At 45.8% G+C, this 519,223-nt stretch overlaps 1 protein-coding gene and 1 long non-coding RNA gene across 7 annotated transcripts; one reads left to right on the top strand and one right to left on the bottom strand.

The window, feature by feature from the left end:
• Positions 1-52,109: 52,109 nt before the first annotated feature.
• Positions 52,110-226,581, bottom strand: LOC140429613 (uncharacterized). 5 transcript variants are annotated; one of them, XR_011949142.1, is made up of 6 exons: positions 224,945-225,200; positions 219,550-219,651; positions 80,611-80,732; positions 79,692-79,782; positions 72,504-72,861; positions 52,110-52,537 (listed from the first exon to the last, which is right to left on the bottom strand). It is a non-coding gene; the product is annotated as an uncharacterized lncRNA (long non-coding RNA). The 5 variants fall into 5 exon arrangements; XR_011949138.1 differs by lacking the exon at positions 72,504-72,861; XR_011949140.1 differs by lacking the exons at positions 52,110-52,537; positions 72,504-72,861; positions 79,692-79,782; positions 80,611-80,732 and adding exons at positions 198,020-198,501; positions 204,244-204,511.
• Positions 225,545-507,509, top strand: slc12a2 (solute carrier family 12 member 2). Of its 2 annotated transcripts, XM_072516855.1 has the most exons (27): positions 225,546-226,570; positions 311,614-311,733; positions 328,656-328,731; positions 341,885-341,980; positions 356,619-356,758; positions 356,959-357,069; positions 357,676-357,784; positions 368,824-368,951; positions 371,985-372,069; positions 374,131-374,285; positions 402,734-402,841; positions 406,141-406,264; positions 407,593-407,694; positions 408,422-408,577; positions 420,836-420,935; positions 429,222-429,333; positions 430,800-430,940; positions 433,078-433,184; positions 433,754-433,833; positions 442,417-442,560; positions 474,660-474,707; positions 478,995-479,117; positions 479,288-479,399; positions 479,846-479,932; positions 480,172-480,307; positions 491,989-492,056; positions 504,881-507,509. In XM_072516855.1, exons 1-27 carry the CDS (start codon positions 225,932-225,934, stop codon positions 505,014-505,016), a joined length of 3,543 nt encoding a protein of 1,180 aa, XP_072372956.1. In that variant the 5' UTR covers positions 225,546-225,931; the 3' UTR covers positions 505,017-507,509. The 2 variants fall into 2 exon arrangements, with proteins under 2 accessions (XP_072372957.1, XP_072372956.1); XM_072516856.1 differs by lacking the exon at positions 474,660-474,707 and having other exon boundaries at positions 225,545-226,570.
• The last annotated feature ends 11,714 nt before the right edge of the window (positions 507,510-519,223 follow it).

Raw genomic sequence — 519,223 nt, 5'->3', positions numbered from 1 at the left:
CAGTGTACTTGTGGTCGCCCGGGCGGATGGGGAGCTGGTGGTAGGCGGATTTGAGGTCCACCGTGGAAAAGACCTTGTATTGTGCAATCTGATTGACCAAATCAGATATGCGGGGGAGAGGGTACGCGTCGAGCTGCGTATACCTGTTGATGGTCTGACTATAATCGATGACCATCCTGTGCTTCTCTCCGGTCTTTACAACCACTACTTCAGCTCTCCAGGGGCTGTTGCTGGCCTCGATAATACCTTCCTGCAGTAGCCGCTGGACTTCCAACCTAATGAAGGTCCGGTCCTGGGCACTGTACCGTCTTCCCCTGGTGGTGACGGGTTTGCAATCCGGGGTGAAGTTCGCAAAAAGGGAAGGCGGGTCGACCTTGAGGGTCGCAAGGCTGCAGACAGTGAGGGGGCGTATATGGTCGCCGAATTTAAAGGTTAAGCTCTGGAGGTTGCATTGGAAGTCCAATTCCAGGAGCGTGGCAGCGCAGAGGTGAGGGAGGACGTAGAGTCGGAAATTTTTTAATTCCCTTCCCTGGACCGTGAGGTTTGCGACGCAGAACCCCTTGATCTCTACAGGGTGAGACCCGGAGGCCAGGGAGATTCTTTGGTTAACTGTGTGTATGGGAAGAGAACAGCGCCTTACCATGTTGGGGTGTATGAAGCTCTCTGTGCTCCCGGAGTCGATCAGGAGGATGTTTTGCGCCCGTTGATAAGCACGGTCGTCGTCGCGGTCGAGAGCGTTTGGGGCCGAGACTGGTCCAGGGTCACCGAGGCGAGTCATGGTAAAAGTTGAAGATTTTCCTGGGGCGGTGTGTGGTCATCCGAATCGGGGTCCTGAGACTCCAGCCAAGATGGCGGCGCCCACGGTTCGCACATGGCTGGGTGTGGGCAAGATGGCGGCGCCCACGCATCGCACGTGGCCCCTGGGGAAAAGGATGGCGGCGCCCGGGGCCCGCACGTGGCTGGGAAAATGAAGATGGCGGCACCCGCGGCCTGCACGTGGCCCGTGGAGAGAATTGTGGTGGTGGCCCCGGTTCGCCCCCGGAGACAGCAGCGACTGCCCGGGCCTGGCATACCGCCGCGAAATGGGCCTTTTTGCCACAACCTTTGCAGGTGGAGGAGCGGGCCGGGCAGCGCTGCCGGGGGTGTTTGGCATGCCCGCAAAAATAACAGCGGGGCCCCCCAGGGCTGCCTGGTAGCCGCGCGGCACAAGCTTGTGGGGGGATGGGGGATGCATCAGGGTCAGCCGCGGATGGGTTCCACGCTGCCCAAGGGGCTGCAGCGCGGTCGGGGACGTAAGCGCGGGCTTTTCGGGAGGCCACATCCAGGGAGCTAGCAAGGGCCTGTGCCTCCTTGAGGCCGAGTGTCTCTTTCTCCAGCAGCCGCTGACGGATTTGACAGGACAGCATACCTGGAACGAATGCGTTCCGGATTAAAAGTTCTGTGTGGAAGCTGGCTGAAACTTGCAGGCAGTCACAGTTCCTACCTAGTACCAGGAGCGCGCAGTAGAATTCATCCAGCGATTCCCCTGGGATTTGTCGCCTTGTCGCTAGCAGATGTCGGGCATAAACCTGGTTTACTGGGCGAATGTAGTGTCTTTCAACAGCCATCGCAGCCTCGAAATTGTCCGCATCCTCGATGAGGGTGAAGATCTCTGGGCTCACCCTCGAGTGGAGAACATGCATCTTCTGGCCCTCCGTGGGTGCAGTCATGGCCGTCCTGAGGTACCTGTTGAAGCATGCTAGCCACTGTTTGAAGGTTGCCGCTGAATTTGCTCCATTCTTTAAAATCTAGTCCAATAAATTGATGCTCGATCAATGACTCCAGAAGCGAGATTGGATGACAATTAAAGGTTTTATTGGACTCGGCGTTTCCCCCAGCAGCGCAGATACAGAATGCAGCTGCTAGGGAGACACAGACTCTTATACTCCACCTTACTGGGCGGAACCAGCAGGCAGGCTTCATCAATGATCTTCCTGTCTCAGGTACCTCCCACACCAATGATCTTACAGCCTCAACCTAGGTACCGTAATACCCCTTATACCGACTACCACAGGAGCCAAAGCAGAGGGAGAAGGGGCACCAAAAGCAGACTGGGCAATGTGCGAGCCCGTTCAGATGAGCTAATCAGGGCACGAAGTGGCAGAACGGAAGGTTCGACGCAACAAAAAGAACTGGGCAGGAGCATTTTCCCCCTGGACCAGGGAGTAACTATAACTAGAAGGCAGCCTTTGCCGAGGCGCTGAGGGAACATCAGCAGGAAAACAAGGCAGAGGGTAGGGCAGACATAGAGGCCGCAGTGCAGGCAACAATGGCCAAGGCCCTGGCGGAGGTGCAGCACGCCCTGGGCAGAGCAGAGGAGAAACTGGAAGCCCAAGAGGAGAAACTGGAAGCCCAAGAAGCGACCATTAAGGAGCTGGAGAAAGCCGTGACTGACATGAGTGACTGGATCACGGCCCTGGGGAAGGAGGTGGCGAGACTGGGCAAAACACAGGGGAGCCTGAAGGGCAGAGTGGACGATCAGGAAAACCGCTTAAGAAGGCAAAATGTCAGGATAGTGGGCCTACCAGAGGGGATCGAGGGTAGAAACCCCACAGCATACGTGGCCGAGATGCTGGGCAACTTACTGGGGAGGAAAACTTTCCCCAACCTACCAGAAATGGACAGAGCACACCGGTCGCTGCGCCCGAAGCCCAAGGCAGGGGACCACCCGAGAGCAGTTATAGCGAAACTGCACCGATACCAAGACAGGTAAACAACCCTGCGCTGGGCCAGGAAAAACAGAACCTGCAAATGGGAAGGCCACTTCATTAGAATTTACGAGGACATTGGGGCAGACCTCGCCAGGAGAAGGCCCCAGCACGAGGGAACGAGAGTAGCGGAGAAGGGAGAGCAAGCAAGAGGAGTGCAGGGTAGGATGGGGGAAGAGCGGGCAGAAAACCGCAGAGGCCGGGCAATGGAGAAGCGAAACAGTAACACCCGAGAGGGGGGCCACCGCACTAGCAGGAAAGCTAGTGCCGGGGGCATGCAACAAAACAGGGCTGCAGCGCGCCCCCAACAGGGGAGAAGGCGCCAGGCAGGGGGTGTGGGGGACCACTTAACAGAGGCGGGAGAGCAAACGGGGATAGTATCGGGAAAGAGGGACAAAGGAGGGGTATAGGGAGAGCGGGTAAAAAGGGTGGAAAGGAAGAGGCCGGGTGGGGAGGGGGGGGTGCGTGGGAGCACATGGAGGGAGAGACCGCGGGGGTGGACACAGAAAAGGAGGGACAAACAAGGTTAGAAAAGGAATTGGGCTACAAAGTGCCTCAACCAAGGGCTCGAAACAATGAATCGCTGCAAGCACCCACCCAGTACGGTCTCTGGGCGAAGGGAGACCCCAGAGTGCAGGGACTACCCCCGTGGTGGACACACAGTAGGCAGCCATGTCGGGTGCCCCGAGGACAAAGGGAAACCCTGGAGCGCAGGGACCCGACCGCATGGAGAGAGCAGTGACAGCGGCCATTCTGGACGGCCGCCTAACAAAGGGAAACCCCGGAGGGCAGGGGCACATCCACCAGGTAAGTATGCTTAATCCCACAGGAGTGAGGGGACAGAAGCCCCCCACCAAGATAAGGGGATTCAACGGCCCAGTGAAAAGATCCAGAGTCCTCACCCACCTAAGAAATATGAAGGCCGACATAGTTTTCTTCCAAGAGACACACCTGAGAGAGCAGGACCGACCGGGTAAGAAAGGGCTGGGTGGGACAGACCTACCATTCCTGCTATGAGACAAGGGCCAGGGGGGTGGCAATACTGATCAGCAAGAGGACGATGTTTCGGGCGACAAAGACGGTTACGGACCCAGGTGGACGATACGTCATGGTCAGCGGGGTCTTGGATAGGGCACCGGTAGTACAAGTTAACGTGTACGCACCCAACTGGGACGACACAAGCTTCATCAAGAAGATCATGGCAGAAATCCCTGACATAGCGACGCACCGACTAATCATGGGGGGGGGGGGCTTCAACTGTGTACAGGATCCAAAGACAGACAGATCAAACCCCAAAATGGGGAAGACCTCGAGCATGGCAAGGGAAGTCAGTCACTTTATGGAACTGATGGGAGCGGTGGACCCCTGGAGGTTCGCCCATCCAGGGAAGGAGTTCTCCTTCTCCTCCCCAGTGCACAACGTATACACCAGAATTGACTTCTTTGTGGTGGGGAAAACGGTGCTTCTGGGGATAGACAAAGTGGAATATTCCGCAATTGTGATATCAGACCACGCTCCACACTACATGGACGTGAGGCTGGAGACAGGCAGGGCTCAATGCCCCACATGGAGGTTGGACATCGCCCTACTAACTGACAAGGCCTTCAACAAAAAGATATCGCGGGCCATAGCAGAGTACACGGAGAACAACCAGAACGGGGAGGTCTCACCCTCCACGTTCTGGGAAGCGCGAAAGGCCGTACTAAGAGGGGAAATCATCACTTTCAAAGCGTGAAGAGATAGGGAGGAAAGTGCGGCAAGGCAGCAGCTGGACAACTCCATACTGGAGGTAGACCGTAAACACTCCGAGGCCCCGACTGTAGAGCTCCTGGCGGAGAGGAAAGAGCTACAAAGGAACTTTGATCTGTTCTCCACCAGGAAAGCAGTGCATCAACTCCGCCAGGCACGTAGGACCCTATACGAACACGGAGACAAAGCCAGCCGCCTGTTGGCACACCAGCTGAGAAAGCAGGCAGCCACCAGAGAAATTGCACAAATCAGGGATACCAGAGGCACATTAGAAACAGAACCAGAAAAGATCAACAAAACCTTCAAGGCCTTCTACCAAGGGCAGTACACCTCAGAGCCCTCAAGGGGGGAGTCTGGGATGAAACGGTTCCTTGATGGACTGGACATTCCAGTCGTGGGGGAGGGCAGAAAATGGGGCCTGGAAGCACCACTAGCACTGGGAGAGATCATGGACAGCATCATATCCATGCAGGCGGGGAAGGCGCCGGGACCAGATGGGTTCCCGGCGGACTTCTACAAAATATTTGCGACAGCACTGGCGTTGCACCTGCGGGAGATGTTCACAGACTCGCTAGCTAGGGGCACACTGCCACCCACGCTAGCACAGGCCTCAATCTCGCTGATACCTAAGAAAGACAAAGACCCAACGGGGTCATACAGACCCATCACTATGCTGAACGCAGGTGCCAAAATACTGACCAAAATCCTAGCCAATCCTGTACCTGAGGTGGTCGCAAAGGACCAGACGGACTTTGTCAAAGGTAGACAGCTTACCTCAAAGAATGCTAGGATCCCAAAAAAGGTTCTCCAAAAAACAAAATCCAGGGGGGGGCTAGCCCTCCCAAACCTACAATTCTACCACTGGGCGGCGACAGCCGAGCGAATAAGGGGATGGATCAAGGTGCCAGAAACCAAGTGGGTGTGCGCGGAAGAGGCCTCCTGCATGGGGACCTCCCTCCAGGCCCTCGCCACGGCAGCACTCCCATCCCCACCAAAAATACACTCCAGCAGCCCGGTGGTGATAGCCACCCTCCAATCCTGGAACCAACTACGGCAGCAATTTGGCCTGATCAAAATGTTGGACAAAACTCCCATCTGCAACAACCATAGGTTCACACCAGCACTGACTGATGCCACCTTCAAAAGGTGGGGGCAGGACGGAGGGACACTGACAGTCAGGGACCTATACACGGACGGCAGGATCGCAACACTGGACAAACTGACAGAGAACCTCCAGCTAGCCAGGGGGAATGAGCTAAGGTATCTACAACTCAAAAACTTCCTACGAAAGGAGACAAGGACGTACCCACAACCACGACAACAGACATTTCTGGAAGAGTTACTGGACACAAGCATACTAGATAAAGGAAACTGTAGCGACATGTATGACCGACTGGTCGAGAGGGCCGACACCGTACTGGATGCGACAAGAAAGAAATGGTAGGAGGACCTGGGGATTGAAATAGAGTGGGGACTCTGAAGCGAAGCACTGCACAGGGTCAACACCACCTACACATGTGCAAGGCTCAGCGTGACGCAGCTAAAAGAGGTACATAGAGCCCACTTAACAAGAACCCGTATGAGGTAGGTTCTTCCCGGAGGTGGAGGATAGATGTGAACGGTGCCAAGGAGGCCCGGCCAACCACGCCCACATGTTCTGGTCTTGCCCCAGACTTGCGGGGTCCTGGACAGCCTTCTTCGAGGCAATGTCCAAAGTGGTGGGATGAGGGTGGAGCCATGCCCGAAAGTGGCGGTCTTCGGGGTTTCAGACCAGCCAGATCTATTCCTGGGGAGGAGGGCGGACGCCCTTGCCTTTGCCTCCCTGATTGGCCACCGTAGAATCCTGTTCGGCTGGCGGTCAGCAGCACCACCCAAAGCTGCAGACTGGCTGTCCGACCTCTCGGAATCTGTCCAAATGGAGAAAATCAAATTCGCCATCCGAGGGTCAGACGACGGCTTCCACAGAACGTGGGAGCCACTCACCCAATTGTTCCGGGACCTGTTTGTGGCCAACAAACAAGGAGAAGAATAGCCAGGTAGCCAAGAATCAGTGGAAAGTAGCCAAAGCATGAGAGGGAGAGATAGACCGGGAGAGGGGGGGTGGGGTACAGCTAAACCTAAGAGGAAAGAAAGGCGAACCACAGGAGGGGGGAGTGGGGGGGGGAGAGGGAAGGGACAGGGAACAAGAGAGGAGAACCAGAGAGGTGGGGGGGAGGCAGGGAAATGACAGGCCGGAAGGAGGGCACGGGATCCGATAACAAACTCGGCATCTGCAGGAACAGAGAACAAGCAGAATATAGGCGAAAGACGGGAGGAACGGCTGAAGCAGAGGTGAGCGCGAGACAACAACGGCAGCGAGATCCGTCCGGGAGAAGCAAGTGACAACACCAACACCAGACCCATTCGGGTATTGCCCACTGTAATTGTTTCTCCGGCACCCAAATGTATATCTACCTCCCCAGTCCCCCCCCCCCCCCCCCCTCACTCGCCCCCCCCCCTTCCCCCCTCCCCACCCCCCCCACCCCACCCCACAAACAGTCGCCTACTTATGTGTTGTAAATAATGTTGCCAGTTGTGCAGAGTTGCTGCTGTTGAGCTGGTACACAATACCCAACCGGTTATTCTATTTTATTTTTTATTATTACTTTTTTTTTTGGTATGATTGGGTGTGCCCTTCTCTTCTATATATGTATATATATACATATATATATATATATTTCTTATTCTGTGTACATAACGGTAAATATACTTTGTTCAAAAACCCAATAGAAACATTTATTAAAAAATATGTAAACCTGGATCCCGGCCATTGAGGGATCCAGGTCGTGATGCTTCATGTAACCTTGTTCGATTTCGCGAAGTGTAACGAGTGTCACAAATCTCGCGAGAGGCCTGTCGGGTGCAACGAGGTAGTTAGAACACGCTTGTATAACATTACTGCACACTGGTCATTTTTGTCCCTGATTCTGTTGAATATGTTGGTTTCCTGAGTTATTTTAGCCCTGTAAAAGTTGACCTGCAAAGCCACTGCACCTCTGTGTCTCCTTATCTAGCCTTCTTTTGCTTCATTATATGGCCCAGCAATTCAAACATAGTTACAGTAAAACGATCCTGAATACAATGGCAGCTGCATTGGCTGAGCATATGGTGATGGTGTGCTTCTGTCTAACTGGACTGCATCTGTTACTTTCAAATACATTCCCTGCAACAGACTCTTAAGATGGCTCTTAATCCCCTCTGCCTCTATACTCTCTTTCGTGAAACCTACATCTTTGACAAAGCTTTTGGTTACCGACATCTAGCATCTCCCAACATCTCCTAGCTTTGACAAAGAGTTATCCAGACTCGAAAGGTTAGCTCCCTTCTCTCTCCACAGATGCTGTCAGACTGCTGAGATTGTCCAGTATATTCTGTTTTTGTTTCAGATTCCAGCATTTGTTTGGCGTCAGATCGCTCTGGATTCTCTGCTGCCCACCGCTGATAGCAGAGTTCCCGATACAGCGGAGGATCCAGCGCGGCCAAAGAATGGGCACCAATCCTGTTCCGATGCGTCAGTCTTCCGCTCTCATCCGTACCGAGGCTCATGCCCCAAGGCAGCGGGAGGATGCAAATGGGCCATTTTAACCCTTTTGCATCCTATTGACAGGCTGGGCCCCGGTTTTCCAAGACCACATGAATATCCGGTCCTCTGGGCCGGGATTCATGTGAGCGAGAATTGGCGGAGGTATTTTCCAGGCTGGCCCTGATGTGGTGAACCTTGCAGTGGGCCAAGAGAGCAACTCATTAAGGAAGTTGCCCCCAAAGTCCATTCGAGGGCCACCTTCCCCCTTACCAGACCACCCCACCAGAGACCCCAGATAAGAGAGACCCCCACCATAAACCTCCCCATAAGAGAGACCCCCATAAGGTAACCCCCTCCCCATTACAGAGACCCTCACCAGAAAGCCCCCGCAAGACAGACCCCTGCCTGGAAACCCCCATTACAGAGACCCCTGCCTGGAAGCCCCCATTACAGAGACCCCTGCCTGGAATTCTCCCCAATATAGACACCCCTGCCCAGAAGCTAGAGAGTAGTCCAGAGACAGTGAAAAAATATCACTCCTTTAAAACTCACCTATGCAATATACCTGCTGGCTCAGGCAGCAACAAGTGAGGTTGCTGCTGTTGTGTGTATATATATGTTATTGTAAATAAATGTTATTCCTTTGTATCCTTGAAACTTGTGCTGGATTCTTTGAGGCCCTCACAAAACTGGCGACGAGAGTTAAAGTGAATAGCTGTCTACACTGCTGAAGCCACCTCCCTGGATTTTTGTTGGATACAGGTTGGAAGTTGTTTTCTATTATACCATGCCTCTGTAGGGACGTTTGGATGTTTTTGATGCTGTGCTGGAAAGCTGGAACCAGTATGCACAACAGATGTGTTACTATTTCCGGGCAAACAATATCACTGAAAGCAAGCGCCAGGTGGTCATATTGCTCACCGCCTGCGGCCCGCATACGTTTGGGGTGATTAGGAGCCTTACGTACCCAGCTGCGCCGGACACCAAAACGTTTGATGAACTTATGAATTTAGTGGGGCAGCATTTTAACCCAACCCCATCCACGATAGTCCAACGTTACCGGTTTAATACCGCTGAGAGGACCCCAGGAGAATCCCTTGCCGACTTTCTATCCAGGCTACGCAGGATTGCGGCGTACTGTGACTATGGTGAGACCTTGTCAGAAATGTTACGCAACCGTTTGGTTTGCGGTATTAACAATGCGGCCACCCAGAGAAAGTTGTTAGCTCAGCCAACATTGACTTTTCAACAGGCCATTCAAATAGTATTGTCCTGAGAGAGCGCAGAACGAGGAGTGCAGGAGATACAGGGAATGGAAGTGCATGCCTTGGGGCACAACCCTTTCTGTCCGAAACGTCCCCCCGCACTCGTGCGGTACCTTGGGCGAGACGACGTCAGGATCGATGCCAGTGGCCGTCGGACATTCTTCCCCGAAGGGAGCCTTCTCCAGAACCAATGGATGAGGAGCCATGTCCATGTCAGACTTGTAGGCGCCGACCCCATCGCGGACGCCGGTCCCATCGCGGACGCTGGTCCTGGGGGCGCCAGAGGTGCTGTCATTCCGACTGAAACTGGGACCAGCCCAGGGGCCGTACCTTCCATGTGGATGAACCTGCGGCGACTACTCCTGAGGACGTGGAGACGGAGGACGACTGCCTGCAGCTGCATTGTGGCAGCTCCCCGTGTGGCCCCCATTAAGGTAACAGTACGGGTCAATGGTCACCCGCTTGAGATGGAGTTGGACACTGGTGCAGCGGTCTTTGTGATCGCCCAGAGGACATTCGACCGCATCAAGCAGGGTATACAGACCCTTACATTAACCGACACACAGGCCAGGTTGGCCACCTACATGGGGGAACCATTGGACATTGCAGGAACTACGATGACCCCTGTTGTTTATGGACACCAGGAGGGGCGTTTCCCACTTATCGTGGTTTGCGGCCATGGGCCCAGCCTGTTGGGTCGGGACTGGTTGCGCCATTTGCGCTTGCAGTGGCAGCACATCCTCCAAACAGTTTCTGGAGGGTTGACTGAGGTGCGAGGACGATACCCAGATGTATTCCAGCCTGGTTTGGGAAAAATAAAAGGGGCCGTAACCCGTATCCAAGTCGAACCAGGAGCCGCGCTGCGCTATTTCCGGGCGCGCCCGGTGCCTTACGCCTTGCTCGAGAAGGTAGAAGGGGAGCTCGCTCGTTTGGAACCTTTGGGTATTATTAGGTCTGTCCGTTTCGCTGACTGGGCAGCACCAATTGTACCTGTAATGAAGCCAGATGCCACAGTTTGCTTGTGCGGCGACTATAAACTTACAGTGAATATGGCTTCCCGACTCGACCGATATCCAATGCCTCGCATAGAGGATCTCAGCACAAAGCTTGCAGGTGGACTCTCGTTCACAAAATTAGATATGAGTCACGCCTACCTACAGTTGGAGCTGGTCCCTGCCTCCCGACCATATGTAACAATTAATACACACCGGGGCCTGTATAAATATACACGTTTGCCCTTTGGAGTATCCTCTGCCTGCGCTATTTTTCAACACATTATGGAGAGCATTTTGAGAGGTTTACCGCGTGTCGCTGTCTACTTAGATGATGCAGATTGAGAAGGAGGGCCTGGCAGTGGTCTTTGCGGTGAAACATTTCCACCAGTACGTGTATGGCCGCCACTTCACTATCGTGACTGATCATAAGCCTCTGCTGGGACTTTTCAGAGAGGATAAGCCAATACCGCCCATTGCTTCCGCACGGATCCAGCGCTGGGCTTTGTTGCTTGCTGCATACGAGTATTCTCTGGAGCACAAACCAGGAACACAGATAGCGAATGCCGACGCACTTAGCCGATTGCCTTTATCGACCGGCCCCATGTCGACCCCCACGACTGGTGAGGTGGTTGCAACCCTAAATTTTATGGACACCTTGCCGGTCACGGCATCACAGATCCGTGAGTGGACCCAGACGGAGCCAGTCCTGTCAAAGGTTCGGCACATAGTCCTGTATGGTGGGCAGCATAGACTGCTCCCAGGCGAGTTGCGGGCATTTTCCTCCAAGCTGTCAGAATTCAGCGTGGAAGACGGTATCCTCTTGTGGGGGACGCGTGTGATTGTCCCGGAAAAAGGACAGGAGCTGATACTAAGAGACTTGCACAATGGGCATCCAGGTGTGACCAAAATGAAAATGTTGGCCCGGAGTTATGTTTGGTGGCCAGGCCTCGACGGCGACATTGAGAAGGTGGCCCAAAACTGCTCCATTTGTCAGGAGCATCAGAAGCTTCCACCGGCCGTGCCCCTACATCACTGGGAATGGCCAGCGCGGCCTTGGGCGCGCTTGCATGCGGATTTCGCCGGCCCTTTTCAAGGATCCATATTCCTTTTATTAATCGCCAGTCTAAATGGCTAGAGGTGCATAAGATGCTAGGCACAACATCCTGCGCAACAATTGAGAAGATGCGTTTGTCTTTTAGTACACATGGCCTCCCCGAGGTACTGGTCACGGATAACGGCACTCCATTCACCAGTGAGGAGTTTGCGAGGTTCATGAAGATGAACGGCATACGCCATATCCGCACTGCCCCTTACCACCCGGCTTCAAATGGGTTGGCGGAGCACGCAGTGCAGACATTCAAACGAGGCCTAAAGAAGCAGTCTTCCGGGTCAATGGACACGAGACTGGCTCGCTTTTTGTTTTCGTATAGGACCACCCCCCTTGCGGTGACTGGGGTAGCTCCCGCAGAACTCCTAATGGGCCGGAGACTTCTCACCCGCCTTAGTATGGTTCTCCCGGACATTGGCGCAAAAGTACGCCGCACACAAGAACGGCAGGGACAGGGTTTTTCTCGGCATCGGCCGATTCGGCAGTTTGTGCCCGGTGACCCAGTGTTCGATCGCAATTTTGCTGGTGTTGCCCAGTGGGTCCCTGGCGTACTTTTTCGCCAAACAGGCCCTATATCTTACCAGGTGCAAGCCCAGGGTTGTCTCCAGCGCAAACATGTAGACCACGTTCGGTCCAGAAGACTATCCCTTCCAAAGATTCCCAACCCCCGGAGCTCATTTCTACAGCCACAGAGACCAGAGACAATGGAAAGTAGTCCTCACAATCTTCCTCTGGTGCCTCACTCAAAGCCTACGCAGGTCGTTACAGAACTGCGCAGAGATAGAAACGCCGAGATGACAGAGGCAGCAGACTCTGACTCCGAGATGGAGACACAGGACGCATCAGAGGGGGAATCCTCGGGCCCAGGGGCCGTGGATATACAACCGTTACGCCGTTCATCACGGAAGCGCCGGTCTCCGTCTCGTTACACGCCGCCCGATCCAGCGCCTCGTGCAAATGGTGTCCGGCCTGCGGCAAAACGAGTCTAACGCCCTCCTTCGCCAGGGTCTTCGGTGGATTCCTTGGACTTTGAGGGGGACGGATGTTATAACCTGCCTGCTTACCATTAGCTGGGGACTAATGACAATCCCACAATCCTGTGGGAGTATGAGCTTCCCCAATGAGGGGGGCGGAGAAATCATTAGCAGACTCCCTGTATAAATAAAGCTGGCCAGTTTGGAACCAGCAGGAAGGAGTAAGCAGCAAGTGAGGTTGCTGCTGTTGTGTATATATATGTTATTGTAAATAAATGTTATTTCTTTGTATCCTTGAAACTCGTGCTGGATTCTTCGTGGCCCTCACAAAAAAAAACTCAGATCTTTGATCTTCAAGCCTTTCATTCATATCAATGTGAAATTTATTTTATTAGGCCGTGATTGATAACTTCCACCCACAGCCAGCTGTCTGGATTGTTTAATTTGATTTTCCTTCACGCTTGAATGCATTTCTAGTAGTCAGCTGTGAAACTAACTGTGATGTTTATAAACATCTAGCTATGATTGACAGCTCTTGGACCACATCAAAGACAGTTAAATACTCTAACTTCCTCTTTTTCTCTGCAGAAAGAACTGAACACTCAATTTGACCTATTTTCATCTTCCCTCTGGCACCAAGTGCGAACCTTGTGTGCTGATCGCATTTTTTGGATGACGTTGGATTCTCCGCCCGATTGTGGATCTGGCTTCTGGCATTGGGCAGCAGAGAATCCAGTCCATAGTTTTATTGATTCTGCTGAGAGATAATTGACTGGCCACAAGGGGATCTTTTCCTCACTTCGAAACATAAATCCATGTGATTATTTTATATGTGAGGGCAGCTGAGACTAATGGCTTATCCAAAGGATAGAAACTCCAACAGGACAGCAATGCCTCATATTACACTGAAGTGTCAACCATGTTATTTGGCCTAGGCAGAGAGCTTGTACTCACAATTGTCTGACTCAGAGATGAGAGTATTTACTACTGTGTGAGTATTGGCGTCTAAATGGCAAGGGAACTCAGGAAACAGTGGTTAGGTAATATGGGGGGGGGGGGGGGGGGGATTTACATCGCGTCCGCCCTGAGATTGAAAATTCCCTCCCGTGGTCAACGGACCTTTAAATGGTCTGTCAAATTTTATATCCCGACTGCATTGATTCTGGGCGGAACCAGAACATTTACCCCATGAATTAGAACTTGTGGGACTGAATTTCCATGAGGGGTTTCCCCCACTTTTCCACCATAACTTGGGTGGAAGAATTTCAGCAATTCTGAAAAAGCAGTATTTAAATGCCCTAAGTTCTTAAGACACTCTTTCCACTTGCTGCCACCTTAACAAAAAAGGTTGTTAACAGAGGAAATCTGAAAAAAAACTGAAAGTGTTGGAAATGCACAACAGGTGAAATGGGACAGAATATCTGAGCTCCAGGGCAGTGTCAAGATGTGCAGGGAAACCTCCACCCCCTCCGAACGGTTCCCAGGTAAGGATTTCACATTAATTGCTTGGGAAGTGCAGACTTTCAGTGGTCAATTACCCTGCATCATCAGAGGAATGGAACTCAGGGGAGTTGGTGGCTACTGCCGCCACTCCATGGGACAGGTCCAGGTTGGCACCCAGCATCCCCTCCTCCCGCTCAATGCCTAGAGGCTCTGGGGTTCACATTGAAACAGAGAAGCAGCTGGTTCGAGCCCCTGCTGCCCCTGCATCATCTGGCTCTGCCAGCCCTGGCGGTTCCTCATGGTCTGTACCATCGTGTCAACACCCTCGGCGATGCTCCTCAGTGACTGGGACATGCTCTGCAGCACCTCAGCAATGTCCACGTGTGACTGGGACAAGCTCTGCAGCGCCTCGGCCATTCCCATCTGAGAGCGGGACATGTCCCACAGAATCTCATCAAGGTCAGTCTGATAGTGGTGACATCTCCAACTGAGGCGGACATTCTGCCGAGGACACCTTCACTCATGGTGCCACATCATGCACCAGGATCTGCACTGTCGGCAACACCCTAGCAGAGTTGGCCTCGGTACCATGCATTGCCGGCGACATCTCCTACACCCGTAGCCTCTGGAACTCCTCTAAGTGGCTGTGGATCTGCTGCAGTCTCGCTGACATCTCTCTCTGAATGTCCTGACTGCTCCCTAATGTCTCAATCAGCTCTGGGATGACCTCTGCCACAGGCTCAACATCAGGCTGGGACCCAGCTGGGTCCTGGGATCTAGCAGACCTCCGACTGCTGTCTTGCCTGGGGTTTCCTGCCTCCACCTGATGTGCATCATCAGAGGTGTGGTGCACACCAGATTGTGCCCCGGAAACCTGTCCACTAACATGTCCTACTGAGGTGTGTGTATCTGCGCTGGTGGACGGTGGGGATGACAGCTGTGACACGACCACTATGGCGGCATCCTTGGAGCTCTCCTCTGAGTTGGTCTCCTGGGAGGTTGGAGTGTCTGCCACCCGGGATGGGTGGAGGACCTGCAGGAGAATGGACATGTGGATAGTCAGTCTGTATGGCATTAACAACTCACGGTTTGCAGCTCCTCCAGATGGAACCCGATGGTTCCTCACCTCTGCAGCGTCTGCCAACCTCCGTGTTGGTGACTGTTCTGTCCTCAGCCACACCAGTCACCTCCAGGGCCCATTCTATGAAGGATATGAGGATTCATATGTCCGGCACGCCTCCGCCAGTCAGGGACCTCTCCCGGCAATTGTGGCAGAACATTTCCTGAGGAGACACAGAGAGGGCATCGTTAACCACATGTGTGTTTCACAGTGGTGAGATGGGGCGGGGAGTGTAATGGAAGGTGGGGGGGAGGTTGAAGGATAAGGGGGGTGAAGAGATAGTTGAGTGTTGCATGGGACGTTGGAGGTGAATGCTTGCGTAGCGGCAGAAAGATCTTGGGGGTGGGGGGGGGGAGGGGGAGGGTGTCATTGGTGTCTACTCACTCATGCTGCCCGGTGTAGGTCATTGACCTTTTTCCTGCACTGAACGCCGATCCTCCTGGTCACACGTCCGGCACCCACACACACCGCCATCTTGTCATCAGTTGTTATGGGCCAGGGGTTAGAGAACCCCAAAGTGTATCATGGAGTTCACCTGACCCACAACTTTTAACGGATTGTGGTATGGGGAGCACACGGCCTACTCTACAGGTGTTGTACAGCAGAAATGGAAAAGTATTTTTTAAAGCAAAACAATGTTTATTCTATGAACTCAAGTTAACCTTTTTAAAACAGACAGTGAACATCTTAGCAACCATTAATTCAAGTACAACCCCCAAAGAATACAACCCTCAGTAATCCTTTAAGCTTTCCTTTAAATATCCATAAGACTTAAAACACCTTTTACCAGAAGCACATCAGGTTAAAGTCACTACTGTTATTAGTTTTGAATCACCAGGCTCGATTTACAGTATTTAGATTACAGAGAGAAACTCTAATACACCTTATGACTGTGACTGCAGCTATCCAGCTCCGAAAACGAAACTAAAACACACCCTGCAGCAAACAGCCTAAAACAAAAGTAAAAAGCTGACTGACAGCCCAGCTCCACCCACTCTCTGACATCACTGCAGTAATAAACACCCATTTCTTAAAGATACTGTCACTACAGATACTTATATACACAGCCATTTATAAACACCCATTTCTTAAAGGTACTCTCGCATGCCACCTCCCCCCAAGAAAAAAAACCCATCAAGTTCAAGATGGTTTCATTGTTCACCTTTTCACTATCCTTTAAGAAATGCTCACAGTAAATATACTTTTTCATTTCAAAAAAGAACAGATGCAAACAGGTATAATAATATAGTCCATTTTCTTTGTGTTTTTCTTCCTCCAACTGAAATCCTTCTCGATTGAACGTCTCTTTGAACAAGAAGGTCTCTGCACGATCCGTCCATTTCTCTACGCCTCGGCATTTCTCTTTAAAGTCAGATACTTTAGTTCAATCTGATCACAGAGTCCCTTGCAATTCTCCAACACATGAGCATTGGTTATCACAGCTTTCAGGCAGTCAAATGCCTGTTGAAACTCCGCTGCCCATTGAGATTTTCGACGTTTCTTCAGCAAGTCCATCAGTGGAGCAATCACGCTACAAACATTTTGCACAAATGTTCAATCAAATCCATTCATGCCAAGAAATCGCATTATTTCCCTTCGTCTTGAGGGTATTGAAAACTCCTCAATAACTGTTGGTTTCATATCCCGTGTGACCATTCTACCCTGTCCGATTGTATAGCCAAGGAAAGTGACTTGGGCGTTTCGAAATTCACTTTTGGCTAGGTTTATCACCAAATCCGCCCCCTGATGTCGATCGAATAACTCAATCAGATGTTTCAAATGTTCTGTCCATGTCTGGCTGAAAATTACCAAATCGTCGATGTATACCGCACAATTGGGTAATCCTGGAACAACTTTGTTAGTTAACCGTTGAAATGTGGTGGTGCGTTTTTCATGCCAAATGGCATAACTTTGAATTGGTATATGCCATCTGGACTCACAATAGCTGAAATCTCCTTCGCCCTTTCGGATAATGGTACCTGCCAGCAACCTTTAAGTAAATCCAGTTTGGAAATAAAAGCTGATTGTCCCACTTTCTCAATGCAATCCTCCAAACGTGGGATAGGATAAGAGTCCATTCTTGCAACTACATTAACCTTTCTATAGTCCACACACAAACGCTGTGCACCGTGTGGTTTTTGTACCATCACTTTAGGTGAGCTCCATTGGCTGCACCCACTTCAATTATGCCATTTTTAAACATACTCTCAATCTTTTGTTAACCTGTGCCAATTTTAACGAGTTAAGTCTATATGGATGTTGTTTGATTGGAATAGCATTTCCCACATCTACATCATGTGTAGCCATTTTAGTACTTCCCAATTTATCTCTACAAACTTGCCCACGTGATATCAATAACTCTTTCAGGTCAGTTTGTTTTTCCTCTGGAAGGTATAAGACCATAAGACATAGGAGCGGAAGTAAGGCCATTCGGCCCATCAAGTCCACTCCACCATTCAATCATGGCTGATTTCAACTCCATTTACCCGCTCTCTCTCCATAGCCCTTAATTCCTCGAGAAATCAAGAATTTATCAACTTCTGTCTTAAAGACACTCAACGTCCCGGCCTCCACTGCCCTCTGTGGCAATGAATTCCACAGACCCACCACTCTCTGGCTGAAAAAATTTCTTCTAATCTCTGTTCTAAAGTGACTCCCTTTTATTCTAAGGTTGTGCCCCCGGGTCCTAGTCTCCCCTACTAATGGAAACAACTTCCCTACGTCCACCCTATCTAAGCCATTCATTATCTTGTAAGTTTCTATTAGATCTCCCCTCAACCTCCTAAACTCCAATGAATATAATCCCAGGATCCTCAGACGTTCATCGTATGTTAGGCCCACCATTCCTGGGATCATCCGTGTGAATCTCCGCTGGACCCGCTCCAGTGCCAGTATGTCCTTCCTGAGATGTGGGGCCCAAAATTGCTCACAGTATTCTAAATGGGGCCTAACTAATGCTTTATAAAGCTTCAGAAGTACATCCCTGCTTTTATATTCCAAGTCTCTTGAGATAAATGACAACATTGCATTTGCTTTCTCAATTACGGACTCAACCTGCAAGTTTACCTTTAGAGAATCCTGGACTAGGGCTCCCAAGTCCCCTTGCACTTCGGCATTATGAATTTTGTCACGGTTTAGAAAATAGTCTATGCCTCTATACTTTTTTCCAAAGTGCAAGGCCTCGCACTTGCCCACGTTGAATTTCATCAGCCATTTCTTGGACCATTCTCCTAAACTGTCTAAATCTTTCTGCAGCCTCCCCACCTCCTCCATTCTACATGCCCCTCCACCTATCTTTATATCATCGGCAAACTTAGCCAGAATGCCCCCAGTCCCGTCATCTAGATCGTTAATATATAAAGAGAACAGCTGTGGCCCCAACAGGGAACCCTGCAGGACACCACTCGTCACCGGTTGCCATTCCGAAAAAGAACCTTTTATCCCAACTCTCTGCCTTCTGCCTGACAGCCAATCGTCAATTCATGTTAGTACCTTACCTCGAATACCATGGGCCCTTATTTTACTCAGCAATCTCCCGTGAGGCACCTTATCAAAGGCCTACCAAAGGTAACTCGACAATTTATCCTAATTTTTAAGAACATCCTCGTTTTCCAACTTAATTTGAGGTATGTCAAATTCACAGTCATCTGGATTTGGTTCGTCACTTTGAGTTAGAATCATTAAAATCTCCTCCCTTTTCTCTCCTTCCTTTTCAAAGTATATTCACATGACACACTCGGTGAGTTTTCCTTCCATCTGGTGTTTTTACCACAGAATTCATCTCACTTAATTTCCTTTCAATCTGATAAGGTCCACAAAACCTTGTATTTAACGATTCACCCACCAGTGGTAACAACACTAAAACTTTATCTCCACTGGCAAAACTACGCACTTTGGATTTCTTGTCCGCTACCCATTTCATCCCATTTTGTGCAACTTTTAAATGTCGTCTAGCCAATTCACCTGCTCTATTTAATCATTCCCTAAAATTTGACACGTAATCCAAAAATGTAATTTCTGATTTCTCACTCACCAATTTTTCCTTAATCAATTTAAGTGGTCCTCTTACCTCATGACCAAAACTTAGTTCAAAAGGACTGAATTTGGTTGATTCATTAGGTGCATCCTTAATTGCAAACAGTACAAATGGAATTCCTTTATCTCAATCCTCTGGATAGTTTTACAATAAGCCCCCAACATTGTCTTTAATGTCTGATGCCACCTTTCTAATGCTCCCTGCGATTCTGGATTGTATGCAGTTGATTTAAATTGTTTTATTCCAAAGCTATCCATAGCTTATTTGAATAACCTTGAGGTAAAATTCGATCCTTGATCCGATTGTATTACTGTGGGTAGTCCATACCTAGTAAAGAATTTAAGTAACTCCTCACAATCTTTTTAGCTGTAATATTACGAACTGGAATGGCCTCTGGAAACCTAGTAGACACATCTATTATAGTCAAAAGATATTGATTCCCACTTTTTGTTTTAGGAAGCTGTCCTACGCAATCAATTAGGACTCTTGTAAAAGGTTCCTCAAATGCTGGAATGGGTATTAAGGGCACTGGTTTTATCACTGCTTGAGGTTTCCCTATCACTTGACATGTGTGACATGATTGACAAAATGTAACTACATTTTTATGTAGTCCAGGGCAATAAAAATATTTTTGGATTTTAGCTTGAATTTTCCTTTTTCCCAAAAGACCTCCCACTGGTACCTCATGTGCAACCCGCAACACCTCCTTTCTATACCCTACCGACAATATTACTTGATGAACTTCTGCCCACTTTTCATCCGCCTGCATATGTAAAGGTCTCCATTTTCTCATCATGACATCACTTTTACGGTCATAACACTCTGGTATACACTCAGATTCCTCTTCCGTGTATGCTTTAGACCATAAGACATAGGAGCAGAAGTAAGGCCATTCGGCCCATCGAGTCCACTCCACCATTCAATCATGGCTGATTTCAACTCCATTTACCCGCTCTCTCTCCATAGCCCTTAATTCCTCGAGCTTTCTGACACATCCGTTTTATTTCTATATCTTTTTGTTGTAACTCCGCCAATTTTCCTGAACTAAAAATATCCGGCTCATCCTCCACCTGTTCTTGTTCTTTTTCAAACATCTGATCAAAAATCATTTCTGATAATTGCACTTCAACTTCATCTTCACTCCTTGATTTCTCCTCTTCTCTTAACCTGTGTCTTTGCGAACTTGTTACTACACAATCTGGAAAAATCCCAGGATATTTGTCCTTCAACACTTCAGTTGTCTGATTTTCCACTGGCTTATCAACCACCGTAGGCATCACTCCCACCTGCGATCCAGCTATATCATTACCCAAGTTAAACTGTATTCCTGGACAAGATAGTTTCTCTATTACTTCTACTACCACTTCACCACTCTTCACTGGACTTTCCAACCTTACCTTACATAATGGAACGCTACCCCTCTCACCCTGAATTCCACATATTACCACCTTTTCTGGCAACATTCTTCCCAAACTACATAAATCCTCATCTCTTACCATTAAAGATTGATTAGCTCCCGTATCCCTTAAAATTGTGAGTTCTTTACCTGCTCCTCCTGATACACATGAGTAAACTTTACCCACACAAGTAAATTCTTTAAATACATCTGGCACCTTCTTATCAATCACCTCTTGATCAGGCTGTACAATCTTTTGCACCTCCTTCACTTCACTTAGACTTTCCTTTACCACTTTAACAAACCCCACTGTCTTATCCTGTTTTACCACATCAGCCTTCCCAGTGCTTTTCTTCAACCACCAGCACTGTGATTTTACATGGCCTAGTTTATTACAGTGAAAACATCGGAAACTTTTCATGTCTCTTCCACTCTCCTGGATTTCTTTTTTAATCTGAGGTTTACTCTTCTTATTATCTCCCATCAGGTCACCTTTACCTTTACCACTTGAGTATTTCTCATGTCCCCAGTTTCTATGCCTCACAGGCTGAAACTGATGTCAGAAACCAAGCCTTGATTTATGAACTAATTCATAATCATCTGTCATTTCTGCTGCTAACCTCGCAGCTTTATCCCTCTCTTCTTCCACATGAGTTCCACATGGATTTTTGCACCTCCTCAGCATCCCAGATACCTCCTCCGGTAGTGATGCAAACACTTCACTAGCCCTACCTACCAGCTTTGATTGAATCAATAATACCCACATGTCCTGTGGCCTTTTCATTTGTTTAGCTACCTTCTCAAATGAAATTAAAAAGGCTTCTACCTCCTTCTCATCAAACCTTGGCAATGCTTGGACATATTTAAATAGATCCCCACCAAGCCTTCGACTATGATGCTCTTTCTCACTATCCTCATCACTATCATCCGACTGTCCGTTTCCCTTTACGCCTGCCAATTTTAACTGACTGTCATGTTTCATGGCCATTTTCTGAAGTTCAAACTCTCTGTCTTTATCTTTTCCGCTGATCTGTATCTCCCTTTCTCTTTCTTTTTGTTCTGCTAGGGCTATTCTTTCTTTTCTCCTTTCTTCTCTCTCTTTCTTTTTCCTCTCTCTCTTCCTTTTTCCTCTATCTCTTTCTCTCTCTCTCTCTTTCTTTTACCTCTCTCTCGTATTCAAGCTGCTTTAATTCTTTCTCATGTTCAATTTGTTTAATTTGTAACTGAATTTTTGTCATTTCCAATGAGTCAAACTGTATCTCAGGCAACTTTAAATGCTTAGCCACCGCCATAATTACCTCATCTTTTCGCATTTTGTGAGGTAATGTTAACTGCAAGGTTTTTGCCAAATCTAACAGTCTGCTTTTAGTCTCTGTCCGTAAGGTACTGCGTGTGACCATCTCCACCCCCACAAACTTCAGAGCCTCTGAAAGAGCCATTGTACAAAACACACTCTCCACTTAAACTAAAATACCACACCCGTAAAGCACCCACAATATGCTCACCCCTCACTGCCAGTTCACTAAGCCAATCCAATAGATAGACTTTTATCCCGGACGAGCCCCCAATTAGTTATGGGCCAAGGTTTAGAGAACCCCAAAGTGTATCCTCGAGTTCACCTGACCCACAACTTTTACTAGATTGTGGCATGGGGAGCACACGGCCCACTCTACAGGTGTGGTAGAGCAGAAATGGAAAAGTATTTTTTAAAGCAAAACAATGTTTATTCTATGAACTCAAGTTAACCTTTTTAAAACAGACAGTGAACATCTTAGCAACCATTAATTCAAATACAACCCCCAAAGAATACAACACTAAGTTATCCTTTAAGCTTTCCTTTTAACATCCATAAGACTTAAAACACCATTTACCAGAAGCAGATCAGGTTAAAATCACTACTGTTAATTGTTTTAAATTACCAGGATTGATTTACAGTCTTTAGATTACAGAGAGAGACTCTAATACACCTTCTGGCTGTGACTGCAGCTATCCAGCTCTGAAAACGAAACTAAAACACATCCTGCAGCAAACAACCTAAAACGAAAGTAAAAATTTGACAGACACCCCAGTTTCCACCCACTCTCTGACATCGTGCAGGAATAAACACCCATTTCTTAAAGGCACTCTCACTACAGATACTTATATACACACCCATTTATAAACACCCATTTCTTAAAGGTACTCTCTCATGACACAGGCAGCATTGGCTGCCCTATGGCTGACCCTCCAGGATCCTCAGGGGAACAGGACACCCCTTCTGGCCTCCACTGCACCTTGGAGCCGCCCCAGATCTGCATCCCCAAATCTTGGGGCTGGTCTCCTTGGCGCCATTGTTGCGAGCTGGCTATGGTTGGCTGAGCAAGTGCTGTTTGAACATGTTAGCGAGGGGTTGGTGAGTGTGGCGCCAGTGAATCAGCTGGCGAGCCTTCATTTGTGGTGAGAAGCCAGTGGGGCCTTGTTCAGTTGACCAATTAACGCTGAATAGGGTTGCCGGCCTCGTCAGGCCGAGCAACGGGAAGCTCACGGATGTCCCTGCTCCTTGCCACACTTAGAGCGCGATTCTGCAGAAAACTTTCTATGTGTTGACATTGGACAGTATTTGTGGAGTTTTAGGACAGCAAAACTGGCACCGCATCTGGACCGATTCAGCGACCATTGGGAGGCTAGCACTGGTGTCTTGTGCAACACGACCGATTCCAATGATAAACGGTATCTGATTCACCGGTTTCGTGATTGACACTCAGGAGGCTGACAAGCTGCAGCTGCATATACACACTTCACTGCCCACACACACACACTCATCCCAGCCAACAAGATGGCATTGGTAGCACTGGAGCCCACCCATAGAGCTGATGGGTCAGCTGGGGCCAGATGGCACCTATGGGAGGGGCCTGGCAAGGGACACCTATACAACCTGTAGCATTAGGTCCACAGTGGGCAGACAGCAGCCGCATGGATGCCTTGCAGGCAGTGATAATGGTGTTCCATGCCCGTCTCCCTCAACCCCACAGCCCACCACCTGGCCACCCCCACTACTCCCCCCAGCCGTGGCAGGAGCCCCCTGGCCAACAGAACGACTGTCAGCACACTATGGCGGTTTGGGGCACTTTCTATGCCCCTTTTTCAGCAGGCATGACTCCTGTTTCACGATTTTTAAAAGCACAAGTGAACCGCGCCATCAGAAATCCCCTCCGCTGGAAGCAGAGAATCACGTAGTCCTTGGAGAATGCCAGGTTAGGCCCCCTAATGATAGGCAAATGGCATTTACTATACGTGTGGAGTGGACCTCATTGAAGCCGCTGTCAAGGCACCGGATAATTGCGATTTGGTGTGAACCCGGCGCACACCACGATTGTGGGGTCAAAACCAGTTCTCCGCCCCTCACCTTTCCTACTTTCCGCATCAGCCGACGGAGAATCACACCAAAGTTGTGGTGAACAATCGGCAGGGCTACGGCAGAAATTGAATTGCTTCATTTATTGATACTTTAAGGTAATTCTAATATTCTTTCAACAAAATGGTTCCTACCAATGCAGAGGAACCGCTGTCATTTTATAATCATTCCATGGCTGTATTCTTTCACTTTTATTTTCAAACCTATATGACTAGGTTATATTTCACAGATATTCTGGGCGGGATTCTCTCAGCCCTTGCCAGGCCGGGAATCGCGCAATGCCGCCCCGCCGCTCTACGCGGCCCCCCCGGCGATTCTCCGCCCAGGATGGGCCGAGCGGCTGTCCACGTGTGCTCTTACCCGGCGGGAGCTCAGCATGCATCCATCTGGGGGCGGCCTGGTGAGGTGGGAGGGAGGGTCCGACCCCGGGGCGGGGCCTCCGCTGTGGCCTGGCCCGCGATCGGAGCCTACCGATCGGCGGGCCGGCCTCTCGGGCTGGGGGCCTCTTTTGTTTCTCGCTGGCCCCGGTAGCCCTACGCCATGTTGCGTCGGGGCTGGCGCGGAGAAGGGAGACACCGCACATGCGCGCAATCGCGCCAGTCCCACTGCGCATGCACGCGTTGGCGCCAGTCCCACTGCGCATGCGCAGACCCGCGGCACCCATCTGACTCCGGGATCGGCAGCTGGAGTGGCGTGGGTCGCTCCAGTGCCGTGCTGGCCCCCTGTAGGGGTCAGAATTGCTCCTGAAGGCATGTTGACGCCATCGTGAAATGTGACGGCGTTTACGACGGCGTCAACACTTAGCCTCAGGATCTGAGAATCCCGCCCTTTATTTAGTGGACAAAAGATTAGGGCCGGCATTCTCCGAAATCCTGGCCAAGTGTTGACACCGGCGTAAACACCGGAGTGGTGTACGCTGGCTTCAAACGGCCTCCTGACCCAGCAATTCAGTGGTCTTCAGGGGGCCAGCACGATGCTGGAGTGCTGCGTGCTGTTCCGGAGCCGAAAGGCAGCCCTGCACGGCTGGCGCGGTTCCATGCATGCGCGCAATGGCCGTTCCTGCGCCGCGCATGCGTGTGGTTGCCGTCTCCGCACCAGCGTCTTGCACATGGCGGAGACCTACAGTGGGCCCACACAGAAGGAGGTAGGCCCCCTCCAGATCGTGGGCGCTCGCCGATCGGAAGCCCCCAATCGGGGGCCTAGATCCCGTGGAAGCCCCCCCCCCCCCCCGAGTCAGATCCCCTCCGCTCCCCCACCAGGACGTCCACCGCGGCCGCTGGTCCAAGCTCCCACCGAATAGTACCAGGTTGGAACCAAGCCGGAGGGACTCGGCGGGAGTTCGGCCGGTCGACTGTGGAGAATCACCGTTGAGGCGCCGCGGCAACCACGCGGGGGCGATTGGTGCCGAAGCGGGAATTTCCCACGTCCTCGCCGATTCTCCGACCCGACGCGGGCTCGTAGAATCCTGCCCTAGGTGCCAGCTAGTCTTCCTGGTGACTTCTGCCTTGACGTAGGTGTGTCTACATTTCCTGTCATTACAACATTTCTAGCATAGGTCAATCAGAACAGGGCGTAGTACCTGCAAAAGGGGGAGGATGTTTGAGAGTAACTGCATGGCTCTGATGGCATTGAGACCTTCTGCATCTCAGTTTATTCTCGAGGTAATGTCAATTAAATTATCATACTTATCTACAGGTATCTTCAGGCTGCATCCGGTACCTCTGCAGGGGTCCAAAACTAACTCCAATGCCTCGTTTGCGCAAATGTCTTTCTAATTAGGCGACTAATGGAAAATAAAATGAGGTGGCACAAATACCTGCCCCGCAAAATGAAGTATGACTACAGTGGTCTTGTGCTCTCTAGAAAATCCCAGAAATCCGTGGAGAAGATAAAGAAGGTAGAGACTGGCAACAATTCCTTATTTTGAATCTTTGCTCCTGGGAAATGACAACTTCCCATGAGATCATTTTTAAGGTACAAAAGTTTGTTTCTGTGCACTATGTACTGTAAGCATATGCATTAAAATCTCTTTTCCCTCTCCTTCAATAATTCATCCAATGTGTTCCTACTTTTCCTGTCCTAAAGGTGGTGATTCACAGCTATGGTACGGTGTTGCAGGCATCAGCACCTACTGGTACTTGATCCAGGTGGCCTCCCTTCATGTGTAATCCAAGACAGTGAGGTCTGCATCTTACTGTGCCTGTCCTTGGAGGGTTTCACGGAATCTTCCTCATCATGACCCTAGCCAGTTTCCTGGGTTGCAGGAATGGGGTGCTCATTATTGGGCACAATCAAACAAAACAAAGAATCCCGTTTTGGGTGAGAATACTCAGGTGTTTCTCAGAGCCTGCAGCACAGGGAACAACCCGTTATCATATGGGACTTTGTTTTTTTGAGGGCCTTTGCGGGGAACGCCCTTTCAAGGCAGCACTTACCCCACTTCCTGCACTGACGGCATTTTTAAAGGCCGCCCCACTCTCTCGACCCCCCACCATGGCCTCTGGACACCCCCTCACCCTACCTCCTAAGGGCAGGGCACCCCTGGGTCTGGTCCCTGGCATGGGCAACCTGGCACCTAGGCACTGCCAGCCATGCACACTGGCAGTGCCCCTGCCAGCCTGGCACTGCCACCAAAGCCTCATGGCAGTGCCAGATCTCGCGAGGCATCTCGAGCGCCACACATCTTGCGTCAGGCCTCTCGTGAGATTTAACGGCCTCATCACGCCACCGAGCCGGGTGCAACAAGACTGTTTGATCATGCACTAGAGCTTTATCTTGCTGCATAAACAGTTTTTAGAAGGTTACGATCTGCAGAGGGACCTGAACACAAAGCTAAAGCTGAAGACTGCATTTTGAATTTTTCAGAACATCCTCTAAACACTGTGCACAAGGGAACCTTTTCACGGACATCTCCCAGTTTAGCTTTGTGTTGAGGTCCCTCTGCAGATCATAACCTTCTAAAAACTGTTTCAGCAGCCAGAAGACAATTGTACATACTCATATGTAATCATACAATGAATATTTGGCCACCACAAGCTTTGTTCATCTTCGCTATTGCCGCTTTGTTTGACTTCCTGAGCAAATTGAAAGCAAGGTATTTATTTCCAGGCATATTGATGAGAAAGCTGATGAGGTAACTGCTACAAAATAACACTTACAGCATATATCTCGCATTAAGCAGAGGTGATGGTGTCTCTGTTAGCATCAACCACGCAGCTGACAAACTCAACTTGATTTTGGACAAACACGTGACATTATAATCTGTGCCAAATGACATCTTCCGGTACACAGTCCAGGGAGAAGAGTGACTTTGCCACTGAGCAATTCAATCGTGTCATGTCAGGGCAATTGTGCATTTCTTCAAATCGATCTCATTCAACCTTGCTGCCCTGGCGATCGCACTGATTAAAAGCAAACTTTAATTTAAAAGCATATTTAAAAATAATTCATACCATCTTTCTCAGTGCAAAAATGTTTTGAAAATTCCAGAAACATGGCATGACTCAATGCCAACATTTAACAAACACATCCCTATCTAATTGACTGGAAATCAGAAGAAAGGTTTGAAGGTCACATCAAGACCTTGAATGGTTAGAGGAACACACTAGCTAATATTCCTGATGAGTAACATTTCCTCTTCCTGTAGAGGAAATCAATGGAAAACCTTAAGAATCCAGCTTGGCCCCTTCAGCTGCTGCAGCTAAGGGAATCTTTCACAGCTCATCCATTTCCTGTCCCCAAAGTGATCAGCTCCTAAATGTAGGCCACACTCCTGGGGGCCAACCGCTGTCAATTCCGCAAGATTAGCATCAGGCCAGGCGGATGTACAAAGGTCCTCACCCATCACAATTTCTGCTGGTAACTTGAACTGGAATTGTCTTCAAAAAGACAGGAAGAATTTAAGTAGAATCCTGGAACTGTACAGCACAAAAGTAAGTTTTTTGACCTATCAAGTCTGGGGCAGCTACTTCCGGGTGCGGCTATGCAGAACTAGGTCGCATGTTCGGTAGCTCCCGCTTGGAACGGACTTTTGGGCTCTTTACAGGGCCCCCACGGCATTTGTTTGACATTTCCCAGTGTGGGAAGAAGACTGCAACATTCCCCTGACAGTGTCCCCCAGGAATGGTATGTCTCTTGGTTACCAGACCCGGCAGAAACAGTAAAAGATTTGGCTGTAACTGCAGGGGAGAGAGGGGCCTCTTCCAGCATGCAGGCGGGGGAAGGGCGAGCTTAAAGCTGCAAGCTGACTTAAGGGCCTCTATTAAAGGTGAATTCTAGCAGCAGAGGGAACAACTGTGAAAAGATCTACCAAGGCCATTGAAGAAGCGGGGCCGATGCTACCGGTGGCGGCCATGGAGGAGTAGGTCGCGCATTCGGCAGCTCCCGTCTGGAACGGACTCTCAGACCTTTTTCAGGAGTTTCCACAGACTTTTGGGGGAAGATTGGTGAAGCGAACACTGCCAAAAGGATTCCCTCTCAAGACTTCCGGTTGCGGCTATGCGGAGCTAAGTCGCACATTCGGCGGCTCCCGCAAAAACGGACATTTGGGCTCTTTTCAGGGCCCCCAAGGGCACTTTTTCGACGTTTCCCGGTGTGGGAAGGAGTTAATAATAGCTCCCCGTCAGTATAAGGCTTTAACTAGGAACGGGGCGACACAAAAGGTGGTGGTGGACCAGAAGAAGGGAGGGAAGAAGGACAAAATGGCGGCGGGCAGAGACCAGGCAGCGTGGAGGCAGTGGGCGGAGAAGCAACAGGAGGGTATCCAGCGCTGCTTCAGAGAGATTAAAACGGACCTGCTAGAGCCGATGAAGGCTTCCATTGATAAGCTGCTGGAGACACAGATGGCCCAGGTGGTGGCGATCCGAGAGGCTCGACAAAAGATCTCTGACAATGAGGACGAGATCTTAGGCCTGGCGGTAAAGGTGGAGGCGCAGGAGGCGCTCCATAAGAAATGGCAGGAGCAGTTCAAGGAGATGGAGAATCGGTCGAGGCGGAAGAATCTGCGGATTCTGGGCCTCCCGGAGGGGCTGGAGGGGCCGGACGTGGGGGCCTATGTGGTCACCATGTTGAACTCGCTGATGGGAGCGGGGTCCTTCCAGGGGCCCCATAGAGTGTTGGCGAGGATGCCCAAGGCTAACGAGCCTCCGCGGGCGGTGCTGGTGTGGTTCCATGGGTTCGTCGATCGGGAATGTGTGCTCATGTGGGCCAAGAAGGAGAGGAGCAGCAGGTGGGAGAACGCGGAGGTTCGGATATACCAGGACTGGAGTGCGGAGGTGGCGAAGAGGAGGGCCGGGTACAATCGGGCGAAGGCGGTGCTGCACAGGAAGGGGGTGAAGTTTGGCATGTTGCAGCCGGCGTGACTGTGGGTTACCTACAAGGACCGGCACCATTATTTTGAGTCTCCGGAGGAGGCATGGGCCTTTATTCAGGCCGAGAAGCTGGACACAGGCTGAGGGTTGGGATGGGAGATTGGGGACTGTGGTGGATATGTTATGCCTATTTTTGGTTCGGGGGGGGGGGGGGGGGGGGCCTTTGCATTGTTTTGGGTTTCTTTTTCTCTGTGTTTTTCTCTTTCGGTTTGGGGAGGGTGGATGGGGCGGGTTGGGCACTCTTTTGGTTGGTGGCGGGGCCTGGTAGGTGGAGAGTGCGGGCTTTTTTCCCGCGCCGAAGACTGGGGGGCGGGGCCGGGGCGGGGAAGCGAGGATTGTTTCCCGCGCTTAGAACGGAGGGGGGAGGGGGAGGGCCTGTGGATGGGGAGCGGAAGAAGAGGGTGTGCCACACAATGGGAGGAGTCGAAGGGGAGGCGGAAGTGGCCAGGGTCAGCAGGAGTCAGCTGACTTGCGGAAGTGCAATGGGGGGAGAAAACCAGCACGGATGGGTCCTAGCCGGGCCGGGGGGGCCGGGGGGGGGGGGGGGGGAATCGAGTTGCTGCTGCTAAGGTCAAGGAGGAGCTGGAGTGAGTGGGGGGGGGGGGGTCGAGGCGGGGGTATGCCGCTGTGGGGAACGGGCCGGGTGTGGGGTGCGGGCGCGTGGCTGGCTGAAGAGGGGTCATGGCTAGTCGGCGGGGGAGGGGGCCGGGTAGCCCCCTGATCCGGCTGATAACCTGGAATGTAAGTGGACTGAATGGGTCGGTTAAGCGGGCCCGCGTGTTCGCGCACCTGAAGGGGCTCAAGGCGGATGTGGTTATGCTCCAGGAGACACACCTGAAGGTGGCAGGCCAGGTAAGACTGAGGAAAGGGTGGGTAGATCAGGTGTTTCACTCGGGGCTAGATGCCAAAAATCGATGGGTGGCGATCTTGGTGGGAAAGAAGGTGTCATTCGAGGCGTCAAACATTGTGGCAGATAATGGTGGTAGGTACATAATGTCAAGTGGTAAGTTGCAGGGAAAGAGGATGGTCTTGGCCAATGTGTATGCTCCGAACTGGGACGATGCGGGTTTTATGCGGCATATGTTGGGTCGGTTCCCAGACTTGGAAGTGGGGAGCCTGATAATGGGGGGAGACTTTAACACGGTGTTGGATCCGGCACTGGATCGCTCCAGGTCTAGGACGGGTAGGAAGCCGGCGGCGGCTAGTGTGTTGAGGGGATTTATGGACCAAATGGGAGGGGTGGACCCTTGGAGATTTGCAAGGCCGGGGGCTAGGGAATTTTCATTCTTCTCACATGTCCATAATGCTTATTCTCGAATCAACTTTTTCATTTTGAGTAGGGCGCTGATAGCGAGAGTAGAGGATACCGAGTATTCGGCAATAGCCATTTCGGACCACGCCCCGCATTGGGTGGACATGGAGATGGGGGAGGAGAGGGACCAGCGCCAACTGTGGCGCTTGGAGGTGGGGCTGTTGGCGGACGAGGAGGTGAGCGAGCGGGTCCGAGGAAGTATAGAGAGGTACTTGGAGACCAACGACAACGGGGAGGTCCGAGTGGGGATGGTATGGGAGGCAGTGAAGGCGGTGGTGAGGGGAGAGCTGATCTCCATTAGGGCCCACAAGGAGCGGAGGGAGCGGGGGGAGAGGGGGAGGCTGGTGGGAGATATGGTGAGGGTAGACAGGAGGTATGCGGAAGAGCCTGAGGAAGGATTTTTGAGAAAGAGGCGCAGCCTCCAGGCCGAATTCGACCTGGTGACCACCAGGAAGGCGGTGGTGCAGTGGAGGAAGGCCCAGGGGGCGGTCTACAAGTATGGGGAAAAGGCAAGGCGGCTGCTGGCGCATCAGCTTCGGAAGCGGGACGCAGCTAGGGAGATCGGGAGAGTTAAAGACAGGGGAGGGAGCGTGGTGTGGAGTGGGGTTGGCATCAATGGGGTCTTCAGGGACTTCTACGAGGAATTGTACCGATCCGAGATCCTGAAGCGGGACAAGGATCCCCTGCAATGTGGGTCTTACAGACCGATTTCCTTGCTAAATGTGCTGGCGAAGGTCTTAGCCATGAGGATTGAGTATTGTGTGCCGCAGATCATCCATGAAGACCAGGCGGGGTTTGTGAAGGGGAGACAGTTGAACGCGAATGTGCGGAGGCTTTTGAACGTTATCATGATGCCGACGAGGGAGGGGGAGGCGGAGATAGTGGTGGCGGTGGATGCTGAGAAAGCCTTCGATAGGGTAGAGTGGAGGTACCTGTGGGAGGTGCTGAAGAGGTTCGGGTTTGGGGAGGGGTTTGTCAGGTGGGTTAGGCTGTTGTATGAGGTCCCGATGGCGAGTGTGGCCACGAATAGGAGGAGGTCCGAGTACCTTCGGTTGCACCGACGGACGAGACAGGGGTGTCCCCTGTCCCCCCTGCTCTTCGCACCGGCGATTGAACCCCTGGCTATGGCACTGAGAGAGTCGAGGAACCGGAGGGGGTTGGTGCAGGGTGGGAGGAGCATAGGGTGTCGCTTTATGCGGACGACCTGCTGCTGTATGTGGCGGACCCGGTGGGAGGAATGCCAGAGGTAATGAGGATCCTTAGGAAATTCGGGGACTTTTCGGGGTACAAGCTCAATATGGGGAAGAGCGAGCTGTCTGTAGTTCAGCTAGGGGACCAGGAGAGGGGGATTGACGAGCTTTGACTTCAGATATTTGGGGGTCCAGCTGGCCAGGAGCTGGGGGGCCCTGCATAGGCTTAACTTTACAAGGCTGGTGGAGCAAATGGAGGAGGAGTTCAGGAGGTGGGACACGTTGCCTCTGTCCTTGGCGGGCAGGGTGCAGTCAATCAAAATGACGGTGCTCCCAAAGTTTTTGTTCCTGTTCCAGTGCCTCCCCGTGTTTATCCCGAAGATTTTTTTCAGGCGGGTTAATAGGAGTATAATGGGGTTTGTGTGGGCGCGAGGGACTCCGAGGGTGAGAAGGGTGTTCCTGGAGCGGAGTAGAGATAGGGGGGGGGCTGACGCTGCCCAACCTCTGTGGGTGCTATTGGGCCGCCAATGCGACAATGGTGCGCAAGTGGGTGATGGAGGGGGAGGGGGCTGCATGGAAGAGGCTGGAGACGGCGTCTTGTGTGGGTACGAGTCTGGGGGCGCTGGTAACAGCGCCACTGCCGCTCCCTCCAAGGAGGTATACCACGAGCCCAGTGGTGGTGGCGGCCCTCAAAATCTGGGGGCAGTGGAGGCGGCATAGGGGGGAAGTTGGGGCCTTGACGTGGACCCCATTATGGGGGAACCACCGGTTCGCCCCAGGAAGAACAGGTGGAGGGTTTTCGGGGTGGCACAGGGCAGGGATACGAATGTTGGGGGACCTGTTTGTGGACGGGAAGTTCGCGAGCTTGGGTGAGCTGGAGGAGAAGTACGGGCTCCCCCCGGGGAACACCTTCAGGTACTTACAGGTAAGGACATTTGCCAGAAAGCAGGTGGTGGCTACTGCCGCACACAGTACAGGACAGGGTGCTCTCGGGGGGGGGGGGGGAGAGAGTGGGGAAGATCTTGGAAACTTACCAGGTGATGCTGGAGGAGGAGGAGGCCTCAGTGGTGGAGTTGTAAGGTAAGTGGGAGGAGGAGTTGGGAGAGGAGATCGAAGAGGGGACGTGTGCAGATGCCCTAGGGAGGGTGAACTCTTCCACTTCATGCGCGAGGCTCAGCCTCATACAGTTTATGGTGCTGCACAGGGCACACATGACCGGGACAAGGATGAGCCGGTTCTTTGAGGGTGAGGACAAGTGTGTTAGGTGCTCAGGGAGCCCAGGAAATCACACCCATATGTTCTGGGCATACCCAGCGCTGGAGGAATTTTGGAAGGGCGTAGCGAGGACAGTGTCGAGGGTGGTAGGATCCAGGGTCAGACCGGGCTGGGGGCTCGCAATATTTGGGGTGGCAGAGGAGCCGGGAGTGCAGGAGGCGAAAGAGGCCGGAATTCTGCCCTTTGCGTCCCTGGTAGCCCGGCAAAGGATTCTCCTTCAGTGGAAAGATGCGAGGCCCCCAAGCGTGGAATCCTGGATCAGCGATATGGCAGGGTTCATTAAATTGGAGAGGGTGAAATTCGCCTTGAGAGGGTCGGTACAAGGGCTCTTTAGGCGGTGGCAACCATTCTTAGACTTTCTGGCAGAACTATAGACATTGGTCAATGGCAGCAGCAGCTCGGGTGGGGTGGGGGGGGGGGGTTACTTTATTTTTGTTTATGTTATTTACACTGGAGGGTCTGAGAGGGTGTATACTCCTGTTGTGCTAAGTTGGGGTGTTAATGTTAATTTATTATTTATGTACAGGGGGGGAGGGGTTTGGGGGGTTGCTTTTTTAGATTGTGTTTTGTACTTGACCCTGTTGGGTTCTTTTTTCTTTCTCATTTTGTTATTGATATTTTATGAAAACCTTTAATAAAAAATTTTTTTTTAAAGTCTGGGGCAGCTTTGTCACAGAACAATCCCAGTTAGAGTAAGACTGAAAGTTGCTTGGTGAAAATTTTGAAAAGCAAACTAATATTATGTTATTGAATAGATTAAACTAAACCCCTTATAATAGAGATTGATAATAATAATGCCAACACTCTGAATCTAGGCTCTAGATGTTACATAAAGGATAACCTTGGAATTGGTAAACCTATAAAACAGGGAGTCACGAGTGACTTATGCAAGCCCTAAACAAATTTAATGTTTTCTGTGTCACCTTCGTTAATGTGGAATTCTACATGTTTGTTAAAACGTGTTGTTTTATTGCAAGTTATTTTTGTCCATGTTTTTTTTAAATTTAGAGTATCCAATTATTTTTTTTCAATTAAGGGGCAATTTAGCGTGGCCAATCCACCTACCCTGCACCTCTTTGGGTTGTGGGGGCGAAACCCGTGCAAACACGGAGAGGATGTGCAAACTCCACACGGACAGTGACCTAGAGCTGGGATCGAACCTGGGACCTCGGCGCCATGAGGCAGCAGTGCTATCCACTGCTCCACCGTGCTGCCCTTATTTTTCTCAATGTTGATCATTCAGTGTGCTCTCCCAGCGTTTCCTACCCTGAGCTCATCAGCAGGGCACCTTGCTCAATGCCTCGAGAGTTAGGTAATCTTTCAGTAATGTGTACAGGAAATGAATAATAATCTATACCTGGTAACAACAGACTGTTTCATTCTCTACAAATGTTGCCTGGCATGTTGAGTACTGGCAGCATTTTCTGTTCTTATTTCAGATTTCCAGCATCCGCAGCATTTTTATTTCATCTTCTTGGGAACTGTTTTTACCTCCATCTCCAACAGGTCTGGTGGCCTGAAGTGCATATGTTTTAATGCAAGACGTATAACGGGTAAGGCAGATGAACTTAGAGCTTGGATTAGTACTTGGAACTATGATGTTGTTGCCATTACAGAGACCTGGGTGAGGGAAAGACAGGATTGGCAGCTAAACATTCCAGGATTTAGATGTTTCAGGCGGGATAGAGGGGGATGTAAAAGGGGTGGCGGAGTTGCGCTACTGGTTAGGGAGAATATCACAGCTGTACTACGGAAGGACACCTCAGAGGGCAGCTAGGCTATATGGGTAGAGATCAGGAATAAGAAGGGTGCAGTCACAATGTTGGGGGTTTACTACAGGCCTCCCAACAGCCAGCGGGAGATAAAGGAGCAGATAGGTAGGCAGATTTTGGAAAGGAGTAAAAGCAACAGGGTTGTTGTGATGGGAGACTTCAACTTCCCCAATATTGATTGGGACTCACTTAGTACTAGGGGCTTAGACGGGGCAGAGTTTGTAAGGAGCATCCAGGAGAGCTTCTTAAAAACATATGTAGAGAGTCCAACTAGGGAAGGGGCTGTACTGGACCTGGTATTGGGGAATGAGCCCGGCCAGGTGGTAGAAGTTTTGGTAGGGGAGCATTTCGGGAACAGTGACCACAATTCAGTAAGTTTTAAAGTGCTGGCGGACAAGAATAAGAGTGGCCATAGGGTGAATGTGCTAAATTGGGGGAAGGTTAATTATAACAATATTAGGCGGGAACTGAAGAACCTAGATTGGGAGCGGATGTTTGAGGGTAAATCAACATCTGACATGTGGGAGACTTTCAAATGTCAGTTGAAAGGAATTCAGGACCAGCATGTTCCTGTGCGGAAGAAGGATAATTATGGCAAATTTCAGGTACCTTGGATAACGAGAGATATTGTAGGCCTCGTCAAAAAGAAAAAGGAGGCATTTGTCAAGGCTAGAAGGCTGGTAACAGACGAAGCCTGTGTGGAATATAAGGAAAGTAGGAAGGAACTTAAGCAAGGAGTCAGGAGGGCTAAAAGGGGTCATGAAAAGTCATTGGCAAATAAAATACTTTACATCAGTATTCACCAGAGAGAAGGAATTGGTGGATGTTGAGTCTGCAGAAGGGTGTGAAGATAGCCTGGGTCACATTGAGATCCAAAAAGACGAGGTGTTGGGAGCCTTGAAAAATATTAAGGTAGATAAGTCTCCAGGGCCTGATGGGATCTACCCCAGAATACTGAAGGAGGCTAGAGAGGAAATTGCTGAGGCCTTGACAGAAGTCTTTGGATCCACACTGTCTTCAGGTGATGTCCTGGAGGACTGGAGAATAGCAAATGTTGTTCCTTTGTCTAAGAAGGGTAAGCAAGGATAATCCAGGGAACTACAGGCCGGTGAGCCTTACGTTAGTGGTCGGGAAATTACTGGAGAGAATTCTTCGAGACAGGATCTACTCCCATTTGGAAGCAAATGGACATATTAGCGAGAGGCAGCACAGTTTTGTGAAGGGGAGGTCGTGTCTCACAAACTTTATAGAGTTTTTGGAAGAGTTCACAAAGATGATTGATGCAGGTCGGGCAGTGGATGTTGTCTATATGGACTTCAGTAAGGCCTTTGACAAGGTCCCTCATGGCAGACTGGTACAAAAGGTGAAGTCACATGGGATCAGGGGTGAGCTGGCAAGATGGATACAGAACTGGCTAGGTCATAGAAGGCAGAGAATATCAATGGAAGGGTGCTTTTCTGATTGGAGGGCTGTGACTAGTGGTGTTCCACAGGGATCAGTGCTGGGACCTTTGCTGTTCGTAGCATATATAAATGATTTGGAGGAAAATGTAACTGGTCTGATTAGTAAGTTTGCAGACAACACAAAGGTTGGTGGAATTGCGGATAGCGATGAGGACTGTAGAGGATACAGCAGGATTTAGACCGTTTGGAGACTTGGGCAGAGAGATGGCAGATGGAGTTTAATCTGGACAAATGTGAGGTAATGCATTTTGGAAGGTCTAATGCAGGTAGGGAATATACAGTGAATGGTAGAACCCTCAAGAGTATTGAAAGTTAGAGAGATCTAGGTGTACAGGTCCACAGGTCACTGAAAGGGGCAACACAGGTGGAGAAGGTAGTCAAGAAGGAATACGGCATGCTTGCCTTCATTGGCCGGGGCATGAGTATAAGAATTGGCAAGTCATGTTGCAGCTGTATAGAACCTTAGTTAGGCCACACTTGAAGTATAGTGTTCAATTCTGGTCGCCACACTACCAGAAGGATGTGGAGGCTTTAGAGAGGGTGCAGAAGAGATTTACCAGGATGTTGCCTGGTATGGAGGGCATTAGCTATGAGGAGAAGTTGAATGAACTTGGTTTGTTCTCACTGGAATGACGGAGGTTGAGGGGCGACCTGATAGAGGTCTACAAAATTGTGAGGGGCATAGACAGAGTGGATAGTCAGAGGCTTTTTCCCAGGGTAGAGGGGTCAATTTCTAGGGGGCATAGGTTTAAGGTGCGAGGGGCAAGGTTTAGAGGAGTTGTATGAGGCAAGTTTTTTACACAGAGGGTAGTGGGTGCCTGGAACTCGCTGCAGGAGGAGGTGGTGGAAGCAGGGACGATAGTGACATTTAAGGGGCATCTTGACAAATACATGAATAGGATGGGAATAGAGGGATACAGACCCCGGAAGTGCAGAAGATTTTAGTTTTGAGGGGCAGCATGGTCGGCACAGGCTTGGAGGGCCGAAGGGCCTGTTCCTGTGCTGTACCTTTCTTTGTGCTTTGTTCTTTATCCCGGTTTCCTCTGCAAAAACAGTAAAGCATAATTCCAGATCTCGGCTGCGAGTAACTGGCCTCACTCATCACATCTGACTTGGCCGGTAAATCTGAGGGCCGTCATTACGCACATTTAAATGTGCTTGTGCCAGATTCTCCCGGCGCCTGGGAACTAATGGCCTCCCCAGTGAGGCCTGGACCAGGTGCCATTTAGTACTGGTCCACTCAAACATGGACTAGGCCTAATGCAGCTGGCGGGGGTCTCCCAGGCCATTGGATTCACCCGGGTGGTTGGTAACAGGACAGGGTGGCCCCCTGGCTTTCCCTCTGGCACCCGGGCACCTTGGCAATGCCAGCCTGGCACCTTGGCACTTCCATCTTGGCACTGCCAAGGAGCCCAGGTGGTGTTTCCATCTGGCAGGAGCAATCTAAGGGGGCCATGCCCATGAAAGGGACGTTGAGGCGGGTATGAAAGGGGGGGGAGTTGAAGGACAGGTATGAAGGCGCCTGATAATGGTTGGGGGGGTTAAGAGTGGGAGCCCTATAGGCTTTGCCTCATTGATCGCCCGAAGGCAGATCCTGTTAGGGTGGCGATCAATCTCCCCACCCTGTGCCCTGGCGTGGCGGGGAGCCTGCTGGAATCCTTGAAGCTTGTGAAGATCAAATTTGAACTGAGGGGAAGGATGGAAGGGTTCTACAATTCATGGGCGTTATTCATTATGCACTTTTGAGAATTAGATTATATCGAACATTAGGGGGCTTTGGGGCTGGGCGGGTTGGGGGGAGAGGGACTGTATGTGTTAATGGTAACTATGGGTGATTCCCGATTCTTTTTTGTCATTTGTTTATGTTAACATGCGGGCTAATGTTTGGGGGTTTAGTGGGAGGATGGGATCGTTGTTATTGATATGGGGATTGACATTACATTCGTTACTGATTATTGGTTATTGTTGGGTGTAAATTTGGGAGAAAATATGAAAAAGGAGAAGAATAAAAATATTTAAAAAAAAGAGTGGGAGCCCTGAAAGGGAGGGGGAGATGGTGGAAGGGGGTGTTGGGAGGCCTGTATAGGGAGGGCTCTCAGTGACCCCATAGATGTGGCAAGATTTCAATGAACACCAATTGAGGTCAATCCCTATATCATTAACAGTCAGACGCCCTATCTCCTGTGATCTAACCGAATCCTCAGCGGGAGGTCATGCAGGTGCTCTTTAGCACACCTATTTAAAAGTGGGAAGCTGGTGAAATGGCTGCTGAGGGGAGCGGAGGAGGTGAGTATCCATCTTCGAAATAGAGCGTGCAGCCCGGCAGCTCTGCGACTGCTGCCCCAACGCTCCGGGTGATGGGAGTGGGGGGTTGGTGGGGGGGTTGGTGGGGGGTCGCCCTTGGGCTGGGGGGAGTGAGGGGCTCCGCACCCGCAGGTCCCACAGGCCACCTCTTGGACTGTGTAATGGTGACAGTCACTTCAACTCCCCTTGAGCTGACTCTGGCTGCACAGCTGAAAGCTATTGCTAGTCGGGGATTGGCATCATTAGTTATACGAGCATGTCACAGCTCTCGAGTGGAATCCTCAATATACACTGCCTTGTCTCAGGTGAGTGTTATTGCTTAGCATCCCAATCAAAATGTCAGGCCTGGACACTTTTGCCTGAACCTTGGAGGCAGTCAACAATCAAACACCCTAGAGCTGGGTTTCAGCACTGAGGATATCCCTGCTACTGGAGGGAACCTGAGACCGATCCAAATAATGTTCCCGGCAGGGGGCTGGGATCCGGTGTTCGAAGCCCCTTCTTTGTCCGGGGATGCAGGTGCAGGACGGGGTACCCCCAGCACAACCGACTTGTGTGATGGCACCCTGAGAGAAGGCGGGGATCGTGGGATGGGGAGGCTTGGAGGACTCGAGGGTCCCAAGATGGAAGCCATAATTGACTGTCGGTCTCTCACCCTCTCCAATTCATTACAGCTATCATATGATGGATGATATTGTGGACCACTCAGCAGCTGCCCTTACGGTGGCAGTGCAGCTGGCCAGACACAGGAGAAGGTGGCAGCAGCAGTATCGAGGAAGCAGCCCATATGCAAGGGCCTGCCCCACACCCTGAGCGTCTGGCTACCCATCAGGTCAAAGAGGGACCCAGAGTGGGAGATCAGTGATGGCCCCAGGTGTAGAGACGTCATTGTTCGTTTGAGGAGATGTCAGCAGCATGTGCCGCAGGAGGCTACACCTCAACAAGGGGATGGTGCGGCACTTGTGCCATGTCCTTGCGTCTTGCCACCACGTTGAGGTGGATGATACCCACTCCTAGTGGCTGTCAAGGTCACCGCAGCCATGAACGTCTATGCTTTGGGTTCGCTCCAGGGCTCGAGCGGGGACTTGTGCGGCATTTCCCTACCTACAGCCCACAAGTGCATCAATGAAGTCACGGATGCACGTATGCCCAGGCACCGGACTAGAAAACCTCTAGTTGGACCAAGCCTATCAGGATGACTGGGCTGCTGGAATCGCCAAGATGCCCCAGATCCAGTGGGTAATTGATGCCACACATGCTGCCTTGCGCACACCGGGGCAATAGGAAGTGCCATTCATTAAAGGAAGGGGTTCTACTACCTGAATGTTCCACTGGTGTGTGATCCCCGCCTCAAGATCATGCACTTGTGTGCACTCTTCCCAGGGAGGGTGCATGACAGCGACATCGTGGGACATTCGGAAATCCCCGGCATCTTTGAGGGCCACGGCAGAATGATAGGTTGGTTCTTGGGGAATAGGGGGTACCCGCTGAAGTTCTGGCTGATGACTCCAGTATGGAGGCCAGAGACCAATGTGGAGAGCTGGTATAACAAGGCTCATGTTGCCATCCATGCTGTAATTAAGCAGTGCATTGTACTGCTCAAAATGCGGTTCCGATTCTCTACCGCTCTGATGGGTGCACTGCTTTGTGGTGATCTGCTGCACCCGCCACAACCTGACACAGCAGCAGGGCGACGTGCTGGAGAGGGAGGAGGAGGGACATATGGCCTTGTCTGAGGAGGAGGGCGAAGAGGAACCGGACCAGGAAGGGCTGGTGTCTAGGCCCTCATCCTCGCCCACTTCATGTAGAGTGGGGCTTTGTCCATCATCCCAACACCTCGATCCCATCCTATCTCTCCCCTCACCCTCCTACCCATTCCCCCCCATCAATGTCCGCCTCCCAACCCATGACAACCTCTCCCACCCATGTCCATGTCCCTCACCACCTCCACCCATGACCCCCCTCCCTCCCATTCCCTCTCCCACCCTCCCCGACTATCCTGTACCACCCTCCTAGGGTCTGTGAAACATCAGTCCAGGGTGATAGGCTTATGTCGGCACTGTCAACGTCATTATATAAGGCAGGAGAGTGGTGATAACCTGCTGTGAGGTAATCTCTGGTGCTCCTCAATCTATGCCAAAGTCTGACTCGTGTCTTTCTGCTGACGGCGCACTCACACCCATCACCTGCATGTGGTATGCCTCGGGGCCCCGGATCTAGGACCTCAGCGCCCGTGGGGGTGGAGCCAGGAGCTGGCGGAGGGCCACAGCAGGTGGGGGTGCAGGCCGCTCCGCAATGCGGGATCATGTGGCAGAGGCTTCACAGATCTCAGGTGTAACATGTTTTAATGGTGAACAATCAATCACTAACAGTCCCTAGCTACGGATGGTGCCCCCCACTTCTCCCCACCCCTGTTCCCACTCAGTGATTCTCAATCTTCGAAGTCCTCCGTGCTCTGCCGCTATGTCTCGGTGTGTCCCCAGGATGCACATCGGCTGTGGAGGCAATTTGCTGCTTTCCGTGCCCTGTGGCCCTTGATGTCCCTGGCTTGCGTCCTCTGGTGGACCAGGGGCTGAAGGGCCCTAGCTGTCCTATTGGTGTCACTTGCCTCGCCATGCCACCCTGTTCCACCCGCTGACCCTGAAATGCGCCATTGTCACGAGGGGGGGGGGGGGTCACAGGAGAGCTGGAGACCACCATCATCTCCCTGTTGGAAGGCTCCAGGTCGGCCTCTGGTGCTCCCTCCGCTCGGACGGTGCCCATAGGGCTCTGGGGGCCACCTTGAAATGTAAGGGCAGCTGGAGTGGGTTTAAGAGGCCCCTGCGTCATCTGGCTCTGCCAGCCCTAGGGGCACCATGGGGTCAACGCCCTCAGCGATGCTCCTCTAAGACTGGACCACGCTCTGGGACATGATGTCAAGGGGTTCAGCCATGGCCATTACTGACTGAGCCACGCTTTGGACACCACCACTCATGGCACTGATGTCATACTGCAGGCTTTCCCCTGCGGTCGCCACCTTGGCAGTGTTGCCTCCGGTGCCACGCGTTGCCGGTACTATCTCTAGCATCATTGCCTTTGGGACCCCTTCAATCGGCTAGCGACCTGCTTGAGTGTCACTGACATCCGCTCCTGTATGTTATGGCTGCACCCTATCATTTGCATCAGCTCTGGGATAACCTTGTCCTTAGGCTCGGCATCTGACGGGAAACCAGCTGGGTCCTGCGATCCAGTGGACTGCCCACTGCTGTCTCGCCTGGATGTTCCTGCCTCCGATGTGGATCAGCAACTGTGTGGTGCTCATCCACAAATCTTACCCACTGAGGTGTGTGTGTCACTATGCTGTTGGAAGGTAAGGGTGACAGCTGCGACTCCTCGATGGTGGCAGCCCCAGAGCTCTCCATTGAGGTGTTCTCTTGGTAAGCGGGAGGAGGCTGGGGGTTTGCCCCCGGATGAGCCCACACCATCCGATGGATATCCTGCGAGAGAATGGACATGTGAGGCGGGATTCTCCAACCCCCCGGCAGGTCGGAGAATCCCCGGGGGGTGGCGCGAATCCCGCCCTGCCGCCCTGGCGCCGGCTGCCGTATTCTCCGGCACCGTTTTTCGGGCAGGGGTGTGGGTTCACGTCACGCCGGTTGGGGGCCGTGAGCAGCGCCCCCCCCCCACCGCCACCACCAATTCCCCAGGCCCCGATGGGGCGAGCGGCCATCCGTTTTTGGCCAGTCCCGCCAGCGTGGGTTACGTATGGTCCCACATGGTGGGACCTGGCAGGTACGTCAGCTGGGGCAGTCCTTGGGAGGGCGCGGGGGGGGGATCCGACCCCCAGGGGGGCCCCCACAGTGGCCTGGCCCACGACCGGGGCCTACCGATCTACGGGTGGGCCTGTGCCATGGGAGCACTCGTTCCTTCCGCGCCGGCCCCTATAGGGCTCCGCCATGGCCGGAGCGGAGAAGAGAACCCCCCGCGCATGCGCCAAAACACGCCGGTGGTTCCGCGCATGCGCGAGATCACGCCGGCCCTTTGGCGCATGTGCAAACTCGCGCCGTCCTATCGGCACCGGCTGGAGTGGCGCCAACCCCTCCGGCATCCACCTTGCCCCCGAGACAAGTGAGAATTCCTCACCTTGGGGGCCCATTGACGCCGGAGTCGTTGGTGCCGGTTTTTCCCGCCGGCATGGGGACTTTGTCCCCGGAAGGGAGAATCCCAGCCGTGGTCCATGAGAGGGAGGATCATTGGGCGGGATTCTCTAATCCCGCGGCAGAGTGTCCATGCCGTCATAAACGGCGTCGCGTTTTATGACGGCATGAACGGGCCGCTGCCAGGAGTAATTCTGGCCCCTACAGGGGGCCAGCACGGTGCTGGAGCAGTTCGCCCCACTCCAGCTGCCGATCCCGGCACGAACTGTGCGCCACAGGATCCGGGCATGCGCAGTGGCGCTGGCGCCAAGGTGCAGATGCGCAGTGGCCTCCTTCAACGCGTCAGCCCCGACGCAACATGGTGCAGGGCTACAGGGACCGGCGCGTAGGAAAGGAGGCCCCCAGCCAGAGAGGCAGGCCTGCCGATCGGTGGGACCCGATCGCAGGCCAAGCCACATCGGAGGCCCCCCTGGGGTTGGACCCCCCGTTCGCCCCCCACAGGCCACCACCCGACCCTTCAACGCCAAGGTCCCGCAGGCTCAGAGCAGGTTAGAACGGCACCGGCGGGACTCGGTTTTTTTCTTCTGGCCGCTCGGCCCATCCGGGCTGAAGAATCGCGGGGTGGGGGCCGCGTAGAGCGACCCGCAACCAGTGCCGCGCCAACCACGCCGGCGCCAATGGCGCCGATGCGGAGAATCGCGTGCCGGTATCGGGGCGGCGTGGCCCGGTCGCGGGGATTCTCCAGCCCAGCCCAGGGCTGGGAGAATCCCACCCATTATGCCTGACATGAACAACTCACTTGCGACAGATCATCCGGGTGGGGGTTAGTGGATCCTCACCTCTTCAGCACGAGCCAACCTCGCTGTCGGTGACCGCTCTATCCTTGGTCACCCCGTGACATCCCGTTCCTCGTAGGGGGTGAGGACTCAGATATCTGGCACTCTGACCCGCCTGGGTCCTTTCCCACCTGTTATGGGCCAACTTCTCCTGCTGAGACAAAGAGAGGGCATTGTGAGCCGCACGCTTCACGAATTGCGGGGGGGGGGTTCTATAGCCCGAAAAAAGCATGGGCATCGCTTCTGGGAATGGGTGTGTTGTGCAGGTGGGTGCCAGGGTGTGCCAGGGTACACGCACAGTATTGTGCTGGGGGGCTGCAGTGCCAGGTGCTGGGAGGGGGGGGCGAGGTCCAGGGATGGCACATGGGACCGGTGCCGGGGGCTGATGTCACCATGTGGACCAGTGAAAGTCGTTGAGCGTCTTACATACTGGACTGTGGTCCTCCTCGTAACTCTGCCCGAGCTGATGGCCTTTGCCACTGCCTCCCACGTGCACTGGCTAACCTGTGGCTGATCCTCCGACCCCGTCGGGGGAACTGTCCTATCTCAACTCCACCGCGTCCTACAGTCGTGCCAGGTCGGCATCACCAAAACGTTGAGCAGGTCTGCACGGTGGCATGAATTTGTGTTGTCTGGGGTTTGCTCGGAGGGAGCGGATTATGTGCTGCTCCCCCTCGTTAGGGGGGAGCTGCCGGGTATGGTCAAGGCAATACAGCCATTACTGTCCTGAAGCCCACGGGGGAGTCATTACCAGCCCTTATTGACTTTAGATACCGATTGCGGTTCACTGGGTCAGCCATTGGGAAGCACCTGGCAAGTCGCCCTCGCTACCGCAATTAGTGCTTCTCCCGTTAGATCGCGCCCTCAATGTGGTTGAATAGCGGTGTGGATCTCACGTGAAAGGCTGGTGAGAAACACCCCGCCAAACACGTGGAATTAAAAGTCCAATGATGACCATGAAGCCATTGTTGATTGTTGTAAAAACCCACCTGGTTCACTAATGTCCCTCAGGGAAGGAAATCTGCCATCCTTACCTGGTCTGGCTTACATGTGACTCCAGGCCCACAGCAATGTGGTTGACTCCTAACTGCCTAGCAAGTCACTCAGTTCAGGGGCATTTAGGGACGGGCAACAAATGCTGGCCCATCCAGTGACACCCACATCACATGAATGAATTAAAACAAAAACAATAGTGAATAAAATCTAGTACTGCATCTACAGTAGACATTCATCCACCTCGAATGGATATAATTATGGGGCTGGAAAATCAGTGTCTTCCTGCTTGCTCTGACTGTAAGTGCGACAAGAGTCAGGAGTTAAACCACTCATCTTCAGAGCCTAGCTCACATGGAGGGGACATACAGTACATATGCCTGATGATAAAATCCTTATGGTACTCATGTATTCACAAACTAAACTTAGACATTGCTTGCGAGGTAGGTTGAGAATAAAGTTTAGAGACTCTTTGAAGGTGAACCAAGGAAATGTGGCATATCCACCACAGATTGGGAGAAATGTGCACAAGAACTACCTGGGAGAAATCTTAAGGAGTGGCATTGATTCCTTCAAACAGCAAGGAACACACACTGTGGAAAGATATGCAAGGCTGCCTCCACAGCCATGTTAAAATGGAGAACAGATGGCTCTACACACACAAGAAATGGGCATCTTCGATAATGAAGGGAAACCAACATCACAGGATATGCTTGGCCCTGGCCTTCTTCACAAGCTACCACTGAGTCTTATTTAACTGAAACTTCTATCTGAAACAAAAATCACCCGTATCAAAGGGACACAAATAAGAGACATCTATAAGCTGGGAGTTTCTTCAGCTACAGCCTGGGGATACAGAGACCAGCCTGTACATTCCCAAGCGGCAAGTGTAGGGCCTACCTCAAAGTTCAGCACTGTGACTTTAGCCTCTATTCTGGGAACCACATTGCAGATTGCTGGCTGTAGGAGGGCGGGTCATTGGCTTGGTTTCTATTCTGAGCTGGCCAGCCGGTCAAACTTCAGGGAGGAAATGATTCCTGGAAGGGATTGAGTATGAGCTGGCTGTAAGCTGCAGTATTTTTATGTAGTCAGAAGGAGCAGGGTACTCCTCCTGGTCCTACAAACGTTTCCCCTTAAAATAGCTGGGTTTCATTGCTTCTCGGCCTTTTGGCTAAGATGAGCGTGAGGTCTGGAGTAATGCCCGGATCTGGTATGTTTCTCTTGTGGGAACCATGAATTGGATTCAATTTGAATTGTTTTTTGGAGCAGGCAAGAAGCTGGATTAGGGGTTTGCCCCTGTCCACACTGAGCTCTAGTTTTGTAACTCTGATAAAGTAATTTTAAAAAAATAAAAACATTTCTGGGTCTTTTCTATTGTGGCCATCAGTGATCTCCTCAAGGTCTGTCGGTGTGGCCATTCACCAGCTGCTACAAATGAGCTGAGTGTGGCGCAATGCCTACTTCAGCAGCTGTCTGTATGACACAGACAAAATGCTGCTCATCCATTTACAGGCCTGTCTGAAACTTGCAACAAACAGGGCTTGAATATCACAAGGTTGGGCAAGGGCACCCTTTTCCCTGGTTTTCAATGGCTGGATGTCCATTTTTCAGGGGAGCAATGCACAGCCAGCAATTTTAAATCATTCCCTACATGTCCAAAGTCCTTAGAGGGCCCTGAGCCTCAGAGATGGACCAAGGGAGAAAGGCTGAAATGGCTTCATCTTGGAAGGCTTAAGTTAGATTCAACGAAAAGATAAAAGGTTGTGGATTTGAATGTTGCATACTCGTGTTTGTTACCAACTGAACATGGCTGTTGTTCAGTACCATCAAATGTATCTTTAAACACATAACTCTGAATATATGCCTCACTGTTTAGCAGATTTCTTACTAATCTGCTGCCAAAACAAAAGAAGTAATACTAATGTGATATAAAAACTGAGATCCTGCCTCAACTGCATTCAGCACACCTGGCATGCTACATTATAAAATATTTTGTAAACTTTATATATTATAAAAAGTAACAAACGGTAAGAGGGACTTTAAGGCAATAATTCAATCCTGCAATTCTGCTGAGCTTGATAAATCTCTCAAGCTTTAGCCTCATGGCTTATGACTAAGCTTCTTGATTGAATTTCTACCGTAAACTACCTGCCAAACTTTCTATTGTGCTATTTGGGATTAAACACACAGTAATTCATTCTAAGTATATGATCCTCGCTTAGCACTGATTAACTGTTTACATTTACACAGCGTGGATGTGTCACAGTTCTCATACATTTCCTGAGGTCTAGAGAAGGGGCATAGGACACCTGAAAGGGAAGAAAAGTATCACAGTGTATGAGTTAATGTTTGATACTGATGCCCTGATATTTGGGTGGAGTGGGTGGGTGGGGGAGCAGGGTGGATGTTTGCACAGGATGTGATGCACATAATGTGATGGGAACACCCAGAAACACCAGGGATGTGGAGATGCTTTCAAATATAACAGCAGAAGCTCTTTATCTTTCACTCTGTTTCTCTATCTGGCAGCCAGCCAGCCAAACTGACTGGCTGTAATCAGGAAAGATGTTGAGTTGGTGGGGGTGAAAGTTGAACTTGCAACTAGGAGAGAGCGCTATTAAAAGCACTCACCGGATGGGAATATCTACTCTCATCTCCATTTAGCTGTCGGGTTTGGGGAGCCCAGCGTTTAATTTAAATGTATGTTGATTTGCTCTTTCTCTCCCTCTCCTAGATCATCATGGGTGGCGAGTTGTGGGGAGGAGGGAGCGGGGGTAGACTTTAAATTCTCCAGTATTTTATGGTGCCTTATATATTTGATTTAGCCAGAACCAAACAAAAGATTAGCAGCAATTTTCAGTATGATTGGTCTATGGCTTAGGACTTCAGCAGGGCTAATTAAAGTTAGATTTTTTAAATGCTTTAAGTGGCATTGTCTTCATTTAAAAAAAGAGAATTCGAAGACCTGCTGTTTTTGAGGAGGTGGGAAACAACTAGAAGAACTCCATGAAGAAACATACTGGTCAAGATTTTCCTCTTTGGAGTGAAGTTAAAGCATCCACTTTCTGTGCCTGCCCAGCCTCAACCCATTGTGCTGGTGAGTGCACATTTGAGATGTGACAGGATTCTCTTGACAGGATTCTTACCGTCAAGAGAAAGCCTAGCAGTGCCAGCCAATGCAGACAATGCGGCTCCGTTTGTGTGTTTGCAACTACTTTCCAGGGCCTATTGGCATGCTCACATGATTGCAGAGGTAAGTGCAGAGGAAAGTGGGAAAATCCACGGAGACTGCAGCCTCTGTTCCCACCAACCGTCCCACCACCATCACCAACCCTGCTGCCACTTACAAGCAACAGTAGCAGCGGAGATAGTTTGAAGAAATGCTGATTGGGTGGTGAGCTGGCAATAGGCCTGAGTATTTGATTTTCTAAATTCTCTGCCTCACCCCTATTCGATTTTGGACAGGATCATCAAGGAGGATTACCCTCCTGATGTCATCCTGTCATATTTGCAAATAAACAATATTTGTCAAAACCTTTTCATGAACACATTGTTATTAGTCAATTATTACAAAATGAGCATGAACTTTAAACAGATAAACATAGCTGGAGATTTGTACAACAACAATTTGGCAGTTGCGATTGCTTCAATATTCTGGCTTATTTCGTTTTATTAACTACCAAGAGAAAGTTTACACAAATTAAATTAGATCACAGCAATAATATTTTTTCATTAACATGAGTAAAACATGCGACTGGTTGATAGCTACAAGGGGAACAATTTGGATGCAAGATGCTCAGACGAGAGCAGAAAATGTTGGGCACGATCAAAAGGCCACATTGCAGCTGAAAAGTAGCGTGCCGCGGCGCAACGTGGCCGAGAGAAGCCAAGAGGCCCCGCTCCCAGGATCTACCCGGCTCGCAACACCTCGCAAGACATTGCGACTTAAAACCCCCCATTGTGGGCGGGATCACATTTTGGCAAATCTCCATAATAGAGCGAGACAGTCTCACTAATATGCAGCTTCCCGAGGCACCCAAGGTGTTGGGATTTATCTCCTTCACCTTGGAGACCTCAGGTGAGCGCTGTTCAGTACTGGTCTCCACAGGTAGCACTCCAGGGTTGCAGGTTGACACAGCCAAGGTGCTAAGCTGTCATTTTTCATGAGGCAGTAATTTGCCGGGGGTGCCCTGCGCAGGTCTTGGGGGGAGCGCGGGGTGCCTGGGGACACTCCCTCATAGTGAGTTGGGGCATCAGGGGGTCGGGGGTCTGGCGAGCGGAGCTCCTCACTGCAGAAAACGGGGCTATGTGCGGCCTCTGCCATGCATTTTCAGCTGAGTCCTATCTAACCAATGGAGCGTGTTTCCCTGCGCTGCAAGCGCCAAGATACATGCGGCTAAATGCATTAGCTATGGGATTTTGTTCAATCACGCCTGCTGTCTCCAAAATTTTACTGGTACACATTTTGAACGTATATCACTCAATTTTTCAGCCAGGCAGTTATTCAGTTTGTTATGCTCTCGCATGGATTGCATTTCATTTTAATTAATGCATGCAAGGCAGGGTATTGACATTTAATTCTGAATTTTACTTGTTTTGGGTGCAAATTTCATCCAGCAGAATGTACTCAAGTTGTGGTTTCACCATCACCTTGGGCACATGGTAACGGCCGCATCGCACCTGACTCAGGATGCAATGCGGCCGGTAGATATCACAAGAGGCGAGATTTACCCTGCTCATCACGCCTCGTGAGATCTAACGGGATCTCGCAGGATATCGTGATTTGGATCGAGCCCACAATGGGTGGGACCCAGATTTTACATATTCAAGTGAGTAGTTAGCCTCACTTGAATATGGCTGGATCTACCCAGCTCCTGGAATCGAATCCCCTCGCCTTGGAGACCCCGGACGGGGCGCCATTTAGCACTGGTCTCCACAATCATGGACCAGGGAGAATGGCACTTGGGAGAGACTCCCAGGAGGCCCCCAGTTGGTCGGCCTCTGGCCAGGGTGGTACCCTGGCACTGCTGATGCCACCTGTGCACCTTAGCATTTTCAGCCTGGCACCCTGGCAGTGTCACCTGGCCTCCTGGCAGTGCCATCTGGGTGCCACCCTGGCACACCAGGGTGCACAGGTGGCACTGCCAGGCTGGAAGAGGCACTGCCACGGTTCCTTGCTAGCAGTGCCAAGGTGCCTCGGTGGCATTTTACCCATGCAGGAGATCGGGCCCGGGTGTCCTGCCCTTTTGAGGTTGGGTATGGGGGGCTCAATGACCCCTTATAGGTGAGTTGGGCATTGTGTGGGTCTGGAGACCGTGGGGGGGGGGGGGGGCGGGAATCGGAGAGACATTTTAAAATGTTGTCCCGATCTTTTCCTGCACTGGCAAGCTGAGCTCGTTAGTGCAGGAAAACGGACTAAGTGCAGAAATTAAGCAGAGTCCAGTTTAATAGTGGGTTTGTTCTCGTCCAGCGGCGGGAAACACCTGGCTAAACGCACTCGACACCAGACTCTTTCATTTCCGTTAAATCACACCGCTGTCTAACGTAGCAAAACTTCCCTGCTTTTATATCCCATTCTCCTTTCAATAAACCACAAAATTCCATTAGCCTTCCTGATCACTTGCTGTACCTGTATACTAACTTCTTTGTTTCATGAACCAAGACAGCCAGATCCCTCTGCACCTCAGAGTTCTGCAATTTATTTCTTCAGTTAAATAATTTACTGCTTTGCTACTCTTCCTGCCAAAATGGACAAGTACACATACTCCTAAATGATATTCCACAAGGGCTCCTTATTTGAAGTTAGAAGCAGTGTCGAGAATGTTCATTTGACTCATTCCTGGGATGATGGGTTTTTCTTATGTAGATGGTTGAACAGGTTAGGTATATATCCATTGGAGTTTAGGAGAAAGAGACATTGAAGATACTGAGGTGACTTGACTGGGTGGATACCAGGGAGATGTATCCTCTTAGGAAGGAGTCTAGAACTAGGGAGACACAACTTAAGATGGAGATGAGGAGAATTTTCTTCTCTCAGGAGTCTTTAGTCTGTGGAATTCTCGTCCCCAGTAAGCAGTGGATGCTAGGCCATTGAAATTGTTTGGGGGGCGAGTTAGATAGAATATTGACTTACAAGATAGTCAAAGACTTTAGGGGGTGAACAGGAATGTAGAGTTGAGGCCACAATCAGCCATGATCTTATCAAATGATGGAGCAAGTTTGAGGGTCTGAATGGCCTAGTCCTGCTTCTAAGTCCTATACTCCTGTTTGTAGATGTTCTTTTATTTAACATAATGCTTGAATATGTGGCACCATAGGACCTGGATTCTTCCCCAGAGAGGATATAATTCCACTTGTTGACAACTAATAAATAACATTTCAGGCATTAAACGGCTCAAATAGTGCCAACAAAAATAAAACACTGCAATAACAACCTTGCTTGGACGAAAGCGCCTCTTTTACTGCTGTAGTGTGCCAAAGTGCATTGGGTGTCAACAAGGGCACTGATACAGTCAAAAGTATAACAATCTACCCAACAGACCCATTTATTTACTGCCTTTTGACTGAAACACACTGTTTGTGCTGCCAAATAAGCCCGCAAATTCCATTCAGCAGGTGAAATCTCTATGGCTGGTGGAAAATAGTATGGTCACCATTACATTCCTTTCTGTCTGCTACTTCCAAGGCTGTCATTTAAACAAGTTTATTTTTATCCTGCTGCTTCTGACATCCTAGTTCCATCCCTACAGATATTAATCCATTAGTATTAACAATGAGCCAGCAAAGCAGGATTTATGTGAGGTGTACAAGCCTGCTTTGACTCATTTCAAAAGAAGATCATGACATTAAACAGGGTCATGTCCTGTCCAAATGCACCATCCTTGATCCTGGGCTGGATTTTATGGGCGGTGTTTTTCCTTCCACACCTGCCCCCCCCCCCCCCCCCCCCCCCCCCACTACCAGATTGAAATGACAGTCGTGAGCCCGCCCACCCAAAAGCTAGCTGACCTGCAGCCATTTTACACTAGAAGCAGCGTCATTGCTTAAGGCCGAGACTTCCGATGTATCTGGGGGAAAAGGACCCATCTTAGAGAGCTGCCAGCTGATCCTATTGTGCCAGAGTGCCAGAGTCAAGTGGTGGTCACTACTTGGAGTACAGTCAGTCCTGAAGAAGAGGAATTTATGGGGCTCAGACTGACAGGTAAGTCCAGGATACTAGCAGGGCCCTGGTGGCAGGCCTCAGCGTGGAGGGGGAGGGAGGAGGAGGGCTGGGCTTGAGAGGTCAGCATGGGAGGGTTAATAGGGGAGTGTCCTTGTGGGTGGGGAGTGTCCTCCCATTGGGCACAGGAAACAGGGGACCCCAGAAAAGGAGGTGCCCCCGCTCCTTGACTGGCACCAACTCACACAGTATAAGCTGTCAGGGTATCCGATTGGCCTGGTCCTTCCCCTGCTTTGGATTAAATAGGCCTCACAATGCCCAAGGGTGAGTGAGCTTCCTGATACCCCCCCACCCACCATAGTATGGGAGACAGATCATGGGTGGGTGGGAAAGCCACATATTGTATTTTGTGATCCCCACACCCACCTTCAAATAAAACATCAGGGTTGTAAAATCCAGTCCCTTGTTTCTGTTTAGTATTGTATCCATCAACACATTCTCCTGCAGCACATAAAAATATTCAGGACATTTAATTTATGAGTTGTTTCAACAACATTTTAAAAATTAATGCATAGTCCTGCCTCTTCTAAGTTGGGTGTTACATAAGTAACAATGTTCAAGTTAACAGTTTTGTGTCTATCTGTAACATATATGTTCGAAGCATTACAGTGTATGTTTCAGTGACAAATGTATTACACCAAATATGGTACAACACACAAACTGTTACAGTATCGACAAGAGGCCTTATATTACTGATGATCCCACATGTATTTTGCACTGAGTCATGTATAAAATCTGTTCAACCAAATTACTCTCACTTTCACAAAGACATATGCGTTGTATTATTGTGTTTGTGGTAATATGTCCTGTATTGCACTTCTTTAATTCAGCTTTGAAGATTTGGCACACGAGTCATGGCTTCAGATCACAGCCTCACCTCTGAAAGAAACAATTGCATATTTAATTTACAGTACAAAGGCACAGCAGAATCATTGATGCTCTTAAATTAATCTGTTACATGGCAGCCAGCCTTCAATCAATTATCGTTCCATCAACTTTCCAGTGGATCCAAAATTGGCAGTTTTGGTTCCAAACAGGGAAATCTATGCATGCAGATATACTTATATAACAAGTTATTAAATGCTGTTGAGCTCAAGGTGCACATAGGCAGCCTGTTTAAACTAAAAACTTCTTTGACTCAAGTGATTGTTTTCAAATAATGGACTGCATATTGTTGTGTTAGCGTTTGATAGTTGTTGGTCTCTTAACCAAACCAGTACCGTTGTCATTATGCTTGATATTAGTGGTGTGAACTTGTCTCCCATCAGCACAGAGGTCAAAAAGCATCTGGGAGCCTCAGGTTATCTCTCCAAAATTTCCCACAATGATTTGGAATTTGTTGTTTTTTCCTCTCTGGAACGCCTTGTGATGTTTTGCCATGTTAAAAATCCTTATATATATATATGCACTTTAATGTTGTATTTAATCAAAAATGTCCCCAAACATTTACTCATTCTGACAACTTCCCAGTGTAACTTTCCACCCGAACCTTTCCACAAAAAAAAAAAACCAATTCACTGGGAACCAGATAGGCCAGATTGCACGGTAGCACAGTGGATAGCACTGTTCGATTCCCGGCTTGGGTTCCTGTCTGTGTGGAGTCTGCATGTTCTCCCCCTGTCTGTGTGGGTTTCCTCCGGGTGTTCTGGTTTCCTCCCACAAGTCCCGAAAGGCGCTGTGAGGTAATTTGGACATTCTGAATTCTCCCTCTGTGTACCCGAACAGGCACCGGAATGCGGTGACTAGGGGCTTTTCACAGTAACTTCATGCAGTGTTAATAAAGGTTATTATTATTATTGTTAAGTCTTACGTAGAGATATTGGTTAGACCTAATGAGTGCAGAACTTCCATCCACAAGGACTCCCGTCACAGAGAGAGTGGTTGAGATTTGGGCAGCCTCTCTGTTGGACGTTCCACATCATTAACCTCACAGGGATCCAGGTGAAATTGTGGCAAGTTGAAAGAAGCATAGTTATCTTTTGAAGGGTGGAAATGGACTCTCTGGTGTAGGGGGTCTAACCCAAGACTGTGGTCTGGACCCCTGATTATTGAAGAGGCAATTTTTAAAATACTTATGCAGCACCCACATAGTTGCTGGAAGGGCTCAACAACTCCAGACCACACCTGACATCAGAGTCAGATCTGAGATGTATTGCATTGATGATCAAAACCGTTAAAAAGTCACACCGATGTTTCTGGACAGTTATCAGAAAGAGATGCTAAGCTGTTCAATTATGTGCTTTTGTTATTATGTTTGATTGGCAGCTCGCTAAGATTCCTCTACCCAGTGGGTTAAAATTCATAACCACAGACCAGTCACTATCCCCTCACTGACCTTGTGACATGTGCCATTTTAACAGCTGAGTTAGATCAGGCATTGGCCTCCCGGGCGTCAAAAGTGATCATATAATTCACGTCGATGTTATGGCCTGAACTTTCCCAAAACCAGAAGAGCACCATGCCTTATCCGAAATGATGGTGGAGCCCCAAGCTCCAAACCCAGCACCTACAATGACACTAAGGGGGGAATGGGCACAAGTTGATATTCCCACACCCATGGTTCACCAAGACAGTTGTACATGTAAAAGTGTGGTTGCATTCAAACCGATAAAATGTTCATTAGTGGGATGTCCACGGGACTTGTGAGCTTTAGACATTTGAGGGGAAGGTGTAAAGTTGTTGGAGCTACTTGGAAAGGTAAAGTACCCTTTTGGACAGGAAGGTACCCTTTGAAAGAGATAAGGTGCCCTCTGAGTATGATACAGTGCCCCTTTTGGATTGTTAAGAGCGGGCATAAATGTGCATAGGTGTGGATAAGCTCAGTGGAACTGTCAAACTGTCAGATCATTTAAATCCCCAAACTCTTTATACGTTTTGAGAAAGAAAAACAGCCTGTTATGAATCTGCTTGTAATTTCACTTGCTACCTGCTGACATAAGCCTGAGGGTTATTATTGTTACAGGATTCGTGCTGCTTTACTGTTTCCCAATCTATCATTATCACAATGAGGTGACTGTAAATTCAGTTTGATTGACAGCTGCAAGAGTGTTTAAAGGGATTAACTGTCTTTAACATGGGGCTATGAATACAAGTGTTTGCTTTTAGATGAGATTAAGTACTTGAAGGAAAGTTTGTTTTTCTTGATAGTGATGTATTTGATGGAACGTAGATTAATTAAAATACGTAGAATACTTGATTACGTAGAATTTGTTTTATGAATGTTTTTTTTACCAGTGACATCCGCAATATACACTTCGAACTTCATTTCATTTCATCTCACCATAGCTCCTGGGGGTAATCCATGGTGGATACTGGGTAGTTGGCATGGAGGGTTCAAGGCAAAGCGTAGTGGATGTGGGGCATGGGTTGGCACTAAGTTGGCACATGGGCTACAAATGGCAATGGGGTGAATGGGGGTGGTCATGTGTTGGCCATGAGTTGGTACTAAGTTGGAAAAATGAGCTATAAAGGGCCCTGGAGAGTGGGTGTGGGGCATGAGGTGGCATAAGGGTGTGATGTTATAGATATTACGGTACCTGAGAGGCTAAAGTACCATTGGTAGAACCTGTATGCTTGCTATTGGCTAGAGTGTATAATAGCTCCGCCCTGATAGGCGGGGTATAAGAACCCGTGCCGTCCCAGCAGCCTTCATTCTGAACCTGAGCTGCTGGGGAAACATCTAGCTTATTAAAGCCTTCAGTTGGACTACAACCTCGCTTTAGTGGTCATTGATCATGCATCAATTTAATAAGCTCGAATTTTAAGAAGAAAGGATGGAGCTTCGAATCAAGCCGGAGTGTCTGCAACTTAGCCCCCACGCGGCGAACTCAGCAGCAATCTTCAAGCACTGGCTGGCGTGTTTTAAAGGGTATCTCGAGACGGCAGAAAACGCACCCTATCCCAGGGCCATGAGCAGACCCCGGGCGCCGCCATCTTGTTCCACGGACGCCACGCTTGAGGGATGGGGGCCACCATTTTGTGCACCCCCAGCCATGTGCGACCTATGGGAGACGCCATCTTGGATGAACCCCCAGGACCCCAGCTCGGCCGACCACACACTGCCTGAACAGAATTCCCAACTACTACGATTGGCCTCGGTGACTCTGGATCAGTCTCGACCTCGAACACTCTCAACCGCTACGATGACCGTTTTCATCAACGGGCACGAGACGTCCTGTTTAATTGACTCTGGGAGCACGGAGAGCTTCATACACCCCGACACGGTAAGGCGCTGTTCCCTCCTCATCCACCCTGTTAATCAAAAAATCTCACTGGCCTCCGGTTCCCACTCAGTGGAGATAAAGGGGTTTTGTGTAGCAAACTTCACAGTCCAGGGAAGGGAGTTCAAAAATTTCCGCCTCTACGTCCTTCCCCACCTCTGCGCGGCTACACTCCTGGGTTTAGACTTCCAGTGTAACCTTCAAAGTCTGACCTTCCAATTCGGTGGCCCCATACCCCACTTACTGTCTGCGGCCTCGCGACCCTTAAGGTCGACCCGCCTTCCCTGTTTGCCTCACCCTGGATTGCAAACCCGTCGCCACCAGGAGCAGACGCTACAGTGCCCAGGACCAGATCTTTATTAGGTCAGAGGTCCAAAGGCTACTGAGGGAAGCAGTCATTGCACCCAGTAACAGCCTCTGGAGAGCTCAAGTAGTGGTGGTAAAGACCGGGGAGAAGCATAGGATGGTCATCGACTACAGTCAGACCATCAACAGGTTTACGCAGCTGGACGCGTACCCTCTCCCCCGCATATCCGACCTGGTAAACAGGATCGCGCATTATAAGGTCTTCTCCACGGTGGATCTCAAGTCCGCCTACCACCAGCTCCCCATCCGCACTAGTGACCGCAAATATACTGCCTTTGAGGCAGACGGGCGGCTCTATCACTTCTTCAGGGTTCCCTTTGGTGTCACTAACGGGGTCTCGGTCTTCCAGCGCGAGATGGACCGAATGATTGACTGATACAGTTTACGGGCAACATTCCCGTATCTCGATAATGTCACCATCTGCGGTCATGACCAGCAGGACCATGACACCAACCTCCGAAAACTTCTCCAGACCGCTAAAATCCTTATCCTAACATACAATAAGGATAAATGCATGTTTAACACCGACCGTCTAGTCATTCTCGGCTACGTAGTGCGAAATGGAGTTATAGGCCCCAACCCTGAACGAATGTGCCCCCTTATGGAGTTCCCCCTCCCTCACTGCTCTAAGGCCCTAAAACGCTGCCTAGGGTTTTTTAGCTACTAGGCCCAGTGGGTCCCCAACTATGCGGACAAGGCCTGTCCCCGATCCAATCCACAGTTTTTCCCCTGTCGACAGAGGCCCGCCAGGCCTTCAGCTGCATCAAAGCAGACATTGCAAAGGCCACGATGCATGCCATCGACGAGTCCCTCCCCTTCCAGGTCGAGAGCGATGCGTCCGACGTAGCTCTGGCAGCAACCCTCAACCAAGCGGGCAGACCCGTGGCCTTCTTCTCCCATACCCTCCTTGCTTCCGAAATCCGCCACTCCTCAGTCAAAAAGGAGGCTCAGGCCATAGTAGAAGCTGTGCGACATTGGAGGCATTACCTGGCCGGCAGGAGATTCACTCTCCTCACGGACCAACGGTCGGTGGCTTTCATGTTCGATAATGCACAGTGGGGCAAGATTAAAAACGACAAGATCTTGAGGTGGAGGATCGAACTCTCCACCTACAACTACGAGATCTTGTATCGTCCCAGGAAGCTAAATGAGCCTCCTGACGCCCTGTCCCATGGCACATGTGCCACCGCACAAGTGGACCGCCTCCGAGCCCTCCACGAGGACCTCTGCCACCCGGGGGTTGTCGTGTTGGGTGCTCTGCTACATAGACGAACCAACACGGTTGCAGATGGTACAACTCAGTTTTATTACTAACAATAACAACATCTGTAAACTGGTTACTGTGGTTCGTTCATTACCCTCTAACCTGTGGACCTAGCCCTAACACTATTTTGGAGAAGCACTCAGCACATAGGCGGGGTATAAGAACCCGTGCCACCCCAGCAGCCCTCATTCTGTACCTGAGCTGCTGGGGACACATCTAGCTTATTTATGCCTTCAGTTGGACTACAACCTCGCTTTAGTGGTCATTGATCGTGCATCAAAGGGCGATTAAGGGCATTGGGAGAATGGGTGGGTCATGAAGCGGCATGCAAGGCATAAGCAGGTCAAAGGGGTGGGTGAGGAGCATGAGATTGCATGATCTGACATGGATAGGGCATGGGAAGTGTGTAGGATGAGCATTCAAAGACTGCCTTTGGTTTTATTACATTTTTTACAACTGGGACTGAGTCCCAGAGCATCAAGGTGAATCTTTTACTCAGCCTTGCACCTGGCTGTGCTGTAACTGTCTCTCAACTTCCAAATTCTTTCCAGCGGCAGCAGGCCCAACTCCAGTTAGCACCTGCACACCGTCCCCCTCTCCGTCCAGAACTAAAATTGGGGCACTTTTCCAAATTTTCCAGCCTCTGCACTCCCAAGTGGTGGTGGTGGAGTGGGGGCGGGAGGTTGGGGGGGGGGGGGGGGTGCGGGGGGGCAGTGATAATTCAGCTCTATCACGTTTTCAGTGTCAAACCCAATGAGTGTTTCAGGCACCAAGTAGTGGCAAACTTAAAAGACGGTCAGAAAGGTAAGGTTTTTAGAAAATATTTCCTCATGTGCCAAGAGGAATAGGAGTGCTTGGGCCTCACATCAGTGAGTCAGAATAAATCTGTTTCTGTGTCACCCCATGCTGACATCTCATCTGAGTTAACACCTGACCTTTAATACTTAAATTTGGTTTGACCTATTCAGTGTTTTGAAAGGTAGTTTACAACTTTCGTGTTCCAATTCTGTAGATTTCTGAAAATTATAGAAAGATAAAATTGCGAGGAATATGGGAGTACTGATTCACTTCATGACTTTGAAAAAATGTTTCTTGTTATGCACTTGAAGTAATGAAAAGTAAAATTGGGCAAATATCAGGATAATTGCATAAAACATGCAGTGCAAAAGGAATAATTGTGATATTCTTTGTCTTTATTCCAAAATCTTGCACAGCTGCTTGCAACTACTTTACATAAAAAGTGATAACAAAATACATTCTGCAAGGGCACTGCTGCCTCACGGCGCTGAGGATCAGGGTTCGATCCCGGCCCCGGGTCACTGTGCGTGTGGAATTTGCACTTTCTCCCAGTGCATGCGTGGGTTCGCCCCCATAACCAAAAGATGTGCAGGATATGTGAATTGGTCACGCTAAATTGCCCCTTAATTGGAAAATAATAATTGGATACTCTAAATTTATTTTTTCAAAAGAAACAATACATTCTGCAGCTTGTTATCTGATATTGTGAATTGCTAGTCATTAGTTTGCATCATTTGTGCCTGAGTAAGAGTATAGCTGTCATATAAAAATATATCAAAATCTTCCTCTTACTAAGGTGTAATGGAACATATTTTCCTTGCACCTTAGATTTATTCTATTGCTTGGAGGCAGCAGTTAGAGGAACATTTGCTGATGAGGTTCTTTGAGGAACATGCCGTCCTCAAGTTTTCTTTCTCACGCCGTGCCAATGTGATCCGATATATATGGATGGCGAAACAGGAAAATCTGATCCAATATTTGCTGTCAAGGTTTAATTAAAAAAATTAGACGAGGGAAGTTCAATATAGGATTTCATAGGTTGGATTAAATAAAAAGCTGCCTGTGTAGCAGCTTGTGCATAGCATTACAACATTGAACAAAATGTGACTATAACCATTCGGACAAGGGTTGTTACAATATGAGAGTAAACTCCTGTGTCACTTCAGAAAAAGTCACTGACATATCATAGCATATAAATAAAAAAGTTGTTTGAAGATCTCCTTTGGACCCATGTTTTGAAGGCCCACTGTATTCTTTAGAAAATTTGAAATGCAAATGTCCTAAAATAGCCGGCTGGCTCCCAGCAGATTTAATAAATATCAGTTCGATAATAATGTGAAACTTGCTCCCGAATTCCCCAGCTCCAATTTTGTTCTCTATTGTTCTTAATTCTCCCAGCAGAAGAAATAGGGCACGTGGGAGACGCTCCCCTTTGAGCACAACGCGGCTGGAGAATCGCGCCCATGGGCGCAATGCTCCAGAAACATTTCTAAGTGTGCCAGCAAGCGGGAATTGCAGTGAGCTTCCCGCCGCTCGGCCCAGCGAGAGGCCAGCAATTCAATTCAACGTCAATTGATCCAGTAAACGAGGCCTCACGGGCTTCTCGCCGCAAATAACGACTCGCCAGCCGATTTGCCGGGACCGTGCTCGCCAGCCACCCCCCGCTAACAAAGTCAAGCGGCACTGAAGCTGCACTTGCTCAGCTAACCCCAGCCAGCTCGCAACAATGGCGCCCAGGAGACCAACCCTAAGATTCGGGGAAGCTGACATGGGGAGGCTCCTGGACACGTTGGAGACTAGGAGCGATGTCCTGCTCCCCGAGGGCCCTGGGGGGAGAACGACAAGGCAGCCAGTGCTGCCTGGAATGAGGTGGCGGCAGCGTAAGTTCAAAGGGGACTGGACTGCAATGCAGGAAGAAGGTCAACTACCTAAACTGGGCAGCACGAGTGAGTAGACACCAACACCCCCCGCCCCCCCCCCCCTCCCCCAGACCCTACTGCGCCCACGGAAGCATCTACCCCCCAACTCCCCAGCGACCCTCAGCCCTCCCTCCCCCCTCCCCTCCACTCCCCCCCAAATCTGCCTTCACACTCCCTCTTCCACCACTGTGAACACACTTGTGGCTAACGATGCTCCCTCTGTGTCTCCGCAGGAAAAGCAGTCCCTTAATCGACGGGGGAAGGCCCAGACCGACAAAGGGGTGCCAGACATAAAACTCCTCACCTCCTTCGAGTTGCGGGAGCTGGAGGTGACTGGAGTGGTCGAGGACAGATCAGTTAGCCACGCGGAGGCTGGCGGACCTGCAGAGGTGAGGAACCACCGGGCTCCAGCCAGAGCACCTGTCAACCGTGAGTAGTGATTGCCTTACTGACCGACCCACCCCTCCCACTGACCATATGTCCATTCTCCCGCAGGTCCTCCAGCCAACGGAGCCTGCCCATCCCGGGTAGCACCTTCTCCTGACTCCGAGGAGACCACCTCGGAGGAGAGCACCGAGGATGCAACCGTAGTCATGGTACAGCTGTCACCCGCACTCCCCACCAGTGCAGATACACACACCTCGGTGGAACATGTTAGTGGTCAAGCTTCTGGGGCACAATCTGGCGAGAACCACTCCGCTGATGATGCACAATCAGGTGGAGGCAGAAACCCTCAGGTGCGACAGGAGTCGGTGGTCTGCTGAATCCCAGGATCCAGCTGTGTCCCAGCCTGCTCCTGAGCCTGTGGTACAGAGGTACTCGGAGCTGATGGTGATGATTGGGACTAACCTGGGCATTCAGATGTTAGCGTCATTCCAGCAGATCTATAGCTGCTTGGAGGAGTCCCAGAGGTTAGGGGCGCAGGAGATGGCACTGGCATCGAGGCCAAGGGCGGCGACCCCAGTGGAGAGCCTGGTGCACGATGTCGGCACCATGCGTGAAGGTGTCCAAGGCGTCGTGTAGTCAGTGATGGCCATGGCCGAGGGCCTCAGCACGATCTCCAACTTGCTGGGTGATGTGACCGTACCAGGTTGACATTGATGAGGTTCTGCGGGACATGTCCCGCTCTCAGATGGGTATGGCTGAGGCGCGGCAGAGCTTGTCCCTGTCACAGGTGTGCATTGCTAAAGCGCCGCAAAGCATGGCCCAGTCACTGAGGAGCATCGCTGAAGGTGTCGACATGATGGCAGACCATGGGGAACCGCCAGAGCTGGCAGAGCCAGATGATGCAGGGGCAGTTGGTGCTTGAACCAGCTGCCATCCATCCCAAGGTGGACCCCCGGGCCATAAGGGCGCCGATTGGGAGGAGGGGACACTGGGTGCCAATCCGGGCCCGTCCCATGGATTGGGAATGTTGGCCTCCAGTTCCCCCGAGTTCCATCCTTCTGATGAGGTCGCATATCGCCGTCAGCACATGGGGGCGGCACGGCTGTGCATGTGCTGCCGACAAGTGAGCCGGGGCCCTCCAGCCCCAAAGCCAACAGAGGACGCCGCCAAGGGCATCGAAGGCCACGAGACGAGGTAAGCAGCTGGCTGCCTCCATCTTTAATGTGCATCATGGGGAAACACCTAGATATAGTGGTAGAACTGGGAGGGCAAAGCCTGTCAAGGATCACTGAGGACACCGGAGGAGGTGGTAAGGGGGTGGGTGGATAGGTAGGGTGGGGGGGAGGGGGGGTGTACCATCTTTTTCCAAAACCATTATGATGCTTCTGTCACTTCCTTCTGCAATATGGGCCGACACCCGGACCTTTTGCCCATCTCTCCAGGCATCCCCCTCCTCCCCCCCATGGTGGCCCACCCCCACCGAGCACTGGGTGGTATGCCCAACACTCCCGGGTTCTTTACCTGTGAGCAAAGATGGCTAATCACCTCTTCGGCTCCCCATAGAAGCCCTTCCTCCAGGTTTATGTTTTTCAAAAGGAATACTAATCGGCGCCAGCATGACCACTTGTTGGGGAGGCCGCTGAATGACGTTAGATATGAGGTGGCTCTCGCTAATTGTATGCAAATTGGGCTTAAGTGGTGATAATTGGTTTCTCGCCACACTGTGGCCAGATCCCAATTTCGCCTATGGGAGCGGGCCGGTTGCATCGCAAACTGTTTGGCGACTGGGCAGATCTTGTTTTTGGCCTCTCCCTCTATTCACCAGCCTTGTTACGCTTGAGCGAGAGCACAACGAGACTGGAGAATCGTGCCCTAGAGTTGTGAGTGAAAGAGACAGCTGCAGTAACCAGAGTTAAATTGAATCGATGCTATTTCAATAGAGTCTGGGAATCGATAGTTAAAGCAATTGTGTACAATTTGCAAAACAGTCAAGACAAAGAAATTCTGAAGGGGATTCTTTGTTAAAAGTGGAGCAGAAGCTTTATTTGAAACAGTAATTGGTAACCCTGGGCGGGATTCTGTGATCCTGAGGCTCAGTGTTGACGCCCCTACTGGGGGCCATCATGGCATTGAACGGACCACGCCGCTCCAGCTGCTGATCCCGGCGTCAACTGGGCACCGCAGGGTCTGTGCATGCACAGTTGCACCGGCGCAAACGCGCGCATGCGCAGTGGCTCCCTTCAACACGCTGGGCCCGACGCAACATGGCGCAGGGCTACAGGGGCCAGCGTGGAAGAAAGGAGGCCCCCAGCCAGAGAGGCCGGCCTGCCGATCAGTGGGCCCCGATCGCGGGCCAGGCCACCCCTGGGGTCGGACCCTTCAACGCCGAGGTCCCGCTGGCTGAACGGGTGTGAGCGGCGCTGGCAAGACTCGGGTTTTTTACAACGGCCACTCGGCTCATCCTGGGCTGAGAATCAGCAGGGGGCCTGCATAGAGCGGCCCCCAGCTGGCGCCGCGCCAACCACGCCAGCACCAATGGCACCGATTCTCCGCTCTGCGGATTTCCCCTGTACTGGATTTCAGAATGCAAACCACTAATGAAAAGCACTGTTGTGAAAAAAGATTGGAAAGTATATTTTTGGGGCAGTGGAGTTTGGAAAAGCTCATGTGACAATCATCTGAGTGGATTTTGAGGAGAAATCCACAGAGATTCACTTGGGTTCAGAATCGAGTGTGTATTTGGCCATGGCCAACTTGTGTATTTAAACGGACTTTGAGTTACTGAGGCCATTGTAGTTTAAGATACACTTTTCAATCTGTGCTAACCTTAAAGTCTGTGTTAATCTTAAAGTCTCTGTATTTGTGAAGGGGGGAGTAAAGGAGGATTGTATCATAATACAACTTTTGATATTTAGTAAATGTTTTTCCTTGTTAAAATTAATTAGCGGTCCTTGAGTCTGTTCCTCCATGTTTTCTGAGAAAAAAGTAAAAGCTACAGGCAGGGATCAACGAGCCTCTGCGCTGAAATCGTGCTCGACACGGGCCGGAGAATGGGGTGTCATGCCCGCCATCGGGTCTGACGCCGGGACTCAAACCTCCGACCAGAGAATCGGCACCAGTCGCGCGCGCGCAGTCCATGCGGCACCGGCCGGGGGCCGTCGAAAGAGGCCCCTGAGGCGATTCTCCGCGATTGACCGGCCGAGTTCCTGCCGGCATGGTTCACGAATGGTTCCACTCGGTATGAGCTCGGCGTTGCGGCGGCGGTGGCCGTTCTGGTGGGGGGCGGGGGGGATCAGTCTCGGGGGGGGGCCTCCACGACGGCCAGGCCCGCAATTGAGGGCCACCGATTGGCGGGCGCACATGATCTGGGAGGGGGGCTACCTTCTTCCGCGTGGGCTGTGTGGGTCCGCCATGTTGTGCGGGGCCGGCGTGGAAGCAGCCGCCGCGCGCATGCCGGACCCGCGTCCGGCAGTGCTGGGCCGCACATCGGCAGCCAGAGCTGCGTGGAGCACTCTGGCACTGTGCTGGACCCTGTGGGCCACGGAACCACTGGCCCAAGAGGCCCGTTATCGGCGGCGTGAAACACTCCGGTTTTTACTCCGGCGTCAACACTTAGCCGCCGGTGTGAAGAATCCCGGCCACAGTCTTTTGAGCAAGGGCTTCATTTTTGGACCTTTCCAGCATGTTTCAACATCAACTGGGATGGTAACATTATGAAGTTTTCAGCAAACAGTTGCACCCTTGCTCTTTATTGCAGAGAATAGGTCATTGATGGAAGTGGTTGAGCAGAAGATTTCTAATCCAATGAGCCTCTGCAGCAATACTTTGTTACTGTGACAACAACCATGACCATTTTCCTGCGCATCTACCTTCCAGTGAATCCCCACAAACTTCAGTTTTGAAAAGGCTCATTGGTATCATACTCAGCAGAATGGACCGCTCTAAGCAATTAATCTCAACTCTAGTGTTCTTCAACAATGGGAATTGAGATTGCAAATGTGTAGGTTGGTGTTGAAGTTTGAGGTATGTTGCTGACACAGCAACACAAATTCCAATAGCCAGACAAAATGGCAAATCTTTTTATTTAATTCAAAAACAACACAGAATATTTCAAATATAATATTTTGACCCATCCTCCCCACTCAATTAAACATGAGCAACCATTCAGTGAAAGAATATTTATTGGTTTAAATAGTCCATGAATTTACTGGCTCTATGAGGCTGAAAAGGAATTACAGCCTCAGCATGGAACTGCATTGTGCATTCAGTACCATATTTAACCTGTACTGTTTGCAAAGTGTACAAAGCAGTATAATGGTCCAGATTTTCTTGCAAGTGTGAAGTCGGTGATATATTCTGGAAATTATATGATCATCTCATTATTGACAAACTCCTTTATGTTTTCCTTCATTTCTAATTAGAAGATGCAACATTGAGCATGGTGAGAAGATCAGTTTATCAATATTGCCAATAATTATGTAATTTATTTGCCATAGTGATAAAATTGTCCATGTTAACTCAGTGAAAGGTTTTTCAGAAAAGTAGGTGAAGGCTATATATGGAACCTTTTGCCCTCCCCCATTGCAAGTTTGGTTTAAGCAGGCGGGAGGATGGCGAGTGGGGACCACATCACTCTCCTGCTTCCATTCTGACTAGGTTACAGCAGGAAGAGTTGTGGATGGCATAGCTGCTCCATTGGCAACAGAGGCCTTTATGTTGCCAATAAAGGCCCACTTAATGGTCTCCAAACCAACTGTTTAACTGCAAGGTCAGTGCTCCCAGAATCACCCAATTTAACTGCCACACAATTTCACTCTCTACTCCTCACAGACAAGCCAAAGACTGATTTGTATATCTCATTTATCATCAATATTTTAATTCAATTTTTTGCTATGATACATAACTGTAACAATAATAACAACAAATATAATAATATAATATTTATTATTGTCACAAGTAGGCTTACATTAACACTGCAATGAAGTTACTGTGAAAATCCCCTAGTCACCGCACTCCGGCGCCTGTTCGGGTACACTGAGAGAGAATTCAGAGGCCGGGATTCTCCGATCCCGCGGCCAAGTTCTGACGCCGGCATCAAAAGCGGCGCGAGCCACTCCAGCGTCAACACGTCTCCAGGCCCAGGTATTCGCCCCTTCCTATGGGGCTAGTACGGCGCCAGAGTGGTGTCCGCTGCTCCGGCGCTCGAAAGCCGCCACGCCATGGCCGGCGTGAGTCTGCGCATGCGCGTGGGTTCCCGTCCATGCGTTGACCCCCAGGCAATATGACGGAGCCCTGCAGGGCACGGCGCGGAGGAACAAAGGCCCCCCCACGGAATTAGCCCGCCCGCCGATCAGTAGACCCCGATCGCGGGCCAGGCCACCGTGCAGGCCCCCCCAGGGTCTGATCCCCCCGCCCTCCCACCAGGACGGCCCCTGCAGCCAGAACTCCCCCTGCAGCCAGAACTCCGAGGTCCCGCTGGGTGGGACCATACGTAACCCACGCCGGTGGGACTCGGCCAAACTCGACGGGTGGAGAATCACCGGGGGGGCCTCTTTCAACGGCCCCCAACCGGCGTGGCAGCGACCCCGCGGGCACTGGAGAATCAGCGCTGGAGAATCAGCAGCCCAGCATCGGAGCGGCGATTCTCTGACCCACCGCGGGATCGTAGAATCCCGGCCACAATGTCCAATTATCCTAACAGCACGTCTTTCAGGACTTGTGGGAGAAACCAGAGCACCCGGAGGAAACCCAAGCAGACACGGGGAGAACGTGCAGACTCCACGCAGACAGTGACCCAAACCGGGAATCGAACCTGGTGCAATAGGGCTAACCACTGTGTTACCATGCCACCCTAAAAATCACCCCCCTTTTCCAAATAACAACAACAAATCCACCCTCCGCCCCTTTCCCAACCCTCCTTCCTTTTAACAGCTAACAGTGACCAATTCTTTAAAGTACAATATGAATGACCGCCATCTCCAGTAGAACCCGTCAATTGAGCCCCTCATGGTGTATTTAACTTTCTCGAGATATAAAAATTGGATAAGATCTCCATGCCGTAGGTTAGGCACTGGGTGGAGTCGATGACCTCCACTCCATTAGTATCCGCCGACGAGCAATCAGTGAGAAGGCCAGAACTTCGGCCCTCGCCCCCGTCTGCAGCTTCGGAATGCCCATCACCCCAAATAAGGCTATTAGAGGACAGGAATTCAGCTCAATTTATCTAGGAGGGAAGGGATCCTTTTTAAGTAAACCTTGTGTCCCACCGGGGGGGCTGAATAAAGAAGGGGAGCCAATTCATCCCTCCTCACCCAGGAGCATATAAATTTAAGGATACCTCATCCAGCATCATAAAAAATCAGGGTCCTTTCCAGGGAACGGTTGTAACAGTGGTTAAAATGTGAATATTCTGTCTCCCGATACACTGTATTCCTGGCTGCTGTAAATTTTATGATAATATTCAAAAGTCGTAGCCAATGACATCATCGGCACTCTGATGTAATATTAAGTTGAAGCTGGTGGTATCTCATCCTGTCTGCAGCCTGACAGCAGAACCACAGTGGGAGGTGTCAATTAGCCAGAAGAGGTTTTACAAGTTACTTCAGTTAGTCTTTGTCGTCATGAGGATCAAATGTCTTTGAACCTCACCCATCCCCAACCTCCACCCCCCCCCCACATTGTGCCCCTGACCTCTCTGGAACCTCTCCAATCCCTGCTCAGCTCCAAACTCTCCTTCCGCTGACTGCCAGAGACTGTTCCCACAACATTCCAGCTACAGCCTCCTGCCACCAAATTTCACCTTCCACCAGGGATGGGATTTTTATTCATTCATGTGGGTGGGATATGGGACAGGCAGTCACTTTGACCTGACCCTAGGGTCAGAGTGACAGTTTTCCGCACCCCCCCGCCCCCCCCCCCCCCCATCACCATCAAATCAGCAAGTTTAAAGGGGAGGGCCGTGAGTTGGAAGTGGTAACCTGCTCAGTCGATGCAACTTGACACTTAAATCAATCAATGTCAGCGGGGCCAGATGTGTATTTTCTTTCTAAGGTGTGGGTTCAATACATTATTGGACTGTTGACTGGGAGAATGCGGCAGTGACATTGTATGGGGAGCAAGCTGGAACCGCGCGACAGAAGGAAGGGGTGGCAATGGCTCTCCTTCCTCGCCAACCAGTTGTTCTCAGTGAGAAGAATTATCTTTCACATCTCAGCACGCTTGACATGAACATTTTGGGGAGGCCACATTTGTGGGGGAAGGGGTGATAGGTTCTCTGCTACTGGGTTTCATAGGTTCATAGCAGGGGGGTTTTCAGGAAGACTCCGTCAGAGGAAATTAGATCAAGCTTCTGCAGCCAGTGATGGGAAGCAGCATCGAACAGGGCAGAGTCAAACCCCTGGGCAGCAGAGACAAAGGGGTGAAGAAAGTGGGAGAGAAACTCTCTAGCCTCGCCACCGCTCACAATTCTCACCAGTGTCCACTCCACCATTCAATCATGACTGATTTCAACTCCATTTACCCGCTCTCTCTCCATAGCCCTTAATTCCTCGAGAAATCAAGAATTTATCAACTTCTGTCTTAAAGACACTCAATGTCCCGGCCTCCACCGCCCTCTGTGGCAATGAATTCCACAGACCCACCACTCTCTGGCTGAAAAAATGTCTTCTCATCTCTGTTCTAAAGTGACTCCCTTTTATTCTAAGGTTGTGCCCCCGGGTCCTAGTCTCCCCTACTAATGGAAACAACTTCCCTACGTCCACCCTATCTAAGCCATTCATTATCTTGTAAGTTTCTATTAGATCTCCCCTCAACCTCCTAAACTCCAATGAATATAATCCCAGGATCCTCAGACGTTCATCCTATGTTAGGCCGACCATTCCTGGGATCATCCATGTGAATCTCCGCTGGACCCGCTCCAGTGCCAGTATGTCCTTCCTGAGGTGTGGGGCCCAAAATTGCTCACAATATTCTAAATGGGGCCTAACTAATGCTTTATAAATGAAATAATTGGACTCCTTTGTTTGCATCCCAATATTCCGTAGTATTTAGGTAACTTTGACATGTGGTCACCTGTTTTGTGATTCTGAGGCACTGCATCTCCTCAGCAAGACTGTGACTGTCCTCCATCCTCCGCAGGACATTGAGCACAGCCGACTTGATATCCCTGAATCATCCTGTTCTAAGGTGCTGTGTGCTTCACGCTCTGCCATCCTCTCTAATAACACATGAGGAGACACTGATGTGTGCCTATCCGCGCTGCTGGAGGGTGTGCAAGAATGATCTGACAGTGCAGACGCCAAGTGCCTTCCTCCTCTGAGTTCTCGGGAGCATGTTGGTGTGGGCTCATTCACCTCTGCTACTGGCGCTGTGGAAGACTAAAGTGAATTAAGATGGTGATGAGAGGGATTACTTGTGGGCGGTGCTGGGGTGGTTTGGGTTCGGGCAGGGGCTTGTTGATTGGGTCTGGTTGATGTACCGGGCACCGGTAGCGAGTGTACGGACGAACCGGGTGAGTTTGGGGTATTTTAGGTTGCATTGTGGGACAAGGCACTCTCCCCACTGCTTTTTGCCTTGGCGATAGAGGCATTGGCAATGGCACTGAGAGCGTCAAAGAGTTGGCAGGGGATAGTGTGGGTGGGGAGTGGAGCATAGGGTCTCGTTGAATGCGGACGATTTATTGCTTTGTATATCGAACCCACTGGGAGGTATTGGGGGGACCATGAGCATATTGGAGGAATTTGGCCGGTTCTCTGGGTATAAGTTAAACATGGGGAAGAGTGAGGTCTTCCTGATCCAGGTGAAGGGGCAGGAGAGGAGGTTGGCTGAGCTGCCGTTCAAGGTAATGGGGGCGAGTTTCAGGTATCTGGGCATCCAGGCAGCGCGGGGATGGGAGCAGTTAAATAAATTGGATTTGGCACGACTGGTGGGAGAAGGGGGATTTTAAGAGGTGGGACGTGCTCCCACTGTCGATGGCGGGGCGGGTGCAGTCGGTGAAGATGATGGTTCTCCCGAGGTTTTTATTTGTTTGCAGATCCTCCTGATTTATATTCCAAAGGCTTTTCTTAGGAAGGTTAATGCACTGATCTCGGGGTTTGTGTGGGCGGGTAAAGCCCCACGGGTGAAGAATGTGCTGCTGGCGCAGAGATGTTTGGGGGGGGGGGGGGTGGGGGGGGGGGGGTGCTGCTGCCAAATTTGTTGAACTATTACTGGGCAGCAAATATAGTCACGGTGAGGAAATAAGTAGTGGGGGAGGGGTCGGTATGGGAGTGGATGGAGGCAGACTCTTGTAAGGACTCGAGCTTTGGGGCAGTGTTGATGATGCCTCTGCTGTTCTCGCCGGCCAGGGACTCCATAAGTCCGGTGGTTGTGGTGGCCCTGAGGGTGTGGGGACAGTGTGGCAGCACCTGAGGTTGGAAGGGGCCTCGGTTTGGGCACCAATCTGCGGGAATCATAGGTTCGCTCCCGGTAGGATTCCGGGGGTGGCGGCGGGCGGGATTGGGCAGTTTGGGGCCCTATTCGTTGGGGGCAACTTTTCGAGCTTGGAGGGGCTAGTTGAGGAATTTGTGCTGCCCAGTGGGAATGGGTTCCGGTACTTGCAGGTGAGGGACAATGGGAGGAAGCAGGTGATTTGTTATGTTGTAGGTGTAACATAAGCGGCTTCCTTGTGGTGCACTTGACAAAGGAAGGTTCAGACGTGGACAACTTCAACACGTTTATTAAACTATTTACACTTCCATTACTCGGGTTCGACACTACTGCTAATCCTACTATAGCTACCCAGACTGACTAACCAGCTGCTGCAATCCACGTGGTGGGTGTAATATTGAATCAACCCTGTGTCTGTTCTCACTGACTGTCTCCACTGGAAAGAGGCAGATCATGTGTGTGGTGTCCTTTATATATGGGTTGGTGTAATGCCCCCCTGTGGTCGTGTCACCTCCTTGTGTATCGTGAATGTCCATTGGTCGTATCCTATCTAACTGATCTATTGGTTGAGTGTGTGTGTGTGTGATGTTTCTGGTGCTCCCTCTAGCGTCTAGCTAGCCTACATGCATTTACATTGATGCACATCACCACAGCAGGTGCCTTCTTTTACCGACCTGCCGCCCCCGGACCTGCAGGACAAGATGGTGTTGGAAACAGGGCTGGGTGAGGTCAGATTTCCAGAGATCTACAAAGAACTATGGACAGGGAGGGTGCCCCAATAGGAGAAGTCAAGCGCAAGTCAAGCGCAAGAGCTGGGGAGAGAGTTGGAGGCTGGGCTGTGGGGGAGGTTTTGAGGAGAGTGAACACATACTCTTCCTGCGCAAGGCTTAGCTCTTTTCTTATCGCCATTTGTGATACACTAGGATATGATTGAACTCGAAAGGATGCAGAAGAGATTCACCAGAATGTTGCCTGGGCTGGAGCGTTTCAACTATGAAGGCTGGTTAGGCTGGGATTGCTTTCCTTAGAGCAAAGAAGACTGAGGGGGGGCATGCTCAAGGTGTACAAAAGGAAGACACCTTTCCCATTAGTAGAGGAGTCAATAACCAGGGAGCATAGATTTCAAGTAAGGGGCAGGAGATTTAGAGGGGATTTCAGGAAAAAAACTTTTCATCCAGAGGGTGGTGAGAATCTGGAAATCATTGCCTGAAGAGGTAGGAACCCTCACAACATTTAAGAAGCATTTAGATGGGCACTTGAAATGCTTTGGCTTATAAGGTTACAAACCGAGTGCTGGAAAATGGGATTGGAATAGATAGTTGCTTGATGGTCAGTGCAGACATGAGGGGTGAAATGGCCTCTTGCTGTGCTGTAAAACTCTATCGACTTTATGACTCCATCTCTTGGGAAATTAGCAACTTCACCAATGGCTGCTGCTCTTCCTTTAGGCCTGTGCTGCCTAAATCCAGCCACCTTCTCTCAACCACTGCTGCTAATTGGGAGGCGAACAGAACTCTCGGCAAATTAGTTGCTTTAGATAATATAATCACAACACATTCACATTGCGGTTAGAGGTTAGCTATTGTTCAAAATACTTGCCCGATTGATGCTGACAATTAGATCCTTCCATTCCACATAAAATGTCTTGTTTTTCATGCTTTGCTGACAACTATTAACTTATTTTGACTGCAGATTGTGGATTTTGTGTTGCTTCTTAAAATATAATTATTAACTAATTAATCAACCAGTGAAGATAAATATCATGCACTTTAAGGATAATTGACAAAATTAGCAATGTGAACATTTCATGAAGGGTTGCATGAGGGGTGGGGATTCACATGATATGAGTACAGGAGCAGTTGCATTTCGCAAACTCCAACTCTGCTTGTCTTTTAATCTATCTTTTCATCCTGGTGCACATTTCATACTTGCTTTTTCTTGGGCTACATGGCTTGTGCCATGTCCCTGGACGTTCCTGATTGGTCTTTATGAGATAAAGAGCTGAGATAAAATGCTAAAATCCTCTGAGGTGGGATCCAGCTTGTAGTGGCACAGCTGCTGTTGAGCTATCACTTTGGCAGTGCGGTGTGCATCAGATGATGGCCACCGTCGGAGATGGTGTCCTAACTGAGGAGTTTGGTTCTGTGGTGCAGATCGATGGGGCTCACTTGGAGGGACTGCAGGGTACCTTCAGAAAAATGGTGGAGGTGCATGAGAGGGTTCTTGCACTTGAAAGAGCACTGGCCCTGGTTAAGGGCCACCTTCATATCATCAAGATCCTACTACATGGTCTGCCGATTATCCTAACAGGTTCGGGACTTGGGGGCAGGCTAGATGTCTCCCTGGCCCGGTCCCTGGCGAGAGAAGAGAGATGAATTCCCGACTGAATTCAAGAATTGTTTGCCATGCTTTGGTAATATTTATTTGGAGGCTGGGTGCATCAGATTTGATGGAACACAACGTACCTGTTTGCGAGGCCATGGGTTGGTAGGGCCCACTGATCACTGGTTCTATATCATCCTATTCTCAATGTTCGTCATGAGGGTTTGGAGGTGGCCAAGTGGGTTGAGTCACCCCCCCTGCCAGGGCCTAGGCTGTGGACCATCTGGGTGTCAGAGAGATGGCATAGTGGAAGTGATGGATTCTTGTTCTTCGATCGATGGAATCCTAGAGAGATCTTGCCGAGTGCTCGTTGATACTGCCTTATCCTTCGCCTTCTTGTGCGTTGTAGAAGATATCTTTATCCTGCAATCTACCCTGCAGTTCTTCGAGGATCCTGATTGTCACTCCCTGTTGATCACTTTTTTATTGCTGTCTTTTTTCCTGTAGGGGAGTGTGAAATGTGAGCATGATGGCCTGTGTCATTGATTATCCTTATCTTCTTATCCTGTATTTGTAATATCATTTTGAATCAATTCTGAAAGTGTGATTAGTGCACAGTTTTACTCCTTTTGGTTATTTTGTCTTATCCTTGCAGTTAGTGGAAGGGAGTGTTTTTGTCACCTCCCTGTCTCGTTTATGGAGAGGATGAGTGGAGCTGGGATTGGGTGAAGGGTGGGTCTATGTGGTTGATTGGGTTAGTCTAGTCCTCACTGAGATTGTGGATAGCCTACCCAGTTAGAGCTAATCCATTGTGAGTTTTTCTTTTGGATTTGTATATTCTTTGAATTAAGAATCCGTGCCTTTATCCTTATTTGGCCTGGGCAGAGTGTGTATCCTAGGGAGGACTGGGTTCCTTCTGTCTCTTTCTTGAGGTTCAATTTTTCCTTCCCTTTGTTTGGGTCTCTCTCCGTGTTCCTCCCATGGGCTAATGTGGTGGTCGGGATATTGAGGAGACAGGTTGCTTTGTGAAGTGGTTGCTTTGAGCTAAACTGGATGTCCCCTTTGTGTGGGTTCTCTTCTCTTCTCCTTTTCTTTTCTTCATCCGGGTGAGCACTGTTTTGGTTTTTATTCTTATTTAGCCATTTGGGGGCGTTTCGGTGCTTGTGCTGAGGAGGTGGGAGTCGGCACACCCTCCCAGTGCGCCTATTGGGTGTCTTGACAATTCCTCTTCTTCTCAGGTGGGAGCACCCCCCTCTTGGCCAGGGCTGGAATAATCATCCTCTTATGGTGCATAGCTCTGAATGGGGTTGGAAAGGTCCAAACTCGACAGGTGTGCAGTTTTTTTGGGGGGGGTGCTGGAGGCCCTGGCAGTACAGTTTTTTTGCATGTGTCGGTTGGTGCTGGGCTAGGCCAGGCCCAGTGCTGAGGCTGTTATTCTGTTGTCACTAGGGGTTCGGGTGTCCCACTCTGAGGGTATGGGAAGGGACTTCCTAGAAGGCTGGGTTTTGTTTCCTTGTCTCTCTGGTGTACAGGGGCCTGGGGTTGGGTCATGTTCTGTGCCTTGGTAGATATCCGGTGGTTCCCCCTGGGGGGGGATAGGTGGCCCTTTTGTTCATTGACTCGAGGAGACATTCTGTTCTCCTCTTCACTGATGGGTGTTGCCACCTGATGGGATAGCCCGGGTAGGTCTGTTCTATCTTTCCTTTCCTTCCCTTCTTTCCTGGTAGGCCCTGTGGGCTTCACCATAGTCTGAACATGTTGTTATTATTGCCAATTCCTCTCTTAGCTAGGAAGGACCTAAAGAGAGAGCTAAGAAGAGCCAGGAGGGGACATGAGAAGTCTTTGGCAGGTAGGATCAAGGATAACCCTAAAGCTTTCTATAGATATGTCAGGAATAAAAGAATGACTACGGTAAGAGTAGGGCCAGTCAAGGACAGTAGTGGGAAGTTGTGCTTGGAGTCCGAGGAGATAGGAGAGGTGTTAAATTAATATTTTTCATCAGTATTCACACAGGAAAAAGACAATGTTGTTGAGGAGAATACTGAGATTCAGGCTACTAGACTAGAAGAGCTTGAGGTTCATAAGGAGGAGGTGTTAGCAATTCTGGAAAGTGTGAAAATAGATAAGTCCCCTGGGCCAGATGGGATTTATCCTAGGATTCTCTGGGAAGCTAGGGAGGAGATTGCTGAGCCTTTGGCTTTGATCTTTAAGTCATCTTTGTCTACAGGAATAGTGCCAGAAGACTGGAGGATAGCAAATGTTGTCCCCTTGTTCAAGGAGGGGAGTAGAGACAACCCCGGTAACTATAGACAGGTGAACCTTACTTCTGTTGTGGGCAAAATCTTGGAAAGGTTTATAAGAGATAGGTTGTATAATCATCTGGAAAGGAATAATTTGATTCGAGATAGTCAACACGGTTTTGTGAAGGGTAGGTCGTGCCTCACAAACCCTATTGCGTTCTTTAAGAAGGTGACCAAACAGGTGGATGAGGGTAAAGCAGTTGATGTGGTGTATATGGATTTCAGTAAAGCGTTTGATAAGGTTCCCCATGGTAGGCTACTGCAGAAAATACGGAGGCATGGAATTCAGGGTGATTTAGCAGTTTGGATCAGAAATTGGCTAGCTGGAAGAAGACAAAGGGTGGTGGTTGATGGGAAATGTTCAGACTGGAGTCCAGTTACTAGTGGTGTACCACAAGGATCTGTTTTGGGGCCACTGCTGTTTGTCATTTTTATAAATGACCTGGAGGAGGGAGTAGAAGGATGGGTGAGTAAATTTGCAGATGACACTAAAGTCGGTGCAGTTGTGGACAGTGCGGAAGGATGTTACAAGTTACAGAGGGACATAGATAAGCTGCAGCGCTGGGCTGAGAGGTGGCAAATGGAGTTTAATGCAGAAAAGTGTGAGGTGATTCATTTTGGAAGGAATAACAGGAAGACAGAGTACTGGGCTAATGGTAAGATCTTGGCAGTGTGGATGAGCAGAGAGATCTCGGTGTCCATGTACATAGATCCCTGAAAGTTGCCACCCAGGTTGAGGGGGTTGTTAAGAAGGCGTACGGTGTGTTAGCTTTTATTGCTAGAGGGATTGAGTTTCGGAGCCATGAGGTCATGTTGCAGCTGTACAAAACTCTGATGCGGCCGCATTTGGAGTATTGCGTGCAATTCTGGTCGCCGCATTATAGGAAGGATGTGGACGCATTGGAAAGAGTGCAGAGGAGATTTACCAGAATGTTGCCTGGTATGGAGGGACGATCTTATGAGGAAAGGCTAAGGGACTTGACGCTGTTTTCGTTAGAGAGAAGTAGGTTAAGAGGTGACTTAATTGAGGCATACAAGATGATAAGAGGATTGGATAGGGTGGACAGTGAGAACCTTTTTCCTCGGATGGTGATGTCTAGCACGAAGGGACATAGCTTTAAATTGAGGGGAGATAGATATAGGACAGATGTCAGAGGTAGGTTCTTTACTCAGAGAGTAGTAAGGGCATGGAATGCCCTGCTTGCAGCAGTAGTTGTCTCGCCAACACTAAGGGCATTCAAATGGTCATTGGATAGACATATGGACGATAAGGGACTAGTGTAGATTGGCTTTAGAGTGGTTTCACAGGTCGGCGCAACATCGAGGGCCGAAGGGCCTGTACTACGCTGTAATGTTCTATGTTCTATGTTCTTCTCCTTTTGATATAATGGTGGTTATGCTTTGGGCCTGGATTTGGGGTTTTGTTGCGTTATGTAGTATGCCAGTAACTCCCTCTAGATCTGGGGTTTCTGTGCAATTTCTTTTGATTTTTTTGCAAGGGTGAGTATGACTGATCCACTCCTGGTCCCTACATGGGTGCAGCTGGTCTGGAATCCAGAAAGGGAAAACTGTATTGGGTCTTTGATGCAGCTGGCGTGGCTGAAGTTGAGGGGGATATATGCCGGTGTGCACCCGGTCATGGCGTGGGAGATTTATCCTGATATTCCGTGATGACAGTGGGGCTGTGTGGCGTGAGAGGTTTGGCATGCTATCATGTTTTCATGATCTCACCCCATGTTTCTCTCTCAGTCTCTGGTGGGGCAGTATGGGTATATTAAACCAATTGTGATGTTGTTCTCCAGTTCCACACGGTGCTCATGTGGGTTAAGCCATTTCTGTTTTTACCCTCCCTTGCTTTGGTTACTGTATTATTTTGTAATTTTGTCACGTTATATTATTTTAATTTATATTATAAAATTATTATATTGTAAAATTATATTATAAAATTGTTATATTATAAAATATAAAAATCTCAATGATCAAAATTTTAAAAAGTGAGGGGGTCAGAATAGGATTGTTTGTAGTCTAATGAATGAATGTAAATACTGCGGATCTTCATTATCTATTATGAATAAACTGGATCCTGATAAAGGAATCATTTGTTTGCCAAGAAACATTCAACTTGGGATTGTTCTTTAATGATAACTCCCACAGCTGCATCTTATCTGACACCTCAGACTATATTTTTATTCGGATTTTGGCTCTCCATTTCAATCTGGGCATGATAAATTACACCCCTGCGAGGCCACCTAGCCATTATTTGTGAGTGAAGTGCCCGAGCAGTAGAAAAAAAAGCCGCCTAAATTCAGGAAAATCATAATTGCTGTTTGTTTCATAGGATGTGGGTGTCACTGGCAATGTCAGCATTTATTGCCCATCCCTAATTGCCCTTGAACGGAGTAGCTTGCAAGGGCATTTCAGAGGGCAGTTCTCTGGGTCTAGAGACACCAGTTGGCCAGGCCAGGCAGATTTCCTTCCCTACAGGACATTTCTTTTTCCTTTTCGACAAAAACCTGGAGTAGATGTGCCAGAGTGAGCAAAAACTCTTCCCCTGCCATGGCTTTATTATCATAGTATAGGTTCCAATTCCAGTTCTCATCCCACACCTAGTGATGCACTAAGGGAGACATTTGTCTCTTTCCCATAGCTAGTTATTCCTAGAACAGGTCACTAGTCTGATGTCAGGTGCTTATTGCTTAAGGGATGCCACTTCATATCAAGCTCGGTTGACCAGGAGTCTCTCCCATTCTTACTGCCAGCCGTTGGGGTGGATTTTTTGCAAGTTGACACTCAATCTGTTTTGAACGCACCTTCCTTGGCTATCAAGTCCTGGGGTGGGTCCCGAACCAGGAGCTTCTGGCCCAGAGGCAGGGATGCTATCAACTGTGCCGCAAGACCTCCACAGGTAGTGCATGTTAAATAGAGGTTATAATGAGCTCACTGGATCTAATCTGAGAATTTTTGGTGCTGATCTCTCAATTTGATTAAATTAAAATATTAGCACATAAATAATGTGATGTTGAGTGTGAATAGTTACATCTATGTCTTTGAGTTGACTTAATTGAAGATAAATTGTTCCTTATTCGATCTTTTTTCCAGGCAGAAAAGGTTACAATTTTGGGGGGCAATTTGGGTGAGACAGTTTTCAAGTGGCCACCAAAAACAGCAATTGGACCCCTTACTAATATAGGGGATTTAATTCTTATTGAATTGATTAGTTCTCAGGGAACAGCAGCTGAGCCCGTTCCAATCAGGATACTTCACTTGTTTCTAAGGTTAAGGCACGTACCCATGAAAACATGGTCCTGATATTTCATGGCGAGCCGGGGAGAATGCAGGGGAGAACTTCATTGGCCAAGGAACCAGACAAGCCTGGGACCCAAAGGCCCTGCTGATCTTGGAGACAGGGACTTCTTCCAATATTGTTAGGTCTTGTCCTTTGCAGCAGCTGGCTAAATGGCCAGCCTGACGACTTGTAGGCTGGAAGGGACAGGATGAGGAGAAAGACTCTGGATAGTGATCGGGGATCAGTGGAGGTAACCCAGTTAAAGGAGGCCCGAGCATTCTTTGTGAGGTCATGGGGAGCACTCCTCAAAAATAAATTGGGGGGGGGGGGGGGGGGGGGGTGGTGTTGATGGAGGTGCGGTGATGGGGTTGTGAGGTAAGGCACTGCGGTGACAACATTTTCGATAGGAGTCACGGCAGATGCCAGCCTTCACACAAATTGCTATCTCTCTCCCTTTATGTATGCGAGTGGAATATGTGAGGATTGAAGTTCTGCGATATAGCTCCTACAATGGAAATAATACATCTATGGATGTTGGCACCAATTTTAGGGTCATTTCAGTCAAGGCCAAAAATAATGACAACATAATTTGGACCACCCAGCTTTAACGTCAAAGAAAACTTTTAATGTGGCTGAATGACTGAAATAATCCTTTTGGGAGCCATTAGGCTATATCGATAGAGTTTAGTTTTCCATAGTGATGTACATGGGTGGGATTTTTCTGTCTGCTATAAGATTGCCACTCGTTTGTTCCTACCACAGTACTAGTATTTTTCTGTTGACTCAACTCCTCACTGCAAACTGATTTTTCCACTGTTAAATGAACCAAATAATGTTGTATCACTTTGTATAGTTAGTAGCACACAGCACAAGTGTAATAGTAAAACAATACAGTACCACACTAAAGTTGCAATTTTTTTTACAGTTTCAGTTCTTAGTGAACCATTCCTTTTCATGTGATGAAAGTGACTCAAACATCTGGAAAACACATTAAATTAATCCAACCCTGCTACTTCCCACAGTTATATTCTCAACACAGCTTAAACATGTTGAGAATAAGGCACACTTCAAATGGAGCTCAAGACCTTCAACTCTATTTGAGAAATACCGATTCACAAATCTGCCACAAAATAAGCTATTATCATAGAATTTACAGTGCAGAAGGAGGACATTCGGCCCATCGAGTCTGCATCAACTCTCTGAAAGGGTACCCTATCTCGGGTCAGGCCTCCACCCTATCCCCTTAACCCAGTAACCCCACCTAACTTAACCTTTCGACACTAAGGGGCAATTTAGCATGGCCAATCCACCTAATCTGCACATCTTTGGGCTGCGGGAGGAAACCGGAGCACCCGGAGGAAACCCACACAGACACGGGGAGAAAGTGCAAACTCCACACAGACAGACAGAACATGGGTCCCTGGAGCTGTGAGGCAGCAGTGCTAACCACTGTTCTACCGTGCCGTCATAAACAAGCTTTGATTTTACTACAGCGGCATTTGAACTGGCAGAGTGAAACAAGCCTCGAGGGGAAGGAGGCGGGCCCAATTGACATCACAAACCTTTCAGGAATCCAGCTCCCTAATTTAAATTAACTGCTGCCGTATGAAAAGGTTACTTTTAGTTCTTGATCTCTAACACAATCTAAAAATGCAGCAGTTCGCAAGGTGATGCTACTGGTCTTGAGCATTTGTGCAGGTGGTTGGAAATTCAACTACTCGTTCACATTAGCACAGCAAACCCACCTGGTTTCATGTTGGAAATCCTGTTGCAGTAGTCGGCTTAGAGGAGGGTGGTCCGATGAAGACTATTGTTCAGTAAAAGCACAGGTGGAAGCTGCACAGAAGAAGCATGATAACCGAGTATATACCAGATCTTCCAGTCTCTGAATACTTGGAGTCCATGGGAATTGTCTGGGAAGTTTGAACTTCTAATGGGCAATTCCAATGCTTCCCAGAACCCTCTGAAAAGTCTCCTGCTCTGAGTTTGACTCGGAGACTACAGACAGTTCCGACTTACATACTTGGGATAGTTACCAGGAAATGTTAGTCACATTAAAACCGAGTCTAACACCAGGGTAACCACAGAAGTGAACCCCCAGTCACACACACTGACTCCCCACTGACATCCTCCAAACCTCCGACTACCCCCGACCCAGCAAACTACCTCCTGACCTTCTGACCAACCCCTGTTATTCCCTGACCCATCCACTGATGCAACCAGCTCCTCTCCCAACCCTCCAACTCTCTCCATTGAATCCCAACCTGAACTGACAAACCCCCACCACTCAATTACCTCTGACTCTCTGCAAACCAAACCCGATTAAACACATACCACCTGACTCCCCCGATCCCCAACTCCCCAACCTGACCTGACCCTACCATCTACCTAGCCCCTTACCCACCTTACCTAGCCTGCCTCACCCACATGACCCTCTAACCCCTTTACCCAACCTACACTTTTATCCCCTTACTTGCTCTCCTTAGCTTTTCATTCAACATTTCTTTTTTCAATTCAGGGGCAATCTAGTGTGGCCAATGCATCTACCCTTCACATCTTTGAGTTGAGGGGTGAGACCCATGCAGACACGGGGAGAATGTGAAACTCCACACAGGTCCCGAGCTTTTCAAAGAAGCGTTTGGGACATTTAAATTCTTTACTTACCAGAATATGGCAGCTCGTGCTGTAAAATTGGACAGTGGCTTCTGTGTGGATTCCCTTCACTGATGTATCTGAGGTTTCCTGTGCTGATTGAGTTCTGCAGGATCCTCCATCAGAAGATGGCCCTGGAAAAGCAGAGGCAGGTAAGTGTGTATTTTCTTTGCACGATCAGAGTTGGAAATACGGGTTCTGACATTGAGTGGACAATTTGGGCCAATATATTTACCTGGGCCCTTTGTCCTAGCTGCAAAGACGAAAGAAATTCACCAATATCAGCAGTAAAACAAAGTTAAACATAGTTCTCACTTTTCTGCATATCATAGAATTTACAGAGCAGAAGGAAGCCATTCAGCCCATTGAGTTTGCACCGGCCCTTGGAAAGAGCATCCCACCTAAGCCCACGCCTCCACCCTATCCCCATACCCAGTAACCCCACCTAACCTTTTTGGGTCCCATCAACGATGACACAAATGCAAGTTGTGAACAGCTGTACCGGGTTTTGGGGGGGGTGGGGGGGGGGGGGCTGCGGGGGGGTGCGGTGTCACTGAATCATCAAATCATCAAATGCTCCCTTGCATACACTTTTCTTCAGGGTGGAAATGGCAACCTAGTACTACACTTTGAAGATATTTACCACTTTACTTGTCAGTGCCCCCTACCATAAGTAGCTCGCCCACCCCTGTCATGACCTCCAAAAACTTTCACCGCTTCTTCTTACCACCTTTTGCTGCCCCCTTTCCCACCCCACAGAGAGCATTCATCTTGTTCCAAACATATTCCCCATCTCTTAACAAGCCCTAATACTGTGCCACTGCCAACTCTTCCAGTATTCCCACACAGACTACAACCTGAAACTTTTACTATTTTCATTTGTATCCTCAACTTTAAAAAAGGGGAGAGGTAGATTTATTAGATAAACTTTTACTAGTAATCAAGTCCACCAATATATGATTTCCATGGAAAAATGCAAATACTTACAGAATTCGAGCAGAAAAATATTCTTCATACAAAAATGCATTTGAATTCATCACTGCAAATTAGCTGTCTGAGAATAGTGTTAAATAGCACACTGAAGATCAACTTGCATTCTATACAGTATACTTATCTGCTGCTGCTGTATACAACAGGAAAATGTTGCATGTATGTTATAATGGCCAATCCACTTCTCCAACTATTAGCTGGCACAAAACAGGTAATTTCACAGATAACCTATGTATTGGAACTTAGGGATCTAGGAGTGATAGTTATAACTGCAGAATACTGCAGGAATGGCAAGGTGACTTCCAAAATATAGGTCACAGAATTTGAAAATTGAAGGTTGATAATTTACCTGGAAACAATTTTAATTGGCCCCCAATTCCATGTGACATGTGATTTTCTATCAGGCGGTAAAAATGTCTGTTCTCCTTTTATAGCAAAAGTTTACCAGGCAAATAACTCAACGAACAGCAATTAAGCCAACGGTTGGCATGGAGATAAATCCTTGTGTAATTTTAACCATGCAGTAATATTCACATTGTAACAAAGCAGATTTGTTTGGATTTTTGCTGGCACACTCAGATCATGATTTAAGTTAATGCCAGTCGATAGATTGAGAATTGATTTTTTTCCTCCATCATACACAATCCCAATGACAATAGTAATTAACTCTGCCATTTTGATGCCACGGAATGCTTTCTGCATCACATGGTGGATACGACCACACCTTTGCAAGGCACACTAGATTGTACACCCTCCACCGGTGTGGTCTAACACTGTCAGGAGAAAGGGGGGCAAATCAAAGTAAATACGTCAGAGACTGCTCCCCTACCCAGCGGGGCGGGGGGTTCCGGCGTAATGGAGTGACGGGAACCACTCCGGCGTCGGGCCGCACCATTCGGGGCCAAGCCCTCACCTTCAGGGGCTAGCCCCACGCCGGAATAGTTTCCGCTCCACCAGCTGGCGGGAAAGGCCTTTGGCGCCACGCCAGCTGGCGCCGAAAGGTCTTCGCCGGGTGACACATGCGCGGGAGCATCAGCGGCTGCTGACGTCATCCCAGCGCATGCGCAGGGGAGGGGGTCTCTTCCGCCTCTGCCAGAGTGAAGACCTTGGCGAAGGCGGAAGAAAAAGAGTGCCCCACGGCACAGGCCTGCCCGCAGATCGGTGGGCAGATCGCGGGCCAGGCCACCCTAGGGGCACCCCCCGGAGCCAGATCGCCCCATGCCCCATCCCCAGGACCCCGGAGCCTGCCTGTGCCGCCGTTCAAAAGGTGGTTTGATCCACGCCGGCGGGAGAGGGTTGACAGCGGTGGGATTTCGGCCCATCATGGACCAGAGAATCGGCAGGGGTGGACCCGCCGACCGGCGAGGCGCGATTCCCGCCCCCGCCGACCGACGCGGCGCGATTCCTGCCCCTGCCGAATCTCTGGTGGCGGAGAATTCAGGACACGGCAGGGGCGGAATTCACGCCAGCCCCCGGCGATTCTCCGACCCGGTGGGGGGTCGGAGAATCACGCCCAAGGTACCATAATGAAGGTCCAATTCATGAAATGGGTTTGCAAGATTGACGTGGATGAAGAAAAGACCATGGACATGGCTAAGTAGACTTTATTTCAATAAATAGAGAAATGTAATGGTGAATAAAATGCTGTTATTCTGCAAACACTAAGTACTGTAGTTATCCGCACTAGAGTCTCAAACACTGTGATCAGAGAGAGGCAGGAGGAGAAATCGTGTGGCTTTGCCAGGCTAGCAGGATACCCAATTGTGCAGGGTGCCATTGACTGCGGGCACATGGTTTTAAGAACCTCACCAGTTACTGGAGAGATGTATCAGAACTACAAAGACCTCAACTCCATTTACATCCAGTTGATGTGTGGCCATGCACAGAGGATCCTCTTAGTTAATGCCCACTATCTTCACAGCAGCCTGTAGCAGTCAGCTTTACCCACCATCTTTGGCAATCATGGATAACCAGAGGTTGACAGCTGGGTAAAAAAGAGGTGTCTGCTCCACACCTAACTAATGACTCCCCTCTGCCACCCAACAAAGCAAGTACAGTGTACCTACAATGAGAACAATGCAGCAGCCAAGAATGTTTTGGAGCAGATCATTGACATCTTCAAACAAAGGTTCTGCTGCCTGGACTGCTGAGGGGTAGTACTCACTGGTGTGTGTCGCCAAGGTCATGGTAGAATGCTGCATCCTCCATGTGGTAGTATGTATTGGGGGTCATGTGGGACTGGAAGCCCTAATGTCATTGGCTGACAGATCCCGGGTCCTGGTTGGCCGTTGACCTCAAGCTCCGCCCTGAAGGCGGAGTATAAGAAGCCGGAGTCTTCCCCCGCAGGCCAGTTTACTATCGAGCTGCGGGGGAACAGACACGCTTAATAAAGCCTCATCGACTTCACTCTATTCGTCTCATGGAGTCTTTGTGCGCTACAATTTATTAAGCGTGCCTAAAAAGGACTGTGGAGCTCAGGATCATTCCAGAATGCCTGAGGATCAGCCCCCACGCAGTGAACGCGGCAGCAGCCTTCAAACACTGGCAGACTTGCTTCGAGGCCTACATCAGAACGACCACCGGCCGAGTCTCAGACGAACAAAAACTGCAGGTCCTGCACTCGAGGGTGAGCACGGAGATTTTCACCCTCATTGAAGACACCGACGATTTCCAGACGGCGTTCACAGCACTGAGAAATCTCTACGTTCGCCCAGTTAACCAAATCTATGCTCGCTACCAGCTTGCGACGAGACGGCAAGCTCCCGGAGAATCGATGGACGAGTTCTATGCCGCGCTGCTGATTTTGGGACGAGCCTGCAGCTGCCCGCCGGTGAACGCAAACGAACACATGGACATGTTAATGCGCGATGCTTTTGTGGCAGGTATGCAATCCTCCCAAATCCGCCAAAGACTTCTAGAAAAAAAGTCGCTAGGACTCTCAGAGGCCCGGGCCCTAGCAGCCGCCCTAGACGTGGCCGCGCGTAATACCCGCGCCTACGGCCCCGACCGCGCAGCAGGCCATTGGGCCCCGTACGTACCCGTCGCGGCAAACCCCCTACCCCCCCCCCCCCCGGACACCCCACAGGCTTGCGCAGTCCAAACGCCAAGTCGCACCGGGTGCGCCCGCTGTTATTTCTGCAGCCAGGCGAAACACCCCCGACAGCGCTGTCCGGCCCGCGCAGCCATCTGCAAAAGCTGCGGAAAAAAGGGCCATTATGCGGTTGTGTGCCGGTCCCGCGAGGTCGCCGCCGTCCCGGGAGCACAGGGAGCCCTGCAAGCAGTCTATGCGCCCCAACCCCCCCAGCATGCCATGTACGACCCGCAGGCGCAGCCGCTCTGGGTCCCGACCACCGCGGTCCCGGGAGAACGGGGAGCCCTGCACGCCGCCTACGCTCCCCAACCCCCCTCCCCGCAGCCCATGTATGACCCGCCGCCGGCGCTACCGCTTTGGGTCCCGGCCAACACTCTCCACGGAGAGGAGGGAGTTTTTCACGTCCCTAACGCCACCCTAACCCCCGTCCCGCGCCCCACGCCTGACCCGCCGGCGCCACCTACTTGGACCCCGACCACCGCTGTCCCCGGTGAGGGAGCTCCTCGCGGTCCTTGCGCTCGCGGCCCCACGCCTGACCCGCCGGCGCCGCCGACTTGGGCCCCGACCACCGCTGTCCCCGGTGAGGGAGCTCCGCGCGGTCCTAGCGCTCGCGGTGAGGGAGCTCCGCGCGGTCCTAACGCTCGCGGTCCTAGCGCTCCCCAGCCCCCCCAGCACGCCATGTGCGACCCGCAGACGCCACCATTTTGGGTCCCGACCACCACGAGGGGAGGAGGGGTGCCGCCATCTTTGACCGCCCCAGACCTGTACGACGCATGGGGGCGGCCATTTTGTCCACCCCCGCCGCCATCTTGTGACCCCCCAGCCACGTGCGATGTATGGGGGCGGCCATTTTGTCCATCCCCGACGCCATCTTGGACGGCAACAACGGACCCCACTCCACTACTACAACCACGGCTCGCTTCGATTACGCTCGATCAGGCTCGGCCCCGGACACTCCAGACGACGACGACAACGGTCCTAATTAACGGCCACGAGACGCCATGCCTAGTCGACTCCGGGAGCACGGAAAGCTTTATACACCCCGACACGGTAAGACGCTGTTCCTTGACCACCTATCCCAGCGCACAAAAGATTTGCCTAGCTGCAGGATCCCACTCAGTACAGATCCAGGGATTCTGCATAGTTACCCTTACGGTGCAGGGGAGGGAGTTCAAAAACTACAAACTTAACGTCCTTCCCCAACTCTGTGCCCCCACCTTGCTGGGATTAGATTTCCAATGTAATCTACAGAGCCTTACGTTCAATTCGGCGGCCCCATACCCCCACTCACTATCTGCGGCCTCGCTACCCTCAAGGTGCAACCCCCGTCCTTGTTTGCGAACCTCACCCCGGATTGCAAACCCGTCGCCACTAGGAGCAGACGGTACAGCACCCAGGACCGGACCTTCATTCGGTCCGAAGTCCAGCGGCTACTAAAGGAGGGCATAATCCAGGCCAGCAATAGTCCCTGGAGAGCGCAGGTGGTAGTAGTGAAGACAGGGGAGAAACAAAGGATGGTCATTGACTATAGCCAGACCATCAACAGGTACACACAACTAAATGCGTACCCTCTCCCCCGCATATCCGACATGGTCAATCGGATTGCCCAATATAAAGTCTTCTCCACCGTGGACCTCAAGTCCACCTACCATCAGCTCCCCATCCGCCCAAGTGACCGCAAGTACACAGCCTTCGAGGCAGACGGGCGATTATACCATTTCCTACGGGTCCCTTTTGGCATCACAAACGGGGTCTCGGTCTTCCAACGGGAGATGGACCGAATGGTTGATCAACATGGGTTGCGGGCCACGTTCCCGTATCTCGACAATGTAACCATCTGCGGCCACGATCAGCAGGACCACGACGCCAACCTCCAGAAATTCCTCCAGACCGCCAAAGCCTTGAACCTCACGTACAACGAGGACAAGTGCGATTTTAGCACCGACCGGCTAGCCATTCTGGGCTACATAGTACGCAATGGGATAATAGGCCCCGACCCCGAACGTATGCGCGCACTCATGGAATTTCCCCTCCCGCACTGCCCAAAAGCACTGAAACGCTGCTTGGGGTTCTTTTCGTACTACGCCCAGTGGGTCCCCCAGTACGCAGACAAGGCCCGCTCCCTAATACAGACCACGACCTTCCCTCTGTCGACAGAGGCTTGCCAGGCCTTCAGCCGCATCAAAGCGGATATCGCAAAGGCCACGATGCGCGCCATCGACGAGTCCCTCCCCTTCCAGGTCGAGAGCGACGCCTCCGACGTAGCTCTAGCGGCCACCCTTAACCAAGCGGGCAGACCCGTGGCCTTTTTCTCCCGAACCCTCCACGCCTCAGAAATCCGCCACTCCTCAGTGGAAAATGAAGCCCAAGCCATAGTGGAAGCTGTACGACATTGGAGGCATTACCTGGCCGGCAGGAGATTCACTCTCCTCACTGACCAACGGTCGGTAGCCTTCATGTTCGATAATGCACAGCGGGGCAAAATTAAAAATGACAAGATCTTAAGGTGGAGGATCGAGCTCTCCACCTTCAACTATGAGATCTTGTACCGTCCCGGAAAGCTGAACGAGCCGTCCGATGCCCTATCCAGCGGCACATGTGCCAACGCACAAATTGACCGCCTCCAAACCCTCCACGAGGACCTCTGCCACCCGGGGGTCACTCGGTTTTACCACTTCATCAAGTCCCGCAATCTCCCATACTCTTTAGAGGAGGTCCGTACAGTCACAAGGGACTGCCACATCTGCGCGGAATGCAAGCCGCATTTTTTCAGGCCAGATGGAGCGCACCTGATTAAGGCTTCCCGCCCCTTTGAACGCCTCAGTCTCGATTTCAAAGGGCCCCTCCCCTCCACCGACCGCAACGCATATTTTCTTAATGTAGTGGACGAATACTCCCGCTTCCCTTTTGCCATTCCCTGCTCTGACATGACCGCGGCCACAGTCATTAAAGCCCTGAACAGCATCTTCACACTGTTCGGTTACCCCTCATACGTCCACAGCGACAGGGGGTCCTCTTTCATGAGTGACGAGCTGCGCCAGTTCCTGCTCAGCATGGGTATAGCCTCAAGCAGGACGACCAGCTACAACCCCCGGGGGAACGGGCAAGTAGAAAGGGAGAACGGCACGGTCTGGAAGGCCGTCCTACTGGCCCTACGGTCCAGGGACCTCGCAGTTTCACGGTGGCAGGAGGTCCTCCCGGACGCTCTCCATTCTATCCGGTCGTTATTCTGTACGAGCACTAATCAAACGCCTCACGAGCGTCTCCTTGTCTTCCCTAGGAGGTCCTCCTCTGGAACGTCGCTGCCAACCTGGCTGGCGGCCCCAGGACCCATCCTGCTCCGAAAGCATGTGCGGGCACATAAGACGGACCCGTTGGTCGAAAGGGTTCACCTCCTCCACGCAAACCCCCAGTACGCCTACGTGGAGTACCCCGACGGCCGACAGGACACGGTCTCCCTGCGGGATCTGGTGCCCGCCGGCAACACGCACCCCCCCCGACACCATCAACCCAACCGCCCCCCTTCCTGCCACCGCCGCACCCTGCGACCGCCCCCTTCCCAGGAGGATCGGTCCCCCTCCCCTTTGCACCGACAGCTGAAACCGTACGGCTCCTGGAGGCGACAACACTGGTACAAGCACCACCACCACCGCCGGGGCCGAGGCGATCGACACGGACGACCAGACCGCCCGACCGACTCGTGGCGTCGATGTAAAACAAAGATGGACTGTTCAAAGAACATTTTGCTTTTCTTTCCTATACCCTCTGTAAATAGTTGCAACAGGACGAAATTGTCCAATACTGTATTGCCATGTGAATGTTCTATCCTCCCAGGACCAGCCCTGTAAACCCTTACCACCATACGAAGCATCACCCCGCCGGGTTCATTTTTGACAAGGGGTGAATGTGGTAGTATGTATTGGGGGTCATGTGGGACTGGAAGCCCTAATGTCATTGGCTAACAGATCCCGGGTCCTGGTTGGCCGTTGACCTCAAGCTCCGCCCTGAAGGCGTAGTATAAGAAGCCGGAGTCTTCCCCCGCAGGCCAGTTTACTATCGAGCTGCGGGGGAACAGACACGCTTAATAAAGCCTCATCGACTTCACTCTATTCGTCTCATGGAGTCTTTGTGCGCTACACTCCATAAACTGGTTATTCTGAGGCACCTGCCACCAGTCATTTGGAGGCCAGCTCGGGGAGAGGAGGAGGAAAGGAGGAAATATCTGGGACCCCTTTGCTCCATTTGAGCTGTCTGTGAACAGATACTTGGAGGCAATTTAAGGATCACACTGCACCCAAAAAGGAGCTTGCCGCAGCACAACGTGGCTGGTAAAATCCAGGAGATCCCTGGGATCTACCCGGCTCGGAACGCCTCGTGAGTCTGATGAACAGCGATGAAAAAAAAAACTTAACTTGGAACAAAAAAGAAGTATAAAGATGATTTCTTGAGGTTTGGGGCGGGATTCTCCGATAATGAGGCTAAGTGTTAACTCTGTCGTAAACGCCGGAGCATTTTACGACGGCGTCACCTGGCCGCTAGAAGCAGCGATCCCCAACCCACAGGGGGCCAACACGGCACTGGAGCGCTTCACGCAGCTCCAGCTGCCGATACGGGCCCCAGCACGGGCGGCGCGGGTCCACACATGCGCATGGGTTGCCGTCTCCGTGCCGGCCCAAACGCAACATGGCGGAGCCCTACAGGGGCCCGGCAGGAAGGAACATAGGCCCCCCTTCACCCAGAATTATCCCGCCTGCCGATCGGTAGCCCGCGATCACGGTCCTGGCCACCGTGGAGGTCCCCTCCCCAGAGTCGGATCTCCCCTCCCCCCCACCAGGACGGCCCCTACAGCCAGAACACCGAGGTCCCATTGGGTAGGACCACATGCGAATGATGCCGGCAGGATTCGGCTGAACTCGGCGGGCACTCGGCCCGTCGAGCGCGGAGAGTCGCTGTGGGGGGGGGGGCGCGTTCAGCGACCCCTGACCAGTGCCGCAGCGACCGCGCCAGCGCCACTGCCACCGATTGTCCGGTCGCCGGAGTCACAGTGGCGTCGCGGGATTCAAGCCCCGCCGTGGGATCGGAGAATCCGGCCCATAGTTTCGTAAATTGTGACAATGCAAATAAGGATGCAAGGCCTATATGTGTTAAATGCAGGGAAGTGCTGGCTAATGAGAGAAGTTTCAGAATTTGAAAGAGAAGTGGTGGGTGTGTGAAAAATTCCTTTTCAAGTTGAGACTACAGAGTCAATTCTTAACTTAGAGCTGACTCCAAATTAAAAGATTACACTGCTGTAGCTGATCTGTGATAGCACATTAAAAACACACCAAAATCCCTCGAGGTTGTCAGCATTCTGGAGTAGCATCTCCCAGGAGTATCCAGTGCTGAGTAAAACAAGCATTTTGTTGCTATTGACCTTCACAATGACCTGCATGTGTGAGGTATGATTTTCTATTTTCATAAAGGTGAAGACGGCAAAAAGGAACTGGCTGCATTCTACACCTGATATGCGCATTGCCATCTGCTCCTGTGATTCGGATTCAAGTAAGATCGTGAGGACAAAGCAGGCTGCTCTTTCGCATTAAAGGTAAGCGAACATGGCGCGTGTTGTGAAGGTCAGTCAGCGTGTGTCCCGAAGGTTGGCTGGTTGCCAAAAATGTGTCCCAGGAAAATTTTTGAACACTGGATTAAGGAGATGTCAATACCAGTGTGTATGCGCCACATAACCCCACCAGTTTCCTTTGATAAGCACATGAAAACATTCTGACACTGCCACCATGACAGTAGACTGTGTTTCAGGTTGAGATAAGTGGGATTACAATATCAACAGTGTTTAGGTGACAATTTGAGCTTTAATGCAACAGAGAAATCAAGCAGTATACAAAATGGCTGTTCCCACAATGCAATGAACTCCCAGCCACCAGATGGCTTTAATATATTATGCGAAGGTAAGCATCATCGGGAGGTCAAGTATGATAATAAAGAACCCACATTGTCTGCATCAGGAAGCTTGATAAATTGAAACTGGAATGGAAGTTTTCTTCAGTCAGTAAATTATATTATTAAGGTGCGCAAACCAATAAGGTCACACATTCAGTCCCAAATTTACGCTGAGTTCAATGATCTCAGCCAGGACAGCAGTACAGTTGGGTAATGCCTCTCAGATAGCAGAGAATAAACGCGGCTGTGCTGACCTCTAATTGCAAATTCCTGCTTGTAAATATACTTGGATGAATATGGTAAGGTCAGGATTATATTGCCATATGAAAACATTTTCTCAGTTCGTGGTCGGTAGCAAATGAAGGAAAGGCAGCAACTCTCAAAGTGGTGCCTTTGTTTTTAAAGGCTCACCTGTACTGGTGGATGACAAGTCAACTGATTGTTCACAATAATCCAGCTTATGAGCAAACAAGCAGTATTCCCTCAACCTGTACCTTCCTCCCAGTATTCCTACACCACACAATCTCCTCCCATTGCCCCCACACTTTGCACCACTGCCACCCCTACCATTACAACTCCCCCTCACACCCCCCTCCCCAACAGTCACCCTACCACCAACCACCCCCTCCCCCCGCCCCGACCACTACCCCCTCCCAAAAAAATACTAGCCATTTCAATGTTCAATGAGATAAGTGCAGTGAAATCAAACGCTTGAGTGATTGGAATACATTTAGTGATTGGAGTGCAGTTATCTCTCTTTGATGTGGTCAATGTTTACAAACATTGGGGTTTCACCACTTAGATTACTGAACCGTGAAGGGAAATGAATGGATAAAAGCTGCAGATGGTTTGTAGAAGCTGTCAATCACAGGCCACTACTAGAAAGCTATAAATGGCTTGCAGCTAATGGATCTGTGGGAAACAGACACAGGTCATAGCTGCTCTCCTCCAAGGACCTGCAAGCTATAATGCTTTCCACTGCCCTGTGGACTGCTCTCTAGCTTCCAGACAGGGTCCCTTTTCTGGGGGGAGGGTGGTTTCTGTGTGTGTGGGGTTCCTTTAGGCAGTGGTTCCCTGTGGGAGTCTCCCTATTACAGGGGTCAATGTGGGGGTTTCCCTATTACAGGGATCCCTGTGGGGGTTTCCCTATTACAGGGGTCCCTGTGGGGGTTCCGCATTACAGGCATCCCTGTAGGGGGTCCCCTTTTACAGGGATCCCTGTTGGTGATCTCCCTATTTCAGAGGTCCCTGTGTGGAGTTCCCATTACATGGGCTCCTTTGAGGGGAACATGCGGGCGGAGGTCGGGTAGAGGAGGCGTGGGCAGGCATTGTTGGGGTGGAGGGGGCTTGACCCTTGGATGGGCTTGGATGGTCTCTACCAGCGTGGTCCTCCCATGGCCCACCGTGAGGTCCACCACGTCAGAGCCACGCTGGTAAAAACCACAAGTGATCCGTTCCCACATGTTTCCTGGCTGCGGGGACTGGAGAATCACGGGAGGTTGGAGCACAGGGCGCCGGTCTCACTAAATTGATGCAACTGGGTCATTAATACCCATTTTCAATTATTTACATCCCCCTACCAGCACGCACCATGGACCTCGTTCACGCCACCGAGGCGGCAATCTCAATTTTACCCCGACGCCCAATTCTCCGTCCCATCGGGGAGCACATTCCCGGAGTCCTGGGACGGAGAATCCTGCCCAAGGTCACTTCAGAATAACAGGTTGCAGAGTTCGTAAATAAAAGGTTGATAATTCACCTGGAAATAATTGTCATTTGTCCTAACTTCCATGTGGATGACATGTGATTTGTTGTTGGGCAGTAATAACGTCAATTCATGTTTTACGGCAAAAGTTTACCAGACAAATAACTCAACAACAGCAATAAAGCAAAATGTTGGCATGGGGATAAATCCTTGCACAATTTTAACCATGCAGTAATGTTCACATTGTAACATATAACCTAATACTAGACGTGTGCAGTTTGGAGGCTGATTGAGGTTTGGATTGAGACTTTTACAAATTCTCATATCTCACCTGATGCATTATGGGAGGCTAAAAGTGCCACCCAGATTTCTATGGTTGTCAGCTTATACTTCATTAATTTGCGGGGAATAACAACAAAGTGCTGCAGATGCTGGTGAAATAAAGATGAAAGTGCTGGAAATACTTAGCAGGTCTGGCAGTCTCCGTACAAAGATAAACAGTTAATGTTTCAAGTTAAATATGACTTATTCAGAACTGAAGGAGGGCAGAAGTGTGATGGGTTTTATGCTGTCGATAGCAAGGAGTGGGGGGAAAGAAGAACAAAAGGGAAGGCCTGGGATGGGGTGGAGGGCAGGGGACATTCGATGACAAAGATGTCCTGGAGATGCAGGGAGTAATGGTTGTAAAGAGACAAAACATTCTTCCAGAGTTCAGTGTAAACGGTCCATCGTTCTCTTCATTGAAGGGTGATGTTTTGTCTGTCTCTCAAAAAGGTTCCATCCTTACTCCTTACTGGTTTGAGGCCGAGGATGGTGGTTTCATATATTGCCTTGGTGGCACTGAAGAATTCCCAGGTATCATGCTTGTCGGCGAGGAGTTACTGCTCCTTAGCTTTCTCAGTCCACCAGTGGTTCTTGATCTCCCTAGTTCCTCTTTGTACCTCTGCCTTTGCTGTTTGATGAATTCTCCTCTTTGCCTTGCTGGTAAAGTCATTTTCTTGTCGATGAGGTCTTGGATGTTGTGGTCGCTCTCGTCGAACCAGTCTTGGTATTTCCTGGTCTGACTGGGACCCAGCTGTGTCCTGGGATCCAGCAGACCTCCAACTGCTGACTCCCCTGGATGCTCCTGCTTCCACCTGATGTGCATCAGCAACAAGGGCAGTTCTCCTTTCCAAAAAGCCCCAGAGAATACTGGACAATCGCAGCAGGTTTGACGACATCTGTTCAGCATTTGAGTATGATCCCTGTATTGTGTGGTTACTCAATTTGGATGTTGTTTGGGGAACAGAGGAAGTCTTACTGAGTTCAGATTTCGTTGATATATTTTGTAACAAAGGCTACATTTTATAGAAAGTGTGTGTTTAATAATTCATAGGGCGCGATTCTCTGGCCTCATTATGCTCTCCCTCAAGTGAAATGAGGCTGGTGAATAGCAGGAGAGGCCAAAAATGAGATCCATGTCAGGCATCAAACAGTTTGCGATGCAATCAGCCCGCTCCCGTAGGCGAAATTGGGATCTCGCTGTAGCATGGCGAGAAACCAATTATCACCACTTAAGCCCAATTTCCATTCAATTAATGAAAGTCACCCTATATCCAAAGGCCTCCTGTAATTCAATGGCCCCCCCAGCAAGTGCTCATGCTGGCGCCGCTTAGTACTCCTTTTGAAACACGTGAACCTAGCGGAAGGGCTTCTGTGGGGAGCCAGGGAGGTGAGTAGCCTTTGTTTCTCGTAGGCAAAGAGCCTGGGGGTGTTGGGCTTGCCCCAGTGCTCAGGGGGGACGTTCGGATGGGGCTGGTGGACCCTCCTCAAGGGTGAGCCGCCATGGGGGGAGGTGCGCTGGGGGGGTTGGGGGGGGGGGGGGGGGGGGCAACCGCTCGTGGGACCACCATGCCAACACCTGGAACGTGTGTACCCATTCCAAGGGCAACCTCTGTCCCTGCCTGTCTGCCTCAATTACCACACATAATCCCCATCGACTGCTGAGGCCTCTGGCTGCACAGCTGAAGGTATTGCTAATAGAGAATTGGCAATTGGTGTTCTCCTCATAGTCAGGAGAGAGGGCCGCCCGGGATGAGCAGGCACCATTGGCTGGAGGACCCGCGGGAGAATGGACATGTGGTCAGTGGGAGGGATGGGTCAATCAGTAAGGCAATCACCACTCACATTTGACAGGTACCCCGGATGGAGGCCGTTGGTTCCTCACCTCTGCGGCTTCCACCAGCCTCCACGTGGCTGATTGATATGTCCTCAGCCAACCCCGTCACCTCCAGGACACGCTCAACGAAGGAGGTGAGGAGTCTTATGTCCGGCACCCCTCCACCAGTCTGAGACCTCTTCCGACGATTATGGGAGAGCTTTTCCTGAAGAGACAAAGAAAGGGCATTGTTAGCAACACGCGGGGTTCAGAGTGGTGGGAGAGGGGGTGTGAAGTAGGGGTTGGGAGGGTTGAGGGGGTGGAGGGTGAAGGTAGGGCTGGGGGTCACATGGGGAGTTGGACTGGCAGAGCCAGGTGATGCAGGGGCAGCCGGGGCTCGAACCAGCTGCCCCTCTATTCTAAGGTGAACCCAGCGTCCAATGGGCACCAATCGGGAGGAGGGGACGTGGGTGCCAAGTTCGACCCTTTCCATGGAGTGGCGACAGTGGCTACCAGCTGCCCCACATTCCACCTCTTTGATCAGGCCGCATCTCACAGTCAGCACACGGGACAGGGTGGCACAGCTGCACATGTGCCTCCAACAGGTGAGCCAGAGCCCTCCGGCCTCAGAGCCCTCAGAGGACACCCGCCATGGGCATCAAAGGCCTTGGGACGAGGTAAGCAGCTGGCTGCCTCCACCTCTGATGTGCATCCTGGGGAAACACCTTGACCTGGTGATAGAGCTAGGATGGCCAAGCACTTTGAGGATCACTGAGAGCACCGTAGTTGGGGGGGTAAATGCTCCATTTTGGGGGGTGGAGGGTGGGGGGGGGTTGGTATTTACTCATACGTGGTTCCCAGTGTAGGTCGTTGACCTTTTTCCTGCACCGACGGCCAGTCCTCCTGGTCATACACTCTGAGCTGTCAGCTGCCGCCACCTCACCCCAGGCAGCATTGGCTGCCTTCTGGCTGACCCTCTGGGACTCTCAAGGGATCAGGACATCCCTCCTGGCCTCCACCCCATCTAGCAGCCTCCCCAGGGCAGCACCTCTGAATCTTTGGGCCGATCTCCTGGGTGCCATTGTTGTGAGCTGGCTGGGGTTGGCTGAGGAAGCGCAGCTTAAGTGCTGCTCGAGCTTGTCAGCGGGAGGCTGGCGAGCGCGGTCCTGGCGAATCAGCTGGCGAGCCTTCATTTGCGACAAGAAGCTCATGAGGCCTCGGTAAGTGGACCAATTAATGTTGAATTGCGTTGCCGGCCTCGCTGGGCCGAGCACCGGGAAGCTCGTGGCAATTCCCGCTCACTGCCTCACTCAGAAATCTTTCAGGAGTATTGCGACCATACATCTTAATTCTGTGAGAGTAAAGAAGTCCACTTTGTGTGTATTCGCCTTTTCTTTAGTTTAATAAATAGTCTTTGATCATAGAATTTACAGTACAGAAAGAGGCCATTCGGCCCATCGAGTCTGCACCGGCTCTTGGAAAGAGCACCCTACCCAAGGTCAACACCTCCACCCTATCCCCATAACCCAGTAACCCCATCCAACACGAAGGGCAATTTTGGACACTAAGGGAAATTTATCATGGCCAATCCACCTAATCTGCACATCTTACCTGATGACTGGGCTGTTTATTCTCACTGGGATTCCATTTGGCTTCTCACACCAAAACAAAATAAAGCTTTATACCCCCACAAACCGGTGTTTCAAGTTGGGATACCCTCACAAATTATGTCAGCATGCTTTGTGACAGGAACCCAGTCAAATTTCACAGGAAGAATATAGAGAATTGGCAGAACAAGCAAATGTCAGAAGCATTGTATCCAAGACACAGCTGCAGTGACGGAACAAAACAATGTTGTCAGGACTGCCAAGGTGGGACTCACTTGAGCTTCTCTTTTACTCTTTACATATTCCTGCAGTACCCTATTTTAGTCCAGCTTCCTGTTCCCCTAACTCCTCAAATCAACAGGGAAACACTTATTGTTTGTCCTTCTGCTGCTATTCACATCCTCAAAAACTGCTACTGTTCTCGTAACCATTATTTCCTCTTGGCTCGTGCTGCCATTTTTTCTTGTCATCATGCACACCATGTTACGCTGCCTTTTACTTCTTTAAGTCCTACAACAGAGCACATACTAACCCCCTTCCATTCTTCTTGCAGGAGAAGCCGGCGCACCACAACAGAGAAGATAAAACCCAATCTAGTCCTGCCACCAATGGATGGGGCTGCCGACAATGTTATTAGTGGGGAGGGGCACATTGCATTGCAAGTGGCCGGGCTGAATGTTTTCTCCTTCAATTTAATTCCATTAGGCAAATATTTGCATTGCCGCACACTCAGCACACCAACCTGCTGATACATTGAAGAACCACTCATTTACGACAGCTTGTCTTTGTCATTATGTGCTAATCCCTATTTCTCTACCATTTTGTAGGCCCATTTTTAGGCACAAATAGACTGACTGTGACATGAAAATTAACTCCATTAATTATCTTTGGCTAATTGAAAACTCGGACCTGGAACTATAAATGTGAACCACTCAATTGCTAGCCACATTTATGCATAAATATCTAGGAGACATCAAGGAGTTTGCTGTCTAGTCCCTTTGGAATCTTACACCAACCAGCCAAGTAGTTTTATCCATGGCAGTTGCGTGGGTCAATGTTACATGAATGCGAAAGATATTACTGCCCATTGTAAACTAGCACAATTACTGTTAATGATACCCGATGCAAAACATTCCAAGCACATGCTATTTAACTTAAATTTGAGCTCAAGGAAATGTTGAAGCAGCTGCCAAAAAAAGCTGCTGGGGTGGGGGGTGCTGATGAAAAAATTAGTCCAGAGACAATGCCTTTCTTCAGCGAGTGACCAAATGCTTGCAAGCTGTTCCATGATATCAGTAATAAAACATGGGGATTATAGAATTAATCTCCACATAACTGACTAGAGATGGCACCTATTTTGATTTGGCTGCAACAGTAGCTCACGTTGCCCACTCCAGCAATTAGAAAGCGCACAATGCATTAGCGATATCCTGAAAATAAAACAAGGTTGCAAGAAATGTAATACAGCATTCTGAAGCCAACTATAAAATCATCCAAGTGTTGTTTGCAATAAACAAATGTATTCAAGTACTTACCCGCTATTATAATAATTACTTGTAAATTCCAATTTTACAAACCCAGGAATCAGTGAATCCAAGTAATCCACAGTAAAGGAGGAGGCCATCCAGCCCATTATGTTTATTGACTGACCAGGAGCCACCCAGCCTAATTTCAATTTCCGGCTCTGGGTTTCTAGCCTTGAAGGTTTTATTACAACGTGCATAGCCAAGGGCAGGGTTCTCCATTGGCTGACGCCAAAATCGTGAAACACGATTGGGTGGAGAAAAGGTTCTGGCGCGGTTCACTTGTGCTTTTAAAAACCATGAAACCGGCGTCATGGCTGCTGAGGGAGAGAGAGAGCATACGGAAAATGCCCAACATCGCCGTAGTTTGCTGACAGTTGTGCCGCTGGCCGGGGGGGGAGGGGAGCTTCTGCCAGGGCTGGGAAGAGTAGCGGGGGGTTGCCAGGAGGTGGGCTGTGGGGTTGAAGCCACTGGGCAAGGAACACCATTGCCATAGCTGCCAAGGCAGCCATGCAGCTGTACACGCCACGAACATGGGTCGAATGGTGTCCCTTCAGGCCACCCCCCTAGGTGCCCTCTGGCCCCAGGCTTACCATCAGCTGAAGGTGCGCGCTCCAGCACAACCAGTGCCATCTTGTTGGCTGGGATGAGTGTGTGGGGGGAGTGTAATGTGTATATGCGGCTGCAGCTTGTCAGCCTCCGGAGTGTTAATCACGGTCCTGGTGAATCCCGCACCGTTTTTCATTGAAGTCGATTGTGTTCCATGTGGCGCTGGTGCTAGTTTCTCCACAGTTGCTGAATCAATCCAGCATAGGCGCCAGTTTTGCTGTTGTGAAAGTCCCCAAATTCTGTGTCAGTGTCAACACCTAGTCTCAGAAACGGAGTATCCCGCCCAAGTTTAAAAAAAATATTATCATGGTTTCAGCCTCGACCACGCTTGCAGACAGTTCCAAAACTCCACCACCCTCTGGGTGAAAATATTCCCCTCAACTTCAACTTCAAAACTCCTACCTCTTACTGTAAATGTATGTCCTCAGGTTATGGACCCGTCAACCTATGGAATTTCTATCTGCTCAATGTAGACCCCTCATAATTTTATACACTTCCATTATTGCTTCCCTCTGTTTCAAAGAAAACAATATAGTCTCTTTTCAAATTCTCCAGTCTAGGCAACATCATTGTAAATCTCTTTCGTACCTTTCCGATGCAACCATAGCTTTTCTATAGCCAGAACTGCATGCAGTACTCCAACAGTGACCTAACCAGTATTCTACACAATTTCAGCATAACCTCCTTGCTCCTACATTCTAAGACTCGGCTAATGAAGACAAGCATCCTTTATGTCTTCTTTATCACCTTATCTATCTGTCCCGCACACCTTCAGGGATCTATGGACATGCGCTCTAAGGTCTCTCTGTCCTCTACACTTTTCAATCTCCTACTCATGTTTTCCCTTGCCTTGTTTTGCAAATACATTACCTCACACTTCTCTGAATTGAACTCAGTTTGGCACTGTTGTGCATGTCTGACGAGTCCATTGATATCTTCCTGCAGTCTACAGCTTTCCTCTTCATTATCATTCTAAAACAGGCTCATAACTTGTGAGAAGCAAGAAATACTGAGAGTTTCAGGAAGATAAATTTAATGTTTCCAGACATTGAAAGAACATTTGTGCAACAAAAATGAAATTTTAGTCAATCAACCCTAAAAATAAAGCTAAATGAAAATAAAATGGATTGCAGCACCCAAATGGCTCAGTGCGAGGATGTCCTGTCCTCAAAAGCTCCTGGCCGATCTGATGGTTGGCAGCTCGAGCAACGTCAGCTCCACCAGAATTCAGTAGTGAGAGCTGCTGGGACTGCAAGCAGGCCCCAGGAAGAAGAGCAATGGACCCCAGACTAAGGTAAGTGTCCTTTTCTGTGCACTGGCCGATATGAATGATGCGCCACAGACCATCTAGTTTAAATAATTTATTAGGAAACAACTGCGTAGTAAAAATAACTGGAATAAATAAATAACAAACTACTAACACTAACTAACCATTATAGAGCTACTACAAAATACGTCTATACACCAACAAGACTTACTCCCAACTCCCTCGAGGCACAGAGCCGCATGGTAGACTTACACTGCCACACTGCCACCTGCTGGTCCGAGGTCGTGTGTAATATATACAGAATTGCTTTATACATTTCATCACATCCCCTTTCCTTTGGATAATGTAATGATTTACATTCATTTCTTTGTTTTTACGAACCAATATGATATGCATAATAAATTTAAAACATTTAACTATATTCAGTTCTTCACAAATTCAGTCTCTCAGGTTTGTGTTGTAGCCTTGTTGATCTTCTGAGTGGTGGTTGAATTTGGGGAGTAGTCCACGCAGCTCCGGCTGCCGATATGGGCCCTGCACTTCCGGCCATGGGTCCGCGCATGCGTGCGGCGGCCGCCTATGGCGGCGGCCCTGCGCAACATGGCGGATCCACACGGCAAGCCGGCCCCAACAATATACCCTCCCCACCCTAGATCACACGCACCCGCCGATCGCTGGCCCCCGATCGTGAGCCTGGCTGTCCTGGAGGCCCCCCCAACCCCCCCCCCCCCCCTCGGTGACGGATACCACCACCTCCCACCAGGGCGGCCGTAGACTGGGTCCGCAGCCACCATTCCGAGTGCCCGCCGGGTGGAACCATCAGTGAACCACGCCGGCAGGAACTCGGCCAACTGCCACCAGAGAATGAACCGTGCGCGCGCGACTCGCACCGATTCTCCAGTCCGCGGATAATCGCGGGTCTGATGCTCCATTCTCTGCCCCCGCGCCGAGCGCACTTCCGGCATGGAGGCTCGGTGAATCCCGCCCCAGTTCTTTCCTTTTCTTTTTTTTCTTAGCTTCAGTGCCAGCATCCTCGAACTTGGTAAGATCCACGCTCACATCTGCCTGTGAACCTTTGGTATCATCCTTGCTGCTGGTCTTGGTCAAGGAATTAGCTGTCTCTGGAGGTTTTGCTGGATTGAAGGGATTTGGTCGATCCATGGCGTTCCATTTCGAGAGCTGTACTGTGTGTCCATGAACTGGTGAGACATCTAATGTCAGCAGATGCTTGGATGCCTTTGAAGTTGAAGATAAGTTTGTGACTTCAGGAATGATCTGCAAACCCTTTTGTTCCTGTATCTTGGACAGGTCAATGTCCTCCAAAATGGGGATTATTTCTTCAGTTTCCATCTGGCTGTTCTCAGCTGATTTGTTCTCACTTAATTAGTCTTTTGTTCAAATCTCACTTTCAGTCTCTGCACACGCCATCTTAGAGCTTTCACAATCAACTTTCTCCTGCACAGATTCGATGCTACTTGTTCTCACCTCTTCATTAATGTCCAACGATCTTTCATGGTCTTCCTCTTCTAAATCAGCCCTCAATTTGTCTCTTATTGGAGCTGGTACACATCTCATTGTGTGTATTACTGGCTTTGCGTTCCCCTTGGTTGCAGTGCTGTCTGACTGTAAACCCACTGAACTAGCTGAAGTTCCTCACACGCATCTACTCCTAATAAACATTCGCGTTCTGCCACCACAATGGAAGATTTCAACGTGTGAATTCTGTTTTATACATTGACATCGAGCTCGCATGCTCCCATCATCATCATTTAATTTCCATTGTAATCTCTTAACAGTACTGTTTCGTTTACGACTTGCAGTTTAATTCGTAGCTTTTTGACATCGGACAAATTGATGACGTTGGCCATTGATGACGTGCCATTTATCATTAATGGCACTGGCCATTTATCTTTTTGAGTTTCTGCATTAACTGCACTATTGCTACAAATTGTCATTGCAACGTTGTCATTTTGCATGCAATGACTATACTTGTCCTCGCTCGAGACCATGTATCGAAGAAGATATATTCAAGGATCACTTCATCAACTTTGTTGATGGCTTTTGTTTGTTCCTCTTTTTGGCGAGGAAAACGTTGGCTAGCAAAATGATTTATTTTTCTACCTTTGAAGCATACGTTTCCAAACGCTGGGCATTGTCATGGCTTGAAATGGGCAGTACGGTAGCACAAAGGTTAGCACAGTTGCTTCACAGCTCCAGGGATCCAGGTTCAATTCCCGGCTTGGGTCACTGTCAGTGCGGAGTCTGCACGTTCTCCTCATGTCTGCGTGGGTTTCCTCCGGGTGCTCCGGTTTCCTCCCACAGTCCAAAGATGTGCAGATTAGGTGGATTGGCTATGCTAAATTGACCTTAGTGCCCAAAAAAGGTTAGGTGGGGTTATGGGGATAGGGTGGAGGTGTGGGGATAGGTAGGGTGCATTTTCCAAGGACCGGTGTAGACTCGATGGGCCAAATGGCCTCCTTCGGCACTGTGAATTTTATGATCTATGATCTATGAAATGGCGGATCGGGTCGGCCGCTCAAAATGGCCACCTGTGCTGGGGCAATGTTTTATATTCGAGCGCGTCAGCACACTAATTGACTCAGCCACCTCTTCCACCTTCGTGCCAAAGTGTCGGAGATACAATGTGCTTTGCTGCAAGCTCGCTAGAGTGACATATTTGGATAGCATTTTCGAGTTGAAGCTCTGTTTCTTTTAGAAGATCCTTGCGTATCTTATCGTTGGAGATCCCAAATACGATCTGTTCGCGGATCATTGATGACTGGAGGGTACTACAATTACACAACTGCACCTTCAACTGCAAGTCGGTGAGAAAACTATCACGTGCCTGTGCGAAATATATAGTACTCGAAGGTCATTTTTTTTAGGAGAGCAAAGCCGATCAAATTGCTTGAGAACTTCATTGAAGTTCTTGCTATCTGCCTCGCTTTCAAAGACAAACATGGTGAAAATTTCATGGGGACCTGCTACAGTGAGCAGCAATGGGATGCGCCACTCGTCAAGCAGGGGACCATGGGCTGCAACATAGAGTTTGAACTGCTGCTTAAACACCCGCCAATTCTCGTCCATGTGACATGTAATCTGAAGCTGTTGAGGTGCCTTGATACCTTCCATCCTGGGCTTCGAAGTTTTACTATGCATTGAGCACCAGTTGCCAGTAGCTTACAAGGTTAGTGGAAAAATTGTGTTTTCTTTCTTATTCTTCTTCGGAGTTATCTTTAGTTGTTTGAATCATTGCAGTACCTTCTTGTTCTTAATCGATCTTCACTCTTGGTACCATGTCATGTTCCGTAGACTGGCCGATTTGAATGATGCTCTACAGAACATCTAGTTTAAATAATTTATTATGAAACAACTGCGTGATAAAGATAACTGGAATAAATAAATAACAGACTACTAACACTAACTAACTATTATAGAGCTACTGCAAAATACGTCTATCCTCCATCACGATCATCTGCATGGTAGATTTACACTGCCACCTGCTGGTCGGAGGTCATGTATAATATTATATGCAGAATTGCTTTGTGCATACCATCACAGTAAGAACCAAGCTTTGGGGCAGGAAGGAATTGGGCACCCTAGAGAGGGGGGTAATAGGACTGGGAAGATAGGATTTGGGGACCAGGCATCTTAAAAGAGAGACTTCTTACTTTTCAACTGTTTTATTCGTTCATGGGATGTGGACGGTATTGGCTGGGCCAGCATTTATTGCCCATGCCTGAGGGCAATTAAAAGTCAACCATATTGCTGTGTCCTCTAGTATTTTTTTATTCGTTCATGGGATGTGGGCGTCTCTGGCTGGGCCAGCATTTATTGCCCATCCCATTCTGGTCTACCGCACAAGAGGAAACATCATCCCTGTATCCACCGGAGGAAACCCATGAAGACATGGGGAGAAAGTGCAAACTCCCAGGACAGTCACCCAAGTCTGGAATTGAACCCAAATCCCTGGTGCTGTGAGGCACCATTGCTAACCACTGTGCACTGTGCCTCCCAGCACTGAAGTCAATGGAGCTGAATATTGAGCGGGAAGCAGTATGGGCAGCAAATCAGTACTGTCCATTTTACATTCCCACCCAAGATGAATTTATTGAGATTTTACATTTTGTAAAATAATGCAACAAAGTTACAAAATAATACATCACCCTAAGCGAGGAAGGAAATAAACAGAAACGGTTTAACCTATATGAGCACAGCATGGAACAAGAGAACAATATCAAAATAGGCTTAATACCGTCATTAAACAGAACTAGATGTCCATATCGTACCACCAGAGACCGAAGGAGAAACAGGATAAAAACATGACAACATGATAAAATGGCGCACATCCTCCCACACCACACAGCCCTGCAATCATCAAAGGAGATCAGGATAAACTTCCCATGGGATGATCGTGTGCACACCGACATCTCCATAACTCCGGCAGTGTCAACGGAGCCAATAATCCAACACAGCCTTCTCTTTCCGAATTCCAGACCACCTGCACCCATGAGGAGCCAGGGCAGCAGGATAACAGGCATGGCACCAGGCCTGGCCTAGCCCAGCACCAAACAACACATAAAAAACTATACCCCAGGCGTTCCAGCACACCCCAAAAACCTACACTCCTGTAGAGCTTGTACCTTTCCAACCTCATCCAGAGCAATGAACCACAAGAGATGATTATTCCAGCCCTGGCCAAGGTAAGGGAGTACCCCCTCGAGAAGAAATAGAATTGTCAAGCCACCCTACAATTAGATGTCCTGGGAGGGAGGGCCGATGCCCTGCTCTCAGACACAAACACAGAACCCTCCCCAGATCAGGATTAAAAACCAACACAATGCTCACCCGGGTGAAGAGAAGAAAATGAGAAACAAATCCCCAAAGAGGGGACACTCAGCCTAGCTCAAAGCGACCACCATAGTAGAAGGATATCCAGAGCAGCACCCCCCTCAACAACCTGGCCACCAGAATACCCAGGGGAGGAACATCAAGAGAGACCCAAACAGAGGAAAGGAAAAACTCAACTTCAAGAAGGAAACAGAAGGAACCCAATCCTCTCCAGGATACAAACTCTGCCCAAGCCAAAGAAGAACGAAGGCACGGATGCTTCATTCAAAGAACATAAAAATCCCAAAGAAAACCCCAAAAAGGATTAGCTCTGACCTGGCTGGGCTATCCTCAATCTCAGTGAGGACTTGACTAACCCTACCAACCACATCCACCCACCCTTCACCCCAACCCAACTCGTCCTCTCCATAAATGAGACAGGGGCACAAAAAGTGCTCCCCTCCCACAACCATAAGGATTGTAAGACACAATAACCAGAAGGAGTAAAACTGAACACAAATCATACTTCCCATAATTGATTGAAAATGATCTTGCTAACACAGGATAAGGGTAATCAACGAAACAGGCCAACATGCTCACATTTTGCACTCCACTACAGGGAAAAAACAGCAAAAAAAGTCAGCAACATGACCAGCAAGGGGTAATATTCAGGATTATACAAGAACTGCAGGATAAATTGCAGGATAAAGACATCTTCCATGTCGCATGAGAAGGAAAAAGATGAGATAGAATCAATGAGCACTCCCCAGGGTCTCTCCAGGATTCCATCGATTGAAGCAGGAGACACCATCATTTCCGCTATATTATCTCTCTGATGCCCAGACGGTCCACAGCCTGGGCCCCGGCCGGAAAATGATTCGACCCACTCAGTCACCCTTAACTCCTCACGACGAGCATCACGAATTGGATGAAATAGGACCAGTGATTGGTAGGCACTACTGCCCCTGGCCTCGAATACAGGACACGTTGTGCCTGTCAAATCTGATGCACCAGCCTCCAAAGCAGGATTACAAAAGTATGGCAGCCAATTCTCAAACTCAATCCGGAATTCATCTCCCACCTCTTGCCAGGGATCGGGCTCAGGCGGAACATCCCACTCGGTCCCCATCTTCCAGACGCATCAGGATAACCGACAGACCATTCAGCATGTTTTTGATGACACAAGGCGGCCTCTAACCAGGTCAGTGCTCTTTCGAGTGCAAGAACTCTCTCATGCGCCTCCACCGCTATTTTACAGGTTCCATGCAGTCCCTCGAAGTGAGCTCTGCAGCCAAACTTCTCATCCAAGGCAACATCTTTGTTGACATCCAAAGCACTGCCAAGGTGAGAGCCCGCTCAGCAGCAACTGCGCCACAACAAGCTGGCGTCACCCAGCTCATGCCGACTATCACGAACAAACGAGGATTTAAATATTTTATCTTGGCTCTTTCTCGCAAAAAGCTCAATCAGGAACTTCAAGAGACATGGTGCAAGCCATATAGCCCAAGAAAAAGCAAATATGAAATGTGCACCAGGATGAAAAGATTGATTAAAAGGCGAGCAGAGCCGGCTCTCGTGAAAATGTCGTGTTCACGTCATGTGACCCCCATCAGACTTGTATATTTTAAGGGTGAGGATTGAATTTGACCTACTTGGAGGAACTTCCTGATTGAAGGGACACAATTTTTAGAGAACACCCGGCGGCAAGAGGAGGTCTGGAAAAGGAGCCTGAGAATGCAATACCAGGGTACTTGAGTCCAAGGGTCAATCCCACTCCCAGAAATACCAGCCAGTGTGCGGTCAGAGGTGGGCTGTAGGATCAGGCTCATCAACCACGCAGGAACCCACAGAAGCCGTGACCAGTGACACGGAGTTTCTTAGGTGGACAATCATACTCGTTAGCGAGCGATCGCTGAAGAGAGAAGAGCTCTATCTGGTAAATGGTACTGCTGTTTAAACTGAACTACCGTAGTGCAGGAGTATGCTATAGCAATGATCGGAAGTTAAAATATTAGTGTGGCATTTTGCCCATATGTTATTTGATGTAAGTCCTTAGAGAAGTTCCCTTAGAATCAGAAAGTATTGCATGAAAGTTACAATGAAGCAACCAACCAGAATCAAGCAGAGACAATAAATCAGTCTGAAATGGGGCTTGTATTGTGTATGTCTGTCTTCAGTCATAATAAATCTAGCTGTTTTTCTTTAAAATTAAACACTTGATTATTAGATATCCTAACGTCAATATAACACATGAAACACAGAAATTCCAACATCACTGTTCAGAAAAGGATCCTGCTTGTCATTCATAGGAAATAATCCAGTGGTATCAGGAAAAATCTATTTTAATCAAAACTCTGTATTCATAGAAAAACATGATTTACTACTTTGAGGTTCCAATCACAATTCATTGTAAATGTTGCAATGCTCAAAATTGGCCGATGGATATTCTGCATTGCATTTTGTTTACTTGTTAATGGAAGATTCGCTTTCAAAAATGTACTGTAATATAATGCTTACAGGAAAAATCAATGAATGAATTTCCAAAGCACTTGAAAGATTGCTTTGTGTGTGAAAGAAGAACTAAGTTTAAACACGGAATGATTAATGCAGCTGTGTCACTGATATTGTTAATCCTGTGTGTATTTTTCCCTTGTGGCCATTTACTGTAATTCCACAGATGGAGATGGAGAGTCGAACCAATAAAAATTTAAAGAAACAATAACACAGGTGTGCAAATGATCACGTAACAGCCCAGAATTATTTTAAATAAGAAGAAATGGGTACGTTTGAATGATGAGTCTATTCAACTGGATGACATTGACATCTTTGTATTTTCCCCTGCAAGAAATATTGATATTTGCAGTGTTCTCCTGGCCTTGAAAGAGAAAATGGGGGCAATTTTGAACTGCTCATCACCCTGCTTTTCAGCACAAGTCTATTTTTTTAGATTTGCTCTCGCGCAAATAAGGCCAGCCCAATATGCTTTCAAACATTTTCTTGAAGCGAGCGCACCCATCCAAAACCAATGAGAGCCTAATGCACAAAGGGTCTAGGGTCTGTGCTGCTTTAATAATTTGAATTCCATTTTGGTTGCCATCCATGCTGCTATTGCTAGATCTACAACCCACCCACAAACCATAGGGGCTATGAGTTAAGAGGACACAGTTCAAGTGATCTTTAAAGGGATTCTCAGCTTCTCTCAGGTAAGCCGCAGCCAAGTTATTTTGCAGACTTTTGACTTGAAAATTGTCCGTTTTCAAACTGCTGGGTCAACTGTTAACACAAAAGGGGCAAGTGATAACTTGTGGGTGGGAGGAGCAGGACCAGGGAGTTGGTTTACTGGATAAGTTTGTCAGGCCTTGAGGAAACACTCCTGTTCCTCCTCGCCAACAAGCAATGTTGTAAAGTCATTAAACTCATAGATTCAACCTTTATATCTTACAGCTGCTGAGTTTCACAAGGCCAGGGAAACCCAACCATCTGTGGTCAAAAATGGAATGAAATGAAAATCGCTTATTGTCACAAGTAGGCTTCAAATGAAGTTACTGTGAAAAGCCCCTAGTCGCCACATTCCGGCGCCTGTTCGGGGAGGCTGTTACGGGAATTGAACCATGCTGCTGGCCTGCCTGGGTCTGCTTTCAAAGCCAGCGATTTAGCCCTGTGCTAAACAGCCCCTATGACAGTTCAAATGAAGGTAGACAGCTTTATTATAATATTTAAATGAACAACCTGTTTCATGTAAAAGAATAGGTTGCCTGCCCCTCAACCCACCTCCATTTAAGCCAGAAGAATGTGGATTCAAGGTAGTTTTGGTTCTTGCACAGAAGTTGTTTCATTTAACCCTTGGCACAAATCAACCCACCTGCGTTTCAGAGTTTAGATTCAGTACATTGTTTCCACTCTCGACTGACCATTCCATTTATTGGCTGAATCTAAACAATTCAATGTGTATTAGACTTGAGTGTTCTTGATTACTTCTAGATAATAGTTGAAAATTGTTCTTCAGTTAAGTATTCCTTGTCTGGTTCCTTTTTAAAAAATATTTCTAATTAAGGGGCAGTTTTATCATGGCCAATTCACCTACCCTGCCCAACTTTGGGTTGTGGGGTTATGACCCACGCAGACACGGGGAGAATGTGCAAACTCCACACAGACAGTGATCTGGAGCCAGGATCGAACCCGGGTCCTTGGTGCCTTTAGACAGCAATGCCAACCACTGTGCCACCGTGCCACCCTCAGGTTCCTACTCAAAGTCGAAATCCAGACTGCATTTCACCAGTTTCTGCTTCAAATGTGTTTTTATTTTTTTCTATTATGATTTTCACGACCGCCTTTAATAAGATCACTCATTCCGCTTATAGTTCTAAAATGAATGCACTCCAGTGTTTGAGGCAAATACTTACACTTCTCTGCATTAACTTCCATCTGCCATCTGCCTGCCCATTCAACCAGCATGCCTGTGTCCTCTTGATGTTTATCACTATCTCCTCACAGTTCACAATACTTCCAATTTTTGTGACATCTGTCAATTTTGAAATTGAGTCATACACATCCAAGTCTAGGTTATTAATAAAGATCAAGTAAAGAAGTGCTCCATTAGCGACTCCTGTATAACTTGTTCCAGTCCAAAATAACAACTATTCTGCTCTACTCTGTTTCCTCATATCCATATCGCATATCCATCTTGTTACTTTTCCTTCCGTTCCACAGCTTCCAACATTGCTGATAAGTCTGATATGTGGCACCTTATATGGCCAGGAAGGCAAAATCTGAGGGTGTTCGGGCTGCTGGAGAGGCTGGAGGGCCTGAACTCGAGAACGTTTGTGGTTCAGTTGCTCTGGAAATGGTGAGGGATGAGGAAATGGCAATCACTCTGGAACTGGATCACACCCACAGGCCGTTGAGGCAGAAGCCTCGTGCTGGTGAACCATCTTGTGTGATTATTGTGCGGCTCCACAGCTATCAAAATAAAGAGAGAATTTTTTGTTGGGCGAAGGAGCATCGGAATGGCAGATGGGAAGGCCACGAGGTGAAAATATACCAGGATGTTGGAGGAGAACCGACCAGGAGGAGTGCAACTTTTAACAAGGCTAAGGCAGCACTCAATCGTCATAAAGTTTGGTTTGGTGCGGTGTACCTTGCGCTCCTTTGGGTGACCTACAAGAATAAAGATCACTACTTCGACAATCCGGAGGACGTTGAGGCATTCAGGCAAAGAGATGGACTGGGATTGAAATAATTGAGGAATGTTTTTGGGTTGTGGTTTATCGGATTTTCTATTGTCTGTCTTTTCTGTCAATGGTTGAATGGGTGTAGATGGGGCTGTTTGTAACTTTAGAATTGTTTGTGGTTGTTGGTGGGATGGGTGTTGCTTACTGTTAAAGTTGTTCTCTTTTAGAATTAATAAAGTGGGTTTTGGGTGAGGGGTTGGTTTGGTGTTTTGGAATTATGGGTTGTGAAGGGTTCTCTTTGCAGGGGCTACCCCACTAGCTAGCTTAGTTAATCAACGGATGTGAAGGAATGGGGTTATCTGTGGCTGGTATGGTGGAGGTTTTATTAGGTATGAGGTTATGGTTATATGGTGGTGAGGCTTGGTGAGGGGAGGGGTAGTATTTGCGGATCTGGTTGTGGTTTACTTGGTGGTTTAGATGTGGTGTCGGTGGGTGATGGGGAGGAGGAGGATGCGCTGGGTTAGATTTTGGTTGGTGGCTGGGGACTATGCTTTGTCTAGTTATCTTACAACACCAGGTTAAAGTCCAACAGGTTTGTTTCAAATCACTAGCTTTTGGAGCACTGCTCCTTTCTCAGGTGAATGACGAGGTACGTTCCAGAAACATATATACAGACAAAGTCAAAGATGCAAGACAATGCTTTGAATGCGAGCATTTGTGGGTAATTAAGTCTTTACAGATCCAGAGATAGGGGTAACCCCAGGTTAAAGAGGTATGAATTGTCTCAAGCCAAGACAGTTGGTAGCATTTCGCAAGCCCAGGCCAGATGGTGGGGGGGTGCATGTAATGCAACATGAATCCAAGATCCCAGTTGAGGCCGTACTCATGTGTGCGGAACTTGGCTATAAGTTTCTGCTCGGCGATTTTGTGTTGTCGCACGTCCTGAAGGCTGCCTTGGAGAACGCTTAAAGGAAAAAAATATAATTGATGGACATTTTTTTCCTTTGGACCCACGGCGAAGAATCACTGAAATGACTACACGATGACATCAATAAGTTCCATCCCACCATCAGACTCACCATGGACTACTCTCCAAAATGGGTTGCATTCTTGGACACACTCACCTCCATCAAGGACGGTCACCTCAGCACTTCGCTTTACCCCAAGTTCACGGATAATCTCACGATGCTCCACTTCTCCAGCTTCCACCCTAAACACATTGAAGAAGCCATCCCCTATGGGCAAGCCCTCCGTATACACAGGATCTGCTTAGACAAGGAGGAGCATAACAGACATCTACAGACGCTGACAGATGCCTCATACGAACGGGATATGGCGCTCAACTCATCGATCGACAGTTCCAGCGCGCCACAGCAAAAAACCGCACCGACTTCCTCAGAAGACAAACATGGGACACAACCGACAGAGCACCCTTCATCGTCCAGTACTTCCCAGGAGCGGAAAAACTACGACATCTTCTTTGTAGCTTTCAACACATCATCGATGAAGATGAACATCTTGCCAAGGTCATCCCCACACCCCCACTATTTGCCTTCAAACAACCGTGCAACCTCAAACAAACCATTATTTGCAGCAAACTACGCAGTCTTCAGAACAGCGACCACGACACCACACAACCCTGCCATGGCAATCTCTGCAAGACGTGGCAGATCATCAACATGGGCACCACCATTACACGTGAGAACACCATCCACCAGGTACGTGGTAAATATTCGTGCGACTCGGCCAACGTCGTCTCCCTCATACGCTGCAGGAAACGATGTCCCGAAGCGTGGTACATTGGCAAGACCATGCAGACACTGCGACAACGCTTGAACAAACATCGCATGACAATCGCCAGGCAGGAATGTTCCCTTCCAGTCAGGGAACACTTCAGCAGTCAAGGTCATTCAGCCTCTGATCGCCGGGTAAGCGTTCTCCAAGGCGGCCTTCAGGACGCGCGACAACGCAGAATCGCCGAGCAGAAACTTATAGCCAAGTTCCGCACACATGAGTACAGCCTCAACCGGGACCTTGGATTCATGTCGCATTACATTCACCCACCACCATCTGGCCTGGCCTTGCGAAATCCTACCAACTGTCCTGGCTTGAGACAATTCATACCTCTTTAACCTGGGGTTACCCCTATCTCTGAATATGTAAAGACTTAGTTACCCGCAAATGCACGCATTCAAAGCATTGTCTTGCATCTTTGACTTTGTCTGTATATATGTTTCTGGAACATACCCCTTCATTCACCTGAGGAAGGAGCAGTGCTCCGAAAGCTAGTGATTTGAAACAAACCTGTTGGACTTTAACCTGGTGTTGTAAGACTTCTTACTGTGCTCACCCCAGTCCAACGCCGTCATCTCCACATCTTGTCTAGTTCTAGCAGGGGATCTGGTGCCATCTTGGGTGGACCTGGTGTCGGCCCTTCTCAGAGGGTTCCTGAACTGCTTCACAGGGCGGGAATGACTGACTCATCCAGCTGGTCACATGGAATGTAAGTGAGTTAAGTGGCCCACCAAACAGGTCTGGGGTGTTTACGCAACTTAAGACTTTGAAGGCTGGTGTGATGCTGTTCCAGGACACCCATTTGCGGATTAGAGATCAGATAAGGTTACGGAAGTGTTGGGTGGGACAAGCGTTTCATTCAGGGTTTTATAGTAGGGCCTGGGGGGGCAGCTATCCTGATTAATAAGAAGGTATCCTTTTCAGTGGGGAAGGTTTTGACAGATCCAAATAGGAGGTATGTAGTGGTTAGCGGATTGTTAGCAGATGCACCGGTGATGCTGGTCAATGTATATGCCCCAATTAGGGATGACACAACTTTTATTAATCAGTTGTTGTCTTTGATCCCAGATTTCGATTTGTACCAGCTAATCATGGGTGGGGACTTCAATTGCATATTAGATTCCCGATTGGATAAGTCAAGGCCTAAGGCGTTGGGGTCTTCTGATATGGAGAAGGCATTGTTGACATTCATGGAGCAGATGGGAGGAGCTGACGCTTGGAGATTTCTACACCCAGGATAGAAAGGTTTTTCATTCTTCCCACAGATGCACCAGGTATATTCCAGGATTGACTTCCTGGTAGCGGGTAGGTTCCTGTTGCTGGGGTGTGGGGGCAGGATACTGATACAGGTGTGGGGGCGATTGTGATTTCTGATCACGTTCCACATCATGTGGATGTGCTGGTTGGGTGGGGACCCGATCAGCGCCCCCCAAGGAGGTTTGATATGTTGTTATTGGCAGATAAGGCCTGGGATTCTCTGAAATCCCAGCAAAGTATTGACTCCGGCGTAAATACCGGAGTGGCATACGCTGGCCTCAACTGGCCTCCTGGCCCAGCGATTCAGTGGCCCTCAGGGGGCCAGCAAGGTGCCAGAGTGCTCCATGCAGCTCCGACGCCGAAAGGCAGCCCTGCACTGCCGGCGCTGGTCCGCACATGCGCACACCGGCCATCTCCGCGGCGGCGCATGCGCGTGGTGGTCGCCTCCACGCCGGCGTCGCACAACATGGCGGAGACCTACAGCAGGATCGCAGGTCTGGACGTCGTGAAGGCCCCCCCCTGGAGTCAGAGTCCCACCGCCCCACCAGACAGACACCACAGCCACGGGTCCGAGCTCCAACCGGATGGTACCAGGTTGGAACCATGCCGGTGTGACTCGGCGGGAATTCGGCTGGTCGGCCGCGGAGAATCGCCGCGGGGGCCACATTGACCGCGCAGGTGCGCTTGGCAGCAATTCTCTGGTCGGCGGGGAATCGGGTCCTGGCGTCAGAGCGGCGTGGCGGGAATTTCCCGCATCACCGCCGATTCTCCGACCCGGCGCGGGCTCAGAGATTCCCGGCCAAGAGCTTTTATGAGAGAGTCTACTCTGCCATTGAGGAGTATCTGAGATTTGATAGGGGTGAGCAGGTTTCTCCTTCCACGCTCTGGGAAGTGTCAAAGGTGGTTGTTGGAGGGGACAAAATGGGTGGGATTCTCCATCTGCTGATGCCGGAATCGGGAAATGCGATTGGGCGAAGAATCGTTTCCGGTGCCAAAATTGTGGCAGGTGCCAGGTTCATGCCAAATTGCAATTCTCCGGTGCCTCGACAGCGGCGTCAATGTGTTCCACTCCACAGGTACAGTAAACACCATTGGCATATCATTAGCGGGCCCGACCCTGTATTCTGCGGGGCCTACGCGATTCTCTGCCTCCGCCGGGGCGAATTCCAATGGCGAGGTTCACTTGTGCTTTTAAAAATCGAGAAACAGGCACCATGGCTGGTGAGAGTGAGAGAGGAAGTAGGACGCGGAAAGGCACGATCGTGGGCTGCAGGTCCTGGCACTGGCCGGGCTGCTGCCTGGGGTGGTAGGGGCCCTGCTAGGGCCGGGGTGACCCCCCTGCGTGACTGAGGCAGTGTCCATTGCCACGGCCTGCATCGCAGCCATCTTGCTGCGCACCCCACTGACCATCCACCTTGGCCACTGGTTCTGCAGAGCGACACCGGCCGTATAGGTGCCCCCACCCCACCACCCCCACATCCAACCCTCCGCCAGACCACCCTCCCCTACAGGGCGCCTGTAATTCGAGGACCTGCCGGACTAGGCCAAAGACGCTGGCTGAGCAGGGGGCAGTGCGACATATCTGCCAGATCATGGTGCACCTGGCACCGCGGGTCTATGGGGGAGCACACCTGCTCCCAGTGGCTGTCAAGGTAATGGTCGCTCTGAACATTTACACAATGGGGTCCTTCCAGGCGCCAAGTGGAGACCTGTCCAGGATCTCACAGAATTCGGCTCACAGGTATATCTATGCCGTCATGGCGGCCCTATATGTCCTATCGGCACAATACGTCCAATTCATTGCGGACCGAGCCACCAGGAAGCCTGGGCAGCAGGGTTCGAGATGCCCCAGGTCCATGGGGTGTTCTACGGGTTGCATGTTGCATGGTGTTCTACGAGCACCGGTCCATGACAGGACGGTCTACACAAACCAAAAGGGGTTCCATTCGATGAACGTGCAGCTGATGTGTGACCATCAGGTACACATCATGCACGTCTGTGCCCGTTACCCGGGCAGTGTGCAAGATGCCTTCATACTGGCACTCGATGACTCCCAGCCTCTTTGAGGCACACCCCCGGCTGGGGATTTGGCTCCTGGGTGACAGTGTCCATAGACCGATGCGGAGACCTGCTACAACGACATGGTGCCCAGTTAGGAACAGGAGGCCGCACAACGTGTGCGCCAGAGCCAATGCGCACAGGATTCTCTGATCGCAACCAGGTTCACCGACTAGGGAGGGACTGGTCAGGGGCATGGACACCGCATCTCACCTGTCCCCGACCGACCACCATCTGGGTCCAGCCTGATGCTGAGCCTCTGGAAGTGGGTTACCCGGAGTTGATGGAGACATTAGGGAGTGACCAGGACATTCAGAGGGAGATGTCAGCGTCGCTCCAGCAGATCCATAGCAGCTAGGAGTCCCAGAGACTACGGCCGCAGATGACGCCGACAATGAGTGGCAGCAAGGACAACACTGCTAGGGTAGTGACCGCAGGGGAGAGCATGGTGCATGACATCGGCACCATGAGTGAAGGTGTCCAAGGCGTCATGCAGTCGGTGATAGCCATGGCTGAGGGTCTCGGCAGAACGTCCGACTCGCTGGGGGATGTCACCCAGTACTAGGCTGACCTTGATGAGGTTCTGCGAGACATGTTCTGCTCTCAGCTGGGCATGGCCAAGGTGCTGAGGGGCTTGTCCCAATCTCAAGTGGGCATGGCCGAGGCCCTGCAGAGCATGTCCCAATCACTGAGGAGCATCACCGAGGGTATCGATACCATGGTGCAAACATTGGGGAACCGCCAGGGCTGACAGAGCCAGATGATGCAGGGGCTACCAGCTGCCCCTCCACCCATGGTAGACCCCAGGGCCCTATGGGCACCGACTGGGAGGAGGGGGTGCTGAGTGACAACCTGCACCTGTCCCATGGAGTGGCGACAGTGGGCACCAGCTCCCCTGGGTTCCAGCCCTCTGATATGGCTGTGTCTCAAGGTCAGCACATGGGACAAAGCGGTCTGACACCGGAGCCCTCCGGCCTCAGAGGATGCCCACCACGGGCATCGAGGGTCACAGGACGAGGTAGGCAGCTGGCTGCCTCCACCTCAGATGGGTACCCTGGGGGAAACACCAAAACGTAGTGAAAGAGATAGGAGGGCCAAGCATGTTGAAGATCACTGAGGGCACCGGGGGAGGGTGGGGTAGATAGGGGTGGGGGGGTCGGCACCACCAGGAGTTGGGTATTGTACAGCACATTAAACTCCTTGTGCAGATTAGGTGGATTGGCTATGCTAAATTGCCCTTTGCGTCCAAAAACGTTTGGTGGGGTTACTGCGTTACGGGGTTAGGGTGGGGTTGTGGGCTTAAGTAGGGTGCTCTTTCCAAGGGCCGGTGCAGACTCAATGGGCCGAATGATGTCCTTCTGCATTGTAAATTCTATGATTCATGTAGGGTATGGGTTTCATGCAGTCGGAGAAGGCGATGGTAGGTCGATGCTGGACAGGGTGCTGCTTCAGATGTTTGAAGATTCTATGACTTTGCCGGTCTCATTGGTGCAGGCGACAGTTTCCTTGATATTAAAGGATAAAGACCCGGTGACCCGGTGGAGCAGGGGTCATTCTACCCAATTTCATTATCAAATGCAGATGCAAAGCTGTTGGTGAAGGTCTTGGCTAGGCGCATGGATTCCTGCCTTCCTGGGGTCATATCTTAAGAACAGATGGGGTTTGTTCAAGAAAGAAGTTGCCGACCAATATTCGGTGGCTGCTTAATTTGCTTTTGTCCCCCTCTTCATCCCTTGAAACTGAGTTGATTATCTCGCGAGCTACGAAGTATGTGTTTGATAGGGTGGAGTGGAGTTATTTGTTCGATGTCTTGGGAAGGTTTGGCTTTGGGCCTAGATTTATTTCTTGGATCCACTGCAAGTGTCCATACAAACGCTTTAAATTCAAAATACTTCCAATTGAGGAGATGCATGAGACAAGGGTGTCCACTGTCTCCGCTATTGTTTGCCTTGGCAATTGAGCCCCTGGCTATAGCATTAAGGTCATCCATGAAGTGGAGGGGAATATAGTGAGAAGGGAGGGGGCATAGGGTGTCATTATATGCAGATGACCTGTTGCTGTATGTGATCGTTCCTCTCTCCAGTGTAGAGGTAATGAAGCTGTTTAAGAGGTTTAGGTTCTTCTTGGGACAGATTGAACCTGGGTAAAATCATTGGTCAGACCACATTTGGAGAATTGTGTTCAGTTCTGGACACCTTATTTAAGGAAGGAAGTTAAAGCCACGCCTAGTGCTATAGCATGGATAAGCAACCTGATGGAGTTTTTGCACTTGAAAAAGAATCAAGTATGTAATGAAAGGAATGGCTGAAACGTTCGACCTGAGGTGGCAGCCGTTTATTACCTATTTCAGGGAGTTGGTCACCGTCAGATGCTCGCAGAAGAGGGGGGTACAGGGGATTGGTTGATGTTTCCTTTGGATTGGGGGTGTGTGGAATAATTGGAGTATTGTTAACTTTTATTGGTGTTAAAAATGTTATACTAGAAAATTTGTTAATAAAAATACTTCTTAAAAAAACATGATTTGCCTTTAACAAATCCATGCTGGCTTTCCTTAACTAATCCATAATTTTCAAAATGACTGTTAATTTTGTCACAGATTATTATTTCTAAAGGTTTTCCCAGCCCAGAGATTAAACTGATTGTCTTGTAGTTGCTGGGCTTTTCTTTACGCCCTTTTTTGAACAAGGGTGTGTTATGGGCCAGGGTTTAGAGAACCCCAAAGTGTATCATGGAGTTCACCTGACCCACAACTTTTAATAGATTGTGGTATGGGGAGCACACGGCCCACTCTACAGGTGTGGTACAGCAGAAATGGAAACGTATTTTTTAACGCAAAACAATGTTTATTCTATAAACTCAAGTTAACCTTTTTAAAACACACAGTGAACATCTTAGCAACCATTAATTCAAATACAACCCCCAAAGAATACAACACTTAGTAATCCTTACTTTCCTTTTAACATCCAGAAGTCTTTAAAAAAAAACTTTCAACAGAAGCACCTCAGGTTTAAATTCACTACTGAGACAGTTATCACTCTGAATTCACCAAATGATCAAGAGATAGTCCTTACATGGCAGAGAAAACAACATTACACATTCTGTAGCTGACTGCAGCTCCAACACTGAAACAAAACCAAAAAACACACAGACACACCCAAGCTTTTCTCAAAGTGAAACTAAAAACTGACAGACATCCCAGCTCCACCCACACTCTGACATCACTGCAGTAATAAACACCCATTTCTTAAAGGTATACCCACTACAGTTATTCTATATAAAACACCTATTTCTTAAAGGTATTCTCACATGACAGGTGTAACATTTGCAATTCTCCAGTTCTCTGGCACCACCCCTGTTTTTAAGGAGGATTGGAAGATTATGGTTAGTGCTTCCACAATTTCTGCTCTCACTACCCTCAGTATTCTCGGATGCAACTCATCCAGTCCTGGTGACTTAAGAAATTAAAAGTATAGCCAGCCTTTCGAATACCTCCTCATTATCAATGTTTTTGTCCATTGTGTGTCTCAAGTACCTCCTCTTTCAATATAATTTCAGCAGCATCTTCTTCCTTGGTAAAGTACTCATTTCGTATCTCAGTCATGTTCTCTGTCATAAAGTTCCTTTTACTATTTATATCCTTAAAGAAGACTTTTGGATCCCCCTATATGTCAACTGCCGTCTGTTCGCATTCTCTCCCTTTGCTTCTCATTACATTTTTCACCTTGCTTTTGAATTTTCTTTGCTCAGCCAGGCCCTCACTTGCATTATCAACGAGGCATCTGTTAAACGCACCCTTTTCTGCTTCATCCCCTTCATCATCCAGGGACCTCTGGCTTTGAGTGTCATACATTTCTCCCTTATGGGCATATACCTTGACTGTACCCAAACCATCCCCCCATTAAAAGCAGCCCTCACTGTTGTCTGCCAATCTTTGATTCCAATTTAACTGGGACAAATCCACTCTCACCCCATATAAATTGGCCTTCCACCAGTTAATTACTTTTATTTTGGATTGCTCCTCGTCCTTTACCATAGTTAATCAAAGCGTCATGATATTATGATAACTGTCCTCTGTATGTTCCTCCGCTGCCATTTGATTCATCTCATTCACAAGGACCAGATCCAGCAACGCCTGCTTCCCCATTTGGCCGGTAACATACTGATCTAGAAAATTGTCATGAACACATTTCAGAAACTCTTCCTCCTCTCTGCCCTTTACACTAATGATCTTAATATAGACTGGAATAGTAATAAAGTCCCCATTATAACTAATAAATGTGTTTTGCACTTTACTATAATTTCCTTGCAATTGTTTTACTCTATATCTTTGCCACTAGATGGTGGTCTATAGAATGTTATGTAATGGTACCTCTATCATTTCTGAGCTGTAACCAAATAGATTCTGTCCTGGACTCCTCTGGGACATCCTCTCTTTCTCTCTTTCCAACACTGCAAACCACAAAGAGAACCACTACACTATTTTGTACCTGTTGCAACTGTTTAGTGGTGTCTTGTCGTAATGTCACAATTGTTTTAAAAAGTTGTAATTTTCTAGTGCTTCTCATGTGTAAGTAGTTTGATTTCTACTGTCTGCTAACTGGCAAGGATATTCTGCTAAATTCTCGGAGAGGTGTAGAGACCTGAAAATTCCGCATTTTGTGCTGAAAGTCAATGCCTTTTACATCTTTGATGGTCCTGGTAGCTAATATGTTCATTGGGCCCTTTTTCAAAAGTATAATTTTAAGAAAGTTAGGAGTCAAGTCCTACCTTGAACTTGAGCATATAATCGAACGAGATTCCAATGCACCATGAAAGGAGTGCTTTCATTCAGTAAGAATCCCACCATTAAATCTCTTTGTACATCCACACAGTTTTGACTTCTTTATATTGTAGTCCAAAACTGTGCGGGTTAGGGGGATTAGCTACGCTAGATTGCCCCTTAGTTTACCTGTGTTGGACTGTGAGTGTGGCTATACTTGATGTAGTGTAATGCCCCTCAAACCATAAGCCCCTGGCGACAGACTAAGGACCTGTTACAGGAATAATTAGCTACAGAACGGACAAAAGTCTGGTCAATGCACCGTCAGGGTGTGGAAATGTTGTGGGAGAGGATATTGTAGAGGACCTGTAACACTAGTGTTCTAAACTAATCGCGCATTACATTGGTTTAATTATATCAAGGCGAAAACAAATAAGTCAAACATTTTCCATGCTTTTCTATTTTTCAATATTGTTTAGCTTTCTGATTTAAAATGCTATTTTCCTCCGTGTGGTATTGGCCTGGGTGGCACGGATTGTCAGCAGCATTTCCTACTCTTCCAGGCTGTTGGACTCCACCAGCTGCACGTACAGGCGCGGGTGGTTGCTGACACCCACTCATGTAGTCTCCGGCTCTGCGCCTGCATCTCCAACATTGATGGGACCGCCCTTTCCAGAAGCGCTAGACCTGTCTGGACGGCAGCTCATCCCTGGTGTCGGGCCGCCCTCCGACCATCTGTTCCCTCAGGGATTCCTACCTCCATCTGATGCACCGCTGCATGTGTGCCGTGCCCACCAGATAGTGCCCCAGGAGTCTCTTCACTAAAATGCCCAACCAAGGTGAGTGTTTCTGGGATGATGGAGGGTGTTGGTGACAGCAGTGACGAGAAGTTGGTGTCGTCCCTGGACATGTGCTCCAGGGTGTTGTGGGTTGCAGCGAGGGGACGAAGGAGCCTGGACGGTCTCGCCTCCTTGCCACTGAGCCGTGGGGTTGCAGAGAGAGGCGAGAAACACCAGCTGATTCCACCTGGTTGGGACTTGACTCTGCATGACACAAGCCAACATGATGGTGAAATCATGGTAGGCATGGTGTGGGGGAGAGGTGTGACTTACGTGCCATAGGAACATCGCCTTGGGGCTCATTGGAGTTGTCCCATGCCGACCCCCACCTCTGCAACTGCCCGCTCTGCCACCATGCCGATTGTTCTCTGCTCCATGATGGTGAGGGGCTGCAGGTCCAAAGGGCCATTCTGGTTCTCTCCATCTCCGGCGGTTGAGGGCTGCCTTCTCCAGGACAGATAATGAGAGAGACACTCGGACGCGGGCAGCAGAGAGGTTCCGCAGTTGGTGGCCTGTGTGTGCAGGGCACCCGGCTGTGACGGGTGGTATGGCTGTTGGCATGTAGTGCAGGTTGGGGTGCAGGCGGACTACTGGTAGGTGGGATTCGGTCGTCCTCTAAGAGGTTGGGTGGGTTATGGATGTGAGGGACGAGGGTGGTGCCAGGGGCATGGCGCTGGTGACTCACCCTGGCTGGTCTGGGGGTTTGCTTATCCTCACCCAGCACTGCTTATCGGTCTGCCTGATGGGGACCTCATGGGGAGAAACATAAAAACATAGAAGACAGATGCAGGAATGGGCCAATCGGCCTTTGGAGCCTGCACCACCATTCAATATGATCATGGGTAATTATGCAAATTCAGTACCCCACTCCCGCTTTCTCTCCATACCCCTTGATCCCTTTAGCCACAAGGGCCAAGCCCAGCTCCCTCTTGCATATATCCAACCAACTGGCCCCAACAGCTTTCTGTGATAGAGAATTCCACAGGTTTACAACTCTCTAGTGAAAAAGTTCTTCCTCATCTCATTTCATTTCCTACATTTCCTCAAAGAGCGTGAAGGGAGCCGGGAGATTACAGAGAGTGCAGCTGACTGGGAGCAGACTCAGAGGGCAGAGTTCTAGTTGGTTCACAGGGCAGCTACATTCTGTAAGGTAAGTGTTGTTTGTTTTTTCTTTGTTTTGTTTTTTGGGGGGCAGCAAGCTATCTTTGTATCATTTAGCAGAATCACCAATTTTAGAGGGTTCACATGAGAGAGTAGCAGCAGTATATAGATATATATTTTTTAATGGCCTACGGGTGTTTAATCTTTTTTTTTCCTTTTAAACCTCTTTGGGAATTCAGATCAGATGGGTTGGAGGCTAGGGCAGTTGCATGCTCCTCCTGTAGGATGTGGGTGGTGAGAGACACCATCGGTGTCCCCGCTGACTACACCTGCGGGAAGTGCACCCAACTCCAGCTCCTCAGAGACCACATTAGGGAACTGGAGCTGGAGCTGGATGAACTTCGGATCAGCCGGGAGGCAGAGGGGGTGATAGAGAGGAGTTACAGGGAGGTAGCCACACCCAAGGTTCAGGACAAGAGTAGCTGGGTTACAGTCAGGGGAAGGAAAACGAACGGGCAGACAGTGTGGGGATCTCTCGTGGCCGTTCCCCTTCAAAACAAGTATACCGTTTTGGATGCTGTTGAGGGGATGTCCTACCAGGGGAAGGCCCTTGCGGCCAGGTCTCTGGCACTGAGCCTGGCTCTGTAGCTCAGAAGGAAAGGGGGGAGAATAGGAAAGCAATAGTGATAGAAGACTCAATGGTTAGGGGAACGGATAGGAGATTCTGTGGCTGCGAACGAGACTCCCGGAAGGTATGTTGCCTCCCGGGTGCCAGGGCCAGGGATGTCTCGGATCGAGTCTACAGGATTCTTAAGAGGGAGGGGGAGCATCCAGAAGTCGTGGTGCACATAGGTACCAACAACATAGCTAAGAAAAGGGATGAGGATCTGAAAAGTGATTTTAGGGAGTTAGGTTGGAAGCTAAAGAGCAGGACAAGCAGAGTGGTAATCTCAAGATTGCTACCGGTGCCACGTGCAAGTGAGGCAAGGAACAGAGAGTGAGTGCGGCTGAACACGTGGCTACAGGACTGGTGCAAGAGGGAAGGCTTCAGATATGTGAATCATTGGGATACCTTCTGGGGAAGGTGGGACCTGTACATGAAGGACGGATTGCACCTAAACTGGAGGGGAACCAATATCCTGGGTGGGAGGTTTGCTAGAGCTCTTTGCAAGGGTTTAAACTAGTTTGGCAGGGGGATGGGGACCACAGCTATGGATCAGAGGATAGGGTAGCTGTTGACCAGGCAGAAATAGTACGCAGCAAATCTGTGAGGAAGGATAGGAAGTTGATAGGGCGAAGTTGCACTCAAGGGAATGGGTTAAAGTGTGTCTGTTTCACTGTAAGGAGTGTCAGGAATAAGGGAGATGAACTTAGAGCATGGATCAATACTTCGAACTATGATGTTGTGGCCATGACAGAGGCATGGATTTCACAAGGGCAGGAATGGTTGTTAGATGTTCCGGGCTTTAGATGTTTTAAGAAGTATAGGGAAAGAGGTAAAAGAGGAGGGGGAGTGGCACTGTTAATTAGGGAGTGCATCACAGCTGCAGAACCAGGTAGTCGAGGAGGGTTTGTCTACTGAGTCAGTATGGGTAGAAGTCAGAAACAAGAAAGAAGCAGTCACTTTATTGATGTTCCGGATGTTATTGGGAGTTTTCTATAGACGCCCCAATAGCAGCAGAGAGATGGAAGAACAGATTGGGCGGCAGATCTTGGAAAGGTGCAGAAGGAACAGAGTTGTTGTCATGGGTGACTTCAACATCCATAATATTGACTGGAACCTCCTTAATGCAAATGGTTTGGATGGAGCAGATTTTATCAGGTGTGTAAAGAAAGGATTCCTGACTCAGTATGTAGATAGGCCGACTAGGGACGAGGCCATATTGCATTTGGTGCTTGGCAACGAACCAGGCCAGGTGTCAGATATTTTGGTGGGAGAGCATTTTGGTGACAGTGAACACAACTCCTTGACCTTTACCATAGTCATGGAGAGGGATAGGAACAGACAGTATGGGAAGGTATTTGATTGGGGGAGGGGAAATTATACTGCTATTGGACAGGAGCTGAGGAGCATAAAGTGGGAACAGTTGCTCTCGGGGAAATGCACAACAGTAATGTGGGGGTTGTTTAAGGAGCACTTGCTGCGAGTGCTGGATAGTTTTGTCCCACTGAGGAAGGAATGGTAAGGTGAAGGAGCTTTGGATGACAAGAGATGTGGAGCTTCTAGTCAAGAGGAAGAAGGAAGCTTAGGTAAGGTTGAGGAAGCAAGGATCTGGCACGGCTCTAGAGGGTTACAAGGCAGCCATGAAGGAACTCAAAAATCGACTTAGAAGCGCTAGAAGGGGGCATGAAATAGCCCTGCGGGAAGGATTAGGGAAGCCCCAAGGTGTTCCACACTTATATAAGAAATAAGAGGATGATCAGCGTGAGAGTAGGGCCGATCAGGGATACTGGAGGGAATTTGTGCCCAGAGTTTGAGGAGATAGGGGAGGCCCTAAATGAATATTTTGCTTCAGTATTCATTAGAGAGAGGGACCTTGTTGCCCACGAGAACATTGTGAACCAGGTTAATAGACTTGAGCAGGTTGATAATAAGGAGGATGTGCTGGAAATTTTGAAAAGCATCAGGATAGCTAAGTTCCCTGGGCCTGACGGGATATACCCTAGGTTACTACGGGAAGCGAGGGAGGAGATTGCTGCGCCGTTGGCGATGATCTTTGCGTCCTCAATCTACTGGAGTAGTATCGGATGATTGGAGGGAGTCGACTGTTATTCCCCTGTTCAAGAAAGGGAATAGTGAAATCCCTGTGAATTACAGACCAGTCAGTCTTACATCTGTGGTGAGCAAAATATTGGAAAGGATTCTGAAAGATAGGATTTATGATTATTTAGAAAAACATAGTTTGATTAAAGATAGTCAGCATGGCTTTGTGAGGGGTAGGTCATGCTCACAAGCCTCATTGAATGCTTTGAGGATGTGATGAGACACATTGATGAAGGTTGGGCAGTGGATGTGGTGTATATGAATTTCAGTAAGGCATTTGATAAGGCTCCCCATGGTAGGCTCATTCAGAAAGTTAGGGGGCATGGGATACAGGGAAATTTGGCTGTCTGGTTACAGAATTGGCTGGCCGAAAGAAGTGGTAGTGGATGGAAAGTATTCCGCCTGGAGGTCGGTGACCAGTGGTGTCCCGCAGGGATCTGTTCTGGGACCTCTGCTCTTTGTGGTTTTTATAGATGACTTGGATGAGGAAGTGGAAGGGTGGGTTAGTAAGTTTGCCAGTGACACGAAGGTTGGTGGAGTTGTAGATAGTGTCGAGGGCTGTAGTGGGTTACAACAGGACATTGACAGGATGCAGAGCTGGGCTGAGAAGTGGCAGATGGAGTTCAACGTAGATAAATGTGAAGTGATTCATTTTGGAAAGTCAAATTTGAATGCTGAATACAGGATTAAAGGCAGGATTTTTGGAAGTGTGGAGGAACAGAGGGATCTTGGGGTCCACGTACATAGATCCCTCAAAGTTGCCACCCAGGTTGATAGGGTTGTTAAGAAGGCGTATGGTGTGTTGGCTTTCATTAACAGGGGGATTAAGTTTAAAAGCCACAAGGTTTTACTGCAGCTTTATAAAACCCTGGCTCGACCACACTTGGAATATTGTGTCCAGTTTTGGTCGCCTCATTATAGGAAGGATGTGGATGCTTTGGAGAGGATGCAGAGGAGATTTACCAGGATGCTGCCTGGACTGGAGGGCATATCTTATGAAGAAAGGTTGAGGGAGCTAGGGCTTTTCTCACTGGAACGAAGAAGGAAGAGTGGTGACTTGATAGAGGTGTACAAGGAGGCATGGATAGAGTAGATAGCCAGAGACTTTTCCCCAGGGCGGAAGTGGCTGTCATAAGGGGACATAATTTAGAGGTGATTGGAGGAAGGTATAGGGGAGATGTCAGAGGTAGGCTCTTTACACAGAGAGTGGTGGGTGCGTGGAATGCACTGCCAGAGGAGCTGGTGGAGTCAGAATCATTAGGGACATTTAAGCAACTCTTGAAGAGGCACATGGACAGCAGTAAATTGAAGGGGTACAGGTTAGGTTGATCTTAGATTAGGATAAATGGTCGGCACAACATCGTGGGCCACCGGGTCTGTACTGTGCTGTACTGTTCTATGTTCTATGTTCTACGTCAGTCATGTTTCCTGTCTGCCAACCAGTTCTCTATTCATGTCAAAATATTACCGAAGTGCCATGAGCTTTAATTTTGCTCACTAATCTCCTGTGTGGGACCTTGTCAAAAGCCTTCTGAAAGTCCAGATACACACATCCACTGGTCCACATCCTCAAAGAAATCCGGGTGGGGGAGGGGATGGTGGGTGTGGGGAGCGTGGAATGGGGGTGGTGCCAGGGTCATGAAGTTGGTGACTCACCTGGACCACCCTGAGGAGGTTGTGCAGCTTCTTTCTGCACTGCCGTCCGGTCTCGTTGTGGGGTCCACAGGGCTCACAGCCTCTGCCACCTCCGCCCAGGCCCGGTTGACATCAGCGGGTGGTAGCCTACTTCCCACCCCAGGGAACAGGGAGTCTTGTCTCTCCTCCACAGAGTCCATCAATATCTCTAGCTCTACGTCCGCGAATCCCGGGCTGTTCTCCGGGGTGGCATCTTCTTGACTAGAATGAGAGTGTGTGGGGAGTGGAGTGCTTATATGCAGCTGCGGCTTGTCAGGCTCTCGAGTGCCTATCCCGACCTCAGCGAACCACACGCCAGCGTGCGTTGGAATTGCACTAATTCCATGTGGTGCGAGTGCTGGCCCATTTGCATGTCCTGAATGGCTCTGGCAGTCGCACCCCCATCAGGACTGTGGAATTCCCGCCATTCAGTCCCGGCGGCAGCACTTAGGATGGGATTCTCTGGCCACGCCCACCTGGAGACCAGTGAATCCCGTCAGAGGTAAATCGACTTTTCCAAGGTCTGCGTCCCACCCATGGCGATCTTGCGGTGGACGGGGCAGAAGAATCCAGCCCTCAGTCTCTCACACGGAGAATTCAGCCCTTTACATCAATTATTTCATAACACACCATTTGACATTTGGGTGTGAGTATAATATATTGATTTATTTTATTTTCTAGGTACGAAATAAGGAAGATGATTAGCAATTTTCTTCAAAACTTTAGCACTGTAAAATCCTATTTTGGCCTCTTTGCCTCATTGAACCTTTTGAAAACTTCAAAAAAAAATAACAATGCCCATTACGCATTGTAATAATGGGTTACAACGTGGCAGCTTTAACTTGCCAAAAGGAATAGTTCCTTATGCCCATTCAGCTAACAAAAACTTAAATCACGCCAGGGTAATCTAAATAAATACTTACTGCACAAGTGGAATTCACATAGATTAGAATATAGCTGGTAGATGATCATTTAGAGGACTTAAACCATGGGGAAAATGTTGGGGTACACAGAATTTGCTTTTGATGAGGGTTGCCTCAATTTCCTTTCAAGGTGTTTTCAACAGATATGAGGCCTGATGTACTGTAAACTCTCTTGGGGTTCCTTTGTATTTGGGGGTCCCTGGATTCAATAGTGTCTGAGGCCAGTGCTGTGTTCTGGCGTTGAGAAGAGGGAGGACAGAGAGAGAGAAAACCACACACACACAACACAGAAACGGCAAATGTGATACAGACAAAAGGAAGAGGAGACAGAAAGAAGGAGAAAAATGGTGACAAAAGAAATATTAACAATGAGAGAAAATGTTTGAGAACCATACGGAGAGAGAAAGAAAAGCAGATGAGAGTGAGACACAAATGGAATTAGAGCAATAAACAAACCGAGACAGTTACAAGGAGAAAAACACGCAATGTTATTTTGTGCACAATAACATGGGAAATCAACTCATCAAATTTAAAATAAATATGAAGTGAATTCAAATATATTGTTCTATTAAGCCCAACTAATTGTTAAGAAGTGAGAGGCCAATTTTAAAGTCACCTGCAACAAACAGAATATTGGTCGCTTTGCACAGCAGGTCTGTTTTGATGTATGGGACCAGTCTAATGCTTGACTAACATATAAAGCCTGCCAAGTACAACAATTGAGCATGAGACCCGTAGCACAAGATATGAACAAAGCATGTTCTACATGGCTACTGATCCTGATATTGTAGTTCTTTTAAGTTACTGCACGAGATTTGTCTTTGTTCAATGTTGCATTCTTTGCTGTTCTTTACAACCGTGAAGAACAGTATGTGAGCACTCACAACCGTATGAAGGGCAAACATGAAAAGAAGTAACTGGATAGCTAACTTGTATAGTGACTGACCTATTTCTGTAAAACAGTTTTTGCTTAATATCTCTCATTTCTCTAATTAGTCTCATATGTTTTTCTTGTAGTTCTGTGAGATTGTAATTATACATAGAAATGTGTGAACATTATATTAAAATTTGTGCAACCTGTTAGTCATCTTTTAGGAAATCACCAGTACTTACAGTTTCCCTCTTTTGTTCTCGTTCTCGTTTCTCTGCATATCATCAGGCTCCCTCGGGTTTCTTCCCATTTTTAAACACATTATTTTCCCAGTAAAATATGTGATTGCCTAAGAATATACCCATAATAAAGTCTTCTGTACCTTTGAGCCGTGAGATCATTCAGAGTTTTCCTTGCCAGTGTCACTTTGTTCAAGAACAGTCTCCAGTTTAGAAGTGCCTCAGTGCTCTACTGGCTCATGGCCAATTCTGGCCCCATCTCCTGTTTTAAAGGAATCTTCAGGATACCTTCCAGCAGTTCAGCTAGGATTGGTCCTCATGAATGTCCTTTCTTTCCGTTTTATAGTTTAGTATATGTAACGTTTAGTCAATGATGTTACTTCCTTACTATTTTGCCTGCCACTCAGATTGTATTAAAAATATATTTATATTCAATGTTCAAGACTTCATGCATATTTCCATGAAATAGTCATGTTTTCGTTTGAACTGTGCTCATCAGGCGTTGTATATATTGCAGGCAATATGTGTAAAACGTTGAAAAACATTTGGGCTTGCTTTAATCTTACACAATACAAATTTATCATTTTCCCCTCAACAGCACAACCGCAAAGAAAATGTTTGCAGATAAAATTATTCCACGGCTGATTAGCATGACATCCTTATTTTGTTGAACATTCAGCAACAACACCAGGAACTTCTATATTGTGCTTTTCTCTTTCACTGTTCCAAATCAGTGAGCTGAGTTTTCCTCTGGAATTATGTAAATTCCCCAATCAGCATGGCACCTCCAATATTTTCTGACAGAAGAAATAGGAGTATAGAGTACATTGGCTGTAATATTGATGATGTGGAGATGCCGGCGTTGGACTGGGGTGAGCACAGTACGAAGTCTTACAACACCAGGTTAACCTGGTGTTGTAAGACTTCGTAATATTGATGAACAAACATCAATGGTGGAAATGGTTAGAGAAAATCATCTGATGTATTTCACATCATTTGTGCCCAGCAACACTGCACTAAGAATGCCTAGTGTTCAGGGTTGCAGTGCTAGTGAGAGAGTTTAAAATATAACTAGTTGTGAACCCTCACCCTTGAAAATTCCAACTTAGTCATGACCACCTTTTCATAACAACAAAATCAAAGTCCAATTTAATTACATGTTTTGAAAATTTCATTTAACAATTCTAAAGATTAGAGCAGCATGATGGCGCAGTGGTTAGCACTGCTGCCCCACGGCGCCGAGGACCCCGGTTCAATCCCAGACCCGGATCACTGTCCATGTGGAGTTTGCACATTCTTTCTGTGTCTTCATGGGTCTGACCCCCACAACCCAAAAAGATATGCAGGGTAGATGAATTGGCCATGCTAAATTGCCCCTTAATTGGAAAACAATAATTGGGTACTCGAAACTTATTATTTTAAATTCTGAAGATTCAGTCAAGGTCAATAGAAATGGGGCGAAATTCTCCTACCCGCCCCGCCACATTTCTGCCCCGACCAGCCGGCAGGAGTCTCCGTAACACCGGCTGATCAATGGGGTTTCCCATTGTGGGGCAGCCCCACGCCGTCGGGAAACCCCCGGGCGCCGGCAAAACGGAGACTCCCGCCGGCGGAGAATGACGCCCATGATACGAGGCTTTCGATCGGAAGAGAGAGTAATTAGCATGGCTTACTATACTGCTACAGAGGTCTTGTGGCACAATGGTAGCATCACTACCTGTGAGCCAGTAGCTCTGCGTTTGAGTCCTACTTCAGGACTTGATGGCCAAGGAAGGTGTATTCATAACACAGTCAAAAGAGGCTGAGTGTTTCAACCTGCAAATCCTTCCAAACACGCCAGTAGCTGGCGGTAAGAGCGTGAGAGACTCCTGATCAGCCACGCTTGATATGGAGTGGCTCCCCTCAAGCGCTAAGCATCTGGCGACAGACTCACGACCTGTTCTGGGATTTACTAGCTATTGTCATGTGAGAGTGCCTTTAAGAAATGGATATTTACGCAATGTACCTTTAAAAAATGCAGTGATGTCAGAGTGTGGGTGGAGCTGGGTTTTAACTCAGCCATTTTGCAGTTTAGTTTCAGTTTTGAGGAAAAGAGTTTGTGTATGTCTGTGTTTGCAGTGAGCTGGATCTGCTGTGATCTCTGCCATGAAAGACTATCTCTGGATCATTTGGGTGATTTAAACTCATAATAGTAATGCTTTAACCTGATGTTTTTCTGTTTAAAGGTGTTAAGTCGCTTGGATGTTGAAAGGAATAACTGAAGGATTATTTAGAGTTGTAATATTTTCGGGGTTATCTTTGAAGTAAGGGGTGTTAAGTGATCCAATGTTTATTTAAAAGGTTAAGTTGAGTTAATGGAATAAACATTGTTTTGTGTTTAAAAACCCACGTGTCCATAATTGTAATCCCACACCTGGAGAACAAGCAGCAGAAATGGCAGATGATTGTGAATGAGTTCATAAATCAAAGATTGGTTTCCGACATCAGTTTCAGCCGGTGAGGGTAGGAATTGGGGACATGAGAAATACTCAAGTGGTAACGGTCGAGGTGATCTGATGGGAGACACATTATAGAGAGTGTACCTCAGATTAAAAAAGAAATCCAGTAGAGTGGAAAATAAATTAAAAGTTTCAAATGTTTTCACTGTAATAAGCTGTAGCCACTTAAATTGGCCAACTCCCGATTTAAAATGGCGAACGGCAAAGGCTGATGGGAAAGTCAGCCAACAAGACAAAAACCAGCAGCTGCAGGTCTGCTGTGTATTTACCTCTTCAAAAACCAGACAACATCGATACCAGCGACCATCAGCATAACAAAGTGAACAACCATCTGCATACTGATGAGCAATCCCCGGGAACAATAAGTAACATTTTGACACACAAAGCAAAGCCAGACTCCTCAGTGCCAGCAGGAGCCAAAACAAAGGAGGTGAACGAGCACCTCAAGACCGCCCATCGATCAGGGAACCGCTTCAGTATTGGAGAAAATTGAACCAAGCGATTGGGACAAAGTCCAATCACTTGGGACCAGGTACAGGGTCTGCCCCGAAAGGCAGGAAGCCCCTGGGGACTATAAGAATTGAGCCCCAAGTTCAAATCGCGCTCTTCTTCATCTCGTCGCTCTCTTCACGCTCTTCTTCCTGCCCGGGTCACCCAGCAACAACGAACCAAAATTGACCATGACCGGTGCAGTGACTTCAGTGATCATCGAAATTGTAAGTCTTAACTCAACGCTCGCTACGAGATAGGCGCTCCTAGCTACCAATCCGTACCAACTTCGAATCCCGCAGACTCAGAACCCGAACGAAAGGCCATTTGTTCCCCTGATCTGGGGGGCCAGTTCAAAGTTAAGTATAGGCCTGTTAGTTGTAGAAGTAGCTTAGACATAGAATTTGTGCATGAGTAGCGATTACTGTGTATAATAAATGTGCTTTGATTTAAACCTTACTAATCGGTGTATTGGATTATTGATCATTACTCGGACTTGAACCTCGTGGCGGTATCATAAAGATACCTGGCGACTCGAGAGCAAAGGTAATAGAACAGAGCAGTTGAACTAAGGAGAAAATTAGCAACAAAACTAGGCCATGCAAAGTCACAGTGTTGGTGGTTGAAGAAAAGCACTGGGAAGGCTGATGTGGTAAAACAGGATAAGACAGTGGGATTTGTTAGAGTGGTAAAGGAAAGCCCAAAGGAAGCGAAGGAGTTGCAAACAATTGTACAGCCAGTTCAAGAAGTAATTGTTAAGGAGGTGCTAGATGTTTTTAAAGAATTTACTTGGGTGGGTAAAATTTACTCATGTGTATCAGGAGTAGCAGGTAAAGAAGTCACAATTTTAGGAGATACAGGGGCTAGTCAATCTTTAATGGTAAGAGATGAGGAATTATGTAGTTTGGGAAGAATGTTGCCAGAAAAGGTGGTGATATGTGGAATTCAGGGTGAGAGGAGTAACGTTCCATTATATAAGGTAAGGTTGGAAAGTTCAGTGAAGAGTGGTGAAGTGGTAGTAGGAGTAATAGATAAACTATCTTGTCCAGGAATACAGTTTATCTTGGGTAATGATGTAGCTGGATCGCAGGTGTGAGTGATGCCTACCGTTGTTGATAAGCCGGTGGAAAATCAGACAACTGAAGGGTTGAAGGAGGAATATCCTGGGATTTTTCTGGCTTGTGTAGTAACAAGGTCGCAAAGTCACAGGTTAAGACAAGAGGAGAAATCAAAGAGTGAAGATGAAGTTGAAGTGCAAGTATCAGAAACGATTTTTGATCAGATGGTTGAAAAAGAACAAGAACAGGTGGAGGATGAGGCGGATATTTTTTGTTCAGGAAAATTGGCGGAGTTACAACAGAAAGATGGAGAAATAAAATGGATATATCAGAAAGCATATATGGAAGAGGAATCTGAGAGTATACCAGAGTGTTATTACCGTAAAAGTGATGTCTTGATGAGAAAATGGAGACTTGTACATATGCAGGCGGATGAAAAGCGGGCAGAAGTTCATCAAGTAGTATTGCCGGTATGGTATAGAAAGGAGGTGTTGTGAGTTGTACCAGTGGGAGGTCATTTGGGAATAAGGAAAACTCAAGCTAAAATCCAGAAACATTTTTATTGGCCTGGACTACGTAAAGATGTAGTTAAATATTGTCAATCATGTCACACATGTCAAGTGATAGGGAAACCTCAAGCAGTGATAAAACCAGCGCCCTTAATACCCATTCCAGCATTTGAGGAACCTTTTACAAGGGTCCTAATCAATTGTGTAGGACCGCTTTCTAAAACAAAAAGTGGGAATCAATATCTTTTGACTATAATGGATGTGTCTACTAGGTTTCCAGAGGCCATTCCAGTACATATTACAGCTAAAAGGATTGTGGAGGAGTTACTCAAATTCTTTACTAGATATGGACTACCCACAGAAATTCAATCGGATCAAGGAACAAATTTTACTTCAAAGTTATTCAAAGAAGTTATGGATAGCTTAGGAATAAAACAATTTAAATCAACTGCGTACCATCCAGAATCGCAGGGAGCGTTAGAAAGGTGGCATCAGACATTAAAGACAATGTTGAGGGCATATTGTCAAGATTATCCAGAGGATTGGGATAAAGGAATTCCATTCATATTGTTTGCAATTAGGGATGCACCTAATGAGTCTACCAAATTTAGTCCTTTTGAACTAATTTTTGGTCATGAGGTAAGAGGACCACTTAAATTGATTAAGGAAAAATTGGTGGGTGAGAAATCGGAAATTACACTATTGGATTGCGTGTCAAAGTTTAGGGAATGATTAAATAGAGCAGGTGAATTGGCTAGAAAACATTTGAAAGTTGCACAAAATGCGATGAAATGGGTAGCGGACAAGAAGCCCAAAGTTCGTAGTTTTGTCAGTGGGGATAAAGTTTTAGTGTTGTTACCAGTGGTAGGTGAGCCTTTAAAAGCTAGGTTTTGTGGACCGTATCAGATTGAAAGGAAATTAAGTGAGGTGAATTATGTGGTAAAAACACCAGATAGAAGGAAGACTCACCGAGTGTGTCATGTGAATATGCTTAAAAGATACTTTGAAAGGGAAGGAGAGAAAAAGGAGGTTTTAATGATTCTAACTCAAAGTGATGAACCAAATCCAGATGACTGTGAATTTGACATACCTCAAATTAAATTGGAAAATGAGGATGTTCTTAAAAATTGGGATGAATTGTTAAGTTATCTTCCACAGGAAAAACAAACTGACCTGAAAGAGTTATTGATATCACATGTGCAAGTTTGTAGAGATAGATTGGGAAGTACTAAAATGGCTATGCATGATGTAGATGTGGGAAATGCTGTTCCTATCAAACAACATCCATATAGACTTAATCCTTTAAAATTGGCACAGGTTAACAGAGGGATTGAGAGTATGCTGAAGAATGGCATAATTGAAGTGGGTTGCAGCCAATGGAGCTTACCCTTAGTGATGGTACCTAAACCAGACGGTACCCAATGATTGTGTGTGGACTATCGAAAGGTGAATGCAGTTACAAGAACGGACTCTTATCCTATCCCGCGTTTGAAGGATTGCATTGAGAAATTGGGACAATCTGCTTTTATTTACAACTTCCAGACATGGAAAGAACATTTAAAACATCGTGTGGAGTTCTTTGATCGACTTCAGGCGGCGGGTTTGGTGATGAACCTAGCCAAAAGTGAATTTGGAGAAGCCCGAATCACTTTCCTTGCAGAGTTTCCGATACCTTCAAGACAAAGGGAAATAATGCAATCTCTTAGCATGAATGAATTTGATCGACACTTTGTGGAAAAGATTTGTAGCGTAGTTGCTCCACTGATGGACTTGCTAAAGAAACGTCAAAAATTTCAATGGACAGCGGACTTTCAACAGGCATTTGACTGCCTGAAAGCTGTGGTAACCAATGTTCCTGTATTGGAGAACTGCAAGGGACTCTGTGGTCAGATTGAACTAAAGTATCTGATTCTAAAGAGAAATGCCAAGGAGTAGAGGAATGGATGGATCGTGCAAAGATTTTGTTCAAAGAGACTGTCAATCGAGAAGGATTTCGGTTGGAGGAAGAAGAACAAAGAAAAATGGACTATATTATTATACCTGTTTGCGTGTGTTGTTTTTTTTTAAAACAAAAAGGTATATTTACTGTGTACATTTCTTAGTGGATGGTGCAAAAGTGAAAAATGAAACCATCTTGAAGTTGATGGTTTATTTCTTTTTCTTGGCGGGAGGTGTCATGTGAGAGTGCCTTTAAGAAATGGATATTTACGCAATGTACCTTTAAGAAATGCAGTGATGTCAGAATGTGGGTGGAGTTGGGTTTCAACTCAGCCATTTTGCAGTTTAGTTTCAGTTTTGAGGAAAAGAGCTTGTGTGTGTCTGTGTTTGCAGTGGCTGGATCTGCTGTGATCTCTGCCATGAAAGACTTTCTCTGGATCATTTGGGTGATTTAAACTCATAATAGTAATGCTTTAACCTGATGTGTTTCTGTTTAAAGATGATAAGTCTCTTGGATGTTGAAAGGAATAACTGAAGGATTATTTAGAGTTGTATTATTTTCGGGGTTATCTTTGAAGTAAGGGGTGTTAAGTGATCCAATGTTTATTTAAAAGGTTAAGTTGAGTTAATGGAATAAACAGTGTTTTGTGTTTAAAAAGCCACGTCCATAATTGTAATCCCACTCCTGGATAACAAGCCGTGTGCTCGGAAAAGCAACAAATACATTAAAGGGGGAGGTTGGTTTAACTCTATGATACATTTTGGGGTTCTGAAAACGCCTCTCCCATTACACTATGGAAATAGAAGAATATTTGCCTCACTGCACCACTAGGGGTGGGAAGAGAAGTGGAATTGGACTATAATAATGCAGCAGCGGTCCCTAATAGCTGCTTAACCATCCACCTTCCGGCAGCAACCACAGCATAGGCAGATTTACTGTTGAGCACTTAACAAACATAATTAGATTACTATCATCCTGGAAAAATGGCCAGAGTTAGGGACAGAGTGGAATTCCTCCCAAAGTTCTTCTGGCATTCTGCCAATTTGGAAAAACTTGGCCAATGATAATCCGTTCAGTTCAGCTTCTGATTGTGTCAGTTTATTATTAGAATTTTGGTTTTTGTTCTGGTTTTGCTCAAAAAGTATTCATTGAACTAACTCCCCCTTAATCTTTTCTCAAATGCAAGTACATCCCGCCTGCTTACCCTCTCTTCCTATCTAAAGTCTGCTATCATCTATATGGGTCTTTTCTGAATCCTTTGAATTACCAAACAGTGGTAAATTTCCTGGAATCCATGTAATTAAGCTGGAATATAATTGCATCATGATAAAATAATGGCATTTTCAATGTTTTGTAAATCCCTTTTACTTACTCACTAAACCTTTCTGCTATTTTAATACCAAAATGCATTATTTTACATTTCACAATACTAACCACCATTTGTTTTTCATCTGCCAAATTAAAGTCTCTCTTTAAACTTACCGATTCCTCTCGCTAGTCTGTTTTACTTTTATATTTAGAACGATCTTATAAACACATTCTTGATTAATGCTCAAGAGGAAATCTTTGTCGCTCTTTAATTGTAAAGCAGCCCAGGCCCCTCAAGCGATCTCCATAGTCCAGGAACATCAATATTATGTCACCCAATGTTGGAAACGGCAAAAAGTACGCCATTATATGTGTATATAAAATCAAACAAATTGTTTTCATTGCATTATTGCAGTTCATTATAGCTAATGGGTTTAAATAGGAAGAGTGATTTATATCTAATAAATGTGCAAAACTTGGGTACCAAGCCTCGGTACCAAGCACTCTATTTCCAATTACAGAGTGAAGCCAATGAAGATGGTCTTTTGTTAAAAATCCCTTTTTGACTACTTGATGCATTTATTGATAAGAAAAGCAATACTGAAAGTGCTTTTTCCTCTCTCCAGCTGATTCAGTCAAATTCAGATTCTTGGGTTTTTCAGTACACTACAATAATTTTAGAAGAGGAGAAAAGGGTTCAAATAATAACAATGATGGTGGCACAGGAAAGAGCCGGGATGTAGGAGGTGTTTGGCGAATATGGTCAACAGCGGAAGTATAGAGCTAAATTCTCCGTTTTGGAGATGTTCTCCCGCCAGAGATGAATCACCCCTGATTTGTGAATGCACAGTGTTAAGGGCCAGGGTTTAGAGAACCCCAAAGTGTATCATGGAGTTCACCTCACCCACAACTTTTATTAGATTGTGGTATGGGGAGCACACGTCCCACTCTACAGGTGTGGTACAGCAGAAATGGAAAAGTATTTTTTAAACAAAACAATGTTTCTTCTATGAACTCAAGTTAACCTTTTTAAAACATACAATAAACATCTCAGCAACCATCAATTCAAATACAACCCCCAAAGAATTCAACACTAAGTAATCCTTAATAACTTCCCAAACAACATCCAGAAGACAAAAGAAACACCTTTCAACAGAAGCACATTAGGTTTACATTAACTATTGAGAACATTTATAATTCTGAATTCACCAAATGATCAAGAGATAGTCTTTTGATGGCAGAGAGAATAGCAGTACACCTGCTCTGTCTGGCTTCAGCTCCAACACTGAAAACGAAACTAAAACACACCCTGCAGCAAACAGCCTAAAACAAAAGTAAAAAGATGACAGACAGCCCAGCTCCACCCACTCTCTGACATCACTGCAGTAGTAAACACAAATTTCTTAAAGGTACTCTCACTACAGATATTTATATACACCTATTTATAAACACCCATTTCTTGAAGGTACTCTCACATGACAACACCAAGTGAGAATCCATGGGGGTCGGGCCTGGTCGGGGCTGAAGCATTCCAGATCGGGGGTCGTCCCTGGGCTAGGTGGACGATGAGGGGCTTTGCATGTATGAGGCCTTCAAGGCATCTTTAAATATTGTGGAGACCCATATTAGGGACAACCACGGCTGCAGTCTGTCTGTCCTTCCAGTCTATTCTAGGACAGAGCCCTGCTGTGGCTTCTATCCCAAAATTCAATTTTGTTCCCATGGTAGTCAAGGAGGAGTCTGAAAGGAGAGTCAAAAATGGTTTACTTTCAACCTTTGGTTTCGCAAATGTATATACAAGCAGCAGTCCAAGTCCTAGCTGGATTAGTCTGGGACCCCGGCTCCTACATGAGCCGGGTTTTAACCTGTGGAATTTACGAGCCCGCTGATTGGCCTCTGCGCCTCAACGGGGGAGCTCGTACTCCATGAGGCTCTTAGGGAGATTAATCGGCTTGTCCCCGTAGGTCTTGTGGTGGTTATATCATCCCTCCCCCACAAAGTCGGTAAGTCCCACAGAAGTAGATTGTGTCGGAAGATGTCTTCCCTTTGCCCGCAGCTGCACCTCCTGAGGCTATGGGGCTGTGTCAGGGGCTGTATCATGTAGGGGACTGTTGTTTCCGCGATATACCACTGGTGACTGATTCTTGGCAAGGTCGCCGTCTGAAACCTCGGGTGCCTGGGTCTCAATCTCGGAATCCGACTCCACCACCTCACGCACCTCTGACTAGGGTCCTCCAGGGGCATCAACCCCAGGTCCATGTGCCATGCTGATGTGACTGGAAGACTGTTCCTCTGGCGGGGCATGTCCTAACACTGGCCCCCTGCTCCTGAGGTGATTAAGGTGCTTCTGCACTGTCCGATCGTGCGTCTTTACTTGTTACAGGGCTGGTCCGGTTTGTTTTAGAAGTCTCTGGAATCCACTGGGCTCCGTCACAGACATTGGTCGTAAATTCGTGGGGCTGGATTCTCCGGTCGGCAACGCCGAATTCGCAGCACGGTAGCAGTGCTTAGCACAGTTGCCTCACAGCTCCAGGGTCCCAGGTTCGATTCCTGGCTTGGGTCACTGTCTGTGCGGAGTCTGCACATCCTCCCTGTGTCTGCGTGGGTTTCCTCCGGGTGCTCCGGTTTCCTCCCAGAGGCCAAAGATGTGCAAGTTAGGTGGATTGGCCATTCTAAATTCCTCTTAGTGTCCAAAATGGTTAGGTAGGGTTACTGGGTTACCAGGTTAAAGGGGATAGGTTGGAGGCGTGGGGCTTAAGTAGGGTGCGCTTTCCAAGGGCCAGTGCAGACTTGATGGGCTGAATGGCCTGATTCTGCACTGTAAATTCTATGACTCTATGACCAGCAGGAGAATCAAAGTTACCGACTCAATCGGGGGTTCCCCACTTTCGCGATACTCTGCCCCCTACAAAGTGGCGTACTCTCTGAGTACGCCACGTATCGACGGCCTCAGGACATTGCCTGAGGCCCGCCCCCCCCCCCCCCCCCCCCCCCCCCGCCCCCGATGCCATACCCCCGACTGGCCGAGTTCCCGACGGCGCGGGATACATGTGGTCTCATCCGTCGGGAAATCAACGTGGTGGCTGCGGACTCACTCCAGCGCCGCCAGTCGGGGGAGGGCCGATCCACGGGCAGGGGGGATTTCATCAGGGGCTGGAGGCACTGTGAGGGGATGGTCCAGAGCGAGTGAGCCGGCCAAAGGGGGGCACTATTTCGCAGGCTGGGTCCGCGAGGTCATGCCCCACCAGAGGACCCGTCTTCCAGTCACGTCAGCCCGGTCAGGTGCATGCGCGGCCATGGACCTGGCAATTCTTCGGGCAGTATTTGCAGCTAGAGCCAGGTGCTCTATGCTGCCGACATGCTAACCCCCCAGCCAAACGGAGGATTGGTGGCCATTTTACGCCATCGCCACCGTTCCGACACTGGCATGTGGACAGAGCCCCAGAATCGGAGAATCCAGCCTCTGGTCTATGTCCGCCTGCCTCGGCCTTGCCTCTGCAGGTCCTAACTGTGTTGCACTCTCCTGCCACTATTGGGGAACGAGAGGCTAAGGTGTGTCCTGAGCCTCTGGCCCATCAATAGTTCAGCTGGTGCTATGCTGGTTGTGGCATGTGGCATGGTCCGTTAACTAAATATAAACCGTGCTAATCTCGTATTCAGCAGGCTGTTCCAAGTGGAGGGTCTTGGTGTCTCCCTCGGGTAGGGCGGTGGGTTTGTTGGCTGACCTGTGGTTTCCTATCTCTGCGGCTTCACCAGTCACAAGTAACGCACCACCGTGGATCATGCTCCATTGACTCCGGGGAGGTGTCCTGCTGGTCACAACGTCCCTTGTGTGACAGTGTCGGGCCAGGATGGTCTTCCACAGGTAACAACCCTGGAGGTCGCTGTGCATCAGAATGGGGGGCTTCCAACACTATTTACCATCCCTGACATCTCTTGGGGTTCCTGGGCTCCCATCTCTGCACGGTCACATTGGGAGATCTTAACAGCCTTTTTTTGTCCAACAACAGTTCGACCAGCAATTTCCGCTGAGTCACCATGTTATTTACCCCACATACAAGGTGGTCCTGTAGCATGTTGGGCACGGGTGGCCCACAGCTGCAATACTCTGCCAGATTGTGCAGTCATGCCAGAAATTCGGTAATGGATTCCCCTGAGGTTCTCTCGTCCATGTTAAATCAGTATCTTTGCACAATGACCAATGGTTTGAAGTCATAGCGGTTTGTTACGAGTGCCCCTCGCTCTTTTAATGTTTTGGAGACTGGGGGTGCTGGTTATGAAATTGAAGGTGGGGGCCCCACAGGCGGTCAGAAGAATTACTGTCTGATGATCATCCCCACTGATAGCATTTGCCTTAAAAAGAAAGCACATATGATCCTCGTACTGAGCTCAGTCCACTATGCCCGCATGGAATGCATCCAGTCTGCCAAAGAGCAGCAGTTCAAAATGGTGAAAACTTTATTTCTTCGCGAAGAGAGGTGGCTGTACTCCAAATAGTTAGCAGCTCCGACTGCGGTTCTGCTTTATCCTCATCACCAATGTAGTAGTCAAAGAGGAGTCTGGAAAGGAGAGTCAAAAATGGTTTATTTTTAACACTTTGTTTAGGAAAAGCATACACCAGCAACAGTCCAAGTCCCAGCCGGGACTGTTCTTCATGTCCGTTCTGAGACCCCGGCTCCTACCTGGGACAGGTTTTATCCTGTGGAATTAACAAACATGTGGAGTTTACACATTCTCCCTGTGTTTGCATGGGTCTGACCCCCACAACCCAACGATGTGCAGGCTAGGTGGATTGGCCATGCTAAATTGCCCCTTAATTGGAAAAAAATAATATTTATTAATAATAATAATAATAATAATAATAATCGCTTATTGTCACAAGTAGGCTTCAATGAAGTTACTGTGAAAAGTCCCTAGTCGCCACACTCCGGTACCTGTTTGGGGAGGCCGGTACAGGAATTGAACCCGCGCTGCTGATCTTGTTCTGCATTACAAGCCAGCTGTTTAGCACAATGTGCTAAACCAGCCCCTAATAAATAACTGGGTACTCTAAATTTATTTTTTTTAAACTTTGTCCAGAGCCTCGGCACCTGGCTGGGATACAGCTGAATCCTGAGATCCAGCAGACCTCCGACTGCTGTCTTCCTTGGATGTTCGTGCCTCCATCTGATGTCTATCAGCAACTGTGTGATGCACACCAGATTGTGACCCAGAGGCCTGTCCACTAATGTCACCCACCGAGGTGTGTGTCTCTGCACTGATGGAAGGTGGGAATGAGAGCTGTACCGCCTTGATGATGATCTCCTCGGACCTCTTCTCCAAGGTGTTCTCTTGGGTGGGGGGGTGCGGGTTGAGGATGGCCTGGCCCCATGAGATAGAGATCCTGTGAGACAATAGACATGTGGTCAGGGCGAGGGAAGGATCATTTTGTCCGACATGAACAACTCACTTGAGACAGTTCACCTGAGTGAAGGGCAATGGATACTCACATCTTTGGTGCAAGCCAATCTCGCTGGCGGTGACTGCTCTCTCCTTGGGCAACCCCGTGATTTCAGGGCCTGTTCCTCAGAGGGGGTGAGGACTCGAATGTCTGGGACTTCACCCCCCTTCTTGGCCTTTTCCCGCTTATTATGGGCTATCATCTCCTATGGAACAAAGAGAGGGCATTGTGAGCCGCACACTTGATGGATAAGGGCTTGTGTGGGTAATGCACCTGGACATGAAGAGATTGTGGATCTTGGGTGCCAGGGGGTTCTGAAGGATAAGCACGAAGATTGGATGTGGGGAGGGTGCGAGGTGTCAGACAGTGATTTGAGGGGAGGGATTAGGAATTTGAGGGTTGGCAGGCATAACTGATGCCAGGAGAGGGGTGGTTACTTACCCTTGCAGCTCGTTGGATGTCGTTTTTCTTCCTCCGACATTGTCATGCTGCCTGCACTGACAACTGATGCCATGCCCTGCCAGCCGACATTACTGACCTAGTGCTGGTCCTCTGATCGCCTCGGGGAACAGGGTGTCCCGCCTCTCATCTAGAGCGTTGAGAAGCCTTGTGAGGTCGCCATCCCCAAAGCGAGGAGCAGGTCTGCGTGCTGCCATGCTTGTGTGTTGACTGGGAGTGAGTGCTGAGGGAGCGTTTCAAAGCAGCTCCATCCTTTTTACCGGCTGAGGCACGAGTTGAGAGAATCACGCAGTGAGGAGCCAATAATGTCGAGAAGCTCATGGGGGCTCATACAGGCTGCGACATCTCCAATGCGGTTGTCGCGAAACACCTCGCCAAATACCCCAAAAACTGGACTTTGAAATTTATCCATTGACTCGTACCCGTAGTCTCCCAAACGGAGAATTCAGCCCCTTAATTTCATCTAATGGCCAGAAGCTGCTCCTTGAATTCTTGTGTTCTGGACAGACTTGATGCCACTTAAGACTCAAAGAATGTGAGGTTAGTGCCCCCTCCATTTTATATCTTTTACTTTGGAACATGGCGCTATCAACATGCCACACTAAAGCTGGGATCAGATTTAGAATGAACAAAGTAGATTTATTTACGGCAAATAAACAAGTAGGGTGGCTGCAAAATATCACAGATTCATGGGCAGTCACAACGGTGAAAAACCTAATATTATAAAACTACTTTCTGTCTTGTACAATGTAGTTAAAGATTCATTAATAAATCTGTGATACATTCCAGTATTCGTTTTGAGTTCTGTTGTACCCACCTTTATCTTTCACCTCTGCTCTCTCAGTCCTGAGAATGCATGTCTCATTTGCCTTTGAAATCCATAGAATGTATGGTGGGCATAAAATTATTACAATTTTAATAATATACTTGATCACATTATTGCTCCTCTGATAATCTCATTTTAAGATTGAAAGGTCCTCAGAAGAGTGTCTTTCACACCTCTCACATCAAGCCTTTCTGGCTCAATGTACACTTGGGGCTGGCTTCTACTGTTCATGTGGATGATCCAATCGTGAACCAGTCAGTCAGACGGGAGTGTGTTGAAATGGCAGAATAGCTGTTTACTGGAGACATTCCAGCCTCAGAGTGAACAGCATGGCTGGGCCATGAGTTAGGAGTGACACTGTGCAAGTCAGTCCTTTCAGGAGAAGTGCCCTCACCATGTCAGGGAGCATAAAGGGTTGGGAGGTAGAGTTCCATTCATCACTGTGGTGACATCAATGGAGGAGGAAGCAGTGAAAATGGGATGGGTCGCGGCAGGGCAGCCTATCGATGAAGGCAAAGCAGGAAGTAATCGAGAGTGAGTTTATCATGCCTTCAACCATGTGTGACCTGTGGTGCCCTGAGAAGGCCTTTCACATCATTGGAAGCTCGTGGTCAAGTGGAGGCACTGGGAGTTGGTTGAAGGAGCTGATCTTTCACATAACTAATGTCGTCCCAGCAAGTGAATGCGACAGAAACAAGGGCTTCTGTTCCACTGGACAACCCAGAGGATCCACTGAAATGTGAAGAAACAGTTTCACTTCAGTCCAGCACACCATCCACCAGCACAGATATTCTCACATCAGTGGACAATTGTTACGATATAGAAATGGTGACACCAGCCGCTGAGCACTGCTACCACAGGGAATTGTTCAAGCAAATGGTAATAATGCATATAATGGTCGCTAGATAAACATATGAGGGAGAAGGGAATAAATAATTACGATGGTAGAGTTAGATGAGGCAAGATGGGAGGAGGTTCGAGTGGAGTATAACACTGACCTGGACTGATTGTTTCAGTGCCATACATCCTATGTAATTCTATGCACCAACATACAGATGGCCCATGGCCTCCTCCATTGAAAGAATGGCGACCCTCATGGAGAGACACCAGGAACAGATCACCGTGTAAATGCAGGGAATGTGCACAGATCTCCATACAATGTGTGCAGTGATGAGTGAGTGAGATGGGACAGCCATGCACCTCTACATTTCCAGGAAATTAACAATTCAAGTGGGATCTGAAAGTGCCAGGCAATGGAAAGCTGAAGGCAATCCGGGCTCCTCTCAAGATGCTTCAGTCAATGAAGGCAGGTCAAAAGAGGAATAAATTCCCCGAGCGAGCACGTTAGCCACGTGTTTCCTGGCAATCAAAGTGCCTAGAAACACATGGCTATTCAACATGACTTGCTTTGAATAAAGAGCCTAAACGGGAAGTGTGCGCTCAAGGCCGCACATAATCCCGTTTTTTACAATGGGAAGCTCTGCTCGCCGAAACTCCCCGTTGTAGCATGAGATCGGGATGACATTTTTAAATGGTGCCTGATCTCCGAGGTCCCCCCAAAAATCTCCAACCTCCCTCCCAGCCCAGAATGCAACATGGGTCTTCCGCTGTCCCCTCCTCGCACCTCCCAACATGCACACCGGACAACCCCGCCCCATTTGCACATGTGGCAGGCTGGCACTGCCAGGGTACCCAGGTGGCACCAGCAGTGCCAGGGCACCATCCTGCCCAAAGGGCATGCAGCTGGGGTCCTCAGATCCCCATAGAGACCTCCATGAGTGCCTTTCCATCTGGTCCCGGTATGTAGGGACCAGTACCAAACGGCGCTCACCCGAGGTTTTTGAGGCAAAGGGATTGAATCCCAAAGCGTCAGGTACATTGGGAATCTGCACATTAGAGTAAGGCTTACTGCCTCGCTCTAATATGCAGATTTGATAAAAACTGATCATGCCCATTGTGGGTGCAACGCCTCGCAAGATTGCGTTGAATCTTGCGAGGCGTTGCGAGCCGGGTAGATCCCGGGAGCGGGGTCTCTCGGCTTTCACCGGCCATGCTGCGCGGTGTCGGGATGCTTTTACGTGGCTGGAAGTAATGCGCCGTGGATCTCTCTGACAGTTATATACACACTACATGTTGGTCCATTGACTGAGACAGTTTCTGCACAGATGCAGGTGGCCTTGAATGGATTGGGTCCTAGTGGAGCATAGGTAGCCACAGGACACATGTCACAGTTATTTCATACACCAGACCAAGAAAGTGAGTAGACTCCCATATCAATTCTAGGTGTAAAGGAGAGCATTATGTAGCAGCTGCAAGTGAGTGTGTAAATGCACTGATTAGCATTTATGGTTTCATTGGGTAATACTTCATTATTCAGACTCAGTAGCCATGTCCTCACTGGATAGTCTCTTGTTCCCCAGTATCCAGCCACACCTTTCAGGTGGCCTTAAGAATTGAGGCACTTGGCACTGCCTAAAGTTGAAATAACCATGGCAGCTTCCTGGAACCTCATACACACTTAGAGTATTTGCCAAAAACTTGAGCATACGATGAGCGGAAGCCTTTCCAATTCAGAAAGGGGCCTCCCTGTTCTGCAGATGTTTGATGGCCACAAGATTGCAGTTGATCACTTCCTGCACCTGAAGGAACCCAGCCATGGCCCTGAAGCTGGCCGCCTTCTCGATCTGAATGGCCTGATCGATGGATGATGAGCCTTTCAAACATCTCGCCCTGCCTGCACGTGCAGTGCAATGGACCTGGGAGACACTCTTCCACTAGTAACCTCACCCTCTGCAATGGCATCAAGCTTGCTAGCCCTCACTTCTTTGTCACACAACTTGTCTGTTTCAGCGCACAGCTGCTAGGAATGGCTGCCACTTTCCTCCACCACTCACCTGTATGGCCCTAGCTGGATGAGAAAAATCACTGTTACACGGCTGATTAACAGCCTCTCTTAATTAACTACTGCTTTTCCTGCTGATCCATCTGTCCGCTGAGAATGACCCCGCTATTAAAGAGAACCCTGCTTCATTTCTAGGTCTCGGCGAGGAATGCCCCGCCGAGTCTGCACTTAGTCCCATTTTCTGCACTAACAAGCTGGATGGCACCCCAATCAATGAACCCCACACCGCACCCCCGAACTCTTCCAACTTACCAATGAGGGGACCCCAGAAGGGCAGGGCTCCCTCGACCCCATCATCAGCATGGGCAAGAGGCCACTCTGGCACGGTGGCACTTCCAGCCTGGTACACTGGCAATGTCAACTGGGCACCCTGGCAGTGCCAGGATGACTCCCATGTGGCACTGCCAGGATGCCAGACTGGCACTACCATGGTGTCCATGTGGCATCAGGAGTGCCAGGGTACCACTCTGCTCCAAACCCGAATGTCCAGGGGTCCACGATCACCTGGGAGCCCCCTCCCCAAGTGCCAGTGCACCTGGCCCACGCCAGTGGAGGCCAATGCTAAATGGCGCATGCTCGGGGTCTCCGAGGTGTGCAGGTGGATTCCATGCTTTGGGTAACTCCAGCGTGAGCACATTTAAGTGAGCCTCAATGGGCGGGATCCAGATCGCGACGTCTCATGAATTCTCGTTAGAACTCGAAAGGTATAACAAGGCCATTAAATCTGGCAAGAGGCCTCTCGCGGGACTTCTTGGCCTTGTCGGGTGCGACAAGGTGGGTAGATTGGGCCCAACATTTCTATTCCAATATGACTTCTTCCGAACTGAAGAGGGTTACAAACCTGATGGTTTAATGTTGTTATAAAAGGTCAGAAGGCCATGTGGAACAAAAGGGGAAGGTCAGGTATAAGTTAGAGGGTAGGGGAGATTAAATGTCAAATATGTCATGGGACAAAAACAAAGGGAGTGATAATGGTAGTAGTAAAGACACAAAGCATTGTTCCTGAGTAGGTATTAATAGCAGAATAAAGGTCAGCTTGGTCTGAAAGCAAAAATATGAGAACAAGATACGAACTGGCACTTGGGGGTCTGAAGTTGTTGAACTTCATCTTGAGTCTGTAAAGTGCCTAACTGGAAGATAAGGTGCTGTTCTTCTAGCTTGCATTGGGCTTCACTGGAACATTGTAGCAGGCCAAGAACAGAAATGTAAGCACAAAAGGAAGATGGTGAATTGAAATGACAAGTGACCGGAAGGTCAGGGTCATTTGCAAACTGAGCAGAGGTATTCTGCAAAACAGTCACCCAGTCCACGTTTGGTATCCCCAACATAGAGGAGACCACATTGTGAGCAGCAAATATAGTAAGCTAAATTGAAAGAAGTACAAATAAATCAGTGCTTCACCTGTAAGGAGTGTTTGGAGCCTTGGACAGTGAGGAGAGAGCAGTTTAAGGAGCTGGTGAAACATCTCCTGCAATTGCATGGGATGGTGCTGTGGGAAGGGGGTGAGGTGTTGGGGGGTGTTAGAGTGAATCAGGGTGATGCGGAGGAGACGGTCCCTTCAGAACGCTGGCATCGGAGGGGAAGATGTGTTTGATGGTGGCAACAAGTTGGAGGTAACGGAAATTCAGAGGATAATCCTTTGAATACAGAGGCTAGTATGGTGAAAAGTGAGGACAAAGCGATTCCTACTGTAGTTCTCAAAGAGACGATAAGAGGTGAGACAAATGGGTCAGACATAGTTGAGGGCTTAGTCCAGGAAATAGAAAGTGCCATTGTGGATGGTAGCATCATTAGAACAGATGCGACGAAGACAGAGAAACTAGGAGTATTCAATTGCATCTGCCATTGCTCAGCTCTCTCACTAAATTCATTCTGTCATTTTGGTCTGGCTTCTTCAATTCCATTGTCATTCCTAACTTGGTATTGTCTGTAAATGTAACTAACTTTTAATTGACATTTGATATCCAAACCAATAATGTAACTTAGAAACAGTTGTGGTCTCAATATTGAACCATATAACACCCCACTCAGTGCTTGGGCCTAGTCGACATTACTCCTCTAACCCGGTTCACTGTTTCCCTACCTTCCAGCCAGTTCCTTTCCTGTGCTCATATTTTGCACTGAATGCCCATAGATTTGAGCTTTATCTTAATTGTGGAGCTTTTAGAAGTTTACGTAAACCCAGTGGTGCTGCATATTACAGGCCTTATAGGTTGTCACTTCCACGAATAATTGACAGGGGTGATCAGGCAGGAATTTCAAACCCATGTTCACTGCTCCTTACTATGTTCTTGCAGTGTTAATTCTCAAGGTTGCATCTTGCAATATAAAGACAAATGTGTCTGTAATTGTCTGTGCCTATTTTGTCACTTTTTTTGGAGATAGGCGCCATACTTACATGTCATAGTCATTGAGTCATAGATGTTAACAGCATGAAAACAGGCCCTTTGGCCCAACTTGTCCATGCCGCCCAGTTTTTACCACTAAGCTAAGTATATAAGTTGGGCGGAGTCACTACACTTGTAGGGTCCCCCACCCTTTCATCTCCTCTAACCTAAGGGGTTGGGTGAATATCAGTTAAGCTCTTCCTTTCTTTTTCTTGTTTTATCTAGAAGGGATGGCAGGGAAGGCACAGCAATGTTCCTCCTGCAGAATGTTTGAGATGAGGGACGCCGTCAGTGTCCCTGCTAATTTTACCTGCGGGAAGTGCACCCATCTTCAGCTCTTCAGAAATCGTGTTAGGGAACTGGAGCTGGAGCTGGATGAGTTTCGGATTATTCGGGAGGCAGGGGTGGTCATAGATAGAAGCTTCAGGGATGTAGTTACTCCGAAGAATAAAGATAGATGGGTGACGGTGAGAGGAGCTGGGAGGAAGCAGTCAGTACAGGGATCCCCTGTGGTCGTTCCCCTTAGTAACAAGTATACCGCTTTGGATACTGTTGGGGGGGGGGGGGACTTACCAGGGGTAAGCCATGGGGTACAGGTCTCTGGCACAGAGTCTCTCCCTGTTGCTCAGAAGGGAAGGGGGAGAGGAGTAGAGCATTAGTCATTGGAGACTCCATAGTTAGGGGGATAGATAGGAGATTCTGTGGGAACGAGAGAGACTCGCGGTTGGTGTGTTGCCTCCCAGGTGCCAGGGTCTGCGATGTCTTGGATCGTGTTTTCGGGATCCTTAAGGGGGAGGGGGAGCAGCCCCGAGTCATGGTCCACATAGGCACCAACGACATAGGTAGGAAAAGGGATAGGGATGTAAGGCAGGAATTCAGGGAGCTAGGGTGGAAACTTAGATCTAGAACAAACAGAGTTATTATCTCTGGGTTGTAACCCGTGGCACGTGCTAGCGAGACGAGGAATAGGGAGAGAGAGCAGTTGAACACGTGGCTACAGGGATGGTGCAGGAGGGAGGGTTTCAGATACTTGGATAATTGGGGCTCATTCTGGGTTAGGTGGGACCTCTACAAACGGGATGGTCTACACCTGGACCAGAGGGATACCAATATCCTGGGGGGGGAAATTTGCTAATGCACTTTGGGAGGGTTTAAACTAGTTCAGGAGGGGGTTGGGAACCTGAATTGTAGCTCCAGTATACAGGAGGTTTGGAGTAGTGAGGTCATGAGTAAGGTTTCAAAGTTGCAGGAGTGTACCGGCAGGCAGGAAGGTGGTTTAAAGGGTGTCTACTTCAATGCCAGGAGCATCCGGAATAAGGTGGGTTGGTACCTGGGACTTCGATGTTGTGGCCATTTCGGAGACATGGATAGAGCAGGGACAGGAATGGTTGTTGCAGGTGCCGAGGTTTAGATATTTCAGTAAGCTCAGGGAAAGTAGTAAAAGAGGGGGAGGGGTGGCATTGTTAGTCACGGACAGTATTACGGTGGCAGACAGGACGTTTGATGAGGACTCGTCTACTGAGGTAGTATGGGCTGAGGTTAGAAACAGGAAAGGAGAGGTCACCCTGTTAGGAGTTTTCTATAGGCCTCTGAAAAGTTCCAGAGATGTAGAGTAAAGGATTTCAAAGATGATTCTGGATAGGAGCAAAAGTAACAAGGTAGTTGTTATGGGGGACTTTAACTTTCCAAATATTGACTGGAAACGCTATAGTTTGAGTACTTTAGATGGGTCCGTTTTTGTCCAATGTGTGCAGGAGGGTTTCCTGACACAGTATGTAGATAGGCCAACGAGAGGCGAGGCCATATTGGATTTGGTACTGGGTAATGAACCAGGACAGGTGTTAGATTTGGAGGTAGGTGAGCACTTTGGTGATAGTGACCACAATTCGATTACGTTTACTTTAGCGATCAAAGGGATAGGTATATACCGCAGGGCAAGAGCGAAATCTGGGGGAAAGGCAATTATGATGCGATGAGGCAAGACTTAGGTTGCATCGGATGGGGAGGGAAACTGCAGGGGATGGGCACAATTGAAATGTGGAGCTTGTTCAAGGAACAGCTGCTCCGTGTCCTTGATAAGTATGTACCTATCAGGCAGGGAGGAAGTGGTCGAGCGAGGGAGCCGTGGTTTACTAAAGTAGTTGAATCACTTGTCAAGAGGAAGAAGGAGGCTTATGTAAAGATGAGACGTGAAGGTTCAGTTAGGGCTTAAAAGTTAGCTAGGAAGGACCTAAAGGGAGAGCTAAGAAGAGCCAGGAGGGGACATGAGAAGTCTTTGGCAGGTAGGATCAAGGTTAACCCTAAAGCTTTCAATAGATATGTCAGGAATAAAAGAATGACTAGGTTAAGAGTAGGGTCAGTCAAGGACAGTAGTGGGAAGTTTCGCGTGGAGTCTGAGATAGGAGAGGTGCTAAATGAATATTTTTCATCAGTATTCACACAGGAAAAAGACAATGTTGTCGAGGAGAATACTGAGATACAGGCTACTAGACTAGAAGAGCTTGAGGTACATAAGGAGGGTGTTAGCAATTCTGGAAAGTGTGAAAATAGAGAAGTCCCCTGCGCCAGATGGGATTTATCCTAGGATTCTCTGGGAAGCTAGGGAGGAGATTGCTGAGCCTTTGGCTTTGATCTTTATGTCATCATTGTCTACAGGAATAGTGCCAGAAGACTGGAGGATAGCAAATGTTGTCCCCTTGTTCAAGAAAGGTGAGTAGAGACAACCCGGTAACTATAGACCATTGAGCCTTACTTCAGGTGTGGGCAAAGTCTTGGAAAGGTTTATAAGAGATAGGATGTATAATCATCTAGAAAGGAATAATTTGACTTGAGATAGTCAACACGGTTTGTGAAGTGTAGGTCGTGCCTCACAAACCTTATTGAGAAGGTGACCAAACAGGTGGACGAGGATAAAGCAGTTGATGTGGTGTATATGGATTTCAGTAAAGCGTTTGATAAGGTTCCCCATGGTAGGCTGTTGCAGAAAATACGGAGGCATGGGATTCCCGTAACAGTCTCCCCGAACAGGCGCTGGAATGTGGCGACTAGGTGCTTTTCACAGTAACTCATTTGAAGCCTACTTGTGACAATAAGCGATTTTCATTTCATTTCAGGGTGATTTAGCAGTTTGGATCAGAAATTGGCTAGCTGGAAGAAGACAAAGGATGGTGGTTGATGGGAAATGTTCAGCCTGGAGTCCAGTTACTAGTGATGTACCACAAGGATCTGTTTTGGGGCCACTGCTGTTTGTCATTTTTATAAATGACCTGGAGGAGGGCGTAGAAGGATGGGTGAGTAAATTTGCAGATAACACTAAAGTCGGTGGAGTTGTGGACAGTGTGGAAGGATGTTTCAAGTTACAGAGGGACATAGATAAGCTGCAGAGCTGGCCTGAGAGGTGGCAAATGGAGTCTAATGCAGAAAAGTGTGAGGTGATTCATTTTGGAAGGAATAACAGGAAGACAGAGTACTGGGCTAATGGTAAGATTCTTGGTAGTGTGGATGAGCAGAGAGATCTCGGTGTCCATGTACATAGATCCCTGGAAGTTGCCACCCAGGTTGTGAGGGTTGTTAAGAAGGCGTATGGTGTGTTGGCTTTTATTTGTAGAGGGATTGAGTTTCGGAGCCATGAGGTCACGTTGCAGCTGTACAAAACTCTGGTGCGGCCGCATTTGGACTATTGCGTGCAATTCTGGTCGTTGCATTATAGGAAGGATGTCGAAGCATTGGAAATGATGCAGAGGAGATTTACCAGGATGTTGCCTGGTATGGAGGGAAGATCTTATGAGGGAAGTCTGAGGGACGTGAGGCTGTTTTCGTTAGAGAGAAGAAGGTTAAGAGGTGACTTAATTGAGACATACAAGATGATCAGAGGATTGGATAGGGTGGACAGTGAGAGCCTTTTTCCTCGGATGGTGATGTCTAGCACAGGGGGGGACAGCTTTAAATTGAGGGGAGATAGATATAGGGCAGATATCAGAGGTAGGTTCTTTATTCAGAGGGTAGTAAGGGCGTGGAATGCCCTGCCTGCAACAGTAGTGGACTCGTCAACATTAAGGGCATTTAAATGGTCATTGGATAAACATATGGATGATAAGGGAATAGTGTAGATGGGCTTTAGAGTGGTTTCACAGGTCGGCGCAACATCGAGGGCCGAAGGGCCTGTACTGCGCTGTAATGTTCTATGTTCGATGTTCTAAGCTAATCCCAATTGCCTGCATTTGGCCCACAACCTTCTATACCCAGCTTTCCCATATAACTGTCTAAATGCTTTTTAAAAGACAAAATTGTACCCGCCTCTGCTACTGCCTCTGCTTGTTCCAGACACTCACCACCCTCGGTGTGAAAAGATTGCCCCTCTGGACCCTTTTGTAGCTCTACCCTCTCACCTCAAACCTACGCCCTCTAGTTTTAGACTACCCTACCTTTGGGAAAATATGTTTACTATCTAAGTTATCTATGACCTCATTATTTTATTTTTAAATAAATTTAGAGTACCCATTTCATTTTTTCCAATTAAGGGGCAATTTAGCATGACCAATCCACCTACCCTGTACATCTTTGGGATGTGGGGGTGAAACCCACGCAAACACAGGGAGTATGTGCAAACTCTACACGGACAGTTACCCATGGCTGGGATCGAACCTGGTACCTCGGCGCTGTGAGGCAGCAGTGCTAACCACTGTGCCACCGTGATGCCCTACCCTCATTATTTTATAGCCCTCTATAAAATCATCCCTAAGCCTCCTATGTTCCAGGGAAAAAAGTCCCAGTCTATCCTGCCTCTCCTTATAACTCAAACCATCAAGCTCCGGTAGCATCCTAGTAAATCTTTTCTGCCCTCTTTCTAATTTAATAATATCCTTTCTATAATAGTGTGACCAGAACGGTACATAGTATTCCAAGTGTGTCCTTACTAATGTCTTGTACAATTTTAGCAAGACGGCCCAACTCCTGTATTCAATGTTCTGACGAATGAAACCAAGCATTCCGAATGCAGACCACCCTGCCCAGCTGTGACTCCACCTTCAAGGAGCTTTGAACCTGTACTCCTAGATCTCTTTGTTCTATAAACCTAATGTTTTGAATCTACTAGCACCTCACCATTGTACTTTAACTTGCTCGTATTGGTGGTTTTTAAATATTCTTACTCGTCTCTCTCAATACATTGGGATAAACATTTAATCCATGATATTTATATTATGTAAGCCCTTTGAACTTGCCAAATATTAAAGCACACTCCTATTGGGGTCTAGCCTTAGACTTTGGTATTTTTTTGGGGAGGGGAAGAAGCTGTTAAAGTCTTCCCTTGCAAAGTCTTTTTTTTTAAATATTTATATTCTCCACCTTTTTCACATTTTCTCCCAAATTTACACCCACCAACAATAAACAATAATCAGCAACAAATATGTCAATCCCCATAACAATAACAACGTTCCCATCCTCCCACCAACCTCTAAACATTAGACCGCATGTTTACACAAACAAATGACAAAAAGGAATCAGGGATTACCCATAGTCACCCTTTTTTAAAAAAAATATGTTTTATTGAAAATTCTTTCGATCAAAATTTTTTCCCTTTACAGATCAAACATAACAGTAAAGAAAGTTTAACAATAAACAAATGGCTAATCAACATGGTAATCTAATCGTTTAACATAAACTAAAACTTCTACCCTCCCCCCCCTCCCCCCTGGGTTGCTGCTGCTGGTCATCTGTCTTCCCTCTAACGTTCCCCTAGGTAGTCGAGGAATGGCTGCCACCGCCTGGTGAACCCTTGAGCCGATCCTCTCAGGGCAAACTTTATCCGCCCCAGTTTTATGAACCCCGCCATATCGTTTACCCAGGCCTCCAGTCCGGGGGGGGTTCGCCTCCTTCCACATGAGTAGAATCCTACGCCGGGCTACTAGGGACGCAAAGGCCACAACGTCGGCCTCTTTCGCCTCCTGCACTCCCGGCTCATCCGCAACTCCAAATAGAGCTAGCCCCCAGCCTGGTTTGACCCGGGCCTTCACCACCTTGGAAATCACTCCCGTCACTCCCTTCCAATACCCCTCCAGTGCCGGGCATGACCAAAACATATGTGCGTGGTTTGCCGGGCTTCCGCCGCACCTCCCACACTTGTCCTCCACTCCAAAGAACCTGCTCAGTCTTTCTCCCGTTATGTGTGCTCTATGTAGCACCTTGAATTGAATCAGGCTAAGCCTGGCACACGAGGAAGAGGAATTTACCCTGCTTAGGGCATCAGCCCACATACCCTCCTCTATCTCCTCCCCTAGCTCTTCTTCCCACTTTCCTTTTAATTCGCCCACCAACTCCTCCCCCTCTTCCCTCATCTCTCGGTATATCTCTGACACCTTGCCCTCTCCGACCCACACCCCCGAAAGCACTCTGTCCTGAATCCCCTGTACCGGGAGCAGCGGAAATTCCCTCACCTGTTGTCTTGTGAACGCCCTCACCTGCATATATCTAAGGAAGTTTCCCCGGGGCAACTTATACTTTTCCTACAATGCTCCCAAGCTCGCAAACGTCCCATCTATAAATAAATCTCCCACCCTCCTAATTCCCAACTGGTGCCAGCTCTGAAATCCTCCATCCATTCTTCCTGGGGCAAACCTATGGTTGTTCCTGATTGGGGACCCCACCAGGGCTCCCCGCACACCTCTCTGTCGCCTCCATTGTCCCCAGATATTCAATGTTGCCGCCACCACCGGGTTCGTGGTAAACTTTTTTGGTGAGAGCGGTAGCGGCGCCGTCACCAGCGCCTCTAAGCTCGTCCCTTGACAGGACTTTCTCTCCAGTCTTTTCCACGCCGCTCCCTCTTCCTCCATCATCCATTTACGAATCATCGCCACATTGGCGGCCCAATAGTAGTCGCCCAAATTCGGTAGCGCCAATCCTCCTCTGTCCCTGCTACGTTGTAGGAACCCCCTCCTTACCCTCGGGACTTTCCCTGCCCACACGAAGCTCGTGATGCTCCTGTCTATTTTTTAAAAAAAGGTCTTAGTGATTAGTATAGGGAGACATTGAAATACAAATAAGAACCTCGGGAGGACCATCATCTTAATTGCCTGCACTCTGCCCGCCAACAACAGAGGCTGCATGTCCCACCTCTTGAAGTCCTCCTCCATTTGTTCTACCAATCGTGTCAGATTAAGTCTGTGCAAGGTTCCCCAGCTCCTAGCGATCTGAATCCCCAGGTATCGGAAGTTTCTTTCCACGTTCCTTAGAGGCAGGCCTTCTATCTCTCTACTCTGGTCCCCTGGGTGTATCACGAATAGTTCACTCTTCCCCATGTTAAGCCTATATCCCGAGAAATCTCCGAACTCCCTCAACATCTGCATAACCTCTATCATCCCCCCCGCTGGGTCCGACACATACAACAGTAGGTCATCCGCGTATAGCGAGACTCGGTGTTCTTCTCCCCCTCTAATCACCCCTCTCCATTTCCTGGAGTCTCTCAACGCCATGGCCAGAGGTTCAATTGCCAACGCGAACAACAGTGGAGATAGCGGGCATCCCTGTCTTGTTCCCCTATATAATCGGAAATTCTCCGATCTTTGCCGACCCGTGACTACACTTGCCGTTGGGGCCCCATAAAGAAGTTTGACCCCGCTAATAAACCCGTTCCCGAACCCAAACCTCCTTAACACCTCCCATAAATACTCCCACTCCACCCTATCAAATGCCTTCTCTGCATCCATTGCCGCCACTATCTCTGCCTCCCCCTCCACTGGGGGCATCATTATCACCCCTAATAGTCGTCGCACGTTGACATTCAGTTGTCTCCCTTTTACGAACCCTGTCTGGTCTTCATGCACCACCCCGGGACACAGTCCTCTATCCTCGATGCCAGTACCTTTGCCAGCAATTTGGCGTCCACATTCAATAATGAAATAGGTCTATAGGACCCGCACTGCAACTGATCTTTATCCCTCTTCAGAATTAGCGATATCGTCGCCTCCGACATTGTCGGGGGTAAAGTCCCTCCTTCCCTGGCCTCATTGAACGTCCTCACCAACAACGGGGCCAACAAGTCCACGTATTTTCTATAAAATTCCACCGGGAACCCGTCTGGTCCCGGAGCCTTCCCTGCTTGCATGTTCCCCAGCCCCTTAATAACCTCATCCACCCCAATCGGTGCCCCCAGGCCTTCCACCTCCTGCTCCTCCACCCTCGGGAACCTCAATTGATCCAGGAACTGCCGCATCCCCTCCTCTCCCTCTGGGGGTTGGGATCTATACAGTCCCTCATAAAAGGTCTTGAACACCTCGTTTATCTTCCCTGCTCTTCGCACCGTGGCTCCCTTTTCGTCTCTAATTCCCCCTATCTCCCTCGCCGCTGTCCTCTTTCGCAACTGATAAGCCAGCAGGCGACTAGCCTTTTCCCCATATTCATACCTCCTCCCCTGTGCCTTCCTCCACAGCACCTCCGCCTTTCTGGTGGTCAGGAGGTCAAACTCCGTCTGGAGTCGTCTCCTCTCCCTGTACAGTCCCTCCTACTGGGTCTCCGCAAATTCCCTATCCACCCTTAAAATCTCCCCCAGTAATCTTTCCCTTTCCTTGGCCTCTGTTTTCCCTTTGTGGGCCCCAATGGAGATCAGCTCTCCTCTGACCACCGCTTTTAGTGCTTCCCATACCACTCCCACACGGACCTCCCCGTCGTCATTGACCTCCAGGTATCTCTCAATACACCCCCGCACTCTTCCACACACTCCTTCGTCCGCCATCAATCCCACATCTAATCTCCAGAGTGCTCTCTGCTCCCTTTCCTCTCCTAGTTCCAGGTCCACCCAGTGTGGGGCATGGTCCGAAACCGCTATGGCTGAATACTCAGCTTCTTCCACCCTTGAGATCAACGACCTTCCCAGAACAAAAAAATCTATCCGGGAGTACACTTTATGGACATGGGAGAAGAAGGAGAACTCCCTGGCCCTCGGTCTAAGAAATCGCCATGGATCCACTCCCCCCATTTGGTCCATAAACCCCTTGAGCACCTTGGCCACTGCCGGCCTTCTTCCGGTCTTTGATCGGGATCTATCTAGCCCTGGGTCCAGCACGGTATTGAAGTCCCCTCCCAATATCAAGTTTCCTACCTCCAGGTCCGGTATACGACCCAGCATCCGTCTCATAAATCCCGCATCGTCCCAATTCGGGGCATATACATTAACCAACACAACCTCCATTCCCTCCAGCCTGCCACTCACCATTATATATCTACCTCCGCTATCTGCTACGATGTTCTTTGCTTCAAATGCTACCCGTTTCCCCACCAATATGGCCACCCCTCTATTCTTTGCATCTAGTCCTGAGTGGAACACCTGTCCCACCCATCCTTTCCTTAACCTAACTTGGTCCGCCACCTTCAGGTGCGTCTCTTGGAGCATAGCCACGTCTGCCCTTAGTCCTTTCAAGTGCGTGAGCACTCGGGCCCTTTTAATCGGTCCGTTCAGGCCTCTCACGTTCCACGTGATCAGCCTCACTAGGGGGCTACCTGCCCCCCTCCCGTGTCGACTAGCCATCACCTTCTCTAGGCCAGTCCCATATCCCACCTCCGCGCTCCCACTCGCTCCCCCGGCGTCGCATTCCATCCCCGTCCACCCACTCTTTAGCCATTTCCTTTTTGATTTCCGCAGCAGCAACCCAGTTGTCCTCCCCCCCCCCCCCCCGCTAGATCCCTTTCTAGCGTGATTGCTCCCCCCATATTACTTCCGCAAGTCAGCTGACTTCAACTGACCCCGGCTACTCCTGCTCACTCCTTGACCCCCCCGTGTGGGGAACTCCCATCCGCCTTGCGCCTGTCTTCCCGCCATAATCTTTCTGGCGCGGGAACATCTCTTTATCTGACCCGCCTCTTGTGGCGCAGCTCCCTTTCCTCTCCCCCTCCCATTCCTCATTCTCCGCCTATGTCCCTTCTTTCCCCCCTCGCGCTGCAGCCGCCGATATTTTCCTCTTTCGTTGGGGGGGGGGGACTCCCTATTCACTCACCCCACACCGGGTTGCGTCGCCCAAAAATTTCCCGTTGGGGCTCTTAAAAGAGCCCGAAGGTCCGTTGGAGCTGGAGCCGCCGAACTGTGCGGCTAGCAGGGCATCGCCGCAACCGGAGGTCCACCCATAGTCACCCTTAATCCATACAGCCCCCCTCCCCCCAACCCTCCCACCCATCCCCCCAACTAATGTTCAATATTATCCAGTTCTTGAAAGTGCATAATGAATAATGCCCATGACTTGTAGAACCCCTCCGTCCTTCCCCTCAGTTCAAACTTAACCTTCTCAAGAGTCAAGAATCCCAAACCGGTCCTCCCGCCATGCAAGGGCACAGGTTGGAGAGGCTGCTCTTCATCACAACAGGATCCGCCTTCGGGCAATCAACGAGGCGAAGGCTACAACATCTGCCTCTGCACCCGTTTCCAACCCTGGCTGGTCCGACACCCTGAATATGGCCTCCCGGGGACCCGGGGCCAGTTTCACATGCACCACCTTGGAAATTATCCTAAAAACCTCCTTCCAGTAATCCTCTAGCTTTGGACAAGACCAAAACATATGAACGTGATTAGCGCACCCCCCCCCCCCCCCTCTGCAAGGCTCACACACATCTTCTACTCCTTCAAAGAATCGGCTCATCCTCGCCCTTGTGAGGTGTGCTCTGTATACCACCTTCACCTGCATCAGCCCCAACCTCGCACATGAGGTGGAGGCATTTACTCTCCGGAGCACCTCACACCAGACCCCCTCCTCTATAACCTCTCCCAGCTCTTCCTCCCACTTTGCTTTGATCCCTTCCAGTGGTGCCTTATCCGTTCCAAAATAGCTGCGTACACCACTGACACTACCCCCTTCTCCAGTCTCCTTGTTCTCAGCACCTCCTCCAGCAATGTGGAGGCCGGTTCCTCCGGGAAGCTCTGTATCTCCTTTCTGGCAAAATCTCGAACCTGCATGTATCTAAACATTTCTCCCTGCTCCAGCCGATACTTCGCTTCCAGCTCCTTCAATCCTGCAAACCGACCCCTAAGAAATAAATCTTTTAGTAACTTAATCCCCATCTCTTCCCATTTCCGGAAATTTCCATCCCACCTCCCTGGCTCAAATCCGTGGTTCCCCCGAATCACATCTCCCTTGACCCTGCCCCCAACCCGAAGTGTTGTTAAAACTGCCTCCAGATTTTCAATGAAGCTATTATTACCGGATTCCCTGAGTATTTCCCCGGAGCTATCGGGAGCGGCACTGTTGCTAGTGCTTTCAGTTCCAACCCCCTGCACAAACTCTCCTCCATTCTGACCCACTGGGAATAAACCCCTCTGACCCAGCTCTGCACCTTCTCCACATTCGCCACCAGTAGTAGTACATCAGGTTCGGAAGACCCAAACGCCCTGCCTGCCTTCCCTTCTGATGCAGCACCTTTCTCACTGGCCACATATGGGCCACTCTGGCCCATATGAACGAGGTAATCCTTCCCTCAATCTCCCTGAAAATCGGTAGGCATTGAAAAATAAACAGAAATTGCGGCAACACATTCATTTTAACTGCCTGTACCCGACCCGCCAGTGACAGAGGGAGACCATCCCACCTTGCCAGATCGGCTTTCACTCTCCCCACCAAACTAGAGATGCTGTACCTGCGAAACCTCCTCCACTCCCAGGTAACCTGCACCCCCAGATACCTAAAGTGAGTCCCTGCCCTACGGAATGGCAGCCCCCCACCCCTATCCCCGGCCGAGCCACCACAAAATACTCACTCATGTCTAGGTTCAGCTTGTACCCCGAGAAAGACCCAAATACCCGCAGTAGCTCCAATATTCCCCCTATCGACACACTTGGCTCTGACACATATAACAGCATGTTGTCAGCATATGAGGACACCCTATGCTCTATTCCCCCCCCCCCCCCCCACCCCACCCCCCCGCACTATTCCTTTCCACGCTCCCGAACTTCTTAATGCGATGGCCAACGGCTCAATCGCAAGTGCAAACAGCAGGGGGACATAGGACATCCCTGCCTCGTCCCGCGGTGGAGAGAAAGGTATCTTGAGCTGATGTTGTTTGTGCGGACACTCGCCCTCGGCTCCTTATATCGTAGCTTTACCCAGTTCACAAATCTTGGTCCAATCCCAAACCACTCCATAACTACCAACAAGTACCCCCATTCTACCCGGTCGAACGCCTTCTCGGCGTCCAATGCCACAACCACCTCTGTTTCCTTCCCTTCCGCCGGTGCCATAATGACGTTCAAAACCCTCCTAATGTTCGAAAAAAGCTGCCTCCCTCTCACGAACCCCGTCTGATCCTCACCTATCACCTTCGGGAGGGACTCCTCCAGCCTACCCGCCAGTACCTTGGCCAATATTTTTGAGTCCACATTCAGAAGTGATATGGGCCTGTACGACCCACACTCCGTCGGATCCTTATCTTTTTTTAGCAACAGTGAAATCGATGCCTGCCCCAAGGTTTGTGGCATCACCCCCTTCCCTATCGCCTCTTCAAACATCCCCACCATCACGGGTGCCAGCTTATCCTTGAATTTTTTATAATAGTCCACCGGAAACCCATCCGGCCCTGCCACCTTCCCCGACTGCATCCTCCCAATCGCATCCTTTATTTCCTGCTCCGCTATTGCTCCTTCTAATGTAGCCCTGTCCCCCTCCCCTAGCCTCAGGTACTCCAACCCATCTAGAAATTCCTGCACCTCACGGTCTCCCCCGGGTAGCTCAGGCCTGTACAACCTCTCATAGAACTCCTCAAAAACCTTGTTAATCAGCTCCGGACTTCCCTGCCCTATCCCTCACCTGAAGAATTTCCCTTCCCTTGTGAAGTCATGGAGGAAGTAATCATTCAGAATATTTACTATCATGGGCTTATTAGTTGTGATCCTATTTGCATCTTGTTATGTTCTGGGGCTGGTTTAGCACAGGGCTAAATCTCTGGCTTTGAAAGCAGATCAAGGCAGGCCAGCAGCACGGTTCGATTCCCATATCAGCCTCCCTGAACAGGCGCCGGAATGTGGCGACTAGGGGTTTTTCACAGTAACTTCATTTGAAGCCTACTTGTGACAATAAGCGATTTTCATTTCATTACTTAGCCCTTTTTAAATCAGTTTCTTATCATAATACCACTGAAAGGATATTTTACTACCATACTTTGCCTCTGCAGCTGGTTATTTTCCTGGTATCCCTTTGTGTTTCTTATCATTTTAACTTGTTCCCGTATAATCAAAAGATGAATCCCTAAGTGAACACATTCTCCTTTCTCCCTGCATGAATTGTAATGGTAATTTTCCTCTTTATCTTTCTTTGGATTTGTTTCTCAATCTATGTAGGGTCACACTTGTTTAATCTTAGTTTATTTATCTTTATGCGTTCTTTTGGCATCACTGCATATTTTGAACCTAAAACCTTCAGCTACCTCAGTGTTTTCAAATCTTTTATAATAATAATCTTTATTAGTGTCACAAGTCGGCTTGCATTAACACTGCAATGAAATTACGATGAAAATCCCCTCGTTGCCACACTCCGGGTACACTGAGGGAGAATTCAGAATGTCCAATTCACCCAACAAGCACGTATTTTGGGACTTGTCGGAGGAAAGGGAGCGCCCGGAAGAAACCCACGCAGACACGAGGAGAATGTACAGACTGCACAGACAGTGACCCAAGCTGGGAATTGAACATTGGAGCTGTGAAGCAACAGTGATAACCACTGAGCTACTGTGAAGCAACAGTGCTAACCACTGTGCTACTGTGCCGCCCTATTTCTGAGTTTCAGGAAGATGAATTTCCCCATCTTGCTTCAAGAAGGTATAGAACAAAGAACAAAGAAAAGTTCAGCACAGGAACAGGCCCTTCGGCCCTCCAAGCCCGTGCCGACCATGCTGCCCGACTAAACTACAATCTTCTACACTTCCTGGGTCCGTATCCCTCTATTCCCATCCTATTCATGTATTTGTCAAGATGCCCCTTAAATGTCACTATCGTCCCTGCTTCCACCACCTCATCCGGTAGCGAGTTCCAGGCACCCACTACCCTCTGTGTAAAAAACTTGCCTCGTACATCTACTCTAAACCTTGCCCCTCGCACCTTAAACCTATGCCCCCTAGTAATTGACCCCTCTACCCTGGGGAAAAGCCTCTGACTATCCACTCTGTTTATGCCCCTCATAATTTTGTAGACCTCTATCAGGTCACCCCTCAACCTCCATCGTTCCAGTGAGAACAAACCGAGTTTATTCAACCGCTCCTCATAGGTAATGCCCTCCATACCAGGCAACATTCTGGTAAATCTCTTTTGCACCCTCTCTAAAGCCTCCACATCCTTCTGGTAGAAGTGGCGACCAGAATTGAACACTGTACTCCAAGTGTGGCCTAACTAAGGTTCTATACAGCTGCAACATGACTTGCCAATTCTTATACTCAATGCCCCGGCAAATGAAGGCAAGCATGCCATATGCCTTCTTGACTACCTTCTCCACCTGTGTTGCCCCTTTCAGTGACCTGTGGACCTGTACACCTAGATCTCTCTGACTTTCAATACTCTTAAGGGTTCTACCATTCATTGTATATTCCTTACCTGCATTAGACCTTCCAAAATGCATTACCTTAGATTTAGAACATTTATGTCAATTTTTGAAACCAATGGTTGGTAAATAATGGTTGTTTAAAAAATTCCACTTGTATTGGGATTCTGAAATATGACATTTCCTACAGTTTAGCTTTTGCATTCTAACGACACCGTTAGACATAGTCATGTGCTATTAGCTATATTGTGGAAACACATTCTGAAAGTGGCAGTTGATGTATGCTGGAAAGTATAATGTTGAGATGTTAAGGGTATTTTATAAACAATTATATTGTCTTAATTTTGCCACAAATATTTTCGTTTTCTCACTAGAACAATATCATTCTAATGGAATTGGCTGTCTCAATTCGATTCAGTTCAGTTCATTTGGCTCATCCTTCCATAGAACAGAAAGTGTCATCACCAAAGCATCTAGTTGTACCTTCAATAGTACCAGGGTCTTTCCATGATAAACTTAGCCAGGAATCATTTCAAAAATTAAATCACTCTTTGTGATGAATCAGTTCGGATTAAGAATTTTACTAGTTTGTATATTTTTAAAAAAATTATTCATGGGATGTGGGGTCACTGGCTAGGGCAGCATTTAATACCCATCCCTTGTTGCACTTGCAGAAGTGATGGTGGGCTACCTTCTTGAACCACTGCAGTCCCTGAGGTGTAGGTTCACCCAAATGCTGCCAGGGAGGTAACTCCAGGATTTTGACCCAGTGACTGTGACTGAATGGCGATACATTTCCAAGTCAGAATGGTGAGTGACTTGGAGGTGGTGGTGTTCCCAGGGATCTGCTGCTCCTGCCCTTCTAGATGGTAGTCGTCATGGGTTTGGAAGGTGCTGCCTAAGGAAACCTAGTAAGTTACTGCAGTTCATTTTGTCGGTGGTACACACGGCTCCCACTGTTCATAGGCGGTGGAGGGATTAAATGTTTGTGGAAGGGGCAGCAGTCAAGTGGGCTGCTGTGTCCTGGATGGTGTTGAGCCTCTTGTGTGTTATTGGTACTGCACTCACCCAGGAAGTGGAGAAGATTCCATAAAACTCCTGTAATTGGGGTGGGGGGGGTTGGCGTTTAGGAAGTGAGTTACTCGCCACGGGATTCTCAGCCTTTCATCTGCATAGCCACAGTATTTATATGGCTAGTTGAGTTCAGTTTCTGATCAATGGTAATCCCCAGCATGTTGATAGTGGGGGATTCAGTGATGGTAATGTCATCACTGAATCCCCCACTATCAAGGAGCTATGGTAAGATCCTCTCTTGTAGGAAATTGCCATTGCCTGTGTGGTGCGAATATAACTTGCCACTTGTCAGCAAGCCTGGATATTGTCCAGGTCTTGCTGCATTTGGACATGAACTGTTTCAGTGTCTGAGAAATAATGAATGGTGCCGAACATTGCACAGTCATCTGTGGAAATCCCCATTTCTGACCAGGGCTAGGAATCCCACAGTGAGTATCTTCCAAAGCCTGCCCTGCCATCTACAAGCACAAGTCAGGAGTGTAATGGAAAACTCTCCACTTGCCTGGATGAGTGCAGCTCCAACAACACTCAAGAAGCTCTACACCATTCAGGACAAAGCAGCCCGCTTGATTGCTCCCCCTTCCAAAAATATTCAAACCTACCACCACCTGCAACAGTGGCAGCAGTGTCTACAAGATGCACTGCCATAACTCACCAAAATTCCTTAGGCAGCAGCTTCCAAACCTACAACCACTACCATGTAGAAGGACATGAACAGCAGATACCTGGGAATCCCACCACCTGGCGATTCCCCCCAAGTCACTCACCACCCCAACTTGGAACTATATTGCCGTTTCTTCACTGCCGCTGGGGCAAAATCCTGGAAATCTCTCCCTAACAATCCAGTGAGTGCATCTACACCTCAGGGACTGCAGTGGTTCAAGAAGGCAACTCACCACCACCTTCTGACGGGCAACAAGGAATGGGCAATAAATGCTGGCCTTACCAGAGACACCCACATCCCATAAATTAATTTTTTATAAATGCTTGGAAGAAAAGAACAATTACAAATACAAATAATAAGAGTAAATTCTAGTGAGTGTTTGATGATGGAACAGATCATTTCAGTCAAGCAATGGAAATAGGCATCAAACAAATTAAAGAAATGAAGAACAAGAGGAAATGGAAGATGGAAACAGAGCAGCTCATGCCCAATTTGTGCTCTTGTTTGGACCACGACTAAATTAATTACTCCCATTTTAAGGCATTCTCGGCAACCACCTAAAATAAGCATCAACAAGCCTTACAATTCCGAATTCTCCCTCTGTGTATCCGAACAGGCACCTAAATGGGCGACTAGAGGCTTTTCACAGTAACTTCATTGCAGTGTTAATGTAAGCCTACTTGTGACAATAAAGATTATTTATTTAATTATTTTATTTATTAGATATATCAATGAAAAGCTAACACCTGAAAGCATCTCCCAAATCACTCGCCATCTTTCCTAAAACACCATCATTAAATCCTTCCAATTGAGTTTCCTTCTCAGCCACGGTACCAAAACTTCTGTTATGCAAGTCACAAATGACATGCTGGAAAACTGTGGAAAAAACTAACCTTCCATGTCTTTCTCAACCTATTTGCAGCCTTTGATATGGTGGCACAGTGGTTAGCACTGCTGCATCACAGTGCCAGGGACCCACGTTCGAATCCGGCCTTGGGTGACTGTGTGGAGTTTACACATTCTCGCTATGTCTGCGTGGGTTTCTTCCGCGTGATCAGCTTTGCTCCCACAGTCCAAAGTTGTGCAGGTTAGGTGGATTGACCATGCTAAATTGGCTCTAAGTGTCCAGTGATGTGCAGGTTGGGTTATGCGGTTAGGGCAGGGGAATGGACCTAGGTACAGGGCTCTTTCAGAGGGTTAGTGCAGACCCAATGGGTCAAATGGCCTTCTTCTGCACTATAGGGATTCTATGATGATTGACCATACCATCTTCTCCAGTGCCTCTCCACTGTCATCCAAATGGGTGGGGCTTCACTTGCTTGATTCCTTGCTAACCATAACCAGAGGGTCACCTGGCATGACGTCTCTTCCCACTTTCACAGTACTTCTGGTGTCACGCTGGCCCCTTCCTACCTCACAACATCATCACAAGACACAGCATTAGTTTTAAATATATGCTGATAATGCCTAGTTCTGCCTCACCACCACCTCTTTTGAATCTTCCATTATTGCTAAATTATCAGACTGGTTATCCAACATTCACTGCTGGATGAAGAGAAATTTTGTCCAATTAAATATTTGGAAGACGAAAGTCATTGTGTCCAGTCCCCATTATAAACTCTGTTCTGTAGTTTCATCCTTCTCCTTGGCAACTGAAGATGCTGGACCACACTTTGCAACCTTGGTGTCATCTTTGACCTCTATCAGCTTCCAACTACATACCCATAGCCATCACAAAGACTGCCTACTTCCACACCATAACATCACCTGACTCCACCCCAACTCAGCTCATCTAAGGCAGCGCGGTAGCATTGTGGATAGCACAATTGCTTCACAGCTCCAGGGTCCCAGGTTCGATTCCGGCTTGGGTCACTGTCTGTGCGGAGTCTGCACATCCTCCCCGTGTGAGCGTAGGTTTCCTCCGGGTGCTCCGGTTTCCTCCCACAGTCCAAAGATGTGCAGGTTAGGTGGATTGGGCCATGATAAATTGCCCTTAGTGTCCAAAATTGCCCTTAGTGTTGGGTGGGGTTACTGGGTTATGGGGATAGGATGGAGGTGTGGACCTTGGGTAGGGTGCTCTTTCCAAGAGCCGGTGCAGACCCGATGGGCCAAATGGCCTCCTTCTGCACTGTAAATTCTATGATATACTGCTGAAACTTTTACCCATGTCTTTGTCACCTCTAGTCTTGACTTATCCAATACATCCCTCCTCACATTCTATCCTCTGTAAAGGTGAGGTTATCCAAAACTCTGCTGTCCGTGACCTCACTCACACCAAGTCCCATCGCCCATTAACCCTGTGCTCAATGACCTGGATCGGTTTCCAGTCAAGCAATACCCCAAATTTAAAATTCAGTTTCTTATTCAATCCCCCCCACCTCCCTGTCTCTGCTGTCTCTTCCAGCCCCGCAACTCTCCAATATCTGCACTCATCTAATTCTGGCCTCTTGAAATTCTGGCCTTCTGATTTTAAATGCTCCGCAGTTTGGTGTGTTCAGTTGCATGAGTCCTAAACTCTACTTCTCCACTTCTTAACCCCTATGTTTTACACTTTAAGACGCTCCTTAAAAACGTACCTCTTTGACCAAGCTTATGGTCACCTACCCTAATTACTTTATGTGGCTCAGAGTCAAATTTGCTTTATAACACTCCTATGAAACACCTTGGGACATTTTATTACATTAAAGACACAATATAAGTACAAGTTGTTGTTGTTTATTAACCCTCCTGGGAAATTGGACTCTGATGAGTGCAGCAAGAGATTTAAAAAAAAAATACTTTTATGAGAGATTTTCCATTTTACAATATATTTTACAACAAAACCCATATTACCCAGAGCAGATGACACACAAACCCAACACCCCAACCAACCATACCCACTCCATCCACCAGGGGAAGAAAGAAAATCAAAAACAAACAAAACAAAACAAACCCCAATGCCACCCCACCCCCTCCCCCTCCCCAGCAACTGACAGTTACTAATTCCTTAAAGTATGTAATGAATGGCTGCCATCGCCGACCCCCTAAATGTGTTCTTGACTTTCATTAGGTCACCCAACGATACCAGGGCACCGGATGGAGTAGAAGACCTCCACCCCAACAAGACAAAGGCAAGGACATCTGCCTTCACTCCCATCTGCAGCCCCGGCGAGTCCAACACCCCAAAAATAGCCACCAGAGGACAAGGCTCCAGATTAATATTCAGAATCGCTGATATGGTGTTGAAGGAGACCCAAAAGCTTACCAGTTTAGGGCAAGACCAGAACATGTGTATGTGATTGGCCGGCCCTCTGGAACACTGCTCGAACCTGTCTTCTACCCCCGGAAAGGAGCCACTCATCCTAATTTTGGTCAGGTGCACCCTGTGCACCACCTTAAGTTGGATTAGACCACACCGCGGACATGAAGATGTGGATTTCATCCTTTTGAAAGGCCTCACTCCACACCACATCATCCACTATAGATCCCAACTCCCTCTCCCACTTCATCTTCACTCCATCTACCAGTCCGAATTCTCAGACAGAATTCATCCATAAATATCAGACATGCTACCCTACTCCGATCCCAGCAGCGAAAGGATCTTTCCAACAGAGCCATCCATGGTGCCTGGGAAAATGTTGGGAAGGCCACCCGTACAAAATTTCTGATCTGGAGGTACCTGAATGAGTTCTCCCCCACAAGTCCAAACTTCGCCAACACTTCCTCCAAGCTGGCAAACCGTCCCTCTACAAACAAATCCCGAATCTCTCAAACCTCTTCCCTTCCCACACCTGAATGTGGCATCCACTCTCGATGGCCCAAACAAATGATCAGCACAGATAGGGGCCTTACGTGATACGGATACAAGCTTAAAATGCTGAGTGCAGCAAGAGATGAGCCTGCACTGCACAGGATTCTTTTTTATTATCTTTATTAGTGTCACAAGTAGGCTTACATTAACACTGCAATGGAGTTACTGAGAAAATCCCCTAGTCGCCACATTCCGGCACCAGTTCGGGTACACTGAGGGAGAATTCAGAATGTCCAATTCACCTAACAAGCCCGTCTCTTAGGACTTGTGGGAGGAAACTGGAGCACCCGCAGGGATCCCACGCAGACACGGGGAGAACGTGCAGACTCTGCACAGTCACCCAAGCGGGCATCGAACCTAGGATCCCGGCACTGTGAAACAACAGTGCTAACCACTGTGCTACAGTGCTGCCCTCAGCAACCACCTGGCCTCGTAAGCCAACACTGCCAACACATTGCTATTGAACTAGGCAGAGCAGTAATGTTCCTGCAACTCCAGTTTCTCAGTAACCGGCCTGGGACATACCTTCAGGCTGCCACTGACAATGCCTATGGCCCAATATCTAATAATAATATCCTTTTATGGTCACAAGTATGAAGTTACTGTGAAAAGCCTTTTGTTCAAGTGGGAAAGCTGCCTGCAAGGTCACCACAAGGCCCCTGCGGCTTTCTCAAATAATTAATGAGACCCAAACCAACTGATGCCCGCCTCGGGTTTCCAAGTTTGGGTGGCCATTGCAATGGCATTGCCACTTTCACGTCTGAAAATCACAACTTACATTTTGTTTGCCTTGAGTGCTGCACTGCAATGAGTTGACACAGTAAAAATTTAAGTTGTTTGTCTCTAGCTTCTTCCTCAGATGATCGGGCATCTTTTATTAAGTACATCGAGTTAAATCAAATCTACAGCACAGAAACAGACCATTCAGCCCAGTTCAACTCACACTGACGTTCATCCTCCCCATGAGCCTCCACTCACCCCTCTTCATCTAAACCCATCAACATTCTCTTCTCCCTCCTGTGATTACCTAGTTTACCCTTAAAAGCACCTATAATGCTTGTCTCAGAACGCTTTGTGGTAACTAGTTATTGGGCAATTTACTTTCTCATAAATTCCCTGTTGGATTTTCTAACTATTTATGGCCTCTAAATTTGGTCTTCCTCACAAGTGGAAACATTTTCATCATTCTAGCTGATCAAACACTTTCATTTATCTTAAAGGCCTCGAGCAGGCCACCCAGCCTATTCTTTTCTCGAGACAAGAGCCTCAACTTGTTCAGCTATTTTTGACTGTTATGACTTCTCAGTATCTTGTGAATCTTGTTTGCACTTCCCCTAAAAGAATCATAGAATCACTACAGTGCAGAAGGAAGCATTCACATCCCATCACATCTGCACCGACCCTCTGAAAGGGTACCCTACCTAGGGTCAGGCCCCCATCCTATCCCCTTAACCCAGTTACCCCTCCCAACCTAAGCTCAAACCTTTTTGACACTAAGGGGCAATTGATCAATGCCTGTATCATTTCGATAATGTGGAGACCAAAACTGCACTGTACTGCAGGGTTTTTCCAAGTGTGGGTCATGGCCCTTGGGTGGGTTGAGGACAGGTGTAAGGAGGGTCAAATGGTCATGGAGTTCCCGTGATGGTCCTGATCATGGGGGAAGAGCCCAATGGCCACTACCGGCATTCAAGACCAACCACAGCATCGTCATCAAACCAGCAGACAAAGGAGGGGCCACTGTCGTACTGAACAGAACGGACTACTGCAAAGAAGTATACCGACAACTGAACAACCAAGAACACTACAGACAGTTACCCGCAGATCCGACCAAGGAACACATCTGCCAACTTAACAGACTAATCAAGACCTTGGATCCAGAACTTCAGAGCACCCTACGTGCTCTCATCCCACGTACTCCCCGCATTGGAGATCTCTACTGCCTCCCGAAAATACATAAGGCCAATACACCAGGCCGCCCTATCGTTTCAGGCAATGGGACCTTGTGTGAGAACCTCTCTGGCTACATCGAGGGCATCTTGAAACCCATCGTACAAGGTACGCCCAGCTTCTGTCGCGACACGACGGACTTCCTACAGAAACTCGGCAACCATGGACCAGTTGAATCAGGAACATTCCACGTCACAATGGACGTCTCGGCACTCTACACCAGCATCCCCCATGACGACGGCATTGCTGCAACAGCCTCAGTACTCAACACCGACAACTGCCAATCTCGAGACGCAATTCTGCAACTCATCCGCTTCATTCTGGATCACAACGTCTTCACCTTCGACAACAAGTTCTTCATCCAGACGCATGGAACAGCCATGGGGACCAAATTCGCACCCCAATATGCCAACATTTTCATGCACAAGTTTGAACAGGACCTACTCACTGCACAGGACCTTCAACCGACGTTGTACACCAGATACATCAATGACATTTTTTTCCTTTGGACCCACGGCGAAGAATCATTGAAACGACTACACGATGACGTTAATAAGTTCCATCCAACCATCAGACTCACCATGGGCTACTCTCCAAAATCAGTTCTTGGACACACTCATCTCCATCAAGGACGGTCACCTCAGCACTTCGCTTTACCGCAAATCCACGGATAACCTCACGATGCTCCACTTCTCCAGCTTCCACCCTAAACACATTAAAGAAGTCATCCCCTATGGACAAGCTCTCCGTATACACAGGATCTGCTCAGACGAGAAGGAGCATAACAGACATCTACAGACATTGAAAGATGCCCTCGTACGAACGGGATATGGCACTCGACTCATCGATCGACAGTTCCAACGCGCCACAGCGAAAAACCGCACTGACCTCCTCAGAAGACAAACATGGGACACAACCGACAGAATACCCTTCGTCGTCCAGTACTTCCCCGGAGCGGAGAAACTACGTCATCTTCTTAACAGCCTTCAACACGTCATTGATAACGATGAACATCTTGCCAAGGTCATCCCCACACCCCCACTACTTGCCTTCAAACAACCGCGGAACCTCAAACAAACCATTGTTTTCAGCAAACTACCCAGTCTTCAGAACAGTGACCACGACACCACACAACCCTGCCATGGCAATCTCTGCAAGACGTGGCAGATCATCGACATGGATACCACTATTACACGTGAGAACACCACCCACCAGGTACGCGGTACATACTCGTGCGACTCGGCCAACGTTGTCTACCTCATATGCTGCAGGAAAGGATGTCCCGAAGCGTGGTACATTGGCGAGACCATGCAGACGCTGCGACAACGAATGAATGGACATCGCGCGACAATCACCAGGCAGGAATGTTCCCTTCCAGTCGGGGAACACTTCAGCAGTAAAGGGCATTCAGCCTCTGATCTCCGGGTAAGCGTTCTCCAAGGCGGCCTTCAGGAAACGCGACAATGCAGAATGGCCGAGCAGAAACTTAGAGCCAAGTTCCGCACACATGAGTGCGGCCTCAACCGGGACCTGGGATTCATGTCGCATTACATTCATCCCCCACCATCTGGCCTGCGAAATCCTACCAACTGTCCTGGCTTGATACAATTCACACCTCTTTAACCTGGGGTTACCCCATCTCTGGATCTGTAAAGATTTAATCACCTGCTAATGGTCGCATTCCAAGCATTGTTTGGCATCTTTGAATTTGTCTATATATATGTTTCTGGAACATACCTCTTCATTCACCTGAGGAAGGAGCAGCGCTCCAAAAGCTAGTGACATCGAAACAAACCTGTTGGACTTTAACCTGGTGTTGTCAGACTTCGTACGGCATTCAAATTGACAATGGAGGTTGCTATAGGCTTTTAAATGAGAACAAAATGAGGCTGTGTGCAGTCTCCCAGCCATAAGCGGCAGCAGTGAGCTGGTCACGTGCCCTGCACCCACACTTGATGCTAAGAGCCCTGTACGTGCATGCTTTAGCCGGCTAATCACAGAGGAGAGCTTCTTCCATTTTCTAGCTGCTAACAAGCAAGGCAATAGGATTGTGAAGGTGGATCATTTTGTTACAAGGAAGAGGTGACCAGACACACAAATGAGCAGTGTACCTACTGGACAGGATCTCACATCTGATTGTCCTGGAGAGAGCTGCTCAGAAGAATCCACTGCAGGAGAGAGCAGTGCTAGTGCTAGCTCTGTACAGAGCTACAGGGCCTCTGGTTAACAGCCTACAAAGAAGAAATTTAACTTGAGAACAAAGTAGTATAAGATGATTGAATGAGATATGGTTTGTCACTTCTGCCAGTGCAAATAATGATGCAAAGGCTGATGTGTTAGGCAGGGAGGTTCGATGTGGACTGCACTCGGTGCAGGGAAGCTAGAAACAGATGTCGAACACTGGAGAAGATCCAACACTGTTTTATTCAACAATAGAACTGATATACATATTCAGCTTTGGGTCGACACTATACTGAACTGACTGGAGACCTTTTAGTAGATGACCAGACTTACTAGCTACCGCATGGTGTTTGCACTTGCTAGCTCGTGGACTCTGACTGTCTCAGTGACTGGGTCCCGAGAGAGCGGGAAACCTAGTGCCCTCTGGCTTTATAGTGGTAGCGTCCTGTCTGGTGATTGGCTGCACTGTGTTGTGTGCTTACTGATCATCCTGTGTGTCAATCACTGCCTGTCTGCATCTCATTATATACATGAGTGGATATTATGACAAAGGCCATGTGTGTTATATGCAGGGAAGTACTGGAAAATGAGGAGAAGTTTCAGGTTTTGAAATAGAAGTGATGGGTGAAAAATCCATTTTGAGGTTGAGACCCCAGAATTAGTTGGTAACTTACAGCTGACTCCAAATGAAAAGATGATGCTGTTGTACCTGACCTGTGACAGCAGATTAAAAACACGCCAAAAATCATGAGGCTGACAGCATTATTTTTGTTTATAAATATTTTTATTCTCCTCCTCTTTCACATTTTCTCCCAAATTTACACCCACCAACTGTAATAACCTGCACAGGACTCATCCAGCTGGGGATGATTGTACCCCGTGTTCAATTGGACTGAGTTAACCCAGCCCTAGCATAAAAGGCCGGCAGCTGTAGAGCCAGCTAAAAAAAGAATGAGGACCCGGTGAAAGGTAACCGGACCCTGTGCATGTATGATGGTGTTGCTGAAATAAAGGACTTTTAAGAAGCTCGTTGGACTCCCCTGGCTTTATCACATTGGCGACGATGATGAATTGGAGCTGTCGGCGTGCTGCTTGTTCGGCTGAGCTACCTCCCGGGACTTTTTTTAAAAAAGAGTGGACTATGGTACAGAGCTTGTTTCTGTGGTGTTTCTTTTCTTTATCGGAGCTTGTAATGTCATGGAAGGTGAGTGCCGGGTCGGGTTTTTGCTGGCGGCTTGGGAAGTGTGTCCGCTGGGAGATATCTGGAGTCTGACGTGTCAGGCAATACCGGATCCAGTATCTTCTAAGCAACGTCCAGTGTGGGTTGTGTAGCGTTTTGTCTGTCTCTGTCTGCTGTTGTTTCCTGATGCTGGCAGAGTAGTCCACCGGGGAGTCCATTCTCGAGTTGCCACCGCCGTTTTGGAACATCATTCTGGTTGTGAGTGCGGAGTTGTGTTTGGAAGACTGTTCTGCAGCTGCTCGGTTTGTTGTCTGGCCACTGTGGGGTTTTGCACCCATTTGGTCCTCTCCTATCCACTCCTCCTAAATGGCCGTCCTTGCGAGGGGTTTCGGAATTTTTTTTTGGGGGGAGGGGTGTAATAACCTGCACAGGACTCATCCAGCTGGGGATGATTGCTCAATGTGTTCAATTGGACTGAGTTAACTGATGCACGATAAATTGTACAAAGACTCCGGTTGGATACAACTGCGGCTTTATTGCAGTAAGATGCGTGGCCTCCCACAGCAGCTGGCGAAATGGCTGCTGAATAGAGGACACGCATCTTTATACTCCTCCTAGTGGTGCCAGCAGGCAGGGACTACCGGAGAACCTGTAGTACAGGTCCTACCTTACATCACCTAATACAGGTGTAACAGTGGTTTACCACATTCACCCCCTGTTAAAAATAAGTCCGGCCAGGGTGGTGGAGAACTATATACAGTCGTGAATTTATGTACAGTGTTTTATTAGGAGAGAAAAAAAATGTCTTCTGAAAGTCTGGTGCCTTGATGTTCTGCTGGGAGCGACGTAACGGTGGCGGCGATGTCGGTGCTGGCTTGATGTCGGGTGACCCCGGGAGCGTGCCAAAATGCTCTTCATCCTCTTGCGTGGGCAGGGGAAGGAGGGATGGTCCTGGTGGAGTTAATGTTGGGAGCGCCGGGGGAGGGGAGGGTGGCGTCGGGCCGGGGAAGTGTGTATGTGTGGAACCTGCTGGTGCCAGGTCCCTGAGGTAGACAGTATCTTGGCCGCCGTCGGGGTACGCCACATAGGCATACTGGGGGTTGGCATGGAGCAAGTGCACCCTATCCACCAACGGGTCCGCCTTGTGGAGTCGGACGTGCCTGCAGAGCAGGACAGGCCCTGGAGCTGCGAGCCAAGTCGGGAGCGACACCCCAGAAGTGGACTTCCTGGGGAAGGCAAAAAGACGTTTATAGGGTGTGTTATTCGTAGCGGTGCACAGTAGTGACTGGATGGAGTGTAGTGCATCAGGGGAGGATGTCCTGCCAGCGAGAGGCTGGTAGGTTCCTGGACCGTAGGGCCGGTTGGACGGCCCTCCAAACCATCCCGTTCTCCCTCTCTACCTGCCCGTTTCCCCGGGGGTTATAGCTGGTCATCCTGTTGGAAGCGATACCCCTGCTGAGCAGGAACTGATGCAGCTCATCACTCATGAATGAGGATCCCCTGTCACTGTGGATGTAGGTGGGGAAACCGAACAGAGCGAAGATTGTGTTGAGGGCCTTGATGATGGTGGCAGACGTCATATCGGGGCAGGGGATGGCGAAGGGGAACCTGGAGTACTCATCGACCACACTGAGAATATATGTGCTACGGTCAGTGGAGGGGAGGGGCCCTTTGAAATCCACGCTGAGGCGTTCAAAGGGGCGGGAGGCTTTCACTAGGCGCGCACGGTCCGGCCTGTAGAAGTGCGGTTTGCACTCCGCACAGACCTGGCAGTCCCTGGTGGATGTCCGTACTTCCTCGACGGAGTAGGGCAGATTGTGTGTCTTGACAAGATGGTACAACCGTGTGACCCCTGGGTGACAAAGGCTGTCGTGTTGGGCCCGGAGTCGGTCGACTTGTGCGCTGGCACATGTACGTCGGGATAGGGCGTCTGGGAGCTCGTTGCGTTTGCCGGGGTGATACAGAATCTCGTAATTATAGGTGGAGAGCTCGATTCTCCACCGCAAGATTTTATCATTTTTTATCTTGCCCCGCTGCGTGTTGTTGAACATGAAGGCTACCGACCGTTGGTCAGTGAGGGGAGTGAATCTCTTGCCGGCCAGGTAATGCCTCCAATGCTGCACAGCTTCAACGATAGCTTGGGCCTCTTTTTTGATGAATGAGTGGCGAATTTCTGAGGCATGAAGGGTACGGGAAAAGAATGCCACGGGTCTGCCTGCCTGGTTGAGGGTGGCGGCAAGTGCGCGTCTGATGCGTCGCTTTCTACTTGGAAGTGCACTGTCTCATCTACTGCGTGCATCCCGGCCTTGGCTATATCAGCTCTGATACGGGCGAAGGCCTGTTGTGCCTCGGCCGTAAGGGGAAAGTGGGTGGACTGAATGAATGGGCGGGCCTTGTCCGCATAGTTTGGGACCCACTGGGCGTAGTAGGAGAAGAACTACAGGCAACGTTTGAGGGCCTTGGGGCAGTGGTGGAGGGGAAGCTCCATGAGAGGGCGCATGCAGTCGGGATCGGGCCACAGAACTCCGTTCTGGACCACATAGCCAAGGATGGCTAGGCAGGTTGTGCTGAACATGCACTTTGTCTTGTTGTAGGTGAGGTTGAGGAGAGTGGCGGTGCGGAGGAATTCAGCAAGGTTGGCATCGTGGTCCTGCTGATCATGGCCACAGATGGTGACGTTGTCTAGGTACGGAAAGGTGGCCCGCAAACCGTACCGGTTGACCTATCGGTCCATCTCCCTTTGGAAGACCGAGACCCCATTAGTGACGCCAAAGGGAACCCTGAGGAAGTGATATAGAGATGACCGTCCACCTCGAAAGCAGTGTATGGACAGTCCGATTTACGAATGGGGAGCTGATGGAGACGGATTTTAGGTCTATCGTTGAGAAGACCCGGTACTGCGCAATCTGATTGACCATATCAGATATGCGTCGGAGGGGGTACGCGTCGAGCTGCGTGTACCGATTGATGGTCTGGCTGTAGTCTATGACCATTCTGTGCTTCTCCCCAGTTTTAACGCCTACCACTTGAGCTCTCCAGGGGCTGTTGCTGGCCCCGATGATGCCCTCCCGAAGCAGCCGCTGGACCTCGGACCTGATGAAGGTCTTGTCCTGGGTGCTGTACCGTCTGCTCCTGGTGGCAACGGGTTTGCAATCCGAAGTTAGATTGGCAAAAAGGGAGGGTGGGTCGACCTTTAGGGTCGCGAGGCCGCACACAGTGAGGGGTGGTAGGGGCCTGCCGAATTTGAGGGTGAGGCTCTGGAGATTGCACTGGATGTCCAGGCCTCGTAGTAGTGCAGCGCAGAGATTAGGAAGGACGTAGAGGCAGAAGCCGGTGAATTCTACGCCCTGTACCGTGAGAGTGACCGTGCAGAACCCCCGGATCGGGATGGAATGGGATCCGGAGGCCAGGGAGATTCTTTGATTGGCGGGTGGACCGCGAGGGAGCAGCGCCTTCCCGTATCCGGGTGGATGAAGCTTTTGGTGCTCCCTCCCAGAGTCCATCAGGCAAGAGGTCACGTGGCCGTTGATTTTCACCGTAGTCGAGGCGGTGGCCAGGTTGTGTGGACGAGACTGGTTGAGCGTCATTGAGGCGAGCTGCGGTTGGCCATCGCTGGCGTCCGAAGATGGAGAGCGTGGGGGGCCCAGGTCGTGGAATGTTGTCGGCGTCCATGCCCCGTGGGGAAGACAAGATGGCGGCGCATGAAGATCCTGCGGGGGACAAAATGGCAGCGCCCATGGGTCTCCCGTTGCGGGGGATGGACAAGATGGCGGGCCACATGGGCCGCACGTGGACTGCGGGGGTGGAAGATGGCGGCACCCACTGGCCGCGCGTGGTCTGGGACGAAGATGGAGGCGCCCATTGTGTGTGGGTCAGGGGGGAGGGGGCGATAGCGGCGACTGCGCGGGCCTGGCACACCGCGGCGAAGTGGCCCTTTTTGCTGCAAGCCTTGCAAATGACAGCGCGGGCCAGGCAGCGTTGGCGAGGGTGCTGCTGCTGGCCGCAGAAGTAACATCGGGGACCCCTGGGGTGCGCGGATTGGCGTATGGCGCAGGCGTATTGGCTGGGTAAAGTCCAGGCTGGGGCGGCCGTTTGTGGGGTCCACGAGGGATAGGAGGGGTGGGTCGCGCGGCCGGAGGGGTAGGCCTGAGCATTACGTGAGGTGACCGTCATGGAGAGTGCTAGCTTCTTAGTCCCCGCTAGGTCGAGCGTGGCCCCTTCAAGCAGTCTTTGGCGAATGAGGTCCGATCCAATCCCCGTTACAAAAGCATCGCGCATAAGGTTAGAATGTTCGGTGGCCGCAACGGCCTGACAGTCACAGGCCCGGATGAGTGGGATTAGGGCCCGCCAGAAGTCTTCTATGGACTCACCAGGGAGTTGAGAGCGAGTGGCAAGTACATGCCTGGCGAAGAGTGTGTTTGCTTTCTGTGCGTAGTTTTCTTTGAGGAGCGGCATGGCGTCCGCGTAGTTGAGGACGTCCTGGATCAGCGGAAACACGCTGGAACTCAACCTTGAGTACAGGATCTGTATCTTCTGAGCCTCCGTCAGAGGGGTGGTCGCTGAGTTGATATAGGCCTCGAAGCAGGCTAGCCAGTGATTAAAGACCTTTCTGGCGTCGCTAGACTGCGGATCCAGCTGCAGGCGATCTGGTTTGATTAGGAGGTCCACCTTCTAGAAAATCTTACTGCAATAAATTGATGCGCGATCAATTGTACAAAGACTCAGGTTGGATACAACTGTGGCTTTATTGCAGTAAGATGTGCGGCCTCCCACAGCAGCTGGCACAATGGCTGCTGAATAGAGGACACGCATATTTATATTCCACCTACTGGGCGGAGCCAGCAGGCAGGGGCTACCGGCGAACCTGTAGTTACATCACCTAATACAGGTGTAACAGTAGTTTACCACATTAACCCAGCACTAGCATAAAAGACTGGCAGCTGTAGAGCCAGCTAAAAAAGGAGTGAGGACCCGGTGAAAGGTAACCGTGTGCATGTATGATGCTGTTGCTGAAATAAAGGACTTTTAAGAAGCTCGTTGGACTCCCCTGGCTTTATCACACCAACAATAACCAATAATCAGTAACGAATGCAATGTCAATCCCCATATCAACAACAACAATCCCACCCTCCCACCAAACCCCCAAACAGCAGCCCGCATGTTAACATAAACCAATAACAAAGAGGAAACAGGAATCACCCATAGTCACCATTAACACAAATAGTCCCCCCTCCCCCCTCCTCCACTAATGTTTTGTATAATCCAATTCTCGAAAGTGCAGAATGAATAATGCCCATGAATTGTAGAACCCCTCCATCCTTCCCCTCAGTTCAAATTTTACCTTCTCAAGAGTCAAGAATTCTAACAGGTCCCCCCCGCCACACCAGGGCACAGGGTGGAGATGTTGATCTCCATTCCAACAGGATTCGCCTTCGGGTGATCAACGAGGCGAAGGCTACATCTGCCTCTGCACCCGTTTCCAACCCCGGCTAGTCCGACACCCTGAATATGGCCTCCCGAGGGCCCGGGTCCAGTTTCACATGCACCACTTTAGAGATTACCCTAAAAACCTCCTTCCAGTTTTTGACAGGCCCAAAACATATGAACGTGGTTTGCGGACACCCCCCCGCAACGTTCACACACATCTTCCACACCCTCAAAGAATCGGCTCATCCTCGCCCTTGTGAGGTGTGCTCTATATACCACCTTCAGCTGTATCAGCCCCAACCTCGCACACGAGGTGGAGGCATTCACTCTCCGGAGCAGCTCACACCAGAACCCCTCCTCCATACCCTTTCCCAACTCTTCCTCCCACTTTGCCTTGATCTCTTCCAGCGGTGCCTTCTCCTCTTCCAAAATAGCTCAGTAAACCGCTGACGCTACCCTCTTCTCCTGTCTCCCTGTCGTCAGCACCTCCTCCAGCAATATGGAGGCCGGCTCTGTCGGGAAGCACTGCATCTCCTTTCTGGCAAAGTGTCGAACCTGCATATATCTAAATATTCTCTCCCCATATGAATGAGGTAATCATCCCTTCAATCTCTCTAAAAAATGCCTTTGGCGGGAAAATCGGCAGGCATTGGAAAATATACAGAAATCGTGGCAACACGTTCATTTTAACTGCCTGTACCCGACCCGCCAGTGAAAGAGGGAGACCATCCCACCTCGCCAGATCAGCTTTCACCCTCCCCACAAACTAGAAATGATTGTACCTATGGAGCCCCTCCCCCGCCAATCCTGAACAACCTGCAGCCCCCCCCCCCCCCCCCCCCCACCTCCCTGGGTATCTAAAGAGAGTGAAGTTGTCAGCATTCTTGAGTGGCATCTCCCAGGAGTAAAACAAGCATTTTGCTGCTACTGCCCTTCATGCTGACTTATGAGCGAAGTTTGATTTTCTGTTCTCACAAAGATGAAGACTGGCTGAACTTTGCACCTGATATGCACATTGCCCTCTCCTCCAGTGAACCTGATTGGAGTGAGATCATGAGGACCATCAGGCTCTTCTTTTGCATTAAAGGTAAGCGAACGTGGCATGTGTCGCGAAGGTCAGCTGGCGTGGGTCGCAAAGATTGGCCGGCGAGGGTCCAGAAGGTCGGCCGGTTGGCAAAAGTGGAAGCTGAGAAAACCATTTTTGAAGAGCATTTCCGTACTGTATTGAAGTGCGATCTAACCAAATCTAACATACCTTCTCCACATTTTAGTATTATTTCCTGGATCCCCAGTCCTTGGTTTGCTTTTTTAATCATTTGATTAACCTATGTTGTTACTTGTTATGTCTCCATACTTCAAGATCCCTTTGATCCCGTACCTATTTATGCTTATTTTCCAAACAGAATGAGGCCTCCTTATTATTCTACCAAAATGCTCCATCTCGCATTTAGCCATATTAAAATTCATTTGCCAATTATACGACCATTCTAAAAGTTCATTCATATTTTATCTTGTATTTGGTTGAATTCTCCTTTAATAATAACTATACCCTCGATTTGAGAACAACTACAAATTTTGAAATTGCTCTGTTCGATATCTGAGTGAAAATCATTGATGTAAATTATGAACAGCACCAATTCCTGTTGAACATCATGGGACTAGTGACCCACGTCCCCAATGCGTTACCCTGGGTAATTCAGTACGATATCTGGGATTATAAAAGTCTAATGATGACCATGAAACCATTGTTGATTGTTGTAAAAACCCATCTGGTTCACTAATGGCCTTTAGGAAGGAAATCAGCCATCCTTACCTGGGCTGGCCGATATGTGACTCTGGATCCACAGCAATGTTGATGACACTTAAATGCCATCTGAAATGCCACTCAGTTCAAGGACAATTATGGATGGGCAACAAATATTGGCTCAGCCAGCAACACCCACATCTAATGATCAATAAATAAGCTCAGCAGTGGACGGAGAAATAGTCAAGAGAGAGCTGCCAGGTTTTTGGCTGTGTCGCTGGAACCATTAATGGTGGTGATATTATAGTTTATGCAGAGTCTGAGTACAGGCACTTTTGACATACATGTTGTAGTCTGGAACTCTGGATAGTAGTGGTAATGGATATTGATGGTAAAGGCTAGTGACAGTAATGGATAGTGATGGTAAAGGCTATTGATGGTAATGGATAGTGATGGTAATGGATATTGATGGTAAAGGCTAGTGACAGAAATGGATAGTGATGGTAATGGATAGTGATGGTAATGGATAGTGATGGCAAAGGCAAGTGACGGTAATGGATAGTGACAGTAATGGATAGTGACGGTAAAGGCTAGTGACGGTAATGGATAGTGATGGTAATGGATAGTGATGGTAAAGGCTAGTGACAGAAATGGGTAGTGACGGTAATGGATAGTGACAGTAATGGATAGTGACGGTAAAAGCTAGTGACGGTAATGGATAGTGATGGTAAAGGCTAGTGACAGTAATGCATAGTGATGGTAAAGGCTAGTGACGGTAATGGATAGTGATGGTAATGGATAGTGACAGTAATGGATAGTGATGGTAATGGATAGTGATGGTAATGGATAGTGACAGTAATGGATAGTGACAGTAAAGGCTAGTGACGGTAATGGATAGTGATGGTAAAGGCTAGTGACAGTAATGGATAGTGATGGTAAAGGCTAGTGATGGTAATGGATAGTGACAGTAATGGATAGTGATGGTAAAGGCTAGTGACAGTAATGGATAGTGATGGTAATGGATAGTGATGGTAAAGGCTAGTGATGGTAATGGAGGTTGTGGTAATGGAGGGATGATAAAGGTTAGTGGGGGTAATGGATAGAGATGGTAATGGATAGTGACGGTAAAGGTTAATGTGGTAATAGATAGCAATGGTAAAGGCAAATGATGGTAATGGATAGTGATGGTAAAGATTAGTGATGGTGACAGATAGTGATGGTAATGGATACTGATGGTAAGAGCTAGTAATGGTACTGGATAGTGATGGTAAAGGCTAGTGATGGTTAAGACTAGTGATGGTAATCGGTACTGATGGTGACAGATAGTGATGGTAAAGGATACTGATGGTAATAGCTAGTAATGGTACTGGATAGTGATGGTAAAAGCAAGTGATGGTTGAGACTAGTGATGGTAATCGATACTGATGGTAAAGGATAGTGATGGTAATGGATCGTGATGTTAAAGTTTAGTGATGGTAATGGATAGGGATAGTAGTGGATAGTGATGGTAAAAGTTAGTGATGGGTAAAGGCTAGTGATGGTAATGGATAGTGATGATGAAAGTTAGTGATGGTAATGGATAGTGATGGTGAATGTTAATGATGCTAATGGATAGCGATGGTAAACAATAGTGAAGGTAAAGGTGAGTGATGATAATAGTGATGGTAATGGATAGTGATGTTAACGTTAGTGATGGTAATGGATAGTGAAAATAAAGGTTAATGATGCTAATGAATAGTGATGGTAATGGATAGTGATGGTAATTGATAATGATGGTCATGGATAGTGATGGTAAAAACTAGTGATGGTATTGGTTAATTATGGCAAATGTTACTGATGGTAATGGATAGTGATGGTAAAAGCTAGTGATGGTAATGGATAATGGTGGTAATAGATAGTGATGATAAAGGCTAGTGATGGTAATGGATAATGATGGTAAAGGCTAGTGACGGTAATGGCTAGTGATAGTAAAGGCTAGTGACAGAAATGGGTAGTGATGGTAATGGATAGTGATGGTAATGGATAGTGATGGTAAAGGCTAGTGACGGTAATGGCTAGTGACGGGAATGGATAGTGACAGTAATGGATAGTGATGGTAAAGGCTAGTGACGGTAATGGATACTGATGGTAATGGATAGTGATGGTAATGGATAGTGACGGTAAAGGCTAATGACGGTAATGGATAGTGACAGTAATGGATAGTGACAGTAAAGGCTAGTGACGGTAATGGATAGTGATGGTAAAGGCTAGTGACAGTAATGGATAGTGATGGTAAAGGCTAGTGATGGTAATGGATAGTGACAGTAATGGATAGTGATGGTAAAGGCTAGTGACAGTAATGGATAGTGATGGTAATGGATAGTGATGGTAAAGGCTAGTGATGGTAATGGAGGTTGTGGTAATGGAGGGATGATAAAGGTTAGTGGGGGTAATGGATAGAGATGGTAATGGATAGTGACGGTAAAGGTTAATGTGGTAATAGATAGCAATGGTAAAGGCAAATGATGGTAATGGATAGTGATGGTAAAGATTAGTGATGGTGACAGATAGTGATGGTAATGGATACTGATGGTAAGAGCTAGTAATGGTACTGGATAGTGATGGTAAAGGCTAGTGATGGTTAAGACTAGTGATGGTAATCGGTACTGATGGTGACAGATAGTGATGGTAAAGGATACTGATGGTAATAGCTAGTAATGGTACTGGATAGTGATGGTAAAAGCAAGTGAAGGTTGAGACTAGTGATGGTAATCGATACTGATGGTAAAGGATAGTGATGGTAATGGATAGTGATGTTAAAGTTTAGTGATGGTAATGGATAGGGATAGTAGTGGATAGTGATGGTAAAAGTTAGTGATGGGTAAAGGCTAGTGATGGTAATGGATAGTGATGATGAAAGTTAGTGATGGTAATGGATAGTGATGGTGAATGTTAATGATGCTAATGGATAGCGATGGTAAACAATAGTGAAGGTAAAGGTGAGTGATGATAATAGTGATGGTAATGGATAGTGATGTTAACGTTAGTGATGGTAATGGATAGTGAAAATAAAGGTTAATGATGCTAATGAATAGTGATGGTAATGGATAGTGATGGTAATTGATAATGATGGTCATGGATAGTGATGGTAAAAACTAGTGATGGTATTGGTTAATTATGGCAAATGTTACTGATGGTAATGGATAGTGATGGTAAAAGCTAGTGATGGTAATGGATAATGGTGGTAATAGATAGTGATGATAAAGGCTAGTGATGGTAATGGATAATGATGGTAAAGGCTAGTGACGGTAATGGCTAGTGATAGTAAAGGCTAGTGACAGAAATGGGTAGTGATGGTAATGGATAGTGATGGTAATGGATAGTGATGGTAAAGGCTAGTGACGGTAATGGCTAGTGACGGGAATGGATAGTGACAGTAATGGATAGTGATGGTAAAGGCTAGTGACGGTAATGGATACTGATGGTAATGGATAGTGATGGTAAAGGCTAGTGACAGAAATGGGCAGTGACGGTAATGGATAGTGATGGTAATGGATAGTGACGGTAAAGGCTAATGACGGTAATGGATAGTGACAGTAATGGATAGTGACAGTAATGGATAGTGACGGTAAAGGCTAGTGACGGTAAAGGCTAGTGACAGTAATGGATAGTGATGGTAAAGGCTAGTGACGGTAATGGATAGTGATGTTAATGGATAGTGACAGTAATGGATAGTGATGGTAAAGGCTCGTGACGGTAATGGATAGTGATGGTAATGGAGGTTTTGGTAATGGAGGGATGATAAAGGTTAATGGGGGTAATGGATAGAGATGGTAATGGGTAGTGACGGTAAAGGTTAATGTGGTAGTAGATAGCAATGGTAAAGGCAAATGATGGTAATGGATAGTGATGGTAAAGATTAGTGATGGTGACAGATAGTGATGGTAATGGATACTGATGGTAAGAGCTAGTAATGGTACTGGATAGTGATGGTAAAGGCTAGTGATGGTTAAGACTAGTAATGGTAATCGATACTGATGGAGACAGAAAGTGATGGTAATGGATACTGAAGGTAATAGCTAGTAATGGTACTGGATAGTGATGGTAAAGGCTAGCGATGGTTGAGACTAGTGATGGTAATCAATACTGATGGTAAAGGATAGTGATGGTAGTGGATAGTGATGTTGAAGTTTAGTGATCTTCGCAGATGAATGCTTGGAAAGTTACAAACATGGTTAGCATATAGCAGCACGCACATGCTGAGTACAGGCTCATGGCATTAAAACCCTGTAAGACAAATAACACATGGAGCTGCATGATATATGGGTCTTCTCCATGCATGAACACATCTCTCCTTCTACACTACACCTTCACCTTTCAAGAATGCAGATGAGATAGGAGAACACCTCTGCCTCAATCTTATACAGCCACAAATAAACATGACTTGACCCTGCAAAGCAGTTGAATAAGTTTGCTCGTAGAACAAACCTCAACATTAAGGTCAAAGCATCACTGATGTTGAGAATGATCAGGAAAAGGGCCACAGACTATGATGACACAGAAGCACACTACATAGACGAAGGCCATGATAGTGACATCTGCGATAGATGGGGGTAGGGACTATGATATCACACGTGATTGTCAGCAAAAGAGCAGTTCATAAAAAGGAGACACACGCAAGAGGAGATCTGAAATGAGTGCAATTCTATTTACATTTAGATGTTGCGAACACTCATGCCACCTTTGTGCCCATAAAGCTTTCTAACTTTTCTTTTTAAAAACATTTTTAGAGTACCCAATTCTTTTTTTCTAATTAAGGGGCAATTTAGTGTGGCCAATCCACCTAGCCTGCACATCTTTGGGTTTTGGGAGTGAAACCCACGCAAACACGGGGAGAATGTGCAAACTCCACATGGACAGTGACCCAAGGCCGGGATTTGAACCCGGGTCCTCAGCGTTATAGTCCCATTGCTAACCACTGCGCCACCGTGCTGCTCTTTTTTACCTTTTCTAACTATACCGCTATGTCTTTGTTCTTTCCCAACTTCCACAGGAGAGATGGAAGCAGCATACATATTGCTATGACCCATTGTCAGTGATAACCTTGGCAGGCGTCCTCTGCAGGGCTGAGACCTGGATGGCTCCAGCCTGCTTTTGCATGCCGACTGTGAGGCAGGTGCACCGTCCTGGGAATGTGGAGCTGAAGGTGATGGAGTCACAGGAAGAGGGAATTTGGATCGGCTGGATAGCCCCCAGTCACCTGGGTGGAGGACCCTGGGATTCCAGCTGTTGGTCGTCCTTCCTATGGGTGCCCAAGTGCCCTTGGCTCACGTCCAAGAAGAAGGGACAGCTGGAGAGGGATCCAGGTGCCCAGTTCCCCACCCCGCTCTCGTGGAGCTATTGATGGATGCCACCAAAAGCTACATCGATGGAGTGCTGCTCCTGCAGCAATGCTGAACTGCTGCTGTCCAGGACCAAGGTTTCCACGGCCGCTGCCAACCTGCCAGTGTTGACCTTGGTGTTGCCAAGTCGGCGCTATGATGTAAGATGGAGAGAGTGTGAGCAGGATGCATGCCAGACCAGGTGAGAGAGTGAGTGGTGATGTCCCTTGAGCTGGCAGTGAGTAAGATGCTAGCAAATGTGTGATAGGCTCGTGAGTGTGTGAGTTGAGAATGCTAAGAGGGCTTACCCTCGTGGAACGGGTGAATCATTCATCCTTTTTCTTTATCAGATGACTGACCTCTTATGTGCAGCATTGACAGTGACCACCACTGCCACTGTTTCCCAAGCCAGATTGGTCACCTTGCTGGACATCTTGGGACCAGAGATGGGATAGAAAACATAGTGGTGGCCCTCCACGGTGTTCAGCAGCCGACCCAGTGAGGCATCACTGAACTTGTGGGCAGCAGTCTTCCTGCCTTGGCGGCCATCTCTGCATTGTGCAGAAGTCATGCGCTGCATAGTGTCATGTGAGAGTACCTTTAAGACATGGATGTTCAAGCAATGTACCTTTAAGAAAACAGTGATGGCAGAGAGTGGGTGGAGCTGGGCTTTAGATCAGCCATTTTGAAGTTTCAGTTTGCAGTTGGAAAAAGCAGCTTGTGTGTGTCTGTGTTTCCAGAGAGCTGCAGTTTGGAGGAAAAGAGCTTGGGAAGTGTCTGTGTTTTGCAGTGAGCTGGATTTGCTGTGAGCTCTGGCATGAAAGACTATCTCTGGATCATTTGGGTGATTTAAACTCATAATAGTAAAGCCTTTAACCTGATGTGATTCTGTTTAAAGGTGTTAAGTCTCTTGGAAGTTTGAAGGAACATTTTGAGGAATTATTTACTGTTGCAATATTTTCAGAGTTATCTTTGAAGTAAGGGGTGTTAAGAGATCCAATGTTTATTTAAGATGTTAAGTTGAGTTTATGGAATAAACAGTGTTTTGTGTTTAAAAACCCACGTGTCCATAATTGTAATCCCACTCCTAAGGAACAAGCCGTCTGCTCGGAAAAGCAACAAATACATTAAAGGGAAAGGTTTGTTGAACTCCATGATATATTTTGAGGTTCTGAATACACCTCGCCCATAACAATTGGGGGCTTGAGGGGGATAAAAGTCTATCTATTGGATTGACTTCTGTGAACTTAAAGACAGTGAAGGATTGTTGCTTTTCCGGTGTGGTATTTTAGTTTAAGTGGGGAGTGTGTTGTGGACAATGGCTCTTTCAGAGGCTCAGATGTTTTAGGGGGTGGAGACTGCCACACGCAGTACTTTACGGACATAGAGGAAAAGCAGACTGTTGGGCCTGGCAAAAACATTGCAGTTAACATTACCTGACAAAATGCGAAAAGGTGAGGTAATTATGGCGGTGGTTAAGCATTTGAAGTTGCCTGAGATAGAGTCTGACTCATGGGAAATGGCAAAAATTCAGTTGCACGTTAAACAAATGGAACATGAGAAAGAATTAAAGTGGCTTGAATACGAAAGAGAGAGAGCAGAAAAAGAAAGAAAGAGATAGAGAGGAAAAAGAAAAGGAGAGAGAAGAAAGAAACAAAGAAAGAGATAGAGAGGAAAGGGAAAAAGAGCGAGAATTTGAACTTCAGAAAATGGCTCTGAAACATGAAAATCAGTTAAAATTGTCAGACGCAAAGGGACACGTACAGTTGGAGGAGATGGATGAGGATAATGAGACAGAGCGTCATAGTCAAAGACGTGGTCGGGTTCTATTTAAATATGTCCAAGCATTGCCAAGGTTTGACGAGAAGGAAGTAGAAGCCTTTTTCATTTCATTTGAGAAGGTAGCTAAATAAATGCAATGGCCACAGGACATGTGAGTATTACTGATTCAAACAAAGCTGGTAGGTAGGGCTAGTGAAGTGTTTGCATCACTACCGGAGGAGGTATCTGGAACGTATGAGGAGGTGAAGAAATCCATCTTAAATCCATATGAGCTAGTGCCTGAAGCTTACAGACAAAGGTTTAGAAATTTAAGGAAAGAATTTGGTCACACATACATGGAGTTTGAAAGGCTCAAACAGAGTAATTTTGATAGGTGGATAAGGGCTTTGAAAATAGACCAAACGTATGAAGCTCTCAGAGAAATTATACTTTTGGAGGAGTTTAAAAATTCAATTCCTGATGTAGTGAGAACTCATGTGGAAGAACAGAGGGTTAAAACTGTGAGATTAGCAGTGGAATTGGCAGATGATTATGAATTAGTTTATAAATCAAAGATTGGTTTCCGACATCAGTTTCAGCCGGTGAGGGATAGAAACTGGGGACATGAGAAATACTCAAGTGGTAAAGGTGATCTGATGGGAGACAATAAAGAGACTGTACCTCAGATTAACAAAGAAATCCAGGAGGGTGGAAAGGAAATGAAAAGTTTCAGATGTTTTCACTGTAATAAACTAAGCCATGTAAAGTCACAGTGTTGGTGGTTGAAGAAAAGCACTGGGAAGGCTGATGTGGTAAAACAGGATAAGAGAGTGAGGTTTGTTAGAGTGGTAAAGGAAAGCCCAAGGAAAGCGAAGGAGGTGCAAACAATTGTACAGCCTGTTCAAGAAGTAATTGTTAAGAAGGTGCCAGATGTATTTAAAGAATTTACTTGTGTGGGTAATGTTTACTCATGTGTTTCAGGAGGAGCAGGTAAGGAAGTCACAATTTTAAGAGATACAGGTGCAAGTCAATCTTTAATGGTAAGAGATGAGGAATTATGTAGTTTGGGAAGAATGTTGCCAGAAAAGGTGGTGATATGTGGAATTCAGGGTGAGAGGAGTAGCGTTCCATTATATAAGGTAAGGTTGGAAAGTCCAGTGAAGAGTGGTGAAGTGGTAGTAGGAGTAATAGATAAACTATCTTGTCCAGGAATAGAGTTTATCTTGGATAATGATATAGCTGGATCGCAGGTGGGAATGATGCCTACTGTGGAAAATCAGACAACTGAAAGGTTGAAGGACGAATATCCTGGGATTTTCCGGATTGTGTAGTAACAAGGTCGCAAAGTCACAGGTTAAGACAAGAGGAGAAATTAAAGGGTGAAGATGAAGTTGAAGTGCAATTATCAGAAACGATTTTTGATCAGATGGTTGAAAAAGAACAAGAACAGGTGGAGGATGAGGCGGATAATTTTAGTTCAGGAAAATTGGCGGAGTTACAACAGAAAGATGTAGGAATAAAACAGATATCAGAAAGCATATACGGAAGAGGAATCTGAGAGTATACCAGAGTGATATTACCATAAAAATGATGTCTTGATGAGAAAATGGAGACCTGTACATATGCAGGCAGATGAAAAGTGGGCAGAAGTTCATCAAGTAGTATTTCTGGTAGGGTATAGAAAGGAGGTGATGCGAGTTGCACATGAGGTACCAGTGGGAGGTCATTTGGGAATATGGAAAACTCAAGCTAAAATCCAGAAACATTTTTATTGGCCTGGACTACATAAAGATGCAGTTACATTTTGTCAATCATGTCACACATGTCAAGTGATAGGGAAACCTCAAGCAGTGATAAAACCATCGCCCTTAATACCCATTCCAGCATTTGACGAACCTTTTACGAGGGTCATAATTGATTGTGTAGGACCGCTTCCTAAAACAAAAAGTGGGAATCAATATCTATTGACTATAATGGATGTGTCTACTAGGATTCCAGAGGCCATTCCTGTGCGTAATATTACAGCTGAAAGGATTGTGGAGGATTTACTTAAATTCTTTATTAGATATGGACGACCCACAGAAATTCAATCGGAGCAAGGATCAAATTTTACTTCAAAGTTATTCAAAGAAGTTATGGATAGCTTAGGAATAAAACAATTTAAATCAACTGCGTAACCTCCAGAATCGCAGGGAGCATTAGAAAGGTAGCATCAGACATTAAAGACAATGTTGATGGGGTATTGTCAAGATTATCCAGAGGATTGGGATAAAGGAATCCCATTCGTATTGTTTGCAATTAGGGATGCACCTAATGAGTCAATCAAATTTAGTCCTTTTGAACAAATTTTTGGTCATGAGGTAATAGGGCCACTTAAATTTATTAAGGAAAAATTGGTGGGTGAGAAATCGGAAATTACACTATTGGATTACATGTCAAATTTTAGGGAACGATTAAATAGAGCAGGTGAATTGGCTAGACAACATTTGAAAGTTGCACAAAATGTGATGAAACTGGTAGTGGACAAGAAATCCAAAGTTCGTAGTTTTGCCAGTGGGGATAAAGTTTTAGTGTTGTTACCAGTGGTAGGTGAGCCTTTCAAAGCGAGGGTTTGTGGACCGTATCACATTGAAAGGAAATTAAGTGAGGTGAATTATGTGGTAAATACACCAGATAGAAGGAAGACTCACCGAGTGTGTCATGTGAATATGCTTAAAAGGTACGTTGAAAGTGAAGGCGAGAAAAAGGAGGTTTTAATGATTCTAACTCAAAGTGACAAACCAAATCCAGATGACTGTGAATTTGACATACCTCAAATTAAATTGGAAAATGAGGATGTTCTTAAAAATTGGGTTGACTTGTTAAGTTACCTTCCAGAGGAAAAACAAACTGACCTGAAAGAGTTATTGATATCACATGGGCAAGTTTGTAGAGATAAATTGGGAAGTACTAAAATGGCTATATCTGATGTAGATGTGGGAAATGCTGTACCTATCGAACAACATCCATATAGAATTAATCCTTTAAAATTGGCACAGGTTAACAGAGAGATTGAGAGTATGCTGAAGAATGGCATAATTGAAGTGGGCTGCAGCCAATGGAGCTGTAGCCACCTCGGTTGGCCAATTCCCGATGTAAAATGGAGAACAGCAAAGGCTGAAGGGAAATTCAGCCAACGCAGGCAGAAACTAGCAGGTGCAAATTTACTGTGTATTAAACTCTGCAAAAGCCCAGACAGCATCGATACCAGCAACAATCTGCACAATAATGTAGCGGCCATCTACGTACTAATGAACGATCCCCGGGAACAATCGAAACATTTGAGATAAACAAGGCCAAGCCAGAGTTCTCCGGGCCAGCAGGATCCAACACAAAAGAGGTTAACGGTCACCTAAAGACCGCCCATCAATCAGGGAACCGCTCCAGTATTGGAGAAATCGAACCAAGCGATTGGAACAAAGTCCAATCACTTGAAACCAGGTACGGGGTCCGCCCCGAAAGGCGGGAAGCCCCTGGGGACTATAAAGCAAAGCCCCCAAGTTCAAATCGTCCTTCTTGACAGGGTCACTCAGCAACGCGAACCAACCCTTGACAGTGACCAGTCCAGCTGCCGCCAAAAGAACGTAAGTCTCAAGTCAACGCTCACTACGAGATAGGCGCTCCTAGCTACCAGTCCATACCAGCTTTTGAATCCCGCAGACTCAGAATTCGAACGAAAGGCCATTTGTTCCCCTGACATGGTGGGCCAGTCCGAAGCTAAGTATTGGCCTGTTAGTGATAGAAGTAGCTTAGAAAGTAGAGTTTATGCATGAGTAGATTTGACTGTGTGTAAATAAATGTGCTTTGATTTGAATCTTACTAATTGGTGTACTGAGTTATTGATCATTACTCGAACTTGAACCTCATGGCGGTATCATAAAGATACCAGGCGACTCTAGAGCAAAGGTGATAAAACAGAGCCAATTGAACCAACCAAAAGTTAGCAACATATTACTGGTGACCGCAGGTAATGCAACGCCTCATGAACCCCAAAGAATTTGCGGTCGCAGCGACCAGCAGCAGTAGAGTAGGACAATGTCCCGTTTGGGAAGAGGAAATCAGGAAGTACCTCAAAGGGAAAGGATGGCCCCTTTGGAGCGAATTCTGTAACAATGAGGAAACAGGTCCCGGGAGTATAGGACATACTTGGTAGGAGAACCTGAACGAGATTCACAAGAAGAGCTCAGGGAAAGCTCACAAGCCGATGGCAATCGTGTCCTGTTTGGCACAATTGCGAGGCACAGAGGAGATCGTTGGGACGCTCCGGAAAGAGATAGAAGGCATACATTGAATGAGCAAGGTCGATGTCAGTGAGGTAGAAAGAGAGAACGTAGACTTAAGGAGGATGTTGGCAGCAAAAGACGGAGAGGTGGATGATGCCAAGTGGGCACACCAGTCTTGTCTGGCGCACTTAAGCAGCTTCCAGTCCCAGTATGAAAAGGCCTATCAGGACACGCAATGTGCAGTCCTGGTAAGAGAGGAAACCGAGAAGCAGGTAGAGGCATTGTAGAGGCAGTGTAGTGACCTGAAGGCAGCATTAAGAGCACTCCTTGCTGCCACCACGGAGCAAAGACAATGCTCATTAGACCACGCAAAGTGCCGGAAGCAGATTGCAGAACTGCAATCTCTGCTTTCAGTTCAAAAAGGATTCCAGGAAACCTTTGGATCACAGCTAGATGAGGAAGACGGCCCAGATTGGGAAGAATTAAATGAGACAGCGCAGAGATATGTTCAGGGAACATGTGCGCAGGGAAAGCCCCAGAAGAGAAAAGCGCCCCAACCCCCCACAGAGCAGATAGTTCAGGCTCCAATGAACCCAGTCACCACCCACCGCACAGCCACATCGGACGACATGGAATTTCTGTACACCACCCCCTTAACAGTGACCCAATTACAGGACGCGTGCGATAAAATCAAACAGTTCCATTCCACCTCAGACCCCCACCACTTCTTTGCCAGAGTAAAACAGCAGGCTACCATGTACGGCCTGGGTGAGCGAGAGCACGTAAAGCTCACAGTTTTGAGTTTAGAACCTTCGGTCGTAGCAGCCCTTCCCGACCCACAGAATGTAGGAGGAGGCACCCTTGCAGAAATGCATACCGCGATCCTAGACGCGATCAGGTATAACCAAGGTGACTCCGTAGATGGCCTCAATAAATGCAGGCAAAAGAAAACCGAGCACCCCACAGCGTTTGCTGGACGCCTGTGGATCCATTTCGCAGCAGTTTTCGGAGACTTAGACCGTGCCCATTTGTCCCCAGACAACATGGCCAAATGGACCCACACCCTTATCTCCCATGCTACAGAAACAGGACAAAACACTTGTGTGAATTATGACCCCTCAGAGGAGACTCATAATGAGAAATGGGTCATAAAAAGATTGTCCCGCGCCTGGGAGCAATCTGTTCAAAACAAACCCATGAATAAAAATCCCGAAGAACAGCAGGCAGTAGGAGACATACAAGCAGTTAAAAAACACCAGAACCCCGCATGGGTAAATGAAGGCAAGAACAGCCCCCCACAAAAGTCACAGGAGTGTTACAACTGTGGACACTTAGGACACTTTGCAAGAGAATGCAATGCCCCACGAAAGCCACAGAGAGCACAGCAGGCAGGCACCCTGAATAAGAATAAGACAAAGCCCATACATAGTGTGAGCACCCGTTCAGATCAGACGGACCTGAATGGAACGGACTGATGGTGTTCGGGCTCCCCCAGTTGGGTCTGTGACACCCTTTGGGATAGGTCCGGCCGACCAATAGTTGCAGCGAAGATACGGGGACATTCCATCGAGTTTCTCTGGGACACAGGAGGGTCCTGCACCACAATCAATTCCTCCACCATATTCCCGAAAGACACGTGGCCCACTACAGCCACCATCACCCTCAGCGGCTTTACAGGCCACTCACAGCAGGGACACATCACAGCCCCTGTACCCATTCAAATCGGCAACATCACCACCAAGCACCCCATAGTTTTAGTCGATCTACCCCACACAGCAGAACACATTTTTGGCATAGACTTTATGAATTCCCACAACCTGTCCTTTGATCCAGTCAACCAATGTGTCTGGAGAATGGCAAAATCCGCAAGAGCCCCCGCAACGCTCAACATAGGAGAATATGCAAACAAAATTAGCGCAGTAGGTGAATTTTGGTTTGACCCGACCACTATTAGCACGGACAAGCAGGTTAGGGCAGTTCTACAAAAGAACAGGACAGCATTCGCGACCCACAAACACGACTGTGGCCGGATGTCTGGTTCAGTACAAATCACAGGACCTGACCCTAGAACCCAAAAGCAATATGGATTTCCCCAAGAGGCAGAGGGAGAAATCGCAAAAGTTATCGACAGCTTATCAGAGCAGGGAGTACTTAGATCAGTAGCCTCTACTAATAATGCTCCGATATGGCCAGTGAGAAAGCCCGATGGATCATGGCGACTGACCATTGATTACCGGGAACTCAACAAAATCATCCCTGCAGCAGACCCCACCGTAGCAACAAGTCCCGAGACCATGCTCAAGCAGGGACTCAATTCCCGATACTTTACGGTTTTGGATATCAGTAATGGATTCTGGTCCATTCCATTGGCAAAGGCGTGCCAGTACAAATTTGCCCTCACCTTTAAAAATCAGCAATACACGTGGACATGCCTGCCACAAGGATTCCACCACTCCCCCTCCATTTTCCACCGACAGCTGGCAAATGGTTCAGCCAAATTTTATCGCCCCGAATGTCTAGTCCAGTACGTAGACGACCTACTACTGCAGACAGACACCAAGGAAGAGCACATCGAGCTTCTGTCCGAACTCCTGGAACTCCTACAGAAAATTGGATGTAAAGTCAACCCCAAAAAGGCCCAGATTTTGGAAAACAAGGTGATATATTTGGGTACAATTATCACACATGGTAAACGCGAGATCGAGCATAAAAGGATTGACTGATTGCTAAATTGCCCCTTCCCCAGAACGTTTCGGCCCTCCGGTCATTTTTAGGACTGGTTGGCTACTGCCGAAACCACATTGACGGCTTTGCCAGCAAGGCAGCACCCCTCTCAGACCTCCTAAAGAAAGGAGCCCCCTGGGAATGGCTTCTGCAGCATACGGATGCTGTGGACTCATTGAAAAGAGCACTCACAGCAGCCCCCGCACTACAAGTTCCAGACCCGCTTTCCCCTTACGCTATAGAGGTAGCAAGCACATTACGCACCCTTTCGGTCGTACTCCTCCAGGAACGGCACGAACAGTTAAGGCCCCTGGCTTACGCCTCCAGAGTTTTAGATGCTGTGGAGCAGGGATTTTCAGCCGTGAAAGGCACCTGCTCGGAGTTTTTTGGGCAGTACAGTATTTTTCTTACATAACCGAACTAAAACCCATCACAATCCTCACCGAACACACCCCCACCCAACCTTTACTGGACGGACGACTTAAGGACGGTACAGTCAGTCAAATAAGAGCAGCCAGATGGACCCTTCTTTTGCAGGGACGGGACATCACTGTTAAAAGGACCAAGACCCACACTTTTTTAGCCGATAACCTACAGTACCCCGGAACCCCCCATGAATGTGAAATTATCTCTCCACACCACAACCCTTTATTGCTAAACCCCCCCCCCCAGAAAGATGGGTAGTTCAACCCAGAGCCCCAAGCACACAGACACGTGTAAACCCATTAGGATATATGTGGATGGATCTTCCACAATATTAGAAGGGAAGCGCATAACAGGATGCGGCATTTACGTCAAGGACGTGCAGGGACGCGCCCCAGAAGAAATCGCAATAAAACTTCCAGGACACTTAGGCGTGCAGGCAGCAGAGCTTGTGGCCATCGCATACATAGTGAAACACCAAGATTCCTTCCCCAGCCCAGCAGACATATATTCGGACAGCCTCTATGTCTGCAACAACCTCACGGAATTCCTACCCCTGTGGAAAGCAAGAGGATTTGTTTCTGCAGATGGAAAAGCCCTCCCCTCAGCCCCATTGCTCCGCCACATTTTAGAGAGAGCACAGAACAGGACTTTTGGAATAGTTAAAGTTCGTAGTCACCATCGTTCCTCCCCCCCAGAAATGTAAAAGCCGACGCACTGGCAAAAGCAGGTTCCAGGCACGGATATTTTTGGACACCCCCCGAAAGCGCACCAGTGAATGCAGTTCAGGTCTCGCAGACTAATATCGAGGATTTAGTGCAGGCCCAGAAGCAGGATAGCAATCTCAGGGAGATTTTAAAAGGAAAATTTATGGCACCTTACGATAGGTTTAAGAATACACTGACCACACATAACGGTGTGGTGTTAAAAGACACCCTTTATGTCGTTCCTGAACAGGACAGGAATCAGCTCATTTGTTTGTTCCATGACGGTCATGGACATCAGGGAATTGATCCCACTACAGCCCACCTCTGGCAGCTCTGTTGCTGGCCAAGTTTAAAAGACGATGTAACTCACTACGTTTAGAATTGCCTTATCTGTACCCAGAACAATCCGGACAGATATGCCAAAAAGGCTCAGCTTAGTCACACCCGACCCGTTAATGGCCCCTGGACTAACCTCCAGATTGATTATATTGGACCATTGCCCCCTTGCAGGAATGGTTATAAATATGTACTCGTGGGGATAGACACGTTTACAAAATGGGTTCACATCCAGAACTAACACGGCAAAGACCACAGCCAAGATTTTAACTCACCACATCTTTACGAGGTGGGGACTCCCCCACAACATTGAATCCGACCAAGGTTCCCATTTTACGGGACGTGTCATGAAGAACGTCCTCACGATATTTGACATTACCCAAAAATTCCACATCGCATACCACCCCCAGTCAAGTGGTATCGTGGAGCGCATGAATTGGACCCTAAAATCCACCCTCAGAAATATGGTCCAGCAAAAGAACACCATTTGGGATTCAGTCCCCCCTTTTGCGCTGATGTTTTTGCGAAATACAGTTTAAACATCTACAGGTTACACTCCACACACCCTCATGACCGGACGCCCCATGAAAGGCACAGAATTTTTATTAGGATTAGATTTGACCAGCCCCGAAGTGACGGCCCTCACACACGAGAACGCAGTCAAACAATTAGTCGAAAATGTAAAAACGGCTCAGTTAGCAGCCGCAGTGAAATTGGGCACAAGAAACAAACAGAGCAAGGCCTGTTTCGATAAGACAGTGCATGCGACTGAGTTCAGTGTAGGACAGCAAGTCATGCTCTCCGTATACAACCCCAGCACATTCCTATCACCTAAGTATTCGGGTCCGTACTCCATTGTGGACAAAGTAAGCCCCTCCGTCTACAAAATAAAGTATCCCAACGGAAAGACTGCGTGGTTCCATATCAATCAGCTTAAGGCATATGGAACACAGTCGAACCACACGCACTACGTCATGCTCGACGCAGCAGACCACGCCCCGCCCACCGCCAATGTACCCCTACCCCCCCCCAATACGTCCAACCCAGCCACGGACTCAACCCCGACTCCACCCCCGAACTCTAGACTCCGCCCCGGAATGCCCACAGACTGCAGCAGCAGCGACAGCGACTGTGACTCGGACAATAACCACAGCACGCCTCCCTACTATCCCCATGCAACAGGACCCACACCCAGCGAATCTGACCACGATTCGAGTGATCCCTTCATGATCACATTCCTCAATAAACCCCACCACCGACCACCGACCTACAATGACGACCCCGATTCCGTCCCCACAGAACTAGGCACCACCTTTTGGCACTGAGATAATTCATACAGACTCGTCTGGAATGACGAGGGGGATCCCAAATCACATCAAGCAGCCCTATCCGCCCTGATACACTCGAGAGTTTGGCATCCGGGAAAAGATGACGACTTTGAGTCTGACTCCCAAAACGAGAACCCCTTTGCGACCCTGTTCGCAACTGATAACTGAGGTGTCCAGATGATGTTTTGAAAAGGAACCGCTTGGGAGAAAACGATGTCCTTTCTGATGGAACATGCAGCATGTTTTATGTTGTTTGTAGTTGTACTGTTAAATGTTGTATGTAAGACCAGAATTTTTTTTTCCATGGCCCCACGCCACCACCCTCCCGACGCCCACTGACAGTCAGAGAAACTAGTTTGTCCAGGACGCTAGTTCAGAGGAACTAGTTTGTCCGCAGAGACTTGTTAATCTCCCAGACACCAGTTCAGAGGAACTCGTCTGTCGACAGATACACAGACCCCCGTTCGTAACTGCCCTTCTGGTTCGAAGGAAGAACCAATACGGCAGCCCCACACGATGACTACATTTCTTGCCCATTCTTGTCGGTTGCTCAGGCAGTGGAGAAACGGCATTGGGACCCGCCCTGCCTGGGAACCCCCCTCTGGTCAGCTACGCTCGGGTAGAGCACACACGGCATTGGTCGCCGTCCTACCCGGGGACTCCATCCAAATCTTACCCGTCGCGGCCCATACGCACCTCATTTCGGCAATTTTTGTTCAAAAAGTTTTGTTTGGTTTCAGGTAACCCTTAGGTTGCCAACCCTCTGTTCTTTACATCCTCAAACATTTGGATGGTAAATCGCACAGTCTGCGAGATGTCTCGCACTGGTTCAGTATTTGTAAGTGTGTCTTGTCCTAAATTCGGTTTTTGGAAAAAAGAATGAGGGAGTCCCACATAGAGACCAATTATAAAGGGAGTTATTGGCACTAAAGGACAGACAGGCTATCATACGAGATATTAAACCAAGATAGTAACAGACACTATGCTTGATCCCACAAAACTCCAGAAGCTCCAGGAACAGAAGAGAAGAGAACAGAAGAGAAAGAAGAACCTGGCACAATCTGCTTTTATTTCCAACTTCCAGACATGGAAAGTACATTTAAAACCTCATATAGAGTTCTTCGATAGACTTCAGGAGGCGGGTTTGGTGATGAAACTAGCCGAAAGTGAATTTCAGAAGCCCGAATCACTTTCCTTGTTCCCGATACCCTCAAGACGATGAGAAATAATGCGATTTCCTAGCATGAGTGAATTTGATCGAACATTTGTGCAAATGTTTTGTGTCGTGATTACTCCACTGATGGACTTGCTAAAGAACCGTCAAAAATTTCAAGGGACAGCAGACTTTCAACAGGCATTTGACTGCCTGAAAGCTGTGATCACCAATGCTCTTGTATTGGAGAATTGCAAGGGGCTCTGTGGTCAGATCGAACTAAATTATCTGATTCTGAAGAGAAATGCCGAGGAGCAGAGGAATGGATGGATCGTGTAGAGACTTTGTTCAAAGAGACTGTCAATCGTGAAGGATTTCTGTTGGAGGAAGAAGAACAAAGAAAAATTGACTATATTATTTTACCTGTTTTTTTGTGTGATGTTTTCTTTAAATGAAAATGTATATTTACGGTGTACATTTCTTAGTGGATGGTGCAAAAGTGAAAAATGAAACCATCTTGAAGTTTTTCTTTGGGGGATATGTCATGTGAGAGTACCTTTAAGACATGGATGTTTAAGCAATGTACCTTTAAGAAACCAGTGATGTCAGAGCGTGGGTAGAGCTGGGCTTTAGATCAGCCATTTTGAAGTTTCAGTTTGCAGTTGGAAAAAGCAGATTGTGTGTGTCTGTGTGTTTCCAGAGAGCTGCAGTTTGGAGGAAAAGAGCTTGGGAAGTGTCTTGTGTTTTGCAATGAGCTGGATTTGCTGTGAGCTCTGCCATGAAAGACTATCTCTGGATCATTTGGGTGATTTAAACTCACAATAGTAAAGCCTTTAACCTGATGTGATTCTGTTTAAAGGTTTTAAGTCTCTTGGAAGTTTGAAGGAACATTTTGAGGAATTATTTACTGTTGCAATATTTTCAGAGTTATCTTTGCAGTAAGGGGTGTTAAGAGATGCAATGTTTATTTAAGATGTTAAGTTGAGTTCATGGAATAAACATTGTTTTGTGTTTAAAAACCCACGTGTCCATAATTGTAATCCCACACCTAGGGAACAAGCCGTGTGCTCGGAAAAGCAACATATACATTAAAGGGAGAGGCTGGTTGAACTCCATGATACATTTTGGGGTTCTGAAAACGCCTCGCCCATAACAATAGATTGAGCATGGGTCCATATTAAATATGGTGCCCGGAATGAGGTAGCAGGGCGTAGCAGGTGAATCAGAGGCTGCCTTCCAGCAATCTGACCTGTTTCCCATTTCTGCATAATTAATAAAGCAGGCAGGAGATGATAGAGCGTAAACCCACCACGGCAGCCAGTGGGAAAAACACAGATGTTCATGCCTCCCACCACGCTTAGTGCAATTCAGGGAAAGTCTGGCCCTGTGGTCTCACCATTGCCCTGTATAAATGAAACATAAACCCCCTACTTTTGTATTCAATTCCACTCGCAATTAACAATACATTCTTTTAGCTTTCCGAATTACTTGCTCTACCTGCATACTAACCTTTTGTGATTTATGCACCAGGACATCCAGATCCCGCTGTATCTCAGAGTTCTGCACTCTATCACCCCATTTAGATAATATGCTTCTTTTTTCTTCTACCCAAATGGACAATTGCACATTTCCCACATTATACCACATGTAATTGACCCATCATTTTGCTAAACATCCTTAGGTATGTCGCTGTAACCTGTTCACTTCCTCCAGATGTGGTTCCATTAACCTTTGGGTAGAACTTTCACTCTCATGAGAACTGACAATTTATTCCCACAACATGTACATGTTGTATAACCAGTGGCAGTTGGGGTTTATTTTCCAGAAGCCACTGATTCCTGATTCCGTTCTGTACCTCCATACAGTGTATTGCTCCCAGTACTCTAGGGAAGTGAGCTTAAGCAATATTATCCATCTGTGTTTTTCATTACTGAACCTTCGTATTTGGAAAACAAATATGGCAAACTGCCACTCTGTGTGAAACAGCTGTCACCTGGCTTACACAAACACATCGTGAGGTGACTAGGTCTCATATGGCAATAACAACTAGTGGGGCCTGGGAGGATCTAGAAGCAAGGAAATTAGAAGTAGGTGCCATCTTTGCTATTATCGCAAGGTTGAGTTCAAATCATTGAACTCCCAAGAAAGGACAATAACTGTTTGCTTGGACAATAGCAATCTCTTGGGATAATGATTGTTTGTCAAGTCAAACTCATGTGACCATTATTGATATACTCGGGTGCCAATATTTCCTATATCACTGTATTCTTGCACAGTTTTGTCAAAGAAATAAACCAGACAGATTTGGAATTTGCAGTACTTAGTTCGCACTTGTTTCACTGAAGTGTAAACTACTTTGGATTAATGGCGCAAAAGGAAAACACACAATAGATTTGTAAAATAAAAATCAATTTGAGTTGTGTACAAAACAATAAAATTCTGTATTGTGGTTAGTTGCTTCCCCTTTCACTTCATCGGTAACTGATAGACAGATAGAGATGGATTTCCCTTCGCATGCCTTTACAAAGGTACCCTGACCCTGCCATGACGTCATCCCCTGTTTCTGGGGCTGGTATTAGGTAGTCATCATAGTCTCTTGGCCAGAGACCTGTTAACCAGTAGAAAACAACAAGTCTTCCCTGGAAAATGGCAACAACAGGATTTCCATTGCAACACCAGATGAAGTAAGATTTAATTAAAGGTCTTATTATGCCCAATAGCTCCATAAACTCTTTTGTTCTAAGCCTCGGCTGAGATCATTCAATGCCAGGTAAGCAATTGGAGGGAGCGGAGCCCTCTTCTCGGCCCTATCCCAACATCCAACGCCATTGTCACCACCATCTTTCATGAATGGGGAAATAGGTTCAGGAAACAGGCCCTGCTACTGGCATTTTTATTGACTGCGAGGGAAAGGGCAGCCAGCAGCAGTTGGGGTCATAAAAATTAGGTTGAGGGGACTAGGTGATGGCATGTTTTACCAGTAAATGTCTTTGCTGGATCTGCTAATGTTAGGACAATGGAGGAAAACCCATTGTCTCAAGACCAAGGTCATGTGACCTGGGGGCCTGTATATAAAGAGAGGCTCATCCGGCCATCTCCAGAAAAACACGAGGTAGAGTGTAATAAGACATACATGTAACAGGTCAGCAGAAGTTGTCAGTTGCAGAGGAGTAGCAAGACTCCATGATAACGTGCTCTGTATCAGATTGCCATCCTACTGCACGAGACACAATAAAAGGATCTTGGTTGGACAGATCAAAGTGTTTGATAAATTCATCTCAAAGTACAAGGGACCAAACACAACACCCGAGAGGCCTCTTCCAGGTTTCCCAATGATCGTTATGCCTCATGAGATCTCACAAGATCTCGCGAGTCATTGGAATCTGGATCCCGCCCACAATGGGTGGAACCCAGAATTTCAGAGTGAAGTAAACTAAGATTTCACAGAACTCTGCCGACACGAGATCTAACTGGCTCCCGGGATCTACTGGCCTCGCCGAGGAGACCCCAACTGGGCGCCGATTAGCACTGGTCTCCACAAACAAGGAAAAGCCGGTTCAGTACTTGAGGGGATCTCCCAGGCAATTGGAGGCATTTTGCTCGTGCAAGGTATCAGGCACAGGGGTGCCCTGCCCGTATGGGGTGGGGCATGGGGGGCTCGAGGACCCCCCACAGGTGAGTTGAGGCATTGGGGCGGGGGGGGGTCTGGTGGTGGTATTGGGGGTCGAGGGATTGGAGTGCCGGGAACAACCCCTCTAATCCTGCCCAGAACGGACTCTGTTTATTTCTGTTAGATCGTGCCCGGGATCGATACATGACTAAAGTGATTGTAGCATGAGACAATATGAGAAAGCATAAAAGAAATTAGAAATATTTACAAGACACTGATAACATGTGTACAGCTGGGATGGTGTGCCGTAAGGCAGGCCTGAACTGGACAGGCGCAAATCTGAAAGTGGAACAGAATCCAGCAGTCTAGGAGAGGAAAGAAGCATGTGGACATGTGGAGCACCAACTGCGCAGCCAATGTGGGTTCCGACAGCTGATTCCCACCCCAAACTATCTTCTCCTTCACCCACTGAAATGCCTAAACACTGACATTTAGCTCCCACCTTGGCAGCAGCACCTGCTGAAAATAAAATGGGAGATAAAGTTATGGTCTGAAGCTATAAAAGTTGATGTTGAGGCCAGGGCGCTGCTAAGTATTTTATTGAAAGGTCACCTGTTTCTCAATCTTGTGTTGAGAATATTTAGAAGGGAGTAAAAGACCAAAGATGGAGAGATCAAAGTGGAAGTAGAACAGGGAACAGTCGAGGCTAGCAAGAAGAAGCTCTCCGTGTCTGACTGAAAACTGTCTCTCACCCAAAACGATCCAAATCATATCCAATGGGAATTAACCAAAGCTTCGTCATAACTTGGTTAGTAGATTACTGGAATTCCCTAAAGAAATTGTGCAAACAACAAATAATTGTTTCTCGGGGGTTCCCTTGGTCCGCTGCCAACGTTTCAGCAAATGATCAGGAGTCCCTCTTGTGGAAATTACAGGACATTAGCTGAGGTTTCATTCATTTATTATTTGTGGGGTCTTGCTGTATGAAAATTGATTGCCGTGTTTCAAATTTGGCCCTAAGGACAGAATAGGTTTCGATGCAAATACAAGTTTTTCTTTCATTCTTACAAATATCAAGCTCCAACCTGGGCTGAGGCCAGAAGACTGGAAACCATTTCATATGTAACTATACAGGCTAAATTAATATTTTAATATAACATTACATTGGTCTGATTGTCCACCATGGAGCTCTATCTATCCCACAATTTGGAGACGGGAACGAAAACCACAAAATAGAGACATTTCTGTCAATTAATAACGTTTCCTGTCTTTTTTCAATGTATCAATCTTTTGGTCATGTTTATGCTATCATCTAGAACATATGTCTTTTGAATTGAAAGCACTTAGATTTAATGGTGGTTAAGGGAGGTGGCCCCCAACTTAGCCTTTGGTCTTAAACATTACTGCTTTAGTTAAATGTTTATTTCCAGTATACATGTAAAAAAAAATCAAGTTATGAATACACATCAAAATGAACAGTCACATATGTATTTTTCAATTGTACAAAAATGGTAGCAGAATAACCTTTCACCCACCAAACACCTTCTGATGTTATAACTATTAAAACTCGGATATGCAACAAAGCCATGCAGTCAGTACTTTCCAACACTTTCCAAGCTATGCTGACATAGCTAATTTCATTGGAGCAATAGTGGTGACATCACAAAGGGCCTCCATGTTCCTAGGTTAAGGGAATAAAGTTAAACAGGTTTTTCCAGCTAAACAACTATAAAGGGACCTCTGCTGGCGGGTGCTCATTTGTTGCTATCAAGTGAGACCACAATGACTGGGCTATGATTCCTCTCATGGCTGAACCCATCAACATTATCTGTCTCATCTCACACATCCAACATAGAGGTTTGGGCAAGGAATTAAGGGATATAGTACTCGGTTCCTCCAGCAGGAAGCAACTACTTCAGAAGAGACGGGCAAAGAAGTACACTAAAATGGCATGCTAACATCATATAAATTTTATTATAACCAGCCTAGAAATTACAAGTAATGATATTAGCAGATGAACAGTCAGAATGTTTATATGACATCCTTCTGTCTGCTATTTTAACTTAACCCATTTAAAATAAGCGGGATCACACTTATATTAAATTAATGGCAGAGGAATTTCTAAGCTTATGTTTTTTAATCTTAATTGCATTGGCAAAAACAAAAACACACACAATGGTGTGGGGGTTGAAACATTGTTGGCCTCTGAAATGTACAATAAATGTTCAGATTGATGGAATGCGAGGCTCTGTATCAGCTCCAAGAATTCTGACTGAAATTAGTTTTCCAGTTGACTCCGTTAATATTGGTCCCCACAAAACTGTTCACAAAGCAACTTTTAAATTAGGAATCTCACTCAAACAAAATGCAAGGAATGTTATTGTGGTCAACAGTCGTGTTCTCGTGATGCAGAAGGTGTTATTCAGAGAACACTTCAGGCATGGAATTCTTAACTGGGTCCCTTTGCCTATTGGCTCTGCTCAGGTTCAAAAACGTCCTCAAAACCTACCTTGTCGACCAAGTCCTTTGTTACCCTCCCTAATTGGGCAGCAAGGTAGCACAGTGGTTAGCACCATTGCTTCCCAGTGCCAGGGTCCCGGGTTCAATTCCTGCTTGGATCACTGTCTGTGTGAAGTCTGGACATTCTCCCCGTGTCTGCATGGGTTTCCTCCGGGTCCTCCGCTTTCCTCCCACAAGTCCCGAAAGACCTCCTTTTTCGGTGAATTGGACATTCGGAATTCTCCCTCTGTACCCGAACAGGCACCGGAGTGTGGCAACTAGGGGATTTTCACAGTAACTTCATTGCAGTGTTAATGTAAACCTACTTGTGACAATAATAAAGATTAACATTTAATATTCAGCATCTATTTGCTTTTAGAAAGTCAAAATGCTGCAGTTGCTGGAAAACTGAAAGAAAAACAGAAAATGCTAGAAATACTTAGCAGGCCAGGCAGCATCAACGGAGCGGGAAACAGTTATTGGTCATGGTCAAGGGCCTTTCATCAATTTGCTCTTGTTTATTAAGCACCTCGGGACTTTACCACATTTAAGATGCTATATCAATGCAAATTGTAAGCTTAAAAACACATTGGTCTGGATTCTCCGCCGGCGGGATGCTCTTTTTTGCCGGCAGCCCGGGGGTTTCCCAATGGCGTGGGGCTGCCCCACAGTGGGAAACCTGATTGACCAGCCGGCGTAATGGAACATCCTGCCGGTGGGGTGAAATAGAAATGTGGCGTGGCGGGGGGGAGAATCCAGCCCATTGTTGGAGCAAACTAAAAGAAAATTAAATGGAACTGACTTGGGAGTACAAGGTGGAATAAAGTGTATTTTCCAGTGTTAGCGTCTCGCCCCTTGATTAGAATACAAGATGAAGGATAAAATGAGAAATGGCCAATCCTCTAACAGACCAGACACTTTGGCCAGAATTTTCTGGAGTGGAACATTTTAAGGAAATGTCCTATTAATTAAACTTACTCCTGTATCCTTCAACTTAATAAAACAATTCCGACCAAGTTTCTGGAAGCGTGATCTGATAACGGTGCAGAGAGGGCAACAGGCCATCTGTGAACTTGGTGAAAAATGGCACAAATAGTGTGTCACCTTAAACTCTGAGATTTAACGGTCGAGAAATAAAATAAATAAATAATAAAATAGAGGAAGAACCGAGCAGGAGGGTGAATTAGAGTGGGTGAATTCAATGTTCAATCATGTGCAGAAAGAGAAATGGAGCTGGAAATAGAAATTAGAATAAAGGAGGAAAAAAGTGACAAAGGCCTCTTAAAATTAAACTTGACATTTCAAAAAATTCCTACTCAAAGGTCAAGATGTACACTTTTAATTGTTCTATTTCTGGCAAAGCGAGGTTGATTGACAATTATTAACAATTATCATGTAAATAAAAGGGTACGTATACTGTTAACAAACTTAGTTTCCTGTGGTGGATTTAACAGCTAATTAATGTGAAAATGCAGTAACTTTATGAAAGTCACGAGGTGGTTAAGAGCAAGATACTGTTTTCATGAACATAAAGATGGACCAAAACATCCATCAACTTGCGGCACCTCAGAATTCATGGGTTACCTCAAGCTTTCTACAAGTTGTTGCCTAATTTGCAAGTTAATAATGGTACACATTATTTACACCGTTGTTTTTCACCAAACTCTGGGCCAATGTGCATCATTAGCATCTACTCTCTCAAATGTGATCTTTTAAGAACATAAAAGTTAAGACTAGTAGGCAATTCAGCCCCTCGATCCAGCCTGCTCCACCATTCAATATGATCATGGCTGATCTCATCTCAACCTCATCCACCTTCCTGCCCGTTCCCCATAACCCTTCAGCCTGCTACTGATTAAAACCTGTCTACCTCCTCTTTAAACTTGTTTAGTGTTCCGGTGTCCACTGTATTCTCAGATGGAGAATGCCACAGATTCACGACCCTTGAGGCAGATGAATAACAAGAGGTAGGATGTCAAAATTACTCCCTGACCACTCCCCTTGCCACCAAAAATGATAATCAAACAAAAACTCCAGGACACCAATCTAAGCTACATCTCAATTATTCAGCTCTCAACAATTATTTTCCATAAATTACATAAATTCTTAAGAATAAAAATATTTGTGAGTAGACAGAATCTCTCCGTTTTAAGATGCATATACACGACTATCGGTTGCGGCTATGCGGAGCCAAGCCGCACGATTCGGCAGCTCCCGCTACCACGGACTTTCGGGCTCGCTAGAGGAGCCCCAACGGAACTTTTTTCGACAAAAACCCGTGGGGAAGGGAAGAGAAGGACCCCCTCCAACGCCTATGAAATAGACCCGAAGTGCAACGGCCAGAAAAGTGGCACTGGAGCAACGGGAGAAGCAGGGTAAAAAAAACAAAATGGCGGCGGCCAGGGACAAAGGGGAGCTGCAGGAGTTCATCAAGCGCTGCTTCGAGGAGCAGCGCAAGGAGATGCGCAAGGAGATGCTAGCGCCTATGCTTTCGGCAATTGAAGGACTCGGGATCACCCAGAAGACCCACGAGGTTAAGATCCAGGAGGTAGAGAAAAGAGTCAGCCAGAATGAGGACGCGCTCTTGGGCCTGCCGGTGAGAGTGGAGCAGCTCGAGGTGCTACACAAGAGGTGGGCGGGAAGACTTGAAGACCTGGAGAACAGGTCGAGGAAAAAGAATCTGCGGATCCTGGGTCTCCCTGAAGGAGTGGAGGGGGCTGATGCCGGGGCATACGCGAGCACGATGCTTGGGGCGATGATGGGCGCGGAGGCCCCTTCGAGGTCGCTGGAGTTGGACGGGACACACCGGGTGCTGGCGAGGAAGCTCCAGGCAAATGAGCCGCCAAGGGCGATGGTGGTGAGGTTTCACCGGTTCACGGACAGAGAGTTGGTCCTGAAATGGGCCAAGAAGGAGCGGAGCAGTAAGTGGGACAATGCAGAGATCCGAATATACCCGGACTGGAGCACGGAGGTGGCAAAGCGGAGAGCGGGTTTCAACCGGGCCAAAGCGGTGTTGCACCGGAAAGGAGTGAAATTCGAAATGCTGCAGCCAGCGCGACTGTGGGTCACATACAAGGGCCAACACTATTACTTCGAAACGCCTGAAGAGGCATGGACCTTTATACAAACCGAAAAGTTGGACACTAACTGAGGGTTTGTGAAGATGGGGGGGATGTTTGAGGTTTGATGTGTGATGGTTGTTGTATATAGGGGGTCAATCACGCGCAGGAAATGTTATATGGGCTGGGGGAGAGAGACAAGGCCGCGACAGGAGCTGCGCCACAGGGGGCGGAGTGGGCTGTGGAAAGCACGGGGTTTCTCCCACACGCGGGAAGAAAGGCGGGAAGGGGAACGAAGGAACGCATATGGATTGGGAGACTCCCACACGGGGAGGTCAATGGGATGGCGGGGGAAGCCGGGGTCAGCTGACTTACGGGAGTGACATGGGGGGAGCAAAAAAGCTAGACAGGGGTCTAGCGGGGGGGAGGGGAGGGGGGGAAGGGGAGGAAAAAGGGTTGCTGCTGCACTGGCCGAAAAGGAATGGGACACAGAGGAGGTGGTCGAGACGGGGCCCCCCCGTCTGGGGGACTGGAGGGTGAGAGAGGCGTGGACACGGGACTGGCCTAGAAGGAGATGGCTAGTCGGCAGGGGGGGGGGGGGACACTTCAATACAGTGTTGGATCCCGCACAGGACCGCTCCAAATCAAGGACTGGAAAGAGGCCGGCGGCGGCCAAGGTACTTAGGAGGTTTATGGATCAGATGGGGGGAGTGGACCCATGGCGGTTTGCAAGGCCGCAGGCCAGGGAATTTTCTTTCTTTTCCCATGTACACAAAGCCTACTCCCGGATAGATTTTTTTGTTCTGGGCAGGGTGCTCATCCCGAGGGTGGAGGGGACGGAGTATTCGGCCATAGCTGTTTCGGACCATGCCCCGCACTGGGTGGAACTGGAGCTGGGAGAGGAGAGGGACCAACGCCCGCTGTGGCGGCTGGATGTGGGACTGCTGGCGGACGAGGTGGTGTGTGGGAAGGTGAGGGGGTGTATCGAAAGGTACTTGGAGGGCAACGACAACGGGGAGGTGCGGGTAGGGGTGGTATGGGAGGCGTTGAAGGCGATGGTCAGGGGAGAGCTAATCTCCATTAGGGCTCATAGGGAGAAGACAGAGGGCATGGAAAGGGAGAGGTTAGTGGGGGAGATTTTGAGAGTGGACAGGAAATACGCAGAGGCCCCGGAGGTAAGATTACTTGGGGACAGATGACGGCTCCAGACGGAGTTTGACCTGTTGACCACAGGGAAGGCGGAGACACAGTGGAGGAAAGCGCAGGGGGCGACCTACGAGTATGGGGAAAAGGCTAGTCGGATGCTGGCACACCAGCTCCGTAAAAGGATGGCAGCGAGGGAAATCGGGGGAGTCAAAGATGGAAGGGGAGCCACGGTTCGGAGTGAGACGAAAATAAACAAGGTATTTAAGGCCTTCTATGAAGAGCTGTACAGATCCCAGCCCCCAGCGGGGGAAGAGGGTATGAGACGATTCCTAGACACGAGGTTTGCGAGTGTCACACGGGAGGGTTGAAACTAGTATGGCAGGGGGGTGGGCACGGGAGCAATAGGTCAGAAGGTGAGAGCATTGAGGGAGAACTAGGGAATAGGGACAGTGTGGCTCTGAGGCAGAGCAGACAGGGAGATGTTGCTGAACACAGCGGGTCTGGTGGCCTGAAGTGCATATGTTTTAATGCAAGAAGTATTACGGGTAAGGCAGATGAACTTAGAGCTTGGATTAGTACTTGGAACTATGATGTTGTTGCCATTACAGAGACCTGGTTGAGGGAAGGGCAGGATTTGCAGCTAAACGTTCCAGGATTTAGATGTTTCAGGCGGGATAGAGGGGGATGTAAAAGGGGAGGCGGAGTTGCGCTACTGGTTCGGGAGAATATCACAGCTGTACTGCGAGAGGACACCTCAGAGGGCAGTGAGGCTATATGGGTAGAGATCAGGAATAAGAAGGGTGCAGTCACAATGTTGGGGGTTTACTACAGGCCTCCCAACAGCCAGCGGGAGATAGAGGAGCAGATAGGTAGACAGATTTTGGAAAAGAGTAAAAACAACAGGGTTGTGGTGATGGGAGACTTCAACTTCCCCAATATTGACTGGGACTCACTTAGTGCCAGGGGCTTAGATGGGGAGGAGTTTGTAAGGAGCATCCAGGAGGGCTTCTTAAAACAATATGTAGACAGTCCAACTAGGGAAGGGGCGGTACTGGACCTGGTATTGGGGAATGAGCCCGGCCAGGTGGTAGATGTTTCAGTAGGGGAGCATTTCGGCAACAGTGACCACAATTCAGTAAGTTTTAAAGTACTGGTGGACAAGGATAAGAGTGGTCCTAGGATGAATGTGCTAAATTGGGGGAAGGCTAATTATAACAATATTAGGCAGGAACTGAAGAACATAGATTGGGGGCGGATGTTTGAGGGCAAATCAACATTTGACATGTGGGAGGCTTTCAAGTGTCAGTTGAAAGGAATTCAGGACCGGCATGTTCCTGTCAGGAAGAAGGATAAATACGGCAATTTTCGGGAACCTTGGATAACGAGAGATATTGTAGGCCTCATCAAAAAGAAAAAGGAGGCATTTGGCAGGGCTAGAAGGCTGGGAACAGATGAAGCCTGTGTGGAATATAAGGAAAGTAGGAAGGAACTTAAGCAAGGAGTCAGGAGGGCTAGAAGGGGGTCATGAAACGTCATTGGCAAATAGGGTTAAGGAAAATCCCAAGGCTTTTTACACGTACATAAAAAGCAAGAGGGTAGCCAGGGAAAGGGTTGGCCCACCGAAGGATAAGCAAGGGAATCTATGTGTGGAGCCAGAGGAAATGGGCGAGGTACTAAATGAATACTTTGCATCAGTATTCACCAAAGAGAAGGAATTGGTGGATGTTGAGTCTGGAGAAGGGTGTGTAGGTAGCCTGGGTCACATCGAGATCCAAAAAAACGAGGTGTTGGGTGTCTTAAAAAATATTAAAGTAGATAAGTCCCCAGGGCCTGATGGGATCTACCCCAGAATACTGAAGGAGGCTGGAGAGGAAATTGCTGAGGCCTTGACAGAAATCTTTGGATCCTCACGGTCTTCAGGTGATGTCCCGGAGGACTGGAGAATAGCCAATGTTGTTCCTCTGTTTAAGAAGGGTAGCAAGGATAATCCAGGGAACTACAGGCCGGTGAGCCTTACTTCAGTGGTAGGGAAATTATTGGAGAGAATTCTTCGAGACAGGATCTACTCCCATTTGGAAGCAAATGGACGTATTAGTGAGAGGCAGAATGGTTTTGTGAAGGGGAGGTCGTGTCTCACTAACTTGATAGAGTTTTTCGAGGAGGTCACAAAGATGATTGATGCAGGTAGGGCAGTGGATGTTGTCTATATGGACTTCAGTAAGGCCTTTGACAAGGTCCCTCATGGTAGACTAGTACAAAAGGTGAAGTCACACGGGATCAGGGGTGAGCTGGCAAGGTGGATACAGAACTGGCTAGGTCATAGAAGGCAGAGAGTAGCAATGGAAGGATGCTTTTCTCATTGGAGGGCTGTGACCAGTGGTGTTCCACAGGGATCAGTGCTGGGACCTTTGCTCTTTGTAGTATATACATAGAACATAGAACATAGAAAATACAGCACAGAACAGGCCCTTCGGCCCACGATGTTGTGCCGAACCTTTGTCCTAGATTCTAAACATAATGTAAAATTCTATCATATGATGGTCACTCATTCCTATAAAATTCTTCTACAACAAGATTATTAATTGGCCCTTTTTCGTCACATAATACGAGGTCTAAAATAGCCTTATATAAATGATTTGGAGGAAAATGTAACTGGTCTGATTAGTAAGTTTGCAGATGACACAAAGGTTGGTGGAATTGCGGATAGCGATGAGGACTGTCGGAGGATACAGCAGAATTTAGATTGTTTGGAGACTTGGGCGGAGAGATGGCAGATGGAGTTTAATCCGGACAAATGTGAGGTAATGCATTTTGGAAGGTCTAATGCAGGTAGGGAATATACAGTGAATGGTAGAACCCTCAAGAGTATTGAAAGTCAAAGAGATCTAGGAGTACAGGTCCACAAGTCATTGAAAGGGGCAACACAGGTGGAGAAGGTAGTCAAGAAGGCATAGGGCATGCTTGCCTTCATTGGCCGGGGCATTGAGTATAAGAATTGGCAAGTCATGTTGCAGCTGTATAGAACCTTAGTTAGGCCACACTTGGAGTATAGTGTTCAATTCTGGTCGCCACACTACCAGAAGGATGTGGAGGCTTTAGAGAGGGTGCAGAAGAGATTTACCAGAATGTTGCCTGGTATGGAGGGCATTAGCTATGAGGAGCGGTTGAATAAACTCGGTTTGTTCTCACTGGAACGAAGGAGGTTGAGGGGAGACCTGATAGAGTTATACAAAATTATGAGGGGCATAGACAGAGTGGATAGTCAGAGGCTTTTCCCCAGGGTAGAGGGGTCAATTACTAGGGGGCATAGGTTTAAGGTGAGAGAGGCAAGGTTTAGAGTAGATGTACGAGGCAAGTTTTTTTACGCAGAGGGTAGTGGGTGCCTGGAACTCGCTACCGGAGGAGGTGGTGGAAGCAGGGACAATAGTGACATTTAAGGGGCATCTTGACAAATACATGAATAGGATGGGAATAGAGGGATACGGACCCAGGAAGTGTAGAAGATTGTAGTTTAGTCGGGCAGCATGGTCGGCACGGGCTTGGAGGGCCGAAGGGCCTGTTCCTGTGCTGTACATTTCTTTGTTCTTTGTTCTTTTGTTCTAGACCAACTGACATTCCCGAGGGTGGAGGAGCAAGAGGTGGCTGGTTTGGGGGCACCAATTGGATTGGAGGAGCTGAGCAAGGGTTTGGGGAGCATGCAGGCGGGGAAGGCCCCGGGACCGGACGGTTCTACAGGAAGTACGTAGACCTGTTGGCCCCGCTACTTATGAGGACCTTTAATGAGGCAAGAGAGGAGGGGACCCTACCTCCGACAATGTCGGAAGCGACAATTTATTTGATCCTAAAGCGGGACAAGGACCCACTGCAATGTGGATCGTACAGGCCGATCTCGCTCCTTAATGTGGATGCAAAGTTGCTGGCAAAAGTGCTGGCCACGAGGATCGAGGACTGTGTCTCGGGGGTGATTCACGAGGACCAGACAGGATTTGTAAAGGGTAGGCAGCTAAACACCAATGTGCGGCGGCTCTTAAACGTGATAATGATGCCATCAGTGGAGATAGAGCCGGAGATAGTGGCAGCTATGGACGCGGAGAAGGCCTTTGACTGAGTAGAGTGGGAGTACCTCTGGCAGGTGCTGCGTAGGTTTGGGTTCGGGGGAGGGTTTATCAGTTGGGTTAAGCTCCTTTACAGAGCCCCGGTGGCGAGTGTAGTACCGAACCGGCGGAGGTCGGAATACTTTCGACTGTACCGAGTGACGAGGCAAGGGTGCCCCCTGTCCCCCCTGTTGTTCGCATTGGCGATCAAACCATTGGCCATGTCATTGAGGGAGTCTAATAAATGGAGGGGGGTGGTCCGAGGGGGAGAAGAGCATCGGGTGTCGCTATATGCGGATGATCTGTTGCTGTACGTGGCGGATCCAATGGAGGGGATGGTGGAGGTCATGCAAACTCTGAGGGAGTTTGGGGAGTTTTCGGGCTATAAGCTCAATGTAGGGAAGAGTGAGCTCTTTGCATTACAGGCGGGGGACCAAGAAAGACGGATAGGGGACCTACCGCTGAGGAGGACGGAGTGGAGCTTTCAGTATCTGGGGATCCAGATAGCCAGGAGTTGGGGGGCCCTACATAAACTGAATTTGACGAGGTTGGTGGAGCAAATGGAGGAGGATTTTAAAAGATGGGACATGTTATCGCTCTCGCTGGCGGATAGAGTGCAGTCGGTCAAAATGGTGGTCCTTCCTTTTGTTTGTGTTTCAGTGCCTTCCCATCGTGATCACTAAGGCCTTTTTTAAGAGAGTAGGTAGGAGTATTATGGGGTTTGTGTGGGCGAATAAGACCCCGAGGGTAAGGAGATGGTTCCTGGAATGCAGTGGGGACCGAGGAGGGCTGGCGCTGCCAAACCCGGGGAGCTACTACTGGGCAGAAAATTTGTCGATGATCCGCAAGTGGGTTATGGAGAGGGGGCGGCATGGAAGAGGATGGAGATGGCGTCCTGTAAAGGAACGAGCCTGGGGGCGTTGGTGACGGCACCGCTGCCGCTCTCGCCGACAAAGTATACCACGAGCCCGGTGGTGGCGGCAACGTTAAGGATCTGGGGCCAGTGGAGACGGCACAGGGGTGCAATGGGAGCATAGGTGTGGTCCCCGATCAGGGGTAACTATCGGTTTGTCCCGGGCAAGATGGCTCCAGAGCTGGCAGCGGGCGGGGATCAGAACAATGGGGGACCTGTTCATTGACGGGACGTTTGCGAGCCTAGGGGCACTGGAGGAGAAGTTTGAGTTACCCCCAGGAAATGCCTTTAGATATATGCAGGTGAGGGCTTTTGTGAGGCGACAGGTGAGGGAATTCCCGTTGCTCCCGGCACAAGAAATTCAAGACAGAGTGATCTCGGGTGTATGGGTCGGGGAGGGCAAGATGTCGGAAATACACCAGGAGATGAAAGTGGAAGGGGAAGCACTGGTAGAAGAGTTGAAGGGTAAATGGGAGGAGGAGCTGGGGGAGGAGATCGAGGAAGGTCTGTGGGCGGATGCCCTAGGTAGGGTTAATTCCGCCTCCTCGTGTGCCAGGCTCAGCCTGATACAATTTAAGGTGGTTCACAGAGCTCACCTGACGGGGGCGAGGTTGAGCAGGTTCTTTGGGGTAGAGGACAGATGTAGAAGGTGCTCAGGGAGCCCGGCGAACCATGTCCATATGTTTTGGTCATGCCCGGCACTGGAGTGGTTCTGGAGAGGTGTGGCGGGAGCAATATCTCAGGTGGTGAAAGTCCGGGTCAAGCCAAGCTGGGGGCTAGCACTATTTGGAGTAGTGGACGAGCCGGGAGTGCAGGAGGCGAAAGAGGCCGGCATTCTGGCCTTTGCGCCCCTAGTAGCCCGGCGAAGGATCTTGCTAATGTGGAAGGAGGCGAAGCCCCCCAGCGTGGAGGCCTGGATAAACGATATGGCTGGGTTTATAAAGTTGGAGAGGATTAAGTTCACCTTGAGAGGGTCTGCGCAGGGGTTCTACAGGCGGTGGCAACCGTTCCTAGACTATCTCGCGGAGGAAGATCAGTCTCTTAGAGGAAGATCGGTCAGCAGCAGCAGCAACCTGCGGGGGGGGGGGGGGGGGGGGGGGGGGGGGGGGCACGTCCGGGGAGGGGGGGGGGAAGGGGGGACTGCCTGGGAGGGTGGATGAGCAAGTGATAACATGAAGGGTTGGGGAAACTGGCACGTATGGGAGAGAGCCAGTGTACAAAGACATTTAAATATATCATTTTGCCATGTATATATCTTGCTCTGCGTGATTTCTCGTTATTTTGTTAGGGGGGCGGGGGTTATTGTTTGTAAGGGAGAAAAACTGTGTTAAAAAACTTTAATAAATATATATTTTTTAAAAGATGTATGTACACCTTGAACAGCCTGGTATTTGTACCATGCATTGTACTATCGGCATAGTGAGTTCTTTTGCTGGCTTTGCCTCACAGCTCTCATGAGGTTGCTATAATTTGAAACTGCGATAAAATGTTGTTCCAAACATAATTTAACAGGATTCATTTTTAGAATAGGCAACATAATAATGACATTAAATGTTTTTGAAGCATCCAATGTACTTACCATGTTTTGTACAATGAAATTAACATTGAAAAATCCCAATAATAACTTTTTCTTATTTAAGAAAAATCTGGTCCTCATGGCAAGTTGGCAAACCATTTTTATTTCTTTGCAATACACAATTTAATGATAAGTGGGGTTTTATAGATAGATTTATGATTTCACTCGAAGTAGGGAACAGTGGAAATTCTCCACTCCTAACACCCCTTGTTAATGAGGAACAACCTCTTCGTATTTGAGAATATTTCTCAACATTCTTTGTACATTGGAGCTTTTGTGAGGGCCACGAAGAAGCCAGCATGAGTTTCTGGAGTCAAACAGAAAGTAACTTTATTTACAGCAATATGTACAAAGTACCCGCAGTTCACTACCGGTTCCCTCTCTAGCCGATACCACACTGGCCAGCTCTATTTATAAAGCTGCACGGCTAATGATTGCCCCCCTCCCCCTCCTCATTGGGGGCTCATATTCCTCAAGGATCATGGGGTAACCATTCCATGCCCGCGGGGCACTGTAGGGGTTGGGTTGCTTTATCGACCCCAATTTTCACATTTTGATTTAATATTTTTAAGTTTCCATTTCTCTGTTCTTTTTGGGCTTTGCTTCATTTGTTCTTTGTAGGAGCGGCCCACTTTAATTTATCACTTAATTAGTTTCAGTTCTTCTAATTAGTTGATTGGCCCTATAATACATCATGGAGTAACCATTCCATGCCCGGTGGGCATCGCAGGGGTTGGATTGCTATATCAACCCCAGTTTTCATACTTTGGTTCAATGTTTATAAGTTTCCATTCCTCTTTGGGTTTTTTGGGGCTGTGTTCTATTTGTCTCTTTTAGAAGTGGGCCATTTTAATTTGGCCTTCAGTTAATTTCTGTTCTTCTATTTAGTTGATAAACCCTAAAATACATCATGGAGTAACCATTAGTTGACCAACCCTAAAATACATCATGTGGTAACCATTCCATGCCCAGTGGGCAGTGCAAGGGTTGGATTGCTTTATCGACCCCTCTTTTCATACTTTGATTTGATGTTGATAAGTTTCCATTGTGCTTTGTCATTTTTGGGTAGTGCTCCTACCAGGAATGGCCCTTTTTAATTTATCGCTGAGTTTGTTTTAGTTATTCTATTCAGTTGATTTGATTCTAAAATATATCCTAGGGTAACCATTCCGTGCCCAGTGGTCACCGCAGGGCTTTATCGGACCTTATTTTCACATTTTGATTTGATGTTGATAAGTTTCCATTGTGCTTTTTTTTAGGTCAGTGCCTCTACCAGGAGCGGTAATTTGTCCCTGATTTTTTTCAGTTGTTCTATTAAGTTGATTGGACCCTAAAATATATCATGGGGTAACCCATGGTACCCAACCAACAGGATCCAGGCAGGTTATAACAGGGACATTCTACTACATTAATAGCATCGTTTTTGACCACAGATGTCAAAGCTAGATTGAGTTTTACGTTTATGATGCCCTAGGAGTGGAGGAAATCAATTATTACTTTGGTAAGCTGGAAGGAAGTGCAGAATGCATGTCAGTAGCTTTTTAACCTAGCCACTCCACTAACATATTGGCCCTGATCTTCCAAGGAAGGACAATCATTAGAGTGTTGCTCTGCCAGAACTTTATCCCACCTCGACGGTTGTCCGCATTTCTTGCTAAATCTTCCAAGCATTCCCAGGAATATGGAGTGCCGTGGAGAACTCTGACAGTTTGCTGTAGAGTTGGAGGAAGACAGTACACTCCCCTTTTTATGGCACTAACTGGCACATGGTAAGCTTAAAGGTTCAGTATAAATGCTATTGAATGGATGAATGGATCAGAGTGATTGACTTGGATGGTAAGGTGGGGAGTGTGAGTGATGTAGGTCGTTGAAGTAGCAGGTAGGTGAGCTGGTAGGTGGGTACGCAGGTGACTGGATAGTGAGGTCAAGGATGAGTCACTTCTAGTTTGGGAGATAGCTTGGCTGAGAGGGTAATTGAGCAGGTGGTCGGGGATAGGTAGTCAAGGGGTAGGGGGGGGGCAGGGGTTCGTCAGGAGTCTGGGGCTCGGATTTGGGTAATTCAGTGCAAGTGATTGGGAGTCAGTTCTGTTGCAGTCATCTGTTAGACTAGGTTTTAATCTGTCTCACATTGCCTAGGTAACTATCCAATTGGACTGACCAAAGTCTTCAACTCGAACTCAGAATTGGAGAGATTTGAAGAGAGTCTTGGCAAGCTTAGGAATTGCCCATCAGAAGCTGAAACCTCTGACAATCCAGAAACCAGAAGCTCTGCCCCATGATTTCCAGGTTTCCTGACTAATAAACATCAGGAAGCATGATGATGACCTGCATGATGCAACTTCCACTCCATTATTAAAAGGGACATTCCAAACAGTCAGGGTGAAGAGTTTGGATGTGGAAAGGAAGGTGGAAGATCTAAGGCTGTACCCCACTTAAGTGATGCCACCCTGGATGCACAGCTGGGGTCTACGCGAACCTTTGGGGACACTGTTCCCTAGTGATGGGAGGCAGAATCCAGTTAGCGAAACCAAGAAGATTTGATTCGAGGTGGCACACAAAAACAGCAGAAAGAAAGTGGTGCCACCCTCCCAGATGGAATTCAGAAAGTTGTTCAATAGTTGGACAAGAAATGTGAGAGCAAATGGACATTAATTGTTCTGATGTGCATTTCAACCCCCTCACTCTGCCTTCTCAAGCCAATCATTACACCAACTTATCGTGCAGGTACTAACATGTTACTCTCTCTTTGTTCTTCCTCAGAACCCCATTTGTCCATCCACCATTGACATGTACCCTCATCCTTTTGCAATGTCATGTCTTTCCCTCATAATCATCCCCCATAAATGGTCCCCATCCATCCATTCAACGCATTCTATTACTCACACTCACAGGTCTCACCTCTACCTCCACCTCCTTGAAAGAGTACACTGCACAGAACATGCGGGAGAGGCAGAGTCATCTCATACTCAACAAGTGCAGAAGAGCTAATGCTGGAAATCAGTGGTGTTCTGGTGTTTCAAGCCATCTGAGATGGGTCTTATTAGCTATTTGCAGATGACACTAAAGTCGGTGGAGTTGTGGACAGTGCGGAAGGATGTTACAAGTTATAGAGGGACATAGATAAGCTGCAGCGCTGGGCTGAGAGGTGCCAAATGGAGTTTAATGCAGAAAAGTGTGAGGTGATTCATTTTGGAAGGAATAACAGGAAGACAGAGTACTGGGCTAATGGTAAGATTCTTGGCACTGTGGATGAGCAGAGAGATCTCGGTGTCCATGTACATAGATCCCTGAAAGTTGCCACCCAGGTTGAGAGGGTTGTTAAGAAGGCGTACGGTGTGTTAGCTTTTATTGGTAGAGAGATTGAGTTTCGGAGCGATGACGTCATGTTGCAGCTGTACAAAACTCTGGTGCGGCCGCATTTGGAGTATTGCGTGCAATTCTTGTCGCCGCATTATAGGAAGGATGTGGAAGCATTGGAAAGGGTGCAGAGGAGATTTACCAGAATGTTGCCTGGAGGGAAGATCTTATGAGGAAAGGCTGAGGGACTTGAGGCTGTTTTCGTTAGAGAGAAGAAGATTAAGAGGTGACGTAATTGAGGCATACAAGATGATCAGCGGAATGGATAGGGTGGACAATGAGAGCCTTTTTCCTCAGATGATGTTGTCTAGCACGAGGGGACATAGCTTTAAATTGAGGGGAGATAGATATAAGACAGATGTCAGAGGTAGGTTCTTTACTCAGAGAGTAGTAAGGGCATGGAATGCCCTGCCTGCAACAGTAGTGGACTCGCCAACACTAAGGGCATTCAAATGGTCATTGGATAGACATATGGACGATAAGGGAATAGTGTAGATGGGCTTTAGAGTGGTTTCACAGGTCGGCGCAACATCGAGGGCCGAAGGGCCTGTACTGCGCTGTAATGTTCTATGTTCTATGTACTCGGTGACTGAATTAAATATCAGCCAGCCACAGTACACACTCATGTTGACTTAATGTCAACAGCACACAAAATGTGATCAGGGTACAATGATAAGTTCTAACGTTTTTATCGCGCAGAACTCATTCAAATCTTTTGTCTCCCACAGGATCTTCATGCGGGAGATGATTCAGGTCACCATCATGGGATTTTTGCAGATCCTGCATCAACTCAAATGCTCATTTTTCAGTGGGACCAGTAAAGCAGATAGTTGGTTTTCAAAAAGTGCCGTTTACATCACAAGTGTGCAACAGCAGGTATTAGCGACAGGACAACATTGGAGAGTCCACATCTGAGGTCACAGGATGCTTCAAGCTCTGCTCGGTTAGATGAGAATCTATGCCTTTAGGCCATTGATGTACATGAATGTGGACATACTAGCAAGCATTCCAGCTGTATTGTGCATGCTTGCAACGTGACTGAAGGAGTCCATCTCAAAGATGCATGGCATGATGTTGCAAGCCTTTGTGGTGTTCTCTTCGTCCATCAAAAGTGTGGCTCCTGTGTAGCTCATTAAACACAGTAATCATACAAGTGCATGCAGACCCTTACCAATGGCTTGTACGAATGGTACCTTAAATACAGGTCGGTAGTAAGATATTCTCCAATTCATTGCGATCAGGAAACTGCTGGTTCACCATGAGAGAAATGATGCTGAAATGAGAGGTGGAAATGGGGACTCAGATCAAAGTGCTTTCACGTCTCCAATTGCCATCCCCCTCACACTCACAATGCTGTCGTTGTTACAATGGCTGAGTCTGCTCTAGCTGCACCGCTGTAGGAACAGTCTTTGGCGGGGTTCCTGCTGGGTTCCAAAACCCAGAGGACATTGGCCAATAACATCTCAGCAGGCAAAGCAATCTGCCTCTACCACTCTTGAAGCAACAAAGTTCCACCACATAGACGTCAGCAATTGTTTTTTTGCACGGAGATAGGCACATAGGCCTGCTCCACAATGTTTTGTTATAAATGTGAGCCATTTAAATATCATCATTTTAAACCACTTTCACATCTTGCCCATTCTCAATTTCTGGCTGACAAATGGCACTTGAGGTACCAGATGCCTTATCAGCTGCTCAGTCTGACAATTTCTAATCAATTCTGATTAATTGTGAGGAATGAATCTTATCTGTTTGACTGGCATGACTGTTAAGTACTGTTTTATCATTATGGTCTACTACAAGGCTACGTAGTCCAACTGTCGCTCAGGAGCAGCATGTGGCTCTTTGACACACAGAATGTGGTTAATTCCTTGTACTGTAATACTTATTAAATTGTGCATTGGAGGGAGGCAAACAGCTGGGTGCAGCCTTGGCCATGAACAATTTCACAGAAGGACCAAACTGGAGTGCAGGCAGCATTACTGGGAGAAGGGAGAGTTGAGATCAAACTTAATTCCAGAGCCGGTGCAGAATTTATTTTGTAGTTTTCTGCGGGTCTTACATAGGGCCATGTGACCCTCACCCCCATTCTCTCTGGCTGCCTAACCCACCCTCTTGCTGCTGACCTTTCAACTTACAGCCTCTGTCTGGAAAAGGTGGAAAGATTTTAAGAGAGAACAATAATGTAAGAACCCATTGTATTGGACAATTTGATTCAACTTTACTGTTCAGTAAGTGGTTTTAACCTCTTGACTGATCTTCCACATTGGAAGAGCAAGGCTGCCAAAGTCAGTTAAGCAGTGAGCATGTGCTAGCTCTGATGTTTGTCAGCGAACAGATTTGGTTTTGCCTTGATCTGCATTGTCTGTGAAAGAAGCCTGAAAAATAAGAGAGGGAAAAGCCTGCCAAAGGTTTCTTCACTGAGGCATGTGTAACTGTAATAAAAATGAGTCTGTAAAGTGTGTCCATGTCTTGTGGCTCTTGAATGCCTGAAGATTATCACATGTGCCTCTAAGTTTAGAAGATTTGGCCATCCCTGGTCTGTTACCGTACAATGGCCTTTCCATTCCTTCTGACCCTCTCTTTTATAGTACTCCAAATCTTCTGAATTAAATTCGATCTCAGATGCCTTACACAATGCCATAGTGCTCTCTGAATTTTCTCTGAGTCCTGTCTTGATGAAACTTTGTCTCCCTGCATGAACAGCATTCAACTGTGGAGAAAAAAATGAAACTAATTGTAGAATCTTCGAGAGTATGAGGACTATTGGAGACAACAGAGAGAGGCTGTTTGGAATTTCATCCAGGGACTTTCAACTTTGATGTACATGGTCATGATGTTCATATTTTCAAATGTCTCTGAATGAGATTGGCAAATCTATATTGGTAGCAGATACATAGTTCCAAGTCAGGTAGTAGGAGAACTTGCAGGTGGTGGTGTTCCTATGTATTTACTACCATTGTTTTTCTTGGCAGTAGAGGTTGCAGGTTTGGAAGATGCAGTTGAAGGAATTTACATGAATTGTAGCAGTGCATCTTGTATATGCTATGCAATGCTGCCACTGGGCATTTGTGGTGGAGAGACACTGGGCATTTGTGGTGAATATTTAAGTCAATGGATTGGGTGTTAATAAGCAAGCTGCTTTGTCCTGGATGGTGTTGGGCTACTTTAGTCTTGTTGGAGGTGTACTCATTTAGGCAAGTGGAAAGTGGTCCAGCATACTCTCAACTTGTGCCTTGTAGATCTGGTGGATAGGTCTTGTGGAGTCAGGTGGTGACAGTGACTGGTCCAGTTTGGGTTCAATCGATGAAAACCCTGGGATGTTGATATTGGGGGATTCAGGGATGGTAATGCCAATGACTGTCCACAGCATCCATAGAGTACAGAAGGAGGCCATTCAGCCCATTGAGTCTGCACCGACCCTCCAAAAGAACACTCTACCTAGGCCCATACCTCTGCCTCATCCCTGCAAATTGGTCATAGCCAATCCACCTAACCTGCACATCTTTGGACACTATGGGACAATTTAGCATGACAAGTCCACTTAACATCTTTGGACTGTGGGAGGAAGCCAGAGCACCCTGAGGAAACTCATGCAGGCGTGGGGGGAATTTGCAAACTCTACACAGTCACCCAAGGCTGAAATTGAACCCGGGTCCCTGCGCTATCAGACAGCAGTGCTAACCACTATGCCACCGTGCCGCCCCTGTCAAAGGGAAAAGGTTAGATTCTTTTTTGTTTGAAAAAGTTATTATCTGGCACAAATGTTACTTGCCACTTGTTAGCCCAAGCTTGAATGTTGTCTGGGTGCATATTAGCAAACACTGATTCATAATCTGAGGAATTGCAAATGGTACTGAACATTGTGCAATTATCAGTGAACATCTTTACTTCTTTTTTTTCTTATAAATTTTGAGTACCCAATTCTTTTTTTTCCAATTAAGAGGCAATTTAGCATGACCAATCCACAAACCCTGCACATCTTTGGGCTGTGGGGTGAGAACCACGCCGATATGGGGAGAATGTGCAAACTCCACACTGGCAGTGACCCGGGTCCTCAGCGCCTTGAGGCAGTAATGCTAACCACTGTGCTGGCCTTACATCTTTACATCTGATCTTGTGATGGAAAGAAGGTAATTGAAGAAGAAGCTGAAGATGGTTGGCCCTAGGACTCTCCCCTGACGTACGCCTGCAGATCTAGGATTGAGATGATTGACCTCCAATAACAACAATAACAACTATCTTCCTTTGTGCTAGGTATGACTCCAACTGGTGGCGAATTTTCCCTTGATTCTCATTGACTCAAATTGGAAGGTAATCATACTCGACAATTTATATCTGTTTTTTGCCAATTTCCACAGTGGCCATTAGGATTTTAGTTTTATGCTTGGCTATTTTTTCTTAGTTTCCAACCTTCACTCTGGGCAACCATTCTTTGCTACCATGGTATACTCCAGGAAGCCTGGTATTGAAGGATACAACTGTAGCTAATATTTATACTTCTATAAGCTTTTAGTTACAATGATACACATTACAAACATATACCTCCTGACCAACCAACACAGTTTGTTTGTTCATCTTTATAGGCGTGCAAGCAAATTCCCAGTTAATGCCCACTACCTGCATACAATTAACCACAACTGTTTTCAGTTAAAGAGGGTGGTGGTCACTTTGACAATCACTGGTAGAGCATGGGCATCAGGTTCACCAGGCTGTAAATGTCTACTCCCACCTGATAAGCATCCTGAGACATGAGTGTTCCAACATGCCGTGGAAGTTTCTCCTCTGTCTGAAAAGCCTGTGTGCCAGGCAAGGCTTTCCTTGAGCTACCCTGTCTGCTGCTTCCCTCTCTACTTCGGGACTGCATGTCTATGATCTGCAGACTGCCACTTGTCACCTTGGTTTTAATCTGAGGACTGAAGTAACACAGTGTATGCAGCATCCATGTTAATCTGAATAAAGCTGAAAAGTGCAGATCAGACCACCAAACCTCCAGAATGTGGGAAAGTTACCTCCAAAGGGCATAAAGTAGCCCTTCAGTACAAGTCCTGTGATCAAACCCTTTCTAAAACAAACAGGTAAGAAATCAGCTGGGTGTCCTGATTGGCATATTTTTCTGTCATGGCTTCAGCTTCCTCACTTACTGCTGCTTCTCACTTTGCTTTCATTGGTGAGCTCCAGGAAGCCCAGGAATCCTGTGGAGTCAGAACTCATGTAAACACAGCCCTAACTGAACAATTAACACCTTGAAATTGAAAGCCCGTCTTGTCCAAGGGAATTGTGCGCATGCTAGCTAAACATGCTGAAGTGAAATGTGGAAGCAAGCGAGTTGGAGTTGCTTTTCCAACGTGCTCCTATTTTTCTTGGATGACACCCTCTTGTCCACTTATGTTAAAATTCCTCCCAATATCTCCATCACGTTGATGGCCATGTTAGTGTTGCTTTCTATTTTCACTCGGAAAGGGATAATTTCAGTTACTATGCTTCTAACTTCCATGCATCCCACACAAATGGCAAAATCTTCTATCAATTTACCCTTTTGAATTCCTTCATATAACTTTAAAAACCTTTATCAGGTTACCGCTCAGCTTCCTCTTTACTCCTTTGCTTGAATCTGAGATGCAACTCATAATCTTATTACACTACTATGTAGTGTCCCAAAAATGTGAGCGAAAGTGATTACAAAAGTAGGGAGATTGTGCTTCAGTTGTACAGGATATTGGCGAGACCACATCTAGAGTATTGTGTACAGTATTGGTCTCCTCATTTAAGGAAAGATGTGAATGCATTAGAAGCAGTTCCGAGACGGTTTATTAGACTAATACCTGGAATGTGCAGGTTGTCTTATGAGCAAAGGTTGGGGAGGTAAGGTTTGTATCCACTAGAGTTTAGAAGGGTAAGAAACGACTTGATTGAAACATTTAAGGTTCTGAGGGATTTTGACAGTGTGGATGCAGAAAGGATTGTTCCTCTTGTGGGAGAACTAGGAGTCGCTGTTTAAAAATAAGGGGTCGTTCATTTAAGAGGGAGATCAAGTGTGGGATTCTCTATCCTATCAGCCCCATTTTCTGGTGCAGCGCGTCCCTGCTAGCTGCAGGATTCTCCATTCCCACAGCTGGCCAATGAGGTTTCCCATTGTGGGCCACCCCACGCTGTCAGGAAACATGCAGGTGTGTGCACTGCCGGCGGGGTGGGGGATCCTGCAGGAGAATTTTGTTTTCTTTCAGAGGGTCGTGAATCAAATTGGAACTCTCTTCCTCAAAATGTAGTGAAAGCGGAGTCTTCGAATATTTTTAAGGCAGACCTAGATTAATAATTTACAAGGGGGGAATGATTATCGGGGGTAGGCAGAAGTGGGGGTTGAGGTTACAATCAGATCAGCCATAATCTTATTGAATGGAGGAGCAGGCTCGAAGGGCCGAGTGGCCTACTCCTAATTCATATGTTCGCATGTAATTTCCGATTTGCTGCACTTGCCCCTCGCTATTTTCCTCCTTTGCCTTTTATCCCTTTTCTTATCCGCTCTGTGATCATTTCCTTTTTCATTCCTCGTTATGGGCACATACCTTTGTCGTATTTAGGTATCTGTGTCCTCTAACAATCCTTGTCGTGAACAATTCGCAGTTACTGCTCCACGTTTGGCCTATCTGCAAACCCCCACACACCGAACAATCTTTCTGTTCCTCTGAACAGATGTCGACTGACGTTGCTGGGCATGTCACATTTTCAGGCTATTTCCTCACCGTACTTTCTTTACCGAAATGAAGACGGGGTGAGGTGTGCAGCCCAGCAGGGGACACCTCCTTGCCGTGGCCTACTGTATTTCCGTGTATTACCGTGAAACGCAATCAAATGTTTTGAACGGGCTACCGTTTAGCACATGATGCGTTTTGCAATTTGCTCAGCACCACCCCCCCCCCCCCCTCCCGAAAAAATTGTTTGCGATTTCCAGTTTCTGCAGTATTTTCTCTCATGTGTTCTCCTATATTGTGGCTCATCTGCATTTGGAAGCATTAGGGACAGAGCGTGTTTGAAAGTGAAAGCGGGCACACACAGTGAGAGAGAGCGAGTTCGAGCCCCGCCGCAGCCTCTGCCTGGCTGTCTGTGTGTTTGTGTGTCTCTCGCGATCTTTAAGGACTGCCCTGCCCTGCGCTGTATTGAGCTGTGACTGTGTGTGTGTATCTCCAGCAGCAACACCCCGCCGCACTCTGCAGCCGCCAATGAGAGGAGAGAGCCGGCTTATAACAGCTGAGGCCGGCCAGGGATGTGAGAGATAAAGGAGGGAAGGAAGGAGGGAGACTGATAAATCGAGTGAGCGAGGGCTGTAGTCACTGAGCAGCCGGCGCCACAAGGCAGCTTCATTAATGCTGGGGCTCCGGGAGGTACGGGAGCGGCCGGTTAAACATAGTATCAAGTGTAAAGTTTAGAGAGGGGCTTGGATGCTCAGTCTAGGTTTGCAGTTTTGAATTTGGCTGCTGTGTTTTTAAAAAATTGTCTTATCTTTATTTATTTTTGTAAGCGGGGGGCAGGAGGATCCAGGGTAAGGAGGGAGGATGGAGTCCGGCTTTCCTGCTTCCCCGGCCGGCGGCGGCGGCGAGCAGGCTGAGGGTCAGGCCGGCCCCTCCGAGCCCGCCATGCCGCTCCGTCCCGTCGCCAGTCAGAGCCGCTTCCAGGTGGACCTGGTGACCGAGGGGGGAGGAGGAGGAGGGGGAGATGAGCAGAAGGGTCCGAGTGCAGACCAGGAGGTGGGGGACGGTGGCGGCGGGGCGGCAGCAGCAGCTCCTGCCTCAGTCTCCCCGCCACCTCCCGCCCCGGCTGAAGAGGCGAAAGGCAGATTCCGGGTGAATTTCGTCGACCCGGCTTCGAGCGAGCCCCCGACGTCCGGCCCGCCGCCGGCGGCGCCCGCCGGCTCGGCAGCGGGCTCCCACAGCCAGCAGCAAGCCGCCAGCGAGAGTATGAACGGCTACCCGCAGAATGGCGATACCATGCTGAGCGAGAGCAGCCTGCACTCTGCCGGCACCACCACTCATCATTACTACGATACACACAGCAACACTTACTATCTCAGGACTTTCGGCCACAACACCATCGACGCGGTGCCCAGGATCGACCACTACAGGCACACGGTGGCTCAGCTCGGAGAGAAGCTCATCAGACCCAGCCTGGCTGAACTGCACGATGAGCTCGACAAGGTACATTCGCGCACCCCCCCCCCCCCCCCCCTGGAATGAATGTAGATGCAGGATTACTATTTCCAAAGCAGTAATTTTACATATCCTTAGTGCTTAGAAGCTTTGTATGCAGCTCCATTTAAAAAATCCTGCCAATATGTTTCCTTTTATTGTAAATGTGGTATGTTGGAAATTGAAGGTATGCCGGCATCCAAGACTTGGAAGGCTGTTTGATCCCCCAGTGGCACTGCTCACTGGCAGTGAGTGAAAACCAATTGTGGTCTATAGATCAAGTGGTGCTACGGGGATAGAACTTAATTGGATCAAGACATTAAATGTAATGTATTCTTACCTTTTTAAAAAAAAACACATTTATAATGGAAATTGCACATGCGATCTGTCATTCTGCTGCCCTCCTGGATATGCGGGATGAGATATGGCGATGATGGATTTGCAGTGTGACAGGATTTCATAGTTTCCATTAAAGTATGGGCATGTATAGTGGAAAAGTTAACTGGAAGTGCAAGCATAGAATTAAGTTTTGTATACACATGTGGGTCCTAAGACTGTTGGGCCTTGGCTGCAGATTTTTAGATGAGTGTTATGGAAGGAACGCCATTCCCATGACATGACATTCACTCAGCAATTATATGCAGCCATAATTACGTCAACATATAGAGTGGATACCCAGAGTCTGAGTTGTAAATCCAACGCGAGAGTTAAGATCTCATCTTTAAAATTAAGTTCAAGTGGTTTTTCAATATTTAATAAATTATTGTTTTGGCTTTCAACTCTATTATTCTGAGAAATTGACAATTTAGTTCGACAAATAGTAGTGCTGGGATGAGTAATAAACCTTGTGGTGACATTCATGCACTATTCTTACAAGTGTAAGTGGGGTGTTGAATTTCTTTAGTTTTATTGAAAAAAGAGCTGTGCTGTTGAAGCTTTTCATCTTTTACTCATCAGGATAGACACCAGAATACCAAATTTTAAAGGGAGCAACAATTTCTACTGCCTAGGAAAGAGATGCTGATTGCTTGGCAAGTTGACTCTGATTGAGGCATTGCCATGGAGAATGCGCCAGGGAATTTATTTTTTTCCTTTCCTTCGATTTACCCATCACTTCCTTTGCTGTAGCTATCTATCTGCATTTGTGGCCTGTTCAGAGTAAGCCTGCTCTTTGAACATCCCCACAATCATGCTAGACAACGTTGGAAACCTTCCACACAGTTTTTCTCTTCACCTGCATCTTGCTTGAAACTGGCTTCATAATAATTGACAATTGCCGAAGACTGAAATTCAAGTTCTGCTGTAGCTAGTTGTAATGTTCAGGGTTATCCAGAAGTTATTGTATTTCATTTGGGTAGTGATGCTCTGAATTCCACTTTAGGTTGGGATGGTGAGGGTAGCAATATTGTAGATTGTGAAAAGTTCAACCATGGTGAATGCTATATTACTAACATGGGGTAATTTTTCCTCCACTTTGTGCATGTGTTGTGTTTTTGACAACCGCTGATTGGGTTGCTAGTGACCTTTGACCTTCCATTACACAGTGAGAAGGGGTGTGAAAAAACAAAATGTTTACTATGACTGGAAACTAGAGATGAGAGTCGTTTTGAAGTGCACCTTTTGGGTGGGGAGGTAGGGTGGTACTGATGTAAAATAGGGATGTACCACCCTGCTCCCAAGTCTTTAGCTGCATTTTAGCATATTTGGATACAGGCATTTTTAGGATGTGTACAATGTATAAGAGAATACATCCCACTGAGTTGGTCCCAAAATATAATGATGAATTGTGTACTGGTAAACAAAAGTAATACATTTGTTTCTTGCTACACCACTATGCATTCTGAGCATAGAAATCGTTATTGATGCACAACCACATGTGTGTTCATATGACATGCCTCCTTGCTTTTTTAAAACAAAAAAATTGGGAGCATTAACCCAATTATTTAGAGAGGATACGTACTGTTTAAATAGCAAAGGAATGTCATAGACAAGGTCATCTGCTAATGTCGAGACTTTAGTCTCAAAATAAATCACTTGTACAGTAATAGCCTGGGTTTTGCAGGTGGAATAACAACACAACTGTCAGCATTTGCAGCCATTATGACTGTGAAACCAACGGCAACTTCTGGTGTCTCCACATGTGAAACGTGGAATCCAGAAGTTGCTTATCATTGATTCTCCGCACCTGCTATTTCTTGGTGCACTGTCAAGTCCCCCACAAACTGGAATGTCTATTTGTCTTACTGCAAAAATGCTTGAATTATGTCTTCAATTTTTTTCGTTTCTGGGACCTGGCCATCACTGGTTAGGCCTGCATTTATTGCACATCATTGACTTCCCTTGAGAAGGAGGTGGTGTGGTACCTTCTTGCACCCCTGCAAGTCCAGAGGTTGTGGGAAAGCAAACAATGCTGTTAGAAAGGGCATTCTAGGCTTTGACCCAGTTACAGTGAAGGAACAGCAATATAGTTCCATCTTGGAGTGCCTTGGAGGGAAACGCAGGTTGTGGTGTGTATCTACTGCCCTTGTCCTTGTCGGTGGTAGAATTTGCAGGTTTTGAAGGTGCTATCAAAGAAGCCTTAATGAGCTGCATCTTGTAGTTGGTATGCATTACTGCCACTGTGCATCAGTGATGGAGTAAGTAGGGTGCCAATCCAGTGGGTTGCTTTGTCCTGGATGGTGTCCAGCTTTGGGTGTGGTTGAAGTTAGGGAAACTAAGAGTAATCCATTGAACTCCAGACTTGTGCCTTGTGGATGGTGGGGAGTCAGAAGATGAATGACTTTGGGGAGTCAGAAGATGAATGACTTTGTGCAGAATTCCCAATCTCCGACCTGTTCTTGTAGCCGCAGTACTTGTATGGATGGTCCAGTCTCCAAAGATGTTGATATTGTTCGTTTTAGCCTTAGTTTAATTGCTCTTGTTCTATCACCTTTGCTCTTGAGTCGCCAGATATCTTTCCGATACCGCCACGTGGTTCAAGTTCGAGTAATGATCAATAATCCAACACACTGCTTAGTAAGAGTTAAATCAACGCACATTATTTTATATACAGTAATCAATACTTATACATTAATGCTACTTCCTACAACTAACAGGCCAATACTTAACTTTGGGAATGGCCCACCAGGTCAGGGAAACGAATGGCCTTTCGTATGGGTTCTGAGCCTGTGGGATTCAAAGCTGGTACAGGTCGATAGCCAGGAGTGCCTATCTCGTAGCGAGCGTTGGAGTAAGACTTAGGATTCTAGCGGCTGTTGTAGAAGGTCAGCAGAAGGTGCGGAGAGGTGAAGAATGGTCGATTTGAACTTGGACTCTATTCTTAGCCCCCAGGGGCTTCCCGCCTTTCGGGGTGGACCCTGTACCTGGTTCCAAGTGATTGGACTTCGTCCCAATCACTTGGTTCGATATTCTCCAATGCTGGAGCGATTCCTTGATCGATGGACGGTTTTGGGGTGGTCGTTCACCTCTCATTGTGTAGGCTCCTGCTGGCGCCGAAAAGTCTGGGTTGGCTTTTTGTGTCTAATTTGTTGCGCATTGTTCCTGGGGATTGCTACTTAATATTCAGATGGTGGTGTGTAGTTATGCTGATGGCTGCAGGTATCGATTCTGTCTGGCCTCCCAAGAGGCGAATACACAGTTTTACCTGCAGCTGCCTGTTTGAGTCCTGTTGGCTGATTTTCCCATCAGCCTCTTCCGTTTGCCATTTTAAATCGGGGTTTGGCCATTCTAATTGGGGGTTAGCCATTTTAACTGGCTACAATATTGGATGATGTACTGCTATTGAATGCCATGAGGAGATGATTAGGTTCTCTGTTGTTGAAGATGATCATGCCTTACACTTGTGCGTGAATCTTACATGCCACTTATCAACAAAATATTGTTCAGCTCTTTCTGCATACACATGCACTGCTTCAGACTGAGTGGGAACTACATTTTTTTTAACTGTGTACTAAGCCATTATTACTGAACAACCACTTGTCCTAACAACTAACTTTGTACTTGTGGGATATCAAATCTATTCCTAATCTGCAGATTTTGGAAATATACATTTTTAAAAAATATTTGATAATTTCAGCTTTTACCTTGCATACATGTGTTTGTCCTGGTCATTATTTTGTTATTTTAACATGAATGAAGAAGTGATGGATTATTTGTGCTTTTTCCTTCCTGATTTTGCTGTCTGTGAGAATTCTTTAGTGCGATTGTCTGATGATATCACTGACTGGACGTCACAGCTTCCCTGTTGCTGGTGCCAAAATGAAACTAACATTGAAAAAGGTGAAATCTATACCACAGAAGTACCTTTTTATGGGAGTTTTTAAAATATATGGCCAGTGGCATGAGCTAGCACTTCACTGCTAACTGTAAAACACAGACCATAGTGTTTTAAAAATAAAATTGAGGAGTTAGCTGCATGCCACATTGCCTTAGTTTACAATGCTTTTGGAGCTAGGGCTGTAGCCACCAAAATTAACATATCCTTGCCTTTCAGTTACTGCAGAAATGTCTAATGAAGTCCTGATGCAGTTTTATTGTGTTAAGTATTCTTTCCGCTTTGCCTTTAAACCCTGTTAACAAGGGGATTTCAAAATAGTTTGTTACCATTTTTCTGCTGATTCTCCTTTCCTCGGCAATCATTTTATGGTATTTCTTAATACCACTTAATTTTGATAAGGAACCGTCCACATACAGCATTTGACCTGGGCCTGATCAGAGACAAATAACCTTTGCACCACACAAGTGCCAGGCAATGGCCATCTCCCAACAGAGTGAATATAACTAGCTCCCCTTGACGCTTAATGGCATTATTCTAGAGTCCATTATCAAGATGATTTTTCAGCAGAGCACTTAGAAAAACAATGGCAGGATCGGACAGAGTCAGCATGAATTTATGAAGGGGAAATCATGCTTGATAAAGCTACTGGAATTCTTCGTGGATGTAACTAGTAGAGTAGACGAGGGGGAGCCGGTGAATGTGATATAATTGGACTTCAGAAAGCCTTTGACAAAATCCTGCATGAGAGATTAGTGAGTAAAATTAAAGCGATTGGGGTAGAATATTGAGATGGATAGAAAACTGGTTGGCAGACGGGAATTAACAGGTATTTTTCAAATTGGCAGGCAGTGATTAGTGGGGTACCACAGGGATCAGTGCTAGGACTCCAGCTAGTCGCATGATTTTAGCTGAGGGAACGAATGTAATACCTCCAAATTTGCAGAGGACACCATGTTGGGCGGGAGGGTGAGCTGTGAGGAGGATGCAGAGATCCTTCAGTGTGATTTGCACAAGTTTTAGTGAATGGGCAAATGAATGGCAGAAGCGATATAATTTGGAGAAATGTGAGGTTATCCATTTTGGTAGCAAAAATGAGAAGGCAGACTAATAGCTGAATGGCCATAAATTAGGAGAGGGGAACAAGACGTACCAGTCACTGAAGTTAAGCATGCAGGTACAGCAGGTGGTAAGGCAGGCAAATGGTACGCTGGCCTTCATTGTGAGGATTCGAGTACAGGAGCAGAAGTGTCTTGCTGCAATTGTACAGGCCCTTCCTTGGTGAGGTCACACCTGGAATATTGTGTGCAATTTCTGTCTCCTTAACTGAGGAAGGATGTTCTTGCTCCAGAGGGAGTGTAGCAAAGGTTTACCAGACTGATTCCTGGGATGGTGGGTTTACGTACGAGGAGAGATTGAATCGGTTAGGATTATATTCGCTGAAGTTCAGAAGAATGAAGTGGGATCTCAACCTATAAAATTGTAACGGGACTAGATAGGGTAGATGCAGGAAGGATTTTCCTGATGGTGAGGGTGTCCAGAACCAGGGGTCGTAGTCTGAGGATGTGGGGTAGACCATTTAGGACAGATGAGGAGAAATGTCTTCACCCAGAGTGGTGAGCCTGTGGAATTTGTTACCACCTGGAGGTAGTTGGGGCCAAAATTTAAGAAGCAGTTAGATATAGCACTTGGGGCGGATATGGGGGTAAAGCAGGATTGGGCTATTGAGTTGGATGATCACCATGAATGGTGGAGCAGGTTCGAAGGGCCGAATGACTCCCCTCCATTCCTATTTTTTATGTTTCTATTACCATTGCTGAATCCTGCACCATCAACATCTTGGGCTTTACCATTGCTGGAAGCATAACTGAGCCATCCATATAAATACTATGGATACAAGAACAGTTCTGTGCCAAGTAAAAACCCCTGAATCTGCAGAAAAAGTGCTGGTAGCAAACACTTTTTTTGAATTTCTCTTTTTTTTTTAACAATATTTCAACTCTAACTAAGAAATATGAACTCCATAAACTGTGCCACAACTTCATAAGATACCTGTGCAACAATTGGATGTGGTGCAAGGTATAGGCACAAGTCCGGAGAAGATGGAGTAATCTTCACTTGCAGGATCTTTCAACCATCCAGAACAAAGCAGAGTCTGCTGAATTGGCATCCATCTACCACCTTCAATGTTCAGCCCAAAAGTTACAGCGGTGTGTACCATCTGCAAGATGTACTGCAGCAACTCTTCTAGACTCCTTTGACAGCACCTTCGAAACCTGTGACCTCTATTACCTAAAAGGACGAATGCAGCAGAAGCATGGGAGCATCGCCACCTGCATATTCCTCTCCCAAGTCTTACAATATTCTGACTTTAAACTATGTTGCCATCCCTTTGCTGTCATTAGATCTAAACCCAGGAACTCCCTTATAACAGCCCTTTGCATGTACCTACAGCACGTGGATTGCAGCAGTTCAAGAAGGTGGTTCACCACCTCCATCTCCAGGGCAATTAGAGATGGGTAATAAATTCTGGCCTTGCCAGCAACACTGCAATCCCATGAATCAATTAAAAGTAACGGAATTTAATTGTATACTTCTTTCTCTGCTGCTTCAATGTTGGGCTGCCTTCGAGTGTTAAATATAGACTAAATATAGACTATGTTTTCAGAAAACATTGCTTAGGTTAGAATCCCAGCTGTGATATGATTGGGAATGAACAGTGAAGCATAATGAACATACGATTGATTTTGTCTTTTGCAGTTGGTCAAAATGGGTAGGTGGGTCTGCAGCACTCAATAAATAAACTTGGTCTCTTAATTTTTGACTGCCACTCTTGTTACTTTAATTTGGATTTTAGAATTGATTTGTCTCTCTTTCATCCCCCCCCCCCCTTGAATTTTTCTGGCCTATTGGATGCTGGTCTGGGAGGCAAAATGGTGGGAAAAGGGCCCCAACCTCATGCCTTTTTGCCAGCGATGGTAAGTTTTCCACCTTTCCCATTGTGCCAGGAGCTCCCTTGACCCAGTGAAGTGGCTAACTAAGGGCCACTTTCCACCCATAAGTATTACGCACAAGATGGGTGTGGGGAAACCACAAGTGTGTGCGGACCTCGTGAGAAATATGGGTGCCCCATGACCCACAGGCACCTCTGGTGACAATGGCTGTCTTTGCAGCAATGATGCTGCTTGCCCGCAGCGACCATTCTGGGTGCTGTCCCAGCAATGGTTACCCACAAATGGTGGTGTGGCTTGTCCTCCGAACTGATAGTTCTTGAGTGGGATATCTGTTTTATAAATTTGGAGTACCCAATTCATTTTTTGCAATTTAGCGTGGCCAATCCACCTAGCCTGCACATCTTTGGGTAGTGGGGGCGAAATCCACGCAGACACAGGGAGAATGTGCAGACTCTACATGGACAGTGACCCAGAGCCGGGATCAAACCTGCGGCTTCGGTGCGGTGAGGCAGCAGTGCTAACCATTGCGCTGCCTGGACTGCCATCCTTATTACAAATCCACAGTAGCTGCCTAATTGGCTGCCGCTAGCAAAATGGAAATACTGGCCTCAGAATCTGATGGTGACCACTACTGTGAAATTTGACTTTTGGATGGTCAATACTTTTACTGCTGGTGGCTATTTCCTGAAGTAAAATCAAATCCATTTTGCAAGTATTTGATGTCTTGGAACTCACCAGTGCCGATGTACGTATTCAGTTGTTTAGCATAAAAGTGTGACTTCATCAAAGCAAGAAGGACAAATGAATGATTGTTGGCAGACTTATGATTTGCCATACTCTGTCATGTCCATGAGATTACTGCTAGGGGGACTGGAATGGATAACATTAAAAGTTCTGTTTGGAGCAGTTTTATATTGGCCTCCCTTTGCCTCTGCAGAAAGTAGGCCTTTATCCTGAAGGCAATGGCTGATACTGGGGTGCAGTTCTTTTGGTATTGGACGTCTGGTGTAACTCTTTTTTTTTTTTAAAGAAGTTTGAGAGCTTAGGCAGCAAACCACAAAGATATTTGACTGTAGGGATGATGCACTTGGTGCAGATTTTCAGTGGACTCTTTCTGTTCTCGATTAACTTAACTTTACGCCACATGGTGCATGGTCCTTCAATGTAGCTTTGTGTTTTATCACTGATGTACGCATTCATATCTTGTTCATCAAATTATCTAACATCCAATTTAATATGGCCATCTTTCACTTTGAATTGCAAACAGGATGTATCTTATTTTGGATGTGTGCATAAATCGTCTAATTGTGCATATTGATTCAGTAGTTCTTTGCGCCCAAAGAATATTTGATGCAAATTAACATCCATTGGATATTATGCCATTGTTGGGCTGATGTTGTGAGATTCCACGGTTGATATCAGTTGACCTTGGGACAATACAGTTCCCAGCTGTAATACAGGCTTGTTTTTACAAACAATAGCATCTCAATCCCTAAAGGCAGTTTAAGCCTACTGGAATATTGCCTGGAAAAAAAAAAAAAAAAAATCTCATTGTGTGAGGTTTCATTTCCAGTCATCTTTTGCTCCGCATGAAGATCTTCAAAACTGTGAACAAGGTCTTTCATGCATCGTAAAACGTCCAATGTTAACACTGAGATTCGATTGTACATGTATTCATTCCTATTTAAAAACAGTGAGGCATTCACATGGCAGTAATTCTCCATACTTGACTGATCATCGCATTTTTTTTAAACATGGAAAGTTGTGCTGTTATTGTTTTTGGTACCTGAAGTGACAAACTAAAACTTTGAGACTTTTTGCGATTGGAACTGGATATCATGAGACACCCCAAAATTGCGTGACCTGGAGAAGATGCGTTGTGTGTGTTGTGGGGAGGAAGAGAGACAGTGGAGATATGATAGTTTTTCGATCCACAAATCTATAATCGGCATGTAAGTCGACCGATAATGAACTCCAGAGCTTGGAACCTAGGAAGCTGAAGCTATGGCTGCCACTGGTGCAGCAAAGAGAGGACAAGGTTGAACAAGAGTGTCAGGGATTTTTTTGTTGTGAGGACCAGGTTGATGTAACAGCAACCGATAAGAGGAGAGGCCATAGTTAGTAGTTTGGGAATTTGGAAAACGTTTTGAGGTGTTGTGGTACTGGGTATACAAATGGGTTAAAGCCATGGGAACAGTGGGTGAGTGGCACATGGCACAAGTAGGAAACAAGCAACATAATTTTGCATTCAATGCACATTTTGCATTCAACACAAATTTACGTGTGGACAATTTGAGGTGGGGGTCAACCAGAAGAATATTTGAATAGTTGAAACAGGAAATAACACCGGCATTGGTATGAATTATAGTAATAGATTGGATATCAGTTCCTTTCCTGAGTCTGTTTAGAAGTAAACCTAGTAGCACTTAAGGAAAATTACCATTATCTCTCCTTGACCTCTGCAGCCTTTTGGTGTGGTTGAGCATACTGCCATTGCTAACGGCTCATTTATTACCTAGTTGATGGGACTTCCTTTACTTGGTTCAATTTACCTATTCAATGGAAATCCGAGAACCCGTAGCAATGTCTTCTGTCCCACATGCTCTTGTTACTTCTATATTCTTATTAAGGACCCACTTTTTTGTGTCTCTCCATTTCCCTTTATTTACATGTTGTCCTTCAGTGATATCATTAGTAGTCATGGGATCTGCTTCAGCTTCAACGTGTGCATTGATGATACCAAGGTACTGCTTTCTTGACTTTTTCACTGTCTCTACTTATTCAATCTCCAGTTATGACCAAGTAGGATTGGGAAGGCCAATGCTCTTGACTTTGTCTCCATACTCTTGTCGCTGAATCCATTAACCCTGGCAGCCAACAACTCGAGCTGAGCTGAGTTGTTCATAAACTGAGTATCAGCTGAATTTTAACAAGTGCTTGAGAGAATGAGAGGTATAAAACACTACTGTGTAAGGCGGGGTTATCTGAAGACACAGCTACTACCATTGGTGGGGTGATCCCATATCTGCTCCGATCTTTCCCGGACCTCCATGTTTGAATCCTTTCAGTCCAGTTTCTGCCTCTGCCACAGTACTGAATCACCCCCAACTGTCCTTTGTTTAATATCCTTCTGTGAAGCAGCTTGGGTCATTTTATGGTAAATGTGCTGTGTTATGCACATTTTACGTGAAGAGGGTTGAAACTTTGGGGATGAGATAGATATAGAGATTAAGTAGGTTGGAAATTGAGGGGCAAGTCTATGAACCAATTTAAATGCAAGGGTAATCATTGAAAAATCTTGGCACTGGGTATCTGAACCCAGCAAGGACAGGCCGTGGTTGAGTGAAACATGATATGTAAATATTCTGGACCAATTGAAGACCGTGGTGGATTGGTTTATGTACCGGAAAGCATTTTTGATTTGGAGTACAGTTTTGAAGTTACCCTAGGATGGTTTTCTATGCTAAAGGTACTCTTTATCATTTAAGTATTTTCTTTTTGCTTTGAGGATGTTGCCGATGCTGGCAATTAATGCTGGTAGGATTTTGAAACTGGGTGTCTTATTTTCCTGGCCGAGACAAACCATATAGTCAAACACATTCTCCAGACCGTGGAAAATCAACTTGTTGATGGATAACTTTTAAAAATAAATTTAGAGTACCCAATTCTTTTTTTTTCCAATTAAGGGGCAATTTTAGCATTGCCAATTCATTTACCCTGCCCCTGCACATCTTTGGGTTGTGAGGGGGAGACCCACGCAGTGAATGTGCAAACTTGACATGGACAGGGGCCGGGATCCAAGCCGGGTCCTCGGCGCCATGAGGCAGCAGTGCTAACTACTGCACCCCATGCAGCCCTATAGATGGGTAGGTTTTATCTTTTTCCTTCTTACATTCCTCCTCTGGCAAATAAAGTTGAGCAAAATATACCATTGGAACAGACATGTGGTTTTGCATATTATTTGTTCTTGCTACTTATGAAAATTTGCTAAAGTGTCTGTTTTTTCAAAGGTTGTGATTTTATCTTGGTTGTCTTATGTCATGCTTAATTGTACCAACTTTTTATTCTCACCCCAACCTACCCAAGTTGCAGGAAAATGTAAATTAGTCTTTTGAGCCCAAGATGACAATATTGGGAGAGGTAACCAAGAGCATTGCCAAATTGGCTGGATTCTAAGAATGACTGCAGTGGGGCGGGCAGGCCCGCAAGGGTTTAGGCACTTCCAGAATATGGAACTTGTAACAGTGAAGTTAAAAGAAAGACTTGCTCTTTTGTTAATAGCAGTTTTCATGACCACCGAATGCCTCAAAATGCTTTACAGCCAATGAAGTATTTCAGAAGTGGAGTCACTGTTATGATATCTGGGAAACCAGCCATTTTTATGCAGGACAGCCAGCTCCCACAGATGCAAACTTTGAGGGATAACTGTTAGCAAGGCCTCCAGGGACTATCCCCTGCTAACCTTCAAAATATAGCCACAAGATCTATTGTGTCTACTTCAGAGGACATGGGCCTTAGTTTAATGTTTCAACTGAATGTCAGTACTTCCAACAGCGCAGAACTCCATCAGTGCTACACTAGTGCATGGAATGGAACTCCTACCATTTCACGAAGACAAGAATGCTGCTAACTGAGCCATAGTTGATGGTGGATGATACGCAAAAGGAAGATGCTCAAGTGGCCAATATCAGAAGAATGTGTGGTGGGGGGATATTGAGTATGGAAAATTGAGGTGTTGCTGAACTCGGCCAGTGTAATATGTAAGACGGTAAGGGACAGCAAAAGGCTATTACACCAAATCTGTTTGTGCTGATATTTACCTTCCATGAAACATAGTACTGCCTTGTTCCTTTACATAGAAAATAGAAACAGGAGGAGGCCATTCGGCGCTTCAAGCGTTCTCTGCCATTCATTATGATCATGGCTGATCATCCAGTTCAATACCCTTATCATGCTACCTTCCTCCCACATCCGTGATCCCTTTAGCTCCAAAAGCTATATCTGATTCCTTCTTGAAATTATAAAACCCTATTTTATATTATATGTGCCTCAACTATTTTCTGTTGTAGCGAATTCCACAGATTCATCACTCTCTGGGTGAAGAAATTACTCCTCACCTCAATCCTAAAAGGTTTACTATGACTCCTAGTTCTGGACTCCCTCACCATCGGGAACGTTCTTTCTGAATATATCCTGTGTAATCCTGTTAGAATTTTATAAGTTTCTATGAGATTACCTCTCCCTCTTCTAAATTCCAATGAATATAATCCTAACCAATTTAGTCTCTCCTCAGTTGACTTCCTTGCCAACCCAGGAATCAGCCTGGTAAACCTTTTGCTGCACTCCCTCCATAGCAAGAACATCCTTCCTTGGATAAAGACACCAAAACTGAGTACACCACTCCAGGTGTGGTCTCGCCAATGCCCTATACAATTGCAGTAAAACATCTCTATTCCTATACTCCAATCCTCTCGCTATGAAGGCCAACATACCATTTGCCTTCTTTATTGCCTGCTGATCCTGCGCACTTACCTTTAGCGACTTGTGCACGAGGACACCCAAGGTCTTGTTGCGTATTACTTCTCTCAATTTACACCCCTTCAAATAATAATCTACCGTCCTATTTTTGCTACTGAAGTGGATAACCTCACATTTATCTACATTATACTGCCATGCATGTGCCCACTCGCTCAGCCTGTCCAAATCCTGCTGAAGCAATTGTGCATCCTCCTCACATCTCGCCCTCCCAACCAACTTTGTATCATCTGCAAATTTGGAGATAATATATTTAGTTCCCTCGTCCAAATTATTGATGTGAACAGTTGGGGTTCTTGCACAGATCACTGCGGTACCCCGCTCGTCACTACCTGCCAATCAGAAAAAGACCCGTTTATTCCAGCTTCCTGTCAGCTAACCAGCTTTCTATCCATCTTAAGACATGTAATCCCCCATGCGCTTTATTTTTTTTACATATTAATCTGCTATGTGAGACCTTGTCGAAAGTCTAAAACTACATCCTCCGGTTCTCCCTTGTCAACTCTACTAGCTACATCGTCAAAGAATCCTAGTAGATTTGTCAAGCATGATTTTCTTTTCATAAATCCATGCTGACTTTGTCTGAATGCACCACAGGGTGGCACAGTGGTTAGCACTGCTGTCTCTCCGCACCAGGGACCTGGGTTTGATCCCGACCTCGCTGCCCATCTGTGTGGCATTTGCACTTCCTCCATTTATCTGCGTAACTTTCCTCTGGGTACTTTGGTTTCTTCCCACAGTCCAAAGATGTGCAGGTTAGGTGGATTAGCCATGCTAATATTGCCCAAAAGATAGGTGGGGTTAGGAGTAGGGGATTGGGCCTCAGTAAAGGTAGGTGGGCTAGGAGTAGGGGATTGGACCTCAGTAAAGGTAGGTGGGCTAGGAGTAGGGGATTGGATCAGTAGGGTGCTCTATCCGTGCAAGGCACAGGGCAGACTCGATGGGCCAAATAGCCTCCTTCTACACTGTAAGGATTCTCAGATTCTTTCCAAATGCTGTGCTACGAAATCCTTGATAATGGACTCCAGAAACTGCTCTACTACTGACGTCAGGCTCACTGGTTCCCTGTTTTCTCTCTACCTCCCTTTTTGAATAGCGGGGTTACATTTGCTACCCTGCAATCTGTAGGAACCATTCCAGAGTCCAACGAATTTGGGAAAATGACCACCAATCGATCTACTATTTTGAGGTCCATTTCCTTAAGTACTCTGGGATGAAGATTAGGCCTTGGACATTTTGTCCGCCTTTAATCCCATTAATTTCCTCAAACTTTTTTCCTAATACTAATTTCCTTCAGCTCTACACTAAAACGTGTTTCATAAAACCTCCGGTACATTATTTATGTTTCCCTTTGTGAAGACAAGCAAAATACGAATTTAGTTCCTCAGCCATTTTTTTTGTTCCCTGTTATAAATTCCCCCATTTCTGACTGTAAGGGACCTACATTAGTTTTTATCAATCTTTTTCTCTTTACGTACAAATAAAAACGGACTCGTTTTTATGTTTGCGGCTAGTTTACTTTCAAATTGTATTTTCCCCATCTTAATCAATTCTTTGGTCTGCATTTGCTGAATTTTTAAACTGTTCCCAATCGTTAGGTCTGCTATCTTGTAGCGAGCGTTGAAGTAAGACTTACTAGATTGCAGCGATGGCTGGACCGGTCACTGTCAAGGGTTGGTTTGCGTTGCTGAGTGACCTGGTCAAGAAGAGAAGCAGAGGGCAGATTTGAACTTGGGTTTGATTCTTATAGTCCTCAGGGGCTTCCCGCCTTTCGGGGCAGACCCTGTACCTGGTTCCAAGTGATTGGACTTTGTTCCCAATCACTTGATTCGATTTTTTCCAATGCTGGAGCGATTCCTTGATCGATGGGTGGTCTTGAGGTGGTCGTTCACCTCCCTTTGTGTAGGCTTCTGCTGGCGCCGACGAGTCTGGGTTGGCTTTATGTATCTAAATGTTGCTCATTGTTCCTGGGGATTGCTCATTAATATGCAGATGGCTGGTGTTTTGTTATGCTGATGGTTGCCGGTATCAATCTTGTCTGGCCTTTCCAGAGGTAAATACACACACAACCCGCAGCTGCTTATTTGTGTCCTGTTGGCTGACTTTCCCATCAGCCTTTGCCGTTCGCCATTTTAAATCGGGAGTTAGCCATTTTAACTGGATACAGTCTTCTTGCCCTTAGTGATTTTCTCCAAATTTAAATGATTCCAGCAGCAAGCTTTTTTGTGAATTTAAAAATAAAAATTATTTATTAGCATGACCTGCCCTGAAATTTTAAACACCAGACTAAATATAGGTGATGGAAAAAATATAATTACCAATCAAATGATTAGAGTCTCTTTTGTAACAGCCCATTAGTTTCCTGGATGAATTGGTGCTTTAGCTGGAGTGGAAGTAGTGTAAAAGCCAAAGATTTTCATTACATAGTGAGGCTTCTTATAGTTGAATTGCCAAGAGGTCGACTCTCTACTAAATTTGAAGTTGGAACCTGTCTGGGAAAGCGTCCTTGTAGGTATATACGGCCCTGGCCGTGTAATTGTCTTGCAGCTGGTTTGATGGCTCAGATGGTGGTTCTGACAGTGTGTTTTAGAACATGTTATATTTTGTAAGCAGATAGCAAAATGACTGTCTAATTCATGTGACCTGACTGTTAAACATTATAAGCAGGATTCTCCTTTCTGGGGACTAAGTCTCCACGCCGGCGGGGGAACCGGTGCCAACCACTCTGGCGACAACAGCCCCCGACAGTGCGGAATTCTCTGCACTTCTGGTGGCTAGCTGGACGGCAGAGGGGTTGGCACCACTTCAGCCGGCGCCAAAGGGACTGCGTGAGTTTGCGCATGTGCCGAAGGGCCGGCGTGATCTCACGCATGCGGGGAACCGCCGGCGTGATTCTGCGCATGTGCAGACCGGCCAGTGTATTTTGGCGCATGCGCAGGGGGTTCTCTTCTCCATGCCCGGAGGAGCCTTACAGGGGCTGGCGCGGAAGGAAGGAGTGCTCACAAGGCACAGGCCCGCCCCAGATCGGTGGGGGCCCCAATTGCAGGCCAGGCCACAGTGGAGGCTCCCTCCACGCCCTGCCGACTTGCCTGCCAGGTCCTACCATGTGGGACCACTCGTAACCCACACCGGCGGGACTGGTCAAAAATGGACGACCGCTCGGCCCATCGGGGCCCGGAGAATTGCCGGGGGGGGGCGCTGCCAACCGCCCCGCCCAAAAACCGGCTCCGGAGAATATGGCAGCTGGCATCGGGGCGGTGGGGCGGAATTCGTGCCGCGCCCCCCCCCCCCCGGGGATTCTCCGACCCAGTGGGGTTCGGAGAATCCCGCCCTACATGATGTTATGGCTTTTCACACCCAAAATGTTCAGATAGCCACGGCCTTTGTTTGGGATGATGAGTCATCACAATACAAGAAATATTGATGATATCCCTATCATATTTGTCACCCATTGAGTTTTGATGTCTGTTATCCATGATCCTCTCTGTTTATGGTGGATAAATAATGATTGTGTATAGTCCACAAGTGATGTGTAAAATTCACGCGTGGTTGTGATTGATCAGCTTTTAATTGGATATTTGCTGAGTTTCCGCACTGTGGAGCTGAATACTACCAAGTCATACAATGTGTTCCAGCAACCTTTGGTATCTATTTTCTAAAATATAGCATTAAAATTTGTAATATTATCGAGCATGGCATATGGGCATGGCATCTGAAACTGGATAGATTATGTTGTATAAAAGCAATAGCCAGAGTTCGCTGGCCGCTGGGATTTCAAGGTGTGCGTTTCCCGCTGGCAGTGCAACATGTGGGTTTCCCAGCACCGTGCAGTGTCTTCAATGGGAAGTCTTACTGAGAAGTGGTGGAAGGAAAGAATCCCATTGTGAGCAAACTCATGCCGCCGAGCAACACTTGGCTGGGGAACCGGAGAATCTCACCTAATGTTTATATGTAGTATATCTAAATGATTTGGAGGAAAATGTAACTGGTCTGATTAGTAAATTTGCAGACGACGCAAAGGTTGGTGGAATTGCAGATAGCGATTAGGACTGTCAGAGGATACAGCAGGATTTAGATTGTTTGGAGAGATGGGCGGAGAGATGTCAGATGGAGTTTAATCTGGACAGATGTGAGGTAATGCATTTTGGAAGGTCTAATGCAGGAAGGTCTAATGTACAGTGAATGGTAGAACCCTCAAGAGTATTGAAAGTCAAAGAGATCTAGGAGTACAGGTCATTGAAAGGGGCAACACAGGTGGAGAAGGTAGTCAAGAAGGCATAGGGCATGCTTGCCTTCCTTGGCCGGGGCATTGAGTATAAGAATTGGCAAGTCATGTTGCCGCTGTATAGAACCTTAGTTAGGCCACACTTGGAGTATAGTGTTCAATTCTGGTCGCCACACTACCAGAAGGATGTGGAGGCTTTAGAGAGGGTGCAGAAGAGATTTACCAGAATGTTGCCTGGTATGGAGGGCATTACCTATGAGGAGCGGTTGAATAAACTCAGTTTGTTCTCACTGGAACGACGGAGGTTGAGGGGTGACCTGATAGAGGTCTACAAAATTGAGGGGCATAGACAGAGTGGATCGTCAAAGGCTTTTCCCCAGGGTAGAGGGGTCAATTACTAGGGGGCATAGGTTTAAGGTGTGAGGGGCAAGGTTTAGAGTAGATGTACGAGGCAAGGTTTTTTTTTTTTTACGCAGAGGGTAGTGGGTGCTTGGAAGTCGCTACTGGAGGAGGTGGTGGAAGCAGGGACAATAGTGACATTTAAGGGGCATCTTGACAAATACATGAATCGGATGGGAATAGAGGGATACGCACCCAGGAAGTGTAGAAGATTGTAGTTTAGGCGGGCAGCATGGTCTGCACGGGCCTGGAGGGCCGAAGGGCCTGTTTCTGTGCTGTACATTTCTTTGTTCTTTGTTTTTTTTTAAACTCTCCAAAACACTGAAGGAGTTAGCTTTAAGAAAATACCTCTTTTCTCACCCACTGCCTCTCGCCCTTGCTATCCTTTGGAAAGCTTGTGCTGTTAAATTGATATTTCTTCAAATTATCCCAGAATGAACAACTCCCCTAACCCAATTTGTTCCAGTATAGCTACAGCAATGACCAATTACTGCACCATTCGTCTCTTCTCAATCATCAGCAAAGAGATGGAAAGTGTCATCGCTGTAGTGTTCCCAAATGACATTTTATGCACCAATGGCTGTTGCTGATGCTTGACTTGGGTTCTGCCAGAGCCACTAGGCTCCTGACCTTATTACAGCCTTGGTGCAAACATGGTCAGAAGAGCTAAGCTCAGGTGAGTGAGTGAATGCCCTTGGCATCAAGACATTATTTGACCAAGTATGGCATCAAGAAGCCCCAGCAAAATTGAAGTCCGTGGTAATTGGGAAAAACTCTTCACTGGTTGGAGTCATACCGAGCACATGATTGTGGATGTTGGAGGTCAATCATCTCTGTCCCACGACATAATTCAGAAATTCCTCCGGGTGGTGTCCTAGGCACAATTGTCTTCAGCTGCTTTATGAATGACCTTCCTTCCATCATAAGGTTAAAAATGATGATAGCACAGTGATTAGTGATGTGTTGGGTGCTCTGGATTCATGGAACACCTACTGGCCACCAACACTTAAAATAGTGCAACACTATTTTATTAAGTTAGAAACTGTTGAACATACTTTCACTGTGGGTTAACACTATGTTAGATTAAACTAAAGACCTATGCCTGTCCGAACCAGTCTATGCACTCAGCACATGGTGAAGATCTGTGCTGTAAGCTCTGTCCTTCTAAGATCTGGGTCACTGTCTGTGCGGAGTTTGCACGTTCTCCCCGTGTCCGCGTGGGTTTCCTCCGGGTGCTCCGGTTTCCTCCCACAGTCCAAAGACGTGCAGGTTAGGTGGATTGGCCATGCTAAATAGTGTCCATAAGGGTTGGGAGGGGTTATTGGGTGGAAGTGAGGGATTAATGTGGGTCGGTGCAGACTCGATGGGCCGAATGGCCTCCTTCTGCACTATGTTCTTAAAAAAAAAAAAAAAAAAAAGAGGCTGCATCCCGAATGAGCGGGAACTCTGATGCCCCCTGTCTTTAGAGTGAGTGTGCTCTAACTGGTGATTGGCTGCGGTGTTGTGTGTGTTGATTGGTCTTGCTGTGTGTTCATCAGTGTGTGTGTCTGCACCATGATATACTGGTGTATATTATGACAGTTAACACTGTTGCTTCACAGCACCAGGGTCCTGGGTTCAATTCCCACTTGGGTCACTGTCTGTGTGAAGTCTGCACGTTCTCCCTGTGCCTGCGTGGGTTTCCTCCTACTGCTGCGGTTTCCTTCCACAAGTCCTGAAAGACGTGCTTGTTAGGTGAATTGGGCGTTCTGAATTCTCCCTCGGTGCACCCGAACAGGCGCTGGAATGTGGCGAATAGGGGCTTTTCATAGTAACTTCATTGCAGTGTAAATGTAAACCTACTGTGACTATAATAAAGATTATTATTATAAAATGGGAATGTTCGCTGAGGATTTCACAATGTTCAGCACCATTCACAGAGGCATTCTGTGTCCATCTGCACTTGGACAACATTCAGCTTTGGCTGATAAGTGACATACAATATTCACACCGCACAAGTTCCAGGCAATGAGCATCTCCAGCAAGAGAGATGGATCAGGGGCATTACCTTCGCTGAATCCTACACTATCTACATCTTGGCGGTTACCATTGATCTGGGCCAGCGTATAAATACTATGGCCACAAAAAACAGACAAGGGGCTGGAAATTCAGAAGACCTCCTGTCTCCCTGAAGTCTGTCCACCTTCTGCAAGGCACAAGTTAGGGCTGTGATGGATTATTCTCTAATTGCCTGGATGAGTGCAACTCCAAAAACACAGGATCCAGGACAAAATAGCTCCTTTATCAGCACCCCTTCCACCCTCCAACACCAGTGCAAAGTAGCAGCCGTGTGTACTGTACCATATACAAGACACACTGCTGCTACAGCACATCAAGACTTGTAAATGAGCACTGTCCAAATTTGTGACCTCACCACTGAGAAGAATGAGGGCAACAGACACATGGGATCACCATTTGCAAGTTCCCCTCCAAGTCACACAACATTCTGCCTTGGAACTATGGGCATGATCTAACCAAAACAAAAAGTCTATTCTGGGCAGGATTGGAAGGGTCCTGCTGGAAACCGCCTCGCAATCTAATGCGCACTTTGTTTTTCGGGCTTCAATGGGGAAATGCCCCGTCAAGGCCACACTCAGCCACATTTCCTGCACTGAGGAGCTCCTCCATGCAGGATTGGTGTGCCACTTTTAAATTGCACCCTGATCTCTCTCACCCCAACTCAAATGTTTGGGGGGCGGTTCCTCACACCACTCGCCCACCCACCTTAAGGGCAGGGTGCCCCTTGGCCAGATTCCTGGTGTGGGCAAAATGCCACATGGGCACCTTGGCATTGCCATGAATGGTACCATGTTCCTGGCAGTGCCTCCTGGACATCCTGGCAGTGCCAAGCTGGCACCCATGTGGCACAGCCAAGTGCTCAGTGGCACAGGCTGGCAGTGCCAAGGTACCTGGGTGGCATCAATGACCGGGTCCCACCCGGGGTCATCGATCACGTGGGAGACCTTTGACAAATGGGGACCAGTGCTGAATGGCGCCTGGCTGGGATCTCCTTGGTGAGGGCAGTAGATCCTGCAAGCTGGTTCACGCGAGTCTGGGTCCTGCCTATTGTGGGCCGGATCCAGGCCCCTCCCGGGATTTGCCAGCAGAATCCCTTTCCAATTCCTGCGGGACATGGCCGGTAATATGTGCCCTATATTTATTTCCGTTCCTTCCTTTTATTGGATTCAAACTCTAGAAATCCCTTACAGCAAATGAGTTACTTGCAGCAATATGAAAAATACTGAATACTATTGATTGATGTGTATAAAAAGCTAAATTTGTTTTCTCTTTCCCAAAGTTTTGAGGTGAAATATATTCCTGGTGAGTTTGGTATATTTTAGGGCTGGAATATACAGGAGGATGTTTCTTGCAATAATATAAACTTGTTGCTTGATTTTGAGCACGAGTTTCAATTCCAAAATGAACTTGACTTGAACTTTTCAGGTTAAACAATTAAACTTTTTACATACTAAAATTTAACAAATGATAACATCAGCAGGTACAATTCCTCTTTCTCCGCCATGATTATTATGAGGGATTATCACATACTCTGCAGCTTACTCCAAATAGTAATTAAGTGCAGATCATATACTAATTGGCAGATTTTTCTTTTTTGTTGATTTTCTATCTTGCTGGTGGGGACTTGAACTGAAATTTGGAAACCTCTTTTTCTAGGCTGGGAACTGTTTGAGCCATTCAGCCTTTTTGATAGAATTTAGGCAATTTTCCGAAGTAGTAATCGAAAGAAGCTGGCTCTAACACCCTGGGCTGGATTCTCCGCCCCGCAGAGCCACATTTCTGTTTCACCCCGCCTGCGGGATGCTCCGTTACGCCGGCTGGTCAATGGGGTTTCCCATTGTGGGGCAGCCCCACGCCGTACCCGGGCTTCTGGCAAAACGGAGCATCCCAACGACGGAGAATCCAGCCCCCTATCTAACGGCTCACCTGAGGGCAATTCGATATGGGCAGGGCAGATGCTATGACCAAATTAAATAAAAACACGAGTGACATGAAGGGAAAGTAAATGAGCATATTCTGCTGATGTAGAATGCAGATTGAGTAGTAGCTTTCAATAGGAAATTGGATAAATACTTGAAGGAGAACAATTGGCTGAGGCTTTATAGGCCAAATGGCCTCCTATGCTGGATAACTATGATTTTATCAAATAAGTAAATCTGGTCCCCGCGTTGCCTAATTTCTTATTGAGTGCCATAGGAATTCACATATCTTGGGTTGGACCAAAATTTGTGTCGCCTATTTTGGAATGTCATTTGCACAATTTTAATATAATGCTAGAATGAACCAAGAGAATTGGTCAGTTTGAACTTATACTTTTGTATCATTCATTATTAATTGGATGTCAGTATAAACTTAACTTTTATGAATGATGAGTCCAATCTCTGATCTATGAAATTGGTAGTGGTATGTCTCACCAAGGTAACATTTCCAGAAAAATGTAATTGTGAATGGTTGATTCATCTGCTACGAGCTTACATAGGGCATTGCCTGTCAAACTCCTGTAGGTGAAGTGTTTTGTTGATGGATGTGATGAGACGTTGCATAAATGCAATTATTACGGTGGATAGCACTGGCTGTTTATGTGAAATTTTTAAAATTCTGCTTGTTTCCTGTATATTACAAAATGGGAAATAGCTCTGTTTAAAAATTGCAATTCTTCTTTTTTTTTCTGTGGGTTTTTTCCTTCCTTCTAAATGTTTGCTTCTGTGTTGCTTCATAAATAGCTAATTCAGCACCAAGACAGCAATTTCTGGTATTTGTTATTCCAATCAAATTGTTGAAGCTGCATGCAAGTTTTTATAGGATAGCAAATTCATTGTTGCAGGCCACCGCGAATGCTTCGTGCTGTCATAACACTAGAAAAATTGAAACCTTCACATGCAGATGGTTCCTTGTAAATTCACAGCCCTAGCTAATGGAATATGTTCGGACACTGCATTTAAAAAGCTACAAGCAACAAATATGCTCTAGGAGCACCCAAGGTTATTAGCAGGGTGGCTGTACTGATGCATCTTGAGGATGCAGTATAATTGGCATCAGTTTCTGGTTTCGCTAACCTGAGAATAGTGTTGTAATTGCTGCCTGTCCAGTAGACACTGAAATGTCTACTTTAAAAAAAGATTTAACTGCATTATTTATTGTAGAAGTGGCCTAACTGGCAATACTGATTTCGGTTTTTCCCTAATATTGAGTACTGGGAGAAGATCATTCAACCCAAATGATTTTGGTTGTGATTTGATATTCCCACATTGACAGTTCTTGCACAGGTCGATACGGGGGTGGGGAGGAGGTACGGTTGAGAGAAGAGAGAGCCACAGAGTACCTGTGGGGTGATTGTAAGCTGTCTGTAACAAAATAACTTTTTAATATTTTTAGTAAGACATTTATAAATAAACATCAAACACAACCCAGACCAAAAAGAGAACAGACAGGCGATCACATCATAATAAAAAAAGTAACCAGCAACCACAGTCTGCCCTCCCTACCATGTCTTCCCCCGCCCCCCCCCCTGCTCCCTGCTGACCTATCTGTCCTGGAAGAAGTCAATAAACGGTGTCCATCTCTGGCAAACCCTTCCTCCGACCCCTCCTCAAGGGGAACTTAATTTTCTCCGGCCTAAGGAAATCAGCAAGGTCTTCGGACAGGCCCAAAACGTATGGACAGGGTTTGTGGGTGTCCCACCCCTGCACACTGCCCACACCTATCCGCCACTTCCTCAAAGACTTACTCATTCTAGCCACTGTCATGTGCACCCTGCGGACTATAAATTGAATGAGACTCAACCTGGCGTACAAAGAGGAGTCTGTAACAGAATATCAAGACTTATTGCACTATTTGTGCATAAGTAAATGTTTTACTATTGTAATCTGTTGATGACTGCGCGTAATTTACCATTTTTTAGCATTGATAATTATTTTTGGTATTGTGATCAGGAGAGGTGGAATGGCCCCTCCTCTCTCTCTCTCTCTCTCTCTCTCTCTCGCTCTCTCTCTTCCCCGTCCCCACTTCTAGTTTGACTGCAACGGGTTAGGATATGCTGGCCAATTTGTGATGTGACCGTAAAAGATATTCAAACTGATATGTTCCCTTTTATTATTTTATTTTTCAGAAACTGATATTTAATGTACTTGGCCTGGTCGAAGCAAAGATAATAAACACTCCACTCCAACTTTCATGCACCTACACCAGTTGGTTAGACTGGGAAGGTAGATTAAGCAGTCTTTAGAATTCACTAAAAGTTAAAGCTACGTGGGTCTTGTAAGCTGATAGCTTCAGGATGAGCTCAGTGGTTTCTCTGTATCTAGCGTTGAAACAATTTAGATATGTTCATGGGCAATTTATATCTGTTCTGGTGATGTCAGCAACTGCTGTGGTACTTAAATCAAGACCTGTAGTGGGTGGATAGTCAGAGGGCTTACAATTACAGGTAGGATGCAGAGCGCGAAGGGGAGTGTCTCACTTGGGGGTGGCACTTTTCTGGCCTTGATGAAGGAGTTAGTTGGCTTGTCACATGCTCACCCCATCAACTGGCCTGTTAACCAAATATGATCACGACTCGTGGTTTTCAGACACTTGTTTATATGATTATATTATGGCTGGGTGAATTCATTTCTCAGGAGCACCCATTGTCTGAGATGATTACTCCTAATGCTTGGTCCCCACCCAGGTGAATACTACTTGGATGTTCTGTGAATGAGTTGGGTGATGATCCCATTCACACTCCTCAAATTAATTATCTATGGGATTCACAATCCTCATGTGCGGTTTTCTAGCTAGTTGAAACTATTTTAATGGCTTTTGAACATGCAAGCTACAGTCATGCAAATGTTGAGCCATCTTATAAACTGCTGTATCAAATCACAACTTGACAATTTTTTGAGAGCTGACCAGGTGTATAAATTCGGGAAATGCATTTGACGTGGTCTATTTTGATTTCAGCAAGGCTTTTGATAACGTCCCACATGGGAGACTGATAGCGAAGGCAAGAGCCCTTGGGATCCAAGGAAATTTGGCAAATTTGTGCGAAAATTGGCTGAGTGGCAGGAAACTGAGGGTGGTGATCGAGGGGTGTTTTTCTGACTGGAAGCCTGTGTCCAGTGGGGTCAGTGTTGCAGCCCTTGCTGTTTGTGGTTGATCTAAATGATTAGATATGAATGTAGGAGGGTTGATCAGTATGTTTTCAGATGAGACAAAGATTAGTGAGGTGGATAGCCTTGGATTACAGGGAGATATAGATGGGCTAATCAGTGGCAAATGGAATTCAATTTGGGTAAGTGTGAGATTATGCTCTTGGGCAGGACAAACAAGGCAGGACCCTGTGAAACACCGAGAATCAGAGGGATCTTGGTGTGCATGGACACTGGTCACTTAAGGTAGCAGAGCAGGTGTATGCAGTGGTTGAGAAGGCATATGGTATACTTGAGCTTCAGAGCAGGTAGGTTATGCTGGAACTGTGTAAAATGTTGGCTAGGCCACCGTTCGTGTTGTGTGCTGTTCCGGAATCTACATTAGAGGAGGGTTGTGATAGCACAGTGGGAAACACTGTTGCTTCACAGCTCCCGGGTCCCAGGGTTGATTCCCGGTTTGGGTCACTGTCTGTGAGGAGTCTGCACGTTCTCCCCGTGTCTGCGTGGGTTTCCTCCGGGTGCTCCGGTTTCCTCCCACCAGTCCCCAAAGATGTGCTGTTAGGTGAATTGGACATTCTGAATTCTCCCTCTGTGTACCCGAACAGGTGCCGGAATGTGGCGACTAGGAGCTTTTCACCGTAACTTCATTACAGTGTTAATGTAAGCCTACTTGTGACAATTTAAGGTTGTTTAAAAAAAGGATGTAGAGGAGATTACCAGGATGTTGCCTGGGGGAGTTCTGGTTATGAAGAGATTGGTAGACTTGGATTGTTTTCCTTGGAGCAGAGGAGATTGAGGGGAGACATGATTGAGATGTATAAAGTTATGAGGGGCATTGATACAGTAGACGGGAACAAACATTTCCATTTGGTGGAGGGGTCAATGACCAGGGGCATAGATTTCAAATAAGGGGTAGGGGGTTAAATGGGAATGTGAGGAAAATCCCAGAGGATGACGCGAGTTTAGAATTCGATGCCTGAAAGGGTGGTGGAGACAGATCCTCATATCGTTTTAAGAAGTATTTAGATGTGCACTTGCGATCCCAGGGCATACAAGGCTATGGGCCAAGTGCTGGAAAATGGGATTAGAATGGTTAGGTGGTTGTTTTGACCGGTGCAGACGCAATGGGCTCAATGACCTTCTCTGTACTGAGGGAAATCAATTTTTTTTTTTTTAAAAAGCATAGCTTTGTAACAGTATAATAAACAGATGTTATGGTTTTTAAAATTTTGTTTTGTTCATTGACATTTTACACACGCCTGTTCAACAAGCACATGATCTAACGAGCATTCATGCATATTATGATCCTTGACCAGACCTCCAGTTGTTAATCAGATCCAGTTCAGGAATGATTTTTACAAAAATATAAAACAGTCTAAGTGTTATAGATTTATGACACTTGCTCAGTGAATAAAGCCACAAGATTCCACGGGTTTGGAACAAACAGAAAAAAATTGGGTCAAAAAGACAAAATAATTTATAATATCTATCATAACATTCGTGGTTATATATGCAGTATATCTTACTTGTGGTCAAACACGCCACACAACAAACTGATTCCATGGCTTTCTCAACAACTCACCCAGACCATCTCAATACTGAGCTATCAATCTTGTGGAAACTTTTTGTCTTTCTCACGAGGGTTTCTAATCTTCATCTTCGAAGAACTCTCTCCAAAGGTTACTTCAATGACCACCCACTTTGAAGGGTTTCAAGCTTGCCATCTGACTCTGTTGGATTCCTGCGTATACTCCCAAGCACCATGGGCTGGATTCTCCGACCTGCCGGCGGGATTCTCCATTGCACCGACCGGTCAATGGGGTTTCCCATTGGGGCAGCCCCATGCCGTCAGGAAACTCCCGGGCTTCGGCAAAATGGAGAATCCTGCCGACGGAGAATCCCGCCCCATGTCTCTCAAGGACATAAATCAGCATGATGGGGTTTTATTTATTACAATTAAAATGGAGACTAGTTTATATTCCATAAACATTAAATTCAATTTCCACCTGCTGTCATGTTGGGATTTGAACCCATATCTCCTGAGCCTGGGCTCTGGCACTCCCACTATCCCACCATCTCCCCGTTTAAAGCTCATACCTGCTTTATATACAAAAAATGCCGTGTGAAATTGAAATATGCACAGAAAATATGTCTTGTATACTGTGGCTATCACAATTTCTGGCTAATGATTGACTCTCTGCAGAACATTATTAATCAAAATTTGCAGAGTGGTATGCATTTGCCATTTAAAAATTGCAGCTAACTTGTCTATCCGTCCTGATAAATGAAGCTTCGAGAAGGAGGAAAACCCACTTTTTCAGTAAAACGTTCTGAAGTGGGTGGCACAGTGCTTAGCAGGCTGGGTGACCACTTTGCAGAACACCTTCAGTCCGTCGCAAGTTGGACCCAGATCTTCTTGGTGCTTGTCATTTCAACTCACCATCCTGCTCTCGTGTCCATATGTCCGTCCTTGGCCTGCTGCAATGTTCCAGATAAGCCCAGCGCAAACTGGAGGGACAACTCCTCATCTTCTGATTAGGCACGTTACAGCTTTCCGGACTTAACATTGAGTTCAACAACTTTAAACTACTTCATCCCATTTTTATTTCTATCAATTTATTTTCATTTCTTTTATTGATCTGTTTTTCCCTCATCATTATCCCCGTTTTTCCCTCATCATTATCCCCATCACACTTGGGCGATCTATTTCCTATTTCTTGTTGCCCTTTGATTGTAGTGCTTACCTTTGTTCTATCATTAACACATTCTAATCTCTTTATGTGCCACTGTCAGCACTCTTAGCCTTACTCACCCTCAATATATATCCCTTTGTCTTTTTGTCCATAACTGCTTTGTCAATCTCCACCTATCACTGGCCCCCTATCCAACCCCACTACTCCACGTTCCCCTCCCCCCCCCCCCCCCCCCCCACAATAGTATAACTCTGAACCTATTTCCAGTTCTCTCCAGCTTTGACAGTCATTCAGTTCGACGTTGGCTCCGTTCTCTCTTCACAGATGCTGTCAGACCTGCTGAGATTGTCCAATATTTTCTGGTTTTGTGCCAAAGATGTGCGGGTTGGGGGAAGGGGTGGGGAGTGGGCCTGCGTGGGGTGCTCTTTCAGAGGGTCAGTGGAGACCTGATGGATTGAATGGCCTCCTTCTGCATTGTAGCAATTCTGTGGATCACTGCAGTTTCATTAGTTGATTTGCATTTTTTTTTCCTGCCGCATTTTAGTCAACCCAACTTGACCACCTACCAAACTCATAAAATACCATGCAGAATTTTAGGTATTAGGGTAATTTCAATGGTTGCCAATGCCATTTTATTTCAATATCATAAAATCATAGAATTTACAGTGCAGAAGGAGGCCATTCGGCCCATCAAGTCTGCACCAGCCCTTGGAAAGGGCACCCTAATTAAGGCCATACCTCCATCCAGTCCCCATAACCCAGTCACCCCACCTAACTTTTTTTGGACACTAAGGGTAATTTAACATGGCAATCCACCTAACCTGCACATCTTTAGACTGGGAGGAAACCAGAGCACCCAAAAGAAACCCACGCTGACACGGGGAGAATGTACAGACTCCACACAGACAGTGACCCAAGCCAAGAATCAAACCTGGGACCCTGGAGCTGTGAAGCAATTGTGCTAACCACTGTGCTACTGTGCAGTTTAAATCCCATTACCACAGTCTTGTGTCCAATTATACACTTTGCCACAATTTCACTAAGTATAAACTGAGACATTGTATGCTAACCAAACTTCAGACAGGAGGACTGTTTTGTTGCAACTCCATATCCAGCTTATCTATATTTGGGACTTTGCAGAATGCAAATTGTGTCTCAGACTTTATGCACTTGGACAAGTGATAATGTTATCTCCAATATTTTGAATGTTGTCCAAACACAACAATGCCTAAAATAAAGTTCTAATTTTATACCTTGTTGTCTTTGTGTGGAGCAAATTGAGTTGTTCAGGTATTTCCTCTAAAATATCAAATCTTTAGCAAGAAATGCCTGTGTCCATATTCTAATGAATCATAAAATGCCTACAGGACAGAAGAGGGCCAATCAGCCCATCGAGCCTGCACTGACCCTCTGAAAGAGAACCCTACTAGGCCCACAACCTCACCCAACCTTTCGACGTTTGAGGGGAAATTTAGCATGGCCATTCCATCGAACCTGCACATCTTTGGACTGCGTGAGGAAATCCACTCCGACAATGGGAGAAAGTGTAAATTCCACCGACCGTCTAATCTTGGCAGTTTTTGTAGATCACAATGGTACATAACAAAAATATCAGTAAATTCACCCACTGTGTCGCAATCATTACCAAATAGCTAACCTTTCATTTATTTTTTTTTCTTTGGCTGCATAATAAGTGATTACATTTGATTGGTTATTAAGTATTTTTGGGTGGTTCAAATGCACTCTTTTCTGTTGGCATCTAAACATTGTCATGTTTTGTAGAAATTCTGTATAAAAACAACAGGAAATCTTTTTGCAGCATTGAGAGGCTTTCTCAGGAAAGAGTGCGATCACTGAGTGGCAAGATTGAGGGTTCAAGCCTCAGACCTGGTCCGTAATGTATTCTGATACTGAACTGAGGGAGTCTTTCATGGTTTAAGTTTCCTTCTTTCAGATAAACAGTACTCCAAATCTCCCTCCAGCTGGAAAAAGCATATCCCAAGGCACTATATGAAGAATAACAGGATGGTTCCATTGGTCTTCTGGCTACCATTTATCTTCAACAATTCTAAATCATTATATAGCTATTTATCATTGCTGTTGAATGGAACCTTGCTGTATATTTGCTGCGGGGCAGCACGGTAGCATTGTGGATAGCACAATTGCTTCACAGCTCCAGGGTCCCATGTTCGATTCCGGCTTGGGTCACTGTCTGTGCGGAGTCTGCACATCCTCCCCGTGTGTGCGTGGGTTTTCTCTGGGTGCTCCGGTTTCCTCCCACAGTCCAAAGATGTGCAGGTTAGGTGGATTGGCCATGATCAATTGCCCTTCGTGTCCACAATTGCCCTTGGTGTTGGGTGGGGTTACTGAGTTATGGGGATAGGGTGAAGGTGTTGACCTTGGGTAGGGTGCTCTTTCCAAGAGCCGGTGCAGACTCGATGGGCTGGATCGCCTCCTTCTGCACTATAAATTCTATGACGTTCTATGACATATTGACCGCCACCATTACTGACGTTAAAAAGCTGTATCCACAGTTCAAAAGCACTTAATTGGCTGTGAAGCACTTTGGGACATTGTAAAACACTTCTATTCTTTATTTTGCTCCTGGGTAGTGATATGGGGCCAAGGTTTAGAGAACCCCAAAGTGTATCATGGAGTTCACCTCACCCACAACTTTTTATTAGATTGTGGTATGGGGGGCACACGGCCCACTATACAGGTGTGGTACAGCAGAAAAGGTGAAGTATTTTTTTAAGCACAATGTTTATTCTATGTACTCTAGTTAACCTTTTTAAAACATACAGTGAACATCTTAGCAACCATTAATTCAAATACAACCCCAAAGAATACAACACTAAGTAATCCTTTAAGCTTTCCTTTTAACATCCATAAGACTTAAAACACCTTTTATCAGAAGCACATCAGGTTAAATTCACTACTGTTATTAGTTTTAAATTCCCAGGATCGATTTACAGTCTTTAGATGACAGAGAGATTCATACAACGTCTGGTTGTGACTGCAGCTATCCAGCTCTGAAAACAAAACTAAAACACACCCTACAGCCTGCTCAAAACCGGAAGTAAAAAGCTGACCGACAGCCCAGCTCCACCCACTCTCTGACATCACTGCATTAGTAAACACCCATTTCTAAAAGGTACTCTCACTGCAGATATTTATACACACACCCATTCTCAAAGGTACTCTCACATGACAGTCGTGGTCGGGTAGGATGGAATTCTTTTGCTGAGGTAGCATTTCAGCTGTTTGTCATGCAACAAATTTACTGCAGTGTTAAAGCCTCATAATATAAAAGATATTAGTAGAGCACATCCTTCTGATACAGAAGGAAAGGAACTGCATATAAGTTAGTGGTACCATAACACATCACTCAGCAAGACTTGCAATTTAAAAATAGCTTCTCCAAAACCTTTTATTGCGTTAAGATTTCACTATCGCCCAGTGTGTTTTTAATAATAGGCATGAAATGCATGTACCTCGTTTATTCTCACAACCTCAAAGGGATTTGAAAGATTCTGCACAAATTCATCATGATGACGTCAGCCCTTCATGCTCAAAGATGAGGTTCCGGTGCATAAATATTTTTCTCATTCTCATGACTAGAAAATTAAGGGGTGATCTAAGTGGTATTTTAAAAGGATAAGTGATCTCCGAGGGAAATAACTCGCTCTGGGAGAATCCTTTGGGGGCATAATCTTAAAACGACAGTTACTCCTATTTAGGAATGAAATCTGGAAGTATTTTTTCTGTTCCAAGGCTCGTGTAAATCTTAAACTTGCTACCCCACGAAGCTGTGGTTGTTGGTTCAATTTACATTTTCCAAACCAATGTGATTTTTAAATTTTTCTCGAGAGGGGTATCCGCCCAAATGGAGTAAAGGCTGCTATTTGGAATTAAGGTACAGATCAATCCTAATCCAATTGAATGATAGGATATATAAATGGAGACAAATAACTAAACTTCTGTACATCTGTTCTTAAAATCATATTTTCTTTCTCACACAGGATTTGTAGTTTTGGTGTCTCAATTTTCCATCTATCAAATGATCAGCACCTTGGACAAGTGCTCAGTTTAAATAGACACAATCTCAGGGTTAATCTATATTTTAACAGTTTGGTGAAGAGTCTGGAAAATTGTTTGCTGCTTTTGGGCTGCAGGTTAGAAAGCACCCAACATTCTAAATTTATAACCATCTGTAAGGGATAAAATGACTGCATACTGTTTCTGCACAATCCTGTATGATACATTACATGAATTCTTCACTTGGGACCCTTGCAGTCAGCAGAAGACACTTGATTTTGTTCTTCTCATCTGTATTTGAACCCAAACTCAATTTTAAAAGTGAAATGTCTTCATTTGCTCCGTTTTCGTGTAGCGTTCAAAAGTTTCTATCCTCCGATCCAGGTACCCATTGGGTTAATTCTTCTCTGCATCTGTCCAGAGGACACAAAGCATCAAAGCTACCCCTTCCTTTTTAAAAAAAAAAAAATCTCCAGGTTTCGATATTTTTTACTTTTAACACCATGTTTCCCTCCTCCTGATACAATTGTAATAAGTTTTTTTGTCTTGCATGTCTCTGGACAGATATGCCACAATTTAAAGGGAACAATTTAAATTGCATGAGAAGAGATTACAGACCGGCTGGTAAGTGGAATATGGTGGAGGTGTGATCATAGAGAATGCACCAGGGAAGAGTAACCTGACAAGTGTTTGTTTGAATTCCAACCAGGCAGGTCAATTCTGTTCAAGGCCTTGCAATGCAAAATGAACCAGGGAATGGCTGTCCCCATGGCTTTTGTTTAGTTGGAAAAGGTGCAGCACATGGGCATGCTCTTTCTGTTTACAAAGGGCCGAGTCCTGTGGATAAATTTAATTTATATAGGTGAGCTTCACTAACCCTGACTGATAATCTTGAACTGATTGTCAGTGTAATTCTCAGCATAATCAGGATTTGTATTGTGTGCTGTTTAATCTTGGAATTTACATCTAATGTTGGACATTAGTTTATATCTGCTAATCTATTAAAGTTTGCAGACTGCATTTTATTGGCTTTCAAATGTACATTAAACTGGTAAAACCAAGTTCTGCATACGACCCTATTTTAATCCAGTAAAACTGCATTTGTTAATATTTGAAATAAAATTGGTTTTGCAACATTTGGGATGTGTATAGTTGGTGCATGCTATTTGTAGTGAGTATCAAAATTAAAACTGATACTTGCCCCACTTGTCTTCAACACATACCTCCTGGAAGGTTGTTTGCTTCCTTGTGCTCCTTAACAGTGAGACCAATTATAGTTTCCTTGTTGCCTACTCTATACTGTAAGTCACACCTGTAACCTACACTCTATGGCAGTTGCCACTTTGGCTTAGTTGGTAACATTCTTGCCTGTGTTGGAATGTTGCTCTGTCATCCAAGCTCTGTCATCCAAGAGTTGGGCAGATAATATATGTTGACAATTCAATATTTAGCCTGATCTGGATTGGCGAGGTGTTTTCCTTCAAATCTTTGTTAAATTGAGAACCTGTCTGACTTAGACTTGGATGTTTTAACATTCCCTGACACTGTTTGAAATGGAAGAGATTGTGTACTGTGGTGTCCTGGCCAACATTCTTCTCTGCTAGCAGCAGAAGTTCATGACAATTCATCGCGTTGTGAAACATTGCTCTATGCCGAATGGCTGTTGAGTTTCCTTAAGTAACTGAACCCAAAACAATTGATTGTACATTGAAAATTTTGGGAAATTGAGATATGATAAAGTGTTTTTATTATATACATATTTAATTGCATTAGGTCTTTGTGGTTAAAAAAAATTGTACCAATCTCAATATTGCATCAACATTTTGTTAACTGTTCAAGCTCCGTACTTGTCAGCATAAAGAATGTGATCAAATTCAATTAAATATAACATTTATTTTGTAAATACTGGGTATCTCGTGGAGTTTATTGGGTACTCTTGTCTTGTTACCTGGCATTCGCACCTCAATGGATCCTGCTAATGTTTCACTCCTGAAGATTTGAGTTGTCGAAACCTGAAAATCCAGAAGGACTCTGCACTTCTTGCTGCCAATTCAAAGGATTGCATTCTTCTGCTGAATGGTCTGTCATCTTGATGCTGCTTGTTTTAACATTAAACTTCATGTATATTGAAAATCAGATTCTTGGCATCGCTGAAGCTGATTTCATCAGTGGTGACAGCTGTACTGTTATTTCTGTGTCCTCCTTATTCCCCCTTCTCTTCCATCTACCACTCAATAGCCAGGAATGCATCTTTAATGCCTTTCTTTGATGATCCTGAACCATTTCAGAGACCTGTATTCAAACCGATCAAGAACAAATTACCTACAATGTAAAATTTGGTAAGAGGAATGTAGAAATGTATCTGTGTTGGAACTTGGTTCTTTTTATTAGACCATGAAGGTTTGTGTGGCTCTATTTCAGTCCTAGTCCAACTCACAATGTCCTCTCAGCAACTACCTTGTCAGACCTCTCATAATATTGTGCTTCAATAAGATCCCTTCTGATTTTACTGAACTTGGATGAGTGTAGGCCCAACCTGGAACCTTTCCTCACAAGACAACCTCTCCATCCTAATAAAACATTGCTCAACTGTTTCCAATGTAACTATATCCCTCCCTAAATAAGGAGACGCACCATTATGTTTTTGGTGTGGTTTTACTTTGTAACTTTACTTCATCCACTCTGCAGTAAAAGCCAGTGTTCCTTTTGCTTTCCTACTTAAGGACACCTGGATCCCTCCTATACTGCAACATTTTCTAATCCCTCCCTGCCGAAGTGGTCAGTCTCACATTTTCCCACATTATACTCCATTTGCCCAAATTTGTTCCCCTCTGTATCTCTTTGCAGACTTCTTTTGTATACTCCTCATAACTTGTTTTCTGTTTTCCTACCTATCTTTGTATCATCAGCAAATCTACCTACAGTACAGTTGTCCCCTCATTTGAATATTAATTTTAAATGGATGAGGCCCCAACAATGATCCCTGTGGCATTCCACCAGTTATGGTTTGCCAACCTGAAAATGACCCGTTTATCTTGACTTTCTAATTGTTGGCCAATCTTCTATCTATGCTAATATCACCCTTTTGACGACCCTAGTTATTTAATTTGCCAGGACACTGGTCCCAGCTCTTTTCAAGTGAGGCCTATCCAAACGGTGGAACAATTTCTCGTTCCTCAGTGCTGGTGCCAATGTCGCATTAATTGAAACCCATTTCTCTCATACCAACATATGGGCTCGGCCTGCAATTGCCCAATCTTGTCGATGCTGTGCTCATACTCCCTTTGTGGAGCCTTTATTTTCTTGATACTACTTGGGTTGTTGGTACCTGTGTGGACCAAAATAACGAAACCTTCCCCCCCCTTTCTCGCTGCAAGATGTCCTTAAACTTTACAGTGGGCATGCAACACAACCTTCTGGAGTTGTGCTCTCCGCTGCAGAGAGTTGAATATTTCAACCCCCCCCCCCCCCCCCCCCCATCCCTGCCACCAAATAAAATGGTGCCCAACTACAATTGCATTCCTTTTTACTTCCCCAACTTGAAAGTCTTTCTACAAAATACTGCAGTAAGTTTTGTTCATCCTCCCAGTAGTTCTTGCTCTCATCTTCTTAGGCTGTCAGAGCTTCATACTGTGATCTCAGCTCTTGGGTTATTAAGTATCAGCCTTACATAGATGGTTGCACACTCCTGTCCCTTACCATGAAGAAATCTTTAACTCAAGAGGTGTAACTGCCTCCTGGACCATTGGACCAATGTGCTCCGGTGACTTTCCTCTTCTCTGATGCATCGCAATGTCCAAAGCTTGGATTTCAGTGCATCAGCTCTTGAGTTGAAGTTCCTTGAACTGCAGATGTAGTTGCTGTGGAGCACACTGGTGTCCACCAGCTCTTGCATGCTACAGCTGCAACACACCATCTGCCCTGTCATCTCTTTCATTTAACTAATTAGGTCATCTAGCTATAGCTTTTGATCTAGGTAATAACCTCATTTACTTTATTAGATTTAGTTTTATGCTTTCGGCCTTTACTGTAACTTAGCCCAGAGTCCTAATTTGACACTATGTTCATGTGTATTTTTATATATCAAACAGTACCACCTATTCTCACATCACAGCATTTTCACATGCTCAGAATTCCCTTGCACTGGTGACATCTGTATTTGGATGAAGCTGTTCTGGATTGATTGATTGATATTTTTTTTATTTACCACAATTTAATTTAAAAAAACAAAAACAAACCGCCTTTCTAGCCTTTTGGTTTATCACAGATTTCTTTTCAAACTCTTGATTGGAACACACTTGTTTTATCCTGCTCTGATCTCGCACAGCTTCTGCTCCTCCTGGTCATGTACTATACCGGAAGTGTTATCCTAAATTTCCTTTCTTCACTGATAACTTCTGGCTTAATGAGTGTTCAGTATTTTCTATTTTAAAAAAAATCATGAGTCCATCTAAATCTAATGGAGATTAGAAAATGTGGGGACTAGTTGGAAAATGGTATACAATACATGAATACTGATCAAATGCAACTGTACAAGACCTTGGTTCGACCGCATTTGGAGTATTGTGTGCAGTTCTGGTCACCTCCTCATTATAGGGAGGATGTGGAAGCATTGGCAAGGGTGCAAAGGAGATTTACCAGGATGCTGCCTGGTTTGCAGGGTAGGTTTTGTGAGGAAAGGTTGAGGGAGCTAGGGCTTTTCTCATTGGAGCAAAAGAGGATGAGAGGTGACTTAATTGAGATGTATAAGAGGGATAGATAGAGTGGACGTTCAGCGTCTTTTTCCTCGAGTGGATGTAGCTGTTACAAGAGGGCATAACTATAAGGTTCATGGTGGAAGATATAGAAGGGATGTCAGAGGTAGGTTCTTTCCTCAAGAGTGGTTGGGGCGTGGAATGCACTCCCAGCTATGGTAGTGGAGTCGGACACTTTAGGAACTTTCAAGCGGTTATTGGATAGGCATATGGAGTGCACGAGAATGATTGGGAGTAGGTTGATTTGATCTTTGTTTCAGACTAGTTCTGCACAACATCGTGGGCCGAAGGGCCTGTACTGTGCTGTATGGTTCTATGTTCTAAATATAATTGGTTGCATGCCATGCCAGAAGCTTGAATATGCAAACTGTACAAAAATGTGCCCAATGATGCAAGAAGTCCAAATAAATTGAGTTAACGGAGATGAATGGTGAAATTATCTTTTACCATTTATGGGGTTTTTTGTTCACTGAACTGTGCCATTCCTCGTGCACTCTCCTGATCTAGTGTCTCATCTTTGCCATTCCTCGTGCACTCTCCTGATCTAGTGTCTCATCTTTCAAGAAACACTTAAAGTAATTTCAAGTTTTCTTGATTTTTATCTTCATGCTAATTGTTCAGCTAGATTTTTTTTTTTTTTTCCTCAGCTACTTTATATTCTTTCCTCCCTGTTCACCAACTCCTCTTTCACATAAGAAATTACTTCTAGTCTTTGCTCTGCCATGTTTGAGCTCATTAATCTTGATGTTGTACAGCACCCACATTTTCTTTGCTTTTACTTTTCTTTTTGCAAGGGCCGGTGCAGACTCGATGGACCGAATGGCCTCCTGCATTGTAAATTCTATGATAACCTGTCATAATGCCATTTTAAGATATTCTGAAATTCTGTATAGTTTACATACTGTTTTAACTGTAATTGGAGCTGTAGCCACGTAAAATGGCTGCGTTCCGATTAATCTGGCCAAAACCCAGTTTAAAATGGCTAACCCGAAAGACTGCTGGGAAAAGCAGCTAAGAAGACACAAGCAGGCAGCTGCAGACAGTATTGCATATTCGGCTCTGGGAAGTTAGCCCAGATCAATACTCAGGGCTATCAACAGCCCATCAACCCAGGTATTCACAGTTGCATTCAGGACTGTTTGCAGCCAATCTATTCAGACATCCACAGTTGAATCGGCTATCCCCAGGAACAATTGCAACATATTAGCAATTGAATACCGGGCCAGACCTGTCGGTGCCTGCAGTGACCGAAACAAAGACAGGTGAGCGACCACCACCACCACCCCCCCCCGATCGAGGAATCGCCTCACCATTGGACACACCGACCCCAGAGATTGGGCTCTCTCTCTCTCTCTCTCTCTCTCTCTCTCTCTCTCTCTCTCTCTCTCTCTCTCTCTCTCTCTCTCTCTCTCTCTCTCTCTCTCCTCTTCGCCTGCTCGAGACCTTCGCAAGAACAGCAACCGGCAACAGTAAGTTTGAATCCAGCGATCGGTACCCGGTAGAGACACCTAGCCACCGACCTGTAGCAGCCTTTTGAATCCCGCGGGCCAGATCTGATTGGACAAGCCATTTGTTTCCCTGACCTGGTGGGCTCTTCCTAAGTTAAGTATTGGCCAGTAGTGATAGGTTTGTTATATAGAAAGTAGTATTAGGGTATTAATATTGCTTGTTGTATATAATAAATGACCGTTGTTTTAATCCTTACTAAGCGGTGTGCTGTATTATTAATCATAACCTGAACTTGAACCACGTGGCGGTATCATAAAGATACCTGGCGACTCATGGAGCAAAGGTGACGTAATCAGAGCAAATAGACTAAGGTTAAAAAGAGCAACAGAGCTCCGGTTATATTAATAGGTCTCCAATTGTACCAAAAGAGTTTTTTAAAAAAAACCATGAATATCAGGAGCAAGAGAGTTGGCAAGTAGCCGAGGAATGAGTCCAAAAGTTCTTGCATGAAGCTGTGGAATGGGGTCTCGGGGTTTGACAGCTTTGCATCTGGATTGATCAGTGTGACAGATGAAATTCAAATTTGACACCTCTCCTATTGCATGCTATAAGTTTGAAAATAGGTATTCTTAATCCGTGGTCGGGGATAGGAGAAAGCTGAAAGAAACCTCGTCCGAAGAATATGGGATCACCATTAAACCAAATGAATGCTGGGTTATGTTATGTCCGTTCAGAGGTTGTTCTCTTCCCTGCTGCTCTAACTCTGAGATCAGCACAGACCAGGGATCAGCCTTGCCTGAGGCACCTTGGTCTTGAAAGATCAATTCTACTTTGCTTCTATTTTATGAATTGCCTTCATCCAAGTGGACAGCCTGTGAGAACTTGGCCAGGCTATAATGCACGAGGTTGCCTTTACGTTTTGATCTCTACTGACAAGTAGACATTGAGGGAATTCAACAGATATGGAATGTGGCATATTGTGAACCAAAAAAAAACATGGCCCTCCGATTTACTGCAAGTAGTGAATGCATTCCATCTGCTTAAACAGCAGGAGCAAAGCTTGCATTCTTCTTGAATGATAAAATTCCTCCTAAAGCTGTATGTTGCCAGCAGAAAATTGTGTCCCCCATCGTTTTCATGTGTTTCTTATTGGCAGGTGTTCTCTTATCAATCTGTGTCCGCCCTCCTATTCATCTGTTCTATGGAGATCAATGTCTGTTTATGTGACAATTGGCTTTTTACATTTTTATATTGAGAATATATGCATTATTTTGCAAAGGATAAATTGATATTTGTAGAATCTCGTTTGGCAGGGATATATTGTTTGAATTGCAATCATATTTATCCAACAAAATGCTGTATAAGAAACCTTCGAGCATCATAAAAGCAAAGAAACCTTGCGCATCAATGAATGTATTGATATTTGAAGACCAATAAGGTTAAAGTTTAAATATTGAGTGGAAGAAAAAGGATCGTAAATATTTTATGACTATTAGTGACAATGATTTGTAGTGTACTGAATATATTTTAAGAAATTGAATGTTGGACTTGTGGCTTTCCAGTTAATACAATTGGACTCTATGTTAAACCTCAGTAAGAAAAATGTTGTTGGGGAATAAGCAAAAAGGAAAATCAGACAGCTATGCGGAGCTAAGTCGCACATTCGGCGGCTCCCGCATAAAAACAATAGTTCCCCGACAGTATATGGCTTTTACCAGGAGCGGGGTGACTAAAAAGGTGATGGTGGACCCGAAGAAGGTGCGAGGGAAGAAGAACAAAATGGCGGCGGGCGGAGACCAGGCAACGTGGATGCAGTGGGCGTAGGAGCAACTGGAGGTTATCCAGCGCTGCTTCAGAGAGATTAAAGCGGACCTGCTTGAGCCGATGAAGGCTTCTATTGATAAGCTGCTGGAGACACAGACGGCCCAGGGGGTGGCCATCCGCGCGGCCCGACAAAAGATCTCCGCCAACGAGGACGAGATCTTAGGTCTGGCGGTAAAGGTGGAGGCGCACGAGGTGCTCCACAAGAAATGGCAGGAGCGGTTCGAGGAGATGGAGAATCGGTCGGGGCGGAAGAATCTGTGGATTCTGGGCCTCCTGGAGGGGCCGGAGGTGGGGGCCTATGTGGTCACCATATTGAACTCGCTGATGGGAGTGGGGTCCTTCCAGGGGCCCCTGGAGCTGGAAGGGACCCATAGCCTTGGGCTCTAACTAGCCTCTGCGGGCGGTGCTGGTGAGGTTCCATCGGTTCGTTGATCGGGAGTGTGCTCATGTGGGCCAAGAAGGAGAGGAGCAGCAGGTGGGAGAACGCGGAGGTTCGGATATACCAGGACTGGAGTGCGGAGGTGGCGAAGAGGAGGGCCGGGTACAATCGAGCGAAGGCAGTGCTGCACAAGAAGGGGGTGAAGTTTGGCATGTTGCAGCTGGCGCGACTGTGGGTCACCTGCAAGGACCGGCACCATTATTTTGAGTCTCCGGAGGAGGCGTGGGCCTTTGTTCAGGCCGAGAAGTTGGACAATAATTGGGGGTCGGGATGGGTGTTTGGGGATTGCGGTTGATATCTAAATGCTCGGTTTTTTTTCCCGGTTTTTTTTCTTTTCTCTTTCTGGGCGGGTTGGGCATTGTTTTGGTTGGGGGGGGCTCTTGGAGGGGGGGGTAAGCAAATGGAACAGGGGTGGATGGCCGACGGTGAGATGGGCCCCCGTGGGGGAGGGGGAGGCCCGAGTCGGGAGGGGGGTGAGTGAGGGGACTGGGCCTATAAAAGGAGCTGCGTCAGAGGTGGCGGGGCCGGGTAGGTGGAAAGCGTGGGCTTTTTCCCGCGCTGGAGGAGGTGGGGTCGGGGCAGGGAAGAGAGGGTTGTTTCCCGCGCTTAAGAGGGAGGGGGAGAGCCTGCGGATGGGGAATGGAAGAAGAGGATGTGTCACACAATGGGAGTAGCCGGGGTCAGCAGGAGTCAGCTGACTTGCGGAAGTGCAATTGGGGGGGGGGGAGTAAAACAGCTAGGATGGGTCCTGGGGGGGGGGGGATGGGGGAAGTAAAACAGCTAGGATGGGTCCTGGGCGGGGGGGTGTCGAGACGCGGGTCTGCCCCCGTGGGGAACGGTCTGGGCGTGGGGTGCGGGCGCGTGGCTGGCCGAGGAGGGGATATGGCAAGTCGGCAGTGGAGGGGAAGGGTAGCCCCCTGATCCAGCTGATAGCCTGGAATGTAAGGGGACTCAACGGGCCGCTCAAGCGGGCTCGCGTGTTCGCCCACCTGAAGGCGGATGTGGTTATGCTCCAGGAGACGCACCTGAAGGTGACAGACCAGGTAAGATTGAGGAAAGGGTGGGTAGGTCAGGCGTTTCATTCGGGGCTGAATTCCAAAAATCGATGGGTGGCGATCTTGGTGGGAAAGAAGGTGTCGTTCGAGGCGTCGAGCATTGTGGCAGACAATGGCGGTATGTATGTAGTGGTAAGCTGCAGGGAGAGAGGGTGGTACTGGTCAATGTGTATGCCCCGAATTGGGACAATGCGAGTTTTATGCAGCGCATGCTGGGTCGGATCCCAGACTTGGAAGTGGGGGGCCTGATAATGGGGGAGACTTTAACACAGTGCTGGATCCGGCACTGGATCGCTCCAGGTCTAGGACAGGTAGGAAGCCGGCGGCGGCTAGAGTGCTGAGGGGGTTTATGGACCAGATGGGAGGGGTGGACCCTTGGAGATTTGCAAGGCCGGGGGCCAGGGAATTTCCATTCTTCTCACATGTCCCTAAGGCTTATTCCCGGGTCGACTTTTTTATTTTGAGCAGGGTGCTGATAGCGAGAGTAGAGGATACCGAGTACTCGGCGATAGCCATTTCGGATCACGCACCGCATTGGGTGGACTTGGAGCTGGGGGAGGAAAGGGATCAGCGCCCGTTGTGGTGCTTGGAGGTGGGGTTATTGGTGGACTAGGAGGTGAGTGACCGGGTCCGAGGAAGTATAGGGAGGTACCTCGAGGCCAACGATAACTGGGAGGTCCGAGTGGGGATGGTATGGGAGGCGGTGGTTAGGGGAGAGCTGATCTCCATTAGGGCCCACAAGGAGAGGAGGGAGCGGAGGGAGAGGCTGGTGGGGGAGATGGTGAGGGTAGACGGGAGGTATGCGGAGGTGCCCGAGGAAGGATTGTTGAGGAAGAGGCGCAGCCTCCAGGTTGAATTCGACCTGGTGACCACCTGAAAGGCGGAGGTGCAGAGGAGGAAGGCCCAGGGGGCGATTTATGAGTATGGGGAAAAGGCAAGCCGGATGCTAGCGCATCAGCTTCGGAAGCGGGAAGCAGCTAGGGAGATTGGGGGAGTTAAGGAAAAGGGAGGGAGTGTGGTTGGCACAATGGGGTCTTCAGGGACTTTTACGAGGAATTGTACCGGTCCGAGCCCCCACTGGAGGAGGGAGGGATGGGCCGCTTTCTGGACAAATTGAGGTTTCCGAAGGTGGAGGAGGGACTGGTGTCGGGATTGGGGACCCCGATTGGGCTGGAGGAGCTGACCAAATGGATAGGAAGCATGCAGGCGGGGAAGGCACGGGGGCCGGACGGTTTCCCGGTCGAATTCTATAAAAAATATATGGACCTGTTGGGCCTGTTGCGAGTTAGGACCTTCAGTGAGGCAAGGGATGGGGGGGCTTTGCCCCCGACGATGTCCCGGTCACTGATCTCCTTGATCCTGAAGCGGGACAAGGATCCCCTGCAGTGTGGGTCTTACAGACCGATTTCGTTGCTAAACGTAGATGCTAGGGTGCTGGCGAAGGTCTTAGCCACAAGGATTGAGGATTGTGTGCCGCAGATCATCCACGAAGACCAGACTGGGTTCGTGAAGGGGTGGCAGTTGAACGCGAATGTGCGGAGGCTTTTGAATGTTATCATGATGCCGGCGAGGGAGGGGGGTGGCAGAGATAGTGGTGGCGATGGACGCTGAGAAAGCCTTTGATAGGGTAGACTGCATAGGCTTAATGTCACAAGGCTGGTGGAGCAAATGGAGGAGGAGTTCAAGAGGTGGGACGCGTTGCCGCTGTCCTTGGGTAGGGTGCAGTCAGTCAAAATGACGGTGCTCCCAAGGTTTTTGTTCCAGTTCCAGTGCCTCCCCGTGTTTATCCTGAAGGCCTTTTTTAGGCAGGTCAACAGGAGTATAATGGGGTTTGTGTGGGCGCGAGGGACTCCGAGGGTGAGAAGGGTGTTCCTGGAGAGGAGTAGAGATAGGGGGGGCTGGTGCTGCCCAATCTCTGGGTACTACTGGGCCGCCAATGCGACAATGGTGCGCAAGTGGGTGATGGACGGGGAGGGGGCTGCATGGAAGAGGCTGGAGACGGCGTCTTGTGTGGGTAAGAGTCTGGGGGCGCTGGAAACGGCGCTGCTGCCGTTCCCTCCAAGGAGGTATACCACGAGCCCGGTGGTGGTGGTGGTGGCGGCCCTCAAAATCTGTGGGCAGTGGAGGCGGCACAGGGGGGAAGTTGGGGCCTCGGTGTGGACCCCAATACGGGGGAACCACCGGTTCGTCCCAGGGAGAACAGATGGAGGGTTTTCGGGCTGGCACAGGGCAGGGATACGAAGGTTGGGGGACCTGTTTGTGGACGGGACGTTTGCGAGCCTGGGTGAGCTGGAGGAGAAGTATGGGCTCCCCCTGGGGAACACCTTCAGGTACTTGCAGGTAAGGGCGTTTGCCAGGTGGTAGGTGGTGGAATTCCCACGACTGCTGCCACACATAGTACAGGACAGGGTGCTCTCGGGGTGGGGGAGGGGGGGGAAGGAGAAAGAGTGGGGAAGACCTCGGAAACATACCAGGTGATGCAGGAGGAGGCCTCGGTAGTGGAGCTGAAAGGTAAGTGGGAGTAGGAGTTGGGAGAGGAGATTGAGGAAGGGACGTGGGCCAATGCCCTAGGGAGGGTGAACTCTTCCTCATCGTGCGCGAGGCTCAGCCTCATACAGTTTAAGGTGCTGCACAGGGCACACATGACCGGGACAAGGATGAGCCGGTTTTCTAGGGGTGAGGACAGGTGCGTTAGGTGCTCAGGGAGCCCAGCAAACCACACCCATATGTTCTGGGCATGCCCAGCGCTGGAGGAATTTTGGAAGGGCGTAGCAAGGACTATGTCGAGGGTGGTAGGATCCAGGGTCAAACCGGGCTGGGGGCTCGCAATATTTGGGGTGGCAGAGGAGCTGGGAGTGCAGGAGGTGAAAGAGGCCGGTATTCTGGCCTTTGCGTCCCTGGTAGCCCGGCGAAGGATTCTTCTTCAGTGGAAGGATGCGAGGCCCCAAGCGTGGAATCCTGGATCAGCGATATGGCGGGGTTTATTAAATTGGAGAGGTAGAATTTGTTTTTGTTATTTACACTGGGGGGTCTGAGGGGGTGTATATACCTGTTGTGTTAAGTCGGGGTGTTAAGGCTAATTTATTATTTATGTACAGGGAGGGTGGTATGGAGGGTTGCTTTTCTGGACTTTGTTTTGTACTTAACCCTGTTGGGTTCCTTTTTCATTTTGTTATTGATATTTTATGAAAATCTTTAAAATTATTTTTTAAAATAAAGGAAAATCACTAATTTAGAATGGAAACAAAAATTAATACTGAATATTTAACTAGTCCGCACAATACACGTATTTCCGTGGATCTCAGAGCTTCTGGGATTGGATCATCCTTGAACATGTGAAGTTCTTTGAGATTTTAAACATGATGAATAATATTTTTGGCCAGTTTAACAAAAAAAAATGACTAATCTGTTGTTTTTCAGGGTATTCATGAATAGAAATTGCAGTAGTTGTTTCTACAACGACTAGTTTCTACTAGCTCTCTACAGATTATCTGCTAGTTTCTGTGACATGGAATCTGGCTGGAGTAAAGCTCCCAAAATAATCTGGATTCAAGGTAGAACATTAATCCAACCTCTAGCCCCATTGTATTCAACTCCCGACTTGATCCAGCCACATGGTATAAACAGCTCATCAGGCGGAAGGTCAAGCCCAAAATTTAATTTTAATCCAAAACCATGACAATTAAACCCTTGCCCTTTTTTTCTTGTTGTCTAAATCTTTTTTGTGCTCGATTGTGATGACCCCTTTTTATATGGCTGATTAAAATTTCCAGTATTAATGTTTTGTTAGTACTGTTCAAATATTCAACCATTGTAGTGTTCAAGGCAAAGCTTATTTTGTGAAAGTAAATGTAGACATCCAAGTGACTAGTTACTGAATTCTGGTGATTCATTATTAAAAATCTTGGTTGTGCAATATTTTACTTCCTCTCTTCCTTTCTTCTCCCCTACACCAACCTGGGGTTATTTATGCTATGCACATGCAAAGATCTAATATTGGGAGGAATCTGGTGAAAGAGTAAAAGTGAATATGTTAACGGAGGTAACGCTTTGATTCCTGGATACATTAAATTCAACGCTTGTTTAGTGTTGAGCCCCAATACGGTGCCAGAATAAAGACCACTTTAACCAAGATTAGTGTCTGTTGAACCTCACTGATCTGTAAACGCACTCTCTTTCTCGGGGTGGTTAGGGGATTGAGGGGGTGGGAAGCTTAATTGGCACATACTATTGGATCACGGTATGGGCGATTTGAGTCGAGCCTCTCTGCCCCAGATGTAATTATTGTTGCAGGACTAGAATGTGTTGGTTGAATTGAAAATAAGAGTGATTCAGCTTTCCTGGAGATCTCCCATGTCTTGGCAGCATTGCTCATCCCTCGGCCAGTCCTGACTACTCTATTGCAGGTACAAAGTAGCTGCCACCTATACATTCCTAACAGTGGTGATTTGTTGTGAAGTGTTTGAAATGCAAGTTCTGTGTTGTTACTATATTTCAACTGGAATAAATTTGTTCTAAAGTGCTATGTCTGAATTTCATTTGGCTCTGTTGATTCATTTCCGGCTGTTAACTACTTCCATTGAAATTCACCAATCTGATGTCCATTAGTTGAGAATTGCTAGTTGCCATGTGGCAAAACGAACTGTCTGCAGGACCACAGCATTCACAAATACCTAACATTTAGCTCAGTTCTGTGAAGCACAATTCAGTTGGGATTTGTTAATGGATTCAGGACTGGATCGTCCAGTACATATGTTTTTGGTCTAATCCTGGAGCAGATTTAACCTGCAGGATTGTTTTGTTTTTTAATTCCTTCACCGGATGTGGGCAATGGTGACTTGGCCAACATTGGTTGTCCATGCCTTAACGCCCTAAGGTGGTGCTGCTTGAACCACTACAGTCTTTGGTACACTCACCGTGCTGTTAGGAAGGGAGTTCCAAGATTTAACCTAGTGACCATGAAGGAACAGCAATACAATTCTTAGTCAGGCTGGTGTGTTGCTTTGAGGGGAACATACAGGTGGTGGTGTTCCATACAACTGCTGTCCTTGTCCTTCTTGGTAGTCGAGCTCACAGGTTTGCAATGTACTGTTGAAGCAGCCTTGAGTTGCTACAGTGCATCTTGTATGTAGTGTACACTGCTGCCACTGTGCAAATGTATCTTTGGCAGGTTGGCGCCTCATCTTTAAGCACGCTCAAAATGCAAGTAATTGTATGACCTGTAGCTTTTCTTCTACTCTGAACGTCATAATATTATGATCAGTTTATTTATGTGGATAATCACTGAAGTGAGTAAGTTTGTTAGCCAAAAATATTGCAGATAGGACTACTGGTTAAGAGCCCTAAAATTCTATATTTAATGTGCACTTTTGAAGTTTAATTAAAATTGTATCTGTGGAGAATGTACAGCAAGTGACTAATTTGGTTCAGATCCTGTTACAGAATACATTTGTAATGGGTGAGGCTCTCAATTTTTTTCTATCTCCATCCATGTGGGAAGGCAGGTGACCTGCTCCAGGCTTCCATCAGTAATGTTGTGTAACAAATACTTTTTTAAAAAAAATGTAGCTGTATGAAGGCAACTAGTTTGACTCGCCTTTTTTGATTCCACTTTCATACAACCCCTACAGTGCAGAATGAGGCAATTCAGCCCTTCCAGTGGCTGAGAGAAGCCGGGAGACCCTTGGAAAGAGCGACCTATCCTAGACTCACTCCAATGCCTTATCTCCGAAATCCCACCTAACCGTTAGACATTAAGGGACAATTTGGCACGGTCAATCCTGTACTGCGCTGTAATTTTCTGTGTTCTAATCCACCTTGGCACTGTGGGGGGAAAAAAACGGAGCACCAGAGGAAACCCACACAGACACGGCGAAAGTGCAAACCCCACAGCAACAGTCACTCAAAGTTGGAATGGAACGCGGGTCCCTGGTACTGAGGCAGCATTGCTTGCCACTGTGCCACCATATCGACCGGCTGATGTTGATGACTAATGACAAATATAAAGCGCACACATGGTAATGAAACATATTCACTTAGTTGCAGCATAACCAAAAGTCTTTCATTTGATGAATTTCTGTATCAACCTCCAGATGCTTCAAAACCCCTGCTTTTTAATACTTGAAACAGAACAGAAGTAGGAGCAAGAGTAGGCAATTCAGTTCCTTGAGCCTGCTCTGCCATTCAGTATAATCATGGTTGATCTCAACTCCGCCTCGACGACACTTTCCTGCACACTCGCCATAATATTTTATCCCGCTACTAATTGAAAGCCGATCTATCTATCTCCTCAAATTTGTTTAGTGTTCTAGTGCCCACTGCACTCAGTGGAGAATTCCACAAATACATGACCCTTTGAGTGAAGTATTTCCTCCTAATCTCAGTTTTAAATCTGCCACCCCTTAGCTTAAAACTATGGCCTCTCATTCTAGAATGTCCAGCAAGGAGAGATCCACTCTACATCTGCCAGTCTCCTTTAGCATCTTGTATACCCCTGTTCTCCGCATGTTATTCTAAACTTCTCCAGCGAGCGTAGGCCTAAACTTAAGACCAGTCCTTTCGAGTGAACCTTCTCTGAACTGTCTCTAATACATTTACATCCTTCCTCAAGTAAGGGGTACTCGGTCTCATCAATGCCCTATCGAGTTGTGACAAGAACTCCCTACTTTTATACTCTATTCCATTAACAATAAATGCCAAAATTACATTTGCCTTGTTTAACTGCATACTGCCTTGCTTAACTGGGGTTACTGGGTTATGGGGATAGGGTGGAGGTGCTCTTTCCAAGAGCTGGTGCAGACTCGATGGGCCGAATGGCCTCCTGCACTGTAAATTCTATGATAACTGCATACTATCTGCAAGTTATAAGAGGCACCCAGATCCTTCTACACTGAAACATTTTGAAATTTTTCTCTCTTTAGATAATAAGTTGCCATTTTATTCCTCTGACCAAAATGGATACCCTCTCACTTATCCACGTATAATTCCATCTGCAAGATTTTGTCCCACTCACCTAAAATATACATATCCATTTCTAAATAACTTGGTCACAATTTTATTTTTAAAATTTAGAGTGCCCAATTCATTTTTTCCAATTAAGGGGCAATTTAGTGTGTCCAATCCACCTAGCTTGCATATTTTTGGGTTGTGGAGGCGAAACCCACACAAACACAGGGAAAATGTGCAAACTCCACACAGACAATGCCCCAGAGCCAGGATCAAAGCTGAGACCTCTGCGCCGTGAGGCCACAGTGCTAACCCACTGTGCCACCGTGCTGCCATCTTGGCCACAATTGACCGATCATGCTGCGCACAGCCAGTGCACTGCGGCGCAAGGTGGCCGATAGAAGCCGGGAGACTCAGCTCCCAGACCAGATGGCACTGCCAGCTGGCAGGGGCACTGCCAAGCTGGCATTTCCACGCATCGGTGATCAGCCTGGGGCTGCCCTGTGTGGGTGTTTGGGGCGGAGGGGAAATGACGTGAAAAATGGCGTCCCAATCTCTTTGCGTTCTGGCGAGCCAAGCACCTCAGTACAGAAAACGGGGCAGAAAACAGGGCTATGTGCAGCCTGGGCCGCGTTCCCAAGTGACTAACCCGAGTGACATTTAATAGCGTGTTTCCTGCCGCTGTGAGTACCGGGAAGCACGCTGGTAAACGCACTTGCTCTGGGACGTTGTTCCCATTTAGTGTTAAATTGAGTTCCCACTTAGTTAAATTGAGCCTATTTAGTTAAATTGAGAACTCCTGTACTGACTTTAAGTGAGAAACAAGCTGGGTGTCTAATTTTCAGTGACCCACTATATGGTATGCATTTCCGTTTTTCTGCTGGCCTCTCGTCTAGGACTGTATGAACCATGTTTGATGTTGCAGGGAGAATTAATCTTGCTGCTACAGTGTGGGGTATTTTCTCTTTAACTACATGGTAAGCTATTGTGTTTTGTCATTCAATGTAACATTTCTGCTAAGGTCTTCAGCTGACGATTTGAGTTCCTGCTGCTCCGTTGAAAAAAATCACAAGGTTTCTCAATGCATTGTCTTCAAATGCCTCAAGTTTTTGAAGGTTTTAAACTTTAATTTGCCAGTACTTCCCTGCATATAATACACGTAGGCTTTGCATCCTGATTTGGATTGGCACAATTAACATTGTTCAATTTAAAAGCCAGTCACGGCCAGCATTTTCCATTTAAAAGCTGGCTTCGGCCGTTGGACATTTCTACTGCCATCGGGAACGGCGCAGCCAATCGTCTGTGACCCTCCTGCCGTGATCCGCAGTTTGAAAAATCTTGCTCTAAGGGACCAACTTTGACTTTAGCTATCCTCTTACTTGTGCTCGATTTGTTTCATAATTTACTATGGCTCTTTTCATTACATTTTTTCGTAACCCTATATTTGTTTTTTAAATCCTCCAGACTACCGTTGATCGTTGCAATATGGTATGCCTCTATCTTTAGCCTCTTTGCTTTGCCACTAATGTATTTTCCCTCTCTTACAAACTTTCTTCCTTTCTGAAATATATTTTAGTTGGGAGGAATTGAATATCTCCTTAAATATCTGCCACTGTTCATCAACTGCCTACCTTTTGAATATTTCTGCCCAGTCCACTAGGGCCAAATCTGACCTCGTGCCTGTGCAATGTCCCTTGATTTTACACCAGGACATTAGTGTGGAACTCCGGTTTATTGCCCTAAAACTGAACTTGAAATTCAAGCATGTAATGAGTCTTCCTAAGAGGATCCTTTACTACATTAGTTAATCCCATTTTATTACATAATACCAAATCCAAAATGGCCTGCCCCCTGGTTGTTCGACAGCATAGTGTTCCAGGAAACAATCTCTAATACACTATGAATTTGCAATGCTTACACAGAAACCGTCATTGCCAAATGAGTTTTCCACATGTGTGCTGAGTGCCCCGAGTGTTTTAAATCTCCAACTTTCTCTTTTACACTCACCTGAATTAGCTATCATTCTGACCTTCCTGTCAAATGTGCTTACTAAATCATCATTTATTCTGATTTAATTAGCACCTTGGAAAATACCAGCAATATGCATCTTTAAAACATTTTGGATTAAATTGATTTTTTTTGAACTAGTGAATTTATTTTGAATACAGTGACATTAGTTACAAAATAGTTTTTTTAAAAAGCAACTTCGACTGGCAGTAGTAAGAATGGGCTGAATTAATTGTTTTGTCTGAGTGGATCATTTCAGTTTTTTTTTTTAGGCCACTGCAATAGAAGCAACTTTAACTATCCGCTTGTGTAACTATGTACAATGGTTTGTGGTGAAATAAGTCTGAGTAATGTCTAAAATTAGGTGGGTTATTATAATCCTCGTCTGTTAATTGTACCATTTGACTAAATTATTTTAAAATCTTATTTGAGTGAGATTTCTTGCCGCAGTTGTCTAATGTGATTAGCTAATAATTGAGCATTAATTGGTGGAAGTCCAGTTGTAGCATGATGGTAAATGAAAAGGTTGGGAGTGACTCCTTGCCACCTCAATTTTCTTTCCATTCTGCATCTGCTGACCTGGCTATTTTAGCCTGAGAGCTAATTGAATTTTTTTGGTAAGCAACAGTTGAACCCTTGAGGTGCCTGCAGGATTAAAACTAATCCTAAATCTGAAAATGGTGGGTGTCTCCCAATCTGGACTTCAGGTAAGCAGTGTAGATTTTTTCATGAACTTCATGCCTCTATTGGGTGGGGAATTGAAATTTCTCCTTGTGAACTCAATATCTGCCTATGGTGGGTTAATTGGGAGTCTCGTGGCCCCATCCAGAATTCACGCATCATGAGCTACAGCAATCTATTTTGCTTAATCTCACAATTGTTGAATCGGTGAACCGATTTTATATAGTCCTCCATTTTCTCGCAACTCAGTCCAGTATTTTCTCCTACCTCAGTAGAATATAAGTGTACTAGCCCAACCATTGGAACATCTTCTATAAATTGTACATTTTCTTTAGTCTCTTGCATTTCACTTTTCATTCTCCATTCTCTGTCTCTTGCTTCTCCTACTAGTCTTTAATTTTGTCTGGGGACTGACTCATGCTTTTTATTCTCCCTGCATCCCTCTACCACATCCATGACTCACTCTTCTCTCATGTCATTCTGCGGCACCTCCTGGTTTTGGGTTGTGGACTTTCTGCAAGTTAGAAACTCTGAATTACAGTCAGTCTCTCTGGAAGTATTCGCAATGCAATTTCTTGGATCATTTAGTATAAGCAAGATGCATACTGGCTTTGCAGAAATATGAATCCGAATAAATCAAACTTAATGTTAAGTCATCACTCAACAGATTCGCAGTTATGTCATCAAGCCTTGCTATGTGTTTATGCATCGATAAGTTGCAATACTGCATGGAATGGCCTTCTTCAGTCCTTCTATCATTCAGTCAATCATGTCTTTGCCATTTCTGCGCAAGAACAATTCAGCTAGTCCCAGTATCCCGCTCTGAAATGTTTCCATTCAGATAATTAACCAATTGTCTTTTGAAAGCAATGGTCGAAACTGCCTCTCTCAGGTAATGACCTCCAGATCCTAACCAAATTGTGATTTTTTAAAAAAAAATAATGTTTTTTTGGTTGTGTCTAGGTCTTCTGGTTTTCAACCCTTCTGCCAATGGGAATAGTTTCTCATGACTCTGTCCAGATCCGTTGCCATTTTGAACACACGCTAATCTCCTCTTAACCTTGTCTTCCTTTAGCAACACCACCATTCCCCAGCTTCCCTGTTTTACCCTTGTAACTGATAGATGGATGTTTCCTGGAACTGTTCTCGAAATCCTTTCTTTATCGTCTGCAAAGTTTTCACATTTTTCAAACGTTTGCTGCTTAGAGGTAGACAATCTACTCGCGCCAAACCAATATTTTATAAACGTTCACCATAGCTTCCTTGCTTTTGTATTCTACTTGTAAAGTCAAGGATTCCATATGCATTTCAACTGCTTTCTGTACCTGCCCTACCATGTTCAATGATTTGTCCACACATAAACCAAAGAAAACATAGGGACCAGGGGGTATATGTTGCTGCTGCTTGTTGAATTTTGAAAAATGTCTTTCTTGTGCAGTATTTCATCTGCCACATGTCTGTCCATTCTACCAGCCTCTCTGTCCTCTTGAAGTTGAAGTCTATCTCTATCATCATCATAATTCGCTACACTTTCAAGTTTGGTATCATCTGCAAATTTTCAAGTTGCTCCCATACGTCCAAGCCAAGTTTGTTAATACAGATTAAGAAAAGCAACATTCTTAATACTGACCCTGGGGAACCTCTTATACCTTCCTCCAGTCTGAAAGTCAACCATTCACTGATGCTCTGTTTTCTGTCACTCAGCCACCATCTTACTCTTGCTGCCACTGCCCCTTTTTCTTCCATGGGATTTAGCTTTGCTAACAATTGTTACATGGCTTTTATTGGACCCTTTTTTGAAGTCCATGTACACCACATCCAAGTGCATTACCCTCATCAACCTTCTGTCTCATCAAAAATCTCAGGTCCAAACCCATTTGTTATAAATATTGCCACTTGTCCAAATCACTTCATTTTATCCTGGATTATTGTTTTTGAAAGCTTTCCCACCACTGAGGGTAAACTGACTTGCTATAGAGGAATCCATAGAAACCCAACCGTGCAGAACAAGATCATTCAGCCCATAGAATCTGCACCAACCTTCTGATAAGGAAGTCTACCAAGGCCCTATCCCCGTGACCCCCACGCACTGATCATGACCAATCCACTTAACCTGTAAATCTTTAGACCTCACACCCTTTTCTTATGATCAAAGCAGTAACATTTGCACTTCTTCAATCTTCTGGCATCCCCCTGTATCTCAGTAGTTACCCAAAATTATAATCAGTACTTTCAAGTCTTCCGTATACTTGGTTGCATCCCATCCAGTCCTTAAGTATAGCCAAAAATTCGAAATATATTCATATTTAATTGTAGAATGAGCCAATTGTTTTTGTTCCACAGATTGTAGAATTGTTACAGTGCAGAAGGAAGCCATTTGGCCCATTGTGTCTGCATTACTCTGAGCAATTCAGCTAGTGCTATTTTCCCTTTTAGATTGCTATTTGAAATGAAATTGCAGTGATAAAGGACTATATTGCAGAGCTCCATTTATAGCACCTTGTGTAGTTGTATTTGTGTGTGTGTGTAACGCACACGATAAGAATTATAATATACTGACACTTAAATATCCTGATGCACACATTTTACATGAAACAATCCCTACATTACCTGAACTCTTGAGATACCCCTTTTCCCAAACAACATCCAATATTAAGTAACTGAGCTAAATACTAGGTCAAGGTGGAATTAGTTTTCCAGATCAGTGAAGGTGGAAAGTGGCTGCTTCTTTCGAGAGACTAAATATTTGTTTTGCAAAAATATACTATTATTTGTGAAATCTCTGAAAGAACATTACAAACGTTTCAAAATGGCTGTCTACATCAAGTTGCACTTGGGTACTTCAGTACAAAGAAACATTACAGATTCAAAATGGCTGTTGCAAATTTGATTTTGATTTTTTTTTGATTTGATTTGTCACATGTACCGAAGTGCAATGAAAGTATTTTTCTGCGGCCGAGGGAACGTACACAGTACGTACATAGTAGACAAAAAGAATAATCAACAGAGAACATTGACAAATGATACATTAACAAACAGTGATTGTTTGCAGTGCGGAACAAGGGGCCAAACAAAGCAAATACATGAGCAAGAGCAGCATAGGGTGTCGTAAATAGTGTTCATACAAGGAACAGATCAGTCCGAGGGGGAGTCGTTGAGGAGTCTTGTAGCTGTGAGGAAGAAGCTTTCCTGTGTCTGGATGTGCGGGTATTCAGACTTCTGTACCTTCTGCCTGATGGAAGGGTCTGGAAGAAGGCAATGACTGGGTGGGAGGGGTCTCTGATAATTCTGTCTGCCTTCCTGAGGCAGCGGGAGGTGTCACCTTGGACCGAACAGTTGCCACACCAGGCTGTGATGCAGCTGGATAGGATGCTGTCTATCACACAACTGTAGACGTTTGTGAGAGTCCATGCAGTTTCAAATGGTGCAACGGCAGTTGTCTATGTAGATCAAGTTGCACTTGGGTGCTTCAACGCTGATACATGAAATATTCACGAGGGGATTCCATACAATTCCCAGCCCCTTGGTTCACTCTGGCTGAAAGGTCTCGACCGCTACCTTCCACCCATTGCACCTCTGCGGTGGCTGCCCCATGGCTCAGTTCATCCCTCAGCACATAGTCCTGGGCTTTGGAATGTGTCAATCTGCAACACTCGATCGGGGGCAACTCCTTGTACTGGAAACCAACAGGTTTCAGGCAGACCTAAGAGTGTCTTTCACTGAGTTGATGATCCTCCAGCAACTTCGGTCCAGTCCTGCATCACTGAGCTGCTCTGGCCGGACCTCTACAAAAGTCACCTCTTTCTTCAGACCTTCTTTGCAAAGGCACATTCCACAAGGAGGTGGACAAAGGTATTTTCCTCCCCACAGTCACCTCCTAGGGCAATGTGCAACTGCTGTAGCTCTGTGTTAGCTGTGTGTTTCCCTTCTCAAGTTAATGTTCTACAGTTATACTATTTCCTTCCCTTTGTTATTCACCTGCTTTTGGCAGGTAGGTGCATGCTGATTTCCTTATCTCTTCTCACTTTGAAGTTATTAGCTTTTATAGACCCATTGTTTTCTCGAATCACCGTATGTAAAATTCTCAATTTTTCCTGACGTCCGCCTCTAATCAACTCTCTGGTTTACTTGACCTTAAATTTCCCCGATTCTTAAATGGGTAAGTTGTTGATTGTCATGGCATGTCAAATTTGAAAAAGTTCTGATTTTTAAAATCTCATGTATAACAAGTTATTTCCTGTTACTAATGCCTGCCATCCAATCTATTTTCAGCAAGTTCTGCTGGAATTTCTAAAATCACTACCTCCGAAAGGATAAAATAAAAATCTTTTTTACATTGCTTTTTTGATAAGAGAACTCAGCCATAACAGAAAAAATCCATTATTATTAAAACTGGTGTTATCTGTGGTCCAGGTGCGTCATCTTACTGCCTCCGTCCCAGTGGAAAGTTGTGAAAGCAGACCCCTTTGAGTTTTAATCATGGTTCTGTTTTGGACTTCACCTTGGAAAACATAAATGAAACTAAATTAACTGCTTGAGCAGATTTACTTTTTTACAGATCTGCGAGCCTCACACTAGCCAACTAGATTGGATGATGAAGCATTGATTGCTTTTATCTCTTGGATACTGCCTCTGATTCCATTGTTGCATACTAATCATGCAGCATTTGGCACTAGTGCATTGATATTTGCTTCATGAGTATTTTCAATGCAAAGTATCAATAAATATCTGTGGTGTTAACTGTGTTTTGAATTTTTGCTTCAGCCCCTTCAGTGCCAATGTGACGCACCCCCATCACGCCCATTAGTTCAAAAAACAGCTGCATTACAAACTGTGCAAGGCTGGTTCTGAACTCTGCCTGTGTTTCCTTAATTGTGTGCCATACATGTGCCTCTGGCTGCAAGCAGAGTCCCTTCATTGCTGATCTAAGCAAAGCTTGGCATTTGTCAACTGGCTTCCTTCGCTCTTTTCCCCCACCCCTTATGCCATGTGTTCAACGGTACTTTTGCTGAAAGTGGGAGATTCTACTTTTTACACTCCATGTTAATTATTTGAATATCTCGTGGGATGGTGACTACGTTTTTGGTCAAATTTGTTATCATCCATTCGTGATGAGCTTCAATAGGATCAAGAGTCTACCCATAAAGTCCCATGAGCTTGATCCTGCCATTCCATAAGATCTTGGCTGAACTGAATTTGGCCTGAACTCCATTTCCTGCCTCTTGTCCATGATCCTTGATTCCCAACTATTTCAAAATCTACCTGTCTTTAAATCGATTCAATACCTCAACCTCCATAGCTCTCTGGGGGTAGAGAATTCCAAAGTTTCTCAACCCTCTGTGATGAAACTTCTCCTGCTCTCTACCTTAAATGGGTGTCCTTTGTTCTGAAATGTATTCAGTATGTTTCTGCGCAGTAACCAAGACCCAAGTTTGAGAGATTTACCTTTTGTGGGTGGATCACAAATCCTATTAATGTTTCAAATGAATTTACATGAAAGCAGTTTAGAGCATTTAATGATCCATTCATGAGCATATGCTAAGTTGTGTAATTGTACTATGTAATTTTTTTAATTCCCTATTTTATTATGGACTTTTTTATTCATTGGATGTGGGCACTGCTGACTGGGCCAGCATTTATTGTCCACCCCTAGTTGCCTCTGACTTGCTAGGACATTTCGGAGCACATTTAAAAGTCAACCACATTGCTGTGGATCTGGAGTCCCATGTAGGCCAGACCCAAGTGAGATTTCCTTCCCTCGAGGACATCAGTGAACCAGTTGAGTTATTTTGGTAATCAACAATGGTTTCATGGTCATCATTCGACTTTTTTAATATCATTCTTTTTTTTTAGATTAAATTTAAATTTCACTATCTGACTGGTCCCCAGAGAATTACCCTGGATTTCTAGATTACTCGTCCAGTGACAATACCACTATTGCTTCCCCTGTTTCTCAAATGCCAGTTGGCTAATGATTTCAATAAATTAAATGTCCGGTAAGGGTGGACTGACTATTTTATTGCCTCTTGCGGTACAATTACACAACTTGGCATATGTCCTTTTTAGAACATCGGTGTAATTGATCATTTTAACTTGGACAGATCTGAGATGTGAATCGTTGTTTTAGAGCAGTGACTGTTTCAACAGAAATTTTAGAATTGTTTTGTAGACCATATACACTTTTTCCAGAATTGTCCGAAGCTTGAGAAAGGTTGCTACAGGCAACAATTCAAATTGCTGTCACAATAGAAATGGCATTATTTGTGAATACTGTAACTTGTTACTGTTGACCATTTCAGTTACAACATTGAATGCTTTGCTCCGAGATCGGATGAATAAAATCAAAAGTCATTTTGTCGTCTCCTCATGTAAACAAATGTTTGAAGGAAGATAGTAAGCAAATGCATATGATATTCCTTGACAGACTTTCTCCAACTGTCTACATTTTGGTTACATTGTGTTACTACTTTGTGACTCGTTCAACCAGCTGTAGCTCTATCAGCCGTGTTGAACGCTTGTGATTTGCATTCAAGGTGCTCAGAGTTCCATGCAGGTTTATAATTGCAGAATCTGCTCTCAACTCATTTGTATTGTGTTGAGAGCATAGCACAAAACTTTGTATTTCTAAAGCATTTAAAAGATTATTCTGCAGAGCTTTGTAAGAGAAATAGGTGTAGGCCATTCAGCCCTTTGATCTTGCTCTGCTGTTCAGTAAGTTCATGGCTGAACTGATTTGCGGCCTCAACTCCACTTTTCTGCCTGCCTCCATAACCTTTGACTGCTTGTATATCAAAAATCTGCCTAATTCAACCTTCAATATACTCCATGACCCAGTCTCCCCTCTTGCGTGAAAGAGAGCTAACGACCTTCTGAGAAAAGAAATTCCCCCCTCTCCTTCCATGAAAGACCTCTTGATTTTACAACTCTTGTCTCCTGATTGTAGATTTCCCTACAAGGGTTTCAGCATCTACCTTGTCAAGTCCACTCAGAATCCTATGTTTCAATAAGATCACATCTTATTCTCCAAAACTCCACGTGTATAGGTCGAACCTTTCCTTGAAGCTCCTTCCAGGAATCAGCCTGGCGAACTTTCTTTGAACTGCTTCCAATGCAAGTATACCTTTCCTTGCTGTCCATTTGTATTGAAGAAGGCTGTTTTTTCGGTGCGTAGTGTCATAGTTGTGCATTCTAATATTTTGATTTTATAAATTTAGTGTATCCGATGAATTTTTCAATTTAGCATGACCAATCCACCTACCCTGCACATCTTTGGGTTGTGGGGGCGAAACCCATGCAAACATGGGGAGACTGGGCAAACTCCACACAGACAGTGACCCAGGGCCGGGGTCGAACCTGGGACCTCGGCTCCCTGAGGCCGCAGGGCTAACCACTGCACCACCGTGCTGTCCTGTTGTGCATTCTAATATGACTGTAGAATCCACTTGTGGCTTTCTACAGTAGGGACAAGGATGAATTGTCTGATTAGAGAGGAGACCAAAATTGTGCATGGTCCTCTAGGTACGGTCTTCCCAATCCCCTGTGCAGTTGTAGCAGGACGCACCCACTTTTGTACTCCGCCACCCCGCCGCCACCTTTGCAATGAATGGCAACATTCCATTTGATTTCAAAATTGCCTTCTCCTGCATTCTATTTGTGGTCAATGTGCAAGAATAGAATTGCATTATTCTCTGGTGTTCAGCCCAAGGGGCAATGCAGTGGGACAGAGTTCTGGATATTTCTGACTAGTGTTTCAGAACGGCATTGGATAAATTGTGGTTAATCAACTTTCACCTTGTGTTAAGTTCTGATCTGTTCCACCAAATGTGGTTATACTATTTTGACATCTTTGCAAACTGTAAATCTTCAATAAAATGCTTTGAAATTGACTGATTTTTGTTATACCCAGAACTGGTTGCCTCATTTTCACAGCCAATTCCATTTTCTTTGTTTATTATTTGCAGCACAGAAGGAGGCCATTCAGCCGATGTGTCTGCACCGACTCCCAAAAGAGCAACCTGGCTAGCTCCGTTCCCAGCTCTATCTCCGTCGCCCTTTAATTCATCTCTATCCAATATATATCCAGATTTCCTTTGAAACCTCCTATGGTATCCACCTCCACCACACTCCAAGGCAGCAAACCCCAACAACTCTGAGTAAAAACGTTTCTCCTCATCTCACTCCTAGCTCTCTTGCTGACCATCTTGAAATTGTGACCCCTAGCCACTGATATACCAACTAGTGGAAACAGAATATCCTTCTTTACCGTGTTAAAATAGTTCAGAATTTTGACCACCTCAATAAGGTTGCCTCTTAATCTTCTCTGGTCCAAGGAGAATAAACCCAATTGCTCCAATCTTTCCTTGTATCTAAAGTTCCTCATTCCTGGTTTCATTCAGTAAATCTCCTCTGCAACTCTCCAGGGCTTTAACGTCCTTCCTTAAATAAGGTGCCCAGAACTGAACACAATACTCCAAATGTGGTCTGACCAATGATTTATAGAGGTGCAGCATCACTTCCTTGCTTTTATACTCTATGCCTCTATTTATCAACCCAAGGATGCTAGCCTTCTTAACAACTGTTTCAACTTACCTGGCCACCTTCAGAGAATTATTCACTTGAATCATGAGGTCCCTCTGCTCTGGTACTCCCCTCAACTTTGTACCATTGAGTCTATATTGTCTTCCCATGTTCTTCTACCAAAATGCATTACCTCACATTTCGCTGCTGCCAAGTGTCTGCCCATTTGGCCAACTTGTCAATGTCCCTCTGAACTTGCTCAGCGTCATCCTCCCAATTCACTAATCTCCATAACTTAGTTACATCTGCAAATTGCCCTCAACACCCACTTTGAAATCATTTATATAAATCAGAAAAAGCAAGGTTCCCAACACTGAAACCCTGGGGCACACTACTTTAAACTCGTCTCTGAGAAATGTCCATCTATACCTACCCTCTGTTTCCTATCTCTTAGCCAACTTCTAATCCATGCTGCTGAGGACCCATCGGTCCCCAAACATTTTTATTTTGCTAATCAACCTGTCATGTGGCACTGTACCAAATGCTTTCTGAAAGCCCAAATATGCAACATCCACTGCCTGTACCACCTCATCAAAGAACTGCCTTTGACAAAGCCATGTTGACTGTCTAGTATTAAATTATTTTTCTCCAAGTGTATATTTAACTCATCCCATATTATGGCCTTGATCAGTTTTCCCACAATTGATGTCAAGCTGACAGGTCTGTAGTTTCCTGGGTTATCCTTAAACAATGGTGTCACATTTGCAGTCCTCCAGTCTCCCTGACCAATCCTGTGTTCAGAGCGACCTGGAAAATTTCTGTCAACGGCTCTGCAATGTGCTCCCTTGCGCCTCCACAATATAGGATGCATCTCATCCAAACCTGGTGAAGGGTCTCTACCTGGAGTGCTGCCAGCTCTATTAGCACTGTTTCTTTATCTATCACTGTACTGCTCAGTGGCACAACACCCACATTTTCAACTGGACAATTGTTACCATCTTTTAATTTGGTAAAGACCGAAGCAAAGTACTGATTTTGTATCCCTGCCATACCCTCCACTTCAGTGAGCAGTTTACCCTTATGGGCCCCCTTCTATCCTTCAATAATCTTTTACCATTAATATGCTTGAAGAACATTTTGCTATTTGTTTTGGCATAGCCTGCAATCCTGGCTTTCGTCCTGCTTCCTCGTAGCCTTTCTTATTCCAGCCTTCGCCTCTCCCCTGCACTTGAGATACTCTTCCTGATTTCTATTGCTATTATTATTTTGGCATACATCATTTTTTTTTCTTAATTTTATCAACAACTCCTTAGTCATCCAGGGTACTCTAGCTTTGGATACCCCGTATTTATGTCTCATGGGTACGTACCTAACTTGCACCCGATTCATCGCTCCTTGAAAGTTACCCATTTTTCATCCACTATATTTTATCCACCAAAATGCATTTTCAATCAACCTGCTCCAATTCAACTTTTAGACCCCTAAAATTTGCTCTTTTCCAGTCTGGGATCTTAATCCATGACTAATTTAAAAAATAAAAAAAAAAAAATTTTTTTAAATCCTTTTCCAAATTAAGATTTAATCGTATTTATATTATATTCGCTACTTCCAAACCGCTTCCCAATCTGACATTCTCCACCTGCCCTGCCTCATTTCCTAGGAACAGATCCAGCATAGCTTGCTCCAGGTAGGACTGGAATGTACTGTTCCAGAAAGTTCTCCTGCACACACTGCAGGAATTTCACACTCTACCTGTTTCCCAGTTACCATGGGGTAATTGAAGTCCCCAACTATCATAACCCTACTTTCCTTGTAGGTTTCCATAATCTGCCTACAAATGCTCTCTTTCACTTCCTCTCACTTTTTGGAGGTCTATAGTAAATACCAAACAAGGTCACCGCTCCCTTCCTGTTTCTCACCCCCAACCATAGATTCTAATTCAGGAACTGCATCTCGTTCAAGAGCTATGATACTATCCTTAACCAAGACTGCAACACCACCTCCCTTTTAACCCACCCTGTTCCTGCTAAAAACCTTGTAACCTGGGATGTTAAATCCGGTCCTGTTCTGGCTTGAGCCATGTTTCTGTCAATGCTACTATGTCATATACCCCTAGAAAAATTTCTGCTTACAGTTCCCCAATTCTGTTCACTATATTTTGTTTATACAACATACAATTTAGCCCTGCCCTTATCTCTTTCTTGCCTTTTAGGAGGTGACCCTTTCTTTGTTCACTGTCAACACCCGAGCCTTCTCTCTTCCCTTTCCCTATTCCCCATCTTCTCCTTTGCCCTCACTGGTACATCTAAAACTAGGCTCATGAGTCAACCCACCCACTGGCGGACATGTTTAAATCCACCCCCACTGCACTATTTACTCTCTCCGCCAGGAGATTGGTTCCATTTTGGCTCTGAGGAAGCCCATCTCTTCGAAACAGCTTTCTCATTTTCCAAAAATCTAAACCATTCCTTTCAACACCATCCCTCAAGCCACACGTTTACCTCCCTGATCTGCCTTTGTCTAAATGATGAAGCCCATGGCACTGGTAGTATTTCTGAGATTACTACCCTGGAGGTACTATGTTTCAACCTACTCCTGAAACTGATCCCGCAAGACCTTAAAACTGTTCCTCCCTATGTTGTTGGTTCCCACATAAAACTAATATTGTAGTTTTTAAATAAAATTAATGTATAAAATCAATGTATCAAACTAAGAATAGTACTGAGTCATAGTGTAAAATATCACAATATTTTGAATTGGAATAAACCCCTCTATAGCAAATGCCTTTTTATTTATTTATTTATAAGACGAAGGTTACAAGTGTAAAAGATGTGAGGAAATGGATCATGATGCAACAGATGCAGTCATGTCCTGACATGAATACAGTTGTTGCAGAGTCTGATCTTCGTCATTGTTGTAAAACTGGATTGTCTGCAGATATTTGTTCTTGTTAACCAGTTTGATTGGGATGTTGTAAAGCGCCTAGCCACATGGCTGAGTAAGTCTTGACTTAATTTCCAGCATACATTTTGAATAAGTGAATTTCATCAGAGTGAACTGTTTTACCTGTTTATTGCTTTCCATGGAAGAGCTGCTGAAGTATAAAGAACAGGAAGTAGATCCATGTAGGTGATAATGCGTCATTGTTTTGTTTCTTGCAAACTAAGTTACATCCAGTTTAGAATAGGCAATGATATCTGGTGGACATAGTTAAAAGCTTTTCTTTATAGATAAATTCATCTTGATTGATTTAACTTTTGAATGCCCTCCCATCTGTTGTGCATAATAATCTTCTTTTCACATGAGAAGATTCGAGGCCTGTCTGGGCGGATGTAGCAGAACGTGGGAGGACTTGGACTGGTGAAATGGGCAGATACATGACATGACATTACATGTATTGAAATGTGAAGTGATGCGTTTTTTAACTTTTAAAAAGTGGAGTGTAGGTGCAAAGAAACCTGGGGGTTTATGTAACAGAAATCTAAAGCTGCATTTAAAAAAAAAACCATATCTGATACTTGACTTTTGCCCATTCTTTTATATCCCTGTTTGGTTTTGGCTGGAGAATTTGGTCCAATTTTGGGTATCACACAAGGTTTTGAAGAGGGGTGTGGTAAAGCTTTACTGGAATGGTACCAGGGATGGGGAGTTTCAATCACTCGAGGCTAGCGAAGCTGGGATTGTTCAGTCAGATGAAAGGTTGTGGCTAATTTAATAGCATCTCAAAATTATGGCCAGAGGGTATATTGGCAAAAAGCCATTCCCCGCTGCTATGGTAGAACAACTTTAACTTTTCGGACTTTTGTGTCGCCGATGGTTGGAATAAAAGCAAAATGCTGGCAATACTCATCAGGCGTCTGTGAAGATAGAAACCAAGTTGAAGTTTCAGGCCACTGACATTTCATCCCATTTCTGAAGCAATATCAGAGACTTGAAATGTTAAATCTGTTTCTCTCTCCATTTTCCTGCCTGATCAGCTGAGTATTTCCAGCATTTTCTGATTTTATTCATTTCCACGTATCCATGCTATTTTGCTTTTGCATTGGTGAGATGGGCCGTGTGAGATTCTCTTTAGCAAAGAGTTGATACCTTGAGAATGAAATTGATGAGGCAACTATTTTTGAAGTGACTGCAATGCTAGATTGGAGACACTGAAATTTGGCATTTTTCCTGAAGATGACATTACTGCTGGAATAGTGAAGAAGTCTTGAACTAGCTAATGATCAATTTTGAGGTTTCTGACCATCTTGTTCCCATTTACTTTTTGTGCATGTACTTCTGCCATAATAGAACATTTTCAATTCTAGTGAATGTGAGAAAATCTTGCTGCTCGTCTTTGCAAGGTGCAACTATAGACATTGTATATTTTTTTTATTTGTTCATGGATTGCGAGAAATCTCTGTCAAGACTAGCATTTGTTGTCCATCCCTAATTGCCCTTGAGAAGCTAGTGACAAGCAGCTTCTTGAGCTGCTGCAGTCTTCTAAGAATATCAAGTGTACATTGTGTCACAATTTCAGTATTTGTTTTACCTTCAGCAATATGCAACAACTGTGGCGAATGAGGACATGGTTTTAAGAATACAGGACCAAAGTATTCATTAACCTTAATATTATTATGTAACATTACATGCTCGATTGTGGTATTTCTCAAAAGGTAAATGAAGTAGCCAGTGCTGCACTAATGCTAAATGTGGCGGTTTGATGATCTATGATTTTCTTCTGAATTGCCGGATAGGATTGTTGTATTTGGTCAGCTGAAAAATTGAAGCAACTTCATGTGAAGCCAATAATGCAATCCTGTTTTGAATTATGCTTTACTATTTACAATGCAGAATGCATTGAGATATGTTTTCTGGCTTTTATTCTCCAGCCGTCAATATCCCCTGTTTCTTGGTTGAGTATATTTGAATATTTGCGTTATCCTAGAGGAGTTGCATAGTGATGGGTTACAGTACCTCCAGCAACTGTGGCCCTAGGTTGAAGTGTGAGGCTGGTGAAGGGATGCAGGTGTATACTCCATTTTCCATGCAGTATAAATGCACTCCGGACCTCTCCGAGAACAGAATTTCTTGAGCACATGCCCGTCACCACTGTGTGGCGCAGAACTGTAGCATGCATCAGCTTTAAATAGTAATAAATCTGAACAACCTAAAGGAAAGTCAATGTGCTGTGTGACATATCCAAGCAATCATTAAGGAGCACATGTAGATCACACATGTCTCCATTTCCAGTTTTGGTTAGTATGCACTGTACCAATATGGACTTTAAGAAAAATCTTTGAATTTGTGTTTCTTTGTGTCCATTTGTCCAGTTGGAATTAATTGTTCATTAAGATCTTTGATACGCGAGTGTAACAGATACTTGTGTAACCTTTGAAACTATGATGAAAATGACTCCACCCACTATAAACCTACAGAAGGAAATGTGCAATACTTCTGCATTCTCTGATGAATGATCCACCCTTGCACATGCACTTCCTTTTTGTTGGAGAACAAGCTTGTATTGTATTCGGGACTGTAGTCCAACTCCATTTCTTAACTTGTTACCTTTGTAATTCTCTGATCAGATACAATGTGGCTGAAGTTCTCTGATCAGATAAAATTTGGCAGAAACTGAGCAAGTTATTTTATTCAACAGACAATATTTTGTAGCTTCCCATAGACCAATTGTTTATTATACAATGGCATGGTATTACAAGTGGTGGATTTTCATAACACCCACAGTGGAACGTTTTCCAAACTGCACTTTCGTTGTCAGTTTTGTGCATTTATTAAATGGCACCCACATGCATCAGGAGTGAACAATGCATCTAGTTATATGCATGTGACTTCACAATTAGCATAGGACATTGCACAGTGCAGTAAGATAATGGTGTTTCGCTTTATGATTCTAAATATTTTTCCCTCAGCACTGGGTTACTGTTCCGTTCGATATTTAGCAATAAAAGCTGAATTCATCAATCTTAATATTTATCAGTGCATTCAGTGGTCCTGTACTAAACTTGAGGTTGCAACTAAATGTAATACAAAGAACCCTGTTACTGCTTGGCCAGATGTCAAGAGGTGTATCCCTCATTTAATTAATAGTTTATTTGTAGAATGGATAACCATAGTGAGATCCATTTTTAAAAAAATGTTATTAAATAACTTTCCAATTGCCTCGACCGTTGTTGCTGCAGTAAAATATATCAAACTGCCATTGGAGTGTAGTGTCTCCTCAATGGCTGGATGTCATTTCTTTTTTTAAGTCTTTTCCGAGAACATGGAATTTTGTGATAATTGAAGTTGATGACCAATCTTCATTTAAACTCTTTATGAAGATTGCACCGTTTTAAATTTTCTCCCTCTCTCTCTCTCTCTCTCTCTCTCTCTCTCTCATAAACATCCATGCTGGTTGCACAAGTACGAGGTTCTCTCTGGTACCTCATTCAAGTGCAAAGCACCACAACATATGCAGTATTTTATTTTCATATGGGGCAACAGAGTTTGTTCCAGTCCTTATGTGAGATCTGGCCATTGCAGCGACGACTGGGTTATAACTAGAAGCCGGTTTCCCTCCATCCATCTCTTAACAAAAATAAATGCTATTGTGTTGTGCTGACCAAAATGTAATTATTTGGTGTTTTCTTTAAAAATCTGTGCTTCCAGCCAGCTCTTATTTATGCATTTTGTTTTATGAATGGCAAGCTGTTGCTGCTCCGAGATGTAGACTTTACAAAGCTAGGCTTGTACAAAATCGCAGTGCAAATGTTCATTCCAATTTAAACTGTGGGCTTTTTATTCCTCCTCCTTTCTTCCACTCTTCAGAAGGCAATAGCTTGTACTGACCACCTTAATCCACATCCCAGAGGCTACTTATATGTGAGCTTAGGCAGTTGATCTCTTCAACACTTCGATTTGTGGAAGATCTCACAGTTGACCAGTTACCTCCAACCAAACCCAAGTGAAACGCTGTTCAGCACCACTCATGATGTAGAAGCTGAACTATCAATTTGGATTTTGTTTTTCTTGCAGTAGAACCACTCTCCCAGCATTATCTTGTTCCATCTTGAATTATCTCGGTGAATTGATCAACAGAACCATTTGCCAAGGAGTGAGCGAGTGGGCAAGGCAAAGAGGTTGAATTTTTTGTAACTTGAAACTTTTAAAACTTCATTTCTGAGAGTTTGTAAGTTGTTGAACTGATGGTCCATTTGGAGAATATTCACTGTTTCATCAGTGACTTGTTTTTTGCATCCATAATTGCAGGAAAATAGAGGGACCCTTTTGTGATAGTTTAACAACATGAATATGAAGAACGACTGAGTTAACATATCAAGGGGTTGCCATATGAATGGATATATTTTTGTAAAAGTAGTATGTTTTTTCCCCTCAAAGAATATGACAATATTCATGGCAACCTTTGTGCAAACGAGGAATATATTGAGACTAGGAATGTTCTTCTGTTTGATACATGTATCAAAATCTGGAGATGAACTTGTATTTTGATGATAGGATCGGCTATTGGTGACATTTCTGAGACGTGTTTGAGAAACTTTTGAACAATTACAGCTGTGAGGAGGGATGATCTCCTAACAGGAGCATCATGTGAGACCAGACTGGTTGAATTGAGAAAATGAAAAGGGCAATCTCACTGATTGGAGTATACTGTTAAGTCTGCAAATGGTCAGAGGGAGTTAGATGAGCAAATTTCGGAAGTGCAAAAACAAAGAACTGGATGGATGCATCTGGTTGTGGACCAGAGGATGGCCACCCATTGCCTCAGCTGGGTGGGTGGGAAATCTGGCCCACTAACCACCCATAACTCCACTGACTGCGGAGGCCTCTGGCTGCGCGGCTGAAGGCTATTGCTGATTGGCAATCATAGTTAATAATAACTTTTTAGTGTCACAAGTATGAAGTTACTGTGAAAAGCCCCTAGTCTCCACATTCCGGCACCTGTAAGTGTGCACTTCACACATCCCAAGTGGATCCATGTGGGTAGGTGTGCCATGTAGGATGTGGGAGTTACTGCCTAGCATCCCAATCAGACAGTGATGCCTGAGCACTGCGGGAGGCAACACCACTGACGCAGCAGCCAACATGGAGGCCCTCATCGTCGCTCACTTCACATGCCCCCCACCATCCTCGGAGTCTGTGGAAATGCACTCCAGGGTGATGCGAGTGTGTCATCGGGTCACTGTCGAGGGCAGGCGAGTTTATGGTAACCCACTGAAAGCTCGCTGGTTCTTCTCCATCTATGCCATAGTCTGACCCCTGCCTGTCTGCTGACTACTCACTCACAGCCATCACATGCATGTGCTGGGGTGGGCTGGTGGGTGCAGAAGGAGAAGAGGCATCTAGAACCTCCCATGTCCAGGGAGCTGGGGCATGGGATTGGTGCTCGGCCTGCAATATGGGAGAGAGTGCCACATTGATAGAGATCAACTTTTAAAAATGCAATTAGTGTGTCCCCAACTGCACCAGTCCCCCGATGGTGCCGGCCCACTCTCCCAACCCCCCCTAGTGATCCTCAACCTTCTGTGCTCTACCTAGTGTGTCCCGCGGATGCACATCAGAGGTGGAGGCAGCCTGCTGCTTATCTCGCCCCATGGCCTTCGATGTCCCTGGCGGGTGGTCCCTGGGAGCTTTGGGGCCGGAGGGCCCCGGCACACTTGTGCTACAAGAGAGCGGATAGTCTGGGATACAAGTGTTAATGGAAGGGGCATTTCTGGGCACATTTTAGTGGTAGTGATTATAATGCCATTTAGATTTGAAGCTGTTGTGAAAAAGTGTAAAGATGGACCAGAAGTATCTTTTTTTAAATTGAGGAGAGGCCAATTTTTCCAAGCTGAGGCATGATTTAGTAATAGTGGGCTAAACCAGCTACTTGAAGGTAAATCAGTGTTTGAAAACGATGAGAGGCATTGAAGGATGAGCTCTACGGTTCCAAACAAATAGATTTCTACAAAGAAAAAGAGGTGGAACTCTCCAATGTGGTCCCTTCCCCCTCCGAAGGGATAAGGATCGTTTAGGATAGGATCAGGCAAAATAAGAACTTAAATGTCACTAAAAGGAAAATTTAGAAAGTAAAGAGAGGGCAAGAAAAGTTTTGGCAAGTAAAATCGAAGAAAACCCAAAGATCTTTCATAAATACATAAGAGCAAGAGGATACAATGCCGCCAGTGACAATAAAGATTATTATTATTATACCTGAGGGACCAAAAAGTGGATTTGATTCTTGATGAATTCTTTATATCTTTCCATAAAAAAGGATGAAAGAAACATTGTAGTTGAGGTGGATTGTGAAATATTCAATGGGATAAACGTAATGGAAAAAGCATTATAAAGATGTCTAGCATCTTTGAAGGTGGACAAATTCCGAAGCCCAGTTGAAATGTATCCCAGTCTACTGAGGGAAACGAGGGAAGAAATAGCGGAAGTTCTCTCCACTATTTTCTGATTCTTTCTGGCTACAGAAGATTGCTGATGTAGCATTTTTCTAAAAGCAGGCAAGACCAAGCTCGCAAAATTATGGACCAGTCAGCCTGACCTCCATGCTGGAAAAATTATTACAATATTAATGTCTATTTAGAAAGCATGGATCAGTCGAGAACAGTTAAGGGAATGTCGTGTCTTGACTAATATGATTAACCCTCCCTGTCACCATCTCAAAACTCAAGGCTGCGGGTAGTGGATTTGATTCTTAAGTATTTCAGCAAGGATTGGGTTTGGTTCCACATGGCAGACTGCTCACAAAAGTAAAGCCCATAGGAGCCAAGACTAAGTGGGAAGTTGAATCCAAAATTGGCTCAGAGGCAGGACGCAAAGAGTAGTGGTCAATGGATGCTTTTGTGATGGGTGGATGTTTCCAGTGAGATTTTGCTGGGCTCAGTCAGCCCTTTGCTTTTTGTGGTATGCATCGATGATTTGGAGTGTAGTGGGTATGAATAAGAAGTTTGCAGACATGTAAAAGTTGGTCAAGTGATTGATGATAAGGAAGTAAACTCCAGACTGAAGGAAAAAAGCTACAATTGGTCAAGTGGAAGTAGCAAAGGAATTCAATTCTGCGAAGTGTGCAGTGATACATTTGTAGAGGACAATCCAGGCAAGGGAATGTTCACTAAATTCTAGGATTCTGAAGGGTGGAAGAACAGAGGGACCTTAAAGTACATGCTCGTAGATACATAAGAGAGATAGATAACATGGTCAAGAAGCTATTTGTGGCACTTTACATTGTTGGCCGAAGCCTAGAATGCAAGAGCTTGGAGGTTGTTATAAAATCACTAGTTAGACCGCCAATTAGGGTACTATGTACAGTTTTGGTCACTGAATTACAGGAAGGATGTGATTGCATGAAAGAAAGTATAGATGAGATTTATGAGGATATTACCAGTGATGGAGAATTTTATATTGATGAGGAAAAGTTACATAGGCGGAATTGATTACTTTGGACAAGACCCTTGACATTCAATGGCATTACCATTGCTGAATCCCCCAATGTGTCATAGAGTCATAGAATTGTACAGCACAGAGAAGGCTATTCAGGCCATTGCATCTGCGCCTGTCAAAAGCAACCACCTAACCATTCTAATCCCATTTTCCAGCACTTGGCCCATAGCCCTGTATGCCCTGGGATCGCTAGTGCACATCTAAATACTTCTTGACTGTTATGAGGGTCTCTGCCTCCACCTTTCAGGCAGAGAATTCCAAACTCCCACTGCCCTCTGGCCAAATTGTTTTTCTTCACATCCCCTCTAAACATCCTGCTCCTTTTTATGTTCCCTGGTCATTGACCCCTTACACCAAGGGGAAACGTTTGTTCCTGTTTACTCTATCTATACCCCTCATAATTTTATGCATCTCAATCAGTCGCATCTGCTCCAAGGAAAACAATCCAAGTTGACCAACCAACCCATTCCAGCCCCGGCAACATCCTGGTAAATCTCCCCTGTCCAGTGCTATCACACCCCTCCTATAATGTGGTTTCCAGAACTGCACACAATACTAACCACCATCTTGTGTAGTTCCAGCATAACCTCCCTGCTCTCAAACTCTCTGCCTCCGCTAATAAATGCAAGTATACCATATGCCTTCTTAGCCACTGTATCCACCTGCTCTACTACCTCAAGGGACCAGTATGCAAGATCACTGTTTTACTCTCGGTTCTTCCCAGGGTCCTGCTATTTATCATGTATTCCCTGTTCAAGTGCACCATCTCTCACTTATCCTGATTGAATTCCATTTGTCACTGAGCAGCCTGTCCATATCTGTCTGTAATCAAAGGCCATCCTCGTCACTATTTACCATCCCACCAATTCTCGTATCATCCGCAAACTTACCCTCCTACATTCATATCTAAATCATTTATATAAACCACAAACAGCAAGGGCCCCAGCACTAATACCTGCAGCACCACACTAGACACAGGCTTCTAGTCAGAAAAAACATTCTCCTCCATCACCCTCTACTTCCTGCCACTCAGAAAACTGCCTTTGATCCCATGGCCTCTTATCTTCGCTATGAGCCTCCCATATGGGACCTTATCAAAAGCTTTTTTGAAGTCCAAGTAGACTATGTCAAATGCAATTCCCTCAACTACACACCCGGTCACCTCTTTGAAAAACTCAATCAAGTTGGTCAGATATGACCTCCCCTTAACACACCATCCTGACTTGTCCCTGCCTCTGAAAATGCAGATTAATTCTGACTCTCTGAATTGCTTCCAATAGTTTCTCCACCACTGAGGTTAGACTGACTAGCCTGTAGTTTCCTGGTTTATGCCTCCCTCCCTCCTTGTATAATGGCACCACATTGACTATCCTCGAGTTCTCCGGCACCTCTCCTGTTGCCGGAGAGGAATTGAAAATTATTCCCAGTGCTTCTGCTATTTCCTCCCTTGCCTCTCTCAACAGCCTGGGATACATTTCATCTGGCCCTAGAAATTTGTCAACTTTTAAGCCTGCCAGACCACTCAGCACCTCCTATCTATGTTAATCTCTTAAATTTTATTATAGTCCTTCTCCCTGATTTCTATACCCACACTGGATATCTGCCATAGGCCCTCCTTGTCCCTCTTTTTATCCTTATCCAATGCTGTATATCCTTCGATATCCAGGGTTCATTGGATTTGTTGGTCCCACCCTTTTCTTGATTGGAACATGTTGGCCCTGCACTCTCCCTATTTCCTACTTGAATGTATCCCACTGTTCTGTCACAGTTTTGTCTGCTCCCAGTCCATTCTGGCCAAGTCATATCTGATCTTATTAAAATCGGCCTTCCCCCATTTTGGAACCTTGATCTCAAACCCACTGTTGTCCTTTTCCATAATTATTGAATCTAATGGAAATATGATCGCAGTCTGCAAATTAATTTTTTTTTTATAGAACATAGTGCAGAAGGAGGCCATTCGGCCCATTGAGTCTGCACCGACCCACTTAAGCCCTCACTTCCACCCTATCCCCATAACCCAATAACCCCATCTAACCTTTTTGGACACTAAGGGCAATTTAGCGTGGCCAATCCACCTAACCTGCACGTCTTTGGTCTGTGGGAGGAAACTGGAGCACCTGGAGGAAACCCACGCACACACTGGGAGAACGTGCAGACTCCGCACAGACAGCGACCCAGCGGAGAATCGAACCTGGGACCCTGGTGCTGTGAAGCCACAGTGCTATCCACTGTGCTACCGTGCTGCCCTCTGTCTTGTAGGTCCCCCACTGTTCCAGGGCTGCCCTCTGTCTTGTAGGCCCTTCTACGTACTGGTTCAAAAAGTTCTCCTGGATTCATTTTAAGACTTCTCTCTGTAAACCTTTCACACTTTGGCTTCCCCACTTAATATTGGGGAAGTTGAAATCCCCCACTATTACTTTTAAACTTCTCTGAAATTTGCCTACTTATTTGCTCTTCTATTTCTCTTGGACTGTTTGGGGGACTATAGAACACTCCCACTAATGTCATTGCTCCTTTTTGGTTTCTAAGCTCTACCCATATGCCCTCAGCTGATGACCCTTCTAAAATGTCATCCCTCCTTACTGCTGTAATTGATTCCCTGATCAAATTCGTGACGCACCCTCCTCTTTTACCTCCTTCCCTATTTTCCCTGAAGATTCTGTTTCCTGGAATATTGAGCTGTCAATCCTGCCCCTCTACTTCATGTCTCCGTGACAGCAAAAACATAATATCCCCATGTTTAAATTTGTGCCCTTGACTCATCTGCATTGTTCATGAGGTGCCTCGCATTAAAATAAATACCATCCAATCTTGCCAAACCCCCTGGTGATTTAACTGGTCCAGACATTCTATACCTGCCTGGCTTTGATGTCTCCTCCAATTTTGACTGTGAATCTATCCCTGCTGAACTTTCTCTCAGGATCCCAGGCCCCTGCCGAGTTAGTTTAAACCTTCCCCAACAGCACTAGCAAACCTCCCTGCAAGGACAATGGTCCCATTTCAGATCAGGCGCAAACCGTCCGCCTTGTATGGGTCCCACCAAAAATGGTCCCAAGTCCCAGAAATCAAAAGCCCTCCCTCCTGCACCATCTCTCCAGCCACGCATTAATCTGGACTAACCTCCAATTTCTATAGTCACTAGCACCTGGCACTAGAGGTAATCCAGAGATAACTACCTTCTGGGTCCTGTTTTCTGATCAACTTCCTAGCTCCCTAAATTCTGCTTTCAGGACTTCATCCATTTTTCTGCCTATATTGTTGGTACCAAATATGTAACCCAACATCTGTCTGTTTGTCCTCCAACTTCATGTATGTCCTGTAGCCATTCAGTGACATCCTTGATCCTGGCATCAGGGAGGCAACATAGCATCCTGGACTTTTGCGGCCATAGAAAAGCCTGTCTTACAATTGAATCCCCTACCACTATAACCCTGACGTTCTTCCTCCTCCCCTCTTCTACAGCAGACCCATCCAATATGCCATGAAGTTGGTTGCTACTGCTTTCCCTTACACAGTCATCACTGCCGACAGTATCCAAAACTGTACGTCTGTCAGAACAAGAGATGGCCACAGAGGATTCCTGCTCTTTCTGCCTTCCTCTACTCTGCCTGGTGGCACCATGCCCTCACTGCACGTTCAATCCACACCTGCAGTGTGACCACCTCACTGAATATGCTATCCGCAACCTGCTCAGCTTTGCTGATGCTCCACAGCGAATCCACCCTCTGCTCCACCTCCAAAATCCGGTTAGCCAGTAGCTGCAGTTGGACATACGTCCTGCACATGTTCGTTGGTAGTGGAGAGATTGCATGTTTATGGAAGGGGTAGCGATCAAGCAGGCTGCTTTGTCATCGGAGCCAACTGAAGCTTCCATGATTTACCACATAACACAGGAGGACCAAACCAAAGGGGCAGGCTCTCCTCCCATAGCTGCTGCTAAACTCCTTATTTGCTCCCTTTTAACGTGTACATCCTTGGGGTTATCATTAATTAGAAACTGAACTGGATTAGACACATAAATACTGTGATTACCAGAGAAAGGTCAAAGTCCAAGAATCCTGTGACGAGTAGCTCGCGCCTGACTCCCAAAGCCTGTCCACCATCCACAAGGTACAAGTTAGGAGTGTAATGGAATACTCTCCGCTTGCCCGGATGAATGCAGCTCCAACAACACTCAAGATGCTCAACACCATCCAGGACAAAGCAGCCTGCTTGATTGCTACCACTTCCATAACATGCAGTCTCTCCACTACCAATGAACAGTGGCAACCATATGTGCCATCTAATAATAATAATAATCTTTATTCATGTCACAAGTAGGCTTTCATTAACACTGTAATGAAGTTACTGTGAAAATCCCCCAGTCGCCACACTCCGCCACCTGTTTGAGTACACAGAGGGAGAATTCAGAATGTCCAATTCACCTAACAAGCATGTCTTTTGGGATTTGTGGGAGGAAACCAGAGCACTCAGAGGAAACCCATGCAGGCATGGGGAGAACATGCAGACTCCTGACAGTGACCAAGCCGGGAAATGAACCTGTGAAGCAACAGTGCTAACCACTATGCAGGGTGCATTGCAGGAACTCGCCAAGGTTCCTTAAGCACCACCTTCCAAAGCCACAATGACTACCATCTAAAAGGACAAGAGCAGCAGATATCTGGGAACACCAGCTGGTAGTTCCCCTCCAAGTCACTCGCTATCCTGACTTGGAAATATATCATTGATCTTTCACTGTCGCTGGGTCAAAATCCTGGAATTCCCTCTAACAGCACTGTAAGTGTACCTACATAGATACATAGACATAGAATTTACAGTGCAGAAGGAGGCCATTCGGCCCATCGAGTCTGCACCGGCTCTTGGAAAGAGCACCCTACCCAAGTCCACACCTCCACCCCATCCCCATAACCCAGAAACCCCACCCAGCACTAAGGGCAATTTTGGACACTAAGGGAAATTTAGCATGGCCAATCCATCTAACCTGCACATCTTTGGACTGTGGGAGGAAACCGGAGCACCCGGAGGAAACCCACGCAGACACTGGGAGAACGTGCAAACTCCGCACAGACAGTGACCCAGCGGGGAATCGAACCTGGGACCCTGGAGCTGTGAAGCAATTGTGCTAACCACCATGCTACCGTGCTGCCCGTTCGGACTCTGTAGCTGATCAAAGGCAGGGCACCACTACTTTCTGAAGGGCAACTAGGCATGGACAATAAATGCTGGCCTAACATGTTAGCCATGATGTGGAGATGCCGGCGTTGGACTGGGGTGAGCACAGTACGAAGTCTTACAACACCAGGTTAAAGTCCAACAGGTTTGTTTCGATGTCACTAGCTTTTAGAGCGCTGCTCCTTCCTCCGAGGAAGGAGCAGCGCTCCGAAAGCTAGTGACATCGAAACAAACCTGTTGGACTTTAACCTGGTGTTGTAAGACTTCGTACTGGCCTGGCCTAACAGATGACAGCGACAGCCTGGTAAATTAATTTAGGAAAAAAAATGATGGTATATTTAATTGATGTATATAAAATGATGAGAGGCCTAGATAGTGAATATGAATTGCCTATTTCCTTAGTAGACGGGTCAATAGCAGATCAGATTTAAGATATTTGGAGTAATACTTTTACTCACTGGTTGGTGGGGGCTTGGATCTCTCTGCCCAAACTCCCCACTCTTTTTTTTAAAGAAAACCTGGATACGCTTGGGAAAATAAAGGTAGTTTTATGGGATTTAAATTTGCATTTGTAAATATTAGAAAATAAGGTATAGTTTTAAGTGGTTTTAATTTCATGTTTTTGTACTTGGAAGGGTAAACCCTATAGTTAGTTTCATGCTGGTATACAAAGGTTTGTATATGGCTGGGTGTTGGTTTCAATTCCAACTGTGATTCTATTGAGTTTAAAAAGGCTACAGTGTGAGAGTAAATAAAATAGCAGTGGTTCCTTAGCAACTAGGGACTTGTATGGTGGATAAACTTTTTTCAAATTTTAGTTTAGCTAATTTGATTAACTTTGTAGTTAGAGAGAAGGCAGCTCTCACAGCACTGCTAGAAGCAGCTGGTTTTAGAAGGCTAAAGAAGGAACATCTCTCTCTGCCTTGCTCAAAGAAAAGCAATACTATGTAGAAAGTTTACGAAAACATGTCCGAAACCTAAAGTTAAGGAAACTAGAGAAATTAAGAAAAGTTTCCAAGACATCTGGAGTTAACTGAACTGAGGAAACTGGGAACCAGGACAGATTACTGTTCAGTTAAGCCACCGAGTTGAAAGACATTGAATAGTGAGAGGCAAGAAAGATATTGCAGTGGTGCTAAGATTTGTGAGAAATTACTACAGTTTGGGAGATGTTATTTGAAGTAATTGTGGAAATTGGAGTTGCATAAAAGCATATATAACTAGGGAAACCTGAAGGGAGAAGTAAAACCTTGATGGAAGCAGCAGAGGAAAAGCAAAGATTTGAAAATGTGACTTCTGAAAGTGCAATTTGAATTCACTCATCTGGAAGCTGGAGTTCAGTGGGACAAGGTGACTCTGTTTAATCTGAGGGGATTTCGAGGAGAAATCCAGACATCACTTGGGTTCAGAGAGGAGTGTGCTGTACCACAGTCATCTCGTGTTCTTAAAGGGACTGTTGTGTGTTAAATGAGACCATTGTAGTTTAAGATGTGCTTCATAATCCATGTTAATCTTAAAATCTATGTGTGATTTTTAAGCTGAATGGGGAGTAAAGGAGTATAGTATAATTATTCAACTTTTCATGTTTGATTTTTTTTTTTTTCTTGATAAAACTAATTAGCGGCCCTGTGACTAGTTCTCCACGTTTGATACAAAAAAAGAGTAGTAATTATTGTGTTTTGAGCCACAGTTTCATTCTGGGGTTTTCCTGTCCAGTTAGAACACCAACTGGATTCGTACCAACATATTTGAGGTGCCATAACCCACAGACGTTGTTAGAAATTGGGATGCCAAGAGGACTCAATGGACTGAATAGCCTCCTTCTGACACTGAAATAGGTGGGGTAGTAAGTTGCAATGAGGAAATAAGAAAGTTACAAATGGATGTTTGTAACAGGGCAGCACAGCAGCATTGTGGATAGCACAATTGCTTCACAGCTCCAGGGTCCCAGGTTCGATTCCCGGCTTGGGTCACTGTATGTGCGGAGTCTGCACATCCTCCCCGTGTGTGCGTGGGTTTCCTCCAGGTGCTCCGGTTTCCTCCCACAGTCCAAAGATGTGCAGGTTAGGTGGATTGGTCATGTTAAATTGCCCATAGTGTCCAAAATTGCCCTTAGCGTTGGGTGGGGTTACTGGGTTATGGAGATAGGGCGGAGGTGTGGACCTTGGGTGGGGTGCTCTTTCCAAGAGCCGGTGCAGACTCGATGGGCCGAATGGCCTCCTTCTCCACTGTAAATTCTATAATTCTATGATGTGTTGGGTGCGTGTGCCATAATTTGGCAGATGGAGGTTAACGTGGATAAGTGTGAAAGTTATCCACTTGGGTCGGAAAAAATAGAAAGGCAACGTATTATCTAAATGGAGAGAAATTTCAGAGTGCTTCTGTGCAGAGGGATCTGGGTGCCCTCATGCATGAATCACAGAAAACTAGTATGCAGGTATAATAATCTTTATTATTGTCACAAGTAGGCTTACATTAACACTTCAATGAAGTTACTGTGAAAAGCCCCTAGTCACCACACACTGACGCCTGTTCGGGTACACCGAGGGAGAATTCAGAATGTCCAATTCACCCAACAGCACGTCTTTAGGGACTTGTGGGAGGAAACCGGAGCATCCGAAGGAAACCCATGCAGACACTGGGAGAATGGGACGAGATCTAATTAAGGTATACAAGATGGTAAAAGATATTGACAAGTAGATGTAGAGCGGATGTTTCCTCTTGTGGGGCATTCTAGAACAAGAGGTCATAGCTTTCGGATAAGAGGTAACAGATTTAAAACAGATGAGGCAGAATTACTTCTCAAAGGGTTATGAATCTGTGGAATTCACGACCCCAGAACGCAGCGGATGCTGAGACATCGAGTAAATTTGAGGAGATAAGACAGATTTCTAATTAATAGTGGGTCATAGGGTTATGGAGAGCGGGCAGGAAAATGGAATTGAGGCTAAGATGAGATCAGCCATGATTGTATTGAATGGCAGAGCTGGCTTGAGGGGGCTGAATTGCCTATTCCTGCTCCTAGTTCTTATGTTCTCAGTAACATTTTCTCATCTGTCTCTGGCCCTAAATGTGTGCCATTTATTTTAAAAAAAATTGCATTGAGGAATATGTGAATTTATTTTGCAACCAATGAAATTGAGTTAACTGAAATGTGCTTTCACTTGATCCTCTTGCATTTGGTTGCTCTCTTAGCAATGCAACAATTCATGCTCATCCTTTTGTGAAGTATTTCTCTGCAGTTAAAAAGACAAGTATATATGCGAAGGACACTGGGACGTTATATTGTGTCTCCAAGTTGCACCATTGTATTGGATATTGAGCAAAGTTTGTTGGATAGTGAGCAAAGTTGTTACACCACTGAACTGTAAGATGCTCAGACCACTTATGGCTGATACCAGCACTGATTTACCTCCAGAAAATCTGAGGCGAGCACCAAACTTATAAGCTCTTCATAATTTGCAAACCCCTGGCTGCTCTAGTAGACCGAGTCCCAGTTGACTCTTGTTTCTAAAGGATAATGTGCAGCAGTCTGTATAAAATTCTTCTGACATCCCCTTGTGATTTTCAGGAATTTGTTTTAAAATTTTTGCATTGCACTTGTACTATGACTAATTGCATAACTTGAAGCCAGCACTTTGTGCTGGCAAAAACTGTCGCTGGAACAAAGTGCCTCAACTCTCATGTTCTATGATGTGCATCTGACTACTATTGTGATATTATTTATGGCACCTGGATAGCTTAAAACTGTAGTATGTTGCAAAACTACAACCAGTTAATGTACTTTAGGAGGTTTGCATGGTGATTGATTGTTAAGAGGTAGGAGTTATAATAGTGACTTTTGTAATTGGAAGGTGGGGAAAGGTTATATCTAATCTAAATTGGAACAAGCTGAAACAAGTGGCAGGTCAGGAAGGTGGAGTTCACATGAATAGGCTAGTGCACATTCAAATCTGGACTTTTCTTTCGAAGTTCCATGGTGTAAAATCTGTCTGGAGGAACAACTACCCAGGACATTTTTAATGGAGATTTAAAGTTCCTTTTTGTTCGGGTGGGTTTTGGGATGGCCTTTCTTTTCAGGATAGCTACTCTCGTGTCAGTTTAAAAAAAAAAAAAAAAAAAAAAAAAAAAAATTCTGTATTATTATAACCCAGAAACCATGATACAATTCTTTTCAAACAAATCTTGTTAAACTACAGATGAAGCAATGTCTGCTGCAGGGAGTTGTATTAACAATTGGGCAAATATCACATTGAATGCTTATAGATTTAGTCTGTTTCAGTTATCTAGAGACTTGATGCCATTGATGTTTCCATGAAATTACATTACAAACCAGTATAAGCTACAACTGAATTTGTCGTGTGGGAGCAAACCTTTATTAAAGCTGATAATTTTGAATTGTTCTGCAAGTTCGCTAAAATTTGAACCATTTAAAACGAAGATGTAGGTGCTTTTTCCTATTATGAAGATGCATGCAAGTTAACCTTTACTATATTAAATCTTGAAAGTACTTGGTTTACAGATTATCAGAGTAATCTAATTTATAATGCCTTCAAATGGACTCTTCACATTTTTAAACATTACAATGCCATTGTGAATATTACTGATGTAAATGGATTTTAAAGCACTTGTTGTAATATACGTTGCAATATTCTGAATTAAATTTTATTTATCAGATTGTACTCCTGTAAAGTTTCCTTTCTGTCACTTCCTTTTCAAGTTTAGAGGATCCCATATTTTCACCACTTGTTGGATAATCCAGATCAGTGCTGAACTCTTCTCTGCACTGTCTCTTGCTTGGAATATTTCTGCACTGTGCAGTTTGCAAAGTTAAACACTTAATTCTTACAACGTTCATAACATTTTTGTTCTGTTATGCTTTCCTATGGATTCTAATGTTTTGTCAGCAAATTTTTTTTTAATGTAAGTTCCTGGCTACTTCATTCATTTCAACAACTTTCTCCCCATTGTACAATCATCCAAAACCTTGGCTAATGTACAGGGTACTTTGTCATTTAATGTAAATTGGGCGTCTTGGCAATGAAACCTGTGGCGTTCGGCTCAGTACCTTATTTTCCCACTCTTGTGAGAACACTTGTGTAAAGCAAAACAGCTTTTTAGCTCATCTACATCTGCACCTGTTGCTTCTATACTTCAACTTCTCTGCATAAACGTTATATCGGAGATTCACCAGGATGTTGTCTGAGATGGAGCATTTGAGCTGTAAAGAGAGACTGGATAGGCTCAGGTTGTTTTCTTTGGAGCAGAGAAGGCTGAATGAGGACCTGATAGTTGAGGCTAGAAAGCTCAACGTTTTAACACAACCGTTAAAACATATGTGGATGGGCACTTGAGATACCATAACATTCAAGGTTATGGGCTAAGTACTGGAAAATAGGATTAGTGTAGATTTAGTGCAGTTTTGTTGGTGCAGATGTGAAGGGCTGAATGGCCTCTCCTGTACCGTATGACTCTGACTCTTAACCATGACTATTGTTTTCAAAGCCTTTGTCTAAGTATTATAAATTATATGGGTATCTCCTGTTCATTTGGGGTATGACCTGCTTGGAAAAGTAAAGTCGGCTTGTTGAGTTTTTTAAAAAAAATCTATATAGTGTGTATTTATTTGATTTATTCTGGTATACTTGTCCCTGATTGATTAACTTGATTAACTTTTATATTACGTTCTGCTGATTTTGTTTCAATTATTCCCAAAACCCATTGACTCCCACGTGATTGTATTTTGCTAATATCTGATCTATCTTGAGGGCCTGGATGAATACTAACTATGCTTGGGGTTTGAGTTTTAAATTCCATTGACCCTCCAGCCCACGAACGTTGATGTCATTCTCATTTTGTAGTTGTTGTCACCCTAAGACGCTGCATGTCCTTTCCAGGATTCTGTCCGGGTCAATTACCTACACCCTCTTGTCACTTCCTGATAGTGTGTCATGAAATATTTATGCATGATATTTACTAATTTCAACGTTACTTTTAGTTATTAGAAGTTCCCCAGTAAGTGCAGCTGCCAGCTTTCTGCATTCATCTTAAACTTTGGTGGTCCGCCCTCTTCTATGCTGACAGTCTGTGATGAACACCTCACTATTTCTATTCTGCTTTCTTTAGAAATGCTGGCCAGATTATTTTACTGGGTTATTTTCTTTCTTTCCTACGAGATCTTTTTTTAAAAGCATCCAAGTCTGTTTTTAAATTGAGTTTATTCTTCCTAAACATTCTATGTATTGTCCCTAGGCCTAGGGCAATTGAGGACGTGTGACAAATGCTGGCCTTGGCAGTGGCACACTCCTCCCATGAATTAATTTTTAAAAACTTCTGTGTTGTGCTCAGTTCTACAATCAACCATTTCTACTACACCAGAGTTCCCCACTGCTGTAACTTCAGTTTAAAAAAAATAATAAAATATGTTGGGTGGTTTAGCATTCCGTTATAAGTTCCTAAATTAGAAGATTATTGTACAAAGAATTATTTGCCTCAGATTTTTTAGTGAATTGCAAATTGCCTAAGGTTGCTACACTCGTGACGATTAAGCAGTGACTCCAAATTATTCACTGAAGGTTAATATTACGAATCATGCCATTCATCATTTTTTGAACTTTATTTTATTGTAGAAATAGATTTTAATATTGAAAATGTTATGATTGAAATATTGTATAGATTGCCATTTTTAGTTTAGGGTGAAGAACGTTCAGTTTGACTCTTAAGCTTTGAATTCAAATAAAAATAGACAATTTAAACTTAAACTCCGCAGGACATCCTCATCTTGTACATTGAAAATCCTCTTTGTTTTATTGCTCAGCGAAAATATGATTATGCAGTGTATTTGCATACTGCAGTTCTTCCTGATTTGTCCTTTTGCAAGAAATGTTATCCCCTAATGGATGGATTGATGTTCTTGGGTAGAATTGTTTGCACAGGAATTGGAAGAAACATTTTCAAGACGCACTGTCTTGAATGTTTAGCAAAACTTTGAATAAACCGAGCAGTACTGTAAATATTTAATGATAATTCAGTACCATTTTTGCCTTTCTCGTTTTGAGAATATTTGTCAGATTCAGTTTGGAAAGGAAATGTACAACGTAGCGACTGTTTAATTTTTGTCATTGGCTGGTTTTCTAAACGTAAAATAAATTGGCTGGTTTTCTAAACTTAAAATAAATTAACACTAGTAGGCCGTCTAAAACAATAAGCTATAACCTTATTGGCTCAATTAAGCATTGTTCTGACATATGCAGTTAAATGAAGTGGAGCACATCTTAAAAAGCGATAGTCTCTATCTAGGGTTATTGCTGTTGGAAATACTGGATATCGCATTGTCGGAGGCAACATGAGCAAACACCCTTTGTTTGCACACTTATTTTTTCACAGGCGTTACTGGTGACGTCTGGATTTAACCTAGGCTTAGTTTGCGATCCTTTCTTTAAAAAAAAATTTAATCTGGATGTAGTTTGGTCATATTTGTATTGCGTGTGAGAGTACAGTGAATTATTGAATATCGAAACTAACGTTTTGTGTATATTGGAATGCTGGTAATCTCTTTGGAAGCCTTGAAATTGTTCAGAGCAGTGACGATATCTACTGACATGTAATGGCACATTGACAGTGTACCACCAATGTCCTTAGCTTAATTCGAAAGTGAGGTCACGTTTCTACTTCCAGCGTAACTGAGCAGCAATTCTGGATTTTATTCTGGTCTTCTGGAGTCTGTGGTGTCAAGAAATAAACGCAACTTACATTGGCTAATGTTTCCTTATAACCCTGAGAGAGCATAGCTTGTTTGGACATGGCAGAAATGCAGGATCTGTATGGATCTTTAGTAAGAGATATAACTATCATATTGTATGGCTATTTATTAGCATCCAATGCCGACATGGGAACTTTTTTCTCTTTGGAAATGTCTATTTTATACTTTTTAATGAGGCAAAATTATTTGCATGCTTTCTGTGCCAGTGAGTGTCGGAAGGATAAAATCCGTTAATGACTGGAGTCGAACATAAATTTCAAAGCATATCATGTGGTGATGAATGTAGAAAGTGATATATATATTTTGCAGTAATTTTTTAAAAGCTTGGGTTGAGGTATATATTTGTTGCAGTAATATTGTTAAAGAATCTAGGTTAAGGTACCCAGACTGTGTCTGCTGAAGCTGTAATTATGGAGCCGTAAGAATGAGGTAATTATTGATTTTAACCATTTACTTGAAGGGCTAATGAAATATTGTTTAGAATGCTGGAGATTCCCTAGAGTGTAGATAGTTTTATGGGCGAGTGATGTTACTCCTAGCTAAGCAGGTTATGGAACTTAGTGGGATACTGCTGTTGTGATTAATGGGAGGATCCAGGTCTGTCTGTAGTTTTGCAGACTGCTAGAATATTTAAGTTGAACAGCAGTTTGGTTTGGATTTGAGTCTGACAGGACAGAAGTGTACTGGACTTGCTCTTGAAAGGAACCCTCTCCAAAAATCTACACTGCTAAGCGAGTAACCTGTTTATGAACTTTATTTATAGGTGCCATTTGATATGCATTGGGTTGCTTAATTGGAATTAGTGAAAGTGACTGGTAGATAGTAAGATACCAAGCCTCGTTTTTTTATTTAAGAGCTTTATTGATAATGTGGTTAAGTGTTTAAATTAGGGCATCACTCCTGAGGTGAAGTCCTCCCAGTCCTATTCTGGTATACTAACAAATGTTGGGGTCTAGTCCAGTATCCTAACAACCAATACAGCACTTTGGTTTATGCTGGCATTTATGTTCGACTTGAGCCTTCTCCCACCCCTCGTCATATAACTTTATTAGCACATGCATATATTCCATTCTGTTCTCCTTTTTAAAAAATAAATTTAGAGTATCCAATTAATTTTTTCCAATTAAGGGGCAATTTAGCGTGGCCAATCCACTGGGCATAACTATACAAGGTTCAGGGTGGGAGATATAGGAGGGATGTCCAAGGTAGGTTCTTTACTCAGAGTGGTTAGGGTGTGGAATGGACTACCTGCTGTGATAGTGGAGTCGGACACCTTAGGAACTTTCAAGCGGTTATTGGATAGGCACATGGAGCACACCAGAATGACGGAGTGGGACAACATTGAGGGCCGAAGGGCCTGTTCTTTGCTGTGCTGTACTGTTCTATGTACCCTGCACATCTTTGGGTTGTGGGGGCGAAACCCATGCAGACACTGGGAGAATGTACACACTCCACACGGTGACCCAGAGCCGGGATCGAACCTGGGACCTCGGTGCCGTGAGGCAGCAGTACTAACCACCGTGCTACCCTCTATTCTCCTTTTATACGTTTAAGGGGAAGCTAGATGAGCTAAAGAAGGATGGTCATTGTTCAAGATCAATCATTTTATCCTCTGGGTATTGCTGCAGGAACTATGTTATCACCTCTACGTTTGGGAAATTCTAAAATGAAAAAATATTGGGCATAAATCTATGATCTGCCACTCTGCAGAAATTTGAACATTTAGAGCACAGATTGAGACCATTCAGGCCGTTATGTCTACTTTTTGATAAAGGAGTTCAGAGGTAATGTCATTTCACTGCTGTTTATACCTGTATCTTCCTCTGGTTCAATTTTGGCCTTGTCTCAACTGCTCTCTATAGCAAAGCATTCCATACTCCATAATTGTAATTTAGCTTAACCCTGCACTTCATTCTGCATCAATTTTAATTGGCATGATCATCATTGATTTCACCACTAGAAGCAAGTCTCCCCTTGTTGGCCTCGTTATTAATTTTTAAAATTCTCATGGTGTTTTCTGCCCCACTACACACCTAAATTTTTCTATCTCTGTTCCACACTCTCTCTCCTGGACATTTAAATTTTTCTGAGAACCTCCTGTGACACACCTTGTGGAATAGATTATGAACATCCAACTGCATATGCTTTATCTGTCCTCAAAAACAACTTGCAATTCTCAATCATGACTTGCTCTCATTAAACGTGCACTTGATCACTCCAATCAAATTTTGCATTCTGAGTTTGCCCATAACGGTTGTTTGATTAACTGGTTACTTGGTTAATTCTCTTTTCTTAAATAAGGTTGCTGCCTTGGCTACAATTTCTTTCAGAATCTTGGCTCCTTCCCTTTTCTGTCTGTATGCCAACTCAGATCCTGTACCATAATTTAATACTGACCAGAAACAATATTGAAGCTCTGATCTTACCGAATGACAGAGTTGGTTTAATGTATGGTTTATTCCTGCTCCTATATCATCATGTTCTTGCATTCACTTCAATGTAATGGTCGAAATTGAAAAACTAGTGCCAGCATATTGCGCAATTTGTTTTTTACTTTTTGAATTCAATAATTGACTGTCTTGCAAGATAAATTTCCAGGTAATTTTAAAACTTCATGCCAAATATTGTTTTGGATACCTGAGCGCGAATTTATGAGTAGTATAATATTTTAAGTGGGAGGCAAGACAACTGAAACCTTTCTGGCTTGCTTTTCAGGAGCCTTTTGAGGATGGCTATGTAAATGGTGATGAAACCAGTCCAGCTGAGGAAGCTGTCTCAAAGCACATTGCTGACAATAAAGGTGTTGTAAAGTTTGGCTGGGTTAAAGGTGTTCTGGTAAGTGAATTGGCAATTCTATTTTTCAGTGGATTGTTTTGTACATTTATTCATGAAATGTGGGTGGCACTGTCTTAGCCAGCATTTATTGGCCATTCCTAATTGCCCTTGAAGGTGACTCCGATATCGAGTCACAACAGCTAGCGCAATTAGGGAGGGCTTAAACTAATGTGGCAGGGGGATGGGAACTAATGCAGGAAGTCAGAGGGTAGTAAAGAGAGGATAGAAACAAAAGTCAGTAAGGAGAAAAGTGGAAGGCAGAGAAACCGATTGAATTTATTTCAATGCAAGAGGCCCAACGGGCAAGGCAGATGAACTCAGGACATGGGTAGTTTCATGGGACTGGGATATTATAGCTATTGCAGAAACATGGCTAAAGGAGGGGCAGGACTGGCAGCTCAATGTTCCGGGATACAGATGCTATAGGAAAGATAGAACTGGAGGTAAGAGAGGAGGAGAAGTTACATTTTTGTTTGGAGACAGTATCACGGCAGTACAGAGAGAGGATATATCCGAGGATTTGTCCACTGAGTCTATATGGGTAGAACTGAAAAATAAGAAGGGTGAGATCACTTTGATAGGACTGTACTATAGGCCCCAAATAGTCAGCGGGAAATTGAGAAGCAAATATGTAAGGAGATTACAGATAGCTGCCGGAAAAATAGGGTGGTAATAATGGGGGATTTTAACTTTCCCAACATTAACTGGGACAGCCATAGCACTACGGGTTTGGATGGAGAGAAGTGTGTCGAATGTATTCAGGAAGAATTCCTCTTTCAATATGTGGATGGCCTGACTAGAGAGGGGGCAAAACTTGACCTCCTCTTGGGGAATAAGGAAGGGCAGGTAATGGAAGTGTTAGTGAGGGATCACTTTGGGACCAATGACCATAATTCAAATAGTTTAAGATAGCTATGGAGAATGATAGTTCTGGCCCAAAAGTTAAAATTCGAAATTGGGGCAAAGCCAATTTTAAGGTTATTAGGCGGGAACTTTCAAAAGTTGATTACGGGTGCCTGTTTACAGGCAAGGGGACAGCGGGTCAGTGGGAGTCTTTCAAAAAGATGTTAACTAGGGTTCAGGGTGAGCACATTCCTCTTAGAGTGAAGGGTAAGGCTGGTAGAAGGAGGGAACCTAGATGACTCGAGATACTGATGCCATGGTCAAAAGGAAGAAGGAGGCATAGCATAGGCAGCTGGGATCAAATGGATCCCTTGAAGAGTAAAGAGCTTGTCGGAGTAGAGTTGAGAGAGAAATCAGGAGGGCAAAAAGGGGACATGAGATTGTCTTGGCAGATAAGGGCGAAGAAAATCCATAGAGCTTTTACAGCTACATAAAGGGTAAAAGGGTGACTAGGGAGAGGGTAGGACCTCTTGAGGATAAACAAAGTCATCTATGTGCAGATCCACAAGGGATGGGAGAGGTCCTAAATGAAGATTTCTCATCAGTATTTACTGTTGAAAAAGGCACGAATGTTGGGGAAATTGGGGAAATAAAAAGTGATGTCTTGAGGAGTGTACATATTACAGAGAAGGTGTTGGAGATATTAAAGCGTATCGAGATAGATAAATCCCCAGGACCTGATGAAATGTACCCCAGGACGTTGTGGGAAGCTAGGGAGCAAATTGCCGGCCCCCTAGCTGAGATATTTGAATCATCTAAACCACAGGAGAGGTGCCTGATGATTGGAGGGTAGCAAATGTTTTGCCCTGGTTTAAGAAGAGCTGGGGATAAACCTAGGAACTTTAGACCAGTACTTCTGTAATGGATATGTTGTTGGAAGGTAATCTGAGGGACAGGATCTACTGGCATTTAGACAGGCAGATGCTAATTAGGGAATGTCAGCAAGGCTTTGTAAGGGGAAAGTCCTGTTTCACAAATTTGATGAGTTTTTTTTTAAGGGGTAACCAAGAAGGTAGATGAGGGCAGTGTACGCGACGTTGTCTACATGGACTTTAGTAAGGCCTTTGAAAAAGCACCCTGTGGTAGGTGGTTGCAAAAGGTTAAATCTCACGGAATCCAGGGTGAGGTAGCCAATTGGGTACAAAATTGGCTTGGCGACCAAAGTCAAAGGGTAGTTGTGTTTTACAAACTGGAGGCCTGTGACTAGCAGTGTGCTTCAAGGATCGGTGCTGGGTCCATTGTTATTTGTTCTATATATTCATGATTTGGATGAGAATGTAGAAGGCATGGCTAGTAAGTTTGCAGATGACACCAAGATTGGTGGCACAGTGGATAGTGAAGAAGGTTGTATAAGATTGCAACAGGATCTTGACCAATTGGGCCAGTGGGCTGATGAAGTGGCAGATGGAGTTTAATTTGGATAAATGTGAAGTGATGCATTTTTGTCGATCAAATTAGTGCAGGACCTACTCAGTTAATGGTAGGGAGTTCGGGAGAGTTACAGAACAAAGAGATCTATGGGTACAGGTTCATAGCTCCTTGAAGGTGGAGTCACAGGTGGACAGGGTGGTGAAAAAGGCATTCAGCATGCTAGGTTTTCTTGGTCAGAATATTGAATATAGGAGTTGGGACATCTTGTTGAAGTTGTACAAGGCATTGGTAAGACCACACATGGAATACTGTGTTCAGTTCTGGTCACCCTATTATAGGAAGGATATTGTTAAAGTAGAAAGAGTGCGGAAGAGATTTACGAGGATGCGACCAGGACTTGATGGTCACGTTATAAGGAGAGGCTGGATAGGCTGGGACTTCTTTCCCTGGAGCGTAGGAGGCTTAGGGGGTGATCTTCTAGATGTCTATAAAATAACGAGGAGCATAGATAAGGTAGATAGTCAACATCTTTTCTCAAAGGTGAAGTCATCTAGAACTGAACATAGGTTTTTAAGGTGAGAGGGGAGAGATACAAAAGAGACCAGAGGAGACATTGTTTTCTCACGAGGGTGGTGAGCAACTAGAATGGGCTGCCAGAGGCAGTGGTAGACATGGGTACAATTTTTTCCTTTCTAAAAAAGACAGTTACATGGGCCGGGTGGGTATAGAAGGATATGGGCCAAATGTGGGCAAGTGGGACTAACTTTTGATAGAAATTGGGCGACATGGACAAGCTGGGCCAAAGGGCCTGATATATACTGTAAACATCTCTGATTCTACGACTCTGAGACTTATTTTTGTTTTGAGCACTTTGTGATCTGACTGCTTGCTGTTGGGGTTTTAGAAGACTTTAGAAGGATACTGAATATATAATACAGATACAGCTTTGAGTACCTGCAGCTTCTAAATGGTCAGCTACCAACAAAATGCCTCTAATCTTTGCCTCTTTTAGGATGACTTTCTTTTGCATGACTGATAATTTCTGGACTTGGAACAACCATATCCTCTTCAGGACAAAAAATCCAATGTGGAGGTTCATGTTGAGCTGCTACCTTTACCTACTTTCAACTCCCATCATGATGTGACTTGAGTAGGAAAAATAAAAGCATATGATCTCTTCTGAAGAGATCATGTCCAAGGGCATTAAATTAAACTTGGCTTTTGCATTAATATACACGAGCTATGTTTTACTTTCAAAGGATTTCCGTTTTAAATTTAAATTTATTATAGGATTGTAGGGTTGCAGTTTATCAACGAGGAAAGAGAAACACTTTTAAATCCTAGAAAACGGCATTTATAAAGCATCTTGCACATCACGTCATGCAGCCAATGCTGTTCCATTGAAATATAGTCACTGATATCTTTAATTTAACATGTGGATCAATTTTGTAAACCAGAAAGGGCTAAGTTGTGAGAAATGTTGGCCAGGCTATGCAACTTTTTATTTCCACTTAATTAAGCCAAGCCAAAAGCATTGCAATGGGTTAGATAGCCTGGCATCGATGTAGGCAACAGAAATGACGATGGCAGACCAAGCCCTGCCGATCCTGTGAAGTCTAACTCCTGGGGCGAGCTATCCCACAGACTAGTCCAATAATGGAATTCATTTTGGGTCAAATGTGAAATTGTTCATTTTGGAAGAAAGAATGAGAGGGAGGATTATTATTTAAATGGAGAGAGACTGCAGAAAGCTGTAACACAAACGGACTTTGAGGTCCTTGTTCATGAAACCCAGAAAGCTAGCATGCAGAAGATACTAGGGAAGGCAAATGGAATGCTGCCTTTATTTCAAGGCGACAGGAATATAAAAGTAGAGGTGTTGCAACTGTACAAGATATTCGTGAGGCCACGTTTGGAATACTGCATACAATTTTGTTCCCTTATTTAAGGAAAGATATACTATCATTGGAGGCAGTACAAAGAAGGTTTACTAGGGTATGGAGGGATTGCTGTATGAGGAAAGATTAAACATGTTTAGTCTGTACTCCTTCGACTTCAGTAGAATGAGCGGTGCCATGAATGAAACATATATAAGGTTCTTATGAGGTTAGACAGGGTAAATGTTGAGAGGATGTTTACACTCATGGGAGACTAATACCAGAACTCCTAGTTGAAGAATAAGGGGGTACTCATTGAAGATTGATTTGAGGAAGGATTTCTTCTGAGTGATGAATCTTTTGACTTCTTTACCCCAGGAAGCTGTGGTTTCAAGGCTGAAATCGATAGGTTTTTAATCAGTTGGGGAATTGAGGGTTACGAGGAGAAGGCGGGAAAGTAGACTTAGTGAGTGTTAGATCAGCCATGATCCTATTAAATGGTGGAGCACGCTCAAAGGGCTGAATGGCCTACTCCTGTTCCCATTTCTTTTGATCTTCTAGCCTGACATTGTCTGAAAGATAACAGACAATCTCGGACACAATAATCACTGTCCCTGGGTACGTCCTAGTCTGCCAGTTGGGCAGACCTACCAGAGCACAGTGGTATAGGTCAGGAGGGAGTTTCCCTGGGAGTCCTCACCATTGGATCTGGACCCCTTGAAGTCTTCTGTTGACTATCACCTACTGACTCCCCTTAGCTGATGAATCGGTAGTCCTCCATATCAAACACAATTTGGAAGAAGAGTTCAGGGTGGCAAAATACGGAATGTACTCTTGGTACTGGACTTCAGTCACCAAGAATGGCTCAGTACCACTATTGACCAAATTGTTCCGAAGGGCACGGCCGCTAGACTGGGCCTGTAGAGATGGTGAGTAAACCAACAAAGGAGAAAAACCTACTTTACTTTCATCCACCCTAATTTACCTACTGCAGATACCCCTACAATATTTGTTGGGGTAACTATCGCAAAGTCCTTGTGTAGTCAAAATTCTGATTTTTGCATTGAGGATACCCTCCATCGTGTTGAGGTATCCTCAATACAAAATGAGATAGATCTAGCAACTACAACCTGGGCATCTGAGGCACCATTAGCCATCAGATTGTGTTTTATTTTAATCCACAAATTACCTTTTATTGAATTCTGGATAATCAAAGTTCACACTTTTTTTTAAAGAATAAAGTCCCACCTGATGTCTTGGGTACTAGTCAATATCTTACCTGCAAATCAGCATCATATTTCAGAAGTATTGCATTACATTGGGCATGAAACATTCACAGCCTAAACATTTGTTAGCACAACGGCTAAACATGATGCACCACACATGCAGTTTAGTCCAATTACTTTTATGAAAGTTAAAGATGTATAAGTGGAAACTTTGGATCAAGTTAAAGCTAGTGCCTCACATTTCATAAACTAGAGTAGAGTGTTATCACAACATTCTGCCCAACTATGCAGTTCTAATAGGGTGCTTTCACTCACCTAATGATGGGGCTGCGCCCCGAAAGCTAGTGATTCGAAATAAACCTGTTGGACTTGACCTACCTGTTGGAAGACTTCTTTCTAAAAATGAGGTGTCAACTCCGAAACTATCTCTCAACTGACTGCAGATGCTCTTGTTTTAATTATGTGTTTTAACTACTTGACCGCTGTGACTCTCCAGAATAGACTAAAAAACAGGTTTAAAAAAATTAACTGTTTTATTTGGTCGGCGCAGGCTTGGAGGGCCGAAAGGCCTGTTCCTGGGCTGTACTGTTCTTTGTTCTTTATTTCTGAATACCCAAGTTTATTCTCAACAGCACCCACAGACACATGCACAGAAATATGCATACACATGAGAATAGGTGATAACAAAAGAGGTAGCATGCACTTTATTAGAATAGAATCCCTCCAGTGCAGATGGAGGCCATTCGACCAATCGAGTCTGCACCGACCCTCTGAAAGAACACTCTATATTGGTCCACTACCCTGTCCTATTCCTGTAACATATTGATCATGGCCATTCCACCTAACCTGTGCATCTTTGGACTGTGGGAGGAAACTGAAGCATTCGGAGGAAACCCATGCAGATGCGTGGGCGAATGTGAAAACTCCCAACAGATAGTCCCCCAAGGCTGGAATCAAATCCAATTTCCTGGCGCTGTGAGGTAGCAAAGCTAACCACTGTGCCATCGTGCCGCCTGTGAATCAGCAAATAGATGGAAGTGGTTAGCGATGGAGCTATTAAGCAGCATTTACTCTGCAATAACCTACTCACTGATGCTCAGTTTGGGTTCTGCCAGGGTCACTCCACTCCTAACCTCATTACAGTCTTGGCCTGAACATGGACAAAAGAGCTGAGGGTGAGAGTGACTGTCTGACATTGAGGCAACATTGGACTGCTTGTGAGATCAAAGAGTCCTGGCAAAATCGAAGTCTATGAGAATCAGGGAAAAATATTCCACTGGTAGGAGTCATATCCAACACAAAGTAAGAAGGTTGGTGATTGATGGACATTGATAACCTCAATCTTAGGACATTACTGCAGGAGTTCTTCAGGGTAGTGTCCCAGGCCCAACCACCTTCAGCTGCTTTATCAGCGATCTCCCCTCCATCGTAAGGTCAGAAGTGGTGATGTTGGTTGATGACTGAAAAATGTTTAGTATCTTGCAACTCCTCAGATACTGAAGCAGTCCATATCCATGTAGCAAGATCTGGACAACATTCAGGCCTGGGCTGCCAAATGGCAAGTAACAATTGCACCCACCCAGGTTCCAGGCAATGTCCATCTCCAACAAGAGAGAATCTAATTATTTCCCCATGACATTCAATGGCACTATTGAATGGGCAGCACGGTCGCATTGTGGATAGCACAATTGCTTCACAGCTCCAGGGTCCCAGGTTCGATTCTGGCTGGGGTCACTGTCTGTGCAGAGTCTGCACATCCTCCCCGTGTCTGCGTGGGTTTCCTTCGGGTGCTCCGGTTTCCTCCCACAGTCCAAAGATGTGCAGGTTAGGTGGATTGGCCATGATAAATTGCCCTTAGTGTCCAAAATTGCCCTTAGTGTTGGGTGGGGTTACTGAGTTATGGGGATAGGGTGGAGGTGTTGACATTGGGTAGGGTGCTCTTTCCAAGAGCCGGTGCAGACTCGATGGGCCAAATGGCCTCCTTCTGCACTGTAAATTCTATGATGTCTATGATAATTATCAACACTGAATCCCCAGTATCGACATCCTGGGGTATATCATTGATCAGAAACTGAACTGGACGAGCCATATAAATATTGTGGCCATAAGAGCAGGTCAGTGGCTGGGAATTCTGTGGTGAGTAACTCCCCTCCTGACTCCTCAAAGCTTGTCCTTCATCGACCAGGCACAAGTCAGGAATGTGATGGAATACTCGCCACTTGCCTGGATGAAGACCGCTCCAATAACATTCAAGAAACTTGAAAACATCCAGCCTGCTTGATCAGCACTACCTTAAACATTCACTCCCTCCACCATTATCTCTCAGTGGCAGCAGTGTGTACTTAATTTATGAGATTCATTACAGCAACTCCGCAAGCCTACTTCAATAGCACCATCCAAATCTGCAAACTCTACCACCTAAAAGGACCAGGGCAGCAAATGCATGGGAACACCACCACCACCTGCAAGTTGCCCTCCAAGTCATACACCATCCTGATCTGGGACGATATCACCATTACTTCCCCGTAATGGGTCAAAATCCTTGAATTACTTCTGGTGGCGATTGCGAATGGAGCGGCCGCAGCAAAGACGCTCCCGCATAGCCATGAAATCATGGCTTTTTTGGTGGGGTTTTCCCGGGGAATTTTCAAAAAAAAAAAAAAATCCTTAGGCCCCGCGAATTCGGCTCTGCCAAGGCGCCAAAGCTCCGATCCACGGAGCTGGAGAGGGAGAGGAAAAAAACAGGAGACTGGCTCCGGTGAGCTGCACGTGGAGGAGGAGTGGGGAACGCTCAAACGGCCTGAAAGTCGGAGCACGGAGAGGATCACAAGGACAAAATAAGAATTTTAATATTCAATCTTCCTTTTTCCTCTCCTGCAAATTTTTTTTAAAAAAGAAAAACTATTTTAAAGGAGAAAAAAAAACTTTCCAAAAAAAAAAAATCCCTTTTTATTTAAAAAAATGTTTTTAAAAGGAAAAAGGAAAGGAGACCGAAATATGCCTCCAAATAATAAATTGAGGGGACAGCGAGATGTAAGAAGGAACAGCGGCGAAGGAAAAAAGCAGGAGCTGCGGCCGCGCAGGCAGACGACCCCACTGGGCGAGGCGGAGGTTCAGGCGAATCAGGAAGCGGACAAGCTGGCGAGCCGAGCAGCTGAGCAGGACAAGGCGACCAAACCCCCCCCCCCCCCCCGCACCCTCCCCCGCACAGGGGGAGGAATGGAGAAGCGTGCTGAAAACGGAAAGAAATGCCAAGAAGGAGGAGATAAAAACGGAGATGAACACCATGAGGGAGGCACTCAGGACGGAGCTCCACACAATGATGAAGGAGATGCTGGCGGAGACAACAGGAAAAAATGCAGCGAACCGTCAACGGCCTGGAAAGGAAGGTGGAGGAGCCGGAGAAAACTATTCAGGAGCTGGAGAGGGCCGCCTCGGACCAGAGCGACAGGATGGTAACTCAGGAAACCGAGGTGAAAAGGCTGGTAACGACGCAGGGGAGCCGAAGAGGGAAAGTGGAGGACCAGGAAAATAGGTCCAGACGGCAGAATGTTAAAATAGTGGGTCTGCCAGAGGGGATGGAGGGCTGAAATCCAACAGGCTACGTCACCCAAATGCTGGGCAAGCTAGTGGGAAGGGAGAAGTTTCCAAACCCCCCAGAAATCGACAAGAGCGCACAGGTCGCTCCGATCCATGCACAAATCCGGGGAGCAGCCCAGAGCGATTATCGTGAAGCTGCACCGGTTCCAAGACGGGGAAAAAATCCTAAAGTGGGCCTGGCAGACGAAAGCGAGCACGTGGGAAGGGAAGACCATAAGGTTGTACCAGGACATTGGGGCGGACCTGGCCAAAAGAAGGGTTGATCAGCACTCTACAAAAGTAATGTGAAATTTGGGATGTTATTCCCGGCCAAACTCTGGGTAACATTTGAGGGGAAGGAGCTGTTTTTTAACACCCCAGCGGCATTGGAGGAGTTCTTTAGAGCAAACAAACTGGGGGAGGGACAGCCACAACGGCCATCATGAAAGCGACGGGGATGGAAAAGAAAGGAAGAATCGGAAAAAAGAGCAGTGGGCAGACCGCAAACAGAGACTATAAGATCACGAACTGTACACGTGTTTGGCGCACTGTGCGGGACTGTGCTGACTCGTTACCGGGCTCGTTCCACCTCTCAATGCAACGGGGGGGGGGGGGGGGGGGGCAGCGAAGCAAGGTGAGTGAGGGTGAAAAAGGCGGACAGGAGGGCGAGACAAGGGCTAGCAAAAGGAAGGTAAAACAGGACCAGAACAGGGCAAGTGCTGGGAGGGGGGCCACCATGCTAGCGAGGCGGGCTAACACGGGAGGGCAGGAAGAAAGGAGGGCCGCGGCACGCTTCTCGGGGGAGAGGGAGCGCCTGGCACAAAGAGAAGGGGGGGCAGGGCAGAAGGCGGTGTGTGGGGGGGGGGGGGGGAAGAACACCGGGGGGACACAGAAGAACAGGGACTAAGTGGGGGGGAAGAGGAGTCGGGGGGAGGGGGGGGGGAAGAACACCGGGGGACACACAGAAGAACAGGGACTAAGTGGGGGGGAAAGAGGAGTCGGGGGGGGGGGGGGGGAGAAGAACACCGGGGGGGACACAGAAGAACAGGGACTAAGGGGGGGGGGGGGGGGGGGAGGAGAGAGAGTGCAGAACAAAAGAGAAGCAAAGGGAAGGGTGAGGTAGATGAGCAGCACGAACACAGGCCTCGGCAGGCAGGGGCGCATCCACCAGGTAAGTATGGGTGACCCCGCAGGACTGGGGGGTCAAAAAACCCCCACCAGGATTGTTACCTGGAATGTAAGGGGACTCAATGGCCCGGTCAAAAGATCCAGAGTCTTCACCCACCTAAGAAGCCTGAAAGCAGACATAATCTACGTACAAGAGATGCACCTGAGGGAGAAGAACCGACGGCTGGTAAGGAAGGGCTGGGTGGGACAGACTTGCCACTCCTGCTACGGGACGAGGGCTAGGGGAGTAGCAATATTAATTAGTAAGAGGATGAGGTTTATGGAAACCAAGACCGTTACGGACCCAGGGTGACGGTATGTCATGGTCAGCGATGTCCTGGAAGGGGCACCGGTCGTACTGGCAAATGTGTACGCTCCCAACTGGGACGACACCAAATTCATAAAGAAGACCATGGCAGAAATCCCTGACCTTGACACATACCGACTGATCATGGGGGGCGACTTCAACTGTGTACAGGAACCACTGATCGACCAATCAAACCCCAGAGCAGGGAAAAAGACTGGCATGGCTAGGGAACTAGGAGCATTTATGGAGCAGATGGTGGCAGTGGACCCATGGAGGTTCCTGCACCCGGGAGAGAAGGAATTTTCATACTTCTCACAAGTACACAAGGTATACATCCATATCGACTTCTTTGCAGTGGGGAAATCGGTGCTTCCAGGGATCACGGGAACGGAGTACTCCGCGATCGTTATCCATGACCACGCTCCATACTATATGGATGTGAGGTTGGACAGGCTGTGCCCAGCGCCCCACATGGAGGCTGGACACGAACCTCCTGGCCGACAAGGCCTTCTGTCAGAAAACATCGCGGGCCATAGGCGACTACGTGAGTAACAACCAAAACGGGGAGGCCTCACCCTCCACGTTCCGGGAGGCACTGAAGGCCATGATTAGAGGAGAGATCATAGCCTACAAGGCAAGCAAAGATAGGGCAGAGAGGGTGGCCAGGCAACAACTGGTGGACTCCATCCTGGAAGTCAACAGAAAATACCGACCGTAGGGCTGCTGGCGGAGAGGAAAAAGCTGCAAATGGACTTTAACCTACTATCCACTAGGAAAGCTGTGTACCAACTCCGTCAGACACTGGGGACCTTCTACAAACACGGAGACGAGGCTGGCCGCCTATTGGCTCACCAGCTGAGAAAGCAGGCAGCCACGAGGAAAATGCCCAGGTAAAGGATAGCAGAGGCAGACTGGTAACAGAACCAAAGGAGGTCAATCGGGCATTTGAGACCTTCTACCGGGGACTGTACACCTCCGAGCCCCCCAACGGGGACGCGGGGATGAAACTGTTCCTAGTCGGACTGGAACTACCAGTTGTGGGGAAGACAGATGGGTGGAGCTGGAAGCACCAATAGACCTGGGAGAAATCATGGAGAGCATCAGCTCCATGCAGGCGGGGAAGGCACCGGGACCCGATGGGTTCCCGGCGGACTATTACAAAAAATTTGCACCAGTCCTGGCCCCACACCTAAGGGACATGTTCACGGACTCACTGGCGGGGGGCACCTGCCCCCAACGCTAGCGCAGGCCACAATTTCACTGATATCCAAAAAAGATAAAGACCTGACAGAATGCGGATCATGCAGACCCATTTCACTGCTGAACGTGGATGCGAAAATACTCGCAAAGGTCCTGGCCAAAAGGCTGGAGGGCTGTGTCCCAGAGGTGGTCGCAGAGGACCAAACCGGCTTTGTCAAAGGTAGGCAGCTCACAGCGAACATCAGGCGGCTGCTGAACGTAATAATGACCCCCTCTGGGGAGAGAACACCAGAGGTGATCGTCTCCCTGGACGCAGAAAAGGCCTTCGACAGAGTCGAATGGAAATACCTCATCGAGGTACTGGGACGGTTTGGGCTAGGAGCAGATTTCACCGCCTGGGTGAGACTCTTGTGCAACGCTCCCAAAGCAAGTGTCCGAACTAACACCACCAGCTCTAAATACTTCCAGCTGCAGAGAGGAACAAGACAGGGCTCCCCTGTCCCCACTCTTGTTCGCGCTAGCCATCGAACCCTTGGCGATAGCCCTGCGGGATGCGAAAAGCTGGAAAGGAATCCGGAGAGGAGACGGAGAGCACAGAGTCTCACTCTATGCAGATGACCTGCTCCTCTATGTCTCGAAGCTACAGGAAGGACTGAAAGCAATACTGCAAATGCTGAAAGAATTTGGAACCTTCTCGGGCTACAAACTTAACCTGGGCAAAAGCGAGGCATTCCCAGTGAACCCAAACGGGGGAGGGAGAGAGCTGGAGGGGCTCCCGTTCAAAACAGCCCAGAACAGATTCCGCTACCTGGGGATCCAGATAGCCAGAGACTGGACACAGATCCACAAGTGGAACCTGACCAGCCTGGTGGAGTAAGTAAGAAGAGTCCTTCAAAGGTGGGGCTCACTCCCACTCTTCCTGGTGGGGAGAGTGCAGACGATCAATGTGAACGTACTGCCAATGTTCCTCTTCCTGTTTAGATCCATTCCGATCTTCATCCCCAAGGCCTTTTTCCAAAACGTAGACCGCCTAATCATGGCGTTTGTGTGTGTGTGTGTGTGTGTGTGGCGGGGGCGGGGGGAAGAACCCGAGAATCCCAAAACAGACACTGCAACGAAGGAAAATCAAAGAGGGCTTGGCCTTACCAAACCTACAATACTACCACTGGGCAGCAATGGCAGAAACAGTGAGGGGACGGGTACAAGAACCTGACACAGATTGGGTACAAATGGAGGAGGCATCCTGTAAAGGAACGACCCTCCGGGCCCTGACTACAGCAGCACTCCCATCCCCCTCAACAAAATACACAATGAGCCCAGTGGTAGCGGCCACGCTGAGAACATGGACCCAGCTCAGACAAAACTTCGGGATAACTAAAATGGCCCCCATCTGCGGCAATCACAGATTCCCCCCAGCCATGCTGGATACCACCTGCAAACGATGGAGACGGGACGGGGGCTATTTGACGGTCGGGGAATTCTACGTAGGGCACAGACTGGCGACACTAGACAAACTGACGAAGTGGAGGTGAGCAAAAGGACAGGAAATGAGACGCCTCCAAATAAAACACTTCCTCCGCAAAGAGACAGTGGGGTACCCTGGGGCCCCAGAAAGCACACTACTAGACGACCTGATAGGCCCAAGCAACGAGAAAGAGGGGCTATGTGGGAAAATATACGGACAGCTACTGGACAGAGGCCGGACTCCACTGGACGAGATCAGACAAAAATGGGAGGACGAACTGGGGACAGAGGTTGGATGGGGACTCTGGAGCGAAGCACTGACCAGGGTGAACTCCACCACCTCCTGCGCAAAGCTAAGCCTAATGCAGCTCAAAGTGGTGCACAGCGCACCTGACCAGAACCCGAATGAGCAGATTCTTCCTGGAGGTGGAGGACTAATGTGAGCGGTGCCAGAGGGGCCCGGCCAACCACACCCACATGTTTTGGGCCTGCCCCAAACTTGCTGGGTTCTGGACAGCCTTCTCCGAGGCAATGTCCAAGGTTGTGAGGGTGAAGCCATGCCCAACAGTGGCAATCTTCGGGGTATCGGAGCAGCCAGAGTTACACATGGGGAAGGGGGCCAACGCCCTTGCTTTCGCTTCCCTAATCGCACGACGGAGAATCCTGCTCGGCTGGCGATCGGCAGCACCACCCAAAGCTGCAGACTGGTTCGCTGACCTTTCGGAATTTCTCCACCTGGAGAAGATTAAGTTCGCCACCCGAGGGTCAGAGGACGGCTTCATGGATACTTGGGGGCAGTTTGTCGGTCTGTTCCAAAACCTGTTCGAGGCCAACAATGAGGAGTAACCTAATAAGAATTTTTATTTTATTTTTTATTATTAAAACACCAAGATAGATGAGTTACCAAAAGACTGCGCAACCCGGAGGGTGGTGGGTGGAAGGAAGGCAGGGAAACCACGAGAGATGATTCCACTCTGTCCGGAAAATAAAAGTAAAGCACAGCCGAAGCCGGGGGAGGGGTGAACGGGGAAGGGGGGGGTGAACGGGGAAGGGGGGGGGGAACCATAGACCGATCCAGAGGGCAATGAAAGGCACGTAGGGTCAGTTAAACAAAGGACCAACTAAACCTCTGTATAATAAAGGAAATTAGCTCAGGCGAGAAAAATGTGATGTGTGTGTGTGTAATATATATATATATATATATATATATATATATATATATATATACAACTGTGTATAAATATGAGATGCCAATAAAAAGATTTTTTTAAAAATAAAAAATAAATCCTTGAATTCCCTCCCCATCAGCACCATGGGTGTTTCGACAGCACATGGGACTAAGCGGCTTACTACCACCTTCCCCAGGGCAGTTGGAGATAGACAATAAATGCTTGCCTAGGTCGTGATGGCCACATGCCGTGAAAGAATAAATTAAAAGGTAGATGTGGGCTTCAGGATTGTCTCTTGCCACAATGCTAGTGTAGTACTTTCATCTTTGTTTTCCACCATATCTCTTTTTTTTTTTGTTCCTCTGTTTTTTGCAACAAGTGCAGGTATTCATTATTTTGTAAAGTTTCCAGCAGCACAATTCTTTCCAACATGCTATACACTGCTTCAGTCACCCTGGCCTACCTAACAGCAGACCACAACTACTCTACCTGGCTCGGGGGTTGCCACACAAATGCGGCAGATATCTCTTCGAAGTCATGAGAATTATTTCTGGAACATTGAGACCAGCACAGCTCTAGTGGCTTCTTGTGGTACTGCAGATTGAACCTCCTGATGTCTGCAGGAAAAACATTTTCCAAGGACACTTAATAAAGCAATCCTGTTGACACGGGTCCTCAAAATAAAGCATCACTTTGCAATCCTGTTGCCCCTACTGGAATGCACTCCACATCCTAGCAACTAATGACAGCCCACCTCTTGATGACTGGCTGACTGCAAACATCACCAATTGCAACCTGCTAACTGACCAGAGTGTCGTGAAGTCACAGGTTTCAATCCAGGAGAAATCTTAAAACCCTCAATTGGTTGAGTACGGACCAGAGAAGATGTGGCCACTTGCTCCATGATTGTAAAATGAGAATACCTCCAATTGTCACCTTGACCATCAGACCATTGCCCATATACTGAACTTAAACCCTGAGAGATCCGTTCCTGGTGGCATCACTGGGTGCACAGACTTTAGTGACATGAGATCTACCTTTCAACAGTCATCCTAGCACTATCTACCAGCATGGTCTTCCTCCCTCCCCCTACAGGGACATTCAAACATGTTGTTCAATATAGGCCTTGTACTGCGTATGGATTAAAAAGAAGAAAAATGCACCAAGAATTCTCTTGCACACTATTTTGCAAATATTTCCTCCCTTTAAAGGGCATTAGTGAAGCAGGTGGGTTTTACAACACTTTGGTACTGATGTGGTCACCGGTTCCAGAATATTAACTTCGTGTAATTCATTGAATTGAAATTCTCCAATTGCATAATGGGATTTAAACTCTTGTCCTCTTAAATTATTAATCCAGGCCTCTGCATTACAAATCCTGTGAGATAAAAATGCTTCTGTCTTCTAAAGTAGCCACTGTTGTGTAACATTCAGTTAACAGATAAAAAGTGTTCGAAACAAAACCGTAATGTTCTGGAACTGAAATGATTCGCATCCAACAACCACAACCACCTTCCTTTGTGCTGGGTATGACTCCAACCAGCAGAGTTTCTCCCCCCCCCACCCCCCCTAATTCCCATTGACTCCAGTTTTGTTAGGGTTCCTTGATGCCATACTTTATCGAATGCTGCCTTGATGTTGAGGGCAGTCACTTTGACCTTGTCTCTGGAGTTCAGTTCTTTTGTTCATGCTTGAGCCAAGGTTGCAATCGGGTTAGGAGCTGAATGACCTGGCAGAACACAAACTTGGGCGTCTTTTGATAGATGTAAATATTTTTCCAATACCTTTTTATTGTGTTAACTGTGGTTACGTTGGTAGCACTCGTGCACAAGGCTCTGATTTCAAACATCGAGGGAGTGCTGCATTGGTGGTGGTGCTATCTTTCAAATAAGACATTAAACCAAGGTCCCGTTTACCCCCTTGGGTGGGATTAAAAGATCCCGTGACATTATTTTGAAGAAACCTGACAAATATTCATCCTTCATTCAATATCAGCCAAGTATTATCTGTTCATTTCATCACATCGCTGTTTGTGGGAACTTGCTGTATGCAAATTGGCTGCCATGTTTCCTACAATGCAACAGTGAGCGCACATCAAAATAATACTTCATTGGCTGCAAAGCACTTTGAGACATCTAATGGGCATGAAAGTTGCGATATGAATTCCAATCTCTCCTTTTTCTTTCAAATCAATTATGTCGTTGATGGCCATATTTTCTACTATTTTGCTGCCTGTTGAATGAATAGCAATTTCTATTTATATAATGACTTTAAATGTAATTAAACATCCCAAATGACACTGGGCCATCTAAGGAGATATTCGGCCCAATGACTAAATGCTTGGACAAAGAGCTCAGTTTTAAGGAGTGTCTTAAAGATGGAAATGAAGAGGTGTTGGGCGGGTGTTCCAGAGCTTGGGGCTTAGGCAGCTGAGGGCATGGCCACCATTGTTTGAGCAATTAATATCGGGGTCATTATTGGAGAAAAATGATACCATTGAATCATATAATTTTAAATGCAGTTAAGAAGGAAATTTGAGATTTTGCTACACTTTAATTCATTTTCTGCATGGCTGTCACTGGTAAGAATTTGGATAATGTGATTATCAACCTTCTTTATACTTTCTCCCTCTCTCTCATAACCTTTCCCTATCCACTAGGTACGATGTATGCTAAATATTTGGGGTGTGATGCTCTTCATCCGTTTGACGTGGATTGTTGGCCATGCTGGCATAGGTATGTGGAAAAGTTATTTGTACTGATCTTTCTGTTGATTAGTATTTTCCTGTGCGCTAGCATTTAAATGAGGATTTCACCTTTGTGTTGAATGCTAATTCACATGTTAAATGGTTCAATCATTTGCCGCAGTGTGTTGAATGTAATATATGGCTGTCTTCTGTGCTGATCTTCATTAAATCCTAGGTGTTGAAACTGAGCATATTTCACAGTTTCCAGTGAAATACTTAACTCTTCTTGTCGCAACTATCTTCAAAGTAACTAGTTCATGGGAATTTTTATACCCAAGTATCTTGCAGTTCTTGAATAATGGCCATTTTGCATGTTTATAAACGTTGTTCTTTCCATACCTGTGTCCGGGCATAACTGAATGCTTTGCTTTCTGTTCTAAAGATTCATCTTCATCTTTGTAAATTAGCATCAAAAGTACCTGACTGCCAAGATATCTAAATATGCGAGGTGGTTTATTTATAAACTAAATATAAAAAATTGTCTGGGCAAGTTTAACCTTTCCTTTGAAGTGCTATGGAAAACAAGTTTGTTTGTTCTCTAGAATATTTCTTCTAATTTACATTGTGTTGCTGTAAGCCCCTATTTTGAAATAATCCAATTGAAGAAACTGTTTCCGAGGCAAAGCGGAGTTAGGCTCAAGTAGCTCATTAGGACCAGTGTTGCAACCGGTTTAACAATGAAGGTTGAGCTCATGCAAAGTACTGAAGCTATTGATCCACCATTTTAATTAATAATCTTTGTTGGCAAGATGGTCAGATATTTATGTTTGGACTAAAACTTTCATGTAAAGGAGGTATTTTGGAACAGTATATTTAAAATTCAGTGCTTTGGTGTGGGAGTGATTCCTCCACAGGACTGGAAAGCTGTTCCAATTTTGATGGTTGAATTTATGTCCTGTTTTTTATTCTTGGTGTCAGAGGACGTGAGAATTACAAATCTTACACCCGTGTTCAAAAAAGGGTGCAAGGATAAACCCAGAAACTGCAGGCCCATCAGTTGTATCTTGGTGGTGGGAAAGCTTTTTCTGCCACTTATTTGGATTCATTCATGGGATGTGGGCATCTCTGGCTGGACCAGCATTTATTACCCTTCAACGGAGCGGCTTGCCAATTCAGAGAACATTTAAGAGTCAATCACATTGCTGTAGAATTTGGAGTCACATGCCAACAGTTACCCTTTCCTAAAGAATATTGGCAAATCAGATGGGTTTTAATTCCATATTTTTATTGAATTCACATTCTACCATATGCTGTGGTGGGATTCAAACCCAGATCCCCAAAGCATTAGCCTGAGTCTCTGGGTTACTAGTTTAGGAACAATTCCACTACAGCACTTGCCCTGACAATATGAAGTGATTAAGGAAAATCAGTACAGATTTGTTAAGGGAAGCTCCTTGACTAGTCACCTGACTTAGCTACAGCAAAATAAGTAAATAAAATCACAAGTGGGTGTTTAGAAACCCAGACCATTATCTAATTTCCTTTTGCAAATAATTGCTATTGAAAAATTATTATTAAGAGGCAAATTAATGGTAATGTGGAGCAAGCTGTTGAGGCAGGGTATTAAACTAGCTTTGAATAGAGGAAAAATATTGGTGCACACTTGCGGCAAATAGAACATAACTGTGCAGAAGGAGGCCATTCAGCACAACGAGTCTGAACCAACCCACTTAAGCCCTCACTTCCACCCTATTCCCGTAACCCAATAACTCCTCCTAATCTTTTTGGACACTTGAGGGCAATTTTGCATGGCCAATCCACCTAACCTGCACATCTTTGGACTGTGGGAGGAAACCGGGGCACCTGAAGGAAACCCATGCAGACACAGGAGAATGTGCGACTCCGCACAAACAGTGACCCAGTGGGGAACCGACCCTGGCGCTGTGAAGCCACCGTGCTAGCCACTGTGCTACCATGCTGCCCTTGTTTAATGACCTATTTATATAGTGTAACACATTGTGATATTAAAAATCTTAATGTTTTAGGGCGGTCCAATGGTCAGCACTGCTGCCTCACGGCACCGAGGACCCAGGTTCGGTCCCGGACCCGGACCACAGTCCGTGTGGAATTTGCACCTACTCCCCATGTCTACGTGGGTCTCACCCCGACAACTCAAAAGATGTGCAGGGTAGGTGGATTGGCCACGCTAAATTAATTGCCACTTAATTGGGGAAACATTTCTTTAATGTTTTTAAAATCACTTGGATTTTCAAAGATTAGTTCCCAACATTGGTGGATATGTAAAGATCCAGGTACGGAGAGAACCTTTTGAGTAGTGTTGTGTTATGGGCGAGTTGTTTTCAGAACCCCAAAATGTATCGTGGAGTTCAACCAACCTCTCCCTTTAATGGATTTGTTGCTTTCTTAGCACACGGCTTTTTCCCTAGGTGTGGGATTACAATTATGGACACGTGGGTTTTTAAACACAAAACACTGTTTATTCCATGAACTCAACTTAACATCTTAAATAAACATTGGATCTCTTAACACCCCTTACTTCAAAGATAACTCAGAAAATATTGCAACAGTACATAATTCCTTAAAATGTTCCTTCAAACTTGCAAGAGACTTAACACCTTAAAACAAAATCACATCAGGTTAAAGGCTTCACGATTATAAGTTTCAATCACCCAAATGATCCAAAATAGTCTTTCATGGCAGAGATCCAACTCGCTGCTAAACACAGACACACACCCAGCTCTGTTCCTCTAAACTGCAAAATGGCTGACCTGACCTCCGCTCCACCCACTCTCTGACATCACTGTTTTCTTAAAGGTACATTGCTTAAACATCCATGTCTCAAAGGTACTCTCACATGACGCCTCCCCCCCCCCCCCCAAGAAAAAAAAAACCCCCATCAACTTCAAGATGGTTTCATTTTTCACTTTTGCACCATCCACTAAGAAATGTACACAGTAAATGTACCTTTTCGTTTTTTTTTTTTTTAAAAACACCTGCAAACAGGTATAATATAATAGTCCATTTTTCTTTGTTCTTCTTCCTCCAACCGAAATCCTTCTTGATTGACCGTCGCTTTGAACAAAGTCTCTGCACGATCCATCCATTCCTCTACTCCTCGGCATTTCTCTTCAGAATCAGATTTAGTTCAATCTGACCACAGAGCACCTTGCAATTCTCCATTACAGGAGCATTGGTGATCACAGCTTTCAGGCAGTCAAATGCCTGTTGAAAGTCTGCTGTCCATTGACATTTTTTATGTTTCTTCAGCAATTCCATCAGTGGAGTAATCATGCCACAAAACCTTTGCAAAGCTGTTCGATCAAATCCACTCATGCTAAGAAATCGCATTATTTCCCTTCGTCTTGAGGGCATCGGAAACTCTGCAAGGAAAGTGATTCGAGCTTCTCCAAATTCACTTTCGTCTAGGTTCATCACCAAACTCTCCTCCTGTCGAAGAACTCCATACGATGTTTTAAATGCTCGTTCCATGTCTGGAAGTTGGAAATAAAAGCAGATTGTCCCACTTTCTCCATGCAATCCTTCAGTGGTGGGATAGGATAAGAGTCCGTTCTTGTAACTGCATTCACCATTCTATAGTCCACACACAAATGTTGGGTACCGTCTGGTTTAGGTACCATCACTATGGGTGAGCTCCGTTGGCTGCAACCCACTTCAATTATGCCATTCTTCAGCATACTCTCAATCTCTCTGTTAACCTGTGCCAATTTTAAAGGATTAAGTCTATATGGATGTTGTTTGATAGGAACAGCATTTCCCACATCTACATGTATAGCCATTTTAGTAATTCCCAATTTATCTCTACAAACTTGCCCATGTGATATCAATAACTCTTTCAGGTCAGTTTGTTTTTCCTCTGGAAGCTACCTTAACAATTCATCCCAATTTTTAAGAACATCCTCATTTTCCAATTTAATTTGAGGTATGTCAAATTCACAGTCATCTGGATTTGGTTCGTCACTTTGAGGTAGAATCATTAAAACCTCCTTTTTCTCTCCTTCCCTTTCAATGTATCTTTTATGCATATTCACATGACACACTCGGTGAGACTTCTATCTGTGTTTTTACCACATAATTCACCTCACTTAATTTCCTTTCAATCTGATACTGTCCACAAAGGAGCTTTTAAAGGCTCCCCTACCACTGGTAACAACACTAAAACTTTATCCACACTGGCAAAACTACGAACTTTGGATTTCCTGTCCGCTAACTGTTTCATCACGTTTTGTGCAACTTTCAAATGTTGTTTAGCCAATTCACCTGCTCTATTTAATCGTTCCCTAAAATTTGACACGTAATCAAATAGTGTAATTTCCGATTTCTCACCCACCAATTTTTCCTTAATCAATTTAAGTGGTCCTCTTACCACATGACCAAAAATTAGTTCAAAAGGACTGAATTTGGTAGACTCATTAGGTGCATCCCTAATTGCAAACAATACGAATGGGATTCCTTTATCCCAATCCTCTGGATAATTTTGACACTACGCCCTCAACATTGTCTTTAATGTCTGATGCCACCTTTCTAACACTCCGTGATTCTGGATGGTACGCAGTTGATTTAAATTGTTTTATTCCTAAGCTATCCATAACTTCTTTGAATAACTTTGAAGTCAAATTCGTTCCTTGATCCGATTGAATTTCTGTGGGTAGTCCATATCAAGTAAAGAATTTAAGTAACTCCTCCACAATTCTTTTAGCTGTAATATTACGTACTGGAATGGCCTCTGGAAACCTAGTAGACACATCCAATGCAGTCAAAAGATATTGATTCCCACTTTTTGTTTTAGGAAGCGGTCCTACACAATCGATTAGGACCCTTGTAAAAGGTTCTTCAAATGCTGGAATGGGCATTCAGGGCACTGGTTTTATCACTGCTTGAGGTTTCCCTATCACTTGACATGTGTGACATGATTGACAAAATTTAACTACATCTTTATGTAGTCCAGGCCAATAAAAATGTTTCTGGATTTTAGCTTGAGTTTTCCTTATTCCCAAATGACCTCCCACTGGTACCTCATGTGCAACTTGCAACACCTCCTTTCTATACCCTACCGGCAAGACTACTTGAACTTCTGCCCACTTTTCATCCGCCTGCATATGTACAGGTCTCCATTTTCTCATCAAGACATTTTTACGGTAATAACACTCTGGTATACTCTCAGATTCCTCTTCCGTATATGCTTTCTGATATATCCGTTTTATTTCTACATCTTTCTGTTGTAACTCCGCCAGTTTTCCTGAACTAAAAATATCCGCCTCATCCTCCACCTGTTCTTGTTCTTTTTCAACCATCTGATCAAAAATCGTTTCCGATAATTGCACTTCAACCTCATCTTTACTCTTTGATTTCTCCTCTTGTCTTAACCTGTGACTTTGCGACCTTGTTACTACACAATCCGGAAAAATCCCAGGATATTCGTCCTTCAACACTTCAGTTGACTGATTTTCCACTCGCTTATCAACCACAGTAGGCATCACTCCCACCTGCGATCCAGCTATATCATTACCCAAGTTAAACTGTATTCCTGGACAAGATAGTTTCTCTATTACTCCTACTACCTCTTCATCACTCTTCACTGGACTTTCCAACCTTGCCTCATATGGAACGCGACTCCTCTCACTCTGAATTCCACATAACACCATCTTCTCTGGCAACATTCTTCCCAAACTACATAATTCCTCATCTCTTACCATTAAAGATTGACTAGCCCCTGTATCTCTAAAAATTGTGACCTCTTTACCTGCTCCTCCTGATACATGAGTAAACTTTACCCACACAAGTAAATTCTTTAAAGACATCTGGCACCTTCTTAACAATTACTTCTTGAACAGACTGTACAATCGTTTGCACCTCCTTCACTTTCCTTTACCACTCTAACAAACCTCACTCTCTTATCCTGTTTTACCACATCAGCCTCCCCAGTGCTTTTCTTCAACCACAACACCGTGACTTTACATGGCCTCATTTATTACAGTGAAAACATCTGAAACTTTTCATTTCCTTTCCACCCTCCTGGATTTCTTTGTTAATCTGAGGTACAGTCTCTTGATTGTCTCCCATCAGATCACCTTTACCTTTACCACTTGAGTATTTCTCATGTCCCCAGTTTCTATCCCTCACCGGCTGAAACTGATGTCGGCATCCAATCTTTTATTTATGAACTAATTCATAATCATCTGCCATTTCCGCTGCTAATCTCACAGTTTTAACCCTCCGTCCTTCCACATGAGTTCTCACTACATCAGGAATTGAATTTTTAAACTCCTCCAAAAGTATAATTTCTCTGAGAGCTTCATACGTTTGGTCTATTTTCAAAGCCCTTATCTACCTATCAAAATTACTCTGTTTGAGCCTTTCAAACTCCATGTATGTTTGACCAAATTCTTTCCTTAAATTTCTAAACCTTTGTCTGTAAACTTCAGGCACTAGCTCATATGCACCCAAGATGGATTTTTTCACCTCCTATGTTCCAGGTACCTCCTCCGGTAGTGGTGCAAACACTTCACCTAGCTCTACCTACCTGCTTTGTTTGAATCCGTAACACCCACATGTCCTGTGGCCATTTAATTTGTTTAGCTACCTTCTCAAATGAAATGAAAAAGGCTTCCATTTCCTTCTCGTCAAACCTTGGCAATGCTTGGACATATTTAAATAGATTCCCACCAAGCCTTCGACTATGACACCCTTTCTCACTATCCTCATCACTGTGATCGAACTGTACATTTCCCTTTACGTCTGCCAATTTTACCTGATTGTCATGTTTCATGGCCATTTTCTGAAGTTCAAGCTCCCTCTCTTTATCTTTTTCCCTGATCTGTATCTCCCTTTCTTTTTCTTTTTGTTCTGCTAGAGCTACTCTTTCTTTTCTCCTTTCTTCCCTCTCCTTTTCTTTTTCCCCTCTTTCTCTTTCTTTTTCCTCTCTTTCTCTCTCCTCTCTCTCACTCTTGTATGCCAGCCGCTTTAATTCTTTCGCATGTTCCATTTGTTTAATTTGCAACTGAATTTTTGCCATTTCCAATGAGTCAAACTCTATCTCAGGCCCCCCTATCGAGGGGGATAAACTTTTATCCCCCTCGAGCCCCCAATTATTATGGGCGAGGCGTTTTCAGAACCCCAAAATATATCATGGAGTTCAACCAACCTCTCCCTTTAATGGATTTTTTGCTTTTCCTAGCTCACGGCTTTTTCCCTAGGTGTGGGATTACAATTGTGGACACGTGGGTTTTTAAACACAAAACACTGTTTATTCCATGAACTCAACTTAACAACTTTAAATGCTTAACCACCGCCATAATTACCTCATCTTTTCACATTTTGTCAGGTAATGTTAATTGCAATGTTCTTGCCAAATGTAATAGTCTGCTTTTCATTTCTGTCCGTAAGGTACTGTGTGTAACATTCTCCACCCCCAAAAACTTCTGATCCCCTGAAAGAGCCATTGTTCATAAAATTCTCCCCACTTAAACTAAAATACCACACCGGAAAAGCAACACTCCTTCACTACCTTTAAGTTCACAAAAGCCAATCCAATAGATAAACTTTTATCCCCCTCGAGCCCCCAATTATTATGGGCGAGGCGTTTTCAGAACCCCAAAATATATCATGGAGTTCAACCAACCTCTCCCTTTAATGGATTTTTTGCTTTTCCTAGCTCACGGCTTTTTCCCTAGGTGTGGGATTACAATTGTGGACACGTGGGTTTTTAAACACAAAACACTGTTTATTCCATGAACTCAACTTAACATCTTAAATACACATTGGATCTCTTAACACCCCTTACTTCAAAGATAACTCAGAAAATATTGCAACAGTACATAATTCCTTAAAATGTTCCTTCAAACTTGCAAGAGACTTAACACCTTTAAACAAAAATCACATCAGGTTAAAGGCTTCACTATTATAAGTTTAAATCACCCAAATGATCCAGAGATAGTCTTTCATGGCAGAGATCCAGCTCACTGAAAAACACAGACACACACCCAGCTCTTTTACTCCAAACTGCAAAATGGCTGACCTGAACAGGTGCTGTAGTGTGGTGACTGTAGGATTTTCACAGTAACTTCATTGCAGCATTAATGTAAGCCTACTTGTGACACTAATAAAAATTATTATTAACTCCACTGTTATAATCTGCTGCGGGGACCTGGAAAGCTTAGAAAAAGTTTCATTCCTGAGATGGAGTGACCCCACCCCCACCGCTAAAGGTTCATTCCAGAGAACATTGATCAAGCTGAAAGTGAAAACAAATGTGCAAAAGAAAAATCAGTCGGAGCAACTTTTGTTTTATTTACAGTAAAAATGGTTCTTAGTTCACAGATATTCAGGGAGAGGTTCGAAATCTCTGTCCGGAAGAAAGTTTTGTAATGGATGAATAATTTTGGCCACTATTTAAGGAGATGTGTGCTAAAAATGAGACTAAAGGGTCAGTGTGACAGTCATTGCCTCTTCCTTCACATTCCCATTGGTTATTGGGAATCATCATTAAAACTCTTCAAAAATGGGCAACACAGTGGGTTAGCCCTGCTGCCTCACGGCGCCGAGATCCCAGGTTCAGTCCCGGCTCTGGATCACTATCCGTGTGGAGTTTGCACATTCTCCCCGTGTTTGCGTGGGTTTCGCCCCCACAACCCAGAAGATGTGCAGGTTCGGTGGATTGGCCATGCTAAATTGCCCTTGGGTTAGATGGGGTTACTGGTTTACGGGGATAAGCTGGGTGTGTGAGCTTAAGTGGGGTGCTCTTTCCAAGAACCGGTGCAGACTCAATGGGCCGAATGGCGTCCTTCGGCACTGTAAATTCTATGATGATGATCTCAGCTCCACCCACTCTCTGACATCACTGTTTTCTTAAAGGTACATTGCTTAAACATTCATGTCTTGCGGGTACTCACATGACAGTTGGGCAAGATTGAGGAGCAGTTTGTGTGAAATATTGCACTGGATACAAAGTATGAACAGATGCAAGCAAACATTGCTTTAATAAGTTTATCTTTTAGATTTTGCTTCTTTAAAAAAAAAAGCTGTTTTTAAGTAAAAATACAATATGGATGTTGAGGAAAGTAAGACTGAAGCTTTTGGCAATGACACAACAGTTGCACATATTCAGAACTTCATATCATTATGTTAAACACCTTGTTTCAAATTTGCAATTGGATGTTATAAGAGTTCTGCCAGCCCTGCTAATTTCTTGTAGATATTGGCTCATGTTCATAAACTTATTGATTCTAGTAGGCTCTATTTAAAATCAATGAATTGGCAAATGAGAAAAATACACAAGTCTCATCTGCAGTCATTAGCTTGGTTAACTGGAGCTTGGGTTTATGTTTGTGCATCGTCCTCTCAGAGTCCACTCTTATTATAGTGGTCCTGACTTATTTTACATTATTAGCCGTTTAACACCAAGATTTTAACATTTAAGGTATGAAGCTCCCATCTTAATTGACACTTCAGTCCATCACAACTTTAATCTATGTAAATTGTTGATGACCAAACCCTAATGACATAACTATCCTTAACTATCTTGTCTAGTTAAATTATAAAATTATTTGAACTAAACTTTTTATTGGATTAATATTTCAGTACATGCCTGCATATTGCCAATGTTCTGGGTGCACTGACTAGGAGTACCAACGTTTCAAATTGATTTTCTGCATCGTCATTAACTAAAGACACTCCACTTGCGATCAGTCTCCATTTTATACTTTTGTTTTCATTTTAAGCTTTTTAATGCTTGCTCTAAAATTAAACCGCATGGGTTCAAAATGTTGCTTGCTGCAATCTAGTTAGATTAACTCTGGATTTCCAGAGTGCAGTGGACGAGCATTGATTTTCTTTCTATTATCTCCCAAAAAGTGGTGATTGGTTTGGTTCCACTTAGTCTTCTTGTATCACATGCATGTGGCTACTCTGTGCATGTGAACCTCTACAAGATGAGTACTAGGAGGATATTGGGTGAGGGAGGGGCATGGAGGTAACTATGGTACCACATTTCCAGAAGGCATTTGATAAGGTGCCACATCAAAGGATATTGTGGAAAACAAAAGCTGGGTGCAACATATTGGCATGGATAGAGGGTTGGCTCATCTAACAGAGCAAACAGAATAGACCTAAATGGGTCTTTTTCCAGTTGTCAAGATGTAAGGAATGGTGTGTCACAAGGTTCGGTTTTTAAATTTGCTGATGACAAAAAACATAGGAAAGTAAGTTGTGAAGAGGACAGATCGAAGGCGACAAAGGGCTAAGTGCGTGGGGAAAATCTGTCAACTGGAATACAGTGTGGGAAAATGTGAAATTGTCCATTTTGGCAGGGAGAATAAAAAAGAAACACCGTAGATAAATGGCGAGAGATTGCAGAGCTCTGCGATGCAGATGCATTTGGGTGTCCTACTATTCATCTTTCCTAATTATTTGTTGTACCTGCATACTGGACTTTGGTGATTCATACACTAGGACACCCAGATGTGGCACCTGATCAGATGCCTTCTGGAAATGTGGTACCATAGCTGCCTCTGCTCCTCCCTCGACCAATATCCTCCTGTACTCGCCTTGTAGAGTTTCTCGCCCACCGAATAGCCATATGCGTGTGATGCCTGAAGACTAAAAGGATCACCTATTTAAATTTAATTCAGCTGAAGAGTAGTATTTTTTAGTGAGTTTTTGAAACTTCCTCAGAGGGCAGTAAAAGCAGTGTATTAAATATTTTTAGGATCAAGATGGATAGATTGTTGATGAGCAAGGGGATGAAAGATTATCAGAGGTAGCTGGGAATGTGGAGTTGAGGTTACAATCAGATCAGCCGTGATCTTATTGAATGGTGGAACAGACTCAAGGGGCTGAGTGGTGTTTTCTCCCTTGTTTTTTATTGACTCTGATAGCTTGGTGCAAATCAGGAAACCAATCTGGGATTTGCTAAGTCTGTGGCCAACTCGCCATGTGGCATACAGAGTTGATAAGTGTGCAAAATACTGTTAATTGGAAGTGGGGTTCCAACATTAATTATAATACCTTTCATTGAGATGTGCAGTACCACTTTAACCAGATTCATTCCAGTCAGCAGGTGCATGGTAAATTGTGTTCATTTCTGCAGTGCACTTGATGTGTATCCCACATTCGCATTGTTTACTTCAGTCAAAAATGAAAATAGTTGATGCAAGGATGATGCTGATGGCTAGCATGCCTTTTGATTCTTCCATTAAAATGCCGACAGTAAAATGCCGACTGAGTTTGTAGCATGTGGGATGAATATGTATTTTGACATTCAACTCTTCACAAATGGGTGTTATTTTGTGTAGGTGTTAATAACAATCTGAGACGCAGCTGTCATTGAATGAACAGGGCAACCTTAAATTCTACAAACTGCAATGAAGTTTGATAATGACTACTTACACTCTCTTGATCTTGTTTCTCTATTATCCTCACTTTTTCCACACCCCAAACCTTTCCTTTTTCCATGAAAAGAGCTTGAAAGTGGGAATGGTAGTTCTATTGAAGTGCTGTTTCCTTATTACAAACTTGTCATTGCTTCCCCCCCCCCCCCCCCTCAAATTTATCTTGATAGTGCTGCAGTGTTGTATCTGGGTTTGCTAATCATCAGCTGATGAAAGTGTATCTGGACAGTAAATACAGTCCGTCTAGAGCATTAAATCTCTCTAGATGCACTGAAATATGAAGAAAAATTCCACTTGCTGATTAGGCAGTACACCAACAACAAAAGGTGGTTGTAGATGGGTTTCATGACACTTTTATGTTCAGCAGGAACTTTCACTCTGGAAAAGTCTTTTGGTGTAGTGGAAGCGGGGGGCGGGTAGGGGGGAGGGGAGGGCCCAGGTAAAGCTTGTGTTCAGATCACAAGTTTCATGAATGAGATGTTAGGCCATTGGGAGGTTGAGACTTTTTTAAAGAGCTCTTATACTATTGAATTTCTAACTATTCCATTACATTTCTCCATTAATTTATATTACAACAATATTTAATGCAGTGTGAGCATTGTTTGTTATGTGTAACAGATATCTTTACAAATTTAGATGTGGTTTTAGCCTTCGTTGTTTAAAACCAGAATTAAATGCGAGGTAACTCTCATTTAGGAAATATTTTAAATCAATGTTAAGTGGGAGTTCTTGAGGGGCAAAGGCTAGTAAAATAATGCAATATTACCCATGTGCTTTAAAGCACAAGATGTCGGTGGCATCTTTTGTGTGCTTATCTCTGGTCAGTTATATGGTAATCTATCTCTGCATCTGTAACTTTTGTCTCTGGGTTCCCCATTACGCTTCCTTTATTTGTTTACAATAATTTTGTTACATGAATCTGCTGAATTACATGCCTTTTATAGACAATAGGTCTTCTGAGATTTAAAAGAAATCTGCCTGTTTCCTATCCAGACCATTCTCATTGTTTACTTGTTCGTGTGGGAGCTGGGGAATTGTTAACTAATGTGTGAAATTGGGAGGATGGACAGGAAAAATAACTTCTAAAATGGCTTGTTAAAGCTGATCCAATATTGTGCACGATCAGTGCTAGCAACACTTGCTCCTGAGGCTTCCAGCCATTGGGAACCAGTGCCATCAGTGAGAGTCTTGGCATAAAATGTTAAATTTACGTAACTTTTAAAGGTACATCTTTCAGATTGACCGTACAAATACACTGAAGATCTTGAATTTTATTATATAACATTTCAAAAATATATAACCACTTAAACTTAAGGCAGTTCAGATATTTGTTTTAAGTTTGCTTAAATCTGTTAAATAGGAGATGTTACTTCATGCATAGAGTGGTGTGGGAGAACAGTGTGGTTGACAGGATTGAACTTTTATGGTACAGTGCAGGCTGGAAGCAAGTGTTAGACATTGGCTTTTAAACAGTACTGTGTATGTTGGTAACATTTTGGGGAGGATAGTGATTAACTTTGGAGCTGATTATTTTGTAAAATGTAGTCGAGCTAGAATCCAGTATCATTGGATCATAGTCCCTCTCTATTTATCATCGGTCTAACTATTCCTTACTATCAAGTAAATGTTATATGTCTTGTTGCTGTCTCTAGCACCTATCTCATTGTGTATTTTTTTTAAATTGAAAACTAAATGATCTTATTGTCTGCTGAAACACTATTTTGAATTTTGTTTTGAACCTCTTTGTAGGAATAACATTTATTATTCTGTAAACAGGTCTTTCTCTTGTTGTCATTGGCACGGCGACTGTTGTGACCACGATTACTGGATTATCAACTTCTGCTATAACTACCAATGGATTTGTTCGTGGAGGTAACTGTTTCAGGTTTCCACATTTGCGGTGTTATTGATGGCAATGTAATGAATTTGATATTTTGCATCTCCAGGGATCTCAAAAGCATCTAAACACATTTCCTCTGTTCTGCATGTGACAATTAACTTCAGATGTAAAAGAAGAAATTGAAGACTGATCTTTTCAGATTTTTGGATCACTTTTTCTTGTTCCCTCCACACCCCCTCATTGACTCCTTTATGTCACCAGAACAAAAATGAAAGATGATAGGAATCCTTGAAACATTTTTTAAATATAATGTGACAATGCTTTTATTCATGTGTTCAGTTAGCAAATTTATTGCTCCAGAAATAATTTCTGCGCTGAGAAGCTGCCTCTGATGTGCGTGAACGTCACTTCAAGGTGAACATTTATTTTTAACTGTTTTTGATTTGCACTCAGCTGACTGAACTTCCTGCAGTGCAATATAATGCCAGAATTTAATGCTTTATTAGCTGATGGTACTTTAAATACGTGAATACAGGGTAATGGATGTCTAGTCTGTTCAACAATATATACTGAAGTATATATGAAGAAAGTCTTAACATTTTCATCGTGGGCATTCAAGAAGAAAAAAGCATCTCTAGTTAGATCATAGAATAGAATCATCGAATCCCTACAGTGCAGAAGGAGGCCATTCGGCCTTTTGAGCCTTCATTGCCCCTTTGAAGAGCTCCCTATCTAGGCCAACTCCGCTGTCACCCCCCCCCCCCCCCCCCCCCCCCAACAATTTTATCATGGCCAATCCACCTAACCTGCACATCTTTGGACTATGGGAGGAAACCGGAGCACCCGGTGGAAACCCACGCAGACATAGGGAGAACATGCAAGCTCCACACAGTGGGCACCCAAGGCTGGAATTGAACCCGGATCCCTGGCTCTGTGAGGCAGCAGTGCGAACCAAGAAGATTTCAAAAAAATAATCTTTATTGTCACAAGTAGGCTTACATTAACACTGCAATGAAGTTACTTGTGAATAGCCCCTAGTTGCCACGTTCCGGCGCCTGTTCGGGTACGCGGAGGGAGAATTCAGAATGTCCAATTCGCCTAACAGCACGTCTTTCGGAACTTGTGGGAGGAAACGAGAGCACCCTGAGAAAATCTACACCGACATGGGGAGAACATGCAGACTCCGCACAGACAGTGACCCAAGCCGGGAATCGAACCTGGGACCATGGCGCTGTGAAGCCTAGTGCTAACCACAGTGCTACCATGCTACCCATTCTAATTGCTGTGTATTAAATCGAGACAAAGCAAGTAATGCCCACTTTCATGTTTGTAGTAGTCAAAATTAATATAGAGCAAACTCTTTTTCAGACAAATCATGAAACTATTTTCGCTGCAAGAGGAGCAGCTGTGTGTATGGAGTTCATCTCCCAAGGTGTGATGATCAATAGCAGCAAAATAACTATTTGGGTTAACTTTGTTATTAACACGCTGTCAGCTATTATGACAGTAGTTCTCTCTTGTTTTCTCTCGCATATTCACTCGTGCTCTCTCGGCTCGTCTCTCGCTCTCGTTCTCACGCGCTCTCTCGCTCGCTCTCTCACGCGCGCGCTCTCTCGCTCGCTCTCTCTCGCGCGCGCGCTCTCTCGCTCTCTCTCTCGCGCACGCGCTCTCTCGCTCTCTCTCGCGCGCACGCGCTCGCTCTCGCTCGCGCGATCGCTCTCTCACGCTCTACCTCAAATGTGAGCAAAATTGAAGCTAGCCATTTCCGTCTACTCCTAAGCTAGGAGTTATAATTTCCACTAACAGATGCCTTTGTTGAGTCAAAAAGACGTTCTGCTTATCTCACAAATGAGTAATGCGGTATATGAATTTCCATGCTGGTGCCATGCCGAGTATGTGGGCTGTATGTCACAATGATTGGTGGATCGTATCAAACAACACATCACCTTGACTGTTCGTAATTGACAGAGTATTGACTGTACTGAACCAACGCTTGCTTGGAAAACTCCGAACATAATATCTAACTTGAGATGTGATTCTACGATTGTGCACCACTCTGCGAGTGTGCTAAAAAATTACACCAACTGATTTCAGATCATCAGTTGAACTTGCAATGAGTTAACTTGTGCTTTCCAGAAGCTACATATATTAATAAGCAGGGATCTGTCCTCTGCAGGCTAAAGGAATATGTACAGACATTGCCCCTTTTGTTGAATTAGGAAAAGCTTAGAGTACAATAGTTCACCATGGCAATATCTGGACCAATCAAAGTCAACATGTCACCGAATCAGCATTGTCCTTTGTCATGCAGTATAAATTGTTTGAAATCTGGTATTGTTGTATTTGTCCCGATTGAGTTCAAGACATTTTACAGCAATACTTGCATTTGTGTAGCGTTTCTCATGGACACGTCAATATGTTTTACAGCCAATTAAGTACCTTTTTGAGGTGCAGCCATTATTGTAATGTAGGAATTGTGGCAGCTTGGCAAAACTTTCCAGAACAGCATTGTGATGGCGAGCAGATAATCTTTTTTGAAATCTTGGTTGACAAATAAATATTGGCCAGGTCACCAGGAAGAACACTGTTACTGCTCTTCTTAAAATTGGTGTCATGTGAACTTTTACGTCCACCCAAGCAGGTGATTGGGGCCTTGTTATAACCTGCCTGCTTACCATTGGCTGGGGACTAATGACAATCCCACAATCCTGTGGGAGTATGAGCTTCCCCAATGAGGGGGCGGAGAAATCATTAGCAGATTCCCTGCATAAATAAAGCTGGCCAGTTTGGAACCAGCCAGGAAGGAGTGAGCAGCTCCTGTGAAAAGCCCCTAGTCACCACATTCCAGCGCCTGTTCGGGGAGGTTGGTACGGGAATTGAACCATGCTGCTGGCCTGCCTCGGTCTGCTTTCAAAGCCAGCGATTTAGCCCTGTGCTAAACCAGCCCCAAATAAATGTTATTTCTTTGTATCCTTAAAACTCGTGCTGGATTCTTCGTGGCTCTACAAAAGGCCTCAGTTTAATGCCTCAGCAAAAGGACAGCACCTTCAACAGTGGAATACTCACTCAGTATTTCGCAGGAGTGTCAGCCTTTGATTTTGTGATCAAGCCCTGAAGTGGGACTGGAACCAATAACCTTGTGATGGCGAGAGTGCTCCCAATTGAGGCACAGCTGACATGCACAAGCATAGAGGCAGAATAGTCACAAGTTGGAGAAGTTCAGCATATAGGATTTGCAGGTAGCGACAGCCCAACCAATTATTTTTTTAAAATAAATTTAGCGTACCCAATTATTATTATTTTTCCAGTTAAGGGGCAATTTAGAGTGGCCAATCCATCTAACCTGCACATCTTTGGGTTGTGGGGGTGAAACCTATGCAGACACACGGAGAATGTCCAAACTCCACACGGACAGGGGGCCAGGATCGAACCTGGGTCCTCGGTGCTATAGGCAGCAGTACTAACCACTGCGTTACTGTGCCACCTGTAGCCAAACCAATTTGAAAGAAAAAAAAGACTTGCATTTATATAGCGCCTTTCATGACTATCATATATCCCAAAACACTTTACAGCCAATGAAATACTTTGGAAGTATAGTCACCATTCTTATCATGGAATCATAGAATCATGTCAAAATGCAGCAGCCATTTTGCACATGTCAAGATCCCCAAAGTAGCAGAATAAGGGGATTGACTCCCCTATTCTTCGAAATAGTGCCAGCGGAGACGGCAGACCTTACCTCCCATTAGAAAAGATATCACCTCCAGAATGCAGCATTCATTCCAGTGATGATCTTGGTCATGATTCCGAGACGAGGGTGCTCCCAACTTGCGACATGGCTGACAGCCAACCTATCTAAAGCCTGATCCTGCCCTCACTCAATATAGGTTTGTGCACATTCCAGAAGGGGTCATTGGCTTGCAACTAGGAGTGGGAGTAAATGATTTCAGTGATGAATCGCAGTTGGCTTTGTTTGTCTCTTACCTTTTACTTCAAATTCACTGCTTTTCCAAGATTGCCTTGAGTGGTTCCTGGCTCTTTTGAAGAAAGATTACATTGGTTCTCAGCAGAAAAGTTTTGATAATGAAGTTGTGCTTGCCAAAAATGAGATGTTTGGGCCAAACAATCAGGATTTTCAATGTTTCTGTAACAAATTGTTCCATTGTCTATGTCTCAGAGTAAGATTTAGGAGTTCTACAACTACCATTTAATGACTTTTTTTAATGTACTGTTATTCATTCGAGTAGGTTCAATTCCGTGCAGGATCATTTTTTTTAATGACGGGCTTAATCTCTTCTTACTTATTAAAGCTACAGTGCTCATTGTTGCAAAATTGTTTGCCCATTATATACGTCAGTAAATACAAAAAGCATTTTTTTTGGTTTAAAAAGAACAATCAATGACTTCTGGTGACGGCAGGCGGGAGGCGGCCGCACAATGGAGAGCTCCCGTTCGGCAACAGCATTTTCGGGGCTTTCAGCCCGGTCGCAGGGTCCACGGAGGCGGCAGAAGCAGGGAGCAGGCACGGAGGAGGCACAGTGAAGACACAGGAGGAAAAAAAGAACAAAGAAAAATGTCGAGGGTGAGCAAGAAAACGGCCGGGAAAAAAAACAGCTGAAGGTCCGTCGGGGAGTGGAAAGGTCACCGCGGGGTCACCAAGGAAAATGGAGGCTGGAGCACCAGGGAAGGCCGTACTGCTTACGGCTTAAGAAATAACTGAGGTGATGGCTGCGGAATTTGAAAAGCAGTTGGCGCAGATTGCGAAATGCATGGAGACGGTGAGGAAGGAGATGAGGGAGGTTTTGAGTGTGCTGGTGGAGGAGGCGGTTCCCCCGGTGAGGACGGAGGTGGCGAGCGCAGTGGCAGAGGTGCGAGAGCAAGGGAGGCGCTGAAGGAAGTGGAGGAGACGTTATTGCAGCACGGTGATCAACTTGCCTCGATGGGGAAAGAGATGCGGAAGGTGATGGATACTAACAAGGATCTGCGAGGAAAAATGGAAGACTTGGAAAACAGATCCAGGCGACAGAATTTGAGGATTGTGGGGCTGCCCAAAGGAGTTGAAGGACCGAAGCCGACTGAGTATTTTGCCGCGATGTTGGCAAAACTATTGGGGGAGGGGGAGGATCCCTCCCGATATGAACTGGATCAGGCTCATCGGTCGTGGAGGCCTGTACCAAAGGCGAGTGAGCCGCCAAGGGCAGTGACTCTGTGCTTCCGTAGGTACAGTGTGAAGGAGAAGGTCCTGAGCTGGGCCAAGCAGAAGCGGATGGTGCAGTGGGCTGGAGCTGGTATACTATGCCAGGACTTTATGGTGGAGCTGGCAAGGAGGCGGGCTGCCTTCAACCGGGTGAAGAGGGCACTGTACATTAGCAAGGTGCGGTGCGGCATTGTATATCCAGCAAAGCGGAGGGTGACTTACAAGCTCAGGGACTTTTATTTTGGAATGGCGGAAGCAGCGGAGGAGTTTGCGAAAGCAGAAGGACTGTGGCAGAACTGACAAATTGAGGAATGGCCATGTGCCGATGTAACCTCATGACTGTATTTTCTTCTTTTTTGTATCACTGCGTGCGGGTGTAGAGACTAAAAGGAGTCAATGTGATATATATTTGGACAAGGGAACTGACGGGACTTTCACTCGAAATGAGGGTTCATTGGGGTGTAGGTGGGTATGCGGGGTTTGTGTGCTAAAAGGGGATCTTTGGGCTTTCCTGGGGCCAGGCAAGTGGGAAAGGGACCCGGGCGGGGGCCTCCACGCTGGCCGGTTTAAGCTGGCCAGTGAACGGGAGTGAGGTGGGGGGAGGGGCTGCGGCCACCGGAGCCTGGCAGAACAGGGTCCGAGTGGTCTAGCCGGGGTGGAAAGTTGGGGGGAAGGAACCGAGGTTGGGAGGAGGAGTTTTACAAGAGGCAGTGGACGGGCGGAGCTGGAGATGGCGGGGGGGGGGGGGGGGGGGGGGGGGGGCGGCGGCTGTGTAAGATTAAGGGTGACTACGGGTAATCCCTGATTCCTTTTTGTCATTTGTTTATGTAAACATGCGGGTTGAAGTTTGGGGGTTGGTGGGTAGATGGGATCGTTGTTATTATGGGGACTGACATATCTTGCTGATTATTGTTTATTGTTGATGGATGTAAATGTGGGAGAAAATGTGAAAAAGGAGGAGAATTTAAAAAAAAAAAAAAAAATTTTTTTAAAGAACAATCAGTTTTTTACATTTTCCAACATTCTCGCACACTTATTTATTTCCCACTCTTGCTCCCTTATCTATCTGTATCTCACAGCCTCATCTTTTATCCACATAGTTCACTCGCACATGCTCTTATTTATTCCTTGCCCCATTCTGGCTCTTTTTCTTTTATAGCTCTCGCTGCTTGGAAAGGGTATTTTCTTATCATTCTCTTGCACATTCCTGTGGCGACACTGTCTCTAGTACAATTAAAATGTGACTTTGAAATGGTTATATTTTCCCCTCCCTCCCTCATTCCCTCCTCTTTCTTTCCATCCTAAGGAATCAATTCCTGTGTCCCTGAATAGATTCCTCAACCAGCGCAAGCAATCTCAGTTTATCCTATCCAGCCTCTTCAGAATCTTGAATATTTCAATCAGATCACCTCTTATTCTTCTGAACTCGAGTGTATGGGCTCAATTTATTCAGCCCCTCATCATTGGACAACCCTCCTAATTGAGGAACCAATCTAGTGAACCTTTACTATACCTGCCTCTAATGCAAATATATCCTTCCATCAACATGGAGATCAATATTTAACCGATACGCAAAAATGTTTTTATCCTCCAACCAAAGTGAATAACTCGAGAGCTACATTCTACTCCACCTGCCATCTGGTTGCCCATTGAATTAACCTATCAATATCTCTTTGCAGTCTCTCTGTCTCCGCACAACTTGCATTTCCAGCTAGCCTTATGTCATCAGAAAACTTAGATACATTACCCTGTCTCTTGTTTAATGGCTTCAGGAATGCAAGGGAACTGTTATGTAAATTGCAGCTGATTTGCCATACCTGGTGCCCTGGGCAGCATTTTGCCCTTGACTGACATTACCAAAAGCAGATTCACTGATCATTCATCCAGTGCAGTTTATGATGTGACAACTCTGTTGACAATGTGATTTCTGTGTTTAAGAAGAAGCGAGATGAGCATGTGAGGGAGAAAGGGACAGAAGGATATGCTGACATGGTTAGATGAAAAGAGCACAAATGCTGATTTATAGACCAGTTGGGCTGCAAGGCTCGTTTCTGTGAAGTACTTAATTCGGAGGCTCATTCAATAACTTAATATTTGTAAAAATTTACTTCAAAAATTGCTACTGTGGCTGATATAGATCAAAAAAGCTTAAATGATCAACATGAGAACTGGGATAAACCCATAGCAAATATGATTAATTTGTTTGAGAAAACACCTGCGCATGGCACCCTCTGGCCCGATCCACGTCGTGGGAAAAACAGTTGTGCCAGGCTAGCACCCAGGTGGCACTGCCAAGGTGCCCAGGTGACATCAACGGCACCAGGGTGCCACCCTGTCCAGAGGGAGACCCCCACGAGTGCCGTTTCATCTGGTCTGTGGAGATCGGCACTGAACGGCCTATCATGGGAGTGCATTTTAGAGTGCAGATTTGCAAAATAGTGATCCCGCCCACAATGGGTAGGATTCAGGACGTGCCGTCACGCGAGATCGTGTTAGATCTCGAGTGGCATGGCGAGCTGGGTAGATCCCGGAAGAGGGATATCCCGGTATCTACCGGCAATGCCACGCTGCCTTACGGGCACAACGCGGCAAGTAGATTGCGCCCTTAATTTGCAAAGACACTGGCTGGAGTAGAACAATGAAACTAGTAAATGGCTCACTAGTTTTTAGACATTTCTATTGAATGGTTATTTTTGGTGTTGAAATATAAACATTTAAAAAGCATTTTATACTTAAAATGCACCAGGTTTCACTCTTAAATCAATAATCTACTTGATGCAGGAAGGAAAGAGAATTATTCTTTCTGCTGCCTGCTTTTCATGGTTCATGAAGGATTTTGTGTTGGAGATAATACAAAAGACTTTGGTGGAAACCTGAACCATAACTTTGCTTCAGAAAAACACTGCACATTCAAACACCCAGTTTGACAATTCTGTCCAAAATGGAAACTCTAGACTGCAGTTTGAGTTTTGATTGCCAAAATAGGTGGAGCTGGAGAGAAGGAAATGTTCGCTTCCAAAAATGTTAGTTTTTAAAAATAGAATTTTGAAGGGCAGCTTAAGAAATGCATGGCAATTTCATTTCATTAGCTTTATTTCCTAGCAAAAGGCCCAACACCTTCACTCTCTCACTAAACAACATTGAAGTGAAATTATGGTTTAATCTGAGGAACATACGGAATCCGGGGGAACCTTGCAATTTGTAGAGAGGATTTTAAATCTCTTCCCACAATGGGAATTTGGCATGCTGCAAGCACAACGCAATGCCATCCGTGCTCTGAAGATCAACCGCAGCATCGTCATCAAACCAGCAGACAAAGGAGGGGCCACTGTCATACTGAACAGAACGGATTACTGCAAAGAAGTATACCGACAACTGAACAACCAAGAACACTACAGACAGTTAGCCGCAGATCCGACCAAGGAACACATCTGCCAACTTAACAGACTGATCAAGACCTTGGATCCAGATCTTCAGAGCACCCTACGTGCTCTCATCCCACGTACTCCCCGCATTGGAGATCTCTACTGCCTCCCGAAAATACACAAGGCCAACACACCAGGCCGTCCTATCGTTTCAGGCAATGGGACCCTGTGTGAGAAACTCTCTGGCTACATCGAGGGCATCTTGAAACCCATCGTACAAGGTACGCCCAGCTTCTGTCGTGACACGACGGACTTCCTACAGAAACTCAGCACCCATGGACCAGTTGAACCAGGAACATTCCTCGGCACAATGGACGTCTCGGCACTCTATACCAGCATCCTCCATGACGACGGCATTGCTGCAACAGCCTCCGTACACAACACCGACAACTGCCAATCTCCAGACGCAATTCTGCAACTCATCCGCTTCATTCTGGATCACAACGTCTTCACCTTCGACACAAGTTCTTCATCCAGACGCACGGAACAGCCATGGGGACCAAATTCGCACCCCAATATGCCAACATCTTCATGCACAAGTTTGAACAAGACCTACTCATCGCACAGGACCTTCAACCGACGTTATACACCAGATACATGGATGACATTCTTTTCCTTTGGACCCACGGCGACGAATCACTGAAACGACTACACGATGACATCAATAAGTTCCATCCAACCATCAGACTCACCATGGACTACTCTCCAAAATCAGATGCATTCTTGGACACACTCGTCTCCATCAAGGACGGCCACCTCAGCACTTCGCTTTACCGCAAACCCACGGATAACCTCACGATGCTCCACTTCTCCAGCTTCCACCCTAAAAACATTAAAGAAGCCATCCCCTATGGAAAAGCTCTCCGTGTACACAGGACCTGCTCAGACGAGGAGGAGTGTAACAGACCTCTACAGACGTTGAAAGATGCCCTCGTACGAACGGGATATGGCGCTCGACTCATCGATCAACAGTTCCAACGTGCCACAGCAAAAAAAACTGCACCGACCTCCTCAGAAGACAAACGTGGGACACAACCGACAGAATATCTTTCGTCGTCCAGTACTTTCCCGGAGCGGAGAAACTACGACATCTTCTTCACAGCCTTCAACACTTCATCGATGAAGATGAACATCTTGCCACGGTCACCCCACATCCCCACTGCTTGCCTTCAAACAACCGCGCAACCTCAAACAAACCATTGTTTGCAGCAAACTACCCAGCCTTCAGAACAGTGGCCACAACACCACACAACCCTGCCATGGCAATCTCTGCAAGACGTGCCAGATCATCAACATGGATACCACCATTACACGTGAGAACACCACCCACCAGGTACGCGGTACATACTCGTGCGACTTGGCCAACATTGTCTACCTCGTACGCTGCAGGAAAGGATATCCCGAAGTGTGGTACATTGGCGAGACCATGCAGACGCTGCGGCAACGAATGAACGGACATCGCGCGACAATCACCAGGCAGGAATGTTCCCTTCCAGTCCGGGAACACTTCAGCAGTCGAGGGCATTCAGCCTCTGATCTCCGGGTAAGCATTCTCCAAGGCGGCCTTCAGGACGCGCGACAACGCAGAATCGCCGAGCAGAAGCTTATAGCCAAGTTCCGCACACATGAGTGCGGCCTCAACCGGGACCTGGGATTCATGTCGCATTACATTCATCCCCCACCATCTGGCCTGCGAAATCCTACCAACTGTCCTGGCTTGACACAATTCACACCTCTTTAACCTGGGGTTACCCCATCCCTGATTAATGAAACACACTGCTTTTTATATTGCCACTTTATTTCTTTCTCCTGATATGAATTAATCTTATCTCTGTTTTTGAAAACTGCCTGGACTCTGTTGTGTTCGAGTAACATAAGCTGCTACTTGGTGTAGGCTCTGCTGAAAGATGCTCCAGACTCGGAGATAAGTTTAACGTATTTATTGAACGATTAACAATTCTCTTAAATGAATTCGACACTCTACTAATCTGCCTCTAGTAACTCGGTCTACTCTGCTAACTACATAAGCTTGTTCCCGACCATGTGTTAGGGTGTGATGTTGCTGATAATCAACCCTGTTCTGCTCTCTTGGTTTCTGCTGGTGGAAGGGGCAGAGCCTGTGTGCCTTGTCCTTATGGGTCGTGTAGTGCCCCCTTGTGGTAATGCCACCTCTGGGTGTCCTGATTACCCATTGGTTGTGTCCTGTTCTAATGACCCATTGGTTGCGTGTCTGCATGTCATGACATCTCTGGTGCTCCCTCTAGTGGTTACTTAGTTGTTGTGTATTTACATTAACCCCTTGTGAATATACAGAGATGCATATCACTACAGACCCAAACTGCTATCAGATTCACTTTGGTAAACTACTAAGGGATACCAGGTAGCATGCATTTAGGAAATCCTTATCCAATTTATTCTTATTGCTACTCCCTTGCAGCATTTTGTCTGTTTTAAGTTCAAACCAGGAATTGAACAAAGTAAGGTACTGAACTTTTGACTTTCCTCCTCACTGGTGTTTGTGCTTAACATACTGTGCAATCCCTATCCATGAAATTCTGGTTTAATTGTTTTACACCTTGTCAAGTAACTAGTAACTAATCCTGGGCCCGAGCACATCCTTGCTGCTGAAATGAAGTATACAGGCCTGCTTGTTAGAGTAGCACAAAGCTTCTGCTAATGGTACAGATTGCTGTGGACTTCATTGTCCTGTGTAATGCTGTGCAATTGCCCTTGGATTTTTCACTTGGCTCAGTCTCAACGTTTTGAATTGATGACCTCTTATGTCCTCTGATATGCAAGCTCATTGATCCAGTCTAATGTTTGACAACATCATGTGGACTTGAGTAACAAAGCATTTCTGTAATCAAACCAAAACGTTTTGTGATCAGTCTTATAAAAATTTGTGCATCTTTATTAAATCTGTGGTTAACCTGTCAACGTGTTTAAAATTAGATGTCAGTTAGTCGAGTTGCCTAATTAAAGGTTCTAGTCATGATGCAAAAAAAAGATGAAACTTTGTCTGAAGCTTTTACTGCGTCAATGAAATTTTGCAACACAGTAAGAAAAGGACACTTGATGTAGTTATGTTCACTTGGTTTGTTGATGCTGGAGAAATAATTGCACACCACGGACCCAGTGCTGTGTATCACAAGTTAATAAAACAGATACATACTAGTTCTAGGAAGTTGCTGTCACATTTAACAAGTAAATGATTTCCCATAACAGCACCAAGTTGCAAATAGTAATTCAATATGCTTGAGTACTTTTAAAATATTAAATGTGACTTTAATTAATAGATTAAATAGGCCAGAAAGGTGTGAATAGAGTGGAAATGTTTGTCCATTTATTCTAGCTTTCGCCACCAATTAGCTAATTAGCTTTATTTTTAATCCATGGTTTTTGTTCTCCAGCCAATTTTCATCCCCTGAAAGTTCAAATGGGATAGTTCAGAATTGCTTTCTTTGGTGTGGAAGAGTTGACTCCTAACACGAAAATGTAACTTTCAACATTATAAGATCATGCCACTTCTGAATTGTTTGGTTTAGTTTTGGGAAAGCAAATTGATTTTTATGTACATGGCAACTTTTTAAAAAAGAATTTAAATAAATGGACGCACCACTTGTTCTCCAGGAAACTGGGTTATAATTAAATTTGGCCCCTCCGAAAGGAACATGCATGTTTGTAGAAAAATACACTATGATGGATTCTTGCAGATGACTTACAAATGATAACCAAATTATAAGTTTGATTTTAATTGAGTATTCTGATAGTTTTCAGGTTTTTTTTTAAGGATTCCGGCTCGATAGTTCACCTCAATTCCGTTTTGCAGGTTATCTGCAACTTGAGGCTTCAGAGTCCTAACCTGATTTTGCAGCCTCCAACGGTCTCTCAAGTTAAACATCTTTTGAGATCTTGTTCACAGTGCCTTAGTTCTGCTGACGGGACAGCTTTATTGCAAATACATCCTCACCAATTACCCCCTCACCAATTACCCAAGATGTATAAGCACCTTACTGTGATCAATTGAGCAGACCAGAGCCTTGTATAATGATGAACTTCATGTAGATGATGGGTCCATCTAATTAAATTGCTCACAAGCCACAATTGGCTAATTTCATGCTACCTACATTGACCATTAAATATCACTCCACTGTAGTGCCTTTATTCTGTTGCAAGTTAACACAAGTATATTAAGAAATTTCGAATAAGTTGAGCCATTTAAGTAGTCACCTGTTTTCCAAGCAATGCTAGAGCTCTGGACTTGGGATGTCATTTTCAGTTTTGAACCTTGTTGGGGCTTGATTTTCTCCATTTTGGGACTCGTCTTGCTCAGTGTCATATTTTGATGGCTTTTTTTTGCCATTGACTATCTTATTGCGATGGAGTGAAGGTCGCCAAGAAAATATGCCAGCAGGAGTGAATGGGATAATTTATCACTCCTTATCTTGCTACAGGAGGTGGTACATAGTTAAGAACCATGCAGGTCAGGGAAAAGGAACAGAATATGAATAGCATGCCTGTTCCTCCCAATAACCCTGCCTGTGAGTCATGCTGGCTATGTGACTGGTGACAAGCCACTTCAGATGATTAATTCAAATGATTGAACTTGTAGAACTGAGCATTCAGGTTATGGTTGTAGTCCCTTGTAGGTTCATGCTGGGCTTGTGAATATCTTTCATATTATTTTTAGGATACTTAACTTGAGTTACCGGAGTTTAATGTAATCAAGTGTTTTTGGTAACATTTCTAAATTGGAAGAGTTTATATGTGATTTAAAACAAGAGGTTACTATTTTGTGCTACAGAACAAAGAGTTGCGTATATGGTCCTCATTTGTTTGTGAAGTTCCCATTATGGATGAATCATCTTTGTTAAAAGAATATGACTAGTTTAGTCTTGAGTAACACACTGCCATTTAACATTAATGTGGGTGTGGGGCTGGATGGGGAAATTTAAACCGGCTATCGTAAAACCTCAATGTGCTACCTTTTGGGGGCTATTGCACTTGGTAGAATATAAAATTGTTACATCACAGAAGGAGACCATTTGGCCCATTGTCTCTATGCTAGCTTTCTGCAAGAGCAACTCCCACTCCCTTGACTTCTTTCCATGTCTTTGCAAATATCTGCTCTTGAGATAATTATCCAATTTTTGATTTGAATCTGTCTCTGCCATGCTCTGAGGCAGTGCATTCCAGACCCTAATCAGCCATAAAAATACAAAAGTTCTTCCTCGTGTCGCCATTTTCTTTTGTCAATCATCTGAACTTGGGAGCATCTAATTATTGATAATTCCACCAATGGGAACAGTTTCTCTGTCTAGTCCCTTCATTTTCCCTCGACCTTCTCTTTCCCCATGGAGGTGAACATGGACTACTCCAATCTACTCATATTACTGAAGTTCTTATCGGGAACCTTTCTTGTCAATCTTTTCCACACCCCCTCTAATGTTTTCATATCCTCGCTAAAGTGTGATGCCCAAAACTGGATGTGCTACTCCGGCAGAGGCTGAACCAGTGTTTTATAGGCGTTTATCATAACCTTCTTGCTTTGGTGTACTATGCCTCGATGAAGCCCAGAGTTCTGTATGCTTTAAGAACCGTACTTTCAACCTGCCCTTCCACCATAAATGGTTTGTTTCCCCTCTGGTCCCTCTGCTCCTGTGTCCCCTGTGAATTGTACTCTTTATTTTTCCTTGCTTCTCCTCATTCATCCTGACAGAATGAAATCACTTCACCCTTCTCTGTTAAATTTCTTCTGTCACATGTCTCACCATTCCACTATCTATCCTGTTTATGTTTATCACTACCATCCTCCCATTTCACAATGCTTCCAGGTTTGTCATCTGTAAGTTTTGAGTTTTGTGTGCTGTGCATCCAACTCTATTTTCATCTGCTTTGTTAGTATGGCACTTTTAGATTCAAATGATTTAACTTCAATTTTTGGGTATGTTATTCAACCTTTCTGCCAGGTTGAGACGTTCCACACTGAAGATGAAAATGCTGCGTGTCTCAAAATGCATGCCAACAAAATTGTGTTTTTCTCTGCAGGTGGAGCATATTATTTGATATCCAGAAGTTTGGGGCCTGAGTTTGGTGGTGCAATTGGCCTCATTTTTGCCTTTGCCAATGCAGTAGCTGTAGCCATGTATGTGGTTGGCTTTGCAGAGACAGTTCGAGATCTGCTTGTGGTAAGTTGTATTTAATTAAGTCAAAAAGATACTTTCTTTCAAACATTTAGCAAATTCAAATCAAATAGCCAGATGACGGTGATATTATTTGACTTTTTAAACAGTTGAACTCTTATCACCGTAATGGGGAGTTCATTAATTTGATGATTTGACCTGTTTATTTCATAAAAGTAGTTCACCTTTTTTTATCTTTTCTTGAGGAACATAATGCACTCATGATTGATGAAATGAGTGACATCCGGATTATAGGAACCATTACTATTGTTGCCCTGTTTGGCATATCAGTTGCAGGGATGGAATGGGAAGCTAAGGTAGGTTTCTTGCTTTCAGAAAAAATACTCCAAGGTGAATAGCTTTAACAGTTGCAATGTCCACACCATAAAGTTTACACATTTTGTTTTAAATCAGTGTTTTGGTGGAGTAGGAGAGGACCAGAAAGGTGCTTGAAAGTTATTTTTTAAAAAAATCCAGAATAAAGTATCAAGGCCTTCAGCGATGAACCCAGGGATGTTTGAAAATGGTGGGAGTGAAAGATGGGCAACAATTTGATACTGCCTGTATATTGTATGGAATATTGCATCATGAAATAGACATTTGTAAATTGTATCGTCTCCTTGTTGTGAAAATAAATGCTAGTTTTTAATGATCCATGAATTGGAGTTTTACATGTGTGTTTTTGCATGTTTTAATTTGGAAGCTTTCCAGACTACTTTCTGGGATACTACAGATTGGAGTGAACTTTGAGGGCTAGACCTGTTGACGGGCCTCTTTCAGTGAAGAAGGAAACCACTGATGCAATTCGTGCTTGCTAATTAGGCCTGCCACTTGCACAGGACCTTGCACAATATAGCCCATGATCTTTACAGAATAACAGTTGTAATTTAAATGTTTCTCTTTTTTTATTTATTTCATTGCAGGCTCAAATTGTGCTTTTGGGAATTCTGCTGATATCCATAGTTAACTTCACCGTGGGAACTTTCATCCCAGCCCATGACAAGCGAGCAAAAGGATTTTTTAATTACCAAAGTATGTGAAAAATACGATTACCCTCCTTTGACAATAGTGTGTTGAAAATACACTGTATAACATTGTTACTGGAACTGCTGGATGATGAGGTGGATTGAGACTGTCATTTGTGGTTATGAATCTGATGGGCCTTGCTTCCTTGCAAACTTACCTCACTTTCCTTGAAGGTGCTGGTGTGTAGTTGTTCAAGTAGCATTTATATGTATGTCTTAAATGATCATTGGTGTACTGTCTAATGTGCAAACAACAAACAAGAGAGCACAACTAAACATGAACTGGGCTTCTCCAAATACCAACAGGGAATGTTCAATAGCAATCTGGAGCAGAATGCTGTTTTTGTCCTTTTCTCCCTAACCTCCAGCTGCTGCCATCAGTGTCAATATAATCAACCCATTAGTGAGCAACTAACACAGTATAGACTGCAGATTCCACTTTACTGATCCAAATGGTTTGATTACTATCTGCACACATCTGCTGAGTCATTGGGGAAACTTCTCTTTTTAACCATGAAATGTAATTGTTTTGACTCTGAAGCTTCTTGTTTCGAAATTTGTGATTTGCTGATGTCCAGCGTTATATTTTCCTTCTCTAATAATTCCTCCCAAGTCTTGGGTAACTTCCTTTCTGTGGATTTAAGTAGTTAAAAGAACTCCGTGCGCTTGGGAATTCCAGATTATTAGGTTGGCTGAGTTCCGTATGCATTTTTTCCCCCCTTCCTCCTAAGTTTCAATACTGTCTGTGCTGTGACACGAGAAACCCAGGATAGCTTGATCAGTGTTATTTAGCGTGTCTCTTTTTTGTTTCCTCTGCCCCCGCTCTGGACTTGTAACACTTGTAATATCAGATTCGACTTTTCTCGGCTTTTTTTCTCTCTCCCAACAGCCCATTCCTTGCAGTTGTAATTACTACCCTTTTGCAGCTCACAACCCCTCATTTTAGGTGGGGTCACATGCTGCAGTCTTCCTTGAAGCTGAAACTGCCTTGACGGGATAGGATTCTGATGACATCCTGGCTCTGTGACTAATGTTTTTTTTTTTAATGTGGTAAACGTGTTCTTCTGAAGCGCATTCTTGCTGTACAGCTGCTTGAAAGGAAAAGACGTATTTATACCATGCGCTTTAGAAGTAGTTCGATGTCTACCACGTGAGGCGCACAATCTGTCACACCAACTCCAGACAATGTGGGTGGCTTATTGTCAGGTCACTGGGTTACATAAGAACATAAGAACCAGGAGTAGGCCATCTGGCCCCTCGAGCCTGCTCTGCCATTCAATGAGATCATGGCTGATCTTTTGTGGACTCAGCTCCCCTTTCTGGCCCGAACACCATAACCCTTAATCCCTTTATTCTTCAAAAAGCTATCTATCTTTATCTTAAAAACATTTAATGAAGGAGCCTCAACTGCTTCACTGGGCAAGGAATTCCATAGATTCACAACCCTTTGGGTGAAGAAGCTCAGTCCTAAATCTACTTCCCCTTATTTTGAGGCTATGCCCCCTAGTTCTGCTTTCACCTGCCAGTGGAAACAATCTGCCCGCATCTATCCTCTCTATTCCCTTCATAACTTTATATGTTTCTATAAGGTCCCCCCACATCCTTCTAAATTCCAACGAGTACAGTCCCAGTCTACTCAACCTCTCCTCGTAATCCAACCCCTTCAGATCTGGGATTAACCAAGTGAATCTCCTCTGCACACCCTCCAGCGCCAATACGTCGTTTCTCAGGTAAGGAGACCAAAACTGAACACAATACTCCAGGTGTGGCCTCACTAACACGTTATACAGTTGCAGCATAACCTCCCTAGTCTTAAACTCCATCCCTCTAATAATGAAGGACAACACTCTATTTGCCTTCTTAATCACCTGTTGCACCTGTAAACCAACTTTTTGCGACTCATGCACTAGCACACCCAGGTCTCTATGCACAGCAGCATGTTTTAATATTTGTCATTTAAATAATAATCCCTTTTGCTCTTATTCCTACCAAAATGGATAATCTCACATTTGTCAACATTGTATTCCATCTGCCAGACCCTAGCCCATTCACTTAACCTATCCAAATCCCTCTGCAGATTTCTGGTATCCTCTGCACTCTTTCTTTACGACTCATCTTAGTGTCGTCTGCAAACTTGGGCACATTACACTTGGTCCCCAATTCCAAATCATCTATGTCAATTGTGGACCCAACACTGATCCCTGAGGGACACCACTACGTACTGATTGCCAATTGTAGGGGCTGTTTAGCACAGAGCTAAATTGCTGGCTTTGAAAGCAGACCAAGGCAGGCCAGCAGCACGGTTCAATTTCCGTAACAGCCTCCCCGAACAGACGCTGGAATGTGGTGACTAGGGGCTTTTCACTTCATTTGAAGCCTACTTGTGACGAGCGATTTTCATTTTCATTTTTTTTTCAACCAGAGAAACGCCCATTAATCCCCACTCTTTGCTTTCTATTAATTAACCAATCCTCTATCCATGCTACTACTTTACCCTTAATGCCATGTATCTTTACCTTATGCAGCAACCTTTTGTGTGGCACCTTGTCAAAAGCTTTCTGGAAATCCAGATATACCACATCCATTGGCTCCCCGTTATTTACTGCACTGATAATGTCTTCAAAAAATTCCACTAAATTAATTAGGCACGACCTGACTTTTATGAACCCATGCTGCGTCTGCCCAATGGGATAATTTCCATCCAGATGCCTCGCTATTTCTTCCTTGATGATAGATTCCAGCATCTTCCCTGCTACCGAAGTTAAGCTAATTGGCCTAGAATTACCCGCTTTTTACCTACCTCCTTTTTTAAACAGTGGCGTCACATTTGCTAATTTCCAATCCACCAGGACCACCCCAGAGTCTAGTGAATTTGGGTAAATTATCACCAGTGCATTTGCAATTTCCCTAGCCATCTCTGAGCACTCTGGGATGCATTCTATAGGGCCAGGAGACTTGTCTACCTTTAGCCCCATTACCTCCTTAGTGATAACAATCATCTAAAGGTCCTTACCTGTCATCATCTCATTTCATCAGTCACTGGCATGTTATTTGTGTCTTCCACTGTGAAGACTGACCCAAAAAACCTGTTTAGTTCCTCAGCCATTTCCTCATCTCCCATTATTAAATCTCCCTTCTCATCCTCTAAAGGACCAATATTTACCTTAGCCACTCTTTTTTGTTTTATATATTTGTAGAAACTTTTACTATCTGTTTTTTATATTCTGAGCAAGTTTACTCTCCTAATCTATCTTACTCTTTCTAGCTTTTTTTAGTAGCTTTCTGTTGCCCCTTAAAGATTTCCCAGTCCTCTAGTCTCCCACTAATCTTTGCCACTTTGTATGCTTTTTCCTTCAATTTGATACTCTCCCTTATTTCCTTAGATATCCACAGTCGATTTTCACTCTTTCTACCGTCCTTCCTTTTTGTTGGTATAAACCTTTGCTGAGCACTGTTAAAAATCGCTTGGAAGGTTCTCCACTGTTCCTCAACTGTTTCGCCATAAAGTCTTTGCTCCCAGTCTACCTTAGCTAGCTCTTCTCTCATCCCATTGTAATCTCCTTTGTTCAAGTACAAAATTGATTTAACCAATCGACATATAGATTAAAATCCCCCATGATAACTGCTGTATCATTTCTACATGCATCCATTATTTCTTTGTTTATTGCCTGCCCCACCATAATGTTACTATTTGGTGGCCTATAGACTATTCCTATCAGTGACTTTTTTGCCTTGCTATTCCTGATTTCCACCCAAATGGATTCAACCTTATCCTCCATAGCACCGATGTCATCCCTTACTATTGCCTAGATGTCATCCTTAAATAACAGATCTACACCACCTCCCTTACCATCCACTCTGTCCTTCCGTATAGTTAATACCCTTGGATATTTAACTCTCAGTCGAGACCATCCTTTAACCATGTTTCAGTAGGGCAGCACGGTAGCATTGTGGAAAGCACAATTGCTTCACAGCTCCAGCGTCCCAGGTTCGATTCCGGCTTTGGTTACTGTCTGTGCGGAGTCTGTACATCCTCCCCGTGTGTGCATGGGTTTCCTCCGGGTGCTCCGGTTTCGTCCCACAGTCCAAAGATGTGCAGGTTAGGTGGATTGGCCATGATAAATTGCCCTTCGTGTCCACAATTGCCCTTAGTGTTGGGTGGGGTTACTGAGTTATGGGAATAGGGTGGAGGTGTTGACCTTGGGTAGGGTGCTCTTTCCAAGAGCTGGTGCAGACTCGATAGGCCGAAGGGCCTCCCTCTGCACTGTAAATTCTATGATAATCTATGATAATGGCCACTGAATGTGTTGCAGGAGGTGTGTCACTTTGGGAGATGATAAACTGTGAACAAATCCAGACAATCCCATTTGAATGAGCAAGTATTTATTTTTCTCTTCCTTCATTCTCTACATTGTTAATGATTGCCACATAATTTCAATGATTGAGAGCAGCCATCCCCAATTGGGATAGTGTTTGGGCTTGATTAAAAGATCATAAAAAGCTATTCCCACTGGATCACCGTTCCTGCGAATGTCCTGTCTCAATGGCAGGACAGCCCCAGCAGAGGTGGCAGCACAGTGGTATGCAGTCGGGAGGAAGTTGCCCTGGGAGTCCTTAACATTGACTCTGGACCCCATAAAGTCACATGGCTTCAGGTTAAACATGGACACGGAAACCTGCTGATTACACATACTGGCTGATGAATCAGTACTCTTCCAAGTTGAACACCACTTACAGGCAGCACTGAGGGTGGCAAGGGCACAGAATATGCTCTGGTGGGGGACTTTAATGTACGTCACCAAGAGTGGCTTGGTAGTACCACCACAGACCAAGCTGGCTGAGTCCTAAAGGACATTGCTGCTATACGGGACTGCAGCAGGTGGTGAGGGAACCAACAAGAGAGAAAAACATACCTGACCTCATCCGTATCAATCTGCCTGCTGCAGATGCAACTGTCCATGACCGTATCGGTAGAAGTGACTACCACACAGTCCTTGTGGAGACGAATTCTCGTTTGTACATTGAGGATACCCTCCATCGTGTTGTATGGCACCATCATCGAGCTAAATGGGATAAACTTTGAACAGATCTAGCAACTTAAGAGTGGAAAATCAGCAGCAGTAGAATTGTATTCAACCACTATCTACAACCTCATGGCCTGGCATATCCCCCACTCCACCATTACCACCAAGTCAGGGGATCAACCCTGGTTCAACGAAGAGTGCAGGAGAGCATGCCAGGAGCAACATCAGGCATACCAAATAGCGGAAGCAACAAATTATAGACAGATCTAAGGATTCCACAACAAATGCATCAGATCTAAGCTCTGGAGTCTTGCCACACTAGCCGTGAATGGTGGTGGACAATTGAACAACTCACTGGAGAAGGAGGCTCCATAAATTACAAGTCAGTTGCGGTGCTTTATTGAAAGCCAACTACAAGCATAAAATAATGAAGCAAAACCAGATCTCTCTCTCTCTCTCTTCCCCCCCCCCCCCCACCCCCCAGTACCTCCTGAAGTGAGAAGATTTGTTACTTTATCTATACCTGCATAAGCCGATGCAGATCGTTTAAGTAGTACAAGACATTAGTGATTCAGAAGACCATTTTGAAAAAGCTGCACAATCTTCTTCGTTTTACTTTCATTCAAGCCCAAACCATACTATCTATGCAAGTCACTCTGTAACAATCTCCACGAGATTGTCAATAACTATGTAACCAACTGCTTTTTACCTGAAACATTCTCCAGGATGATGCACAACAATTTTCAACACACTTTGTTAAGTAACTTATTCATTCAATTATGTTGCAACCTTGGTTATACCTTGGTAATAGGTTTTATTTACCGATTTTATTCTCTCCCTACCAAGTAATTTCAATTGTACATGTCCCAGTTATGTACTCTGATATAGATATATATAATTAATAAATAACTATAGGAGGAGCTAGCTGCAAAAGCACTATGGTAATGGACTAAAAAGAAAATTCTTCTTTATGAAGTATGAGAAATCCTCATTGAAATGTAAGCATCCCAAATTCAAATGTGCAACTTTTGAATCTGCGTTTCTGTAAACGTTATATGTTCCCATTTCTGTTGAACTTTGTAGTTTCTGGTCTATGATAATATGGCAATCGTCATGTTAAACAAATTGCATGGCAGAGAAACAGTGTGAGACTATTTATAGAATTCTTACAGTGCAGAAGGAGGTCATTCAGCCGGTAGATTCTACACCGACCCTCTGAAAGAGCACCCTGCCTGGGAACATTCCCACTAACCCCACGAACCTTTAGACATAAAGGGTTAATTTAGACTGGCCAATCTACCTAACCTGCACATCTTCGGATTAGAGGGTGGGTCGGGGGGGGGGGGGGGGGGGGGTGCGTGAACTGGAGCACCCAGAGGAATCCCATGCAGGTACTAGGAGAATGTGCAAATTCCTCAATATTGGAATTGAACCCGGGTCTCTGTTGCTGTGAGGCAGCAGTGTCAACCACTGTGCTGCCCTAATGTTGATCTGTCAAAGCACCTGCTGATTCACCAGAGACCACACTATGCTCAATGCATGCAACAATCAGAGCCCAAGTGATAGGTATGAAACTGCTGAAAGTGATGTTATCATATTCATTTCACTCGGCTAATTGAAATTGGGCACATTTTCTCCCTTGCTATGTAAATAACTGGTGCCATTATTGGAGCATAGAGGTTGCTGCAATGACATGATACAGCACCCCCACCCCCTTTTCCCATCAACATGCTGCCCCTCAGCAATGGTACTGAAGACGTACTCCAGAATTTGCCTTGTCCTTAGCCAAGCTGGGCAAGTAACATTTACATCACACGAGCTAGGCAATGGTCATCTTCAACATGAACCAAACTATTGTCCCTTGACAATCAATGGCATTACCATCACTGAATCCCCCACTATTAACATCCTGGGATTGCCACTGACCAGAAACTGAATTGGACTAGCCATATAAATACTTTGGCTGCAACAACAGATCACAGCCTCAGAATCCTGTGGTGAGCAACTCATCCCCTGACTTCCCAAAGCCTGTCACCATCATCTACAAGGCACAAGTCAGGAATGTGATGGAATACTCTCCACTTGCCCTGATGTGTCTAACTAGAAGCTTGGCACTATCGAGCACAAAACATCCCGCTTTATTGGCATCCCCATCTACGAACATTCACTCCACCACTGAATGTGCAATAGTAGCAGCAGTGTGTACTATCTAAAAGATCCACCGTAGGAACTCACCCTGCCACTGACGTGCAGTATCAGCAGTGTGTACCATCTGCAAGATGCACCATAGGAACTTGCCAAGGCTGCTTAGGCAACACCTTCCAAACTCACAACCACTTCCATCTAGAAGGACAAGGGCAGCAGAGGCATAGAAACGCCACCACCTGTAACTCGCCACTCACCATCCTGACTTGGAAATATATCACTATTTCTTCCATGTTGCTGGGTCAAAACCCTGGCGTTCCCTCTCTTAACAGCACTCTGGGTGTACCTACACCACATGGACTGCAGTGGTTCATGAAGGCAGTTCACCACCACCTTCTCAAGAGCAATTGGGAATGGGCAATAAATGCTGGCCTAGCCACTGACGTCCAGGTCCCATGAATGAATTTTGTTTAAAGTCACCTGGGAAAAAAAGTCAATTTCCACAGGTATTCTGTCAATATTCAGCTCTACCTCACCACCACCACTCATGAATATGAGTATTCACATGTAAGTGTTCAGACATGAGACTACGTTTGTATTGTATAGCCATGGTTTCTGAATTTCTAGATTGTTTGGTGAACTACCAATAGTGGATAAGCAGAAATTCTCTCCACCTACATATTGGGAAGCTTGAAACCATTTTCTTCGGTTCCTATGTAAATTCTTCCCCAGCTATCAACTCCATCTCTATCCCTGACAAACTTATGAGGCTGAATTGGGTTATTTTGTAAAGTTTTTTTAAAAAAACATTTAACCCAGTGATGAGCTTTCTGCTACACATCCACATTTGTCACCAAGGCCACCTCTGCCACATTTCCTTACTCTGCCACTGCCTCAGCTTATCAGCTGCGCAAATCCTCATCCATGCTTTTATTATGCCGAGATTTTCTTTTTACAATTTTGCCAATTAAGGGGAAATTTACCATGGCCAATCCATCTACCCTGCACATCTTTTGGGTTGTGGGGTTGAGACCCACTGGGAGGTAACTCCGGGCCGGGATTGAACCCGGGTCCTCCGTGCCGGGAGGCAGCGGTGCCAACCACTGCACCACCGTGCCACCCGTATAATGCCTCGACATGACCCAGTACAACAAACTCCTGGCTGGCTCTGTGCATTCTACCCTCCAAGGGCCATTCAAAACTCTGCCTCAATCTGATGAAGTTCCATTCACCTGTCAGTCCTTTTCTCGCTGACCTACACTGGCTGCTATTAAGTAACAGCTGATATAAAAATACACCAGCTTGTTTTCAAATCTCTTCATGGCATCGTGCCTCCTCATTTCTTTAATCTGCTTCAACTCTCCCAAGCTATCTGGGTACCTTTGTCTCTTGAGAATCCCCAATTTTAAGCACTCCAGGATTGTTTTTCAGCTGCCAAGGCCTTACTTCTGGAATTCACTCCCCAAATATATCTCTGCATGTCCATCTCTATCCCCTTTACAAGATTTCTTTAAAACCTACAGTTTTTACCATATTTATTTATTAGCTCAATACTTTCTTCTGTGATTCTATCCAATTTTGTTTAATGCTCTTGAAAAGACTTTTGGGATGTTTTATTAGGTTAAGGAGTTTTTTAAATACATGTTATTGTACAAATGTTTACATTGGTGGAACAAGTAGTGGGGGGGAACTCTTTTATACAGTCCATGGTAGATTCTTGTGTTTTCTTTTAAGTTTAAAACAAAAATACATTGGGTGACTGAAAATTTTGCATAATTCTTTCTTGAGAGTTAAATATTTTTTTGATACGTGGACCATACATGTAACAATTTGTCCAGCAGTTGTCAAAAGTTATTCTCCTTTGCTAGTCAAGCTACTTATACTGATGAAGTACAGTGAGCATAGAGAACGTTGCAAACCCTTTTCTCACCGAAGCAACCTTAGCCTTTATTACTGGTGTACATCCAGAGAAAAGTGCATCCAATGGCTCTCCAAGATGAGCATTTACTTGTTTGGGTGTAAGGACAAGATAAATGGACTTTTTTGGAATTTCTCTTTGAAGATGTTTGCATGCTTTGTTGAGCCCGGACATGATCCTCCGATTTGGGTCTTTCGAATTGTCTCCATTGCTCATTTGTACAAAGAACAATACAGCACAGGAACAGGCCCTTCGGCCCTCCGAGCCTGCGCCAACCACGAGTTTGATCTACCCAACCGCCTGTATCCTTCTATACCCCGTCTGTTCATGTGCCTATCCAGGTAAGTCTTAAAGGTTGTTAACACATCTGCCTCGAACCACGTCACTTGGCAGTGCATTCCAGGCCACCACCACCTTCTGTGTATAAAAAATAAAAAAATAAATTTCCCCCGTTCCCCCCTCAACCTTGAACTTGTGCCCCCTTGTAATTGTCATTTCCGCCCTGGGAAAAAACCTCCAATTGTTCACCCTATCTATACCTCTAATAATTTTTTTAACTGCTATCAGGTTGCCTCTTAGCCTCCGTCAGTCTCTAGGGAGAACAATCCCAGTTCATTCAATCTCTCCTCATAGCTAATACCCTCCATACCAGGCAACATCCTAGTAAACCTTTTCTGTACTCTCTCCAATGTATATACTTTGATAATCATTTATACATTCAATGAGGAAACAATCTGTTCATATAAAACTTCAACATTATCTAGCCCTTTTCTCTGAGTAGTTTTCTGGACACCTGCTGTTGTATTTCTCATATTGGGTGCATGCAAATATGATGATGCCAAATCCAGTCAAGTACTGTGTATGGTCAGAACAAAGTCCATACATATAACTGAGTGGTGGAAAGATTCTCTGGGGTGGATTGGCAATGCTAAAATTTCCCATTCGTGTCCAAAGATGTGCAAGTTAGATTGATTGGCCACAATCAATGCATGGGGTTATGGAGACTGGGCGAGAGAGTGGGCCTCGGTAGAGTGCTCTTTCGGAGGGTCGGAGCAGACTCAATGGGCTGAATGACCTTCTGCACTGTAGGAATTCTATAAAGAAGTTTTGGGAGGGGGGTGTTTGGAGAAATGAGGAAGACTGCACCTATGTGTTGAGTTAATAACTTGTATTGAAATGTGGTGTTAATGTTTCGGATAAAACCAATCCCTTTTATTGCTTTTTAAAGCCTTTCAGCAGATCAGTGATGTGAAGGATGTGTTTGCAACCCAGATCATTTGTGTGTTGGGGATGTGATGCAAGAAAAAAGCTCATGACGAATGTGATATAAAATAGTTACTTTAGAGTTACTAGTTAATGTATGTAGAAATAAGCCACTTTGATTCTGGCAGTTAGGGACAAAGGGGTTTGAGACCGCATGGAAAAAGCAGGAAGAGGTGTGTCTATGAGAGTGATGCTGCATTGATAGGGGCCAGAGAAAGGGATTGGAAGTGAGCCAATCAGAATAGATCGAACAGGTCAGGAGGGACATAGGCTGACCTATGTCCGTCGAGTATGTGAAACTTGATACCATTTGAATTGATTTTGCAGAGATCCCTTTGTCTTTTAGTTCAGTCGTTTTCTGGGGTGTAAGAGGCTGGATGTCTCTTACGTTTCTGTAAGATGATTCAAGCTTGCAAGCTAAATAAATAACTTCTTTTTACGTGCGAATCCATCTCAACTTTTATTGAGACCAGACTGACAGAGAAAAAAATTTGGGGATCAACACTCACAGATGCAGACCCATTCTGAATGTTGTGTATATAATGTTAACAATGAACATCAAAACCAAGACATTTCAGATCTTTAATTTATATTGAAAGTCTAAAATTATTGGCATGGTAGCTTAACGTGGAAATAGTTTGGTAAAATTATTTTGTTGCAGAATATTAATTGCAATGTTTGTATTTTTTATTTCAGGTGAGATATTTTCTGAAAACTTTGGGCCTGACTTTAGAGAGGGAGAAACTTTCTTCACAGTCTTTGCTATTTTTTTCCCTGCTGCTACTGGTATCCTTGCTGGAGCAAACATTTCTGGTGATCTTGCAGTAAGTGTTTGCTTATATATGGGAAAGGACTTGTTATTTGGGACATCGGCACCGTCAGCAGCCGCAAATCTAATGACTAATTATTGTGTTGAGAGCTTGAAACTAGCCTTTTATATGTCATTATTATCAGAATTTAGTATTGCACAAAATGTGAACGCGATATTTTTAGGAAACAACATTGAGATGTTGGATGATTTGCAATTAAATTATATTTCTTTGCTGTACAGACAATACTCTACATGTAACAAACTGCATCATTGTACATTGTAGTGGAGCTAATGGATCTGTAGTTCATAGAATTTACAGTGCAGAAGGAGGCCATTCAACCCATCGAGTCTGCACAGAACCTTGGAATAGCACCTTACCTAAGCCCATGCCTGCACTTCACCCCATCCCAGTAACCCCACCTAACCTTTTGGAAATGATGGGGCAATTTAGCATAGCCAATCCACCTAAACCCACACATTTTTGGATTGTGGGATGAAACCGGATCACCCGGGGAAAACCCACACAGACATGGGGAGAAAATCCAAACTCCACACAAGACAGTGACCCGGAATTGAACCCGGGACCCTGGAGCTGTGAGGCAGCAATGTTAACCACTGTGCCACCATGCCGCCCTTTCTTGTCTTTGAACGTGTATTTGATCTTTTTCAATATTGGTCACCATTTGTGATTCATCTGTGCAACTGTTAGGTTTCTGTGGATCTCTCTGATAGATACCCCTTTGTTCTAAGCTTTCTGAAAACCTACATTTTTAGTTAACAATATTTGGCTTTGTGTCAATTTTTAACCTGATTTATATTTACACAAAATGCCTCTGGGCACTTCACTATATTAAAGATGCTATTTAAATGCAACGTATTGTTTTTATTGCACAAAGCGTTTAGCCAGTGGACTCTGAGCTCCTCTGAGGCAGTACTTGCTGTGTTCTAGGTCAGCAGATTGGATGTTATGCCCTTTTCCACAACTCAATGTTTGAACATGTCAAATTATGTTTCCACCCCTGGTGCAGTAATGAAATGGCCCTTATCAATGTCTCAATTTACATCCTTTGTGAATGTGACCACAGTGAATCATCCCTCCTCAAAGTTCTCCATCTTTCTGCAGCATTTGACATGACTGATCACACCATCCTCCTGCAGTGTTTCTGTTCTGTTATCCAACTGGGTGGGATTCCCCTCACCCAGCTTTGATCCTATCTATCCAGTCGTAATCCGAGAATGTCCTGTCATGGGGCTTTTCTTCCTGCGCTCTCACCGATATGGCTGTGAATTGAGGGATCTATCCTCCGCTGCTCCCATTTCTTATCTACATGATGCTCCACAGCAACACCAGATTTCATATTTACGCTGATGACACCTAACACTACCTCACAACCACCACCTCAACACTTTTCACTGACTCTGATTTGTCATGCTACTAGTCTGATATCCAGTAGGATAAGCAGAAATTTCAATATTGGGGTGATGAAAACTTCTGTTGTCACCGACTCCACCCCTTGTCCTGAAAGAAATCTGAGGCTGAATCTGATTGTTTGCAATCTATTTGCAACCTTTGACCCTGAGCTGAGCTGCTGATCCCATGTCCTCTCCATCATCAAAACTGCCCATTTCCACATTTTGTAACATGGCCAGTCTCTGCTATTGCCTCAGCCCATCCATGCCTTTGTTAGCCCCAGACTTGATATTCCAATGCTCTTCTGGCCTGTCTCCCACCTTCCATGCTTGTCCAAAATAGTATTCATATCTAAACTCTGACCAAGTTCTGCTCACTCGTTACCATTGTGTTTGCTGATCCACATTGGTCAAAACCTTGATTTAAAAATTCACAGCTTGGTGTTTAAATCCTTCCTCGCCTCACCCACTTCGTATCTCTGTAATATTTTCCAAATGTAGAACAGCTCCAAGGATTTCTGCTCTTCTCTGACACTTTTTTTAAAAAACTTCACCTCAGCTTGAATAGTGTGTTTTGCTGCATAGGCTCTAAGCTTTGGAATTCTGCTCCTAAAACCTTCTGCTTTTCAAGCACTTTCTCCTCCTCTAAGATGCTGTCTAAAACCAAGGTTTTGATTATCTCTCATGCGCTCTCTCTCTCACCTGCTTGCGTGCTCTCTCGCTCTCTTTCTCTCTACATCTCTTTTGAGTCCTTATAGAAAGACACCATTCACAATATGTTTCCAATATGTTTCCAATCTATTTACAGGTTTTAGTGTTCTCATTCTTTTTGGCAGCCCTTTTGCTTTTTTTTGTTACTGAGAACTGTCACAGTTTGCTTTTCTTCTATCCATTTTTCTATGGTACTCGGCCCTTTCAACTTGGTTTTTGCAAGATCATATTTATCCCAATGAGCTCTTCTACTTTTCCCCATATGTTATATAAAGGTTTTTCATGTTTCACTTTTTGGATTTCTTAATCCATTTAAATTCGCCTTTGCTTAGTCTGAACTTGCTGATCTGGGGCATGTAATAATCTTGCGTGCCTGGTATTCATTTTACTGTGCTCCTTTTCACTTCAATGGAAGTGCTGTTAAGTATCCTGCCCTGTTTGCTTTAATGTTTCCTTCCTTTCTTAATTTAGCTGCTCTTAAAATAATAAATTATAAACTTTCCTCATTATCGCTGGTTTTATTCAGTCCAGACCATGTTAATCCTGGCCTAGCACTATACTTCCTTCTCTCTCTCCCTCTCTTTCTCATGATCCTCTCTCTTCCCCCCCCCCCCCCCCCCCCCCCCCCAAGGTCAGGATACTGAATGTCAGGATCAGCACTGCCTCTTGTGACTCGCATTAAGCTCTAAGCCATGATGTCTTTTAATTAGATTTACCAATTCTGATTGAATTTTCTCAACTGGTATAAGGTGCAGATTTCAATTACTCATTAAAATAATTTTGCTGTTCTTGTATGCCAATCTCTTGGTAGAACAAATGTTGCCGTAAATATTTGTACAATGTTTTTAGTACTGGGGAGAACAAAACAAAAATAAACTTGGAGAAATATTTTTAATTACACCATGTACCTTTTTTTTAATAAAAGGATCCACAATTAGCCATACCTAAAGGCACACTCTTGGCTATTGTAATCACCACAATAGTCTATGCAGGAGCTGCTATTTCTACCGGTAAGGGTTCTCTCACTTTTCAAAATCTTTTAATTTAAATATTATGTAACAATTTTGTTTCTATACTGACTTTGCAATTCGTTTTTTTTTTTTGTTTTCATATTTTTCTTGAATTTTGTAATTCTAAATTCCATTCTGAAGTGGATTGCTGAAGGTGACTATTATCACTATACAGTGACCATGGATAATGAGAGTACTGATAGTGTTTCAGGTCATAACCAGATAATTTTAATTGATCAGGCAGAATTGTTTGCAGTGGCTGGTTCATCCAATATAGATTTTTTTTCTCTTTTCAAACTAAAGTTGCATCAAAAGCTTTTGTTTAATTTATAACAAAGTCATGGGTTTTATATTGATCAAACAGTGAGTAGATTTGTGACGTTTGTTTAATTGGTGGTTATTTTCTGTGACCTGTAAATCCTTGTTTCCAAAATGTTTAGTTACTGGAGATTTTTAAAATTTTAGAATTATGGAATTATTAGAACGTTCTTTGTCTTGGAAAGCGCTTGCCTTTTGTACATCACGCAAAGCAGTAAACAATCTGTATGTAAGAGTCCAGAATTTGCTTTTTTTCCAAGTACAAGATGGACAAATGTTTATCAGTGTGACCTATTCCCAGGACCTTTATTTTTACTCGCTAATCTTGTAAGAAACTCGTCATTCATTTAAAAAAAAAAAATAAACCTCAACTATTCTGTTGAAGAGTTGATCATTAACTCCTCCAACTCTCCACATTCTTGCCTTTGGTTTGCAGCCTGCTGATGGATGTCAATAGCAAAACAATGAAATTTACAATTACACCTAGAACATTAACTCCCTAGAATAATCTGCAAAAGTTTTAATGATGACAAAATGCATTTCTGATGGCCAAAATTTGTAGCCTTCAGGAAACAAAAATGGCTCCTGATTAATGGGAACTCTGTATACTACATAGTGTGTGTAGAATGACCAACCAAACAAATGGTTCTCACAAATCTCTTCAGACACTCTTGAGCTTTCTGAGGTTTTAATAGCTGCTTTCATGGGAAGGATTGGCCACTACTGTTGGGATCTGAAACATTTTTGATGCATGTGGGATTTGTTTCTGTATGATTAAAAAGCTGTGGGGTTTGAAATGTTATTGTTCTTGCAGGTCTATTTTAAGAGTGCTGAAACATTGATTTATGATGGGGACTGTCTTAACTGGAAAGACTCAAAGACTCTTTTGACTCTTGCTGGTTGGGAAACAGCCAATCCTCTAAAATAATATATTGAGGAATCTTAATATCTAAATGGGACATTTTGTACAATTAAGATAATACTATTTATTTTTTAACATTGTCTCTTGAACTTCTAAGATGTTAAAGCAATACTTTGATGTGTTTGGTGATAGTTCATCAAGAATTAAGTGACAAAATCTTATTTTATTAAAAGTGCCAACAGACTGTTAAAAGCTAGCAAACACACTTTTAGTTGCATTATAAAAGATGAGCTAAAAGGAATTCATGAATAGATTTGCTTAAATATTGCTATAGTGGATATTTTTTTTTAAAGCTTAACATTCAATTGATTTTAATTTTTATGAAGGCCATTTAAGTTTGCATTGTTTTTCAGAAACATGTGCATTTTTGTTTTTAACTAATTTAACTAAATGCATTACCAAAATATCTCTATTTCTGAGCCAATCTTAAATTTGCCTTATAACGATGGCTACATTCAGTTCAAACTGGCAATTCTTCCATGAACAGAAATGATGGGCTGGTTTAGCTCAGTGGGCTAGACAGCTGGTTTGTGATATAGAACAAGGCCAGCAGCGCGGGTTCAATTCCCATACCAGCTTGCCCGAGCAGGCACCGGAATGTGGCGACGAGGGGCTTTTCACAGAAACTTCATATTTGTGACAATAAAAGGTTATTATTATTATGAAGAAAGTTTTATAGCTCCTGTTTACTCGATGCTCAGTACTGAAATTTTGTAGCTCTAGCAAAATATCTTGAAATGAGGTGGGAAGCAGGAATAAGATAATTCCGTACAAAATGTTAGCTGGCATGTTGACCTTTTCCAATTTTTATTCCCCGTCAGGTTCGTGTATTGTACGTGATGCGACTGGGAATCTTACTGATGCCATCATCCCTGGAACATTGACAAATTGCACTAAAGCAGCCTGTAAACTAGGCTTCAATTTCTCCTCCTGTGCCACAAACAAATGTTCATATGGACTAATGAATGACTTTCAGGTGAGTGGCAAAAAGGGCTGATCTTTTGAGTTCTTATTTCAATGTGCACAATCCTGGTTAATTTCATAGAATTCCTACCTGTGTAAAAGGAGGCCATTTGGCCCAGTCAAGTCTGCAAAGACCATTCGAAAGACCGACCTTCCTAGACCCAATCCCCCGCCCTATTCCTCCAACCCCACCCAAGGGGCAATTTAGCATGGCCAATCCACCTAACCTGTACATCTTTGGACTATGGGAGGAAACCGGAGAACCTGGAGGAAACCCACACAGTCACAGGAAGAATGTGCAGATTCCGGGATGGTGCAGTGGTTAGCACTGCTGTCTCACGGTGGCGAGGACCTGGGTAGAGTTTGTACATTCTGTGTTTGTGTGGGTCTCATCCCCACAATCCAAAGAAGTGCAGGGTAGATGGATTGACCACGCTAAATTGCCCCTTAATTGGAAAAATTAAAAATAAAGTCTGCAAACTCCATACAGTCATTCAAATTTAATCCGAATCCCTGGTGCTGTGAGGCAGCAGTGCTAACCACTGTGCCAACGTGAAATCATTGTGATTTTGGTCGGCTGTTTGGCATTTCACAGGATTCCCGATGGTGAATCACCATCCATTAGGGGTTGATAATCCTGGATGGCATCCAATTTTAGTGATTTGTATTGGAAGTCTTGACTCTCGACTGTTGACTTGAAATGGGTGAGGGGGGAATGACTAGTTTTGAAATTGCGATATTGTCATTGGCAACCTTTCAATAATGTTTGCTGATGGACATGCAGCAAATCAAATCTATTGGGGATTAGGTAGCTTCCTATTGTACAGTATTGCTAATGGCAGAAGAGATCAGTCCGTGGGATGCAGATTCTGCCACAAGGGCCACATATGAAGTGGTTATCAGATGGCGTCGTTTGTTGTTGTTTTTGATATTAGGCACCTGTTGCTAAACCACTGTAGCCACTGATCATCAGGGTGGTGCCACAAATAAATATTTGTACGGTCTAATGAATGACTTGCAGATTAGGGAAAGTTAATAAGACTTAAGTAATTTTTTTTAAAAAAGCGTACTGCCCTAACAGTTAACCTTGCAAACCCACGGGTGATTTCAGTGAAAATGGAGTCAATTAAAGGAGAAACCCTTGTGTCGATCAGTAGGCAGAGTATTGCACACTGACATTACTTTAGTCACAGTTCCAAACTGCATTCACTCAAAGTCTGAGCACTAGATTTTGTCAAGCCCTTCCACCTGGAGCAGCAGTATTTAAAAAAAAAAAAAAGTATTTTTAAACAAAGAAAATTGGCAGAGTGGAGGGAGATAGAAAATAAGATGATGGCCAGGGACTCTAATGACCAGATAGAAAGCCACAAATATAACTATGCCAGTAGTACATAAGATTTAAAAAATTTTTTTTTTAGTGTAATTCATTTTTTCCAATTAAGGGGCAATTTAGTATGGCCAATCCACCTAACCTGCACATCTTTTGGATTGTGGGGGCGAAACCCACACAAACACGGGGAGAATGTGCAAACTCCACACGCACAGTGACCCAGAGCCGGGATCGAACCTGGACCGTCGGCGCCGTGAGGCAGCAATGCTAACCACTGCGCCACCGTGCTGCCCCAGTGGCACACAGATAAGTGACATTATGAGCAGTGTAGGTGGAAGCATAAAATTACTTAAGAGAATGGGCAAAATGGGCCATTCAAGATGGGCACTATGTGAGTTATCAACTTCAGACCTACAAATGGATAAAACCAGGTACTTTCAAAACAGTGAAAAGTTAGCAATTATGGAGGCCCAAAGAGACTTCTGTGTCTCAATCAAAGGCAAATTAAATGCTGGATTTTATAGCTAGTATATAAGAGGGTAGAAGTTATACTTCACGCGTGGTCAAACCAGGGTTCTATGCAGCTGAAGTACTGTGAACAATTTAGGGCACCACACTTTAGGAAAGGTATGTTGGCCTTGGAGCAAATGCAATGAGGTTTAACAGAATGATACCTGGACACCAAGGTTGAAATTACTAGGAGAGATTACATAAACTTACTTGTATTCCCTGGAATTTAGACGGTTAAGGGATGATTTGATCGAATTCTTCAAGGTCGCAAGGGAAACTGAGTAGACTGAGAGAAACTATCTCTGCTAGTTGGGATCTCTTGGATTAAGAACATAGCTTAAACATTAGATGCATAGAAAAACATTGCAGGCAGGAGACAGCAAAAGGAGTGTTTATGGACAAGTAGGGACTGGCTATACCATCAAATTAACTAAGGGGATTGTGAAAGGCAAACTTGCCAGGAGTCAGTTTGAATTTGTGCAGTACAGTCGGTGCGGAAGACATTCCACCAGAGCAACTCCACCTCCGTGAGATTGTCATGTTCAAAGTGTTTGTGGTGGGCTTCCAGAAATGTCACTGCAGGAGTAACTGCTTCTCAAAATGATGTTCCTGCTTGAAAGCAGGTCTCTGCTGCAACAGTCCCTGTCACGCCACAAGTCCTGTTCCAATTCCCATTTCAAGAACTGGGTCGTCAAACTGGCTGTTTCATGAACTGTGAAACTAGGCTGCGCATTTCAAGAAATGGGCAGTTTCACGAATATGTACTTATTTGCCTGTGAATTCACGTTTGATTTTTGTTGATTTCTTGGTTGATTGTTAAAGTAAAAGTTAGAACAAGTGAAATCCTGCCCATTTGGTTTCTTCAATGGAGTTGTATGGTAAATTTGGTTCCCCACGGGGATCATAACACTATTTTGTGGGAGATTTTGCTTCCCCAGTGGCTGCAGCATGGTTGGCAGAAGGATGCTGACTTTCACTACGGGAGATGAGGGAAATGATAGCTACATGTTTATGCCACATTTACTAGGTGATGCCTCTGCAATCCTAGACATCTTGATCGACCCTGCAGGCCATCTTTGAGTGCTATCTGCAGCCATTACAGCATGTTGTGGTTGCATGTTGCCCAGCTGAGATCTCCTGTGGCTTCTCCTTTAACTGCAATGAAAGCTGAAACATTGGCAATAAGTGCTGTCATGTAGTTCGGCACCACTTCCACTCGGAAAGGATGGTTTCCAAGCTCTCTGCAAAGTTGTGTGTGAAGTTGATGCTGGACTCTCCCACACACCTGGACAGCAATAGCAAGCTTTCTGGCAGGCCTGCTAATGTACCAAGCATTTAATTTTTAGTAGGCCACCCCTTTGAAGTCCACATCTAAGTCCCTGGTGGGAGTGTGACCTCGGCCCCCCCCCCCCCCCCCCCCGCGCAACCTTACACTGGCTACAGCCGTTTTGTGCCCAGTGATTCACCATGCGCCGATCTCACCTCCGTGGTACCCTCTAATGCTTGTGCAGTGTCAGTATCTGAAGTGGTGGTTGCATGAGCGCGATTAAGTGATATCATCAATCATTGTCCGTCTGCTCCTGCATTTCACAATCCCATATTAATTCTTGACTCTTGGGTATCTGCAAAAAATCATATAGAATCATAGAACTGATGCAGCACAGAAGGGGGGCATTCGGCCCATCTTGTCCATGCTGTCTTTTCTAATTCCATTTTTCTGCGCATGCCCATAGCTCTGAAGCTTACAGCACTTAAGGTGCAGATCCAGGCACAGTTTTAAAGAGTTTACGGTCTCAGCCTCCACCACCAGCTCGGGCAGCAAATTCCAGGCACCCACCCCACTCTCCTTTTATAAAAAAAAAAAGAAAGATTTTCCTCGCGTCCCCCATTAATCCTTCTGCCAATTGGCAGAGAGTTCAAAAGCCAGGAGTCATAGATTCAAGCTGAGGGAAACTGGTTCCTCCTTTCTACTCTATCTCTACCCCTCACAATTTTGTCACCCATCAGGCTTCTCTGTTCCAAGGAATACAACCCCAATCTCCTGTCGTAGCTACAGTTCTACAGCCCTGGCAACATTCTAGTAAATCTTCTCTGCATTCTCTCCAGAGCAATTGTGTCCTTCCTGTAATGTGGTGACCAGACCTGCACACAATAAGAGAGTTGTGGCCTCATCAGTGTCTTATGCAGTTTCGTCATTTATATTCCTATTTTTGTATTCTATACCTCTACCAATGTAGGAGAGCATTCCAGTTGCCTTCTTTACAACCTTGTCTACCTGTACTGCTACCTTTAGGGATCTGTGCACTTGCACGCCAAAGATCTTTCATTTCATCTACTACTTTCAGTTAATTTCCATTTATTGTGTATTCCCTTTGACTGTTTGATTGTACAGTACAAATGTATTACCTCTCACTTATCCGAGTTGAACTTTCCTGCCACTCCATCAACTCATCTATATCACCTATCCGCTACACTATCTACTACACTGCCAATTTTTGTGGCGTCTGCAAATTTCCCCAATCGTGCCCCATTCACCTTTAAAGTCTAAATCATGATGTATAAAACAATCAGCAGGGCTCCCAACACTGAGCCCTGCAGAACACCACTTGAAACTGCCTTCCATTTGCAAGGGCAGCCAATGACCTTTGCCCTTTTCTGTTACTATGCCAACTTTGAATCCAATTCTCCACATTACCCTGTACTTTAACCATTTTGACCAGTCTGCCACGTGGGATCTTGTCAAATGCTTTACTAAAATCAATGTCGACAACACCCACTGCATTTCCCTCATCTATCCTCCTTGTCACTTCCTCAAAGAATTCAATTAAATTTGAAGGGATTGACTAAGAAGGGGAAAGTACAGTACGAAAGGAAGCTTGCAGGGAACATAAAGACTGACACTAGGAGTTTCTACAGATATGTGAAGAGAAAGAGATTGGTAAAGAGAAATGTAGGCCCACTGCAGACCGAAACGGGAATGCATAATAAGGGACAAGGAAATGACTGAGCAACTAAATACATACTTTGGACTTTGGTTCTGTCTTCACAAATGAGGACACAAATCAGATCCCATAAATGTTGGAGAATGAAAGGTATGGTGAGAGGGAAGAACTGAGGGAGATCGACATTAGTAGAAAAATGGTGCTGGGAAAACTGATGGGATTGAAGGCGGATAAATCCCCAGGGCCTGGGAATCTGCATCCCAGAGTGCTTAAGGTGGTGGCTCTGGAAATTGTGGATGCATTGGTGGTCATCTTCTGGGGTTCTACAGACTCGGGAACTATCCCTGAAGATTGGATGGTAGCTCACGGCACTCCGATATTCAAAAAGGGAGGTAGGGAGAAAGTAGGGCATTATAGACCAGTAACATCGGCAGTGGGGAAAATGCCTGAATCCATTATCAAGGACTTTATAGCGGAACATTTAGAAAGCAGTGGCAGGATCCGTCCGAGTAGGCATGGATTTATGAAGGGGAAATCATGCTTGACAAATCTGTTGGAATTCTTTGAAGAGGTAGCCAATACAGTCGATAAGGGGGCGCCAGTAGATGTGGTAAATTTGGACTTTCAGAAGGCGTTGGACAAAGTCCCACAAAAGAGATTATTGTGTAAAATGAAAGCACATGGGATTGGGGGAATTGTATTGAGGTGGATAGAAAACTGGTTGGCAGCGAGGAAACACAGAGTAGGGATTAATGGGTTCTTTTCAAATTGGCAGGCAGTAATCAGTGGGGTACCACAGGGATTGGAGCTGGAGCCCCAGCTATTCACAATATATATTAATGATTTGGATGAGGGAACAAAATGTAACATCTCAAAGTTGCAGATGATACCAAATTAGGTGGGAGGGTGAATTGTGGCGAGGTTGCAGGGATCCTACAGCAAGATTGGGAGAGGTTGCGCAAGTGGGCAAACCAATGGCAGATGCAGTATAATTTGGATAAGTGTGAGGTTCTTCATTTTGGAAGCAAAAACAGGTGTTATGGGCGAGGCGTTTTCAGAACCCCAAAATGTATCATGGAGTTCAATCAGCCTCTCCCTTTAATGGATTTGTTGCTTTTCCGAGAACACGGCTTTTTCCCGAGGTGTGGGATTACAAATATGGACTCGTGGGTTTTTAAACACAAAACACTGTTTATTCCATGAACTCAACTTAACATCTTAAATAAACATTGGATCTCTTAACACCCTTTACTTCAAAGATAACTCCGAAAATATTGCAACAGTAAATAATTCCCTAAAATGTTCCTTCAAACTTCCAAGTGACTTAACAACTTTAAACAAAATCACATCAGGTTAAAGGCTTCGCTACTATAAGTTTAAATCATCTAAATGATCCAAAGATAGTCTTTTAGGTCAGAGATCCAGCTCACTGCAAAACCCAGACACACACCCAGCTCTTTACCGCCAAACTGCAAAACTAAACTGCAAAATGGCTGACCTGACCTCGGCTCCACCCACTCTCTGACATCACTGTTTTCTTAAAGGTACATTGCTTAAACATCCATGTCGTAAAGGTACTCTCACATGACACAGGAAGGCAGATTACTACCTGAATGGTTGTAAATTGGGAGAGGGGAATGTTCAGCGGGACCTGAGTGTCCTTGTGCACCATTTGCTGAAGGTAAGCATGCAGTTGCCGCAGGCAGTAAAGAAGGCTAATGGTATGTTGGCCTTCATTGCAAGAGGTTTCGAGTATAGAAGCAGGGATGTGTTGCTGCAATTGTACAGTGCCTTGGTGAGGCCACACTTGGAGTATTGTGTGCAGTTTTGGTCTCCTTCTCTGAGGAAGAATGTTCTTGCTCTCGAGTGAGTGCAGCGAAGATTTACCAGACTGATTCCAGGGATGGCGGGATTGTCATATGAGGAGAGATTGACTAGGTTGGGATTGTTCTCGCTGGAGTTCAGAAGAATGAGGGGGGATTTCATAGAGACTTATAAAATTCTAACAGGACTAGACAGGGATGATGTTACCAAAGATCGGTGTGTCCAGAACCAGGGGTCACAGCCTGAAGATTCAGGGTAAACCATTTCTGACCGAGATAAGGAGACACTTCTTCACACAAAGTGGTGAGCCTGTGGAATTCATTGCGACAGGAAGTATTTGATGCTAAAACTTTGAATATATTCAAGAGGCGGCTGAATATAGCACTTGGGGAGAATGAGATCAGAGGGTATGGGGAGAAAGCAGGATTAGGCTATTGAGTTGGATGATCTGCCATGATCGTGATGAATGGCGGAGCAGGCTCGAAGGGCCAAAAGGCCTCCTCCTGCTTCTATGTATCTACGTAAGGGATGACCTTCCTTTAACAAAGCCATGCTGACTATCCCTGCCTAGTCCATGCCATTCTAAGTTACAGTTTATGTGATTTCTCAGGATTGATTCTAACAATTTGGCCATCACTGAAGTAAGACTAACTGGCCTATAAATGTTTGGCATTTCCTTCATGCCCTTAAACAACGGAACCATATTTGCATTCCTCCAGTCCTTCAGCACTACCTATGTGTCCAGTGATGATTGGAAAATAATCATCAGAGCATCTGCTTTTTCTCCCCGACTTCCTTTAACATCCTAGGAAAGAATCCATTTGGCCCTGGGTGGTTTATCCACTTTCAAGCTTTCCAACACCTCTAACGCTTCCTCTCATTGTGATTTTATCCAATATTTCACACTTGCGCTTGGATTTCTATATCAGCATTATCCCTTTCCTTTGTGAATAAAGAGACAAAGAAATTGTTAAAAATTCTTGCCAGATCCTCTGCGTCTTCACACAAGTTCCCTTCTTCATCTCTGAACGGTCCCACTTTTTCCTTAACTATACTGTTGCTCTTTAGAAACTGGTAAAGCATCATTGGGTTTTCCTTTGATTTCCTTTTTTTTTTAACCTCATCCCTGTACTTTCTATACTCCTCTAAGGTATCTGCAGTGTTGCATTTTTTGTGACTATCAGAAGCTTTCTGATAGCTTTCTGGTCTGATTAGTAAGTTTGCAGACGACACAAAGGTTGGTGGAATTGTGGATAGCGATGAGGACTGTCAGAGGATACAGCAGGATTTAGATTGTTTGGAGACTTGGGCGGAGAGATGGCAGATGGAGTTTAATCCGGACAAATGTGAGGTAATGTATTTTGGAAGGTCTAATGCTGGTAGGGAATATACAGTGAATGGTAGAACCCTCAAGAGTATTGAAAGTCAAAGAGATCTAGGAGTACAGGTCCACAGGTCACTGAAAGGGGCAACACAGGTGGAGAAGGTAGTCAAGAAGGCATACGGCATGCTTGCCTTCATTGGCCGGGACATTGCATATAAGAATTGGCAAGTCATGTTGCAACTGCATAGAACCTTAGTTAGGCCACACTTGGAGTATAGTGTTCAATTCTGGTCGCCACACTACCAGAAGGATGTGGAGGCTTTGGAGAGGGTGCAGAAGAGATTTACCAGAATGTTGCCTGGTATGGAGGGCATTAGCTATGAGGAGCGGTTGAATAAACTCGGTTTGTTCTCAATGGAACGAAGGAGGTTGAGGGGCGACCTGATCGAGGTCTACAAAATTATGAGGGGCATAGACAGAGTGGATAGTCAGAGGCTTTTCCCCGGGGTAGAGGGGTCAATTACTAGGGGGCATAGGTTTAAGGTGAGAGGGGCAAGGTTTAGAGTAGATGTACGAGGCAAGTTTTTTACGCAGAGGGTAGTGGGTGCCTGGAACTCGCTGCAGGAGGAGGTGGTGGAAGCAGGGACGATAGTGACATTTAAGGGGCATCTTGACAAATACATGAATAGGATGGGAATAGAGGGATACGGACCCAGGAAGTGTAGAAGATTGTAGTTTAGTCGGGCAGCATGGTCGGCACGGGCATGGAGGGCCGAAGGGCGTGTTCCTGTGCTGTGCATTTCTTTGTTCTTTGTTTTGTTCTTTTCTGTTTGATCTTCAACTAGATTTGACAGGACCATTCTTATTTTTTGGAGGGGACATGTCTGCTTTGTACCCAAAGGATCTTGCACTGGTTTATCACTGATATATCCTTTCGCAATCTTGTCCAATCCACTTTAGCCAAATCACTTCTCAGTTTGTAAAATATGCCTTCTCCAGTTTAAAACTTTTTCTCCTGATTTTTCTCAGTCTTTTTCCATAATAATACAAAATCTATCTGAAGTGTGATCCCTATCCCCGACACCCATTGTGATTTCACCCACTTTCCCACCTTCGTTTCCCAAGACTAAACCCAGAATTGGGTGTCCTTGTTGAGTTTGTCATGTATTGTTTAAAAATAAATCCTGGATACAATACATGGTATGATTGCAGTGAAGGTGGGGACAGGGAGTGTAAAAGGTGCATGCTTATTCCATCTGCAGCTTGTATATCAGAAGACTGTGGGAAATGGGGAAAGGGAGATAAATTAGGGAGGAATTTACTGTTGTCTTTGATGGCTGTGGTAGGTTAATGATGGCCAGCACACCCTCCCCTATGGTGGTAAGGATCTATAACCAAGCCACTTGGTTATTGTGGCCACTTAATACATTTGCTGTTGGACTGTCCACTGTTATCAATACAAGCTTTGCATGCCAGCTACATTGTGATGTGCGGGCATGGGCTAATTGCTCATGGTGTTATTGAGGTGTATCCAATTTTTTTCACCCCTTGTGATGAAGGTTGCAGTCCTGATGTGTCCTTTAGTTGAAACTTATCTGCAGCAGTGTGGGACAGGCCAGCGGACCAAGAGATAGCATTAAGTTCCCCAAAACAGCAGTGTCTTGCATATTCCACTTTCTGTGCAGGCAAAGTTCCCTGGCACAGGCCTTAGTAACATGTTTGCTGTATTAAATTTAACACTCTTGTCAGTTTAACCAGTAATCTTGTGTTCCCAAAATCAGAAAGTAAATTGTTTATAAGGTTAATGAACTATAAATTGAAGCAATAGAAATTGGAATTGCAATGTATTGTTTTCTGTTGGTGTATCTAGTGCATTTTGTAGATGGGTGTAGAAACATTGGAGGGACAACAGTCTATTTATGTAATGGTTCTGGAAATTATTAATTTTGAAATGCTTTCATGTTGAATAGTTTTTTTATTTGGTTTAATTTATTTTGCGAGATGGAATTGCTTTGAGGTTCATTGCAAAACAATTGGTGTTGATGTGGAATAACTTCAAAGTACTGTACATTAAAGGTTATGTTTAATCATCTCTGTTCGTAATGTGAATTCTGTACAAATTTTAGTTGCTCCTTGAAATCTGGACTGTGAAGCAAACCGCTCATTACAAATGGGCAGTTGGCTGCTAAAATCAGTTTTATATGTTCCTTTTTTAAAAAAATTCTAATGAACCTGACAACTTCACTAATTTGCTCCATGTTAAAGATGAAACGCCGTAGGAGATGGAATTTAAAAGGAGGTTTTCAATTGGAAAAGAAAACCTCCCATGTGTAATAATATTTGTTTCCTGCACCTGGAAGATTAGGTCAGCCATTGTGGTTGATGGGCTGGCGCAGGAGGGAAGAATTTGACATTAAGATATTACTGGAATAAAAGAAACTACCCCAAAGAGATAATATTCTCTAATATCCTTGTGAAAACGGCAAGTGGAGCTGTGGTGGAGATTTAATTTGGAATGAGGGTGGGGGCAGTCTGATTTGAGATCAGAGAGGTTGATTTGCGATCTGAGCGGGAGAGTAGGATTAATAAGGACATTAGAATAGAAGAAAACCGCTTGGTCAAACATTTTATAAAGTGAAAAAATTAAGAAAGTGACTGACTGGAGCTGATCTCTTCTTTGTGGCACATTTCAGTGCCAGTTCTTGTTGATTGTCTAATTGCTACTTTCCTTGGTAAAGGGGTGGGGGGGGTTGTAAGGTTTGGGGAGGCGATGGTAGGGAAGAAGGGCAAGCTGGAGAGGTAACGGTCGAGTATCTTTGAAGTTGGGGGACAGATTTTTGTATCGAAGGAAATAGACAGCTACAGGGAGTGATCAGGTGGAGTTACAACAGAAGGATCAGTCATGATTGTGTTGGATAGCATTGAAAGCTGGAGGGACTGAATGCGCTACTCTTTTGTTCTTGGGGGACGTCAAGGTGACATGCCTGGTGATAGCACTGTTGCTTCACAGCGCCAGGGTTGCTTCACAGCGCACGTTCGCCCTGCGTCGCGTGCGTTTCCTCCGGGTGCTCCGGTTTCCTCCCACAAGTCCCGAAAGACATGCTGTTAGGTGAATTGGATATTCTGAATTCTCCCTCCGTGTACCCAGACAAGTGCTGGAGTGTGGCGACTAGGGGATTTTCACAGTGGCTTCATTGCAGTGTTCATGTAAGCCAAGGTCTCCACCCTATCCCCATAACTCAGAAACCCCATCTAACCTTTTGGGCACTAAGGGACAATTTTTAGCACGGCCAATCCACCTAACCTGCACATCTTTGGGCTATGGAAGGAAACCGGAACACCCGGAGGAAACCCACGCAGACACTGGGAGAAAGTGCAAACTCCACACACGCGGTCACCCGAGGGCAGAATTGAACTTGGGTCCCTGGAGCTGTGAGGCAGCAGTGCTAACCACTCTGCCACCGTGCCGCCGAATAATCTCTTGTCTATGTACTTTGCACACTAGCTTGCTTTGAGACTTCTTAGAATCAAATTTATTTCTCCAGTGATTGAGACCTTCAGTAATGTAGTTAGTAAAGTTTTTTTTCTTTTGGTCTATGATACCGTCTGGGGGGAGAAAACGACATTGCTTCTCCATTTTTATTGGGATTGATACTTATCCATCTTGACTGAGAGGAATTCTAGACCCCATACATTGTTAGTTAAATGATTAACTTCCTCGATTCGATCTGTAATCTGCTTGCTGCTATGTATTTGCATTGTTGCTAAGATGCAACTGGCAGAAATGATCTGAATTGAGGGCAAGTGATATTTGTGCTGCATTGTCAAGTTGCAGGCAAAAATGATCTGGCATTGTAATGCCCACATTATGAAATGCAGATACATTTAAAGACCAATATTTGATTAAATATCAATTGCTCTGCCTTTTTTATGTGATGGTGGTTGGTATTAAATTATATAGTTTACAAATTAAGTTGAGCAAAATGTGGAATTGTTGCGCTAAGGTTTATGGGTGCAGACTGAGCAAATGTTACCTTTTTTAGTTTTAGTGTTGCCCTATTAAGTATCTGCAATTTGGACATGAAGCTTGTAATATTTTTTAAGGAGTGGAAGTTCCCCAACAGCTGACTTGCCTTTTGACTTTGTGGTTTTAGAACATAGAACGTTACAGCGCAGGACAGGCCCTTCAGCCCTCGATGTTGCGCCGACCTGTGAAACCACTCTAAAGCCCATCTACACTATTCCCTTATCGTCCATATGTCTATCCAATGACCACTTGAATGCCCTTAGTGTTGGCGAATCCACTACTGTTGCAGGCAGGGCATTCCATGCCCTTACTACTCTCTGAGTAAAGAACCTACCTCTGACATCTGTCTTATATCTATCTCCCCTCAATTTAAAGCTATGTCCCCTCGTGCTAGACATCACCATCCGAGGAAAAAGGCTCTCACTGTCCACCCTATCCAATCCTCTTATCATCTTGTATGCCTCAATTAAGTCACCTCTTAACCTTCTTCGTTCTAACGAAAATAGCCTCAAGTCCCTCAGCCTTTCCTCGTAAGATCTTCCCTCCATACCAGGCAACATTCTGGTAAATCTCCTCTGCACCCTTTCCAATGCTTCCACATTCTTCCTATAATGCGGCGACCAGAATTGCACGCAATACTCCAAATGCGGCCGCACCAGAGTTTTGTACAGCTGCAACATGACCTCATGGCTCCGAAACTCAATCCCTCTACCAATAAAAGCGAACATACCGTACGCCTTCTTAACAACCCTCTCAACCTGGGTGGCAACTTTCAGGGATCTATGTACATGGACACCGAGATCTCTCTGCTCATCCACACTGCCAAGAATCTTACCATTAGCCCAGTATTCTGTCTTCCTGTTATTCCTTCCAAAATGAATCACCTCCCACTTTTCTGCATTAAACTCCATTTGCCACCTTTCAGCCCAGCGCTGCAGCTTATCTATGTCCCTCTGTAACTTATAACATCCTTCCGCGCTGTCCATAACTCCACCGACTTTAGTGTCATCTGCAAATTTACTCACCCATCCTTCTACGCCCTCCTCCAGGTCATTTATAAAAATGACAAACAGCAGTGGCCCCAAAACAGATCCTTGTGGTACACCACTAGTAACTGGACTCCAGTCTGAACATTTCCCATCAACCGCCACCCTTTGTCTTCCAGCTAGCCAATTTCTGATCCAAACTGCTAAATCACCCTTAATCCCATGCCTCCGTATTTTCTGCAGTAGCCTACTGTGGGGAACCTTATCAAATGCTTTACTGAAATCCATATACACCACATCAACTGCTTTACCCTCATCCACCTGTTTGGTCACCTTCTCAAAGAACTCAATAAGGTTTGTGAGGCACGACCTACCCTTCAAAAAACCGTGTTGACTATCTCTAATCAAATTATTCCTTTCCAGATGATTATACATCCTATCTCTTATAAATCTTTCCAAGATTTTGCCCACAACAGAAGTAAGGCTCACTGGTCGATAGTTACCGGGGTTGTCTCTACTCCCCTTCTTGAAATTTTGCATACCTTCTTTTGCCATATGTTGATGTCTGATGATATAAGTGAGAGAGAGCTTGAAAGAGAAGGAATTTTAGCCCCCAAGTGGGGGCAGTAGGGTTAGAAACAAATGTATGTAATGAGCATGAATGCATCTTTGCTTCAGTATGCTCATTCCTTGTCTTTATGGAAGTGCATCTGAATGTCAGCAAGAGGCCTATGCATTGAATTTGACAATTTATTAATGTTTATGATACATACATATTGACGCAATTATGTCTTTGGTACACATCAAGTCATTTTTAAATTGTTTCTTTTATTATAAATTTGAAGTGCCCAATTCTTTTTTTCTTCAATTAAGGGGCAATTTAACACTGCCAATCAACCTACCATGCACATCTTTGGGTTGTGGGGGTGAGACCCAGCGCAGACACTGGGAGAATGTGCAAACTCCACACACACAGTGACCCAAGCCAGAATTGAAGCAGGGTCCCTGGTGCTGTGAAGCAGCAGTGCTAGCCACTGTGCCGCCCCTTTTAAATTGTTTTAACTAGGCTCCAAGTTCTTTTTGAGCCACACTGGTTTTCTGGGATTGGAAAATTAACCAGGAAAATGTAGGTGAATTTCTTGTTGACCCATTGGAGTATAAGCTCACTAATGGCAGCTGTGGTTTCCATTCCCTCTGGCATTTGACAGAGTGTTGACGTGGATACATCTTATTTACGATCTTTGAGAATTTCAAATTGATAAGATCAGGTGGGGGAAGTGTCTTCGATGTGTTTGACGGTACATCAGAAGGGCGGAAAAATTGTTGCGTCATTGTGTGCACAGGGGAGTGGTCGAGGTCACAGGAGGCACTTACCACAGCACGAGGATTTACAAACAGCCAGTCTGCTTTCTTGATCTCTTGGAAACACAGTGGTCTAGTGGTTGTGAAAGTGACCACTGACCTCAATTTGTTTCACCTCTGGATCTTTCCAACGGACACAGGCAACATATTCCAGATCTTCCGGATGATTTTTGAAGACCAGTGGCAGCTTGGCAGAATCCCACAAACAGTGATAAGATGAATTGGCTGTTATCATTTTTTTTTGGTGGCGGCTCAAAATGGAATATTTCAAGAATGTCATAGATCCTTTAACATTCAAGGAAATCACTCGACGAAAAGTGTGGTGTCAGCCTAGATTTATCTGTTCGAGCCCTAAAGTGGGACTTGAACCTGCAAACTTAAATGGTACAACTAAATTAAAGTGGTGCTGGGAATCTATTTATTTTATTGCCTGCTTTATATTTTTGACAGGAAAGGTAGATTTCACATTCCATCTTAAGTATTGAAAATTTGCTGAGCATCATGCATGCGCTTGTAGGTTTGTCACTTCCAGTAGTGGCAAAGTGGAAATATCCAGATATGGACCGGAATTCTCCGGCTGTTGGGATGCTCTTTTCCCGCTGGCAGTGGGTTTCCCAGCGGCGTGGGGTGGCCTCAATGGGAAATCCCATTGACCGGCGGTAGGAATAGAGAATCCCACCGTCAGCAAACAGCACACCGCCGAAAAGCACATGTATGGGGTTGGGGGGGGGGGGGGGGGGGGTGGGGGGTGGTGGTCGTGAGCTGCCTGGCTGCCCTTGAGCTGAGCAGCTTGATGGGCTATTTCAGAGGGCAGTTAAAAGTTGGTCACATTTCTGTGATCTAGAATCACATGTAGGTCAGACTGGGAAAGGATGGCAGATATCCTCCTTTTGAACAAAGTTAGTAAACCAGTAGGTTTTTATGACGATCAATGATTTTCATGGCACCATTCCAGAAACTAGTCTTCAGTTTACTGAACTTACAATCATGACAGCAGGTGGAATTTATTTGACCCACTCTCCCTAGGGGATTAGCATGGGCCAATGGATTACTGATCCAGTGACTGCACTATGCCACTATCTCTCATAATTTGCAATAATGAAACGGCTGTAGGTTTAGCTGAAAATGTGCGGTGTTTAAAAATAAATTACACTTTTTTTTGTTTTGTTTTCCTTTCTTCGGCAATCACTCACTAACTGGTATGTTTGCCCACTTAAGAAACTCCGTGTTACTAGTCATGGCTTTTGTGGATCCTTACATGGCTGATAATCCTAGAACCATGACTTCACCGCACACTTGGCAGGTGTTTCCACAAGGTGGGGTCAGTACTTAGACTCTAAATCGCTGTCTTCCTTTCCCGGGCTCCTTTTCCGGACCTCCTGTTGACATTGGGTGTCCTCGAAGAATTGTGTCCCTTCAATCAGGACTTTCCTCATAGGTCTTTTCTGAACAAAAGTCTATAGGCATTGTCCTCTGTGTTGCATTTCTTGAGGTAAGCCTTCAGGGTGTCTTTGAATTGTCCATGGACAAAAAGCAAAACCATTTGAATAAGAGCAAGTAATGCATAAAAGTTCAAGGTTTTTATTGGAAATACGTAAGACAATAAATAATTGGAATACTTCGTTTAATTCCAGTACAATGAACCTCTCAAATGCTTTTAAGAATGCTTGCATTATACTCCAAATTTAAAAAAAAAGTCAATGCTGAATAATAAGTGATAAATATTGAACTTTCAAATAATGGTTGTTTGTTTCCTCAGTCATAAGACTTGCAAGGGTTATCTAGATGAAAGCAGGCATTCATATCATGTCATTGTGCCAAACTTTAATTTGACATTGAGATGACATTGTTAAACCGTGATGTGCCAGTTAGATTCGTCTAGATGTTGTAAATCTTCAAGTACAGTTGCCTGTTGTTTTAGAGATTTTTTATGAAAACAGGCAAGGATGATCCAATGTTAACACGGTCACATGCAGTAGATTAGGCTGTTGTAATCATTGCAGTGTGAATTCTGCCTTGCTTTGTGCCCTTTTGTCTTGGTCAAAAACAATTTTATCTTTTTCAAACATGTTTTGGAAAGCAAGAAATTTGTTCTACAAACTTTGTCTTTGGGCTGGTGGAAGAATGGGCAGTGCAACTACAGCAAGTGATGGCATATTCCACTCATTCGGCACACTGTACCTGGGTGCTTTAGTGGACCAAATGCTCAACACGTCGAACCATTATGGAGTAGCAAAGACAATACATTGTTGAAATACATAAATAAGTTAGAAAACGTGTTCAAACAGCTTGGCACTCTAGTGACATTGCACTTTGAGTAGTGTTGTCGGGCTCTGGTTTCCTGGACATTAGGGAGGCATTTGAGGCTGGTTGAAGTGCAAAGAGGAAAAATTCAAGTTTATCCATAGTGTCAGGCACGGAGTTACCAGAAAAGAATGGGGGGAAACTTGGATTTCAGTCTAGAAGTTGACATTTAGGTGTGTATAAAGGCTGTGTCAATGATAAAACAACTACTGCTTGAGGTTGGTCCAAGGATGGTGTTTTGAAGCTAGAAAAATTAAACTTGTGATATAGATCAGAATGAATTTTTTCAGAGTGATTGGCATTTGAAATAAAATTTTATATAAGTTATTGAAGTTGAAAACCTCAATTGTTTAAGAACCAATTAGATGCTTCATTTGTGGATGTGAAGGGGGCAGAGAGGTGAGATTGTAAGGTCTTTCTGTATAAATGAAATAAGATGGCACAAATGAACTTGCTCATCCGTCATATCTTTTAACTTTGTTGCTGTTTAACTGAATTTAGATGTAGGTAAATCTAGAATCCAATGTGCATACAACAAAATCAGATTGGCAACTCGATACCTATTCTTTAGTGACAATAATTGAGGGATCAGTATTAAGCCAGGACAATTGGGAACTTCCCTGCTTTTTCAATAGTGCTGCGAGAGCATTTATGCCCACTGAAGTAGAAATATGAGGCCTTTCTTCATGTCTCACCTGGTAGATAGCACACTTGCAGTGCAGCACCCTCTCCAATTTTGAACTGTGTCAGACTGTGCTCAAATCTTTGACATGGAGCTGAACCCTATTTCCTTTTGACTTCTTGAGCTTCATCAACCACAACAATTTATTCCATCACTGCATGCAATTTACTCTTTCTAAGGACAACACGTAGCACTGGCTTCACATCACCAGGGTCCCAGGTTCGATTCCCCACTGCGACACTGTCGGTGCAGAGTCTGCACGTTCTCCCCGTGTGTGCGTGGGTTTCCACCGGGTGCTCTGGGTTCCTCCCACCGTCCAAAGACGTGCAGGTTAGGTGGATTGGCCATGCTAAATTGCCCTTGGTGTCCAAAAAAGTTAGGAGGGGTTATTGGGTTACGGGGATAGGATGGAAGTGAGGGCTTAAGTGGGTCGGTGCAGACTCGATGGGCTGAATGGCCTCCTTCTGCACTGTATGTTCTATTGTTCTATGCTCTTTAAAGCTAACTTTGACCATTTTCTTCCTTTCTCACCTGAAGGCAGTAACCTTTATAACCATCTTCTCTATTTCAAAGCCCAGATTTGTGAGGCAATACATTTTTAAGAAGGCTTCTTTTCGAAAACTTAAAGTTCCATCAGTCCAAATTATTTTCTTAAATTTAAATGATACTTGCTTCTATGCGCTGATTCATTTTTGTGTACATTGTGTTTTAGTACAAAAGATGTCATGTTGCCGACATTTTTTTTATTTCAAATTAAGCCAATTTAAACTTAATTAATATTTGAATTAAGTGTTTTAAATGGAAAACCAGAGTTTCAGCTCAAGTGATTATGCGTGTCTTTTATATTCTATTAGAATTGGAACTGATTCTTTTGTTTGAACCTGTCCTTAATGGCTTAACATATTTTGTGAATTGCATCTCACCTCTAGCCCGGTTTTGGACTTGTTCTAAACTTGCGACTGGCACTCAGGCTGTCCATGCAATTGTCCTAGAGGTCATGGTGCTGCAAAGCCGTTTGAGTTCTCTCTTTCCGTTTCCCCCCCCCCCATCCTTTCTCCTGGATTGCCAGCGGCAGTTATTGGGAAATTAACAGTGCACACTCTTGAACTATCCAGAAATATTGGCGATCCCAGCCACCTAGGTGCTAGAATCCATTTGCCAATAGTCCAAAGTTCACTGAACAAAAGGCTTGAGGAAAAATGTACAAAAGTTCCCGCTTCAATGCAAAGCCTAGTATCTAGATTCAATAAATGACTTTGATCTTGCAGTGTGTCATGCAGATGGGCTACCACGATTCTGGAATGCAGCCCACATTTCTATTACAGGTAATTACTGCCGACTAATTGTCATAACACCGCAGCAGAAATCTGCTGTAACCTAGTGACTTGCAAACCTCCGGACATCTCAACACCAGGCATGAATCCTGCCAGGTTTTGGGCTTTCATTGCGAGTCCCTGAGCAGACAAGGAAAGCCATTGCTGCCAGTTGTTTAGAAAGCAGTTATTGTTTGTGAGAAGTTGTGTGGCTATCTATCCAACTGCAAATAGTCGCATCGTTGCTGGAGCGTTGTTGCAAACATCTGTTAAGAGCAACATTGCTATTAGAACAGTTTCCATGTAATGCTAATTGCATGTCTCTGAATTATTGGATAATGTCTGGATATTTAATAGAATAACTGCTGCTCAGAGGCAAGTAGCTTTTTGTCTCTAGGAAGCTGATCAAGATAAAGGATCTGCATTCAAGCCGCAGTTCAAGGAAAAGGTTATTGTTGGTTTGCTGTGACAAATTATCACATTATCTAGTGGGGCATGCTCAAGAATTAACCTGTTTATTTTCTATTTATTTCTGTCCCCTTCTTTGCTCCTGTTGTGAAAACACTCAACTTTCCACAGTCCAATATAATGGTATCACAGCATTGATACTGCAGTTAACTTATACTTGAGGACTAAGTGGCAGGCTTAGGCAGTGCTTTCAGGTGCAAGTTAAGGATGATCAGTCTTTATATCTTTCTGCTCAAATCATAGAAGGTTGCAGGGAAGGTTGAGACAGCAGTTACTAAAATTTACAGTGTCCTGGGCTTTATAAATAGGGGCATGGAGTAAAAAATCAAGGAAGTTATGATGAGTCCGTGTAAAAAGCCTGGTTTGACCAGCTGGGCTATTGTCCAGTTCTGGGCACCAGACTTTGGGAAATTTGTGAAGGGTTAGAGAGGGTGCAGAAACAATTCACAAGGTTCCAGAAACTTTAGTCACCTAGATAAATTGGAGAAACTGAAACTGCTCTCCTTGGAGAAGTGACAATTAAGGGATCTGGGCAGAAAGATGGGGAGAAACGGTTCCCAGTGGTGGAAGGTTCGAGAACCAGAGGACACCACTTTAAGATGAATGGCAAAAGAGGCAAAGGCGACATGGGAAAGGCACAGCAGGTGGTTGAGGTGGACCTGAAAGTTCAGTGAAGGCAGATTCAAGCAAGGTCTCAAAAGAGAACTGGATAATTATCTGAAGAGAAAATAAAATCTCACAAGGCTACAGGGAAATGGCTGAGGAGTGGGTCTTGGTGAGTTGTTCTTGCAGCAAGCTGGCACAAATATGACAAGCCTCCCATGCTGTAATCATTCGATGCGTCGATGATTTCCGAAGTATTGTGTCATTGGGCACATTGTACTGGTTGCCTTGGGGAAATCTGCTTTTGAGAACACTCCCAAGTCTGCTAAAGGTATGCTGTGTTCCTGCTCATAGTTTTGAAGATAATGGATTATGATTATTCATGCATTGAAGAACTTTTACAAAGTCGAAAAGGAAAAGTAGTCCAATTGAAGGCAGTATGATAATTAATTAACTAACTCCCTTTGACTGTTAAATTTCATTTGCACATATGAAAAGAAGGGATAGAAAAAAAAAAAAACAGCCTTCAAGCCTGCTCCATCTAGGCAACTATCTATGCTGTTCACTAATTCTCCTGTTGCCTTGGAAAGGGAAAATTAAACTGGCTGATGAAAGAAAAACAGACGTATATCTGATTTCTTCAGGCAATCAAGAAGCTCCAAATGATTATGACATATCTTGAATGCTATCGTAAGTAACTAATAACAGACCCCCCCCCCCCCCCCGCTCCCCCTCCCTCCCCATAACCATCTCTATAATAATGAATTGGTAAAATAAACCCCAAAACCATCTCTCTAATAACTGGTAACCTACGCCTCCCCCTCCCCACCGCAAATAGCCATCTCTATAATAACTAACTGGAAACATAACTTCCCTCCTCCTATAACCATCTCTATAGTAATTAATTGGAAAAATAACCCCCTCCTACCATAATCATCACTATAGTTGCCAACACCCCCACCCATAATCTTTCTAGTAACTATATGATAATTTACCCCTTCCTGATAACCATCAACATAGTAACTAACTAGTAACATAACCTCCCACCCATAGAATCATCTCTTTCAGAAACTTACTTAGTTTCCTTTGAACAAACTATGCTCTACATAAGCCTTGACAGTTGTTGCTTCAGGTGATGTAAAAATAAATATTTTTGATATTTAAGCAAGTTCTTTGCCTGTTGATTTTATAACTATGGCTTTTAGACCTATCACCCAAATCTAATTCAAATAACCTCTCTCTAGGTCTGCATGGAAAGTGCCAGGGTTTTATGAAGTTTAAATTTGTTTTGGACATGATGGTCTTAACTTGTCCGACAGATATTCACAGTGCCTATTCATCTTCATTGGGAACTGCAATTCTGCTGAGTCTCTGTCCTTTGCCCAAACTGTGTAGTTAAAAATATGCAAGGAGTTTCCTAATGCAAAGTTAGATAATACAACGGAGAACCATAAATTTAAGCTTTCCAATGACATGAAGACTGGAGGCACAGTGCATATTGTCGAAGGGAGCATAGCATTTCAGAGACATTGATAGGTCCAAAAATGCTTAGGAATCCAATAAATAGATCGATAAAATTAGTGTTCAGGTATATAAGGAAATAATCAAAGGTTAATAGACTGTTAGCCTTATATGTGTTCTATCTAGAATGCCAAAATGCAAAACTGAGAAGGTTTACTTCAGCTCTACAAAGTCCAGTTTAGATGACATCTGAATGACTGTCTGCAGTTCTGAGCACGCACCTTCGGGTATACTTGTCTTGAAAGATGTGTAGTTCCGGTCTCACCGGCATGTGAACTGTGCCCCAATGGCTGAATTATGGAGTAGGATTCTCCTGTTCCCCAGCCACATGCTTCTGAGCTGCGTACTGTTTTCTGGTGGAGAGATTCTATCTTCCCACTGCTTGTCAATGGGATTTCCTATTGAAACTGCCCCACACCACTGCGCACGCCGCAAAATCCACGGGCAGGGGTGTGCTGCCAGTGGGAAGAGTAAATCCCAATGACGAGAGTATTCCGGCCATGAGGTGAGATTGCAGAAAGCTGGTTCTCTTGGGTATATAAGGTTAGAGGGTTATTGAATTAAGTAATGGATTGGATTTACCGGGTGTTCGAGCCGACGGGATATTCCAGTTCCATGCCGGCGCCCAGGTTTCCCAGCGATGAGGTGCAATGGCGGGACCCATAGACCCCGTTGGTGGGCTGCTGACAAACACGCCACGGTTGGTGGATAAATCCCACCCCCTCCCCCCAATATTTTATTAAAGGTTTCATATTTACCAAACACCATCTGAACTACAACACAACTATGAAAATTGTACAAACATGGTACACTTGTTGTCTTAACACAAGAAATCCGAAGTATCGAAAAACAAACAACAAAGGCTGCATCCAAACTCCCCCTGTAACCAACCCCCACCAGCTGATGGTTTAAAGTGAGAGATAAATGACTGTCACTTTCGGTAGAATCCTCCTGACGCTGTACTTGACCTTTCCAGGTGTAAAAAGTTCCCCAACCAGGCCGAGGCACTAGGTGGAGCGAACGCTGTCTATCCTAGTAGAACTCTCCTTGGGACTATCAGTGAGGCAAAGGCGAACGTATCGGCCTTCGTGGGGATGATTTAATTGAGGCTCTTTCGGATTTTGTAAAGAATTGATATGATAGATACACTTGCGCTTCAAAAATGTAGAGCAGACGTGAGTGCTCGGGTAAGAGTGCAGCAAAACTAAACCTACCAACAGTGGAAGATTTGTCGTCAACACCCAACCCTAACCTCCAAATGCAGTTAACACTCCGTTTAATGGTTTAGTAATGATGAGGCAGGCAATGGATGCAAATAGGATAAAAGTTCAAGATTATTTAATAGAATGGCAAATCAAGCTTCAGGGACTGAATGACCTTGGCATACTTCTATAGTTAACATGGACAGGTCCAGCATCTGCCATACAAGTCAATTTACCAACTTGTTCAAATCAATCTACAACTTATTAATATGGTCTGAAGTTCTAAGAATGTTTGCTTCTATTTGCCTTTTCGTCCACATTATGGAAATTGGCAAAACTGAAATGGAACCGATGGTCCTATGAAAATCCATTAATAATAGAGTTCAAATCCAATGCGCTGCCATTAATAATGAACCTCTGCTTATGTGATTTCCAGCAATATATTCTATATTATAATAGCTGTTTGATATTTAATTATTTTCTAAAAGCAGTATTGTGTGGAGTTTGCACTTTCTCCCCATGTCTGCGTGGGTTTCCTCCCACAGTCCGAAGATATGCTCGTTAGGCGGATGGACTTGTTAAATTCCCCCTTAGTGTCAAAAAGATTAATTGGGGTTACTGGGTTACAGGGGTATGGTGGAGGTGTGGGCTTAAGCAGGGTTCTCTTTCCAAGACTCAAATGGGCCAAAATGCCTGCTGCACTGTAGGATTTCTATATGTAATATTTTATTAAAGGTATTGGACGTTGACAACACTATATAGTTGGATGAAAATACTCAGAGTGCAAACATTGCTTTATTAATAAGAGAGATCTTATTAACGAGATCCTTACTTTAACCTTAAGGAAATGGTCACAAAACCAAACTGGTTTGTCAACATATTGGACTTGTTAGCAGTACTGGTTGCATTATTTTTCATGCTCAACCCTTTTACTGCCACCAGAATATTTCCTGTCTGGTCTGATGGGAGAGTATTTTAGCTTTTGGTAACAGCAATGTCAAAAGCCTGTCCTGCTCTAAACATTAGCACTTGAGCCTGACTCTTTTTGAAGTATACATATTTATTAATGTTTATTAAGACATATTCATATTAATTGCATATGAACATGCAGATCATTCAGTCCCTTAAGCCTGTTCAGTTCCTTAAACCTTTTTAACCATTCAACTTTATCCTAACTGCACCCATTTGGGTAAAAGATACCTAGATGTTGGGAACTATGGCAAGAATACCTGACAATAATTGTTCCTATCTTGGTTCAGGGACTGCTTGGGCTTATCACTGCTGACCTCACATTGGCACCTTTACTTTAACCCTATCAACTTTGTGTGAGTATACTGGTGCAGAGTATAAAGTAGCTCAAAAATTGTAGAGCATTAGTAAGGAATGACCAGGGGACTGACAGCTCTGTAAGAATCCGATCCAACTTCATAATTAGATTGCATCAAGCCACAGTTCAGAAGTGCAGCCTGCGTCCTTGGAGAACATGAAGGCCAAAGCTGTGCTCCATTTTATGCTTCGAAGTCGACTTGAATGTAAGGAGGAAATAATAACAATAGTAGATGTAGAGGTCTATTGTAAGAGTAACTAGTTACAGTCACTAATGCAGTTGATGGAAGAAAACACTGAGAATTGTAGACCACTAAGAATTCTACTTCATATTAACTTTGGTTAACTTGAGGATTGTGGCAGCTTCTTCCTAAATATATTTTTAAAATTGCTACAAAAAAACTTACATAAATTGTAATTAATGTAAAGTACCTTCAACATTTTTGAATGCTCTGAGAATTTTAAGATGTACAGAAGGGCATTTACGTATAATTGGATGAAAAAGAATAATTGCTTACCTATTTTCAAAGTTCTAATAAGGGTTAGATCATCAAGGGATTAGCTATTAAATGCTTCAGATACACAGTCTTTTACATCAGAATGTTGATCACAAGGAAGTTTAACTGTAGTTGAAGATTAAGAAGTCATATTGGCCAGGGATTTTGGTACACATTTCAAGCTGCGGCTGTCCTGATCATATTTACTATTATATTGTAACAAAACAATTGAAAAAGAAGGCAGTGAGTTTCTATTGCAATTTCGCTGGGTTTTCTTTGGGAGGAGTTGGTGGGGCACAGGTTCTTCCAAATGATTGCACAATATCAGTGATCCATAGAGCAGGCAAGAAATAGTTTATAGGTCAGCTTTAATGCTAATGCCTAAATTTAGGTACCCATGCTAGAATACATACACAGGCCATCCTTTCTGTTTCCAAGGTAGTTGCTGAGGAGGCTATACTATTCTGGCATCTTCTGGCCCTTTAATACTGCAACATTGGCTGAAACGGGCTGCAATTTATGTAATCATGTTTACATTACAACAATAAATGCTGATCTAGCCAGTGACCCTCGCATCCTATAAATGAATAAAAACAAATTGCTGGTGGCCGTAAAGTTATGCCACAGAACCTTTCCAGGCTGCATCAAAGAAAATCAGCCCCTTGAGTTGGTTTACAGTGCATCACAGTGTCAGTATCAATTGCTGTTCATTTTGTTTTCTGCCAAACCAGCAATTATCGAGCTGATGAAGTTAGCTTTCAAATTGTCTCAATTTCTCAGGAATCAGGGTTCCATCGATTTTAAAAAGGTTCTTTCGGAGGACTTGGTGAAGTACACCAAAGAGGTTTTATTCACTCACTGAACAGCTGGTGTGTAATACCAGCCGTATTATTCTTGTTAACTGCATGATAACTGGGAAGCTGTCACAATGCTTTTGTTCTTTATTGGCCTCAAGATTATTCAGCTGGAAGTTTGTTTGGTGACCAGGGAAACCCTCTATAATCGTGGCTGATGACTCCTCTTTGTGATAGAAGAATAGACACAATGAAATACTTGGTGCAGTAAAAATACTAATTAAACAAGCTAATGAAATCCTCCTTCAACACCTGGATAGGACATGGAGAATGCTGTGGCACAGCCTTAAAAGGCTTCGACAATCAGGATGACATTTTGCAGTTCTAAAAGTGAGCCATCCTTGTATGTAAACAGCTCCGGTTCAGCAACAGGAAGATGTTCCAGATGAATAAGTGATGGCACTGGTTTCCATTACCACCGCCTTCCACAATGAATTTTCTGGCACCTGCTTCTGCCTCCCATATTACTTGTGGAAGAATCTTTGCAGATGTAATAGATACCTCTGGAGATATTCCAGACATCATGGGCCTTTCTGCTACAGGCTTAATCAGGATGGAGTCTGAAACGTGGCAGGGCCTCCACCATCTCAACCATCCAACAACCATCCAAACCTGCAACCTCTACCACCTAGAAGGGCAAGAGCAGCAAATGCATGGGAACATGGCCACTTGCAAATTTTCCTCCAAGCTGCACACCATCCTGACTTGGAACTATATTGCTGCTTCAAAATCCTGGGACTCCTTTCCTAGCAGCACAGTCAGTGTCCCTGCACCACATTGACTGCAGCAGGTTCAAGGAGGTAGTTCACCTTCTCGAGGGCAATCGGCGGCACCCACATTCCATGAAAAAATAAAATGTCCTTCCTAGCTACAACCTCACCACAGGCATAAAATATTCCCCTAGGTTTCTCAGCATAAGTGTTTCTAAAGACTCCGGTCTGCACTAGTGATCTTGGAATGAATGCAGTCACACTACAGTTTTATGCCTAGTTATACTGTAACCATAAATTAAATTACTTAATTATAGCAAAATACAATTTTGGCACATGTAAAGGAATGGCCTTGAGTATTGATTATCTGTTAGATAGAACCAGATTACCACAGTGAAAATTATTCCATGTATATATGAGGCGCTTACAACAAAAGTGGCACGGTTTCCAGAAGTCTTTCATGAAAGAACAAAAAGCTGTCATTGAACTAGGAGGGAATTTCCCACTAAAATGGGAGATGGCCTTCCAGTAGTCACTGGAAGGTTAGAGTGAAAATCTTTCGACTCTGCACTAAAACCCAAATTGATTTTTAGTCTTCAACTTTGAGCAGTAGAAAAAATAGAGTAGCAAAGATTAAATGGTGTTGATAGTTGTTGCATGCCTTTGAATCTAGCAGGGAAAAAGGGACCTTAACGAGATAAAAATAGAATTCGGCAGTTGAATCTGTTTAAACTGCTTTTGTGCAGTTAGTAAATATGCCAAAATCTATTTAAGCTGCTTTTCTCTTATTAAGATTATCGTGTATAAAAGTTCTTTTTTATGCACTGCTTGGCATAAGTCTGAGATATCTTCTAAGAATTCAGGATGTAACCATAGAATACTTGATGGTTTCTCGTTACTTGATTGCCATTTTGAAAAGTTGTTATTTTATAATGGTGCCAGCATATATTATGTATTTCTTTACCTTGTGGCCTCTTCATAGCACAGGCAGGAAATTATGGGAATAATTTAGTTATTACATTATGGTCCTCCTGTGGCCTTTGTGCAAATATTGACCTACTCTGAAAAGTCTAAACCAACTAACCAAAGGGAAATAGTAGAAACCTTTTTTTTATATCATTCAACATATGAGGTTCTAGGGAATCGACAAAGAAAGGAGGAATAAGGAAACCCAATCTTGCGACCCACGCTTACAGCTGTACACTAATTACTCTGATCTAGAAACATGCAGAGAACTCTTGCCTTCAGGGTGCAGTAAAATGCTGAATTTGCGTGGAAAGCTATTTTTGAGTGTTCCCTTCCTGTGCCTGAAAAAGGAAAACCTATCTCCCACCCTCCCTGCGCAACATTAGGTTTTTTTTTTGCATCAGGAAATGGCATTGTGCTTCTTAAACAAGAGGAAAAGTTCTCAAAAATACTGCACAATTTTGAAAATCAGTGACTCGTTTTGGATCTTTTTTTTTCCTGCATCCAGTCCAACCCCAACGATTTTGATAAAGATGATTTGCTCACTCCTAAATTAGTTCTGCATGTAGGTGCATTTTGATCTGCGTTTTGTGGGACGACCAAGAGAAACCTCTTGATTGCTTATTCCTTCATGACGCAGTTCACCGGTCACAAAGGGGATGTATTTTGCTATTAGTTTATCCCATGAATATTCCTTTTTGATTTATTTAATGTTTACTTGATATTTAATTACCAGTTTGCTATTCATGGAAGAATGGAAATGCATACATGAAACAATGGGATGAAGTGCCTCTAATTAATACTTTGAAAAGCTGAAAATAAACTTGAAACGTCAGCCTACTTAAAATGTCAGACAGAAGGTCTGTGAGACTGTATTAATGTATTCAGCTATTGTCGGAGTACTTCAATAGCAGCCCATTCTGTTATAAAGGACAGGTGTGGCTTTTATGTTTATATATGACTCAACCATTGTTGGGAGTGCTTTTAAAAAAAAAAAAAAAAAAAAATTATTATGGAAAGCTGTTTCCAGAGCACTGAAGCCAGGAGAGAATGAATATTTATTTCATTCCTTCAGACTCAAAGCAACAGAATTGTGTAATTTATGCTTATTGTCCATATCGTGATGTTATGGGAGTCTATGCATGTTTATTGAGTAGCTTTCTCTCTATTTGACATGAAAATGTGCCCTTGCCTTCAGGAAAGGTTTATACTGCGCTTTTAGGGCTGAGAAAACCACTGTGGGCGCTATTCTCGCCGGATGGGAGAATCGCGGGGGCGCCGTGCGAATCGCGCCACGCCGCCCCGACCCCCACATGCGATTCTCCCACCCCCCCGGAAACCAGCGGCGTGCGATTCACACCAGGCCGCTCGGAGAACCGGCGAGCGGCGATTCTCCGGCCGGATGGGCCAAGCGGCTGCTACGACACAAAAGGTTCCCGCCGGCGCCGTCCACCCCTGGTCGCTGCCGGCGGGAACGCTGGGGGGGCGGCCTGTGGTGGGGGGGAAGATGGGGGCTCCTTCACTAGCGTGGCCTCCGATGGGGTCTGGCCCGCGATCGGGGCCCACCAAATTGCGTCACTTAGTGAGTAATTTTAATTTGGGAAATTGAACTCTGCAACAATGGTCACATTCTTTGGATGAACACTGGATCTTCTCTGGAACATATTTTCCAGGAAATAATTGAAATTGTAATATCTGTATTTTTGTCAGGTCATGACCCTGGTGTCTGGATTTGGCCCTTTGGTTACTGCAGGAATCTTTTCAGCTACACTTTCTTCTGCCCTGGCCTCATTAGTGAGTGCTCCCAAAATATTCCAGGTAAGTACACAACTCCAAATGTTTATTGGAAATATGTGCACAGGCATGTGCATGGATTTGATTGTTCCCGCAAAATGTAATTTTCATTTGTGATTGTAATCTCTGATTCAGTCTGTGGTTTCTGAATGCCATTAAGACATTGGATGCGATTTTCCCACTGCATTGCACCCGGTGCCGAACCTGTTGCGTCTGGTCCATGGCGGCAGAGGCGGAAAACTGGTTTAGCGCCGGGCACTGAGCCCCATGCAATGCACCCGAAATGTTAAACCGGTTGCATCTGGATCACTCCCTCGCTGGCCATGATCCAGATCAGCATATTTAAATAAGTCATTAATCTCATTTGAATATGCACAGCCTGTTCGAGGCGGCGGTTGCCCAGCTCCTGATATTCACCAGCCCCACCAATGAGGCGCTGGTCTCCAAAAATGGAAACCAGACATGATTGCCACGTCGGAAGGCTCTGAGGCCATTGGAGCCACCAAGTGGGCACTGCCCAGGCACCGTGTCAACCTGTCACTAAGGTGCCAGATTGGCACTGCATGGTTGGCAGTGCTAGGGGCAATGGTTGGCAGTGCTAGGGGCAATGCCCAGGAGCCAGGTTGGCACTGCCAGGGTGCCAAGGGACTGGGCCTGATGGGGGTCAATGCCCATGAAAGGAGGGTATGAAAGGTGGAGGGGTGGTCTCAGTGGCCCCATAGCAAGGTATGTTCACATGGGGGGGGGGGGGAGGGTGACTGCCTGATGCTGGTGAGGATGGATGGGTGTGGGGCCGATTCACCCTCATGCTTGGGTGGTGTGAGGTCACGCAGACGTTTAATGATGGGGGGTATAGGTTACCACTCTGTGGTTGAGAGTTGGGAGTGTTTCCCATGACTACGGGTGTCGCAATGTCTGTGGATGCGGGTTGTGGGGGACCCTTTGCCTACCTTTGTGATCTGGGCACACTTCAACAATGTCGTCCCAATGTCTGAGGGGCCAGCCTTGCCAGTGCCTTTAGTTCCCCACTGCCAAAAAAAATGTCAAGTGTGCTAACTCGCCAAGCTCCAAAAAAAAAAGAAACACCTGGCAGCAATCACCTCGTGAAACCTGGCCAAAATGACATGTCATTTTTTGGGAGAATTTCACTCATGTTTCATAAACCTTGTGAATAATTCCCCTAAAATGCGATTTGCTCTAAAGTTAAAAGCTGGGTTTTAAAATTTCCTTAGACTTGAAGATTTAATAAATATATATTCAAGGAAACTATTGCTAATAGTTTTAATATTATGCCTATTTTTCTAGAAGTGTTTATCTGAATAATCCAACTTTAGGGCACAAAAGCATGTTGTACCAGTAATAGATGGGGTATTCAGATACAGCTAATATTGCACTCCACAATTATACTGGCTACAGGTGTTGGGGAAATGAAATCAATTAACAAAAGTTTCAGTTGCACTTGTCCATGAACTCCCTGCAGCAGATGTATATTAGGGTGGGCCTGCAGCAGATACATATTAGGGTGGTTGAACAGCGAAGTTTTAGATAAAGGAGCAGTCTGCCGCATATTAGCGATTAAGGTAATTAACAACTAACACTAATTTCAGCAAGAAAGATTGTGCTCGATAAACCTGATCTAAGTTCTTTATCAGGTGATAGCTGTAGTATATAAAGGATGTGCTGCACACTTTACCAATTAAGAGACGCATGAACACAAAATTGATCAATGTATTGGGTATGAAACACATGGATGGCTGCTGTTAGCATAAAATCTGAACCAAAACATGGTGTAAAATTAACCAAACTATGGTAATAAACAGCAATAATGTGATTGAGGTCTGCATCATTTATAAATGAAGGAAGCTTTGATTCAGTAGTTTGATATTTGTGACCTTCCAGTGACACTGTTAAGTAATTGGTCTTGCGTATCTGTTGCTCTACAAAAAGCACAGGTGAGATAGCCTCCCTTTTCTTTTCAAAATAATTTTTAAACTCTTCTCCATGAAACCTTTGTGTAAATTTTCAGTCCCGCCTGCCGCAGACGTCATCACAAGCAAGATAGATGATTTGGTGGACCATTTAAAAGTCTGTTGACCTGGGGAGGGAGTGGATTTCTGGGGTGCGATTCTCCAACCCCCCACCGGGTCGGAGAATCGCTGGGGGCTGGCGTGAATCCCGCCCCCGCCGTGTCCTGAATTCTCTGCCACCAGAGATTCGACGGGGGCGGGAATCATGCCGCGTCGGTCGGTGGGCCCACCCCCGGCGATTCTCCGGTCCGTGATGGGCCGAAGTCCCGCCGCTGTCAACCCACGCCAGCCGGGCGATCTGGCCCCGGGGGGTGCCCCCACGGTGGCCTGGCCCGCAATCGGGGCCCACCGATCCGCGGGCAGGCCTGTGCCGTGGGGGCACTCTTTTCCTTCCGCCTTCGCCATGGTCTTCACTATGGCGGAGGCGGAAGAGACCCCCTCCACTGCGCATGCGCGGGGATGCCGTGAGCGGCAGCTGAAGCTCCTGCGCATGCGTCGCACGGCAAAGTCATTTCCGCGCCAGCTGGCGGGGCGGAAATCACTCCGGCGCGGGCCTAACCCCTCAAGGTGAGGGCTCGGCCCCTCAAGATGCAGAGAATTCCGCACCTTTGGGGCGGCGCGATGCCGGACTGATTCGCGCCGTTTTTGGTGCCGGTCGGCGGACATCGCGCCGATTGCGGAGAATCCCGCCCCTGGTCTCTGGGTGGGCGCGAGTGGAAAATTCCACCCCTTGACATTTGACACTTGCATCTTATCCATTTTGTGACTTTGACACTTGCATCTTATCCATTTTGTACTTCAGTATCTTCTATTGCATGCTCATTGATCTGCAATTTTCATTGCTGATCAATCTTGACTCTTCCTTTTCATCATTAAGTAAACTAATTCCAGTCCAATACCTTTTTATCTTGGACTCTCTTTCTCTGTCTTTTCAATGTGATTCTAATTATTTATGGTGACTGTTTCTCAAGGGTTTTATTTTCAAAATGCTTACTTGCTAATAATACTTCCTATTACCCAGAGCCAGGTATAACACTTCATCCTTTTTGTTTTTATGCATAATTCAGTTTTAATTACAGAAATTATCCTCTGAAACAAAGCTACTTTTGACCAAAAAACATTCTGTCTTCACCTAGTCCCATGTTAAAACACATCTGGATCAATAAAGATTTCACAATCTGTATGTGCACGCTTTAAGGAAATACACATTTTCTAAACTAGTGTATTTAGTCTTGATATTTTCATGCAACGTTTTTTGAACACCTGAACTACAGTAATAAATTTTCTTTCCTTCAGGCTTTGTGTAAGGATAATATCTATCCTGGTCTTCACGTCTTTTCAGTTGGCTATGGCAAGAACAATGAGCCATTACGTGGATATGTTCTCACATTCTTCATTGGCCTTGGATTCATTCTAATTGGTTAGTTAATATTTGTGAAGCATAAAAAAATACAATTTTAATATACTTCCTATCAAGTAGAATCAATTGTTGAGAATTGCATTGTCTGGAGTGGGTGAATGTTTTACGTCAGCAAAAAAGGAAATCTCAGCATATCTTTACTTCCCTTCATACAATGTACAGTTTTAAAATATGACTAGTTTTTAATTAATCTCCATTTAGGAGAATGATTGCAAGGATGAGTGATTTCAGTTATATGGAGAAGCTGGGTAGTTCCCCTTTGAGAGGAATAAATAGAGAGACAGCTACCCATTGGTGGAAGGTTGAGAACTAGAGGACACCAATTTAAAATGATTGGCACATGTATCAATAACGACATGAAAAATCTTTCTGCAGTGAGTAGTTAAGGTTGGGAATGTACTGCTTAAATGTGATGGGGGCAGATTGGGGCTTTCAAAAGGAGCTTGGCTAAGCACCTGAGGAGAGCAAACTTTGCAGGGCTATGGGGAGAAGGGCAGGGGAGTCGGGCTAGCTGTGTTACTGTTCCCAAGAACTGGCATGGCCCTGACTGGTCAATTTTGCCTCTTTCTGTGCTGTAACCATTCCATGTTCTGCCATGGTAGTATGCTTCACAATGGAATTTGATCGACCACTTAAGATTTCTCAAATAAATTTTTAAAAAGTGAGAAAATATTTACCCAATGACTTGCTGTACTCCGGGTGAGCGTCAGGAGTGGCGTGGAGCTGAGAGAATTGCAGAATCCTTGGAGGGATGTGCTTTGATGAAAGGAGAGGAAGTGGTTGGGTTCACAAGTGGCGAAAAGGTTGGACAGAGGAATTAAGTTTCTGAAATAGAGAATAATTTTATATCTAGGCTGAAATTTATTACCCAAAGGTGAAAAAGTGCATTTGGGGAAAGAGGAAATAACTTTTTTTCACAACTAATGAATTCCTTTTTATTGTGTTGTCACTGATACCGATGTAGAGAATTATATTTGCATATTGTGTTCAAACTGTGTGTATGAAAGGGATGATGAACTTCAGTTAGCCTGTTCAATCTGTTTTCTTCTATCTATGTACACACACATATACTAGAAAGGCAAAATAGATCCAAAGTGACACAAATAGAACTGCTCACTTCAAATACATTTTTAACATATGATCATTTGAGAGACAGATTTCTGGTTTTAGTATGTTCTGTAGTTTGACAGTATATATTTCTATTAATGTATGTTTTGTGGTAAAGTAAGAATGACAATTCTTTAAATGTTTTGTTGGTCTGGCAATAGTTGGGGAATTGTATTTTTTTTCCTACTACATTTTATGCTCTTTATATGTTTACTTTTCAGCTGAGCTGAATGTCATTGCTCCAATCATTTCCAATTTTTTCCTGGCTTCCTATGCTTTGATTAATTTCTCAGTGTTCCATGCTTCTCTTGCCAAATCTCCAGGTAAGAATTGACTCTGGTGAGAAATATGGCCGACCGAGTGCAAATGTTTGAGTGTGTGTGTCGTCTTGTGCTTTGGGATTACTGTAATTTAAAGAGGGGCTGGTGTATATGTCTGCCCATCGGCGTGATGATGGTAATAACCAGGAACATGTTGTTGCGTTTTAAACTGGCTACAGTTATTGGATGATCAGAAAATGCCTGTTGAGCTCTTGGCAATGATCTTGTGAAGATTTATTCGAAATATAGGCAAAAAAATTATTCTCTTTCAAACCCCACACACACACACACCCACACACACACACACACACACACACACACACACACACACATATACACACACACACAAATCTGGTGAAAATAAGTGCAATGCAATCATTTGTGTTTTATTTTAAAGGACATTTGTGATTTGGCCTTTTATGGTGGTCTCCTGTACCCTTACCTGTTGCCAACTGAGCTTAATAATCAACTTGTATTCACCAGTTATTAAGGTTAGCTTAGAGTTGACACTATTCTGTAAAATTATGAATATTGGTCTAATTGTATCTGTTTGTGATTTTTGACTTTTGTATGGCTTACTCTATTTCTATGTCCATGCTCTATGGCACACAATTCACTCAGCCAGTAGCTACTATTGTTTTACAGAGCTTAAATTCTACTAAATCAACATCACATAACATCTCACAACATTACTGTACTTGATAACCGCCTCCTTACTTTTTGTACTTAGGTTGGCGACCTGCATTTAGATACTACAATATGTGGACTTCATTGATTGGTGCGATCTTGTGCTGTGGCGTAATGTTTGTCATCAATTGGTGGGCAGCGCTATTGACAAATGTCATTGTTCTTGCCTTATATATCTATGTCACCTACAAGAAACCAGGTAAGGTGTGGACAAGGATTTTAATTTCTTGTGATGATTCATCTGCTGATAACTTGTGTTTATTGAGTGTCTTTGCAAAAATTTCCGCACTAACCGTTGACCACAAATTGGATCTTTCTTGATGGCTCAAACAAAGTGAACTGGAGAACCAGTATGAAGCAGGATGGTCTCGGACTTACAAATAGTCACTTGGTAGTACAGAACATGAGCGGAGAACAAGAGGGCCTACATGATCTGTCCTGATGAGTGCAAAATGAAAAGCTTCAATAGCATGTCTCTTTTTTTTTCAGCAGTACTCATGTCCTCACTTTAATTCCTATTCTGTGATGAGTTAGATGATCTGATGAAGGAGAAGTTTTTTTTAATGTTGGCCTGCTAGTTTGAATTATTTAGATTGCTGTAGCACTTTATTTAAAAGCATTGAACAGATCTGTTAATTTTGCTGAAACATTACCTGTGACCAGATGCTATGTGTGCTAACTGTTTAGTTATCAATGCTGTTCCAGCAGTACATTGTAGTTTGCACAATAGTTTTGAAAAGTGTTATCTATTGAACTGCAGCACTGCAGTTTTTCTAGTGCAATGTCTAGAGTTTAATTTTCCTGTCACTGTTGCATACAAATGCCATCATATGCCACTTGTCACTTGAAAACTGCACAGGAAGTGAATCTCTACATACAAAATAGAAATTTTAGCATGAGCTTTTGATGGGCTTCTGGGTACTTCTTTGATTCTTGAAATATGGGCTAAATTCGTAAACTTTTTGTGGGATTCTTACTTTTACTTGGAAGTGGAACTCATTTTCTGTGTGATTTGGATCTTTATTCAAGAACTTTTTAACATCTACCTCTTGGTTTTTAAAAAAGGCTGACTAAAAAAGTGTGGTTATGTTATACTATTGTCTGCAGATAGCTGTCAAGTATATAAAGTCATTGTTAAGATCTAATAAGCTACCCCCGGGAAATGCCTTTAGATATATGCAGGTGAGGGCTTTTGTGAGGCGACAGATGGGGGAATTCCCGTTGCTCCCGGCACAAGAAGTTCAAGATAGGGTGATCTCGGGTGTATGGGTCGGGGAGGGCAAGGTGTCGGAAATACACCAGGAGTTGAAAGAAGAGGGGGAAGCACTGGTAGAAGAGTTGAAGGGTAAATGGGAGGAGGAGCTGGGGGAGGAGATTGAGGAAGGTCTGTGGGCTGATACCCTAGGTAGGGTTATTTCCTCCTCCTAGTGTGCCAGGCTCAGCCTGATACAATTTAAGGTGGTCCACAGAGCGCACTTGACGGGGGCGAGGTTGAGTAGGTTCTTTGGGGTAGAGGACAGATGTGGAAGGTGCTCAAGGGAGCCCAGGGAACCATGTCCATATGTTTTGGTCATGCCCGGCACTGGAGGGGTTCTGGAGAGGAGTGGCGGGAGCAATATCTCAGGTGGTGAAAGTCCGGGTCAAGCCAAGCTGGGGGCTAGCAATATTTGGAGTAGTGGATGAACCGGGAGTGCAGGAGGCGAAAGAGGCCGGCATTCTGGCCTTTGCGTCCCTAGTAGCCCGGCGAAGGATCTTGCTAATGTGGAAGGAGGTGAAGCCCCCCAGCCTGGAGGCCTGGATAAATGATATGGCTGGGTTCATAAAGTTGGAGAGGATTAAGTTCGCCTTGAGAGGGTCTGCGCAGGGGTTCTACAGGCGGTGGCAACCGTTCCTAGACTATCTCGCGGAGCGTTAGAGGAAGGTTGGTCAGCAGCAGCAGCAACCTTGGGGGGGGGGGGGGGGGGGGGGGAAGGGGGGACTGCCTGGGAGGGTGGATGAGCAAGAGATAACATGAAGGGTTGGGGAAACTGGCACGTACGGGTGAGGGCCAGTGTACAAAGCTGTGTAAATATATCATTTTGTCATGTATATATCTTGCTCTGCGCGATTTCTCGTTTTTCTTTTTGTTACGAGGGGGGGTGGTTATTGTTTGTAAGGGAGAAAAATTGTGTTAAAAAAACTTTAATAAATATATATTTTTTTAAAAGATCTAATAAGCTTCAAAAGCAACTTTCTCACTGGTTGTGTTTTCCAAATGTCAGGTTGTGACTTCTGCTAGCGTTGAGTCTTCCCAAGTATTTCCAGTTCCTTTTGTCTAATTTCTGGTTTGTAACGTGTAAAACTAATCAATGATTTGCAGGATTGTCAGATGACTGCACTTGGTAATCAGGTAATTTGATATAGCCTGTAACTGAAGATGGCATAAGTGGGCACTGCGTGAGTGCTTAAAAATTCTTGGGTTTCTGTTGAGTGGTTGAACTGTAGTAAAAATCTATATTCCTTGGAATTGCCCTCTTTCATAGTAATTCCAGTCAACTAATTCATGCCAACTGCACCACTAATTCCAGATAATCCACATGTGTATGTGGTGGTTCGGGGGTGGGGTAGGGAGGGGAGCGTTGAATCCATTGGCAACTACTCATTTGAACATTGTTGTGATGTTTGAACTCTGCTTATTTAGTCTTCCATTTTCAGCCATTGTCACCCTGTCCATTGGATTTTGAACATTTCACCTAAATCATCAGATTTACAATATTTCAGATGAGCGCATGGTAGACATCTGCCATGCATCATCTGCATGTGGTACAGAAATCTGAAAGAATTACTTGATCTTCCTGTTAAAGAACCATAAGGAGGACTGCGCTTTATAAAAAAAATTAAAAGAAAATCCCGGAGGAGTACACCCAGAAGACCATCTACTGACCTACTAATGTTCACTGAAGTTCTCTTCATACTGTGGTTTCAGACCACACTTGGATCATCTTGGTGCCACGTGGTTTATTTCTGTTGCTAGGAGGAGATAAAAATGGTCACAACATTGGTTGGTACCTGTGGCATTACCACTTTCCTCCTTTTCACTGAATGTTTTTCTTCACTGATACTCATCCCTTTGGTGTTAGATGAAAATCTCTGATAAATGGATTTGCCAAATGCCCATCCCCTTCCTTGACTGCACTCCCCTGCCACCAAAAAATGAATTGAATGAACTTTTGCTTATTTCTTGTGTTTCATAAATTACACAGAAAGCACTAAGCCTTTCGCCTCAATTCCTGAGGACTCTAGGCACCCACATCAACTCCTCATTCCAGGAAACTACCCATGAATCCGACAGCCTTTCCAACTGCTCCTATTAGTATATCCATTCAAGAGCTGGTGGAGAGCATTGACTTCAACAGTTGAGATTATGGTGTACCTATCAATACAAGGAGCAGGAGGGCTGTCAAGTTCTTCTATTGATCAAGAGATTAAGCTGTGATTAATCTCGAACACAATCTTCCACTTGGTGATCCACTTTAACACAAAAACTCTTAAGGGCCCATGTTATGAAAAGAGTTTTATCAAAGATGTAAGTTGTTCTTTGACACTCTAGCATAATCATAGAATTTACAGTGCAGAAGGAGGCCATTCGGCCCATCGAGTCTGCACTGGCTCTTGGAAAGAGCACCCTACCCAAGCCCACACCTCCACCCTGTCCCCATAACCCAGTAACCCCACCCAACACCAAGGGCAATTTTGGACACTTAAGGGCAATTTAGCATGGCCAATCCATCTAACCTGCACATCTTTGGACTGTGGGAGGAAACCGGAGCACCCGGAGGAAACCCACGCACACACTGGGAGAACGTGCAGACTCCGCACAGACAGTGACCCAAGCCAGGAATCGAACCTGGGACCCTGGAGCTGTGAAGCAATTGTGTTAACCACTATGCTACCGTGCTGCCCACTTAGTAGGATAATACCTCTCTGTGGGCAGAATTTTACACACACTAGGTTGGGGGGGGAGAGAATGTAATCTTTATTAGTGTCACAAGTAGGCTTACATTAACACCACAATGAAGTTACTGTGAAAATCCCCTTGGTTATCCCTTCAAAAAGCACTTTTTCTACTCACAAAGCCATGCTGATGCATGCTAGCACAGTGGTTAGCACTGTTGCTTCACAGCACCAGGGTCCCAACTTCAATTCCAGCTTGGGTGATTGTCTGCACATTCTCCCCATGTCTGCATGGGTTTCCTCCGGGTGCTCTGGTTTCATCCCACAAGTGCCGAAAGAAGTGCTTGGTAGGGTGAATTGGACATTCTGAATTCTCTCTCCGTGTACCCGAACAGATGGCGAAGTGTGGCGACTAGGGGATTTTCAGAGTAACTTCATTGCAGTGTTATTGTAAGCCTACTTATGACAATAATAAAGATTATTTCTCAGACCATCTGTCCGGTGATGTTTTGTACACTCTTCCTGTGTTTTATTTCTCTTTGCCATACTGGACCCATCACTGAGTTCTCCACAGTCTCTGTCCTCTGTACTGTGGCCCTTTTTGATTTTTGGCATTGGTTTCTCTGTCTTTCACTTTTCCACTTACTGCCTTTTGTTTCTGTCCCCACTTTATTTCCTTCCGACTCCCTGCATCGGTTCCCAAACCCCTGCTACATTAGTAGGTCTCTATTGGTTACATCACTACTTTGAGCTGTTGCTCTTATTTTGTCATGCATTTCTGGTTACCTTTATCAGCGAAGGCTGAAGTGGTTTCAATTGATACTGTTTTGTTTGAAAGAGCCCCCCATTTTCTCGGTACTACTAAATAGTAATAATACAGATTGTGCACAGTGCTAAAATGGTAAGAAAATGGACCTTCATGTGGGGGCATCCCTGCATTGCAAGATGTCAATATACCAAAAACCTATCAATCCAGCCTATCCTCTTTTGGGGGTACTTTATATTTTGTGAATTGTTGGGTAATTAGGAGGTACAAACCAAAAATGTCCCAGGTTTCATTCCTGATCTCTGTGCTGATTTTACCAGATTTCAATCAGGATATCAGTGGAGATGCCTTTGAAAAGGAAAAAATTGACAGGACCCTGCCTCTCCATTGCTATCTAGTGATAACTGATGGAATAGCTGGCGTTTATGGATGTCTAATGGGCAAAGGACAGGATTTGCATGGAACGCTCCTAAATATCCTACCAGCGCTAACGTTTCTGAGCTCATCTATCCTTCAGGCGGGGAGGGTCACCATTGACGAAAGTGGTTTACGAAGAGTTGGAATGGGTGGGGCATGTCTTTTGAAATGGAAAATATCGTGAAATATGAAGTGGAGAACAGAACTTGTAAATGAAATGGAGAAAGCAGGGAAAACATCCAAAATGTCATTGTTATTAAATCTCTCTTTTTTTTGGGTGCAGGCAAACATTGGAGGTGCTTGGGTAGGTGAGGGGCACAAGCAGGCGGTGGGGTAATCAGGTTGTGGGACTTTCTGAACAGTGGCATTTTCTTCCTGCATCAGTAAGTGCGCAGTAATTGTGCATTCCCGGTGTAACTTTCCTGTCATTGCCTTCTGTTTCTCTCGCTCTTTCCCCTTAACTTTTTCTATTTGATCTTTTACTTTTGATTTTATTGTGGATTTGTTTGCTCTGCTTCACTATTTAAATGCTTTGTTTGATTCTACAACACTGGTTTTCTCGTTCCACTCAGAATAGTGACAATACAGATTGTGGAGCTGAGATGTTGAGTCTCCTGGGCCCATGTCACGCTGCCATCAAGGAGGAGGGAACCCGTATGGGCTGGGAATTTGGCATGAAGGTGGTATTTAAAAGCAGGAAATTTCAATTCCAGGAAAGCCAGGGGTTGAGCTGACCAAGTTGCTGTGTGCCTTGGAACAAGGATTTGCGTCAGACTGAAAGACCAGGCTGTTTCGTCATAATCAGGCTGTCTGCAAGAACAAAGTAATTTTTAAGTGCTTAAAAAAATAAAACAAAATGAGCTGAAATAAGGGAGGGGCAAAGAGAAAATGCAGTTGTCTTTAGTGAAATTGATTGTTAGAATGAAAATAGTTAACGATAACATGATCATGGGTGAGCATGGACGAATCATCAGTGCTAACTGGGCTCTCTCTATGCTATTACATTCTTGCACAAAGGATTTTTAAAATTGCAAATTCATCCTTGGGCGTTGGGAGTATAACTGGCAATAATTGTCAGAACATGAACACGGCAGTTAAGCATTAGCAGAGCAAAATGTGATTGTGATAATTTGGAAGACTAATTGACGTAATTTACCTGCAGGTCTACACAGGGACTGTGGCAATGAACAACTTGAACATTTTCATGCCATAAATTTATAATATATCTAGTTACCTGAAGTAAGCAAGATTGTTCTTGCATTAGTATTTTGTACATTTGATGCATTGAAGTTTATCTCTTCTGTAAATTGTAATGGGTTATGCATATGTTGGTTTTGGTTTGAATCTACTTGACTGAGAAAAAGAAGGGAAACCAAAAAGCAGTTGTTAAATTTAAAATGTATCTTTTTGAATCAGTGTGTTTCTTTGTATTTAATTGTACTCTTGCATTTAATTGGCGACAAAATTTCTATTTTACAATAGCAAAGGATTTGAAATCATGGGCCTTCTGGTTTTTAACTTTAGCTTTTTTGTAGTGTCATGTGAGAGTACCTTTAAGAAATGGGTGTTTAAGAAATGTACCTTTTAGAAATGGATGCTTATAAATGCGGATGTATACAAATATCTGAGTGAGAGTAACTTTAAGAAATGGGTGTTTACTATTGCAGTGATGTCTGAGTGGGTGGAGCTGGGCTGTCTGTCAGCTTTTTACTTTTGTTTTAGGCTGTTTGCTGCAGGGTGTGTTTTAGTTTCGTTTTCAGTGTTGGAGCTGAAGCCAGACCAAGCAGGTGTACTGCTGTTCTCTCTGCCATCAAAAGACTATCTTGTGATCATTTGGTGAATTCAGAATTATAAATGTTCGCAGTAGTGAATGTAAACCTAATGTACTTCTGGTAAAAGGTGTTTGAGGTCTTATGGATGTTAAAAGGAAAGCTTAAAGGATTACATAGTGTATTCTTTGGGGGTTGTATTTGAATTAATGGTTGCTAAGATGTTCACTATGTTTTAAAAAGGTTAACTTGAGTTCATAGAATAAACATTGTTGTGCTTTAAAAAAAAAAACTTTACCATTTCTGCTGTACCACACCTGTAGAGTGGGCCGTGTGCTCCCCATACCACAATCCAGTAAAAGTTGTGGGTCAGGTGAACTCCATGATACACTTTGGGGTTCTCTAAACCCGGGCCCATAACCGTAGTGACATAGTGCACCCAATCTGTGCAGTGTTATTCAAAGGATAAAGCATTCTCATCTTAGTTGCTTTCATTTATTTAATAGCCACTGTCAAACATAGAATATTCAGACATAAACCAGAGTACTTCACTGTTTACTGGGGGAGGAAAACATTGTACAAATTCTCTCTTGCAGTTCTTTTCTACTAACCATTCCTCCTTGCCTCTGCTCCTTCCCTATTACAACCACCACTAACAATTGTGCAGCAACAACTGAGAAGAATTGCAGCTAGTGGTGGAAACTGTCAGTTGTTTCATAACTTTTGAGGAAATGGTGTTTCCTGTGATATGCTCTTTGCCTATTGTTTAAGAGGAAGTACGGTGGCAAGTGGTTAGCACTGTTGCTTCACAGCGCCAGGGACCCAGGTTCGATTCCAGGCTTGGGTCACTGTCTGCGGAGTCTGTACATTCTCCCTGTGTCTGCGTGGGTTTCCTCCAGGTTCTCCAGTTCCATCCCACAAGTCCTGAAAGACGTGCTTGTTAGGTGAATTGGACATTCTGAATTCTCCCTCCGTGTACCTGAACAGGCGCCGTAGTGTGGCAACTAAGGGTTTTTCACAGTAACTTCATTGCAGTGTTAATGTAAGCCTACTTGTGACACTTACAAAGATTATTATGCATAGCAATTGTCCATTTTGGAATATGCATGCATTTAAATGTGAGAAATCATGAAATACAGTTCCTTTTAGCACTTTTGTTTTTGATTCTGACCTATGCTTTGCTGAGATGAAAAATCCCTTGTTTTTGTTTGTTAGTTTTATGCATAGCAATTTGCTAACCGATGTTAAAAACCCAGCAAAGTAATCAACTTACTTTGCAAGGACGTAAATCTGTTGCAGTTATCCTGTAACTGTGCAGTCAACTGGATGTCTCTAACCCACACATTGTAGCCTGGCTTGGATTTCGTGACTTATGACGATTAGCAGAAGTGATGGGATCGATACTGTATTTGACTTTCACAGATCCTAAAGGTCTCGGATCCCCTAGCGACAGCAGGAATTGGGGCCATGCTGCTGGAGATATTTGATTTGCCAAAAGTTATGTTTTGTGTCATGGAATTGTCCTTTGGGTGATTTCTTTAGGGCTGAGCAGTTGAAGCATTCAGGTAAACATAACTGATATACAGGGAAAGAGGAAATTATATCTCGTTACCTGTCCATCCAAAATGTACCTCGTCCCCTTGAACTTTGGTTCAGAATGGTTCCACCTTCTTCAGTCCCTGCACCACCCACAACCATTCTTTGTTTTCTCCCTCTCCGCCTCACTCTTGCTCATTGCTCTCACTCTCTCTCTCTCTCACACTTATCCTGATCTTCCCTGACCCGAGTCCTAATTACTGCCACTACTTTCTTGCACACTAGAGGATGACACCTGGTGGTGAGAGGACAAAGAATAGGAATAAAATGGTTACAGCGCAGAAGGGAGTTATTCAATCCACTGTGTCCATACTGGCTCTCTGCAAGGGCAACTTAGCTAGTCCTGTACCACTGCATTTTCCTAGTAATTTTTTTCTCTTTACCTGCCCCTCAATTCTTCTTGAAAGCCACGACTGAATCTATTGCCACCAAAATTGGTATATACCAGATCCTACCACTCACTGTAAAGGTTTTCTCCTCTTGTCATGGTTGGTACTTTTGCCATTCACCTTGTATCTGTGTCCTCTGGCTCGTGACCCTTCTGGGAGAAGTTTCTCCCTATCTACTCTACCGACCACTCGTAATTTTGAACACCTCTAACAAATTTCCCCTCAAACTTCTCAGGAGAACAAGTCCAACATTTCCAACCTGCCCACATGACTGATGTCCCTCTCATCCCCGGAACCATTCTCGTAAATCTTTTCTGCACCTCTAAAGCCTTCATAGCTTTCCTAAAAGGTTATGGTGCCCAGAATTGGACATAATACTTTAGTTCAGGCTGAAGTGGTAATTTTATAAAAGTTTGTACTGTATGCCTCCAACTATAGAGCCCAGAATGCTTTTAACTCTCTTTCAACTCCCTCTGCTATATTTGTACATATTTTCCACCAGGTCTCTGTTTCTGCATTTTGTATTGCTTCTCCTGATTCGTCCTTCCAAAACGTATCACTTGACACTTCTCTGCATTAAACTTCATGGGCGCAATTCTCTGCATTAAACTTCATGGGCGCAATTCTCCGCTCCCGCGACTAAGTGCCCACGCCATCGTGAACGCCGTCGAGGTTCACGACACTGTGAAACGGCCCCTACCTTCACCGATTCAGGGCCCGAAAATGGGCTAGGATCAGGGCCGCGAGAAACTCTGGGGGGGGGGGGGTGGGGGGGAGTTGCTAAAGCGGCATCGTCAGCGCGCGCCGGGCATTGGCGCCGCATAAAAGAGGCGCCGCGGCATACGCTGCCTAACTGGCATCACCCGCGCATGCGTGGTTGCCATCCTCCCCGAGGCCACCCCACAAGAAGATGTCAGATGGATCTTGCGGGGCGGCGGAGGGAGGGAGGTCCCCCTTCAGAGAGGCTGGTCCACCAATCGGTGGGCATCGATCACGGGCCAGACCCCTTTTGAGTGCAACCCCGGTGAAAGAACCCCCCTCGCCCGCCCACAGGCCGCCTCCCCAGCGTTCCCGCGCTGTTCCCCGCCGGCAGCGACCAGGTGTGGATGGCGCCGGTGGGAAGCCGTCACTTTGGGCAGGCCGCTCGGCCCATCTGGGCCGGAGAGTAGCGGAGAATCGCCATTTTGGGTGTCCCGGGCGATTCTCCGGCCTGCACTGCGCAGAACTCGACGGGGCCGTTCTCACCGCTTGGGTGCATCGCGGGAGGGTGTCGGACCGGCGTCGCGGGGAAAAATGGCGTGCCAGGCGATTCTCCAAACCGGCGCAGGAGTGGAGAATCGCACCCCATATGTCATACGTCCACCCATTTCACCAGCCTGTTATAATAATATTTATTGTCACAAGTAGGCATACATTAACACTGCAATGAAGTTACTGTGAAAAGCCCCGAGTCGTTGCATTCCGGCGCCTGTTCATGAACAGTGGGCGAATTCAGAAGGTCCAAATGACCTAATAGTACGTCTTTTTGGACTTGTGGGAGGAAACCGGAACACCCGGTTGAAACCCACGCAGACACTGGGAGAACGTGCAGACTGCGCACAGACAGTGGCCCAAGCCGGGAATCGAACCTGGGACCCTGGTGCTGTGATGCCATGGTGCTAACCACTGTGCTACCATACTGCCCATATGTTCATGCCCTCTTGAAGTCGAACACTGCCTTCAGTTCACAGTACTTCTAAGTTTTGTCATCTCCACTGTTGGAATTGCGCCACACACCCAAGGCAGACATTATCTGGCCATTTAGTCCTACTGGCAGTGATCCCTGGCGTGGGTGCCCCTGCAGCAGAAGGTAGAAACAATGATAAACCCCATCGACTGTGATGGGACCAGAAGATCCTGCTGCCGCCCAATGGCGGACTGCCTCTGCTGCTGCAAAACACACTCTGGGGGAGGGGGAAGAAAATCCCACCCTAAGTCTTGATCGTGGTCCTAATAACAAACTCTGGCAACCCCACTACACACCTTCCACCAATCCAAGAAACATGCCCATATGCTTTCTGTCACTCATCAAACTTTGTATCCATGCTGCCACTGCCCCCTTTATTCCATGGACAAGCCTAATATGTAGCACTTGATAAAATATCTTTTGGAAGTCCATGCACATCACACAACTGCATTACCCTCATCAATCTGCTGTAATCGTATCAAAAAACGTTCAAGCTAGTTGAGCACAATTTACCTTTTAACAAATCTCTGCTGACTTAATTAATTCCTACTTGTCCAAATAAATGACTGTTAATTTTATCCCAGATTATTGTTTCTCAAGGTTCTCACACAATGTAGGTTAAACTGACTGACCTGTATTTGTGTTTATCTAAATGCCAGTTATGCCCTATGAACAAAAGGTGTAATCTTTGCAATTCTCTTGGTCTGGGGCACTATCTCTGTACATAAGGAGGATTAGAAGATTATGGCTAGTGCGTCTGCAATTTTCACCCTCAATTCCACCCTCATTTCCATCCATAACCTTGGATGCAACTGATCCAATCTTCCAGTACAGTCAACTTTCTTAACCTTCTCTACATCAAATTGTAGCCCAAACAGTAACTCCAATAACTCCACTTTCATTTTGACATGGCAACATTACCTTTGGTGAAGTCAGATGCAAAATACTCATTTAGTACCTCAACAATGTCCTTTGCTTCCATGTCTACATCCTTTTTTTGGTCCCTCATCAGGGTCCAGCCTTACTGTGCAATTCTTTTGCTATTTATATGCCTGTGAAAGACTTCTGGCCCCCCTTTAATGTCATCTGCCAGTTGGTTCTCATAGTCTTTCCTCCTTTATTTCCTTTTCCACTTCTCCTTGCTCTGAATTTTCTACATTCAGACTGGTTCTCGTTTATCTGTTAACAATGTGACAACAGTCATACACCCATTTTCTGCTTCATCTTGCTCTATCTCTTCCACGATCTCCGGAGCTCTGGCTTTCATTGCCGCACTATTCCCCCGAAGAATGTACCTTGATTGTACCCACGCTATTTCCTCTATAAAGACAGCCCATTGTTGTGTTCCAGTTTTGCATGCGCAATCTTTGATTCCAAATCTTTTGCCCAATTTGTTCTTCCCCCCCCCCCCCCCCCCCCCCCGCCCCATTGAAATTGGCCACCCTCGAATTAATTGTTTTTACTTTTGATGGCTCCTTCTCATTTTCCATAGCCAGTCTAAACCTTATGAACACTGTTCCCTTAATATTTTCCCTACTGATACTTGATTCACTTGATCCACTTCATTCCCCAGAACCAGATTCAACAATGCGTCCTTCTTATTGTGCTAGAAGCACACTGAGCAAGAAGGTTTTCCTGGACCTTGCAGATACAATTAGACAAGGCAGCTTATTAGTGAGATACTGTTCTATAAGGCAGACAGTAAGTAGCTGTGCAATAGATAAGACCTGTGGAGTTTTCTGTAGTACTTTGTTTAGGATCTAATTTGCCGGAATTCTTAAAACTACCAGTGTAATGAATATTATAATGTGATATACACAAATAGTTTAATTGTATTAAACTCAAAATATTTCTTCTGCAGATGTAAATTGGGGTTCTTCCACACAAGCTTTGACTTACTTGAGTGCCTTGCAACATGCAATACGACTTACAGGAGTTGAGGACCATGTAAAGAATTTCAGGTAATTGCAAGTCTCTCAAATAGGCAATGCAAAGTTGCTGAAGGGAAAGCTCATCTTTGTAAATGAAGTCCATTTGAAGACTATTCTATGAAAACCTAGACTGAATTTTTGTATTAACAATGTTATTCACATTTTAAAATGATTTATGGTAGGTGCTCAAGGATTTTGCTTTACAACTAATGGGGAACAATAGGCACATTCCCACATTAATATGGGCACAGTTGACTATTTTGTTGAGGTACATTGCCAATTCATAACAACAGAATAAGTTATATTTGGTAAATTTACATGTGTATATTTGCTTTGAGCCTATAGTTGTATCTTATCAGCCTTTTTAAAAAACAAAAAACAAATTACTTGCCTGGATAAGTGCAACTCCAACAACACTCAAAAAGCTTGTTCCTATCCAGGACAAAGCAGCCCGCTTGATTGGCACCCCATCCACCACAATAAGCATTCACCCCCTTCATCACCGACACACAGTGATAGCAGTGTGTACCGTATACAAGATGCACTGCAGCAACTCACCGAGACTCCTTTGAGATTATGGGTTTGGAAGATGTTGTTGAAGGAGCCATAAGATGCTACAGTGCATCTTATAGATGGTAAGCACTGTAGACACTGTTTGACGATATAGGGATTGAATATTTAAGATGGAAGATGGGTAACTAATCAAGCAGACTGCTTTGTCCCAGATGGTGTTGAGCTTCATGAATGTTTTTGAGTCACACTTATCCATGCAATGAGAGAGTATTCATCATACTTGTGTATCAGATGGTGGAAAGGCTTTGTAGAGTCAGGAAGTGAATCACTTGCTGCAGAATACCCAGGCTGTGCTAAAATAGCCTTTGTATTTATATAGCTGGTCAAAAGTAACCCCTGGATATTTAAAGCGTTGTAATTGGTGATGGTAATGCCATTGAATGTCAAGGAGAGATGGTTGGATTCCCTCTGGTTGAAGCTGTTCATTGTCTAGCACTTGTGTGGCATGAATGTTACTTGCCACTTAACAGCCCAAGTCTGGACTTTGTCCGGGTATTGCTACATGGTAGCATGGATTGCTTCAATCCTTGTGGAGACAAAGGAGGAATTTTCCGACTATTCTTGTCAATGGGTGCTTCCGGTCCTGCCAACGGCAAACCCCCACAATGAGGGGTGGATTCAATGACCATGGTGGGAACCGAGGATCCTGCCTTTGCCCAACGGCACGCCGCAGAGAACCATGCCGCAGGTGGCGTGGAAAATTACCCCCCGGCCTTCACATTGAGGACACACCTGAATCATGTTGTTGGCACTACCACTGTGCTAAATGCGATAATCTTTGAACAGATCTAACAACAGACTGGTGGGAAGGTCCTTCAGCAGTGACAGAATTGTACTCGACCACAATCTTCAACATCGTGGCCCGGTATATCCCCCACTCTACCATTACCGCTAAGCCAGATTATCAACCCTGGTTCAATGAAGAGTGCAGGAGAGCATGCCAGGAGCAACATCGGACATACTGAAAATAAATACGGTATCAACTTGGTGAAGCTACAAAACAGGACTACTTGTGTGCCAAACAGCATAAGCAGCAAATAATAGATAAGAGTTAAGCAATTCCACAACCAATGGATAAAATCTAAGCTCTGCAGTCCTGCCACATCCACCGTAAATGGTGGTGGAAAATTAAACAACTCACTGGAGGAGAAGGCTCGACAAATATCCCCGTCCTCCGTGATGGAGGAGCCCAGAACATCTGTGCTAAAGATGCTACTTAAGCATTCACGACATGTTCAGCCAGAAATGGAAATGGAAGGGGCAGCACGGTGGCGCAGTGGGTAGCACTGCAGCCTCACTGCGCCGAGGTCCCAAGTTTGATCCCGGCTCTGGGTCACTGTCCATGTGGTGTTCACACATTCTCCCCGTGTTTGCATGGGTTTCGCCGCTACAACCCAAAAGCTGTGCAGGGTAGGTGGATTGGACATGCTAAAATTGCCCCTTAATTGGAAAAATGAATTGGATATTCTAAATTTATATTTTTTTTAAAAAGAAATGGAAGTTGATGATCCATCTTGGCCTCCTATGGAGGTTCCCAGCATCACAGCCAGCCAATTTGATTCATTCGACGTGGCATCAAGAAATAGATGAAAGCACTAGATACTGCAAAGGCTATGGGCCTTGACTATATTCCAGCAAAAGTCCTGAAGACGTGCTCCAGAACTGTCTGCGGCCCTAGCCAAGCTGTTCCAGTACAGCTACAACACTAGCATCTACCCAGCAATTGGAAAATTGCCCAGGTGTGTCCTGTGCACAAGAAACCGGACAAATCCAACCCAGTCAATTACTGCCCCTTCAGTCTACTCTCCATTATCAGCAAAGTGATGGAAGGGACACCATCAAGGGCACTTGCTCAGTAATAATGTGCTCATGGTCACTCGGGTTGGGTTCTGCCAGGGTCACTCAGCTCTGACCTCATTTGTGCCGAGCAGAATGTTGATACTGGGGTATTCAGCAATGGTAATGCCACTGAATGTTAGGAGAAGATGGTTAGGTTCTCTCTTGTTGAAGGCGATCATTGCCTGGAACTTGTGTGGCACAAATGTTATTTGTCACTTATCAGCCCAAGTCTTGCTGCATATGGGCCTGGGCTGTTTCAGTATCTGAGGAGTCCTGAATGGGGTACTGAGCACTGCAGCAAATATGCCCGTTTCTGACCTTGCGATGGAAGGAAGGTCATTGATTATGCAGCTGAAGATGGTTGGGCCTGCACTGATATCCTGAGACTGAAAACATTAGGGAAAGAGAGGAGTTGAACGTGTGGCTACAGGGATGGTGCAGGAGGAAGGGTTTCAGATTTCTGGATAACTGGGGCTCATTCCGGTCTACACCTGGACCAGAGGGGTACCAATATCCTGGGGGGGGAATTTGCTAATGCTCTTCGGGAGGGTTTAAACTAGTTCAGCAGGGGCTTGGGAGCCTGAATTGTAGCTCCAGTATACAGGAGGTTTGGAGTAGTGAGGTCATGAGTAAGGTTTTAAAGTTGTAGGAGTGTACCGGCAGGCAGGAAGGTGGTTTAAAGTGTGTCTTCAATGCCAGGAGCATCCGGAATAAGGTGGGTGAACTTGCGGCATGGGTTGGTACCTGGGACTTTGATGTTGTGGCCATTTCGGAGACATGGATAGAGCAGGGACAGGAATGGTTGTTGCAGGTGCCGGGATTTAGATATCTCAGTAAGCTCCGGGAAGGTGGTAAAAGAGGGGGAGGCGTGGCATTGTTAGTCAAGGACAGTATTACGGTGGCAGAAAGGACGTTTGAGGACTCGTCAATTGAGGTAGTATGGGCTGAGGTTAGAAACAGGAAAGGAGAGGTCACCCTGGTAGGGGTTTTCTATAGGCTTCCGAAAAGTTCCAGAGATGTAGAGGAAAGGATTGCAAAGATGATTCTGGATAGGAGCGAAAGCAACAGGGTAGTTGTTATGGGGGACTTTAACTTTCCAAATATTGACTGGAAACACTATAGTTCGAGTACTTTAGATGGGTCCGTTTTTGTCCAATGTGTGCAGGAGGGTTTCCTGACACAGTATGTAGATAGGCCAACAAGAGGCGAGGCTGTATTGGATTTGGTACTGGGTAATGAACCAGGACAGGTGTTAGATTTGGAGGTAGGTGAGCACTTTGGTGATAGTGACCACAATTCGATTACGTTTACTTTAGTGATGGAAAGGGATAGGTATATACCGCAGGGCAAGAGTTATATCTGGGGGAAAGGCAATTATGATGCGATAAGGCAAGACTTAGGATGCATCGGATGGAGAGGAAAACTGCAGGGGATGGGCACAATGGAAATGTGGAGCTTGTACAAGGAACAGCTACTGCGTGTCCTTGATAAGTATGTGCCTGTCAGGCAGGGAGGAAGTGGTCGAGCAAGGGAACCATGGTTTACTAAGGCAGTCGAAACACTTGTCAAGAGGAAGAAGGAGGCTTATGTAAAGATGAGACATGAAGGTTCAGTAAGGGTGCTCGAGAGTTACAAGTTAGCTAGGAAGGACCTAAAGAGAGAGCGAAGAAGAGCCAGTAGGGGACATGAGAAGTCTTTGGCAGGTAGGATCAAGGATAACCCTAAAGCTTTCTATAGATATGTCAGGAATAAAAGAATGACTAGGGTAAGAGTAGGGCCAGTCAAGGACCGTAGTGGGAAGTTGTGCTTGGAGTCCGAGGAGATAGGAGAGGTGCTAAATAAATATTTTTTGTCCGTATTCACACAGGAAAAAGACAGTGTTGTCGAGGAGAATACTGCGATTCAGGCTACTAGACTAGAAGGGCTTGAGGTTCATAAGGAGGAGGTGTTAACAATTCTGGAAAGGGTGAAAATAGATAAGTCCCCTGGGCCGGATGGGATTTATCCTAGGATTCTTTGGGAAGCTAGGGTGGAGTTTGCTGAGCTTTTGGCTTTGATCTTTAAGTCATCTTTGTCAACAGGAATAGTGCCAGAAGACTGGAGGATAGCAAATGTTGTCCCCTTGTTCAAGAAGGGGAGTAGAGACAACCCAGGTAACTATAGACCAGTGAGCCTTATTTCTGTTGTGGGCAAAATCTTGGAAAGGTTTATAAGAGATGGGGTGTATAATCATCTGGAAAGGAATAATTTGATTAGACATAGTCAACACGGTTTCGTGAAGGGTAGGTCGTGCCTCACAAACCTTATTGAGTTCTTTGAGAAGGTGACCAAACAGGTGGATGAGGGTAAAGCAGTTGATGTGGTGTATATGGATTTCAGTAAAGCATTTGATAACGTTCCCACGGTAGGCTACTGCAGAAAATACGGAAGCATGGGATTCAGGGAGATTTAGCAGTTTGGATCAGAAATTGGCTAGCTGGAAGAAGACAAAGGGTGGTGGTTGATGGGAAATGTTCAGACTGGAGTCCAGTTACTAGTGGTGTACCACAAGGATCTGTTTTGGGGCCACTGCTGTTTGTCATTTTTATAAATGACCTGGAGGAGGGCGTAGAAGGATGGGTGAGTAAATTTGCAGATGACACTAAAGTCGGTGGAGTTGTGGACAGTGCGGAAGGATGTTACAAGTTACAGAGGGACATAGATAAGCTGCAGTGCTGGGCTGAGAGGTGGCAAATGGAGTTTAATGCAGAAAAGTGTGAGGTGATTCAGTTTGGAAGGAATAACAGGAAGACAGAGTACTGGGCTAATGGTAAGATTCTTGGCAGTGTGGATGAGCAGAGCGATCTCGGTGTCCATGTACATAGCTCACTGAAAGTTGCCACTCCGGTTGAGAGGGTTGTTAAGAAAGCGTACGGTGTGTTAGCTTTTATTGGTAGAGGGATTGAGTTTCGGAGCCATGAGGTCATGTTGCAGCTGTACAAAACTCTGGTGCGGCCGCATTTAGAGTATTGCGTGCAATTCTGGTCACTGCATTATAGGAAGGATGTGGAAGCATTGGAAAGGGTGCAGAGCAGATTTACCAGAACGTTGCCTGGTATGGAGGGGCGATCTTATGAGGAAAGGCTGAGGGACTTGAGGCTGTTTTCGTTAGAGAGAAAAAGGTGAAGGGGTGACTTAATTGAGGCATACAAGATGATCAGAGGATTGGATAGGGTGGACAGTGAGAGCCTTTTCCCTCGGATGGTGATGTCTAGCTCGAGGGGACGTAGCTTTAAATTGAGCGGAGATAGATATAAGACAGACGTCAGAGGTAGGTTGTTTACTCAGAGAGTCGTAAGGGTGTGGAATGCCCTGCCTGCAACAGTAGTGGACTCGCCAACACTAAGGGTATTCAAATGGACATTGGATAGACATATAGACGATAAGGGAATAGTGTAAATGGGCTTTAGAGTGGTTTCACAGGTCGGCGCAACATCGAGGGCTGAAGGGCCTGTACTGCGCTGTGATGTTCTATGGGCCAACTACAAACATTTTCCTAGGTATGACTCAAATCAGTGCAGCGCTTTCCCCTTGATTCCCATTGACTTAATTATGCTAGGGTTCCTTGGTGCTACACTCAGTCAAATGTTGCTTTGATGTCAAGGGCAGTCCCTAATACCTCCTCTTTGGAATTCAGCTGTTGACATTTGGGCCAAGGTTGTAATGCGGTCAGGAGCTGAGTGGCCCCAGGAGAATCTAAAATGAGCTTCCGTGAGCAGGTTATTGCTGGGTAAATGTTCCTTGATAGCACTGTCAACAACACCTGTTATCACTTGCTGATGATCGAGAGTAGACTCGTGGGGCAGCAATTGGCAGGATTGGTTCGTCATGCTCTTTGTGGACAATACGTTCCTCTGCAATCTTTCACTTTACAGAAAGTCCTGGAAATACTTAAAGCTGGGCAATGTTTGTGCAGAAAAAAAACTAGTTTCTTCACCCCATTTTCCAGGGGGGAAGGTGTGGCTGGAACAGTAGTGCAGACATTGAATCCAGTGGGAGACTCAAAACACCAATAACACAGGTGGGATTTCGGTTTGATTGTCGTTGTTTCCTGCCATGCCCCCCCCCCCCCCCCCCCCCCCACCCAATGACATAATGGGGTACTGACTTTAAAGCTCAGGATCCCAATTTGCATTAATATAAATAGCACTATTAGATGTCTACGCCTGATGGACTGCCCATTTATATCGGTGCAACGGCACACCGACGTGAATCACGAAGGAGCCCTCACAGCATGCACACGGCGAACAGAACTCGTCAGAGGTGCACAGGTGAGAATTATCACTAGGGAGGAAAGAGTGTCATCTCTGGGCAATATGCTTGCACTGCCCCTGGAGGGAGTTCCGGGGGGTGGGGGGAGGTAGGGGGAAGTCAGACGTTTTCGTGGGGGAGAAGGAGGGAATCAGTGTCTGTGGGTCGTTTGCTTCTACTATTTGTTTGGGGTTTTTTTTTTTTTGTTGCACTGGCCGGGGTTTTTTTTTTTTGCACTGGCCGGGGGCGGGGGGGGGCAGCAATCGTTCAAGAGCCTAAGTTAAGGCCCCCTGCCAGTATGACATCACCCCCCCCCCCCCCTTCGTATGGTGCGAAAAACCGGCAGTGCAGCCAGCAGGCAACATCTGCTTTCCCTGCCCAGGTTGAAACTTTGCCAAGAAATGGCAAGTTCCACCCAGTGTTTCGGGTTGGTATTGCAAGATGGTTTACAGGAGTGTAATCAGACAAATGGTGACACTGAGCCACATAAAAGACAGATTACCAAAAGGTGACCAGAGGTAAGTTTTCAGGTATTTACTAGAAGAGGAATGGAGTAGAAGCTTTGACAGGTATTTCTAGCTGTTGGGGGGCCTAGTCAACCAATAGTGGAGTAATGAACTCGGATGTGCAAGAGGCCAGAGTAGGAGTGCGGAGATTTTGAAAAGTTCATTGAGGGTGGAGGAGGTTTCCGATGTAGGCTATAATTAAGTGATTTGAACCGAGGGTAAGAATTTGAAAATCCATTGCATGTATCAATGTGACCCACTCAATGTAAAAGTAATTGACGCGATCTATTGGCCTCACGGCGCCCGTCACAGGATGTAAAGAGGCCGACAAATCTCGCAAGAGACCTCTTGCGAGATTTACTGGACTCATCACACCTCACGAGATCTCGAGGCATTGCGAGTGGGTCCCTCCAATTGAGGACGGGACCCAGATTTGCATATTCTAGTGAATAGTTAGCCACAGTTGAATATGTCTACGCCAGATCTATCCAACGCCTGGGACCTAACTGCCTTGCCTTGGAGACCTTGAGCAAGCACCATTTAGCACTGGTTTCCACAAACCTGGACAAGGCGCACCAAGACTTGGAGGGACGGGTCTCCCAGATGATCAGGGGCCCCTGAGTGGTTGATGCCAACCGAGCACCGTTGTGGCTGACAGTGCCAACCAGGTGCCACACTGGCAGTGCCACCTGGTTCCCATGTGGCACTGGCAGTGTCAAGGTGACTGGGTGGCATCATGGCCATGCAGGGGATGGGCCTGGGGTGCCATGCCCTTAAAGGTGAGTGGGGTTTGATGACCCCCCTTATTGGCGAATTAGAGTTTTGGGGGAGGGGTCTGGAGGCCACTATTTGGGGAGGGCTAGAGATCGGGGCACCATTTAAAAATGGCGCCCTGATATCTGGAGAGCAGAGCTCGTTGGTGCCAAGTGTGGTCATGATGGGGTGCTCATCGACGAGGCCCTGAAATGAAAGTGTCCCATTTATTAGCCGAGTTTTTCTTGGCGCTGCCAGCTAAATGTGCCCTTCACAGGACTCATTTCTGTTAAATCGTGCCCAATATCTCTATCTTGACTTTATTCTGAACTATTACTGTAACATTTTTGTGTAGGCCCCAATGCCTATTGATGACAGGTGCTCCTACATCCCGTCCAGCTTTGCTCCACCTCGTTCATGCCTTCACCAAAAATGTTGGACTTGTGGTCTGTGGACATGTTCATACGGTGAGTTCAGTTGATAAATTGATTTTCAATTTAAACAGATTTTAACACCACATTGGTTTTACATCAGTGGACTGTCAACATATGATCGACAAGGTATGCGCAATTTAATTGTTTATTAATCCTTAATGAAATAGTTTAATTGATTTTTTGCACCTCGTGGATATCTGATTTAAATTCCTTTTCTACTGATGGGATAATAGACTTTTTATCAGGTCTTTGAGATTTTATACTTGTGGGTAGCACAAAATATGTTAATTCTACATTTGTTTATCCTAATTTGCCAGTTTCCGTCACATTGGTCATGGGAGGGAAAATTGGTAAATGTCAGGCAGTAGATGATCTTTTACTCCTGCTAAGCTGTAAAAGTGGCTATGAATAAATTTGGTACAGTTCAATTTTTTTTTTTTCTAAAGATGTCCTGTTTGGAAAGCGAGGAACATCGGCATAATTGGGACACAAAAAGACCATGGGCTGGATTCTCCGGGTGCCGGCGACCGGCCGGAGAATCAGAGTTCCCACCAAATCGGGGGCAGAGCCGCTTTTGCGATGCACCGTCCCCTCCAAAGTGGCGTACTCTCAGAGTACAGCGTGCCATGTAGCGACGGCCTCAGGACTTGTCTGAGGCCCGTACCCGATGCTCCGCCCCTGACTGGCCGTGTTCGCGACGGCATGGGACATGTGTGGTCTCACTTGTCAGGAACTCAGCGTGGCAGCTGCGGATTCAGTGAAGCGCCGCCACAATCGGGGGGGGGGGGGGGACCGATCCGCGAGCAATGGGTGACATTATTCGGGGCTGGGGGTACTGGAGGGTGGTCAGGGGCGTGCGAGCCGGTCGAAGGAGGGGACTATTTCATGGGCGGGGTCCGCGAGCGGCCGGCACCATGTAGCATGGCGCGGCCGCCGCAGGCAGCCACTGTGTGCATGCGCGGCCACGGACCTGGCAGTTCTCCAGGGCGTATCGGCAGCTAGAGCCAGGTGCTCTACGCTGCCGTCCTGCTAGCCCTCAGCAAAATGGGGAATCTGTGGCCATTTGCACCATTTATTCTAGCGTAAAACGCCACTGTTCCCACGCCGGCTTGGGAACATCCAGCCCCATGGCATGGATTCTCCAACAGAATGGATGGAGAATCCCGCCCCATTTTGATTCACCTGAATAATCCCAAATTCACAAACAGAATTCATATGTCACTCAGTTAATCTTGCTAAATGCATATCCAGCTGCATAATCGTATTACTAGTCAACCCGCCATTCGTTCCCTGGCCAGTCTATTCCATTCAGTATGCATTCTAGATAAAGATTTTCACAAGTCTGCATTGCATTTCAAATTTGCCTGTTCAACTAATGATCTTGGTTAACTAGGGCCAGATGAATTCATACCAAAACCAAGCTCCGTGATCTAATACTAACAAAACACATGTCAAGAATTTAGTGCAGTATGCTGAAATCGATGTTTCGTTCCCATTAGGGACCTCGTAGACAAGCCTTGAAAGAAATTTCAACCGATCAGGCCAAGTACCAACGATGGTTAATCAAAAACAAAATGAAAGCCTTTTATGCGCCTGTATATGCAGAAGATCTGCGTGAGGGAACACAGTTCTTGCTTCAGGTATGGTTTTTCATATTAACAGTGCCCTTGGGGGGGGGGGGGGGGGCGGGGCAGGGGGGGAGGAAAGAGAGTATAGTACGTACTTTCAGCCACTGGGAGAAAAATCTGGAAGTGCTATTGGGTTAGAAATTGTATCAATCATTCATCTTGCAATATTTGTTTTAAAAAGTGCCATTCATCAACAATTCAGATTTGAAGACTTAATAAAAAGCTAACCACATCCCACAACGAGCAATCTTGTTGTTAAAACGTGTGGCAAATTAAACCTGCAAGAAAAATTGTCCTGTGTGCATGCCAGAAACTTTGATTAGACAAAGTTGAACCGAACTTCTCATCATCCACATCATCCATATACAAATATATTGTGCAATTGTTACTTGTGCTTATGTTTGCTTCACTCAATACTCTCTCAATTTGAGATCATGTGCATAAGGTTCTAGAACGTCCTTGGCTCCAGTTACGTAGCTTTATTGGTCTAAAGGTACCATTACATTAATTGTTTTTACTCCATATTGTCTTTAATAGAGTGTTCATTTTCAAAATCCAGCAGATCCCAGTTAAGCGAGAACAAACTTGATTTCATTTTTATAGCTCTTTCCACAACCTCATGATTCCACAATATGCTTTACAACCAATTGAATAGACTTTGCAGAGTGTGGCTACTGCCTCTAATGAGAGATGGTAATAGCCGAATAATCTCACCCAGCACGAGACTGTTTGAGACATATACACTTTACACTAAGTTAGTTTAGCCTGCTGAAGCAAATTGTTGGAAATTCCAGCTCCTCATCTGTCTGATACCCCCTCATTCCTACCAAAACACATGTTGCTAGATTAATCTCTTAATGGGCATGCTTCAGATGAACATCATGCCTGGGGTTTACACAAAACCATTACATCTGTTCACTATTAAAAGGAAATCCGTGGAAAAGGATTGGCGATGGGTTTCAAATTCCTATTACATTTCCACCATGTAGCTATTTTCTAATGCTCTCCACCTCCTCGGAGAAAGCTGTGCGGGGAGGAGAAGTGAAAGAGAAGGGATAATAAGAAATTGAAAGCAGTTTTACCAGCTGCTCTTGCATGGTTCTTGTCAACTGGCAGAAGAACAGAACCGGCAGAGACCCTGTTGCCTAGTCCCTCAAATGTGACATTGCACCTTAACTCAAAGAAACAAAATAGCTACTGAAAATGTACAATGCCAGAAATTTTAAAACTAAGTTTCTGTGGCCTGCCCAAGTTGTATTTGGTGCGAGAATCTCAAATATTGTGACTGGATGATGTTAATAACACATTGAAAGATTTAGGGTGCTATTTAAACAAATTAAGATTCTGAATATATGGCACAAAGGTAGCAGTGCCGTTCGGTGATTAATTTCTTATCAGAAACCACCAGTGAGCATTTTCAGTTAGCTCAGTTGGCTGGATGGCTGGAAGCAATGCCAACAGTGCGGGTTCAATTCCCATACCGGCTGAGGTTAACCACAAAGGCCCTGCCTTCTCAATCTGGTCCCTTATCTGAGGTGTGCTGACCCTCTGGTGAAATCACCATCAGTCATTTCTCAATGGGGAGAGCAGCCTATGATCTTTGGGAACTGTGTCGTCATTTACTCAGCATTTTCCGTCTCACTTCCTTCCTATGTCTCTCTTCCTTTGCTCCTTTTTTCTCTCTTTCTGTAAAATTCCATGAACTGGAATGAAAAATACTTCCCTAATTTGTATATTGGGAACCAGCTCCTGGAACTAATGCTGTTAAATCAATTTTCCATAGCCTGGTGGCAGATTCGTAAACCGGGTAAAAATGGATTTAATTGCCACTAGACAATGGGAAACTGACTTGACAGCACAAATGCTGGAAGTACTGCAAAGTATTCTTGGCTCCTAAAATCAAACTGAAAAGAATATGGAAGTAACTACATTTGAAGGACAATCACATGGCTCATTGCTAACCTTGAATATTCCTTAGACAGTATGACAACTTTCTATTTCCTGCACCAAGCTGCCTTGTGACCTGTGAATTAGATTGCCAAATAGTGCCACATCAAGGGGCTATATTGTACTACAGTCCGTGCCAACATTTAGGACACATGTTTGATAGAGAAATTACTTTTTAATTCTGCCTCCGGTCTTTTTCCAGGCTGTAGGACTTGGTCGAATGCGGCCCAACACACTTGTCTTTGGCTTTAAAAAAGACTGGCACCAAGCCCTTATGAAGGATGTGGAAAATTACATCAATACTATTCAGTGAGTTAATCTTACTAATTACCATTCCATGGAGTAAAGCACCACCTTAAAAACAAAAGCAAGCTTTTCTTTCCTTTTTGAGGTGGTTGTAAGCCAGTAAATAAGATTGTTTTAGGTTGAGTGAGAAGTACACCTTTTACAGTTCTTTAATACTGGTCTAATCAAAACTGTGGTGAGATCAATTGTTTTAATGCTGCAGGAGCTTAAAGGTATATAGCCATTTTAGTTTTTACATTCTGAAGTTCAAATAGTGAAATAAATAAGAAATAACAATACCAATGCTAGTTTTGAAGACTTTCGAGTATGAGAAAGTTCAACTAGATGTTTTCCAATTATCTCAAGTGACTAATTTCTTCCTTTGACATATGATAATAATGCATCTTGGATGTTTTGGCACTCAACTTTATGGCAATATTTCCCTTTGCAGAAAGTTAGAACGTCATTGTTGTATAAATATTTGTCTATATGCAACCAGCCCTTGTGAAATATTATGCTTGATCTAGTGTAATAATGTTATTTCATTTTTCTGATCCATGAACTAATCATTGTAATGCATATTTTCTTTGCAGTGATGCATTTGACTATCAGTATGGAGTAGTCGTCATTAGGCTAAAGGAAGGTTTTAATATTTCTCACCTTCAAGCACACGGTGAGTTTTTTGACCTGCAGTTCTCCATTATGTTATAGGGAATCAGCATGCTATTGAAAATGCAGGTTCTTTTTTTACCCTCCCACACTGGTCATGGTTTGCACTTATGCTGCTGCTGGGAATTGTTGATGTGGGAAACCATCTTATGTTGGAAGAGATCTTTGTGGAGGTGTCACATCTGGACAACCTTCCCTCGTGATCAGTACTTCATCCTGATTTAGTTCTGTATTTACATCATCCAGAAGGAAGACACTAATTATACTGCTCAAATACGACATAGAATGAAAAGTGCCAGTTTGTTCAATTCATTCATTCATTCTTTAATTTTTGCTGTCCCCTTTGTTTATTGTCTGCTGATGCTATGTCCGGAGCTGTTTTCTTGCAGTTTTTGTTAGTGGTGGTTTGCCATTACCTAACACTCTGCTGGTCAGGGAAAGGAGACAAGTTGTAAGTCTACCTGAGCTGGAATGGCAATTGGACCCATGCTATTGGCATTATTCTGAACCACAAACTAGCTATCTAGCCAACTGAGCTAACTTGTTTATTCAATAAGGGATGTAAATTTTTTGTTTCCTTACTAAGATTGCCAGTTAGTGTCACCTAGTATACAGTTTTATGTTCTAAGCTCTTGCTATTATAAACTAGGTTGAGACTGCATTAAAGCGTATTGTGTAGCATAGCGAGCAAAAGGATTTCTGTCTAATGGAATGAAAATAAGCTTGTGCCCATATCCAGAGATGAAAGAATAGTGTTCAAACACTAAATATTCTATTTGCAATTGGTTTGTTCTGGCTACTGAGAAATATCACTTGGTGTATTTAATTTTATAACATCCAGGAGAAGTCATCTTTCCTAGATCTCATTATTAGAGTATAACCACTAGTCATGTTAAGATATAAAAATATGGACACTTCCGGGTGCGGCTATGCAGAGCTAGGTCGCATATTCGCTTGGAACGGACTTTTGGGCTCTTTTACAGGGCCCCCACGGCATTTGTTTGACATTTCCCGGTGTGGGAAGAAGACTGCAGCATTCCCCTGACAGTGTCCCCCAGGAATGTTGTGTCTTTTGGCTACCAGACCCGGCAGAAACAGTAAAGGATTTGGCTTGTGCTGCAGGAATAGACAAAGGCCTCTTCCAGCATGCAGGCGGGGGAAGGGCAAGCATAAAGCTGCAATCTGACTTGACTCTATCAAAGGTGAATTCTAGCAGCAGAGGGAACAACTGTGAAAAGATCTACCAAGGCCATTGAAGAAGCAGGGACGGGGCTTCCGGTGGCGGCCATGGGTCCCCCTCACACTTCTATGAAACGGAACAGAAGTGTAACGGCCAAAGGAGCGGCACTGGAGCAACGTGAGAAGCGAGGGAAAGAAAACAAAATGGCGGCAGCCAGGGACAAAGGGGAGCTGGAGGAGTTCATCAAGCGCTGCTTTGAGGAGCAGCACGAGGAGATGCGCAAGGAGATGTTAGCGCCTATGCTTTCGGCAATTGAAGGACTCGGGATCACCCAGAAGGCCCACGAAGCTAAGATCCAGGAGGTACAGAAAAGAGTCAGTCAGAACGAGGACGAGCTCGTGGGCCTGGCGGTGAGAGTGGAGCAGAACGAGGCGCTACACAAGAGGTGGGCGGGAAGACTCGAAGACCTGGAGAACAGGTCGAGGAGAAAGAATCTGCAAAACCTGGGTCTCCCTGAGGGAGTGGAGGGGGCTGATGCCGGGGCATACGCGAGCACGATGTTCGAGGCGATGATGGGCACGAAGGCCCCTTCGAGGCCGCTGGAGTTGGACGGGGCACATCGGGTGCTGGCGAAGAAGCCCCAGGCAAATGAGCCGCCAAGGGCGATGGTGGTGAGGTTCCACCGGTTCACGGACAGAGAGTGGGTCCTGAGATGGGCCAAGAAGGAGCGGAGCAGTAAGTGGGACAATGCAGAGATCCGAATATACCCGGACTGGAGCACGGAGGTTGCAAAGCGGAGAGCGGGTTTCAACCGGGTCAAAGCGGCGTTGTACCAGAAAGAAGTGAAATTCGGAATGCTGCAGCCAGCGCGACTGTGGGTCACGTACAAGGGCCAACACTATTACTTCGAAACGCCTGAAGAGGCGTGGACCTTTGTACAAGCCGAAAAGTTGGACTCTAACTGAGGGTTTGTGAGGGTGGGGGGGGATGTTTTGGGGTTTGATGTGTGATGGTTGTTGTGTATAGGGGGTCAATCACGCGCAGGAAATGTTACATGGGCTGGGGGAGAGAGACAAGGCTGCGCCAGAGGGGGCGGAGCGGGCTTTGGAAAGCACGGGGTGTTTTCCCGCGCGCAGGAAGGGGAACGAAGGAATGCATATGGATTGGGAGATTCCCACGCGGGGAGGTCAATGGGACGGCGGGGGAAGCCGGGGTCAGCAGGCATCAGCTGACTTACAGGAGTGACATGGGGGGAGCAAAAAAAGCTATAGACGGGGGTCTAGCGGGGGGGAAGGAGAGGGGAGGGGGGGAAGGGGGGGGAAAAAGGGTTGCTGCTGCACTGGCCGAAAGGGAATGGGACACGAGGTGGTCGGGACGGGGGTCCTCCCTCTGGGGGACTGGAGGGTGAGGGAGGCGTGGACATGGGACTGGCCCAGAAAAGGAGATGGCTAGTCGGCGGGGTGTGGGGGGGGGGGGGGGGGGTGTGAGAGCCCCTCCAATCCGGCTGATAACGTGGAATGTGAGGGGCCTGAATGGGCCGGTGAAGAGGGCTCGAGTGTTTGCGCACTTAAAGGGACTGAAGGCAGACGTGGCCATGCTCCAAGAGACACACCTGAAGGTGGCGGACCAGGTCAGGCTAAGAAAGGGATTGGTAGGACAGGTATTCCACTCGGGACTGCACGCGAAGAATAGAGGGGTGGCAATATTGATGGGCAAGCGGGTGTCATTTGAGGCCAAGACTATTGTAGCGGACAATGGAGGGCGATATGTAATGGTGAGCGGTAGGCTGCAAGGGACGTGGGTGGTGTTGGTAAACGTATACGCCCCGAACTGGGATGATGCAGGATTCATGAAGCGCATGTTGGGGCGCATTCCAGACCTGGAGATAGGAGGCCTGATAATGGGAGGGGACTTCAATACAGTGTTGGATCCAGCACTGGACTGCTCCAAATCAAGGACTGGAAAGAGGCTGACGGCGGCCAAGGTACTTGGGGGGTTTATGGATCAGATGGGGGGAGTGGACCCATGGCGGTTTGCAAGGCCGCAGGCCAGGGAATTTTCTTTCTTCTCCCATGTACACAAAGCCTACTCCCAGATAGATTTCTTTGTTCTGGGTAGGGCGCTCATCCCGAGGGTGGAGGGGACGGAGTATTCGGCTATAGCCGTTTCGGACTGGGTGGAACTGGAGCTGTGAGAGGAGAGGGACCAATGCCCGTTGTGGCGGCTGGATGTGGGACTGCTGGCGGATGAGGTGGTGTGTGGGAAGGTGAGGGGGTGTATCGAAAGGTACTTGGAGCCCAACGACAATGGGGAGGTGCGGGTGGGGGTGGTATGGGAGGCGGTGATCAGGGGAGAGCTAATTTCCATTAGGGCTTGTAGGGAGAAGACAGCGGGTATGGAAAGGGAGAGGTTAGTGGGGGAGATTTTGAGAGTGGACAGGAGATACGCAGAGGCCCCGGAGGAAAGATTACTTGGGGAAAGACGACGGCTCCAGACGGAGTTTGACCTGTTGACCACAGGGAAGGCGGAGGCACAGTGGAGGAAAGCGCAGGGGGCGACCTACGAGTATGGGGAAAAGGCTAGTCGGATGCTGGCACACCAGCTCCGTAAGAGGATGGCAGCGAGGGAAATAGGGGGAGTCAAAGATGGAAGGGGAGCCACGGTTCGGAGTGCGACGAAAATAAACAAGGTATTCAAGGCCTTTTATGAAGAGCTGTACTGATCCCAGCCCCCAGCGGGGGAAGAGGGGATGAGACGATTCCTAGATCAGCTGAGATTCCTGAGGGTGGAGGAGCAAGAGGTGGCTGGTTTGGGGGCACCAATTGGGTTGGAGGAGCTGAGCAAGGGTTTGGGGAGCATGCAGGCGGGGAAGGCCCCTGGACCAGACGGATTCCCGGTGGAGTTCTACAGGAAGTACGCAGACCTGTTGGCCCCGCTACTGATGAGGACCTTTAATGAGGCAAGAGAGGAGGGGACCCTGCCCCCGACAATGTCGGAAGCGACAATTTCTTTGATCCTAAAGCAGGACAAGGACCCACTGAAATGTGGATCGTACAGGCCGATCCCGCTCCTCAATGTGGATGCAAAGTTGCTGGCAAAAGTGCTGGCCACGAGGACCGAGGACTGTGTCCCGGGGGTAATCCACGAGGACCAGACGGGATTTGTAAAGGGCAGGCAACTAAACACCAATGTGCGGCGGCTCTTAAACGTGATAATGATGCCATCGGAGGAGGGAGAGGCGGAGATAGTGGCAGCTATGGACGCGGAGAAGGCCTTTGACCGAGTAGAGTGGGAGTACCTCTGGGAGGTGCTGCGCAGGTTTGGGTTCGGGGTAGGGTTTATCAATTGGTTTAAGCTCCTTTACAGAGCCCCGATGGCGAGTGGAGTGACGAACCGGCGGAGGTCGGAGTACTTTCGACTGTACCGAGGGACGAGGCAGGGGTGTCCCCTGTCCCCTCTGTTGTTCGCATTGGTGATCGAACCATTGGCCATGTCATTGAGGGAGTCTAATAAATGGAGGGGGGTGGTCCGAGGGGGAGAAGAGCAACGGGTGTCGCTATATGCGGATGACCTGTTGCTGTACGTGGCGGATCCAATGGAGGGGGTGGTGGAGGTCATGCAGACTCTAAGGGAGTTTGGGAGTTTTCGGGCTATAAGCTCAATGTAGGGAAGAGTGAGCTCTTTGTATTACAGGCGGGGGACCAAGAAAGAGGGATTGGGGACCTACCGCTGAGGAGGGCGGAGGGGAGCTTTCGGTATCTGGGGATCCAGATAGCCAGGAGTTGGGGGACCCTACATGAACTGAATCTGACGAGGTTGGTGGAGCAAATGGAGGAGGATTTCAAAAGATGGGACATGTTACCGCTCTCGCTGGCGGGTAGAGTGCAGTCGGTCAAAATGGTAGTCCTTCCGAGGTTTCTGTTTGTGTTTCAGTGCCTTCCCATCGTGATCACTAAGGCCTTTTTTAAGAGAGTAGGCAGGAGTATTATGGGGTTTGTGTGGGCGAATAAGACCTCGAGAGTAAGGAGAGGGTTCCTGGAACGCAGTAGGGACCGAGGGGGGTTGGCGCTGCCAAACCTGAGGAGCTACTACTGGGCAGCAAATGTGGCGATGATCCGCAAGTGGGTTATGGAGGGAGAAAGGGCGGCATGGAAAAGGATGGAGATGGCGTCCTGCAAAGGAACGAGCCTGGGGGCGTTGGTGACGGCACCGCTGCCGCTCTTGCCGACAAAGTATACCACGAGCCCGGTGGTGGCGGCAACGCTAAGGATCTGGGGTCAGTGGAGACGGCACCGGGGTGCAATGGGAGCATCGGTGTGGTCCCCGATCAGGGGTAACCACCGGTTTGTCCCGGGGAAGATGGACGGGAGGTTCCAGAGCTGGCATCGGGCGGGGATTGGAAGACTGGGGGACCTATTCATCGACAGGACCTAGGGGCACTGGAGGAGAAGTTAGAGTTACCCCCGGGAAATGCCTTTAGATATATGCAGATAAGGGCTTTTGTGAGGCGACAGGTGAGGGAATTCCCATTGCTCTCAGCACAAGAAGTTCAAGATAGGGTGATCTCGGGTGTATGGGTCGGGGAGGGCAAGGTGTCGGAACTACACCAGGAGTTGAAAGAAGAGGGGGAAGTGCTGGTAGAAGAGTTGAAGGGTAGATGGGAGGGGGAGCTGGGGGAGGAGATCGAGGAAGGTCTGTGGGCTGATGCCCTAGGTAGGGTTAATTCCTCCTCCTCGTGTGCCAGCCTCAGCCTGATACAATTTAAGGTGGTCCACAGAGCGCACTTGACAGGGGCGAGGTTGAGTAGGTTCTTTGGGGTAGAGGACAGATGTGGTGGGTGCTCAGGGAGCCTGGCGAACCATGTCCATATGTTTTGGTCATGCCCGGCACTGGAGGGGTTCTGGAGAGCAGTGGCGGGAGCAATATCTCAGGTGGTGAAAGTCCGGGTCAAGCCAAGCTGGGGGCTAGCAATATTTGGAGTAGTGGACGAACCGGGAGTGCAGGAAGCGAGAGAGGCCGGCATTCTGGCCTTTGCGTCCCTAGTAGCCCGGCGAAGGATCTTGCTAATGTGGAAGGAAGCGAAGCCCCCCAGCCTGGAGGCCTGGATAAATGATATGGCTGGGTTCATAAAGTTGGAGAGGATTAAGTTCGCCTTGAGAGGGTCTGCGCAGGGGTTCTACAGGCGGTGGCAACCGTTCCTAGACTATCTCGCGGAGCGTTAGAGGAAGGTCGGTCAGCAGCAGCATCAACCTTGGGGGGTTGGCGGGGGGGGGGGGGGTGGAGGGGACGTCCTAGGAGGGAGGGGGCGGGGAAAGGGGGGACTGCCTGGGAGGGTGGATGAGCAAGAGATAACATGAAGGGTTGGGGAAACTGGCACGTACGGGTGAGGGCCAGTGTACAAAGCTGTGTAAATATATCATTTTGCCATGTATATATCTTGCTCTGCGCGATTTCTCTTTTTTTGTTGTTACGAGGGAGGGGGGGTTATTGTTTGTAAGGGAGAAAAATTGTGTTAAAAAACTTTAATAAATATATTTTTTTTAAAAAGATATAGAAATATGAGGAGAAATATAATGGCCATTTGGTCCATTGTGCCTGCTCCGCTATTCAATAACATTGTGACTGATTTTACTCTTCAGCTACTCCTTTGCACACTGTCCAAATATTTATCATTCCCTTAGTATCCAAAAATCTATCCATCTCGAACTTGAATATGTTCAACAACCCAACATTCTATGGTACGGAATCCCAATGAACTAAACATCTTCTATTGTGCATCTTTTGGGGGGCATAAGGTTACAATTATGAGGTTATGTTTTGGCATAGTGCCTTTAATTTAAGGTAAAATGAAGGAGATCATGTTACGTTTTCTGAACAATGGGACTGGATGATTTGATTAGTTGCAATTAACGGGAGTCCAGACTGAATTACTGGTAAGAAGATGCAAGATGTTCAAAACTGGAGACATTGTTAGCAGCCTGTGCGATAAGTGAATAGATTAAGCATCTACAAAGTCCAAAAAAGGTTGAGAATGTTGGGTTGCAAACAGTTGTGCTTTAACTTGTTCATTTACTTTCCCACGATATAAGAGGGTTGTGGTCTTGAGAAAAGCTGATCAGCATTTCTACCTGGATACATTGCCCATGTGATTCACACTGCCATAGAGATTTGATTTGGGAGGGGCAGGTCTAAGATATTCGTGAAAACCCACAGGCGAGTTCTTCTTTCAGAACCCAGGAATAGGCGAGAAGCTGTAGGCAACTAGACACGAGTTGAACACACATGAATGTGGGCAGGAGCTTGAACTGGAATTTGAATTCATGGGGAATTAAAATAAGGCTGAAAGATTTATCTAGCTTGCACTAGAGAAATAATCTCCTCGAAGAAAACCTCACTGTGAAAAGACCTTTCTAGAAGTAAATGTTCCCAGGCTAAGAAAGGAAAGATTAGAAGTAAACCCTCGGGAGCTAAGAATCACCTTGTACTGGTTCTGGGAGAATTGAATGTTTAGTGAAAGGATGGTGTAAAACATATTTCTGTACTGTGTTTTTGGTTATAATAAAAGTATTGTGGTTTAAGGTACAAGTAGCCTACACAGATGCTGTTTAGTCAATTGTGCTTTTAATCTTTTGTTGCAGTCAAAGTCTTAAAATGGCCAATCTTGTTGTCCTCCTTTCAGCTACTAACTGGAATATCACATTTATCAGTCCTTATTGGGGTCATAACAGTTAGAACAGCACCTGTGTGGCTTTGTCGATGAATAAGAATTAAGAGCTTCTCAAAATAAGAATATTTTTGTTTCCAAATTGCAGTTGATGTTTGTGAACAACAAGTATTGATGGTGGCAAGGTGACCATCCCCTTATGGATTGTAGGAATTTCATTATGTACGTTGGTAATTCCTAGCATCAGATTTTTCAGGCAGATAGCAAATGTTCTCAGGCATTTAAAATGGTCTCACATTAGTAATCCAGTGGATCCAAAGGTGTAAATTATATCTCTGCTTGGACTTCTTAACCCTCTTATGTGATTCCATCATCTCTTGGTTGTCTACCTTTGGAATTGACCTACATTTCCAATAGAGGTATATCGGATGGGCAGCAAAATAAGGTGGCAAATACCTCAGTAACTTCATCGTCTGCTGTCTCTCTTGTCCTCACCGCTGTTTGCATTTCCATTCACTTGGCTGAGAGTTGTTCAACATGTCTGCCTACATGAGTGGGTTTATTCAAGTAAATCCTGATGTTGTTCACTTTTCTGTCTTTATTCACTCTCTCGCTCATTCACTTCTTGATTACATATTCTGGTTTTTAATGTGAAAATACTAGATTCGCATTTAATTATGGTATTGAATTGAGCATCAATTCTTTTTTGAGGTGATCAGTATCTATTCTATTCCTATGTACAGAAGAGCTATGCGCTTCTCAGGAGAAATCTGCTCACCCCAAGGATGTAGTGGTGAATCTGGAGCACTCTGATGCAGACTCTTCCAAGCCATCTTCTAAGTCAGTGAGTGAAACCAACAGCCCAGCCGTGTCACAAGACCAAAAAGGTAAGAATTCACAGGCTTGGCGGCAAGTGGGGTAGTGGATAGCACTGGCACTGTGGCACTGAGGACCCGGGTTCGAATCCCAGCCCTGGGTCACTGTCCATGTAGAGTTTGCACATTCTCCCCATGTCTGCATGAGTTTCACGCCCACAACCCAAAGATGTGCAGGTTAAGTGGATTGGCCACGCTAAATTGCCCCTTAATTGGAAAAACAAAAAATAATTCAGTACTCTAAATTTATTTTAAAAAAAAGAATTCACAGGTTTGATATCGGGGCGAAAATGTCATGATCAGGCCGAAAATGTAGTGAAGTGTATGTTTAAAATTTCAATGATGAGTTTACTAATAAAGCAATCCTTTTCCCCTTTTGGTTAGTCTCCATGTACCTGTTTCAATGTCCCATGAATGCAAAAGGCAAATAAAATTTCGAATGTAGAGCAGATCGTCAGTATCATGAGAGCGATTTTACAATTCTTTGGGGGTATAACCCCTCCACCAGGATTGAATAGGACTGACAAAAGCAAAGACTGGTCCCTTTTTATTTTTGATTACTCCTTCAGTGAACTGGCCAGTCTTCATTTCTTTGCTTTTCAAATGTTAACTAATCTGCTATATATTGTTACGATCCCAGTTGATGTGATAACTGGATGGGGAGGTCCCAGAATGGAACCCTGGCTCACTTTTAAAAATAAAAAGTGGAGGAACAGAATCACAGAACTGTTAATTAGTTTTAACAATCAAAAAAAAAATCATTAAACGTGAAAAGATTGATTATAATACAATATTCCTTTCCTGCCCCCCCCCCCCCCCATTAAATAATTAAACAGAGGTTTTAAGATTAACACATACGACACGGTACATTTGAAACTAAATGATCTCATTCACACACCCGCACACAGTCCCTTTTTTAAGCCACACTAGTTGGCTGTAGTCAAATGCACGCTCCGCTCTGAAACCAAGTTAGTATCTGTGGATTTCTTCCTCAGAATCCCCCCAGATGATTATCATATGTGAGTTTCCAAACTCCATTCCCAAAAGATGCTTTAAAATCTTCTCTCATAATCCGCTTTCCATTAGCGGCTTATATTTTGAAATCCACTCCCAACAGGTTTTCCAAAGGACTCTTGAACAGAACTTCCACTCCACTTTTACCAGTGATATCCAGCCACTAATTGCTCCACAATTATTTCAGTGAAAAGTGGGGTTGTGCAGGGCAGGTAAGTAGGGGCCTCCGGGAGGTTGTGTGGGTGATGGGTGGGGGTCCCAGAAGGAAGGGAATGCTGTAAGGGGGCTTGGAGGGCCTGAAGAGGGGGAACCCCCAGGGACCCAATAGCGGGGTGTCCTCACTTGGGGGTGTGGGGTAGTGTCCAAGTATGGGAGGGGTGACACTGCCCATGGGTGGGGGGGGGGGGGGGGACCCACAAACTCACTTCGAGATTGGGGCACCCTTTCAAAATGGTGGCCTGAACTTGGAGTTCAGCTCCCCAGTGCTAAAAAAATTCTTAAGTGCGGGCTAAACCGATGAGAAACTCCCCAGGGTCTGAAAACGTGACTAAGTGTCATTGAATAACGGTGGGAACTCGTCAGTAGAACCAGCGGGAAACACCCTGAAAAACCCGCCACAAATTAACCTAGAAATCTTTTGAGAGAATCAGGCCCTTCATTTCTCTATTTTTGTTTAAGTAGTTGTCCTTTAGATTTCTGGCACTGGCTTTATTTAGCCATTACTCTATTGTATGAGATGTTTCCTCTCTAGCTACCTGTCACCAACTGCTGTTGCTTCCGTTAAAACGAAAGAACAAAGGAACATTTTTTTTCTTACAAGGGCCTCTAGTTGCTAAGCAGCTGTATTTATTCTTCACGCTGTCTCTATCACAATAGAATCCCAGTTGAATTGAAACCAGCCCCCACAGAAACACCTTTGTCCAGCATGAATCTAATTATAAGTCTCTTCCAGATGCACAAAAATTAAGTTAAACCCACTTAAAACCATACCTTATTTTGAATGTTTACCAATGCAAATATAAATCCCTTAAAACTACCTTTGTTTACTTAACAATATTTCCAATATTTTTGGACTTTCCCTGTATCTGCACCTGTTCAGACAACCTGCTTTCCTGTGTAGAAAATAGCCCATTAGGTGAACAGACAATATTGCATACTGCAATAATTTACTTTATAATAATTGGTACCTGCATAACCCCAATAATTCATATTGTCACTAATATAAAAAAACAAATTAGTTAATGAAGCAAACCACTTTCAATAGTTCACACATTCTGATCTGGCTTAAAATGTTAATAATATGCCAATTTAGCCAATTAATAAGGGATTTAACCTCCAAATTGACCATGTTCCAGTATCTTAAAACTTGACAACAAATATACAAAACCCAGCCTAAATACACTCTTTACACCTATTTGAAAGTGTCTTCCCTTTCTGTAAGAAAGAATGGGTGCTGTGACAAAAGGGATCAAAGAGGATTCTACTGCTTTTAGCTTTGGTGCAGGCCAAGAATTAATAATTTTCCCTCCATGCAAAGGTGTAAGTTAGTGACTGGAGAAATGTGGCTACATCAAAAATTACCTTTAGATTTGCAGTGACTTCAATTGTGATTGAATGCTTTGTGTTGTTTTTTAAACAATTTGGGTCTTTTGGGGGATAAGAATAGGTGGGTTTTTCTGTGCACCAATCTGTACAGTAGAATTATCAGGGTGCCACCTGTATTCAAGTGCTTGCTGGTTTGAAAGACTTTGACGGAACATTTCACTGGAAACAGTTGATTATATCCAGCAGCACAAAGTTACCACTGAACTGTACCACATGAGGAGTAAATGGGGGGGGCGGGGGGGGGGGGGGGGGGGGGGGAGATACTTATTGGTATGAGTACAAAATGGGATTTCCTGACCTTTTGATAAAATTAATGATGTGAAGATTTTCACTCAGTAGATTTTGGCGCAATTTAGTGGCTTATAGCCACTGTGCGAGTTTCCATTCAGTGTATAACTTTTTTTTAAAAAGAATATCTGCTGAATTCCTTTATCCTGCAACAATCTTATTAGTTTTGTTTCAGTCGGGAAACTTAGCAGCAAAGCTGGATTTGTGGATCCAAAGTATGGCTTGTTTGTAGGAACAGCCAAATTCACTTCTCTGCATGCCCAGTTCGAGTACAAATATTTTGTCATTGAAGCGGTAATGTAAATACATTGGTCACCTTTGGTATCTTGCAGTTAAGCCCCTGGGAAATTTTAACTTTTTGTTGCTGGGCAGAAGGCATTCCCAAATGATAAAGAAAACCAGGCTGAGTGTAAAACCTCTGTCGATTTGCCCTTGCCCATTTTCCACCAGGTGATAAAAGTTAAAATTGCTCCCACTGAGTTATTGCAGATACTTTGTGGTTAATACATGCCACATAACCTGGCTAATCAGAGGCGCATTAACTTCAAGATGAATGAAGGATGGATCCATGCCCTGGCTGTGGACAAGGAGGAGATCTAAAGGCCTGTGCTGGGGGTGACATGATTGGACTAATGAGGTTTGTGACCACTTCACCGCCCATCACTTCAGTTTCAATCACATGATATAATTTTATCACATCATCAATTAGACCATACTGCTAAATATAATCATATCATGGCAAATTCTGCACAGAATTAAATTGAGGGGGAAAGAATATATAAAATACCTCGCTCCAAAAATTATAGATCAAAATTGTTGTCATCTAATCATTTATAATATATGAAATAAATACACAAAATCAATTGGAAAAATTGATGCACAAATTGTCCTGACTTGTATGTATTTTGACTTATTCACCACACTACTATTTTGACCTGTTTGCTGGCTGGCTGGCTTCTGCTTGTGATGCTAATGGATCACTTGTGTAGTAGCTGCAGAGGAGAAGGAAGTTTCAACTCTGCACTGGAATATGTAGGGAGTAGAGTTTTATTCCTTTGGGTGTAAGGATTTTGGGTGTGAGGTAGTTTTAATGAGTTGTTAGCCAGGCTGGTTTACAAAGAGTCCATCTCATCCATTGGAACGACGTTTTGCACAATAGTGCTCGAGACAAGAGGACAAAAATATGATCCTCGAAAAATATAGCATTTTGTCTGAAGGATCATAGTTAGACACCCTTCAGCAGCTGTGTAACCTTTAGGATGAGCCTAAAATCCAAGGTAAATTATGGATTTTTTCTTTTAAAAATCCTCTGTGATGCTCATACACAATTCAAAAAATAGCCCAGGAGGCCATGTTTATATTGCCTCCTTTTTCGCCTACCTTTTTGGAATCATAGGCCTGGATCTTTTGCTTCTGAGGCAGTTGCACCAAGTCTGGAAATCTCCTAGTTCATTGTCCTTCCCTGCCTTGGGAAAATACTCCCCAAATGACAGGCTCTTTCTTCCTGGGCCACTGTTGGGATAGAGTCGAGCCTGTCAACTTCAGGTACATATCAAAGGTGGCCATAGGCTACTGAGTATCATGGCAGGATGGTCAAAAGACCCACCTGGGTCTTGCAGGACGTGTTCCCAGTTTTATTAAATATTAGGCCTACTAGCTCTCTCAAATTGCACCCCCTCTCCCACTCACCATGCCCATACATGTCAATCCATGCCTCCCTTCCACTCCATATATAAATTTATTGGCAACTCATGCCACACACTTGCCCTAACCCCAATGCCAACTCATGACCTCTTATATCAACCTAGTGCAACTCTTGTTCCACACACCAACTACTCTTTGCCCTTACACTCTCCAACCCAACCTGCTCAGTACCCACTATAGACAGACTATTATTTGTAAATAAATGTCTACTGGAGACTTCACCACATTTTTTAAAAAATCCTTCCCATTTATGAAAGTCCACTAAAACATTTAAATTCTCAAGAAATTAATTTCTTAGTAAAAATAAACATACATGTTAAATACCCCACATAAAGGACAGCTTATCATTTAATAACCTCTTCGAGCTGTCAATCAAACTGAACTTGCAGCCCTTCACTATAATAAAGATTGATTGTGGAAGCAGTCAAACGGTAATGATGCTATAATGATGGTGCATCGGATTGTGTCAACAAAGAGCTATTGAAACTGCTGGCGCAGATTTCTCTTCAACTCATGGATATAAGCAATCCGTTTATCTTAATTTTAAGGGAAGCGATTTAACACCTTGATATTATCATAGATCTTATTCACCCTTCACAAGCATATATGTCTATTCTTTTAATGGGATAACACCCTTGCTGTAGTGAAAATGGGGTCTGTTTGAACTCGGCACTGCATATAAGTTAGTTCAGGTCCCCCACCTCAGCTAGGAACTAGTCTATCTAAAGGTTTATAATAATAATCACTTATTGTCACAAGTAGGCTTCAATGAAGTTACTGTGAAAAGCCCCTAGTCACCACAATTCCGGCACCTGTTCGGGGAGGCCTGGTATGGGAATTGAACCCGGGCTGCATTGTTCTGCATTGTAAGCCAGCTATTTAGCCCATTGTGCTAAACCAGCCCCTGTACAGGAAGTCTGCACTTGGTGCATAAACTTGTTCTTAAAATCTACTATCCTGGGTGGCATGCACTCTCTTGGTTCTATTCTTATCTATCTAAATCATAGCTTGGTAATGGATCAACTGCAATGTTTGCCTTCATACCCTCTTACCATTGACCCGACTGTCACCCAGGACCTGTCCTTAGTTAGCTCCTATTCCTCAACTGCGTGTTGTCACTTGGTTAAATCGTCTGAGAATTCAGTGCCAGTTTCCACATGTACATTGATGTCTATCTCTACCTCACCATCACCTCTCGCATCCCTCTACCATCTCTGGTTTCCATTACTGGATAAGCAGAAATTTCCTCATTAAATATTGCAAGACTGAAGCCCTATCTTTGATGTCCAATACAAGCTCAGTTCTCCAGTCATCAACTCCATCTCTTGTCCTTGGCAACAGTCTGATGTTGAATCAGATATTGAAGAACACATTCAGTTATCTACTGCTACAAGTATTTATATTGTACCTTTAACATAATAAACATCCCAATGGGCATCACAGGGATGTTAAAGAAACATTGAATGTGTTCTCCAATAAGTTCAACTCTTTGAAATGCTAGGGATTCTTGACTTTGCAATAGAGCACTTGAAGGTATTGCCTTTTGTTGTTTACTCCAGATGTTACCCATGACTAGATTCTAATCACTGTTACTTGGCATGGTCCAGTCCCCAACCCCTTTTTATAGTGGGGATTAGTAGGAACATGTCTATAAATCAGCAGCTCCATTAATTACAGAGTTGTTTTCTATATTGACTAGCCATGACCGTCTACAATTATGAAGTTAAATAGACACATTCTGCGTATTCTGTTGCTCTTCAAGGACAAGCCACAAAGACTTTTGCACTCAGCCATGTTTATCTATGCTACCACAGCTCTAAAACCTTCTTCGGTTCACCTCCCTGTACCAGTACTGATTCTCCAACCTCTATGGCCAGATAACTGACATGATGGGAATATTGTAGAATGTTCCAGTGCTCCTGATAGCAACATTTATGCTTTGCTGTGGTATGTGCTCCTATTCCTGATGGTCAAGAGTTTTCTGGTGCAAGGAAGGAAGTTTAAGTGTGTCATAAAACTGTTATAACCAGATCAATAATTCATTTATTGATGGCTACTGTCTTAAATAATTTGTCTAATTTTATGTTCATCACATCAAATTATGATGGGTGCTTTCTATTCTTTCATGGGATGTTGACGTCACTGGCTAGGCCAGCATTTATTGCCCATCCCTATTTGCCATTGAGACGGTGGTGGTGAGCTGCTGCCTTGAGCTATTGAAGTGTATGTGGTGCAGGTACACTCACATTGCTGTTAGAGAGAGAGTTCAAGGATTTTGACCAAGCAAAAGTAGAGAAATGGTGATGTAGTTCCAAGTCAGGATGTTGTGTGGCTTGGATAGGAACTTTCAGCTGCTGGTGTTCTCAAGCACCTGCTGCCTTTGTCCTTCTAGGTGGTAGAGAACGTGAGTTTGGAAGATACTGATGAAGTAGCCTTGGTGAGAAACCTGTAATGCATCCTGTAGATGGTTCACACTGCTGCAACCATCCATCGGTGGTGCAGAGAGTGAATGTCTAAAGTGATGGATATAATGCCAATCAAGCAGCCTGCTTTGTCCTGGATGGATCTTTCATTGTGGTTGGAAATGCATCCATCCAGGCGTGTGGAGAGTATTCCACGCCTGATGTGTTTTTTGGTTGATGAACAGGCTTTGGGGAATCAGCAGGTGAGTTATTCACTGCAGAATTCTCAGCCTCGAACTTGCTCTTGGAACCACAGTATTTATGTGGCTAGGTCAGCTCTGTTTCTGGTCAATGGTAACCCCTAAGATGTTTATTCTATGGGGGGATTTGATGATGGTAATGCCATTAAATGTCATGGGGAGACTGTTAGATTCTCTTGTGTTGGGAGATGGTCATTATCTGGCACTTGTATGGCATGGATGTTATTTGCCACTTACAGCCCAGGCCTGAATATTGTACAGGTCATGCTGCATATTGTCATATGAGAGTACCTTTAACAAATAGGTGTTTAAGAAATGTACTTTTAAGAAATGGGTGTTTATCAGTGATGTCAGAGTGTGGGTGGAGCTGGGCTGTCTGTCAGCTTTTTACTTTTGTTTTAGGCTGTTTGCTGCAGGGTGTTTTATAGTTTCATTTTCAGTGTTGGAGCTGAAGCCAGACAGAGCAGGTGCACTGTTGATCTCTCTGCCATGAAAAGACAATCTCTTGATCATTTGGTGAATTCAGAATTATAAATGTTCTCAGTAGTGAATGTAAACCTAATGTGTTTCTGTTAAAAGGTGTTTCTTTTATCTTCTGGATGTTGTTTGGGAAGTTATTAAGGATTACTTAGTGTTGTATTCTTTGGGGGTTGTATTTGAATTAATGGTTGCTAAGATGTTCACTGTATGTTTTAAAAAGGTTAACTTGAGTTCATAGAATAAACATTGTTTTGCTTTAAAAAATACTTTACCATTTCTGCTGTACCACACCTGTCGAGTGGGCCATGTGATCCCCATACCACAATCTATTAAACGTTGTGGGTCAGTGAACTCCATGATACACTTTGGAGTTCTCTAAACCCTGGCCCATAAAAAATTGGGGGTTCGAGGGGGATAAAAGTCTATCTATTGGATTGGCTTTGTGAACTTAAAGACGGTGAGGTGTGAGCATATTGTGGTTGCTTTTCAGGTGTGGTACTTCAGTTAAGTAGGGAGTGTGTTGTGGACAATGGCTCTTTCAGAGGCTCTGAAGCTTTTGGGGGTGGAGACGGTCACACGCAGTACCTTGCGGACAGAGACTAAAAGCAGACTGTTAGATTTGGCAAAAAGATTGCAGTTAACATTAGCTGACAAAATGCGAAAAGGTGAGGTAATTATGGCGGTGGCTAAGCATTTAAAGTTGCTTCAGATACAGTTTGACTCATTGGAAATGGCAAAAAATTCAGTTACAAATTAAACAAATGGAACATGGGAAAGAATTAAAGCAGCTTGAATACGAAAGAGAGGAATCAGAAAGAGAGAGAGCAGAAAAAGAAAGAGAGAGAGATAGAGAGGACAAAGAAAAGGAGAGAGAAGAAAGGAGAAGAGAAAGAATAGCCCTAGCTGAAGAAAGAGAAAGGGAGATACAGATCAGGGAAAAAGATAGAGTTTAAACTTCAGAAAATGGCCATGAAACATTACAGTCAGTTAAAATTGGCAGACATAAAGGGAAACGTATAGTTGGATGATAGTGATGAGGATAGTGAGAAAGAGCGTCAAAAGTCGAACGCTTGGTGGGGATATATTTAAATATGTCCAAGCATTGCCAAGGTTTGACGAGAAGGAGGTAGGAGCCTTTTTCATTTCATTTGAGAAGGTAGCTAAACAAATTAAATGGCCACAGGACATGTGGGGATTACTGATTCAAACAAAGCTGGTAGGTAAGGCGAGTGAAGTGTTTGTATCACTACCAGAGGAGGTAGGAGGTATCTGGGACGTATGAGGAGGTGAAGAAATCCATCTGAAGTGCATATGAGCTAGTGCCTGAAGCTTACAGACAAAGGTTTAGAAATTTAAGGAAAGAATTTGGTCAAACATACATGGAGTTTGAAAGGCTCAAACAGAGTAATTTTGATAGGTGAATAAGGGCTTTGAAAATAGACCAAACGTATGAAGCTCTCAGAGAAATTATACTTTTGGAGGAGTTTAAAAATTCAATTCCTGATGTAGTGAGAACTCGTGTGGAAGAGCAGAGGGTTAAAACTGCAGCAGAAATGGCAGATGAGTATGAATTAGATAATAAATCAAAGTTTGCTTTCCGACATCAGTTTCAGCCTGTGAGGGATAGAAACTGGGGAGATGAGAAATACTCAAGTGGTAAAGGTGATCTTATGGGAAATAATGAGAGTGTACCTCAGATTAAACAAAAAATCCAGGAGGGTGGAAGAGACATGAAAAGTTTCAAATGTTTTCACTGTAATAAACTAGGCCATGTAAAGTCACAGTGTTGGTGGTTGAAGAAAAGCACAGGGAAGGCTGATGTGGGAAAACAGGATAAGACTGGGGTTTGTTAAAGTGGTAAAGGAAAGGCCAAGCAAAGTGAAGGGGAGACAAAAGATTGTACAGCCTGATCAAGAGGTGATTGTACAGCCTGATCAAGAGGTGATTGATAAGAAGGTGCCAGATCTCTTTAAAGAATTTACTTGTGTGGGTAAAGTTTACTCATGTGTATCAGGAGGACCAGGTAAAGAAGTCACAATTTGAAGAGATACGGGAGCTAGTCAATCTTTAATGGTAAGAGATGAGGAATTATGTAGTTTGGGAAGAATGTTGCCAGAAAAGGTGGTAATGTGTGGAATTCAGGGTGAGAGGAGTCGTGTTCAATTATATAAGGTACGGTTGCAAAGTCCAGTGAAGAGTGGTAAAGTGGTAGTAGGAGTAATGGAGAAGGTCACATTCGGCGGCTCCCGCAAAAACAGACTTTTGGGCTCGTTTCAGGGCCCCCAACGGAATTTTTTCGACCTTTCCCGGTGTGGGAAGGAGATTAAACCAGCTCCCCGATAGTGTATGGCTACTACTAGGAGCGGGATGACTAAAAAAGGTGGTGGTGGACCCGGAGAAGGTGCGAGGGAAGAAGAACAAAATGGCGGCAGGCGGAGACCAGGCAGCGTGGATGCAGTGGGCGGAGGAGCAGCAGGAGGGTGTCCAGCGCTGCTTCAGAGAGATTAAAGCGGACCCGCTAGAGCAGATGAAGGCTTCTCTTGATAAGCTGCTGGAGATACAGACGGCCCAGGGAGTGGCGATCCGCGAGGCTCGACAAACGATCTCCGACAACGAGGACAAGATCTTCGGCCTGGCGGTATAGGTGGAGGCGCACGAGGCGCTCCACAAGAAATGGCCGAAGCGGTTCGAGGCGATGGAGAATCGTTCGAGGCGGAAGAATCTGCGGATTCTGGGCCTCCCGGAGGGGCTGGAGGGGCCGGACATGGGGGCCTATGTGGTCACCATGTTGAACTCGCTGATGGGAGCGAGGTCCTTCCAGGGGCCCCTGGAGCTGGAAGGGGCCCATAGAGTGCTGGCGAGGAGACCCAAGGCTAACGAGCCTCCGCGGGCGGTGCTGGTGAGGTTCCATCGGTTCGTTGATCGGGAGTGTGTGCTCAGGTGGGCCAAGAAGGAGAGGAGCAGCAGGTGGGAGAATGCGGAGGTTCGAATATACCAGGACTGGAGTGCGTAGGTGGCGAAGAGGAGGGCCGGGTACAATCGAGCGAAGGCAGTGCTGCACAGGAAGGGGGTGAAGTTTGGCATGTTGCAGCCGGCGCGACTGTGGGTCACCTACAAGGACTGGCACCATTATTTTGAGTCTCTGGAGGAGGCGTGGGCCTTTGTTCAGGCCGAGAAGTTGGACATAGATTGGGGGTCGGGATGGGCGTTTGGGGACTGCGGTTATATGTTTTTTTTTGAGGGGTGGGCCTTTGCTTTGCTCCAGGTTTCTTTTTCTCTGTGTATTTCTCTTTCGGGTTGGTGAGGGTGGTTAGGGCGGGTTGGGCACAGTTTTGGTTGGGTTGGTCGGGGGGGGGGGGGGGGTGCTCTTGGAGGGGGGTAGGTAAACGGAACAGGGGTGGTGGCCGGCGGTGTGAGATGGGGCCCTGCGGGGGAGGGGGAGACCAGAGTCAGGGGTGAGGGGACTGGGCCTGTAAAAGGAGCTGCGTCAGAGGTGGCGGGGCTGGGTAGGTGGAAAGCACGGGCTTTTTCCCGCGCTGAAGAGTGGAGGGGGCGGGGCCGGGGCGGGGAAGCGAGGGTTGTTTCCTGTGCTTTGAATGGAATGGGGAGGGGGAGAGCCTATGGAAGGGGAACGGGAGAGGATGGTGTGTCATAATGGGAGGAGTCGAATGATAGGCGGGAGTGGCCGGGGTCAGCAGGAGTCAGCTGACTTGCGGAAGTGCAATGGGGGGAGTAAAACAGCTAGGATGGGTCCTAGCCGGGTGGGTGGAGGGGTATCGAGTTGCTGCTGCTATGGTCAAGGGGGAGCTGGAGCAAGTGGGGGGGGTTGAGACGGGGGTATGCCGCCGTGGGTACGTGTGGGGTGCGGGCGTGTGGCTGGCCGAGGAGGGGTTTTGGCTAGTCGGCGGGGGAGGGGGGCGGGTAGCCCCCGATCCGGCTGATAACCTGGAATGTAAGGGGACTGAATGGGCCGGTTAAGCGGGCCCGCGTGTTCGCGCACCTGAAGGGGCTGAAGGCGGATGTGGTTATGCTCCAGGAGAGACACCTGAAGGTGGCAGACCAGTTAAGATTGAGGAAAGGGTGGGTAGGCCAGGTGTTTCACTCTGGGCTGGATGCCAAAAATCGAGGGGTGGCGATCTTGGTGGGAAAGGTGGTGTCATTCGTGGCGTTGAGCATTGTGGCAGATAATGGCGGTAGGTACGTAATGGTAAGTGGTAAGTTGCAGGGAGAGAGGGTGGTACTGATCAATGTGTATGCCCCGAATTGGGACGATGCGGGTTTTATGCGGCAGTGTTGGGTCGGATCCCAGACTTGGAAGTGGGGGGGCCTGATAATGGGGGGAGACACGGTGCTGGATCGCTCCAGGTCTAGGATGGGTAGGAAGCCGGCGGCGTCTAGAGTGTTGAGGGGGTTTATGGACCAGATGGGAGGGGTGGACCCTTGGAGATTTGCAAGGCCGGGGGCTAGGGAATTTTCATTCTTCTCACGTGTCCATAAGGCTTATTCCCGAATCGACTTTTTCATTTTGCGTAGGGCGCTGATAGCGAGAATAGAGGATACTGAGTATTCGCCAATAGCCATTTCGGACCACGCCCCGCATTGGGTGGACTTGGAGATGGGGGAGGAGAGGGACCAGCGCCCGTTGTGGCGGTGGGGCTGTTGGCGGATGAGGAGGTGAGCGAGCGGGTCCGAGTGACCCGTCAGTCTGGCCTCAATAAAAGTCGAGATGGATTTGCAGGTGCAGCATTAGTTATTTTATTTGGCTTGCAAGCTTGATTCATTTCACAGAGGCATAAGACACATCCAGTCTCCTACACCCCGGAAAGCGAATGAACAAAGAGACAAAGGGATCTCTGCAAATCAATTCAAATGGTATCAGGTTTCACATACACGATTCCGATAGGTCATCCTATACCCCTCCTGACCTGGTCATACATTCTGATTAGCTCACTTCCAATCCCTTCCTCTGGCCCCTATTACCCAGCATCCTTTTCTCCTCCTTTGGTGGACACACCTCCTCCTTGCTTTGCCATGCGGTCTGAAATCCTTTGTCTGTGAACTCACCAGAATGAGACTGGCCTATCTCTACATTACAGTAACTAATATCTCTAAAGTAACTATTTTATATCACATTTGTCACAAGGAAGTACTTGGAGACCAACGACAACGGGGAGGTCCGAGTGGGGTTGGAATGGGAGGCGCTGAAGGCGGTGGTGAGGGGAGAGCTGATCTCCATTAGAGCCCACAAGGAGTGGGGGGAAGAGGGAGAGGCTGGCGGGGGAGGTGGTGAGGGTAGATAGGAGGTATGCGGAGGTGCCAGAGGAAGGATTGTTGAGGAAGAGCCGCAGCCTCCAGGCCGAATTCGACCTGGTGACCACCAGGAAGGCGGAGGTGCAGTGGAGGACGGCCCAGGGGGCGATTTATGAGTCTGGGGAAAAGGCAAGCCAGATGCTGGCGCATCAGCTTCAGAAGCGGGATGTAGCTAGGGAGATCGGGGGAGTTAAGGACAGGGGAGGGAGTGTGGTGCGGAGTGGGGTTGGCATCAATGGGGTCTTCAGGGACTTTTACGAGGAATTGTACCAATCCGAGCCCCCACTGGAGGAGGGAAGGATGGGCCGCTTCCTGGACCAATTCAGGTTTCCAAAGGTGGAAGAGGGACTGCTGGTGGGATTGGGGGTCCCGATTGGGCTGGAGGAGCTGAAGGGATAGGAAGTATGCAGGCGGGGAAGGCACCGGGGCCGGATGGTTTCCCGGTCGAATTCTATAAAAAATATGTGGACCTGTTGGGCCCGTTGCTAGTCAGGACCTTCTATGAGGCGTGGGGGGGGGGGGGGGGCTTTGCCCCCTACGATGTCCTGGGCACTGATCTCCTTGACCCTGAAGCGGGACAAGGATCCCCTGCAGTGTGGGTCTTACAGACCAATTTCATTGCTAAAGGTAGATGCCAAGGTGCTGACGAAGGTCTTAGCCACAAGGATTGAGGATTGTGTGCCGCAGATCATCCATGATGACCAGACGGGGTTTGTGAAGGGGAAGCAGTTGAACGCGAATGTGCGGAGGCTTTTGAACGTTATTATGATGCCGGCGAGGGAGGGGGAGGCAGAGATAGTGGTGGCGATGGACGCTGAGAAAGCCTTCGATAGGGTAGAGTGGGGGTACCTGTGGCAGGTGCTGAAGAGGTTCGGGTTTGGGGAGGGGTTTGTCAGGTGGGTTAGGCTGTTGCATGAGGTCCCGATGGCGAGTGTGGCCACAAACAGGAGGAGGTCCGAGTACTTTCGGTTGCACCGAGGGATGAGGCAGGGGTGTCCCCTGTTCCCTCTGCTCTTCGCACTGGCGATTGAACCCCTGGCTATGGCACTGAGGGAGTCCAGGAACTGGAGGGGGTTGGTGCGGGGTGGGGAGGAGCATAGGTGTCGCTCTATGCGGACGACCTGCTGCTATATGTGGCGGATCCGGTGGGGGGAATGCCGGAGGTAATGAGGATTCTTAGGGAATTCAAGGACTTTTCGGGGTACAAGCTCAACATGGGGAAGAGCGAGCTGTTCGTGGTTCACCCAGGGGACCAGGAGAGGGGGATTGGCGAGCTCCCACTAAAAAGGGCAGAGAGGAGCTTTAGGTATTTGGGGGTCCAGGTGGCCAGGAGCTGGGAGCCCTGCATAGGCTTAATTTTACAAGGCTGGTGGAGCAAATGGAGGAGGAGTTAAAGAGATGGAACGTGTTGCCACTGTCTTTGGCGGGTAGGGTGCAGTCAATCAAAATGACGGTGCTCCCAAGGGTTTTGTTACTGTTCCAGTGCCTCCCCGTGTTTATCCCAAAGTCATTTTTTAGGCGGGTCAACAGGAGTATAATGGGGTTTGTGTGGGCGCGAGGGACTCCGAGGGTAAGAAGGGTGTTCCTGGAGCGGATTAGAGATGGGGGGACTGGCGCTGCCCAACCTCTGTGGGTACTACTGTGCCGCCAATGCGACGCTGGTGTGCAAGTGGGTGATGGAGGGGGAGGGGGCTGCATGGAAGCGGCTGGAGACGGCGTCTTGTGTGGGTACGAGTCTGGGGGCGCTGGCAATGCTGCCGCTCCCTCAAAGGAGTTATACCACGAGCCCGGTGGTGGCGGCTGCCCTCAATCTGGGGGCAGTGGAGGCGGCATAGGGGGGAAGTTGGGGCCTCGGCGTGGACCCCAATACAGGGAGACCACTAGTTCGCCCCAGGGAGAACAGGTGGTGGGTTTACGGGGTGGCACAGGGCTGGGATACAAAAGTTGGGGGACCTGTTTGTGGACGGGAAGTTTGCGAGTCTGGGTGAGCTGGAGGAGAAGTATGGGCTCCCCCCGGGGAACACCTTCAGGTAGTTACAGGTAAGAATGTTTGCCAGACGGCAGGTGGTGGAATTCCCGCGGCTACTGCCACACACCGTACAGGACAGGGTGCTCTCGGGGGGTGGGAAGATCTCGGAAACTTACCAGGTGATGCAGGAGGAGGAGGATGCCTCGGTAGTGGAGGTGAAAGGTAAGTGGGAGGAGGCATTAGGAGAGGAGATTGAGGAAGGGACACGTGGGCCAATGCCCTAGGGAGGGTGAACTCTTCCTCATCGTGCGCGAGGCTCAGCCTCATACAGTTTAAGGTGCTGCACAAGGCACACATGACTGGGACAAGGATGAGCCGTATATTTGGGGGTAAGGACAGGTGCGTTAGGTGCTCAGGGAGCTCAGCAAATCACACCCATATGTTCTGGGCATACCCAGCGCTGGAGGAATTTTGGAATGGTGTATCGAGGACGGTGTCGAGGGTGGTAGGATCCAGGGTCAAACTGGGCTGGGGGCTCACAATATTTAGGGTGGCAGAGGAGCTGGGAGTGCAGGAGGTGAAAGAGGCTGGTATTCTGGCCTTTGCGTCCCTGGTAGCCCGGCAAAGGATTCTTCTTCAATGGAAGGATGCGAGGCCCCCAAGCGTGGAATCCTGGATCAACGATATGGCGGGATTCATTAAATTGGAGAGGGTGAAATTTGCCTTGAGAGGGTCGGTCAAGGGTTCTTTAGGCGGTAGCAACAGTTCTTAGACTTTCCTGCAGAACGATAGACATTGGCCAACGGCAGCAGCAGCTCGGTGGGGGGGGGGGGGTTTATTTTATTTCTGTTTCTGTTATTTACACTGGAGGGTCCAGGGGGTGTATATACCAGTTGCGTTTAGTCGGGGTGTTAATGTTAATTTATTATTTATGTACAGAGGGGAGGGGGGTAGGGAGGGTTGCTGTCCTAGACCGTGTTTTGTATTTAACCCTGTTGGGTTCCTTTTTCATTTAGTTATTGATATTTTATGAAAACCTTAATAAAACATTTTTTTTAAAAAAAGGAGTAATAGAGAAACTATCTTGTCCAGGAACACCGTTTATCTTGGCTAATGATATAGCTGGATCGCAGGTGGAAGTGATGCCTACTGTGGTTGATAAGCCAGTGGAAAATCAGACAACTGAAGGATGAATTTCCTGGGATTTTTCCGGATTGTGTGGTAACAAGGTCGCAAAGTACAAGAGGAGAAATCCAAGAGTGAAGATGAAGTTGAAGTGCAATTATCAGAAACAATTTTTGATCAGATGGTTGAAAAAGAACAAGAACAGGTGGAGGATGAGGCGGATATTTTTAGTTCAGGAAAATTGGCGGAGTTACAACAGAACGATGTAGAAATAAAACTGATGTATCAGAAAGCATATGCGGAAGAGGAATCTGAGAGTATACCAGAGTGTTATTACCATAAAAGTAATGTCTTGATGAAAAAATGGAGACCTTTACATATGCAGGCGGATGAAAAGTGGGTAGAAGTTCATCAAGTAGTATTGCCGGGAGGGTATAGAAAGGAGGTGTTGCGAGTTGCACATGAGGTATCAGTGGGAGGTCATTTGGGAATAAGGAAAACTCGAGCTAAAATCCAGAAACATTTTTATTGGCCTGGACTACAGAAAGATGTAGTTAAAATTTGTCAATCATGTCACACATGTCAAATGATAGGGAAACCTCAAGCAGTGATAAAGCCAGCACCCTTAATACCCATTCCAGCATTTGAGGAACCTTTTACAAGAGTCCTAATTGATGGCTAATTGATAGTCCTAAGATGATCAGGGGAATAGATAGAGTAGACAGTCAGAGACCTTTTTCCCCGGGTGGAACAAACCATTACAAGGGGACATAAATTTAAGGTGAATGGTGGAAGATATAGGAGGGATATCAGAGGTAGGTTCTTTACCCAGAGAGTAGTGGGAGCATGGAATGCACTGCCTGTGGAAGTAGTTGAGTCGGAAACATTAGGGACCTTCGAGCAGCTATTGGATAGGTACATGGATTACGGTAAAATGATATAGTGTAGATTTATTTGTTCTTAAGGGCAGCACGGTAGCATTGTGGATAGCACAATTACTTCACAGCTCCAGGATCCCAGGTTCGATTCCGGCTTGGGTCACTGTCTGTGCGGAGTCTGCACGTCCTCCCCGTGTCTGCGTGGGTTTTCTCTGGGTGCTCCGGTTTCCTCCCACAGTCCAAAGATGTGCAGGTTAGGTGGATTGGCCATGATAAATTGCCCTTGGTGTCCAAAATCGCCCTTGGTGTTGGGTGGAGGTGTTGAGTTTGGGTAGGGTGCTCTTTCCAAGAGCCGGTGCAGACTCAAAGGGCCGAATAGCCTCCTTCTGCACTGTAAATTCAATGATAATCTATGATTAATCTAGGACAAAGGTTCGGCACAACATCGTGGGCCGAAGGGCCTGTTCTGTGCTGTATTTTCTATGTTCTATGTATTGCGTAGGACTGCTTCCTAAAACAAAAAGTGGGAATCAATATCATTTAACTATAATGGATGTGTCTACTAGGTTTCCAGAGGCCATTCCAGTACGTAATATTACAGCTAAAAGGTTGTAGAGGAGTTACTTAAATTCTTTACTAGATATGGACTACCGACAGTAATACAATCTGATCAAAGATCAAATTTTACCTCAAGGTTATTCAAAGAAGTTATGGATAACTGAGGAATAAAACAATTTAAATCAACTGCATACCATCCAGAATCGCAGGGAGCGTTAGAAAGGTGGCATCAGACATTAAAGACAATGTTGAGGGCTTATTGTCACGATTATCCAGAGGATTGGGATAAAGGAATTCCATTCGTACTGTTTGCAATTAGGGATGCACCTAATGAGTCAACCAAATTCAGTCCTTTTGAACTAATTTTTGGTCATGTGGTAAGAGGACCACTTAAATTGATTAAGGAAAAATTGGTGAGTAAGAAATCGGAAATTACATTATTGGATTAAGTGTCAAATTTTAGAGAACGATTAAATAGAGCAGGTGAATTGGCTAGACAACATTTAAAAGTTGCACAAAATGTGATGAAACGGGTAGTGGACAAGAAATCCAAAGTTCGTAGTTTTGCCAGTTGAGATAAAGTTTTAGTGTTGTTACCAGTGGTAGGTGAACCTTTAAAAGCAAGATTTTGTCGCCCTTATCAGATTGAAAGGAAATAAAGTGAGGTGAATTATGTGGTAAAAACACCAGATAGAAGGAAGACTCACCGAGTGCGTCATGTGAATATGCTTGAAAGGTACGTTGAAAGGGAAGGTGAGAAAAAGGAGATTTTAATGATTCTAACTCAAAGTGACGAACCAAATCCAGATGACTGTGAATTTGACATACCTCAAATTAAATTGGAAAATGAGATGTTCTTAAAAATTGGGATAAATTGTTGAGTTACCTTCCAGCGGAAAAGCGAAAGAGTTATTGATATCACATGGGCTAGTTTGTGGAGATAAATTGGGAAGTACTAAAATGGCTATACATGATGTAGATGTGGGAAATGCTGTTCCAATCAAACAACATCCATTTAGACTTAACCCTTTAAAATTGGCACAGGTTAACAAAGAGATTGAGAGTATGCTTAAAAATGGCATAATTGAAGTGGGTTGCAGCCAATGGAGCTCACCCATAGTGATGGTACCTAAAGCAGATGGTACCCAGCGGTTGTGTGTGGACTATAGAAAGGTTAATGCAGTTACAAGAACGGACTCTTATCCTATCCCACATTTGGAGGATTGCATTGAGAAAGTGGAACAATCAGCTTTTATTTCTAAACTGGATTTACTTAAAGGTTACTGGTGGATTACAACAAGTCATACATAAGATCACTCAGCAAGTGCTCACCCTCCTGCAAATAATACATTCAAGCAGCTGGCCCAGAAGACCAAGCTGCAGGGTGTCAAGTGAGAGTACCTTTAAGAAATGGGTGTTTAAGAAATGTACTTTTAAGAAAAGGGTGTTTATCAGTGATGTAACAATATGGGCATCTGAGGAGTCTCAAATAATATTAAACATTGTGCAATGAACATTCTCATTTCTGACTTTATAATGGATGGAAGATCATTGATGAAGCAGCTGAAGCTAATTGCACCTAGGACACTACCATGAGTAACACCTGGAGTGACACAGTGGGACTGAGATGATTGGCCTCCAACAACCACAACCATCTTCTTTTGTGCTAAGCATGACTCCAATCGGTATAGAGTTTTTCCTTTGATTCCCATTGGCATCAGTTTTGCCCGGTTTCCTTGATGAAACAATCAGTTTGATGCTGCCTTTGATGTCAAACACAGTCATTCTCACCTTGAAAGGTTTGGCTCCTTTTGTTCATATTTGGACCAAGGCTGTAATGAGATCAGGAACTGAGTAGCCCTGGCGGAACCCAAACTGAGCAGGCTATTGTTGAATAAGTGAACCCTGATGGCACTGTTGACAACCACTTTGATGATCAAGAGTAGACTGATGGGGCGATAATTGGCTCCCGTTTGACCCCGTTTTATTTTTAATTCCTGAAAATTGCATTCAACACGTGGGCATACTTTCTAAACATGGGAGAGTACCGTCACTTCTCACACTGAAGATTCTCTTTCCCATTATCTCCATCAAGCAAGGCCCAACCTTTCAATAAATTGACGGCTCTCTCAATTCCTTTCGCTGAAGTTGCTGCTTACCATGTCAGTATTGCAATTATCACAGTGAACAAGCACTTGTGAAATGAAAAAATGAAAGGGCAGTTTTTTTTCAGTTTCAATTGGGCACTTCTATAATCAAGACTAAATAATGACTGAATGGAGCCATAGAAACCCACAGAACCCAAGCAAGCCATTTGGGATATTCTACCTGTGTAGTCTCTTTTTACTAGAGCAATCTAAACCAATCCCACTACCCTACACTTTCCCCATTTCCCTGTTATAATTCTCTGCTTTAAACATGCACTTTTGCTCTAAAAGATGCGACCATCCTTCGCAAAGCATTCTTTCCTCCATTGTAACACTCTATATAAAAATGAAGCCTTCCTCTCCCATACTATTTTGAATTAGCTTGTCACTGGTTCCTCTCATCAGAGGCAGTAGCTTACCCTATTAAAATTTCTCCTCCCTTTTAAGAAACCTTCTGTTGAATCATTTCTTAGCCGCTTCTGTTATAGTGGAAATATTCCAAGCATCTCCGGTTTCTCCTTGGGAATATAAAAACAGGAGTAAGCCATTTAACCTTTCAAACCTGTTTGGCCATTCAGTGAGGTGTCCAGTTGATCTGTGACTTTTTTTTTCATTTACGAGATGTGGGCGTTGCTGGTTCGGTCAGCATTTATTGCCAATCCATCGTTGCCCTTCAGAAGGTAGTGGTGAGTTGCTGTCTTGAACTGCTGCAGCTATTAGGGAGCAAGTCCCAGGATTTTGTCCCAACGACAAGTGAAGGAATGGCGATATATTTCCAAGTCAGGATGGTGAGTGTCTTGGGGAACCTCCAGGTGGCGGGGTTCCCAGGTATCTGCTGCTCTTGCCCTTCTAGATGGTAGTGGTTGTGGGTTTGGAAGGTGCGGTCTAAGGAACCTTGGTGAGTTACTGCAGTGCATGTTGTAAATTATACACATTGCTGTCACTGTTTGTCGGTGCTCGAGAGTTTGAATGTTTGTGGAAGAAGGAGCAATCACGCAGGCTGCTTTGTCCAGGATGTTGTTGAACTTCTTGAGTGTTGTTGGAGCTTCTGTCATCCAGACAAGTGGAGAGTATTCCATTACACTCCTGACTTGTGCCTTGTAGATGGTGGACAGGCTTTAGGGGGTCAGTAGGTGAGATACCATAAGATTCCTAGCCTTTGTCCTGCCCTGGTAGTTACAGTATTACTGTGGCCAGTTCAGTTTCTGATCAATGGTAACCCCAAGGATGTCGATTGTGGGGGATTCAGCGATGAAAATGTCATTGAATGTCAAGGGGAGATGGTTAGATCCTCTCTTGTAGGAGATGGTCATTGCCTGCCACTTGTGTGGCGTGAATGTAACTTGCCACTTGTCAGCCCAAGCCTGGATATTGTCCAGGTCTGGCTGCATTTGGACATGGACTGCTTCATTATTTGAGGAGTTGCGAATGGTGCTGAATATTGTGCAGTCATCTGCGAACATCCCCACTTCTGACTTTATGATGGAAGGCAAATCATTGATGAAGCAGCTGAAGATGGTTGGGCCTAGGCCACTACCCTGAGGAATTCCTGCAGTGATGCCCTGGAAAGAGGGGATTGACCTCCAATGACCACAACCATTTTCCTTTGTGCCAGGTATGACTCCGACCAACGGAGAGTTTTCCCCCTGATTCCCATGGATTCAAGTTTAGCTAGAACTCCTTGATGCCATACTCTGTGAAATGCTGCCTTGATATCAAGGGCAGTCACTCGCACCTCACCTCTGGCATTCAGCTCTTTTGTCCTTGTTTGAACCAAGGCTGTAATGAGGTCAGGAGCTGAGTGACCCTGGCGGAATGAGAAGGTTATTATTGGGCGAGTGTTGCTTGATAGTACCATTGATGACTCCTTCCATCACTTTGCTGATGATAAAATGTAGACTGATAGGGCGGTAATTGGCTGGGTTGGATTTGTCCTGTTTTTTGTACAGGACACATCTGTACAATTTTTCACCAGGTAGATGCCAGTGTTGTAGCTGTACAGGAAAGCTTGGCTAGGGGTATGGCAAGTTCTGGAACACAGTCTTCAGTACTAGTGCAGGAATATTATCAGGAACCATAGTCTTTGCAGTATCCAGTGCCGTCAGTCATTTCTTGAAGTCACATGGAGTGAATCGTATTGGCTGAAGACTGACACCTGTGATGCCAGGGACCACCAGAGGAGACTTGAGATGGATCATCCACTCAGCACCTCTGGCTGTAAATTGTTGCGAATGTCTCCGCTTTAACCTGTTCCATGTACGCACCTTTGCTTTCATTACCTTGAGTCCATAAGAATCGGTCATATCATTATTTAAATTAGCAATTGATGTTGGGTCAAATATTGTTGCAGAAGAGTGCACATAGAATTATGTCCTAACTTCTGAAATGTTTGACTAATCTGTAGACCATTTCCCCCCCCACCCCCCATAGTCTGAGACTCCCCAACCAGCGTAAATATTTCCTCTCTACGTACCATATCGTGCCCCTTAAAATCTTGAAACTTTGATCAAATCACCTTGAATCTTCCCAGAGGTGCTATTTCTGTAACTTTTCCCCTTAATTCAACCTTTGGTGTCTGGGCAAATCTGTGCTGCAGTCCCTCGAAGAGCAATACAACCTTCCCGAGGTGTGGTGCTGCAAATTGTTCACAATACTCAGGTATGGTCTCGCCAAAATGTTACATAGCTGAAATTATGACTTCATTATAGTCTTCCAGATACGAAGGTCAACCTTCCTTTCGCCTTTTTGAGTATGTTACATAACTTGTTCCTGACATTTTAATGATCTGTGTATATGGAGGGACACCCTAGTCTCTTTGGCCTCCACATTTTATCTGTTTATCCTTTTTAGGTCCAAGGTCGAGGATCTCACATTTGTGCCTGCATTGAAATTATTTCAGCAGGCATTGTGGCACAATGGTTAGCATTGCTGCCTCACAGCTCCAGGGACCCTACAGGTTCGATTCCCAGCTTGGGTCAATGTGCTGAGTCTGCACGTTCTCCCCGTGTCAGCGTGGGTTTCCTCCAGGTGTTCCGGTTTCCTCCCACAAGTCCCGAAAGACGTACTGTTAGGTGAATTGGACATTCTGAATTCTCCCTCCGTGTACCCGAACAGGTGTCAGAATGTGGCAACTAGGGGATTTTCACAGTAACTTCATTGCAAGCCTACTTGTGACACTAATAAAGATGATTATTATTTTAAAAATCCATTTGCCACAGCTTTGCCCATTCACTTAATCAATATCCCGTTTGTAATTTTACACTTCCTAATGCACCATGTGTGCGTACACCATGTGTGCATAATGTGAATTTGGGAAAAAGATATTATGAGCCACAAACAAGTGAGTATAAAAAGAAATTTTCAAGGAATATGATATCAAAGTTAGCAATCGGGTCCTGGAGATTTACTAATTTTGCTTTTTCTCATTCGGTACCATGAGGTCTGATATCCTGACGACCTCTGCTATACTGACAAAATAATTAGTGAACATGTCTGTCATTGCCTTAGTTTTCAAGCATTGCTCATGACCACGCTTATTCCTTTCTAATATATATTTGTCACTGATTTTTCATATCATGTGGCAGTTTCATCTTGTAGCCCTTTTGGTAGCCCTTACTGTCTCTTTTAATACATTATTGATGCTTGTACCTCTTCCGTTCACTGGGAACTGAGTTCCTCTTTTGCATTCTTTATTGCCTTCTTTATGCTCCCTCTTAGTTTTATGCTGCCCCTTACCTCTTCCTTCCTCATGGTTGCTTTTTGCTGCCAAGTTGAACTCATGCCCTGTAAGGGTGTAAACTGGTTCTTTAACTAGGCCTCCTCCTGATTTTCTGCCATTTTACCCATTAACTGATTTGCTCAGTTTACTTTGGACTGGGCTCTGTCCCTCATCCCATTGATGTTGACCTTCCCTAAATTTGGAATCTTAGAAATGTCATGCTTTTCCCTTTCAAACACTTGTATTGAACTCAATCATATTATGACACTAAGCTACCTGTAGCTTTAATGCCCATTCTATAATGGGGTGTCAACATCAACTCGCAAGCCGCCAACTGTGATCTTAACATTCCCTTGTACAAATTTGACTTAACTTTTTTTTCTCTTGTGGTTTAACAGATCGCTGCAAGTATGTGAGGTACTGTTCAAACACAAATGTAATTCAGCTGCCTAACAGATGTAACTTCGCATAATTGCACCCTCGTTTCCCTCGAGGAACTGATTTTTATCTTAATTTTTGTGAAACCTAATATAGTTTAAAGTAGCTGTCCTCTAATGATTTCTTTCATAACGTTGGTTCAGTAAGTAGTGGATGTGATTAGCTTGTTATAGGTTCAACTAATATAACCCAAAATCTTGACAGACCTTTTAAGGAGAAGAGGTTGGCAGGGGGTCCATTGCACTAAAGGAACGTCCGCCATCCGTGAACACTTGATTTGATGTCAGCAGATCATTGAGTATGCAGTTTCTTTACCCAAAATGTATGAAATTGTCTAATTTGCAACAAATACTTTGAAAATTTCTCTTTTTGTAAGAGATGTTAATTTGGATGTCTTGTGGTTGACCTAACATATTTGTGCATATAAATATGTTTTCCATGAAGCGGCTTTAGTCCATGCTTGACAGTCCTCACAATGAGTCACTGATTCCTGCAAGGCCATAGGGTATGAAGATTCAAAGAGAAAGGGGCAGCAATGGCAGTGCCAAGCAGGACACCATATACTTTCCAGGAACAAAATTTAAACTGGTTCTGCAGGCCTGAAAGGGAATTGTTTAAAGCAATATTGTGATTTGGGATGGGTGCAAGTGTTGTCACCTTTTTGATTTAAATTGCATTAGAATTGATTATTGAATGTAGCATTCTAATTTTTCGCCACCAATGTAAACCTCACAAGAACAAAGATTTTGGCTTTGTTACACCAAAACTGCATTGGAATTGCAATTTCCCCCAATAAATGAGCAATGTTAGACAGAAATGTTTGCCACACTGCCATTTTTGTCATATGAAAGAAAACTGTGACTGCAGGGCTCGAGTGTCACCAAACAGGTTCTATTTAAAGTTAAATAGAATTTGGATTGATGCTTGAACACTTGTAATGATCACTCGCAATGCCCACCAGATGATTGGCGCTGCATGTATAGAACCACCTACATTTGGCCAAGGATTAAGTGCAGACAGTACTTGTACAGTTGGGTTGAGTGAGAATATTTTTAGTTTTGATTCTGGGAGTGATGGTTCTCTATTGTGCAAGGTTATTTCCTGCCCAATGGATTCTGTGCTGACAAAGCAAACGAGAGATCATTGCAGGCTTAACTCTAACGTTTGATGTGAAATACTGAATTAAAACTTAATCTCGTATTTGTGTCCCATCAAACTGAATTCTACACCAGACAGGAAAAATTGGTTGTCTGCCCACCATGGATGTTAATTTGAGTACTTCATAAACTTGGCTAGTAATTGCGTTAGGTGCATTCTTGTCATTAGTATTCATCGTTGTAACATAAATACGTAACATGAAATTCCAATAAATGGACAGACATGCCACAATCTTTTTGAACAGCAGTTCCAGAGTTGCATTAGTATCTCATAATTATCAGTTATGATTAATTGTGTCTGCGGTTCAACATGTATTTGCATTTTAAATGTTACAAATTCTAAAACTTCAGTAAATCCAGGCATTTTAAATGTTACAAATTCTAAAACTTCAGTAAATCCGGATGTGTAATCGATGATCTGTAATGTTTTATTCTAGATTAATGCATTGTATATTGAAGCATTTAACGGGAGATGATGATGATGTCACTAGACTAGTAATCCCAAGACCTGGGCTACTGCTCTGGAGGCATGGGTTCAAATTCCACCAAGGCAGCTGATGAAATTTAAATTCAATTAATTGAAAGCTAGTCTAAGTAATGTGGTGACCATGAAACTATCATTGTTGTAAACACCCATCCAGTTCTCCAATGCCCTTGAGGGAAGGAAATCTGCTGTTCGTAGCCTGGCCTACATGTCGCCCCAGATCCACAGCAAGAGGATTGACTCTTGAATGCCCTCTAAAATGGTCTAGTAAGCCATTTTGTTCAAAGACAATTGGGGACGAATGACAAATGCTGGCTGATCTTGCCAGCTATGCCCACTTCCTATCCAAGGAAAAAAAGTCAATATCTTTTATATATTGTGATTTTGTTTAAATCTTCGAACAACCAGCAGTTGAAAGTCAATTTGCCTTTCCTGCCTATGTATTTTTAGAGACCTCTAGATTGCCCACAAAAAGAAATGTGGTTAACTTTCTATACACTTGTGCAGGGATTTTCTGCTCCTGATCATGGCATGTGCCAAGGCGAGTGTGAGATCAACATCTCACGAGAAGGATGGCACAGTGGCGCACTTGTTAGCACTGCTGCCTCACGACGCCAGGGCCCTGGGTTCAATCCCGGCCCTGGGTCACTCCCCGTGTGAAGTTTAAACATTCTCATTGTGTCTGCTTGGGTCTCACCCCCACAACGCACATTTGTGCAGGGTAGGTGGATTGACCACACTAAATTGCCTCTTAATTGGAAAAAGAAGAATTGGATACTCTAAATTTATTTTGAAAAATTCTCGCGAGAAGGCCTGAAATGAGATTTCCCACCATTTAAAATGAGAAAGTGATTCACCTCTCAATGGTGGGCAGTGTCTCCCGCCACAAAATATTGTGAATGTCGTTGGGATATATTTGCATTTCGTCACACGACTTTCCTGCCGGAATTCTCCCTCTATGTTGAATTTAAATCCCACGTCAATGTGCAATTAGTATGCATATTTTGCAATCGATTTAAACACCCTGCAGATGGCAACCTGCACTTTTTTCAGATTCTGAGGTTTGTTCGTTCAACTTTGTTGCTCACTGGGATCAACGCAAGGCTTCACAGGATGCACTGCCTCAAATTCAGGGAGGTCTCTGGTGAAAATCCCCACCGCGGCAAGGGTAAGGCGGGGGTGGCTTTTACTGTGCTGTAGGGTAAGGGCTCCCCCAGGGAAGAGACACGCCAGGACTGAGTGAAGGGAGGGGCCCACTAGTGAAGGGCAAACTCAGAAGGGAAGGGGCCAGGTAGCAAAGGGCTGACATGTGGGGAAGGTTGCACAGAAACGCATGACTGAGGGTGGGCACTAAACCAATGCCCAAATTAAATGTGACTTCCAAAATGAGGATACTGCCACAGCTGTGACTTGTAAGCAGCACCTCAATTGACATGCTGCAGTCAGGCAGCAATTATGCCCGCACCACACAGCCCTCAAAGTGGCAATGATTGCTCCCCAGGTTTTAACCCCTTGAGGTAATGCATTTTGGAAGGTCTAATACAGGTAGGGAATATACAGTGAATGGTAGAACCCTCAAGAGTATGCTTGCCTTCATTGGTCGGGGCATTGAGTATAAAAATTGGCAAGTCATGTCGCAGCTGTATAGAACCTTAGTAAGGCCACACTTGGAGTATAGTGTTCAATTCTGGTCGCCACTCTACCAGAAGGATGTGGAGGCTTTAGAGAGGGTGCAGAAGAGATTTACCAGGATGTTGCCTGGTATGGAGGGCATTAGCTATGAGGAGAGGTTGAATAAATTTGGTTTGTTCTCACTGGAGGATGAGGGGCGACCTGATACAGGTCTACAAAATTATGAGGGGCATAGACAGAGTGGATAGTCAAGAGACTTTTTCCCAGGGTAGAATGGTCAATTACTAGGGGGCATAGGTTTAAGGTGCGAGGGGCAAGGTTTAGAGGAGATGTACGAGGCAAGTTTTTTTACACAGAGGGTAGAGGGTGCCTGGAACTCGCTGCCGGAAGAGGTGGTGGAAGCAGGGACAATAGTGACGTTTAAGGGGCATCTTGACAAATACGTGAATAGGATGGTAATAGAGGGATACGGACCCCAGAAGTGTAGAAGATTTTAGTTTAGACTGGCAACATGGTCAGCGCAGGCTTGGAGGGCCGAAGGGACTGTTCCCGTGCTGTACTTTTGTGAGAAGCCTTCAAATTCACCTGGGGCTTATCAAACAAAAAACTATGGATTGAGAGGTGGTGGCACAGTGGCATTATCGCTGGAATAGTTACAGAGACGCAGGGTAATGCTCTGAGGACTCGTGTTCGAATACCACTATAGCAGTGGTGGAACTTGAATTCAATAAAAAATCTGGAATGACAGTCTCATGTGAAGCTATTGTCAATTGTTGTAAAAACCCATTTGGTTCACCAACATCCGTTCGGGAAGGCAACAACCTTACCTGGTCTGACCTACAGGTGACTTCTGACCCAAAGCAATGTGGTTGACTCTTAAATGCTGTCTGAAATTTCTTAGAAAACCAGTCAATTTAAGGGCAATTCGGGATGGCCATGTCACATGAATTGTTTTGAAAATATTGGGCAACTGGACAAGCTTGAGTCACCCTTTGGAAATGTGGCCATGGAACGTTCAGAAGAGACTCTTCCAGGCCCCCTAAATCATAGAATTTACAGTGCAGAAGGAGGCCATTCGGCCCATCGAGTCTGCACCAGCCCTTGGAAATAGCACATCGCGTAAGCCCACACCTCCACCCTATCCCCATTAACCCCACCCAACCTTTTGGACACTAATGGCAATTTTATCATGGCCAATCCACTTAACCAGCACATCTTCGGACTGTGAGAGGAAACCGAACTAAACACACGCAGGCACAGGGAGAATGTGCAGACTCCGCACATAGTGACCCAAGTGGGAATCAAACGTGGGGTGCTGGAGCTGTGAAGCAACTGTGCTAACCAGTGTGTTACCGTGCTGCCCCAAAATATTGGTAGCGTTCATCCACCTGATCAGTCCAAACCGCACAGCCCTCGAGTGCAGGCTAGAATGATGCTAGCGCCCAGGCAGATAGCTGAATATCCAGCCAACTGGCCAAAGCTGTCAGCGGTCCGTTATGTGGGGGCAGGGTTGGGTGTGACGTTGGTGGGGAATAGTTAAGAGTGCTCATGCGTTCCAAACATTTGGTTCATTTTGGGGGCCAGGATTCCTGTACCTCTCATTGATACGCAGTGAGGAGATGATCAGGAAGATGCAGCCTGGTGTTATCAATGCCTGCAGAATTGCTTATAGGCTGGAGAGAAGAAGGAGAAGAATGCAATGGAGGCACCTGGCTCACCATAGGAAGCAAGGCAAAGGGTCAGTAAGGCCTCCTCTGGACACAGCAGATGATCTCCAGAGAGCTGTCATTTGCAGGTGCTTCAAAGCAGGTGTATAGATGTCGCATTTTCTACCTGCAGGTGATCAAGAACAGTATCACCGACATGCCTAGAGATCTGGTCACTCGCAAATCTATCTTCTGAAGGATTTGGCAATACAGTGACTTGGGGAGAATCCGTATTGACTTAGGCGCTTTGACATATTGGCGCGATCACCTCAGACTGAAGGCAGATGGACTCCTCCGGAATGCCTTGCGACCCGAGGAGAGCTGCTAACATCCCTTCCTGATATTCCCGAGCTTGCCGATGGAGCTCCAGCAACTGCTTAAGACCGAGTTCAGAGGCTCATCATCTGATTTGGACTCAGCAGACTCCTGGCCTCCCAATCCTTCCAGAGTTCCGCCTGCGATGTCCATGCCACTTGTCTGCTGTGGATCAGAAATTGCAATGTTCTCACCATATTGAGAGGCTGATGCTACTCCAGAGCTAGGTCCCACAGAGGTGTGTCTCTCTTCGCTGTTGCAGGGCGTAGGTGAGTGCTGCGACAGATCTTCAATGGTGCTGTCCTCAGAATCCTTATCCAAGGTCCAGTCAAAGCTGGAGTTGATGGACTTGCTCCTGGCTGACCTTGAGTTTTCCAGAGATGCCAGCGGAAGAAAGAAAGTATTAGTGCATGGCAGGGCACTGTGAAACAGAAGACATCACTCACAGTATCATTGCCTGATGGATCTTGCACTGCAGGTGCTCACTTGGGTGTGCCCTGCAGACCTCTGTCAGCGCCAGCACTATCCACATCCTACTCGGCTGTTTGGATGGATCTGTTTACGGCAACTCATCTGTCAGTATGACAGCAAGCCAACTTGTCCTGCCTGAAGACAGATGGAGAGAGTGTGAGAGCAAGATGTATGCAAGGGCACATTGATACGAATGTCTGATGTGTGGGTGGCAAGTGGTGCCGTCAACAGGATAAGGATGCAAGCTCCTGAGGGGATGAGGCCAGATGATGCGAGGGTATGTGAAAGTGAGTGGTGATGTAATTTGAGGTGGCAGCGAATGAGATCCTTGTGAATGTGTGATGAGCTAAATGTGAGAGTTGAGAGTACTGAGATGGTTCACTTACTCTTAGCAGAAAGCAGGAGATCGATGTTCCTCTTCCTGTACATGCATGGTGACCTCTCTTGCAGGGTGTTGACACTGGCCACCGTTGCAACCATCTCCAAAGCTAGATTGATGACCTTGCTGGAGGTCCTAGGGCCAGAGAAGAGGTAGAGGATATCTCAGTGGGCCTTCACTGCATCCAACATGTGCTTCAGTGAGGTGTCACTGAATTTGGATGCTTTATGCTTTTCCCCCTTTGGATACCATTAGTTATGTGGCACTTTATTAAGTTGAGAGACTGCGAACGCTGCAAGGTCACGCTTTACATGTGGTACCTGGAGCTGAGGAGTTCTTGAGGTTGCAAAGACTAGTGAATTAAATGTCAGCAACACCGCGTGATCCCTGTGGATGAATAATGAATGGCATCTGAAGCGCACGATAAGGCATTGAAAGCCGACATTGAAGTTGGCGGGTTGAACGCTTTTGTTTGCATCTACTACCACAGTTTGTCTTTTTCCAGGAAAGTCCCGGCCTTAGTAATGCTAGATAAAAATGGGTTTAAGATAATTACATATACCAAATCTATGTTTACAATTAAATGGAGAGGTGTTAAAATGTCCTTTTAAATGTATCTGTTTGTCATAATTAATGGTTAAAACAAAAAATGCCATCCAGTATTTTCCAGAAATTTGGCGGGTGTTTATTATGTGATTAGACTAGAGAGTAGATTTTCCAGGTCTTCACATGAGAAAATCCTCAGTGTTCCATGGTTTAACTTTCTTTAATGAATGCTCATGACTTGTGCAGACTCTTTCCCCCCCCAAAAAAAAAATCTGCCATAAGGAGCTTAAAATCATCTTTCCATAAAAGCTGGTAGTTACATAGAAATGACCAAACTCCAATGTGCCTTGTAAATATAATTGTGTGCACTGCCAGATATGGCAGAAAATGTGTTTCCTTTTGAGTAATAGTTGGTTTGCAGCTTTGTGCAATATTTTGGCTGAAACTAGACCGAGTGGTGTCCCAAACCCCCTGTGAAACCTTCCCTTTATAAAATGACGCCAGGCTCTCTCTTTTTTCCAGAGTGGTTAAATAGCTGAAGAGAATCACGCACTAAATGAATCTACTCCGCACACATGCACAAATTAATTATTATAGTCTGTTGTTTACATCTTTTTAAAATAAATAAATAAACATTTTCAACTAACTTTGTCAAGATAAAGATTGTGGTTGACTGGACATTTCCATGTCCGTTGACTCTGCATAAAACAAAATGGCTACCTGGGAGGTCTACTGGTGTCTGTATAATCCCTGTTTGTTTTTGCTGACTTGGGAGCAGGAGGAGAAATTCCTTTCCCCGCACTGATATTTGGGGTGTAAACTGAGGTAAATGATTGTTCTGGCACACGTGTTGAGCAGGGGTATGGATGAAGAGGGAAATGTGGTTGTTCTGGTACACGTGTTGAGCAAGGATATGGATCAAGAGGGAAATGTAAGTGGGGGGGGGGGGGGAAATAAGAAGTCAGTAGCTTCTCACTCCTGAAACGGGTATTTTTGTGTGCCTGACTTTACATATATTGCTTGTCTTTGTCCTCCTATTTTCCTGCCCACCAGCCTACCTCCATATTTTTGTCAAATTGGTGTCAATGTAGTTCCTTATCCACATCTGGACCACTGTCTACAGTAGAGGTTGAGGGAAAATTTGGAGGTGGGTGAGGAAAGGTTTATCAAAAAGATATTTAAAGGTTACTGTTACTAAATGGTTTGTGGTTAATTAAATTTTCTCCACCACCGGTAATAAACACTCTTGTAAATTAGTTGATAGCTGTCTGAGCAAACGGACACTTTCAGCGCTTGGTTAGGTTTTGGGCTGAGTTAAAATAATACAGCACAGTTAAGTATCAAACCTAATCATTTGGGCTCACTCGTGTTTTTATTTGCATCCTTCAAGTACTAAATTAATGTTCACAATGTAATTCACCATTAATTGCATTCTAAACCAACTAATTAATGTTTACTTTGTTTTCATCCAATGATGCATTTGAAGTTAACTTTTACTTTATTGGTTGTTTTGAATATAATGCAGATGAAGAAGATGACGGCAAGGCGTCAACACAGCCACTCTTGAAAAAAGGCAGGCATCCCATCTTTTGTTTTCATTTCATTATTTGCTAAATCATTATTTATGTTGTGCTTGAAGCCAAATTTTCATTTTTGCCTTTTTGTTTTGTATCGTTGTACATTTTGTAAGGCTTTCCTTTGTTTTGAATACCTCAAGAGTCGTATCTTGTTTGCACAATCTCTGCTCCCTTTCTCTCCCCTCTCCTCGTCCCAACCCCGTCTTCCCCTCCTGTATTAGCTGGTGCTGATTCTTATTTTAAAGTTTGCAATTCCCACTCGCGGAACATTCAGTTGCACATTTCTAAATAGCTCCAATAACTCTGCCAGCTGAATACAACTTCTGTGAAAGCTGTCTAAAGTCACAAATCTGCCTTAAAATTGCAGATTTGAGTATTGGAAATAAAAACAGAAAATATTGCAACTATGAAGCAACTCAATCAGCACCTGAAAACAGATATATTGATGTTTTTAGGTGTAGCCCTTTATCAGAAATGACAAAGGTCTACACTCAAATGGAAATCTATTTTTCTCTTTGAGACTGATCAATTTAATATGTACTTGTATTTGTTGCTACCTTTTGCTTTGCTTACAATAATTTAAATTGTACGAAAGCTAAAGATGCCTTCTGTTCCTCAGTCTGTTCTGTTAGTGTTTGTGGTTTGCACTATAACATGGATTCCAAGCTATATAGCAAAATGTGTATAACCTGTCAATTTATTTTTCAATGTGTTTGTGGTGGAGGGAGGAAGCTGAATTATTTTGTTGTTTTACTTGTGAATATTGGGAGCGTAGTGTGGGGTTGCAGGCTGTTCATATTACCAGAGACCACCTTTCCTTTTTCAACGGACCAACAAAGAAGCTTCACTTTACTGTGGTATCCTTCACTGGAATGAGGTTGCTTACTCTGTACCAGTGTGCATGCAAATGTGAATTGTGGCTCCAGTACCTCAAATCAGTAGTAGATAATTGGCTTCCTCTTGTTGACGGTATGAATCTAACTGTGTCAGAGAATGGAAATCCGATTTAGTAAGATAATGAAAGTCTGCTATGCAATCTTGTTTTGAAAAAATAGTTTCATTGAAAAACATAGAAAAAAGAGAAATGGCCCAAAACTTCCTGGTTGCCCAGCATCGCAGCTAGGGAGTACCCCAATGGTGCGCTGGGAAATCTGCCTAGGAAAGTCCCACATAAGGGTTTACCCGGCAATTGCCCAAAAGTGCAAACTTCCTCGGGACCATTGCACTGGGCTGGGAACCATCCAATTTAAATTGCTGACTTTGGATGGTTTTGCCAGTTTTACCTGGGTAGTTCCTATGAAATAGTTGGAGGAAATAACTCCAGATTAACTTTTTTTTTTACAAACCAGCCCCAGCCTCACACAGGACACCCTCCACACACACACACTACCCCCAAAGTGGGACACCCACCCCCATGTGACCCTGGAGTGTCATCCCTTCCCAGGTGGACCTGATCACCCCCTCCTGGTGTAACCTGACCCTCCTCCCGGCGCCCAACTTCGATGCTGGCGGTTCCCCCATCTGCACCACTTGCCTTTTAATTGTCTCTTTAGACATCTCCTTTATGGCAACTAGTGCCATAAAAAGGGACATTTCTTTACCTCTCTGTGCCTCAGTTACTCCATGCCAATGCAGCCTGGGGATGCTCCGCTACTGCTCCTGACTCATCCAGCCTGAGTGAGGAAAGTTGGACGAGATAGGAGCTTTGGAACCCCAGCGTGGGCAAGTCCGTCTAGAGTGACAATCCCCCCGGAGATTGCCGTTTTGAGAAGTTTTTTTAAAAATGTTTTATTTAAAACAGATTTGTAACATTTCCAGAGAGAAAACAGGCCATATGCAAAGAGCCTTAACATAGTGAAAACAAACAGTGGGAAAGAATAAACATGTTAATAAAGCACTTCCCCTGCCAGCTCTGTTTGCCCAGACCCACGTGGTCAACTAAACTAACATGGCTCTGACCCTCACCCCCCTCCCTCAGGTGCTGCTGCTGTTGGTTTCCTGGGCTGTTCCCTGAGAGTCTGCAAGCGACCTTCTCCCCCGGGGAATCCCTAGACACCCCCACCCCCCCTTGCCCACTTAAGTCTTCTCTGCTCTCCTTCCCAGCTGCCCCCCCAACTTCCCCTACCCCCTGAGGCCTGCCTTGCGCTTGGTCCTAGACCGCCCCTCCTCCTACTCTCCCTGGGGCCCCCTGACCTATGCTGACCCCTGCCCTTGGCGCCTGTCTGTCTCCCACCCGAGCGCTTGCCCCCCCCCCCCCACTCCACACACCAAGGCCCCATTAACCTGATTGTATCTCACTGTGCCCTTTCAAGTCCCTTAACCAGCCCCTAGCCCATCCCCCTCTCCGAGGCCCCGATCTCCCACCAAAAGGTACCAAGCACAGGGCCCCCTTTGCAGGACTCCTCTCTCTACCCCACCACCCCCCTCGATGCTATCCCCCAAAAACACCCTACACAATGCGCCCTCCACCTCCCGCTCTCTGTCCCGGCTGAAAACAATCTTGGATAGAACATTGCAGTACAGGATAATTTAACAAACCCCCGCCACACAAGCTCAGAGCCCAGAGTCCTTTAGTTCAAGTCCAGCTTTTAATAAAAGTCCACACCTAGTCAGAGCAAATTAGGTTAACAGACCGCCGCCACTGTACAGCACTGAGAAAACTAAGTGCCCGTTAGTTCAAATCCAACTTCTTTTCTTTAATAAAAGTCCAAACCTGTTCTGGTGCCTCAAAGTAGTAGTGGAGTTCCTCAAACGTGACCCAAAGCTTCGCAGGATACAGCATTCAAAACCTCACCTCCTTTTTGTAGAGGGCTGCCTTTACCTTGATGAATCCTGCACGCCTCTTGGCCAGCTCCGTTTCCAAGTCCTGGTAGATGCGCACCTCACAATTCTCCCATTTGCTGCTCCTCTCCGCCTTGGCCCATCACAGCACACGTTCCCTGTCAGCAAGCCGGTGAAAGCGGACCACCAAGGCCCTCGGTCAGTCGCCCGTCCTGGCCTTCCTTGCGGGGGCTCTATGCGCCCATCCAGCTCCAGGGGTCGGGGGAAGGCCTCCGGCCCCATCAACACCTCGAGCATACCTTTCACGTATGCACCCACATCCGACCCCTCGCAGCCCTCGGGGAGGCCAACGATCCTCAAATTCTGCCTCCTGGCTCTGTTCCCAGCTCTTCAAGCTGCTCCTGCATCATCCTCTGGCGGGCGTTCAGCTCTTCCACCTCGTGCTCCAGCTCCGCCTGGCTGGAGAGCTTCACCTCAACCTCCCTGAGCGCCTTCTCCTGGACCGCCTGCACCTCGACCATTTGATCCATTACCGCCCTCACCGGGTCCAACGTGTCCCTCTTCAATTCGGCGAAGCAGTGGTCCTTGGCCAGTGAGCCTCCACTCCCTGATCCCTGCCGTCCGCCATGTTTCTCCACCTGGCCTGGGGTCCCCGCTGCTCCTGCTTCGAGCCCTGCCGCTCCACTCGACCACTTCTGGTCCAGCTGCTCATACCCTGGAGGGGGAAGCCTCTTCCGTATCGTCCCCTCAACCTAACCAGGTCACCAGGTCCCGCAAAAGTCCGTTTAAAAGGTCCGTTTGCCCATCATGGACGGGAGCGATGCGACCTGCTTCCTCGAGGGCGCCACCGGAAGTCCTCCATTTTGAGAAGTTACGGGCCGATGTTGTGCTTAATAGAAGTAAGTCATATAGATCAATGCAAGCACTGATCTTGTAGTGATGGCATTTTACTGACACTTGCAAGACTTAATCAGAGTCAGTAGCTGCCTTTTTATAATCAGTCCATTTGAGAAATTTCTAAATGTGATAGTTGCTGCATGATTAAATATTTGGATGACTTGCTAATGTTAGAATGTTTGGGTTGGGGATGGACAGCAATGAAATGCTTTAAGAAAAGCATTACTCTTTCATGGGATGTGAGCATCGCCTGCTTGGCCATCCTTATTTGCCCTTTAGAAGGTGGTGGCAAGCTGCTACTCAGCAAATTTGAGATGGACTGAAATAAGGAAAGTGCTTTGGGAAGAAAGTTTGCCTGGCCTGGTAAAATAAATCCGTACAGATGTACTTCATCACAAAGAAAATGCCCTGGATCACTTCCTGAAAAAGGGCCATCAAAAAGAAAATGCAAATTTAGGGGATCCATCTGGTTCTCTGCAAGACTCCAATCACTATAATCAACTTTTTCCCTTTGAAATGATGTGCCATGTTGAATTCTAATTACTGCTTGCAATGATTTTCATGTCTTTGGAAAAATGCCTAATTTTGCGTGACACTTTATGTAGAGGCTAAAGGTCCATCTGTGCCTTTGAATGTGACTGATCAGAAGCTGCTTCAGGCCAGCTCTCGCTTCCAGAAGAAACAGGGCAAAGGGACGATTGACGTCTGGTGGCTTTTTGATGATGGAGGTATAACTTATGTTCTGCAATTCATTTCCTTAAGTTGTACAAATAAACTGGCCCTATCGGATAATAGTTCCCAGTTCTTTTTGTTTGTTTGCTAAGTTCTACTTTGGAAATGAGCTGGAAAGGAAAGTTTTGGAATGACCAAATGTAACAGCAATGTTCTGCTTTGATAGGCCTGACGCTACTTATCCCATATCTTCTCACTACGAAGAAAAAGTGGAAAGATTGCAAGATCAGAGTGTTCATTGGTGGAAAAATAAACAGGATAGACCACGACAGGAGAACGTGAGTAATTTTATTTATTTTAGTGAAACTAAAAGCTATATGCATGTGTGGTTGTGGAATTGTAAATAGTAGACATCTGGTTCTATTCTCATAGGTATGGCTAAACATCAAGTAAATTTTCTGAGTGAATTTTTGTAGGTAACTTGAGTAACCATTTGCTACCAGTTTCTGTATTGCATGAATAAAGATATCTCTCATTTCACGTTATCTATACTCCATTAAGAGACTTTCTGAAACAACTGTAACCAGGATAGCTGTCTTAATTCTGTTGCTATTACAGCAATCACAGAAGAACTGCAGGGCATTATGCTGCATTATAGACAACAACATTGCATGTGGAATTTCCCTTTAAGTGGCGATGTGGGAAGCTTTACCAGCATTTATTTTGCATTTTTGAATGTGGAAAATACTGTCAATAATTAAAGATCCCTAAAATTGACTTTCAGAATGGCCACTTTACTCAGCAAGTTCAGGATAGATTTTTCAGACATTACTGTTCTCGGGGATATGAATACTAAGCCAAGCAAAGACAAGTAAGTGAATTTGATGTTAAATAGATTTCATGATGATAATACAGCCTTGGAACGTAGTTAATTACTAATCCTAAACGCATTAAAAATTCACCAAATCCTGACCTTTTCTCATTATAAGCTATCTGTTATTTTGCATTTTTTTTGATCTGTTGAAGTTCCTGGCCATGGATATTGGAATACATTCAGTACTGTATCAAAATGTTGCACAGGCATTCACTGAATTTGTTTTTATGAAACAGTATTGCAGCTTTTGAAGAAATGGTTGAACCGTTCAGACTTCACGAAGATGACAAAGAACAAGAAGCATCTGAGAAAATGAAGGAGGAGGAGCCATGGAGGATCACGGATAATGAGCTTGAGATCTACAGAATGAAGGTCTGCATTTTTTTGAGAATTCTTTGAACCACTTTGCCAGGATATCAATTAGACTTTGCCTCATCAGTCCATGGTGGAAACCGGCGAATGCAAAATGAAACACGAGGCCAAAGTTTATAATAAATCGAAGCAAAATGCTGGAAATAATAGAGGTCTGATGACATCTGTGGAGAGAGAAACAGAAATAGCATTTCAGGTCGATGATCATTCATCAGAAACGGGAGAACTTGGAGATGGGTTAAGCAAAGGGTTATAGAGAAAGTTTGTGATCGGGTGCAAGGCAGGAGAGATCAGATGATAAAAAGCATAATCGTGCAAGGCAAAGGGAGACGATGATCGATTTAGAGGTAAATGAGAATAATGATGATCACTAACAGCTGCCTTCTGAAGAAAATAAGGTCAGAAGCTATAATCTGAAATTATTGAACTTGGTTTTGAGACCAGAGGCTATAAATTTGCCTAATCAAAAGATGCGATGCTTTCTTCGAGCTTACCTTGAGCGTTAAGTGCAGGAGGCCAAGGAGAGAGCGAGAGGTCGGAGTGGGAGTGAGGCTAATTTAAAGGCTAGAGTAAGGCTAGAATTTAAATGCAAATGATTGGGATCTTGGGATCACACTTGCAGGCTGAATGGAGCTGCCCCATAAAGGGGTCACTCCCTCAACATTTAGTGTTTCCCAATATAGGGGAGACTGCATTGTGAAGTCTGCTCTAATTGTAAGTGTAATTAAATTGCTGATTCACTTGGAAGGAGTGTTTGGGGCACTGACCAGCGGGAAGGAAGGAGATAAGATCGCCGATGTATCATCTCCTGTGCTTGCGTGGAAATATTCTGTGGCAAGGGGAGGGGATGTCCGAGGTGATTGAGGAATGGACCAGGGTGTCATAAAGAGGGAATGGTCCTGTTGGAATGCTGAAAACAGAGGAGAGAGGAAGCCGTGTTAGTTGCAATGAGTTGGAGGTAGTGGATGATCTATCTAAATGAGTGTGATATAGTTGGGATTACGGAGACATGGCTGCAGGGTGACTGGCAATGAGAATTGAACATTCAGAGGTATTCCGTATTTAGGAAAGACAGACAAAAGGAAAAGACGGTGGAATTGCATTGCTGGTTAAAGAGGAAATTAACAAGGGCTTCCGGTGGCGGCTATGAGGGAGAAAATCGCACATTTGGTGGCTCCCGCTCTGGCGGGACTTTTGGACCTTTTTCCCTGACCTTTTTGTGGTTTTGAGTTTTGGCTTTGAAGGCACAGATAATTTGGCTCTGGATCCACACATTGTTGCATGGAACAGAGAACCACAAGGGACTGAAAAGGAAGAAATAAAAAGATAAGCAAGGGCTGGGTGGAGGCTGCGGCTGAAGACAACATGGCTGATGTCCGGACCCCTGCTGCGACGGCCCATCCATCGACTGAGGAGCTGATGCAGGTCATCCAAGAGGGCTTTGCCAGACAGAAACGGGACTGCCTTGACCCGTTAAAGGAGTCGATTGATCGGCTGGCTGCCCAGGATCGGACGATTCAGAAGCTGGAGAAGGCGCTGACTGACCAGGAGGAGCACCAAATGGTGGTTGAGCTCGAGGTGGGGATGCTGAAGGATAAGCAAAAGAGACTGCTGGAGAAGGTGGAAGATCTGGAGAACAGAACTCGCCGGCAGAACTTGAGAATTGTTGGTCTCCCTGAAAGGGCTGAGGGGGCAAGTATGTTTCAGAAGCTTCTGGGTGAGGGGGCTTTTCCCTGACCGTTGGAGGTGGACAGGACGTACAGGGCGATGGCGAGGAAGCCGCAGCCGGAGGACCCCCCCCCCCCAAGGGCGATGGTGGTCTGGTTCCACAGATTTTTGGACAAGGAGTGTGTTCTCCAGTGGGCCAAGTGTGCGCGGAGCTGCAAATGGGACAATAGCATTTTGCGTGTCTATCAGGACCTGAGTGTGGAGGTGGCCAGAAGGAAGGCAGGCTTCAATCAAGTGAAGGCGATCCTGTATAAGAAAAAGGTGAAATTTGGGCTGCTGTACCTGTCGTGTCTTTGAGTTACGCACGAGGTGCACCATTATTTTGAGTCGCCCGAAGACACGATGGACTTTGCCAAGAGAAAAGGGCTGGTGCTGAGCTGAGAACTTTTTGGTTTTAAGTTGTAACTTTTCTGAGTGATGTTTATATATTTTGATTGTCGTTATTCTTCTGCTTTTAAGTTTGAGTGAAGATGGGGGAAGTAAAAGGTATTCAGTTCTATGGGTTTTCGGTGTTTTCGTGGGGGTGGCTGGTGGGAGCTTTTTACTTTTTATTACTTTGATTTGCACTATTGGGGGGGGGTTTTTTGTGGGTTTTTCATTTTGGGTTGTCTCCTATGGTAATTGGGAGATGGTCTGGGGTCGGTTTGATGAGGGAAGTGGGTTTGATGCGCGGGGGGGGGGGGGGGGGGGGGGGAGCAGGGAACAATAGCTGGGAGACTTCTTGGCGCCGGAGGTGAGGGCCACCAGGCTAGCTGGGTGATCTAGTCTACGGAAGCACAGTGGGGAGGGACTTGGGTTTCGGGACAGAGAGGAGGTCGGGGGTGAGGACTGCCAGGGGGCGGGCCGATGGAGGTGCGGCTCATGGGCTGGAGGCGGGCCCAGGAAAGGGGATGGCTGATGGGTGTGGGGTGGGTGGCACGGTGCCCCCCAACTAGGCTGATCACCTGGAATGTTAGAGGGTTGAATGGGCCGGTCAAGAGAAGAGGGCACGGGTGTTCGCGCATCTGAGGGCTCTGAAATGAAATAAAAATCACTTATTGTCACAAGTAGGTTTCAAATGAAGTTACTGTGAAAAGCCCCTATTCGCTACGTTCCGGCGCCTGTTTGGGGAGGCTGGCACGGGAATTGAACCCACGCTGCTGGCCTTGTTCTGCTTTACAAGCCAGCTGTTTAGCCCACTGTGCTAAACCAAGTGGTGATGTTGCAGGAGACGCACCTGAAAGTGGCGGATCAAGTCAGGCTTAGGAAGGGCTGGGTCAGTCAGGACTTTCATTCGGGGCGGGACACCAAGACTAGAGGGGTGGCGATTTTAATCAATAAGTGGGTGCAATTTCAGGTGGGCAGTATAGTCTCGGACGGGGGGGGCCGTTATGTCAAGGTGAGCGGCAAGCTGGAGGGGAGGAAGGTAGTCCTGGTTAACGTGTACGTGCCAAACTGGGATGACGTAGAATTCATAAAGAGGGTACTGGGGAAGATACCTGACCTGGACTCGCACAAGCTGATGATGGGAGGGGATTTTAATACGGTCATCGACCCCGGCCTAGACCGGTCGTGTTCAAAAACGGGGAGGGTGCCAGCAATGGCAAAGGAACTGTTCAGGTTCATGGAACAGATGGGGAGGGTCAACCCATGGAGGTTTAGGCAGCTGACGGGGAGGGAGTTTTCTTTATATTCGCATGTGCATAAGGTTTATTCCCGGATTGATTTTTTCATTTTGAGCAGGGATTTGCTGGCGGGGGTGGTGGACACGCGGTACTCGGCCATCACTATTTCGGATCATGCCCCACACTGGGTGGAACTGCAGATTGGTGAGGAGAGCTTCCAGCACCCTCAATGGATATTGGACGTAGGCTTGTTGGCGGACGAGACGGTGTGCGAGAGGCTGAGGAAGTGTATGCAGAATTACCTGTTGGTCAATGACATGGGGGAAGTCTCTGCAGCGGTGGTCTGGGAGGCGCTGAAAGCAGTGGTGAGAGGGCAGCTGATTTCGATCCGGGCTCATAGGGACAGGACGGATAGGGCAGAAACGGACCGATTGGTTAAGGAGATCCGACAGATAGATTGGAGGTAGAGCTTTTAAGGGAATGTCGGAGGCTGCAGGCTGAGTTCGGGGTGTTGTCCACTGGCAAGGCAGTGGAGCAGATTAGAAAGGTATGGGGAACGTTTTCCGAACATGGGGAGAAGGCCAGCAGAATGCTGGCAGAGCAGCTTAGGAAGAGGGAGGCGGCCAGGGAAATAGAGAGGGTGGTTGATGGGGATGGGAATTTGGTAGGGGACGCGGTTGGACTAAACAGGGCGTTCAGGGACTTTTGCAGTAGACTCTATCGTTTCGAACCCCCCATAGGGCCCGAGGGGATGAGACGCTTTTTAGACGGACTGACCTTCCCAAGGGTGGGCAGGGAGCTGGTGGATGGGCTGGGGGGCCGAAGAAATAGTTGAGGGCTTGAAGGCAATGCAGTCGGGTAAAACTCCGGGGTCGGGCAGGTATCTCGTGAAATTCTCGGGGATATTAGGGCCGTTGCTGGTCAAGGCTTTTAATGAGGCGAGGGATAGAGTGGTGCTGCCCCCGACCATGTTACAGGCCACTATTTCGTTAATATTGAAGCGGGACAAGAACCCGGAGCTATGCGGGTAATATAGGCCGATCTCACTGCTCAATGTGGACGCCAAGCTGCTGGCCAAAATTTTGGCCTCCAGGATTGAAGATTGTGTGCCGGAGGTGATTATGGAGGATCAAACCGGGTTTGTCAAAGGCAGGCAGTTGGTGGCCAATATAAGAAGGCTGCTCAACGTGATTATGATTCCCCCGGAGAGTAGGGAGGTTGAGGTAGTCGTGGCCATGGACGCGGAGAAGGCGTTCGAACGGATGGAGAGGGACTATCTATGGGAGGTGTTGGTTCAATTTGGGTTTGGTAGGGGCTTTATCAACTGGGTTAGGCTGTTGCACCAGGCCCCAGAGGCTAGTGTTAGGACGACCTCAGACTATTTTCGACTGTACCGGGCCCGGGACAAGACAGGGATGCCCCCCTCTCTCCACTGATGTTTGCGTTAGCTATAGAGCCACTAGCAATTGCTCTGAGAGTTTCAAGGGGCTGGCAAGGGCTGGTTCGGGGAGGGTGGGGGGGGGACACAAAGTCACGTTTAAGAGATTAGCGTGTAAATTTAAAGCACAATGGATTGGAGGTAGTATATTGAGGTGGACAGAAAACTGGTTGGCAGAAAGAGTAGGAGTAAACGTGTCTTTTTAGAAATGGTCAGCAGTGACGCTACCGCAGGGATTGGTGCTAGGACCCAAGTGATTAACAATATACATTAATAAATTAGATGAATGAACTAAATGTAACATCTCCAAATCTGCAGATGACACAAATGAGTGGGAGGGTTTGCTGTGAGGAGGATGCAGAGATCCTTCAGTGTGACTTGGACAACTTACGTAGGCAAATGAATGACAAATGCAGTATAACTTGGATATCCACTTTGGTAGCAAAAACGGGAAGGCAGATTATTATCTGGATGGCCATAAATTAGGGGAGGAGAATTGTTGTTGGTGATTTATGGAACCCACAACGTTTTGCACCCACAATTCCACTTTCTAACTGGGGTGCTGTAAGATCCCACTGGCAGCCTGCTGGTATTTACATGAGGCCAAAAGCTGAATTTAGTTCAGGCTACAGGCAGGCATGTGCTCTGCCAAATTCACCACTCCAGTGTCCATCGACAAATGAAATGAACAATAATCTATCGGTACATACTTGTTGATTTTTATGTCAAAATGAGTGTAATTTCCTGCAACTTGGGTGGTGCCTCCTTCCCCATTCAGCAAGGGAATACACGGACTTTCAAAACGTTTAAAATAAAAAGGGTGGAAATATGGACCCAGGAGGATTTGCCGGTAACCCGTTTATGATAAACCACCTATTTATCACTCGTATCCCAAATACTGCAGCCGGTCATTATATTTAAATGACAGCAAACTCCCACAGGAGTCTTTGTTCTCGAAGTTTCCGTGACTTTACGTCGGACGAGAAGGACAGTCCCGTCCCCCCCCGCTCTATACATATATATATATATATATGTATATATATATATATATATATACATATATATGTAAATATATACACACACATACATACATACATACATACATACATACATACATACATACATACATACATACATACATACATACATACATACACTAAAAAAACCTCTTTACAATAATAAATTTACATGCGACTCAAAAACGGCGATTCCATTGACACCACTGTTGGGTTTTGGTAAATCATAGGGGTAAGGTTACGTATCGTGCTGATCGCTCAGGAGACAACTGGCTTTTATTTCCATCTCTATTTGTGGTTTTTTTCAAAATGATCGGCACTACAGATCGTGCTTTGAGGGGGGGGGTCAGTCCGCTTCCACTCGTTGGGCCCAAGGTGCATGTCCATCAGCCACGCGCTGCACTCTTCTGTGCAGCCCTCAGCACCTGGAGCCATATTTATTCATCTGATCGGAGAGTGGCTTGCATAACAGTGACCTTTATGATTACCAAGAATGGCAGCGCCTGCTTTTCTTTCAGAACAGAGTCACAGACTTGAATCAAAATGATTGACCTTGACAAAGGCCATTTCTCAGGATTGTTGGTGTATTTTGGGTGTTTTTCACAAAATTATATCACGCTGAAGTAGTTTTGAGAATTAAGTGGAATGTCCAAACAGGTTAGCCCTGTTGTCTCACAGCACCGTGTCTGCGTGGTTTTCTCCGGGTGTTATGGTTTCCTCCCACAGTGCAAAGATGTGCAGCTTCGGTGGATTGGCCAAGATAGAATTTTCCCTTCGGTTAGGTGGAGTTACGGGGATAGGGTGGGGGAATGGGCCTAGCTAGGGTGCTCTTTCAGAGGGTCAGTGCAGACTCGATGGGCTGAATGGCCTGCTTCTGCTCTGTAGAGATTCTATGGTTCCATGTGAATGTGCAATGAGACCTGAGTATCCTTGTACACCAGTCGCTGAAGGCAAGCTGGAGGGCTGGTTTAGCTCAGTGGGCTAGACAACTGGTTTGTAATGCAGAACAAGGTCAGCAGCACGGGTTCAATTCCCGTACCAGCTTACCTGAACAGGTGCTGGAATGTGGCGACTCGGGGCTTTTCACAGTAACTTCATACTTGTGACAATAAACTATTATTATTATTATTATTATTATTATTATTATTAAGCATGCAGCTGCAGCAGGCAGTAAAGAAGGCAAATGATACATTGGCCTTCATAGTGAGAGGATTTGAGTACATGAGCAGGGATGTCTTGCTGTAATTATACATCATATATAGTGAGGCCTCACCTGAAATATTGTGTGCAATTTGGTTTTCTTATCTGAAGAAGGGTGTTCTTGCTCCAGAGGGAGTGTACATTGATTGCTGGATGGATGGCCCAAAATCCTAGGATGGCAGGACCAAAGCATGAGGAGTGATTGAGTCGGTTGGTATTCTATTCGCTGGCGTTCAGAAGAATGAGGTCATGGAATCCTGTAAAATGCTAACCGGCCTAGAAAGGGTATGTGCACGTAGGATGTTCCCGACGGTGGAGGAGTCCAGAACCAGGGGTCACAGTCTGAGGATACCGGGTAGGCCAGTTAGGACTGGGATGAGGAGAAATTTCTATATCCAGAGAGAGGTGAGTCTGTGAAATTCGTTACCACAGAAAGCAGTTGAGGTCAAAACATTGTGGGCAGGATTCTCGGTCGACCGATGCTGGAATCGGGAAAACAATTGGGCTTGAGCGCAAATCACTGCCGGCGGCGGGCTCTCGACAGAATGCCATGCTCCATTGCCTCAACAGTGACGTCAATTCGTTCTGCTCTGCAAGTGCACTAAACTCTGTTGGCATATCATTAGCGGGCCTAACCTGGTATTCTCCAGGGCCTCCACTATGCTCCACCTCCACCTGGAGGAATAACCGATGGCAAATTTCACTTGTGGTTTTAAAAATCGGGAAACAGGCACCACCGTGGCTGCTGAGGGGAGAGAGAGGGGGTAGAAAAGTGTCCAACATCGCAATAGTGTGCTGCAGTTGTGCTGCTGGCTGGGGGGGCTTCTGCCAGGACTGAGGGGGCGGGGGGGGGCAGCCAGCAGGTGGGCCGTGGGGTCAGGGTGGATGGTCATTGATGACCTTTGCTGCAACCTGCAAGGTACTGACTACCCACTGTGAACTTAGTGCCATGGGTCGTATGGGTGACCCCCAGGCCATCCTCCGAACTATCCTCTGGCCCCAGCCGACCCAGCAGCTGGATGGGCATGCTCCAGTGCAACCAGTACCATCTTATTGGCTGGAATGAGCGGGTGTGAGGAGTGGAATGCTAATATGAGGCTGCAGCTTGTCAAATCGGACACGTTTTTCATTGCAATCGCTGGTGTCCCACGTGGCACCAGCACTAGCCCATTAATGGTTCCAGAATTACTCTGGGACCGGCGCCAGTTTTGCTGATTCTTTCCTGGCGTCAACATTTAGTCTCTGTAATGGAGAATCCAGTCCTCTTATGTTTTCAATAAGTAGTTAGATATAGCATTTGGGAAGATGAGTATCAGAGGATAATTTGGGGGGGGGGGGGGGGTTGCAGGATTAGGCTATTGAGTTGAATAGTTGCTCCTATTTTCTGTGTTTCTATAAATACGGAGGTTGGACTTGGAAGGCAAGTACATGGGGAACTAAGGAAACAGTTGGGAGCAGAAGTTTGGGAAATGGATCGGAGACGGTCAAGGGCCCTGTCAGTCCAGGTTGTGGGGGGGGGGGGGGCGGGGGGGTGCTGCCTGGTTGGAATGGATACAATGGAGAAACTAGGACAATGGGATAAAGTCCTTACAGAAGGAAGGGTTGGTAATCATGTAGTCAAGGCAGTAGGGGAGTCTGTTGGCTTACAGTAGGTATTGATTGGCAGCCTTTCCTCCTTAAAGAGAGTCAGAAGTCTGGGATTTAAACAGATGAGTCTATGATGGACCATTGGAAGGTGAGAGAAAGATAGAAAAGGTAAGAAATAGAAGCAGGAGTGGACCATATCACCCATTGATCCTGCTCTGCCATTAAATATGATCATGGCTGATCTTGTGCTTCAACTCCATTTTCCTACTCTCTATTCTCTTAATTCCCTGAGAGACGAAGGTTTGTCTATCCCAGCCTTTAACAAATTCAGCAATGGAACATCCACAACCCTCCAGCGTGGAGAATTTCAAAGATTCACAAACCTTTGGGCGAAGCAAGCATGACATTTTCTATCTCTGGGCAAGACCAGGAATTGCACCAATACAGACACCCATGTGCCATAGGAAGATCAAGGGAGAGGACCAGAGTTGGACTGGAAGAAAGGGTGGTCCATATGTCCTGTGAATAGACACACACAGCTAGGACCCAAAAGGGCACCCATAGCAACGTCTTTTAATTGAAGTAAATGAATGGAGAAGAAGTTATTCAATGGGAGTGCAAGTTCACTTGAGTGAAGGAAGGTGACGGTGGATGCAATTAGCTGTGCCACTTTTCAAGGATTAAGCAGAGACCTCAGGATATGCTGATAGAGATGTAAAAGGATTGGGGCTGTCCAATCCCCAAGAGTACTTACTGTTCATGCAATGGTCTCCTTTATATTGGGGAAACCAAATGCAGATTGGATGATTGGTTTGCAGAACACCTTAGTTCATGGTCAAGTATGATCCACAAGCTCCCAGTCACCTGTCATTTTAATACATCGCCCCACCCTGACCTCTCTGTCCACTGCCTCTTGTACTGTTTCGATGAAGTTTGAAGAAGAACAGCTGATCTTTCTATGTTATGGCTCTTTGGACTCTGCATTGAGTCCAACAATTAAGATCATAACCTTTGCCCCCATTTTGTCAGTGAGTAGATGTTAATGATCATTCTGTTCCATTTACACTTCCAGGTGCACCTTTTATTTTCTTCCCTTATTCCAATACCATCTCCTTTTGCTTTGCATCATTATCTCTTTTGTCATTTACCCACCTGCCTTCCACCCCATCACAGGCATTCCTTGTTTAAAACCGATTACAGCTCTTGACTTTTTCCAGTTCTGTGAAAGGGCATTGATCTAAAACATTGACTTGTTTCTCTTTCACAGATGTGCCTGACCTGCGGAGTATTTCCAGCACTTTCTGTTTTTATTTCACCTTGTCAATAGAGTTGTCTTTCATCTGCAGTAATATAATTCATTCCTTGTCAGTGCTGGCCTAGTTGCCAGGTAGATGATCGCTGCTGCTGAATTCTACTGTTGTTTCTGAACAACCAAGTCTACAGAGGAAAGCAGTACTGATCAGTCAAGCTCCCAATCGGCATATTCTCAAATAATCTGCATGCTTCTGTATGCCCTACCAACATGTTCACGCTGCCTGAATCCTCAATCGTGCCTCTCGCCAATTAAAAAGAATGGTTTTCCCAAAGGATCAGGTGATATAGGACAATCCCTGCAACAATTGTTGCATGCATATGATGCCTGGCCTGACTGAGAAGTAAACTCTAACCAAATCTGATGCATTCATCATGATTGCGATGCCCAAATAATTGAACATTGGCCATGAGCATCAACTAAAAGCAGAGGTTAGTATTTTTTTCAGAGTAAAAGACACATGGAATTCCTCTCTTCCAGACTGTGAGCTGACCCATGTAACCATCGCACAAAATAGGGCAGTCATAAAATCAAATAGCCTGTCAAACCAGTGTCACCTTTTGAAAGAACCATCTCTGGTTAATGGGGTTTTGGGAGTAACGGCTACGAGCAGCTGAAGTTTGCAAGATTTGAGAGTTCTTTTCATCCCCTGGACTATATTGTTATGATTCCCTGCTTTGTTCTTATTTTAGATTTTGTTTATGTAATATATGTTTGCTCATTTTGGCGATGAGTCTAGTCTCTGTGGACTTCTTTGTTTTTGTGATGATTGAACCTTTAACCAATTCGCAACCGGTCAAAACCAAAATAAGCTGCAACTATTAATTCTTGCCTTCAACTCTGTCCTCATCTGCATTTATCAAATCTCTACTTTCTTTCCAAACACTTCCTTTCACAAGTTCCAAACTTTGGATAAAGCTCAAGTCTTTGTAAAACTTGAATATTGCTTAGGTATTGGTAGTGTTACATACAGGAGTGGGGGTCAGTTCAAACAGCACTTATTCATAAACATAAGGTGTTTTGAATTAGTTTGTTTTAAAGAATAAACAGTGGTGTAATTTTCCCAACAACTCTATTTTGCCTGATTCAGATTTACTAATAATTTACAGGAAACCCGATTAGGATTAATTCAGGTGGTTATTTTATTTCACACATTCAAAATCCCCAAATGGTGTGTCCCCAACATCCCATTCCACATTTGCAGAGTAAGGGATGGAGGTGCAGGTAGAGAAAAGTTATGGTACAAGGACCATAGAAAAACTGAGTATTGGCTCTCAAGTTCCAGAGTTCCCAATTCCGAGTCCAAGAAGGAATGTTTTCAAGTCAGCATTTCTAGTTTGGCTGGCTGGAGACTGGTGTTGCAGGATTCTTTCTTCAGTTGGTTTGGATGTCGCAAGATAAAGTAGGCACATAGCGATTGAGTTGGTTCTAAAGGTGATGGTAGAAAATCTTCCAGCAGAGGCAAGTTCTGCTGGGATGGAGATCTTCTATTCAGCCTCGTGCCTGGTTGGGTGACCTCATGGGACTTCTATATTTGGAAAACATCAAGTGCACCCGTTAAGGGATCGGTGGTGGGGTTCCACCTGAGGTGGCGGTTATTCATTAGTCACCATCAGCGGTGAGGAGGGAGGGGGAGGTGGTTATCATTAATGTATGCATTTAAGGGCTGATAGTCAGAGTAGTTTCTGATGAATGCTTGTAGTGGTCCAGATGCGCAGGAACAGAATGCCAATCAAGTACTTGTACTTCACAATGTGTAGCACATATTTCCAACTACTTATTATCTCTACTTTCAGACCTATCGACAGATCAGATTGAATGAATTGTTGCGGGAGAATTCAGGCACTGCTAACCTCATCGTCATGTAAGTAATTTCACAAAAGTATGCGACTGGTGACCAGTTATTTAGTACAAGCAAGCCAAAACATTCTCGGATACTGAATGCGCAATACTCTGATCTATATACGGCATATCTGACTCCCAAATGACCCAAAATCTGATGTTACGAACACTCTGAAGGTTCCCTCTTTCAGACCCCACTTCTTACTATAACAGTTTTCTCTTCCCACCTGAGAGATCCTATGAAACTGAGATTGCATTTTAGTGAAGCGTTGAATGAGGAAATGATTGGAAGCAGCCCAAACCCATTTCACGTTGGGCTATAACAATTGACATGGAGGAGACTGAATACAGACCTCTATGAAAGACAAGTTTGCTAACTGATTTGGTAACTTCATTCTGGATGTCATACACCAGATTTAAGTTGGTTCCACTTCTGACAATTTGGAGCAGCACTGCTTTTTATTGCTGATAGTTTATTAACAACTCTACCGTCAATTATACAAAATAAATGAGAATGTTTCAACTTCAGCAAAGAATCTATTATGAAACAATGATAATGGTGGAAACACTCAGCAGGTCGAGCAGCATCTGTGGAGAGATAAACAGAGTTAATATTTCAAGTTGATGCCAACATGTTCTATGACTTCAAATTTCCAGCATCTGCAGAATTTTGCTTCTGTACAACCAATCTATACCCGAGAGAACATATGTCCGTCGTAATTGACTCAAAAGACGCTCAATAATATCTTCCCTGTTCAGCATAAGAACTTAGGCTAGCAGAAGTGCTTTTCACACATTTGGGCAAAAGTTAACCTCACTCAACTTCTAACCCATTCATTTATTGGGGGGGGGGGGAAAAAACCACAAGCTTGTGCATTAAATGCCATAATCCACCCAACTTTTCCACTTGGTATTGAAGAACACAAATCGTCCATATCTCTTGAATGAAGTGATTTGCGAAAGTCATTCCACCAATAGAATTAACTGATCCATAGTTATCAAATCCACTTTGCAAAACCTATTATAGAGGCAGCTTTTGTTCAACATCAACTGGTACGAGAGTAAATCATTGGTGTATACATATATTCTGGGATGCAGTTTCAGAACAGGTTGAGGAATTCTATTTATAGCTGGGAAACCCATAAGGGTGAACTTTCCCAAAGCCCTGGAGTTTTGACATTATATGTATGGCTTATTCTGTGACAGGCATGGGCTGCCTGGTAGGCTGGGAATGTTCTAGAAAGGACCACAGCCCATGGAGCAGAGAGATTTTATGGGCCCCACCAATAAGCTCTGAGACCGGGGAGTGATTAGATGTTGTCCGAGGAGAGATGGAGATCTCTGATTGGTGATTTGGGGATGAGCATTATTGGGCGATCATAGGGAAGGGCAGATGTGTGCAAGGTGTGGTTGTTTGCAGTGCAGCAAAAGCACTGACCTGATGGATGTGGCCCTCCTTGTCTCCTTTTACCTGCCAATATGAATTTCAAAACTGAAACATAGGTCGCAATCTAACTGAGAAGTTTCAAAGTGTTATTTGTGGCAAGTTTCAACTGGCTCTGTCTCCGTGTTCCCCAGCACTATCTAACCATGAAAGTCACTTTTTTGGGCCCTGGGGAGTTTCTCCCCAGTCAAGGAATATTTAGAAATATTTTCATCACTTGGGGAGCTGAACTCACTGGCCTGATGGCTTCTCAGTGATCAGCCACCATTTTAAAGGGTGCCCTGATCTCTAAGTAGGCTTGTGGGTCCCCCACACCCCCCACCCATGGGCAATGTCACCCTCTACACACATGGGCATTACCCCACCCCCAAGTGATTATACCCTGCTAAGGGGTCGCTGAAGGACCCTCTTTAGACCTTCACAAGCTTCCTTCCGAGCCCGAACCCCCACCTTTCACCCCTCCAACCCTCCGGAGGCCCCTTCATACTCCTCCCTAGGCCCTGACCCTTGGCAGTGTCACTCTGGCAGTGCTCCTTCTGGCCTTGCAGTGCCACGTGGGCACCTTGGCAGTGCCCGGCTGGCAGTGCCATGGTGCACACTTTCAAGGGAGACGACCAGGGAGCCTCCCTGACCACCCAGGGCCTCCGATAGCCCGGCAGACCCCTTGGGTGCCCTTCCGCCTGGTCCACATTTGTGTGGATCAGTACTGAACAGCGCCTGGTTGGGACCTCCCTGGGGAGGCCGGTAGTTCCAGGGTCAGGCACCTAAGTGGGTTTTAAACCTACTTAGGCGTGCGAGGCTTGGTCCTGGCCATTGTGAGCGGGATCCTGAGTGCGACACCTCACGAGACCTGCGTCGACTTTGCAAGGCGTGCTGGCTCTCCCAACATCTATGCACTGCGCTCCTGTCCATGCACAACGCGGCCAGTAAATCGCATCTATAGTAAAAATACACGCGTGCAACCTCGTTAAAAGATTTCAGTGGCTAACACATCTCCTGAGAGGGGATCGGCCATTTGGCTCTATGCTCCCATCCATCAAAGCAATAAATATGCGGGTTTTGTTTGTTTTTTTTGGGGGGGATGGTTGTGAGGGTTAAAATTACTCTGGTTTTCCTGCACTTCATTGACTGTAAAACTGCTTTGGGTGGTCATGAACAGCACTACAAAATGCAAGTCATTTCTTCTCCCCCCCCCCCCCCCCCCCCCCCCCCCCACTGATGCCTTTAATACTTTGACCATTCTCCCTTTTGTCTGTCTTTCTCCATCTGACAATTACATAAATGTGAATTGTTTCTTTCTTGCAGAGAAGGTAATAATGCAGCATTAAACTTAAAGGCGTATTTCAGTCTTGTGCTCTCATGAATAAGCTCGTAGTTTGAGTGTATTTAGTTTCTTGACTCCAGATGTGCAGTGTTTTTTTTAAATTAACATGTTTATACTTCCTGCCTACTACTGCCATAAAGGTATTGAATAGAATGGCTTCACCCCAGCATAGAATGGGTTCACCCCAGCAGGGGAATAATTCCATCTAATTGCATGAATTAGGACTCCAACTAAGCATGCAGATAAGAATTTCTAACTGTAAAGGAAAACAACCTATTTGTGTCAATAACACTATGAAACTTCAAAGCGCAAAAAAAATTTAAATAGCAGTCTTGAATGATCATAATTAATGCAAACAAATGCAAAATACAACTCTAGCATAATGATTTGGTTGCTTTTGAGAGTGTACTTTGGGTTATTTGGTAGCAGGGAATGCTGTGTAGTATATACTGCAGAAAGCTTGTTTGAGGAAAAAAAAATATTATCAGCTTTTTTCCATTTCATTGAACTTGACAATATTGTAAACAATAGAGTAAGGAAAGAGCTTCAGGATTGTATTATCATACATTGCTAACCACAGTCCAGTGGTTGGTTATGCAGTTAATTTGTATAACTAAAGAAGAGAAATTAGTGCCTTACAATTAGCATGACTACTGTTCTCACTATGCAGTAAAGGCAACTAGTTATTATCTTTAAACTGATATTTAATTGTCCAACAATAATTGATGGAGCGTTTTGTCACATTACTAAGCTGCACTCTACAATGAATTGTATTGCCTGCTCTTTGCCAGCATAGCAATTCCCCTGAGGGGAATTAAATAACTCATTTCAGAGCAATACAGGCTTGATTTGGAGGTTTAAAAAAAAAAAATTATTTGGCAGAGCACCTTATTTAGAGGTAGGGTTTCCACTTCAAGCAATTGAGAAATTGGCCCAAAATGCAGTTCCAAATTGTGCTAGTTAGGATACAGTTAGACTGTCCACTAAAATTAATTCACAAAATCACAGTGAAATATCTAATAACCAAGCATAATCGGGCAGCGTAAGAACGTTTTTTTTATTCCTTGATATGTTTGCGTAGTAACCTGGTGAAATTTATTAATATAGTTAAGAATGGGTTGGTTAATTACCAATATCTGAGTAACCCAATTTTAAATTGTCCTTTTTTTAAAAATGAACAATTTAATAGACTCCTACATGTAGGAGTAGCTAGTGGTGTCCCTCAGGGATCAGTGTTGGACCCACAACTGTTCACAATTTACATAGATGATTTGGAGTTGGGGACCAAGGGCAATGTGTCCAAGTTTGCAGACGACACTAAGATAACTGGTAAAGCAAAAAGTGCAGAGGATACTGAAGTCTGCAGAGGGATTTGGATAGGCTAAGTGAATGGGCTAGGGTCTGGCAGATGGAATACAATGTTGACAAATGTGAGGCTATCCATTTTGGTAGGAATAACAGCAAAAGGGATTATTATTTAAATTATAAAATATTAAAACATGCTGCTGTGCAGAGAGACCTGGGTGTGCTAGTGCATGAGTCGCAAAAATTTGGTTTCCAGGTGCAACAGGTGATTAAGAAGGCAAAATGGAATTTTGTCCTTCATTGCTAGAGGGATGGAGTTTAAGACTAGGAAGGTTCTGCTGCAATTGTATAAGGTGTTAGTGAGGCCACACCTGGAGTATTGTGTTCAGTTTTGGTCTCCTTACTTGAGAAAGGACGTACTGGCACTGGAGGGTGTGCAGAGGAGATTCACTAGGTTAATCCCAGAGCTGAAGGGGTTGGATTACGAGGAGAGGTTGAGTAGACTGGGACTGTACTCGTTGGAATTTAGAAGGATGAGGGGGGGATCTTATAGAAACATATAAGATTATGAAGGGAATAGATTGGATAGATGCGGGCAGGTTGTTTCCACTGGCGGGTGAAAGCAGAACTAGGGGGCATAGCCTCAAAATAAGGGGAAGTCGATTTAGGACTGAGTTTAGGAGGAACCTCTTCACCCAAAGGGTTGTGAATCTATGGAATTCCTTGCCCAGTGAAGCAGTTGCGGCTCCTTCAGTAGATGTTTTTAAGGTAAAGATAGATAGTTTTTTGAAGAATAAAGGGATTAAGGGTTATGGTGTTCGGGCCGGAAAGTGGAGCTGAGTCCACAAAAGATCAGTCATGATCTCATTGAATGGTGGAGCAGGCTCGAGGGGCCAGATGGCCTACTCCTGCTCCTAGTTCTTATGTAAAGTACTCTGTTTCTTACCAAAAATGTTTTGATATAAACCAACAATTTGTATGTACATAACCCATTTAACATTCTAAGTTATCCCAAAGTGCTTCACAGAGGCATTATAAAATAAAATGATGTCAAGCCACATAAGGAGATATTGGGTAAGATGACCAAAAACCTGGTAAACCAGGTAGATTTTTCAGGAGTATCTTAAGGAGGTAAGCAAGGTAGAGGGGCTGAGAGGTGTAGCAGGATATTCCAGAGTTTGGGTTTATGCAACGGAAGTCATGGCTACCAATGGTGGAACGATTAAAATTGGTGATGCCCAAGACATCCGTTTAAAATTTCCTGTTCTTTTGCCAGGCTTTGATTGCCTTTGTCCAGGTGCGCTGATATAACCCGTCATATCTATATGACAATTTAAACTGGATTCAAGTTTTTAAACATGGAGCAAAAGAGTCAAAAAAGATGGACAAAACTGTGTGGTATGTCCAGTCCAGAAAAGGGACAAATCTATCTGGCCAATTGCCATGTCATTGGTCTACTTTCCATCATCAGCAAACTGATGGAAGGTGTTATCAACAGTTGTACCAAGCAGTATGTCTGTTTCAGTAACAACCTGCTCACTGATGCTCAGCTTAGGTTCTATCTAGGCCTCCAACCTCCTGAAATAGGTGGGAATTGGAGAAAACTCTGCTCAGGTTGGAGTCATACCTAACACAAAGATGTTCTTGGCTGTCAAAGGTTCGTCATCTCAGTCCCAGGACATAAAGGGCAGGAATTCCTCAGGAATTTAGTCCAGAGAACCCTGGATGTCGAGGGATATCCAGGGTTGGATAAAGAAAGGGGGAAAAAAGAGGCTTATGGCAGATAGTGAGGGTTCAAAACAGCGGAAGTCCTAGAGGAGTACAGAAAGTGCAGGGTATTACTTAAGAAAGAAATTAGAAGAGTGAAGAGGTACATGAAAAAGCACTTGTGGACAAAATAAAGGAAAATTCAAAGGTGTTTTGATAAGTATATTAAGGGCAGAAGGTTAACCAAGGTAAGAGTAGGGCCCATTAGGGGCCAATGTGGCAATTTGTGTGTGTAACCAGAAGATATAGGTGAGGTTTTAAATGAGTACTTTGTGTATCTGTGTTCACTACAGAGAAGGATGATGTAGGTATAGAGATTGGGGAGATCGTTGTGATTTACTTTAACGACTTTCAACATCGAGAGGGAGGAGATATTAACAGTTTTAATGGTCCTAAAAGTGAATAAATCCCTGGGGCCAGATGCGATGTATTCAGGTTGCTGTAGGAGGCAAGGGAGAAGATTTCAGTAGCTCTGACAATTTTCGACGAACCAGGACATTACAGGTCGTGAGTCTGACTTCAGTGGTAGGGAAACTACTGGAAAAAATTCTGAGGGATAGAATTCATCTCCACTTGGAGGGGCAAGGATTAATCAAGGATCATCAACATGATATGTCAAAGGGAGACCATGTCTTACTGAATTTTTTGAGCAGGTGACTAGATGAGGAATTTTTTGAGGAGGCAGATTAGAGTAGTGTGGTTGATGTAGTCTACATGGGCTTTTGACAAGGTCCCGCATGGGATTCTGAAGAAGGTAAGAACTCAAGGGATCCAGGGCAATTTAGCAAACTGGATCCAAAAAGGGCTGAGTGGCAGAAGGCAGAGGGTGATGGTTGAAGGTTGTTTTTGTGACTGGAAGCCCATGTCCAGTGGTGCTCTGTAGAGATTGGAGTTGGGTCCCTTGTTTGTATTATACATTAGTGATCTGGATATGAATGTAGGAGGTATGATAAGTATGTTTGCAGATATCACAAAAAGTGATGGTGTGGTAAATAGTCACACTATTCACGCAATAGTCACGCAAGGCCTTTGATTACAGGATGATATAGATGGCTGGTTAGATGGCAGAAGAGGCAAATGGAATTCAACCATGAAAAGTGAGGAGTAATGCATTTTGGGAGGGCTAACAAGGCAAAGGAATATACAATGATTGGTTGGACACTAGGAAGTACAGAAGATCAAAGGGACCTTAGTGTACAGGTTCACACATCTCTGAAGACAGCAGAACAGGTAGATGAGGCCTGTGGGATTTTGGCCTGTATTAACCGAGGCATTAAATTAAGAGCAGGGAGGTTATGCTGAAGCTATATAAAATGCTAGTTAGGCCCCAGCTGGAGTACTGTGTACAGCTTTGGCCACCACACTATAGAAAGGAAGTGATTGCACTGGAGAGGGTGCAGAGGAGATTCACCAGGATGTTGCCTGGGCTGGATTGCTTCAGCTATCAAGAGAGACTAAATAGCCTGGCATTGTTTTCCTTTGGAGCCAAGAAGGCTGAGGGGGGGGGACCTGATTGAGGTGGATAAAATTATGAGGGACATAGATAGGGTGAAAAGAAAGGTACTTTTCCTCTTAGTGGATGGGTCAATAACCAGAGGGGAGCATAGTTTAAGGTAATGGGCAGGAGGTTTAGAGGAGATGTGAGGGAAAACTTTTTCACCCAGAGGGTGGTTGGAATCTGGAACTCGATGCCTGAAAGGGTGGTCAAGGCGGGAACCCTCACAACTTTTAGAAGTTTTTTTAGATGAGCACTTGAAATGCCATTGCACACAAGGCTACAGACCAAGTGCTGGAAAGTGGGATTAGAATAGTTAGATGCTTGATGGTAGGTGCCGAAGGGCCTCTTTCTGTGCTGTAAAACTCGTATGACCTTATGATGAAGAACCATCTTCAGCTGCTCCCTTAATCATAGAATTTACAGTGCAGCAGGAGGCCATTCAGCCCATTAATGACCTCCCCTTGTTGCCCTCTTTGGTTGGCTCTGAATATGGCGGTCAATATGGTCGCCTTCCTTAATCCTAATTATGTTTGTTCTAGAGTCGCCAGGTATCTTTCGATACCGCCACAAGGTTCACACCCAAATACTGATCAAAGAGTCGGTACACCAGTTAGTTAGTTCAAAGTCAATACTATTTATTTATACACACAGTAATATCTACTCATGCACAAAATATACAGACTAAACTATCACTGCTGCTAAAGCCTATACTTAGCTTCGGGCGCCCACTCAGTCAGAGGAACAATGGCCGTTGTTTGGTTCTGAGGCTGCTGGGGTCGAAGTGGTGAAGGGGAAACAGCTAAGGTCGTCCGTCTGGTAGCGAGCGTTGACCTTGGACTTACTTGCTTCTGGTGCAGCGGGTGAACGGGTCTCTCCACTGAGAGCTGAGTCCAAGAGAGTGATTCTCTCTTGGGGGCCTTCTTATACCCGGAGGGGCTTCGCGTGCTTTTGGGGGGCCTTGAACTTGGCCCCAATTAATTGGGCCGTATCTTGATCACTCGTATTGATCTTGACCAATAAAGGGGTGGGTGCCCTGATGGCTGGGCGTGTCCTAGGTGGCTGTTGGCCTGCTTTGTTTTCTGCTTTCGGTTTGGGGAACTGGCGCCGCGAGGTCTGGGGCCAGATTGGTTACTTAACTACCTTCCTTTGTTCCCAGAGATGGGCCATCCATATGCTAATGGGCCTACAGTTTCATTGTTGTCTGGGAGCTGCGGCTCCAAATGCAGACAGGCTCTGTGCCTGCTTGCTTTCTTAACATTGTCCATTTTTCCCTGCAATCTTTGTAAGTGTCCATTTTGTATTCTGGAAGTGGCCATCCCAGATGGCTACACCCTCCATAAAGTTAGAAGTGAGTATGTTCACCAAAGCTGCCATTCAACCTCCAAAGCCTGGAGCTGGAACTCCTATAGCTGGTGACACTTCTGCCCACATGGTTGTCCAGAGGAAAAGGAGTGTCTCCTTGTTCAAAATTTAATGTTCCCCTGCTACCATATTTACAAAACGGGGGAGGTGACCTTAAATTTCTTGGGCAGCTTCCCAGTGAGTTCACATCTGCCTTACCTCTGCAATTTTGCACTTGGAAGGTTGTCTCCCCCAACTGCAATACTAGTCAAAACAAACGCAGCCCCCTAGCACCTTACATTAATTGAGGCCCTTAAGTGGCCAATTATTCACCACCCACCCAGCGTCCATTTTCAGGCAGTTATGGGCGAGGCGTTTTCAGAACCCCAAAATGTATCATGGAGTTCAACCAACCTCTCCCTTTAATGGATTTGTTGCTTTTCCTAGCACACGGCGTTTTCCCTAGGTGTGGGATTACAATTATGGACACGTAGGTTTTTAAACACAAAACACTGTTTATTCCATGAACTCAACTTAACATCTTAAATAAACATTGGATCTCTTGACACCCCTTACTTCAAAGATAACTCAGAAAATATTGCAACAGTAAATAGCTCCTTAAAATGTTTCTTCAAACTTCCAAGAGACTTAACACCTTTAAACAGTATCACATCAGATTAAAGGATATATATATTTTCTGTAGAATGGCAGAGATATATTAGCTTGGGTGACTTCAACTCCAGCACCTTGCTTTCTTCATGCAGCTCTCTGGAAACCCACAGACATACCCATGCTGCTTTCTCAAACCTGGCTTTCTCCCTTCAAGTAGATCACAGCAAACCAGTACTTCTCAAGCTGCTATCTCAAACTGGCTTTCTACTTTTAAACTGCTCTCCGCAAAACCAGCCTGGCACTTTTTAGCTGCTCTCAGCAAAACCAGCCAGGCACTTTTCAAACATCAACACCAAACTGCAAAATGGCTGAACCGAGCTGAGCTCCACCCACTCTCTGACATCACTGTTTTCTTAAAGGTACATTGCTTACACATCCATTTCAAAGGCACTCTTGCATGACAAGGCAGACAGGAGGAGTTCAGCAGCAGAAAGAAGTCTGCGATTGAAATGTGTTCAGGCCTTGGGCAGAAAATGGGACAGGGAGGGGTCTTCCATTAGCAGCACCCTTTTAACTCCTGCAGTAATCTCACCATCACACCCCAGTCTCTCACCAATACCCACTCCTCTGGGCCTCTTCCTCCCCATCCTGAGACACTCTTACTTAACTGGCCCTCGACTCCTGCAGCTTGGGGGTCTGAGGACTGCATTCAGTTCAAGTCCTGGCCTCTGGCGCTGCAGGGGCTAGAGAGCTAGTCAGATTGGCCGACAGGTCTCTGAGGCAGGACTTCCTCCCAAGTGAGAGGCTGAAGTCCCATCTCCAGCCTGTTCGGTAGAGCGTGAAATCGCTGCAGGGCATATAACATCAACAGAGATGTTCTCCGCAGACTCTTTAGATGGTAGGGAAGGGAAACACTGCCATCCTAAAAACCCTAATCCTGGAGTTCTCTCATGGAACAGGATGTGCATCGAAAAAGACTGAGTTTCCCTGTTATGTCCTTATTTCGGTAATCGGCAACTTAAGCTAGCGAGCGGGCCGCATGAGTGGCTCTCCATCATATCTGTGGGCCGCATGAGTAAAATTGGGCATTTGCATTAACCACGACCCCATGAATAAGATTAAATACATTTAATGCATGCCAAATGTTTCATAACCGGTTACAAAGAAGCTTGAATAAACATTTGTACATAATAGAGCTGTCGTCAAATTCAAATGGCAAAAACAAATGTAATATTTACACTTGCGTTACTGTGACTTCTGGTTGGATCTGTCTCCGCAAGTTTTCTTAGATTAGGACTCAGCGATGTGTAGACGGTTTGTAATTCAACATGTTTGATAATTTCCTCTTGATTTTTAAACCCAACAAATAAAACGTCTGCAAAATCGACGATGCATTCCATTTTGTAACCAAGCAATACGAAAGCTAGCCAAATTCACTACATCATTCTCATTTAATGCTTGTCTAAGTACCTGCCTCTGTGTTTACATGGCTTCCTTCAGTTTTGCCCAGTAAGAGGGATGGCATGTTTCATAATGTTCATCAGCAGTTCCCATAAAAAGTGTTATCGCCTCATTTGAGCATCTGGTCTCCCTTTCTGTTGTGACAAAATAATGCAGTACCATTCTGTCCTCATCACTGATTTTTCACTTTTTTGTTATTTCTTCCTCCTCTGCATTTTGTGATTTTGCACTCTCTTCTCCTTCCTCACCAAGGCACTTCAACACAAAGCAACCCAATAGGCAGGAGCAAAGTTCATAACTGCCAAAAAGTCAATCGCAGGAAGTGCCTACATATGCTCTAGCACTGAACACAATGGTCTCCCTGCGCTTGTGTAGAATGACAAGAATGCTCTGTGTACTGTTTGAACGGTGGGGCAGTCATTAGCACTGCTGCCTCACAACACCAGGAACCAGGATTCGATTCCAGCCTTGGGTGACTGTTTGTGTGGAGTTGGCACTTTCTCCCCCTGTCTGGGTTTTCTCTGGGTGCTCCGGGTTCCTCCCATGGTCCTAGGATGTGCAGGATAGGTGGGGATCACAGGCGTAGGGGGGTGAGTGGGCCTAGGCAGGATGTTCTTTCAGAGACTTAATGCAGACTTGATGGGCCGAATGGCCTCTTTCTGCACTGGAGGAATTCTATGGTTCTACTCTTATGGTATCACAATCCTGGCGTGAACTGTAGCAGCGCATCCTGGCGTCAATTCTTGGCAGCGCGATCCCGGACCCAGAATGAACTAGCAGCGCGATCCCTCTGCACCGTGGACAATAGTTAACGGCCACACTTAGAACCTTGACAGGCCACACTTAGGCCCGTGGAACACAGGTTTCCCACCACTGCACTAATTATTGGACTAGTAACTAAATTTTCATGAACAGTGTTCTGAAGAAAATGATTTGCATTTAGAATGACCGTATGTGTGTATGTATGTGTATATATGTGTGTGTAAATTTTAGTGTTGCTTGCAAAGTGTAATGTGCAGGTTGAAGTTCTTCGATAAATATAGATGATTATGCTCTTTTGCAAAAGTTGCAATATATATTTAGGTTGATGCTATCGATCATGGGCTGATATTTGCAGTGAGTGACTGGGAACAATAGTTTTGCTGTGAACTTGTTGTGTTGCAGTCTGCATTCGTATCATCACAAAAAACTCCATTTATCCCTTTGCACAGAGCTCCATCCTAGCAGTAGGCATAGGTAAGAACATGCACACTCTGATGGCTTCAAAATACTGCTTCAGTTTGTATGATACACGAGTTGTTTTTTTTAAATCCAAGGGATTTAAATGGGATGGGAATAGAGGGATAGATGGGAAATAGGATGGGAATAGAGGGATACGGACCCAGGAAGTGTAGAAGATTGTAGTTTAGTCGGGCAGCATGGTCGGCACGGGCTTGGAGGGCCGAAGGGCCTGTTCCTGTGCTGTACATTTCTTTGTTCTTTGTTTGTTCTTTGTGCGTTTTAAGTCCACTCGACACCACCGTGAAGTCATTCCATGTCACTTCTAATCAACAATGAGTGCCTCACAGAAGGTGCCTCGCAGCTCTGGGCTGAACAGTCTGATCCAAGCCTGACTCAAGTTATGTGATCACTCCTTGCATTGCAGGGAAGAATTTGTCTACTGGTTTTGTTTATCCCTCTGGATTTTCCCCGCAAGTCATTATGTTGGGTTCCCAGCTAGTTGACCAGTAGGAATTCTGGCCCTGTGGTATTTATTTTAGTGCTTCATGAATAACTGAGTTGCACTTTGTTCTCTTCTGAATGCCATCATGCAGACACTGCCATGTCTGAGTACTCTGAAAGGATCTGTGAATAAATAAGCAACAGTGTATGGGATACTACTTTTTGGAGTCTTTTTGAAAACCTGCCTTTAGGTGAATTGAAAGACTTGCCAGATAGTAACAAAGTAGTTTAAGATAAAATCCACAACTCATTATTGTGACAATATGCTACAGACTAATTGCCATCGAATTAGCAAATGCTTCCAACATACCAGAATAATTTTCCAGTCCATTTGTTGTGAGCTATACCAATACTAACTTTGTTCTTTTGCAGGAGTTTGCCAGTGGCACGAAAAGGCGCTGTTTCCAGTGCACTGTATATGGCGTGGATTGAAACGCTCTCAAAGGATTTGCCACCCATCTTGCTTGTACGAGGCAACCACCAGAGTGTTCTTACTTTCTACTCCTAAATGCTTAGCACAGGGCATCACTCTGATAACTCCACTGCGGCAGCTGGAAGTAGGAAATAATGAAGAGTCCTGGCCTTTGGTGTGTTTCACATCCATTGATCAAAAACAAGATAAGCACACAAAAGGAAGAAACCCTTGAATTACAAGGATCCGAGAACTACTTGATTTTTACCCTGATGGTCTGTCAATTTGCCCGAGTTTGATTTGAATGAAAACATATTTTCTGACTGTACACAGAAAGTTTTCTTTCTGCTCCTGGAACAACAGCAATAATAAGTTTTCTTTTGAAGTAACTTAATGAAATAGCATTGATATGAAAAGCCTTCACAGCCTTATTGAGGTGCCTTCCAAAACAAATTGCTTACCAAATTCCATTGATTCCCTCTTTTATGTATAACGAATGATCATTGTTAAATGAAGTGGTCTAATATAAACTGTAGTTAGTGCTTTAGGTGGAACATGAATTCTCAAAGAAGGTGTATTTTCCATCTTCTGGCACAAAAAAAAAGCTGCTTTCACTATTTTTGGTCTTCCACAGGGTTGCTATTAATTGAAAACATGTTCTAAGTTTAGCACTCAAAAGCTCTGATATTTAAATAGCCCAGTTTCATAGGCAATGCTTGTTTGTTGCCCTTTAGTTCCCCCATTTCTGTGAAATGCACTGTGGGAGTGATTTTGGGGTAATCATTTTCAAAGATTGTTGCTGTATGCGGTAATGTGCCTGTATATCAGGAAAAGGAGGTTAAAGTTTTAAGATTAATTAGCGAGGAGCATTAACCAGGTTTGTAAAGACTATACTATCTCACAAAGACTGTCGTGCGCACCTCACCCCTTCCCCAGCCTTCATTTGAGAAAATCTGGGAATTTAACTTGCCTGCTTACACAGTGTACAAACGTTGCTTACATGTTGTAAAAACATAGAGGCTTAAGCAAAGTCATAGTTACGCTGTCATATATTTTTAACTGCGGAGTAATACTTTGAAAAGGGAATATTAAAAATAAAAAAAATCAGCTTTTCAGATTTTAACTAGCCTTTCTATTCTTGTGGAAATGTAAAACTGAGCTAAAATCTTGAAAATGCACCTGCTCATCCCCACCCTTTGCTTCATAAGTTAAAGAGGCACCTTCATGAAAATGTTAGTCACATAATATAATGTGAATTGTGCTGAAATGCGTTATTGCATCATTTTGCTTGTCATTTCTTTAAGAGGAAAAAAATAAGCCACAGCTATCCTGCTTTCTATTCACAAACGTCTTTCTTATGTTAACATTAGAATGTTTACCAAATACTTTTTCATGAAGGTATTGTCACTTTAAACGGTGTACACTAGCCCAGACTTGGCTCCATCACAGTTTTGCTCATTACTATCCTAGCACCAAGTGGGTATGAAATAAGTTATATTCCTTTCCCATTGCAATTAAATGCATGACATTTTAAATCACTACTAAAGGAATATATCTTAATTTGAATGACTTAAAGGTTGTAAACATGACCATAAAAGTGAAGAGTAATTTCTTAAATCTTTATAATAATCATTAGTAATGTTTGAACTGGAAAGGCTGTTGTGCTTCCTCCTTCATATGAATGATTTCTTAAAAATCTATACAGACTGATATTGAGCAGTGTCATTTAATAATGCTCGGTGCATAGAGTTCTGTTTGAGGACAACAACTTTAACCTGCTGTGAACTAGTGTACTGCTTGGTTCAGTCAGCTAAAAATTGATTTTTTTTTAAAAATGAATACCAAATGAACTTGTGTGTGTATATATGCATAAAAGATGAAATGTAGAAAGAGTAGCTTACAAATTGCAGGGTGCATTCTCGTGGTCTCTTATGTGTCCTACACTGCCACTGTTCAACAATTCATGCTTACTCCTGGAGGAAACCAAAATCACTTCTGCCCAAAAGGTGTAGCTGTTCCTAGTGTTGTGTTCATTCCACGCTGTGGGCAACAATTACCCATGTTCAGAAATGGTCTCATTGCTTTTGTAAAGTGTTTTGTAGCCAAAGCTAAAACTTGCTGTATTTCATTATTGACAACTAACCAATTCACAGAAAACACAAGTTATCTTCACAAATGTGAAATTGCACCGTACACTGAATACTTATGTATTTAACCTTTTATTGTGAAGGAAATTACTGCGAGGGTGACTAGGAGAAATGGCCGATTTTGATTTATTTTTCTGTTAATTTATTCATCTAATGAGTTTGTGTAAATCAACGCAATTCCTTTCCTTTTTACTTTCAATTTGGTTATTTTAAGGGGTTCTTTTTAAGACTCAGTGCTGTGTTCTGTAAATTTCAATCTTTTTTTTAAAAAATATGTCTACAGAATTGTTTTACAAAGCTATGTTTGGAAATTATTTCATGACCATGTTTTTTCCAGAGGGTAAACTACCCAAAGAGGCTGAATGAAACATTTTGATAAACTGTACTATAATTCACTGAAATGCTTTTCTAATTATTTTAACATTAAAAGTATTAAAGATGATACCTTGTACATCGTTATTGCAATAAAGAATAAGTTACATTATTGTGTGGCATAATTATATCTCCAACACATTCCATGTCTTGGTTGGTTTATCTCCGTAGTAATTAGGTTATAATATACTTAACTAGATCTTACAGAATCCCAACAGTGCAGAATGAGGCCATTTGGCCCACCGGGTCTGCACTGACCCTCCGAAAGAGCACCCCACCTCAGCACACTCCTCCTCCCCATCCCCACAACCCCACCTAATTTGCACATCTTTGGACTGGAGGAGGAAACCCAGACCGACACGGGGAGAACGTACAGACTCCACACAGGCAGTCACCCAAGGCTGGTCTTAAACCCAGGTCTCTGGTGCTGTGAGGCAGCAGTGCTAGCCACTGTGCCACATTACTGTGGCCATCCAAACAATTTCAAGACCGAGGAGCAGAACTAGGCCACTCGGCCCATCGATTCTGCTCCGCCATTCAATCATGGCTGATATTTTTCTCAGCCCCATTCTCCTGCCTTCTCCCCATAACCCCTCATCCCCTTATTAATCAAGAACCTATTTATCTCTGTCTTGAAGACACTCAGTGATCTGGCCTCCACAGCCTTCTGCAGCAAAGCGTTCCACAGATTCACCACCCTCTGGCTGAAGAAATTTCTCCTCATCTCTGTTTTAAAGGATCGGCCCTTTAGTCTGAGATTGTGTCCTCTGGTTCTAGTTTTCCTACAAGTGGAAACATCCTGTCCCGTCCACTCTATCCAGGCCTTACAGTATACTGTAAGTTTCAATCAGATTCTCCCCACCCCCCCACCCCCACCCCCCATCCTTCTAAACTCCAACGAGTCCAGACCCAGAGTCCTCAACCGTTCCTCATACGACAAGCTCTTCATTCCAGGGATCATTCTTGTGAGCCTCCTCTGGACCCTTTCCAAGGCCAGCACATCCTTCCTTGTATACGGGTCCCAAAACTGCTCAAAATACTCCAAATAGGGTCTGACCAGAGCCTTACATAGCCACAGAAGTACATCCCCGGTCTTGTATTCTAGCCCTCTCGACATGAATGCTAACATTGCATTTGCCTTACTAACTGCTGACTGAACCGGCATGTTAACCTTTAAGATAATCTTAAACAAGGACTCCCAAGTCCCTTTGTGCTTCTGATTTCCCCATTTAGAAAACAGTCTCTTCCTCCATTGCTCCTTCCAAAGTGCATAATCTCACACTTTTCCACATTGTGTTCCATCTGCCACTTCTTTGCCCACTCTCCCTGCCTGTCCAAGTCCTTCTGCAGCCCCCCTGCTTCCTCAATATTACCTGTTCCTCTACAGATCTTTGCATCATCTGCAACCTTAGCAGTTTGTTTTGTACTGTTTTATATAGTCCCTTCCTCTTTTACTGATGCCACATTAGATGAAACCCCCCCCCTCAATTGGAACTTCCAAAATGCAGAATTGTTTTGATGTCTCTCTTCCAAGTCCTACAAATGGGACGTAGAGCCTTGGTAACATCTTTGGAAGCGTGGGGGTGGGGGGGTGATAGCAGAGAATAATTGAAACACAGTTATCACATACGTAAGCTTGCATCACATACGTAAGCTTGCATGATTTTGTCTGTCACGCACATCCTCTCCCTCTGTTATGCATAAACAGAGTCTGTTTAAATGGAAAATGGTGTCCCTGAGGTCAGTCATATAATTCCATGTGAATGTTTCAAAACTGCCCTGTGATTTTCACATCTGTGAACCTTCAGGGAAATTGCACGGCAGTCACAACAGCAGGGTCACACTGTAGAACTTTTAAGAAAAAAAATATTTTAAGCCAAGCACAAGCTCTGCAGCAGAGTTTGCCCCACACATTGAAACTTGCATATTATTTAGTGCTTTTCTGAGCATCCCAAAGTGCTAAACTCAACAACTTGCTTTCAGAATATAGAAAAAGTTGTTTTGTGGGCAAATGAATTGGCTAGTTTTCTTAAAGAGAGGCCTCCCAATCAAAATTAAATAAATTACAAGTTAATTGGTCTTGGTTCGCATTTTATAGTTTTGACAATTTGAGTCTCCGGCTGTCAGGTTTCACAGTGTCATGTAGGTGAATACTGAAAAATTCAATTCAACCGGTTTCCTGTTTTATTAATTTTACATATATGGCTATTGATCCATTTTATACTTGCCCAATTAATATACGCTTAATTGCATATGTAAACATTTATAATGTGACAGTGTTCCTGTGATATTGCTCATGAGTAATATATGGTCTGGTGCATGGTTCAGGGTTTGACCTTTCCTGTGAAATTATGCTCAAACATGGTGTAATGCGGATATTCAGTGCACAAGATCTGAGAGGTTCAGGTGTAAATGATTGCACCTGTTCCTACACTGAAATTTCCCAATCTTATCCACCCATCTATCAACACTATTCCTAACATTAGATATAGGGCGTGATTCTCCAGCCTCGTTGCGCTCTTGCTCGAGCAAAACTAGTCCGGAGAAGAGTGGGAGAGGCTGAAAACGAGAACTGCGCCAGGCGCCAAACCTTGCTGAGTGCTCTATTAGGCAAAATAGGATCTTGCCATAGTGGCGAGAAGCCAATTATCACCACTTAAAGCCCTATTTCCATACAATTAACCCCAAATCCAACGGCCTCCCCAGCAAGTGGTTACACTGGCGCCAATTAGTATCCTTTTGAAAAACATGAACCTTGTGGAAGGGCTTCTGCGGGGAGCCGTGGAGGTGAGTAGTCATCTGTGCTCACAGGCAAAGAGCCCGGGGGACGCTGACCTTGCCACCCCAATGCTCAGTGGGGAACCCCCGGCTGGGGGACACCCCCAGGAGGGGTGGGCCACCATGGGAGGGGAGGTAAAAGGAGGGGGGGCAACCGTGCTTGGCACCAGCATGCCAACCTCTGGATCGTGTGTATCCATTCTGGGAGCAACCCTAGACCCTGCCCCACTGACGACCCATAACCCCCATTGACTTTGGAGCCTCTTGGCCGTGTGGCTGAAGGCTATTGCTAATGGGAAATTGGCAATCGTGGTTAAGTGAGTGCTTCACACAACCCAAGTACATTCCTGTGGGTGGGTGGGCCATGTAGCATGTTGGAGTCATTGCCTAGCATCCCAATCACACCTTGATCATTGGACACTGTGCTTGAACACTGCGGGAGGCAACACCACATACGCAGCAGCCAACATCCGAAGACCCAGGGGATGGAGCACAGCTTTGGGGACACAGCGGGAGAGTAGGTGAGTGCTACAGATGGGGGCGATGGGCCAAGGGTTTGGAGGTCGGCCTGCATTGCGGAAGAAAGTGACCGGGGCGTCATTCTGGTTGAGCCCAAGTGTTTTTAACATATCACGGGTGTCATACACTTCCTCACTTGGGATGGTGAGGAGGCACCATCCCCTCATGTCCTACCTAACCCCCCCCCCCCGGCCCCTCTGTGCCCTAAGTGATCTTTAATGTACTTGGCCTTCCTAGCTCTACCGCTACATCTAAGTGTCTACCCAGATGCACATCTTAGGTGGAAATAGCCAGCAGCTTAACACGTCCATTGGCCTTCGATGCCCCTGGCGGATGTCCTATGGGAGCTCTGGGGCTTCTGGACAGCACATGCCGCCCTGTCCCATGTGCTTACTTCGAGATGCGGCTTCATTAGAGGGGTGGAACTCGGGGGAGCTGGTGGCCACCATCGCCACTCCCTGGGTCAGGTCCAGGTTGACAACCAGCGCCCCCACCTCCCAATTGGTGCCCATAGGGCCCTGGGGTTCACCTTGGGATGGAGGGGTAGTTGGTTCGAGCCGCGGCTGCCCCCGTGTTATCTGGCTCTGCCAGACCTGGTGGTTCCCCATAGTCTGCACCAAGGTGTTGATGTCCTCGGTGATGTCCACTTGCGACTGGGGCAAGCTTCGCAGTGCCTCGGCCATTCCCATCTGAGAGCAGGACATATCCCACAGCACCTCATCTAGTCAGCCTGGTACTGGGTAACATCCCCCAGAGAAGCGGGCATTCTGTCGAGACCCTCAATCATGGCCTTCACCTACTCAGTGATACCTTGGACACCTTCACTCATGGTGCTGATGTCGTGCACCGTGGTCGCCACTCTAGCAGTGTTGGCCTTGGTGCACCCATTGCCAGCACCATCTCCTGTGCCTGTAGCCTCTGCAACTCCTCCAATCAGCTATGGACCTGCTAGAGTGTCGCTGACATCTCCCTCTGAATGTCCTGACCCCACCATAACGTCTCCATCAGCTCTGGGTAACCCTGTACCAGAGGCTCAGCATCAGACTGAGACCCAGCTAGGTCCTGGGGCTCTTGCCTCAGCAGCTGTGTGGTGCTCACCAGATCAGGCTCTAGAAGCCTGACAGATGTTTCCCACTGAGGTGCGTGTATCTGCCCTGGTGTGGTGGGGATGACAGCTGTGACGCATCGATTGTGTCTTCCTCTGAGCTCTCCTTCAAGGTGTTCTCATGTGAAGCTGGAGAGGGGCCACCCGGGATGGGCCGGTGCCATCGGCTGGAGGACCTGGAGGAGAATGGACATGTGGTCAGCGGAAGGGAGGGATCAGTTAGTAACGCAGTAACAACTCTCGTTTGACAGGTCCTCCGGATGGGACCCACTGGTTCCTCACCTCTGTGCCTTCTGCCAACTTCCATGTTGGTGACTGCCCTGTCCTCAGCCAACCCCGTTACCTCCAGGGTTCATTCCTCGAATGTGGTGAGCATTCTTAAGTCCAGCATCCTGCCATCAGTCTAGGCTCTCTACCAACAGGCTGTGTGAGAGCTTCTCCTGCGGAGACACAAAGAGGGCATCATTAGCCGCACACATGCTTCAGAGGGGTGGGGGGTGTGAAGGAAAGGTTGGGGAGTGTTGACGGGGGAGGAGGGCCGCATGGAGAGTTGGGTGGGGATTCTCGCATGGGGACAGAAAGGTCTCTGGGATGGGAAGGTGTTGGTGGGCTTTGGTGTCTAATCAGCTGTGTTGTCTGGTCATTGACCTTTTTATAGACCTGGAGGCCAGTCCTCCTGGTCATGCTCCCAGAGCTTACAGCCGCTGTCACTTTGTCCCAGACAGCACTGGCTGCCCTATGGCTGACTCTCCTGGACACTTGGGGGAACAGGACATCCCTCCTGGCCTCCACCGCGTCTAGGAACCTGGCCAGATCTGCATTGCCGAATCTTGGGGCTGGTCTTCTCGGCGCCATGGTTATGAGCTCATTGGGATTGGCTGTGCAAGAGCTGTTGTAAGTGTTGCACGACCTTGTTCGCAGGGGGCTTTCAAGCGAGCCTTCATTTGCAGTGCAAAGCCCGTGGGCCTTGTTAAGTGGACCAATTAACGCTGAATAGCGTTGCCGGTCTCACTGGGCCAAGCGCCTGGAAACTCGCGGCAGTTTTCGCTCACTGCCACACTTAGAAATCTTTTCGGAGAATCGTGCCCATAATGTTCTGAGATTTGCAATCACAGTTTGGTTGAGTACGGTCAGTACCTGCCTGTTCCGAACAGCTGAGGGAATGTGGTGTTTGACACCATCCGCCAGCCATTGGTATGTATGGCCTAGGTATCTGGCAGTACTGAAATTCATATACCACATTACTCATTTGTGTGGTAGACAGAACATTGTTTTGGCTCGGCAGCAGCACCCTATTAGTGAAATTATCGCACCTGTTGCTACTGCATAGTAGATTTTTTGCGATCCTTTACAGGGTAATGTGGTAGATTGGGCATTATTCAGGTCCAAACACAGTGGCCACAGGCCTATTTGTGGGTGTGAGCGATATATATTGGGCAATGATCTTGATCATGGTAGCCATTATCCATATGAGCAATAGGTGAAAAGCCATTTCATTCTGCTACTATACAACCCGGTTCCTATAAGGACTATATTCCATGTCCTCTATATTCCATGCTCCCAGTATCTCTGTCCCCATGGCATTTTTTCTGGTAATTCAACCTTCTGTACTAGCACTTCCAATATGTCTTCCTTTTCCCTTCCCACTGTGGTTAACAGGGCCCTCAAATATATTTGTTCTATGTCATGCACATCTGCTCTTACACAGTCCCCTCTATGCGAGAGCTATATTAGGGACCCCCTTGTACTCACCCTACACCCACACCCCCTGTCCTCCATATTCAATAGATGATCCTCGTCATTTCCACCACCTCCAGAAATGTCACCACCAAATACAACTTCCACTCTGCCCCTCCATTTTCAGCATTCCATAGCGACCATTCCCTCTGTGATACCCTGATCAACACCTGAATCATCTCCTTCACTTCCTATGTCACTTTTTCATGCAAGCTCAGGAGATGCCACACCTGCCCTTTTACTTCCTTCCTTCTCCCCATCCAAGGCACAACACAGTCTTTCCAGGTGAAACAGTGATTGTATTTCTTTCAATTTATTATACCATATTTGCTGATCGATCATGACGTGGTCTCCTACATTTGCGAGCCCAAAATGAGATTGTGTGACCGTTTTACTGAAGGCCTCAGTTCAGTACGCAAGCATGTCCCTGAGCTTTTTGTTGCTCCCACTCTGACACTGCTGTCCTTGACCTGCTACAATGCCCTAATGAAGCTCAATGCAAGCTCGAGGAACTGCTCAGGATCTTTCAATAAGGCCTCAAGCCTCAACTATGAGTTCAACAGTTTTAAACTGTAATCTCTGCCTGAGTGACCCATTTCTCTTTCCTAGTTTGAGTTTCTTTCACATGGCAGTTATGCAGAATCTTGCCATTTGCATCTCCTTTAGATATTTTCTCTTTCTTTACTTGTCCCATTATCATTCCCTTTGACATTGTACCATGAAATCTGTTGTAATTTAATCTGCCCTTCCCTCCCCCAGCCAGTTTCCCAAGTTTGGTAGACCACAGTCCAGAAATATTAACTCTGTTTCTCTTTCTGCAGACTGTGGATTTCCATTACTTTCTGTTCATATTTCTGACCGTAAAGGGGCTCTGTATTAACAGAATTGTGGCCCACAGATAACAATGCTCAATATCTCCTCCATGCCTGAAACCTCATGGTTATTTCTCAGCCTTCACACTGTGCTTTCATTGGGGTGATTTGTTTCAATCCTGGGTTACCAGATTTTCATTCAATCCCTTTTGTGGGTGATCATTGTGGTGTTCTTGTGTTGCTTATTTAGGATGGTTGGCATAGTGTTCCGCAAAGACGACAGCATAGCTTTTACTTAAACAAAGCTATGAATTTAGTTGTACTACTAAACTGGGTTTCGATATTTAGTTCTTTTAGAATGCAGAATTGATCAATAACATCTAACCACACTCTCCTTCTCACACTAACTGCTCTTATGACGTTTACTAGCTGTCTCCTGCATACACTCCTCCCCTAAGGTCTACCATCACTGCTTTTATAGCTCCCTCTAGTGCCCATTCATGGTACTACATTAACACTTGTAATGCTGATAGTTATGATAATACCACATCCCCTTTTCTTTGTGAAAGAAAATATTATTACAGTGATTATGATATTTTCTTTTAATTCTGACCTTGTAGGCGTATTGTTATCTAACTAACTAGTAACTATCATTATCTTATTATCATACAATACAGTATTTTTTGTAATGACAGTTATATCACTTAGATGAGTATAGGTTAAATTTACAATCACAAGTTCAGTCTCTCTGGAGGTCGTCTACTTCTGGTAGAACGTTTCAGTGGAATGTTCAAGGCGTTGGATTGCTCTGTCCCATCTTCCAGCTGTGTTAGTGCTAAACTTGGATCTGGTAAGGCAATGTTCTTGAATATGTTGTCAGGTGGAACAACATTTTCACATTGAGATTGAACCTTGTGCTTGACACGTAGTGATGCTCATCTGTTTCTCCTGAACAGCGATCCTTGTTCTGTTTGTACTAGGTAGAACCTTGGTGCTACCAGTTTCAGAACTTTTTTGGCCAGCCACCTTCTGGATTTTGAATCCTTACAACGTTCCCTTCATGAAGCTCAGCTAGAGGCTTGGTATGTCTATTGTAGACCTCTTGTTGCTTTTTTTTTGTGTTCGTGATTCTTTTGCGTATCTTCTTGTTATCAGTTTCTGGACTGATGATGTGTGGTAAAGTGGTTCGTAGTCTTCTCCCCATCAACATTTGTGCAGGTGAGACACCGGTCGATAACAGTGTTGCTCGGTATACTAACAATGCTAATGGCACGTCTTGACCATCTTCACTCGCCTTGCGGAATAATCTCTTAATTATCCCTACTCCTCTCTCTGATTTCCTGTTAGACTGTGGATAATGTGAGCTCGAAGTCACATGGTTGAAATTATATTGCTTTGTAAACAGTGTCCACTCCCAACTCGAGAAGTACAGACCATTGTCAGCGACAACGTTAAGCGGAATACCATAGCGTGCAAAAATTGATTTTGTTGCCTTTATCACTGATCCGGCAGTTGAATCTTTTAACAACATCACCTCTGGAAAGTTGGAGTAATAATCTATGATTATCAAGTAGTCATGACCCTGGAAATGAAATAGATCCATGCCCAATTTGTTCCATGGATTGGTCACTATCTCCTTCTGTTGCATGGTTTCTTTGCTTTGTGCAGGCTGATGCATCTGACAAATTGGACATGCTTGAACATACTGATCGATCTCTCTGATTATTCCCGGCCAATACACTAATTGACTCTCGCCTACAACACTTTTCGATGCCTTGATGGCCCTTGTGAATCTCCCTAGACATAAACTGGCAGGTATCACTATCCTGTTTCCCTTTAACAGGACACCACCAATTGTAATCAGATCATCTGGTATGTCTCGAAAGGATAATTTGCATCCAGCAGGCCATCCATCTCAGATATTGTTTCACCTTCTGGAGCGTCAAGTCCTTTTTAGTTTCGGCTTTTATGATCTGCAGTTCGCGATCAAAAACTGGTAGTATCTCAGAAATTAGAGGAGCTTGTGATTCCACTATTCGGACTAACTCGGGTACTGATGTTTCAGCATCTGTAGTTGCCCTGGATAGCGTATCCACCACAACGAAGTCCTTGCCAGGAGTATACACCAAGTCTTAATCATATCGCCTGAGTTACATCATCATGCGTGCAACTGTGGGGACATCTCATTCGGGTCCTTTCTGATGATCTTCACCAATGGCCTATGGTCCGTCTCAACAGTAAAATGCAACAGGCCATATATGTAGTTGTGCAACTTTGTAATACCAATGACTAGACCAAGGCACTCTTTCTCAATCTGCGCGTATCTCTGCTCCAATGGGAGTCATGGACCGCGACACATATGCAATTGGTTGCCTCCTCTCGTGGTCGTCATTTTATAGGAGAACTCCGCCAATGCCCAGCTTGCGTCAGTGGAAATTCTTCCTCTTGCGATCGTAGAATGCCAATAGCGGAGCAATGGTCAGGCCTTCCTTCATGTCCTGCCACTCTGCCGCATGCACAGACGTCCATTCGAATGTAACGTTCTTCTTGATGAGGTTCCTAACAGCCTGCATTCAGCCTGCGAGATGAGGAATGAACTTTCCCATGAAGTTCACTCCTCCAAGCATGCGCATAATCGCCTTTTTGTCTTCCGGTTTCAGCATATCCCCAATGGCCTTTACTTTGTCCAGGTCTGGTCGAACACATTCTCGTGAGATGATGTCACCCAAGAACTTCCATCTGTATATTCTGAACTGGCATTTGTCCCAATTAAGTATGAGACCGTAGCGTTAAACTCTATCAAACACCTGGCTGAGCCTGGTAATGAGCTGGGTCAGATGATGATATCACCCCCACACACTCTCACCCCTAGAATCCCCTCTCTGACAGTCTCCATGGCTGTATTTCTGTGGCTGATATGATGCCAAATGGAAGGCGATTAAAGCAGTATCATCCAAAAGGCGCGTTCAATGTACAGAGCTTATTGCTTGGACCATCCGGCTTAAGCTGCCAATATCTTTTGGATGCATCCAGCTTTGTGAATAGCGTCGCATCCGCCATTTCCGCCATAATCTCTTCCCTCTTGGGGATCTGGTACTGTTCTCTCAGTATGTTGACAGCAAGGTCCTTCAGATCAATGCATATCCAAAGGTCTCCATTGGTCTCTCAGACACAGACCAGTGAACTGACCCAGTCCGTCGGCTGTGTGACCCTGGAGATTACATTTTGTTTCTGCATGCGCTCAAGCTCAGCTTTAGGCCTCTCTCGCCATGGTACATATATTACTGGCTTGGCATTCTTCTTCAACTTAATCGAATAGGTGAACGGTAAGGTTCCCATCCCTGAAAAGACATGATCATGCTCGTCCAAGAGTTGATCTATGTCATCCTGGAGCGCTGTCAGGCGCACTGTCAGCCGTATGAATGCGTTTCACCAGGTTCAGCTTCACAAGCATCAATGCCAATCAATGAAGTTTTCTCACCCTCTACCACCTCGAAGGATGGTAGCATAGTAGTTAGCATAGTTGCTTCACAGCTCCAGGGTCCGAGGTTCAATTCCCAGCTTGGGTCACTGTCTGTGCGGAGTCTGCACATCCTCCCCGTGTATGCGTGGGTTTCCTCCGGGTGCTCCGATTTCCTCCCACAGTCCAAAGATATGCAGGTTAGATGGATTGGCCATGCTAAATTGCCCTTAGTGTCCAAAAGGTGGGGTGGAGTTACTGGGATACGGGAATAGGGTGGACCAGTGGGCTTGAGTAGGGTGCTCTTTCTAAGGGCCGGTGCGGACTCGATGGGCCGAATGGCCTCCTTCTGCACTGTAAATTCTATGAAATCGATGGGTATCACTATTTTCCCATTCTTCACGACGAGACAGCATGCCCCCTTTGTAGCTATTGTGTTACCATTGCAATCTGTGAGCTTACAAGTGGACTCCTTTAACAGAGGCTTTCTGATTGCTTGCTTTAAAGGTCGGAACATGATAATATTTGAGTGCGCTCCTGTGTCATACTTGAATGGGATCAATACACCATTCATTTCAAGTGAGACAGTCCACTCCTTTATTATCTTTGACAGTGTGTTTACTGATCTTTCTTCTCGATCCAATAAATCAATCTTTGTAATGGCTTCTGTCATGAAGGTATCTGAAAGTAAATATGTGAGCAACCCTCTCTATCTTCTGTGATTTGGGATTTTTTTTTTCTCAACACTTTGCACCCTTTGGATCCTTCTGCCCTCACTATAATGCTGTTTAAATTTGGTTACTGGAACAGTTGGTGCGAAACAACACTGTGCTGAGAAATGCTTTAGTCTACCACAATTGGAACAGTGTTTCCCCCTCTTCAGACAATTTTTTGTTACTGTGGGCATGTCCACAGCGTGTGCACATCATCACACACCTGATGTCGCAATCAAAATTGCCGCCGGCCGTTGTACACAATTTTCTTTGCTGCGACACACCATTAATGGCTTCAACAACGTTTATCGATTTTGCACTCTTTTCCTTAGCCATGAATTCGGCATATACGTTCGCTGCCTGTTCGCTGGCCTTACACATATTAATAGTGTCTTCAATCAACAACACCGGTCTCCTGAGTTTTTTTTCTCGTGCACCCGTTCTCCATTTATTCCAAACACAACTTTATCTCGCATCATAGACTCGGAGCCTGAGGCAAAATTACCGGACTGCATTCCCAGCTTAAGATATGTGATGTCTGAATCTACAGACTCTCCTGTGAACTGCAGCCATTTGTTTTACATGTAGTAGCGTTGCTCGTTGTGTCTTTACTTAATTTGCTCTGTTTTATAACCTTTGCTCTAGAGTCGCCAGGTATCT

This window comes from Scyliorhinus torazame, chromosome 9, assembly GCF_047496885.1.
Source record: "Scyliorhinus torazame isolate Kashiwa2021f chromosome 9, sScyTor2.1, whole genome shotgun sequence".
Classification (NCBI taxonomy): Eukaryota; Metazoa; Chordata; class Chondrichthyes; order Carcharhiniformes; family Scyliorhinidae; genus Scyliorhinus; species Scyliorhinus torazame.
The sequence above is the reverse complement of the archived record's forward strand: the minus strand, read 5'-3'. Positions and strand labels throughout refer to the sequence as shown.

What these genes read in the sequence shown, in the direction of transcription:
- slc12a2 (XM_072516855.1), top strand. Translation starts at nt 225,932, where the DNA reads ATGGAGTCCGGCTTTCCTGCTTCCCCGGCCGGCGGCGGCGGCGAGCAG. An exon ending in TGTCACCTACAAGAAACCAG is followed by an intron (nt 408,578 to 420,835) that starts GTAAGGTGTGGA and finishes TTTCTTCTGCAG; the next exon opens with ATGTAAATTGGGGTTCTTCC. An exon ending in ACTGCTAACCTCATCGTCAT is followed by an intron (nt 492,057 to 504,880) that starts GTAAGTAATTTC and finishes GTTCTTTTGCAG; the next exon opens with GAGTTTGCCAGTGGCACGAA.